The sequence below is a fragment of the Ptychodera flava genome, chromosome 14, assembly GCF_041260155.1.
Source record: "Ptychodera flava strain L36383 chromosome 14, AS_Pfla_20210202, whole genome shotgun sequence".
Classification (NCBI taxonomy): Eukaryota; Metazoa; Hemichordata; class Enteropneusta; family Ptychoderidae; genus Ptychodera; species Ptychodera flava.
Window position 1 is genome coordinate 4,752,333 of NC_091941.1, and position 459,340 is coordinate 5,211,672.

Sequence of the window (459,340 nt, forward strand, 5' to 3'; positions counted from 1 at the left end):
CTACCATTGCCACATATTTTATTTCATGAACGAAGAGAGAACTCAATTCGAGGTGCTCTTTTCTTTGCGGCTTCTCCAATAATGCAGTCGTACACGGTTGCCATAGTATTTCTCATAACACAAGGGGAAATGACGACACTGTATGGTTTTCATTAATAAATTAGACAATTCCTCTCCTTGTGTATTTGTTCTATGTCAATGCTTATTGTGCCACAGATAATCAAATTATTTTCTGTTCCCTGATATTTTTCTTTTGAAATATGGAGTTTGCATATCATTTGACGTCAGGCAATGAATATATTAGCTTCATTAGAGGTGTATTGCGCTTGAAATGTCGCTATGGCAACTGGTGACGTATGGGCAGGGATAAACAATAAAGGTGTTTAGCGGGATCCTTTGCTTGATGGAGTTAATCACTTCCGCTAAAACGACGACTGAACCCGACGATATGAGTAGTGTACACGGTATGTGAAAACTGTCGCCGGCAAGAGCGGTCACATTTCAGTTTAGCTCAAACCTAGACGAATTACCGAATTCCGAAGAAAAGCTGGCTCGAATTTCGTGAGGCGGATTTGAAAGAAAACGCCTTTTTGTAGCACAGTACTTTCACCGTCGCCGCTTTTTGACCCCCGGGGCAAATTAATATTTGATCATTATGGAAAATAACAGAAACTGTGTTATTAAACCGTTTAGATGTCTTGCATACTGCTTGGAATAATATACTCTACTGAACATGACGCGTGACATCTTACCGTGTCGGGAACGAAATTCTGTGCTTCTACAGTTCATTGCTCCGTGTGTGCATGGTATTATTTTTTGAAAAGTAAATCCTTAAGATAGTATCAGACAGGCGTTTAAACTTTTAGACGTCATATTGGCGTTAGACATACAAAAATGTACGAGTTTTCTCGCTTCTAGTCCATTTCACCGGAGGATAGAAAGACTACATGCAGTATTAATCAACATGTAGGTGTTATAAGCGCAAAAGGTCGTTCCTGATTTCGGGGCTGAAGTCGACTCCATGCAGATATTGGTGACACGCGCTCAGTTGGAGGGCTTGGCGAAAAATAATGAAACTATAGCAACATCAAACCAAGAACTGTGGGAGTGATAGGTTTACTTTTTACACTATCAAACGGGAAACTTGACAGCCTATTTCTTGGAATATGGTTTACTACATAAGCAAACTATGTAATATTCATTTGGAAGAAGATTTAGTCAAATAGTGGTTTTACTCATCATGGCGTTTTAACTCTGCAGGAAACAAATTGCTAGTATACAGAGTAGTGATGCGGGTTTTCATGTTTTAATTTGTATGGTTTGTTTTGAACTCTCAAGATCCAACGAATAACACAAACAGGAATACGGCGGTAGCTCTAACGGGCTCTAAGATGGCAACGACAGTGTTTAGAGCTATGCAGTGCGTAAATGTGATTCTACAGATATTAGATATGAACATTTTCTGCCATGCGTGACTCACTGTCATCATGTCATTTATAGATTCATTTTCGAGTGAATGTGGAAAAAAAGGCTGGTGCGGTTATCGTCACTCACGAGGATGAGACACAAATAATTTTTGTATGTTTACCCTCGATGTTTGGGTTGACTGTCCATATTTTATACAACACGGGGAGGGGGAAGGGTAATGCCAGGAAACCATTGCGATAAAGTGTTTCACGTTTCATATTTTCCGTAGGGCGCCTTTTCTTTTCAGTAATGTGTTTCTAAAATGTTCAACACTCGGTAAATTAAAAGTCGATGGAAATTCACAATGAACAAAGAAAACACAAGATCAGTTAATTTATGAGTCACCATTTAATATATACGATAGTCAGTGAAGTTGATAAAAGAGTGTTTTAAAAGGAACATATTAATTTGGATTTAAACACGCAAAAATCCTTCAAAAATGCAACTTCTGGGAGGAGTTCCATTGCTAACTTTAAGAACATTGCTCCACAGTCTGCAAACAGCTCCATTATCACATTTATCAGTGTGAGTATTGCTAGATTCATACCGAGCTTTATCCAAAGATTATATATGTTACAGTATTGACTGGCGTCAACTTCTTGTATTATGTTACAAAAGTTGAGCATGTCGACGATGCCGAATCTTCAGTCCTCAAGTATGGATTAAAGAGCGCCAGCTTCGAGTATGACAATATTGCAGCCATAGGAGTCACCAGAGTGAAAAGATATTAAGGAGAAATGAAAAGACGAATACATACATAGATACACACATAGATAGATAGGTAGATAGATAGATAGATAGATAGATAGATAGATAGATAGATAGATAGATAGATAGATAGATAGCTTCGTACTTACGTACATACAATTCATACAAACATGTATACACACATTCACACGTATACATTTCTTTAAATTATGAATATATTAAAGTCTGTGAATTGGTAGTCGAGCTAGGCTATCGGTTCAAGGACTAGAAAAAACATGTAAGCGACCGATATCTCTGGAAAGTTGAAAAGATACAAACTTCAAAGACAAAAAATCCAGGCACTCACACCAGTAAAGGGCTTATAACAGGGCGAAAGCGGTAGGTATGATATACCAATAGCGGTAGAAAACGAAGCTGATGACATTTATTTGACAGAGTACACTGGGTCTGGATGGAAGGTAAACTTTATTGGATTAAAAAAGAATGACAGTACAGAAAGACTGAACATATTTGATATATTAACATATAAGTATGTGGACAGCATCACCGTTATCTGCAGTCTCATGAAATGGATTAACACCAGTGATAAAAAATTGTGAATGCACCATTGATCGTCTGATTGTGCTATATAAATTCACAGTTTCCGACAAATAAAGATGTACATGTTGTAAACGACAGCATACGGTACATGTCAGTCGATGAAACTGTTTCGGACCAGCCGTTTACCAGTAAACCTAGTTTGAGCAAAACAATTTGAACACAATAACTGATCTCTTCCAAAGAAGTGTGAATCAAAGGTGATGCCCGACTTTCAGACGCGACTCAGTTTCATTGACATCTATTGACGTACACTGATTTAATATTATTTCTTTTTAATGGTTGAAACTCAGTCGTTTTGCAGCGTACAATTTTTCATTTTTCGTTCAGTTTTAAGCACATCCATACAGTTGATGAATTTGACTTTGCGATGGTCTTCCAGCAACCTTATTCAGTGACTCTAAAAACACTGCTGTTATGCTGACGAAAATATCATGATTATTTTTTAGTTTCTACAATAACTTAAATAAAAGTACCATCTATTGCGCTGAATTAAAATAACATAAAGGTTGATTTGACATGGATATAAATCTTTGAGAAGTTCACAGTATACTGCACTGAATTTTCAATCTTTAAAGTTTCGCATAGGTATTGGAAGTTTTTTTGGTCAAATATATGAAACATGAATAAAGGATGACTGTCTAAGGCGTGTCTGAATCAACAGATTTTCATGTAAATCTCCCTGCCTCAATAGGTGTTTGAAAATGCAGTCTTAAAGCTGTAGGGACCGACGCCACTGTCCACATGGCGTCGACATGGGATCACTGAGATTTCCCGAGGGTGAAAAACTTTCTCTTGGCACAGCTTAACCGAGATATTAAGTGTTTTAAACCCATTAAGATACTATTCTCGTTATGTTGGTGAAAAACAACAACAAAAATATGTCTCTAAACGTAACTACAATCGCAGGAGGATGCTTCGAGCAATCAGCAGGCAGTAGAGAATGGCCTTAAATATTTAAAAAAGACACAAATCTCAATACACCGATTAAGGAACATAAAGTTAACACAAAAATAAATCGACAAAGCTTAGTGACAAGGAAAAGATAACTGGCCACAAATTCATTGTCAGGTTCATTTGAACTACCCTTTTCACTGATTATACAAACTAAGTCACAAAAACACTAATCGACTCTAGCGATTCTCAGAGTCGTTGCGAATTCGTCCAGTCATCGGTTTCAAGAATTGAATCGATCAACGGATGAGAGCGACTTCATTGCCATCAGTGTGTGAACACTGAGAGCTGAAATAGTTATGAAACGACAGTGTTAATGCCTGGAAGCTAATGATTCGGAAGGATAGATAGCTGTAGGGAACATTGAAAGTGGTTTTACACGGAACTTCTTGCTGTTGGACCATTTTCTGCCCATGTTCAAGAATAAATCTCCTCATTTCTACATTGCTTGGGGGGAAGGCAAGTCAACATTAAAATGCATTACCATCTGATCCTCTCAGAGAATGCCCCTTTGCCGTCGAAAGACGTGGCGGTGGTCACCGGTAGGTCTAAAGTTCGAAAATCATTTTCACTCATCTCTCACGTATGCAATCACTGACAATACTTGTGAGTCAAGATTTACCTACCAAGATACAGTTTTACGTCAGTTTTGCATATAGTAGCAGGAAACCTGTTTCTTAAGGTTTCACTTTGTACATATGTAGCACTCCCTTTTTTCTCCGCGTTAAAAAGCAATATATCGATAGCTGAAGTGACCTTTGGCCTTTTTCCTCTTAGATTTTATCAGTTAATCTGAGAAACTGCAGGAAGTGAACACGTTGATGTACAGCCGAGACTAGAAGTTAAAATGATTCCACGCGTTTCGTGTGGATAATGTATAATAAATAGTTGAATTTCCAGATGGTTATAAAATAGGATCGATGAGAATTCCTCAGGGATGGATCGTTAGATCTTGGAGGGGGAGGGGGGAGTCAACAATTGACAATGATTCAATTCAAGAGCATGAAAGTCATAAAACACTTACACACTGGCTCTTTTTGGATGTTTTTATATCAAGATGATATGAAAAAATATTTTTTTCAAATCAACCATTCACTCAAATGATGTCGATGGATGTTACGTTGAGTGCCGAAGATAGGCTCTCTTAACGCGTTCAGACGTATGCGATTCGGTAGAGCCATTGTAAGCTCACCAGTATATTTCTAGTACATACATGGCCGTAAACCAGGTGCCTATTTATGGCAACAGATACTAAAAGTCATCTCATTCTTTATCGGCCCGATGTCTAAGAAGTGTGAAACATATGCTTTGGTCTTCAACTCTTCCAGTTTGTTTCAAGGTACAGAAAAAATAACATACTTCTCAAACACTAAAAAATTGAAGTCTATAAAATTGGCAAAACCCGTGCAGTCCAAAGCAAACGACTTTGTCCCTTGAAGATATACCCCTAACTTAAATTGACCTCTGTAGGCAGTTGTCAAAATAAACGAAATTGGGAAAACCGTAGAATAAACTCGGAATCAGCAAAATAACATTTATCAGCTTTTACTGTCAAATAAGAGTTTCGATATTCATTTGACGTTCTCGGTATTTCATTATATTGGCATGGAATCATTCCACTATGTTGGCATGGAATCATTCTAACCGCACTCTGAAAACGTGCACTCGTTCCCACCATCCATTTTTGGTCCCTAAGACAGTCTAGAATGACTAAACTGTCGGGTATCTATGCCTCGGGTTAGTGTTCATACATTTTGACGACAATCGGAACCAATACAATACACGTGCAACAATGAACAATATCTGTACTTTCCAAACTCGATCCCCACAATCAACGGTTGAACAGAATAGTCTCTGCATCACACCTGATACAAAAACGACAAAAAATAAACTATCAATTCAACACATTCATGTCAAGAATGCAGACATTCTCATTAAATAAGTTCAAAGTTTATTTACCTTACTGTTCCTTTTCGACTTCATAGACAGAGCATCTACAATATCGATTATCGGAATAAATCGGGCTGCCCTGAAACACAGATAAATTCAATCTCGAGAGGAAAATCAGTCACTTTGTCAAACTTTCCGTCTTTATTCGTCAACACCATCTGTATATTCACCGCTATAATTATTTATCCATGGCATTCATACTTTGCGAGCAAAACAACTAGGCTGATAAAACACATACATACAGATACCAACAGTGTGCATACCGACATATGCCTATACCTATACCTACCTACCTACCCACCTATACCTACCTACCTACCTACCCACCTATATCTACCTACCTAACATACATACATACTAGAGATTTTGCAAAGGCTAGGAAACAGCTAAATGTTGCATGCCATGTCTTTTCCATGGATGACGCTTTCAGCAAGCTCTACATGACGCAAAGTACACGTTTTGCCATCGCTAACATCGAAATATACTTACTGATACACAGAATAAGACAACTCAGTAGATCATCACTTTAGAGAAACCTTTTAGGTCTAGTCGTATTCTCTGTTTATAGTAACAAAGTCGCTCGAAATGTCAATCTACTCCGCGTGGGTAAGAAGACTTATGTAAGATTCTGTTAAAAAGTCACGATAGTGTGTTTCCATGACATTTATCCGTTCACACAAATTTCTTTGAATCTGGGACCGACGGCTATGGGAATGAAGGATTCATTCAGGCGCGAAACACTTCTAATGCAAATTTTTTTAAGATTGTACAACAAATCTTTTGGAATCGAACTGCTCAATCATCTGCCCTTGGGGGCAGACATTTCCTGAACTGAATGGATCCCGTGAACAGCACGAATCTTTTAAAGATCGCGACAGAATTAGGGCAGCAAAATAACATTGACCGAACGTTCCGTAGTACAATCCTTACGGTCTGGACTATTTGATTTACGAGTAAGATTTCAACTGGTAATAGTATTGCGTATGTTAAAAACAATGTTTTAAGTATCATGACACTATGTTACAGAAGGGACTTCCTCTCTTTCAAATCGTCCAATATTTAGTTTCATGGGACTTAAATGAATGAATGAATGAATGAATGAATGAATGAATGAATGAATGAATGAATGAATGAATGATTTCATTTCATCAAATCCTTACATAGAGACAAATTGGGAATAATACAAGAGAATTACATCCGTGACAATTATCAAGACAATACGAAGAATCTTGTACGGATCATGTACCAGGGCAGTGTTCCTTTGCAATAAAGTAAGACGTCGAAGCCAGCGTGTCTGATCATCACTTTTTACAATCAGCAAACATTTCGGCCACAACGACGTAAGAGACAAAAAATCCCCACAAAGTTGATGCGGGAAAAGTTTCTACTTCCTTGAATGGTAAAGTATTCAGTAATTACATCCTTTGAGACTCTTCTATACCTTCATAATTGCATATTCTTGGTATAAATTGAAATTTATCGGTCTAATCCCAAGGGATTCCCTAGTTATGGGTGGCTGTGTGCTCTGACGTACTCATGACGCGCGATGACGCTACCATTGTGGGGTTGTGCTAAAACCTAGGAACGAGGGAGGGGCGGCTGGGAAAGGAAACGGAACGCCTGATACAGATATCGACTTTATATAAAGTGCTTATGAATGTTTGGTAAAAAGAAAATGGCGTGTCCGATAATGCAGTGTGGGTCGGATGGGTTTCCTACCGACCATCATCTGTATTGTCCTCAATCTCCGCGCCTTGATTGGAAGCCATTGATGAAGCAGTTTTTTAAATCTTATTTCAAAAGATGTCAAGTTTGATTTCTCTTCATCTTTTTATACCAGATGGGGCGGTCTGTGAAGGATCGATTCACAAAAATTCCAATTCATGTTGAAAAATATTGTTTTCAAACACTACGCTTTTAGAATCGAGTACGTTGTAACAGCAGATGTGTGGCAGCTTTATAGACATTCCCAGAATAAATGCAGCTTTGTTGGACATTCCAAGAATGATCTCGTGTTCCAAATGGCCATCATCCCTGTGTTAACTCTATGGAGAAAAATAAAATTTGCGATTTTTGAAAATTTAAGACTGAAAATTGTTCGTACTCCAAAGCAGAAATGAACCCCCACAAAAAGATGACGCTAAATGGCTAAAAGGAATTGAAATCGGACTGTAAGGTAAAATGCGCATCGGGGACAGATATATTCAGACTCTCAAACATTTACAATTAATTCTCTTCTGATCTACAACTTGTGGGGGCTTATTTCTGTTCTTGGAGTACGAACAATTTTCAGTTTTAAATTTTCGAAAATCGCAAATTTTATTTTTTTCCATAGAGTTAACACAGGGATGGTGGCCATTTTGAATTTCAAATATCAGTAAATGTTCGGTAATTTGTTTCTCTAATACCAAACTTTGCACCGACCCCTGATTTTTATTCTTGATTTGGTAAGAGAAATGATGAAAGTTTCCTTGTGGAAAGCTTGAGCAGAAGTTTTCTAGGTACGTACAACATTAATCTTAAAAAAAGGCCTTTGTACAAAGTAAGGAAAGATGTACCTGGTCCTCTACGACATAAAAAGTTTACATAAATACAACAGATCGTATTCTCCAATTGAATTTCAAATCACGAGGTAAAATAGTGTCATGGAAACATCAATCTACTCATGAGGTAAACTTTCGACATCTAATTTTACTTACATTGCAGTTTCGTCAATTTGTTCATGAGATAAAGATATTTTGGTGTTCTCCCCAGGGCAATTAAAGCATGGTGGCCACGGCTCTTTAATTTTGGCGAAACAATAGTAATTCATAAACATAACAATTCATTACATTGTTATGCAAATTTGTCGCCATGCTATGAGAAATTCCTCGTGAGAACTCTGTATTTCCTAGATCATTGAGTGTGTACAATTTTCACAATTCTGGCAATGGTGACCTCTAAATGACACAGAACAAAATCTTCGATGAAATGCACATCTTATAGGTAACTCTTTCAATGGATGACATTTTTTGCCGATATGTGACGTCATCACCCCTGGGATTGTTTTCATTGACGGGGCAGAGGTGTGTACTCTGTTAGCCATAGAAACACACACTATGGCAAATGAATAATTCTGACATGCAACTTCAAAACACAATTTATAAAACACTTCCCTGACTGCTGAGTTATTCGTTTTTCTGACTGGTAAAATAAACGACACTCAGACATATTGTTTCTCCATGGAAAATGTTGGCTTGTTTATTCATTACATATAAAAAATACACTACTTTTGTTTCCCGACCCTAACAAGCTGACCCCATGGAAATAAAAACTTTTCCATAATTGGCAAAACGGTAAGCTCCGCTGGGTTGCGTACATGGTTTAGGAGCATGTAAATACAGCTTGCTTGACTGCAGCTAATATAATAGATTAGTACTTAATGTATTCAATAATATATAAGCAGCAACCCATTATGTCGCAGGCACTGCAGAAAGCAAAATGCTAGATAGCAGAATTCTGAAAAAATTGGCCATGGGACAAGGGTTCTGACACCTGGGAAATCAGGCTTTCTGATAATGAATTTTATTAATAGACTAAACACGGCAATCCACACTGTAAATATCATTATTAGTTTGCTTGTACACAAATGTCTCAGACTATAGTGGAAACGACTTCTGGGACTGTGGACGGACATCAGATAATATATCATCTGACACTTATTTTATTTGAGCAGACATTGCTTTTGAGGAAAAGAAGTGAGGTGTTTCAGCAACACACATGGATTTACATTTTAACTAATACTGCTGAAAAAAGGTGTTTTCCAGCCAAAACCTAATACAAGGAATAAGTACTTTGAAAGTGATCTCTACAAATAATTTTTGCACAGACAGGATGATATCACTGTAACATGATACATAAACACATACAGGAACTGAATTATATAGTAACTGAACCATCCTACCAAGGTGAAAATTCTTTTCAAAGATTGTGAGTGGGTGTTCATGACGTGGGGAAATGAAGACAAAGGGCGGACATGTAATCAGCATGTTTTGTATTGAATTCTGTTTACAAGCTTGGCTATTTCAAAATTCATATTATCTAAGGCGTGACAGAGCAGCAGCATATTTTCAACATCATTAACAACGAAAGCAGATATTTTAGTTTTAAACTGTAACATGAATCGCTCACTGCATGCCACTGTATGCCTTAAGGTGTCTGCGTCAGCTCTGATAGTCAGGCTTTGGTCGACAATTCTCAGCATTCACATTTTTTTTGCTTTACATCAACAGGGATCCCTGGTTTTGTACTTTTTTTGTACAGTATTTCTCATTAGAATTGAAACAAGCCAGTCAAAATAAGAGACAATCCGAGAAAGAAATATCTATAGAATGATCTACATCAGCCAAGGGCAGTTTTCTGGGTGAAAACTGAAACAGGCATCATCACAATAAATATGGGAACAGCTGATATGCAGCATCGTGGTGAGATGCATTGAATTTGACAACAGAAAAAGGAAATGTTTTTCACAAAGAGATGTCAGCCTCATCTGTCTTTGTGTGCATTCATGAGTTTATCAAAGACATCATGTCCACTGGAATGAAACTTCACATAGTGCTATTCTGACCAGTCACAGTAAATTTGCCTCAACAGATCCAGTCAGTCACAACACAGACATTTCCCCTTTCTTAAATTACGCGTATTGAACACTTCGTAACCTATAGCACATCTCCTACAATCTTGAACTAAAATGAGACTACATTTTAAATGCACAATTGATTAATTTCAAAATAATATTTCAAATTGATACTTGTACCCTACCACCCCTTGTTGCTGTAAGCAGGTCCAACCACAATGTAGGAAACAGGGATGAACCACACCATGGTGGGGGAGGGTGCATGACAGAAAGAAACGACAGACAAAATTGAGATCTTTTCCTCTGGTTGTACAGAGAGAATATGAGCTCCAATGGTTGTTTAAAAATATCATGCCAATCTCTCTCTTTGGATAATGGCATGTACGTATGTTTTCACAAGATGTTTATGACCGCAGAATAGACAGAATAAGTGAAAGATCTAAGGGAACCTCTGAGGGAGGTACAGTGGAAAATCAAATCATGTGATCCCTTGACAGAGACTATTCTTCTGATCTTGCATTTCATTTGAAGGTATTTTTCTTGAAAGATACTTGCTTGTGTTTCTTAAGGCTTCATCAATTAGCTCAGGCAGGGCAACTGTACTGAATTAGCTCAGGCAGGGCAACTGTACTGGTAAGAATACAGGATTGCAGGAATTTGATGGACTGTTTGACTAAACTGAAGAGACAGAAATAGATCTGCAAATCTCATTACTACACTGATAGAAAACAGGGTCAAATGACATTTTTAAGCTGCCTGTTCCATGCTATCCGACAATTTGTGTGGCCACTTCCTTGCCAAGTAGAATGTTTTTCCTCAATTTGATCTATAAAACCTGTACTTTTACAGATTTCTGTTCACTCCATCAGAAAATATCATTGAGATCAAAACTTTTTTGTGATAATTGCACAACTGGGTAAGACTGATGAACAAAGAGCTTAATCTAACCTGCAAGACAATGTAACTTATCCTAAGGAGTGTGTTTTTATTGGTCATGACAAAAGGCACCCATAGACAAATACCAGTTAATATCATAGGGTAGATGGGTTCAATGTTCTTCATGGGTAGGCAAAACTGGAAGTGAGATTCTACAGCACCACCAAATTTGCATATCATTTTATTGCGTGATCTGATACTAACTGGGTTGTTTTGAACAAAGTCAATATTGAAGATGATTTTGCTCAACTTTCATATCATCTTGTGGTTATGGGCAACTTCTGTTAAACAGCCATATGTACCCTTCCACGTCGTAATCAATACATTACATGTTTGAAGTGTTTATCTAGGGGGAGAGTGAAGAGGTTTTTATTAAAACACAAGAATTTTATTTGTTACATGTAAACCCTACTGCTGATGTGCAGCGTGCTAGTAAGGTTATCTCTGATTGGTCCATTGTCACTATTCACAGCGACTTAGGGAGTCTATTGGTATTGTTTTAATTATATTGGTAAGATTCAGCTGCCTAATTGGATAACAGCTTCTTAGATGCTGCACATTAGCCCAAACCCTACGCATCAATGTCAGAAGGTTCCCACAGGAAAGAGGCTATTCTCTGATTTTCAATTATCCTGAATACGTAAGTCAAGAAAATAGATGTTTCACAATTATTTTGCCATAAAAACACCCTAGTCTGTACACCAGTTGTACAGAATTTCAAAGATAGAGCTGTGAAGACATGGATTATTGGATCAAATTGCAAGATTCCTACCAAACACCTCACAGAAATTGGGTGGTACCGGTAGACGTCAATTAGGGAGAGATACAGAGATACACAATATAGCTCAAATATTATAATAACATGGGTGGAGATGCAGGGTCAGAGTTCAAAACAGAGCATTGGTACCGACAGGCAATTTAGCATGGTTTTGCCAAAGATTGAGAACTTAAACCAAGAGAAAAATTTGAATCCATGTACAAATGACCTTTTGATCACAGCACATGAACCATTTAAGGCCACAGTGTCCATAAGCAACACTGCTTTGTATTTTCCACACAAACAGATGGAGCTATAATTTTTGTCGGAAACCTTTGTTCATCAATTGTCAAGACAACAGCTGATATACTTCTGAATGTCAATGAGATAGTCAAAAGCAGCTGTGACTGGGGAGTACTTTCACAAGTAGGTATTAAAAGGTGGTAACTTGCCATCCCTGGTTATCAGAATGGTTGATGGTACAGTGCCATCATCATACTACCGAGAACACCAGTGAATTGTCTGTTCAAAGCCATCACCATGTATAAATACAAAACATGATGTATATGATGAAGTCAACTGTTCAAAGCCATCACCATGTATAAATACAAAACATGATGTATATGATGAAGTCAAGTGCACTGCATGACTGATATCAACACCATGCAGGAAGATAAGTGAACTGGATGAGTGCAACATTGTTTTATATCAGTCCAATATCCAACAGGCATTAGCCTAATTACAGGATGAGGTACCCACTACCCAATGGAGCACTGAGGAGAAAAGTGCCTTGCTCATGGGCACAACACCGTGACACCGGGATAGAGTCTTGAACTCACCATCTTCCGACAGTGAGTCCATTACTCTGTACCGACCGGGTCTTGAACTCACCATCCTCTGATAGTGAGTCCATTACCCTAACCACTGGTCCACGGTGATTTAAAATTTCTGACCACTGACCATTCAGTCTATTTTGGTATACCAAAATATGATCATTTTTCTGTATGTGTATATTTAAAAGGACAGAGTGATAAATTCAAATGCTGATTACCTTGACTTCCTGTACTCTTTTCTGAAATTCAACTTTTTTTTGGTGTATTCAGGTCTAACTACAGTATTAAAGCTCAATTAGAAGTAATTGTTGTTGTATTTTCCAGAATTTGTATTGGTAAATAGATACTCCCAAATCTTGTCAAAATGCCTCCTAGTCAAGTTGACAACACAGCCTGTATACAATGTGCCTATGTGTGTGGGTGTAACATCCAATGTTGACGTTGAAGACTGAATTAAGTCAAGGATAACATTGTATGTTGTATACAGTGCATTGTGATGGCAAGGTGAACTCGCTGTATTTCGACATACTTTGGGGAGAAGATGAAAATATACTTACTTTCTGTGGCAAAAAACGATTTTTTTCCAAAAAACAAATGCTTACTGTGCCTTTAGGGGTCAATCAAAGAGTACAGGGAGTGGGTTGAATAGCACACATGTGTGAAAAGATTGACATTTTCATCTTCTGTTAGTTCTTAATCAAGATTAAATTTCCAGCAGTATCTGCATGAAGCCTCCTTTCGTGTAGAGGTTGATGACTGAAAAGGATAATTTACGATGAGAACGTTGAGCTTGTTTGATAAATATTTGTGACTTTACGTTCGACAAAATTGCATAGAGAATGACATCGGTGGATGATTCTGCAATGTGTGTTGTCAGACTTCCTACATGCAGGAACCCTGGCAATAAATATACTGGAGTTTTATATATTGATCACCTTTGCCACATCAATTGATACGGCTCCCATTTGCTTTGTTACCATGACAACCACACACTACCAATTTAATCATTGCCTCTAGTTTTTCTGGCTCGCTCTTGCAGAATCAATATTTGATCTTCCTTGATCTGAAAATTTCATATGTGCTCTTCTCATCAAATATCACCAATACAAAAACGTTCTGTGTTTCCCAGATAATGGTATAGATTGAGAGATTCTCAAAACATTAAAAAGCCATCTAAATTTGGCAATTTCTTTCACGATGTAAGAGAAAATTTCTGAAAATGCTTTGGTAAAATTGATTTCTGCACCATTTAAGGCTCAATTTGTTACAAAAAAATCACCTACTTTATTTGAAGTTGGCACATCTAATCCAAATCTTTGACTAACAGTGTCTTTAAATAATGTATTTGCATAGATAGATTTGCACTTTGTCTGCAGGACAGTGTGTCGCAGGCTTTACAGCTTCAACAAGCTGGTTGTCATAGCGTTGCATCCTCTCAGTCAATCCCCCTCCTCATCATCGGCATCATTTTCCTCGCCAACTGCCGTAATTTTATTCTTTTCCATGACATCTATCTGAGTAACAAGCTGTGAATGTTCCTCTAGGAGTTGCTGCAACTCAGTCTGTTTCCTGTTGGCGTTTTCCTGCACAGGGACAAAACAGGGAAATGGATGCCTATTAGAGTCATGTTGGGAAGATGCTATAACAGGAACACTTCACTCAATTCAACAGTTTCTCTCCAGTAACACTTCAATGAAACATGTATAGGGATAGCAGAATCATCACACCCTGCACTAACAACTTCAAAACTCTTAAATTTATTTGGTGTTTTTACATATGAAATTCTACTTCTGCTTGCAAATTATACATGAGGCATCTACTACAACTTCATCAAGCGTACATGTAATCTGTTTTTCTTTTTTTCTTATCTTGAACTTGAGTCATGAGTGTGAGATTAATTAAAAAAATGTTTGAGTTTGTAGTGTTTTACATCATACAAAAGTCATGCATACAGGGATTCTGGGAAAATTCTTCCAACAAGATATCTATCCATGCACTTGTACAATGAACACAACAGGGATACTAGGAAATGATGCAACATGTAGATTTCCATACTCCACTAATAAGATGAATAGATATCTGATTTGGCTTAAACAGACAGTAGTTGTCAGTTTTGATGATTGTTTACCCCACTAGATTTGTTTTTAATGTCAACTACAATCTCTTGTTCTAATCCTCAAACAATGTGGAGATATTGTTGACAAGTGAATTCTATTCTGGTCTGAGCTAGAATTTAATGGTAAACAATTACAGTGCATTCTACACATATATAGATGCTGTGTTGACAAGTGAAACTGATGTTTTAACATGCCATGGGCAGTGGAACGAGAACTTGCAATTGACATACAAAAAAAAAACAAAGATAGTAAAAAAAATTATCAAAGCTATTGGCCCTTTAAATAGCAATGCAGGTCAACTTGCAATGAGATTACGACAAACATTAAACAATGACGTACATTTCATGGTTATAATAACTCATAAAATTATCAGGGGAACTGAAGAGCATCTATTTCAATATGCAGAGTGGAAAAAAATATTAGCAAATTTTAATTGCACATCCCAAAATCACCATCTGTGTTAAATAATAAATGAATCTTTGTATCATAATGCTCCCCAGTGACACAAATCATCATGGATTGACGTAACAAGGAGTATACTTGAGTGATGAATTTATGAGGATAATATTTGATTGGAAAGTTCTGAAAGCACGATGGCATTTCTTTGACATTCAACACAGGTGGATGTTCCAGGTTTCACTTGGCAATAATTTTTCCACATTACTTGCAGCCCAGAGGCAAAGAGACCATTCAGAAATAAAATTTAAAATTTGAGCGTCATTAACATTGCATGGGATGACTATGTATCTTAAATTAGAGATGTAATTTCCTTCAAGGTTTGTCTAGATACATATTTTATGCAGTGTTGTGCAGAGATGGAGTTAGATGAAGATAGAGGCAAAGTCAGTTCACTATGTTTCCATCATTGAGGTAATTTAAGGTAAGAATTTCACAACTATTTTTATATATATATATATATATATATATATATATATATATATATATATATATATATATATATATATATTATAATATATATATATACATACATACATACATACATACATACATACATACATACATACATACATACATATATATATATATATATATATATATATATATATATATATATATATATATATATATATATATATATATATATATATATATATATATATGAGAAGTACGTAAAACAGAATGTATAGCCTTTGGCCGTTTCAATATTTTCTCTAGGGCACTCAGTACTAATAACATTGTGCTGATGATAAGAATCCAAGTTCTGGCTGATATTCAAAGATATTTTAAGGACAGGTGATCCATTTTCTAGGGTGGATCAGTGCATCTATGAATGGATCTTCATATCTAAATTTCCCAAACACAATATGCATGGCCTGTCATGGCACTCAAGGCTTGCACTCTGAGGCAAACACTCTTCTGTGCCTGTGCACTTTTTAAAGGTAAATTTGTGCTAGAAATCGGCACTTGATCATGTACGGGTAAATCGATATGCTCTGAATGTTACGAGAGGAGTGTTTGAAGATCAATGTTTACAATATATTTTTGTTTCTAAGGAAGCAACTCAATGATGGAAACAGAGTAGAAATGGCATGCTAGTATTAGTTGTACTTCGATGCAGTGCTGTTTACTTTTAACTAGTTCTATAAGCTGATTAATTAATTCCCTTGTTCCATTTTATTTATCACCTTGTTAAGACTATAAATATTGAAAGTGTCATATCCGGGCGGTATAGCAGGATTAATCCCCTGGTACATCAAGAAATAACCTTTTAAGGGGAAAAATAATGAGATATATAGCCTTGCTGACACTTGGCACAATTGAAACTATTTTTACCTCTGAATGAGGTTAGTTTCCAGTCATCTTAGAGAAAATTGATATTTTGAAGAATGTGTTTGATTAATTTTGGCCGCTTACCTGCATCCACAATATGACATTTTCCTGTTTTATAATTAATGATCAACCATCATCAATTATGTAGCTATTAATTTAAAGATTTGATCACACTTTCCACAGTAGATCACACAAACACCACAGTCATTATTTATTCTATTTTTCCCCTTACTTCCTTTGAAGTTTCATACATATGAGTCTGTAGAGACCACTGCAGTTGTGCCCACGGACTTAGACAAAAGTTACAACTGTCAAATTACAGAGTAGTTCAGCGATGAACTTTGACCTCTCTAAATATTGTTCCCATTTGTCTCTCGCTGAAGGGCAAAGCCTTTCTCAGAGATCAGGTGTCAGTGAGTTGAATCAGGTACAGTGCAGCATAGCGATGGCTCAATGCGTCTTTACATCAAATGTGATAACCATCTGTGAGCATCTTTAAACTGAAAACAGGAAGCACCTGGGACTAATTTTATATTTTTTTGTTCCATGTGATTTTCTTGGTTGATGAGTCCCGGCCCCATCATTTCAGATTCCCTGGAAAAAGATCCTGAGCCATATCACTTTATGAGAGGGCTAAACCAATGCACTGGTGGTAAAAAGGGGTGTACGGTCACTGTTACTATCATCATGGGTATCTGTGTCATCCAGTGTGGAAAGTATTTCTTCCCCCCCCCCTCCCCTCCCCCTCCCCATTTCCTGTCAGTTTGGAAAGTTCACTTACGATATACTCAGCCACTTGCTCATCAGAAGAGTGAGCATTTTGAGAAATTTCTTTGTCAGTGTGACCTGTATTGAGTGGAATTTGATGGAGGACAGAGACAAGAACAGCATTAAAAGAATCCACACATCCAAGTTAGATCAAGATTAATTCAAAATAAGCCATTGCATAGAGTTGTCTCCACCCCTCTGGGTGATAGACATTGATATTGATAGGAACGTTTCATTGACATTGGAAGCTGCTGATGAAATCTTGGTTCTGATATTTGATTTGTCTGAAAATTTCTGGCAAATCATTATTTTGAAGTGAAAAATATGCCAACCCTAAACTGATGGAGGATACTCGTTGCAATGGCTTTGCAGCATTGAGACTGGCCAATGGAAAAGTGGTAATGGTATGTAAACACAGCAAGAGTATGGAAGTGTCCCATAGCGACCACTCTGTTCCCCTTAGCAATGCGTGATGAGATAGGATTGATGTGTGTTTAAATCCATAAAACATTGCATTCTGGGAAGGACTTGTAAAGATTCATGAGTGTACAGAGAACAAGTTACAGTCATCTCATGATAAAATTCTGATTCTGATAGCTGTATTCAGATGCTATACCCTTCCCCTAACATTTGACTTTCAATGATGAAAATCCTGATGAAGCAAACTATATTGGATAACTTCACCAAACGTCAATCTTCTGCGTTGAATATTTGTGTGCTTTACATTATACTCATTACAATATTTGCAAAAATTCACCATTCACTGCATTCCTCTGCGATTAAAACTAAACTCTATCTTGAGGCAACTGACAGCACCAAACGATCAACAAAAACTTCATTTTATCATTATCCAAAGGGAAAAAGCTACAAAAACGATCTTTTTCTATGGGCTGTCACGACTGCATGCTAACTAATTTCATTTAGTGAGTGTCTTTATATTCCTTACCTGAATCAAGATCACCAGAATCAAGATCTATTGCCACTGGCTGGCTTTCCCCTCCATCATCTTCCACAGCTATCAGTATCATTGCAGGGGGTGCCGCTCCTGTTACAGACTGACTTGCAGTACTCCCTTCATTGCTATTGCCTTCTGATTTCACCTCCGCACTTTCGCCCGTTACATCATCACCATCTACCTCTACATCGTCACCTTTGACTTTTGACCCTTGAACTTCATTTTTATCAGAGTCTGTTTTCTCATCAATTGTTTGTCTGTCTTCCGGTGTCTCCTCAGACCGTTCCTTATTTTCCTCATGCAAAACATCTGCACTGCTGTCAATTTCCTTATTTCCAGAATCATTTTCGTTTTCAACGTTTTTAGAAATTTTTGAGGAGTCTCTATCTCCTGGGACGTCTTTGTCACTGAGATCAGACCTATCAGGAGTTGATTCTCTGGAGTCTGGTTGTGTGTTGTCCATTGAAGGGACGGACACTTTAATGCTGCCTGAGTTGGATTTTGTTTCAAGATTGTGTTCATCTGAAACTGCTTTGGTCTGTCGTCCAAGGAGACTGCTAGATGTTGATGAGGCTTCTGTAAAGTTGAACAAAATTTCAAATGAAATCAGAAACAACAGTGTAAATTAATTACAAAGATGCATGATTCAGAATTTCACCATTCACTCGTAATGTCCTTGTCAAGTACATCAAAAATAATTCGTTTTCTTAACCCATTACAGATATCTTTTATAAATTTTACCATTTTAACACACAATCAAAGACACTCCTAGTTAACAAAATCATACAGAATAATAGGCAAAAACAACACCACCAAATTCAAACAAAAAATGTTCAAATGTCCTTCACATAAACTTATCTACACTTGCTAAGGAGTGGAAAGGAAGAAAAGCATGTGAAAAGCAGGAAGGAAAAGCTTGAAACACGCGTATACATAAAAAAAATAAAATTCATGAAAAACACCATATCTGAATCAATGAAATTTTACACAACCGTAAAGCATCAAACTGATTAGATGGTAAAAGTTGTTCATCCAAGGATGGATTATGTTTCCTTGGAAGACAAGGACAACCAAGGGATTCCGTTTCCTTCTTTGATTTCCCTGTGACTGGCTCAAAAAGTGCAATCAGTGTTGAACTCGCATCCTACAAATATTGTTCACTGAAGTGTGATGTTGAGGGTGAGCAGCTGCTCGATGATTCGTTGGGGAAATGATCAAACCATTGATAGCACTAATTTCAGCATTTTCACCTGAAGTGAGTAATATTCCTATCCACAATATACAGGTACTGTCCTGTTCATTGAAAAGCATGCATTTTTTTCCAAATCTCTGCAGTGCAGAATTTCAGCAAGGGATATATACACTCATTTCACTGTTTTTCCATTTCAGGTATTAATTTTGCTGATTTAAGAAGTTCCTCAACACCTTCAAAAGATCAACTTGATGGAGCAAGAAATCTTATTCATTGTTATTATTGGGCTATAGACTTTTCTGTATCTGACAACCTCTGTTTTCACGTCTCTATCTTTTTTCAAATCCAACATACACTTATTGAACTAAAGTACATGAGATTTAAATGTTACATTTCTGTGGCCTTCACTTCCTTTATTGATTTACCAGTCTGCTTTTAATGCACCTGTACATCAGACACTCTGTACTTATTCAGCTCTGTGTGACTTATACTCATAGTATACTTGTTCGGTAATGTTAAAGTAACAAAGATAAAACACAATTTTACCCGCCCATACACTCAGCTTAAAAAAAAATGATTGCGAGCATGTGCATCTCAAATTGTTGGCTAACCATCATGGATTTCCCGGCACCGAAGACACAGAAACTTATTTCAAAGAAAGAACCTCTGCATACAAAACATGAGTGAATTCACAGAAAGTAGCAAGTGTAAGGACTTCCTTATCACGATTCTCATAAAAAGTACTTAACCACTATTTTTGGAGCAAATGCCACTCTAATAATAGCATGAATGAATACCAGGTGTGTACTAGCTCACATATTTATAGCAAATACAGTGAATTGCTGAACCTTGGATACATGCAGTGAGGAACTATGGCTTCAATTACATGTGTCGTGATTTTAGAAAACAAGGAAGTGTTACTTGTCAAATATCCTACATGAACACTACGGTAGTACAGTGCCCGTAAGACTAGACAAATATAGAGACAGAATGAAACACCGTCATTTGTAAAATAAGGAGTGATCACTTCAGGGTGTCAGTCAGGACAGAGTATTGTTACATATCAAAAGTGAGATAGATATAGAACTCTTGGCGTGCATCAAGTAGTCAGGTAATCCATGTAATGACTTGGAATAATAAAACTTGAAGTTGTATCACCAGCAGTCTCTCAACTGTGTTAACAGACAGTGAAGGTAGTGATCTTGTTTGAATATTACATGTTCCATGAATTTATAGATTTTTCAATTCATTTTCTGGATGCAGTTTTAAGAGATCTTCAAGCCCATACGTCTGAATTTTGTAAAATGCAAACCATGTCATGTGGTTCTGCTTTCTCCCCATGTGACCGGTACAAGACTTATCATTGGTCAATCAGGTTGTCTCATAGTCCTGAGGTTGAGTCTGTCCTCCAGTATTAAATATCAAACTTCATATATAATTAATAACCTTGTAGCTAATCTCTCTAGGAAAATTGCCGCAGTTTGTTTCCTAATCTCCTAAACATGCTCTAGCTAGACAGATATGCTAATAGGGGCACAGTAAGATTGGGTTTTCCTCAAAGTTAATTTACTTTGCTTATTGATTTCTTCGTTCCCCGGGGAACTATTTACTGTGGCCATCAAGAAAAGGGGAAGGGAGGTGAGAGAGGAAAGGTATGTGTGTCAATTAAGGTACATGTATCATTAAATGAACAAATTGCTACCAACAGATTCAGATGTCATCTTTTCTACAATCATGTCATTTTTCACTGTCCTGAAGATGGGAATGCTGTAAACTGTTCAGAGATTTTTCATTACTCATCACTGCCTGCTGGTACAATTGTGTAAATAGAATTTCTGCAACAATACAAAACTCAGAGACAGGACAACCTGAATCAAATTAGTTAGCCTACGGAAAGACATCAAAATCTATTCATTTTGCTGCCGATAGAAATAGATCACCAACATCATCATTATCATCATAGTCATCATCACTGTCATCATCATCATCATACTAAATTAATCATTTTGAAATCAGGTATAGGAACAATACTGATAGAACTGAAATACTGCAGACAGCTGAGAGCTGCTTGGAAACGTGACTTCCAGTGAAACATTTCAAACACTCAGTTTATTTATGAATGAATACAGATAAGCTACACATAATATGATTCCCTGGTATGGGAAAGACCTTCAATTCATAGAACACATCATTGATTTTCCAGGTCAATTACATATTACATCCATTTTTGAAACAACCTTCAACATATAAACAAACTTCAACAATGATGACTATAGGAAAACGCATCACCTCTACAAACACACAACGAATGTATTTGAGAATTGTGACATAGGCAAATAGCTGTAAACAATCTCTCAAATTTTTCTGAGTGTTTGGAGGTTTTGAGTATTTCTGAAATATTTTCTGAAAGCACTAAATTTGCTCCAGTGCAACTGTTTATTGATAAAAACAAATGTTTCTTAATAGTGTTTATAATTTGTGGAACTGAAAATACTGATCAATTTAATTTGTCACCAGGATGTACACGTACGTACTTTTTATCCTTCAAAAGACATAATTCCAGTGAGTATAAATTGAAACTGTGGATGATGAGGCGTCCATGGACACATGTGTCCCATGATGTAGTAAACATGCTACATTGAGGACATTTGGCTAATCTGACAACTTATCAAAATTGTTAATCTCCCAGTAAATCTAGACATGTAGCTACAATCATGTATGTTCATCACACTGAATGTCAAACTGCTCAGAGTTTTGATATTTTCAAAGCCAGCAGGGGGCGATCACGATTCACACCAAGTATGTCAACATCGGGGGAAGGACATAATCATTGTATGAGATTATTCTCAGATTTCTCTGTGGGGGTTTTTATCTGGGAGATGTTATATTTTCATGGCATTCTCCTTGCGCTTGTAAGCATTTTGGATTTCCTTGAAACTCTAATGTCAATTGGTGACTCTCGCACACCAAATGCCACTCTGTAACTTGCAGGAGGACTTTTAATGTCAGCATGGGACTTGTATAAAGATCTGAATGTCAACAGGTGACACTGTTATAATCCTGACTGGGAATGCTGACTGGAGGCTAGCTGTCAAATTTCACCTTGATCACACACATATATAGTCACTATGATTTGAGCCAGCAGTATGCAAGTATAACTGCTTGCCTGATAGTTTTGACTAAGCGGTATCCATGGTGACATCCGTGCTCCAGGGAGCAATCTGACGATCAGCGAGGTCTTACCAGGTGATATGACTCTTGCTATTAGGTGAATTTTCTTGACTGACAGCTGACAACTGACTTCAGAACATCAGCTATGCCAAGCTACTACATCTCCATATCATTTCATTTCATTGTAATATGGACATCTCAATAGTCATTTCATTGTGATATGCACATCTTAATAGTCATTTCATTGTGAGATGCACATCTCAGTCATTTCATTGTGATATGGACATCTTAATAGTCATTTCATTGAGATATGGACATCTTAATAGTCATTTCATTGTGATATGCACATCTTAATAGTCATTTCATTGAGATATGGACATCTTAATAGTCATTTCATTGTGATATGCACATCTTAATAGTCATTTCATTGTGAGATGCACATCTCAGTCATTTCATTGTGATATGGATACATGTATCTTAATAATCATTTCATTGAGATATGGACATTTCGGTCATTTCATTGTGATATGGACATCTTAATAGTCATTTCATTGTGATATGGACATCTTAATAGTCATTTCATTGTGATATGCACATCTTTATAGTCATTTCATTGCGATATGCACATCTTAAAGGTAGGGGACTTGATCTTGTTCTAGTCTGTAAGAGGATTATGGAGGTGTCACAGAATTTTGTTTTCCATTGAAATTGTAAGCTAGTAAGTAATTTTCCTGGCAAGACAATCTGACGCCAGACCCATGCCTTTGATAGTCATTCCATTGTGATATGCACATCTCAGTCAAGTCATTGTAATGTGGACTACTGCAACTCAGATGTCTGAATTTCACTGCACAGAAAATGTATGATGCAGGTTGTACGTAGTCCCACCAGTGCTCTGAATATAACTTAGGTAACCTAGAGTATTAGTGAAGTGTCAACAGGATGTATTCTTAAAACAAGTTTACTGGTTATATTAAATTTTACTCTGTATGTCTTCTGGGAGGTAATCACAACTTTTCAAGAGAAATATCCACACAACAAGACTTAATTAGGGGGGTGCAGCACTGCTACAATTGTTATCAAATCTTAATGAGAGTCATGAGACCATCCAGTCTTTTTATAAATACACAAAAAGAAAAACAAAGAGAAAAAAACCATCAATCAACACAGGACAGATGGAGAGGCAGAAAACAGAGCACACAAAGCCATGAAAATTGTCAAATTGGAAAGCATCACTAGGCAAAATCATGGGGTATAATTTCTTGTTTGAAATCTGTTAGAACACATTAGAATGCACTGCGAGGGGTTCTAGGACAGTCACCCCTGGACAGTTACCCATTGAAAACTTACCCTCACCCCATCCCTAACTCTAGCCCCACTGGGTGGGTGGGATACATGCATGAAGGAAATGTCAGGGGGTTACTGTCCCAATACTCTGCAGTGGTAAAAGATAATGCTTTTCTTTTGCAAATTTTTGCTTTCGCAGTGTCAGAGATGCTGTTAATAGGTACATGGACTTTTATTTAACTTACCCGTAAAGCAAGCGAGAGACATGTAAAACTATTTGGGTGGCAAAGAAGGTTGTGGAAAAAAAGGTTAAAAATTAGCAAAGGTGCATTTCTATCAAAGAAATATGTATCTTGGTGTTAGCATTGGGTTAATACTGGTGTGGTTTTATTGTATCGGCTTTCAACTTGTTGTTTGTCATGTTGCCTACATATGATAACTAAGTATTGTTTCTGTAAAAAACAATGCATGGGACAATTTCATAGCACACTAAATTGCAGTTTTTGCTGGAAGTAAAAGACCATATTTCACATTGATAGCAAACATTGACAAAGATTGACCTGTCCACCCCTAATTACCTGTAAACAGATCCACAATCGCCATTGATAGCAATAGATTGGGGTCAAACCATTGGGGTGAAAAGGTTAAAGTGTGATCCCCTGGTCACTTGATGACCATGCGAGATCACCAGGACGACAGATGATGCATTTGTGATTGCCAGGACATTGGGAGACCATTTATGGCGTACTTGGTGGAGTAAAACACTTCACTGTTTGCAAATGGTATATGAATTGTGAGTCATTTCCAGATCAAGGCTGCCAATTTTTGTCATCAAAATTTGCCAACAGAATGTTGTGTTGATTTGATAAAGCCTCATTTCATTGACATTTGTGCTTTCAACCGTTCATCTCAATGACTTTACACAGAGGTCAATATTCTTCCTTGAAAACGAGCAGCATTATATCAAACACTGGTGGAGAATGAGGTTAAAGTAAGTGAATACTGGAATGCTTTGAATGATGCATCATAAAATTCTGGATTAGTTGATATTTCGCACAGAACTCACCTGGGAGGCTAGAGTCTTGGGTTTTCATGAAAGAATCAGTGATGGAACCAGAAGGTGAGATAGTACCACCCCTGTCATGGGTGGGTGTTGCCGTGGGAACCGGTGGGTCAATTCTGGTGGTTTCCTGAATGAGAAACAGCAAGCATACTAAATTTACATTCACAATGTATTACAGCTCAGGTACATGTTGATAAGATTGCAATGTGATAAAGAGTGTTCACCAGCCACATAATTTTCGCAGTTCTACAGAAGATATGTTATTATAACCAGGGCAAAACCAAGTCAATAAAATACACTACACTTGTACCAAAGATAGGCACTGAAAGATTTGCAATGTGAAGGTCAGGTTTGTGAGAATGATTTATGAAGAAATTTATCTTTCTCAGGTGAAGTTTGACTGATGTACATGTATCTTCCTTTCTTTCATCCGACTCTATTATAAAGTATATCTCACGATAAGAATAGTCCTCAATAAAATATAATTATGGTTTGTATGAATTTCCTACTCTGCAGGCAGGCACAGATAATGTGCATTCAAGGAGAGTAAATCTTTTTTCGACAACAAAATCACACTGTTTATTACAAGCATGTTTTTTTTTGTTATATGTATACCGTATTTCCATTTAGATTTTCAGCTAACCAGTTAAAACCGGTTAGTTGTTTATGCCACAAATAGAAACACTAGCAGAGCATGCCCTGCATAGATCCATACAGCATACAGTACCTGGGTTTCAGGTCTCTTGAACGGTTCTTCAATAACGTTTGTTCTTGAGTTGTTGCCACCATTAGCCGTTGCTGCTGTCGTCATAGTCGGAGGTGGCTGGCCTTCGATGCCTCCGGACTGGTGTTTACGGATATGCTTGGAGGACGCCTGCCGTGAGATTGCACCGACCCCCGGAGCGGCCAGTATCTTAGCATTGCCGTGGACTGAATCTTCAAGGTGGTTAGAGAAGGAAACAAAAGTTATAATGGTCGTATCACATTTTGTTGATGCACAAAGCTGCTAATGGGGACACACAAGAAGTCAGCAGAAATGAATGTTATGTGTAGCATTCAAGTGGAAGTCACTTTTGAATGCAACAGACAGGAACTTGAGATCCCTCACTTCAAAAATGACAAAAAAAACAACAACATCAACGTCATAAGAAATAAAATTCATACATATGTATATATACACATTGGCAAACCTACACATGGACACACTCCTTTATGCTGAGGAAAGATTTTTCAATCTGAAAGTTACAAACTGAACGGAATATTTTTCTTTTTGAGATTTCTTCAATGACACAGTGAGTTAAACTTAGTTTGTCTAAACAACAATCTATTGAGGACATTTCATTCATTCTAAAGGTGTCCTTAATCAAGGGGTTTCAGTGCATGTGTGTATATACATAAATATATAAGTAGAAACATAGCTCTGAAGATGACAAAACATCAACAAGCACTAAGATATGAGAAGATCGACATTTATCTTTGTCTGTAGATGATTTATAAGTATACGGGAGATTTACAATGGCAGTTAGGTACTTGAAGAATGAAGACAATTTCTATTTTAGCATTGAAGTAGAGAGACACATGTATGGAGGATCTTCCGAGTAGATTTTCTTACCATTGCCATAAGCCACTACAATTTGGAGTATGCCGTCTTAGCAAGGTGAAAAAACGGAGGAAGTGAAATGTTATAGTGGTATTTGCATGTCAATGGGTGAAATCAAACAGATAGTAAACAGTGATACCGGTAGTAGGGACAAATATTGTCAGAAGCATGTTGCTAAGTTAGTGTCAATTGCTACTCATCATTGCAGGTCACTGTCAACAGAATTGCTTTGAGTTGGAAATCTAGACTATGAGGTTGTTAGCATAACCAGGTTGTACAGAAAGTAGCAGAGACTGCATGCAGCAATAAACTGATGTTAGACTCATGGGTTTAACAATTTTTTCTTACCAGGTAGGTACATGTATGCAATATGATTTAATGTATTTCTGAAACTTCTGGAAAACTCAATTACATGTACTCTGACTTAAACCTTTCTGTTTATTCTCACAATAAGAATATGCATGTGTACATTACTTTCATTAAATAAATAATACCAACATAGTCCAAGGTTATTGTCTCATAGATTAATCCTTTCATCCCCATTTACCGGTACACAGGTCCACCCACACTATTGAAAACAATGGGGGTGTATCACAGTGTGGGGGGGGGGGGGGGGAGAGTATTGCATACTGACATGTGGCTGGTATTTCAACTTTCACCTACAAGTAATCACTAATTGACATTAATTCTATCTCATGATCAAGAGCCACGGGCATTGATTCAATGTCACCTTTGAGTACAGACAAACAGCTAAGATCACATTTTTCACGCCAAAAATGCTGCACTTGCTGGCTGTTATGAAATAATGAATTGTATTAAAAATTGGCAATATAATTTCTGACAACTGAGAAGTTGCATAGAATGAAGATGGGATTAGACAGAAAAATAAAACCATCTCAGATACCACAAGTATTTCTTTACAAAAAAAATCAGATTTGAGTAATGTGTCTTGTTTCTAGTACAATTACAGTGACAATGACACTCTCAGCATGTGCATTTTGAAGCAGTCAGCTCCATTATGAGAAAACACCGGCGCTGTCTGACGGTAGTTGACATCATTACACATCAATTTAGGTCAAATAAAAACCTGACAACAAGGATAATTTGACAAGTCACGACTTGAACACAACAGATCTGACGATGACGATGAGAAATGATGAATGCTACAAGGCGGCACACTTGAAGGGTTTTCAGAGTAACTGGAATGTCTTCTGAGAAAATGAACCGAAATCTTTGCAATGGATCATATACAATTTACACTAACAAGTACTTTACAGTGCTGAAACTCACCAATCTCATCAGTCTCTCTCATGTTGCAGTTAATCTTACATTTTATCATCGATACATTATAGTTTCATGAATATTGCATTTTTTCCCAAATTGAAGGGATAAAGTTACCGTCTTAAATTTAAGAAACATTTTCATCAATTTTGTATTATTACAAGAAGTCAGATTTTTGGGAAGCATCTTGAGACATACTGGAAGAGTAGTAAAGCAATAATATCTACACTACAGCCCATTTAAAGACAGAAACGAAAAAGAAATGTGACAATTTTTGTGTGTAAATAATGTAAATTAGCCATAATTGATGTTGACTGCAGGCCACAGCACGTTGAAGTAAAACCAACATTTATACTGTTATATTTGACTCTTAGCTAATCATGTTACACAATGTCATTATTTTACTTTTAGCTGACAATTAAGATTGCACACAATTTTCTTTTTACATAAAAATAATGATACACAATCACTCTTTGCCTGTGTAAACATCGATGAAGATTTTCTTGTTTAAAACTTCTACGAAAGAATGAGTAATGAGATATGTGAAAGGTGACATTGTAACCTGCACAGTGACACTTGAAATTTGCTGTGTGATGGACAAATATTGATGTTAATTAGTTTAATCTATAAGGTGATCACTGAACCAGATCAAGGCTTGTATCAATTACTGTAACTGCAGGATAATAGGATGAGATCAGACTATGAGTGGGATGTGAAGTCAGCTAAGTGACACAGTTACTCTTGTAGTAAGTTTTTGATTCCTTTCAAGAATTAACTTTCATTCAATAGAAACATCCATTTGTTTTTACTGACTTCAGCAAGCATTGCTGGTTCTAAAATTTTGATTTTCGTCATAAACTATGATGGGCTTGTCTTAAATTTTAATAGGCAAGTTTATAATATAATTACTGGTGCATGACTGGTGATTAAACACTAAAGAGTTTCCTGTTCAGGTTACTAAAAGCAGTCAGACAGATATTCCTGATTAATCAGCGTAAAAAAAATCATGCATGGGCATTATTATCAATTTATGATACAGAATGAAACAAATGCATTCTTTTTATACATCCCCTTTATTACTGCCACAGGGATGGCTATCAAACAGTGCTGAACATTCAAGGATGAAGATAATGCATAAAAAAAGGGAAAGTGGGGGGGGGGGGGGAGGGGCAGAGCTAGGAATGGAAATACCATCATTTCAGTGAATTAGTGTTGTCATAAATGTATCATTTTTGAGAAATCATCTTTTCTGACAGATTCAATAAAACTCATTTTGATATAAAGTGTGCATAGCATGATTTTGTTAGCAATTTTTCAAATTTTCCGAAAAGACAGAAAAGAAAAAAACCCCACATGTAAGCAAAGAAGTTTATTTCCGTTATGTACATGTATCATGAGACTCAAAGTCTAGGGCAAATAAATACAGAATCACAAGGAATGAATACTTTGGGTGTGAGCAATGTTAAAATGTTGTCAATTCTCTGAGCAAATGAAACTTACCTGGTAGTTCCACCAATTTGATTTTGCCATTGGCAGTCTCTCCAGATCTTGCCATTTTCCTACTGTCGTAGAAATATGGTGCTGGCACTGTTGGTGGTCTGTGCTGTCCCTTGGTTGACTTGGGTCTGTCAATTTCACTGTACTGCACCACCGTGTGTGGGTTCCTGGGATTGCGAAAACTTCTGGTGGAAGAGGAAGAGGCTAAAAATCTCAGGAAAAACCGTGCAGTCAAACTCAAAGTGGAACAAAGTGTAACTTGAGTCTATATAATGTACAATTACTGTTTTGTATGACTGCACGAGATAGCAGGTATAACCTACAGTGCAAATATACATGTAGGAGGAAGTTGGACATGGGAAACTCAAACTTCTCAGTAAGTCTTTTTGTCGAGTACTGTGTACTGAGAATGTGTTCTTACAAATTCTGCAATCCTGTGACAAAAAAGCCTTAGAAATACCCATGGTAATTTTTTTTGCTCAGCAAGTCAGGCTATACAAAGGGTAAGAGAAGTCAGCACACAATGAATGTGACAAAAAGGAAGTAATTCCAAATATTTCTGAATCATCCTTGTCAACATCCAGAGGTTATACAGAACAGAAACTGTGCATAGTTGAACCAAATTTGTTTTAAAATGAGACATGTTGAAAATATTGTAACTGGCTCAGCAGAAATGTACATTGGATGCACACTGCATGCATAGACTATTTGCAATGGTAATTATCTCTTTCCTGAGAATGAAATGACCATGTTATCAATTTCATGTGGTATTCACAAGTATACATATCTTTGCAGAGACTTACTTGACTGTAAGGGGCGCCATTATCGATTGACTACGAGATCCCATGGGTACGCGTCGCTGAGGTAACAGGCTCCGCAGCATGGCCGAGTTTCCCTAATGATGCCAAGATTCAAGATGGAGACATGATGTTTCATTTTACCAGCTCTGCACTGTTCACATTTTACTAATCAAGTCATTAAAAATAGACCGTTTTAATTGTATAACTTTACCGTTGTACCCGATGCAACACCATAATGGAAATAAGATTTTGGGTGAGAGATTGTTAAAACTAATTAAAAAATGACATTTTAAAGGCTGAAGTAATACACAGACTATTTTTATTATTAAAGATTAGCCATTGACTGGGAAGAGTGATTGAAGATAACATGTAGACAGGCTTTTAAACAGTTAGTGCACAGAGACTAATGTACGGCTCACAGAAGACATGAAGTATGGTCATCCGTGGGAGCATTGATGACGTGTAGCTAGATGCATTAAAGTGATGAAACCAAAGGCCTTTATCTAAAATCCATTCATTTACAATACAATTCCTGAAATATTGATTTGTTCAAGGCAGAGACTGAATTATAGTATTTTGCCCTTTTAGGATTTTTACGTTTCTTTATACTTGAAATTTCCTTCCCAATTCTATTGTAGTTATGCATCAATTTTTATTACATGAATTGTCTAAAAATAGATCTTACATTTCACTCTCTCCAAGAAATTCAGCGCTCTGGTTTCAGATGATTTTATCAATGTTTTTAACTGCCTTTATGTAGGAATGGAGGTTGCTAGGTGGTATTAAAGCCATGAAGGAATGTAGATATGTGTAAAAATATTGCAATGGTTTGCTTTTTTCTAAACTACAGCAATGCAGGGAGGTATAGAATCTGGATGTGAGCGCACGTGGGTAGGAAATTTTTCCAGCTTACATGATGCAAGGATTTGTTGACATCAGCTGATTGTCTCTGCTCATATCTCTGATCACAGTTATCTATCTGAATTCAAAACAAAAATGACGTACACATCAAAGTCAACTGTACCCCGTCTTTCAAGCTTATATCTGTCTTCTAATGAGAGATTTTAATATTTTTTTAACTTCATTGTAGATTGATTTCAAGAAGGCATGAATTGTAACATAACAATAATACTTTCATCTTTACATATTGTTACATTTTTTCTCATTTGCAACAATCACATCCACCAATCAAATGACATAAAATCGCATCTTACTAACAAAATGAGATAATAAGAGTATGTGTGGAAAGATCAAGACAGACAGAACAAAATATTAGGCATTGATTCTGTCTGTTCTTTTGGCTCTATATGTCTGTGCCTGCCTGATATCATTACATTGTTATCAGTATCTCTGTCAGCTTGCTTCTACAAAGCATTAAAGTTTAAACCTTGATGTTCAAATTAAGTAAATTCGTCCCAATAAATTAGCCCTTGCGATGAAAATTTCAGGACTTGTTACAAAACAGATTCTCCAGTCTTATTTTGCAGTAGTTTTCCATTTTCTTTGTTAATCTTGATGCATTACCTACTTACAACCAACAAATGACGGTGACATTTGCAGCGTGGTGTGTTTTGGGTGAGACTGCGCATAAGAAAACGGCACACTTCACTGTGTGTGAATCAGGCAGATCTGCCCTCCAGCAAAGCAGTTCAGGAACTGCATTATCACAGCGTAGCCTGGTTGACAGATGTTTGCTGATGGAGACGTGATAGGCTGAGCATTCACTGATGCTATTGTAAGAATCATGACTAGCTTGGCCGGTTTTTTTTCATAACATGATATAGTAATTACAAACTTCTGCTTTCCAATTTTTGAACTCTCCCCTTCACAACATTAATACATTCTCTGTGTGTACCCCCATACATGTATGCATATTTATACAGCTTAAAAATTTTCACTTAGTTTGCTTTTTGTGCTCAACTTTCAATGGAAACTGAAAATATTTCATGTTATACATTCAAACACAGTATCTGCAATAACATGCAAATAATGAGAATGTTAACGTAAAAGAAGAAAATGTTAAATTTTCCAGTAAACTTTAAAATAACCAAGTTACAGTAGTGTTAATGTGTAAACAAGACAAGATTTCTCCCATAAGTGAGAGTATACAGTTGTTGGTAGGTATTGATGGCAACATCTTGTAAACCAGATAGAAAAGAACACACGACTTGTGTCACAAGTGAGCACAAGCCCACATCACATCTAACAAAGGTGGTTGGGACAGGTAAAACAGAGGCAAGGTTGTACATACAGTATATAGTGCACTATTTTAGGCCAGTGAACATTCACCAGTGATAATTTACTCAAACAATGCTCATTAATACACTTTGCATAAATTAATAACAGTGCACAATTTTGGTTAATGAATATTTCCCTTCCATAATAAGTCATTATCATTTAATTTGAATATTCAAATAATGCTCATTAATATACTTTGCATAAATTAATACTATTTGCATAAAAATGCAGCATTAAATGACAAATTGTATGCAGACCACAAATTTTTTGTGTATGAATATTTTTGATAATACGTCATTATTTAATTTGCTTGTTAAACTAATGCTCATTTATATGCTTTGAATAAATGAAGACAAAGGCGAAATTCAACCAACATTAACAACTGTAGTATACAGTGTATGTGGTGCACCTTCCAAGTTCATGACATTGTCAGTTTTATGAATCATTATGATCGCTCATGATTTCGTGAAGTTTTACGTTTCATTTTCAACCTCACCTTGCATACATTATTATAGACACTGGCGAGACCAATCAAATCTTTGGAGCTTGTTGATGCAACTCTTTGAATTTCTTCAATGGTCTCAGTATTGCCAAGGCCATCATCACTCTGCCCACTTCTTGCTCTGTTGTCCGCATAATCAACGCTGCTGACACCGTTGCTTTTTATGATTGTGAAGGTGCGAGTAGTCTTCCTGAAAGACAAGAAAACAGGAAATTCTGAATGGTGAAGTTTCACGTCTTGAGTCTATGTGATGAGTTGACTGATAACAATCCTTGCATCATAAATCACAAGGCTGTTCAGAATGATGTAGAAATGAAACCTATCGGAGGTTTTAATCAATTCAGATGGCTACAAGATCAAAATCTGGATTTGTCTTTCTTGCAAAAGCTATAAACAGATACAGAGTCTGACATCAAATGATTTATCCTGCTGGGCACTTAGGAGGATACAACGCTGTGATTTGGTAATATCAGGTCATGTAGCAGTACATACAAAATGCATGAATATTGTCCCATTGCACATGAATAAGACATAACTCGATCCATGGTTCTGGAAATGTTGTGTGACTGGGTATTAAGCAGCTAATCCAAGCCCGAGGCCAGAGTTATAACATTATTGTTTTCTTCCATCATAACTAAAGGTAAGCTTCACTTGACAAGTAAAAACAGAAGCAAACAATATTTTGCATAATTTGTTAATTCGTTGCAAAATATTATGAGGTGAAGCTGATCTATTTCATGTATAACTGGAAACAGTAAAACATTGGTGTGTGGATACAGTATCTGCTCCCCTTGCTTTGATATGAGTATAGAATGGCCAGATCCTAGGAATGTTAGATTCTGCATCAAGCTGGAAGAACTTTCACTATTTCCATGTTCATGGTTTTTGCCTTCGAGTAAAAATCTCATCATGATATTGTGTCAGTGAGTAAGATTGTGAGTGGACGTTGCTTATTAATTTATTTGTTGCCATGAGACCAAGGTTGATTGTGCTCATCTTTTTCACTGAATGTGTAAATCATAAATCATTTTTATACTAAAACTGCATGAAACAATGTTGCCATACTGGCTGGTCCTTTTAAACTTTTGAAATCTTCATACACAAGAAAAAGAATGAAAAACATATGCTGTAGCAGCCTTGTTGAAACAACCTGTCTGATATTCTTATGGATGAATTCCATACATAATTCATATTTTTCAAAATCTGGATCAATCAATAATCATAGTTTTCATTAACATCAGCCTGTAAATTCTGGTTTAGATATCACTTCAATTTGTCATTGGCTGGAGCCTTGGCATAAGACATAAGCCAACATGAAAAGCATTGTACGAGTTGCAATTATCACATTATGGTTGAACGACCGTGGCCCACACACAGTGTATTCATGTTTCTCAGATTATTCATTACTGACATTATATGATTTCAAAAGACCCACAACTGCGAAATCACGCCCACTTCCCCTTAATAATACATACTTTGGCTCTTTTGTATAATATAATGCTTGGGCATATTAACTTCCTGCTCTTATCTTGGAGAAGCCATGAGAAATTTTTGTCATTTCATTGGAATGAAATATCTGCTAAAATATTATGTACACTCTCAAGATCAGTATTTATACACACTAATAAAAAATACTAAAATACCGTATTTCCAGAACAAAATAATGGCTCTTTTTCAAGCTATATATTGTAATCTTTGAGGCTTATTATATATTCTTGATACATTATAGTGCACTCATGACTTGAAATCAAATTGACTGAACAGTGTTATCCTGCATTTGGTGTAAGAAAATGGAACTTACTTTGTTAACTGATTATAATCTGGTGATAACGCTCTAACTCTTGGACTCTGGGGATCAGAGTCAGTCTCCTTGGCTTTAGCTGTCTTTGGTTTGGCACGCTGTAACCAATAAACACAGGGGAAATTAATGCATGGCAGTGAACACAGGACTTGGAGAATGTAGATGATGCATCTGTGTAGGCAGAGTTATTGGATTTTTCAAAAGATGAATATCTCTGACATATACTCAGGTACAGTATGATTTACTGCCAAGCAGATGATGCACAGCCTGCCATATAAAGATATAAAGATATGCAGCATTACGTATGTGTTCTAAATTAGTTTGTATTTTATATATGTATCTCTCTCCCTCTCTCTCTCTCTCTCTCTCTCTCTCTCTCTCTCTCTCCATATATGTGCGTGTATGATAAAACATAGATCGTGATTATGTTCTATTTATCTACCTAGCCATTTACCATTGGTGATATTCTGACCATCTACATATATGCACACGCTATCGCTCGAGCATATATGTCATGAAGTCATCAAAATCTGGTGGTGTGTGTGTGTGCATGTGTGTATATATATCTATCTATATATATATATATATATATATATATCTATATCTATCTATATATATATATATATATATATATATATATATATATATATATATATATATATATATATATACAGTATATACACACCCCTCGTATTCACTAACACACACACACACACGTGGCTTAAATACCACAGATAAGTTATGTACATGTATTTCAAAATCCTGAACGGTGATCAAGTCTAAGTAAATATAAAATGTGTGCTGTAGTAATGTCTGCTTCAGTATAAACTACCTTTGTGCTACCATGTTTTCAAAAATTGACCTGTGAGGGCAGTCTTTCATTGCAACCAAACTCAACTCTGGGAGGTCAATTGCCAAAAACAAACACATGCTATACTTCTTTGTACATGAACAGCGCCACCACCTGCACTTCAATTACATATCATTAGAAAATGTAAATTGCAATCCTTTTCACACTAAATCAATCTCCAGTGTACAATACATCACAGCAGCTACTAATATCTTCGTCTTGATTGACATTTCTCTTTTATGAGAAGTATGTAAAATAGCCTTCAACAGTCAAAACTGCATTGCTTGCAAAAATTGGATAAAATTCATCATAGTTTATAATATGCGTAAGATTGTACTGCACTATTACATCAATTTTTATGACATGAACATCACACATTCCACAACCACTGGCCCCTTTGTGCTCTTGTTTTTTTACTACTGAATATTTTGCATGCAATGATTTGCACCTTTTTGTGACATAACTATCTCCCCATTCCCTTACCACATTCTCTCTCTGTACAGCTGTGTGCAACATTTCAGGAGTATGACGTAGTAGAGCAGAACTTTCCAGCAGATTTTTCCCTGTAATCCTGTATGGAATGTCACACTAAAGTCTAAATCAGCTAATGCACATCCCTGTTTTTTGATTTGCACACACATGCACACAGGGGCAGCCAACCAGCCTATTTCAAGAAATTCAATAAAAGGTGTTTTCAGTTTTTTATGTGTAAATATAGAATTTAGAATTTTTGGCAAAATAAAATTTTTGAGGGGAAGTAAACGAACTGCCCTCCCACCCTCTTCCTACCATGTGAGCTCCCCAGCGCTCTCTTCTCACTTCCAAAATTCCCCCACCCTCTCATCAACATAATTTTGTCCTGCAAACTAAAGTGTGCTTAAAGCTAAAATAGAACAAAAATTTTCCTCGCCCACAGTCATAAAAGAGATGCCCTTCCCCACTGACTGACGAAATAAAATAAATGCCCTACGGCCACCAAACCACTTGTGAAAACTTATTACACCAACAGCTTCATTGGCTCCCACTGTGTACACACACACAGGCTGTGCATTTAAACTCAGATTCTGTGCTACCAGAGTTTTATTCTAGTTCCATCGTTCAATTTAATATTCAAGTCATACAGAGCAGAGTAGTTAAGCTTCAAGTGTATTTTTAACCCCTTTCACCCCCATCTCCTTATTAAGAGGTCCACTTACATCAACTGCAGAGCATGAGGCTGAACTAAAGTTTGATGAAGAGACAGCAATACACACTGGTGGGAATTTGATGACAGAATGATGTATTGTATATGATCTCAAAATGGGTTTCGGTCCATTTTCTTTTTTCCCACAAGACAGTAGCTTATGTTTTTCTGTTCTCAAAGGTACAGTAGCATGTGTTTTTCTGTTAAGTACTACCGGTACTGTGTGAATACTTAAATTTTTCATAATTCCTCTGAAGCCACTGATACTGTATGCAATATGTGTGTTACAATTTACTCACTGCCGTTATATTATGAAGATCTGGCTGAGAAACACACAGCATTCAGTATAATTTATGCCTGTTAAATCACACACAATGTACTGGTAAATCAGCCCACTTTTGACTGAATATACTGAGAGTCATATTTCTGATTTCATCTTGAAACTGAGAAAGCAATATCACATCTCATGGTCACACCTTTTGGACATTCATCATACTTTGTTAAAGTACACTACCCACATAACCTATATACAGGTAATCAGACTACTATCTATAAACTGTGTAAATCTTCTATTTTCTCATGAAAATATTGGGTAGTTGATGTCATACAGTGAAAATAGCAGAGAAAAGGTAAAGGGAAAGGGGCTGCTACTACCTTCATCTGAAACTCCCTCTTTTACAAATGGAATGAACCACATGTTTATGGTACAGTCTAGAATGTTGACAGTGAATTTCAAAGGAGCCTGGAAAAATGCGGGCATGATCTCTACGTATGCTGGAAGTGCTGAGCATATTACATCCATTCACAACAAAACCAATATAAAACCTTACAGAACTGAGTATTATTAGCATATCAATATCTCAGGAAATTTCTGTCGCAACCAGTAGATGATACTTTATCTGCAATTAAAATTCCATTCAGCGACAAACTCACTGATCAAACATTCACTCCTTTTACTGTACAGTTTTAAAGTGTGATGAAATCAATATTCTGGCTACAATATGAAAGGCAGCGTACACACAGCTTTGGTTATCAAGAATTCAGGAGAGCCATGTACACATAAAGTCTGTGACGTCCAAGAAGTAATGTAAACCTTTGTTAGTACAGGCCGGTACACAGTGGCCTCGATTACCTAGTATTCTTTATTTCATTTTATTTGATCAGAGTTCTGATTCAAAAAATCTAAGATTGATTTAATTGCATAAGACGGGAAATTAATATGTACAAAAAACACTTTCCAATTAAATGTGGTCCAAGAAATTTGATAGCACCACGGTTTCTAACACAGCCAGAGCCGAAACTACTACTCTTAAGAGTAATGATTTCTGTGAAGTTAATCTGTTAATGTAGTGGCTAACGTGACTTGGAGCATATAACAAAATGTGATATGGTGTTGCTAGATTTGCAGTATCCTTTTTACGGGGGAACTGTTGAAAATCTTGCACAGAAAAGGATGACTGGAAGGGCCATGACAAAATGCTATTATTACGCCTCTACCTATTAATCTGCCTACTGGCATTCTGAGTAATGCCGGGTATTAAGAATACAGCATCCTATACACACCGTAACACCCACACCAAAATTACTTTTCTGTTTTGAGAATTGTCTGGAAATCTTCCTGCTTTCACATCTCTCCACAAAAAGATCTTTCCATCTCTTTTCAGTCAGTATCTTGTGAAAAAATACTAACAAAGCACTGTAGCCTTGGTAAAATATTTAGTCTGGACTGAAGTTAGAAAAAGCTAAAAAGTGATCACTTAAAATAACATTTACTAGTATCTGGGAGCAAGAAAAGACATTTAAAAGGATATGTCATGCACACAGTTAAATTGATGCCATTAAAGTTACATAAGTAGAGCTACATGTTAGACTGATTACAGACATGTACCTATTTATTGCCATTTCATTTCCACCTGCAAGAAATAGTACCTTTCTAATCTTGCACAGTTGAAATATATGTTGTGGCAGTTTTATTGTCTCTCTCTGGATATCCAAGTCATGATTGTTACGGTGGGACAATGAAATAAAGATGTACAAAGGTTATAATTTGAGTACTACTGCCATCCACACATTTTCATCAGTGCTGTTAGGCAAACACATCTTTTACAAGTACGTGTTCCACATCATTATCAAAAAGCATGGCATTTTAAAGTCACTGCAGAAATGTCTCAACATTGAGGCTCACCTTCATTTAAAACAGCATTTGGACGGATGCTCCAAAATCATGCTATCAGAACGAATTTCTGGAATTCCTTAAGGTAGAATGAACCTCGAGGACATATATTCGGACTCTCAAACTTTTTCAATTCTTTTCTGATCTACCACTTGTGGGGGTTCATTTTGAAGCTCTTTGAGTAAGTAAAACTTTCACTGTCTTAGTTTTTTTTAAATTGAAAATTTTATTTTTCTCCATAGAGTTAACACAGGAATGGCGACCATTTTGAAATTCATATATTGCTAAATCTTGGGTAATTTGTTTCTCCAAAATGTTCACGGTGACTCCTGTACTGCGGCATTTTGTAATACGACGCATTTGGTAACAACTTACGCAAAATGTAATAAGGGTATCAGCATTTTGTAATAAAATGGTCTACGCATTTTGTAATAAGGGTATCAGCATTTTGTAATAAAATTTTGTAATAAAATATTGTTTACGCGATTTGTAATAAAACGCGTTTTGTAACATAAGTTAACGCATTTTGTAATAATTATAAACATCCGCTGATATTGTATGTGTTTCAAAATGCTTTGTGGTTTCTGAATACGTAAAAATGTAATAGCATATAATGATGTCAATATTATATCTCACTACTGAGGCTAGGTTAACATAATAACGCCATATAAAGGGGTCTGAGTTGATAGTTAAAATGCAATTGAAGACAGAATGAGATTTATTGTATGCGATTTATAATCGAGAAAACAAACCGAGAAAGTTTTAGTAGGTTTTACATACAGTACTGTACTTTGAAAAGACAATATACTGCAGACCGTTCTGCATTTTTTCTCTTCAATATTACTGTTGGTGGATGGAAAGAGAAAGGCTTGGAGATGACATGCAGAGCTCAGAATATGATAAAGACAGCGACATCATCAACATTGACAGTGTTGTGTTCTAAGACCTAATTTTATTATACTAATGATGTACATGCCACAAAACCCACCTTATCCAGAAATGGTTCCCTTGTGACATTTTGAGGGTTTTGGTCTGATTTTTAGGGCGTTGCTACATTATTTTTACTTTTTTACTAAAGATAAACAATAAATATTGTTTTTTGGTTACAATAAAATTGTGTATTCTTATGTTTTTGCATGTATATTGGATGAAGTTTGCAAACCTCGAATAATCAAATTCTGAATTTTGCAAAATGATTGTAATGTTAGTGTACACTGTGATTTGAACGAAGATTTTATTGAGTTCATAAAAATTATGTTACAAACATATTTCCTGGAACCATCAGTTGTAGACAACAGAATCTAATATACATTCAGACATAATTGAGAAATAGGAAGTGATAAATTCTTTAGAATGTCGTCAGAAAGAGAAGCAATATGGGAAAATCATTGTAAATTTAGAATACTGGTGGCCATTCTGAATATTTAATGAGGTCATGTGACCAGTATTTGCATATTTTGGGGCAATTGTAATACTACAATTCAAAACATATCTTGTAATTGTGGACAAAGTTTGATAAATTCAATAGTCAGATGTTATAAAATAGGATACCTTGACCTGTCTGACCCCTATTCAAGGGCGCTGTGTGTAATTCTTGACTTATGAGTGAAGACAAGAAAATCTGTGTAAGGTTTATCAAGTCTGTGTAAAGTTTATCATAATGTATAAAGTTTACATCAAAGTCCATGGTAATGGGACTAAAAAATGTGATTTAGCATTGGGATATGATAAAATATCGATTATCTTTTACTGGAAAACTGGAAAACATGTAAAGATAATGATAAATTTATATTGTTTGCGGCCATTTTGAATACCTAATTAGGTCACATGACCAGTATTAGCATATTTTGGGACAAGTGTGTCATTGTCATTCAAAATATACATACTTACTGTGGGAAATATTTCATAATATTAGGTGCTGGATGTTATGTTACATTATGCTTTGACAGATTTAACACTCATACAGAGCCTTTGTTTACATTACACTTAGCAGGTCAAAATGATACAAAATATCAGTGTTTTTTTCAAAATTTTTGTCACAATTTCATTTCAGTCCATGCTGACGTGATAGAAAACAGGTTTGGTGATGAAAAATTATGAATTAATGAGGAATTCCCATGAAAATAAAGAAATATGTTAAAAAGTACAATATTTTATATATTGGCGGCCATTTTGAATACTTAATGAGGTCACGTGACCATAATTTGCATATTTTTGGGACAGAGTATTTTATGGTGATTCTAAAAATATAATGGTATGGGGACAGTCTTTGTTAATTTAAGAAGTCAGACGTCATGCTAGATGGTACTTCCAAATGTCAACTCCACCCCAGGGCCTTAGGGTGCAAACGGTTAAAGTGGAAAATAAATGTACGAAAGGTTGCAGTATTCCAAGCAACTTCTATACGTATGATATGTGTTTCTCTAAAGTTGATTGTCGATAATTTACGGTAATAAGATGGGAGGGGCACGTTAATATGTCAATACTGACAGCTGATATTTATCAAAATATACTGATAAACACTGACGTGAAGCAGTCAATTAAAATACTGAATGATAATTTATTTAAATCATCCCATAGACAAGGACAAAATAAAGCTCTATCGACAGACCAGCCACTTTTCCTTGTATGTAAAAGGTGACAATTCATATCAACTGAGCCATGGTTTTGTTTTCTCAGATCTATTTCTTTCCTGTTGTGTTCCTCCTTTAAATCTACGCTATCGCCCATTGGTAAAATTTGTCTAGCCAACGAGCTAGGATAAGCTGCCCTGCAATACCATGATTAAGCTACATTTTATTCGCTGGTATACCTGCCAAATATCTGCAATTATTGCTTAAATAACAGCCATAGAAAGATAGATGGACAGACAGACAGACAGACAGACAGACAGATAGATAGATACTTAGATAGATAAATAGATAGAATCAGGCACTCTTTCCTCCCTTCCTCCCTTCCCCCTCCCTACCAACATAGATGCAGACATACATAGATACATACATAGATACATAGATAAATACATACATACATACATACATACATACATACATACATACATACATACATACATACATACATACATACATACATACATACATACATACATACATACATACTCAACAGGTCAGATATACTTCCGCTTTAGTAGCTAAACAAGTCAAATCACTAAAACATCAGATTATTCTGACTATTTTAGTTTCGTTTAGTTTAGTTTTAGTTTTGTTTACGTTAGATTACTTCAGTATAGTTAAGGTTATTACGAAAATAACGCAAAGAATGTATAAAGACACATACATGTAGTCATTAGCGCGCGTTAGCGCGTCGGGCGATGTGTTGCACTAATGTCTGAGTGTTTACTTTGCGGTATTTTCGTAATAATTATTATCATACATCTCCTTTTTTATCAAGAATATATGCACCCGTCGTTTCCGATGCATTATTCCATATACTTTAGAGGCATATTCTGCATCGCCCTCTTAACTGCGAGCGGGTTAAGGGTAAGCGCCATCTTTGTTTACATCGCGCGCTCATCCAACATTCGATGTACCAGCCGAGCAGCGATGTCGTGCCATATTTGTACAGTGCCGTCTTGGTGAAATTTCGTTATTACCTCATAATATTTTTCACCTTCAAACAGTCGTAATACATTTACTTCTGTTTCTTTTATCAGAAGTTATTTTCAAAGTACAGTATGGAGTTTCAGTATGGAGCCATTCAATGACGCACGGTTTATCGTCAAATATGAAAGTAAAGGGGTTATTGCATGCCCGTTACGTGCCCGTTTTTAAGGAAGCTCGATTCTATTGTTTGCGAAGGCAGTGGTATAATGATTCATTTTATGTTATTATATTTTATTTTATCTGTGTATCTACCTGTTGATTGCTGGTTGTCTGCAATACATCAGAAAGAATGTCGTTATCCTCTATTTAATAATCAACTGACTGTGTATACCAATTATTCTCTCAAATGTATAATAATAGACTAGTCAAAATCTAGTAGTTACCTGCCTCAGATGATCAGTTGGTAAAAATACTGATTGACAGCTATCTAAAATTAAGTCTTTCTAATTTGAAATGGAAGTCAGGGAGCGATCAATTTTTGTACTTTCTTAATCAACGAGTAAACACACACTTTGTAATACCATTCCAAAGTCAATAAAATATCTGTTAATGCTTTAAAACTGGGGAAAGTTTTTAAAATTATTACAAAATGCGTTAACTGTTATTACAAAGTGCGAATTATTACAAAATGCTGATACCCTTGTTACAAAACGCGTAGACAATATTTTATTACAAAATGCTGATACCCTTGTTACAAAACGCGTAGACTGGTTTATTACAAAATACTGCAGACGTTATTACAAAATGCGTCAGTTATTACAAAATGCTGATACCCCTTATTACATTTTGCGTAAGTTATTACAAAACACGTCAGTATTACAAAATGCCGCAGCACAACTCCCGATTTTTATTCTTGATTTTAAAGTGAATGGTTAAAAGATTCTTTGAGGAAGATTTGAGCAAAAGTTTAAGTTATTTACTACTTTCAAGGTGCTTACTACCTTAATCATCTACAATTTTGCCCATATGGATTCAAGGTGCTGTGTGCAGTGTAATTTCTTCCAATTACTTCCTCTTGCAAGGCAATGAAATGCAAAAAGGTTAAATCTATTTGAGCTGTCCTTATCCCTGACTGATAGATTTGTACTTGAACTGCATGGGTAGGGGAAGACCATTAATAATAACCCAGTTGGAATATCACCACCCTGTGATATTCCAAAGCTCTCATTTCACTGAGGGGGTATTGCATTTTGAAAGGAAATTATTAGTGAAAGGAGAACAAGACCTTAATTTAGAATTGCTGATTCCAACTTTTGAGAGTTTTGGTGTCGCAGTTATACAATAACGCCACTATATATCATCAACTACGAAAATGGTGTCATTATTGACAGAAATGTCAAACCTGAAAAGAATATAATCTATTTATTATCCTGAATAGATGCTGCACTGAAAAAATCAATATGGGCATTGCTTGAATATGTGAGTGGAATGTATTATGACTGGAGGGATATAAGAATTGACACCTGATGATGATGTAAATTGTCACAATTTTTAAAGCAATCCTCATACAATATGAGGTGTGTGTATCACACAGATGTACACAAAGATGAGGTGCACTAGCTATATGGAACGTTTGACAAATGATCTAGAAAATTATATTATGTACATTTGACAAATGTGATATGTCAAGATATTAATGATCACTCTGTACCATCCAGTTTCTTGTTCTACTTCAGTATATTGACATACATTGTGAATTTAGACAATGCTCTAATACATTAATATACAGGTGATTTGCAATGTTATCATTAATGACTTGAAAGTTTGATGTCAGGAACCAGGAGATATTAATTCTTGACAGCACATATATACATATTGACAGCAAATGGTGTGTACATAGACTGTATTTTCTGTGATAATGTTATGCACATACAGTACGGTATTGCCATAAACAGTTCAAACTCTCCAATTGAGTGTTTCTAAAAATACAGTAATATCACCTTCTGACCTTTGAATGTAGGTCACAGTGGCCTAGTCACACCAATCCCAAATATTTACGTGTACAACACTGAATATATGTGTTTATTTGTGATGAGGATACTGTACGTAAGATACTACCCCCTTTCATTCTATCAGTACATTGCATATTGATGTCTTCCACAATTTATTCTAATATCTCATCTGCCAATCATCATATGTCACTTAAAAAGCAACCAAATGTTGGTGTAACATTAGGTTTTTTAATTACGCCACTGGCCAGGTTGCTGTTCACTAAAAGTATGGTTTCAAAAACCACTCTTATACTTAAGTACAACAATGTAACACCTGAATTTTCAACAGTCTACCGAATATTAATCAGCAAGACACTTTGATAAAATCATTTTCAGTAGATGTGGTTGGAACCGTACATCTATGATAAATTTTTGGATTGAAAATGTCAAATTTCTACACGTATTGGGTTTTGTAATTGTCCTACAGTATGTTTCATGATTAGGGTGTTTGGTAATACTTACATATGTACACCTTTCTGTACATATTATTAGGCAAATGATCATGTTTTAGAGAAGTTTAGCCACAGCCCCTCTGCCAAGGAGGCACTGGTTAAACATATCAGTATGTATAATGTAGCTCACATACATTTGTACAAGTATTGTTTATGATAGCTGTGTATGTGTTTTACATGAAAACATTGTTAATGACACATCATCAATGGTTAATATACAACAGACTCAACATCACCAAGCAGTATAGTCATTGCTAGCTTCATAAACTTTTCTCTGTGTTTGAATAGTTTCTTTGTAATTTAAACTGTATTAAAAGTTTTACCTGCCATGTATTGGCTTGTACAGTTACAATTATACATGTGCCTATGATAGGAATCTGATAACTCCTGCCACTGAGTAGCCCAAACAGCATACAAAGAATTTTTTACCCCACATAGCTGTACTGTACAGTACATACAACTAAGAACACAGGGTTGGCAGTTCACATACTGCTGTCATTATGCTGCATTCAGACACACACACAAAATTATTGGTTCTTTTACCAGCCTTTGTTCTCAAGGTCAGCTAGGTGATGTACCAGAGGTGAACAAACACATTTGTCATTTTCTTGTGTGATTTGAAATTCTGTGGCAGTGCATCAAACCTTTCAGAACCAAAAGTTGTTCTCAACCCCCATTAATGGTGAAGCTGGATTTATACCTGATGGGGTGGGGAGGGGGGTGGGGAGGTGGTTGAGTGATGAATTGATGTTGATAGGATGTACAGTATAGTGTTATGAAAGTCTATTACTACATGTATGTGTGCATGGGTGTCACTCTATCGATCACTTCATCAAATCTCTTTTAGTGCCATGGGCTCAACCCCCTGTGTCTTCCTTCATTAAATTGATGGATTTGGATCTACACCTGGGGACGGGAGGGTGGGGGAGTGGAGTTGAAGGAGCTGATGATAGGATCATCTACAGTACATTGATAACAAACTATGTGTACATATCCACATGGGTGCAGAACTTTAAGTGTCTCCCACATTTTCTTTCCATAGTGACAATCTAATTCACAAGATGCATATGCCTGGGCTTACTGGATGAGGTGATTGTTTCTGCTTGAGAGATAAAGTGTAGTATGCCAGACTGAACTCAGTGAATAGATTTGTTGGTTTCAATAGTGTTTGTTGTGTGAATGGCTGTTTGTTTTTCACTGCAGGAACTGAACTGAAACATAATGGTCGGCTGTTCTTTGTCCAAGGTGCCATAAACATTCAAATTTTCTTTGGTGTAGATCTGCCATCTGGAGTGTGACATGTAATTGTGTTCCATAACAGTGACAGTGTTTCCGTTTGGGTGTGCAATTGTGAGAATGGAATTTGGCGTAGGATGTGACGGCATGGTGGTTTGATGTACAATTGAGATGTAAAGACAGACTTTACGCTGTGATGATACACTTAAATGTCACATAGATAAGCATTTTAAAATCTGGTGATAATATCACGTTTCCCAAATATACATGCATCACCAGTTCACATCACACACTAAACTCAATGTCACACTTTGATAAAAACGCACCACAACACATGAGCTGCAATTCCATTGAATGTTACCAGATTTCAAGAGCAGCTGATACATACGGTGTATTGCCGAGATGAATCTGATGTAATAAATTAAAGAAATCAAACTTTGTGGAATACTGCATGATTCAAAAGTGCCAGGAATTCCCATTTGAATATCACCTTTCTATTGTTCATTTGCAGATTAATTTCACGTTTTGTTTTTGTAAGTAAAATTACAGAAACAAAGATATAACTATTAGATACCAACCAAAGCTGCCCCTACCAGTGCATTGAAGATGGGCATAATTGGTCCTTGGACAGTTATACCCATTGGATACTTATACCACAGACCCACAGGGACAGTGCTTATACCCACCAGACACCCACTTACTATGACCCCACCCTGAACTATAACCCCACCAGGTGGGTGAGAGATGTGTGGGTTGTAAATGTCCAGGGGGTAAACAGTCTTGTTACCAACATATCCCCATGTCACTGCAAAATGACAGCCAATTGTTATGGTTACATGTATGTTTTTGGTTGCACACTTGATCACGTCACAATGCAATATTGCCACATCACAGCTTTATGATATCAAAACATGATGTGTGTGATTATTATGCACATTTTTACATGAAATAGCATAAATTGCATCAAAACGCCATGGTAGCAGAAAGTGATGTACGCTTTTATCACACACTATGTCATGAAGTGCATGTAGCAGACTACTGCTGCATCACAACATTGTGATGGCAAGAAGTGAATCTTCATCACACACTGTCATGAAACAGCAAACTGAATTACAAGTGAGACCTGGTCCTACCTTGATGGGTAACGGGTTGAACCCTCGGGACTCTTCCTTGGCTTTCAACACCTCCACTTTTTGCTGTTGAAGAATCGGAACAAGAGCAGGAAGACGAGGAAGTAGGAGAGGTTCAGGAAGATGAAGAGAAGGTGAGGGTTTAGGACGATGGAGGTCAGAAATAAAAGCAGATCTCTTGTGAGCCTCTTTCATTGAGAACTGTAAAATATAAAACAAAGACACACGCACTCACACTCTCTCAAACATTCACTAGCCTTCTCTGACAACTTACAATGTCACGTAGGTCTTCTCTGGCATTATACTAGTAGCTACATATACTCTGAGTTATTGGAAGACTTCACTGTACTAGCTGCACTGTAAGTGCCAGATACAAATCCTGAATACAAGGTTTTTTATTTTTCTCACATGCACATCTTACAAAACTTTACCGGTACTTATATTCATGAATCCATTTTATAATGTGTACCTGCCCCCCACCCCCCCACTACTGCCTAATGGTTTGTCCTGTCAATTTACTAAGTTGCTCAATGCATGCTTTAATCCCATGCATGCTAATGTCAAAATTATACACTTAAATTTTTTAGAATTGAATCTTCATCCATCTGTAACTTTTCTATTGTATTGAAGCAATGACCCTAATTTGTGAGAATTTTCCAGAGGTAGAACAGTTTCACAGATCACATCTGATGTTTTCAACCTACCCCTAGTATGTGAATTTTGTTGAATATCTTTCCTGACCCCAGACAGATAGGCATGGCAGCTGTTAAACAGATAAATATGTATGTGTGCAGGTTTGCACTTTATATTTTCAAAAGCTGGCAGGTTTTTTCTCCTTCCAGCACGTCAACTGCTTCTAAAGTGATTGAAACTGACGTAATTGCTAAAAATCATGATAAATCAAAATGTTGTCAGCTTCTAGTGATTACCTACATGCCACAGTTGTCAACTGTTCACAAATTGGCATTCTATGGTATCTCCTCATTTAATAATAAACTCAGTCTGTGTTTTCACAACTTGGTGATTACTGTCCGTGATAATTCTGAAGTTTATCAACTTCAGAGATGTGGCAGTAATTGTGCCGTGGAATGTGGAGGACTAGGTAGGTTGCAGTGACTAAATTAAAACACTTCATGGATTAATGAAAAAATTCCACTGGAAGTACCAACTTAGGAATTGCATACCAGTTAACTAAACTACCGCATGTACGTACAATGCAGCATAAATTGTTGAAGTAATTCATTTCAAGCCCACGAAATTGACAATAGTCAATATCTTTAAATAGTGATTTCATTAAAAAATTTTTCCCTTTAATTTATTGAGACAAAGTGCCAGGGGTAACCAAATCCCTTCCATTGTGGGGTGACTTATTCTCAATCACACTGAATTACAGGAAATGTACATGTAGCTTTCTTCAAACATTCCTTGCATGTGTGATCTATTAGTGGATTATATTATCCTATTATTGTATGATATTGTGTGTTTATTATGACTCTGTAACTGCACATCTCTACATATACACTACTGACTAGCTTCAACCTCAGCAATATTTTCAGTCAAAATATTTGGATCGTGGAATGCATTGGAATTCAAGAAACCTATCCTGGAAATCACCTTATCATTCTATCTGACATGTTAATGACCAACTAACTATTTACGAAGAAGAAATTTTATTTTTGCAGTCTTACATCTTTTCATTTCCCAGGTAGAATGCACCTTACGAACAGAGAGTCGAACTCTCAAACTTTTACAATATTTTATTGGTCTACCACTTGTGGGGCTTCATTTTGAAGCTAATGGGGTAAATAAAACTTTCATGGCTTATTTTTTGTGAAAATTGGGAATTGTATTTTTCCCCAAACAGATAACACAAAGGTGATGGCCATTTAAATATTGGGTAATTTGTTTCTCTAGTACCAAAATTTGCACATTTACCTACCCGCAATTTTTATTCTTGATTTGAAAGAGAATGGTTCAAAGTTTATTTGAGGTAAATGTGAGCAAAAATTTAAGTTCAAGCTTTCAAGGCACGAAATACCTTAAAAATGTAAGGGAGAATTTGACAAGAATGCTCCCTGGAACGTCTGTACAACAAGAAAGTGGGTAACTTTATACATGTACATTCAAGTTAGAAATAAAATATTTCAGTTCAAAATCATTCAATTTGACAAATTTGACATCAAATTGGCAACAAAAAATATATGAATTTCACAATGGCGTCAATGACATCATATAATGTACCATCCATTGAAAGCTTTTGATTTTTTCAAATGTTCATGGACAAAAAATACCTTATTGAAAGCAAATGCCAACATGTATGTTTAATCACTGTTATAGGCTTTGGTAAAAGCTCTGGGGTAAAAATTTGATATGATTTGGAGACTAACAGTGTCTGTCTTTTGCCAAAAGAGTTTGCTCTATTCAGGCAGAGAAACAATACTAAGACATTCCTCCGTTGTTTTGAACCATTCATTCATGTAATATCACTGAAATCTGCAGACCATTGTTGCTGAGGATGGTTATTGATTGCAGAATGATCACTCAAAGGACAGATTTACGTCACCTTAAGTTACGATATAGATTTCTAGCCAAACACAATACAACTGGCAATTCAACTGCCGTTTACCATTCAATAAACCAACACCCAAGCCTCCAACAAAAAAAACATAGTAAATCCATAGATTTCAATTTCTTCACTCTCTGAGAATACAGGACACAAATGGTTGCAAAATCCACCCCTCTGGAATGAACACAATAACTTGTCTCCGTGTCAAATGCTGTATCATGGCAACTGCATGGCTGACTGGAAACAGCTCGGAGGAGTTAAGCAAAGACTTACAAATTTCTAACAAAACCCTCCGATATGAATGACAGTTCTGTCAATGGAAATACCATAAACAAACTATAAATAGAGATGCAATACCATGATGCTTTCTATCTTCAACAAAATTTCCTTTCATTATACATGGGAATATAAAACTCTTGTATGATATTAAAGATTGTAAGAACTCTCCAAAAATACTCTTTTAACTGCACACTGTATTGTGTTGACATGGTTGCTACTAGATACCAATTTGGTGTTCATCTAGTGTGAATGAGGGGACTGGCTGAGTGGATAGAAAGTATTCAATTTGATTACCCATAAACATGCTATTCCTATAACTTTGTAGTTACAATGTATAATTTGGAATATCAAAAGTGAAGAACTAAGGAAGAAGTACTTATGCAGACTGAACTGACTTCTACATGCTTTATTGTTCATTTTTAATAATTTTGACAAGACATGCTGAAGTCATCTCTTCACCTGAAATCTGTGTTAGCTTTTATTAAAGTTCAAAATTTGGGGTTGTTACCAAATGATAGAATACCACTAAATTTGCATTTTTCACACTGCACTGTCAAGACAGAATGAAAAATTAGACTGCAGATTAACGTATAACTTCAGGAGGCTGTATGGCCTCAGTTTCAGTGTTACAAAAACAGATGAGACCTTCAAACAACTTATAGGCAAAGATATTAAGTCTCAAGACTTCATAAGTTGACATATGTCGGTGTCTGTTCTCTGTTCATCTACGCATGGGTAAAAGGGGATTTTATTTGATGCGGAAACCTGACTTTGTCTGGAACAGTAACCATGTGTAACTGATGAATGCCGATTTCAATATATATGTATTGACCAGTGCTGCTGTGATGAAATATCAATCTAAGGGACCGTTCAGTTTTACGGCCGGGGGGCGGCAAAATCCAGGGGGGGGGTCATCGTAATTTTGGAATCCGCAAAGGGGGGGTCATCGCTTTTCACTGGTAGGAAAGGGGGGGGGGGGGTCACCACATTTTCAAAAACATAATACCAACAATAAAGTTCACTTTATGCCATGGCCATGATCGACCCTCTTTACCGGCGGGCCGCCTTCGGCGACCCACTTCAAAATAAATATACATTATGTATTACACATGACCCTCTTAACGGGCAGACGCCTTTGGCGGCCCACTCCAATTAGGTTTACTTCATGCGATGGCCATGATCAACCCTCTTTACCGGCGGGCCGCCTGCGGCGGCCCACTACAATAAATTGACTTTATGTAATACCCCACGGCAATCTTAATGGCTGCACGCCTTCAGCAGCCCTGTCCAGTAAAGTTTACTTTATGCAATAGCCATGATCGACCCTCTTTACCGGCAGGGCCACCTTTGGTGGCCCACTAGAATAAAGTTGACTTTACGTAATGGCCCATGACCCTCTTAACCAGAGGGCTGCCTTTGGTGAACCACTCCAATAAAGTTTACTTTATACAATGTCCATGGACATAAGTTGTCTATGGAAATGAAGTTCAAAATTGCCTTACAGTCGTCCTAATTAACAGACGTTTCAATGGATGTGGCTGAGAAGTTTGTGCACTGGCATCTCTGCTACACGAATAAAGTGTGCCGCGTACCGGAGTTCAAATCCAAACCATGCGGGTAAATTTAACATATGGGTTTTGGTTATTTTTTATTTTTCAGCGCGCGGGGGGGGGGGGGGGGGTCATCAATTTTTTTCATCTGACAAAGGGGGGGGGGTCATCTTTTTTTCACGAAAATGCAGGGGGGTCTATATTTTTTGAACACCGGTGACAAGATTTTGCCGGCCCCCCCCCAGGCCGTAAAAACTGAACGCTCTCTAAGACAATATACAACACTCTTCAAGGTTTTATGTATAACATTTGATGCCTCCACTGTACTCTCTAGGAAATAATCTCTCAGATGCTCGAAAATATTGAACTATGAATGCAAACAATGAGGCTGTATTTTTGCCTATCGCACTGTCAAAGCCAATAGACAAGTTACAGACAGATGTCAGAAATTCTGTACCTAACTCACGACATGAGATCTGATTCTCAGGAATCTCAAACCCCCATACAGCTATAGATTAACTGCCAATTGAGCCATAAACATACTTTGTGATATAAGAACCTTCAGATATCTAAATAATTGATAGTTCAACATTAAATGCACTGATAAGGAGTACAAATTAAACACATTGAATCATTTTCAAGGCTTTTTCGATATCACTTCAAAATAAACTGCATGATCAATTTTGTTAAATTGAGTTGAAATGGAAAATTTACTACCGATTTTCCTGCCTGAGACTGAGTGAGAAAATAACTGACAGAAAACATGCACCCCAAGGGAAGATTTTTGTGTCAAAGTATGCCTTCTTATTTATAGTTCTATGTGATAACCTCTGTTCTAAGTGTGTATTTTTACAATCAGCAGCACTCATACTATTTATACACTCTATTCTAAAGTCTGTTGTGCAGATCTCAGCTAGGTCTTACTTACATATCTTCCAAGCTGCTCTCGTGGAGTCTTTGCTTGAGGTAATGTTTGCCGCCGAATCAGCGGAGGAATGTTGTGGCGTGTCTTTGGTGGTGGCACACTCCCCTCCTGTGTAACAAAGAAAAGAACAAAAAACAAGAAATAGTGAAACATTTAGATTGTAGTAACATTGCCTCAAAAAGGAATCTTTTGTTCAATTATACCATAGACCCTTTTTTTTTAGGGTCTATGATTATACAGACTGTCATAAAGGTTCAGCAACTGCTCAGATAGTCATGTAGTATATCATCCATGATAAATTGAGTGTTATACACTCGAAGTTTTATATTAACCAAAGCCAAAGATCCATCCCTTACAAAGAAGTGTGGAAATTAAGTCACCTATGAAGGTGTCTCGTTTAAATTATAAACACCACTGAGGATATTGAAGTCAGTATTTCACTCTGATTGTGAAAGTAGGCTATTTTAAATCCTTGGTTTTGGAATGGGACATTATCAATGCAACAACAATGTGATTACCAGTTTGAACATAACCAAATGAGATTTCTCAGAGCTTACATATATATTCAACTCAGGCAACCATTCATGATAGGCCTGTCATATGGTTATCTGACATTTAGAATTATGAGAATATTTGCAGATAGAATATCTAAGAACACCTGCAAAAAAATTGAGGCTATCGATCAGCATGTTGCAGATGCCCTGGCAGACACAAGGTTTGCAGCCTATAAATAGACCTACTGAGACGAAATCATTCAGTCTCCTGTCGGCTTGGCCATACACTCTCCGTTGGCATGGTCTAGTAACATAATACATGGTACTTTTTTACAGATACTGATCAGGGCTATGGTGTTAAGTGATAGATAGCCTTTGCATGGGGCCTTCTGACATTACTCTGCCCTACTTTCGGCAAAAAAATCACACTATTTGCGGCAACAATTACAGCATTGCCACTCACTCACTGACAAACAATCCACATATACTGCTTATTTGACTTGCCCTCGGTTGTTTTTTTCCCAAAGACATCTGAATGAAATGCAGAACCTGATAGGAGTGTGTGGTGTGACTAATATATGTACACAGTAAGCTGCTTTGCTCGCAGTGTCTGGATAGATGTGCATGGACTTTTTAATCAACTCGGTACTGATTTACTGCATTCAGTGTTCAGCAAAAAAGGTTAAAGTTCAAAATATTACTTACAGCTACCCCTACTTGTACTCACTTTTCAGTGATTTTTATTACACCAAATGAAAATTATCAGAGTGAAAAGACACAGATCCTCTGTCATTTGAAATAGTAAACAGTAGGGGATTTCTCATTAAAAGCTGACCTTGGCAACAGGGGAAGCCATGAGCCATTGTAATCCCATACAGTTCAACAGATACAGTTTAAGGTCACAATCTAGTGTTCTAACCAAATTTAAATACTCAACACATTCTGAGAAAGGAACAAAGCTGTAACTGGAAGTCGACACAAATGCATCCTGTCTATATTATTTCCAATCATAATGCTTGGTATTTGTTTTTCACATCTTAAATTGCAATGTTGTCATTGCTCAAGATTTTGAACACAAACATTTCAAGAATAAAATCTTGTGTGTTTGTGTGTGTGTGTGTGTACCAAAATATTGCAGCTGTAAATATTTTTGTGTATGACAATGGTTAAACTTTGAGCTAGCTAAATGTTTTACCCAAACCATCAACCTTATCAACAAATGGCAATTACACTCTTCATTGGTTTTGACAGAAATCATCAAAACAGCACTCTGCAAGGTCAGTGGGGTCACAGTACATGCATGAGAGAAAGTACTGATGTCTACAACCCTGCAAAATATGAAGTAAGGCAGAACACAGGTACATGTTACAATTGAAAATTCTCGGACTTAAAAATTCATCGCTACTACGTTTTTTGTTTGAAATAATAAATGAATTGTCAGAAGTAACAGTTCACGTATTGTTTTGTTGAATCAATACGTTTGGAATTTTGTGAAAACTATCTAAACTTTACACATTACAGAAATTGGATTTAAATTAATTTGCATATTCTTTTGTTGAGAAAATGTATTCTTTTGTATGGATATTAACATATGAATAGATTGCTTGAAAAACAGATGGGTGGCCCACCCCTCAAAATCCCCATGTAGAAGAAATGTGGGGAAAGAAAGGTATGTTGCTTAAAAAATATTATCCTAGACTTGAGCAATGAGTTTTGCATTTGCAAAGATTACTAAATTACCCTGGAATCTCCATTTGTAAATTACCATCAGCCATCGCTTTAATACTGAAAATAGCGAAGAAAAGAAAGCATTGCCATAAGAAGGTAAAATTTTTTAAGTTGCCAGCACTGGATTACGAGTTGAAATGTTTTTTCAGTTCGGTCTAGTCAGATATCAGGAAGACTTCAAGCAGCCCCTCTCCCCCTGGAAAGGAAACCAACACCAAAAAAATGCAGCTTTTTGTGTTTCGATTTACAAGTGAAGGGATCATAGTTTTATTCTTAGGTTACAGCGGACTGAAAAAGTATCGCTCCCTTGTAACGACCTCTGACACTACTTCCCTGAATTCAATTGGTGCGTCTGTTCCACAGAATTGTGATGTACCAGATCAAAATAAAGTGGGAACTGCAGAGGCAAAGGGTTAAGATGGTGTATACCTTGCAAGACTTCCTTTTTGCTACCAAAGGATACTCTATTTTCAAGACTATTGCTTTATGAGAGATCATATCAAAACTTAATTTGTGTGGCAGTTAAAGAGCAAACGATCTTGCTAGTGTTTTGGTTATTTGTTTTTCAGATGCTTTTCCCTGATGTTTTAGTGAGAGACTGGATCAAGATATAAATTATACTTAATATTACAGGGTTCACACAGCTTTGTTTCATATAATATAGACATTACAAACTCTGCTGTCTATGATTTGACAATCCAAATATTTTCATACTGCCACACAGTAAATCTGAAAATAAATTTTATGCATCTTAAACCACAGTTAAAACATGCTAATGTTTTATTAAATTTACCTACATGTAATAACCTGATGGTAAATATACAAAAAAAAAATATTCTCCATTTTGTGCCTTAAGTTCTACAAATTTTACAACCGATTCTTATTTGAACTAAATTTGGGATTCAACATTACTGTGATGCTCTGCATCATGATAGGACAGTGAGACTCTTTGAAACGTTGTAGTAATCCCCTCCCCACCCTGTGTCCAGTCAAGAGTGACAACAGCAAAGTGATGATGCCATCCTTCAAAATGCTAATGTCTTACCCCAGGCACTGATATTTAACAATGTACCATCGGTATAGAAACACCCACAGTAGCTTGTGTCTTAGCACATCCATTTTCCAACACCATGTTATTAAAATGGCAGGTGTGGACTTTAGCTGACTGGCATACCATGTTGTGTAAATAATGTCTTTTTGCTTCTCTCTTCATCAAAGTTTCAGAACTACCCCTTCTTTGATTCCTCAGAGGCAGCTATGTATATTCTCATCATAACCAATTGCTAAATTATGATTGCAAATGTTTGTTAAATATTTGGAGATTTAATTTACACCTAGAAGGGTGTAGATTTTATGAGAATTTAGCCACTGGAAAGTGTTAACATACAAAGCACTGGTTGCTATTTAACATGATTTTGCAGAGATAACTACTTTATCAAAGCTGCAGTAAGGAGATTAACTCGTGTATTTATTGATAGCTGTAGCTAAGAAGTCTTTACATTGGAGACAGGCAAACACTGGGTAAGAACAAATAATGGAGTGCACTGATGCTATCACTAACCGTGGAGGGACTGTGCTCTAACTGAGCACGTAATTTCAAAATGCACCACGTATGATAGGAAATTAAGCTTACCGCGCCGAGGTAAACCCCGGTCATATTTCGGATTCGGGCGGCATTCTTCGGTGTATTATGTCGGGACGCCGTCATGCTTTCCGAGAGCGTTGCTCCATTATCCATAGCGGTTTTCGACATATTGCCCACCAAGGGAAGATCGGGTTCCGGCGATTGCCGGACGCTTTTCACCACTGATCGAGGAATTTTGATGTCAAGGCCGATTTCCCACACGTTGTCCGTGTCATTGTCGCCTTCCAGTCACAACCAAGCTTTTCTGTTTGAAGCTGAGTGAAATAACCGAGTGGTAAAATTCATTGTTTAGATTTCATGATAATACTAGTTTCCCTACACCTATTGTCATTGCCAGAGAACAACGGGCCAAACCAACGAGTGTGTAGCATATGCTATAAACATCTCTTTTCAACAAAATTAATCTGTATGATATGGGGTAATCACTCGCCGAATTAACGTGTCTGACAGTCGTGTTAACACAAACCACAGTAACGGACACGTACACCACATCAAAAAAATTACACCAAGTCGAACATACACTTCACGGGAAACATTCATGCCCGATAGACAATCGATATGTCAGCTATTGAAGTACACATTTATTGACGCCATACCAACACGCAAGTAACAGACTTCATAGAATGTCGAAATCAGGACTAAAGCACAGTTGTGAATGGAGTTAGCCTAACGACAAGCCGGGAGACGGGGTAATCACTGATGCACATGGCTCAATTGTTGTCTCAGACGGGCCCTCGACACTGAGTCGCAAACAAAGACTCGCTCTCCAAGAACTGAACTAGTTTTCACACTCTGGCGGTCAACACAGAAACTTTATCAACTTACCGTGACTTGTAAAGTTTGCGCGGTGGTTGCTTCGAGAATTTAAACGTCACAAATGCGGAAGGCCGTAGACTCACGTCCCTGGAGCCCGGTATACTGCCGTTACAGAACCAGATTGCACTCAACGGCACTAGTTTTTCACGGTGACAGAATAGTGCTAGTGATTATCCCATGTCACACTCCGCCATGATAGCACGTATAACCTCGCTATGGTCTAACACACACAAGATTGATGACGTCATATAGCAACAAGAGAAGCCGTGCAAAAAACGACAGCTGATTGGTCAAAACTAACTAAGTTGCTCTTTTGTTTCCCTTTAGCCGACGCGTACACCTGTCTCACGTCTGTCATACGACCGGCCGGCCCGTGGTTACCTCGTTGTTGTATACAAGAAGATACAGTTTATCATGTAAAGTGAAGCAAATGAGAAAGTGTAGAAACAAAGTCCTTCAAGAACTGAAATGATGGATTATATTCTGTGGAAATTTTTTTCTGTTCATACGGCTGCGGACATTTCGAAACGATAAAATTTATTCTAGAAATGAATCTGTGTGTAGCATCAACGTGAAGTGTGGTGTCTAGAATTCAGTAAACAAGTAAAGTAAACGATAGCATGCAGAGGAATGATTTGAAAAACGACAATGTGAAAGAAAGTTCAAGTCTTGAACTCGCCTTGGGGACAGATATCCCACTCAAACTTTTACAATTTTGGTCTACCACTTGTGAGGGCTTGTTTTGAACCTCGTGGAGTAATGAAAGTAGAGTTAACAAGCGAATGAATTTAAACAAGTCTAGTATCAGTCGAGACTGGCTCGATCGGTTTCCGTCCTGTGTTACTGTGCGATCCAGTTTTAGAGTTACGTAGTCTGCACCGCTCCTCATTCAAGTCTCTTCTGCAGAAGAGTCCAAAAACTTTCAGCAGTACGGGGGGGGGGGGGGGCAATTAAGCCTCTAGCAACAGATGACTACTTTTTTCAACTAAAACTCTGAATAGAAAAGCAGCAATTATCAACTTTCGATGGATTTTTTTAGGCAAGAGAACAAAACACAAAAGTATGTTAGCATTTAATCCCAGTGTTTGTCGATCGCCCACTTTGGACATTAAGATTAGTCCGTTCTAAATAATTGTAGTTTTTACTCGGCAGATTATAACAACAAATTTGCATGCTATGTAGATCTAACTAAAAATGGAAACCAGGCTAATCCAGTTCAAGCTTGATGACGTCATTAAAATCTAGATTCTATTCTTAATAATATTATTATACAAATGCATAAATGCAAAGTTTAATCACAGAGCCTCAACGGTCGATATTTGACGTGGCGACTGCGCGCGGATCACGAGATATCAATAAAAACATGTCCTCAAAAAAGTAAAAGTTTGAATTCCGGTGGCCCACCTAAATTCAGCTTCCGAACATCGAACGTTCGGCACTGGGGCCATTGTCAACTAAGCTATGGAGTACAAGTCTACGCTTACGCTGCTGTATGCCACAGTACCACTCGCGTCGGTGATCGGTCATGCCCCCTGGAGGAAAGTCGAGTCTTACTGACTCTGAGAAAAAACGGAAAACAAAGTTTGATTCCACCAGAATTCGCATAGGTAACTAGCACAGTTACGTGCGGTTGATACATAGCGGCCGCCGAGTGGTATGCATGGACGTATACCACGCGCGCGGCGTACTGTGTGGCAGACGACAAAATGTAGTCATCGGAGGCGGCTAATATTTGGCACGTAGAAACTGATGTTTATGTGGTATTGGTTGAAAATATAATACAACTGATTTAGAATAATGAAAACGACAAAAACTAAGGAGAAGTTTTACAAAACTTACCTGAGGTAATGGCATAATGCTGTATATAAAATCTTTGCAGTGAAGTAAATTAATTGCGTCGTTCGAACTTATTGTAGACTCCCTAGAATATCGTCAATCAGCACAACAACAAACCTTCGGGGGATTTTGGGTCAAAATCAGAAACGATCGTAAAACTTCGAGATGTGAAAAATACGCTCGGGAAATGACATGTTTTTATCGATATCTCGCGATCCGCGCGCAGTCGCCATGTCAAATATGGACCGTTGGCATTAAAAAAATGTGTTTTAAAAATGTTACTAAGGGAGCGTTCAGTTATTATGGCCGGGGGTGGGCCGGCAAAATCCGGGGGGGGGGGGGTCACCTCAAATTTGAAAACTGCAAAGGGGGGGGGGGTTGTCATGTATTTTTCAAACAGCTAAGAGGGGGGGGGGGTCACTTACTTTTCATAAGTATCCGTCCTGTCAAAAAGCAGTTTCAGTGTTCTGAAATATTCTGGGAGATAAAAATGATTCGTTGCATGATTTCATTCTCTGAAGTTATTCACCTGTAAATCTGAACAAAAGTATAATTATCTGTCACATGAACATCTTGATTTGACAACTCTGAGGCTTGTCTTATTGTAAATCAAGCTCACTGCACTGAGGGCAATGAACAATTCCTATTACTTACATATTACAGATATAGCAAGTTTTGTCAGGGAAATTATTTAACAGTTACCTGTACTGAGACTACTAGTACCATGAAAAGTTAAATAATACTTTTAGGTGAAATTCCAATATCATAATTGTTGTCCACATCTGAACTTTTAAATACCCTATTTGAATCAAGTACATTTGTATCAATTATCAAACACCTATAAAAGCACAAATTAATTTAGTTTAGCATTGTAAAAAAATTATTCTTAGTTTTCTCATAGACTCCAGTGTATAGTGAATCAGCATTTCGGTGAAATTTCAAAATCTAATTTCTTGCACACATATCAACCTTTAACCATCCTAGGCTGACTAAGTACTTTAAAATGAATTATCAAATGTCTATAAATACACAGATTTTGATAGTTTTGTATTGGAAAAAAATTATTCATATTTTCCTCATAGACTCCCATGTACAGTGAATCTACATTTTGGTATAATTCCAAAATCCAATTTCTGGCGAACACATCCATTTGTTACCACCCTTATCTAATCAAGTACATTGATATCAATAATCGAGAGTACATAAATACATGGGTTTACCTATTTTTGTATTGGAAAAAAATCATTCATACTTTCCTCATAGACTCCCATGTATAGTGGATGAACATTTTCAGTGAAATTCCACAATCAGATTTCTTGTACACATAATATGCACCTTTAACCATCATATTCTAATCAAGTACAATTATGTTAATTATTGAACGTCTGTATATGCACAAGTATACCAAGTTTTTCATTGGAAAAAAAAATTATTCACAATTTTATCATTGACTCCCATGTATAGTGGATGAACATTTTTGAAATTCTAAGGTCAAACTTTTTGTCCACATGCCAGTTGTAACAACCCTATTTCATTTAGTACTTTTATGTAAATTATCAAATATCTATAAATGCATAGATATAGTTTTGCATTGAGAAAGTATTACATAGATTCCTCATACATGTATGAGAAAATATATGTATACCATGTATAGTGAATCAACATTATCAACAGTTGATTTTTAATTAAATCCAAATAAAATATGTACACACACGCTTGCGCAAAAATATTGCGATCCACCAGTAATTTCTGTCCAACCCCTTTGAGGGGTAATTTCAAAATTATAGCAAGTCAGAATGGGAAATCTGAGCATTAACACCTTTTGAGTTTGTAATGAAGGTCATTTAAAAAATCTAAGCTCTTTTTGGGGGGATTCTATCGCTCCATACCCCTGAGGTGTTTGTGTGTGCAGCTAATTTACTCAAGCAATGTGGGGGGGGGGGGGTCATGAAATTTTTGTCATCTTGAAAGGGGGGGGGTCATCAATTTTTTGGTACAATGGGTAGGGGGGTTCACTTATTTTGACTGATGCGCAGGAAGAATTTGCCAGCCCACCCCCGGCCATAATAACTGAACGCTCCCTAAGTGGGAGTGCCTCTTTAAAGTGGAGTCAAGCCGTGGGGGTATTTCTATCAGGGCACACAATTCAAGTTGAACTTTTGTCTGAGAACAAAACTCTATTGAAAACAAAATATCAGATCTGTGTACCTATCCCTTTCAGGAAATTTAGTATGCACCAACTGGACGAGTTCTTCAAAAACTGGATCATGTCTCCAAAGTTAATTAAGTCCAACTGTAAGTGTTACACAATAATCCAAAAATATTTGAAAATAAGTGCAGATGAGACAGCATGCATGAACACTAAGAGATAAAAAGGCCAAAATTGACTATGAAATCACAGATGTCCACATGTTCAAGCACCAAACAATGTGACACAGAAATTTGGAGAGTTCGTATATTTTATCATCTACTGATTTGTTGGTCTTTCTAATTAAATAAAACAATTAAGTTGGACTAACAGCTGACAGGAAAAAATGCAGTAATATACTGGGTCATTTTAGGCAAACAAACAAATCTGCAATGTGTGGGGAAACAATGTTTGTTGATTGATTACAATTTGTCAAGTTTTCCTTTAATATGACTGAAATGACTGAAAGTTTACGTAAAGCATTTTAATAATTTACACAAAACTTGCAAAATTCTGGTATTTATTTGAACAAAAGTAATGTATCAAAGAGAAATGTCTGTGTTTTGATTCAATATTTTGTGCATCATATTCAATTGTACATCAGCGAATACCACAATACAAATTCAGCTAGCTCAACCATTTTCAACTGGTCTCAGTGCCAAAAAATATAAACTCATGATCAGCAAAAGGTTAAAAACAAACACAAAATCGTTTTATTTCTTAAAACAGCCTTTCACAACAAATGATTCTAACATTGAAAAAAACGAGCACAAGCTTAGGTTTGAAATATGTGCAAACATGGAAAGCTTAGACTTGCTCAAAGTCTGTGGGCATATTAAATATCAAACCAGAATAAACTGAAGGACTATACTTCAGATGACTGTCGCACTAACTGGTAGGCTGTTGCGCAGATAATAGATGAACGCCTTGGCCCACAGTAAGGCAGAACAAAACATTTCCACTGTACCTTCAAGGGATTTTTTCATTTTGAATTGAAATGTGTGCACTTACACAAAGAAGAGGTTTCTGATTCTATAGATAACGCAGTGTAGGCGGCAGCTCCAAAGACAATATAATTTTGTTTTTAAAGATTCTTGTTCAAAAACATGCCGCCATAGGCGGTAGTTCCAGAGACCACTGAATGTTGGTCTAGCATCCAAAGGTGCATCAGAGCAAATTTTTATGCAGCTTTCCTTTTCCTAGAAGCAATTTTTCCTTTTCCCTTCTGCAGAGACAATTTTTCCAGCATTTGGCAGGCGACAATTTTTTTTTTTCAAAAATCCACCGGCCCTCCCCCCGAAATCAAATGGGCCACCCCTAAAGACCAAATGGATTTTGGCAGCGCTTAGAAATGGGAAAAGAGAAATGAAAAGTAATTCTGACCAAAACAATAATATAGCTAAGGCCCGTCACATGCAAAGTGTCGTGCATTGGAACACGTACATGCAACAAGAAAAGTGACTTTGCACAGAATATCAAAGCGGTAAGTGACGAACTACAAGGCCTAGGACGGAGACACCGGGAAAATATTACAACTTAGAAGAGACATGCAAATTACGAAACTGGAGAAACACAACGTCAGTCATTGACGAAGTCACAAGATGCCCATGCTTCAACAAGGTAAACATACATACTACCAAGAAGACAATCTTTTTCTCATCAAAACAAAGGAAATCAAACAAGCTCTAACAGGAGAGTGGTTGGAATTGAATAAAGACTATATAAACTTAAATCATTAATATCAATGCTGGTGAAACATGCCTTCTTTCACAAGAATGGCAGTCACAGATACCAGTACATTGTCGTCACAAGCAACATGGGATATCTCAGTAACAACACTGAGGCCAAACATAAATACACTGATGAGGAACTTATTAAGATACTTCATTTCCTCATCGAAAACATATTCATCAAATTTGCAGGTATGGTATTTAGGCAAACTGTGGGCATTCCAATGGGAACAAACTGTGCACCACTTCTTGCAGATTTGTTTCTCTATTCATATGAAGCTGAGTTCATACAATCTCTCAACAAATCAAGCCGTAAGAGAATTGCAAAACGTTTCAATAACACACACACGTATATTGATGACCTCTTAAGTTTTAATAATCCAAATTATCAAATTATCTGAATTATATTTATCCAGATGAGTTAAAGACCAAAGAAACAACACAAAGTGCGAATTCAGCTCTAGTACTTTGATCTGTATGCCAGCCGTGGTATATCGCCGATATAGCACGGTTCTTTTCGCGTCTCGACCAATCAGATAGGTGTATTTGTGCCATCAATATACTGGTATGATATAATTTGGATTATTGAATTTGTTTTGACTCCATATCGCTTCTTTGCTGGAATGAAGAAAACATTTGACAACACAATCTATCAAGAATAAACTCCAAGCAACTGAAGACAGCTACTCTCGCCATAGCTGCAATAATTGTAGCATTGGTTGGCCCCAACTAAGGCGCGAGCCGCACGACAGAAGTCCAAGCCCCACGGCCAACCAAGGCTACAATTATTGCAGCTACTCTCACCATGGCCACTCATTAAAGGCATACTGTCACCTGTTCCAATTTTGCCACAGTTACCATGGATAGAGAAAATCTATCCAATCACTGAATTTAAGCGGGTGGCCACTTTTTAAAAACAGCCTCCTCACATGGGCATTTTGAATACCAAGGAACGCCCCTCTGACCATATATGGGCATATTTAGATTACAGGTGACTGTATACCTTTAAACAGAACAGTACCGGCCAGAATTAATGTTTTAGTGAAAAAAGCAAACAACAAATTATGACCGATGTGTGCAATCACTTTCGTGTTATTAAATGATATTATCATATCCCTTTATATACGTTTATATACGTTTACTGATTTCTGTCGAGGCTTGACATTGTGTGGCTTAGAAGACTGAATGATCCGTCACTCCAGGACGCTCCCCTCCTGAGGGAGCGTAGAAAGCGCCCTCGAGCGACGGATCTTCCAGTCTACGTGTGGCTTTGAATGTCACAAGATAACAAGCTTCAGTGCATGCAGTGACGCGTAGCACACTGAACATGGCTTTCACTTTTGCTAGGGAAAGTGTGACTTGTATTGCCTCATATAAAGTCCTCCGTCTGGCTACTTTTCAATTCAAAACCTATTGATCTTTAAAGTTTGTATCGGAAATAGCTTTTCGAACCCGATTGATAAAATCCTATATTTTTAAATATTTTGTTTGGTAGGATAGTATCGGTCTTGCTAAAAAGTTGCTGCAACGGCATGAAAACAGCTGGTCTCAGGCCATTGCACTGTTGCCCGTGTTTTTCCAGAAATACATCCCTACTTCCTGAGGTCATGTGCCGTAGGCAATTTATTTCTTGTAAGGTATGGCGCCACCTGTGACGTGCCAGGATTTATCTAAACGAAAAATGCTTGCATTCAAATTCGTAGTCCGATAAATCGATAGGGTAGCAAAAAGTTACGCCATAAACAAAGGATATAAAGGTGAACACACAATAGTATATTCCATCAACTTGACGTGGTCATCGTTGAATCGGGGTTAGAATAAGTCGCGTGTTGCCAAACCACAGGGTACACGGGCTTGTTGTTTATTTGTGTTTGTTTGTTTGTTTGTTTGTTTGTTTGTGTGTATGTTTGTGTTTGTTTATTTGTTATTTTTAATAAAATAACAGCGAAAAGCTGTTTTGTTAATATTTGTCAATAAAGAGCAGTTTATTTGTTTATTTGTTTGTTTATTTATTTATTTGTTTGTTTGTTTGTTGATACGTATTTCCGATGGTTAGGGTTAGGGTTAGGCTTAAGTTAGGGTTAGGGTTAGGGTTAGGCTTAAGTTAGGGTTAGAGTTAGGGTTAGGCTTATTCACTCCCACTATATATGGTCTCCATATATAGAGGGAGTGAATAAGCCTAACCCTAACCCTAACCCTAACTTAACCCTAACCCTAACCCTAACTTAAGCCTAACCCTAACCCTAACCATCGGAAATACGTATCAACAAACAAGCAAACAAATAAATAAATAAATAAACAAACAAACAAATAAACAAATAAACTGCTCTTTATTGACAAATATTAACAAAACAGCTTTTCGCTGTTATTTTATTAAAAATAACAAATAAACAAACACAAACATACACACAAACAAATAAACAACAAGCCCGTGTACCCTGTGGCAAACGAATCAAAACTTAACTGTAAGTTAGGTTCCAGAATAAAGCGTTGGGGGCGCTCTCTCGGTGTGCATACCCGTGTAATCGTGATATGTTCGTGTTGTGTTATCATTCTTACGCTTTGTTTAGTACATAATTATGCCCTGTACATTTTAAATGTTTTTATGACGCACCCTTTACACTATTTATTCGAATATTGTTTATCTGATGTTTTAATCAACGAAAGGAAAATTAGGGCTTCCTCTTTCGGTGTAGAGACTCTTATCTTAGATAAAAGGGTCGCACAATTAATTTTAGTTTTTATCACCAGAGGAAGAACAGGAGTCCATTCGTTTTTATTTTCAGAAACAAATTGTGGAAAAAGCAGAGTTCGCGTTGTATATGTTTCTAGCTCGCTCTTAGCGAAAATGTACACAGGTAGATACTATAATAGTTAGTTGTAGGTCGATTTTACATGTGTTACAGTCATTCCCGGTAAAGTTACTAACGACAGGTTCTATTTGAACGAGTTCCTTTCTTCAAATATCACTTCATTCTTTTAATCTTGTTATATCAAATTTGTAAATAGCTGAAATTTAAGATGAGGTCACCGTGATGTCAAGGTCTGGTATCGAAATGACCATGTACACCATGTCGGTGGTCGTTTTTGAGAAAATGATACATTCAAGAAATCGTCAGAGGTGAAGGGTGGCCACATTAGGGAGCGTTCAGTTTTTACGGCCGGGGGGGGGGGGGCGGCAAAATCTTGTCGCCGGTGTTCAAAAAAATATAGACCCCCCCCTGCATTTTTTGTGAAAAAAGAAAGATGACCCCCCCTTTGTCAGACGAAAAAATTTGATGACCCCCCCCCCCGCTGAAAAATAACCAAAATCCATATGTCAAATTTACCCGCATGGTTTGGATTTGAACTACTGTACGCGGCACACTTTATTCGTGTAGCAGAGATGCCAGTACACAAACTTCTCAGCCACATCTATTGAAACGTCTGTTAATTAGGACGACTGTAAGGCAATTTTTAACTTCATTTCCATAGACAACTTATGTCCATGGACATTGTATAAAGTAAACTTTATTGGAGTGGTTCGCCAAAGGCAGCCCTCCGGTTAAGAGGGTCATGGGCCATAACGTAAAGTCAACTTTATTCTAGTGGGCCACCAAAGGTGGCCCGCCGGTAAAGAGGGTCGATCATGGCTATTGCATAAAGTAAACTTTACTGGACAGGGCTGCTGAAGGCGTGCGGCCATTAAGATTGCCATGGGGTGTTACATTAAGTAAATTTATTGTAGTGGGCCGCCGCAGGCGGCCCGCCGGTAAAGAGGGTCGATCATGGCCATCACATGAAGTAAACCTAATTGGAGTGGGCCGCCAAAGGCGTCTGCCCGTTAAGAGGGTCATGGGTAATACATAACGTATATTTATTGTAGTGGGCCGCCGAAGGCGGCCCGCCGGTAAAGAGGGTCGATCATGGCCATGGCATAAAGTGAACTTTATTGTTGGTATTATGTTTTTGAAAATGTGGTGACCCCCCCTTTCCTACCAGTGAAAAAGCGATGACCCCCCCTTTGCGGATTCCAAAATTATGATGACCCCCCCCCCCCTGGATTTTGCCGGCCCCCCGGCCGTAAAAACTGAACGGTCCCTTAGAGTAAAGAGAGTAACGCATTGTTCAAGAAGAGTTGCCAGTTTCTCTTGTTAGAGGGCGCTCGCCCACATCATAGTGTCTTCTCAAAGAAATTGTGATACGTACAGTCAACCCAACCCGCACGCTGTATTTTGCCAAGACCTTGGGAACATGTCAAAACCACATTATTTAACAAAAACACGGGCATTGATTACGACAATTATTCCATCTGTTTTCACTGTGGAAAAGCTAAAGATATGGATTATTTGATGCAGCATAAATCATGCCTCACTTGTGAGATGAACTGTTTCCTTTCTACAAATGTCAAAGCGAAACGGTATAGCAAACCAGGCTATTTCAATGCTCTTTATCATATCAATCATTCTAATCACCTGGCAATTTAAATCTGTCATCACCATTTAGTTCCGGAGAACGTTTAAAGCACGTATTGTTGTAATGATGAGTCAACGGAAATGAGCATTTTTCCTGCCGACACAGATCCATTGCGTGTCGGAAAGACTACAAATAAGCTTACGTAATGCTAAGAACGAAGGCTGTGTCATTTCGCAAGTATCTATACAAATTTTAAACATTTAGACCAATCTTATATTATCTGAAAAAATACTTATCATTTAACAGCTGAAATTTTCCCTGCAGTCGACGTTACATAATCATCAATTCAACATTGGTATTTAACAGCGGCAATAAAAATGGTGTTGAGACAAATTCTATAGTTCATTTGATCCTCAAACACTCGTACATGGACGATCCGCTGCTTTTGTAGTAATTGTAGCCTTACAAAAATGATTTTCATTGTTGTATTTGTAATTTAAATTGTTGAATATTTCACGTCACCTTTTCCTTTTGCTCGTTCTGTGTGTGTGTGTGTGGTGTGTGTGTGTGTGTGTGTGTGTGTGTGTGTGTGTGTGTGTGTGTGTGTGTGTTGTGGGGAACTGACTGAGGTGATCTGAAACTGTTTTAGTCATCTAATCCATAGTAGACTTTTTTGCGACACACTTTCGAGAAATCTTAAAAATAAATAAATAAATAAATAAATAAACTAACAAACAACTAACTAAATTAATTAGCTTGCCTTTTACGTCAAGAATTTCCATGCAAGCACTGTCAACAGCCATCTGCAAGTCTGTAACTTCATGGGCACTATTAGAGTAGAGACATGGTCTCACTTATGGCTAATGCCGAAACATACAGTATGGTGGGGTGGGGACGCTTGACCAGCCATTGCATATCCTGTGAAAATTACACCGCGACAAACCACAATATGTTTATTCATGTTGTATGCCTGTGGTTGGGGCCCTGAGTAAAACAAGAACTCGAAACATTTGGGGTTTTTAGTGAGCTCTTCATATTTAATTCAGCGTCCGTAGGTTTATACACCGTGAATACCAAGCTTGGTTGCTTGAAACATGAATACAATTCTCGCATCCCCTTCTTTGAGTGAGCTGCTGAAAGATAGGATGAGTTTGGCCCTTAGTAGCTGTGGGTCCATAGCTGTGGTGTTTTCAGACGGGATTCCTGCCTTTTACGGGCTGGTTTTGACTTTTCCGATGTGGTGGCGGGGTTAAAAATCGGAAAAGTCAAAACCAGCCCGTAAAAGGCAGGAATCCCGTCTGAAAACACCACAGCTATGGACCCACAGCTAGGCCCTTAGACTCCTGCATATTTGCCAGTGTCTCTGTTTGCATTGCACACAACGAAACAAGGACACGTTGACATAAAACTCTCTTCATGCAGATTTGGTGTACATATCGGCCCGAGTACAGTGTGATATTTTGAAACACACTGAATTAATTCTAAATTGAAAGTAACTATACGTATAACAACATCCATAAATATTTCAAAAATTGAAAAATATCAACAAAGGTAACTACTAGTAGGCACTTTATAAGAGCACGAATCCCCCCCCCCCCCGGTGATGATTTCGTTTGTTGGGTCAGCGGAGCGCAGTGACCGGATGGAAACATGTTTTTCCATCAAATATGTTTGCTGTGACCAAAAAAGTATTGAAGACCGTGAGAAAAGGCGCAGAATTAGAATCTGTGAGAAGGAACCTTTGCAACCACGCAAATATAACAGATGACACAAAATCTGAACACACACCGATCGGATCACAGGGAACGCCCTTTCCGATTTTTTCCTGTGTTTTGTTTTTTCTAACGAATATGTATACGTAAATAACAACATAGCTGAAACATAAAATATAAAATGAAAGCCAAAACAGCAGGAACACCCTATCCGAACCAAATACTCTGCCCAAACAGGTGAATGTATTTGTCCGGGCAGAGTGTGTGTCGTTCTGGATTTCATTTTACATTTTGAGTTTTATTTCTTGCTTTATTTCTAACAAACATAGGCCTACATCTTCATATTTCAGCTATGTTGTTATTTACTCTGCGTATATGTATTCGTAAACAGACAAAAAACAAGAAAATATCGAAGACTGAGATCCCTGTGATCCTAACTTTCTTTATACTTGGGGAACAGAGGTTTGAAACCATAGACTCTCGAAAATACTGTATAAAACACGATGCAGCAATAATGAAAAAAAAAACACGTTTTGTTTAGAAACGTATGTTGACACCACAGCCGCTTGTCGTTTGCTACACGGCGGAAGGCCCCTGTTAATAAACCCATCGTGCTATCACAACCGACTGTGATTGAGACGAATCACACAAAGGAATTTTACACAAAAAGCCCATTTAGTTTACCAAGCTCAATATACACTGCGGCGTCTCGACATATATGCTATTCAATAAAAGGTTTATAACGATATGAGAGAGTACAAACGATTCATCATGGTATAAAACGACAATGTGTTGGGGCTACCTTCCTCTTTTGAATAAACATTAGCGGACAGAATGCAGCAGACGCTTCTGTGGCCTTGGCGAAAGTTACGTCACATCCGGTACGCTGGTACCAGCATGTCCGTATAACGTCATAGTAACAACTTCCTCAACGTTGCATCACGCATTCGCCTTTGTTGTAGATAGTCTGTCAGGATGTTTTCATTCTGAACACAAAACAATGCTGACTACGTGGAAACTGTACATGTATCACAATTAAATGTCGAAACCAGTACAAGGCACGACGACAGAAAGGCCTACACAATGATGATTCATTTGTCATGAAACACAAAGATGACACAAATGACTCGTCGACACATGTTCGTTTTAGGTCTACACAAGGAATGACCTTTCAATCAAAGTACACGTTTAAGACGGAGCAAGTATTATTTATTAAAAAATCATTGCCAGAAATTATTAAAATGGTTTTGTTTCAAAGATGTCGGTTAAAAAACTGAAAAAAATACTTTGACCTCAGGTTTATAACAATGTTTGAAACTAATGCGGTTTTAGATATTTATTATGGGTTGTTACATGATATGGCTTTCACCACCTATAGTGTTGGTTTCAATCATTCGTCTCGAGTTTTCACTTTCATCATCAGAGTATAATATCACGTATACAAATTAAGATGGGCGAATGACGTTGAACATACAATTGAGTGCATCCAGTAAATTTCGGGAATCTGTCGGTGTTTTCACATCAAATCAGTGGAAGTGAACAGTAAAATTTCCTTCCGAACGGTCAATATTACCAAAGAGCTACTTTGCTTCATGGCATTGCTGTGAGAGTGCTATGGAAATGTGAATGCTGAAGTCGTCATTGACGGCAAACTAAACGCTTGACTGGCGACGGTCCTGAAAGTGGTTTGGTATTAATATAGCTGCCAAGAAGCAACAAAACTCTGATATGGGTCCGGATGTTTTATATAAAACGTATGTTTTACTTAATTTCTCTCCGTTAGATATGAAACAATAAAAACGATAAAACCAAGGGTAAAACTGCCTACTACTGAAATAATACTGCAGCACGACTTCATCAACCAATTGAGTACGTATTTTGAAAGCCTGAAGTGATGTTGGTATAAAGTCAGTCATCACTACCATACAAAATAGTATCCTGACCCGCAGCCGGTGTTTTCAAATGAGCGAAATTTAATTAAATTCGCTTCACAGCATCGGATCATTACTTCACACCTCAAGGTATTCACTTCCTCGTATTTAATTCTCCAGTTTCCTGCATGTTGCCGAGTCAATGACTTTGAGCGTCTAACGATATCGAACTTTCGCATTTTTTCGACGATTTCAGGCAAATGTCCAGACCGGATTGCAAAGTTTCGGTAGCAATGATTAATAACTGAAGGATTTCCATGTACACTCGAGAACCGTCTGTATCGGCTGGGACTGAAGCCTTGTCCTCTATCAACACGTTTGTAGCCAGCAAAGTCAATTTTAAAAGTGCCTTGAAATCCTGTAAACTGACCAAATCTTGTTCATTGTCAAGCATTTCGTTTATGAGGAGAGCTGCCTGCTTCTGGGTGCGTAGAATGTCGATGTATTCTTTGTTTTCTGAAAAGTGATGTTCTGCTTTTGGAAGAACTTCTTCAAGGATTCTTGTTGCCTTTCTCATGATATTCGTGATTTCTTTATATTCAGTGATGATCTCATCCCTGGCAGACACGATTTCAACTGACAAATCCGAAGCAACTGTTGACGATTCTATGGTTTCCGCGGTTTCGGCGTTCGTTGATTCCCCGCAGCTTGATTCTGTGCGGTGACTGGCGTTTTCGCTGGCTATGCTCGGCTCCATGGTCTCGCTAGCCGGCGGCGTCGGGACGGCATTCTCGGCGAACGATTCGACATTTAGCGATTCCGGGATGGAGTACTCAGAGTGAGAGGTGAAGGTGTCCCAGGAGCGGGAGTGGTTTCGAAGTTGTGGGTAGCCGAAGAAAACGGACGACGACCCCGGTGTGACTGACGCACACGATAATTCATTGTCGGCGGAGTAAGCCGATGCTGACCCAAAAGTGTACGGCGTGTCAGGGAATTCCTCACCTTGACGATTGTTGTTGCTGCTCTCTGTAGTCTCACTGCGACTGCTAACGGAAGACTTGGATTTTGAACTTAAACTTCGACGGTAGGACATTGTCATTCGCCGAACTGAAGGCATGTACTGCATGACCCCACGAGGAGAACCATAGCCACTGACGCTGGCGAAAGTCTCTTCTTGTTCCAAGTGATCTAAATGTGGCAAGTATAACGGAGCCGGTCTTGGTGGAGGAACTTTCACATTGATAATTTTGGCCCTTTGACTTTCCATGTTCTCTTCACGGTCGCTTTCCACGTCTTTGTTTTCTTCCTTGTCCTCGTTTAACCCACCAGCTGTGTTTGATTCACTGGCCTTATCCGCCGGCACATCTGCTCCTTCTATATATGGAACTTCCGCACCATTCGAAAGATTATGAGTAATATTTTTCACGATTTCCTCTTCAGACTCACTTTCACTGCATGAAGTCTCACTCCCTTCACTCCCTCCGTATTTAGTTTCGCTGACCTTTGTTCTCCACATTTTAAGTAATTCAGTGGAGAGGTCCTCCTTCGACTGGTTCACGTCCTCGACTTTTGTGGAGTCTTCGAAAAACACTTCCCCGTCGCTGAGGGCGTCCTGCTGTTCCATTTTCGCTTGGCTATCGCCTGAGAGCAAGGTCGACGATGACGAGTATGTTCCTGTGTCACCTGTCTGTTCGCTTTCCTTCAAAACATCGACAGGAGTGAGGTTGGAATTACTCTCCTCAAGCAGTTGGTCGGCGTTGTTCGAGTCTTCGTTCAACACGTCGGTGGTGCCAGGTTCCGACTGCTTCTCATTTGACACCTCGGCATCAATTGCGGCAAATTCCTCAAGAGATTCAATAACAAGCTGTTCAAAAGAACCCTTTCTTTCAATAGATTCTGTGACGCCGCTGTCTTTGTTTTCAGTTGAGTCGCCTTCTCGAGTATCGCTTGACTCTGGTGCTGAAACGTCGTCCACTTCTTCCCAGGTCTTGTCCGGTGTACTTTCCCCAGAGTGACTACGAAGGGCTGTCTTTCCGGTGATGTCATTACCTTTGTCATCTGACTCGCATTCCTCCGTCGGTTTACGGTCACTCGTCTCAGCGTGGTCCACGGAGTCGCTGTCCGAGACTTCACCTTTGACCCCTGGGCTGCCTTGTTCATGAATAGATGCCTCCGGCAAATGATCGATCGCTTTGTCATTATCGCCAGTCTCATTGAGGCACGTGACTGCAACAACCTGCCCAGCTGATCCACCTACAGACGCGTCAGTGTCAATGGAATCTTCCGATTTTGTGTTCTTGCTCTCGTTTGTATCTGTGTCACTGTCGTCGTCTGGCGTTTCCGAAACTAGCAGGTTGGTGAAGAACTTGGATTTCATGATGCCACCGGAGCCTTTTAATTTCTTTCCATGGCTTGGTTTGATTGGCTTCCTCGCCCAGTTTGGAGATTTACCGGTGTATCTTTTCAGCTTCGATTCAGTCCACAACATTTTCCGTGCAGTTGGATCCGTACTTGGAGCTTGCCTTTGGGAGCTGAGAGCTCCATCGGATCCACCCGAAGCGACAATCAGGCCTGCGTTTCTTGAATATCCACCGAAACTTCCAGAACGCCGGTATCTGTTCGGTGGACGATATCTCACCTGCAAATTCGGTGAAGACGTTGCTGTTAATTCTTCAGAAGAGAGTATTTCTTCAACATCGGTTTTTGCTGGGCTAAGTTTTATTTCTGGAACTTCATCGCTGGACTTCTTGCCCGACTCCGTTGTTCTTATCAACTTTTCATTATTATTATCAGCATGGAACTCATCATGCTTGGGGCTTTCTTTCTCTTTTGACGTCGTTCTCGTTTTTTCTTGTGCGTCTGGTTTTTCATCTTCTGATTTTCCCACCGTCGGAATTTCAGGCGGTTTTTCTTTTGGTCGCTCTTGCTGTGTCGTGTTTTTGTCTCGTGACGTCACTTTCCCCTTGTTCTCTGTCTGTTGTTTCCGTTCAGATGCAGGTTTCGGGTCACTCTTAGACTTCGGTGACGTCACTATTGACCTATTCGCACCCTTGGCTGCCGGTTTCCTTGTCTTTTTCTCAGGTACGATTTCTTCTTGCTTCTTCTTGTACGTTTTGTGGCCGTATTTTAAATTCCCGAAGAAATTTTGGAATGCGTTCGGAGACTTTGTCTTGCGTTTTGCAACGGTCTTGCCTGCGGGGGTGTTTTTTTTGTCTGCCATGGTCGACGTTCGATGACTTGCTACTTAATTTTCACAGGATCGACAATGGTTTCTACCCAAAGCATCAACACTACCGAAACATATCCTTTGTTCTGCTCTTCATCAGGTGACAGACATCTGAAATACTAAAGTAAAAGCAAAAGTTCTTGATAAAAATGTGGATAATCAAATTCACGCTTTCGAACAAATCAGTCACCTTTCTTCAGCTATGTAACGGTGACAGACACGCATGATTCTCTTATATCTTGGAAAATATAAGATAAAATACACATGCTCAAATGATAAGGTACGCCCTTATGTCAACTGATTTCGTATATCATTCCTGCTCCCGCGTTCGCCTTTCTTGTTTTGCCAATCGGCAGGACTGGAATATCTGCTCGGTTAAAAGAACACAAATTTTGTGCCAGGCACGTCTCTCTCCCCCACTGGTACAGCAAGCTGGACCCGCATGGACATGGTTTTTCTTGCTTGCGCAAATGTGCGCAGGTAACAGCAGCCCTCCGCTATTTTCACGCGTCTGCGTCTGCACCGGGCCTAGGGACTTTCGACATGCGTGCACGACATGCGTGACCTCCTTGCCACTGACTTACAGCGAGTGTGATTATCGCGATAACAAACCCTGAAATTCTTTGTTTGGGTTGCATTCTTGATTGAAATACTTAACATACCGAAATCGATATGGAATATGAGGGTGTCATAAAACATGGAAGTTATATCTGCAACTACCTTTTCATACCAAAAAGGGCGTTTACAATTTTCTGCAGGCCATATTCTGAAATTGGCCAACCGACATCAGCTTGAGCATTTTCGGCACGTACCCAATCCTGGGTTGAAGGGTCATGAAGCTCGAAACCTCTGCCCCATTATGGTATAAGGATGTTGTGTTTGATTTATGGCCAACTGCCCTGAGTGTACCGTTATCTTTTACTGATACTGGGCAACGACGAATTTGTTTCACCGCCAACTTCATAGAATGAAAAATCTTTTAACCAGCAAGGCATCGGTTCTTACCTATTTAACATAAAAAAGTGAAATAGAACGGTGGAAAAACTGACACTATGACTGTTCCCTGTTTACACATAGTGGTGTAACTTGGTCCACAAACCGCTTTGTGTAGCAATATTGGAATGTCAACAGGTGGTTGCTCAAGCGCGCACTGATATTGCGATCACCTAATATCGCGATGACCGTGGCCGATTTAATAGGTCGACCAAAGTTGCCCGAACAACCTGTTCTGGACATGTGTTGGGAAATCTTTGTAGCTTTAACTTTATTACTCTCCCGATATTAATTACTATGCTGTTATTTGCCTGATCGCCGTTCTATTCTCGTATTAACGGTTACATACATCTGGGCGTGTTTAAGTGTTATTTCTACTAAGCCTAATAACTCACCTGACCCGACACGGTTATTAGTCGAGATCTCCGTTAACGGCGAGATATCTTTCAGCTCTCGAGCGAACACAATAAAGTCAACGTCCCGGACACCAAGGAGTGTTTCCTCTCCGGTCGATCTATATGATCGTAAATGTTACAGTTCGACGAAATACAATTAGACCAAACTAGAACACACGGAAGCTGCTGCCATTTTTGTCGTAGGAGATATCTCCGCAACTTGGTGCAATGCAACGCTGTGTTATGGAGTCTTTTTTCTGGCTAATCATTAAACAACACAGTTACATATAAAATGATGTTATTGGCTGTGTTGGTATACAGACCCTGGTATGTGGCGACTCGAACGTCAGCTGACTTCTCAATGAACTCTTAACAGAACCAGTGCAGATAATGCAGTGTCATGCCTTCAGTTCAAAGCATTCCCACCCGAAAAATAAATTACTGGTACGCTTGGACGAATACCAAAAAACTCCCACAACTTCGTTTTGCTATTATTGACCAAGTCTACATGCCATTCTAACACTTCTATGAACAGCCTTCAGCAAATAACGGTGTGCAGTCTGTGCTGTATTGGAATATGTTTCAGGGTCTATCCAGTATATGATAGGCATTTGCAGTAGACCGTTAAAAAGGCACTGCAGCGTAAAGCGCCTTGTAATACTTTTGGAAATAGTTCAAAATGAAACGCTTGAGGGGAGCGTATCGAAAACGTTCATCCAGGTGGTACAATTTAAACTCATTGCAAATGTCTGGTCCTTGTATGGCCATGAAATAAAAAAGTAAGTGATCAACTGCACAAGTTTATGAAGAGGGCGTGATTGTGACGAGTTCTGGGCATCAATGAATATTTACAACCAAAGTCATGGTCGCGATTGTACTAGTATTTATGGTATTTTGATATACCGATACAATTATCATTTATGTAGCCACCAGCAAATTATACCGTATGGTTGAGTACACTCATAACGATAAATTCATTTTATTTGTACACATTAAACATTTTTTACGTTAGAAAATGTCTAAGTATATCACTCATATTGTAGGGAACCCTATTCTGAACTCATGTAGTACGATGTTTGCAGAGAACGACCTAATGTCACATCAGTACCGGGCGATTTATATAAAGATAACAATATTGTCTAATTTAGGTCTAGATATCGAAATGAAAACAACTCTTGATAAATTACAAGAAAATCTAACATTGAAGCTGCCATTCCCTCTCCTCTTTCACACTTCCGTACGGACCCAGAATCTCAACAAAAGTATAATAAACCAATATTTTATAACCCATTTAATTCCAAACAGTAAATCGTGTTTCGTATCATTTGATTTCCTGTTTCCATTCATGACGTGTGAGCATGTTAACATTCTGTAGGATCGGGAACTTTCTGTGTAGTTTGAATTTGTCTTTTATAAACCCATAACATATATACCCATTACAGATGTTGTCTTTCCACAGCAGAGAATATTTATACCATAATTACAATATTGTGACGTTACAATTAGTAGGATTAGTGGATCAGTAATAACGTTGGTGTCTCCGCACTGCCCTGTATGACAAACTGTGCAAATGCGCTGTTTGTCCAATGATGTGAGCGCCCTCAAGCTCGAAACATCACATTCTGCTGTTTTTCGTACCCCAGTGCATTAAAGCGAGTAATTCTTCTTACCTTATGAGATACACTAACACTCACTGACTACACTTCATTTACAGCACTCTTTCGGTTAAGACTGACTGACTACACTAATTCTACGACCCTCTATCGGTTCAAAGTCAGCCGGAACTCCTGATGGTAGAAAAATGCCAATATGAGAAAGCATCTCACCCACACACCAGTGAGCAAGCATTTTTCATGTGTTTATACTGAAAAGCACATAGGCCGATTTTACGATGTTAACAAATCATACAGAAAACCCATTCGGTCAGGGGTTCACTTTTAGAACCAGTGAACTTCGAATTAAATGAATCGTGCAAATAAGTAGAATAACGGACATTCTAACTCATTGAAAAAAGACTATCTTTTTAAACGCTTTAAACGAGTAGTAACTTAGTTTCTCATTATGTCTGACTTTCTACTACTAGTCATTAGATCAATAACATTATCCGATAGAGGTTGCTTTGTGTAAAAATTAGAAAATTACTGGATTCTTAGGTGTCAAAAAATGCACAAATGAAAGAAAATGAATTATATCTTTGACAATCAAAATATAGAGGACATTTTTTTCTCTTTCTCACGTTGTATACCAAAGTGTCTACATTTTTCAAGCATTGAGGAAATAGGCGGAAGCTGTGAATTTCAGCAATGCCGAGCGAAACCTGCAAGGCACGTCTCTGATACTCAGTTTGTTTGGATAAATTGTAATATTTGTAATTTACGAGAAGAGTTAATTTCGACACACAAATTTTGAAAAAACACGATTGGAACTATTTTGGGATAATTGGATTTTCATATTTTTCAAATTTCTCAAAAGTGTTAGGTGCCGTATAGCTGGATGTTGCAATATTGCAAATTACTCATAAAAACAAGTGTGTAATGTAAAAAGAAAAGCAGATGAGATTACATTTGTAGATTAAATCGACATTACTTCACCATCCAATTATCCCAAATTAGTTCCAAACATTTTGAAAATTAAAACATCGTCGACGTAAATTACTGACGAACGTTTCATTTCCAGTTCCCTATTATTGTATTGCAACTCTCCAGTGTTTTGCCATAGGGACTTGGCTTTACGCCTCATTCCCTGTTCGCACCAGCTGTCATCGAAGTTAATAACAATACAAATCATAGCGATGTGTGTCCATCTTTCAAAGTTTCAGTCAATATTCGATGATTCCAGTGAGGCGAACAACGGTTACAGTTGAACAACTCATTTATTCTCTTATTTTGGCATGAATATGTGGTGAATTGGAAGAAAGTAAAAATTTACACTACATGAATATGCCCTATAGCTGGTGCTTAAATATAACTCCAAATTTCACCACCACAATGCAGAATTGAAAGAAGTTTGCTTTCAATTATGGTAAAAACTAAAGTGCAAAGTACGTGACCCAGTTTCTTTATATCTACCATCAACACACGGAGACCTTTTGTTGCCATGTCAGTCAGCTGTTGCACAGCTCTTGACCAAACCCCTTGATTACTATTTTTACCCTAAACACATGGTATACAGCAGTTTCAATGACACAGTTCCGAAAAACCATTTTTCATAACTTCTGAGTGTACCACTGTACCTAAAAGCTACAATCGGTCTTACATATGCCTTATATTTTGTCTATATTTATCAAAATTGAATTTCTTGTAGGACATTACAACAAGATCGTAGGCAAACAAAAGATTTAAATAAAGACCGGGGACTCGATCCCCGGGATAAAATTTGCTCTATTCTGTAAGAAGAGTATGGGGGTGTCATAGATTTTTGTTTTCCATTGAAATTGTAATCTAGAAGCAAATTTCCTAGCAAGACAATCTGACGCCTGACACAGGCCTTTACATGTAACAAGATCAACTGGATGTCCAACGTCATGGTCTACAAGTAGTTCTGCTGTTCCTTTCGTAAATCATGAATGAAAACAGAAATCGGAGATACCATTATCTTATGCAACATGGCAATCGAAAAAATATCTTTGAATCAAAACGGGGTTAAAACTCTTGCCTTAACTTCTTTACATATCGAGTTCAGAATTAGACTCTCTTACAGCCCCTCGTCCGCTACGCCGCGGCAGTTCTATCCACAACCATATTGTGGTGCGCCCTCAACGGTCTTTCTAGCAAGCGACGCGACGTTCCATCGAAGGCGGCAAAAGTTGCAACTAAAAAATGACCTGAGGGTAGCGCTGCCCTAAGGGCAGCCCAGAGCGGAGTAAACATGTGCACAACATTCAATGACGTCACTGACGAACTGTATGTCTGCCCTGAGGGCAACTCTGATATATTGCTGCCCTCAGGGCAAATAATCAGAGCTTCCCTCAGGGCAGATTGTTAGATATACAATTATGCAACGATGTGCGAGCATAGGAAATGTATGTCTGCCCTGAGGGCAGCTCAGAGGAAATGTATTGCTGCCCTCAGGTCAGATCACAGGGTGTTGTCTAAATGTCCGTCCCCAGGGGTGGGTAGGTGTTCGTTGTATTGCTAATAAAGATATATTCTACCAACCTTTGGTGTTTTGGTCTTAAACTTAGCACTGCCCTTGACAATCTTGCGTTAACGTTTTATCAACATGCTGTATCTATTATCTGATGAGTTTGAGTGCCTAATTGGCCAAGTAAGCAAGGGTAAATTACTAATCTGTGGATGCTGTCACCAGATTATCGCCGGATAAACTTTGACAAAGTCAACAACGAGTGCACCAGTAAGGTATAACTGATACCTCACTGGTGCACTCGTTGTTGACTTTGTCAAAGTTAATCCGGCTATAATCTTGTGACAGCGTCCACAGCTTAGTAATTACCCTTGCTTACTTTGGCCAATTAGGCACTCAAACTCATCAGATAATAGATACAGCATGTTGATAAAACGTTAACGCAAGATTGTCAAGGGCAGTGCTAAGTTTAAGACCAAAATTCCAAAGGTTGGTAGAATATATCTTTATTAGCAATACAACGAAACACCTACCCACCCTGGGGACGGACATTTAGACAACACCCTGTGGTCAGATTGGTAGATATACACTACGCAATACTTTAAGGACAGGAAAAGTATGTCTGCCCTGAGGGCAGCAATATGTCTTAGCTGCCCTCAGGGCAGACATACATGTCCAACCTTACAGCATTGCAGTGTATATCTACCAATCAGCCCAGTGAGAGCAGCAATATATCTGAGCTGCCCTCAGGGCAGACATACATTTCCTATCCTTACAGCATTGCATAGTGTATCTACCAATCAGCCCAGTGAGAGTAGCAATATATCTGAGCTGCCCTCAGGGCAGACATACATTTCCTATCCTTAAAGTATTGCATAGTGTAAATCTTCCTTTCTGCCCTGAGGGCAGCAATATATCAGAGCTGCCCTCAGGGCAGACATACATTTCCTATCCTATCCTATAATGCCAGTCTGCCCTGGGGGCAGCAACATCTGAGCTGCCCTCAGGGCAGACATAACAGTTGTTCAGTGACGTCATGGATGTTGTGCACATGTTTACTCCGCTCTGAACTGCCCTTGGGGCAGCGATGCCCTCAGGTCATTTTTCAGTTTCAACTTCTGCCGCCTGCAGGTTGCATCCAATATTTAGAGTCAAATATAGGCAGTAGATCAACAGAATGTTGTTGTTTGCGTTGGAAATCTAGAAATCGCTTCCAGAATCTTATCGTCAGGATGTGAGATATCTTCTAATCAAAATATCTCTGGGCTGTTTGAGTTCAACATATGACTGGAACATCATTACGCCGACGTAGGGAAAAAGTCTTGATTTCCCAACAGTGAGGGCAGTCGTAATCTGTCTCCACGTGAATTCTGCGAATGACTTCAACAAATCAATAAGTTACCATATACGTTTATGCCGGGGCGTGTCTTCAGTTCAGTGAACGTCATTCACTGTCAGTAATGCTCGTTATTAATCATGATGCACCGTTCAATTAATATTGTGTAAATTTATCGTGTGAATACAGTCGAATCATAGTGTTGGTGCTGTTCACAGGTTCATGAGGTTCACGGTACTGCTTCAAGTCCCAAAATAAGTTACTTATCTGCCCGTGCGATGGAAAAGGTTGTGATTCTGAAGTTCATTTTGATATGTTCTGGTAAGTTACCTGTTGTCAAAGTTATCTACGATCATTATATTTACTTCATTTAAGGAGTGTTCATTTAGGCCTATTTCATAGGGGTCAGCAAATTCTTGTAGCGCCTACGTCAAAATAGTGAAACCCTAGCCATTAAAGATGAAGAACCTCCTAGAAGATAACAAAAGTGTCACTACCGCCAGCAATACTCTTTAGGAGCAAAATTTTTATATTTGGATATTTCAGTATTTTTTTCTTGGTACTGAAGCAACAGTTTAGTAACTGTAACGTTGAACAATTCTTTCGGTATTTTTTATTCCATGTATCCTCTACAGCTTCTTGGTCTGCTTACATTATTTTGAAAGACCAAGTCATTGCTTTGTTAAAGGTATACAGTCACCTGTAATCTAAATGTGCCCATATATGGTCAAAGGGGCGTTCCTTGGTATTCAAAATGCCCATGTGAGGGCGCTGTTTTTAAAAAGCGGCCACCCGCTTAAAATCTGTGATTAGTTAGATTTTCTCTTTCCATGGTAACTGTGGCAAAATTGGAACAGGTGACAGTATACCTTTAATGCAATGTGTCAGAGTGTGACGCGCATTGATATTGTTGAATTCAATTCAAGCCCGCAATTGAATTTGATAATCAACACTCACAATGCATATATACAAAGTCAACTTTCATAAGCTAGAGTCAACGAAAGTCAACCTAGTATGTAACTGCTGACACATGCATCAAGTACCCGAAAAAATTGTGGAAAGTTCCAGTTACTTGGTCTTTAGTTACACTTATGCTACAATCAGCAGCGTTTATAGGCAGTATGTAACTCTAATTTATTTCAATCTTGAATTAATTCAATTGGTAGGCACAGGCCTAGGTATCCAGACCTAGCATTTGGGAGAGGAAGTACCATACCCAGGGTCACGATATCGCAGCCAGAAAAGACAGAACATACATATTCTGACCAAACTCCCTGATGTTTTACGTAAACACTGTAATCTGTATCAGCCATGGTGGTCTCTCCTCATAAAAACACAATTGGAACTAATTTGGGATAGTTGGATCTTCATCTTTTTCAAATTTCTCAAAAGTGTTAGTTGCCATAAAGTTGAATGTTGCAATATTACAAATAACTCATCAAAACAAGAGTGTAACTTAAAAAGAAAAGCAGAAGAGCTTACATTTGCGGGTAAACCACCTTACCTTACCATCCAATTATCCCAAATTACTTCCAATCGTATTTAAAATGCAATTGCAGTAAAATATCGTCGACCTCATCTATTTTACTGATGTTCTCATCAATTTTTCGAGACACTAAAATGCAAATGGTTGTAACTCAAGAGAACGAAACCATGGAGAGAATAACCGGTACTTTCCGAAATGCTTTTCTACACTGAAACAAAGCTTTTTGACAGGGCAGTTGAAAATCAAGTAAATCCCTCTGTGCAGTGTGAAAAAAGCATGAGTCTTCCCCTTTGTGGTTGACAAGTTTCAGATCACCCCTTCCCCGCACTGGATTTTACCAGCCCACTCTTGGACATAATAACTGACCGTTTCCTATTGATAGCACTGTACGGGATGATACATCATCTTGTACCGACAAGATTTATCACTTTTCATACACAATTATCGCGCAGGCGAAAGCTCTTGTAAATTGCGGGAATCACCGTCCTCTACAATGATTTGACTAGTTTTTCTTCCATGTTTTGCATGTGTTCCAGGCGAAACATGATTTTCCACACAACCAATTATAGACTTTACCTAGGACCAGGATTTGAGGCCATTCATCGTCAAGGGCTGCATTGCTTGGTGTTCCGTCATAAAAAGTGCATGACTCGAGCTGTCAACTTATTGCTCTGTTCGATAGTTGGGGAACAAATCATGGCAAACTTTCAACAACACTGTACTACAAGCGAGGAAAGAAATGAAGAATTGTGTGTTTAAGAAGGTCAACCCCAGGTCAATCATATCTCGTGTACCCTGCTTCAATGTGCAGACTCGGCTAATAATTCACAAATAGGGCAAATTATCTAAGTCGTTAGTTTTGCTTCCTCAAATATAGGCGTATGGCGACCAAGAGTTGACCTTAGTTAGTCCAGAGTTGACCTAGACCAACCTCAGGTCACCTCACGTCATAGCGTGTTTTCAAATACAAATCTGGTGTGTGCCTCCCCAAGTTCGACAGTCACAATAAGCTTTGGACACTCCAGAATGTACAATCTCGGATGGTTAAGTCTCATCTATAAAATATGGCATTATGGCATTCAACTTGAAACTATGCCAACATGAAATAAACTCAATTTTGAACCCCGACAAAGAGAATATTATCATAATTAATAACGGTTAACTCATTCATGGTCAATTATGCAGTGATAGTTTGAAGGGTTCCCGAGTTTTTTCTGTATTCAAAATACTGCTGTATTTGTGTAAAGGAAATCTGTTGTAATTTTGCATGACCGCAATATCATTCTAAGTTTCATAATTTCGATGTGATCTCACTAACATCACCAGCAATTTCGTGATAACATCAAAAAACCCAAGCTAAAAGAGTTTTGGGGAAATTAATATAGAACAATAAAAAGAATGGGCTGAAGGACATTTTGCAATAGTTTTAGAAAGATTAAATTATTATCGCTACATTTTCCTTGTAAAGCTGTGTTTGACAATGCTTTTATCAAAAGATCCACTGACGCATTTTGCTCGAGATTCATTCAAGGTAATAAAATCAAGTATAACGGAGCACCTCTTTATACATAAATAATCCAGACCTGCATATACTGCTATGGTGCTATTAAATGCTTTATCTGTGTGCAATATATTTTTATCGTATGACCCATAAATTTTGCGATGGTTAAAATTTTCTTTACAAGACTGTGGCTAATGAAAAATTATAGCGTGAATAGAGCGGTTGATCATGAAAGGAGGCCTGTAATCAAATCACATTTTCTGTCTAAGCCCAGATTTCAGTTCGCAGTTCAGTGGTGAACACATCGCTTCCATTCTGCCGTACATAGTCTGGTCATTCAACGCTTTTTTAAAAATCGAACAGAACTGAAAATGATATTACAACCGACGACAGTAGTCGGCGCATACTTCAATCAAAAATTGATCGGTGCCGACTCGCTGTCTTTGAGTTTCCATATCGTGGGATTACACGAAAAAAGTAACTAATGAATCAGATATACAAAAGTGATATGACGTACATGACACCGGTAAAACAGTATTGGGATTCCACAGAGAAACAATTCAATAAAAGATCTTTGTGTTCGTCAAGACCTAACATTACCCGTTTATGATTACTGCTTGATGTCTCGTGATAATTGGTTGTTGTCATGAGAAAATAGGTTCTCCAAATGCATCACCCACCATGATATGACGAACAATACTCATGACGATGATATGACGAACAAAGACTAATTGGTGACGTGCAAACTCGTATGGACTCAAAAATAATTAAATATTCCTTTAAAAATTATACTTTTTTACTATTAGACGCCTCTCTCACAGTGAGCGAGTGCTCTTTGATTTGCTCGAAGTTTGATGACCTGCCCTGACCTTTTAATATAATCGTAAATCTGACAGTCACCAAAGGTCAGAAGGATTCAGAAAGTCAATAGCACAACAGGCTTTGAAAATGCAGCAAGAAACAGCTGTTAAAAATCTCATTTACCCTTCTGTCTCTTATAAATGAGTAGACAAAGAAGAACATTTCTTAAAAATTCTAAGGCTAAACCTTTTCACATCCCGGATTGCCTTGTGAACAGGTAAATAATCGCCATTGATGACAGTGGTTAGTTCAGCATCTATCAAAATATTGGTACCCAATAGGTGTCAAAATGACGGATATATAAGTGTATTTACCGGCTCAGCGTTCAGTTTTGCAGGTTTACTACGCATTGATTTCATATATACTTATCTTCTGTCTTTCATATAGCAGTAAGCTATGTCAATGGTTTTGTTCACGGTATACCGAATGTCAAAATCACTCCAGACGGAGAATATACTATTTCTGTGAACAACAAGACCTGGCTTAACAGCGGACCAACTTTCTTTACAATCGATGGCAAGAAGTTTTCCAGTGCTGACAAGACTCTTCACCTTGTCAATATTTCTAATCCATCATCTGGAAGCGATGTCCTGGGAAAGTTTGAAATGCAGAAGATGACATGGCAAGCTGCAGCAAAATCTGGAAGGAAGACGATTGAGACTTCTGTCAGAGTGTATCAGGATATCTCAGCTGTTGTCTTCTCACAGGTAATGCAGGGTTGGCAATGCATCAGAGTCTAAACTTAAGTTGTTTTCATTTTTGCCCCGTGTTGTCATAATTTATAGGCCTCACAATACGGCGGCATATGATTACCCTTTTTGATTTAAATTTTCTGTTGGTTTAAAGTTTTCGTCACAGAAAAATAATCATGGTATATGAGGCTGCCAATTTTTTATGTTTAATTTTTTCATAATTCTCCCCTACTGAATTTTGTTTGAATTGATCCGTTTAGTTCACCCAAATTGATTTTCACAATCTCATTACGTTCGTTGAAATGGACACAATTTATTGAATTTGCTAGAGCAATGCTGTCGAGAACAAATAGTAATGGATTAGAAATACTTGTGAGATAACCGAAAAAGTTTTTATATAACAGTATTTTCCAGAGGATCTACATGGCTCTGGTATCAACTGGACCAATGGAGTATGTACGGGGTTTCCCAGTTTCAAAGTTGAGGGTGAAAAGGGGGACAAGGGGTTCTTATCATACGGAGGCGTGTTTCTTATGATCACTGGAGGTGGCAGGTGAGTATCCTCAGTGAAGTTATTTACATTTGATATTACGTTCAGCACTCTGCACATACTTGCTAGGTCAAATATGAATCATTGGTATTGAAAGTGATATGTTTCCTTGGCAAGTATAGGCTTACTTGGTTTGTTGGAGGTTTTATATTTTTAATGCATTAAATCAGTTTTATTCTGATTAATTTTACAGTTGGTCAACAAAAGGGAGAGGAATCATTCGTGAAGGACTATACGGTGGACCAATCGCAATCTTTGATAAATCTCTTAACACCATGGTGATTTCATCATTCTCTGAGTTCATGGCATCTTCACTTCAACTTCTGCTACCTGAAGCTGTTCTCAGTTTTGGAATCATGAGTAATGCAAGCATGATACCCAAAGACTTCAACTATCAAACCATTGTCTACTACGGCCAAGGAATTAATCAGGTCTGAATTTGGATAATTTTACCATACTCATCGTGTAGCAACAGAAAAAGCCGAAAATTCAACATAAATGGTGCACAAAAGGTGTAAACAAATTCTCAACAAAATCAGTGATCCGTAACAACCCTTCCTGAAACAGAAACAAAGCAAACTTTGCTCGGGCAATAAACTAACCTATCACAGACATTTCATCTTTAACACTGTATTATTAATTCTTACAGTCCATCTCTACAATACGGCACTGAGTGCTGATTAGTCCACATGGTTCAGGTGGGAAATTTGTCATTTAGCCGTGTCATTAATTCTCACACTTTTGGCTGATTATATCGATAATCATACTGTGAGTTGATGTATAGTTATAGAACTTCGCATGATATGTATTTGGCTGTTGCATTTTAACTTTTTATCAGGAAAGATCCAATACACAACTGCATGAACAGTTGTTACTATTGTGATATCCAATTATACATGTGACAAAGTGTAACTTTCACATGTTTAATTCCTCTATAATGTTTCCCTTATATTTTAATAACGTGCAGGCAATCTACGAATGGGGTAGTCTTTTAAGAAAGAATTATGGGAAGACGACAGAGGCTATGGAATCAGATTTAATGATCAATTACCTGGGCTATTACACTGACAATGGTAAATATTTAGTATAAATGATAATTCTCGAATGTCCTTGCAACTGATTCACTTGTAACGAACAACAGGTGAAGATGAACATTTTATTAAATAATTCACATTCGTCTTGATGACTTTTTCATCCAGGTTTCAATTTAACTTTCAGTGTATTGATAGTTCGAATTATTCACATATTTATAAAACGATTTTGATCTCAAAAATAGTATTTTCTCCTCTTGCGGAGCTATGTATAACACAGTTAAGAAGGACACCTTTTTTCCAATTGTTTTAATCCGTACATTGGGCAATCATTCAGCATTTACTATATAGATATTATTGTTTTCCCGCCTTTAGGTGCTTATTACTATTACAATACAGAATCGAAGGAGAACTATGAAGATACATTAATAAATATGAAATCATATTCAGATAAGATTGCTATTCCATATAGGTAATAACACCTGTCAATTCAATGTATATTCTGATAACTATGACATTAGAATTTCTTGGAGCATAAAATGTATCGTCTAGTATTTTGCTTGTACTGTAAGATATGATGTAGATAATGACTCGTCCATGTACATTTATGAATTATATAAACTACAGTACCTAAGACTTACACATTAAAGTTTAGGCAGATATGGTTTTTCATATGGCAGGGACATAAGAACATTAACTTTCTCTCATCCTATGACATGGTCAATGATTTATATGCAGAACCAATATGTTTCAGTTATGCATGGTGAGCAAGTAATTTTCCCTCTGTTCTCCAGTCATTTGAACAAAGATTCAATCAGTAGTAGCATAGCAACAATGCAGTGATAAGGGTAGAGCAGACATGGAGTGTTGGATGTCTTCTTTAATCATACTTGTACATGCCCTTAAAGTCAAAACCCTGAAAGGATAGGCATTAATCTAGATATGTTTTATAATCATTTCCAGGTATTTACAGATAGATTCATGGTGGTATTACAAAGGTGAACTTGGTGGCACCAAGAACTGGACTGCAAGGCCAAGTATCTTTCCTCATGGTTTAGTGTAAGCTTTGGAAAGTTCGTTTACCAGATGATGAAAACAAGCATTTTTGGACGTCGACTATAACTAGCATCCGATTGTGAATTCAACTAAACAGAGTTGTACTTTCTGTCAAAGACTCAATATTTATTGTGTCTATCTCTCTTTCATTGATATGAGCAAGATATTGTTTTCGTAGATTCAAAGTTTACAAAATGCATGAATGAATCAAATTATAGAGTGCCTGTATATCTTACAAGACGCAAAAAGAAACGATTTATTGAAAGCACAGGAGATTAAATTAAAGTCGCATCTGGTAGGAGATTTCTGACACTTTTGAGCTAGGCCTTCTGTCTATTGTTATTAAGCCTTTGGAACGTTCGTAAAGTATGTTTTACAATAACAGAGATATGAACATATTTTCTGAGTCATCAACACTATAAAAATAAGTATGTGCTCATTGCTACAAATTAAGTTCATATCTTTTTTTTTGCATCTGTTCACAGCTACTTATCTCACAAAGTTGATCTCCCAATGCAAGCACATAACAAGTGGTGGTAAGTAAAAACAATTACATGTATGAAGAATGCCTTACTTGGTTTTTACTACATCCACGATTTACACGTTGCCATGTAGATACCAATTTTAGCCTTTCATTACATAGGTTTAGTCCAACACTACCACTTTCAACTGTAAAGGTAGACTTCTACCCAGGAAAACATTGGGTGAAACAAATCTGTGATAAATAATCTCACTTTCGAAACTGCGATCAAACGTGTTTACACTGATACCTATTCAGTCAAAGATGTTACATTGATTGAAATGCAGTATACGTACCGTATTTTGTGTAACTAATGCTATGAGGAAAGATAATGAGCACAAACAAAAGATTCCTTTTAATTCATTGCCCATGAATAGTTATCAAGGCTAAGTCTATCGATATGAAATGGCCATGATCTTCCATACATGTGAAGCACTAGAGAAACGGTAGCGCACTCTTAAATCATTATGCTTTTATACATTTTTCTTGCAGGTCTAGTGATACTACGTATGCAAAACAAAATGGTGGAAAGTTTAATTTTATCATTGAAGCAGACACTGGATATGCTCTTCCTATGGATGATGTAATGTAGCTATATGTGCATTAAATCTTGAATAAATTATCATTTTGATTAATGAAGCCTCCGATTATGTCGTCATACCTAACATTAGAACCCAACATTACTACTAAATACCTCAGAATGCAAATCATTTGTTTCATTGTGATTTCACAATAATTGAACACTGGTATACGATATTTTACAGGAGTTCTGGAATTATCTTTTAAAATCATCAAGGCGATGGGGACTTGTGGCTTATGAGCAGGTAAAGTTGTCATTTGCAAAATATATCATAGAGAAAGTCTTCACTTTCTGGTTCAGAGTCAGTCCTTTGTGTCTATTTTCTGTAAACATTGTTCTTAGAAAAGAAATTCAAGGGAAAAGCTCACTTTAAATTTGAGTTTTAACAAGATTGTACATTTGGTATTCAATTGGCAGAGTTACTCTGGTCCCTGAATTATTAAAGGTATACAGTCATCTGTAATCTAAATATGCCCATATATGGTCAAAGAGGCGTTCCTTGGTATTCAAAATGCCCATTTGAGGGCGCTGTTTTAAAAAGCGGCCACCCGCTTAAAATTTGTGATTGGTTAGATTTCCTCTTTCGATGGTAACTGTGGCAAAATTGGAACAGGTGACAGTATACCTTAAATATTCAAACAGAAAGTTCTCAAATCCCAGTTTTCATTGATAATTTAAAGAACTTTGAGCTGCAGTTCTAATATAGTCTGCCGTATAAGTTTAGTCCTGAAGTACAGTTTGTTCATAAAATGGCATGTAATCCTGTTTCAGAGCGTTTTGAATGTGATATATTTGTTTATAGGACTATTTAAACGTACAGTTTGCAAGAATGCGTGCTACGACGAGTGATGTCAAAGTTGGCCGCTCGTGGTTACTCCAGATGGGGCGCGGTGCTTCAAGAAATAACATTACAATACAGTACTGCATGGCAATGCCAAGACATATACTGCAAAGTGTTGAGGTACCAAGTGTGATACAGGTCAGTTGACTTATCTAAAGTACTAGTCTTGCTGATATCTTTACCCAAACGGGTTTGTTGTCAGTTGCAAGATTTTTGAAAAAAAAAAGAATCTCGATATTGGCCAACCACTAGCAGAGGTGTTCAAGTAGTTGCCACCATCTTTTCTTATATGTACACTATAATTTGCTGCCAGTATCTAATCATGAAACGACAAAGACATGATTCATGAATATTCTACAAAGGAGTAATTAATGGGCGTCTGTAATGTAGAAGACATAAAGATGTGCATGACTAACCATGACATTCTTGAGGGCCAGTACTGAGAATTCAGTCCTCAGTTACCAAGCTTACGTCAGCAGGGGTATGATCGACACATTTATTAATTAAAAGTGCATATTTCATAGGGAAGGGCTAGTAGTGATTATAAGCCAGGCAATGATCAGTGGAAGATTGGACTCAGTTCAATAATGTACCATGCTTTAGGACTAGCACCATTTAAAGACACTCATTGGACTAGCCAATCACAACCCGGGGATACTTATCGTGAGTACAAACCTCAATCAATATGTTACATCTTATTTCTTTAATACCTTATGTGTTTTGTCAGGTGCAGAGGTAAATGTTGCTCGATGTGTATGCTGTAAAAGTGACTAAAAATAAGGTTACATATTAAATTTCACTAAATGCCGTGATTTTACAATATACTGCAAAAGTCATGACACTGGAGCTAACCACGGGCAGTATGACATGATTCCAATATATTTTCTCTGATATTTATTTCCGATGTGTCCGTTTTCCTTTCACATCAGAGAGAACAGAGCCATATGTGGAACTCCAAAGTGTTGTGTCGCTTTTGAGTACAGGTCCTGTTGGTCCTGGTGACAAGATTGGCTACATGAACAAATCATTGATTATGAGGTAGGACTTTGCTCAAGGACTGACTATATGACTATATTCAATGTCCTTCATTTTGTAAATTTGCCAGTAGAAAACAATCTCTGACTCCATTAAAAATATTACGTAATGCTATATTACTTTCAAAATTATTGCACCCACAGTAATATATCGATACAATTTTGATATAGTAATGTTCTGGAAAACAAACATATATACATTTGTAATTCTCTATTAATTATTTATAGAACATGCAACAGTGACGGATTGCTGTTGAAACCTTCAAAACCAGCCACTGCAATTGATCTACAAATCTACAGGGTAATTTTATTTCTTGTACCCGCTACTTTTTATGAATGTGAATGTAGATTAGATATTTTGAAAGAATAGGAGCAACTCTTTCACTTTACCTCTGACATTATCAAAAGACATTTATTTCGCAAGATTACTATTAAATCAATCGACAAAATTGAAAGCAACTTAGGGATAATAATGTTCGAGTAGGAAACTGACATCTAGAATGTATTTTCGTAAAGTTCCAGCAATTTTAGTGACTTCAAAGTTGTATCCGGAATTTAATTGAACTCTAGTTGAACTTTGAAGAAGTTTTTGACCAATATAATTTGAAATAACTTAACTACACGTTTTCCTACAGATGAGTATGGGTTCTGGAGGACCACATGGTGAAGTGTGGTCTACGTACAGTGACATTGCTGGTTATAGATTTGGTACTTTACTGTGGGTCAATGTGAAAACACCTTACCCAATCACGCCACAACAAGCTGGCTTTGGAAAGCTGTACTCAAACTATGCTTTCAGTGACAGGGATCCTGTGAAGACACTGGTGAAATTTGATGAAGAGAATCCACTGAACCAACACAAATGTGGTAAAGCTGACTTTGGACTTTGGCATTCTGTTCCTGAAATAACTATTCCTGGGAGGTAAGCAAGTTAATGCTCATTTAATAGCTTTGAATATGGCTTGTCTTTTCAAAGCAATGTGATTTATTTCACCGAACAAGCACCAGGGAATGGACCCCTTAGCTTTGCTAATACTATTGCAAGACATGTGTTTAGCACACATTATGTTTTGCTTCACGACCTTAAGATAACTTACAGTTATGGTATTCATTATTTCATGTTAAGAACTACTTAAACCAGAAAATTTTGGTCTTCAAAAGTGAAATACTCATCAATATTTTGTTTGTTCATATTGTTCCATCTTTCCAGTTCCAAGAGAGTATTGATCCTTGGTGAGTTGGCCAAATGGGTGACGATGTCGCCTCAACGAATACTCGACATAGAGACCAACACCGGTGACGTCATCATCAACTTACAAGGAGGGGTAAATGAGGTCATAGAGTTCACTGTAGTCTACACCGATGACCTGACCACACCCCATCAAATTAAATGTACTGTCCCTGAATCTGGAAGAGTACAAATGCACCTTTCTAATGAACAGTGTCATCCACACAAACATTTGTAAACGCAAAGTTAACTTGATTATTTTCACATTATACGCAATTAACTCATCATTTATACCAGCATTGTGTAAAATTAATTTGTTAGAATTTCATTTGCATAAATTTCAAAATCTCATCCAAGTATATCATATCAAGAATGAAAAGAGGGTTTAGATTTTTTTAGGCCCACAAGGTTGCTATGATCTTGATCAGCGAGTGATATATGAACAGATCTTAAAGCGTTCTTGTGAAGTGTCAAATAACATTGTAGAAAAACAAGAAGGAAATCAGAAACCTTAAAATGATAAATCGAGACCATGGACTCACAGCAGATTGGTACTTAACACATTAATCATATCTTAACATAAATATTGTCTACCAGACTCCTTATTGGGGGTATATTTAGAAACGAATGTTGCAAGTTTCAACTTATGGAAACTCGTCTTTTTTCAAAGTGAAATTGCATTTTCTATCTGTGATAGATGTAGCCTTCACATATACACAGAAGGTGCATAATTGCATGTATGTACAGACAAAAAACTGTGAAATTAAGTGAAAATCGGGAGGAAACAGCTGCTAGGCAACTCACACCTGCATGCTTTTTGGTTAAATATTCAAATGTTCTATATATCTCTATTAATACCGGACCTTCCATTAAGCAGAGTTACAGTTCTATTGTTACGACTTTTATGTAATTTACTAGCTATCGAACATAGATATAGGCTATGTATCTGTGTTCTTTTTTTCCTACAACAGTCAGATTTTGATTTTGAAGTGCAGTTCACGTGATTAACATTTCTTGTGCAATAACTTCCATCATTGACAAACATTTTCCCTGTGCAATGTAAACGTGATTTCGCGTAAAGAAATACGAATAAACATTATATTCAAACAGACAGTCTACTTTTATCGGTTGTTGATTATTTCAAAACCACGTGATTGGCATGAATTCCCATGTGGTGGCAAGGTGATTCGTTGTTACAGTATGCAACGATGAAACATTGACACTATGAAAACCAGACTGTTGACTCCAACGGTACGTATTTAATGTTTGATCTTCTGAACTCTTGCCAAATTCACTGCAGCAATTTTCTTTTGTATTTCTGTAAGAGACATTTCGAGTCTGTGTCTTCATTCTTGAGTCATGACAGCTTGTCCATGAAGATAACTGTGTTTTTTTGTGTCTTCTAATGGCAATAGTAGATCTATAGACATGTAGTTGCAGAAATATGTATATTGTTGTTTATCACAATTCTTGGGGTCGACAGCCTGCTGTATGCATTCAGATAGCGCCGTCTTTGCTACCTTATGTTGTATGTGAGTCTACTGGGCAAAAAGTGCTGCAAATCTTCCAATTACTGGTCTTCGAACTCGAACATGAAGAACAGTTCTGTTCATTAAAGGGACAAAGTCGGCCATTTTTTATGAATTTGTTTGATGCAAGATACTTCTTATATTGTTTGACATATTGGAAGATACTGATTAAATAGGTGATGATGCATATATTCGACCCCGGTTTTAAAAAAATTAAATGAAACCATCGCGAAAATGAATTATTGGTCATGAGCATTAATTCATTTTCGCGATGGTTTCGTGTATCATGTCTAAAACCAGGGTCGAATATATGCTTCGTCACCCATTCATTTAGTATCTTTCAGCATGTCAAACAATAGAAGTAGTATCTTGTATCAAACAAAATCCATGAAAAATGGCCGACTTTGTCCCTTTAATTTTTCTGGAAGGGTTTTATAAAAAATTGGCATGACTGAAAATGTGTGAAAAGTTATGTTGCAAAACAGTGTTTGTTGAGCGGGACTTCCTTTGGTATTTCCCTTCGCACACAGCAAGACAGTTGTGAAGTATACAGTTGCAGTCTTTGAGATAATTTTGAGTAAAATATCAGGAACATGATGCGAGAAACAGCTTTTGTGTGTCAGTAGGCTTTGAAAATGCCTGGCGACGTGAAGAGTCTCATTGACAGAACGTATACAATGACACGAAAATAGTAAATTGCTCGTGTGAATATCCGATCAAAACTAGTTCAGGCAGGGATGAATATTGGTGCTCAACATGAATAACAATAGAACAAAGTTGCAGTCTGGTGATCGTATAAATCGACATGTATATATACGTTTATTGAATCCATCATTCACCAGGTGATCACAAATTACAGGATGGGGTACTTGTCACCAATTATCAAATGAAGAAGTGGGAAGTAAAACGCCTTGCTTATAAGGTCACGACCCAATGCTCGAGTCTCGAACTAACCATCCTCTGATAGCGGGTCCGCTATTAGGGACTTGCCAGGCTGATAAGTCACTCTGATAGTGATCCCTGTACCCTAACCGCTGCCCAAGGATGCTTTCACATGTGCAATTATGCTATTTTCCTTGTGTCACATCTAAACAAGCCCATTACGTTGACATTAGTCTAAGTAAGCAAAACAAAATACGGTTGAGGAACCTTCGAGGATACACACTAAGGGTCAAAATGTGATTTCAGGTCGCCCGTAATTAGAGTTCGAGCCCTTTACGTCACCATTGGACAAGTTACTGACTTTATGAAGTACAGTCATCACAACGACGTAGATTCTAACGTTGAAAAATTTAATGTATTTTGATTTTAATGTTAAACTTCTCCGTGGCCAATATAATATATTTCACCAACCCAACCGTATTCATTCCTCTCAACCACCTGGTGTCATTTTTTGGTTTGACAACAATGAGTGCGAATATCGCACTATAATTGACCTGTCCAGAATTGCGTTCAGCCCATCAGAAAATAAAAGGACCACATCTAATTTCAATTAGTATATAGCATCATAAAAAATCACAAGTTGGCATTGTATTGGATATGTACTTGTCTGTAGCAAACATTATTGTCAATTGTACCAAACAGTTATGTTCGATTTACTGCATTAAACACATTTGACCTCACCAATGTGTCGAAGTCATCCTTTCAAAGGACGGACAGTACACAGTCACCAATACCGTCAATAGCAGGGCCGCTGTCATCGTTGTGATAGGACAGATATATGAATTCGACGCAACGCACAAAGTTTGTTATGATTCAACGATTTGACCAGGCTCTATAAGTCAGACTCAACGCATTTTATATTCACATAATGGAAACATCATCTCCTATTGAATAACTTTTTATGTTTGTATAGTATTTTACAAAAGACCAATTGAATAAGTATCAACTTGTCCTATTGTTAATGTACGGGATTTCCAAGTTTAAAAGCCATGAATGAAAAGGGACAGAACTTAGGATAGCTGTCCTGTTGATGCCCTGGTTTTTGAAACCACTACTGCTGATAAGCCGTATTCCCCATTTTAGCTGACGGGATTAAGCACCGGAAACCAAACATTTGCGGAATCAAAATTTATAAAATATAGCTACTGTTATTTTTAAATCTGTCAATGATTTAGCACAAATTGAATAGCTTATCACAAAAGATGAAAGATAAAATTAACCTGCGAAATGGAAGTAACCATTCGTTATTGGGGAACGGCAGGCCAATAGAATTGATTCCGTTTTTTGAGGTGCACACAAGGATGTTTGGTATCCAAGGTAACCTCCGTTGAGGATCAACCACTAGTTTTAGAAACTTTTCCAGCAGCAGTCCATAATCCCTGGTTCAGTAGACGACAGTTTCCTACGGCACAATGATTTTCTCACCGGACGATAGCGTGATGCAGCAAGACTCGAGATGGCGAAAGAAATGCTAAAACTTATCTCAGCAATTCTTAAACAGCAAGTTTTGATCCTGGCTCTTCGAATTTGAAATGATACAATTATTTAAGGTGTAGGTATCCGCAAAAGTTATTAATAAAAAAACACAATCGTAGAAGTTCGTCTTATCCTCTCATAAGAATGGACTTGTTTGAAGGTAGTTTGCGAATGGTGTTGCTAGTAAGTAGTTTACAAAGAAAGAAAGAGAAAAAGAAAGGAAGAAAGAAATCAAATCTAGAATCTTGGAAATTGAACATAATCAAAATAATTGAATAACGTAACTTGAAACTGATACTGGTTTACCGAAAGTCATTTCATGGATCCATGAATACAGAATGTCACATAAAATGTGGTCCTAAGGAGCACTACTGCAGAGTTACAGATGAGGGGTTTTGTTAGCCAAGTAGCTTCTAATCTCTACCCGGACATTGATGGGCTCTAGCGATCTGGCTATACATGATGGGGAACCTATCCCATTCCCTTATGTGCCAGTATATTCATAATTTGGAAGGAAACCTCTCTGGCATTTTTTCATCGTTACTTTTTATCTTTAATGAAAGTATTCCAGGTATGAGTCATCAAAAATATGAGTTTGGCAAGTCTGTGATGAAAATATCTCGATATCTGACCAGAGAGGGCAGCCTAATCTGAAATTTCCCCGATCAGCACTGATAAGCTTAAGTTCTAGCTCTGCCCACACTGGCTCGAACGGGAACACGAAGGCTGGTTTGGATCCGAAAACACGATACTGATCTGGCCTGGTCGATGGAGAAGGTTGTGTTTCTGCAGTTCATTTTGATCATTCTTGGTAAGCTGCGTCTTGTCAAAGTACAATTACGTTACAAATAATGTATGGAGAAACTATGGATAGCGTACTGGATGATTTACAATATCAATTATGTATGAGTACTGATCGTCGCTCTTCACTTCATATTGTCGTACATGTTGAAGCACGTTCGAATCACTGTACTGTACAATGATCTGTCTAGTTTTCCTTTCACGTCTCACTTGTGTTCCCAGTGAGAAAGAATGTCCCATCATAGACCCTCCTTTTCTCGACGGTCTATGGTCCAATTTTCTTCATATAAACGTGAGGTAGGTGTGTGAGGGACATATACTATTTGGCAGACCCACTCCATGGTCCACGCCCGGGACTGTGCTAAGTCAGATACCACTGAGGTGGTCTCGCCTATACCTCAATATAACTGATAGCCACTTATCTAGGACCAAAATTTGAGGTCATTCGTAGTCAAGGTATGTTGCTTGTGTTGTTTTTATAAGAGCAAACTGCACGACCTCTCAGGAACACAGACCTAAACACAGAAGAAATGGAATTTGACCCATTCAGTGTAGTTGTGAGTAAAGGTTTCTCCGCGTACAACACCGACAAAGTTCACGACACCCGTGTACAGTTTACTACGAGCTACTGCAATAGCTATAATGATGGGAAATGACCAGAACCACGGATGTAACATCCATGCCAGAACGAAGAACACAACACCAATACCCCAGATTATCTTCTCTTCCTGTCCTTTATGCCACCAAACACAATTTATGGAATTGTAAACGTCCTTGTATCGACTCAAAAACACTTAACTTAAATATTATGTTTCGAAATATTTGCATGTCTTGCCGTGTGGGAGACTTTTTTACAAAAAGTGAGTTTTTCACAGTCAAGTTTGATGACCTGCTGTTCCGGTCAGTAAATATCATATGGACAATGGCTAGCATCGGAAACACTGGAAAAATACGGTTAGAAACGGCTGTTAAAAATCTCACTTATCATACCGTCTTTCATGAATGAAGCGGAGAAGAATATTTCTCACTTTCTTAAGTTAAATTCTTCCATACATTCATGTCATGTCATGTCAATTTTTTGATGAGTACATTTAACATGGTAGTTTAGGATTTATTCAACTTTTGGTACCCAATAAGTGCTCAATGATAGATCATTTACGGTCAAAGTGATTATTGTGGAGTTACGTTTACGTACTATATACTTACCTACTGTACGGTATCTGCCTTTGTTCATGCAGCTATAAGCTATAGCGATGGTCTTTTCAATAGTCAAGTGGGCATCAGAATCTCTCAAGATGGGGAATACACCATTTATGATATCAATAACAAGACTTGGCTGAACAGTGGACCAACCTTCTTTACAATCGATGGCAAGAAGTTCTCCAGTGCTGACAACACTCTTCACCTTGTCGATATTTCTAGTCCATCATCTGGAAGCGATGTCCTGGGCAAGTTTGACTTTCAGAAAATGACATGGCAAGCTGCAGCAAAGTCTGGAAGGAAGACGATTGAGACTTCTGTCAGAGTGTATCAGGACATTTCAGCTGTTGTCTTCTCACAGGTAAGGCAGGGTTGGCAATGCATCAGAATCTGAAGTTCATTTTCCTTTTTGGTCCGTGTTATCATAATTTATAGGCCTCATAATGTGACGCCATGGGGTTACCCATTTTGATTTTAAATTCTGATAGTTTAAATTGTTTGTCTCACCAAAATAATCACATTTATGAGTCTGGAATTTTTTATGAATAATTTGTTCATAACTCACCTTTATTAAATTGTTTAATTGGTCTGTTCAGTTCAAAATTGATTTCACAATCTCTCATTATCATGTTCGTTGAAATGGACTCAATTTGTTAAATTTGGTGGAGCAAAGCTGTCTAGAACAAATAGTAATGGATGGATTAGAAATGTTTGTGAGATAACGGAAAAAGTTTTTTGATGAATTTACAGTATTTTCCAGAGGATCTACATGGCTCTGGTATCGACTGGACCAATGGAGTGTGTACGGGGTTTCCCACTTTCAAAGTTGAGGGTGAAAAGGGGGACAAGGGGTTCTTGTCGTACGGAGGCTTGTTTCTTAAGATTTCTGGAGGTGGCAGGTGAGTGTCACTTCAATAAAGATATTACTTTCGATATTACGTTCACAGCAGTTTGCACATTCTAGGCCAAACGTGAATCGTGTGTATTATGATAAAAGTAATATGTTTGCATTGCAAGGCTTCCTTCGTTTGATGAAAGTTTTACGTTATTAAAGCGTTAATCAGTTTCTGATTAATTTTACAGTTGGTCAACAGAAGGGAGAGGAATTATTCGTGAAGGACTGTATGGTGGACCAATCTCAATCTTTGATAAATCTCTTAACACCATGGTGATTTCATCATTCTCTGAATTCATGGCATCTTCACTTCAGCTTCTGCTACCTGAAGCTGTTCTCAGTTTTGGAATCATGAGTAATGCAAGCATGATACCCAAAGACTTCAACTATCAAACCATTGTCTACTACGGCCAAGGAATTAATCAGGTCTGAATTTAGATAATTATGCTCGCCAAGTAACTAAGGGAAAGCTGAAGATTAAACATAAATGGTGCACAAATGGTGTAAAGAAGTATCAGATAGGACCCTGAATTGAAAATTGAAACAAAAGTAAACTTTGTTCATGCAATAAACTAACCTATCAAAGAAATTTACTCTCTGATACTCTATTATAAATTATTGCATTCCAACTCTATACTGAAGCACTGAGTGCTGGTTAGTCCACTTAGTTCGGGTGGGAAATTTGTAAATTAGCAATGCCATTAATTCTCCCCCTTTGAGCTGACCATATCGATAATCATTCTGTGAGTTAATATAAAGTTATAGAACTTCGCCTTATATGTATTTGGTTGCTGTATGTTAACTTTTTATCAGTAAAGATCCAATACACAACTGCGTGAACAGTTGTTACTTCGATGATACAAACTTACACATGTGACAAAGTGTCACTCTCACATGTTTAATTCCTATTAATTTTTCCCTTTTTCTTTTAAATGTCATGCAGGCCATCTATGAATGGGGTAGTATTTTACGAAAGAATTATGGGAAGACAACAGAAGTTATGGAATCAGATTTAATGATCAATTACCTGGGCTATTACACTGATAATGGTAAATATTCAAGATAAGTGATAACTGTCACCTGTCTTTGCAACTGATTCGTTTGTAATGAAGAACACGTGAAGATGAAGATTTAATTAAATAATGAAAATTTGTTTGGATGACGTTTACATCTAGGCTTCAAATTAACTTTCAGTTTTGGTAGTTGGAATTGTTCATAAATTTATAGAAAGATTTGATCACATTGAAAGTTGTATTTTCTCCTGTTACGGAGCTATGCGTAACACATTGAAGAAGGATACAGTTTTTTTCCAAGTATCTTTACTCATAGAAATACAGCATATAGAAATTGCAAGTAAACGCTGTAAGTCTAGGGTAATAATCCGGCACTTATTATATAAATATTGTTGTTTTCCCTACCTGTAGGTGCTTATTACTATTACAATACAGAATCAAAGGAGAACTATGAAGATACATTAATAAATATGAAATCATATTCAGATAAGATTGGTATTCCATATAGGTAATAACACCTGTCATTTCCGTGTAATTTCTGAGATTAGAGATATCTATGACTGGAGAATTTCATGAAGCTTAAAATTTATCGGCCGCTTTTTGGCGAGTGCTTAAGCTATGATGCAGACAATGACTGGTTCATGTACACGTATGAATAATACAAACTACCAAGACATGAACGCGTAAGTAGTCAAGATAGTTTTACACATGACATGGGCACTACAACAGCAACTTTCGTTTACCCTTTCACATGATCGGTGTGTATAGAGAACCAAGGCAAAGAATCTCCATTTACATGAAGTATTGTATGTTTCTGTTGTGGATGGTGAGCGAGTAATGTTGCTGGCGTTCTTCAGTCATTTAAACAAGGCTTTGATCAGTAGTTGCATGGCAATAACCTTAGGTGGCAGTGATAAGGGCAGAGCACAACTGAAGTGAGACAGTTGCATGTCTTCTTTAATCATACTTTTACATACCCTTAAAGTCAAAACCCTGAAAGGATAGACAGAATGATTACACTAGATATGTTTTATAATCATTTCCAGATATTTACAGATAGATGAATGGTGGTACTACAAAGGTGAACACGATGGAACCAGGAACTGGACTGCAAGGCCAAGTATCTTTCCTCATGGTTTAGAGTAAGCTTTGGAAAGTTCGTTTACCATTGTTAGACTATAATTAGCATCTGGTTGTGACTCCAAAAGCACTTTTGGACGTCAACTATAACTAGCATCCGATTTTGTTTCTAACTAAAAAGAAGGGTACTTTTGTCTAAAGACTCGATGTTTAATGTCTAACTATTTCATTGATAGTACAGATTCTTTTCGTTGGTTTGACAAATATATTGAATTAATGTCTTTATTGCTTTCAAATTATAGAGTGCGATTATATTACAAGATGGTAAAGATAAATTATTTATTGAAAGCAAAGAAAATCAAAGTTGCAACCGACTGGATATTTTCACCATTTTTTGGCACTTTTTGACACAGGCATATTGTTAATTTTTATTAGGCCTTTAGAAAGTTTGTAAAATCTCTTTCATAATAACAAAGGTATAAAAATAGTTTTGTGAGTCATCAGCACTGTAAAAATAAGTATATGCTCATCGCTAATATTTAATTTTGTATAATTTATTCTTTCTGTTGACAGTTACTTATCCCGCAAAGTTGATCTCCCAATGCAAGCACATAATATGTGGTGGTAAGTGAAAACAGTTATTAAGAATGCTATAATTGGTTTTTACTACATCCACGATTCACACCTTGTCATGTAGAGTTAACCTTTCAGTTCCGTGGTTTGGTCCGACACTGTTGCTTTCAACAGTAAACGCAGACCTCTATGCAGGCAAATAAGGGTCTCTGATAAATAATTTCACTCCCAAAACTGCGATCAAACATGTTTGCACTGATATTGATTCAGTCAAAGATGTTGCATTACATTTATTGAGATGCATTGTACGTACCATATTTTGTGTAACTAATGCTATACGAAATAAAATGACTACAAAATTAAACAATATTTCTGCATAATTTATTGGCTAGTCTCTCAATGTGAAATGGCTATTATGTTCCATAATGTCAACCACACTTTTGAATGATACTTTTTAAATTTGTCTTGCAGGTCTAGTGATACTGTATATGCAAAACAAAATGGTGGAAACTTTGATTTTATCATTGAAGCAGATACTGGATATGGCCTTCCTATTGATGATGTAATGTAGCTACTACATTAAATAGCGAATAAATAATTTTGATTGATGAAATTTAAGATTATGTTGTCACACCAACCAGTAGAGTCCAACATTACTAAAATACCTCAGAATGAAAATCAATTGCTCCTTTGTGATTTCACAATAATTCAAGATTGGTATACGATATTTTACAGGAGTTCTGGAATTATCTTTTAAAATCATCAAGACAATGGGGACTTACGACTTACGAGCAGGTAAAATTGTCATTTGCAAAATATTTGCTACAGAAAGTCTTCACTTTTTGGTTCATATTTCAGTCATTTGTGTCTGTTTTCTGTAACATCCATTGCAAGTTCTTTTGTTCTTAGAAAAGTAATTTTAAAAAGCTCACTTTGAATTTGAGTTTGAACAAGCGTCAGATTTTGTATTGATTATTCAACTAGCAGACTTTGGTTCCTGAATTACTTAACTTGATTCAAAACTAATATTCCAACAGAAAGTTTTCAAAATCTCAGCTTTCATCGATAATTTAATGAAATTGTGAGCTGTAGTTCTCCTTTCATGTGTTGTGCACAAGTGTAGTCCTCCACTATACCTTGTACTCGTTTGTTCTTTACATGACATGTTATACAGTTCCAGAGGTCTTTAAATATAATGTAATTGTTACAGGACTTTTTAAACGAACAGTTTGCTAATATGCGTGCTACGACGAGTGATGTCAAAGTTGGCCGCTCGTGGTTACTCCAGATGGGGCGCGGTGCTTCAAGAAATAACATGACAATACAGTACTGCATGGCAATGCCAAGACATATACTACAAAGTGTTGAGGTGCCAAGTGTGACACAGGTCAGTTGACTAGACGGCTTATCTTAAGTCTCGCTGTTATCTTTACCGGAGTCTATTGTATGTTGCAAGTTTTTTGAAAAAAATATTGATATTGATCAACAACGCCTCCACTTGCAATGGTATTCGAGAAGTTGCCGCCATCTTTTGTTATATGAACTCCAGATATTGCCTCCAGTATCTAAACAAGGAATGAATCATGAACATTCTGCAGATGAATAATCAGTGGGTGTCTGTTGTCTATAAGACTTTAAGATTTACTTGACTGACATTCAATAAGGTGAAATACACTGGCGCAAATACTTAGAATTCAGTCCTGGAGTTAAGATTACGTCAGCGGAGGTATAATCGACACATTTATTGATAAATAAAGTTCACATTTCATAGGCAAGGGCAAGTGATGATTATCAGCCAGACAATAACCAGTGGACGATTGGACTCAGTTCAATAATGTATCATGCTTTAGGACTTGCACCATTTAAAGACACTCACTGGACCAGCCAATCACAACCCGGTGATACTTATCGTGAGTACAAACTTAGATATCACGTAACATATTTCTTTTGTACATTATGTGTGTTTTTCAGGTGCAAAGGTATAAACCTCAATATCACACAACATATTTCTCTAATAATTTATTTGTTTTATCAGGTTCAGAGGTGAATGTTTCCCTGTGAGTATGCTGTAAAAGTAACTACAAAATAAGGTTACACGTCAAATTTCACTAAATGCCATTATTTTACAGCATACTGCCAAAATCATGACAGTAGAGCTAACCACAGGCAGTATGACATGATTCCAATATATTTTCTCTGACATTTTTCCGAAGTGTTTCTTCTCTTTTCACAACAGACAGCACAGAGCCATATGTGGAACTTCAGAATGTTGTGTCGCTGTTGAGTACAGGTCCTGTTGGCCCTGGTGACAAGATTGGTTACATGAACAAATCATTGATTATGAGGTAGGACATTACTCAAGTACTGTTACAATGAATTTACATATAATGAATTTACATCTCCTTAATTTGTCTTTTTGCCAGTGGAAAACATAATCTATGACTTCATTTGATACATGGTCAATATTTGTTACAAATGCAGACACAAAGTAGCACAGAACAGACAGCACAGTACCGATACACACAAAAACGTTAAATCCGTATGAGAAAGATACACGGACCTCTGGGAAAAGATCAAAAAGTGATGCCATGCAGTTGTTTCGAAAATAGTAAGCGCATCCTGCCCCACATGTGGCACCCACCATATATCAATTTGTAACTCATATAAGTAGTGGTATCAAACTGAAGACCAATGTCACTGATGGCATCAGCGATCATTTGTCGAAGAGAGACATCATGTTTCTCTACCAGCTCATGATACCTGCCAAAAAGCGTTTGAATGTAGAGATAATTTTTTTCTGGTGTTACCTTGATTTAAACGTTTGTAAGAGAGATGGCCATGTCTCTCTGCAAAATCAGCATATAAACTGCATGCTCTTGCATATCGAATAAGCTGTGAAATGTATACCCCATAAGCTGGTGAGAGTGAATATTACTGATGAGGTGTGGGAAATTGATGATAGTAAAGTTGAAATCATCTCTCTTGTCATATAGCCTACTAGAAAGGTGACCATTAGAGTCAAATTCAAGGAAGATATCCAGATATGAAGCAGAAGAGACCGTTTCTGTAGTTTCTTTAATCTCTAATTCTGGAGGATAAATCATTGCGAGATAGTTATTGAATCTGGAGTTATTCATTGAACTGACATCGTCTGTGTATTGAATCGGAGTTATTCATTGAACTGACATCGTCTGTTTATTGAATCTGGAGTTATTCATTGAACTGACATCGTCTGTGTGTCTGAATATAAGGTTGACAGTTCTAGCTGCAGAGACTTTCTTCTGTTTTATTAAGTTCTGGATAAATTCTGCCTCGTATGAGTAAAGAAATAAGTCAGCAAGTAAGGGAGCACAGTTAGTACCCATAGGAATTCCTAAATGCTGTTAGAAAATGTGTCCTCCCATTTCAACAAATATGTTGTCGATAAGGAAATCCAGTATATATATCATCATCATCATCATCATAGTTTATTCGCTAATGTATGTTTAAAAATAAAAATACACCAGAAATCTCATTGGCTCGTGCTCTAAACCACGAAGAATACAATTAAAACACTTACAATATAAAAACAGGATCAGCAAACACCGATAAGATACAACACTCAATAAAAAAGTTACGAACATCTGGCTAAAGGGTCCATCCATTCAGTTGACGGACTGCTGAAGGTAAAAACTTTTCCTATGACGTTCTGATTTTGCTGCAATAGAGCGGTAATGTTTCCCTGATTGCAAAAGCGAAAACTGACCGAAGGCAGGATGGGAAGAATCGGGAAAGAATAGAATTTGTTTTCTTTTGCATCCTAGATCTGTAAAGGTCATCTAATTGAGGCAAGATTTACACCAATAATGCGCTCGGCAGAATGTATCACTCTGTTTAATAGGCGACGATCCGCAACAGTAGAACTCCCGTACCAGACAACAATTGAGACTGTCAACACACTCTCGACAACTGCCCGATAAAATTTATCAGGAGATCCTGCTAAGACCGAAGCCCGCCAGCCTTCGTAAAAAGAACAATCGTCGCTGAGCTTTCTGAACACAATGCTCGACGTGCGCGTGCCAGGTTAAATCATGGAGATGCGGATGCTGAGGAATTTAAAGGTGTCAACTATCTCGACATCTGTGCCATTGATAGACAATGGTGTGAGAGGAGTCTTATTCCTTCGAAAATCAATAATGACCTCTTTTGTCTTGCTAACATTTAATGACCTCTTTGTCTTGCTAATATATCGAAAGCAGTGCTTTCAAAAGTACTGCCCAATCATTAGTACAATACCAAAATTCTACAATATTAGTCTTTAGAAGTATATCCGTTTTCTAAAGTGGTTTATACATTGCTTTCAAAAGTACTGCCCAATCATTAGTACAATACCAAAATTCTACAATATTAGTCTTTAGAAGTATATCCGTTTTCTAAAGTGGTTTATACATTTTCATAACCTATTTCAACAAATATGATATGTGATGTTCTGGAAAACAAGCATTTTTTATGTACATTTATAATTCTCATTACTTATAGGACATGTAACAGTGACGGATTGCTGTTGAAACCTTCAAAACCAGCCACTGCGATTGATCTACAAATCTATAGGGTAATTTTATTTTCTTGTACCTGGTAGTTTTTATGAAGGTTAAGTAGATTTATCTTTTTATGGAGGAAATATCAATAATCTTTGATCGATTGGATATTTTGAGACAATAGGAGCAACTCCGTCAGTTTACCTCTGACATTATCAAAAGATATTTCTTTAGTACTAAGAGTACTATTTCCTCCGTCGACCAATTTTAAAGTCACTTAAGGATAAAAGCTGATAAAATCAAAAGTTGTATCAAGTAGAATAATCTCATCAAAAATGTATGTTCATAAAGTTCTAGCAACTTTAGTGACTACAACGTAGTGACTAGAATTTAATTGTGCTTTGGTTTAAAGCGCAGTGGTCGTCGCGCTGCGCGTGCGCGATTTTTTTGTTGTTAAAACATGAATTTTTGTAAACATAAGTCTTCTCAACTTCAATCTGAGTGAGATAGGAGCGGTCCCCCACTTTGTTAACGCCTTTGTAAGACTCAACATCATGCACTAGTAAAACATTTAGATCGGAAACGAACTTCAGTGATGTATTTCTATTTATAAACGTATGTAGGGTTACGAACATTGAGACACTTCACTCGGCACATTATGTCACTGAGTTTACTGCATGCAGTCACAGTGAACAAATGGGTTTGATCTCGCGCGGTCACGCTGGTTGTACACAATGCTATGTACAGTACAGTAAAATAAGTCACTATATCGTCAACATTATATATATATATATATATATATATATATATATATATATATATATATATATATATATATATATATATACATATATATTGTAAATAAAACAATAACAATATCGCAAAACAAATAATCAACCCTTAACCTTGTGCAGCATTCTTGGATATGTTTTCAACAAGGGGGGGGGGGACCCCCTCAGGAGCATGCGCAGCGCGACGACACTGCGCTTTAACCATGAAGAAGTATTTGACCAATGTAATATGGCATACTTCACGTTTCCTTATAGATGAGTATGGGTTCTGGAGGACCGGATGGTGAAGTGTGGTCTACGTACAGTGACATTGCTGGTTATAGATTTGGTACTTTACTGTGGGTCAATGTGAAAACACCTTACCCAATCACACCACAACAAGCTGGCTTTGGAAAGCTGTACTCAAGCTATGCTTTCAGTGACAGGGATCCTGTGAAGACACTGGTGAAATTTGATGAAGAGAATCCACTGAACCAACACAAATGTGGTAAAGCTGACTTTGGACTTTGGCATTCTGTTCCTGAAATAACTATTCCCGGCAGGTAAGCGAGTAAAAGTACATTTAATAGCGTTGATCATGACTCGTTTTGTCCAAGTAATATGATTTATTTCGCCGAACGAGCACCAGGGAAAGAGCTCCATAGCTTTGCTAATCATATTGCAAGACATGTGTTTAGCGCTCATCATGTTTTGCTTGAGGAACTTAAGATAACTTAGTGGCATCCATTATTTCTCGTAAAAGCTACATAAACTATGAAATTTCCGTCTCAGAAAATGAAAAGCATCTCGGCATTACCTTTGTTAATATGATTCTATCTTTCCAGTTCCAAGAGAGTATTGATCCTGGGTGAGTTGGCCAAATGGGTGAAGATGTCACCTCAACGAATACTTGACATAGAGACCTACACCGGTGACGTCATCATCAACTTACAAGGAGGTGTCAATGAGGTCATAGAGTTCACTGTAGTCTACACCGATGACCTGACCACACCCCATCAAATTAAATGTACTGTCCCTGAATCTGGAAGATTACAAATGCACCTCTCTAATGAACAGTGTCATCCCCTATGAACTTTTATAAACGGAAACTGACCATTAACATTTGCATATTCTACGCAATTAACTCATCATTTGTACGAGCTTTCTGTAGAATTAATTTGTTATAACTTTCAATTGCATAAAATTCAAAAATCTCGTCCAAGGATATTCATATCATGAAGGTAAAGAGGATCTTAATTTTTTTAGGCCAACGAGGTTGCTATGATAACTGTGACTCGTTGTTGAGGTGATATTTAGAAACGAAAGTTGCAAGTTTCAAGTTGTGGAAACACGTCTTTTGCAAACTCAAATTGCATTCCCTATCTGTGATAGATTTAACCTTTAATTATACACATACGTTGCATGATTACACGCATGCACATATCAAGAACGCTGTGACATTTAGTGAAAATTGGGAGCAAACATCTGCTAGCTGCTCACACATCCATGCTTTTTGTCAAACATTCCAACTTTCTATAAATGTATATTAATACCGGACCTTCTATTAATAATGGTATCATGTATATATTGCTGCAACTTGTATTGAATTTACCAGCTGTCGAACATGAGGAAATATATATGAGTGTTCCTTTTTCCCCTGCAACGGTCAGATTTTGATTTTTGAAGCTCATGTGATTAACAGTTCTTGTGCATTGATAAAAGTTTCCCTGTGCAATGTAAACGTGATTTCTTGTTAAGAATATGAATAAACGTTACATCCAAACAGACATTCTCCTTTTATCTGTTGTATATTATTTCAAAACCACGTGATTGGCATGAATTCCCACGTGATGGCAAGGTGATTTGATGAAAAGTTGACACTATGAAAACCAGACTGTTGACTCCAAAGTCAGGCACTTAACGTCTGATCTTCGGAACTCTTGCCAAATTCACTGCAGCAATTATTTTATCATTTTCTGTAAAAGGCATTTAGAATCCGTATATTCATTCTTGCGTCATGATAGCTGTGTCAATGAAGATAACTTTGTTGTGTTTATGTCTTCTCATGGCAAAGTAGACAAGTAGTGGCTGAAGTATGTATGTTGTTGATCATAACCCTTGGAGGTGATAGCATGTTGTATACATTGAAGCAACACTGTTTTTGCTATATACTATCTCATATTAATGAGAGCTACTATCGTCCACTCGCACGGGTCCGTTACTTCGACTATACAGTCTCCCACTAGCTACCTGATTTCGGGGAGCATCCAGCTGCCCGGGCAAGAGACCTTGGCAGGTCGAAGATTGGTTTGGGACGCAAACGTAATGAACAGTTCTGTACATTGAATTTACGGGAAGGATGTTATAAAAAGTCGGTGTGACTGAAACTGTGTGAAAAATTATGATGGAAAACAATGCTTGATGAGCAGGACTTCCTTTTGTTTTGTGCTGTACACAGTAAGAAAGTCGTGAACTTGTACAAATCCAGTCTTTCAGATAATTTTAAGGAAATTATTAGGGACACGAATGCAAGAAACAGCCTTTTTATGTCAGTAGGCTTTGGAAACGTTTGACGACTTGTCACTTTAAGGGTCTCCCTCATTGAAAAAAATTATCCACTGACATGAAGATAGTACATTGTACGTGTGTAAAATCCGAACAATACTTGTTCAGGTAGCGATGAATATTAACGTTCTCAACATGAGTAACAATCGAACAAAGTTACAGTCTGGTGGTCATATAAATCAACATTTATATTTATGTTTACACAATCCATCATCTAACAGGTGATCACCAATTACAGGATAAGGTACTTGTTACCCATTATCAAATAGGGAAGTGAAAAGTGCCTTGGTAAAGGACACGATCCAATGCTAGAGTCTCGAACTAACCATCCTCTGATAGTGGGTCCGCTTTGAGGGACTTACCAGCAGGGTATGTCACTCTGACAGCGATTCCCGTACCCTTACCGACCGCTGCCCCGGGATTTCTTCTTATGAGTAATTATGCTATTTTCCCTTGTGTCACATCTCAACAAGATCATTACGTTTACACTAGTCTAGGTATTAGCACAACAAAAATTCGACTGAGGAACCTTCGAGGATCAACACAAAGTGTTGAAATGTGATTTCAGGTCGCCCGCAATTTCAAATTATTTTAGTCCGAGCCGTTTACGTCACTAATTTAAAGGATCTCTTCATTTGAGAAGTTAAGTTATTTACTTTAAAAAGCACAAATATCACAACGTGTATTTTTATGTCGTTGTAGTAAAGTAAAACGTGGGCAACTGGGATGAAGTAAGAATTTTACACCCATTTTATTCATTTATCTACATGAAGCGAAGGAAAAATTAACCATCCATGTAACTAAAGTATGACCCTGACCTATATATGAACTCACGCATGCGCAACAGCTGGCAGCTTGCGCAGCAGTGCATTGTCCTGAACTAAGCGGGGAAATTCCCTGCTGAGCATGTTTATACACGTTCCGAAGGTGTACGGGAAATTCCGTGTGAGTCATCACCATCAAACTAGCCTATATAAAGGACCCCGTTGTCAGTCCGGCCGGCCGGTCGCGGAGTCTAGCTGATGTTGAACACGAAGTTCCTATCGGTACGAACTAACTTTCATATCCATTCAATCCATAATATCGTAGATATCGCTCCAGCGGTGGACTAAATCCTTCTTGTTTTTGAATTTCTAGCGCCTGATGAAATATGTTCTGAATAAGTTCTGACTCCGGAGCCTCCTCGTTCCGAAGGGTTGCACCTTTTTCTTGTATTTGTGTAAGCAGCTGTTTATATTGAACATAATAATGTTTATATTTCTCTCTTCTTTTTGATACTCCAGTTTTTCCTTGTATTACATCAATAACGACACCAGGTATAGGAGTTAAGGCTAACAGTACCGGAACTGTGGAATTGCTGTTATTACAGCAGAGCTTACAAGAATTCCCTTAGTAATATTAAGAGCCATATCAATTCTACCCATTAATTTATAACTTCGTCGATATGCAGCGCTAGTTCTTTCTATGTAATCAGCCAATTGTTCAACGCTTTCAACAACTGAGATGTGCATTTTTTACTGTATATGTAAGGGGGGATAAAAAATAATTGTAGTAATATAGAAATACAATATGGCAGAAGGAGGAGAAGATATACCACTCCAGGATTTCAATGATTCAAATTTGAATGATGATGATGACGCTACTGCTGAAACATTCTTTATAGACGATGATAATGCCATTGCAGAAGTCGATCCTTACCGGGATAGCCCAAAGGTCGATCGTTTGACTGAACTTAAAGCAGATGAAAAATTAAGAATGGTTAATAAATTCTTAGATGAGAATAAAATTACTGATCCGGATGCACTAAATGTATTGGCTATGGAATCTGAGGTTAGGGATGGAAAGCTGTATTATAAAAACCTCAAGCTGTCTAAAGATAGAGGAGGTGGATTTTATAAGCTGTCCACATTAATGAGTTTAAAAGGAGGACATGAATTTATTAGAGAAGTATTAGCAGAGCCCGAATATGTGAAACGTACATTGCATTCTGAAGATGTGAAAAACGATAAAATACCGGCTGAGAAGATGTCACCAAAAGACATGGGTATATACAAAGATAAACTGACAGAGTTACGGCAAGATGCTTCTGGTAATGCACACAAAATACAAGCTTTTGAAAATAAAATCGAACAATGGAACAATCTAAACCCAGAATATAGAGCTTTTGTTGATGAATTAAAGATAGCAAATATGCGTCTTGATGAGCTTTACAGTGAAAGAGAAAATCTGTTAGAGCAGACAGAACTTACACCCGAACTCAGAACAAGACTAGCTAAAATTGATGATCGAATTGAAGTACAACATGATATGATCAGTGGGGCACGTGAAAGACTGGCGTCGACTAGGTCTCTTCGTGATGTAATTTCCGATCCAGAATTGTCACTCAGGCTGAAGCTGACAGAGTTATTTAAACGAAATGGTATTACAATCGCTGCAATACTGACTGCCCTTGGAATGACAATATCAACAATTGCCCTGGCTGTAACTAGAGGAGGGGAGAGGGGGAGCAGGGGGAGGAGGAGCAGGAACTGGCGGGTCTGGTTCAGGTCCCCCAAAGTATATACAAAAGCGAAAGAAATTGTAAAGCAATTTGGCGAATGGTTAAAAACATTGGCTGCAAAAAGTGCTGCTGCAATACCAGGTTTAATCGGTTCCCTCGTCAGTTTTCTATTAAAAACAGCAGGATCGGTTGTCGGATTTGTCGGAGAACAGCTATGGATATTTTTAACTGGTTTAACATTAGTCATTATAAATAAAATTATGTATTAATACGGCATCAACATGTTTGGTGAAAAGAATATTGCAAAGTTTCTTTCTAAAAATAAAGACCTGTTTGGTTTCTCTGTCGAATTGGAATGGTGCAAACTCCGGCGGGTAAATCGACATATCCTTCGAGCAAATCCAGGTGTCCGACTAAAGGATGATAATCTGTATCATAACATATTAGCTTTCGTGAAGGAATGTCAAAAGACTAACTTCTTTAAGCGACTAGAATTCATAGCTGTATTCCAGGATACTGAGGATGATGATAGGAAGTCCATCATTTCCAAGAATATTGGGTCCTTCGATTGATTCGCGACACAGGCAATCGATTTATCTTTCAGGCAGACGGAAATATTTACGTAAAGATGTGATTTTTTTCTTCTAAGTCATTATATACACGAAGTGAAATGTAAGATGTGATTTATTTTCTTTTTTTCTTCTACTATATACATTACACGAAAAATGGGGTACGATAGAACATTATCACCGACTTTCACCAACCGAATACCGAATGGAACGAAGTCAGAAAGAACTCATCATGTGATTGCTCATAATCCAAGTGAGGCAGATCCAGGCCAGACACTTATCATACGATGTCCGAAGTTAGAAAGCGGAGTACTCTTAGTTCCAGATACTTTCGACCTGGTTTTTGATCTCGAAGTAACGGGAGGTGGAACTACCCGTGTAGTACAAAATGTTGCAAAAAATTTGGTGGAGCGTATGAAACTCACATTTGAGGGCCAGACACTTTCCGATTTGAATAAATATAACCTCATTGAATGCTATCGTGATCTCTTCAAACATAAAAAGGAGAGACGAACATGACACTGTATGGAATTCAGAACGAAAATCTAAGAAAATTGAGAAGCGGTCGCGGCCGATGCAGATGCCGACGTCGTGGGCGATAATTTACTTTTCGACACATATAAAACAAAATATGCTATTCGTCTCACTCATCCCCTCATAACAGGCCATGGAGTTGCATATCCAAAAGCGTTAGGGAGTCATATTGAATGGGAAATACTTAGGGAGTCATATTGAATGGGAAATTACGTTGGCACCCGCCCCCCAATTACTTGTCAGTAATCAGTTGATTACAACCAATTATAAATTAAAAAACATTCAAATGGAATACGAGACAATTTCTGACCTCAATCTCGCGAGGTCAACTGCTGGTATTACAACGGTGGAAAAAGTTACCTTTACGAGCATATACATTATTTTAGAACAATCCCATTCAAAGAATCGGACACGGTTATCAATGAAAATATAAATGTACCACGACGTAGCATTAGAGGTATCGCTATACTCTTCACTAAAATCAGAATCAGTCAGAACTGAACAGTGAACTTTTCTTTAACCCTCCATTGAATCTGTGTCTGTAATGATTGAAGGCATTGCAAATAAAGTGTACGCTCAGAAGATGATACCAAGACAATTTTGGCGAGAGGTGCGACGGTATTTTGCTGAAGATAAAGATTGGTGTGAAATTGATATAGATGAGGCCGATTATTTGAAGAATAAATTCTGTCTGTTTATCGATCTGCGTAGTTTTAAAGATATTGAGTTTCATGGAAATGGTTTAAAAGTAATGAACACAAAGGACGGAATTCAACTTGAGATCCTGAAGAAAGATACCGCGTGGGGTGGCGATGACGCTCACAATGATAATATATTTGCCCACATTTATGTTATCAGTGATGCCCTAGGTCTCTATTGAAAATAGTAGATTAATGTCTTTACAATTTTAAACCATGACCCGTCGTCCGTCCTATCGGCCATGTTTCTGCCAACCATTCGCCTGTGTCTGGATTGTATAACTGCACACGTTTGATATCATTTGGCGCCATCATGATTTTACTGCGCTTTTCACTACGGATTTCTCCAGCCTTTTTCCGTACAAACTGTACAAACTGTGCCGGCTCGGGCTTCTTCCCAGTTTCAAACAGATCTTTATAATCTTCAAAGTTCAAATGTTTTCTAACACAAACATCTTTCACCCCTTTATTTTTTTCGTCTCCGAAGTTGGAGTTCGAAAAGCATACACTTTCGAGCGTATGCCGACAAAATCAAGAATAGGTTCACCATTCAACTCATCTTTAAATTTACCTATCACTTTTTTATTAATCTTCGGAAAGTTGGGTCCACTCATCCCACTAGTATCATATATAGACTTCTCACCATTCTTTTCAACATCTTCTCGGACTATATCATTGAAAGTTACGTCCGGGTCCGGGGAGGGTATTGGCACACTGTAAACAAAACTGTCAGTATCCATGTAGGCTAATCGTATTCCAGGGAACTGGGCCCGAAAGTAATTGTAATGCGTCTCATACATAAGCAGCTTAGAAAGTTCCAGTACTGCGGCGCCGATGAAAACTGGTTTTACATATCTATGCTCATCCGTTTTCAGTTCCAGTAGGGCACTGTCGCAGGAATCACCATCCTCTTCGGAAGTTATGAAAGTTATATGTTTCATCTTTGGATTATACTTCTGAATCTTTTTACGACCACTATCCGTACCGTTCCAGTCCGAAACAAATTTAAAGTCTCTGTACTTTCGAACATCTTCTATTGTCTTACCGAACATTGCATTATTCATCAGCTTATAGAAATTCTTTTCGAAATCTGTCCTCCCTTTGCCCTCATTTTAGTGTTAAAGTCAATATATTTCGCGAGACATGGAGCTTCATCGAAAGCAAGCACCCGATAAATCTTTTCAATCTCATTCCCATCCGAAGATAGAATTCCAGCAACTTGTAGTGTAAGACATAGGACTCTCTATCCATCACACTTGTAATCAGTCGACCGCCCTGCCTCGGAAATTCATAGTGATGCGGTGCTAATGGCAAATCGCTGTGTTCTTCATGTAATTCGGCTGGGTATTCTAAGTCTACTTCTAGAAAACTTGGTGGAAAGGTGGAACCAGGTCCCCACGCTCCGCCAGCTCCGCCGTCTCGGCCCCCTTCTTCCCATTCCTCCCACTCTTCCATCGTCATCCAATGAAGTCCGCCCGTAGGCATTGCCTGACTCATTGCCCAGCCGTAGAGATTGTTTGCATCGAGATATTTTATTTCGGTCACCGGCTTCTCTGGATCGTAATTCCCGCCGGCGGGGCCAGCGTAAGCCGGATGATTTGTCTGTAAATAATGAATATTACACTGGCTGATACCTCCTCGAATTCCCGTTGTACGAAAGTCATCTGCTCAGCATCTTGAATGAGCCCAAATTTATTACCCGTGTAAAGTAACATAGCATCCCATGTCAAGCCAGGCGCTGACATGTAATGGGCCGGATCTAACTTATATGCTTCTAAACATGTGTCACGAAAATTTTCAAATATATTTGCAAGAAGTAGAACGTCAGTCTCACAATAGAATTCCATATAATCACGAATCGTCTTACATCCAACTTCGTCCCATACTCTTAATGCATGTTCGTAATCAGACTCCGAAATCCCCTCTTCCGTCAATTCGCTATAAAATTCCCCCCTCTCCGGGAGCTGGTTCTCTCCCAGTCTGTCAACCGAGTCTAAATATTCGTAGGGGAAGAAACCTTTCGCCCTTTGAATGTCCGGGTACGTAAGTGGTACTGCCGTCCATCCGTGGTCCGGCACAGTTTTTGCCAACTTCGCCAATGACCCCATCATCAGCTGAGCACTGTCCATAAACTTTATAGAAAAGAAACGTTTCTTTATCTCCCTCTTCCCTCCGGCAACAACAATTGAGGCGTGAAAAATAAATGTTTTCGAGAGACCCATAATTCCTCCATTGCTCGTCTTAGCTATAATTTTAGGCTCTTGTCCGCCTCCGGCGTCGATTTCATGTAATTCTTTCAAAATAAAAGAACCATCGTATCCCTTGAGGTTGTGAAAGTAGATAGGAATGGTTCTCGACGGCCGGCATCCTTCGCAATAGAAGGTCGCCTCCTCCTTCACTACTCGGTATCCTGCCGGCTCTCCACATGCAATACAGACTGGATCACATCCGTCGCGCCGGTAATTAGAAGGATCCCTCATCGGTATTATTTTCCAATAATACGATTTAGAATAATACTCGGCCCGTTCTTTCATATCCTTTAGAAAGTCTGTAACACAGGGAGAGACCTGTGAATGTTCTTTTACCATAAACAGTGGTCGTCGTCTCCGAGGCCCCACCCCGTTCCACCATAACATACGAAAGACAAATTGGAATGTGTCGACCGGTCCCCTTCTCAATAATTGCCTCAGTATCTGCATAGACGACGTAGGGAGAAGGAACCTTCTTCCGATGTCCTTCAAATTGACACACTTCCTTAGGAAAATCTGGCTGGGCAGTGTCTGTTCCACAGTATACCTGATGTTTTTCTAATTCTTCTGTTGACTTAAAACCTCTTTTACAAACCATACAAATACACTTCCGTCTGCGCTCATTCTTTCGATTAGTACGAGAATTACGAAGGCGATTTCCGCAGTAATGGTACGAAGTGAGAACGGCCGCCGTCTCGCCAACTATCAGTAAGATATTGCTATTTGATTCCTATCGGCTTCCACCTTCGGCTCCGCTACATATAACACAGTTATGTCGGACGGGGGAGTGGGATCATTTTCATAGATCTGAAATACTTGAAGTTTGACGCCCTGGATTTTGCTGCTCGAAGCGCCTGAATACAGTCATTATCGGCGGGCGTGGGCGTGGGAATACCTTCCCAACAGTAGTCAGCCATAAATGGGGCGTACGTATTCCATTTTCTCCTTACCTGACCACATTTCTTTTCACGAAACTCGGGGTCGGCCAACTTTAAACTTGCTACGATGGCGTATTGAAAACAGTTCTCAGCCCCCACCGGTAGAATAAGATCGCTAACACAATGCTTATTTTTAACCATCGGGAAGTTGAATCCGCCCCTCGGACGCCCAGCCCCGAGTAAAACTTCTACTAGAATTACTTCAAAATTAAGTATCTCCTCGAGAACGAGACCAGAACCCTCAACATTTTCAATTGTATCAAGCATACGATCGTAGCGATCTATTAATTGTTGCCCCACATCCGATCCATCCTCTTACATCTTTTGTGTATGTATCATTTAATTTAACATACAATGAACGCGGTTGTGTATTACCAGTTTTCGGATCCGATAATTTGACTTCCATTTCGGTATAAACAGAGTACATCTTTCGTTCCGTTTCTTTGTCCATACCTTCAATATCCACCAGCTCCCCGATATCCTTGACTCGCTTGACTTCAGGAAATTCTTTTCGTAAAACTGCTCCCTTGAATGCTGTATGTAATCGACGGGCCATAATAATCTTTATGATATATACTATCCTAAAATTTTTAAAATGAAAAAATAATTATTCTATGATAGGTCATCAAAATCCACTATAATATTTTTGTCAGCATTTATTTGTTTATATATCTCGCCTAATCTTTCTAAGTCGACTAGTTCTTCCACATCTTGAATTTCTGGTTTATTAGGCGCAGCACAAAATATTAATCTCTCAACAGTGAAAGAAAGAGCACGCTTACTTAAGCGCGGTTTAAATGCTAAGAATTCTATCTTACTACCTTTTCGGATATTACGAGGTACAATAGCAGGATTTTCTCGGACTGGTAGTAAGGACTCACTGTTTTAAAACCGCAGTCAATTTCTTGAACCATATCAATACATGTAGCGAAATCGTGATTTCTCCCTCTCCCTCTCCTCTTTAAACTGAAATTTAAAATACCTCATGCCCGGCTGCGCCCCGCTCCCTCGCTTCTGATACACTTTAGATGGATTGTAAAATCCGCAGGAATTATTCTTGGAGTGAGCGGCCAGGCTTGCAGCATAACTTTTAGCAGTGCTTGCATCGAAACTTTCACCTAGGGTACGGAATATTATTAAATCAGTAAACTTTTGAAGACTCGGTTGCCAACGACACACACCCCATCACATGTAGCTGGATCTCTCCCGAACCATATTTAGGTCCGATGTTGAAAACTACTTCTAGCTCACTGTCTACGTGTATGAAAGGATCTACATATTCACCAAATACTAATTTGCCTCCATCATCAATTTTGATGTTTTCTCCGGTTTCAAGTATTTTTATTGCATCTGAAATAGAAAGGATTGTCATTGTCTTATCGTATATATCTTAATAAAAAAAATTTAAAAAAAATTTTTTTTTTATGATATAGTATCCTAAAATGTCATACATATTCATAAATGGACCAACTGGAAGTGGTAAGAGTTACGATGCAGTAAATTTGATCCGTATCACGTACCAGAATTTGACACTAGTTTTTCAGCAACATTGCCGACTTTTATAATGAGCGCCACGTTTCGATTGCCGATTTTCAGAATCAGTTTATAGAACATACTCTTAGTTTACAATGTCGGGCTGGGAGGGGGAGGGGGGCTCTCCTTCAGAACGATACATTATTTGTGACTCTTCCATAATTCAACATCTGACTTTTTCTAGAATCCGGGGCGTGGCAGCGGAAAGAAAAAAGATTGTTCTAGAGCATTTGACCATTTACCATAGTTTCATTATCATATTCAAAGATATGCCTTGGGATTATTGCAGGCGGAATGTGTTGACTCGAGCCAGGTCGTACGAAATACGGTACCGCCTTAGAAGAACTAGAAGAGATTCACAATAAGTTCAAACAGACTTTCTTAGAAATTTGCCACGACTACAGACTTCCATGTTTGGTAATTCGTCAGCCCTTACGCCTGAGTTCTCAAGAATATACTTAATCCAACGATTGATACAGAGACAGTCGGACCAGTAGAATATCCACGAGCTTTTGACTTGGAATTGCATGGAGCGGCGGCAGCCAGGGATTTTTAATAGACGGTTTCAAGGAGGAGGAACTTGAAAAAGCGTACTTCCCACCTGGTCAAGAACAACTAGAACAACCTCGAGTCTCACTAAAGAACCTACACAAACTTCTTAACGCTTGTGAATCTGTGTGTGCTTATAATGCTCGTTTGACTTACGAGCACTTGACATGATGAAAAGGGGGACTTTGAGTTACTTGTCTATGCGTTCATGTCAGTTGTGTACATTATACTTCAGCCAGAACTTATCGATAAAGCTGAAAAAGGGGCGCTCGAAAGAACGGACTGTGGCAACATGAGAAGTCGTTTTGAAGATCTTGCAAACTTAATATGTTCAGGAACTGGGATACCACCTCATCCACATACGGCCGAAAAAGATGCAATAAGTGAACATTACTTACGACAGTACATGATAAATACTTGGCCAGGTGGGTGGAAGCGAGGTGGTAAACTGACACTTTCTTCTTTCAAGAAATTAAGACTTTTTCCATGGTACTTATTGAATAACTTTCGTAAATACTTACGTTAGTACTTACGTTAGTACTTGACAAGTAACCAGCACAGGAACTTACGAAGTACTTACGTAGTACTAATAACATTTTCCTCGGCTCCCAACTATTGAAACTTTCTGGATAACCGTTGCCATTTTATCAGATAATATTTCTTTCCCCTAATTTTTTTCGTCTTCAAAATTCGTTCTACTCTGTACAGCTCGTCGGCACCTCCGAGGGCGCTCTGAAGTTCATCAGAATAGAAAGTGCCGAGTATTTCTCTCCATTCAGATCTTTTATTTTGTAAACTGGTGGTGTTCCCAAGCCAGCTGCGTACACAACTTTTGAAACTACGAAAATCTCCTCTGTCCAATTTGGTAAATACCCTTTCTTAAAAGTGGTCTTGTATTTTGTAATTCGGACACGTTCTCCCGGCTTGAATTCAGGGTTGGCTCCCCCGGCTGCCAACTCAGGACCGAATAGTGTATAAAATGCCTGCCAATCGTTCTCCTCTGTTACGTCCCTGGGTTTCATTTTGATACTTCCGTGTACGGTGTTATTGTAATTCTCAAGAAGTTCTGGTAGAATAGAAAGCCATTCTCGTGTCTGTTTATATGTAAAGTATTTCCACATCATCGTCTTAAGAGTCCGATTAAAACGTTCAACGACGCTAGCTTTTTTGTCACTGTAGGTGTGAAACCAATGAATGCCTGACTCCTCCAACCACCCCTGCATTTTCTGATTAGTAAATTCCCGCCCCTCATCTGTCTGAAGTTTGTCGGGCCTTCTCCCGGATTTCTTAATCACGTCTTGTAGCGCCTGCAACGTATCATCAGCCGTTTTTGACTGTATTGGCCTAGCCCAGGCATATTTACTGAGTACATCGATTACTGTTAGCATGTATCGAATGTTATGATTCTCTTTTGTGAATTGGGGAGGGAATTCCACGAGATCCGCTTGCCACTGTGAGTCTATCGATGTTACAAAAACGCGTCGGCCGCCCCGGAAGGCACCCCCATGAGAACGAGGTACCGGTTTATGTAGATTATAAGTTAGCTGAGTTTTTAACCAGTCCTTCACCTCTTTCTTAGTGACGTGGAGTCCGCTGGCCCGTGCTGCGTCATACAATTTTTGTACACCTCCAAAACCAGTTTTCGGGTTGTAATATAATTCTCTAAGAGTGCCTTCGGTAGAACCTTCGGCTTCAGCTTCCATAATTGTTATATTATACGAAAAATTTTATGTCGTACGGATTCCGTAAACGAAATACTAGTTTACTGAATGGCCTACTTTTCAATTGCTTGATTAGGCCCACGGCTTCCCGTTCTGACACCTCCATTCCATATTCTTTTATAATAGTTTTGTTGTCTATCTTGTTCGGTGTGTAAAATAGTACTAACATCTGTATGTTTTCCCTAAATGGTTTACTAATACTAGTATATTGTTGAGTCAGAACCCAGACAGATAATCCGTCGTGTCTTGCGCTGAAACCAAGTTGGACTAAAACGTTACTGCGCTTCTTCATATCTTTGGACGAGGCGCAGTCGTCGAGGATTATTAAAGTGTTCGTGCCGGCCCATTCTTTATGCACGTAGGTTAATGTATCATCCACTGCATCGAGTCCGACTGGAAATATAAACACATTATCATCGGTGAAAATGAATCTTCTATTATACGCTTTATTATTCATGAATGTTGGGCAAATGAATATCACATATTCGAATTTCCTTAAGTACGGACCGGTGAGGAGGTCCAACATAAATTCTGTTTTGCCAGAATATGTCGGTCCAGTTATAATCATGTTGAATGGTGGGGTTACGTATATTGACATTTCCTCTGGATCTATATACTGTAAATTAATGAATCTCTTCTAGTTCTTTTAAGTTACTGGTTCGAGTTAGATGAAACCCAGTCACATCGACAGCATCTGAATGAACTATATAGTTAGTGACTTTATTCCAGTACCTACAATAGTAATGAATATTGCTAAAGATAACAAACCAATTTTACCATATTCGTGAATAGGGTCTACGCTGGTCGTAGATGCTGCCCGTTCCGGGGAGGGGAGGGGAGGGGACCGAATCCGAGTCGTGTCATTGTGAGGTGGTGACTCTCCGGGCTCGTCTTGCCACTTCACAGGATCTCCCCCCTCCATCTCGTGTACAGCACTTTCTCGAACTTCCGTGTTTATATCACCGTTCACCCCGAAGGACATAGATTCTGTAGCGTATTGCAATTCATTATTATAACCCGAGATGCCGGGCCCGAAAGAATGACCATTTCAGACGGTAAGAGAAGTAAATTGGGTGAGACTGCCATATCAAGTTTGACACCAGTATTCATTATTGTGTCTTGATATCGCCTATAACTAATTACTTTGTCGTATTGCGAATTTCATCTTCGAGGAGAACACCGAATTCTTTTCGGACTTGCTGTGCACTACCAGTATCACCCACTATGGTACTACGAATATTTCGCTTGTGCGCCAAGTATGCAATATACGTAGCTTCAAGGCTTTCATTGAGGCGGGCTAGGCCAGCCTTTGTTAGTCCCGAGTCTCCCTTCAGAGGAATGAAACTATTGTATTGTCCCTCCGATCCATCATTTCGGAAGAAATAGTAGTGCGGTCGTTCTTTGTCGGACAGTACATGTTTTTTCTTTCCAAAAATTGTATGTGTATAGAAAACGCCTCCGTCGGAGGAGAGGAAAAAGTCCCGACCGTTGTATATCGCTTTTGGCTGTCGAACGGGCCCGCGATTAGTGTAATATTCATATCCATAACCAAGACCCTTATTTGACCTTTTCGATAACGAAAGTCGGACTTCGTTGGACTTATATTTCCAAATTCTGTACATAGAAGTTCATATTGGACGAGATTGTACGGATTGTCGCCCGCTTTGAAGGTGGGGGTATCGTCTGGAAGTGCAACGCCCATTTCATGAAGGATCCTACGTATTGTAAAGTATACATGGAAACGGCAGAATGATCGTATTTGTGGCGGAAATTTCCCTTCGGAACCAAAGAGATGGGCGAATGATATACCACAACCAGTAGTGCTGCACCATACAGCGAAATTCAGTTGCTGGTCCCAGTATTTCATCTTTGGGCTGCCCAGCCAGACATTACTTTCTTTCGCTGATCGATGAGTGATTACGTTATCTTTGAACACATCCGAGGATGAAAAGTAAATTTATCTGTCGGCGTTACATATATTTCTAAGTCCATGAGAATAGGTTTTATTCCCCCGTCCGGTTTGGAAGGAATATCAGCATGCTGTACTGTCGGTACGCTCGTCTTATTCAATTGAAAAGCAACTGGGAATAAGTCTGTACTCATTATTCGTGTTTCTATATACATATAGATTTAAATGGAGGAGAATTTTCATATCGGAATCCCTATCGGAACGGTACTAACATTCCAGACTATGTTAATACTTTATTTCGGATTCAGGTTTAAACGAATTTTTATTTTTTACTAAGAATAGATAACATACTGCAAACAATGAGAATTTAATAAAGTCATCAGCAGCGGCAAATGACGCGCATTCCGAAGGGTCTTCGGCTGCCTTCGGACGACTCGATCCATAATAGAGACAAAAGCGTGAAAAAATACTCTGTGTCATCGCAAGTGGACAAAGTAAGTTATTTTTTGGTAAGGAGATTTCAGTTGCTGACGTAGAAAAATGGAAAGATGAAACGGTGAATAAAGCATTTAAAGTCTATGAAGCGAAATACAGTTCTCTTATAAGTGATACCATCACTCAAAGTTTCATAGATCTAGGAGCCCGTGCAATAAGTCAGGTAGTTCCAATCGATGATCGAGATAACTATGCCACTGATCTTAAAAAGGATTTTATTCTAAACAGTGAAATAAAACGATTATCAGGCGGATAGCGTACACGTGGGGGCCTGTATTGCTATAGTTTCCACCGGTTTAATTACGGGTAAACATTTAAATTTTAAAAAAATCGGGTTTAATATAGTACCTGAAATAAATGGATTCAACTTCGCCAAACGGTTCCGACTCAGGCAAACCCGGAAACGACCTCCACACCGCAAACGACGACCTCCCGACTCCGTCACAGCGCAACATAGAGAAAGTGACGTTACCACCGAAGCATCCAGGGAGAGTTGCTGCGGGCAAGAAATTAGCGGAATGGAACAGGCAAAAACAGGGAGAAGAAACTAAAAGCAATGGAGGGGGGAGAGGGGGGGAGGGGGGACTGATGCGGTAGCAGACCTACCGCCTACAATGAAAGAACAGTGTGATAATAATTCACGCTGGTATAATAAATGTTATCTTGTTTTAGGAATTGTGGGAGTTTCATTGACTGCATTAGGGCTATATGGGGGCGTGCTCGACATACCCCCTGTCCGTTCGGAAAGATCCTCCACAGAAAGCGAAAAAAACAGAGCAGCACGTAGCAGCTCCATCCGGAACAGTTCCGACAGGGGTTCCGAGGGGAGGGGAGGGGGAGGGAGAGGGAGAGGGGGGTGTTCCCAGCTCCTCTACATTGTATGAGATGGATTAACTCCCCATATTTTATTTTTTATTTTTTATTTTATATACTAGTCAGCAATCATGGATATTAAAACAGTTGTAAACACAATGTACGATGGTATTGTAATCGCAGGACTTGCGATGGGATATCTTATGATCTCCAGCAAATTTCTGAAAATAGAGGTTGGCGATCCAAGTCGACCAAATTTGACTCGTTGGCAAAATTAGGTGGTGCGACTGCTGCTGCGGTTGCGACCAAAGATCTCTTGAACAGAAAAATATTATTCCTGCAGAACCTTATACTTCGTAATGGGCACCTTCGGAATAATAATAATATTCATCGAACATTTATACTTAGTAATATATACATACAACGTACAACGATGATCATTTGGATTGAAAGCAAACAGGTGAACCAGTCACTGTTAATTTTACCCTTGCATTGACACGACACAGTTTACGAAGATAAGACTGCTAGAGTGCGGACTATATAATTCATGGCATAACATAACATCGACGAATAATGTAATAAAATATCAAGAAGGTGACCAACCGAAGAAGACTAAATCAATACGTCCAGGTAACTACAATATCGATACGTTTAAACAAAGCAATCGGGTTGAAGCAAAAAATTAATTTGAAAAACATCTGCCGACAAACCACGTTCTTCTAACTTTGGCTAAAGATGTTAAAGTTTATTTCAATGCTACAGGTAGCTTCGCCAACGTCGTTGGCTTTTCAGATAAGCCAGAGGACAACCCAGTTATAAAAAGTACTATGAGTCCGAAGAAAGTGGATTTCTTAACAGTCACTAAATATATAGTTCATTCAGATGTAGTCGATGTTACTGGAAATTATGTTTCATTTGGTTCGGGTGCCTCCGGAGGATACATACAGGGGAAAGTATCGAACTGTTTACAAATACTTCCCATCCGGGATACGAGAGAAATAAGTGAAAAGGTTACTTACGATTTTAAAAACGGAGCAATTTCTATGCCATTGAGGAAAAGGGGGAGATTACATGAATTCAATGCGTATCTGGATAACAGATCAGGATGGGAACATGATCGATTTCAATAACTGGCCAATTAGCTTTGTATTGAATTATTGTAGTCCCGAAGCGGGGCCGGTGTAACCCTATCGGAAGATAAACCATCCCACGACCAATCCTCCAGCAATATAGATCATCTCATATTTCTTTTGCTCAGGACTGGGTTGATAATAATCTGAGAATTGCGCTAACGCTTGCGCTGGACTTGACGTAGAGTTGCTTTGCACCGCTTCTGCTTCTTCCAGGATTTCTGCATCTGTATCTCTTAATTCTGCCGCAGCATGTGCGTCCTTTGCCTGATTTTCTCTTTCCCAGTCAGCCTGTAGTAATCTTTTTTCTGACCAGACGTTGCGATCATGTTCAAATTTTTCTAATGCTTTATCATGTCGGAATTTTCTCTTCAATAAGAGCCTCACCATTACCAGAAAGCTTTTGACCGATAATATTTCCTCCTGTGAATGCCGTTGCATTTAATACAGCACCGAGAACTGTCATTCCTATAGCTGAAGCCATGACTGTGTATTGTATATTACAAGGTATTATTTTAATTTTTCACTGTATATAGGTCCCTACGGAGTATGTCTGATCCAAGTGGCTTCGGTCTAGGTACAATTCGTATGCAAAATCTTGAGCTTGAAGATCTGAGTGATGTTAAAGTTAACAATAATACTAAGATGGCTGCTAATCATAATAAGGATTACGTCCTTCGTTACAAGGACCGCGAAAAATATTTCGTTTTAGCCAATGCCGCGGCGCCACCCCACGAACATGCTGTAGAATTTTCCGAACTTAAAGACATTGATGAAACTGTAATTGACGCCACAAAGGCTTCGAATGATTCTACTCCTTTTGCTCTGACATGGGATTCGGCTAGTCAGAAATTCATGCCTTATAATGTGCCGCGTAACATCTTAGATATATTGGATAGTGAAATTGCAGGAGGTGTTGCTGAACCACCAGGAACTCCGAATGTGATTTATTTTGATAGCAATGTAAACAAATATAAATTGTTAGATTTTCGTAGTTGGCTTACTCCTACGAATCCATACATTGCACTTCTTGGTATACCGATTCACCTTAAAATTAGTCCTCTTAATACAATAATGAAGGCAGATAATACACTAAGAAGGTGGATAAACGAGGGGGAGAATTATTGCTCGTATACAGCTAGCGGAGTTCCAGTAAGATTATTTTGGGACACAACTTTAAAGAAACTGGGTCTTAAAAGTGTCGGTGATGAGGCAGCTGAATTAACTTTACAGACTGTAAATCAACAGATGACTGATAATATGAAAAATACTTCAACATGGTACAGTTCTCATTAGATGTGTAAAGTTAGCTACTGGAGATGAATTTGACGATTTGGTTGGATATTATGCTATGAAAACAGATAACAGAACAACTTGTGATATTATCATAAGTATTGATAAAGATCGGGGAGGGGAAATGAGTATTGAATGTTTTGTTGGTGGGAATAGAATAGAGAACGACTTAGGAACTACATTTGTACGTAGAGATAAAAGAGTGAACACTTTAGATATCAGTACCATTCATCTGAAACGTCTCATATTATTTGAAGTAATGGTCTTCCGTCACATTTTAAGTTCAGAGGAAATTACTAAAATTTTATCTATCAGGTGAACAAGTTCGCACCGATAGGAACTCCGAGTTCAAAAAACCTACCGGAAATTCAGACCTCAGTCATGCAGTAGGAAAAAATTCACATCAGCTAGACTCCGCGACTGACTGACAACACGGGTAAAAAAAAAAGCTCCTTTATATAGGCTAGTTTGATGGTGATGACTCACACGGAATTTCCCGTACACCTTCGGAACGTGTATAAACATGCTCAGCAGGGAATTTCCCCGCTTAGTTCAGGACAATGCACTGCTGCGCAAGCTGCCAGCTGTTGCGCATGCGTGAGTTCATATATATAGGTCAGGGTATACTTTAGTTACATGGATGGTTAATTTTTCCTTCACTTCATGTAGATAAATGAATAAAATGGGGTGTAAAATTCTTACTTCATCCCAGTTGCCCACGTTTACTCTACTACTGTCGTTGTATCAGTTTAAAACTTATTCGTGCACAATAAAAATAAACTTCACCAGCCATTCGTGTTTATTCCTCTCAAACCACCTGATGGATTTTTTTTTTTTTTGGTTTTAGAACAATTTAATAAGTGCGCATACCGTACGAACGGAGCATATTGTTGTATTCGGAGTTGCGCCAAACTGTCGATAAACATTGTCAGTAAATTAATATTAAAGAGGGCTCCGTGTCTTATGACAGCTGTTTAAAAAGGTCACCCTAACACAGCATAGGACATTATACAAATTCACAATATAGCATTATATTGAGCAAACATGATCAGCTGTACCATATAATTATTTTTAATTTAATACATTAAACATATCTGACCCATAAAAGTGTTGAAGTCACCTTTCAATGGACGGACAGTACACAGTCACGATTACTGTCAACACTGAGCACGGCCGCTGTCATCCTCTGCATCTTTGTCTGACAGTACAAATGAATGTACACAGCCAGCGCAATCTTTGTTATGATTCAAGGGATTGATCAGGCTATATAAGTCAGACTCAACGCTTATCATATTAACATATCTCCTATTGAATAACCCTTTTTATGTTTTTAGTACTTTACAAAATACCTATTGAACAAATATCAACTTGTCTTGTAGTTACTACGATGTAATGTACTGGGTTTCCAAGTTTACATGTAAAAGCCAAGAATGAAACGGGATCTGAAATTAGGATATCCTGTTGATACCCTGGTTTTTGAAACTACTGCAGCTGCTGATAAGCCGTGTTCCCCATTTTAGCTGACGGAAAAAATACCCTCATGCCATGGTCCTACCGTATAAAGCTTGTTTCTACCCTCCTTCCCGTAGTAAGGGTCTTAATTAATCACTCGAAACCAAAAAAATTGCGTAATCAAAGGCATAGTTATTTTTAAATCTTGAAATAGTTTACTACAACTTGAATGGCCTATCACAAAAGATTCGAGATAGAGATAACCTGCCAAATGGAAATAACCATTCGTTATTGGGAACGGCAAACCAATGGCAATTTTTGACACTATGCAGAGACAAAATGGATTAATTCCGTGTTTTTAAGGTAGCACGACAGGGTATTCGGTATCCATGATAGTCTTCATTGAAGACCAACCTCTAGTTTTAGAAACTTTTCAATCAGCAGTCCTCAATCCCAGGTTCAGCAGACGATATTTCCCATGGCATAATGTTTTCAAACCAGACGATAATTTACTGCAGCAAAATGACTCGAGATGGCGAAAGCAATGCTGAAATTATCTCAGAAATTCTTAAACGGCGAGTTTCGATCACGGCTCTTTGAATTTGAAGTAGGTATCGACAAATAAATAAATATATAAGCTCGTCTTATCCTCTCATAAGACAGATAAATGAACTTGTTGAAGGCAGTTTGCGAACGGGGTAGCTATAAAGAAAGAAAGAAAGAAAGAAAAAGAAAGAAAGAATCAAGTCAGATCTAGTATCTTTGATATTAAACAGAAATTAAACGTAACTTTGAAAATTGAATAGGGTGACTTGAAAGTGCTACTGGTTTATTTCAAGTTCATTGCGTCGAATAAAGATCGTCAGCTCAGATAAAACGTGTACCTATACGGGGCTCTGATGAGCAGTTAATGGTGAAGGGTTTCGTTTGCCGAGCAGCTTCTGAACTCTACCGTATATTGATGGAACCTAGCGAACTGGTTATGCATAATAGGGGAATCTCTCACATTCACTTATGAGCCTTCACATTCATAATTTTGGAAGGAGGCCACTTTGAGAAATTTATTGTCATCGTATAAAACGTTCTTAATAAAAGTAAGCCACGGAATTCATATTCTGTATCTTTTATCAGGTCAGTCACTGTAAACGTGGTATCTTTAACAGTGGTCCTGGTTGCCTTGGTCCATCTGTCCTTGTTGGTTTCACGTTTCTATATGGTGTAGCCACTGATTCTAGCACCAACATCAGAGTCACTGAAAAGTATTCAAAATTGAAGGTAGGCGTCATCAAAAAAGGCAAAAAAAAAGAAAGAAAGAAGAAAACATCATGATATCCTACCAGAGAGGGCAGTGTAATCTGAAATTTCCCCGATGAGCCATGCACGATTCTGGTGCCGCCCACACTGCACTGGCCCATGAAGGGGAAGACGAAGGCTGGTGGTGCTTCAAGTCTGAAAATACGTTACTGATCTGGCCTGGTCGATGGAGAAGGTCGTGTTTCTTCGGTTCATTTTGATCATTTCTGGTAAGTTGCTTGTTGTCAAAGCCGTGGTCAAGGTAATCCACGCCGCGATCAGTACAATTATGTAATGTACAGATAATCGTGGGAGATGATTTACCCCTCATCTCGTGCTAAAACAAGATCGTCGCTCTTCACTTCTACACTAACATTTTTACAGTTGTCGTGAAGGTGGGAACACGTTCAAATCACCGTATTGTGCAATGATCTGACGCTTGTTTTCCTTTTATGTCTCACTTGTGTTCCCGGCGAGACAGAATGCCCTATGGCATCACAGACTCTCGTTTTCTCGAGGTTCTACTTCGATGGTCCCAATTCCCAAATTTAGGGTGTGAGGGACATTTTCTATTTGGCAGACTCAGTCCCCCGGCTCAGTCCACTGTCCACGTCTGGGACTATGCCCAGTCAGAGACCAAGGAGGTTTATATCTCGCGACTGCCTCGGACAAGTCACTTAACCTAGGACCAGAATTTGAGGTCATTCATTGTCCAGGTCTGTTGCTTGTGTCCCATATAAGAACAAAGTGCATGATCTGTCGATCAGGTGCTCAGACCTGAATACAGAATCAGAAATGGAATTTGACCCATTCAGTGTTGTTGTGAGTAAAGGTTTCTCCGCGTACATCGCCGACATAGGTCACGCGTTCACGACATTCAGTTTAGTACGAAATACTGAAATATCTACCGGTAAATGGGAAGTAACTAGCACGAAGAACAAACGAGGCCCCCCTCCGACTTCTCTTCCTGCTCGTGCGTGTCCTATACTCCATCCACCACCAATTGTGGAATTGCAGACTTTCTTGTATCGACTAAAAACGTTAAATGTAATATTATATTTCGAAACATTTAGGTGTTTTACCGTGTGAGAGATCTTTCACATTGAGTTTTTCACCGTAAGTTTGATGACCAGCTCTTTAATGTTCCTGTCAGTGTAGATTATACGGACAATGACTGGCATTGGAAACACTAAAAAAACTACAGAAAGGAACGGCTGTTAAAAAATCATTTATCCTTCTGTCTTTCATGAACTGGAACGGAGAAGAATAATTCTCAATTTTTTAAGTTAACTTCTTCCATACATTTTTTGATTCATTTTCATTTTTGATGGGTACATTTTGCATGGTAGTTTAGGATCTATTTAATTATTGCTGCCCAATAAGTGCTGAATGACAGATATATAAGTGCAATTATGGGCAAAGTGAGTATTATGGAGGTTACCTTTTCTGTATGTTATATATACTCATCTGTCTTTGTTCATGCAGCTATAAGCTATAGCAGTGGTCTATTCAGTAGTCAAGTGGGCATCAGAATCTCTCAAGATGGGGAATACACCATTTATGATATCAATAACAAGACTTGGCTGAACAGTGGACCAACCTTCTTTACAATCGATGGCAAGAAGTTCTCCAGTGCTGACAAGACTCTTCACCTTGTCAATATTTCTAATCCATCATCTGGAAGCGATGTCCTGGGAAAGTTTGAAATGCAGAAGATGACATGGCAAGCTGCAGCAAAATCTGGAATGAAGACGATTGAGACTTCTGTCAGAGTGTATCAGGATATTTCAGCTGTTGTCTTCTCACAGGTAAGGCAGATAGGGTTTTCATTGTGGCACTATAACAACATCTAAAAATATTCATTTTCCTTGTAGGCCAACAATGCCATAATTAACTCTACTTATTATGTAGCACCACACAACTAGCATTTATCGTTAACAATGTCTAACATTTTCATTTTATTTTCTCTCATGATAATATCCATTGATGTCATTACTTTGTCAGGCTGATAATTTTTATGCTCAGTTTATGTATGAAACTTTTTATAATTCATTGTTACTGATTTATGTTAGACTTGATCTGTTGTGTTCAAAATTGATATGTGCACAATCCATCATCATGCTTGTTGAAATGGAAACAGTTTTTTTGAATTTGATAGTGCAGTGCAGTCATGACAAACAACCTACAGTGAAATAGAATTTTTTGATAGCTCACATTTGGTATATGTATATATACCAAAGAGAGCTCCTATTGTAGGTCGGTGGCGTCTGTATGTATATGTGTTAGTATGTGCGGATGTATGTCCGTCCACATCAAAAACTCCCAAACCGTAGCACCTACTGTCTTAGTATTTGGTGTACAGGTGCACCCAGGGGTGGAGATGTGAATTTCTTCAAATGAAGATGTCAGTGTCAAAAATATGCAAATGAGGTAAAAAAGGGGAAGATCCAGCAAATTGCTAAAACTCTGTAACCACTGGCTAGATTTGGTTGAAATTTGGTATGCAGGTTCTTCATGGTGACCTTAGTTTGATTTCATAGTTGTATTTTTTGGGCAATTTTTCCTTTTTTAGTCAAAAAATCTCCTTCTCTGAAAGCACTTGTCCTATTACCTTGAAACTTCTTATGCATGATTCTATGGTTGACCTCTGTCAGATTCATTCAAATTGTTGTGAAATTTTCATATTCGTATTTTTAGGGTAATTTTTCTCATTTTCGGTCAAAAAATCATTTTCTCCATAAGTTCTTGTTGGATTGCTTTGAAACTTGATACTCTTGATCCTAGGGTTGTCTTCTATTGCATTTGTGAAAATTTCAGTGAAATTATCATATTTGTATTTTTGGGGCAATTTTTTGCATTTTTGGTCAAAAAGTCATTTCTCTGAATAAACTATTCTGATTGCTTTGAAACTTGGTATTCATGTACCTAGAGGCAACCTTAGTTGAGTGTCTTCAAATTGCGGGGAAATTTTAATATTTGTATTTTTGGAGCAATTTTTCCCATTTTTGGTCAAAAATTTTTTTCTCTGAAATCACTCGTCTGGTTGCTTTAAAACTTGGTGTGCATGTTGCCCAGTGTAAACTTAGTTACGTTACGTTACTCTGGCCTGCCACATTGAACCAAATTTGAGCCAAGTGTCATTGAAACTATGTGAAAAAAAAATGTTTTTTTGTGAATTTGCAGTATTTTCCAGAGGAACTTCACAGCTCTGGCATCAACTGGGTGAATGGAGTATGTACAGGGTTTCCCAGTTTCAAAGTTGAGGGTGAAAAGGGGGACAAAGGATTCTTATCATTTGGTGGTTTGTTCTCTGATATAACAGGGGGTGGCAGGTGAGTCTCACTGATAACTGTTAAGTTACAACTTTTGGTACTGTTTTTTATGCTTAGTAAGTAAATTCTACGTCAAATACTGACCATCAATTATGAAGATTATGTGTGTGAATGATACAAAATTATAATAACACTTTAAATATACATATAATTGCATAGCAACTACTGACTGTACACAAAAGCACACCCTCCATTTGATGATGGTTTTGTACTCTAAACGTGTTAATTATTCTACTGATATTTTACAGTTGGTCAACAGAAGGGAGAGGAATTATTCGTGAAGGACTGTATGGTGGACCAATCGCAATCTTTGATAAATCTCTTAACACCATGGTGATTTCATCATTCTCTGAATTCATGGCATCTTCACTTCAGCTTCTGCTACCTGAAGCTGTTCTCAGTTTTGGAATCATGAGTAATGCAAGCATGATACCCAAAGACTTCAACTATCAAACCATTGTCTACTACGGCCAAGGAATTAATCAGGTCTGAATTTAGAGAATTGTATAAGTTAAATAGCCACAGGAAAAGCCATGTAATCAACTAAATTGCACACAATAGATGTAAACAGTTAATTCTCAGCAAAATGAACATCGGTAAGGAATGAAAATAAGTAAAGGTGATGTAAAATGTGTCTGTACAGTAAACTAACCTATGAAAGACATTATTCAATAATGTTGATTGAAACTTTAAAGTACACAAAGTGTTAATTACAATGTATTTTCTTGGATGCAAGTTGAACATTTGTGTGAACTAGCCATGCCATTCTTCAATTTTGTTCCAATCATATCTACCTGTATGATCGTACCATGTACTATATATTTACCTGAGATATCATTTTTTTGTCAAGTTTATATCAGCCAATATTTAAGGTGTTCACCAGATACCTCGTAACCAGGTTTACAATTGCCATAGATAAAAATGGTCTTTGACTAAACCATGAAGGTTAAGTGTAAACAGTTGTTGCTTGTGATTCACAGTTATATGTTTGACAATGTGTAACAATCAAGTTTACACTTCATACCAATTTCTTTCAATATTCTTTTTGAATTACTTCTGACTTGCAGGCTATCTATGAATGGGGTAGTCTTTTAAGAAAGAATTATGGGAAGACAACAGAAGCCATGGAATCAGATTTTATGATCAACTACCTGGGCTATTACACTGATAATGGTAAATATTATTCAGGATATGTAATAGTTCTAAATTTTTATCACAACCAACAATTTAGTTTAAATGAACATAGGGTGAAGATGAACATTTTGTTAACCCTTTGAACCTGGCTTGGACAAATATGCCGGCATCATGATGTCATAGGTCACCAGGGGGTCAGGGTGCAAAGGTCAACAAATTAGAGTGTGTTGATAACTCTGACAGCCAGGTTTCCATTTCATTTTCAGCTGAGATGAGTTAAAATTGTTCATATAATTATTTGCAAAAGATGGTTGAACATACACTATCTTGTATCTTCTTCTGATATATAGTTATGTAAGACGCGGTAGAGTAGGATTCTATTTCTCAATTGTCAAACACTATTCCTTTCAACTGAGAGCTTTTGCTCTAAATGCGAGTATAACTACATGTTAGTAATTTACCATTTATTATATAAATATTATTGTTTTTCCCTTCAGGTGCTTATTACTATTACAAAACGGAATCCAAGAAGAACTATGAAGATACAGTAATAGATGTGAAATCGCATTCAGATAAGATTGGTATTCCGTATAGGTAATAACACCTGTCATTTCCGTGTAATTTCTGAATTTGAGATAACTATGACATGAGAATTTCTTGGAACATAAAATATATTGACTGTTCTTTTGGCCAGTACCTCAAGCTATGATGTAGACAATGACTGGTACATGTACATGTATAAATTTGACCGTAAAATGTAAGCAGTCAAATGATATTAATGGCTTGTACACCACAGTAACAACTTTCATTTATCCTTTCACACAGTCAGTGGTTTTATATTCAAATTGCAGGCAAAAAGTCTCCAAATACACACAAATTTAGTTTCTGTTGTGGATGTTGAGCAAGTGATGTCAGTGCTCTCCAAACATGTCAACAAGAATTCCATCCGTAGTAACAAAGCAACAATGTAAGGTTGCAGTGATAAGGACATGACAACAAGTGTTGAGTTTGTTCTAAAACTACTTGCACATGCTCTCAGATATTTGCAAAGCCAGATTACCAAATAGACAGCCAAATTACCTGAGACTTATTTTATTACAATTTTCAGATACTTACAAATAGATTCATGGTGGTACTATAAAGGTGAACTTGGTGGCGCCAAGAACTGGACTGCAAAGCCAAGCATCTTTCCTCATGGTTTAGTGTAAGCTTTGAAAATTTCTTTCACCAGACTGAAATTGCAGCCATATTGAAATCATGACGAGCATCTTATTGAAATCCAAATCTTCAGAATTGTAGATTTTCAAAATGCTTTCAGTATGATTGTGTCTACCTATTTCGACGATTGTACAGGTACTTTCAGATTTTTTGAAATCCCAAAAGCATCCATTAATGAATGTATTTTATTATTTTTGTCAAAATTATCAAATTCCTTTTGACACAGCCTGTAGAATCGAATGTGTCTATAATTTCCAATTCCCTATCATTATTACAATGACATAAAAATAATTTGAGAGCAAATCTATATTTTTGAGCACAATTTAATTTTGATCATTTTATTTTATTTATTTAGTTACGTATCTGACAAGGTTGATCTCCCAATACAAGCACATAACAGGTGGTGGTAAGTGAAGAAAATGCCATTGTTAGTTTTTTACAGCATCCACAATTCTCACCCTGTTGTGTAGGTACTGATTTTACCCATACACTACCTTGGTTTGATCCTATAGTAGTGTAATTAATGGTAGAGGTAGACCTGTACACAGGCAATGTGGGGGTGAAACAAAGCTTTGATGTCTCTACTTCCCAGCAATTGAGATCCAAAATGTGAAGGGTACGTAGGTACTGCCAACTTTTTTACATGCATCGGAATACACACCCACATTTGTATAACTAATACTATGGAAATATTCAATAAAGTGTGTTCAAATTTGTATCCTGCAACAGAAGAAATACTGAGTACTGTTTGTAAAATAAAAAGATATTTCACAGCAATTTATGGCTTATGTATATTTACTAAAGCTGAGTCTGCTATTGTGAAATTCTCATGTTGATTATTATTTGTGATACAGTACAGAAATGGTTACACACTCTAGAATTATTTTTTTTTCAGGGCCAGTGATACTACATATGCAAAACAAAATGGTGGAAAGTTTAATTTCATAATTGAAGCAGATAATGGATATGGTCTTCCTATGGATGATGTAACGTAGCTAATATGAATTTATATACTAAATATGTTGAAACAATGATTCATGAGGTCTGAGAATATGTTGTCATACCAAACATTAAAATCTAACATCGCTACAAAATAGTTGCAAATTTTATTTTATCATTAAAGCAGATAATGGATATGGTCTATACATGGATCATGTAAAGTAGCCATGTGAATTAAATATTGTGAAACTGTCATATTGATTATAAAATCTAGGATTGTGTTGTCATACCTGACATTAAAATCAAACATTATTACAAATTACTTCACAATGCAAATTAATTGTTCTTTTGTGATTTCACAGCAATTAAATGCTGGTATATGATAATTTGCAGGAGTTCTGGAATTATCTATTGAAGTCGTCAAGAGAATGGGGACTCATAGTCTATGAGCAGGTAAAAAATTGTAACTTGTGAAATGTTGAATATTTGCAGAAGTCTTCATTTATGTCTGTCTTCTGTAGACATATTTCAATAGTTTTTTCTTAGTAATGAATTTCTAAGAAAGAGTCACTTTCAATTTGATGGTTTAACTGATGCCAGATTTTATTCTTGATATTAAATCAACAGAGTTTTATTTTTCCTGAAATTACCAAACCTGATTCAAAATTGATTTTCCAACCGAAAGCTCGACATATCTCATATTTAACTGCATTTCTGCTGTAGTCTGCTGGATGTAAAAGTAGGATTTGTGCATTATATGATACCTAATCCTGTTTCAGAAGTCTTTGAATGTGGTATATTTGTTGCAGGACTGGTTAGACCAACAGTTTGGTAATATGCGTGCTACGACAAGTGATGTAAAAGTTGGCCGCACATGGTTGCTCCAGATGGGGCGAGGTGCTTCAAAAAATGACATGACAATTCAGTATTGCATGCCCATGCCAAGACATGTACTACAAAGCGTCGAGATTCCAAGTGTGACACAGGTCAGTTGACTGTGCAACTTATCAAAAGGACTACAGGGTTTTTTGAAAAACAAATAATACTACAGTACCAACCATGGCACTAGTTGCAGAAATTAACACCACTTTGTGTCAGATAAACTGTGTAATTTTCAACCAGTAATGATTCATATACTTTTTATTGATGTGAAAATTATAAATATGGTACTAATAATCTGTAAGTGTATTGTATGTAAATTTTGCATGCAAGAGATGAAATTCTGATCAGTGCCAATGCTGAGAATTTAGTCTTGAAGTAGATAAACTTAAGTCAGTGAATTTATGTCATGTCTTATAGTGAAGACAATGTGCATATTTCATAGGCAAGGGCAAGTGATGATTATCAGCCAGGCAATGATCAGTGGAAGATTGGTCTCAGTTCAATAATGTACCATGCTTTAGGACTTGCACCATTTAAAGACACTCACTGGACCAGCCAATCACAACCTGGTGATCCTTATCGTGAGTAAACACCTCAATTTTGCACAACATATTTCTTGAATATTGTCATTGTGTTTTGTATTGTGCAGAAGTGAATTAATACCTGCAAGTATGCCTGCAAATGTCAAAAATTTGCAACCTAACTTTAACAGTATACTGCTAAATTCATATCAGTTGAGCAAACTTGCATAGTATACAATTAGACTCTGGTCAAGCATATCAATCATGCTTTTGATCCCAGCATACCCTTCTTCAAGAGAAACTGGCTGCAACACCTCTCGTTTTATACTTTTCTGCATTTAAATTTATACCCAGAATAGTTTCTTAATGTTTTCATGGCACAATAATACAGACGAGCCTGTATGACATGATTCCAATATTTTGCTTTCTGATATTTATTTCCTTTGTGTTTGTTCTCTTTTCACAACAGACAGTACAGAGCCATATGTGGAACTTCAGAATGTTGTGTCGCTGTTGAGTACTGGTCCTGTTGGCCCTGGTGACAAGATTGGCTACATGAACAAATCATTGATTATGAGGTAGGACTTTGCTCAAGGACCATATGTTTAGTTGTATACAATAAATATGAATGCCCTTTATTTGGTAATTTAGCCTGAGCAAAATATAATCTATTACTTCACCGCATTATGTTAAAAATGACTGCTGCCATCATTGAAGGGAAGTGAATGGCATACAAATGAGTCACTATATTTACTTTGATACAAGAAATTCCAATATACTTGTTTCTAGAAATATACTAGTATCAGTTTCCTGAAGTGGTTTGGAGTTTCCATTACATATTAAACAAAAAGCCAATGTCATTGTTGCATATGCCACTGATAATAGACAATAACTGTAAATTTACTTCTCTATGTACTGTTGTCATTTTCCAATGAAAAGAAAATTATTATTATAATTATATTATAAAATTTCCAACCAATCAGTATTACAGGTATGTTCAAAATGATATCATAACCTTCATCTACAACTAGTCAAGTTTGATGCAATAATGAAATTTTCTGGAAAATGAATAAAGATATGTACACTTGTGATTTTCTATTACATTTAGAACATGTAACAGTGACGGATTGCTGCTGAAACCTTCAAAACCAGCCACTGCAATTGATCTACAAATCTACAGGGTAATTGTCTTTTTCCTGTACCTGCTACTTTTTATGAAGTACATGTTGATTTATATAAATACACAATAAGGAAATTACAGTAATTAGCAATTGAAAAATCAATGGAAACTTTGAAGAAAAAATAGCAAGCACCTCAAGTTTACCTCTGACATTATGAAAAGGACAATTCCTGAATGCTTACCAGTGCTATCTACTCAAAGAAATGAATCTAAAGCCAAATTCAGAGAAAGCAAATATGTTCAAAAGTTATATTGAGGAAGATTATTTGATTGAAAGATGACTTTTCATAAAGATACAATGTAATTAAGTGTCCTTTTAGTTGAAATGTGACAAAATATTTGACCAATATAATTCTTTGTAACATGACTACATGGTTCCCAACAGATGAGTATGGGTTCCGGAGGACCACATGGTGAAGTGTGGTCTACGTACAGTGACATTGCTGGTTATAGATTTGGTACTTTACTGTGGGTCAATGTGAAAACACCTTAAAGCAATTTCTAGCAATTTTAGTGACTTCAATGTTTTATCCAGAATTTAATTGATCTCTAGTTGAACTTTGAAGAAGTTTTTGACCAATATAATTTGAGATAACATAACTACACGTTTTCCCACAGATGAGTATGGGTTCTGGAGGACCACATGGTGAAGTGTGGTCTACGTACAGTGACATTGCTGGTTATAGATTTGGTACTTTACTGTGGGTCAATGTGAAAACACCTTACCCAATCACACCACAACAAGCTGGCTTTGGAAAGCTGTACTCAAGCTATGCTTTCAGTGACAGGGATCCTGTGAAGACACTGGTGAAATTTGATGAAGAGAATCCACTGAACCAACACAAATGTGGTAAAGCTGACTTTGGACTTTGGCATTCTGTTCCTGAAATCACCATTCCTGGGAGGTAAGCAAGTTATTGCGGTTAATAGCTTTAAACATAGCATGGTTTGTCTTAACAATATGATTTATTTCACCAATTGAGCACAAGGGAATGAGCCCTAGCTTCGTTTATCGTATTGCAAGTATGTGTTTAAATCAATTACGTCATATATGCTTTACAATCTAAAGGCAATTTATCAGTATTGCTTATTTGATGTACAAGACAATTTTAACTAAAGTTCGAGCCTCAGAAAATGAAATATATTTTCTGTTCTCTCATGGTTCTATCTTTCCAGTTCCAAGAAAGTATTGATACTGGGTGAGTTGGCCAAATGGATGAAGATGTCGCCACAACGAGTACTCGACATAGTGACCTACACCGGTGACGTCATCATCAACTTACAAGGAGGGGTCAATGAGGTCATAGAGTTCACTGTAGTCTACACCGATGACCTGACCACACCCCATCAAATTAAATGTACTGTCCCTGAATCTGGAAGATTACAGATGCACCTCTCTAATGAACAGTGTCATCCCTATTGAAAACGATTATCAATGCAAAAGTTACCCTGAATATTTGCTCGTTTTATGCAATACACCATCATTTTACCAGTAGTTTGTTAAAAATTTCATTTGCTTAAAATTCTGAAGTCTCATCCAATGATATAATATCATTAAGGTGTAGAGGATTTTAAAGATTTTAGACCCATATGTGACATATGAATAACCAGGGTAAAATCCTGAATGTGTTTTTTGAACTGTCAAAATAAAACAGCAGAGGACCAAGAATGAAATCAGAAAATCTGAAGTACAGGACAGAAACCGTCCAGGGAGAATTCCAGGAGCATTGATGTGACCTTACACTTCATGGTTGACAATAAACATTGTCTAACAGCTGTGACTCCTTGTTCGAGGTGTTTTTAGAAACTGAAGTTGCAAGTTTCAAGTTGTGGAAACTTCTCTTTTTTAAAACCTACGGTAAATCACATTTCCTATCTGTGACTTCAATGTAGATGACACAGACACATATTCACAAAAGTTTCATGTATGTTTCTGTCTAATGTGAACAGATCAAAAAACTGAAATTTGGTGGATATCAGGAGCAAACAGCTGGGCTGCTCACACATCCATGCGTTCTGGTCAAATAAACCAGTGCTTTCCGCAAATCCCCATTTATACTGCACCTTTCATTAAGCAGATCTACTGTCTTTGTTCAGTACTACTTCATTGGCTTACAATTTAAATTTTCTTGCTTTTTAGTATACATCTAAATGTTCTCTTTTTATTCAACATCAAGGAGGTTTTGATTTTTGATGTGTGCAGTTCATGCAATGAACATTCCTTGTGCAATATCTTTGATCATTAATAAATGATTTTCTGTCCAATTTAAATTACATTTTGTATAAATAAATGTTTACAAACTTTATATTCAAACAGACAGTGTGCTTATATTTGGTATAATTTCAAAATCATTTGATCTGATAATGTATTGATTGCCATTGGATGACCAGATGGGTTTTGGTCACATTGTACACCTATGAAAAGTTAACGTGAAGAAAATGAAAACTTCAACATCAGGCATTTAATTTTGGTTCTCCCAAAGTCTTAGCAATATCAGTGCTAGTATATTTACATATTTCTTTCAGTATACAGTCTGTGTACACTCAGCGTGACAGTTTTCGGACATTTAATGACATGCCGTTCGTTGTACTCACTTCTCTCCGTATTGATAGCGTTTTACAAGTCATGTGACCGCATATTAAGTCAGGTGATGCTGCTGTCCCGTTTCGGATAGTGTTTAGGTAGAGGCTATTTCGGGCGCAACAAACTTGGCGAAGTTAGCCTGACGGTACGATCACTGTAGGGAAAAAGTGCGTGACTAGAGCGAGAAACTGACGCTTTCTCGCAATCGGTGAGAATCTGTTCTTATTCTCACCGCTGTCGGTGAGAAAATTTTAATCTCCACTGGAGATTGGTGAGAAATGCATTCCTTGGCGAGAATCAAGTGTGAGAACAAATTCTCACCGGTGAGAATGGAAATTCTCACTAAGTACAGCGAGAATTGAAATTCACTGGCGAGAATCATCAAGACTCACCGTTCATTGGCGAGAATCATAAAGACTCGCCTTTCGGAGTCTTTATGATTCTCGCCAATGAACGGTGAGTCTTGATGATTCTCGCCAGTGAATTTCAATTCTCGCTGTACTTAGTGAGAATTTCCATTCTCACCGGTGAGAATTTGTTCTCACACTTGATTCTCTCCAAGGAGTGCATTTCTCACCAATCTCCAGTGGAGATTAAAATTTTCTCACCGACAGCGGTGAGAATAAGAACAGATTCTCACCGATTGCGAGAAAGCGTCAGTTTCTCGCTCTAGTCACGCACTTTTTCCCTATAGTGGGATACAAGGTGCCGAAAGCAACACACAGAGACAGCCCATGTACGGTGGGTAAGCGCCACACGCGTCGAAATACATGTATGGTTGAGTCGTCCATGGATTAAACGTAACTAATTGTCACGAAATATTTATATACAATTTTCTAAACACATCGAAATTGAAAATCGGGATTTTGAAGTTTCAAATTGTCAATATTTAGCCCCTAATCACATTCCAAACAGGACGTCCGATTACTGCGATAGCAGTCCGATTACTACGTACTCAGGTTTGGTTTGCTCCCCGCAACAATGCTCGGAGTTTTTGCAGTCACCATCTAAGGTGCTAAATAATATCTCGTCACTGTCAACATCAGGACGTGACTGAACTGTGGACCAACTTTCTTTTCAATGGACTGCAAGATTTTCTTCAGTGCTGACAAGACTCTACAACTTGTCACCATTTCTAGTCCATCCTCTTGAAGCGACTGATTTACGCGGAAAATTTGACATGTAGAATTCTTTGTAAGCTGCAAGAAAACCTTTACAATAAAGACAATCCAGACTTATGTCAGAGTTTAAACGTAATATCAGGATAATTCTGCTCTTGTCTGTTCACATGTAAAGACCGCTGTCATCTGTGCCTTGCTTTACTGATTAATACACGTTGTTACTTCTCGTAAAGATTCTGTACTTTATAACAGTTCAAATTTGATCGGGCTATCGAAGTCAACCTAACTGCCAACGCTCCCCATGTTACGAAAAATATTGTCTATAATTGAATGACGAACTTCCATGTTTTGTAGTATTTTGCGAATTCATGAAACAAGCGTCAACTGGCCTCCAGTGTACATGACGGTTTTCCAGTTGACGCTCTGCCAATAATGAAAAGGGATGGAAAGGATATTTGTCTTTGAGTGCCCTGGTTTTGGAAATCACAATTGCTACTAAGCCGTTTCCCCAATTTAGCAAACTGCAACTATTGTGTTGACTGCTCAAGATGATGACCAATACGTGAACACGTCAAAGAAAACTGAACTAACACCATGATCGAAACCTAAAAGAATGTACTTGTTTCGCATCCTCCTACTGACTGTACTAGCCACTCGAAACTCAAACTGTACGGCATCAAATATGTTTCTACTTTAATGTCGGTATATTATTTAGTATAATTCGAATGGCCTCTCTCGTGAGAGACATAATTAACCCACAGAATGCAAAATAACCCTGACAAAACCCTGCGGTACAGGTTTGTGTCAGCAAAGACGTCCCATTTCTGTAACAGGGGCTGATGTGCAGATCTGTAGCCAGGGCTGTGGGGACAGGACTGTGTACAGTGTTGTGGACACGGACCTGTCACAGGGTCTGAAATTTGTGCCTGTCCCGTCGCTGTATTTACAGGACATGTACACAGCAATGTGAATACAGACCTGTAACAGGGTCAATAATTGTTTTAGTGCACACAATTATACCTGTATTCATTTCTGTCATCAAAATTGGCCCATTTTTCTGAAAGATACACCCATGAAATCTGACAAATTTTCAGACCATGTAACAAGCCCTGTTAATTCAACACTGACACACCACTGTTCGTACACCAGTATTTCAGTCATGTGGTCACAGCACTGGATACACTCAGAAATTACATCACGGTATACATTCTTTCAATACCAGGCCTGATACAGACCTGTTCATACACCCCTGATATCTGACCAATTTTACAGGTCCTGTAACTGAAGTTATTTCTTAGGGACTGTTACAGGTACTGATCAGACCCTGTTACGGAGCCGTCATTAATTACGGCCCGGGGGGGGGGGGTCGGAGGAATTTCATAGGAAACTCTGAAATTTCGAGTAACCTCCCTGCCAACCCTGATGAATCAGATGGATTTGAGTAACCCGCCCTCTCTAACACAGAAATTTTGACCTAACCCCCTCCCCGCTCTTAGAAAAGTTAAATATCAATAAATGCATTTGTAAAATCTACAAAAATACAGCAATAGTAAAGACCTTTCATATACTGGTGTACCCTGCTAGATTATCATCGCCGGTTATCTCATGACGGTTGAAAAGGTGAAACCAACAAAATTAAATTCAAAGTCACAACAAAATGTAGATATAAAAGCTCATGCTATAACCGGTATCCAACCATACAGTATTGTTTACTTTGGATGGCTACCATGACAGAGTTTTCACTAAGATATCTGACAGGGCAGAATTTGAATGTACAGGGGGGAGGGAGAGAACAAGCGGGAGGCTAAGAGGGAAAGTGTCAGAGGAGGTTGTACCCTCTCTAGCGTGGAAAAATTTGAGAAATTGATATATGCAATGGTGCAGTCAGGTGCAATATGAGAGGTGCTTTCAATCTGTATTTTTACGAAGTAAAACTGTTAGAACACCTCCAAGGGATGAGCGCATCGAAAATGTTGAGAAATTGATGTGTGAAATGGTGCAATCTGAAAGGTGTTTCAATTCATTTTGCACAAAAAATTGAGTACCCCCCTTCTTTCTCTTCACATTTTGATCAACCCCTTGTAGCTTTCAATTTTTTGAGTGACCCCCTCACATTCCTCCGACCCCCAGGCCGTAAATAATGACGGCTTCCTTACAGGCATGTATTTTTCTTGTTGTGAAGAGGGTAGCTCAGTATCTTACTGAGAAAGAACCAGATCTTTCTGTCGACTCTTTTGTTTTTTTAGTCAAAATAAACGAGATTGCCGATAATCCATCGGATAGTATCAAATGCTTGTGATGTTTCAAAAGTGAAAAAACAAGATAAAACGAAATAGACGGGTCACCGTAGCATGTTTTATTTCAGAACATTGATAGATGGCATTTGTCTCAGGAGTACTCCCATGCCGGCAATATAAAGTTAAGTGCCATTTTCCTAACACGGTAAGTTACTGACAGTTACATAGTACTCTCAAATTAACTCTGATAAGACGAAATTGGATATAAAATCTAGTGAAGATATTATGCAAATTGCCCCCTTGAATCGTGAATCAAATGCCAAATATCAAATTATTTCATGAGCCTGTCGATTAGTGCTAAAATTTGAAAAAAAATGTGGACCATTCTCTAACTTTTAGTTTTCAACATTTTGATGTCTGTTATCAGTGATATGAAATTGTAGCGCGGGTTACCGGAGACACGCATATTGATTTCTTTACTAGAAACCTGCATTTTTTAGTGAAACATCTTAATTGATATTACATTTTTAGTGCCAGCCTATAACACAGCTGATAAACTGACCTAATGTTCCACCGCGAATGGTATGGTGTACGTATAGGGAATGTGTATCAATAAGTATTGTCTGATAATGCAAATCTTACTTCAATGACCCATTGTCAATTGGCAGTATTAATATGCCTTCAATCATGCACTTTATATTTAGAAGTGAAACACAGAGGGCGTCAGTGGAACTATGAACTAGGACTTTGTTACATGGGTAATTCACTTTGTGTCACGGTTCCTTTGCCAGTTGATCTCTTCAGCTTGTTCGAAGTCTGTTGATAGTTGCAGAATGCCACTAAAATTTCTTCCGGTCATCTTCGTTTCTATAATCTGTAAGTAGACCACTTCCCATCGTACAGTATAAAATAACTTTTACAATCTCGGTACAGACTGAAGACTTGTTGATTGCGATAGCGGGCGTTGGATGATGGTATAATTTCGTGTGGTCAACGCACTATGATTCGGTCACAGAATGTAAATTCCTGACTTTAGATCAGTTGACTTTGTTAACACTTGATATTTTAGGAGGAAAACGGAGATCGACACGAATTATTTCTGATATCCTTGCCTATTGTCAAAATCAGTCTCATACAAATGTAGCATGTTAATTAAGTATTCGGTTTATTGTGATGTTTTCACCTCCACGTTTAGTATCTAATGTACATTCAAAATTGTCTCGATTTATCTCGTGAAGTTGTCTCAGGTTTTGATGTGAATTGTTCCAATACAATCATCGTTCATTGCACAGTGGCCATGACTTCTTTATCTTATTTTATCTCATCTTGTCTAACAGATGTAATCTATAGAGTATAGCATTAACCACGCCAACTCCAACCCCTGTGCATCCTAATTAAACATACATACATACATACATACATACATACATACATACATACATACATACATACATACATACATACATACATACATACATACATACATACATACATACATACATACATACATACATACATACATGCATACATGCATGCATACATACATACATACATACATACATACATACATACATACATACATACATACATACATACATACATACATACATACATACATACATGCATACATACATGCATACATACATACATACATACATACATACATACATACATACATACATACATACATACATACATACATACATACATACATACATACATACATACATACATACATACATACATACATACATGCATACATACATACATACATACATACATACATACATACATACATACATACATACATACATACATACATACATACATACATACATACATACATGCATGCATGCATGCATGCATGCATGCATGCATGCATACATACATACATACATACATACATACATACATACATACATACATACATACATACATACATACATACATACATACATACATACATACATACATACATACATACATACATACATACATACATACATACATACATACATACATACATACATACATACATACATACATACATACATACATACATACATACATACATACATACATACATACATACATACATACATACATACATACGAGTTTCCTCCTCTTCATGACGGAGTAAGTTTACTAAAACTCAGTTTTCAAAATTTAGGATTGCCAACGAAAAATCAAATACATTTTCATGATTTCGGGAACTTAAAAGCTATGCAGCTTAAAACACTCGTAACAGAAATTGCAGGATGTTATCGTGGTATATCACACTTTTCATCATTAATGTGGCTTAAACTTTACCTCAAATAGCCTCATTTTTGGTTGTAAATTTCAAACTTTTTCAATTTCTGTTAACGTTTAACAGGTGTTGTACACGGAAAGAGACTCAGCGCGGCTAATGGATTACAGATTGATATGAAAGCTGACGGTCAGTATTCCATCGCCATCAACGGTGAGACTTGGCTGAATAGCGCGCCAACCTTCTTCGTCGTCGATGGTACAAAGTTTTCTAGCCCGGGAAACCTAAAGTTGTTAAACATCAGCAGCTCCAGCCAAGGGGCTGATATCCTAGGGAATTTTGAGTCCTGGACCCTAATTTGGCAAACTGAGCCCCGGTCTGGTGGCCATGGCAAGCAGATTATAACAGGGGTTAAAGCTTACAAGGATATCCCAGCTATCGGGTTTTCACAGGTTAGTCATGGAAAATCATGAAATGCAAATTACAAACACATGGTGGATGATAGAATGAATAATACTACAGAATAGTATGCGTCTAGCTCTTTAATGAATTCATAGTACTTGACAAAATAATAGCTACGACGACAATGATTTTTATATAAGATTCTTAACCTCATCAGAAAAGAAAAAATGGCTTTCCAACCTTAAAGTCCACAACGTATTTTTCATAAAGTAAGACTGTAGCTCTTTAAATTGATCAATTACGTTGTATGGTTGTGTTCACAGTATTTTCCACAAGCGTTGGAAGGTACCAGTGTCAAATCCTACGACAGCGTATGCACAGCTTTTCCATCATTCCTTGTCGATGGAGTGAAAGGGGAGAAGGGATACCTATCCTACGGAGGTGAATTCTTGGATGACACTACCATCGGAATGTAAGAACAGTTAATAGAGTTTAATCGTAATTACTTCTTACAAGTTTTTTATATTTTATAGTTTTTGTTTTACCATGACAATTATCAAACGTCTGGCAATAACTCGTAACTATTAGGGACTAGCCTTCTTTGCGAATACCTGTGTTGTTTGGTACTTATTATTACTTAGGTACTTATGCTCACATAGGGGAATGTTACAGCTCAAGATCTTAAAAATAACTTCACTTGCAAGGTTCACATTGAATGGCAACTTGTCTGACGTCATGACTGTGGCCAATCGTTTGTTCTCTTGCAGGTGGAATGAGGGCGCCAGTGGCATTAACTCAGGTCTGTACGGTGGGCCCCTGGCAATCTTTGACAAGTCTCTTAATACGGTGGTAATCTCAAGCTTCAGCGAATTCATGGCAGGGTCCATGCAGCTAGCGAACGGGGCTATCAACTATGGCATTCTGGGTAGCATTCTTGAAATCCCGGCAGACTTCAGTATGCAGATAGTTGTATATTATGATCAAGGAATAAATAAGGTATTATTGAAATTGCAGATACTTCAAAATCAAGCAATCACGAATAAATGGAGTGTTGATGCGTTGTCGGTGGAAAGTTGTCTCTTTCGCTAAAAAGTAAAGAGTTATCACCAATTTTTCCCCGAAAAATATTATATCATGCACAGCGAAGTTCCTGAAGGCACTGCACACCTGGAACATGAATTTCTAAACTCTTGCTAATACTTCAACGTTTCTCTTTGCCTGGGAAAACATTTATCTTTCATACAACGTGGAATAATCGTTGGTCATCATACAGACGTTTTGGATAATAGAAAATGACCAACTTTGTGACATTTGATATTCTCTTGTATTTCTGTGTAGATGCATGTGTTCATTATAGTTTTAATTTGCACAAAAAACGAAACGGTGAAAGCTTAATTTTCACCACTGGTTGCAAAATCAGTCGTTACAATACAAACAAGTTCACTCACTCACTCACTCACTCTTCCATTCGCTCGCAAACTAAATAACTAAATAAATAAACGTTGTAGCTAATATTCAATAACCGCTCTGTTGGAGTACTTGAACAGTCGACAGAAGTTGACGTCATTCGATCACGTGATCATTATACCATGTTTTAATCTTACTGTTGATACTTTAAGGCTGTACATGGTATGGGAAGAACCTTGATGAAATATCACGGAAAGAGCACAGTTTTACGTGATTCAGACTTCACCGCAAATTATTTGGGATATTGGACGGATGGCGGTAAATATATCAAATTTGTTATCTTTACTGCTAATATTTGCTCAAGTAGCATGCTACTGGCTTGGAATCAGCCATGCCACTTGACATTAATGAACGTCAGTATTATGAAATAATGAAATGAGATTTTAATTTCATAAACATATTCAAAACTGCATCACGATGAAAATCACAAAGTTTGAAACTACAGTAGATATTACCGTTTATTTTTGTCGAAATAAAGTACAATTTCCATTAGACCTTTCCGGAAACTCTTTTAGACTAACATAAAGATAACCTAACATGCTATTCGGAAAATTCATAGGAACAGTGAAGCGACAAATTGAATCAATTTGTTGTTTTCTTGTAGTATTACGCATGTTTAGCATCGTCTTTGATAATCGCAACCAAAAGACTCTGAATGAATTTAATATTTAATTTTTCACAGGTGCGTTTTATTACTACCACACCGAACCAGGCAAGAATTATGAAGAGACAATGATGGACGTTAAAGCATACACGGACTCTGCTAATATTCCTTACAGGTACATTAATCGACATTTGGCAACGGTAGTGTTCGTTCGATAATCATGCAGCCTTATATTAGGTGTGACTTCTGGTTACATCAAAAGTCAAACTTATTAAAGGCTTTCCGTGTAACATAAAACACCTTTGTCAAGCCAACTAAAGTGAATTAACTCAGTACCTGTGATTTATGAACATTACGAAAAGTACAATTTCCCTTACCAAACTTTGACCAACGAGAAAATTGCCAAAATTCTGTGCCTGATCAATCGATCTCAGACCCTTCTTAATGTCAAATATTCTTTGTTGACAGTTTACACTTGAAATAAGATAAAAATTCCTTTTGAAGCGTCTGTATATTACCTATCTGGGTTGTCTCGTCCTAGGTACTTCCAGTTAGATTCTTGGTGGTACTTCAAGGGGGAAAACAAAGGATGCAAGAACTGGACAGCGATGCCTGATGTTTTTCCACACGGACTGCGGTAAGCCTGGAAGTAATTCCCATAAAATTTAAAAATGTCTCGAAGTAGGGCTGTACATTTTACCCTTTTAATTTCCACCAATGTTTTTTTCAAAGTTAGGATTGAAACCAAGAAAGCCGGTCGAATATAGGACTGTTATGTATAAATACTGCAATGATATCATTTTAACCACAAACAAAGTCATTTCCCTTATTTATTTGTTTTTACAGGTATTTGTATGACAAGATTGATTTGCCGATGGGCGCTCACAATCGTTGGTGGTAAGTATTCAATATTGTCAGTATGAAAAAGTTAGGACAGTCATGTTACTCGAATAAAATTTCGAGAAGTCGGTCATTGTCCATGGTACGCTCGTATTCAAAAATGGTTTAAGGCTTTCTTTTAACAGTCTTCCGATATAGCGTGAAGTTGGAATATATTGGCGAAACGCAATCAATAAAATATGACAGAGCAAAGATATAGAAAAGAGGCACGATCAATTGTGATCGGGTGCATCAAAATCATTTGTCATCATTGAATAATGGTTGAAATAGGGATTTTTTTATCTTCGACTCATTGGTGATTTTGGTGATTATCAAACCTACCTATTTCATATTCTTCAAAATTTTGGAGACTGCCTTAAAGTCTCATTTCCTTGATATATAAGATGGCATCAGCGTGCAAAGTGATTCATATTCTGCAGATTTTGAAATCTAATGCAAACCAGTGATAGAATAATTCGGTACAAACTTATTGCTGAAAATCTCATGACAGCTATATCGGCTCCAAATGCGACTAGGAATGAGGATATGAAGTAAAATACAAATAAACTTATCTGCGTTTATCTGTTTTTCATGCATACAGGAGTTCTTCCACTGACTATGCCAAAGTCAATGGAGGCAAATGGAATTTTATTGTCGAAAAGGACGACAAATTTGCCATACCTCAGGATGCAGTGAGTACATGTTTTGCCAAAGCCATGAAATTACAGCTAATTTCATTATTGACAGAATTTACAAATTATTCGCTGTTTTTATTTTGACAATTTGATAGTCTGTTGATTTTTGTTCAATTGCAGGAATTTTGGAATTATTTAATGGAAACTTCCAGGGAATGGGGTCTCATATTGTACGAACAGGTAAATATACTGATAACTTACTTTTTTTAAAATTTGGAAAGAGATCTCTTTGTGCCGACGAACGTTTATATCTAAAACAGGTGAACGCAATGTATTAGACCTGAAATAACGTAGGCTATAGAACCGATAGGGGCTGTGCAATATTGATTTGGATAAATTTAAAATTTTATCCTTAATGTCATTTAGTTACCGTAGTCTTGTGCCCGCAAAGACACGACCGCCTGTACAAGTATTTTGGTATATTTGAAGCGAAGAGTACACAAAATACGTGAAGATACATTTCAGTGAATGTCAGTTTTCAGAGGGCCTCCTGGTAGCACCAGTTTTATGTATAGGATTCGACCTCATATTGGTTGATTTTTATACCATTCGCTATTGAAGTAGATGGTACGTTTTGGTGGTTTTTGTTGCCCTCTCGGCAGGACTGGTTGGACAACGAAGTTGAATACATGCATTCAACAGTTCAGAACATAACGGTGACTAGGAATTGGCTTATTCAAATGGGCAACGGTGCTTCAAAGAATAATATCAACATTCTATACTGTATGCCAATGCCAAGGCATATACTGCAAAGTGTTGAAGTACCAGCCGTTACTTTGGTAAGTTTCAATTAAACATTTGCACTGTATGTCTCATTATTGAAAATTACACTTGAAGACAGACGCCAACTGAATATCAAACCAGAGTGTCTTGTCATTGATGAAAATTCTTTTTAAATATTCATGAAATGTAAAATCATTTACCACTGAAATCATGATAAAATCAGAAACCCACGATGGTGGTTTTTGAAGCATGTCATTAGTATGTTGCATTCACTAAGCTTTATTTGAAGATTGCGATATTAAGGGTACTGATAGATATTGATTTCCTCTAATATAAACTTAAGGAGTTATTTTTCTTACAGAGGTATTTATCACATTTATTTTTTCGATAGGTTCGAGCCAGCGGTGATTACAAAGCTGGTAACAACCAATGGCGTATTGGAGTGAGTTCTATCTTGGATGACGCTGTTGGTCTAGCACCGTTCAAGGACACGTTTTGGACCACAACTGACCAACCAGGGAACACGTACCGTGAGTACAACACAAAAACGAATAGTATAGACAGACTGGTAACGCGGCATGCCTTTTGTTCCATGGTCGTCTCGGTAGACTATTGGCTTTTCATATTAAAATGAGCTTCAAAGGTGTTAAACGTTTTGGAGGTTTTGTTTTTGGTTGATAATTGCACGAGATTATGCGAAAAATACGACGAGATGGCATCGTACTTCCAGTCGCGTAGCAACCATAGTTACTTTGTGAGCTCTCAGGCCAGAAACACTGCTTCACGCCAATCAAAGCATAACACGCCAGCAGTTTCATAAACATATCCTTCCTTGACGCACGTGTAAAAGACGGTATGACTGACCGTAAAGCATTGAGTAAAACCAGACAGTATCGATAAAAGACTTTCAAATTTGGTTCAAACACACTCATTATATATTCATAAAAATATGAGAGGAATTTTTAAAACGGTGAAGCTCACTTTCCTGAAGATCAAAACTCTCCCGTTTTCGCCAGCACGTCAATTCCGCTCAGCACCACACGACAACAACAACACAAACTTTGCTGAACATACTTTCGCTTAACAGTCGGCGAAAATCCGAAAATTACCGAAGGATGCATGGTCGGCACTCTTCGGAAAAGAGAGGCGAGAGCAACCTGAGGCGAGGCGAACATGGATGGGTTACGTAACCGCTTCACGCCTTAAACAATACCCGTTGCGACTCTTCCTATGTTTCTCTGTGGTACAACACAAAAACGAACAGTAACCCATCAATGTTGATTTTAAAAATGTATTATTTTGCGAGTTTGTACAGACTATGATTTCAATATTGTCACATATGTGAAAAGGATCTTTGTGCTTTCAGTATTATTGTCTGCAACCTCAGTTTCTTGGGTTCTTTTTCACAGTAAAACCTGTTGGAAAGCCCAGGAAATTGTATTCGTGAAATCAACTTACAACAGACTGCATCTGCGTGACATGCATTGTTATCATGTTGATAATTATGTGACAAAAATTCTCATGAATATCATCAAGAAAAAGGACAACACAAATTGAGAAATCGATTGGACCCGATTAATACCATTTAACATTAAATTTGTCATTTTTAAATTGTGTGCCTTTACTGCAGATTCAAGGGAACCATACACCGAACTGCAAAGTGTCGTTTCAACGCTGAGTACTGGACCAGTGGGTCCAAGCGACAAGATCAAGTACTCCAACGTATCACTTATCATGAGGTAAATTCAACGAAACCACCCATCTGCTATCCACATTTGTACGTCTTCCCAAAACGTAATCGAGGCATGTAAGAACTATGAACGGATACCAAGATTTTAACTGGTCGGACGTGTCTCTGTGTTCATACAGGAATGAACAGACATCAACAATTAAACCGACCGACATCCTATGAACAGGATTTATTCTATAACGGGATTTGAAAAGAATCCATTGATCTTGCATGATTTGTTTTTAGATACCGATCGCACACTCACAACTGCTTCTGTCAATGTTGTAGGAATTTAGAAGTTACATGCAAACAGGCGAAGGTCGTTCACTTCGTTTGATCAGTACACGTTTAATTAACTTCGCCAAAACCACGCTCTTGTATCTTTATGAATGTAAATTGAACTTCTGTATCTTGTTATTATCTGATAATCAAAATCTAATCAAACTAATTAGTGAATGGGAAAATAGGCTTCCCGAGACAGTGTCGATAATTGGTTTTGATGTCAAACGTACCATGAAGGGTTTGTGATGAAACGGAGCACTCCATGTAAAAGCCTTCATACTGCGATACTAATTACAACGTTATGTTTCCTAAAAAATTCCTGAATTTACAGTAATTTCTTTCATTTTCTAATATCGCACGTATTGTCATGAATGTCTTCTTGTTGTTTTACATTTTGATTCAAAGGTCTTGTAATTCCGATGGCCTGCTTTTAAAACCCTCAAAACCGGCAACTTCTATAGATCTCCAGATACTCCAGGTAAAAATCTTAATGGTTGTACATTTTCAAAGACAGACATTTCCACAATATACTGCTGTAAAAAATTAACGATGTTCAATTCCGAAGGGAAGTGGTGGAGTACTTGCTCTGTGACTCTTAGTTATTCAAGAAGGTATTGTGTTTCACTTCTTCAATGCCTTCTCAGTAATATAAAATTTGTGCAAGTGTCTGCAAAGTGTGAGATGAAATCGCATCTCTGTCAAATCTGTAGAAAGCCCTTGGTTCTGGAGGACCGGATGGTGAAGTGTGGTCTACGTATAGTGACATTGCTGGTTATAGATTTGGTACTTTACTGTGGGTCAATGTGAAAACACCTTACCCAATCACACCACAACAAGCTGGCTTTGGAAAGCTGTACTCAAGCTATGCTTTCAGTGACAGGGATCCTGTGAAGACACTGGTGAAATTTGATGAAGAGAATCCACTGAACCAACACAAATGTGGTAAAGCTGACTTTGGACTTTGGCATTCTGTTCCTGAAATAAATATTCCTGGGAGGTAAGCAAGTTTTAAGTCATTCCGAGGAAATTGCAATTGAATGAACAGTACCATTTTAAAAGATATTCTCTTTGGTGAAAAGTTGATAACTTCAAAACGCTTGAGAATTTCCTTGTCAGTTTTACAAATGCTCGTCAGATCACACCTCACAGTCGAAGAATTTTACCTCAATCCCGATCTTAATGCAGCATAAAAAAATTAACCTGGCAGAGTATCTTGTCGTAGTCCCTCTCTTATAATTATAATTTTAATTTTTTCCATCATTCCAGTTCAAGGAAGGTATTGATGCTGGGTGAGTTGACCAAATGGGTGAAGATGTCGCCACAACGAGTACTCGACATAGGGATCTACACTGGTGACATCGACATTATCTTACAAGGAGCTGTAAACGAGGTCATAGAGTTCACTGTAGTCTACACCGATGACCTGACCACACCCCATCAAATTAAATGTACTATCGGTGAATCTGGTAGATCACAAATGCACCTTTCTAATGAACAGTGTTATCCCTACTAAACTTTTTATCTTTTCCAACGAATCTGAAGGGTACGGATATCAGCAAAGATTAATGAATGAGTTTATTTTCGATGAGCCCCGATGCTCGTCACCTTGTTCATTATTATGATTACGAATAGAATATTAGAGTCAAAATATGTTTCCACAGAATGTTGCGCAGTTGACAGTTTTACTGTCTTTCACTATTATCAGTAAAGGTCTGCAATTTATAATCAAGTTCGATTTGTAGGCCCAGTGTTAGGCTTACAAGTTTAGACCAAGTCTTTAAGATACATTTCCGAAATCGCCTTTCAATACGTGTTCTTTGACATACTGTGTGTCTTTTGTAAATAAACAAAAGAGTCCTTTTGAAATTTTCCACAATAACTGTTTTAGCATCTTTATACATTAATCTTCAGACTCTTCATCAATACAACATTATTATGGTCATTTATCACCCTTATTTCCTAGCCTCTGCACGGAGTATGTTATTTTTAGCTCACGTGTTCACACACGTGGGCTAATCGGAGCGATGTCTGTCTGTCTGTCTGTCTGTCTGTCTGGCTGTCTGTTGGCGCGATATCTCAAGAAAGCCTGAATAGATTCAAGGCGGATTTGGTATACAGGTACCATATGTTATTGGCAAGAACTGATTAGATTTTGGTCAGTGTGGCTTGCATATTTCATGTTCATTTGCATAATTAATGATTTTAGAAAAAACTGACATACCATGAGAACGGCTGAACAGAATTGGATGAAATTTGCTACAAATAATGATCATACAAGGATTATCCCAATGAAAGACATAAAGGTGTAACATGAAAGTTAAGTGCTAATTTGCATATTTGGTGAACGTTGCTAATTAGGGATATATATCTGAATTGACTATAGGTAAGCAGACGAGGAGGAGGCGGTTTACAGCATTTAACGGTACAGTTTGCCAGTAAATCTCCGAGGCCAGCAGGGCCGAGGAGTTTTATGGCAAACTGTACCATTAGATTCCGTAAAAAGCCGACTACGAGTTCGCTTAATGTGTTATACCATGAATTTGCCGAGTTTTAGCCCGTCGAAAGATTGGATTCGTAGTTTTAGTGCAGTGTAAGTTGAAGCGCTTTGTCACCTTGTTGAACGAAAGTATAAAATATATCATAAAAAATAATCCATAATTGGATAAACAAAATTGACATGTGTTGCTATTGTAGCGCGATGACGTGTGAGCACCTGGTTTGATTTGAATTTTATGAATTACGTTTGATTGGTTGAATCAAGTGAACAGGTGTTTGCAGATCGACGTTGCTATTATTAGACGAGTTTAACCCCCTATCTTACTGGACATTTAGCATGGGGCTGTTGGAGTGGCTCATTGGGGTGAAAACCTTGAGCAGCACACTCGCAATTTTTGAGTCACTCTACGTATTTCGTTATGGCCGAATCACTCGCTGACATACGGTGGCCCCTACACGCCACGGAACTCTATTACTTTTGAATATAAACTCTAATTTTTCTTAACAATATCTTTAATATTTGTAAGAGATTTTATCTCCAACGCAAACTTTTAATTTTGTACGGGCAACATTATCTTAACATTATCTTAACTTTAACTTCTCGAAAGTATTTTTAGTTTTAACCATAAACAAAATATGTTTCACAAAAGTATTTTTTATTTTGTAAAACAAAAGTAAAAATTTTTCAAGATAACAAACTCCCCTACACGTCATGGAAATTTATTACTTTTGAACATAAAGTCATATTTCTTAACAATATATTTAATATTTGTAAGAAATTTTATTTCTCCACAACAAACTTTTATTTCTGAACGGGGAAACTTTATTTTTGGGGTAAACTGCTTTTAAAAACTTTTAACAAAAACACTTCAGCTTTTAAAAAATAACTTTAACTTTGAACAAAATATCTGTTTCTCAAAAGCGTTTTTATTCGAAAAGAAGTAAAAATTGTTCACAGCAAGAGTTGAAGATTTTTGCTAAGCACGAACTGAGTTACTTAAATGACATAACCCTATGTCTTTAGAGCAGAAAACTTAAATTCTTAAAGAAAAGTTTTATTTTTCCAAGAGTAAAATTAATTTCTTTATGGAAAAAAGATTTTCTCAGAGCAGCAAATTGAAATACAGTGAATAAAACTTTTTTCTCAATGCGAGAAATTATTTTCTGAAGACAACAAAACTAATTCTTTCAAGATATATTTTCTACATATGAGTGTGGTTTAAGAATTTGGTAAAACTGAACTGAGAAAAAACGAAAAAGGAAGGATGAAAAAGTCAAACTTACTTTTCTTCAGAGCGAAATTTATTTCTGAGAGGAGAAATATTTCATGTGAGGGCGCAATTACCTGTAATGCATAGCAAACTCTTTCTAGCGAGAGTAGGCTAAACATATTTTGGGGAAGAGTAAAACATTTTTCCGACGAGCAAAACTTTATTTTATCGGCGGCGGAAGTTAAAGTATTCCACCATACAACACCCAAGTTCGATGACCCAGAGTCTCCGAGACAACCATGACTGACTTCATCGGCGATACAGGCACGCTAGCCCGGCCCTAGCTGCAGTACAGTACCTCTAGGTTTACCTGGGTATTTGGGTCGGACGGTTTGCCGTACTGTACTGCAGCTAGCCCGGCCCTACCCTGCCTGCGTACGATGCTGTGTGTTGGGGCCGTATAACGCCAGGAACATACAGCATCGTACGCAGTGCTATGGGCACGGGCACGCAAACGAGTCAGTTCAACAGTTGCCACTTGTCCGAGTCCCCGAAGAACGGTTTTGTGTTTGAGTGATTCGTCCTAACTGCAGACGTTGTGCGACGGGATGGACCGCATTGGTTCCTTCATTAGCTCTGCATGGGCTGTGTGTTACCGGCGTTTATACGGCCTCCCACCACATAACGCCGGTAACACACAGCCCTGCCATGCAGAGCTATTCCTTCATCAGTTGCTGTGTTGTTAATGTTATGTTGTGTGATAGTCATCTTTTCTATAAGCCAGATTCGTAATTGATAGAGTCTTCGACTGAAACTGAACCTGGCCCGCCAGATTTGACCACAGTCGAGCGTGGTTCAATACAGTAGTTGTGGGTCCACAGCTGTGGTGTTTTCGGACGGGATATGCCTTTACGGGCTGGTTGACTTTCACGTTTTTGACCCCGCAAACCACACGTGAAAGTCAAAACCAGTCCGCGACTGTGGTCAAATCTGGCGGGCTCGGTTCAGTTTCAGTTTCTATAAATTACGAATCTGGCTTCTCCTCTTAGAAAAGATGAATATCACACACATTGGCTGTGTGTTACCGGTGTTATGTGGTGGGAGACTGTATAACGCCGGTAACACACAGCCCTGCCATGCATAGCCCTGCATACAGGTCTGTGTGTTCCGGGCGAAAAACGCCGGGAATAATAGAATCCCACACCCCAACGGGTTGGGATGGAATGTCTCACACGAGTTGGGGAGTTCTGTCTCACACGAGCCGAAGGCGAGTGTGAGACAGAATTCCCCAACGAGTGTGAGACATTCCATCCCAACCCATTGGGGGGTGGGATTATTTTTCTCACGTCCCTCCAATATCTTTAGAAAATTGCATTTTATTGTCAGAGTGGTAGGTTTAAACTATCAAAAACCAGCAGCCGATTGCTCTTGTTTCATTTGTATCATTCCGCACAGAAAAATGAAGTTCCTTTCATTGATGAGCATATCAAACACGTTAACATGTATATTAACCGATATGGCAATTTTGTTTTGTTGGTCAGCCACAAAATTCTCCAGGTCATCTGAGGAAAATGTTGCCAAACAACTCTGGTGGCCATCTGTTGATGACATTGCGTGAAAGCTGTCGTCTGCTACAGCCTCGCTCATCGAAGTCTTTCGCTAACTGTATCGCTGTCAAGTCAGTTCTTCTCAGGAAATATGTCGACGAGCGTAAACAGCCGATAACATAAAAGCGGCCATCCTCCGAGTATTTGTTGCCGACGCCGCGCTGACCGTACTCAAATCTAGAACAACCTGTTCACTCTGTGGTTCAGTCGTCTGTCCGCTATAGTGCAGTTGTACATTACGCGATGTTCTATTCGTCAAATAATTCGTACAGAGAACTGGGCGCTGAGCAGAGTTGACCAATCACACTACGTTTCACATACGAGGTGTTCGGTCGCGCAACAATACAGAGTGTGAGAACAAATTGTTCTCACACTGTGTTCTCACACTCCCAGCGCACTGGGGACGTGACGAACACACAGACCTGTACGCAGGGCTATGCCATGCATAGCTAATGAAGAACCCCAATGCGGTCCCGTCGCACACCGTCTGCCGTCAGGACGAATCACTCAAACATAAAACCATTCTTCGGGGACTCAGACAAGTGGCAACTGACCCGCGTGCCCGTAGCCCTGTGTACGATGTTGTGAGTTCCCGGCGTATACGGCCCCACACACACATCGTACGCAGGCAGGGTAGGGCCGGGCTGGCGTGCCCGTATCGCAGATGAAGTCAGTCATGGTTGTCTCGGAGAGCAGATCGTCCATGTAGCCGGCACGAACACGAGTCTGATACCGGCTACCAACTCGGAGACTCTGGGTCATCAAACTTGGGTGTTGATGGTGGGATACTTTAACTTCCGCCGCCGTTAAAATAGTTTTGCTCGTCGGAAAAATGTTTTACTCTTCCAAAAATATGTTTACTCTCGCTAGAAAGAGTTTGCCATGCATTATAGGTAATTGCGCCCTCACATGAAATATTTCTCCTCTCAGGAATAAATTTCGCTCTGAAGAAAAGTAAGTTTGACTTTTTCATCCCTTTTTCGTTCTTTCTCAGTTCAGTTTTACCAAATTCTTAAACCACACTCATATGTAGAAAATATATCTTGAAGGAATTAGTTTTGTTGTCTTCAGAAAATAATTTCTCTCCATTGAGAAAAAAGTTTTATTCACTATATTTCAATTTGCTGCTCTGAGAAAATCTTTTTTCCATAAAGAAATTAATTTTACTCTTGAAAAATAAAACTTTTCTTTAAGAATTTAGGTTTCTGCTCTAAAGACATAAGGTTATGTCATTTAAGTAACTCAGTTCGCGCTCAGCAAAAATCTTCAACTCTTGCTGTGAACAATTTTTACTTCTTTTCGAAATAAAAAACGTTTTTGAGAAACAAATATTTGTTCAAAGTTAAAGTTATTTTTTAAAAGTTAAAGTGTCTTTTGTTAAAAGTTTTTAAAAACAGTTTACCCCAAAAATAAAGTTTCCCCGTTCAGAAATAAAAGTTTGCTGTGGAGAAATAAAATTTCTTACAAATATTAAATATATTGTCAAGAAATATGAGTTTATGTTCAAAAGTAATAAATTTCCATGACGTGTAGGGGAGTCTGTTATCTTCAAAAAATTTTACGTTTGTTTTACAAAATAAAAAATACTTTGAGAAACATATTTTCTTTATTGTTAAAACTAAAACTACTTTCGAGAAGTTAAAGTTAAGATAATGTTAAGATAATGTTGCCCGTACAAAATTAAAAGTTTGCGGTGGAGAAATAAAATCTCTTACAAATATTAAAGATATTGTCAAGAAAAATTAGAGTTTATATTCAAAAGTATAGAGTTCGTGGCGTGTAGGGGCCACCGTACTGACATGACTGGAAACAGAGTTCATTTTATCGCAGGTTGATATCGATGACAGGAAAGATTTCTAACACACCGAAGTGCAGAAAGAATTTTGCTTTTATACCGCTCAATCGGAAAACAAAGCTGCACCGCCACGTCAGACAAAGGCGACGGCTGACTCGCAGCGTGTTTGCAAGGTTATATCTGATTGGTCGATTGTCACTATTCACAGCAACTTAGGGAGTTTATTTGTATTATTTCATTATAACGGTAAGATTCTGCCAACCAATTGGATACAGCTTCGAAATCGCTGCGAGTCGGCCCAAAGGCGCTCCTGCAACTGAAACTGCAAGTACAAAAAAACACAACAATATGTCTAGACCACAATGGGTGTGGTACTCCGTGAACATCCAATTCCTAATTTACATATTTAATGAACTTTTCTAATTAGGAATATATCTTGATTGACTTCATCAAAGTCGGTGAAACCTGCTATGTACATTGAAGAAATATGATAAAATATTAATGAAAGTTGCTTAGCATTTTTACATCAGCAAGTTACTAATTTGCATATTTAACTAACTTTCCCAATTAGGGATATAAGACTGGGGGAACTCTAAAAAAGTATATGAAATTTGCTATATATATTGATGAGAATATTATGTTGTATAAGTGAAACATATTTTGCATTTTCATGTCAGCTAATTTACAATTTGTATATGTAATGAGCTTTCACATTTTGGCATACATAGCTTGAAGGACTTGACCAAAGGCAATTCCACTTGCTATAGAGTGGTGATACAATGACAGCAGTCAAAGAAATTTAGTATCTTTATTTCAGCTAATTATATATTTATACACTTAATGACCTTTGGAATTAATCTGTGGTGAATATTATTCATGATATTGATCATAACACTATCAATGAAGTTGCAAACATGTGGCAAAATTTAAATTCACAGACAAATGCAATATATACTGAAACACGTGAGCATTTTCAGTTCATATTTGGTTGTGCTATGTTATAGACTGAAACAATATTAGCAGAACTGTAAACACTGAGCGGGAAATTCAGCTGCCAAGTTTCTGTCTTGCGAATGGAAGGAAGTGAGAGCTTGTAATAAGGAAAAAGGTTTCAGGTCTCCGATACAAACGACGACAAGTGAGTTCAAAACGTTTCAGGGTGTACAGCAACCTTCCCTATTTTGTAGAGCTGGAAAAAATGCCGGACATTTCATGCATTGACGTTCTTGATTCAGAGGTTTTGCTCCCTCTTCTCTGAATACTTGTATGACGTTCTTGATTCAGAGGTTTTGCTCCCTCTTCTCTGAATACTGGTGGTCATAATCAATGGATTTCTGCCGAGAGATTCGCGTGGCTTAAAACTCGACCCGGGGTTAAAAAACAAAAACAGTGTTTTGTTGATCTTTGATCGGCGTTCAACAGTCGCTGAATATTGGTACTCCTGCTTGCTGTAGCAGCAGATACGCCACGTGAATCAAATACAATGATTTCATTGAGGCTTCCACGATTTGTCATCATACTCTCCACAGTGATTGGTAAGTGTATTCAATTTAGTGTCGTAACATCAAATACCTGCCTCTTGTCTGCATAATAAATCAGCGTATAGAAACAAAATCACCAGAATAGTTTGTACGTTATATACAATTGATAGTTGAAACGAAGAATATCTGCATTCTTATACTTTTGTAACAATAATTAAAAGTTGTTACCACGACAATAATTATCCATCTTCCTTTTTTTTAGCGATTCTGCCCTGTATTAACATAGACTACCAAAGGTTGGAATGTGGGAAGGATAAAAAGGGGCGTATCGGACTGTGGGAATGACCTAAAATGTTACTGTACAGCGATGTCCAAGGGTCAGCGTCCGTCCCTGTCCGCCCCTGGATGTTTATTTGCTTGTAGCATGCATTAAGTGTTAATGTTTCCCGTGTTCTTCCGTTTTCTGATTCTTGAATTTTACTTTCGAAATTTGGAGAGCATATATTAGATATTATTATTCTCGACTGACGTTTTCGAAACTATTGAAATAGAATGCTGCTTCTGTATACATCCCCCTTGTATTTTTGCCATTTGGAAAAGAGCTGTTGTACGCTAATGAGGTCAGGTCAACAACCACGGTTTGTCGACACATTTCTACGGGGTATTTTTTTCGAAAGGCCACGAACTATCACAATGATATTCGTAAGCGTGATCAGAGAGTTGTTGTGAGTTGCAAAGTGTAAATAACTGTAAACTTCCAGTCTCTCCTCGTCTCGACCGATGACCTTCCTGTCAACGGACGGGTCAGATCTTACCCCACGGCCTTTTGATGACACCGTTATCAAAGTGACATGATAACTACGTGACCACATGACCGATATTGGTAAACATAGCATTTTTTTATCGGAAATTGAATTCATATGAAATTAATGCGAAAACACACATTATAATGGAGTAAACATATTTTGCTATTACATGCAGGTGTCGGGAGTGCGTACTCCTTGAGGACTTCCAATGGCCTAGAGGTAGATCTCAGAACCGATGGTCAGTATTCTATCGCCATCAACGGTGAGATCTGGTTGAACAGCGCCCCAACATTTTTCTTTGTTGATGGCGCAAAGTTTTCCAGCCCAGGAAACCTCAAGCTGTTGAACATCAGTAATGTACGCCAGGGAGCGGATGTTTTAGGGGCCTTTGAGTTTTGGACTCTGAATTGGCAAGCTGACGCCAAGTCTGGAAGTAAGAAAATTGTAACAGAAGTGAGGGCGTACAAGGATCTTGCAGCCATCGTGTTTTCACAGGTAAACCCTGCAATATATCATGTCGGTGTTTCACTGTGAAATGTCTATGTGGGCACATGAACATCTAGTGGTCCGTGAAAGATTTCAGATGATATGACAAGAGCATTTGGATAATATTTTAAAATGTCTCTGTATTCTACTTTCCATGTTTCCTTTGCAGTATTATCCTCAAACTCTCGCAGGAACGAGCATCGAGTTTTCTGAAGGTGTTTGTACATCTTGGCCGGCGTTCAGAGTTGAAGGCAAAAAGGGGACGAAAGGTTATGTATCGTATGGCGGCACTTTCCTGGATGATACCAAAATTGGACAGTATGTATGATTTTACAGCTTGTTATGGATAAAGCTTACTTTGGTTTTATTTCGCCTCTACATGTAACATAAGAAAAATAAATTAGAATGAAAAATTGTCACCTCTACCAGTGATAGATGAATCGCGAAAAGATTTAAACTCGACTTAATCACGGCAAGGTTACGATGGTGCTTTTCTTTGCACGATTATTTCTTCGAAACCTCAAATAATGTTCTCTTGAGCGTGAAACCAGAACTGAAGTTACGCCTTGAATGCATTGAAACGAAAGGGAGCATACTAAACAAAAACGAAATGCCATCACCCAGTTTACATATATCAGGAAAGACTCGTATCTATTTTTTCAGGTGGAAGGAAGGAGCCGGCAACATCAACTTTGGTCTTTACGGTGGGCCCCTGGCAATCTTTGACAAGTCTCTTAATACGGTGGTCATCTCAAGCTTCAGCGAATTCATGGCAGGGTCCATGCAGTTAATGGACGGGACTATTAATTATGGCCTAATGGGCAGTATAACTCAGATACCAGCAGATTTCAACTTCCAGACTATTGTTTACTATGCTGACGGCATCAATAAGGTGTGAAGAAGATTCGAACATGTCACAAATTTTGTGCAAAGTCACTTTATGTGCGCACAAGCACTTCTCTTCCAGAATCTGCCAACTTTAAAGGCCGATTCCGGAAGTTTTTCGAAATCTCATACTGGATATATGATGTTATATTATCATGATAAGGAGCTGCAATAATCGTTTCCTTCACTTGAAATCAGTTTTCTCCCATGATATCGTGGATTCAAACGAAAGACAGATAGTCATGGTATTGGCGTTTTAACGTAAAGTGCGCCTCAAACGGATATTCGGCCTCTCAAATTTTTGTAATACTTTTCTAGTCTACAACTTTAGGGGCTCGTTTTAAAACTCTTGGTGTAAGAAAAATGTACACTGTCTTAGTTTTTCGAAAATCTAAAATTTAATTTTTCACATGGAGTTAACACAGGAATTTGAATTCCATATATCGGTAAATGAAATGTAATTTATTTCTCATGTACCACACTTTGCACTTGCACTGTGATTCCTTATTTTTATTCCTGATTTGGTGAGAGAATGGTTGAAAGATTCACTGAGGAAAGTCTGAGCAAAAGTTTAAGTCTTTCAGTTTTGAGGCGCATACTACCATAATACGATTCATCTCTTGACAGGCAATCCATGGCATGGGAGAAAGTTTGAGAAAATATTATGGAAAACAAGGTGCCTTAAGGGATACTGCCTTTGCTCTGAATTACATCGGATATTGGACTGATGGAGGTATTTGCAAAAGCAATTACACACTTTTGAACAATAACCATAATTGGACTTAAACTGACATTATCTTTTGCTTGTGATCTGGTTCGCCGACATCTGTCGCAAAAATTAACCTATTGAAGATACCTGTGGTTTGACAAGTCAGTCTACTAATTGTATTGTTTAACCGAAACAGCAAATTTTGGGGTTTTTTTCAACTGCAAGATTATACATGTCATTTTGAGTTTCTTAGACAATTGAGCTCCTATTTCTATTTTGCGAATCGTCTTTTCGTGTTGTAGGTGCGTTCTACTATTACAATACCGAACCAGGCAAGAATTATGAAGAGACAATGCTAGACGTCAAAGTGTACACCGACTCTGCTGGTATTCCCTATCGGTAATGTACTGCCTTTATCAAATGTACATTAAAATTGTAATGAAATGGTTTTAGAAGGGTATGTTTTTTCAGAAAACTACTGTGCCAAACAACATTTGTTCGGATAACCGTCACCAAGTACAATGATCTGCTGAGTTGCACTGATATTTCTTTTCCTTTCTCACTTTTTCCGCTTCAAGGTATTTCCAGTTGGACTCGTTCTGGTATTTCAAGGGTGACAACGGCGGCTGTAAGAACTGGACGGCAATGCCGGATGTCTTCCCACATGGAATGCAGTAAGTCAACAAAGCAAATATTACCAAACATAAATTCTGGTAAGAGGTATACCAGGACAACAGAAAACAGGAAAACAATTCGGCAAAAAACGGGTGACAGTGATCGGTTTAGAATAACAGCATACTAAATGTAGAACTACACAATGCCTTATTCTCCACTTCGAAAAAAATTGAGAAGATCAGACTTGAGTACTTGTGTATCAGGAAATGATACACAAATCATATCGCGTCAGAAGTTGATTTGTTACTGTCATTCCCTCATTAGGTACCTATACGACAAGATCGATCTTCCAATGAGCGCTCATAATCGATGGTGGTAAGTCTCATGCAGTCTGCTACTGACTCATTATGTATGCATGTAGGTCTTTAGGTATGCAAGAATGTAAAGTAGATCGAAAATCACAGCTAAAATAATGGCGCAACTCGGACATGAAGATTTTAAATAGCTGCTATAGTATCTGTGCTTTTTCACTATCACTCATTTTTACATTTGGATCAGCGCTAGATTTCATGTTCACTCCAGTATTTGAACGCGGATATTAAAATTCCATTATTTCCGTTGTCAGGACGGCCACAACAGACTACGCCAAAGTGAACGGCGGCCGGTGGAATTTCATCGTGGAGAAAGATGTTGGATATGCCATACCTCAAGATGCGGTAAGACCGCGGTTACATCTTATTTGAGAATAGAAAACAGCTCCGTACCGTTGATATTGGCAATCGTTGAAATATTTTCACGACATTTTAATTTTACCTCTTCACTTAATTACAGGAATTTTGGAACTATTTGATGAGTACGTCTAGGGAATGGGGACTGATTCTCTACGAACAGGTAAGTGCGATCTGTTGAATATACGTCACAGGCTCGTCGGTTGCGGAAGTCATTTTGTATTAATCGTTAAACATTCCCCAATGTCTGCTGATGCAATTGTCTTTTAATTTGGGATATTTATGATTGACTTAGTATAATTATTGTATGCTCTTTGGAAATGTGTGAATGACTATATTTGTTGAACAATAATAGCATCATGATGATGAGTTGTATACACAGAGACAAAAAATATGAACGTCGTGACATTTGAATTCATTTTAATGGAAGTTGACTGACGTCACGGAGATTCTCTGACGTCATGCCTTTATCTTTACAAAGGGAAACAACGACGACTATGAAGGTGGTCAAATATTAATGAACCAAGTACAATTATCACCTGGGAGTCGAATCCGGGAAATTTTGTACAACAATAAACGTCAGATTCGTTTTTTTTCTGTAGGATTGGTTGAACAACGAATTTGAACACATGCACGCAACTCTACAGAATGTTTCCGTGGGAAGAAACTGGCTGATTCAAATGGGTCAAGGAGCGGCCATGAATGACATCACAATTCTATATTGCATGCCGATGGCAAGGCATATTCTACAGAGCGTTGAAATACCATCAGTTGTGACGGTTCGTTGTACTCACGTATAGTATGCATAATTCTGACATTGCATCTATAACGCCTATGGTATAGAAAGTGAAAACATTATCCTCGTTGTTGGGATTATTGCACATAGTCTATCGATTACTTTGAAAGTTCTGAAAGTGTACAGCAAACAACGTGATAATGTTGTAGACAATCAGAGTACTTTGGTCATTATTTTGCTCCAAATAGGATATTTAATTGGTAACATTACTCGGACACCATTATTAAGATTGATTAGGCGATCATTCAACAACCAAAGTCATTCATGGAACAGTAGAAGTGAACCCGTAAAAGAGAAATACACAGCTTTGTGATTATAGGCTATTTGATGATCTGGTTTCCCGTCTAGGTTAGGGCCAGTGGCGACTACAAGGCAGGCAACGACCAATGGAAAATTGGCATCAGTTCCATTCTTAACCACGCTGTAGGCCTGGCTCCTTTCAAAGACACGTTCTGGACAACAACTGACCAACCAGGCAATAAGTATCGTGAGTATACCGTAAATACATCAACTTCAGCGTAACACTATCTAAAACGTCACGATTTTCTGGTGTTTGGAAAAGTTCATTTCCCTTAGTGTGTTTAAGGTGGATCTCACCTAGGGGACAGATATTCGGACTCTCAAACTTTTATAATTCTCGTCTGATATACCACTTGTTGGGGTTCATTTTAAAGCTCGTGGTGTGAGAAAACTTTTCACCGTCTTAGTTTTTCAAAAACTGAATGTCATACTTTTCTCCATAGAGTTAACACAGGGATGGCGGCCATTTTGAATTTTAAATATCGGTAAATCTTGGGTTATTTGTTTCTCTAGTACCAAAATTTGCTGGGTGACCCCCGATTTTTATTCTTGATTTAGTAAGAGAATGGCTGAAAGTTTCATTAAGGAAAGTTTGAGCAAAAGTTTAAGTCTTTCACTTTGAAGGCGCATACTACCTTAGGCCAACATACTTTTACATTCAAAAATTGAGTGAAGCAGGTTAATGTCAGTGTATGAAGATGCTTTTATTTGTTGTGTAAATTATAGATGCCAGAGAACCATACAATGAATTGCAGGCTGTCGTGTCAACTTTAAGCACAGGACCAGTAGGACCTAGTGACAAGATCAAATACTCCAACGTCTCTTTGATAATGAGGTAATTATTTCGTTATTACACAAGACTGTTGAATACTGGGCCCACACTGACCAATTTTACAAATCGACAAAGCCTAGGGGACCCCTTTGCTTCCTAAAGCTATGGGGGGAGGCCTAAGAAATTCTGTTTTAACGACCAAGATTGGGAACTGCTTTTCGGGTACATAGTGCGCCTGTTATTTAATATTTTTATCTAGCATGTCATTAATTCGGTGTCATTGAGACTATCAGGTTACATATACAAAAGTGAGCTTTATGGCAATGAAAGAAAGAACGCGACAGCATTTGTTTTGAATAATCTTTTCTCCGAATCTAAAGTTTCATGATACCTTTGTCCTCTTTATCAATTTACCGTACCGATATTATGGCTTGCGCCCGACATACGTACCACTTTGTGCACCGATTTCTAGACAATAGTTCGGCCAATCTTGCTCAAATCTGAATGTTGCCATGGAAAATATCGCGGATTTTATAGTGTCTACTTAAAGGCAATGAAGGCAGTCAATGAAATACGTTTGTGATTAAACGTTCCGTCTAGGTCGTGCAATACAGATGGTATGCTGCTCAAACCTTCACGACCCGCAACATCAATCGATTTGCAGATTTTGCAGGTAAGTTACTATAGTTACGTCGATTGCGACTGCATTTCACAAGAAGTGGGCGACAAATTTAATGATGATAATTACAATCTCTTTTGCCACAGTCCCTCCACAAATGATCATGCTTTTGCGCATGTCTGCATTGCCACACTGGAGTCTCGAAATGTTTTCAAATTAATATTCTTATAGTGACAACGAATTGCTTTTTGATCATAATTGCTGATTGAACGACGAAATTCGTGCTGATGACGACGGAGGTGTGTGCTTTTGAAGGTTATTGTAATGATTAATGATGGCACACAAAAGAAGAGAGGGGGATATTTATAAACCTTCATTCTATTAAGCAAGGCTTTCCTCTGTAGCACTCGCTAGGCAGCGGCGGGCCGGATGGTGAAGTGTGGTCTACGTACAGTGACATTGCTAGTTATAGATTTGGTACTTTACTGTGGGTCAATGTGGAAACACCTTACCCAATCACACCACAACAAGCTGGCTTTGGAAAGCTGCCCTCAAACTATGCTTTCAGTGACAGGGATCCTGTGAAGACACTGGTGAAATTTGATGAAGAAAATCCACTGAACCAACACAAATGTGGTAAAGCTGACTTTGGACTTTGGCATACTACTCCTGAAATTACCATTCCCGGGAGGTAAGCAAGTTTAAAGTCATTCCGAAGAAATTTCAACTGAATGAACAGTACCATTTTAAAAGATATATTTTCTTTGGTGAGAAGTTGATAACTTCCAAACGCTTGAGGATTTCGTTGTCACGTTTTACAAATTCTCGTAAGATCACACCTCACAGTCGAGGAATTTTACCTCAATCCCGATCTTAATGCAGTATGAAAATAATTAATTTTACAGAGTATCTTGTCGTTGTCTCTCTTATAATTTGAACTCTTTTTTAATTTTTTCATAATGACAGTTCAAGGAAGGTATTGATCCTTGGTGAGTTGGCCAAATGGGTGAAGATGTCGCCACAACGAGTACTCGACATAGTGACCTACACCGGTGACGTCATCATCAACTTACAAGGAGGGGTCAATGAGGTCATAGAGTTCACTGTAGTCTACACCGATGACCTGACCACACCCCATCAAATTAAATGTACTGTCCCTGAATCTGGAAGATTACAGATGCACCTCTCTAATGAACAGTGCCATCCGTACTGAAGACACCTTGCTAATGAGCAGTGTCAGTTATTCTGGCAAAGTTTGTGAGACATAATCGAGAAATGGCTTTACCGTTCTAATTCTCTTCTGCGTTTTTTAAAGTTCAATGTACGCCACTGCTTTTCTTGCATTACTTCCAAAGATGTTGTGTAAACAACGCTCCTGTTGCTAAGCGACCATAATTCAGCCGTTTACTTTCATAGCAAGTGAAAGCATTTTGCTGTAATCATTTGATGCCTTTCAACCCATGCAATAAAAAGAATATAATTTCTCGACTCAAATGACAAATGTGTTGACTGTACCGTTCATCCCTTCAGCCGGGCCAAGTTGATTCATTTTTCTCTAAATGAAGAGTATGGATTATCTGCGATATTTAGAAATAATTAAAAAAGGCACAATTATTGTACTTGCTATCATGCAAACATCTTTATGCATCCGACATCAACCTATTATCTTTTGCTATTATCTATAAAACTGAAGCTTTGTTTTACAATCAGACCAAGTTCAGTAAGTGTGAATAAAAAATGTTTTACGTGACGTCTTTCAAATGGTTGCCACTCCGAGTTGGCATTTTAGTATAATTCGGCGATACATAAAGTAACCAAACGTCTGAGGTTCAATTCTAACAATCCAGGATTGTTACAACTAAACATGATGAGCCACCTGCATTTCGTCTGCCAAAGTCCAGAGATGCTCTTGTCGTATCGCAGTGTAGGCTGTCTCTTACAGACACCTCTGTGGGTCTGCACGACCATGATTCTCATAGATATTATTCGTCGGTATGAAATGACCACCATGCTGTGCCGTTTACCTCCAAGGTGTCTCACTATTGTGCGCATTATCAAGAAAGAGATTTCATGATATAGAACTGATTTAATACTCTTGACTTGAAGACTTCACTTACATGTAACACAGTGCAAGACATGGTCCACGAATGATCTGGTTTCCATTTTCATCGTGCACACTACTCACTGCAGTCTTTGCATTTATAGTGGAACTTTATGCGTGAACTATCAACGAAGGGTCATAGAAACAAATGCTCAGAGAGTCTGGCAGGTTGGGGGCAGCACAGCGCGTGTTTTTCGATTATCAGAAGTTCATTTTATAAATAAACAATCACCAGAGCTTGAAAGAGTGCAGTATGGCGGGTCATCTCCTCAGGTGTTTTGTATTATCACTCCTACTTGGTGTAATCCTACAAAGTAAGTATTCATGCATTTTCATAACGTTTTATGTGTCACTTTTCTGAACTATAATTGTATAGGTATATCGTATGGTGCCTTTTTAAAGATGACCATGGTCAGTATTCGCCCCTGTGAGTAACACATATCAAATATCAATTACGTAAGCAATCTCTCGCCGAAAAGTGTCCTTACAGTGGGATGAGACACCTGTATGTAAACCATATGAACTATCGCCCACAGATCGTAAAGACAGATTCTTTTTGCTGCACACTTCTTAAGATCTCCTGATGGTACAAGATTGTATGAGTTCGACCTGCGTCCGAAAATGTGGGCGTGTAAAATGATCAAAGGTGACCGTCACCTTCGTGACCTCAGCTAGATATCGCCATGTTTGTGTCAGGTGATAGATGCATATATCACATCGGCGCATGCGTTGTTTACTGTGCCATCGATATTTAGCCAAATCTCAACTCTGTATCACGCAAAATCCCCACAGATCTACACGTGTACGTACGTTGATTTCATGCAAGGAGAATATTCGAGCTCCCTACGGGGAATGGAAATAAAGTGAAGACGTAAAAAAGACCCAAAAGCGCTACATAAAGCTCAGAATGGAAGCTCTTGACAGTGCTACCCACATGATATATTGTCGAGTCGATTTTGGACTATTTGCGTTCTACTTGTATCTAACACGATTGGAACTAATTTGGGATAATTGGATGGTGAAGTAATGCCAATTTAATCTACAAATGTAATCTCATCTGCTTTTCTTTTTACATTACACACTTGCTTTTGTGAGTAATTTGTAATGTTGCAATATTTAGCAATACGACACCTAACATTTTTGAGAAATTCAAAAATTGTGAAAATCCAATTATCCCAAATTAGTTCCAATCGTATTATCTTGATGTTGTCCTGTTGCAGGTGCTGTATGTAAAGCGTACGACTTCAACTCGACCGACGGACTGAGTACTCATGTCTCCAATGACGGTCGGCATGCCGTCCTAATCAACAACACTGTATGGCTGAACAGTGCCAAGACATTCTTCTTCATCGACGGTACAAGGTACAGCTCCGACGGTTCACTGAACTTGACAAGCACAAGCAGCGGTGATGGTAGAGATGTGTTGGGTAAATTTCAGTATGTCGCCATGGTTTGGAAACCTTATACAAAAACTGGACAGAAGGAAATAAAAACTGTAGTTAAGACGTACAGTGACCTTCCGCTGATCGTCTATGAACAAGTGAGTTTCGTTCAGAAAGTCTAAATTTACAGGTGTCCAACAAATTTTAACTTGACATTATTTGCCTCGTCGATTTTATGACACTGCGTAATTTTTAATCCAATATTCAACGTAGTTACTCATTTTCAGGTTATCCCACAGAGTATACTAAAATTACTAAAACAAAGAATCTTAGGTAGCTACATGTCCAAAAACTTCGTCCCTTGATTATGGAGTTAAGATGAATAAATTAAGTTCAGTTTCCATGTGATAATCGCATTTGTTCTCAATGTTCTGACGAAACGTCTTAGGTCAATTTCATTGTTTAAAATTCAACGTGATTAGTGGGCATCCAGAATAGTCAGTAATATTATATAGTGAGTAATATAAGAAAAAAAATGGTAATGTATAGCTTTCTTTCTGTCATTTAAGAGACTGACTGCATGCACCAATAGAGTATGCTTCCATGATTATTGAGAGCGGAACAAAAAACACCCCCACGATTGATGAATTGCATGCTCCACTCATCTCGATAAAGTATTCTTACCACGATTCTTCTACTTCAGAACTTCCCAGATACTCTTGAGGGTACGAATATTGGTTTTCCCGACGGCGTGTGCACAGCTTTCCCGGCGTTTAAAGTGGAAGGACAGAAGGGAGATAGGGGATATATGTCTTATGGTGGACTATTCCTGAGAGATACAAAACTTGGAATGTTAGTTCATATATTTTTCATCGAAAGTGGGTTATGTCAGTTTGACGTAGCCGTTATTTGAGTCCCAAACATACATAGACGGGTTATCCGCCAAGGTGAGGCTGTTCCACTCTATGTTGATTTATAATTGAGTGTAGTCACTAGCTTTGATTTTGTGGAAAACATTCCACTCAGCTTATCACCCAGTCTTTAACATATTATTCACATCATTAACAATGTAGCCCCTCAGAGGAAATTCGAGGAAAAAGTTAAAATGCTGCATTTGAGAAAAACGAACTCGAAAACATGAACTTTTCGTTAATTCGTCCCATGAAATACTTCAAAACCATATATGCATAGTGTGATGGAAATTGATATTTTCCAACGTCCTTTAATGTTTCTATCGATCACACACTCCAAACTCTAGTAAGCTTAATACTGCCTTCGTCTAAACACGTAACTTCATTTAGTTCATAAGAATATTTTTTAATCTCTCGTGTGTACTGAAGGTTTGCTGATGGAACGACTGAAATCAACTTCGGTCTATATGGTGGTCCATTGGCAATATTCGACAAAACGCTGAACACCATGGTGATTTCTCCTTTTGCCGAGTTCATGGTCGGGTCAGTGCAATTGCTTGATGGCGTTCTGAACTACGGACTCATCGGCAGTATCGATCACATCCCAGCTAGCTTCCGCTTCCGAACAGCGGTGTATTATGGGAAAGGAATAAACGAGGTAGAGTCGAAATTTCTTCCCTGTTTCCTCCTCAGGAGTATTAGTAAATACGTCAACAAATATATATCGTGTGGCACTAACATAACAGATAAACATATGATTCACATAATGAGCAAATGTGCTAGTGAAATCATGGTCACATTCTACGGTCTATTTCCTATAACTTTTCCACGATTTGTCAATATCTATGATTCCGTCAGATCAACAAACCCTCCCTTGTATCAATTTCATTAGATATTGGTGTATGACTATCGATGCATTTCCTGACACACGTATTCAAGTCATGCATCTGTTGTTTGACAAGTCTTACGACTCAAAGCTAGAGATCCATAAATCAGACAAAATGTAACGGCAGGTTGACTAACATTGATAATGTCTTTGCGTCGTTCCTGTCTTTATGTCTTCCCCGTTCGCTTCTGAGTATTTCATTTGGCAGAGGCAGCCACACGTAATTAACATATTCTCGATCTCAAAGTTCATAAAATCTTCCACGCATACAATGTAAATTTGCGCTGTAAATCACGACAAGTCTGCCTTCGCTTTTAGGCAATCCTTGGTTTTGGAGACGCATTGATGACGAAATATGGGAAACAGAAACATTTAATGAAGTCAGATTTCACGGTCAACTACCTCGGATACTGGACTGATAACGGTAGGCGATTTATCATCGCAATATACGTACTATAAATGATGTAGGATATAGAAATACGATCAAATTTCCTCAAGTGACCGATATCACTCTCTCCTAAACTATCTAACCCGTCGCTCCCTACTTTAGCTTTCTTTTAAATAATATGTTTCCATCAAGAAGTCAGCTCGCATGAGACGCATAAATAGTACCATCTTCGGCTACAGAGGATTACCAGTAATCTATCTCGTTCCACGTTGGATTTTGATGAGGGCGATTTACGTGGGAGCCAGTTCAAAAGCCGCCATGACCCATCTTCATCGCTCAATGAGAGATCTAACTTTACATTTCAGGCGCGTACTACTACTACAACACCGAACCCGACAAGAATTACGAAGACACCTTGATAGATGTTAAGAACTACGCAGACTCGCTGAGTATACCATACAGGTGACGTCACTTCTCCCATTTTTCCTCGGCAATAAATTTTCAAATTTAAAAACTAATTCGCATGGAATCGATAAACCTATTCTCTTAGATTATGTTCTATGTTATTATATATTTGATGTGCACATTTACTTTAATGTCATGTTTGTACGTATATAGGCTTTACCTTATGTTTGTATTCATAGTACGTACAATTTAGTTTCCATGGATATACATACTGTAGGTTTTGATTTCGTGGTTCAATTTCAGATATATGCAGATTGATTCGTGGTGGTACTATAAAGGTTTAAACGGTGGCGTGAAAAACTGGACAGCGAGACCGGATATCTTTCCAAACGGGCTACAGTATGTTACATTAGATTCATAACTTCTGTTTCTTCGATGATGTAGCGTAAAAGTGTTCATAAATTCCTAGCTCCTTGTAAGTCACTGAGGTGTTTGGAGGTTGCAATGAAGTGTATACAGAGCAAATACAGTTTAGTTGTCCTAAGTATGCTTGAGATGTGTCCAAAACGCATTCAATAGGCCACTTCAACGACCCCTGAGTTACATCCTGACATTTTTATGGCATGGCATCATACAACATAAACTTTTCTCCCATTTGTAAAAGAAAAAAATTACAATTTTTTGTTTTAAAATGACTTTGAGTGAATAAAGTATATGGTATGGTTGGCCGTTGCATAATTTGAACTCAAAATAGCAAACTCATACCAATGCCAGGATGTAAGGGTCACACAGGGGGCATGAAAGTGGCCGATTCAACACCGATGGATAAACATGTACTCATAGATCTCACATTATGTTACTGACAATGACCTGTGTTGGTAATTTGGATATTGACCGTTGTCAGGTGGTCAAAATAATATTTTGATGGGAAGATAAGCGGCCAATCACAGTGATGATGTGCCCATAAGGCTATCCGAATCCATGAACTAAGAATATTCAAGAGTGTTTTAATTTGATGGTGATTTTTTCCAGATACTTGTCCAAAAAGACACAACTCCCGATTGCTGCACATAACAGATGGTGGTAAGTTGATAACCAATATAATACATCACATCTTACCGCCTTATTGCCACAGAGCGTGTCACAATGTCTTTCCAGCACGCCTCTGGATAGTTTTCAAAACGTGTTGTGTTTTACTCATCGTTGCGCCGGATTACCCTTTGAATTAGACTGAAAGATTCTCTCGTGTATGGGTCTCCGCAAATTCAAACCCGAAGGTTGGGGTTGGAGTTTGTGGAGACCTATACACGACTTAATCTTTTAGTCTACTCACGAATGGAATAGAATACATTTGTATGATCAACTATCAAGAGCACTGGTACTGTTTCGCACTCGCTGAGGTCGCTTTTAGTTAGTCTTCGCAGGTGATATGGAGTAATTAAATAGAATCTTCGAGGAATAATAATCAAAAGCAGTACCGTTTGACCTATATCGTCCCATCGACCATAGTCATCAATCAATCAATCGATATATCGATGCATCAGTGTTAATTGTCTTTTTCTTTTGAAAGGACATACACGGCTGTTTATGCAAAGGTGAATGGTGGAAAATATAATTTCATCGTAGAGAGAGATGACGGCCATTCTATTCCTCAGGATGCGGTAAGAGGTTGATTCGTATCGTTATCTGCATGCTTTGTAATTTCCTAATGGAAAACCTGTATGAATAGGACATCGCTGGAAGCGCTCAATTAGTAAAGGACATCTTCACTGAACCAAAACACCAAACAGAGCTCTCGGGAAATCTACCAGGAGTATAATAACATCTTTGAAACTTGAAGCCCGATGAAAGGAATGTTGAAAAAAGTCTTCCCTCACAATAGATGGTGAATACACCATAGCTTCAGTTTTTGAAGTAAATATTACGCAAACTTTATTCATCTCAGCTCAAATCTCCGTCCTTCGTAAAATGTTTTGGATTGGGGGGGTTCAGGAAGTTGCAAGCTTAGGTGTTCACACTGGATACATATCAGCCTATTGTTATGGAACAATTCGATCAAAGTCTGAAAAGTGTGTAGAATGTCACAAGGGTTGTTCTTAGTCATCTGTTCTACCTTCAGGCCGAGAATTTAATAAAATAACCTGACATGTCTTTGCAATTTATATCAATTCATACCAGTTTTCTTTATTGACAAATGGGTACTCAACCGAACTCTGGCATTTCAGGAATTCTGGGATTATCTACTGGCTACGTCTAGAGAATGGCAACTCATCATGTATGAGCAGGTAATATACAAGAATTGTTTACTTTCATTGATAATATACATCCGGGCAATATTTTACTATTCAATGACACAACTCATATAATTAATGACCTTTAATTTAATATTGTTTAGGCAGATATAGCAGTTTGATAAATAACGATATTCCTAGAGCCATACAACTGTAGCAAACATGTCGAATAGACTTGCTTGCACTCTGTTATTCATTTGCTGAACTAGGAACGGACAATCAGATTTTGGGAGGTGGGTTGGTCAAAATCAGATTGTGAATATTTTTTCTACAATTGTCAATTTTTGAATTTTTTTTTCAAGTGAGTCATGATGTGCTAATTTTTTTCTAAGTAAACTGTCATATTTATCATTTTTTGCGTTCTGATTTTATCTTTTTTATTTTGCAAACTAGTCTGAAGTTTCTTTCCGTAATTGTTTGCTTTGAAATTTTTTTCTGTTTTTGGCCACCCCCTCCCAAGATCTAATGGTCCATCCCTTAGTCTGGCTCAGAGATTCACAACCGAAAGAATCTTGATCATTTGAGTTTAAATTTTGTCCATATGACGCTTCCATCATATAAATACTTCATTTCCAAATAACAGGATTGGCTGAACCATGAGTTCGAGCATATGCACGCAACTTTACAAAATGTCAGCGTGGCCAGGGACTGGCTTTTACAGATGGGAAGCGGAGCGTCGAAGAATGACATGACAGTCCAGTACTGTATGCCCATGCCAAGACACGTCCTGCAAAGTGTAGAGATACCATCAGTGACCCAGGTGTGTTAGTTCAACGATTTCAGGGATGGAAATATCGAAAGACAGCCATGGTTATCATTTGACCTCAGCGAAAGGTCACTCTACATTGGTTCAGTCGACTGGTTTTTTTTTCATTTACAAGATGACTGCTTCATACCTTAGGTGCACTGTAAGGAATTCAAAACTGTGTACGAAAAGAGTGAATGTAATTCTGAATATTGGCCATTCAGTAAGTCCCCATAAGTTCTGAACGATGGGAAATTTACTTTTTGATTCGTTCAGCTTTACTGTTACAATTTTTGATCGCGAATGATTACTCATGCACTCACCTCTGATAAAAAGAACACCTAAATGTAGTTGACCTGCGCACACAGCAAGGATGCTTGTCATTCTTGTTGTAAAAAACCGACAGACGCCGACATCTTATGTACAACTCCGGTTAGTTTTTCAACAAAACGAGAATTATATGATCTGTATTTATTCATATCATCAACTGTAACTGGGGAACTAGACAGTTTAATGATAAAGCGATCTCCAGTGCATTAAAGACTGAAAAATCGTTAGTGAAAAATACTAGTTTTATGCAAGGTTTTAAAATTTTAATGCCAGCAATCTACTTTTTTCCTGAAGATAACCTGTTAGGGTACCCCAGACACCGCTGTTCAAAGACTGACGTGTCACCGTTATGACGAATTGCGGACGAAATACATCCGATTAAATATCCAATTTATTTGATATTAATCCGTCATTTTTGTTTCAGATACGAGCCAGTGATGACTACCAACCTGGCAATGATCAGTGGAAGATCGGGATCAGTTCCATCCTGCACTACGCTCTGGGTTTGGCGCCTTTCAAAGACACATTCTGGACAGTTCCCGCGCAAACAGGAAACCCAAGATACAAACGTAGGTGATCGATATATTCGGTTTCTTCATTAACGCGGGAAGATACCAACGAAAAAGTCTAATTTAAATCCTCTTTGGTTAAAATTATTAAACAGAAATGCTAAAAACCAGAACAGAAAGCCTGAATGAATAAATGATCTTGTGAACTGTGAAAATGGTTTGTGTTTGTCGGCCATCATTTGTAAACTTTGTCACATAATGACACAATTCAACTGATTGATTTGAACGGAAATGTGAAGCCATGCATTCAGCTTCGCTGCTTTCTTTCATAAATCCAGTTTAATTCAGTTTCAGTAAAACGAGGCCCAGTTAGAGATGTCAACATAATCACTTGTACGTTATAGTCTGCCAGTAGTGCGGAAATCCCACGTTTTGATTTTAAGATATTTTGTCATCAAATCCGTCATACACTTGCCTGCGCGCTAAAGTGTCATAAGAATCGATGGGCTCGACATGAAAAATAAAATTAAAACATATTCCTGGAGAAATTTCTAGATTTCCATGCCATGTGATTTTTTCATTGGTCGTTCAATTTCGATGGTTGTTGTTATGTTGAAGATTTTACTCTTCACAAGTCCATAGATTCATGGAAATGTCACGTGGGAAATCTCCCGACTTTATTATGAGTATTTGTCATGTTTTATTGCATGCTTAGAACAAAAGTTCATTGTTCTTTATCGTGTTTTGTTCATAATTGAACTTATTCGTGTTGCTTTATTGTGATTCGGAAGTCGAATTATCAGTACCACCAGATTTCCCATCATGCTTTTATGACATCCATGCTGCTCTGTAAACCTGAGTTGAAACGTAGTAAACCCAGGTTTGTATTGATCGAGAACCATTAGTTTCTTCAGTGTCACAGACAATGATCGGCGGCCAATATCTCTCCACCAAATATTCCTCACAGTCACTTTTGACACATGGGTTATCTTCATAAAAACAGTTCGTTTATGCAACATACACGAGTGAATACTCGTTGCACAAATCCTTACCATCAAGTTAAAGTAGTAAAGGATAAGCTGTGAGAACAAACGAATAGTGCGATACAAACACTCTGAAAGTAAAATGTTAATTATATTTGATATTTCTCCTTGTAATAGACAAGACAGAACCATACGTAGAGCTGCAAAGCGTCGTCACTTCTCTGAGTACGGGACCTGTGGGACCAAGCGATAAAATTGGTTTTACGAATACAAGTCTTTTAATGAGGTATTGTCCCGTCTGGTGTTTAAATCTATTCATTAACATGTAGAGGCAGCTATTCTGATCGTTTGATTCCGTTATGATGAAATTATTGACACATTGATGATGATGATGATTATGATGATGATGATGATGATGATGATGATGATGATGATGATGATGATGATGATGATGATGGTGATGATGATGATGATGATGATGATGATGATGATGTGATGATGGTGATGATGATGATGATAATGATGATGACGACGACGATGATGGTGATGATGATGATGGTCATGATGATGATGGTCATGATGATGATGATGATCATCATCATCATTGTCTATTTGAAAATCGAAAGCTGACCTAAGACATTTCGCTTCCTGTATGCAGATGCTGTAACACGGATGGATTGATACTGAAATCGTCAAAACCTGTAACAGCCATCGATTTACAGTTGAAACAGGTAAATTAGCCCTGTATTCGTTGGCAAACGCAAAGATATATGATGTCATTAAACGCCGATGATTACAGTAATAGCGATTACGAATAATTACAAACAGAGCATGCAGAAGAGATTGTAATGTCGCTAAGTGAAAATTAGCCGTGGTATTTAATTATCGACTGCCATTCGAAGTCAGTTCCTCTTAATGCTAAAGGATGAGTATATATTTTTGAAGACAAGGCAATCCGTTTTCTATGATAAAATCGTTTGGTCGCATGCTGCATTTCAATTTCTAACTTAATTGGCATTTTCTAGTATTCTGAACACGGATTGCTGTAATTTTATGTATCTCCTTTCTCCGCGACGACGCAGGCAGCTTTCGGCTCTGGAGGACCGGATGGTGAAGTGTGGTCTACGTACAGTGACATTGCTGGTTATAGATTTGGTACTTTACTGTGGGTCAATGTGAAAACACCTTATCCAATCACACCACAACAAGCTGGCTTTGGAAAGCTGTACTCAAGCTATGCTTTCAGTGACAGGGATCCTGTGAAGACACTGGTGAAATTTGATGAAGAGAATCCACTGAACCAACACAAATGTGGTAAAGCTGACTTTGGACTTTGGCATTCTGTTTCTGAAATCAAATTCGGGTAAGTTACTCTTACCATAACTTCACAAAAACACACCGCGAAATGGTAAGCGTACAGAGTGCACTGCTTTTGCATTCTAAGGCCGAGAAGAAATCGTATGTAGCTGGTAACCCGAACTACCTTGTTTCAAAAGTGCCGACTCTCAAAATTTTTCAGGATAGCAAGGTGAGCATTGTAAAGCAGGAATATTTGCATTTTTGGTCATGGACAACCAGAAACTAATAATTTTCCCGGGACAACCCTACTTCCAAAAGTCATTTTATAAATAGCGCGTTTTGAATGCGAGAAATAATCCGTGTTCTAACTGCAATCTTCCTTCCTTCACAGTTCCAAGACGGTCCTGATTCTTGGTGAGCTGTCAAAGTGGGTGAAGATGTCACCTCAACGAGTACTTGACATCACTATCTTTCCTGGCGATGTGGTTCTGACCTTACAAGGAGGGGTCAATGAGGTCATAGAGTTCACTGTAGTTTACACCGATGACCTGACCTCACCCCATCAAATCAAATGTACTGTCCCTGAATCTGGTCGAGTGCTAATGCAACTTTCGACTGAAGAGTGCGATATTTATTAATTCAACTAAGTAGAGACTCGACAATCCTTTTGAAGGCGCGACAGTCCTCTGAAATGTACTTTTATTTTCATCATAAAAAAATGTAAAGTTACCATATGAAAACGCTGATAATAAACTAATAGAAAGTAAAACAAATTAAGCTTGTGGAATTTGCAAACAATGATAGTGTATCACTTACTAATTTTTTTCTAATTAGGACAACGGAAATGGTTTGTATTAAACTAGTCTAGTCCTTGGCTCGGGGATACATTATAACAAAACATAACATACATAACATAACATAACAACACAACATAACATAACACTGCGTTAAACAATGAATTAGACAACAAATAAGTTAATAAGTAGGACACATTGATCAGCGCAGCAAAGGAACAGGTTTACAACAACTACTGGAAGGAAACCTGTGAAGTACATTCATTCATTTCGTAACTGGTTTTGTTTTTAATTATGTTTTACACGTTAATCTTTCGTGATGTATAGTTTTCATTGAGTCCGAAGAGAATTCCAGTATTTTACGAACGCATATGTAAATCATGTTGTGAGAAGGAAGCCGTACTTTCGGAATTGAAAACTTTGTAGCCTATCTTGACGATGCTGGATACCTATGGAACACTGATTCAATGAAGTGACTAGGATTGTGTGTGCACAATGGTCATATTGGAGATAAAAATACATAAATATCAACAGGTCTGAAGTTCATAAATGGTGATGCGATCAGCAAATGCTTTATACTGAGGAAGAGGGTCTATGCTGTGACAGGAAATACAGAGTTTTAGCCTTGCAAGCACAACACACTTTGTACACTTGTTGACGAATGAATTCTGGTCCGGACAGGAATTTATATTTCAAGAATAAAATCAGACCTTACACATACCTGCTATATTGACAAGTTGAAACTAATCAAATTTGGCGATAGGTTTCTGAGTAGAACAAGCGAAATGTAATTTTAGGAATGGTGCAAATAGACTTAGACTTTAGAATACATCAACAGTTACAGCTAGTGGGGCTATGATTGACGGCCGTTATTTCATATTAATATCTTATTTGTTTTATTGTAACAAACCTGCCTGTGAAAGGAACAACATCACCTTACATTAATCTATTCATCATTGGCATAAATCATTTTCGATTGATATCATGTTTACCCGTATAATCGGAATTAATATCCAAGTATATCGTCGAAATGGGTCGTACGGCTCCTGGGGGGATTATACCCTGGTGTCAGCTACATGGTTGTATTATTTTAATCACGTCGTTTTGTGAGTTTGTTTTTTGAAGCTTGTCATTGTTGATTGATGGCATAGCTTCACATTTCGGGGAAATATTCACCTTTTCGGTCGAGTCAACGAGGGCAATCTGAGTTTGTAAAGTTATTGAAATAAGATCACTGAGTTTTCATATCCTATGAAAGCTGATTACGTAAGTACTCATTACAAATGCAACCACGTGACATGTACATGATATTTTTCTCTGATACACACTACAAATCAACCGACCTTAATAGCGAGTCTGCGAAAACGACAATTCATTAAATGATAAAAACTTTTATCGGTCTATTATGTGTTCTGGGACCCTACAGAGTAATTGCAATTAACCTGCATGGCTTGATGTTGGAGTTAAGTATGAAAAACAATCAAGGTGAAGACCCTGTCGCCATAGAAGGAGATGGATGGACTTCTGGGGACACGCCCTTGCAACATATCATATCAGTACAGACACAGAAACCTGACCAGAATTGAACTCCTTCGAGTCGTCATCCCTTTATCGTCATGATTTCTCCCATGAGTCACAGGGGCACATGAGATATCACTTTGAATGACATATTTTCAAGAAAGGTCAAAAAGTACGACCCCTGAACACGAATAAATTTCCCTGGCAACATTTGCATATCGAGGTATGTGTCTTGACGGTGTTGCTTTCGAAAAATAATAGTCCGTGTGCGGCGAGTATGTACACGCTATGTTTGGTATTTCAACATTGCTTATCAATTTCAATTACCTTTCCTGTTCAGGAAAGAACAACGATCTTCCGCGTTAAGCCTATGAATGCAACCTGTATAGCGTATTATTTCACAAGATAATTTAAGTTTTGATATCAAATTGATATGGAGAGTTCACTTTGCTGCAATTTAACGCACATCCCTTTATGCACAAACTAAATGTGTATCATGTCAAGTCGAGGACAATTTCCATATTTGGATTCTGCTTCGATAACGGTAGAATTTTCAGACACGAATACCCTTCTGAGCAATAAAAATATGTTCACTCAAATACGACACACATTCTTCATAATATATGGGAATCACGCCGATAGTTGTTTTTTGAGTCATGTGTAGACGATTGTGATGATTGCTGGAGCAAATCATTTTGAATCAAGGCAACAATTCACTTCTTCAGATCATGGTCCCACGTGGGGGATTTGTTGTGTAGAATAACAAATTAACAGACCTCTTGTCTCTTAGATTTGTTGCTTTTATTAAAGATTAAAAACGAAGTTACAAATTACGCATCTCTTACTAGTGATTTTCATTGTATTGTATTGAATTACTTTATCACATAAGTTTTGTGATTCATAGCTTATATTTTGCATAGTACAGAATTCCCTATTCTCGGTCATCTTGTGGTCGCCATTTTTGTTTCTTCGTAGCCATGAGTTATTTGTCACAATGGAAAGGCGACATCGACGGCCAGGTTGCTTGTATGATTAACACAAGTGAAAAACATTGTCTGACTCCTAAATGCAAAGTGAAACCGCAGGGTCAGATTAAAATTAATCACTAAGTCCGAATAGAAATACAGTCAAGTTAAGTCAAAATACTTACAGATATTGAGACAAAATAAGTTATATTAATGGGAACACAACCTAGTTTCTGCGCATGCCCGAAGACATTTAGCATTTCCAGAACGCAGAGTCAAGGCAGCTGAGTGTGTTCTTGAATAGGATATTCTCACCGATAATCTGTTCAATTCTCAAAAGATATGAAACGGCCTATAGGCCACATCGTGGCAAAGCACCGTTGGAGACTCATGTATATGTAAATGAGTTAGTTATTCATCCATTAAGTTCGAAGTTGATATTATCTCACAGAGTTATGAAATATCAAAATTAACAACTCAAGCGTCAGTCGATAAAACATTGTTACATTCGTTATCATGTATGGAATATCAAAACAATACACTGTGGTCATATCGGAGTATGTTAAAAATAGTCTCTCAGAAATATTTACATCTGAGACACCTGTAATTGATATATGGTCAAGGTTAGTTCTGGTGACAAGTGTCTTTTATGTTGTTATTAAATATAAACAAGGCAAAAAATGAAGCAATATTTAAATACTATGACTTATATAATCAGCCCAACTTTTGATCAAATTAGTCAATGTGTAATACTCTGTGATATTTGATTAGGTGCTGACCTTGTTCGAGAGATAACAACAGCTGGTATATATATATATATATATATATATATATATATATATATATATATATATATATATATATATATATATATATATATATTGCCAAGTACTTTACGCCATGTGCATTAGCGAATGTACAGGGGACATAGCCATGACATCACATTTCTTCCGTCGCTGTAAAAGGTAACAACATTAAGCAGTGCTGAATATTCAACAAGTTTTTTATTAGGTCCCGACACTATATACCTAAAATTCTAGGAACTGCACGTTTCGTTTTCGTTTCTGACAAGAAAGTGATTTTTGATCGAATAGTCGGCTCTTTTGGAGATTAAATCTGATCGCTTAATACAGTGCGATGAATGACAAGGAGAATGCTAGAAGGAACATTTTATTTTCATCAAGCTAGAAACAGACGATACACCTGCCGAACAGACAAGGTTTCAAATGAAATGTTGTGAGTTGATGTCAATGAGGTACGTATCAAAATATATTATTTTGAATAAACATCCCAACAGTCGACGTTGATTTTAGTAATTAGAATGGCACTCCTTAAAACATAAAATGTACATGTGTCGACAACATAAATGTCAAATCTTAATTAAATGCCTGCCCATGGCTCTAATAAAGGAAGCTGGTCAAGAGTTTTGAGTTTTCTGACACTTAACCTTTCCCTTTTAGTTTATAGTTTCCGGATAAAGGACATTATTTATTCATAATTGCTCTCTCTATGTATACATCACATTTCCATATTTCTACACAAGGCCATTTTTAATAGGCATTATCGTACAAACACTTAGGCGTCATTCTCTGCCCACAACCACAAATTACCCTGTACAATGATCAGAGATTCCCACGTGATGAAAGAACGGGTTTGTTATCAACTTTATCTTTGAACCAATTGATTAGCTTCACACAATAGTCCAAATAGAACAAATAACTATGTATTATCATTTAAATAGTTAATGTTAACAAGAACTAATGCGAGAACAAAGGATTGGGGACTGTCGCTTTAAAACTACTCGGTAAAAATACCCCGTGTCGGTATGTTATCACACACTAAAAATGTTTAAAATCGATCTAGTATTATCTGATGATGTGAAATTTTTATAAATGTCGACATTAGTATCAAGTAGAGACAGTTTCGCGACTTCCAGAAGGCGGACGGGGATTTCCAATTGAAAACCTGGCTGTACGCCGTAGCTGTGAGATTAAGAATACGCTTTGCGCATCAGCCTCCCACTCGCCAAACTCTCCATGGTAAGACAGATAAAGGTCTTTGGTTGAAACAAGCACTCTTGAAGAGGAAGCTGAGTAACGCCGACGCGAATTCCTGAACAGAGCGGTGACGGAGTAAGCTTTTGCGGAAGCTGTCATCTGCAAATGTTTTGAGGAGCTAAATATTTAAATCTCTATACATTACCGCAGAGAATGACGCAGAACTAAGGAATATAGGCGGCGGCTACGCCCGACTGTTCTATTGATTCAATCAAACAGATCCTTTTGTGAGTTTTAGAATTTTGTGCGTGACAAGTGTCCTCAATAACTATTTAAAGACACTGTCGGCCTCTTTTATTAATTGGATAGTTCGAGTAATTAATATGCTAAATGCTGCCGTGTTTTTTACCAGTCTAATGGAAATTAATGTGACGTCAGTAATTTGTTATTAATATCAACTGAACCGAGTGGTTTACAAAATTCTATTGCTATTGTGCTACATTCTAAAATTGTAATTAGGTTTGAAATAAACCAAACTGCGCACAGAGAATGCGCGCATCATCCTTTGTCTTGATCAAAAGTGCTCGTGTATTGATTATAAGTAACATTTATTTGCAATGCGATAATTGTGACGTAAGACCTGCCACTTGAACTGCCTCAACTCAGCTCACCAGGAATGTACTGCACATGCGTCAGACGTCGCCGAGAGACGTTGCATCAATGCAGAGAGGACTACTGGGGATACGAGGACATCTCCATTTTGGATGAAAGCGGAACACGGTGGAGGATTAAATAAAAAAATCGCCTCACTATTTAGGCGATAGACATTCGATATGCTCTCAAACTCTCCCATTTGAGCGGCTCCTTCTGTGTCGTTCCGAGCGCTTTCGATTAATTATGTTTTGTAAAATGTTGCGTGGACAGAGACTCTCAGAAATTGTGCCACTTAACGACCAGCTGTTCAAGCTTTGAGCAAATCTTCGGGGCAACCATCGAGAGCTGAATCGGACGCTTTGGATAACAAGTCATCGTTGATGACACAGTCCCCACTTGTTAATGGGAACTTTGATTACAAATCCTCAGAGAGGATAGAGTCCTCTTCATTAATTAGGTCTGTGATAAAAATACTTTGATACAGATGGCGCTCAATGGCCAAGAATGAGTTCCATGTGATGAAAACATAAAACCAATGTAGGCCACCATCCTAAAGTTCATTAAATGAGTCAACTAGGAATTGATCATCAGGATGTTGCAAAACATTTTTGCATCCTATCATAACACTGATAGATTATCACTGGTACCATATTTATAAAGTTTGATGCAGTGCTTCTGGACATTCACCCTAAAAACAAAAGTTCATCATGTAAATGCAAATTGGCAATTAATTTGATTTATTGGATCGTATCACAAAACAAATGGATGTGCATATGTATGACATATGTCAATGTCCTTGTACCAACTTTGAATAAAATTGGTTGAGATATGCCTGAGTTATGCCTTCGTACATAAAAAATCGTAACAAAATGGCCGCACGGCAGCCATATTGGATCGTATCACAAAAGCAATTGACGTGCATATCTATGACATTGGTCAATGTCCTTGTACCAACTTTGAATGAAATCGGTTGAAACATGTCTGAGTTAGGTCTCTGTACATGAAAAAATCGTAATAAAATGGCCGCCTGGCAGCCATATTGGATCGTATCAGAAAACAAATCGACGTGCATATGTATGACATAGGTCGATGTCCTTGTACCAACTTTGTATAAAATCAGTTGAGATATGCCCGAGTTACGGCCTTGTACATGATAAAATCGTAACAAAATGGCCGCACGGCAGCCATATTGGATAGTATCACAAAACAAATTGACGTGCATATCTATGACATTGGTCAATGTCCTTGTACCAACTTTGAATAAAATGGGTTGAAACATGTCTGAGTTTAATGGCTCCGTACATGAAAAAATAGTAATAAAATGGCCGCCTGGCGGCCATATTGGATCGTATCACGAAACAAATCAACGTGCATATGTATGACATAGGTCAATGTCCTTGTACCAACTTTGAATAAAATGGGTTGAAACATGTCTGAGTTATGGCTCTGTACATGAAAAAATCGTAATAAAATGGCCGCCTGGTGGCCATATTGGATCGTATCACAAATCAAATCAATGTGCATATGTATGACATATGAAGTAATCCTTGTACCAAGTTTGAATGAAATCGCTCCAGGCATCTCTGAGATATCTGCGTGAACGGACGGACGCACGCACGCACGCACGCACGCACGGACGCACGCACACACGCACGGACATGACCAAACCTATAAGTCCCCCCGGACGGTGTCCGTGGGGATAACAAAGCAACAGTGAGCCTCACTTGTCGAAGTGTACGCGTTCATCACCCTAAACGATTTCGTTGAAAGCTAGTTTGTGTTAAATGGTTGCCATAGAAACAAAACATCAGGAAAACCTCGTCAACTGCCTTATAAAGTTATCGTGTCAAGACGATTTAATTGACTGCATCCAGGCAGGATTTGTTCTCTCGCGAAATAGACAATTTGGTCAATTTCTAACTTCCAAAACATTCTTGCTCCAGAACAGATAGATGACCAATATGCATGCACAGTCTCGTTCATTATCCCGTTAAGCTTATAGTCTCTCTCGAACATTTAGAGTAGATTCACTTGATGATGATTCTCTTGAAATAATTGAAAATGTTAAGTACGGGCAAGTTGTGTTGTTAGCCTGACTCGTTGAGAACATTGTTCACCTTAAAAGATTTCCACCGCTTTTGACGAAGAGTTTGGAACATATATGGAAAAAACGTCATTTTTAACCGAACGTGGAAAGAGTCAGCATTTTGACACGGATAATCAGCGATTTACAGAATCAAACTATAGAATGACTGATATCAAGTAGAAGCCGTGGTAAAAGTACATGTTAATTTCAGTCATATAATCAGCATGTTTCTCGTCGAAAACAAAACCACTACACGCTCTGCGAGCAGGACCTGAGCTCGTTACAGGTCAACTAAATGTCAACTAACTGTGCACGTGAAATTTATGATTTACAAAATACGTTCGCGCCCAGCACAGAAAGACGCCAAAAGAACCACTTTGGGAATAATGTTTTCTTGAAGATATGTTTCATGCTATCCCATTTTTTGCTCACGTGTTCACACACGTGAGCATATGTCGCAGCGATGTTAGTCTGTCTGTCTGTGTGTCTGTCTGTCTGTCTGTCTGTCTGTCTTTTGGTCCGATATCTCAAAAACGGCTGATTAGATCAGAATCAAATCTGGTACATAGATTCAGTTTGCAAATGGCAAGAACTGATTAGTTTTTGGTGGGTCTGGCTTGCATACTTTTTGCTCATTTGCATAATTAATGATTTTAGAAAAAACGGATATACATTAAAAAGGACTGCTCACAATTTGATGAGATTTGCTACAAATGTTGATCACACCAAGATATATCAGCAGTGGGAAGCATTAAGGGATGACATGAAAGATAGTTGCTAATTTGCATATTTAATGAACTTTCCTAATCAGGGATATATATCTGATTTGACTGGATCAAAATTGACCAAACTTGGTATGTATATTGAAGATACTATGATTTAACATTATTGAAAGTCGTTAAGCATTTTAACTTCACCCAATTCCCAATTTGCATATTTAATGAACTTTGCTAATTAGGGATATATATTTGAATTGACTGGACCATTGTTGATGAAACTTGCTACATGTATTTAAGCTACTATGATACAACATTCTTGAAAGTCATTTGCATTTTTACTTCAGCCAGTTCCGAATTTGCATGTTTAATGAACTTTCCTAATTAGGAATATATATCTGAATTAACTTGATTTTAGTTATTGAAACTTGCTATATACATCAAAGATACTGTGATATAACATTATTGAAAGTAAAAAGACATTTTTACTTCAGCCAATTCCTAATTTGCATATTAAAGGAATTTTCATAATTAGGGATATATATCTGAATTGACGAGATCAAAATTGATGAAACTTGCTATGTACATTAAAGACACCATAATACAATATTATTGAAAGTCATTAAGCATTTTCTCTTCAGCCAATTCCTAATTTGCATATTTAATGAATTTTCCTAATTAGGGATATATATCTGAATTGACTAGACCAAAGTTGACAGAACTTGCTACATATATTGAAGACACTATGATACAACAATATTAAAATTTAAGCATTTTTACTTCAGCCAATTCCTAATTTACATATTTAATGAACTTTGCTAATTAGGGATATATATCTGAATTGACTGGACCAAAGATGATGAAACTTGCTATACACATTAAAGATACTATGATACAGCATTATTGAAAGTCATTAAGCAATTTTTCTTCAGCCAATTCCTAATTTGCATTTTCAATATTCTTTCCTCTGAGATTCACTTGATCAAAGTTGGCAAAACATGCATGAACATTGATGATTATACCGGGTTAAAACAATATCGAAAGTCATTTCACATTTTGATATCAGCTAATTTATAATTTGCATATCTAATGAGCTTTCACAGTTCGGCATATATGGCTTGAAGGACTTGGCCAAAGGTAATTACCCTTGCTATATAAAGTGGTGATACAATGACAGCAGTCAAAGAACTTTAATATTTTCATTTCAGCTAATTACATATTTGTATACTTCATGACCTTTTAGAATTAATCGGTGGTGAATATTGTTCATTATGTTGATCATAATACTTTCAATGAAGTTGCAAACATGTGGCAAAGGTTCAAATTTACACATAACTGCAATATATAATGAAACACGTCAGCATTTTCAGTTCATATCTGGTTTCTTTTGTGAACAGAAAATATCAAGAGGATTCATCCATTGGCAACGTCAATATTTATCCTAGATCATCACCAACACCTTACTGTGTTGTTATATTCTCCCTCAATCCCATTTCGGTTTACCGGCTTGCTTTCGTCTCGTTTCTCTCCTCTGCTAATGTTCATCTTGATATGCTCGTTGAGTCCGTTATCAATCATCTCTCCTGTCATGATCATCTGCAGATAAGCATGCCAATCAGTAATTCAGTGTGGGCTTATATCCATTACAGCGGAAGAAAAGCAATTTTGTCCCCCAATTGTCTTCTCTCGTAATCTGAAAATATCGCAACGTATTACTGTTGACTGTACAGTTATTGCAACCCTGGTTTTAACAAAACCTACATGCATTTACGGTATTTCCTGTGGTCTAAGATAACCCATCGAGCACAATTACATATGTCGTCGCGGCGCGAAACATCGTCCATTTTTAATCACAGACGTTGTGTGTGATGCTGAAACCAAGAATATGTAACGTACATGTAATGTAACGCTAAGATGCGCGGAAAGCAGCGTGATCGTAGTAATTCTTGCAGTATCACGTGATTGACCGTGGCAATGAAAGAAATGACCTTTGACGGAAAATCTCAAAGGTCAAACTCCGCGGCGCTAACTCATTGGCGTAGGTAGATGAGCGAATGGCTTGCCTTGCACGTCCAAATGAACAGCACATAAACGCTGTCATTTAGATCGCTTTCCACTGAGTCCTTTTCGTTAAGAACTGTCAGTAATCATTACAGTTCTCATAATTTCTTCGTGAACCGAGTCGTCTGTAATCAAACGTCTAAAGGATGCAATTAGGGGGGCCACTTTAGATAACATTGTTACTAAACCCATTAATGTATTAACACATTAATGCAAACACGTGAATCCAAAACGGTACTTCAATTTTTAACTGTTTTTCGTCCTGTAGCATAGCTATGCATTGACCTTCCAAGGATTTATGGATGGATGTGAGTAGGCGCAGAAGAGAGAAATTCTATTTTGAAACCATAGAAATAAAGGCCTGGTACTGTTTATCTTGTGTCTCCCTGGAAATGTGTCTAATAATTGAAATTATCTAACAGCGCCCGTTACACAGCTGTGAAATCTTGAACAGTGGCGCTGGGGACACAAAATGTCGATTTGATCTCAGACTAATAAAATGGAAACCCAAACACCCTTGTTCTCTGTAATTGAATGTTTTATATCGTGTTTCATTCTTGAGAAATAAGTTGACAGCTATGTCCTTCGAGACGTGCACAGAGAACGGACAAGAAAAGTGACATAGCTGCATGGAAAACAGAGCAATCGACAAAAACTCCAAAGCTCTGGACGGTTAACGAACTGCTTCCTTCTGTAACTATCGGTACTCCATACTTTGCCATTCTGAAATCCAAAATAAGTTCGTAGCTTGGACAATTAGTACATATAATTAGCAAAGATTGTCTCCAAAGGGTGTCCCTTCCAATTTTCCGGTAGTTTCCTAGAGATCTGAGGTTTCTATGCCGCAGACAACAACTTAGATAATCGAACTGTTTTTCTTCTGCTGGTTTAAACATTTTCCCTCGGACCCAACTCAAGGCCCCATGCTATTCAGCTGTATATTAAGAGTAACAGAAGGTGCTGCTGTGACGTCATGGCCCTCCGCAAATCGGAAGATGATAAATTGTTATGTTTCACAGCGATTGGTCGGTTTGAACATCCTGTGAAGCATTGCCAACGAAGTACCTCATCTAGAACATTAGAATCATCCAAGCTACAACACCCTCGCAAACCTGCCGGAGTTCTTATAAAGCCTCGGCATTTACGTGAACTCTCTGTCGACTAGAGTGCATCGAGTCAAATCGAGCTATCACCTGCGCCCCTATCCTGTCACAGCGCACCGGTAGCGTCAGATGTTAGGAAAACGTCTCGGCACTTGGCGGAGATGAAGTCTGCTAGAGTTGTACTTTTTGTGTTCGGAGTTCTGCTTGTGTCTCAAGGTAGGTTTTGGCATAGCCAGTCGGGTTTTTTTCGGGCCGGAGTGTTCTATTTTGACAGTCGAGACAATACGATGATGTTTGATGGCTATGACGAGCTGAAGCCAAATATAGCATTGTCCCGTACAACGCTTTTGTCTTTACACCAACATATAAACCATTCATAGAAAATGCTCACTTCATTTAAATATTTAAAGTATTAAATTAACCAGTCAATTTGAGCATAAACCATTCAATTAATGTGTCTTTTTTAACCCGCATTAAATTGATACTTGTAACGAGACTGTTCTCTCGCGATGTAATACAGACATTAAATTTGCAATTACACAAAAATTAAATCAGCAAGTCAATTACAATCAAGAGAAGCCCGGGTTCGTGGCTTGCTGATTACAACCGTGCCTCGAGAGAGCAAAGCCTGGATATCCAGTCTATATTAAGGGATTGGACTATATTGGGGTAGAGTGCACCTAGGGACATATTCCACGAAAATATATGGGAGTTCTCCGAAATACGGTCCGAGATAACAAAGGGGACTGTTCATAAGTTGAATACATTTTCTCACTAAGGGTGGACTGTGGTAAATGTGGGCCAATATTTTGTTACACTGGTGTTGACAGTTGGGCCAGAAAAAAAGGCAAGATCACTATTGCATGATAAATATATATTCACTTTGAACTTGTTTAACAGTGTGTTTACTGCTTGTCTGAATATGTAAAAACAGCTAGAAACACTGCAGTGATGTAATTTCAACACGGCATATACTCTTCCAAATTCAAGGGAGGTCATAAAATTATCTGTAACATACAAACTTTCCATCACTGTTCCAGTCATTATTTCAAATCGGCATATATATATATATATATATATATATATATATATATATATATATATATATATATATATATATATATATATATATTAATAATATATATATATAAAATTTCTTTCTGCCATCAATAAATTGATGTCCCCATACTTCATCGATTTGCTGTATGCTTCATGTTTTCATCTTATAAACTCTGACTATATCAGTTGTCTGTGTTGTTCAGAAATGTGTACACGCCATGCTATGAGACTGATTAAAAGATATCCGATATGCAATTATGGAACAGTATGTTTACAATGTTTTCTTGTCTGGTTTCAAGACATTTTGTAATTATAAAAATTGCTAAACGACGGTTCAAAGTTTCTTTAAGCGCTAGCCCGTGGTGCAGCAAAATAAATTAACTTGTGATGGACACACTTTCTAAATGACAGGGGTAGGGGAAAAAGCCGCTAGCATTTTGTGTACCACAATAACATTCTTGATCGATAAAATTGGACGCACATACAGAAATATGTACCTAGGCCTATATGATTTGTTCAATGACCCTCTGAAAGAAAGACAAAATTCTGCCTTGTACTAAAAATGAAGCCATCGCTTAACTTTCGTTTAACTTTACTCTGTAGTCATAGTTTGATGTATATCGACGAGTTTAGTTGCATTTTAAAAATGTTGAATCGGGTGGCGGAAATATCTTTGCACTCTCGTTGTTACCTGATAAAATTAAGGGACCTACTTTGAATATACAGGTACTTTAATGTTATACTCTTTCAACATTCTTTACAATCTCGGACAACGAGCAGTCCTCCTCTCTTAAATTTCCTAGTTTCGCGTAAACAATGCTTTAAAAATAATACATATTTAAATCCACCACATACGAATGCACAGCCAGTTTATATGTGCTATACCATTTCTTCTCCAGCGTGTTTATTTGTGCCGTTCAGTTTGCACTTGCATGGGGTTGTCGGATGAACCCGCATCGAACTTCAGTACAAAGTGAATGCGTGTAACAAGTGGGGCCCCATCTCATCTTAGCAAGTGTAGCATGATTAACTGGTGCGGGAAATGTAATTTAATAAATTGAATCTAGCTAATTATATCAGCTCAAAAATATTCAGGCAGTTTGGCGAGATTAGAATTAATTTAGTGGATATAAGGTCGCTCTCATTGTCCATGCTAGTCTCGTGAAGATCATAATTTAGTTGCAGAAGGCGGACGTGACGTGGCACTGGAGGTTTGGTTCTTAATTCTCGCTGTGCCTTGGCACAACCGCCCCAAGAGAAAATGCCCAGGTTGGTGAAGCATGTCTCGCAGCTACACATTTATCCCCGCAGCTAATTCACATCTCCTGTGAATGTTCTGCTGGCGGTAGGCCAATCGCCGATGTTGGATCTCTTTTTATCTGTAATCTCAGGGATTTCTGTTTCTGTCAGATGGATAAAAACATCATCAATCGAAAGGCATGTAAAATGACCCGCTTTTTAGTTAAATATTGCCATGCCTACTAAACGATTGAAAGAGAGCTGAATTCTTGCAATGAACCCTCCAACTTTTACTTTTATCTCAAACAGCTGGCGAAACAATTATATCCAATACGTTTTAATTTTTCGCTGAAGTCCCCCGCTTTCTTTTATCCACGTGGAGGCAATACAGCCAAGAAATATCATTTAAGCGCACTGATCATTACGCCTCAGCAGAGCGGTTTGACATGAAACAATTACAAAGATAAAGTAATATCACGATTACTTTATGGGAATCATTTACGAGGGAAGTACAGGGCAGAATTGCCCTAGGTTTGCGGGCTTATTAATATCTTTACAGAGCATACTGAAGGAACAGCCGTTTTGCAAACTGTCGCGTCGATGATGATCTGATCTCTAAACCCCCTTCACCGCTTTCGTCGAAGCAGCATATAGATAAAATCTTGGCAAAGTTACAAATGCCAAGAGACAGGCGGGCTTGTCTAGAGGCAAGGTGTATCTAAACGACATTTTCACAAGCAAACATTGTGATCTCGTGTAAAAGTATCCCGGATGCTGAACACCTATGCAGCGTTTTGTGTTTCTTGTTACTTGAAGTATCTGTGCCCGCTTTCAAGTCAGTCATTTAATTGTTCTCTCGTTACTTTCATGCGGGCATCTCTCTTACCGTGTTTCTCCGCTGACTCATAGACAGCCGGTGTGAATAGACTGGGGTATTATTTCAGTCAATTCAGCCGCCATCTTTGCATCCCGAAGACTTGTATGCCTAATTAATACTGCACGTTTTAATTCCCTCACCATTCATCGTTTGGTTTTTCTCTTTCATTGAGCTCAATTTAGCACGAGTTCCGTTGATGTTTATTTATTTAAACCTAATTCATTCAATTCATCAAACTTGTGCCATAATCGATATTTGAAAAATTAAAATCGTGGGAGGATCATTACTCACGGTTCCCCTTGTCCAACCGCAACAAGGTATTGCCTTGATCGTATCTTTGAGATGTAAAGTATAGCAAAAGAAAAGTAATATCTGTGCTTTTATCCCTTATTCACCATGCCATTTAAATTATCTTATAAATCATAGTTTCGTTATCAATAGCCGAGTTGAGTGCTGTCCTTCGTTACAGTTCTCCGATGGGTCTTGTGTAAAAAATCCTTATAGCGCTCTCAAGATTGTATATCGATCACTTAGTACTGAGCATACAAAAGTTAGATAGATGTTGTCAGTTTCAGATGGTACTCATCCTGGATTAGTGTCTTCACATAGATTGGCATTTGACATTGCAGCATAAGCTCACATTGCTTTTGTACATAATGCTGCCTTTTATTTTTCAAGTGGAGAGTTTTGTATGCGTTAATGGAGATTCGTGTTTCAACCATCGATATCTGATATGTATGTATGTATGTATGTATGTATGTATGTATGTATGTATGTATGTATGTATGTATGTATGTATGTATGTATGTATGTATGTATGTATGTATGTATGTATGTATGTATGTATGTATGTATGTACGTATGTATGTACGTATGTAGTATGTATGTATGTATGTATGTATGTATGTATGTATGTATGTATGTATGTATGTATGTATGTATGTATGTATGTATGTATGTATGTATGTATGTATGTATGTATGTATGTATGCATGCATGCATGCATGCATGCATGCATGCATGTATGTATGTATGTATGTATGTATGTATGTATGTATGTATGTTGTATGCATGTACGAAAGCACATTTCTTGTATGTGTTGTACAGTTGATTGTGTTTATCTGGCGATGTATTCTTGTATTGACCATTTGTGTACACGTATCGATGTTAAGTTGTTGTAGACATATCATATACACACGTACTCACAGGGGATGCACGAGGATTTCTTATCGAGTATGTTATAATTTATACACACATAATCACTGCTATTGAAATATTCGATTGACCTAAACACACGTTAAATTAGTGCACTTAGGAAGCATACGTTCTTATCGATGAACAACTACATCTAAAATTGTAAACCTAATACAGAAACCATGATTATCTTCTGCGACGGAAGTGCTCTGCAATTTACCTTCAGTGGCAACTGTTGAGAATGTAACATTTCCTGCAGTCATACTGGTGCGTGGTCTTTCCAAAGTCACGAAATTGTACTGTCTTTCAATTTAGAGAAAATCGCCCATTCTCCCTCATGTTAGCGTTCCTTACGGTCGCCCAGGCAACCAATAACCACTGGCATGGACGCACCATGGCAACCATCAGACTCTGAAAAGAAGGGATCCGGTTTCTCACTGATAGCATTTAAGACTCCATTTTTTTAAATTTTGTAGTATATAATTGTGAGAGTGGTTGGATGTCGTGTTTCCCTGTTGAGAAGTGTCGGTATACGTGCGCTGACTGAGAGATCAAAGGGGGTCCCCTTCCTGACGATAGATAACACCCACGTTCCAGCGAAAGGGGAATTTGTTTGTGTTTGTATGACGTAGGAGTAGTGAAAATAAAGAGGGACTCTGGTACGAGCCTGAACTGACTTTTTCCCGTATACTTTACGAAGCAATTGTCAATTTGCGTGCTGTTATGTATGCATATACACCGTCAACAATGTAAAATAAAATAAATTTCGAAATGCGTGATGATAAAAGAAATTCACTGCGTATACACTATAATAAGTTTGTAAGAAATATTTGGTTTAACAGCTCGCTTAAAATCCATGAGAGAGAGAATCATGCAATTTCCTATTTTTTCCGAGCAATGATTCAATATATGAACTGCATCAACAACTGTTTGGTTTCACGCCATTTATAATGTCTGTACAATTGAAAAACAACTTGAAACGTAATTTAGATTTTGTATATTTCACTCAACAACAGGTTACAGGAGCGAACCACTACATTTTCTGTTTTTACACGTCTGCTTAGGGATTTTTTTCTCAATCTATCTCATTCATGTGTTCATGGTTCACCACAAAGGCTTTCATAAATGTCAACATCCTTCTAATACTATTTGTTTATTAATTTCTTTTCCCTTTCTCTTGATAGCTCTAAGTCGACCATTGAAACGTTCCAAAAGAGATTCGACTAGCAATGAAATAGATGCAAAGGTAAGAGACGTCATCTTCAAATAAAAGTCTTCTTACTTGCACTTCAAAATCATTTCAAAGTTTCAGACATACATACATTGATAAGCTGCCATTAGGCTTCAAGCCTATGTATGGGTATCTTGCCGACACTCTATTTTCCTGTAGGTGTAACCGAAAAATCTAAACAATCGTACTTAGAACCAAATATTTGGACACAGAGCTTATATATTAGAACATAACTGCTAATACGACGCCAGTTCCTGCATGGCGGTTGGTCAATGCCACTAAGTAAATTCACTTTTCCTTGTGTTTCTTTTTATGATGATCTGATGACCGTGAGATAAGCTCTAGGTTTTAGGATCTGCATCTTGAGAAAATATTGACTAGAGTAACCTGAGAACAATACATATACATACATACATACATACATACATACATACATACATACATACATACATACATACATACATATATATATATATATATATATACATATATATATTTATATACAAATATATATAATATATATATATATATATATATATATATATATATATATATATATATATATATATATATATATATATATATATATATATATATATAATCGGAAATGAGGATGGTCCCAACAAGACACAACAAAATGGCTTTCACGGCGACTAGCTTTCGCCCTGCTTACAGGGCATCATCAGGTCCAACTGGAGAACTCTAGTACATGTGTCACTGTTAGGGTTTGAAAGTGCAAAGTATGCAAAATCAATTATGGAAATTGATTATCAGAACAGTCGACGCAAAAACAGGTGTAAATGCAACAATGGAAAGGAACTTGTGAATGAAGGATGACAGTTAAAAGGACAGAGGGGTTTCGGTGTTCAAGCCATCTGGATACATTGTTTTTAACTTCTTTATCCAAAATGTCTCTTTAGAATCCAACATGACGGGGTCTTTGTTTGTGATTTGTTCGATGAGTTCAATTCACAGACAATGCAAAAAGGAATACAACGACTCGGAGAATGTATATTATAGCACGACTGAGAAAGAACAGATATTGAGGTAGTGCAAATTTAGGCTTTAGAATTTCCCTTATTATTTAATAAAGAACTGCTACTTTAACTTGAGCGCCACCGTTTTGCATTTGCACTCACCCAGCCGTTCCCAGTGCCGTTTGTTATGTGACAAGTATGATGACCAAGTTCAACTGTAAATGTGTTATCTAATCCTTGCTGTATACATCGGATGAAATATTCTTAAAATGTATTGCCTGAAGAAATAGGCGATTGATTCCGTGATTTATAACACTGTGCAATCGCTCTATACAAACGTGTGTTTTCCGAAAAGAGAATCTCAAAGACTCATTTGTTTCGTGTGATACTGCTGTGCCACAATTTACATTATGACAGCGTCAAACATCGATTTTTGTCGGTGTAGTTTTTAGCCAATGCGACCATCAGCTGACACGACTCCCACCGATGTGCCACAGAACGGACGCTGAACAAGCTAGTGTCTGTGATTCGTATCGAGATTCCTATCGTGAGAAATGTAACATCTGTGTTCATTTCATCAATATTACTTAAGACACTCCGCCTCAGTCAGCCGGGTCAGTATTCAAGTGAGGTGAAACATTTGACCTCGCGTTTGTGAAAAAAAATACATGCAACCAGAACCCTTGTGACCAGCCTGTCGAAACGGTAAGAGGAGCCGTTAGAAGGAAGGTGACGAGATTCGTCTTCGATATTGAACAAGGGGCCGCAGTTAAAGTGCAGTGTTAGCAATAGATAGTGCCAAGGCGTTCTTTCAAATTAAAGGCCATTCCGTTGAAGTTTAGAAATCACAAAAATAAGGAAAGAAGTGGAAAGAATACCCGTTAAGTCTGGAATCTTCATCTTAACAACTTGAAAGAATCTTGGCATCTTGAGCTCCCCATGTATCTTTTATGAAACAGTCGCGTTACGGATACGTGACTCTCATAAGAAACGAGATTTTCAACAGTCCTCAGTGTGTTACTCTCACACTTGAGTTGATTTCTGTGTCAAACTACATTGATTGGCCGAGGTAAAAACGCTCTCTCAGATGGAAGTTTACTAATAATTAACGACCCTCACGTCACTGTGCATTAAGTCGTCTGAGTGGTCACATTCAACCTGTTTTGGTGTTACCAATATAATTGTAGTGCGCAGACTAAACTAAGATTTGTTTAATGTATGATTCATTTTGCCGGGAAAGGGAAGCAAATGATTCCTCTAAATAACTAGTCAATTTGATTTCTCAACCGTCATAAATCGCCTCGTTCCTAAGTTTTTCGTTGAAATATCAATGGCCTTTTCAGTACTGTTGAAATGAATTCTTTAATCCGCATCAGAATGGCATGCACTCTGCAGAGTGCCCGCAATAAATTGTTGCCGTAGAAATTGATATGTTTGAGGCTCTCGTGGCAATTACGTCAATTGACGCGTGTTTCTCCATATCAGTCCACATTTTTGATCTATCGTATTATGATTTATTTCGTTTAACCTGTACAAAAGGTCATCTATTGATTTATTTCATTTATTCTCAGTGCTCGAAATTTTCCACCCCTTTTTCAATAGCAACGAAACCTTTTCGCCAAAACAGTTTGAAAATGGATGTAGGCCCAAAATTCCAACCTCAGTGCGAAATATTAATTTTAAGATAGAACGTACCTCGTTGACAGTTTTTCGGGAAATACCAGCGGAAAATTCCAAGCTTTTCGCCACAGCGCTAAGGAAAGCAGACAAATTCTCGTGGATGTTTAAACCACTGAATCAGGCATAAGATATATGTCTGGGCGGGAATACCTGATCTTCAAAACCCGTTCATTAATCTGATTTTGAGATTGGTTTGAAATTACGTGTGAAATTTTCGCGATGGTTGAGTCGCTAAGGTCTTACACCTACTCGCTCTTAGTTCTTTCTGTTCATATAAATTTGAAGCTCGAAGTTAAGGCACATCTGAACTTTAAGTCATTTTGTTCATTATTCACGACACAGCAAATTGGGTCTGGGAGTGTTTATTTATATCATTTCATTTCTTTAGTTAAGTTTTCCAATAATACATTTTGTGCATTATTCATGACACAGCATATTGGGTTTGGCAGTGTTTATTTATATCGTATCATTCATTTCTTTGGTTAAGTTCAAATTATTCACCTCTTGTAATTAATCACAAAACTAGTTTAGCTCATAAAGTCTTTCTATTGTTAATTTATCAAGGTGCGCCCATGTATGATTCAGCTTATCAACGTGTTTTTTGATGAAGCCCCGGATGTAAGCCCAGAATGCGCTAGAGTACTCAAAGAAGGTAAGTATTTCTAAATAATTACTCCCAACGTAAATCAGAGAATTGTGGATACATTACATGTTGCGTGGGTGAGCAAACAGAGTGCTTATACATTGACATGTCTGATTATTATAATAATGATTCGTACTTTCACATGACATAATAGTGGATTGAAACTGTTTATAAAGAGTTTGGAATTCAAGTGAATAATTTTGTTCAATCATTTTCACCACGGGGCGCTGCAAGATTAAAGCATGTGGGTCGTCAGATGCGCATGCGCGTGTTTTCTGCTTACTCACAGCTTAAATTATAAAAGAGCCAAGTATCGCATATGAAAACCGTCAAACGGGCCTCCCTTTCTGCTTTTGTCGTTAATAATAAGCAGCCATCCCATAAATTTGTAGATATCGTACGACCGGCTTTGCCAGGCTGTAAACTTATGCCATACGTACATTTACCGTATGTACTCGCCCTGAAGACCAAGTTTCTGAAAGACACAAAGAAAACGAGAAATTAGTTCAGAGATTCAATCAATAGTTTGCGAACCTTTAGCAGCATACTATCAGATCAGGATCTTAACTCGACTCAGTTCAAAACCTTCAATTGTATTCACGGCTTGTGCTGAATTAGCGTGCAGACCCGTTTTTACCCAGTCTTTTGCTCGTTTTCGTCCTTAGCAAACGAAGACGGTACCGCTCAGCTTGACGACGAATCTGACAGCGAGGAGGATGACGTCATCAACTTTACAGGATCCGAAAATGAGTCCGACGATGAAAGTGACACGCCCGAGGACAACGATGACAGTGATGAAATAGCGTCCGAAAACGAGTCCGCGGACGAGGAGGAAGATACAAACGAAATTCAAGAACTAACTTATTTAAATGATCAGCTGGGAGAATTGACAGAGACAATTGAAAATGACCGACAAAGAATTAAAGATATTATAACAACGCTCCTTGTTGTCCACGAAGGCCAAGACGATGTCAGCGACGGTAAGTGAACAGCGAGTTAGTGTTTATCTGCTCGCAAAGGAAGTCTCAGTGAATGATACATACCGTCACGGTCACTCTGCCCAAACTGTGATCATGTGCACATATTGAATGGGCAAATGTTTCAAAAATTATCTCGTATCTTGAAAATATTGTGTATATGTATGAATATGACATGGTTGAAATATAGCAACCTCGCATAGTTTGGTGAAAACAGTCTGCGAATAGCAGAAGAGTACAAGATACAGTATCCCGTTGTTGAAATATGTTACCGATTGGCTCAAAGGTGAAGTTTAACCCAGAGGAAAACTCTTTTCTCACCTTATAAAACGTCGAAAGTTCCTATCAAATATGGCACTGATGCCAGTGGCTATATGAAAAGTTTGAACGTTAATGTAAATAGTAAGCATTGACCGCGGATTTCCTGATCGCAGCGTACAATTAAGTTAAAAGCATTTACTTGATGCATGGTTGTATGAATTGTGAATGACTATCACGGACTATGCTATAGCAGTAACAACTCTGGATCCTGTGTCACCTTGTTTAGACAAGTAAAACAAATTGAGTTAGCTTTTCCTAAAAGACACGTGATGTCTACTGCGATGACTTGAAGACATGACGAATTTTTGCGAATATTCGAATATTCACGGTTGCAATGTAACCTACTTTAATTCCACAACGCACCGTATTGTCTATGGATTCAACAGATTACCGTCATTCAAACATGTGTGAGACACAACTATTCGCACAAAACATGTTTCGTATATAACTAAATAGTCAAGGTTTTCTGTGTATTGACTGCTTTGAGAACGGCTGTTAGATTTATGTGAACTCGACTCGCTTCACCACCCTGAAACTGTTACTGTTAGGATTCGGTCACCAGCTTTGTTATAATGCTTCGTCTTTTTGACTCCTTTGTATGCGAAAGATGAAAGTACATGAAAATATTATAATTTACAGTGTAGGTAATAAATATTATTCTTATATCCTAATTCAATGTTGTCTACATGTAGTTGCTGTTGCCCTGCCAATTATTTTGAAACAGGTCTTTCGAATCTCATTTGTAAAAATTTAATTTTTTGAAATTTATATTTATGAAACAAATAATATCGTACCATGAGATGTTTTTTAAAAGATGAAAATTAAATATTTTTTGAAATTTATATTTGAAAAATTAGCGAAATGGACTTGATTTTCAATCATATAATGAAGAAAAACAAACTATTGCAAATACACTCGCATCATCTACCAGTTTTCTTCCATAAATGCATTTTTCAAACACTCCCACTACATGACCGGGCTTTGAGTTCATTGATATCCTATAATAATACTATGTATTAACCTTGCTGAGGCAACACACTGTGTACGATATGCAGTACTAGTGTTAATGTTGAGGAATGAATTCTAGTGTGCACCTAATGCAGTTGTCATCAATACAATTGCACATTGCATACAGGTCTTTCACAGACAAAGAAATGGGAAATTTACATCAAAAGTCACAGTTCATGGAGATGCAATAAACCACATTCACGTCAATGGTCAAACTGCGTAAGCCATTGCGTAATAGATAAGCAGTTGTCCTTTGTAATTACAGAAAATGATGACAGCGAGGACAGTGAGGCATCGGAGAATGAAAATCAGAACGAAGATTCAGATCAGAATGGAGAAGAATCTGAAGACAGCGAAAACGATACAAGCGATGAATCGAACGACGACGACGACGACGACGACGACGACGACGATGATGATGATGATGATGATGATGATGATGACGATGATGATGATGATGACGCAAGTGACGATAACGACGACGACGACGACGATGATGATGATGATGACGAGGAGGAGGAGGAGGACGACGATGACGATGACGAAGGCAGTGATGTCGAGGACGCCAGTGATGACGATGGTGAAGGGAAAAGCAAAGAGATTGAAGGCGAAGGGAGCGACAGTAAGTATGTCTTATTTAAGTTCAAACACTGCAGCTTACTAGAAGAATTACTTAACAAGACAGATCCCAAGATCTTCATCGACCACACTATGCACATCGTATGAAATAGATCCATCACAAACTCAAAGGAGTTTTTTGTTTAGCAAATTTATTTCGTCTTTTGTGACGTCATCGGAAAGAGACGATATTCACGATATTAAACAATTTTGCAAGTTTTTTCTCACATGCGGAATTAGTACAAAATGCGAATAGACTGAACAGTGTAATAAAAATGATTCAATTTTCCTTCATGTCGACTTTTCTATTTCCTTTTTGTTTTGTTTTAGATGACAATCCCGAGTCTTCCAGTGACGTCAACTCTGATAGCTTTGACGGGAATGACGTAATACCCAGCAAACGTAAAAAATCAAACAGGAAATCATCTTTATCGCGCAAGATGGCAAAAGATGAAGAAAAGGCTCGTGCATTCGGTAAAGAATCCTTAGCTTCGATATCATTCATTGATATCTTTCAGTTCCTTTTCTTGCATTTCAATAATTAAATACATCGTGTCACAATTGTTTTCATGGCAGCAACGTTGTCAAATTACACGCTGACTTGTTTTGGCTGGCCGGCAACTCATTGAGGTAGACACAGAGGTCATACATTTATTCATGGCTTGAAAAACTAAAAATCCACAGTGCATACAAAGTAGAGGCTACTAGTAAAGTTGGGCGATCGCTCGTGATGTCGGCTCTTTCCATGATAGACTTAATGCAAATTATGCGTCAGCTTTTTCAGGAACTATCTAAATAAAGTGATTCAATCGGTGTAAAAGTAGCAGATAGCTCCGATTAATATTGTTAATTTGAAAACCGGGCAACATAATAGCGACAATTTGCCATCTGTATGCTTCCTTACAGACAAACTTTACGACATCCTCGTGGCTCTAGGTCTGATTGTACCCGACGAGGATGCAAGTGAGACGGTCGAGGATAGTGATGATGATAGTGGCAATGGATCATCCGAAGTATCTGATACGGGTGGGGAATCTGAAGAAAGCGATTCGACAAGCTACAAGGGTGATAGTGACTTAGAAGGGAAGGAAGAGGGCGGTGATATCAATGGAAAGGGCAGCAATGAAGAATCCAAAGATGAGGCAGGTTCGGATGATTTGAATTCAGGTGAGGATTCCGAGGAAAATGAATCTGACAGTGACAATGGTGAGAATGTGGATGGAGAAGATGAAGACGAGTCAGATTCGGTCGTGGATTCAGGGGAAAGCGAATCTGACGACAGTAAAGGTGATGAAGATGAAATTAGGAGGAATAAACAGGATCCTGACGAAAGTGATGAATCTGAAAATGACTCAGAAGAAAGTGAGTCAGAAGAGGATGAAGATGACATGAAAAGAAAGAAAAAGCGTTACGATTACGATAAAAATGACATCGATTCAGGAGAAAATGACGCAGATAACGGTGGGGATTCAGATTCTGGGGGCGATGAATCTGATGATAGTCAAATTACATTAAAAATGCAGGACTCCGACAAAAGTAAGGGGGATGACAGTGATGGTGACGACAGGGAATCTGAAGATGGATCGGACTCTGATGAGAATTCTGACGAAAGTGAAAAAGATGACGGCGAAAATAAAGGCGACATATTGAAGGAAAACGATAATGACAACAGTGATGGAGAAGACCCTGGAAGTGATACTGGTTCGGATGATTCAGAAAATACCAGTGACGAAGAAAACCCGCAGGATAATGGTCAAAGTGATTCAGAAACCTCGGATGATGAAGCTGAAGGGGAGAATGAAGAAGAAAGCGAAGGCAGCAATTCCCCTGGATCTGATTCCGATTCTAGCGAAAAGGTGACTAGATTTCCATAAAAATATAGTATTACTCCTTTTTGGTTTGCCTTAGGATTAAACTTATGTGACAATCCGAACTCTCTCTCTCTCTCTCTCTCTCTCTCTCTCTCTCTCTCTCTCTCTCTCTCTCTCTCTCTCTCTCTCTCTCTCTCGTTCGGATAGTCAATTAAGTTTAATTACATATATATGATATTTGTATTATATATATATATTGTATATGATTATATCATACCAGTATATTGATGGCGCAAATACAGCGACCTGATTGGTCGAGACGCGAAAAGAACCGTGGTATATTGGCGATATACCACGGCTGGAATACGGGAGAGATCTCAGCTTGAGCAAAATCTGTTTTTGACGTTCCACGTCAGAGTTTCAATATACTGTTATGATATAATAGCGATAAATCACACCCAGTGACGGTATACCACTCGATTTTGACCAGTTCACTTCATATATGCACTCGCTATCGCTCATGCATGTATGTCGTGAACTGGTCAAAATCTCGTGGTATACCATCGCTAAGTGTGCTTTATTGCTTAAATATATATGATATTGATTGTGTGTGTATCTGTGAATGTATCTGTATGTATGTACGTATACATACACACATACACGTGCATCTGAAGAAAATCAAGTTATAGACATTTCTGCATTAGAAATGATATCAATCCACTTAAACAGGAATCATATGAACAAAGACAAATGGTCACACCCGCGTACTTTTCCATTTTTTATACGTTATTACCTCCTGTGCTAAAATTAATAGTATGCTAAAGTACACAGAAAATATGACTGTGTAAATTTTGCAAGGTTATTTTATGAATCAAGTTAGGACAAACTAATCTTGGCCGGACAATAGGCTCATACCATAAACCTTTGATGCATTTTCCATAATGATTTTTGTTCTGTGCATATACAATGTTATGTTCTACGCTCAAAATCATGTCCAAATGTCTTATCAAGGTAGTGTAATGTATATTTGGCGAATTCTGTTCCAGATGAATTATAGTCCGGACTAGAAATTAAGCTAAAACAAACTTGCTCATTGTATCTAATGCTTTAAGTGTGCAAGACTGGCACTTCGTCTTACGACATAATTTAGGGCAAAGAAGTATAAAATCTAGTCGATGAAATGACGAAAGATATGTTAACGAGCATTACCATTATTGGCCCTTTAATTTGCCGCGTGAAACAATCAGCAATAAAGAAATGCAAAGTCTTCCAAAGGCAGTTTGCTGACTCATTTCTCCGACTACTCTGTTTCGCTAAATATATTGACCTGCTTATGAAAATGTACCATTTAGCCACTCAAAATAATGTAAATGCATTCTTGAATCCTCGTTCCAGAGCGACAGCGGTGAGCTGAGCAGATTGGTAACAGAGAAACTGAGAGAAAAGGTGATGAACTCACCGAAGATCAAACAGCGCGAGAGAGAGCTCATCAAAGCTCTCAAGTTGTTCAAAACGTTGAGACGCAGCTGAACATCTAAACAGGATCAGACCAAACCAGTCAGCAATTCACTCCCTTGGGGCAAAAAAAAAGATGTACAGATCGCAACATTTTATCCGCTCATCGCACTCCAACATACGCATGCATGGAAGGAGACTAAACGACTAACCTTTTCAAAATGACATTTCGCCTTGTTAGACTTTGACGGTGTTGTACGCCTCATTTCATTAACTGTTCAAGTCATGACGTCAATAGTTATTGAGCAATAATTCACGACAAGAAAGCATCGCCGTAACCGTGACAATGCATTCTTTACACAGCGGCAGGTTACTCCATCCTGACCTCTGTAAATTTATAACATCATTGTGCGAAAAATTAGGCGGTGTACTGATTGAATATGACACAGCAATAGTATTTATTATCATTGTTCTTCACGTGTGTGCCACTTTGAAACTTTTCTTTCACTTTTCTCTGCATTAGACTTGACATTGTTTTCAAGATAATATGCCTGATAACATATACGTTCGGCAATACAGGTACAAAATACCTCTTTCAACGTTTCGTAACGTGTGCAGAGCTTGGTTCATTTTGTTTACATCTGAATTTGTTTGTTGTAATCAAGCCTTTGGCTGGTATGAGTCAGTCTTGTGTCGGTCTGTCATGTGAACTTTATGTGCAGAAATATTGTGAATAAAGAGTTTATGCTTTAATTCCTACACACTCTCATTTACTCGAATCAACATCTACAATCTTCAGAAACTGAACGTGATCAAAATACCTCTTGTAATTTGATTTTAATAATTCATATTCTTGTGCTGCTATAGAGTAGATAAAATAACTTTTCAAAGACCCAGCAGGGAGGTATTTTGATATAAAAATTTCAGTAGCACAGAGGAATTGTTTTTATTAGTTTAAATATATGATTCATGAATTAATCAAATGTACTTATAGTTTGGCAAACGTGTATTACTACATGTACTTACAGTAACTGATAAGTATAGTTCATTGAATCAGTTAGTCATGGGAAATTATTGTTTTACAGCCACCAATGAAGTGTTCAGAATCTGGCTGTTCGCCTGTTGATACATATGGTTAAAAACTCACAATATAGTGTCTGCTAATGCTCAAAATGGAGCGCGAGCAAATATTGAGTATCAAAATACATGTTGGATAAGTCTTTTCGTGTAATAATAGCCAAAAGAAATTACGCCCTCAGCGATAAAAGTAGGCTGTATTTGAGGACGGACACGTTTCGTCTAGTGAGTCAAAGCCGTCCAGTACAGATCATCGTAATCGGAAACCAAGTAAACGTCAATTGGGGATGAGGCGGTGGAGGGCTGCCAGGCTTACGAGGTCCATTTTAGTGAAACCCGAAACCCGCCAATCGCTGCCATCATCAGAGATAAGATATTGCAGCAAGGGTGTTATGGAATGACGACATCGATCAGCTTGTCTTTACAGAGATCATTCGAGATCACGACGAACCCTCCCCTCCCCCATCCCATAGAGGGCGACGAAGACAATGTGATATGAGGAAAACCATGTAATGCTCAATGCCTACTAATATATCTGCGGACATTCAGTAAGAATTTTAGGAAAGCTGAGAATAGCTACCGTAGCTGACAGACCTTCACTATTGACTGCAATCTAATAGTATGATTGTCTCCAAAAGTGCACTGAAATGTTGTCACGAAAAGTGATTCCATGGGTAATCAAAATTAACGTGATGCGGCAATCATTTGCATTTCTATGAGTATGTGATGTAATTCTGATACCTCAGACAGTGATACAGTCTGTATAGGTTGTATGACTTGAATCACGGGAAGGGTGTTCTTTACCCCATGACTGAAATGTTCTAAATTTCCACTTGTGCGCCACTCTCGGTAGTCGATGGATTTTGTTTTCCCGAGTTTCCGTTGCAACCGTCTAGGCCTTGCCAAAATGAATACATTTATCACAGTGTTGGTTTGTGACTTGTTTTTCAGTGTTCTCAACTTACAGGTGAGTTTATCTTCTTGCTATGAAAATGTTTTGTGATGAAAGTTTACCGTTGTGAGACAAAACAATACATGGCTAGACTTTCTGTTCCGTCGTGAGGCATATGGTGAATGTCATTGTTTGAACCTCGCTACCGCAGTGAGCGTCCTTCAGTACAAGGAAGTAGTGTATTGTTCAATTAAGACAACTTTGCAGTTCCTTACAACACTATATCAGCCAAACCTCCAGAGTAAACCTACCACCACTGTCGATTTTCATGTACATTTTAAAGCAGCTGCTTTCGCGGAAGGTGCCTATCAGCAAAATATAAAGATCTCGTTTGTGACTTTTACGTATGGAAGCACCTGTTTAGCAATGATTGATATATTTTCAGTTTTCCGTTTTCATAGCGACGCATATTAGGGAATTAAGGGTCAGCCGTTGTCAAGACCACTTAGGCCAAACCATCGATCATTATCGGTATACTTTAAAAGGAAGGGACAAAGTAAAGCTTGCCTTCAGATTTTCTGTCATCTCATTTTTTTCCAAACTATAGATTATCGTTTGTCCGAGGATAACACGAAACTTGACTTTGTTTCTTTGTATGAGGATCTTCATCATTCAAACCGCCTTCGCACAACAAAACTTTATCCAGGTTAGCATTATGGCTGTTCCATTTATACCGCCCTTCTCAATGTTTTCCCCCGAAATATTTGATAAACACTCTGTTTTGGATTTCCCGCCAGAAAGTTTAAACTGCTAGTGGGCTGTTCCAGAATTTTGTATCCCTTCCCATTTTGTAGACCATTGTCCCTAACACAGTCTCTACACTGGTAGCAGAAAGTATCTGAACTTACTGATATGATCAACTGGATAATAGATCTGGATAATAGATCTTTATTTATTTAACTCTGCCGAGATGATAGTGGTCTGATTCGCGTAATAGCGGACACTGAGCTAATGAATAACTTCGGCGTACCGGCGCCTGTGCAAGATACGAAATAATAGCGTAGACTACACATAAAGAAAGAAATAAAACGGTAATGCAAAAAAGGGAATGGAACAGAAGGTTCAGTTCCTGACTTAATGAGACTGTGGGGCTAGTTCATACCTACTCAAGCTTGCCTGGGTGTTGTTTCACCAAGAATAACTATTATATTTTTCTTGAGATATAACAGAATTTAAGATATATTTATTGGATTGTTCCCTGAAACAAACTGGTAACCATACGTATGTCCTTATACTATGCTCTGATGTGGACAAGAATGCCTACTACTCCGTACAAGGTACATTCAAACAATTGCTATCATGCAACGATACTGATGCATTCCCAAAATTACACGCATTCATTACATATACTATATACAGCGAAATCAGTCTAAACTGAACTCTTTTCCCAGTCACATACATCTCCAAAATAAACAATTTTCTCGGTCCCTTTAGGCAAGATTTACTCAACTTGTATTACGATAATTGATGCATTCCCAAAGTTACACGCACTCATTACATATACTATATACAGCGAAATCTGTCTAAACAGAACTCTATTCCCAGTCACATACCTCTCCAAAATAAACAATTTTCTCGGTCCCTTTAGGCAAGATTTACTCCACTTCTATTACGATGGAAACTTGATTCAAATGTGTTGCAACGACCCCTTCGTTTCGAAAGTTAAGCAAACTATCAAGAAGAAATTAAAATAGAATTATACAACGTGATTATGTAAAGTTTGAACAAAGTGGTTCTTGTGTGCTCAGAATAAATGCAAGATGGCTACCTTTAGTCGGTATTGGATCGTATCGCAAAATGGGCAATAACATTTTTCGTGCAATGTCCTTATTATTAGATGAAACAGTTATCATATTATGGTCATATTTGAAAAATAAATGTTCGAGTGTGTAAAATAGTAACTTTTGTTGCACACTTTTACAAATCTATTGAGATAAAAGACTGGAGAGAAGCTTTCACTCATTTCGCGACGTTTTTCTGTCATCTTTGACATAACGTCCCTGTGTCTCCTGTAGCATGTAATTTGATAAATATTGTCGCTTGTTATCAAAAAATAAAGTGATGCTAACGTTTTTTCCCTTACAGCTAACGATCTCGAACTCTTGTTGACCTGTAAGTAGTTCTGTGTGCATTACGGATGTTTTCCAGTGTTTTCTCAGTGTTCACATTCCAGTCGCACTGGTCAGGGATCGAATCAGCCCCAAAATAGTCAATTCAAATTTACTCTACCGGAGTTTAACAGTTTGTCCAGTGCCGTTTATTGTACACGTGAACTGCATTACATACATTATACTGGCAAGCAGTTTTATTCAGCTGTAAGGGTTTCAATAGCTCAGTGTTCACATTCCGGTCATGCTGGTCAGGGATCGAATCAGCCAGTCAAAGCCCACTGGTGAAGATCAATGAAGAAGTGGATGGGGTGTGCCATAAACATGAACAGCCTATCATTTACACTTGCCGTCAGAGACTGTTAAAGCGATGGTACTAGATGTAAATATGATGCTGTTTCATTTATTGCAATCTTTGATGTATTTTCAAATATCTTTGTTGTGCTTATGAAATTCAATTTCTCGTTCTACTCCAGCAATACTTGTTATGTGTACAGTGTTGAACGTGCCGACTCGATGTGTCAACTCAGCCTGTATATGTACAGTGTCCAGTGTTATTGTTTATAGCTGAATTCCTGTCCGGAGTAGAAGTTATTTGTAAACAATAAAGTGAAATGTAATAAAAACAATTTGGAAGGCTAGTAGACTGTATCTCAAAATACTTTATGCACAGCAATAAGAAATTTTATCTATTTTGCAAATCAAAAATCACGTAAATATTATCAACAATTACAGCAATTGTCCCTTAAAGAAAAGAAAAGGGCGTATGACAGGATAATAAAGTAGCCGCAATGAAAATATACAATCAGTGAAGATTACCCTGTTCCAGCAGATCGCGATAGTTTACTCTATGTCGTTCTGTTGAACACTGGACTGACTATTATTTCGAGAAAAACTTTCGCTTCCAGTAACCTGATCTACTCTAAAGCAAACCAAACGACCCTAAACTTTTTTTTAAGTAACAAAGACGATGTCACCCAGCAACAACAATATAACAAGGTTCCCGACCAACGTTCGCTTTTTTTCCTGGGGGCATGTTACAAGAAACACACACGTCGTTTTCCGCATAGACGCTTTTGTATTACGTCCTATTACAGAAAAGACTCTACGACGTCTACTATCCATTACAACACACCACAAGACTCATAAACGACCTCTTTGACAAAGATTGGCTTTCGTTTCAGATGATGAACGAGTTTGTGTACTTGTTCTTACAAACCAAAGAGTTTGTCTGCTGGGGTAGAAGTATCCAGTCTGTTGGGTGCAATCTCACAATGGCCTAGGATACATGCATCTGATTTGGAAATTTCTAACATAGAAGGGGCAATAGCAGCATAACGTTTTGAGATATTTTTACCATTTTTGTTTTGTTAAAACAATCACAATTTCTTTTCCCTCTCCCTAAAGCCTACTGAAACATAAAATATGTCTCAATAATGTTCAATGCTATCGCTGACTATTCGGACTAGATTTAGTTATCAACTATAATAGTGGATATAATATGCTTGTTGGTACTCTATTATGGAAAGCTCAAAAGTTTGCTCAAATTTTCCTCAAGCAAGCTTTTGATCAGTTTCTTTCTCAATGAAGAATATAAATAGGCGGCCATAGTCCGAATTTTGGTACTAGAGAAAAGAGCTACCCAGTATTTACCGATATTTGAAATTCAAAATGGCCGCCATCCTATATAGACGGGTGAAAAATTTTACTTCCTAGAGCAAGGCACCCAGTGGTAGACCAAAACAGAATTGAAAAGGTTTGAGAGTTTGAATATCTGTCCCAGAGGCGCATTCTACTTTAGTAAACATTAATTTTCATAATTCAGGCGATAGACCTAGAAACTGTGCTTTACATACAGATCAAACTATTAGGAAATTTCTGCGTCCTAAGAATTCTACAATTGGCGATTATACTTTACAAGTCTGTAAACTAGTAAGTCAGCAGTGGGCGCGTCAAATATCAGGTTGCTGAAAGACAAGGAATCTTCCACAAAGAATAGCCAAGTAGAAATGCAGGCACGCATATTGTACTTGGGTAATTGAGTACAAGTTAATATTCCATACCACATTAAACTCCAAAAGCAGGAGAAAATTTATAGTTCTTAAACTTAAAAAGGAACTGTATTCGGAAAGCATTTCGTTAATTAGCACTCTCGTTGAGCCTTGCATTTTATATTTTATGGAGAAATGTGACATGTACATACTACGATGCAATTATTGACTGTCATTATCGGAAAATACAAACACGGCGATACACTGTTTAGGCCTCGGTACAGTCCCTCGTGGGCTATTCAGCTCTGGGACTATTCGCCCCATAGACGAGTGTACATAAGCTTATGTACACTCGTCTATGGGGCGAATAGTCCCAGAGCTGAATAGCCCACGAGGGACTTGGTTTATGTTTAGGCCTCGGTGCAGTCTCTGGCGTCACTTATGGTTTGCAGTACATGACGTATATCCTCGTCAGTCCTGGGTATTACCATCCAAGAGACTGCTGTCTTCTGTTGACCCATGAAGGTTATCGGTGCGATCAGGCTGTGGGCGGAATTGAGGCGTGTACTAAAATCCAAAAATCCAGCTCTCCAATATATCGTGGTATCGACTCAAAGATAATAGATTTGTCAAAAAGTAAAATTTCAACGGAAAATCATTTTGTTGGTCTGATTGCAAATCCTGTAAATGAAGGAAAACTGCATCGGCAGGTCTGTGAACAGTGTTGCTATGTCATGGATGGCGACATGTCTTGTGAAAATTCGGAAAGGCGACCATATCCCAGGGCGGCTTTCACTATTGAAGCAATGTCACTGAACGAGGATATGTAGAGCGCCCTCGCAGGGTACCTATCCCTTGTCATCCAAACAATTTCTGTTGAAACCAGTCCAGGTTTACTATACAGTGTTAATTTAAGAAAAGAAACTGGAAATAATTTTATGTGAAATTGTCATGAAACAGGTTGATATTTTTATTTCGGAGATTCGGGCAAACTTCGAACACTATTATCTCATCTCTGTGTTCCATGAGATTAAAGTGAGAATTCTATAGACAAATGATCCTTTAGGCTGAATAGGCCTTGCACATATTAGTCGTTGTTAAGGTTAAAGAGTAGTCTGGACGGTTTAAATAAAAGTGCACTTTGTTGCTCGTCTAAGGGATGGTGCTGATGACGGTAATACTGGTCATGATGCCCTAGCTGAAGACGAGGGTATTATCAATATTACAGTCATGATGTGTAATAATGCTACATGTTGACTGGAGACCTTGGAAAGTTCAATCAGCTTTTCATGGCGTTGCAAACATCAGGGACGACGATGGCCATTTAAGGTAGAACGCGCCTCGGGGACAGATATTCGGACTCCCAAACTTTTACAATTCTTTTCTGATATACCATTTGTGGGGGTTCATTTTAAAGCTCACGGTGTATGAAAACTTTTCACTGTCTTAGACGTCTTAGTTTTTTCAAAATTCGAAAATTTTATTTTTCTTCATACACAACGATGGCGGCCATTTTGAATTTTAAACGTCGGTAAATCTTGGGTTATTTGTTTCTCTAGTACCAAAATTTGCACGGTGACCCCCCCCCCCCGGATTTTACTCTTGAAAGAGAATGGTTGAAAGACTCTTTAAGAAATATTTGAGCAAAAGTGTAAGTCTTTCATTTCCGAGGCGCATACTACCATAATTACTTTGCTCAGAGATAATGCTGATATTAAACCAACCTGCCCCTGTAACAATGATGACGACGAACGACAGTGTTGATCTGGTGATGAAATGGCGACGGGGTTACGCCGACAGTGATAGATGATGATGATGATGATGATGATGATGGTGGTGGTGGTGATGATGATGATGATGATGATGATGATGATGATGATGATGATGATGATGATGATGATGATTGCATATGCCTCTCGTGAATAGTAATGTCTTGTTCTTCATGTATGTCAGAAAATTGATAACTGTGATGGTTAAAGTCCCTATAGAAAAAGTTGTAAATTAAGTCAGCAATTGCTTGGATTTATATTTCCATTTAGGTACTTGCGAACGTAGAACCGATGAATGGCACACGGCTTTGTTACACTCTTCCAAGTTGTAAATATTCTAGTAATGTTACAGTAGTGTTGGTATGCAATACTACGTGTCGACCATTACCTGAATTGCCGTTCCAACCACCAGAACCACCAACTAGGGGTAAGTTTCATTTGAAATTTGGCGGTTAATTTGATTGATGGATCGGAAGGTTAATCGATGGATAGATTGGAATGATACTCCGATATTTTGCTAATAACAAAACATGTTTATACCGACACTTTTGGAAGTATACATCAATACACTTATATATTCTAGACAAAGACACGTTTTGAGATAGATAGATTTTAAAATACAATTTTATTTTCAATGGTATTAACAACTTAGAATGATAAATGCGTTGTTATCGCACTATACAGGTCCGTCCACATTGTCCTCTCGCGCCGATGGGTCAGAAGCCATGACTGAAGGTAATATTTTCTGCATATTATGAAGTGATATATATTGGTGAAATAATCACCATATTGAAGTTTGCCATAACTAAAATAATTTTTTTATCGTTTCATGGTTACAACATCAATAGTTATAAATGCATTGTTTACGCAAAATACAGGTCCGTCCACAATGTCCTATCCTATTGAAATCACTGACCAGAGTACGACGCCCGCCGAAGGGTCAAAAGCCGTCCCTAAAGGTAAGATTTTTCGGTGATTTTCTGCCATTTCATGAAGTGATTGATATCGGTTATCTAATCACCATATCGAAGTCGATATATTACAACATGCAATGTATTTCTATCATTTCCAGATTCGGCTGTTACACCGATGATCATCGGAACTGTATTGTCTGCAATTCTCATCATCGTTATCTTAACACTGGTAATCATCTACAAGAAGTACTCCATAAAATGTATGTGCAGGCGTAACGCACGTGTTGACACACATATTCAACTCCGCCAAAAACACTACTAGTTATAACTCTATGTCGCATGTCGACTCATTGACCAGAGAGAAAAACTCGAGGGTCTATGGTCTACTGCGCAAGCGTATGGAAGAAGACATACCTGCACAACCTCACAACCTGTGAAAATATATAACAAAGCGCGCCAAAGACCTTTCAAGTGGATCAGGCTTCCCTATCAGTCTTTTTTTAAATGCTATATGTAAGAGTAAACACATTTTGATGTCTTTTTTCTGCTATTCTCACAAGACGGCATCCTTATTTCAAAATACTTAAACTTTTAGACTTACCACACCCACAGACTGTAGTTTCTCTAGGAACACCAAATTTAAAAAAAAAAAGAAAAAAAACCGCAATGAACCGTTACATTTTGCAATAAAGGTACACTTGTTCTTGAGTCAGTTATTCTGTTCCTGTGTAGTTATTGTCACTTGGCAGGTACCAGGGCCAAGACTCTGTCTGGATTACATAAGCTTAACTTAGCTATCCTCCGGTTATAGCCACAGTTTTCACATCTTTTACAAAGGTTAGTTAACGATTATAACTGGACTGCCACCCAGCCAAATATGATGTATGATAATTTGTTTTCGGAAAAATAAATGGTTTTGGATATTTTCCATTGTTTTGCAAATTTGTTCCACTTTTCCCTATTTAGTATCGTGAGATCCATGTTTCTTGGTGTACGTGTTTTGAATCGTCAGTCCGAGCGTCCATTCAGTTGGTCACAATATCTGACTGATTCACTAAATGTGTGTAGGGAGACATTATGACATGAATATCGCATAGCATAAAATCAAGGTTATGATACACATATCAATGAGTCGTGCAATGTATAAAATCAACGAAAAGGTTATTTATCGAGTACGATCTTAAAATCTACGTTAAACTTTGATTGGCGTCTTTCAAACGTTTTGCACTTTTGATTCATGTTGACATTGTAAATAACGACATCACCCAGACTCTGAAGCTTCTAAATACTTTTGGCCCACCACTAGTACTTGTGGGGGATAATTTTGAAGCTTATAGAGTAAATAAAGTTTTCCCAGCTCAAGTTTGTGAAAATAAAGAATTCCTTTTGCCTTATTAAGATAAACAAGGATGTCGTCCATTTTGAATTTGAAATATCGGTAAAGGTCGGATAATTTGAAAGAGAATGGTTGAAAGTTTGCTTTGAGAAAGTTTGAGCAAAAGTTGAAGTATTCCATTTTCGAGGTACGAACCACCTTAATGCATAGACCCTGGAGAAAACTCGAGGGTATGTGCTCATTGATGCAATAAGGATCTGTAAACACGCACTAAAGACTGAAGGAAAGATAATGGAAAGAAAATACACCAATACTTACATTGAAGGAATATGAATTCCATGTCACGTAACGACTAGAAATGTCATTCTTAAATGCTATGTGGAAGACGTGTCTGGAAAACATTTTGAACCTGACTATGAAGGAGCTATGACATATCAATGAAGCTTGGTTTGCATTTATTTCAACTCTTCTTGTCTTCATGGACTACCTAGAAAAGAGATTAACTATCAATGGAGAGTACTATTCTATTGAGGCAGTTACGGGAGGCTATCAAAAGAAACGACGAAGTTGAGAAAAGGTGTCTTGTTCCGTCAGGACAATGCTCCACCCCACAAGTCAGTCATTTCCATGGCAACACTGCGTGACTGCGGCTTCAAACTCTTCCACAGCCACTATACTTCCTGACCTAGCACCCTCAGAGTTCGTGGAAAGAATTTTGACAATGATGATGACGTCATATCCGCCGTTCAGGACTTTTTGACGACCAAGATGAAACCTTCTACAAAGCAGGCATCAAAGCAATGCAGACCCGCTGGCAGCACTGTGAAGACCGCAAGGGGGTCTATGTTGAAAAATAATTAACATAGAAACTCATTCCAGTAGGACTTCGCTTTAGGCTCAAAACTTTTCATCCAACCCTCGTAGGTGACGTTTTCTGTACGTGGACAAAGTGATGCTGTAGAAGCGTGTCTTACGAAAACAGCAAAATTATTCTTTCCCACATTGTCATTTAAAATCATCTTTCCCTTTTATTTAAATAAACTGTTCAATATTCACTTTTGAAACGTTATTGTATCGGCAATAATGACAGTACAGTAGTTTTGGCAACTGCACACTACTGTCCTGGTAAGTGCTGTTCTTAGATCAAGCGCTTTACGGGGGGGGGGGGGGGTCGGATTTTTAATGACATTTTAATAACAAGGTTATTTAAGAGTTATACTTATTAAAAAAAGCCAACTAATTGTATGAGACGGAGGCCAAAGAGGACTTTGCGAGAGCGGTAATTGAAAATGCATGAGATATGATCGAATATAGTCTTCCGTTCTTAGCGCCGAGGTCTTACGAGTGTTGGATATTCAATACATCAGTCGCTTGCTAGCTATATCAAACAAGAGTTCATCTAAAACCAGTGATTTTTGTGTTGTCTGTAGGCCAAAAATCCGATTATTTCCATCAATATGCTACAAGAAATAGGGTAGGTCGGTCGGGAACATTTGACATATTTTTAACGGAGTGCAACTCTTGAAAAACAGCAAAATGTGGCAAACCGTGCGTGACTCTCCAAAAAATATTTTAAAAATTGAGAGTCAGAGAAATTTAAATAGGGTAGGTCGGGTTACAGTCACATGGAGGAATTTCCTTGATAGTTGTAAAAAATTAATGAATTAATCATCTGTACCGATATATTGGCAAGCGGTGTATAAGTTGGTTAAAATATAATTGATAAAATGCTTACAGTCGTTTAGGTTTTCTTGTTCTATTATCCATATAGCCACATTTCTTTTATCTTTTCTCCTGGTTGTCATCCAGTCGACTTTTCATGACACCCACTGCTCTAATAGAATATCATGGTTGTCTTTCAGACAACATTGACAACAATAGTATGGGCCATAGTGTCAGTATATTAAAAGGGAAAGCGGCACCCCACCTGGCAACACGTAATGTGTCAAACCGTTTACGTTAATCCTTTGACGGTTTACGTTTTGAAACCCGATTTTGGTTTCCCATCAGTCACAAAGCGTTTTCTATCCTCAGTTTTGTGATCGTGAAATTTTATCTTCGTGGTTTCAGCGTGGCTGATCACTAGCAATGAATCTGGATATAAACATTTCGATTGCCTTGTGTGACTAAAGGCGATCTGAATTGATGTTTCTCGTCCAGTGTTCTTTCTCGTAAACGATGTGATCGGTGGTAGTGCAAATAGTTTTTTCACCTCGGCCAAATGCTTGACAATGCTTTCCGTGAGCTTGTTTTGTTTTGTGTGTGGGCTGTTGTTGTGAAGAGGATTTCTTTTTGTCTCGCCTTTTTAGCGTGGTATTGATTGTGTGTTTTGAATATCAGCCCACTCTTTCTATTATTTTTATGATTTATTATTATGCCTTCTATTGTCGCTCGTGTAAATTCCCAGTAAAAATGATACTTTCTGTTCAAGGTCGTTTTTGTTATGGCAAGTGCAAGAGTATATCAGGATTTCTCCTATTTGTTGTAGTGTTGAGCGATACGTAAAAAATTACTGCCTATCACATTCATGTCTGCAGTCTGCTGTGTTGACAATGGCGATACCGTCTCTTTGTATATTTTTTGTTTGACCGTCTTTTGACCCCGATATGTTGTGCACGCAACATGCATTCTTTTGGCTCAGGTGAAAAGAGTTCAAAGTTTGGCCTTTACTCATTGAAGATCGACAACTGTACACTTCAAAAACTATCATGAGCATTGTGCTCTTCTGATCAACCAATCATTTGCATTTTTATGCATATGTGATTTAATACGTGTACCTCAGACAGTGCTACACTCCGTAAGCTTATTGGTTGTCTGATTTGAATCACGGGAAGGGAGTTTTTTACCCTATGACTTAAATATTTTAACTTTCCATGCCTTTGCGCCACTCTCGGTAGTTGACAGATTTTGTTTCCCCAAGTTTCCGTTGCAACCGTCTAGGCCTTGCCAAAATGAATACATTTATCACAGTGTTGGTTTGTGGCTTGTTTTACGGTGTTTTCAACTTACAGGTGAGTTTACCTTCATGCTATGAAAATGTTTTGTGATGAAGTTTACCGTAACGGTTGTCAGACAGAACAATATGGCAAGACTTTATGTTCCTTCGTGACGCATTGCAGTGTATGTATAAAGGCACCAACGCATTGTTCGTCCCCACTTACAAGGAAGTATTGTGTTTTTCGTAAGCATGGCTGCCGTTATCAACAACTTACAATATAATTCAAACTGCCAGAGTAAACCCACAACCGGAGTCGATTTCATTTCAAAGTACATGTGTGGTGGCGAGGTGCACACCAGCAAAATACAAAGGTCTCGTTTGTAACTTTTTCGCCGAAGCACTTGTGAATGTTTTATAACGACAATGTATTTTCGGTTTCACCGGCTGCCATCTAGCCCATCAAGGAAAATATCAGCGTCTATCGGTGTATTTACTATTGTCTAAACAGGAAAAAGGAAACTTCGCCCATAACTTGTCTGGCGTCTCAACATAAAACCTGTACCTTTATTTTTTTAAACTATCACCATGTATGTGCGCGGGGAAAATTCAAAACTTGCATTTATCAGTTTCTATGACGATGGCCGTCATTATTCTACCGCTAGCCAACACAGGATTTGCTTAAGATGTTAAGGAATTGTTTTGGAAACGCTTCAAGAAACTTTGGCTGTTCAAGCTTTTGTATTACAAGTTAGGGTAGTACGCACCACGAAAGTGAAAGACTTAAACTTTTGCTAAAACTTTCCTTAATTAACCATTCTCTTTCCAAATCAATAATGAAAATCGGGGTCACTGTGCAAATTTGGGTAATAGATAAACAAATAACCCACGATTTATCGATATTTAAAATTCATAATGGCCGCCATCCCGATTCTATAGAGAAAAAATAAAATTTTCGAATTTCGAAGAACTAAGCCGGTGAAAGTTTTCTTGCACCAAGAATTTAAAATTAACCCCCACAAGTTGTATATCAGAAAAGAATTGTAAAAGTTTGAGAGTCCGAATGTCTGTCCCGAGGCGTGTTCTACCTTAAATCTATGTTCATAAACACCTATATCAGACCATCGTCGCTGATAAGGTCCCAACTGAAAACAGAAATGTCTGCTCTTAATTCAATACATACATACATACATACATACATACATACATACATACATACATACATACATACATACATACATACATACATACATACATACATACATACATACATATATTCATACATACACACACACATACATACATACATACATACATACATACATACATACATACATACATACATACATACATACATACATACATACATACATACATACATACATACATACATACATACATACATACATACATACATACATACACACATACATACATACATACATACATACATATATTCATACATACATACATACATACATACATACATACATACATACATACATACATACAACATACATACTACACACATACATACATACATACATACATACATACATACATACATACATACATACATATATTCATTCATACATACATACATACATACATACATACATACATACATACATACATACATACACACACACACACACATACATACATGCATACATACATACATACATACATACATACATACATACATACATACATACATACATACATACATACATACATACATACATACATACATACATACATACATACATACATACATACATACATACATACATACATACATACATACATACATACATACATGCATGCTTGCATGCTTGCATGCACGCAGGCACTGTTCTTCTTTTCAAGATTTAAAATGCCGAAAATGTTATCACATGCAGAATTTCTTTTTCTTCTCCAAAAGAGTGTTGAAACATCACGTGTTATTCGTGCCGACAAAAGGCATTTCGTAGATAACATGCAATACAATTATGGACAATGAATTCTACTCCGGACGATTGTTGGTTGAACATAAAGGTCAGACAGTAACAACCGCATAGTAAACGCCAAGCGACTGGGGCCAGTCTAATGTGTTTGAATTCAGCTGTAGAGGGGGGGAATGAATTAAGCAAAATGGTAATACAGACCCTGCCACTACTGTTGCATCATGGTTCTTCTTTGTGGAGGGACCATGGTTCATGTATGGTTCACTGTGCGTGAAAGTGATCTCAAAGTATACCAGAACATTTCTATTATGGGAGACCATTATATTTATGTGGTCCCGGGAAAGGCTACAGGTGCGATTAGGCCGCGGTCGGAACTATGTGGAGTACTAAAAATTTCATCGTGTTGTATACCTGAACTGTGGTGTAGCACCTACCACACCCCTTATGAGTTGCAAAAAATTTGTGTCAACAAAGAATATTACTATGTGCAACAGTAATTATTCTGTAGATAAGACATTATACGAGTGACCAGTAGATAAACTCAACACGGCCTGAGATATCGTCATATTTCAGGCCGTGGATAACCCTGTAAAAATGCAGACACTGGTTATACTGTGCTTAAGAATATGAGTGTACGTAATTGGCTAGTCTCCTTTTTACCGTGGTCCAAAATTTCATGAAATATATATTCGAAGTCAAAATAATCTCCATCAATTTTCAAAAACATGAGGTTAGCAGTGCTTAAAAGAAATATTACTCTGTCAGCTTTTTGGTATTTGCATAAGTATTGAGTTTTATTTTCATGTTTTAAATTGACTTAAAGTTATCTGATTTTTAAACTAGTACTTTTGCAGTTATTTTGCAGATAAATTGTTTAAGCATAGCTTCTGCATTCTCTTGCGTCACTTCTATACATTGCATATATATGGTCTAGATCTGCAGTGCGCGACAATGTCATCACAACGTTCCAGAGAATTTCTGTTTGAGAGACTATACAGTATCTTCTGTGGGCATGTGAAAGGTTAGATATAGCCGCAGGCGGGACTGAGTGATGTATAATTCAGCCATTCAATTACAAAATAAATATCGTTGTAAATATCGTTGTAATGTGACACAAAGCCAAGTCAAGCCGAGACATATTTGCTGGTTGCATTGCAAATCGTGTAAAGAAAAGAAGGCTGCGTTTGGTAGGTCTGCGCACAGAGTTGCTGTGTCATGGATGGCGGCATTTCTTTGATTAGAAATGTGACCTTACCCCGCGGCAACCATGCACTGAGCAGGGTTAGTCTCGGTTTACCCAGACTGCAGTGGGGCTCTTCTTCCGGCTACCCACACAGAAGAGCCCCACTGCAGTCTGGGTGAACCGAGACTATGAGCAGGGTTGGCTTTACAAGTATATGTAGATCGCCCTCACCGGATATAAGTCGCCAAACTTGTAGGCGCACCGGTCCAATAAGCCAATTGGAGAAGTCAACCTTTTGAAAGCAAGTTTTGAATCAGACATATTATTCAACAGATAAAAAAGCGAAATCGATTTACATTCTTTTGTCCTGAAAATGGCCGATACGTATATTTCGACGAGGGATTCGGCCCAAGGTCAAATACAATCATCTCTCTGTTCTAAGAGATAAAGGTCCTGGTAAGCTGAATAGTCTTTGCACATATTTTTTTTTTCTTTATTTGATTATTTTGATTATAAGTCGTTCAAAATATGGGTATGTAAGGGACAACGATGCGATGACTATTGTAACGACAATGGCGATGAAACGGTAAGCTTAATGGTGATGTCAGACGACGACGACGACGACGACGATGATGATGATAATGGTGATGATGATTGAATATACATCTCTCACTGTAAAACAAAAGCATGAATAGTTATTAACTTAAATGACCGTTGCTCACATTTGCTGAGAAATTTATTGCGTTGATAGTTTAAATTGCTTCTTGAAATGCTGTGAATGTACTAATTGCATTGCTTGGATAAATCCTTCCCAGGTACATGCCTATGACACTGGATTATGTTTCCCTATGCCAAGTCGTAAATATTCCAGTGATACTACAGTAGTGTTGATATGTAATATTACGTGTCGACCATTGCCTGTATTGCCGGGCCGTCCACAAATCGCAACAACAACAATGGGTAAGTTTCATATGAACAAGGACATAATCTGGTAGATAGAATTTGCTGATTACGACATAAAAGGACAATGTTTGCCAATGAACAGATCTGCTGACGACAATGTTTATGAGGACACAGGGTACAAATATATATTTACATAGTATCTGTTTGGGAAGATAAAATTGAAAATGAGATAAGTTTGTCATTTTTAGATGGAAATATTAGAAAACACGATGACAAAATAATGATAGATGCATTGTTACCGCCGAAGGTTCAAAAGCCACGAAGAAGGCAAAATTTTTCTGCGTTCTATAAAGTGATATCATCATACTGAAATTTACCCCAAATAAGATAAATTTATTGTTTTTATGAAATGCAAAGTACGACATCAATAATGAAAACTGCATTGTTACCGCACGATACAGGTCCGTCCACAATATCCTCTCGCACCGATTGGCAATTCAGTACGACACCAGCAGAAGGGTCGAACGCCACAAATGAAGGTAATATTTACTGCGCTTTATGAAGCGATAGATATTGGTAATCTAGTCGTTATATCGAAGTTGACAACAAATGGAAATGAGTGGATATTATGATAAATACTCTCTACTGTCCACATTGTCCCCTCGCATCGATGGACAAATCACTGACCAGAGTACGACTGTCACACCAGCCGAAGGGTCAAAAGCCACACATGAAGGTAAAATTTTCTGCGTTTTATGAAGTGATAGATATTTTAAAACTAATTATCATATTGAAGTGTACCACAAATGAAATAATTTTATTGTTTTTATGAAATGCAAAGTACGACATCAATAATGATAAATGAATTGTTACCGCACAATACAGGTCCGTCCACATTGTCCCGTCGCACCGATTGGCAATTCAGTACGACACCAGCAGAAGGGTCCAAAGCCACAAATGAAGGTAATATTTTCTGCATTTTATGAAGTAATAAATGCTGGTAATCTTGTCATTATATCAAAGTTGACAACAAATGAGATAAATTTTATCCTTTTAAGTGGAAATTATGATAAATACACGCTTACCGCTCATAGGTCCGTCGACATTGTCCCGTCGCACCGATAGACAAATCACTGACAAGAGTATGACACCAGCCGAAAGGTCAAAACCAACACCTGATGGTACTGAAAATTTTCTGCGTTTTATGAAGTGATAGATATTTTAAAACTTATTATCATATTGACGTTTACCACAAATAGTATAAATTTTATTGTTTTTATGAAATGCAAAGTACGACATTAATACTGATAAATACATTGTTACCGCACAATATAGATCCGTCCACATTGTCCCTCGCACCGATGGGCAATTAAGTACGACGCCAGCCGAAGGGTCAAACGCCACAAATGAAGGTAATATTTTCTGCGCTTTATAAAGTAATAAATGCTGATAATCTAGTCATAATATCGAAGGTTGACGGCACATGAGATAGATTTTATCCTGTTTAGGGGGAAATTATGATAAATACACTCTTACTGTCCATAGGTCTGTCCACATTGTCCCCTCGCACCGATGGTCTATGGCGTGTAATCCATGCCAAAATTAACACCTTACATTTTGAGCCAACCTACATGCAACTCTCACGAAGGTACATGCAACTCTCACGAAACTGCATGCGATTCACAAAGCTACACGCAACTCTCGCGAACGTGCATGCAACTCACGAGGCTACATGCAACTCACGAAGCTACATGCAACTCACGAACTTGCATTTTGAGCCAACCTACATGCAACTCTCACGAAGCTGCATGCGACTCACCAAGCTACATGCAACTCTCACGAACGTGCATGCAACTCACCAAGCTACATGCAACTCTAACGAACGTGCATGCAACTCACGAACTTGCATGCAACTCACGAAGCTACATGCAACTCGCGAACCTGCATGCAACTCTCACGAAACTCAATGCAACTGGTGAAATGCATTCGCTTTGCGCCGCGACTCGTTTGAATCAGACTCCCTAGATTACCTTTGAAGCTCAACTCATTTGATGACTCTGCATTCGTCTTGCTTTTTGAGCTGACCGCATTCGTGTCGGGGGATAATCCATGTTTTTTTTTTGGGGGGGGGGGCTTGGTTGGGGTGAACCATTTTTGAAAGGAGCCCACAGCATGGTATTTTTTTTCAGATCCGCCTCAATAGGTTTTTTTAGGGCTGCCACTACTGATAATTGCCATACGTACATGATAAAGGTATGTGCCAAAAGCCCCCATAAAAGGGAAACCTAAGTTTAGCGAATTTCATCATTTATCCCTTCTGATAGAACCCTTGAATAAAAAAACAGCTCAAATTTGCCACATACTTGCACGCGCTGACAACTATGGCGCGATGAAAAGAGAAGTTGAATACATTTATGCTTGGAATCTAATTGCGAAAGGGCTCATGGTAGCAGCATGCTTGACGTCATCGGCGATACAGACGATTGGAGCTATCAGGGAGAGGAGTACTGTAATTATGCGTCAACAGTTCAGAGCGTACGTAAGACGACTATAGAGAGTTAGGACAGTTATATTTCTGACATCGATTATTACTTTCCCAGACTAAAATCAAACCATACCAATTTCAACCAAGATGTGTAATAGTGGGAAAGCATCTCCACTCATATCTTGGTTGTTTGCGTTTTGTATATGATTCCGTGGAGGGAGCCACTGTACTTGTACAGACCCCGAACTTGATTGGAGACACTAAGTTGAAGTGACCCTGCGATCCTTCAACGCTACATTTCGAAAACAGTTTTCTTCATCAGTAGCTTAATATTAATTTTTGGTTCGTGAATGATACGGAATGATTGGCTGATTGTATGTGTTACCATGTAAATCGAACTTGGCCAGATCGAAATGGCTGATATATCGGGAAATATTTATTCGCGATTTAACAAATCTATAATATCGTCTGTTTTTCGAAGTTAGGGTCGAACTTAGGAAATCGGGCTTGCTCAGATCTGTAAAGTGAGGAATGCTCCAATATATATTTGATATTACCCGCGATTTGAAAAATCTAGTATAGTCTATTGTTGTAGGCCTAGAGAATGTATTTCGCGCAAGACCAGCCAAAACTTCTCATGATGTCCAATCGGTCCTCTGTCAAGTCCCGATCATCGAGTAAAATGTATTAAATATAAAGAATGTATTTCGTGCTAGGCCCTCCCAAACTCTCGATGATATATGATATCCGATCGTCCCTATCGACGAAGTTCAAATAGTAATGTGTATGAAAGTTTCGTGTGGACATTTAATGAAAAATGCATTAATGTAAAAATTGTATTTCGTGCATGAATAAATCTAATAGTGTAAAACATGCAGGATTCTTGACTACCGACCATGGATGCTATTTTGAATTAAGAGTAGGACAGAGGTGGTCGGATGGTCAGATATGTTTGGTGGTGAAATCTCCGATATACATCCGATATTTACCCACGATTTGACAAAGTATCGTCTGGTATCATAGTTTAAGTCCGAAATCGCCGATAGTTATCGGCTCTACAAGTCACAGACAGTCAGACAGCCAAGCGCTCATTAGCATATATAGACACTATCAACCGATCGCGAGTGACGTGCAAAACTTTTGACTACACTGTAAACCGGGCGATTCGGATTTGCCGTCGAAAATCTAACATAAAAATGCGCTCAAAATACATGACATTTACCACATACGTAAATTACATGTTGAACTATGACGCTCATTGATTTAATTCCAAAAAATTCCTTTGAGTTATTTTATAAATCATGTAAAACTGAGCACTCTCTGTGACACAAATTCATCAGCCGGGTTCTAGGCAATTCACTGCAAATCCGGAAAGATAGCAGAACTCAGAATGAACTGAGAGGTTGTTCCATATAAGCTTTATCGAAATGGGTACTTTCTAAATCTTTAAATGCTTGCGTTATGGTAGGTGTCAAAATTAACGATCTGATTTCCCTACAAAATGAGAGGCCGCGCTGGTCGCCATGCTAATCAGACGAGACTAGTGATCCTGGCAGGCAGGCTATGACCGGCCTGTTCTTAGTTTAATGTTAAAACCATAAAACCAAGAAATCTAGTTGTTGTTGTTATTGTTGTCTGTATTGTTGTTTATGTTTATTAGTCGTGATGTTGTTGTTGACAAATGGAATTCAACTAATATTAATGTTGTGTTGTGGCTGTTTCAACGCAATGTAGATGCCATTAGAAACGCTACAAGGATACCATCATTCTTTGACACGATGGGGCGATGTATACCAACGTACACTCTCTCCATGTGCATGTGCACAACCCCACAACCCGTCGTGAAGGAAAAACTTTGAAAAACTGCTTAACTTTCTCCTGACATGCATCGCCACGACCCAACGACCTTTTCTTCAAAGAAAAACTTTGAAAAAATATTCTATTTCTCTTGGCATTTATCGCCACAACTCTACGACCGGTCGCGAAGGAAAAACTTGTAAATATATTACTCTATTTTATCCCGACTCGTATTTTATCGATGTCGATACGGTCAATGTACTGTGAAAATATTGTATGACTTGATGATTTAGGCAGGGTACAGTACGCAATATACGCAAATTGTCCGAGTTGAAGTATGAAACTTTAAAAAATCAGGTGGTAAACAAAATTATGAAAAGCCTCCGCTGGACAAATAATTGTGAACGACCTCCCAGAAAGTAATTATAAAATCTGAAGCTGTCGGTGATGTTGGAATCTCCAGGAATCACTCATCATAGTGTACATAGGTAACCATCCTTTAAGGCAATCTGCACATTGCAAATGTTCAGTGTTTTTGTAAATTGTTCTCTTACATTAATTCGATTGAAAGGATATATCTTGGGCCACTTCCTGTCGACTTTTATGATTTCAATTTGTTTTGTCTACGTCTGACAAGGCGATTGTAAGGACTACGTATTTAGCAGGCTAATACTCGACCCGTAAAACATCGCCAGCTGTACGCATACGCTGTGTGAAGTTGCCCTCATTTTCCTTAGGGACGGACATTAGATCTTGGGAGGGGGTGGTCAAAAAACAGAAAAAAAAATTTTCAGAGCAGAAAGTTAGGAAAAAAAAAATCTTCAAACTAGTTTGCAAAATAAAAAAAAAATAAATAAGAAGACAAAGGCGTAAAAAAAACCCTGCAAAAGTCTTTAAATTTTGAATTTTTTTAGATTTTACCGACAGAAAGCAATTTTCTGTATTTTTTAGTACATCCTCCCGGCACATTTTTAATTTTAATTTATACATTTAGAGTGACTGTATCCCTTATACTGGAAGTTGTGATTATCTTATCTTTTCAGGACTTTTGTATTCTGATCACTTGAAAGTTATGAAATTATAGAACCTGTTTCTACTTGTTTCCTGCCTACAAACCAAGCAGGTACACTAGGTAAAACATTGAAACTATGGTATGGTTGTCAAGACAGAAAGTTGTATTTGCCTTTTAAGATCAAGGTAAACAGATGCAGGCCACATCAGTTTCATTTTTTCACAGCATTTTATTGCAACGACGAATGCAAGAATGGGTGAACAAGTAGAAACATGTCAATAATGATAAAACAACATATCAAGTCAATATGTATTATTTTGCTTTTAAAAAGGCATTTTCAATTCTTTTTTATCAAAAAACAGCCTCAAAAAACAACAGCAACACATGTTTTAACATTCAACAATACACTACGTAGAATGCCATCTATCCAACAAATCCCAACACAAAAACACACAAAAGGGGTTGAACTTTGAAAGTTTCTCGATAGCAAATACTGAATAAATCTGCATGAATAATCGTTTCTGTGTAGCAAATTTCAAAGAAATTGGACAAGCCCTTTCAGAGAATACAGATTTTTTGACGATGAATGGCATAACGACAAATATTGAAATTTCAACACATCTATACACATCCAATCAATTTGGACATGCTGCTACAGAGAAATAGATGTTTTGATCAAAAAGGGCAACAATTGCTCTAAAAACACAAATATGCAAATTTAACTATATTATTTAGCTTATTTTAGCTTCTCAGCTTGTCAAAATCAATTGTAAATCATGAGATATGCATGATGTTTGGTGGGGTGCATGTAGCCATTTCACCACGCAGTAGAAAGGGAAGCCAGGAAACCAAAATAGTCAATTTTCAAAACTATAGGAAGCTACTGAGGAGCAAGAAGACCATGTTTCAGAGGAAGATGTGTAATCCGAAAAAATGCTCCCAAAGTGCCACCAAATAACACCATTTTTATCTCTATTTTTCAAAAGCTCCAACAGCAGGAGGGGGGACACCCCCCTCCTGACCTCCCCCCGCAAAAATACTCCCCAAGTGCCACCAAATAACACCATTTTAATCTCTATTTTTCAAAAGCTCCAACGGCAGGAGGGGGACACCCCCTCCTGACCACCCCCCGCAAAAATACTCCCCAAGTGCCACCAAATAACACCATTTTTATCTCTATTTTTCAAAAGCTCCAACAGCAGGAGGGGGACACCCCCCTCCTGACCTCTCCCGCAAAAATACTCCCCAAGTGCCACCAAATAACACCATTTTAATCTCTATTTTTCAAAAGCTCCAACAGCAGGAGGGGGACACCCCCTCCTGACCACCCCCCGCAAAAATACTCCCCAAGTGCCACCAAATAACACCATTGTAATCTCTATTTTTCAAAAGCTCCAACGGCAGGAGGGGGACACCCCCTCCTGACCTCCCCCTTCAAAAATACTCCCCAAGTGCCACCAAATAACACCATTGTAATCTCTATTTTTCAAAAGCTCCAACAGCAGCAGGGGACACCCCTCTCCTGACCTCCCCCCCCCCCCGTGACCGCTTGCGTGGCCGCTTGTGGTGCTTGGCACCACATCTTTGCCCTCTTTATCTTCAGACAGCGACGAACTAAAAAAAAATTATAAATCTGAAAATTTACTCTGAAAAAAAAAAATTGCACAGCTAATCTCAATTGGAAAAAAAAAAATTTCAGAAATTTACAATAGTAAAAAAAAAATTTTCACAATTTCATTGTGACCACCCCCCCCTCCCAAGGTCTAATGGTCCATCCCTTATTGAATAGTCACGGAAGTGAATAGCGCAGAGAACAAACAGTAGAGAGAAATTTGAAACGGTGCGGAGAATTGTCTCCCAGCAGGGAGATTTGAAATAGCCTGCGGAGAAATTTTAAACAGTAGAGAGAAATTTTAAAAGCACCAAGATTTTCAAACAGCGCGGAGATTTTTACACAGTGCGGAGAGTTTTCAACAGCGCCGAGATTTTTACACACTGCCGCGAATTATTTTACACAGCGCGGAGATCTTTACACAGCACGGAGAGTTTTCAACAGCGCCGAGATTTTTACACACCGCCACGATTTATTTTACACAGCGGAGATTTTTTAAGAGCACCAAGATTTTACACAGCGCGGAGAATTTCCATGAGTGCAGAGATAAATTCACACAGCACGGAGATTTTACGCTGCGCAGAAAATTGTTGCTTTCGTCTATGGTAATCGAGTGACACGATGACATCGTACAAACGAGGCAATGCAACGGGCAACTCAAGTTGCTTGTTGCACTGCATATACTATATGTCGGGTCATTTTTTTCAGATCCCCTGGCTCACTGGCAGAACACATCTGAATACGTCATATGACGTTGGTATGACGCGTTGTGACGTCTCATAAGCTTCCGCGTTGTCGGAGCAAAGTTAGTCACTTTAATGATGGGTTGGTTTATTGTAAACCACATTGTGGCACAGTCTACTTGAAGTAAAATGAGAGTCAAATAAAATACGATAGAACCTCATTCACACACGTTAACCGACATAGTGTACTCCAATTCACGTATGGTCTTCAACCCAGAAGTGCCTTTATTTAAATCGAAGGCAGCATGCAGCAGACCCTATTTAAAATTGGTTTACCCCAACCAAGTCCCCCCTTCACACGGACTTTCCCCGACACGAATGCGTTCAGCTCAAAAACGAGCTTCAAGCAAAATGAGTTGAGCTTCAAAGGTAATCTAGGGAGTCCGATTCAAATAAGTCGCAGCGCAAAGCGAATGCATTTCAAGAGAGTTGCATGAGGTTCGAGCGAGTTGCATGCAGGTTCGCGAGTTGCATGTAGCTTCGTGAGTTGCATGCAAGTTCGTGAGTTGCATGCACGTTCGTTAGAGTTGCATGTAGCTTGGTGAGTTGCATGCACGTTCGTGAGAGTTGCATGTAGCTTGGTGAGTCGCATGCAGCTTCGTGAGAGTTGCATGTAGGTTGGCTCAAAATGCAAGTTCGTGAGTTGCATGTAGCTTCGTGAGTTGCATGTACGCTCGTGAGTTGCATGCACGTTCGCGAGAGTTGCGTGTAGCTTTGTGAATCGCATGCAGTTTCGTGAGAGTTGCATGTACCTTCGTGAGAGTTGCATGTAGGTTGGCTCAAAATGTAAGGTGTTAATTTTGGCATGGATTACACGCCATAGATGGTCAAAGCATGGACCAGAGTACGACACCAGCCGAAAGGTCAAAAGCCACAAATGAAGGTAAAATTTTCTGCGTTTTAAGAAGCGATAGATATTTTAAATCTAATTATCATATTGAAGTTTACGACAAATAAAATACATTTTATCGCTTTTATGACATGCAAAGTACGACAACAATAATGATAAATGTATTGTTACCGCACAATACAGGTCCGTCCACATCGTCCCCTCGCACCGATGGGCAATTCACTGACCGGAGTACAAAGTTAACGCCAGCCGAAGGGTCAAAAGCCACGACTGAAGGTAAACACATTATTGGAACTAATTTGGGATATTTTTCATATTTCTCAAAAGTGTTAGGTGCCCTATATCTGAATGTTGCGATATTACAAATTACTATAAAAAACAAGTGTATAACTTAAAAAGACAAAAGGATTGGATGAGCTTACATTTGCAGATCAGACCGACATTAATTCACCAATCTAGTAATCCAAAATGAGTTCCAGTCGTGTTGGTAATATTTTCTGCGCTTTATGAAGCGATAGACATTGGTAATCTAGTCCTAATATCGAAGTTGACAACAAATGAGATAAATTTTATCCTGTTAAGGTGGAAATTATGATAAATACACTCTTGCTGCCTATAGGTCCGTCCACATCGTCCCCTCGCACCGACGGAGAAAACATTGGCCAGAGTACGACACCAGCCGAAGGGTCAAAAGCCACAAATCAAGGTAAAATTTTCTGCGTTTTATGAAGTGATAAATTTATTTAAACTGACTATCATATTGAAGTTGACCACAAATAAAATAAATAAATTGTATTGTTTTTATGACATGCAAAGTACGACATCAATAATGAAAATTGCATTGTTACCGCACAATACAGGTCCGTCCACAATATCCTCTCGTACCTATGGGCCATTCACTGAGCAGAGTACGACGCAAAGCAAAGGGTCAAAAGCCACAAATGAAGGTAATATTTTCTGCGTCATTATATCGAAGGTGAAGGCAAAGGAGATAGATTTTAAGCTTTTTGAGATGTAAATTATTCTTACTGTCCATAGGTCTGTCCACATTGTCCCCTCGCACTGATGGGCAAATCACTGACAAGAGTACGACACCAGCCGAAGGGTCAAAAGCCATAAATCAAGGTATTATAATTTTTCTGCGTTCTACGAAGTGATAAATATTTTTAAACTAAATATCATATTGAAGTTTACCATAAATAAAATAACTTTTATTGTTCTTATGAAATGCAAAGTACGATATCAATGATGATAAATGCATAGTTACCACACAATACACGTCCCTCTTACCAATGGGCATATCATTCCACAGCACGCAATCAAGTACGCTATGCTTGATTTTATTTTGAAAACATACCAAAGAAACTGAAAGAACAAACTTTACAGAGTGTTTTGTTCAATATGAAAGCACACTACTAAAACATTAAGCTTTCAGTTGTGAAGTTAATTTAGTCTCTCTAGGCTTCGCTACACTTGTTCTCATGTGCATGCAACTTTCCACATCGCATCTTGTATTAGATGAAATCACTGACTGGAAATTAACTGTACCGGAGTACGACACCAGGTGAAGGGTCAAAAACTGGACCTGAAAGTATGATTTTTGCAGTTTACGCAATGATAAATACTGGTAATTTAATACTTTTTGAGAAGGTATTTATTTCTGCTTTTGTATGTAAAATTAATCATCATATCGAAGATTATATACGTACAGTATACAATATATCTTTTAATTTTCATTTTACAGATTCGGACGTAACACCGATAATCATCGGAACTGTATTGTCTGCAATTGTCACCATCGACATCTTAACACTGGTAGTATAGCTGTCTGGAAGATGTGCTCCATACAATGCAATTACAGGTGTAACGCAATCCAACCCATAAGTCTGTCACGCATGTCATCTGCAAATGCCTATTATAGAAGACATCTCTCCATCGATTTAAGGTAGAACGCACCTCGGGGACAGACGTTCGGACTCTCAAACTTTTACAATTCTGTTCTGATATACCACATGCAGGGGTTCATTTTAAAGCTCTTGGTGAAAGAAAACTTTTCACCAGCTTACTTTTTCGAAATTCGAAAATTTTCCTCCATAGAGTTAACACAGGGATGGCGGCCATTTTGAATTTCTAATATCGGTAAATCTTGGGTAATTTGTTTCTCTAGTACCAAATTTGCACGGTGATCCCCTATTTTTATTCTTGATTTTGAAAGAGAATGATTAAAAGATTCCTTGAGGAAAGTTAGAGCAAAAGTTTAAGTCTTCTTTTTCGAGGTGCATACTACCTTAAGTTGATTTGATTCGCAAAAATATGAACTCAGAAACTTTTGTATGCCAGAGACCTTTCGAGACGATTAAGTTTCCCTGGGACTCGTCAATAATCTATTGGTCTTTCTTGAAAAACTTGGTTTCTGTGGGGTTTTTTTCTAAAAAGAGGCACCAGTATGTCGAAAAGGCTCTTTTTTCAATGACCAGTCATCCAAACAAAACGAAAATTAACACAATGGAAAGCTTACTGTTTGTGATGAAGGTGATAGTCTTCCGGGATATCTGTACCACATGAGTCAGTCGTTCTGTCACTGCGTCATTGTCAATCGCCAGATGTCTGAGTCTGGTCTCTTGGTAAACAACATTAACGTAGATCGTTAATAGTTATAGCCATAGTTCTAACATCTGCTCCAATGATTGGTTAACGAACATAGACGGGAAGATCAATGCTGTAACTCAGATAATCAAAGAGTTAAACTTAATGACATTTACAAAAAGTTTTGATTTTTGACATTTTCCATTGTTTTAGTATTTCATTCCACGTTTTTTCTCGTTTAGTATCACGAGATCCACGTTTCTTAGCTTCCATCTTTTGAATCGCCTGCAGTCTAGTAGTCCATTCAGTCGGTCATAATATCTGACTGATTCACGAAAGTGGGTGCAGGGAGACATTTTACATACCCTTCAGGCTGTTGTGAATTCATCAGGAAACACATATACGAATACCACACATCTATTAAGTCAAATTACAGGGACAATGATACATACATTTACTGATTCGTTTACTTGTGGCAAGGTTTTCAGTATTCTGCTTCCGTATATCACAGAGTAACATAGACAGTCTATGATGTTACTCTGTGCGTATATCAACTACCATGTCTGATCCTAATCCGTTTGTCATGCTGAAATTTCGAGTATAATTCTTTTTTGTCGACAGAGCTTATATGTGTGTAGTGATCATTGTATATTGTTTACAAATGAATTCTAGTCTGGACTTGACAACAATTTTCAACAATAAGGGACTGGCCAGTTTCTTCGGCCTGGGGGGGCCGGTGGATTCATGGGGGGGGGGGTCACCCTGTTTTTGACTTTGGTGATAGGGGGGGTCACCATGTTTTTGAAATGCCCAATAGGGGGGGTCAGTGTGTTTTTGAATTTCGACACAGGCTAATCATTGCCTAAATTGCATCGTGTCAGCCACAAATTTCATCCAGTTGCATTTTTCGGCGCGCCCTTCGGGCGCGTAACTTTAATAATCAGACATATTTTTCAGCACGCCCAACTTTAACATATCAGGCATACATATATCAGAGGTATATGTATGTTCAATATTTTTCAGCGTGCTTCTCGAGCACATTACTTTAATATAATATCAGACATTTTTCAGCACACCCTTCCTGTGCATTACTTTAATGTACAAGACATATATATCAGAGATATCAGGATGTTTCATATTTTTCTCCGCGCCCTTCGGGCGCCATACTTTAATAGATCAGAGATATATACCAGAGATATCTTGATGTTTGTTAAGTGAAAGTGTACTATTATGAAATCTGCATTTCATATGAAAAGCATGACAAATTCCTGATACTTTTCTATTCTCTCTATGAGAATTCAGTATGAGAAAGTAACATGCACAAGTATCAATGTTACAAGAAAAGGTCATCTCAGACACTGCACACATCAGATTTGGCTAAAATGCCTGTCTATGGCTCCTAAGGAGATTTAATTGGATGGCTGGCAAGTCTTAACACCTATCAAAATTTTTGATTTACAGCTTTTTCCTGTTTGATATTAATGATTGACATCCATTTCAGTACAACAGTTCAGGACATCTGGTTAAGCATAGAAAGTGTGAAATACATTCACAGCTCATTCAAAATGTACTGTATTCAAACTTTAAGATTGACACTTTGAAATTCCTATCTTACAACTGACATGCCAACAATTTCATTAAAACACTTAATGACTGTTAAAATATAAATGTATGTAAAATATATATATATATATATATATATATATATATATATATATATATATATATATATATATGTATTTCAGTATTACCGATATATATATATATATATATATATATATATATATATATATATATATATATATATATATATATATATATATATATATATATCAGTGTTCGCGGTGACTTTTTTCTCCTCGCGTACGGCATACGCATTAGTCTGCTAAAATTGCGTAATGGCTGGATTTGAGTGCGTAATTTCACTTCCGCACTCGATTGATGAAAAAACTGACTGCAAAATACAATGTGCCGTTGAATAAACCTACACTACATATTCGGATTGTACGATGTAACATTATTTTAATGAAAACAGTTTAACGAACAACTTGAACAATGTTGAAACGTAACAGCGAAGGGTATACATGCGACCGTCAAAACACATCGGGCAACCCAAAAGTTAGAGTTATGGCAGCTTATCCAGACGGTTTGTGGACGTTTCGGCACCAAGTCGCTTCGGCCCAAGACGTTTCGGCCTTCCAATATCAGGCCCCAAGTCGTTTCGGCACCGCAACCCAAGACGTTTCGGCACCGCTGAAGGCTACCTGTTGGAACTAGTGCTGGAGCGTAATGTTACAAATCAAAGTACTAAAAAGTATAGTGTCAACTAACATTCACGTACATGCTTTAATCTTTGTGAGAACATGGGAAGAGACCGTAAGAAAAAACTTCATATCATTTTCAAATCTGTGACACAAGTTTATCGATATCAATAGCCGCCGACACGGCAAAAGTTTGAAAGCGGTGACGAAACAGCACGGCAAAATTCACACAAAATGCACATAAAGTACTTGTCAGAACGCAAAGGTCACGCTTACGAATGTGACGGATCAGTCAATTACTAAATAGTTTGAAAAAAAAATCGAAACACAGATGCCGAAACGTCTTGGGTTGCGGTGCCGAAGTGACTTGGGGCCGGAAATTGAGAGGCCGAAACGACTTGGTGCCTGAACGACCAGTTACCATCCAGACACTTCTGCAGTGTTCAAAATTTATCGGGATTCCGACGAGCTCTACCGATGAATCATTTTTTTCACGGACTCGTAGAGCAAAGTTGAAAGAAAACAGATTTGTCTGCTTCGACGCCATGCTGCATGTGTGCTTGATCAAAATTTGGGAACAGCGAGACGCGATGATCGTGCACGGTTGGCATTTATATAATTTGTCGCAACATTTCTGTCAATCACTCACTTTCAGAAACTATCGCTCGCCTGAAAATTAGCAACGTAATTCATAGGCACAGCTGACATGAAACGTGCCTAACATGATAACGTGTGGACTACGATGCCGATTTTTCAGACAACGCCCAGAGAATCCGAAACTTTCCACACAAAATGAGTGATTGACAGAAATGTGTTGCAACAAATTTCGTCTGGTTGTCGCCTAAGCTCAGTCGTCGGGAGTGCTTTCGGTGTTATCCTCTGCGTATAGAAAACGCATAACGACGAAAAAATGCGTAGAGAGTCAATTTCAAAGCGTAAATACGCACGATTTTTGCGTAAACGCGAACTCTGTATATATATATATATATATATATATATATATATATATATATATATATATATATATATATATATATATATAATATATATATTATATATATATATGTGTGTGTGTGTGTGTGTATTTCAGTATTACCGGTATATTTAACATATTACATATTACAGTTGTCGCGTGCAGGGGGGGGGGGGGGTCACCCTGTTTTCAAACTTTGGAATAGGGGGGTCACCCTGTTTTCAAAATTTGGAATAGGGGGGTCAGCCACTTTTTGACGTCGGCAAAAAATAATCCACCGCCCCCCCCCCCCAGGCCGAAGAAACTGACCAGTCAATAACAATGAAGATTATACTCATATAGGTGGTGTTGATATGCTAAATACTTGGCATTAAATTACAGTTTAGGGATTCAATGCAGAAAGTGTAGGAAAACCACAAAACAAAAGTTCTGAAATAATAGCCAAAAGGATACAGCTTATGGAGCTTTAAACAAATGACTGAAAAGACGTGCCAACATCACTATCTTTGTAAAAGTTATGTGAAAGACATGCTTGAAATTCATCCTGTTATCTTACTTTTCCCGATGACTTGACGATGTCAACTTCTGTATTTTTCTCTAATTGTACAATATTTGGTCTGAAGAAAAGTATCTAAGAAAACGGATGAATTAAATTATAGCAGCTTCTGGTTCAGGAATTGTTGTATTCGATAAAAATGGCGATGAGATAAATCAGATTAATCTGTCTTCCTAACACCTACAAATAGAAATGATGAAGTGATTGCGTGTTATGTGAGCGTTAATATTGACATTACGCAGCTGCACAAATATTTATTTATTCGACGAGAAAACATATTAGCACAAATTGTTCTCTTTATTCATAGTCATTGATAACCTCCTTCTTCTTTTTTCTATTTAAATAAATTGTTCATGGTTTGCAGAACGATCCATTCTGTGAACTTTTTGGTGACAGTATATTATCTTTCTGGCTACGTATATCGGCTCGGAAGAACTGGTTGGTAGATTGTCATTATTTACGGCAACTTGAGGAGTCTGAAACTAGGGCTTTTCTGTACCTGATTGGCTGTTCGGAATAATTCAATACAATCAATATGAACAATGAGGGGTCTTCCCCATCTACTGTCTATGGTTTCAGCTAACCAATTGGCTAAAAACTTCCGAGATGCTGTGCATATCCATTAACCCGTATCTTTGGCAAAATGCAGTGTGACATTAAATCAACACTTGTGCTGAGATTCTGCAAGTGCTTTGCAGAGGGCAGTTTTTCAAAACAAAATTTTAATACAGAGTAAAAAAATTATTCTTAAGCCAAAAGAAAATTCGTTTCTGATCCTTGATATTCACTAAAAGTGATGCAGGGCGCGGTTTTCTTCTTTTTGTTCCCTTTTTCCCCCTTTCTTTTTTTGTATTCCTAACAATGCTGGTTTGGCACTATTGATGCAACAGTTATTGTCTTTCATCACTGACTGCATAATACTTCCGTTTTCTTTTTAGCATTTTGGACATGCAAATAGGGATATCAAGGATGGTTTACTGATGAGAATGTACCCCCCCCCCCAAAAAAAAAAAAGACATGACGCGCAGGCTGAAATACGCGCACGGTGACCAGTAACGATCTCTTTTTGGCCTTATCATGGAGGTGGTAGCGTTGACCTCCGCTACAACCTGATGCAACATGCAAGACTCTGTCTCTCAAACAGCACCACCTCGCGAGATCTCACCATTGCAGTCTCGTGTATCAAGCCACTCACTCAGTCACTGAGTCATGACGTGAAGACATATTATAAATCTCTTCACCGGGGTGGGTAATAAGAATCTGATAATTGAGTGACCATTGTCTGTGAATTTAAAATGAATCGAAACAACTAATAGTATACAATTATTAAAATTCAAATTTAAACACAGACATTTACATGTAAATTCGAAAACGACTGTAATAGGCCAATACAAAATAAGTTGAGAGCTTCCTTGTAAGCAAGAAGATAGACTGCTGACGTGTACGACAACTTGTAAATTTTGAAAAAATCCACCGTCATGTCTTGAATTTAAAAAGTTGCCTTCAGCCTCCAGATACTTCTTCGTCAATTCGGTGAATGCTGAAGATAGTGATGTGGCATTTCCACCGTAAGCAAGGTATTTTCAATTACACCCAGGTCCAGGTGGTGTCAACGAGAATCGCTTGAACTTAGCTGTAAATCAGTACGAAAAGCGCATCACAAAACGACTGTTAGCTCGTTCGGGTTTTCGTTACATAGACTGATCGATCCATTGTCTATGAAAACTCGTTCCGTCGCTGATGAAAGCTCGGCGTTGCTAGCGCAGTCTCTTCGAGACTTTCTCCCGTTTTTCCACCGCATCTCGTTGAGCTGCACGCATCTTCGCAGCCTTGCACATGTTATGGTTCCACTTGACCTTCTTGTAGTCAACAGAGTTGACTCATCAGATGGTCAGTCCGTCAGATTGTCAGTCCAACCGTCAATTAAGTTAGTCACAATGTGTGATTAATTCACTAGGGTAGGAAGAAATGGCATAAATATCACACATCTGTAAAATCAAGTTAAAAAGGCAATGATACACATACCACAAGAGTCGTGCAATATATAAAATCAAGGAAAAGATCATTTATCCAGTTCAATCTTAAAATTCTACGTTTGATTGGCGTCTTTCAAGCGTTTAACACTTTTGATTCATGTTTACATTGTAATTAACGACATCACCCAGACTCTCAAGCTTTTACAATACTTTTTTGGCCTGCCAATTGCGAGGACTTATTTTGAAGCTTATCATGTAGAGAAAGTTTTCCAAGCTCAAGTTTGTGAAAATAAGGAATTCTATTTGCCTCATAGAGATCAACAGGGATGGCGTTCATTTTGAATTTGAGATATCGGTAAAGGTCGGGTAATTTTGAGAGAGAACGGTTGAAAGTTTGCTTTAGGAAAGTTTGAGCAAAAGTTTAAAGCTAGAATAGCTGCGAATGTGTAATAAATCGATTTCAAATTATCCTCAGTTTCCAAGAGTTTTCTTTGAGATCCATTAAAAAAATTGCATAACACTGTCATGAGTGTCGAAAGCGGCATGTAAATTGAAACGTCTTAACATCATTTTAGATTTCCAGCCATTTAAAAAAAAAAAACTAATTGTATGACAGAGATTACAACAACAAAATGTTGGCCATCGTGTGTTGTGCATTCAAGTAAATTGCATCATGCTTGTTTCTTGTAGTATCACAATGTGTGCAGGAAATACTATGTTTTTGTACTTTTCCGTGGGGGCGCCATTTTATGACTGTGGTATACTGTTTAGTATTCAACCTGTTAAAATGTGTAGGCATAGTCAAAATCAGCGAGTAGTGATACTTCTATACACGTCGTTCACTTAGCGCATATACTTATTAAGAAAAGCCAACTAATTGTAGGAGGCTAGGCGAAGGCCAAAGAAGACTTTGCGAGAGCGGTAACTGAATTGAAAATGCATGAGATATAATCGACTATTCGCGAGGTCTAACGAGTGTCGGATATTCAATACATGAGTCGCTTGATAGCTATGTGAAACAAGACTTCAACTAAAACCAGTGATTTTTTGTGTTGTCTGAAGGACAAAAATGTGATATATTTCCCTTAATATGCTACAAGAAATAGGGTGGGTCGGTAGGGAACATTTAATACATTTTTAACTGGATGCAACTCTTTAAAAAACAGCAAAATGTCGTATGACGTGCGTGATTCTCCAAACAAATTTTAAAGAAGTTCAGAGTTAGAGAGTTTTCAATAGGGTAGGTCGGGTTGCAGTCGCATGGACGAATTTCCTTAACATTTTTAAATAATCCATGAATTAATCATCTGTACTGATATGTTGGCAAGTGGTGTATAACTTGGTCATAATATAATTGATAAAATGCGGACAGTCATTACGTTTTCTTGTTCTGTTATCCATATAGCCACATCTGGTTTTATCTTCTCCTACATGGTTGTCATCTAGTCGACGTTTCATGACACCCACTGCTCTCATATCGTGATTGTCTTTCAGACAACACTGACAACTTCCGAATGGTACACAGTGTATTACAATTTATTTTAACTGGTCGCTAGATCATTAAAAGTGACGGTTACCTTAAATTTTCCTCTTGAATTAACAATTTATTTATTAATTTAAGTATGATAAGCCTACTCTTTCTGTTATTGTCGCTCGTGTAAATTCTCAGTAAAATGATACTTTATGTTCAAGGTCGTTTTTGTTATGGCAAGTGCAAGAGTATATCAGGATTTCTCCTATTTTTTGTAGTGTTGAGCGTTGCGTAAAAAAGTACTGCCTATCACATTCATGTCTGTAGTCTGCATGCTGAGTTGACAATGGCGATGCCTCGTCTCTTGGTGTATTTATTGTTTGCCCGTCTTTTGAACGCGATATGTTGGGCACACAACATGGATTCCTTGGGCTCAGGTGAAAAGAGATTAAAGTTTGGACTTTATTCATTGAAGACCGAAAATTGTACCCATCATAAACTATCATGAACAGTGTGCTCTTCGGATCGAGCAATTATTCACATTTTAATGCGTTTAAGTGATTTAATACTTGTACCTCAGACAGCGCTACAGTCCGAAAGCTTATTGGTTGTCTGATTTGAATCACGGGAAGGGAGTTTTTTACCCTATGACTTAAATGTTCTAACTTTCCATGCCTTGTGCGCCACTCCCGGCAGTTGACAGATTTTGTTTCCCCAAGTTTACGTTGAAACCGTCTATAGGCCTTGCCAAAATGAATACATTTATCACAGTGTTGGTTTGTGGCTTGTTTCACAGTGTTTTCAACTTACAGGTGAGTTTACCTTCTTCAAGTTGCTATGAAAATGTTTTGTGATGAAAGTTTACCGTTGTGAGACAGTACAATATGTCAAGACTTTACGTTCCTTCGTGACGCATTGCAGTGTATGTTATAAAGGCACTAACGCATTGTTCGTCCCCACTTACAAGGAAGTATTGTGTTTTTCGTAAGCATGACTGCAGTTATCAACAACAATATAATTCAAAGTGCCAGAGAAAACCCACTACCGGAGTCGATTTCATTTCAGAGTACATGTTTTTTTATCAAAAAAAGGCAATTTGCTTTTCCCGGTGAAAATGGCAGCTGCCTTCACGGCAATAGTGGCATGGTGCACACCAGCAAAATACGAAGGTCTGGCGTTTGTAACTTTTTCGCCGAAGCACCTGTTAGTGCTTGATAACGACAATGTATTTTCAGTTTCACCGTCTTCATAGTGACGCACATTAAGGATTGCTGCCATCTAGCCCATCAAGGAAAATATGAGGAGTGTTTTTACTATCGTCTAAAGAGGAAAAGCAAACTTGGCCTAAGCTTAAAGCTTGTCTGGCATCTCAACACAGAACCTATACTTTTTCAAAATATCACCCTGTTTGTGCGCGGGGAAAATCGCAAAACTTGTATTGGTTAGTATTTATGACTATGGTCGTCATTATTCTACCGCTAGCCAACACAGAATTTGCTTAAGACGCTAATTGATTGTTTTGGAAACCCTTCGATAAACTTTGGCTGTTCAAGTTTTTGTATTACAAGTTTTTGTATTACAAGTTAAGGCAGTACGCACCTCGAAAATGAAAGACTTCAAACTTTTGCTCAAACTTTTCTTAAGGAACCTTTCAACAATTCTCTTTCAAAATCAATAATGAAAATCGGGGGTGGGGTCACCGTGCAACTTTTGGTATACTAGAGAAACAAATAACCCAAGATTAACCGATATTTACAATTCATAATGGCCGCCATCCCTGTGTTACCTTTATGGAGAAAAATAAAATTCTCGAATTTCGAAAAACTAAGCCAGTGAAAATTTTTTTACACCAAGAGCTTTAAAATGAACCCCACAAGTTGTATATCAGAAAAGAACTGTAAAAGTTTGAGAGTCCGAATATCTGTCCCCGAGGTCCGTTCTACCTTAAATCTGTGTTCATAAACACCGATATCAAACCATCGTCGCTGACAAGGTCAAAACTTGAAAAACAAATATCTGATCTTAATTCAATCGAGTAAAAAATCTAAACATACATGCATACATACCTACCTACCTACCTACCTATTCATGCATACATACCTACCTACCTACCTACCTATTTTTACGTGAGAAAAAACACGAACAAAACGGTGAACTCACCGATTTCCTTTTCAATAAAATTTTGACAAAATCAATAAAATTAATCACTAGGTCAAGGGATAAAGTACAAGCTGTAAAAGTTTACAGGCTACTTATCTCAACTGGGACGGCAAAGCTCCTGAGTTTAGTCAGACACCGAGACAAAGAGAACAGTCCTTTTGCTTGGTTGCAGAGTTGAGGTTGCACAAAGTCAACAAAATAAATCCAGCGTTGCTGTGAAGGTCTTGAAAAGCTTGAAATTAACCGGGAGTTTCCAACGTCTTGAAGTAACACGTCAGAGACACGATCCCAAAATGTCTGACAGAAAATCATGCCACCCAAGTATTTACACTTAAATGGTTATATAAGACAACATAAGAACAATTTAGAACTTCCATTGATATGCTTATTACTGCCCTAATATCTCCACTTGTGACTAATTGAATTTCTTGTAAACATGACTAATTGACTTCAAGGTCATGAAGGAGAGTGACCTTAAGAATGTTCTAGATTAATTAAACTCAGGTCATGAGTGTGGGGGAAAATGACATACATAACAATATATAGACACACAGACAAAAATGCAATATATTTATCATTTATTTATGTAGTTCCTTATTTTTCATTTTATTATGTATAATTTTGAAATTTACTCAAATGGGGCTAACGTAAGCTGCAGAGTGAGACATTATAATTCTTCGGACTTAAAGTATGGAAGAAACAACAGAATCAGATTCTGTGTAATCAAAATCTTTATATTTCGATATTCAATATTTCAATATTTTTTTCAATAACTTTTCAAAGTTTTTTTCGTTGCTTGATGATCATTATTCGCTCGTCGAATGACTATTAAACCCCTTTTGTCAGAATTTTCGTTGCTTTTTTGAACAGCGATTCAAATTCCAGCGAGTCGTCTAAAAGTACCATTACCGTAGACTTGCCGCAAGTCTGTTGGCTTAGTAATGAATATAGTGACGTAATAATCTTTGGCCGGCTCTGTCGCGTTGATACTGAGACGGCGTGATGGTGTGACAGCGGAGGGATCGAGAAACATAGCCAGTAACTTCCGTGTACTTGTACGAGACACAACATGATGAAATAAATAAAACATGTCTTACAAAGGTTGAACAAACAATTCGGCTCCTGCACTTAAAAGGATTGTGGACAAACGCCGAGTGACCAGTGGGTCATTTTAATCGATATGGGCGTTCCTCTGTTCCAAATTTGGACCAAATCGGCATAGTAATGGTCTAATGAAAAGTAATTACACATAATGATTGAATGATGGTCACAATCAATCACGTCATTAAACAAATGTTTACGAGTGTGAGGCCGAAAAAAATAAATTGTGCTGTTCCGATGACATGGTTTTCAAAAATACGGTAGGTAGGTCGGCAGGAAATTTTTTCAAAAATATTTTTATTTTTAAATATGCATTTTCAGGGTTTCAGGGCGGTCAAACACTGGCCACAACATTTCCAGAAAAATGTGTCATACATATAACAGGAAAAAAACACAAAAGACATCCTCGTTCAAGCAAAAATCAAATGCCAGGTAGGCCTAACGAACGTGTGATTTTATATTACGGGGTTTTTCTTTCTCTTTTTTTACTTCCGTGTTTACGTAGCTCTAAAAGGTTTAGGGTCGGCAGGTAAAAAATAGGGTAGGTCGGGTGATCGGTACAGTACAATTTTTTGTTCGGTCTGATACAGTGCCATCCCTTTTGCCCGTTTAAAGAAAATAATTTCTGAGCAATCTGTGAGAAATGGAATGAGACACGCTTTTAATCACATATCTAAGCTAGGCTTCCACTAATCCTTTCTGACATAACGTTCCAGTGGTTGCTATAAACGTTTAAATTCGTATAGATATCACTGTCAGCACAAATAAAAATGCTGACTAGAATTTTTAAAAGGTATGGCCCCGAACTCCCGTCGACGAGTTTTCAGATAGTTTTCAGATCATTACTGGGGTTCCTTGGCAAAGCTTTCTCAGTGTACAAATTCCAGTCGCACTGCAGGTCAGGGACCGAATTAGCCTGAAAGTAGCCACTTCAAATTTACTGTAAGGGTTTTCATTGCTCAGCGTTCACATTCCGTTCATGACGGCCAGGTATCGAATCAGCCAATCCGGCAAAGCCCACTGGTGAAGATCAAAGAAAGGGTAGGCGGGGTAAGCCACAAACAGAAACAACCTGTACCATTTACGCTTGCCAGCAGAAAGTACCCGAGCGGTGGTAAAAACAAGATCATGCACTTTAAAGTTCAACCCTGTTGTAATCCTTGATGGATTTTAGTTTTGTTGCGTTTATCATATACCTCGAGAAACGTTCCTGCGTAACGCTATAGGAAAAGACACCCTCACATTTGTGTAATAATTTGCCGTATAACCTCGGTCGTACGGGCCCTTACACGCTCGGGCCCTTCCACCGTACGACATCGGTCCGCAAAAACAGTGTCAGAGCCGTAAATATTATTAACAAATGAAGTTTCTTCTACTACTCCATAAGTACTGTCTACCAGTTCTGTGTTAAACATACCAATACAGAATGCGTGTGTGTAACGTCAGACTTTATTGTTAAGACTGGATTTTAAGTATGAAGTAGAAATCATTTGTCAACAATAAAACATATTTTACTTAAGCAATGTGTTTGCAAGGTTAATTTACTGTAATTAAGAGTACTTAAGAGAGCAGAAGTAATCTTCTTTTCGAAAATGTTATCACACGTACAATTCTTTTTCTTCTCCAAAAAACTTTTGAAACATCACGTGTTATTCTTGCCAACAAAAAGTATTTCGTAGATAACATGCGATGCCATTATGGACAATGAATTCTACTCCGGACGAGAAATCGGTTGTTAAAAATAACCGAAATTAAATGCATACCTATTATATTGTACACACAGGAGTAGAAATTATTGGGAATGATTCTTGTAGTATAGAACAGGAAGCTATGTTTTACAGACTGAACGAAATACTGAGAAAAAATCCATAATTACAGCGAATTTAGCTTTCAGCAGGTGACTTAGCGACAAGTGTTGGCAGGAAGTAAAAAGGTTGAATCGATTTGGGGGGAGTCATTTGGGGAGTCAATGTTAGACTTGCTCCACGTCTCTAGGCGATATGAATATCAAAACTGTAAATTGAATAAACTTCAGCAGACCGTCGAAACAATATACTCTGGCAGGCTGTTGCGTGGATCGTGGGGTGAACATGAAGGTCAGACAGTATACACTTATTGACTGGCCATGAGGGCAACAGCATACGTCTGTACCCCGAGGGACTGTGAGTCCCCCCAAAAGTCCCCGATTTTATCGATGAGTAACGATCATAAAAGATCGCGTGACATCTCCGCATGAGAAGGATAGTGTTTTTGAAAATTGATGGAGATTATTTTGACTTCGAATATTTCATGAAAGTTGGACCATGGTAAAAATTAGACTAGCCAATTACGTACACTCATATACATAAACACAATATAACTGATGTCTGCATTTCCTTTTCATGTTTTAAATTGACTTAAAGTTGGCTGATTCTTAAACTAGTACTTTTGCAGTTATTTACTCTCACATAATTGGTAAATATGCATAGCTTCTGCATTCTCTTGCGTCACTTCTATACATTGCATATATATGGTCGAGATCTGCAGTGCGCGACAATGTCATCACAAAGTTCCAGAGAATTTCTGTTTGAGAGACTACAGTATCTTCTGTGGGCCTGTGAAAGGTTAGATATAGCCGCAGGAGGGATTGAGTGATGTGAAATTCAGCCATTCAATTACAAAATAAATAGCGTTGTAAATATCGCTGTACTGTGACACAAAGCCAAGTCAAGCCGAGGCATGTTTATTGGTCGCATTGCAATCGTGTAAAGGAAAGAAGGCTGCATTTGGTAGGTATGTGCACAAAGTTGCTGTGTCATGGATGACGGCATGTCTTTGATTCCAAAATGTGACCTTACCCCGCGGCAACCATGCACTGAGCAGGATTGGCTTTACTAAGTATATGTAGATCGCCCTCACCGGATATAAGTCGCCAAATTAGTAGGCGAACCGGTCCAATAAATAAGCCAATTGGAGAAACCTTTTCAAAGCAAGTTTTGACTCAGACATAGTATTTAACAGAAAAAAGTGAAATCGTTTTCATTTTTTGTCCTGGCAATGGCCGATACGCATATTTCGGCGAGGGATTCGGCCCAACACGCAACATCTCTCTGTTCCAAGAGATAAAGGTCCTGGTAAGCTGAATAGGCGTTGTACATATTTTTTCTTTCTTTGATCATTTTGATGACAAGTCGTTCAAAATAGGCAGTTTAAGGTCATGTCAGAAGATGACGACGACGACGACGATGATGATGATGACGACGACGAAGATGATGACGACGACGAAGATGATGACAATGGTGATGATGATTGAACATACATCTCTCACTGCAAAACAAAAGTATGAGTGGGTATTAACTTAAATGGTTGTTGCTCATGTTTGCCGAGAAATTTATTGCCGTGATAGTTTAAGTTGCTATTTCAAATGTTGTGAATGAAATAATTGCATTGCTTGGATAAATCCTTTCCAGGTGCATGCCCATGGACTATGTTTCCCTATGCCAAGTCGTAAATATTCCAGTGATACTACAGTAGTGTTGATATGTAATATTACGTGTCGACCATTGCCTGTATTGCCGGGCCGTCCACAATTCGCAACAACAACAATGGGTAAGTTTCATATGAACAAGGACATAATCTGTCAGATAGAATTTGCTGATTACGACATAAAAGGACAATGTTTGCCTATGAACAGATCTGTTGAGGACAATGTTTATGAGGACACCGGGTACAAATATACATTTACATAATATCTGTATGAGAAGAGAACATTGAAATGAGATAAAGTTTATCATTTTTAAGATGGAAATATTAGAAAACACGATGACATCAATGATGACAGATGCATTGTTACAGTTGATTGGTCAAAATTCACGTATGAAAGTAAATTTTTCTGCGTTCTATGAAGTGATAAATATAGCTAAAGTAATTATTACATTGAAGTTTACCACAAATATTATAAAGTGTATTGTTTTTATGAAATGCAAAGTACGACATCAATTATGATAAATTGTTACCGCACAATACAGGTCCGTCCACATTGTCCCCTCGCACCGATTGGCAATTCAGTACGACGCCATCCGAAGGGTCCAAAGCCACAAATGAAGGTAAAATTTTCTGCGTTTTATGAAGCGATAGATATTTTAAAACTAAATCATATTGACGTTGACCACAAATAAAATAATTTTTATCGTTTTTATGAATTGCAAAGCATGACATCAATAATGATAAATGCATTATTACCGCGCAATACAGGTCCGTCCACATCGTACCCTCGTACCAATGTGCAATTCACTGACCGAAGTACAACGCCAGCCGAAGGGTCAAAAGCCACGACTGAAGGTAAACACGATCTGAACTAATTTGGGATCATTTGATGTTTATATTTTTCATGTTTCTGAAAAGTGTTAGGTGCCCTATAGCTAAATGTTGCAATATTACAAATTACTGATGAAAAACAAGTGTATAACTTAAAAACAGAGGATTGGATGAGCTTACATTTGCAGACTAAACCGACATTAATTCACCATCCAATCATCCAAAATTATTTCCAATCGTGTTGGTAATAATTTCTGCGATCCATGAAGCGATAGATATTGGTAATCTAGTCGTAATGTCGAAGTTGACAACAAATGAGATTAATTTTATCCTTTTTAGATGAAAATTATGATAAATACACTCTTACTGCCTATAGGTCCGTCCACATTGTCCCCTCGCACCGATGGACAAACCATGGACCAGAGTACGACACCAGCCGAAGGGTCAAAAACCACACCTGAAGGTAAAATTTTCTGCGTTTTATATTTAAACTAATTATCATGTTGAAGCTAACCACAAATAAAATAAATTTTACTGTTTTATGACATGCAAAGTAGGACATCAATAATGATAAATGCATTATTACCGCACAATACAGGTCCGTCCACAATATCCTCACGTACCAATGGGCAATTCACTTACAAGAGTACAACGCCAGACAAAGGGTCAAAAGCCACAAATGAAGGTAGTATATTTTGCGTTTATGAAGTAATAAATGCTGGTAATCTAGTCATTATATCGAAGTTGAAGGCAAAGGAGATACATTTTAGGTTTTTTGAGATGGAAATTATTCTTACTGCCTATAGGTCCATCGGCATTGTCCCCTCGCACCGATGGACGAATCACCGACCAGAGTACGGCACCAGCAGAAGGGTCAAAAGCCACGCCTGAGGGTAAAATTTTCTGCTTTCTATGAAGTGATAAATATATTTAAACTAATTATCATATTGAAGTTTACCACAAATAAAATAGATTTTATTGTTTTTTTATGAAGTGCAAAGTATGACATCAATCATAGTAAATGCATTGTTACCACACAATACAGGTCCCTCGCACCAATGGGCATATCCTTCCACAGCTTGACTTTATTTTGACAACATACCACAGAAACTGAAAGAACAAACTTTACAGAGTGCTTTATTCAATACGAACGAACACTAGTAAAACATTAAGCTCTCAGTTGTCGGTTTAATTTAGCTTCACTACACTTCGCTATACTTGTTCTCATTTGCATACAACTTCCCATTTCGCATCTTGAATTAGATGAAATCACGGATTGGAAAGTAACTGAGCTATTAGTGCAAGATGCGAGGTATAATGATATTCAAATATGTAGATTACATTAATGAGCATTGTTTCGGTATTAAAATTCTATGCTAATGACCCTTAATCAATGTGGAATATTCATGTACCTCGGATCTTGCATTGTATATAAAAACTGGACCCGAAGGTATGATTTTTTGCAGTTTATGCAGTGATAAATACTGGTAATTTTAATACTTTTTGAGAGGGTATTAATTTCTGCTTTTCGTATGTAAAATTAATCATCATATCGAAGATTACATACGTACAGTATACAATAACTCTTTTCATTTTCATTTTACAGATTCGGATATGACACCGATAATCATCGGAACTGTATTGTCTGTAGCTGTCATCATCGCCATCTTAACACTGGTAGTTGTCTGGAAGATGTGCTCCATACAATGCCAGTGCAGGTGTAACGCACGTGTAGACACAGAAACCCCATCCAACCCATAACTCTGTAACGCATGTCAACTGCAAATGCCTATTATAGAAGACATCTCTCCATCGATTTCAGTTGATTTGATTCGCGAAATTATGAACTTAGAAACTTTTGTGCGCCAGAGACTTTTCAAGACGATCAAGTTTCTCTAGGACTCGTCATTTAGCTATTGGTCTTTCTTAAAAAAACTTGGCAGTTCTACACGTATACATTTACAAAAAGTTTTGATTTGGACATTTTCCATTGTTTTAGTATTTCATTCCACTTTTTTCTCGTTTAGTATCACGAGATCCACGTTTCTTAGGTTCCATCTTTTGAATCGTCTGCAGTCTAGTAGTCCATTCAGTCAGTCATAATATCTGACTGATTCATGAATGGAAGTGCAGGGAGACATTTTACATACCCTTCAGGATGTTGTGAATTTATCTGGAAACACATATACGAATACCATACATCTATTAAGACAAATTACATGGACAATGATACATACATTTACTGATTCGTCTTATGTATATAACGACTAAAAACTGTATTTTTGCTGCGAAGATTTAAACACATTTTATTTGCATATTGTTAATATTTTACACTTTTAATTCATATTTATACTGTATATAACGAGAGGAAGTATTTTTTCAAAAGTTAAAAATAAGACATGCAATATATAGTCTGGGCATATCGCAATTTAGAAATCTTTTATTGTCCTCGAGAGTATGAATTTGGAAATTAAAAAGCAAACTGCGAAAATTATTTTCGTGCAGAAATAGGGATTTTGAAAGACGTACTTAAGAGTGAAGAAAAAAACATGCGCACTTACGATGTTCCCCTTTCAAACGACGAATCATATTTTGCAAGCAAAATAATTAGGCATATGTGCTGTTAAAGGGACATAAGCTGTAACTTGTGGCAAGTTTTTCAGCATTCTGCTTCTGTATATCAACTACCATGTCTGACCCTAATCCGTTTGTCATGCTGAAATTTGTGTAGTGATCATTGTTTATTGTTTACAAATGAATTCTAGTCCGGACTTGAATACAATTTTCAACAATAACAATGGAGATTATACTCATATAGGTTGTGTTGATATGCTAAATACTTAGCATTAAATTACAGTTTAGGGATTCAATGCAGAAAGTGTAGGGAACCACAAAACAAAAAGTTCTGAAAAAATAGCCAAAAGGTACAGCTTATGGAGCTTGAAACAAATGATTATAAAGACGTGCCAACATTTCTATCTTTGTAAATGTTATGTGAAAGACATGCTTGACATTCAGCCTGTAATCTTACCTTTCCAGGTGACTTGACGATGTCAACTTCTGCATTTTTCTCTAATTGTACAATATTTGGTCTGAAGAAAAGTATCTATAGAAAACGGATGGATTAAATTTTAGCAGCTTTTGTTTCAGGAATTGTTGTATTCGATAAAAATGACGGTGAGATAAATCAGATTAATCTGTCTTCCTAACACCTACAAATAGAAATGATGTAGTGATTGCGTGTTATGTGACAGTTAATATTGACATTACGCAACTGCATAAATATTTATCAATTCGACGAGAAAACATATTAGCACAAATTGTTCTCTTTATTCATAGTCATTGATAACCTCCTTGTTCTTTTTTCTGTTTAAATAAACTGTTTATGTTTTGCAGAACGATTCACTCTGTGAACTTTTTGGTGACAGTACATTATCTTTCTGGCTACGTATATCGACTCGGAAGAACATATCTGGTTGCTAGATTGTCATTATTTACAGCAACTTGAGGAGTCTGAAACTAAGGCTTTTCTGTACCTGATTGGCTGTCCGGAACAATTCAATAAAATCAATAATGAGGGGGTTTCCCACTCTACTGTCTATGGTTTCAGCTGACCAATTAATTGGCTAAAAGTTTCGCCCGAGACGCAGCACATATCAATTAACCTGTATCTTTGGCAAAATGCAGTGTGACTTTAAATCAACACTTGTGCTGAGATTCTGCAAGTGCTTTCCAGAGGGCAGTTTTTTAAAAACAAAACTTGAATACAGAGTAAAAAAAAATTATACTTAGGCCAAATTAATTGTTTCTGGTCCTTGACATTCACCAAAAGTGATGTGGCAACACGGTTTTCTTTCTTTTTTGTTCCCTTCCCCCCCCCCCTTCCTTTTTTTTATTCTTAACTATGCTGGTTTGGCACTACACTGTATTTATGCAACAGATATTGTCTTTTATCACTAGCTGCATAATACTTCCGTTTTCTTTTCACCATTTTAGGCTGCATAATACTTCCGTTTTCTTTTTAGCATTTTTGGACATACAAATAGCGAGATCAAGGATAGTTTACTGTGAGTATGTAACCACCCCCCCCACCCCCCCCACCCCCCCCCCAAAAAGACATGACGCGCAGGCTGAAATGACGCGCACGGTGACCAGAAACGATCTTTTTTGGCCTTATCATGGAGGTGGTAGCGTTGACCTTGTAACCTCCATAAATGTAATAATCTCCATACATGTAACATCAACCATAATTGTAATAAAGTGCACCCATAAATGTAATATCACCCATAAATGTGACAAAAATCAACCACAAATGTAATAAAAACATCAACCACAATTGTAATAAATGGTAACCATAAACGTAATAAACAAATCACCCACAAATGTAATACTTGTCAACCACAAATGTAATAAATCTATTTTATCATTGCAATTGAGGAATTAGCCCTTAGATATTTATATATGTAATAAGGAAAGCAACTCCGCACATTATTCATATCTTAATTGTTGCGTTTAGTGTATTTTGAAAGTGTATTTTACGTTTCCCTGTTTTGTGTACAGAACTGATTGGCCATGGCGAGACACAGCTGTAATGTGAATGTCAGTGCACTTTCTACTCCAGAGTGGAGGAGACTGTATAACACTAAAATCCTTCAACGCCATTTTTCGAAAATTTGCTGTACTTTCTTAATCGGTCGCCTCAAATTCGTCTTCAGTGGATAAATTGTGTGGAATAATCGATAGAGTGTCTGTATTCCTATGTTGTACCACTTGAAGTTTGTTCCTTCCCTGGTGATGCAAGGATGTCTAATTTTGTCTACTGTGTTCAAGGCACAGGCGACCCAAGTATGAGTTTTTCACACTGTTTTCTCTATCATTTTCTCTTCTTTCCTCATGCTCTGAATGATCGGAATAAATAAAATAAATGGTTTATATAACCTAACCTAGCCTCTGTGACTCTTTATTTATTTTACACTCCATTACAAGGACGTATATCTCTCATACACACATGCTGTAATTAATTAGTCAACACAACTAATTATGCTAATCCGTGGAATTATCAGGGATTTTACGGGTTGGTCAACATCGCGAAAGATAGGAATGGTTACTTTTTCATTAACATCACTATCTTTCCGATGTTGACCAACCTCTGATAAGTCCACGGATTAGCATAATTAGTTGTGTTGACTAATTAATTACAGCATGTGTGTATGAGAGATATACGTCCTTGTAATGGAGTGTAAAATAAATAAAGAGTCACAGGTTAGGTTAGGTTAGGTTATATAAACCATTTATTTTATTTATTCCGATCATTCAGAGCATGGAGAAAGAAGAGAAAATGATAGAGAAAACAGTGTGAAAAACTCTGTAATACTTGGGTCGCCTGTGTTCAAGGTAGTGTTCGTGTTGTTTATACTAGATTGAAATATAGATATATGCTCTCGTCAACACGTTTCGTGTCGTAAGTTTCTGCTATAAGGTTGTATATTTCTCTGTTATTTGTTCTGAGTCATCTGTCATAAACTTTGTGTGGTATCACTGGTTGACGAGTTATTTTTGTCGCTTCCTTATTATGTAATTATCAGTGTCTAAAACTGCTCTTCCACTTCCATTATCTAAAGGTTTGACCGGTACTTTGCCGTTTTCTGATTGTGTTCTCAAAGTATTCTATTCTGTGTTTCGGAAAAGAAACCTAGTTTTCTTGAAAGTATGCAATAACATTACACTAGTCTTATTAAAGTTATTATTTACTCAGGGCATTGATAAACAAATAATCAGGAATACAAGTTCAAGTTTCTTATTACATTTATGGTTGAGTTTTATTACATTTATGGTTAATTTGTTTATTACATTTGTGGTTGCGGGTTGTTACATTAATGGTTGACTGTTTTATTACAATTGTGGTTGATATTACATTTGTGGAGATTATTACATTTATGTAGATTACAGACCTCCGCTACAACCTGATGCATAATGCAAGACTCTGTCTCTCAAACAGCACCACCTCGCGAGATTTCATCGCAATCTCGTGAATCAAGCCACTCGCTCAGTCACTGAGTCATGACGTGAAGACATATACAATCATCAAAATTCAAATTTAAACAAAGATATTTACATGTAAATTCGCAAATGACTATATATACACAATACATAAGTTGAAAGCTTCCTAGTAAGCAAGAAGATGGACTGCTGAGGTGTACCACAGCATGTAAATTTTGAAAAAATCCATTGCCATGTCTTGAGAGTTGTCTTCAGTCTACAGATGTTTCTTCGTCAATTTCGGAGAATGCTGAAGATAGTGATGTGGCATTTCCACCGTAAGCAAGAACTATTAACAGGCATTTTCATTGTCAATTATGCCCAGGTCCAGGCGGTGTCAACGAGAATCGCTCACATTTCAGTTTTGACGTAAATATTTACGCTGGTCGAATTTTGAATTGTATTTATTTATATGTCGAACAGAGTAATTTTCCTGTCTAGAATTAAATTGCTGGATGATGCATGCTGACGTTTCTCAATAAGCCACTTCTTGTGTCGTCTCTTGCATCAATTTTCATAGGCGGGTTAAGTCGACCTTGGTTAAAGGCATAGGGTCCCCGTGAGATTATTATATTGACCGTGAAAAAATGCATCGTGTCTGAAGTGAGATTGGTAAATGCTTAATAAATTATTGTTTCCATAGCAATAGTGGTTTCATTGGATGACTACAAATTAACAACTTGTTAGGTGGCGTCAAATTCGTTACATGTTACGAAAGGACCCTGATGTAACTTGGCCGTAAATCAGCACGACAAGCGCATCACAAAATACATGAAAAATTTTCTGAAAAGCAGCAAGTTCACAAAAATTTTACTAGACAGAATGAAGTACCCCCCCCCCCCCGGTCCGCTTGTGTGACATCATGCGGTCTTGCCCTAACTGATTTCTGTCTATTGATTTGTTTTCTAGAATTGTGTACTTTGTATCGTACCTGTAATACAGGTGTGTGTTCTATGATGAAGATCAATTGATTTATGCCGATCATCGAACTCAAAGTATGTTTCTACGTAATTTTGGTCATATGTAAATGCGAAATACCATCGTTTCCGCGCATCTAATCGACTAGTGTATTATCCTATATATGGATGGATATCGCATACTACGGCGATCACCGAGAACGGCGAGGTGTTGCCTCGGTTGGTTGTTTGTTACGGCCGGCTCGCTGACTGTTCGCTCGTTCGGGTCTTCGTTACATAGACTGAACGATCCCTTGTCTATGAAAACTTGTTCCGTCGCTGATGAAAGCTCGGCAGTTGTTAGCGCAGTCTCTTCAAGACTTTCTCTCGTTTTTCCGCCGCATCTCGTTGAGCTGCACGCATCTTCGCAGCCTTTCACATGTTGTGGTTCCACTTGATCTTCTTGTTTAGTCAACAGAGTTGACTCATCAGATGAATTGCCCTCTTTCAACCAACTAAGCAGACTTTCTTGATTCAGTTGCGACACACTTGTACCGATTTTATCTGGGTCGGTCCCTACAATAACATGATGATTCACGTTATCCCTAGTGGTTGTGATGTTGCCTGGCGACACTTCTTCGTCGAAAACGCCGGAAGGCAAGCACGTCGTGGTACGTTCTTCTGGGTAACTACTGTCGACTTTCGGTTTGTCCGGTTCTCGTAATTGTCTTCTTATAATTTCCATGAAAATCAACTGCGCTATGTTCAGGTAGCGCATGAACGCTCCTGTTTTCACTCGCTCGTGTGCCAGGTCGATTTCTGCACCACTAAGTTCTTCTAAACGCTGATATTCTTCGTTCAGTCGCCTGAGAAGACCTTCTAAATCTGCTTCATTTGTCCCAAAATACTCTGGTGATGTCTTTTGAATGTGATAATTCCTAGCGTCCTGTTCTGGGATGCGTCCATGAATGAACATCGAAGACTGCTGTGCTCGAGTTACACTCGCTGTCTCTTCGTCTTCTTTCATTTTCGCTTTGCCCGATACGCTGTCCGAGTGCCCAGTACATTCTGTCACCACTTCGTTCACCGGTTTGTAAGAATGACTTTTGTGTTTAGTTATTCGACACTCGTGGCATATTAAAGAATTGCGGGTGACACAATAAATGCACACTGGTTTACTTCGATGCACAGGGCACAAGATCTGAAGGCGAAGTTCGTCTGATTCCACCGATGTGTCGGAACAGCAATCTTCCGGGTATGAATGTTGACAAGAGGAACCAAGGTTGTTTTTTCTGTTTTTTCGATGCAACCGAGCATATTTGTTGCAAGTAACGTAGTCACGGTGGACACTTTGGCAATCCATTGGCATTTCATGGCACACATTGAATGTTCTTGCAAGTGCAGTGGGGGTCAATAAAGTCTGCTTGTCTTCCATGATAACAAGTGACCCAGGGACACCTGGTCGTGAAGGTATTCATGACTGGTCCCACGTACACCGCTGCCTCCGCCTTCACGATCTCGTCCATTGTCGATTCTGTCTTCGGACGAGTGATACGGACAGCAATAAAGTGCTCTATCATTTGCGCTGTGTGCATTTGAAAGTTTAAGGCTGAGCTTTAGCTTAGGGGAGGTTGTTGATTGAACGTCCGGAACCGACATTTCATGTGTATATGACAGACAGTCCTACGCTTGACTCCAACAACTGACCGGTAGTCGATTTTTACAGCCCTATATACGCATTCACCACGCCCTCTGCGTTTGGAATGTAGGTTGATAATCAATGACATGACATATGACATGGTATGGAGGCGTCAATCTAGTTAATAGCAAATAATGTATTGTAAACATATATTTACGTAGAAAACGTAATCATGGAAGGGTTGTGTTACTGGTTCAAAGGAAAATTGCAAATCACAAAATGATATTAGACAATGGAGGTGAAAATGTTTTAATGTCTGTCTGTCTGTCTGTCTGTATGTATGTATGTATGTATGTATGTATGTATGTTACTTGTACTTACAACAGATATAACCTGTCTTAAACTACATCTGTCGCATTTGTCAAATCATGCTGCCAACTTGAAAACGAATAGTTCAATTATTCTGTTTATTTTACAGTGTGCCCAGTATTGCCCATACGCGAATGTGTATTTGGTGATATTTAATTCCACTTCTTCATTAAAACTCGTACGAACGCTATTTTTCGGCCATGTCATATGAAACTGGACGCATTTGCGCTAGATATGAATATGTATTGTAATTATGTCATAAAGAATATTAACCGTATAACCAACTCGCCCTAGAGACTGACAATTGCTTTCATTTTGTTACGGTGTTTCGTCATCCGTTGCAACTAAAAATAAGTCAGAAAGAAAGATAGAAATGACATGATCCGGCTTTCAATACAGCCTGTTTGTCTACGTGTTTTGACGGAGTTGAGTGGTCCAGCTCGCCGTCACTGTTTCATCGGAATTTCCGCGTCATGTGTATCCATGGTTACAAATAACAACAACATAAAATGGGTATTTACCACCGCTTCTCGGCAACCGTACAATATGTGGACTTTGTTCGCTCACAGCAAAAAGCGTCAGTCTATGAGCATATGGCAAGGCAACTTTAAAAATGAAACACTTTAAAAATATTATATATTTGCAAGTGTTAACAATGTTTGAAACAGAATGGATGAACGTGTTCCAATTAATGGAGCTGTTGAGCCGTAAAGAAACTGATATACAATTCGAATGCTAATAACTGTGAGTACAGTAGTACGGAAATTAATTAAAAAACCCATCTCCTTCCATTCTCTTGCAGCTACTGTCCCTCTGTACGGGGCGAATCATGTTACAGCCATAAACTGTTTGTGCAGACATGACCCCGAGACAAAAGTATGTTCTAATAGTAATAGCTATGGCCATAGGGGTTGTTTACATGTTTACGATAACTGTTATACCTTGCTGGTGCGTTCGTTGGTGACTTTGTCAAAGCTAATCCGGTGATAACCTGGTGACAGCGTGCGCCGTGACAGATTAGTAATTTACCCTTGCTTGCTTTGACGCATTAGACAATCAAATGCATCAGATAATAAACGCAACAGAGTGGCAAAACTTAACTTAAAAATGTAAAAGCACAAATACGTGACACAGCGAAGGAGAAAAATAAATCGTTACAAAACCAGTGCTAACATAAGACCAAGACACCAAAGGTTGACAGTATAAGTCTTTATTGACAATACATATCACAGTCAAACGTATTAAATAAAATAAACGATAGCAAGAAGAAACCTGTGCTGAGACCAAGACATCTCTATCCCCACCGCCATTCCATCCCGGGGAACGGGCATGTAACAACCCCCTATGCTATGACTAGAAAAGCTGATAATGGAGGTGTGCCAAAATCATTAGATAACGCATACTCTATTTGCGTTGTCGCAGTTTGTTGACAGGGTGTGGGGGTGTGACTTTAGCATGAGTAAACCGTGAGTATGTTTTCCTATTGTGACAAAATCGACCTTTTTCGACATGTAAAGTGATTTGCAATGACATGATATGTATGACCCAACCACTTTATCGCAACTTGAAGTTTTTGCGGCGTGAATATCGAGGAGAACTTTTGACAACAAACAAGGATAGCAAATTTGAAGAATGGAACGGCTCTTCTCTCATACAATGATATTTATACCACAGGTCCAAGCATTTATAGTTCATGCAAAACAACAGGAACTTTGCGACGAACTTTGTGGTTTTCATAGCTTGCCATTCAAAGGAGGAGCGTAGTAGCTCTGAAAATGGCCTTGCAAAACGGTAGTTACTTATGTTTGCTATGTACTCATACGTCACGATGATGCAATACTTGATGAAGACTGTATACTTTTAAAAGTGTTTTAATGAATACATATATTTATTCGTCAGATTCATTGAGATTCACTTTACTATTCTAGTAAGACAAAAACATTTACAGCTGGAAAAACACAGAATTGTTTCCTTTTAATAGTATTACAGTAAGACACTTATTGACAATCAATTTTTAAATTGGCATCTAGAATCTGACCAACATTTACATACAATTCTAATAAGAAGTTCAAATAAATATGAACTCTTTATTCAGTTTTTCGATGTGTCAACGGTGGAAAATTTGACTGTTATAAACCTTTGTTGTGTGTAAAGAATTAAAATAAATCAAAAGAGAAAAGAGAATAAAATTATAGGTTGGCATGTGATATGACTACTGAGGCCCTAAATATGGAGGTTGTCCTTGATGCATCGTAAACATGCATCAGAACACATAACCTGGTGAGCTGTTGCAAGAAAACTAACAATTATCCTTAAATAAAGTCACTCTGTAAAGTATATCACGTCGAATAAAACAAGTGAAATAGATTGGAATGCAAGGCAAAGAAGGAATTGTATTGTATTCGTAGGATTCTTGATCGCAGAATAGCTCGAAATGTCTAAATCTAACAAACTGCAAGTTAAAATGAACTTTTGAACTTTGTACACTCTGCTCAACTACCAGAATCGTGTTAAGGGCTGGCGCGAATGATAAAGGTAGGGTATGTATGGCTGTCTGTATATGAAGGCAGGGCACAGGGAGTTGGGATACAAGGGAAATAAATTGAAAACAGGTACACACTCTGAAATGGAAATTTTGAGTTCTAAAACTCTGTGACAATTATTAGCAATAGGCGCCGTATAACGCCGGGAACACACAGACCTGTACGCATGGCTAGATATATACGAGAGAGAGAGAGAGAGAGAGAGAGAGAGAGAGAGAGAGAGAGAGAGAGAGAGAGAGAGAGAGAGCTTTCAAAGAAATCAGTTTTTGGATCCCATTTCTATAAATCCCTATCATCAAGTATGCACGGCATGGTAAGCCCGCTGTACAAGAGCCTGGGTCCATGTAACGGTGCTTATTTATAAAGGGAAAGTTGTATGGGCGCTTGGACCCGTTGAACCTGATGAGGTATATGATCAGTGTTTCGGAACGCGAAGCTTGGCATACATGGTATGCCCAATATTCTGCCGCCGAGCCATAAACTGTACGTCTCTTCCTGTACGGCACTCGTACGTCTACCGGAGTTGTACAATTGTGAGAAAAAATGTCGCAAACAGAATACTTTGTAGTTTAAATACTAAAATTATGCATGAATAAAAATGAATGCCGACAAAAATCATTCAGATGAAAGTTTGTCCAATGCTGTATCATCGATATTGGAAATATACTAATGTATCCAGAAATACGAAGTTTACAAATATGTAAAGAAGTGTAAATTTTGCATTTACTTGAATATGTACGGGTGCCTAGCTTTAAATATTTGATAAAAAAATTATTTGTTGCTTGGTATGCTTTTCGCAAAACTGGTCCAGAAAAAATATGAATGAATGTATGAATGAATGAATGAATGTCAAGCTGAGGAAGTTTTATATAATATGATTTCTAACCATATTTATATGAGCTCCGCCCAGTATCAATGACCGCAGACACATTACACACTTGAGATGCCAGGGAACAAAAATTAAATTTCTTTGATCAGTTTTTCTTTTTCATTTTTAACAACTAATTAATTCGGATAGTTTTCAATCGGATTCGAACCCACAACATACGGCATCAGTCGCCTAGCTGGGAGGCCACAGACCGAACCAGTCGGCTAAATCTCCACTCCCAATAAAGAGTGGTTCAATAGCCGGCTAAGTTGTTACATTTTTCTGACTGAGACCGCTCAACACGTTGTAGAGTTCGTGAAGCACTCACGCACGCATGCTCACTATCATACATCGCACATACACACTTTATCGAAGCGAAGAAACAAATTTCATCGCTTTAACTGGGCGAACGATAACCTCGGGGACAATTCTGTCCACCAGCAGTGTTACCTACCCAGGGTAGAAAATTCGGATAGTTTTCAATCGGATTCGAACCCACAACATACGGCATCAGTCGCCATAATTAAAGATCACCGTTGAAGGGAATTGAGAGAAAATTCCAAAGTATCCAACTATTTCTGTAAATTAGAAACAAAATACACAACAATCATAAATGGCTAGAATCATGTCATGGTCTCCTAGCTAATTTTGTAAAATGGTTTACCCTTAAATTGCTGTTTTGGGAATGTGCAAATTTCTAGTTAATTTGCTTTATATTTCAGTTTGGATAACCATTTTGTGAGATATTTGGCCGATAAAAATGACTCCCGAACCGACTATACAATTTACAAAGAAAACTGAGAGTATATGTATTTTCTTTGTGAATATCGATGTTGGCGACGAATTTCACCTTTGGCCCTAGTCTGGCAGAGACCCTGCGATTCGCGTTCTTCCCTGTTGGAACACGCGCGCGCCCTTCAGAGACGCCTTCGAATGCAGGCCCATCGCGGCGCGCACAAAACAAGGCACAGCGATTGTGGAGAGTCTACTTTGGCCCCTAACTCATCATGTTCAGGCACTTCAGCAATTTTGGATCTGACGCTTCTCGATCCTTTTGGTGGCGCATAAAGCTCCTACACCACATAATAGATCTATTTCATTCAGCAGGGTTCTGCAAAACAATTACTACTAGGCCTATAGGCCTATATAATAAAAAGTTCGCGGGTTGCACGCTGTCGCCCCAGATTTTTCGCCCGCCGTTCTCAAATACCAGATCGCAGAGGGGTGCGGTTTTTTTGCCCCTGCGTTCTCTGTACGTTAAAGAATACGATGGTGCACAAATTAGATGCTAACAAAACATATTTTTCACAAAAATGCGATTTTCCGTAGTCTCGCGAGATCTCAAAATTTCACGGAATGCTTTTAATCGCCTGTGTAACAACTGCAGCCGAATTCTGTTGACGGGACAAATTATCCAGCAAAATGGTATTTTCCGGGGCAGAACTTTTAATACTTTCTTTGGAGATGAGTCATAGAAGTAACATCGCTTATCTTAATAGGTTTATATCATTTTCTATTAGGTGCGTCAATGCCGATTTCTCCGTCCTAGTGGGACGATCGTGTCTTAGGTTGATGGAATAGCATATGTACGTGTCCCCCCCCCCCCCTCGCTCGACACTCACTCCTAATTGGCCTGCGACTTGCGCGGGTAGTTTTCCCTCCTTCGCAACAGCGTGTATGTAAATCGCGCATTGCTGCTTCTGCATCTGTCTAGCCGGGGACCTTGATAGCACGACATGTACGAAAGAACGAAAAGGTACGCCTTCCAAGAAATCAGTTTTTGGATCCCATTCCTATAAATGCCTTTCAAGTATACCTTGTATAAGCCCCACTGTACAAAACCCTGTGTCCCTGTTTATTTATGAAGGGAAAGTTGTATCGACGCTCAGACCCGTTGACCTTATGAGGTTACGATTGCCGCAACGTAGAGCATAGGGAATTCAGGCTCCGATGATGATGATCAGACTGGTGATGATGATGATTAAACATTAAAAATGAAGAAAAATAAAAATATATTTGGACTCAGTAAAGTTGTTATTGTTGTTGTTATTGTTGTAGTTGATAGTATTTGCAGAAAAGAACAAATTATGCACTGCAAAATTCAATACAGCCTTACTGTAGACATGGAGGTAAGCTACCTCCATGCTATACACATGCGCCGCAAAATTCAATACAGCCTTTATTATAGTATACTATACACATGCGCTGCAAAATTCAATACAGCCTAACTTTACTTTTAAAGTTAGGCTGTATTGAATTTTGCAGCGCATGTGTATAGTATACTATAATAAAGGCTGTATTGAATTTTGCAGTGCATGTGTATAGTTTGGCTGTATTGAATTTGTATTGAACCCATACTTTGTTCTTTTCTACAAATACTATCAACAACAACAATAACAACAACAATAACAACTTTACTGAGTCCGATTATATTTTTATTTTTCTTCATTTTTAATGTTTAATCATCATCATCATCATCACCATCTGATCATCATCATCGAAGCCTGAATTCCCTATGCGTAGAGTGGCTACGCGTTCCGTACGCGCACATACAGTCCTCTGGATAGAGGGACTGTGGTAACGTTTCCGATTAAGGTGAAGTACTACGAATTACGTCAAAATTAAGTTGTGGTGTCATTTTCTTGAAACTTTGCACAATTATTCTTTGAAGTTGTGTAAGTGCAAAAATGAAATAAAAAATGGGGGTCACCACGCTTGTTTCCATGGAAACGGACGTTAAAATGGCGTCGTTAGAAACAAATAAAAATGATATAAAATGACTTAAACTAAAGAAAGCAATTATAAAACGCTTAGCGAATGAGTTAATTTTAATAAATACCAAGACTTAAGATTCATATCTATCGAATGTATAGTTTTCATGATGTTTGTGAAGAAATTTTAACATAAGTATCGATTACAAAATGACGATATCGAAATTATATCACTACATAATTTTCGAACTTTCTTCCTGTCGCTTTGAATGGTGTCATTTTGACCAAACTTGGCGAAATAAACTCCTGACATAATACCATTAGTTTAAACTTTTAATAAAAGGGTGTCACCACGCTACTTTTTACAATATCTCCAGGTGAATGGGTAATTTGCGCCATGTAAATGGGAGAGAAATGCTAATTTTTCGCTCATATTGAATAAAAACCAGCTTCCTAGGGGGTCAAAATATGACAAGGTTATAGGTCACATGTATTTCTAAGACACTGGGTCAAAAAATTGGGTAAAAGCGCAATTTCAACAATGACAGGTAATGTTAAATACATGCGGCTACAAAATAACCCATTTGCGGCAGGCTGGAGTTAAATCTGCGCAGAAACGTTCTAAAGCGTGTGCGCGTCCGAATTCGTCGCCCTTTACCTTAAGACTAGACTGGTCCCGTCGCCTGTGGTTTTTCTCGGCAGCAGTGACTGGCTGGCCGTCACATGTCCGTGTGTCACCGCGTTCACCTAACGATCTACGTAACAGCCTGCCACTAATGCGACAGTCTACTGTTATATATAACTGGCTGCTCAAATGTTTGCAGATTTTTTGCCTCTGTGTTCACTGAAAACAATGATCCTAATCTGTCCGAGCTTAGGGACTGGTCAGTTTCTTCGGCCGGGGGGGCGGTGGATTCATGGGGGGTCACCCTGTTTTTGACTTTGGTGATAGGGGGGGTCACCATGTTTTTGAAATGCCCAATAGGGGGGGTCAGTGTGTTTTTGAATTTCGACACAGGCTCATCATTGCCTAAAATGAATCGTGTCAGCCACAAATTTCATCCAGTTGCAATTTTCGGCGCGCCCTTCGGGCGCGTAACTTTAATAATCAGACATATTTTTCAGCACGCCCAACTTTAACATATCAGGCATACATATATCAGAGATATATGTATGTTCAATATTTTCAGCGTGCTCTTCAAGCGCATTACTTTAATATATCAGACATTTTTCAGCACACCCTTCCTGTGCATTACTTTAATATACAAGACATATATCAGAGATATCAGGATGTTTCATATTTTTCTCCGCGCCCTTCGGGCGCCATACTGTAATAAATCAGAGATATATGCCAGAGATATCTTGATGTTTGCTAAGTGAAAGTGTACTATTATGAAATCTGCATTTCATATGAAAAGCATGACAAATTCCTGATACTTTTCTGTTCTCTCTATGAGAATTCAGTATGAGAAAGCAACATGCACAAATATCAATGTTACAAGAAAAGTACATCTCAGACTCTGCACACATCAGATTTGGCTAAAATGCCTCTCTATTGTTCCTCAGGAGATTTAATTGGATGGCTGGCAAGTCTTAACACCCATCAAAGTTTTTGATTTACTGCTTTTTCCTGTTTGATATTAATGATTGACATCCATTTCTGTACAACAGTTCAGGACATCTGGTTAAGCATAGAAAGTGTGAAATACATTCACAGCTCATTCAAAATGTATGTATTCAAACTTTAAGATTGACACTTTGAAATTCCTATCTTACAACTGACATGCCAAACAATTTCATTAAAACACAGAATGACTTAAAATATAATGTAAAATAAACATATATATTTACATATATATATATATATATATATATATATATATATATATATATATATATATATATATATATATATATATATATATATATATATATATATATATATATATATATATATATATATATATATATATATATATATATATATTACAGCATTATATTATTACATATTACAGTTGTCGCGTGCGGGGGGGGGGGTTCATCCTGTTTTCAAAATTTGGAATAGGGGGGGTCACCCTGTTTTCAAAATTTGGAATAGGGGGGGTCAGCCACTTTTTGACGTCGGCAAAAAATAATCCACCGGCGCCCCCCCCCAGGCCGAAGAAACTGACCAGTCCCTTATTATCCATGTTTTGGACAATTATCACAAGTTAATATATGTCCGGACAGTATTAAGAAAGTCATCGCTTCTCTAGACTTGAACAAAACGAGTGGCCCGGACGGTATCTCCGCCTGCATCATTAAACACTGTACCGATGTTCTTGTTGTTCCCCTCCAAATTTTATTCCAAAAATCCATTTGTCTTGGTCAGTTTCCTTCTCAGTTTAAACAGGCCAATGTTATCCCCGTGTTTAAATCTGGTGGTCAATCAGCAGTTGAAAATTACCGCCCAATCTCCTTGTTGCCTCTTTTTGCTAAGATCTTCGAGGCAGTTATTGTTCCTCATATCTATCAACATATTAAACCAAATATTTCCATCGACCAGCAGGGATTTGCTAAAAACAGATCCACTACAACTAACTTAGTGGATTATACAGCTTTTATCTCTGTTTCACTGAACAATAAACAACAGGTAGATTCAATCACAGGGACGCGTTATTTTCCCAGCTGTGTCATGCGCACGCTGCAACCTCTTGCGAATTTGGGTACTAATATTGTACACACACTCGTACTCATAAGAAATCCAAGGTTGGTGTTTTATATAGGAACAGTGGCAAAGCACTTAATCTTGAAAATACTATTTTTATAATCAGACGGAAATATAAATATTCATTAATAATTGATATGTTATTGTGAACAAGCAAACACGGAAAACAAGTGTTGTAAAAGATCGAGTCAAAATGTTCGAAAATGGGTACTCATAGTACCAACATTCGTCATTCGAAAGATAACGCGTCCCTGTGGATTCAATTTACACGGACTTTAGCAAGGCTTTTGACAGTGTCTGTCACACACATCTCCTGTAAAAAGCCGCCAAATTCGGTATATGTGGTAATCTGCACAGTTGGCTGGCTTCTTATCTTCATCTTAGACGACAGAGGGTAGTGTTTGGTAGTTGCTCGTCAAAATGGTACATTGCTTCGTCAGGTGTGCCCCAGGGTTCACTCTTGGGGCCACTACTTTTTGTTATGTTCATTAACGATATTTCACTGTTAGATATTTCTGCAAAGCTTAGCTTGTATGCCGACGATGCCAAGACTCTATCGCACCATCACATCCCTCGCTGACTGTGTCATGTTACAGCAAGATCTTGACAAATTTGCACAATGGTGTAACAACTGGAAACTGTCACCTAATATCAGTAAATGTAAATTTATCAGTTTTACACTTAAGAAAAGAATCATTTCCTCTCTTGATTACTCCATCAATGGTACCCCTCTTCAACGGGTCTCTGTAGTCAAGGATTTGGGCATTTACCTTACTTCCAACCTTAATTATTCTTTTCACATCAATAACATTGTTTCTAGAGCCTTCAAATCTCTTGGTTTTATTAAGCGTCTCTGCCAGCCATTCAATGACATTTCAGCAATTATTTCTCTGTATTTTGTTTATGTAAGATCTATTCTAGAGTATATGGCTCTGTTGTGTGGTCACCCCACCAGCAGGGCCGGTCAGAAAAAATCGAGAGAGTACAAATTAAATTTGTGAAATACATTTGTCGCAAACTCAATGTTCACTGCAGTAAATCCAGCTACCCATTTTATTGCAGAATTTTGAACATTCCTAAGTTACACAATAGAAGACTAACCCTTGATATGTGCTTTTTGTACAAAATAATTCATTCACATTATGATGCTCCAGATATTCTAAATCAAATCTGCTTTTATGCCCCCAGTAGAAATTCACGCAGGAAACCCCTTTTTAAACCAGACTTGTGTTCTGTTAATTGCAGAAAATTCTCGACAGTGCCCAGATGCATGTCTGTTTTTAATGATATCTCTTTTAAATGTAATATAGATATTTTTTCTACGCTGTGTAGTTTTAAAAGTATTTTATCCAGTCATTTTAACAGTTCTCCTTTTTGATTCGTGTATGTTTTTTTTCAATTTAATGTATCGTGCTAAATTTATGGTTGTCTTGTACATTTGTCTTGTGATTGTGTGACTTTTTTGTTTCGCAGATCTGTTAGTGGGTTTGCCCGTTGATCTGTGTATCAAATAAAATAAAATAAAATAGAATATATGCCCATGAAGCAAGTCTAGATTAAGAATTTGTGCCGACTCACATCACACACCCGACTAACACAGTCGCTCTGTATAAAGAATTTTGCTCTGACATCAGGTTAATAGAACACATAAATAAAAAACTTGAAATACCGAAATTTTAATTTGTGTCTGAACAACTGTGCAAAGTCATGGAGGTAAACAAATGACAATGTTGATTTCAATCTTGCCAAAATGTTATCGTGTATGTGACGTCTTCCGCGCGTGTACCGTCGTCGTTTGCGATTCCACTGCAGGAGATACCTTTGCTTTGTCCAGTGCAACTTTGTATTCTTTGTATTACCTAAAATATCGCAAAATCAGACGGCGATCCATAAAACCAATAGCAACAATACAAACGAAAGGAATGTCAGTATATTGAACATCGCTCTCGGAAAAGGGGTACATGAAAAGTGGCCGTTTCCACGTAGAAAACGACTGCCAAACGACAAGAGAACTTGTGACATCATAAGTCCAGTACGCCCAGTACCAATGACCGCAGACACATTACACACTTGAGATGCCAGGGAACAAAATTTAATTTGATCAGTTTTTCTTTTTAATTTAATCACCAATTAAAGATTACCGTGGAAGGGAATTGAGACAAAATTCCAAAGTCCCCAACTATTTTTCTAAATTAGAAACAAAATTTTAATAATACCAACAATTATAATGGCTTAATCATGTCATGGTTTCCAAGCTAATTCTGTGAAACGATTTACTCTGTAAATTGCTGCATTTAGAATGTGCAAATTTTTAGTCAACTTGCTTTATATTTCAAGCGGGATAATAATTTTGAAAGATATCTGTAGCGGTGCACAAAGGTCTTACACAACATAATCGGGAACTATATCATTCAGCAGGGTTCTGCGAAGCATCTTGTCGGACAAAAATAATGATAATACTATCAAAATTTACACCTGTTGTGCCTCTTTTAGAAGTCACACTCACCAGTTTTTGTTTTCGGTTTTTTTGGGTTTTTTTTGTTGTTTTTTTTTTTTCTGGTGGGTCTGTTTAAGGTCTACGAACTGCAATAGGTCCAAAGTCTTGCAAGAGAATCCGTGGCATTATTAGGCCAACCATATTTCGATGTTGAAATCAGAGAAAGACATGATAAATTATGTCTAAATTGCATTTTGTCACAGATTTCAGACCAAAGGAAATGACGTTTTAAATGATGGTCTTTACATCTTCTCACTTGTTTCGTGCGAACATTGCATATGTGCCGGATTTCGAGCTAATACGCGTTTCGCTCTCTAATATCATCATCAAATATAAGCTGGCCGCGTAATGCATGGCGTTACATGTAAAATCCTATGTTGGAAATGCCAACTCTAAAACGACAATCACGGAAAGGAATATGACGATATTTCAGAATTCCTTCTTCGATTTTGACATTCAAATTCGATTGGCCTGAAAATGCCACGGATTCAAGAGTATCACAAGCAGTTTGCTCATTTTCCTCCCTTTTTATTTTGCAGAACTGTTTGTTATGTACATGTTTATTTATCTTTAAACAATCACAATATCTGACAAGCTTAATAGCAAAAGTGGTTCATATTGTTCACGGGTATGAATTTGTCTAACGTGTTTTGAGACCGAACTCAGTGCTGAGAAGTAGACTGCTAGAGCGCCCTCCTTGCGTATACACCCAAATATACACAGTACACCCATCATGCAACGGCGCAATGACAGGAAATAGGGGCCAGGGTAGAGTCATCGGAATGAGCAACATTTGTCATATGAACGAAATTTACAGATAGTTTTGGGATAGTTTACATGACTTTGGGGAGGATACTCACGATTTTCGCGAGATGATGGCAACAAGCACGAGCTCAGAGATTTCTAGGAGGAATCCACAGGACGATTTTGACTTGATTCAGCGCATTGGAAGTGGAACGTACGGCGATGTGTACAAGGTCAGTTAACCGCCTCAACGTCTCAATTTCTATAATATGTCTGTGTGTTTTTCTTCGGGATCGTCACGTAGATGTGTCAGTGTGTTGCGCAAATCGAATGTAAAATGGTTTGAATTAATTAGAAATTTCAAAATTAAGGTTTTTTTGTGTGTATAAGGAGACTTTATGTACCGGAGGAGGTGGATACCGATGAAGTCGCCGGTAGGCCAACAGCTCTCGATGTCAATCATATCAGTTGACGTAAAAACTCGAAGCTTACAAGCGCTGTTTCTAAGGAAATTAGAATTAACCGTCAGAAGAAAGAACACGAAAAGTCGGCCCGACTCTTTGAACCAACTTATTCTGTGTAGCTGGTAACGCTCTAGATTCTGTTGTTTTAAGCGGAAATCAGAAATGTACTTCGAGAGAAAGTTTGAATGACACCCAATCAGCGCCCCCTTGTTCTCTGTAGAGAATGGTGTTTGTAATTGGAGATGTGTGTTGATGTCATTTTTCGGGGACATTTCAAAGTCAAGTTCTTGTCAGTGTTAACGGAATGTTGACAATATTATTATTTAGGGAAAAGACGACCGCCATGTCCGGGTCAGTGAACCGACCGGTGCAATTACTGATAGAGGGTGGCAAACGTAACGCCCAATAATACTAAAAAGTAGTTTGTGTCTGCAATAAAATATCTACGCAGTTGCGTTGCGTACAGTGACACATCGTGGTGCTCTGTGCTTGGGTCCTGTGGTCACGGAAAAGATAACGTGTTGTTGAGTCTTTAACATCAAGAAGTCGTGAGACCGATGCGTTTCATGTTGGAACTCTGACGTCAAGGATAGATTCGGTAAACCGTCGATGAAGCCCATCAACGGATACTGACAGCTTGACAGGAAAGGTGCTAATTACCACGCTGTGTTCTTGAAGCACTTCAACTACAGTGACCCATGAGTCATGTGATTCGATGAATCAGGAATTATTTTCGTCATATTCATAGTTCACCATGTGTCAAAATTATCAAGTATAAAATTTTGTTAGTATTACAATGTTTAAAATCAATGGAGAAGGCAAAACAATTGAATTAAAACTATCAAACAACTGCACACAATAACAACAACAACAACAATAATAATAACAACAATCAATACCAACATGGGCGTGAATGCCCTTTTAATAAATTCTTCCCAACGGAATGTCAGCATGTCCTGTATTATCACGTAATAAAATGTACACATTTCAAATTTTATACACAGTTGTTAAGTCAAATTAGGGTTTTGACAAGGTTGCCGTTAACATGTTCAACCTTACCAAGTGCACTTCTGAACTTAAGTCTACTTATGTAGTTATGTGACACCCATTTCTGCGTAGCCCATAGATTAGAAAGTGTTTACATATCTCATCAAAGACGTTTATGATTTCAGTTTATTCAAGAGATCTCATGAGGTGGTTCACTAACTGTAGTTGTGTTTTCACTTTGAACGTTTCATGTTCTGCAACATAGCTAACATGTGATGTCAGTATTTAGACTGTTAAGGGAAAAAATTTGTGCATTCATGATTCAAGAACACATTTTTACATTTTTTTCTTCACAGAAAAAATCAATTTTTGTGAAACAAACTCGCATAGTTACAATTCAATAATGCTGACAAGTAAACTGTGTTTTTAAGGCCAGTATAAACAAGAAACTGTAACTAGAATCACGAAGAAATTCAACCAAGTTTTTCACTGAATACCTTTGAGAAGGGAATTATAACATTCAGAAAGAGCAGAAATGTTTGCCATAATTCCATAGAATCATAAATATTTCCATTCCTCCGCAGAATAACTGAAAATGTCAAAATTGCAGAGCCAGTAATAACAGTATACACTGTGGCATTTAATTTTTAAAAATAAAAAAATACTATGTATGACTGACTGTGAAATCTACTGCTTATATTTCATAAACAAACTTTCCAACACATACCAGATATTTGATCTGTACTCAAGTGATTTCCACCAAAGAGTGTGATTATTGATGCTTTTGGTTGTATAGCCGTAATTGAAAAAGTTATAAAATGTTTAGATTCCATAAAGTGTTATTGTAAATAATCAATGTTTACAATCCAGATACACTTAAACAAAATATTTATAGTGCTTTCTTACTAGTCATGCATGGTAGTCTAGTTGGCAGATCAACCACAAAACATTGACTTGTAGGATAATTATATAGCAATGACATATCATGTCGTGGAAGGTTTACCATATATTTTATCATCCTGTGTGGGTTCCAAATCTCAGAAAAGACTCATGTCAGTTGATCATTACGTGTAACACAATGGTCACCAGTGACTCAGGACTGATATTCGCTGTTACTGAGGTTTTAAGTCGCCAAAACCTCACAGATAACCATATATGGTTTCAGTTATAATTGTGTCAGAGTGGCAATGGTTTATGACAGGGAAGAAGTATTCCCATCAAACTTTCAAGGTGATAGAAGGAAATAAACAGAACTGCAGTTCTTGTGTCATGTGAACTTTGAACTCATTATTTCCTGTTACTCTTGAAGCCCTACATATAAAGCAGATTAGCATACTTTAACCATAGACCCTAAGCTAGAGAAAAGGCTGTTTATAGGCTCTGTGCTTTAACTTGAGATTTTGTCTCTTTATTTCAGATGAGGATCTTCACAAAGATATTTGTAACAGTTCAAAAAGATCACCAGTAATAGTTTTGCATATGAATGTAATGTTCTCAGCTTGACCCTGTAAAGTATCCCCTTCAAATTAATTTTTAGCGTGCAAAAAGTAGTTCTTAAGCATTTCCTTCCTTAATGTAAGAAATAACAGGTCGTAAATGTAGCTGGTCAAATAATGATTATACTTATGAACCTGACACCTCTAGTTGATGTGGATTGTATTTCTTATTTTCTTTCTTTAACAGGCCCGAATGAGGTCAACAGGGGAACTTGCTGCTATCAAAGTGATCAAGATAGAGCCAGGTATGTAGATCAATGATTTGGACTAATGTTATTTTCAAAGGTACCCTGACAAATTTCTTTGTTTCAAACAGACATCCTTTCCAAGGTTTCCCACAAATTGTACAAAATTAGGTTGATCAAGTTTTCTCTCACCTCCCCGGCATGATGCTACTAACAAAATTGAAATAGAATTTAATTTTGCAATATAAGAATGATTTCACTTTTCAAAAATGTTGTCTGAGTCGCACCATCACATACGCTGGCTGGTGGACGTACTGCCAGTTTCTCTTTGTGGTATTTCATGGTTGGCAACAAAGATACCATGTGGGAAGTCCAATTTGATTTTAATAATAACTAATTTGATTGTTGCAACTGGAGCGTGAAGACTAATCACTTTTTACAAGAATTGCAAAAATGGTGAGAAAGGAGGCAGTTTACTGTAAGAGCCCCAATGTAACATAGAGACAAATTCAGACTATAACAAGCTAAACAATAATGTCAAACTTTTAAAAAAAGTATTTTCATCACCTCTTTTTGAAAGTCAGGCATTGTCAAAAAGTGTATTTGACAGAATCATCTGAGACAGGTGTGAGTTTCACTATGAGGTCAGGTACAAAAGAAGAAGTATCATATTTATTTTGAAGGAAGTTATCATAAAATGATAGCAATTGTTTCATTAGTTCTGCTGCAGTGAGTACATGGCCTGTGGAGACCCTGAAAATCTGATGAACAATTTTGAGGCCTTCACAACATAATTGCTGTGTTAAATAAATCCTTTGATCCTTTCTTGTTTCGGGTTTTTACTCTCTAGTTAACGTTTGGAATCTTTGCTATAGTTTTATGTAAAAAATGTTTATTTCAAAATAGAAATTCCACAAATGTTCAACATTGCTGGTAAGGAACAGAAAGGACAGTTCATATGTATCCAGGTTATTGTTTTGGTGACCTTTCCAATTGAACACAGGTCAGTTTTATATCAACTGTGGATCTGATGAGATCCAATTATGCAGTGGTTCACAGTGAAGTACACTTTTCCTAGTTGATTGATTATAATTACACACTCAAATCTGTATGTTCCTTTCTCCCTCGGCCTTGTGAATATAACCTTTGTGATTGTGAGCATGAAAGTTGTTTAGTATAGAAATTCACAGCCCTTGGCCTTTGATTTCTTGATTTATCCTGTGTCACATTTAGTTGTGCCAGTTATGCAATGTGATAGAAACATTTGGATCAGTTTGCACAATACTTTTGAAAATATCATCTTAAGATGAATTTTGAGACCTGATCATTTCTCACATTGCACTATTATGTACATGCAGAGAATTTCAAGCAGTAATGTACTGCGGTGAACTTTACCTTTTTCCACTCATGTGTGGAATGTAGTTCCATATGTTGTATCAACAATCAGACATATCTGAGAAATAAATTTGAACCAAATCAGGGAGCACTGGGTCACATCTTTTGAAAGTTGTTTTCATTCTTTAAGGATACATTACAATCTAAATGCAGGCTTTGAAATTGGTGTATGTATCTCTCATACATGTATTCTAGATTCTTATCAGCTCATGCAATATTAGACTTCAATATTCATTCAACCACACACGAACCCATAATGCATTGATTTCATGTGTGGATAGATATGCTTACATTAATGTGTTGTCCAATCATCTTATGGTAATTTTACAAACATTGTCCATTCGAACTAATTTCCATAATTATTAATTCATTAATCTCATTAAAGTATGCAACAAAGATTGCGCATATACATACATAAGCTGTTTTAGGTGTAGGAGTGTGTATACAGGTGAAGATGACTATAATAATGATTGTTACATGTACATGTGCGCTCTGCTGAAACTAAAATATAAAAATGATACATCACTTACCTTCATGTATTTCTCACAGCATTGAAAACCTGTCCACATTTGATTTCAAGGCAGTCAACCACAGTGGTATACACCTACCATACATAATTCACCTTATCCACAGTGCAAAATACTGGAGATTTATTTCAAATTTACAATTTGTAGCAGACTCTAAGAGAAATTACATTTATATACAAAATACCCATGTGAAGAAGCCATCTTGTTGTTTCCTTTCACTGTTTGTGTTGAAAATGGTCACATGGTATAGGAACCCCAGTAGCATTTCTTATTTCCTACAATGTGATTGCATTGATAAACAACCAGTCTGAATCACATTTACATGACTGGGGAACCCCAGCAAATTTTACCAGGGTACCACCCTTAACAAAAACACTTGACTACAGTCCAATGACAGCCATTCATGATAAATAGCATAAAAATAAATCAATATGTAAAAAGCTGTAATAATAAGTTAGGTCAGATTAAGCTTTTATCACTGAAGGGTAAGCAGAGCTGGTAAATAGAACGTCCTGAATATATGATGTGTAGATACATGTATTCTCTGTTATTTTATAAAACAATATTAGTTCTAAGAGTCTTAGATGGGATAAAACATCACTGGACACCAAAGTTGGTACAGAAAATTGTAATCAATGCATAAACAACCAAGCTATGATAGATGAAGAAAAAATATGACATGTATAATAATATTTGTCAGATTCAACAAGCAAACACAATGTAAAGCTCTTTTCATATCAAAGAAAAACAGAACCCATGGTAAACATTGCCGGCAGCTTAAAATTTCAACCATAGGCTGAGGGGATGGATTAACATGCTAGAGGTTAATAATTGTGCTATATATGTTTGTTAGAATAGCTTGTAGATAGGGAGAGAGGTAGATACAGCAGATGTGAAAGTTGTACAAATTAAGGTAATGCAAGGGAATCAAGTCCATGCCATCACCTGATTTGTATAATAAAGAAAGTAGACAGACAGAGAAGATTACACAGACAAACAGGAAGTTGCTCAGGACAGAGAGGAATTTCAAGCATGCGCTGTGCTTGCTTCACAATTACTCTTCTCACTTTACAAGTCATACCTGTCAGGGTGTTTCACAGTGTTTTCTTTTGACTGGCTGGTCAAAACATTCATGGTGATCTCTCGAGGGCCTGCTTAACCGTGTCTGCGCTAGGTACAAATGAAACCTTGTACTGACCCTGGAAAGGTCAGGGCAGGTGGAAACAAAGGACGTTGATATGCGCTATGCAACAACACATATATACATTGTGGTGGTAGTGATCGTAGGAACATTTAATAATTCATTCGTCAATTATTTTGAGAGAATGGTGGTGTAATGAAGAATTAGATTGCTCTCAAAGTAATCTATTGAAAAAATATGATACTGTTTAAGTACTAGTACATGCATTTCAAGTCCGTGTTGCAGGCATGCACATTGATGGCAAGAATAACAATAATTACAATAGCATTCTAAGTCTTTAACATTACATTTTAGTCCATGGCAATTTTACCAGCTTTCATTTAAGGTTGTGTCTAATTGTAAACAGTTTGTTTTGATAAGGACAGCTTACCCATCCCAGAAAATTAAAATATCAACAACCATGAAAAATCAAAACAAAATGGCCGCATGTGTTGTTTTATGAGGTTAAAGGTCAATTCATGATAACAGAAGTTAACGTGACAGCGCTACTTGTATAAATTTCTTCAAAATCATCAGAAAATAATTCACTTTTGTTGTATTATGATGAATTTTAAAAAATAGTATGTGATAAAGGGTCTGTTAATAAAAAGCAGACATGGTGAATGTGTTTGCATACAACATGTGTACATGTATGTTAATCGCTGGCATTCAAGCGTATGGTCAGATCACATAATATGTGTAGCTTTTTATCTAAAATATGTCAAAAGGTTGTTAAAAACTGAAGCTGTATCATAGGAAATCATTTTGATAGCTTTTATTTATTTATGACCCATTGACAAAAGATAATTTTGATTTGTTTATGAGTGTTAATAAATGTAAAAGAGTTTCAAAATTTAGTTTGGGTTTAAGCCGTACATTTGTCTGTTTTCAGCTGTCCTACTTTCACAGTGGGTAGAACTCCACCTCTATTCAAATGAGAAAAATAGAACGTGAGTAACTGAGTCAGAATGTCTGTATTCCATTCTGTCACATCTGTACTTTGACACCAAGGACAGCCATAAGGCGTTGCTAGTACAGGATATCCATGTCTTGTTTAGTCATAGACACCCATGGGATGGCATCACTGTTACGTCATTGCACCAATCTTGTAAAGATGTTACATTTGTTGACTGTTGTCAAGTGTGAAGGAAACGCTGCTATCCACTTCCTCCTGTATAATGGTGTAGGGGGGTTAACTTGAGTTACATGATTACAAATTGCAAACTTGCATACAGGAAGCTTCTCAAGTGTTTAATATTTCTGTGTACAGTACTACTTTGTGTGATACAAAATTTGCATCAAAGAAGAAATCGAAAAATTAGAAATCGAAGTTGTTGTAAATTGATATCTGAACCAATGTACTAGTATCATAGAAATGAGAACATAATGAATGTCAGTCATTGTCATTATTTATTTATTTGTTTATTTATTTATTTGTCTGTCTCAGTTATCTCTCATGTTGTTTTTGTTTTCTAGTGAAAAGCAAACACTCTATTTCATTCCAGTGTCATGGGAAAATACATATCAATAAAAAAGAAATGAATGAAGTATGTCAAGTGTTTATTCAATTTACAGTATTGCTGATGATGATACAAAATTCCAAACTGTCCACACCACCCTTCAAATTCGACAGGAAATGGCTTCAGATTGAGTCAAAGTAGGATACCAGAATAAGGAAGCTGTGAATTTCAATCACGACATCTGTACTGATTGAAATTCAATGAAGTACTTACATGTATGAGTTTGTTTTTAAACCACTTCATAGAAGTAGGAATTTGTCCCAGTGCAGATTTGCAAAATTGAAACCCACTTCAAAAGTTCACAAGGAGAGCTACAATCAGTCAGTGATGTAACCAAGCATTCTGAGCTTACATTATGTCGCATTGGAAAAAAGCTTAGTAGTTTTTGCCAACAGTTTAATATTGATAGTTATTGGTCTTATAACAAGGAGTGTTACTTATCACATGCTAAGTATGTCTTGCAAAAGTTTCATGATGTACTGTAAAAGGCCTAGAGCCATACTATTGAATTACAGTACTCGTTTCATTGGAGAAGCTCTTCACCTCATGCCTTTCAAAAACAATGCAAATGATCAAGGCGTAGTTGAAATTTGCTGAACTGTTAAATTACAAAACTGGCAGTCCAAAGATACATACATGTTCATGTAATCACATGTAGTAGAGCTGTTGGTTTGATACATGTATGTCAATGCAATATATAGGGTATAGTTGCCATGGCTCGTTTCTGACATCAGCAGCAATGGAGTACTCAGTTAGCTCATACCCTACATGGCTGGCACATATTACGGATAATTTCAGTCAATATAATTAAATTTTACGATGGAAATAGCCACTTTTGAAAGTGAATCTCTAATCAACATTGAAATGTACAGGCGATTGCATGCTTCATTTATATTCATGAGCAGTTTTAGATGGACTATGGCAAGACAGACTGCAGCCAATTTGCAATGAGAATGGTTGCCCTCCTCTGTTGTGTACACAGTATTCAATGTGAATTATGAAAACGAAAAATCTGTGTGTACATCTTGTTTTGAGAGTTCTCATTGTTTACTTGGTATTCAAATAAACTAGTCAGTTCAGCGAGTGAAATTTTCAATAGATATTTGCAACAGATACTGTAGTTTAGACTGGTTACAGGTGACATGGAAGAAGATAGAGTGATAGGACGACATGAAAAAAGGAACATAGTGGTAACCCTTTGAGTGCTGTAATTTTTCCCACCAAAATTTTGATGCATTTTACCAATTTTTATGAATTTTTCTGAAAATATTTGATAATTTTGGACCAAATGGACAATGCATTTCATTGGCTACAGGTTTTTACCAACATTTTGGTAAAAATCCTTCAAAAATTGACAAAGGGTATATTTTGTAAAAGCGACAAAAATTGACTTTGGTGCTCAAAGGGTTAAACAAGAGTCTTCTTGGAATCTAGACACGACAAAAGTGCAAAAGTGTGACCACACATTCCAGACCTTATTACCCCCTTCAACTGCAACCATGATACCCTAGTTTTGCTGGCAATTTACATGAATGATGAAGAGCTCATAAATACCTCACTACATATGCTAAGGCCTCCTTCAGACTGTAGGGCACATGTACATTGTGTATTTTTGCACGAATTATGACCCAAACATAAGTAATTATTAATGTTATGTATGGCTAGGGGCAGCCATCAATCTGTTGATTCTTTCATTTCAGTACTTATGAAATTTGTCAAATTAAAACGTCAAAAAATATGACAAGGATTATGACTTTATAACAAACTGGAGTATTCAGTATTTAGCTACATGTATCCTTGACAGCCTTCTGCCATACATGTAAATAAAGCCATTCCAGTCTTTACTTACTACATGTAGATGATCGAATTTGAATACTGGTGCACAGAACTTCCCCATTTTTTTCTGTCCAAAGAAATGGCATGAAACTTGAATGTTGAATACTTTCAGTCCATTGTAAAGAAATTTAAGGCTTCATCTGATACCAAATCAGCTCCACTGATACTGGTGACATGTTGTACGCTAAATAAGTAAATGTTATGTGAAACCTGACATGCAATTTTAGTACAAAATTTTATCAAGTTTTATGAATTTTTCTGTAATTTTTTGATAATTTTGGACCAAATAGGCATCACATTTCATTTGCTACAGATTTTTCTCAAAATTTTGGCAAAAATCTTAGAAAAATTGACTGGGGTTTATTTCATAAAGGGGACAAAAATAGACTTTGGCGCTCAAAGGGTTAAAGTGTATTTCTGGCAATTTTATGTTCATGAATCATAGTGAATGAGTCTTCATACTGGTCAAACTGAACCTATGCTATCTTGAATGAATCTCTTCTATTCTATTATTATTAATAATTTGTGTCAGGGCTAGTCTGTTGTCATTGAGAGGTCTTCTCAGTTTCTGTCATCTGCCAATTACAGAACAGTTTCTTGAATGAAAATACTTTTCTGTGATTTCTGTCAGCCTCACACCGTACAGCTACAAGTAGACAGGTTTAGTTGAGCGATGTCTCCAATGTACAGTTTTCATCAGCAATGAAGGAGCTTTCAGCAAGGCACTTGGAGTTGTCAGTAACTTGACACAGAGAGTTGATGAAAATGCACTGTATAAAAATACTGTGTTGTCAACACAGCTCAACAAATGCAGTGAGTTAGAATGCAGTCCTTCAGCTGATGCCAACAACACAACCTTCCTGTATGTCAACCTTGACCCTGGCAAGAAAATAGAAATAGTTGTTAAGCCAATGTTTCTGCAAACATGGATTGCAATTAACCAACCATAAAGTAGCCTTGCTAAATGTGAAACAGCGGCAAGATTACATTAGAACAGTTTGTCCACCTAAAATTGTTAATGTAAATGTCTTATTTGTGTAAAACGTGGTTATATTTTGATCAAAACATTTTGTGTGATCTGGTTTTATATAAAAATAATTATTTTGCTATAGTTGTATTAAGAAATGATCTTATTTAGAACATTGACATGTTACAGAAATTGTGGTTGTGAAGATGTACATGTAAATGATGCCATGATTGAAACAATTAAATGTGGATATTTATTCGATTGTATACAGTGATTACAGTGTCATGCCAGCTCAGCACAAACACATAAGACAACGTAGAGAGTCCTTTCAGAATATTCATTATTGTCAGGAAATAAGGGAACTACAATGATATTTTTTATGGCTATGCTGTATTTGTTTGCTACTGCCATTAAAATTCCATACAACCACCATTCTTTGTACTATTTCAAAGCAAATATAGAAGTCTAATGTTTTATGTATTATTTATTTGATGTAGATGGTATCGATGTACATTATTATTGTGTACTATTGTTTCTGGTTGTCCATACATGCACATATCTTGACCAGGGTTCTGATTTTCTCTTTGAAAATACCAGGCAGTGATTTGATCTTTGTAATATCAGGAGATAAAGCACTGAAAAGTTTGGGTTGTGTAGTGTAGTGATGTTTTAATCAATAAAGCATTGTTATGTATCATCGGGTATTTATAGATTTATGAGTCAAAGATGCACTACGTTGTACTGTTTTGACCAAGGATGTGCAGAGTTTATGTTCAAATGACCCCACTGATTCATAGAATTTGCAAAGCATGAACAATTTCAAAAGTTAAGACAGAAGTACATTTAATATTTTCATACTGCAGACTCCACAGAGAGAGCAGCAGATGGGATGCAGTATTTTCGAGGTCATGAAATCATGACATAATTACTGTTTTAACCTTTGACATCTCCGCTGCCTCTACACAATCAAATTTGGGTCACAAACTATCCTGCTATGTGTGTGCCCCACTGTTACCTTCATTGCAATCTTATTACATGAGTATTAAAAACCCAGGTATAAATGAAACATCAAACTGTCACTGTCACCATATTATTGGAAATGTGTTTATTTCACATTGACAAGATCAAGTGAATTACATAACATTATGCTGTATTGTATGTATTTAGAGAAAGGTTATGTATACGTCTTCCTTCATTTGTGTGATAAACAAATACATAACTAGACAGAGATGTGTCAACCGTCAAAAAAAATCTTTTGCTGATTTTAACATCCTTGATTTTCAATGCTATCATGTAGTTATGTTTTTGTATTGTCATAGTGAAATGTTACTGAAAAAAGAAACTGAAATTATAGTCCTGACAGAAATATTTTTAAAAGGAAGTGACGTGTCTAAATGTGTCTAAAATAGTTTTCATGTTTTGCGGATGTCTGCAAAGGAAGGGTCATGAAATATTAAAACTAATCATACGGTATCCATATTTGAAAGGATGCCGTTCTTAACAAATGACTATCACTCACTGATGAACAGAAAAACAAACAAACAAATGAACAAATGTATAAATAAATAAATAAATAAATAAATAAAAAAATACATGCATTGATAGTACTGTATGTACACATAGTGACTAGTACAGTTCATGTATTGTTATTAAGGTTTCATACTCTTGTCAATGTGATAACATCGTGATGTGTTAGGATCCCTGATTTTGTAAGTGAGGAGTATACTGGTATCTGTATCGACATGTCTTCCAGTCTACAGCAATGCAATGTAAAATGTACATTTTCAGTAAACAGAGCATGATGTTGCAGGTTTTTTGAGCCTAGCAAGATATGAAGTAATCACCCAGAGAACATCATCGCGTAATTGATACTGATGTTAAGTATTTCATACAGTCATGAGAATGTTATGAATGAATTTATGAAGGCCATTAAAAGCATGTTGTGATGAAAATCATTTGTAAAAAGTTACTGACTGGTTTACAGTGGTTCACCACCTTTGATAGTTTTCTTTCAATCTGTCTGAAACATTACTCTAACAGTTAGGTATAAATATGTCCTTCATGTCTCATATTAAGTCAAAGGTCACAAGGTTTTCTGTTCTGATATTACTGGATGAGAAGATATTGGTTCGAGATAGTACATGTATAGTTGTTATAGGACACATACATACACACAAAAACACTACACACACACACACACACCCCCATACATACAAACATACATATATACATACATTGTACACACATTACACCTATACATAGTACATGTAGTTTTTACATACACGTACATGATACATACATACATACATACACACCACATACATACTGTACACACACACACACACACACACATAAAATACATACTTATATACATGTACATACATAAACATATACTTGACGTGGTTATAAAGAGAGCTGACAATTCAAGTCAGTTGTAAAGAAATAATTGTTCAGAATGGAACACATAGGGAGAAAATCCTAGCTATCACCATGTGGATTCAATTCAGGGACCACAACTCCCTCATATTTGATCCATGACATCACATACATTTGCGTGTGATCATATAATATTTTTATGAACAGACATCAAACTGTGATAAATTGACCAGGGAAATGTCAGCGTCATAATTGAAACTGATATGGCAAGACACTGAACAAATTGCTGTCTGCTGTCTTCACAGGGGACGACTTCTCCATCATCCAGCAGGAGATACTGATGATGAGGGATTGCAAACATCCCAATATCGTGGCCTACTTTGGAAGTTACCTGAGAAGAGAGAAGCTATGGATTGCCATGGAATACTGCGGTGGTGGATCATTGCAGGATATATATCACAGTGAGTTTTCTAATTTCAAATATTGTTTGTCATGGTACCTTTCTGGTGTAGTTTATTCCTCATGTAACATCAGCCTATCATAATTTATTGCTGTCGTGGGAGGGCTTTCATTTGTGATAATGAGAGTATCCGTTTTACGCTGAGTCATAATTACTGTTTCCATTGTTGATTTTATTGTCATTTCAACAAAAGCTGTGACAGTAGAAATTTAATCTTTTTAATGACCAAAGAAGGCAAGCTGATATGCAAAGAAAATGAAAGATATTGAAAGTAATAAATACGCTTGTCATGTTCATCTAATGTAATATACAAAGTTTGTTATTTTTTGCGATATATGCATTAGCAGTTAATTATGAATTCCCTTATACTCACCAATACCTTGGCTGCACATTGTAGTTCATTGAGATACATTGCTGAAGTCAAAGGAAAACTAGAAAAAATCCCTAAAATTTTTCACCAGAAATTGAAGTTCTCAGATGATAAGAAACTGAACATTGGTTTAGAGGAAACCAAAATGGTTGGCAATAGACGATGTTCCGCTGATTGCGAGATCTCGCAAGACTTTAATACATGCCCGTAGAAACAGGTTTCCAGCTTAGTAATACAAGTCGAACTTTGTATGGAACTAGAAAAAGTGCAGAACTGAGCAAAGATTGCAACTTCATATATTTTATGCAGTGTTTAACGTAATTAGCGACTTGTCCTGTTTACGCAGTTTGTCCTGTGTTGCGAGAACGCGTCCACTGCGAACCATATATTCTCGCGATATCTCGGAATTCTCGCGCGGTTCGGAACATGGTCAATTGAGCCAGGTGTACAAGCACAATATGCAGCAGTGCTGTTTTAAAAATCTGCCTACAGTATATTAAAAAAAATTATTGTTCCTTTAATTTTTGGGCAAAGCTACAGAGGCGGCGAGTGATTTTTTAGCTACTATAGACTATAGTCTATAGAAGCTATTGGGATGGGTATCCTTCCGGCGTCAGTCGGTATGTATGTATGTATGTATGAATTTATGTATGTATGTATGTACATGTATATATATGTATGTACCGGTATGTTTGTCCGTTTGCGAGGCGTCCATCCACTCAAATATCTTGAGAACCATAGTACTTACTGATTTGATATTTTTTGTGCAGTTGCAAAATATAATTATGAGAAACAAATTTTTTTAATATTTTGATATTGTTGAAAATATGCAAATTAGTGCCAAAAAAGGTGTTTTTGGTAAAAAATCTTCTTCTTCATAACCGCTGGTCAGACAGCTTTGTTATGTGGTATACAGGTCTCTAGGGATAACCCAACTTAGATTTTGTTCAAATTGTGATGAAATATGCAAATCTGTATTTTTTAAGGAATTTTTTGTCAATTTTGGTCAACTACTTTATTTCATCAAATTCGCTCGTCTGACAGCTTTGATATTTGGTATACAGGTTCTTACAGATGAACTTAATATGATATATTGAATTTATGATGAAATCTGCAATTTTGTGTTTTTGGTGCAATTTTGCCATTTTTGGTCAAAAAATGTCTTCCTCAAAAACTTCTTGTCTGATGCCTTTGATATTTGGTATACAGGTTCCTAGGCTTTATCTTAATGTAAAATATTGAAATTATGATGAAATCTTCAATTTTGTGTTTTTGCAACTAATTTTGCCATTTTTGGTCAGGCCATCTTGAAATGAGCTTTCAAAGATATCTACCTTCTTCATCAATACATATGTCACAAAAAGTTATTCTCTGCATAACACAGCAGAGCTCTGTCGACTGTTGGGTCACTTGTTTTTTCAAAACTGCTGGTCAGGCAGCTTTAATATTTGGTTTACAGGTCCCTAGGATGACCTTAGTGAGATATTTTCATACAGTCAGGAAATACTTAATTTTGTATCCATGTCTATAGTAGCTTCAGGGACTTTGGCCCTATGTTTATTATTTTACAAACCAGCAAAATCTCCCACTTACTGATGACTTGGAGTCTAGATTTTACAAACTGTCCACATCAAGAGATACATTACATATATACAGGCAGTGTTGACAGAACAAATGCCTAGCATTGCCATATGCTCGCAGAAGAAAAAACACCTAACAAAATACAGAAGTAAAGTGCTGCGATTTGAAAAAAATTACAATTTGACTTACGTAGAAGCAGTGATTCTGAGGAACAATTCAATTGTTTGTCCTGCCCTTATCTCACTACTGTCATCAATAATATGTGAATGACAACAACAAATATTATCTGAGAAGAAAGAATGGAAGTTATCTAAACTGAAAGTAATATCAGATGTAAATGAGAACAAATTAGCCACCATTACTGCGTTTCAAAAAAAATAAGTACTGGGCAACATCACAGCTGTCGTCAACTCATTCTGTTGATAGTGTGGTTTAAGTGCGATTTGTATTTTCATCTTCATTATCTTTTAATTAAATCATATTTCACCTTAACAAAGAGAAACAAAGAACTGGTGTTCTTTGTAAAATACTAACAATACAGCATTGATCCTGAGCCAGTAATTCATTGTAATGTTGTCTATTTAGTAATAATAGCCTTACATGACTGTAAATGTGAGTGGCAGGTGTGTAGATTATCTGGGAAAGCCAGTTTACCGTCCTTGAATCATTGAATACGAAAATTCCACACCAATTTTTATGTAGATTCTAAATTCACCAAAATATAAACTTCTCCAAAGAAAATATAGATTTGAAAACTGACATGATACTGAAATTATGGAATAAAGGATTATCATCATTTCGTTGATTGACACAATTTTTAACGCTGAGTTGTAGAATTTGATAGTTTCAATAGCAGTGGAATTCTTATCTTTGAAATTTGTAGACTTTTCTTGGTTGGTAGGCGTTCTTTACTTTTCTCAGCTTTAAGAGTTTTGTGTGTTTACCTAACTACATGTACAATGTACATCCAAAGAGGGGCGAATGTTACATGTATGTAGTGAAAGCCATGTTGCACATATACATGTACATGTTGTAGAGTAGAGAGGTCGACAACATGCAAGATGTACATACTGTGTCTGACATCAGGAGTTCCTTACAACAGAATCGTGGTGAATGTGAAATTCATAGGGGCTTGTAATGTCTCTATCTTTCATGTCGTAGAGATATTTTGATACGTTTGTGACCTCTCTCTAACTGTTGTATGCAAAATGTAGACAACCTGACACCAAGGAGTGAAATGTCCATCCCCGTGAAATATCAATTGAGTGTAGTCAGAGCATTTGAAAGTCTCAGAGGAGTGAAGAATGGGAAATGAGATATCTTTATTCATGTACTCTTTTTACCATGAAAGGTTTTTTGTTGATTTTACCATGAAAATGACAGACAGCAGTATTTACACAATTTAATTTTTACATATGCATTCTTTAGCTCACATGTAAACCACATGTTTGTAGATTCAAAGAAGTCGTTGTGACATCCATCCTATGACACGAGGTCAAAGCTTTAAAAAAGTCCCTATTTCCTCTATTTGTCTGAACTGGACTTTGCCAACTTGAAAAAGTCAGTGTGTCCCCTATACCGCTATATATCAGCTGTACTCTGCCCATACTGGCCAGACGTGTTTATAAATAGTTCATGGTAACTCTATAAAAGTAGACTGTTGAAATTTATCATCAGAATACATGAAATTTACCTTGAAAGTGAGTATGTAAGTCACACCTCGACTTTTATTGTAAGTCTTTCATAAAATGTTATTGTTTAATAAATGAAGAGGTCAGATTGTTGCTCCAACTTTACAACAAGGAAAAATCATGAAAAGAAAATCCGTGGAGATTTATCCTCTCAATTGGACAAGTTTGAATTTTTCGTGTTTCTAAATGCCATGAAATGCTTACCAACCATGATATATGATGCCATGAATTGAAAGTGGCGCCAAAAAAACAGAGGCTCTTTGCCTTTTAATTGACTTCAGTGTACATGTACCAAGTATACCGAGTATCTCAGTTGATCTGACTGTCTTTGTCATACTGTACATGTAGCACTGTAGCTGGATCAAATGCAAGGGGTGAGATATGGAATTGATGTTTAGGGATTTTTAAACTTCACTCCGAATGTAGTGCTGTGAAAGATTAACAGATAAAGAAAAATATGCAAAATGTTTACATTTTGAAAAAACCTTATAATATTCTTCACAATTTCGTTGATATCTAACGACATAATCTTACACCTCCAAAAGTGTGTGTCTACATTTCTGTTATGTTGTAAATGTCAAACTTTAGTATGATGAAGCAACAACTATAAACATTTTTATGGAAGGAATTTTATTGAGTTGGTCCATACCCAGGATTTCCCTCTTTTCCAGCAATTTGGAATATAAAGACTGCATATGAATGTTGTGAGGCAATCTGTCTACATTTTTCCAGGGGAGTTGAGTTTATAATATCATTAAAATTTCTTTTATCTCTATAAAGTCTTTGGAGTGTCTTTATAGATACATGTAATCTCATTAGCTTCTACATGTTCTCACGCCATATACAGGGTTCTCCATGAGAGGATTTTTAGTGGTGGATCGGTCTCTGTTTTTGGAGCATTCTATTCATGTTGGACATGATCATCACTCTGTAAATTTGTCATATACATTTTCATGACAAAGTGTTATGCAAATTAATGTAATTGTATTGTTATGTAAATTGGACACCAGTTTGTTTTTTCCAAGCGGTGGAAAACTCTGCATGAGAACGTAAAATCTTTATCACTAGCATTTCATGTTATGTTATGACAATGATAAATTTGTATAGAGGGTTGAATTACTGTTTCAAGCAATGATTTGCTGGTAATTCACTTGTACATGAGTGTGCCTCAAGGGTGCCATGAACTGTGTTGTAAAACAAAATATAGTAACTGTAGCAGTAAATATTAATACATCCATGAGGATTAAATAACTTCGTGATGGTTGCCAAGGTTACTATCGGCACATGTTGCCGTTCTTTTGCAGGGAACATTTTGTGTGCTGTCGTTTTTCTCCTGAGATCACATACAAAATGTGTGGTGAATACATTGTCATTCTTTGCTCCTTGTTCAGTGTCATATGACATAGTTAGTGATGATCATGTCCAACATGATTTATGGCAGTGTGTAGATTTCATAGTACTAGTATTGTAGCTACGCAAGAGAAATTTTGCAAACAACTGTTAACCCCTCGTACATGGTGCCTAGCTTTCTTGGCCATGAACATAGAAGTATTAACTAAAACATTAAAATTAAAATTTAATATGTACTCATAATTACTGCAACTTTAGCAAAGAAAATTTTTTATAATTGAAAGCTGCTTTTGCATACATCATATTCATTCCTAAACATAAACTTGATTTTCAAAATATAATAATTTTAAGTTCACAAAATGAAGTGTCTTATTTCCCAACTTGCCTTAGTGAAATCCAAGGAACTGGGGCAGGGAGTTGTTCTGTACTGTAGTTTATATGCTCACTTTCTGATGGAAAGTGAGTTTCCCAAGGACAGAGCATGTTTTTATTTGACTGAAGGCATACCCATCATTGAACTCTTTATTTTGCACCCACACATGATGTCAAAACGTTAATTGTGTTACTTCTTCAAGAGGAAACATAATTGCCAGCAGATGATTTCCTATAAAGACAAGATAAGATTGTCAGTCTTTCAACCTTTCAGTGTGCAACTAAGTAAAGATTAACACTAATAACAGTGTTATCACTTGGAGTCAAAATGTGCCAATGGCAGTCTGACATTGTGAATCCCACTGACAAAGAAAAAGATAAAGGAAAACCAAGTTAAGTACCTTCGTTCTGACGACACTTCATCTGCAAAACATGTAGAAAATATTTCAAAAGAATTTTAACATTAGGATCTCAAAGTAGTCAAATGATATTTCAGAGTGAAATCATGACGTCAGTTCTTTCTAACCTTTCTATAGAACATTTATTGCTAGTGACCTAGTTTCTAGTCTGTTGTTGAATCGCTAGGTGGAGTCTACTATATCTACATGTACAAACTATTTGTTTACTGATAATCAAATCAGTTCTACCTTTGTGTTCACATATTTAAATTTTACCTTGTGCGTCAGACAACTATAGTTACCTGTGTAAATTTAACATGCTTATAATGAGATTCCAAGCTATTTTTGTCACTTTCCTTATATCCTGTATCCTGTATTTGCAGCTAACTATTGAACATGAACTAAATTTATTCCATATCACCATACATACATGTGTACAAATGACTTTTCTTTCCCTTTCATGTGCCTATAACAATTTTAGCAACTGATAAATGAACTGCCATGTTATATTTTTGACACAACAATCCAAAGTCCATTTCTCATAGAGTGCACATTAAATACTGCCGATCAAAGTTATTCATTAAAATATGTTGAGTATACGTTGTGCTATTATGGTAGTTTCTGCATAGTCTCTGCATGGGCTAACATGTTTGTACGTCTTGTACAAGATTATTATTGTGACAAATATCTGATAAATGGTTTATCATACTCCTTTTCACAAAGGTTGTTACCAAAGATGACACAATCAATAGAGCATAATGTCAAGGCTTTGTTTGACACATCTAGCCATCTTGAATTTGCATCCCAATGTTTCCTGATCACATGAAGGCTGCAAATACGCACAATGCAATTGTATTAAATTACACAAATTCCCCAATGCATTGTAATTTCTTTGCTAGTGGTGCACATAATACAGTGTTTGTTGGTGAAGCAGACTATAAAATGTGCCATAATTTTTAATAAAATGTATAAAAATTGCTGTACAGGTAGAAATTGAACATACAAGTATCTCATATTCCCTCTTGTTGACCAAGCGATTTCTAATGTATATTCACTCTGAATTTTAATCAATAAGCTATCATAAAAACAAAAAAGAATTTCTTTAGCCCCACAAGAGAAATTACACAGTAAAAGTATCTTGATATTCTGCATAGATGCTTTACTGTAAATTAAGGGACATATTTGTTCAACTGTTCTGTTTTGTTTGATGGTTTGTTTTGTATACATGTGATGTTGTTATGGGTTCAATACCCAGGACATAGCACTTTCCATTTTATTTGGTTGTTGACCCAATTGCCAATTCTACTTGAGTTGGATTATACATGTAAGGAAATCTACAGTACTGTTACATGAACATGCATGCTAAAGTTACATACCGGTACTGTGTCATGGTCTATTCAAAGGAAACACAAAAATACATTGGCTTTGATTCAGATTTCAGTTTTGTTCTCCCCTGTCCGAAATCAATCAAACAAGTATATAGAGCTAATGGAAAATAATTCTTTCAAAACTGAAACTTTCAAAAGTTAGAAATGCACAAGTAATAAGTATATTTTCACTCTAATGTTCATGCCACATGTCTTTAAAAGCCATCTTCTCAAATTCTAATGACTGTAAAATGTATCGTAAATTAAAGTAGTTCAGCATGCACACTTCTGTAGGCAGATAAATAGCCCTTTAATAATTAGCACTGCCACATTATTCATGCAAATGATGATGAATGTGTTTGGAAAGTGTTTCATGAAAGTCAGTGTTCTTTCCATTCAATTAAAAAATCCTTTGTTGGCCATCAGTAATGAGAAGTGTCCCTGTTTTTCTTGGAAATGAAATTCTAATCAGCTAGTAATGGCTGCATCGCATGCGGATAATTGGTTGTGGATGATGTTACATATTTTGGTCAGGAGATTGATTTAAAAACCTTTGAAAGATAGAAATACTCTGAGGTGCATTTTTGTGTCACTCAGAAAGAAATGACTGATGTTGGATGTGAGTTAAAAAATGGAAGCATACATGTACAAAATTTTTGTATTATACATCAATCAAAGAAGTATTCTTTGGAACTACTATCTCTACATTTGGTCTTTTTTAAAAGTTTCTGAAATGCCGTAAAAGCAGTCGCAAGTCTCTGTGCATGATAATATTTTGCAACTTATCTGTGACCATCTCCTTTTTCTTTCATTATAGTACAAAGGAAATAAATTTGTAGAAAATGATAGCATTTGTTACTCTCTCAGAATACTTGCAGTATGTACATAATGATGCAGAAAAGAGACGAAAAGCAGTTCAGCAACCCTCCCTATTGTCTTTAATACCTAAAAATATGAGGAACAATGGATTTTTACCCCTGGCCAGAAGTCAAAACTTGTTTGTCAGTTTCGCATGACAGATTTTGATGTTCTTTGTCTTCAGTAACTGGTCCCTTGACGGAGTTACAGATAGCATACATGTGCAGGGAGACATTGACAGGTCTGGATTACATGCACACCATGGGTAAAATGCACAGAGATATAAAGGTGAGTGGATCAGGTCAAAGGTCATGCATGACTTTTCTGGAACTTCATGGTGAGAGTATAACTTTCTCCGGAAAAAAATGCCTGTTAAAAGGGGGAAGCACACTGCCTTGCCAAATGTATCATGTTATGAGATATTATGTTGTGTAAAGGTCAATACCCTCTCTTTGCCGCTTTCTGATTCATCAGACCAGAGAGACGTTATAAAGATATCAGGCGCCAGGGCTGATGCACAATGTAATATATTAGACTGTACTTCAGAACCACAAAGCATATATGAGCTTTCAGTTCAGTTTAACATCAGGCAATAAGTACCTTTACATATAGACAGCTATCTTGCCTGTCTGTAGTTGCAATGACTGCACTCACAATGTCCTATCGCTTCCATGAATGTAAAATTTCAGATTTCCTCAATTGTCATAAAATACATGTCTGCAATTTTCCATGTCATCTTTATTAATTTTTTGCCTCAAATGAATATTGTACGCTTGAAATCAGGCATAATTTTACTCTTTGAACATGTTGTGAAGCAAACAAAGTGGAAAATATGGTGCAAATTATCAAAACACATATAGCAAATTTTTTGGTTCTTTAAAATACAGCATTGAGAATATAAGTGAAAAAGTAACGAGTGCACAAGTACACCATGTTAGTTATAAATCCCAGAAGTTCTCCTCTTACCATGTAAATGAGTGCAGACAGATCCTCACAATAGATAGGTTATCAAGTTTGTAGGGTCAATGATTTTGAGTAGCATGTGTGACTGATCCCCAGTCAAAACAGTCAGGCTTCACCAGCAAAGAGATACAAAATTATCAATGCACTTCATTCCAGCCTTCAAGAAGGATTATCTGATAAGCTTCTTTTTTTCATTTTGTACATGTGTGTGCATGTGTGTGTATGGTTGCTTTTATGTATGTGTATATATGTGTACATATGTATCTGTGTGTTTGTGTAGAAAGAGAAAGCGAGCATGGACTCCAGTGATACAGTCAGAATATTTTGTCTATTTGTATCTGGTTGACTGCATAAAAAAATAAGGTCAAGTATGTTGGACATAAGATTTCAAATGTCCCTATTACAGATGAAATTAGCATAGACATTGGTCGGCAGATCGTCCATGTAGCCGACACGAACACGAAGTGTCTGTTACAGGCTACCAAAAACTATGAAAAATAGTAAAGAATGAGCTACAAAATCACTATCAGTTTTAAGTTGCAGGTAGAATCAGTCTGTGACTTTGTATAAAATACTATAAAAATAGTAGAAAGTGGGCAACCAGCTGAAAGTTAGTCGAGGAGACCTTAACCGCATATCATTTGCATGTCATTGTCGGCTACATGGACTGTGTAGACATTGGTCACATGTCAGTCTTTGTCCACAATCAGTAAGGGTACATGATAAAGATTTACAACTGCTCAAGTGTTGTCCTATGTTTCTTGAAATAATTATAGTCAATACAAACAGGCTTCATGTCGGCAATGTTGATACAGAACCTTGGCATTGGCCATGAACCTTGATTTCATTCCGTTCATTGATTAGCTGCAGTCGATACTTTGCACAAATCCATGTCAGACACCTGATAAGGCTAGCACTTAGATCAATCAGAGTGGAAACATCAAAATCTACATTCCAACCTTTGCTTTGATGCATGTCAAAGTGATGGATTTGTTTTACAACAGTGGCTGGTAGATTCAAACATCAGAGGGTACCTTTACTGTAACTATAGTCTACTAGTATTTCATACATGTTCAGTGCATATTGGATGTACATGTACCTGTAAGAGAGGCTTAGTTTTTCCTTCAATCTTAAACTCTTGGTAAAATGGAACAGACAAATTAAAGCAGGAAAAAACCAATAGATATTCTTCACCGAAAAAATGTAAATATTATTTTTCAGCATTTTGTCATTCTTGGCATTATTGTCCTACCATGTAATAGAACAAAATTGGTTGACGGATGTCAGTTTGTTGTGCAGATAGAAAAATGAATAACAAATGGAACAAATAAATTTGCCATAAATTACACATTGTTTTACTCCTAACAAATGTTCTATTTCAATAATTGAAAATGTGTTACCCAAGTTTTCCAGCTTCGTGATACATTTCTACCCGCATTAACAGACTCTGTCTCTCTTTTTGGATTGATTTGTGCTTTCTTATGTTTATGAATTACTGAATTTAACATGTCCAAGATACACTTGGTACATGACTTAGTAGAAATAAATGACATGACAAAAATTCTGTTTACATCTGCAGGGTGCAAATATTCTACTTACAGAAGAAGGAGATGTCAAATTAGGTAAGTTTACCTGGATTCTTAGTTTGGAATATTCAGTACAGTAGTAAATGATTTTTTACCCCTCGTTCATCTGTTTCATTAAATTGTTCAAGGAGGTCTCTAGGCTCATTGAATGAATGTCCTTCTTTCAGTTTTTTGTGAATGAAGAAAAAGTAAAGAAATTAGTTCATGTGATGGTTGACCTAACCTAATACAGATGTAAATTCAGGGCAGATAAGTCTGACTGAAAAATTTGTCATAAATTACACATTGTTTTACTCCTAAATCAAAAATACATGTACCTTTCAGTTTTACCATTTACAGTTATTATCTCTTCTCCATTTGGTGTTTCAAATTTTCCTTGTCCGTGAAAATCTTCAAAAATGGTTCATCTTTCATAATATCAATATTGATGTTTATTTAAAAGCAGGATGTGTGCGGTAAAATTGTTTTAAAATATGTCAGTATGCCTGCAGCATAATTTCTCTGTCATGGTGTGCATGAGTGTCTGATGTATAGATGTCTGGTTCATATCATGAGAAAATCTTAGCCAACATATTTACATGACAGACAGGTTTAGATGTGGTTTGTGGTCATTGTAACTGAATGCCAAGTGATTGTTTATGCTTGTAATAATGGATGGTGACTCATTGAGGTGCGCTGCAGTGGAACAGCCATTTATAACGCACACTTTCAATTCCACATCTCATCTGCTCTGCAAATTGCCACAGTCCAACTCAATTATTTTCTGCATTCAAGTGCATGTGTGTTGATTTAAGGTCAGATAAAGGAAGTCATTACTTCAGTGACCTTTTTTCCTCTAAAAAACTCTGAAATTATTTCTAGGTTCTTTGTCCAATGATTTTTCAAATGGGAACTAGACATACAATTGGCCAAACAAACACAGGTGTACCTAATATGTGTGCCAATTTTCAATCTTCAGTGATGTAGGAAGAGATTTCAGCCATAAAGTTTAAAACTTGAGTCGTCGTATTGATCTATTCCAACTATATCTCATATATTTTGAAATTTCATAATTACATCTCATCATCCCAGATGCCAAAAACAGCATATGACGGTTAATGCTCTGACATTTTTCAGGTGTCTAATATAGAAGTCAATTTTCACATTAATTTTTCAGCTGACTTTGGCGTTTCCGCACAAATCACACAGACCATGTGTAAAAGGAAATCATTCATAGGTACGCCATACTGGATGGCCCCTGAGGTTGCCGCTGTGGAAAGAAAAGGGGGATATAATTTTCAGGTGAGTGACAAAGAAGATAGCTGTGTGGTGGAAAAGTAAAGAATGGTTTAGTGCACGTAACTTTCTCATCTATATTACGTAAAGTAGACAAAACATTGCGAGTTTTGTCTCACTGCAGTGACCTAGTTTCATAGATTTACGTAGCATTCTTGTCACATGATTCCCTTATAAAGTATCACCAGGCAGTGAATGACGTCAGATAATGGCTATGATCTCATTAGATAGAGACAGTAACTATGTGAGAAGCATTAGATCTCCATGTGTACATGTAAATACTGAACAGTGTTTGATGATTTCATGTTAAACAAGACAGGGATGAGAAAGAGAGAAAAATTACCAAAGCATGTCAGTGTGAAGGCAGAATAGGGCTTCCTTCACGACCAAAGTACAGTTTTTCCAGCCAAGGTTGTGATGAGCTAGGAGACAGACTGTATGACTCTTAGTTCCTAATTGGCCCTGTCTTCTCTACTCATGGAGCTTTCCTTGCTAAATAACACTGTCTTGTCACAGCAAGCCAATCGATATCAGTGTGAGAAAGTGCCTTGTAGAATGTCAATCATCTACAGCTGTTCTCAAGCATCTAGACACTCTTTGATGAAGTAATTTGTAAAATCACATTTCCACTGATATATCCAAATCAATTTTTCTTCAGGTTTGAATTTTGTTTCCAATAAGAAACATCATAAATTTGAGCATTAAAGTTATTTGACTTTATTTCTTTTTCAGTGTGATGTATGGGCAGTTGGTATTACAGCCATTGAGTTAGCTGAGCTCCAACCGCCCATGTTTGATTTACATCCAATGAGGTATGTTATTTTTCCTCTCCATCTCTCAGGTCTGCAGGTGGCTGGCACATATTGTTCCCCACTGACTCTTATAAGTCACTGTGTTATTATTTCTACATCCTGGTATATATATTTCATCTGCAATACTCCCACAAAATAGGATTGCACCACCCTAAATTTTGAATAAGTTTTCCAGAGATGGCAGAGAACTTTGTTTCATCTGAGATCAATTTGATTGATGAATAAAGTGGATTGTTTTAAGGCTAATCCAAACATTGGAGCAGCTGTAATTGATTTGTCTGATGGTTGTTTCTCTGGCTAGCTTGGAGTTTGGGAATCAGATTAGCTGACCCAGGTATGAAAACATTTGAACAGGAGTCTATTCTTAGATTTCCCCAGAGATGGTCAATGTGGAAAGTACATACAAGTAAAAATATGATGTATGGTACAGAACATTCAAAACGGTTTTACGACATGTCTTGCTAGTCTGTGTTCACTAATACTACCATTCCAAAGATGCCTGCTTCTGAGCACTGGTAATTTTTCACTTCTTTTCCTGTGCACCAAGTTTTCAGTTCATCAGGACTGTGTGCCGATATATTACTTGTCAGAGGTGACAATTTACTGAACATGAATTCAATGTTCAACAATATACATGTACTGACTGACCATGTGGGTGACGGGGCACATGTTTTTCAAAGGACCTGAGACTTGCCCCATTAACAGTCTGTTTCACAAGGTCAACAGCAAACAGACTGTTTAGAGCAACTCACAGACATGTTTTGGAAACAAACATATGCTTTCACTCTCATGGCCAGTCAGTATGTGTTTTGTAAAATACATCATCCTTTTTCTCTCTGGAAAATTGAAAAATTTTCCACAATCGCTCATCTCAGCCGCAGATTTCACTACCAGCTTTGTTTTACGTTTTGTAGAATGTGCACATGCATAGATGGCACTTTCCAAACTGTTATTCTATCAGTTATTAGTTGAGAAACTGCCAACATGTAACTGGCCTTTTTGTATACTGTATATCAGTGCCAAAATGATGCACACCACAGGATCATAAATTGGCAAATCACAACAGAAATTTTCCATGATGCTTACTATAACAGCTGGCTATACATCTTAGACTGAGTTTTCAACAACAGAAAAAATAAACTTTTTGTCAAAAGTTAACTCCACTTTAAATTACTACCGTGAAACAATGTCTGTACAATCCATTTCCACTATTAATTCAGACTACCGCAAAGTCAGTCATTATTTTAAGGTTGCTAAGTTTGGTAATTTTAAAGAATAATCAGATCCTAAATTTCCTTTGAATATGTTAATTGTTGATTATCTGAAATGTCTGTGAACTGAAAACTGCACATCACAGACAGCACTTTGAAATGAAATCTCATGAATTTTTTTCATTGAACAGTATACTTTTATGTTAAAATTTGCCAATACAGAAAACGTTATGTCAAGTAAAAATACAGCGATGTATTGTAAAGTGAAGACTCACTACCTCTGGTTCCGTCTTGTCAATGAAGGGTAAAAATCCTGTCAAGCAAATGATTTCCCAAACAACTCATAACAAATTCCTTTCTTCCACTGGAATTGTTCCAATTTTCCTGTCAACAGAGCACTTTTCCTGATGTCCAAGAGTGGGTTTGTTCCTCCAAAACTTCGAGACAAGGAGAAATGGTCTGCCGTTTTCCACAATTTTGTAAAGTTAGCGCTCACCAAAAACCCCAAGAAAAGACCTACTGCAGATAAAATATTACAGGTAAGATCTAGTTCAAAGAAATGCGTTACCTTTTGATGAGAAATTGTAACTAATTTGCTGTCACTGGACTTCAGGTCCCATGTTGATGACGAGAGTGTATAAAGAAAAGCAATAAGATTGTAAAATTGTAACTCAATAGTTTAAAAGTGCCGTCAAATTCAATCATCAATATGTAGAGAACTTTTTCTAGTCACTGTATATCATCTTCATTGATTTAATGGTAACATCTGAACCGTTGAAGGATCAAATTGCTGACAATGAAGTCACTCTTGTTCTATGTACAATACAGTGTTACTCAAGGCAAACTACAACAATAATTCTTATGAAAAAACCACTGCCTTTCTCTTATCAGTTACAAGTATGTTGTAAGATTTGTTCAAACAGTATGGCTACCAGTGATGATGGTTTGTTAAATTCATGAACATGTATACTTCATATGCATGTATACTGCCAGTTGAAAATGTTGAGTTATGAGTTCAATGAAAAGTCATTTCTTCCTTGTTGTTTTTTCTCAGCATTCATTCTTTACACAATCACCGGAACCATTGACAAAGAGGCTCGCCAAAGAGTTGCTGGAGAAAGCCAGTAATCCCAATAATTCAGTTTACAATGTGGATGATGATGATGATCCCACAGAGGTAAGGATTAACCTTTGGCCTTTCTTTGTCATATGTGAAATCTACAAAATACCTGCAAAGGAAAATTGACTGAAGCATATATCAATGAATTAATTCTTGAACAAGTAATGGCTGCGCTTCCGCTGCCGCTCGCAAATTAGTAAATTGAGAAAAAAATCTGCCGTTTACGAAATATTTTCACACCGCATTCATATTTTTACGAGAAAAAAATACAGGATTAGGACGTATGGGACATCGCGTCATAACGTACATGTATTGGTATGTCCAGTAGTCCAGTCCAGTCTTTGCACCGTCTTGGAGAAGCTCATTGACACTGCCCAAAGACTGGTAAACCACCGGAATAGCATTTACAAATATTTTATCAAATTTACTAATAATTTAAAGCTGGGATTCGTAAATTTACTAAGATTTTTTAAAACCCAGAGGAAACCCAGAATGGCACGAAGGGATTCAAAAACTTACAGACGTTTTTTGGCTGTTGAATCCTCTTTCAAGGGGAGATACGTTGGAACATTGGCTGATTGGGAGAATGTGTGGATATTAATCTAGCCAAAGTTTTCAAGCATCATTTTGCAGTAAAAGACACAGAAGTTCATCAATACTGAAATGTGGCAGTGAAAGACTGTCATAATATCGTGATCTGGTTTTCAAAAGGAACACCTTTTTCCCTTGGATTGTATCACTCGGATATTTCCAACTTTGCAAGAGAGATGTCCCATAGTCTGATAGTGTTCACATTGCAATGTATGCTAAAAGAAAATATTTTTTGTCATGTATATGTCTGTAACTTTTATCATTTCCTTTCTCTCGGAAGCCTCAAAGTGATGTTCCCCAAAGAATACCTTCAAAGAAAGTGGGTAAAGATAAACAGAGACCACAGTCAGAAATTGAAAGTGAGTAAACAAGGATGAAGCAAAAGCCAATGCATGCTTTCTTCCTCACTAAAAATATCAACAGCTTGTGTTACTGTAAATTTGAATGCTGCCTAAATTTGTGGAGCGATTGGTGATATTTTGCAAGCATAGACACAATGAATAGCAGGTTGAAATTGTCAATGTCAAACTGGTCATGGAAAACTTTGATATTATCATGAAGAGCATGAAAGTGAATGTTATTGAGGTTCCTCAATTACTGAAGTTCCCCATTGTACACCACTGTAATCATGTCACATGCAAATGGCAAAAACACTGGAGTTTCTGAAATATTTTCCTTTACATTGATTCTTCACATGCAGCAGTTACCGGGTAACCTTGTTTTCCATACTGAAGTTTGACAGATGAACAATAAAATGATTAATCGATATTTAATACATATGAACATTTTTAAGGACATGCAAGTTAACTCCAGGTTTTCATTTACTTGACATTTAAATCAATGACATTAAAAAATTTAGCCTAACTTGTTTACATACAAAGAATGTAAAATTTCTGATGTATCCTGACCAGGAAGTGAAAGAATTTTTCTGAAAGGATATCAAATTTTGAAACAAAATTTCTTATAGAAAGATTAGTTTCAGGATTTAAGCAGATATGATTTAAAACATATCTTATCTTTGCAGTTCATTGTATGAGCAAACAAGGAACTTTGAAAAAAATTTCACATTTCCAGTAACAGAGAAACAATAGTAAATATGTATGGTATATGTGGGAGGAGAATATCTGTAGACAATGTGATGTGTAAGCATGTGTTAACTCAGGAAGCAGACATTAATTAGACCAAAGGAGGCATTTAATATCAGATCCATCAAGTTTCTGGTAAACAGCACGTACCAAGTAGAAGAGAGTTTATTTACTTTTATACTAAGATATTCATCTTGGTTTCATCATTTTGCTTTTGCAGTGGAGAGACTAGCCCTTGAGTTGCCACCTGTGAGAGAAACCAGCATTGACTCTGATGATAATAATTCTCTGTATCAATCGTGGCATGGTCCAGAACCTGAGACAGAACCTGTAATCAGTAAAAGAAAGTAAGTCAAAAAGAAGACGAGAAGTTGGAGAAAACCTTGGTTTTAAGTTGGTGAATTGATCTGTGCTTGGGTGTTTTGAGATGCCAGTTCAAGTTCATTGATTTGGGCTGTGTGTTCTTGGAAGTGTGTTGTAGCTCCTGGGACAGATAGTTGACTGAATGCTACTGATTGAAATGTTGGGTTGTGTATTAGGTGTGGACACTTCAATAAATCAGCCATGTGAGTGAAAATATAACTGATGCTTCAGATTCAGAATTCAGAATCAGATTTCAGAAAGTCGTACATGAAATGTAAGGACTGACTGACTGTCTGCATGAAGACATTGGGTTTGTGAGACGTTTCTGCTTCCATCAATGCATTTGAAAGGATCGCTGCTTTTTGCTGAAACTGCTCAGTGAGTGAGAAATGTGTTGTCATGAAAGTGTGGTACTAACCGTAATTTTTAAAAAAAACTTGTACTATGCTTAGATATCTTTACCTTGCCTGCCACTTGTGGTTTGCTGAAGCATGCCTCACCTGTGAATTTAAAACCGTCAAGGTTGATCTAAAGCATGCTTTTGGAAGTTTCAGTCACACCATTTGTTTCAAGGAATTCTTGTCAACTTTATTTCGTAATACTACAGTCTATCAATCTTGTCAAACTGAAGGTAGGCATATCAGATTTCAGTTCACTGAGGAACGAGAAGTAACAGGTGAAATCATAATAGACATACACTACTTCTAATGGTATAGAGGTCTCTATAGTGAAATAGATATGTATACATTTCATACTTCGTTGATACAAATATAGGGTATGTTAAAGGCAATGTATAACGCAGGTATAAATGTGTCAAAAAACAGTAGAACAGTCAGAGCACATCGATGATTTAAAAAGTTTTTAATTACTGACCTTGTCAGGTTGAGTTTCACAGTTTCAGTTCCCCTGCCACTCTGAGGGACTCAACCGAGAGCATTAATGTGCCAAGGATTAATCAAGCTGAGAGTCTCAGTTCAGTTAAATAGGACCTGAATTCCATATAATTAATTTTGAAGGAACAACGTCAACAACTTGTGATTTTGTTAGCTCTATGTTAGAAGTTATAGAATTGACTAAAACTGAAGTTCTGTTACGTTCTGGTATGTAATCAGAAAGAATGTCATTAAAATACCTGTACATGTATGTATGTATGGTATATGTAAGGTACATGTCAATTTATCTTCAATCCACACTTTATGATGTATTTTCAGATCCAATGATTTACCAAATGAAGACTAGCAATATGTATAAATGCAATGTCTTGCATGAAAATTCAAAATAAGCAAATATAAATAAAATACTATATTTTTTTCATGTTAAACATTGAGCAAGAAAAATGCTAACGCTTTTTCAGGCTGGAAACTACAATTGAGTTTCATCTTGAGTAAAAGTGGCTCATAAAAATAAAACTATGCTCTCACGTGTAAACCAGCAAAGATAAGTATTTTTTTCCATTTTAAAAAATTTAGTTTCTCATGCATCTTTTTCAGCGCACTTCCTTGAAAAGATTCTTTGATTACTAAAATTATCAAAAATGCAGCTTAGAGCAAAAATCAAAGTGTAAACTTTCTAAACATCTGCAAAGTCCACAAAGCCGTGAAAACTTTCTCAGCCAACTTTTCTGATGTGAAACACTTCTTGAAGAATAAGTGTTTCATGCTAATACTGCCAATGATTTTCCAAAGCAGATTCAGTGTCAAGTACCAGAATTGTCTTGATTAACAGAAAAAAATGGTGCGCTTGTTGTGTGCATTCCATCCCTCATAATACATTCTCATTTGACATGTGGCAGCATACCAAATCATTGCTTTTTGATCCAAAATTTGTCCATGTTTTTCTCTCCCTTGTCTTTTCATTGCTGCTTCACCAGAAGTCTCTTGGCATCCGTCGAAGAGGAATTGCAAAGACGGTATGCTGTGAATTTAATGTATGGTTCTGTGTCCTTCATTAGTGCCTACAAATTGCAACTAAAATTTTCAGATCCCCAACTCGAAAACCTGAATTTATGACAATCTTTTCATATGCAATCAAAGATGAATTCCTACTATAAAAATTTGGTATGCATCTAGATTGTGTTTGAATTTACTATAATATCTTCATGAATTGGTGAAAAGCTTTTATATGCTGGTGTTTTGTCAAGGCTGTGAAATATCTGCATGTCATTTTTCTGTTCATGTTTAATTAAAAAGTTCTAACAACTAGCCGTGGGAACCTCTTAGATACCAACTACGCTGCCCCCAGTAAAATCCTCCAGGTTTCCCCACATAACTACGGACTCATACCGTTTCTTTTTTTTTTCTCTTTCTCTTCGTCTCTTTCCATCTGTGTGGCCCATCACTGTGTGCATGTCTCGTTTTCTCTCTCTCTGTCTATATTTGTCATGGCTTGGCGGTATATAGGGGTCATGAAACCAATAACTTAACAGAGCTAGAACTCGACTACGACGTAGGCCAACAGTAAGTAGCCAAAAAACAGAACGCATACACACTGGCCTTGAAGGGAAAACATGATCACGACTGCCTTGCTGTGAAATCCCCTACTCTCCCCTCGTTCCCCATCTAATCTTCCTGGTTAACTTTGTCATTTTGTTTTCTGACTATTTTGTGCACGGCTAGCATTTATTGTCAGTGTAAAATTTAGCTCAGAAAGGTGTCAGCCTAAAATAACCTAACTTTTATTTTTTGCCAATATTTTACTAATACCCTTAAACCTGTCTTGAGGAACTGTTTTGTGCCAGGAAAAATGAAATCTTTGACTTCCTATGCTTTCAAACTTTACACCTATACAAACTGCACATTAAGGTTACTTTCTTGATTATGATTTTGAAATTGGTTGGCATCCAGCTTGCATAATTTGTCTATTTTTGAATTCACATATTCAGTTATAGCAACTTCTGTTTCTTTCCCTATGTTTGTAAGTATATGGTGATGGTTACTCTGCCAGGGCAATTTGTGTTCCTTAATGCATTCTATGATTATGAAGAGACTGAAATGCGGCCTTCCCTTGCAAAATGTAAATCTTGCACTGCATGCTAGCGCACATCTTTGCAAAAAAATGCATGGCAAATCTCAGCTCTGCAAATGTTTTCACACTCACAATGTATGTGAAGAAAACTCTTGTCTGTACAGCTGGCACTAGTGTTCCTTGTCAAGGTTCAATGACAGTTACTGTAAATTACTTTAGTATGGCTGCATGCTTCTGTCAAAAGGCAAAATAGGATTTTATTTCTTTAAAAACCCTGTCAAATAAATGATGACTCTTTTTATATTGAATATGAGTTTTGAAAACCTTCACTTCCATTTCAATGGAATCATGTGTGAGCAGTAGAATGATACCACGTCTCATTTACCAAGGGTCAAAGTAATGGCGTAGCAAACAGCTGCAAAGCAGGTAGAATCTGTGTCATGGTGATGGAAGCATGTAGCCATAAGAAGTGATTTGCTCTGTATCTCACTCAGAGCTTCCTTGATCATCCAAACAAAGGTTGCTACTACACACACAGAAGTGATTATTATCATGGAAAAATTGCATGATACTGGTGAGATGAGGTGTGCCGAGTGATATTATTGATGAGTTGTCAAGACACTTACTTCACCATCTGTTGAATGGTTGCGGTTTTTGATAAGAAGAGAATACATGATGTTACTTCTTTCCAATAACACATGGAGTTACAAAAAATCCATTTCTGAGAATGTTTCAAAACTTACCTGTTTTTCTTGTGACACCATACACTTGGTACTAAAGAGTGAAAATGTTATGTATTATGTCAACTGTATAGGTGTCAATTCTATATTTTTGTGATGTGATCATTTATAAGAGATTACCGGGCTTTTGATGTGTAAGTATCATTGGAATCAGAATACTAGTAATATTCTCACAGAGTGGTAACACTTTCTCTATTGAAGCTTGGAGTTGAAGATCAGAATTAAAATGACTTTTATTGTTTTCCAACAGGGAAACCTTACCTCAGAAACCACCTGCTCTCCCTCCCAAGGTAAGCTACTGGTCAGGTTGTCTTGCTCAAAGCTTCAAACAAAAAACGTATCCCTTGTTTGATTGTAATCAGTGCATAATGTGTAAAATTTCTTCTAGATTCATATGAATAAATGTTGCTTATGAACATCTGAAGTAAAAAACAATGCCTTATAACAGTGATCACAAACATTTAAATAATTGAATATATTTACAATGATTTTAACATTGGTAATTCTGGTTCTTCCAGACGGTCCAATTCAAAATTCCAGATGATGAGAACGAAACGCAGGGATCAGAGTCTCCGGAACCACAGAGATCAAGAGGGACAAACACCAATGAAAATGCACCCCCTACGACAAATGGAGAGACAGAAAGAGAAAACAGAACCCCAGAGGATGACAAGCCACCACAGGTGCCTCCCAGGAAACCCAAATATGAATTTGTCAAGAAAGAACCCGGTCTAGCCAGTAATGGTCTTCCACCGACTCCCAAAGTACATGTAAGTCTGGTAATTTATCCCTTCACCGCCACAGTTTTGCCCAAAATGATTGTTATCATCAGTGAGTTTGGACCTATTTACAGGGAAGTGGGCGCGAACAGGTTATGGTTTTCCACCAATTTCCAAAGTACATGTACAGCTGCTAACCACAAGAGCTATGATGTTTTTCAAGAAAAAAATTGAGGACAAGCTCTAGTGATTCAGATATGAAGACGATGTTTTGGATCTGTATAACCATGTGTAGCAAGTTTAGGAATTGTTATGCGCATTACATTGTTAAACACTGCAAATCTATACAGACTTTTATCCTTCATGTCAACAATCATAATACTGCAATGGTTTAAGGTATTTTTGCTCGCAGAACATACTGGAATTTCAAACCTTTTGGAAGAGATCTTTTTGAAAATTGCTAAAAGCTGACTTAAATTTCTGTAATTTTTTGTGACTGTGTGTATCCTATTGATGTTCTAAGCAATATGAACCTCCAGCATGCCTTTATCAGTATCCAATTGAAAATGTCATCAAAAGTCAGCTAATTACCTTTAATTAACAGAGGCCTCAGCATAGTAATACCCATGATGCAATTTTAATTTTTATGGACACTGATACCAGTTCTCTTTGCAAGGTGCACACTTTCTCTGCCATAACGTTTAATTTCGTTTCTTTGTTAATTAAAATGTCTGTAAAGACTTTATTCAGACAAGTAACTGAATTTGTCTTATTCACAGATGGGAGCTTGCTTTTCCAAAGTTTTTAATGGCTGTCCGCTAACAATAAACTGTGCAACCAGCTGGGTGAATCCGGAAACACATAGTAAGTTCATCTGATCCAAATTTCTCTGAGTTTGGAGTTTAAAATCCGATGTTTACAATTCTTGACATTTGCACACCGTGAATCAAGATTTCACACAGCTCCACCAGCTGTAACATTTTATATATATACCAGTACTGTTGTCTCTAAAGTGCAGTTTCTCAGTGTAGTCCACACGTCTAAATGCCCAGTGCTTGGTTTTTCCATGCAACCTGCATGTGTGACTTTACTGTCAAATATTATTGTTGACAATCTGAATTTTAGCCTGGACCTAAATTCATTCATCAATAGTAATATTGCAAATTTTACAGGCTGCGTTGCGTTTACAAGGTTAGCTCTCTCATGCCTAAACCCCGATATATAGGGGGTACTTCTTGTAAGTTACCAGTAGGCCGGAGGGTTGGTAATTTATATGTTCCACATACTTCATGCTGAAGAATTAGACAATAGATTTGTTTATAGAACATAAATAATGAAAAAACGTATCACAAGTGACAGCTTTTTCCCTGCCTGATATCACACTGCAGACTGCCAAGTCTCCAGAATCCTAAGAATCAAAGGATAACTACAGTTCATTGATAATGATTCAAAACTTGCTCATGAACTCATGTTGGGAAATAAATACAGCTATATATGAGAATATTCTAGATCATTACACATCTGCCATCGAGAACAATAGAAAAACAATAAAAAAGCCCTATGGAACAATGGAATGCCCTTTCCATTACATTTTCCGCTCCCAGGCATCCCCCACCAAACCCCATATGCAGTGCATTCTGGAACTGCATCTGCATTTTCACTGTCAAACGGTTTCAAGGGACCCATTGGACACTTGTCAGAATTTGTCTCATGCCTTATACGTGAAGTACACAGGCTATCCAGAAGTGTGAACAAGATAGCGTTCCATACTAGCGCTATATCGGAAGAAAAATTGTTGAACTGGCATTAAAACAGTCAATCAACGCCACAGTCACAAATGTAAAATGAGTAATAATAAGGTTATTACGAAAATACTGCCAAGGATGCATTCGGACATTGGCGCCACCTTATGCTATTAAGATCTCTACTATTAAAGCAATGTTATTATTTTTCCAGCTCAAATATTACTATTCGGATGTGAAGAGGGCATTTATGCACTAGACATGACAATGTTACATGAAGCAACAATGGACCAGGTAAGACAAGGCAGTGTTTCAACCATATCAAACTTGTGTGATTCATGAACTATTTCAAGTGTACTTCAGACATTTTCCGTACTCTCTGTAGTATTTACAGGGATTTCTGTATCTACTTATAACCATGATACTCATTCCTAAACAAAGTACACTTCATTGAAGCATTATGTTGTAGACATTTTCTAGGGCGGTAGTCAATGTGTATGAAATCCACAACACAAGTTACATTGACATCAGATCAAATGACATTTCTCTATTTTCCTTTGTATTCATAGATATTTCCCAGACGATGTACATGGGTGTATGTCATTAATAACACTATGATGTCCTTGAATGGTAAGTAGTGCTTCACTTCCATCAAATTCTGTGTTCTGTAAAATTTAACCAAATCACTGTAGCTGTTGGATTGGATAGTTAGTCAAGTTTGACTTTGTCAACTTTTTCTGTTTTCCAGGTGTTTGATTAAAGTTTCTGAACAAATGAAAATTTTATTTTAAAACTCTTTGCAAAGTAATTTGCATTGTCTTGTTAATATTTTAATATTTTGACAAAGAATTAACATTTTGCAACTTTGCTCAGGTTGAATTCCATATCTTGACAAATATAAACAAAAGTGTTCAGAAAAGCAATTCATTCTTGGTGTGCTGTAGAAATTAAGGTACCCAGTTTGCTAAAATAAAAAGAATCTGAAAATTTCAAATCCAGGTGAAGATAGCTTGTTATATTAATTACGCCCAAAAATTCTTATCAGCATCTGAAGACCATCATAACACTGACAAAATGTGTACAGTAGAATGACAGAAAGATAGAGTGCTCATGTCAGAATCAAAAGAAATTATTCTCAAACTTTCCCACAAATCTTTGAAGACAAACATGAAGAGGAATTGCTGCAGTATTACCCTCTCAATGCAAATGTTACAAATGTAGAAATGATATTCTAAGTGAGTCCACTCATTTGATTCAACCTGCAAAATGAAATCTTTCCATGTTTTCCTTTCCTATTTCAATGTATACAAGAGTAGTTAAAGTAGATAAATTATTAAACTTAGGTCCATAAGCAGTTTCAAAGGCAGGATAATCCTTTCTGTACAGTTCTAACTTCAGAATTTAACTGGATTAGGTTGCTCCAAAGCTTGCTGCTGGAGGGGTTCATGGTGTCTTTCACAAATCACAGTGACATGTCAACAGCTCATACATATTTGACAGTCAGAGTCACACTCACATGACTCATTTGTATGTCAACAAGCTCATACTCTCAAACCATCAACCTACCTGTATAAATACCTGTACATTACAAATGTCAGTTCAGTGAATTTTCTACATTCACCCACACTGCCCAAAAGGTAAAAGCATTGCCATCAATTAATAGTGAAGATACCTCCTATTCCATGTATTCTCCAAATACCGCATACATTCACATTTTACCTTTACAAGAAGTTTCATTCCTGCCAACTTAAATGTGCAATGAAGTTTTTTTATGGAGTGATACCGTGAATAACGAAAAAATTGTCCTGTAAGGATCAAGTATTTAGATACAACTAAAATCACTGAGAACTACAATAGACAGCCACTCAGACTGTGAAATAGGACAGTGCTTGAAAGACACATCCACATGTATGTTTCACAAATTTCATATTTTTCAACATTTCAACATAATTTGTCACATCACTTCCATTGATTTGTCTTTCACCTGCTTTTTTTCGTTTTCCTCGTTGCTTTCATGTATGCCGTGTGATGCATAAACACAGAAGGTAACCTGACCTTTATTGACCTTTGTTTGTTTGTCTGTTATGCATTTGCTCTGCATGCCAACTCAGCAAGAGTTATTGAGCTTGCCTTATAAAGATGTGTTAAACTACACAACTCTGAGATTCTTTTGTAACTCCATTTCAAAAAGTTTTGTAAAATACATAATTAATTAATTTTTGTTATTACGTAAAAGTGGCTGTTTGTTATGAGCATGAATTACAACCTAGTTTGATAATGGATATGTCTACTGATTTTTGAATAATTTGTTTATGATTTCACTTGCGTCAGACTGTGGCTTTGAAATATATTTTGCAAGTGAAGAACTCCATTGCTTGTTTTCCCTCACGTAGACATTGAAACTAACAGTTGTGATAAATGTTGTACTGGTCAACACAGAGTTCATCTGTGCCGATGTTGATCTGTGTATTTACACATTTATATATGAAATTTGCCAGTTTATTTCATTCGTTACATTAAAGTATTGCCCTTTATTTTCCAACATGTGATCCAAAGTTACACCAGTCCCTGCAAAAAAAATGTTTAGTGGCAATAAGGGTCAGTTGGCATAAGAACAGATATTTACCAAAACACCCTACCACATGCAACGTTTCAAACAATCGTAGAATTTTCTCGACTCATGATTTACAAACATCAAATCACAGAACAGAAGAACATTCAACACTTCCTTACTCTCTATCTGTCTATCTCTCTGTGTAAGTCAGTGAAGTGCGCCCTCTGCTGTTCAAACTAGTTTCCCTCACTAACAATAAAAACAAAATGAAATGATGCATACTTTCTTAAAATCTGTTAATTTGTGCTAACCCTTCTTCAATAATATTTAGATTTCTGCATGTATATTCTGCTCAGTGCTTGTACTGACTTTGAATTATAGTCAGTCTTACGTGAAACAAACTCCTTGCCCACTTCTATGCACCTGATGTGTTCTCTCAGCTGTTCTATCTTTTCCTTGACAGGTAAAACGCAGCAACTCTATTCCCATAATCTAACAGCAATGCTGGACAAAAACCCAAAGTTTCATATTCCGGCACCAATCAGTCACAACCTTCATAAGATACCGGACAAGTTTATACCAAGGAAGTTTGCTATCTCTGTGAAAGTACCAGAAACAAAAGGCTGCATGAAGTGTTGTGTTGGTGAGTCAGTACTGGAAAGTTACTCTTAAATTTCAAGTGGTACAAATAGGTTGAACGCCATGGTTAAATGTCAAGAAATTCTCAATGTCTTGTATCAATTGGGAATACACAGTTAGTCATAGAACCCAGTCTAGAGTGTAGAAGAGACTTTGTCAGGCATCCTTTGGCACCTGTGTTAATAAAAGCCAAGTTAAATACTCTAATGTGCCTGCAAAAAACATTCTATGGATTGGAACTCTTGTTGTCCATTGATTAAAATTTGCATACTAGTTCAGTAATGCATCTCTATGAATTTACAGAAAACATGTACATAACACTTTACTGTTCATTGAATTTTTTCTGGATGCAACAAGAAAATTATATCACAGTGTATAGTATCAGTAGGTAACTCAGTGATTGTCTAGATTGTTGCTATGACAAAGGTCTGTTTGTCGAAAAGTTGCCACCCCCACAGGGTGTATGTTAAGTGTAACCATGTATGTGTACAGATGATGAGAACACTGTGTGTGTCTTTCTTTTCCAGCGAGAAATCCTTACAACGGTCACAAGTATCTGTGTGGTGCATTACCACAAGGCATTGTACTCCTTCAGTGGTATCAGCCCCTTAACAAATTCATGCTTATAAAGGTATGTAGACAAAGCCTTTGAAATGTGCTCAGAACCATTCCTATGCTTGTATTTTGAGTGGTAGTAAAAGAATATTGGAAATTCGGTGTCCGACATCTTTGAGAATTAATTGCATATGTGGTTGGCAGAGAATATCTCACAGAATTTATTTATTGTTTTGTCTTACAACAAAATGATTTTTGTGAATCAAGTATAGAATGTGCTTGGGCAACAAAATTTCATTTAAACTTTTGTGACTTCAAAATTATTTTTATTTTTAGCTCCGCTGTCAGCGACGCGGAGCTTATCAAATAGGTTGATTATCCGTCGTCGTCCGGCGTCCGTCGTCCGTCAACAATTGCCTTCTCCTCTGAAACCACAAGTCCAATTGCTTTGAAATTTTATATGCAGTTCACTTGGGGTGACCTTACTTCAGTTTGTTCAAATCATGGTGATATTTGCATATTTGTATTTTTGGGGCATTTTTTTGTGTTTTTGGTAAAAAAATCTTCTTCTCTGAAACGCTCGTTCGATTGCTTTGAAATTTGATATGCAGTTTGCTTAGGGTGACTTAAATCAGATTTGTTCAAATGGTGGTGAAATTTGCATATTTGTATTTTTAAGGCAATTTTTGTCATTTTTGGTAAAAAAATCTTTAAAAATCTTCTTCTTCAAAACTACTGGTCAGATAGCTTTTATATTTGGTACATATGTCCCTAGGGATGATCTATTTCAGATTTGTTCAAATTGTGCAGAAATATGCAAATTTGCATTTTTAAGGCAATTTTTGCCATTTTTGGTCAAAAAATGTATTTCTCAAAAAGTACTGGTCTGATAGTTTTGAAATTTGGTATACAGGTTTCTATAGATGAACTAAATAATATATATTGAATTTCTGATGAAATCTGTAATTTTGTATTTTTGGGGCAATTTTTGCCATTTTTGGTCAAAAAATGTGTATTTCCAAAACTACTCATCTGATAGCTTTGAAATTTGGTATACAGGTTTCTACAGATGAACTAAATGATATTTATTGAAATAATGATGAAATCTGCAATTTTGTAATTTTGGGGCAATTTTTGCCATTTTTGGTCAAAAAATGTGTTTCTCAAAAAGGACTGGTCTGATAGCTTTGAAATTTGGTATACAGGTTTCTACAGATAAGCTTAGTAATATATATTGAATTTCTGATGAAATCTGTAATTTTGTATTTTTGGGGCAATTTTTGCCATTTTTGGTCAAAAAATGTGTATTTCCAAAACTACTTATCTGATAGCTTTGAAATTGGTATACAGGTTTCCATAGATGAACTAAATGATATTTATTGAAATAATGATGACATCTGCAATTTGAATTTTTGGGCAATTTTTCCCATTTTTGGTCAAAAAATGCGTTTCTCAAAAAGTACTGGTCTAACAGCTTTGAAATTTGGTATAACTAAGTGTGATATTTTGAAATTATGATGAAATCTGCAATTTTTATTTTTGGGGGGCAATTGTTGCCATTTTTGGTCAGAATATTTTATTCTCAAAAAACTACTCATCAGATAGCTTTGGTTGACATGTTCTTAGGGATGATCGGATGTGATATATTCAAAGTATGATGAAATCTTCAATTTTGATTTTTGCAGCTTATTTAGCCACATTTTTCTGGCCACTGCATTGAGTTATCAAAGATTTCCACCTTCTTCATCACATGTGTCAAAATAGTTATTCTGTACATAAACACAGCGGAGCTATATCGGCCGCTAGGTCGCTTTTGATAATACTCTGTTTTTCAGCGGCACAACTTTTTAAATCTTAATTTTTTCAGTTCTGGTAATCACATACACATTTTGTAGATTCCAAAGTATGAAATTATTACAAAAATGAAGTTCTTTAATCAGTATCTGTTTAATTTTTCCAGACACCATAAAGAAGGAGATTTCACATCCATACCCTTGCCTAAAATGAAAGAGTTCATATTTTTTTCCTGTGTATGACAGGTGATAGAATACCCAATGCCAGTACAGCTAGGAATATTTTCACTTGTTATCAACACAACATATGAATATCCACTGGTTTGTACAGGTGTTGCAAGAGGGTAAGTGAATGTGTGTGAATTCCCTTTTAGCTTGAAAAGGACCAGTGACTCAATTGAAAACTGTACTCTTGAAGAAAAATTTTAGCAATGAACAACTGGTTGTCAAAGCTATTGAGATGCCAGTGAAAATTTTGTTTATATCAAAACACTGACAAAGGCTGTACTGATAAAACTAGGTTTTAATTTTGTTGTTAACTACATTTCATGCAAAGTTGACTCCAAATAAGTGACAGAAAACTAGAGAATAGTGTACTATATTTTACTCACAGTTGACTCAATACAGGCATCCATTGTGTGCATTTTCACCAGTCCACTCTGTTCACTCACACATCACTTTCTCAAAGCATAGAGTGCCTCTCCCACAAAGTACAGTTCACAGTTGCCCATGAAGAACATGAATTCTTAGTGATAACAGTTTAGCTCCTAAAACATCAAAGTATATTCACATAAAGTGATAGGTGTTCTCATTCATGATTGATATAGTGAGGTCAGTCATCCAAATCTGTATGATTGATTTGTTTGTCTATGGTATTGTATGCTGATTGAGTCTTCCTTGAGTTCAGGTAGTCATGTCAGTGACTTTCTCTGTTACCTCTCCATTGCCAGCATTGAAAAATCCAGCTTGATACTGTCATAGAATAGCTGGTTGTCATGTGACTAGACGGTCAGAGATTTAAGTTTTTCCCAACTTTGTAAAGTCTTCACAAGCTGGTGACCGTAATATATGGCGTATGTGCAACTGAGCAAATTTCAGCTAGCAATTTCAACAGCTCCTGTACTACTCAATCATGTGGATCACTTTGTTCTTGGAGCAGGCTTCGTAAAAGAAAGTACACATTGTTAAATTAAGTCAGGTGGGAAATCAGTGGTGTCACAGTGAAGGGCTTCCTTAACCCTTTGAGAGCTGTAATTTTTTTCCCACCAAAATTTTAGTGCAATATTTTACCAATTTTTATGAATTTTTCTGTAATTTTTTTGACAATTTTGGACCAAATGGACATTGTGTTTCATTGACTACAGTTTTTAATCAAAATTTTGGCAAAAATCTAAAAAAGAAATTGACTGGTATACATTTTATGAAGGCGAAAAAAAATTTGACTTTATCGCTCAAAGGGTTAACCAGGGAAGATCCTCACTGTGTATTAGGCTGTCACATGTGAGGCTACATGTTACATGCAGAAATTTCATTTTTTTTGAGAATTTTTCATTTCATTTTAAATGTTATTTTATGTTGTAGGTATGACAGAAATCAGTTACAGTTAGATGTTATAAACCTCAACTCTACGTCCAGCTGGTATTCAGAACACCCACCACCAGATAGACTTCTAGACGTTGTCCATGTTGCTCAGCTTGAAAGAGAGACAGTGCTTGTATGCTATGACAGTAAGTATTTCATTTCAGAAATACATTGCAACAGTTTTGTTTTTGTTTTCAAACAATGCACTTTTTCTCCACTCCTGTCCTTATTCATGTATGTAGTCAGTAATTGTCATAATCACATATCTGAAACTTGGAAAATGCAAAAGGCGATCTCGTATCACTTGTTTCTCTCACATGGATGGCTACTAAGTCCTTACCAAGGTGTATATGTGTATTTCATGATTGACAAAATGAAAACCAAAAAATGGCGTCACTACCTGCATTTCAAATTAGCTTGTTAGTTGTACAAAATGTGCCAATTTCATCATTAAAAATGGCTTTTCTTTAGCTTAATACATGTGAGGTAAGGCCCTAAGTTTTAACTGTAAAATCAGTAACACCTTCCCCTTTTTGAAAATGATTAATACAGGCTTTAAGGGATTGTAAATTTTCAGAGTTTAATTTTTTTTCCCGAATTCATTTCCTGATGTAGAGTCTGATTAACACTTGTCACTATGATTTTGTGTCCGTAGGAGAAGTTAAAGTGGTGAATTTGCAGGGCAAACTGAAATCCAGTCGGAAGCAAGCAGCAGAGTTGCATTTTGATTTCCCTGTGGAATCTGTGGTTGTCTTACAAGACAGTGTACTTGCCTTTCATAAACACGGCATGCAGGGAAGAAACTTCAAAGCCAATGAGGTAATTTACCAAATTTGCAAAGTTGTTTCTCGGCCATTCAGATAAGATGTGTCATTTACATAAAATGCCAGTATTGCTCTTAATGTTGTATATGTTTATATACTTCTTTATTTCAGATCTTTGTACGAAAAATTTTTTTTACAGTTTTATGACAAATTTTGGAAACTTTGTGATTTGGAAAAAGCCATACTGTGTGCCATACATATTAAGGCCACAGAAGATGAACTAATGAGTGATTTTCTTTCCCTCCATGTCAGGTTACCCAAGAAATCTGTGACAAGACTCGCATGTTCAGACTGCTAGGATCTGACAAAGTCATAATTCTACAGAGCACACCAACAGAGGATCCAACGTCGACCTCAAATCTTTACATCCTTGCAGGACATGAAAACATGTACTGAACAGAACAGATTACCGCCCTCTAGTGTTGGACATGCAAATAAATCAGAAACCTCTCCAGTGTTTCTTTCTGGAAGAGGACAGGACATCATCCCTCTGTTTTCTCTCAGAGGGTTGTTGTACCATTAGAGTTTTTGCAGTCTCAAGCATGGTGATCAGATTTTTTCATGCCAAGGACAAGTCTGAAGAGATGAATTCAGTTTCCAAATCAGGCTGAAGAGAGATGTTCATCGTTGAAGAAAAAAGATATTTATGTTTTATCAAGATCATACTTACAGCAGGACCGATGAGAAAACTACCTTTACTGTACAAAAATGTTTTGTTTCTGTTTATCACATTTTGCCTGAGTTACCGGACATTTGAGCAGCCTGTATTCAACAGGAATATGCCATACTTTTACTGTGTGTAGTCTTGACCTGTGTGCAGATCCCAAAAAAAACCAGTCAGGAACCAGAACAGGATTTTGACCGCTTGAGATATAAGGAATCTGTATGTAACCTTTTTTAACAAGCCATCACCAAATAAATAATAAAGATATTTCTATTGATCTATCACAAACCAGTCTATAAGGATGTTAGAACTCTCCTGCAATCTTCTTCATGTGAAAAACACAAACACACAGGAGGATAGCGCCCCCGTTGATAGTCTGAAATGTTATTGTACAGTTTGCATCATGCAGAGGCAAAGTGCAATAAAAGGGCAGATCTTTCGCGTAGTACAGGTCCCAATCTTTGAGTCGTTGCCGAATTGATAAAGGCTCGAAATATTCTTACTTGCATTTGACTTTTTGTTACTCAATGAAAAATTTGTGTGATTATGTGCATGGATCAGACTGGAGGTTTAGAGGTCAAATGTCACCACTCATGACTGGTCCTACCCTGGTAGATGTGACTGTCTAACATGCCATTCATCATATGTCCTGAGGTCAGTCTGTGCATCAACCAATTTGTTGTTGGAATTTCACAAGGACATTTTGAGTAATGACCAGACAAAACATGTTATTTGGTTAAAAATCACACCACTAGTCAAACACTATTTTCTGTAAACACCAATGATGCAGTGACAGTTTAAAATATCACAGTCATTACGGTCGACGACAGTTGAAGTCATTGCCTGAGAGTGACCAAACATTGATCACAATAGCTTCCACTTTTCCAGCCATTCCATTGATTTCCCAAAGTGCTGCAGTGGTCGTCACTGTGTTGTCTGTTCGCCAAATTTTTACCAAACTCTAACCAAAGCTGTTCAACCACTTCCTTTCTGTGTATCACAATTGAGAAAATGGTTGCAGAGTAAAAAGGTTAAGAAGCTGTTGACTTTTCTTCCATGTATGAAGATTTCTCTCTGTCTTTGCAATATGTCACACCTTTCCATGCATTGTGCCACGCATCCACCTTCTGTACTGCCATATTTGAGATGTCTCAGTATATCTCTATAGTAAAACATGTACTTGTTTGAGAGCCTCTCTCAACGTCTGAGCAGCTGTCTGGGGAATTTGTGTCTATCTCTGTCCCCTTTCAAGAGAATGGAAGCTCCCATATGCACAACAGCATCATAAACTCTTCACATATACCATGTTGTGTGTGGTTTTGGAAAGTAGCAAGTTCACAACCTGTATGGGGCAGGGTTCATTTTCAATAGCAGACAAGCTAGGGGTGCAAAAGTAGATTTATGGTTGAATATCTGGTTGATGCAACAATGAAGACATACGCTCATGATCATCTCTTCATAGCTGTGATTATTTTTTGTCCATGACAAAGATTATGCAAAGCCATTTGTGGCTGGACATTCTAAGTTATTTTGTACTTACAATCACCAAAATGGTCAGTGTACATGAAATATATGTTTATCCCAGGAAATGTGGTTGTCAGTTGAGGGTTATAGGGTCTTCCACATTAATTTTTCAAATTGTCATTTCTTTTTTAGCTGTTGCATGTTATTCTCCAGATAACCGTTTTATTTTTCAACAATAATCTATGTGATAGTTCCAACATCATCCTAAGTGTACCAAACCAGTTTGAAGCTGAAAGAAATTATTTGAACCATCTGAGAGTTTTTTAATGCTGTTTGCAGAAACCAATGTGAAATTTTTTGCTACAATTTTTTTCAAAACAGGTGATTCTGTTTTCATTTTCTGGAGCATTTCCTGATAAAAGCATGAAAGAATTCTAGCTTGGAAGTGAAGTTTATACTCAACGCTTGTTGAATTACTGTTACCATCGTTGCGACACTTTGGCAGAAGGACAGTAATCTGAACACTAAGTAGCAATACTGCTAAATCTTTTCAGTGATTGTATAAAAAATGGCAGCCTGCAATGGTCAAGGTTACCTTGCAACTGAATATTTATTTCCCTAACACCTCATTCCCCTGTATAGTGTATGAGTCCAACCACATCACTGTCAACAAATGTGGATAGTGAAGGGGTTAAAATGTTGCCTGTAAGTGGGACTGCTGCATGAACTCTAACAAGCCGTCCTGTAGAGACAGACTGCAAAGTTTGTTAATTTGTTAAAGCACACTGAAGTCTTAATCAGTCACAAAGTCTAACCTTTGTTGAACTCACAATGATTAACTCTTAACCCTTACAGGTCTAACCCCTATATGTATGGGTAGCTCTGGTAAGTTACCAGAAAGTCCGACCTGAAAGTCTTAATATCACATGAATTTGACACCGTGTACTTTTGAGATGGGATTGAGTGTACGTCTTACCAGGATTAATGAATTATTCAGTTTCATATTATTTTTGATTTTGGTTTATTATATTGCTTTTTTGCGTCTGAAAAGAAGTGGAGAACATGCTTTCATTTGCCACATTTTTATTTTGTATGCAGACATTCATTCTGTATATTCTTAATGACCTCCTTTTATCACAGTCTCTTGCAATTCTTATTTCATGAAAAAACTTATCGTCTTATGCAATATTGTCTTGTGTAACTGTAAATGGCATGGAATATTCCTAAGACATTTCAGTTACTGCAGTGGTCATAGCACAGATGTGTAAGAGCGTAAGGATAAAAATTATAATCAGGGTCATCTTCAAGTGCAGGAAATTTTGAATGAGAAAAGTCTGATTCTCTCCATTCAATTAAATCATCAATACTGGGAAGATGGAAGATCAGTGCACAAGTCGTCTTTTTGTTCATATTTTTCAAAATAAGTTTCAAGTTTTGTTTTTCTGACCATGGATAATTAAACCATGCACAATGAAACTAGTTGCATTTGACCTCAACAATAGAGGTGGTGAATGAATGAGAGGAAACCTTGTTTCCCTTTAGACTTTCAATTCTTGCTGAACTTATCTGAGTGAGAGAAGTATTACTATTTAGCGTAATCTGACACATCAGAACCTATTGTGATACAGTAGTATACTATTGGAAGCTGTCAAATTACAGATCAAATTTTAGTGCAAAAAATGTGCACAGCCTTCTTCCCTGCCCACAAACACAATGTTTTGTTTGTCGGACACATGTTTTAATGATCCACAGCCCCTTAGGTTTATAGTATTTCAACAAGAGTACAGGTCCTTGCCACTAGCATTGATTTGCTGACTGATCTGAGCCTCACTCAGAGAATAGAGAAGCTAACATCACGCCAATGAATGAGTCTAGGTCAGGATACTGTCGGTTGAACGCACATCAGCAACGTAAACATTGATGCCTTCTGAGTTTCATCTTGTAAAGTTTTGACACATCTGCATTTCTAAATCACAATGTATTTTAATTTTCCTCAGAAGGGAATGTACACTTACAAGAGAGATCAGTTTTTGGAAAGTTGAGTAAATCCTGCAAGGACCCTGTAGATCTTTGTTGACATGGTTCACATGATCACATTGTGTTGTTTGTTGCATGATTGAACTGTCTCTCTCTTTCTTTACAAGTACTGTCATCTGTATATGATGCTGCCTCAAAGAATTTCTGAGTTCATTTCCATATTTAGCATGTCATAAAAGTATAATTTAATGTAATTTTTTCCAGAATATATCATCAGGCATGTTGATTTTAGAATCTTTGAAATATTCTGGTATATATTTTGCATTAATGCGTGTGTGAAAATGAAATGAAAGTCAAAGATTGTAAAGAAATTGATTCTGTTTATACTTGACCTACCCAAGTGACATCAGTGACTAAAACAATATCCCTTGCAGGCAGGCAAAGATTTTATCCAAGCAGTCTATAACCATTCCCCCTTTAACTGTACATAGGTCCAACCATGGCACAAAAATGGGGATTGTACCAAATTTGTGAAAGATATGCACCGACCTTTCACCTCTGCCAAACATACCTATCACCTTTTTTGAAACAAGAAAACAGAAATAGTATCTACACAGTGTTTAAGGTGGTTACAGTACAGATGAAAAAAACAATCTCTTTATTATATAAAGTGTACTGAATTTTAAGTGTGTAATGTATTGTACAGACCAACTTGCTGTTAAAGTATCCAGTGTTTTTAAATACGGAAGTTTTTTTGTTTAAATCACTGTAGTGCAAACTCAACAAATGAAAATTTTCTTCGATAATGTTCCCCTTGTTTGTTACATTTCAAATTGTGTAAATGGTTAGAGACATGCTTAAGTGATTTCTTCTTTTTTTTTCAATCACAGTATTATTTTTAATCCTTTTGTATATTAACGTTCTGAATGAAGTAAAAATGGCCAACCCGATGGGTTGCTCAATATAATATGTTGTCTGTCCATCTTTTCTCGAAAAGTTGAAATTTTATTCCTAAAGTTACCCAGATAGTCCACAAACAGTGTGAAAAATAGTGCCAAAATTACTGTATGTAAATAAAGCAAACCACTACAGGAATGGGAGTGAACTATATACAGTATATGCATGCTTGTTACTACAAAAGGGAGGCCAATGGTGCTTGTCTTGATGTTAAAATCTCACTAGGTTTGAAAATTTTGCCTCAAAATCATCACCTGCTTTTAGGGAGCATTCAGTTATTATTATATAGGGCTCAGCCCTTGGTGTCGCGCCAGGGGTTATTAAAGATTGGCAATGTTATTTGTATTGATTCATGATAAACTGTAATTGTTACTTCATAAACGTTTATATGACAACTATGCCCAGTTTCCCTCTGATGAAAGCAGTTCACGTACGTACACGACGTCAAACCCTGCAGCAGGGCAGGTATAGATTTTCTGTAGCGTGTAAAAATTTTGGACAAAAATTGGCAATTTTTACAATGATAAACAGCCTATTGCGATAAATAAGGGACGTATTATGCAATCATTATCATTGCAATGGTAACCGCACTGCCCACCTTCCACTTGCAAGCTGAAAACTATAGCGTTCCGTCTAAAAAACTGGCAATTTTTGAATCTAATTATTGACACAGGGGGCGCTCTTCTATAATTCAATCCCAGCATTCTTTGCGTATGCCCCCCCCCCCCCCCCCCCCCCCCCCCCCCCGTTCATATGCACGACAGTTTTCTCCCTTTATCTATATTAACGATATTTTGTATCAGCGACAAGGTGCATAATAACATTTACTGGCTAATAAAAGAGGTATATTTTATAAAAGGCATGTTATATAATAGTAATTTGTTTCGTTTTTGTTTATTTACGAGTACTCAAAAAAAAACCATGGCGGCGCCCATGAAAGAAGGGTACACTTCCGGTTACTCGCATAGTATATTATGAATAAGCGCATGCGTAGTCAGTAAGCCGCTGGCGCGACTATTATAGCCGGGGTGGGCAGCTAACCTAAAATTGAAAACTGCAAAGGGGAGGGGTCACTTGATTTTCAAAACTTTCCACCCTGTCAAAAAGCCTTGTTTCAGTGTACAAAAGCATTCCAGGAAATAAAGATGATTCTGGATTATTTACTGAAATATAGCATTTGAGATTCCAGTATAAACAGTCTTATGGTAAATAGTTTAGAACCAATAAGCTGTGTGATGCACGCTTACTGATAACTGCGCCCATACTATGCAAAACTATGATATTATTGATGTTTTCGAATACAAGGCATACATGTGTACAGATAGCAGCCATTTGATTTTATAGCAATTTAATTTAATTCTAGCTTAAAATAAACTGTAAATAAATGTATCCACATACTGCGATTCCAAACTAAACAATGCTGATTGCAATGTATGTGTAAACACCCAGAAACTGTAACTTTTGACAATTGTTTTTTTGGTTTCTGTTAAATATGTCACCAGCATAATGAAATACCCAGTACTCAGGTTGTTGATGTTGACTGTATATTTTGTGTCCTGCACTGTTAATGTTGATAATCAAATTCAGGTCCAGACTTCAAGTTCAGTTTTCAACGATAACAATTGAAGCACATGACACATTGACAAGTTGCACTTGATGACACGGGTGTTATCAAATGCTATAGGAAGTCCAAGAGACTGTAGTTAATACGTGGAACAAAAATACTGAAAACACTTCAGAAGTCAGAGTTACTGTAACTTTTACACAAAGAACTAAAATATTGAAATATCATAATTTCCTCAAGCAATATGGGGTCATCAATATTTTATCATCTTCTGAGTGGGTCATCAAACGTTTTTTAGTGGGTGGGGTTCTGTTATTTTGATGGAGGTGCAAGTCGACTTTGCGGGCCCACCCCGTCTATAATAACTGTACACTCCCTTACAAATAAAGTATGAGATATTCACAGGTAACAATTGTATCACTTAGGATTGAAGACTGACCTACTTTACTATTGTTATTTTAAAGTTTGACCGTTTTTCATGGAACAGATTTTCTTTGTTCTTTATGTTATTTTTTACGCCAAATCCTTTGTTTTGTTTTGTTTTGATTGAGCCCTAAGTTATTCAGCATAAGCCTGTAAAATCTGTTGTGGACACTGTTATTATCTTTATTTCTGGCAAACATAGACCCATGTCAAACAACAAGGCAATGAATCGAAAAGGGTAATAAAAATACTAAAATTACATCATAACTTTTCTAAAGAGTCCAATTAGGGATGACCAGTAATTATAATTTACAAAACTACTAATCAGAGACTTCTTGCTCTCGATGAGACCAAGACTGAAGTTAAAGTAGACATTGAAATCGACATGGAGAAAATAATAGCCAAGAGATATAGATAACCTCTCTCTCTCTCTCTCTCTCTCTCTCTCTCTCTCTCTCTCTCTCTCTCTCTCTCTCTCTCTCTCTCTCTCTCTCTCTCTCTTTGAAAAAGATAAATTTATTTCAACATAGTCACAAATAAAACAAATCTACATAACTGTGAATGTTGCTCTCTCTCTCTCTCTCTCTCTCTCTCTCTCTCTCTCTCTCTCTCTCTCTCTCTCTCTCTCTCTCTCTTGCTCGCTCTGTATAGGGCGCCCTCTGAAGGGAGAATTTCAAATTCTTGATAAGCAAGGTAGACTGGAAGATCCGTCGCTCGAGGGCGCTCTCTGCGGTCCCCCTTCCTAAGAGGAAGGGAGCGAAGTTTTCAAGCCTTGTAAGACTTGAAGGAGAAGAATGGCATCCAGAATGCATTTTTATGATGATCTTTGTAGTTAGATGACTGATTTTTTGTTTTTTCAGACAAGTTGCATTGTAATTTTAACGCATTCACAGTTATGTAGATTTGTTTTATTTGTGACCTTGTTGAAATAAATAAATTTATCTTTTTTCAAAACGAAAGAGGAAGGGAGCGTAGGGAGCGTCCTCAAGCGACGGATCTTTCAGTCTAACAGATTGGATGAGGACGGCAAAACTATTTTAGGGTTAACTTTAGCCACAATGTACGAAAAAAAATCACCACATGCCTCGAAAATTAAAAAGTCAACAATCATACATAAGCAGAAAGATGTTAAGATGCACCAGCGTCTGTTTTGGCATTGTCTAGATAAAATCCCTCCTTCGTTTTACTATTGGATACCATACGGAGACGTTCTAGACAAGTTTTGGCAGTGGTACAAGTTACCTAACAGATGTATCGCGTCATTGATTCAGCATGCATGTGCTAGAATACGGAGTTCTGAAGATCGACAAAATAGCGGCCTAGCCTCTGGCACGCGTTCCACTAACATTGTTGAAAAAGTCGTCACCCCTACCCCTACCCCCCCCCCGACAACCGTCTTCAACATCGTTCATACAGTACTGCACACTAGCACACGCCCAAGTGTGCTCGGAAGGCTAGCGTCTACAGTACTGCAGTACTTTACTACACTTCTTTCGCCTTCCCTAGCACCTGTGCGAGAACGGGTGTCAAGTAAAAAAATCTAAGCATTAACTTTATAAACAAGATATTAAATTTTGTAAACCCTACCACCCTACTATTTATTTTATGTGTAGTACATTTGTTTCCAAGGATACTGAAGTTGCTCAAAATATTGACTTCTGACGGAAGATTCAAAGTCAGTCTGAACTTTTGATTTTCCCGTAAATTAGACTACCAGAAAACATAACTAGAGACTCTTTGTGGATGACACCTCTCCCCCATCCCGCTTCCCCGTGTTTCTTTGTTTGAAAGTGAAATTTAAAGCGGTTTAGCTGCCTCTCTAATTCAGAAAATGCTCTGCTCTTATTCGGACCCATCCATCGAGATTACTACCACTTTTTGTAGGGTGTGCGATTTCCTGAAAAATACTCACATTATTTTAATCACAAAATCTGAAAGTTTTTCATTATATGTGATCCCTTACAATTCAATATCACGATTTTCTTTTCAGTACCACTAATCAGTTGATTTCAAACTAGCAAGATATAAGTTGTTCATTTTACATCTTTTACATATTTCTTTGAAGCACACACCATCAATGGCCATTCGGGCGCTTTCTATGTTTGGTAGTTATGTTCCCAAGGATATCACAAATAATCCACCCCTTTTGTAAATGTAATTCACGATGACAAAGCTGATTATAGGTGTGGTCGGTTTCCTGATATGGTATTTGAGCAATCAGTCACCCCTATCATGGCCGGCCTTATGCGATAGAAACCGGGTCCTACGACAGCAATGCATGTCCCTAGAAGCGATCTATACGACTTCATCATAGGCAATTTGAGTACTTTTCCACCCTTCTTGGCTTACTATCAGGCGATTTAGACCTTAAAGAAAGCTTTTGGGTCACTTACGTATAATCACATACTTTGCTTCCATGCATCTGGTATATCACTCTACCGTTCATATTGAACGGTGAGCCGAAAGTTCGAAAATATAATCTGACCAAGACATAACACGCCCATAAAGTTAACGTGCTTTTGAAACATCAAGAGCATGTTTTTAGGAAGTGACACGAAAATCGACATAAATCCTATTTTATTAGTCCCGGTTATATTATGTTATTTTAATCGTTTAGTGTTCCGTGCAAAGCCGTCTCAAATATCCCTGCGGAGAGTAAAATTTGTAACCACATTCTTTGAGTATCCCCGTCGATTTTGTCCATGCCTGTTCACACTGGCTTGACAGGTTACCTGCCCCAAAGTAGACGTATCCTGTTCGTGCGTCATATATGCTATCGCAACCATGACCCGTACCTACATGTATGTCAGGTTGTTTGCCAGGAATAATGTCATGGCAGACAGCTGCCACCGTTGTCTAGGGCAAAATCCAGTGTCAGTACAACTAATCCATGGGGGGAGGAGGGGGGGGGGCTTGTGAAGTCGAGTGCCTATAGTAATGCAGTAAAGACAATACTTCTACAGGCGCTGGACTTTACTAGCACCTATGGGGTAGGGGTGATGTCAAAATCCAATTGAAGGTGCACTGCTTTTTGATGTTTTATAACTGTTTAACACTTTCAGACGGTTAAGAAAATGCTACAAAAGCTAGATGCTATACTGAGTGGCCATTGTTTTCCTGCCATCTATACACCGCATCATGTAATAGGTCAAGAAACCATGATCAGAGGGGAGGTGCTTTGGAGGATCAACGAGAAATTGACTCTCTCCATCGAGTCACTATCTGGCCTATAGACACAGAAATCACATTCATCTCAAGACAATAGAAACATAATGTAACAAATTAAACAAATCGACGACACTGACAACTGCGTCATGTTGGATCTGCATGTTTCACATTGATTTATTAATAACTTACTTTCTTACTACTTGTGTTTGTCACTTATCCTTGACTGATCGATTGCGCAATTAATTAGATGAGAACATTAATTGATCAATGTCTAATAATCAAATAGATATTTGATATGTTGAAAACCTAATTGGCAAATGATTAATTCCCCTTTGCGGTAAAAGACATCCTGTGGATACTTGAACCAGCCGTGGTAAAACGTTTTGGTGAGCCGAGTACAACATCGGCTCTTACAGACTGAAAAAGTTTCAGCAACGCGTGGCATACTGGTGGTTCGTCTCTACATCTAGTATTGCACTTCAGTTCTGTAATTCATCTCGTCGCATCCATCGTAAAGTTGGACATCTAGAGAGGGAAATGGGAGTGAAAAGGGTAAAGGGAAACCAACTGTAGCTTTTGATGATATTTTCACAAAGTTTTGTTTCATAAGTCAAATGCAAGTTCTTGTCGTACTCACCATAGCATATTAAAATGCCCACTATTCAGCATGTATACGTGTACTGTTATTGTTTACAATTGTATTTTAGACCAGAATTCACTTGCCAACAATACAGTTTAACATGTAGGCCTACAGGTTGAGTTGACAAGATGTAAACCTTTGAATCACAACATGCCTTGGAAAGTAGAACAAGAAACTACATTAATATAAAACAAAAGTAGTGAACTCTCTTATCTCCCTCATTAATATCCGTCTTGTTTTGTTGTGTTGCTTCTGCATCTTTTTCTCGACGTCTTTCTGTCCATCATGATTGGATCTCGTTTCTCCTCTTTAACTTCATCCATTGCTCTTTATTTCTGTCAGTATAGTTCAATATGCAAGAGGCTCTCCGAAGTACGGTCATTGGTGTTCAAAGAATAACGCTGTAGGCGTGCATTTTCTTATCAATTATTCTGCATGATCCGTGACCCGGATGTACGGGATCCGGATGCTGTTTCTATTCTCCCCCACCTCTTGTCGTGGTACGGCTTCAATCAGTCTGATTAAAATCAGATTTCTAGATTTCACCAGCACAGACTTCTATTTAATTGGTTGGCTGTTGTTATCAATCTGCTGCTTCTTCCTCCATTATTTTTACCGGAAATCATCCAAGGTAAGCGCAATCATTGTGTCGATGTTGTAAAAGGTATTTGTCATGCTATCTGAATCCGTTTAGCAAATTTATGATATTTGTTAGTTTCACATGTCACGACATGACACTGTCGCTACATCCGGTACAGTACTAGCTTGGCAACAAGTTTAATGCTGACGTAAATATCAAATGGATAGAAATTACACTCTACTGTATCGAAGTGCAACCAACGAAGCTGTTCGTGCAAAGAATGTGTTAGCAAGGGACAGGGAGAAAAAAGTCAATTTTTACACTAGGCGGGGAAGGAATTTCAGTTTTTACTGTGTGTGGGGAGAAAATTTCTGGCAACGGATACCGGAAAACAGATAGAGGGAGGTGAATGCCACAGTTGATAGAACTTCAGGGAAAATTAGGCTGCATTCACAAACACCTCGGCGGGGGGGGGGGATTTGAAAATATCAAGGGTATGTTGGGGCATTTGAAAAGATTTGGGAAATTAGAGGGAGGATTCGAAACAAAACTGTCTCTGATTGATATGAAATATGTGTTGGGTTGTCAATTTATAGCTGTAACGTTTGGCTAATTTTGATGGTTTTGTTTTGTGTATCCACTGCAGTTTCTTGTGATGAAAAGTCGAGTTTATGTACAGTCAGCATTGTTATTGTTTAAAATTGCTTTCGAGTCCGGACTAGAATTCATTTTTCATCGATAACAATGATTACGGTCTTTACACTTGCATATACAGAGTGTTTGTCAAACAGAATATTTGCTATTCTACAATGCTGTGGGGAGTAGAACAAGAAACTACTGTTGATACACAGAACAAAACATACATATTTGGCGAAACGTACAGCTAATGTCCCTTTTATACAATATGTTATGTTCAGTTTCCTGACAGGTGAGGGAAGTCATCCTGTTTCCAAACCTTTCTTATGTGATCGCAAACGGGACAATAGCTGAATTATTTACCTGCACAGATATTATAGTTTTATATTGGAAAAATATTGTTCATGGTTACCACATTGACTACCATGTATAGTGAATCAGCATTTATGATGAAATCCAAATATCAAAGTTCTTGTACACACATGCACTTTTTACCTCCCACTTCAAGCAGAGTACATTTACATAAATTATCAAACATATATAAATGTACAGATATAGCTTGTTTTAGGCGAAAATTGTTGATAGTTTGCCCAATAGACTTCCGTGTATGATGATGTCATATTTTTGGATTATATCGGCCACATCTTGCCTTCTAATAGTTGGGCAACATATGGTAACCCTCCCTCAAAGGCATGCGTGAAATTCCATGACCCTTCAAAAATGTTTGCACAAAACAGTTGTCTGATTTTTTCAAATGCCCCCCCCCCGCCTAATAAACTCTAAATGGGTTCAAGTGCACCCCTCCTGACTTGCTATAATTTTGAAAACCCCTCCCCCTCTAAGGGACTGGACAGAAATTACATGGGGGAAGGCCAGTGTTTTGGGGAAAGGGCAGTTACGAAAAGCTCCACCCCACCCCCCCCCCACCCCAATTTTAAGGTAAAGGTCAAAAATATGTAAAACCAGTATATGAGCCTTTGAAACCTGTTCGTGATGATTTTGTAAAGTTGACCGAATTTACCAGTTGGCTGTACCTGTGTACCATATACCAAACCTTAAAATTACCGCCAAGTGTTAGGTATTCGATTTGATAGTTCCGTTCCTTACCTAGATTAGCCGAAAGGGTTTCTATGGTAAAAGGGTGAGGTAGGAGGCAGTTCACATTTTTCTAAATTGTCTGTTTCTGCGTGTCTCGAATCAAGGCAATGTGATTAATTTTGTAAAGTCGTCACATGACCCCCTTGGCATCAAGAGAACACGAGATTTGTCAGCGTTGCTCATTCTCACCTAAGAATAGATTCAATTGTGAACCATACAGTTCAGATGGGAGCGTTTGACGGTTTGTAAGACTCCATGATTGTTGTTGCATTCTTGGACTAATGGCAGCGAATCAGTCATGTGTCTGGCGGGGAGGTATGCTCTGTCAGAGTAGTGGGAAATTTCAATGAGGTGGGAGGGAATGTCAAGAGGCTTTCAAATTGAGAATAGATGTAGAAAATCGACACAGTTGTGCAGTCCAAACACGATGACAGGTCCAATTCAAAGAAAAAGAGTTTGGCGCCATGCAGAGATGAAGCGGTGTCCTTTTCACCCACCATTAGCCATTGACACTCTGAGATGTCGAAAAAACTTGATGGGTTTCGAAGAAATGTTGAGAAGAAAATTATCCAACAAAATCAAGACGAAGACCATTTTAAATTAAATCTGAGTTATGAATGGAGAAAATAAATGGTTAAACAAGCAACGGCAGTCTACACTTATTATAGTATGGTATTGATATGATAAAGCCCAAACTACATAATTGTTACCAACTTTGCCAGCCGTGATAACGACTATTACATGTAAAGGGGACAATATACATGAATCTTTGCCAAATTATGATTTTGAGGCTTTATTGAATATTGATCCCTGGAACGACGACAAGTTTATATGATATGTAAGTCATGATCTGATTGTACAACGTTATTTTAACAGAATGAATGATTGGGCTTTGTTGAGTCCCCTCACTTCGTAATTCTATCGGTGCAAGACAGAAAAGTCTAAAGTAATATGAATGAATTGAACTCAAAACTTATCTTGTAAGCTGTGTAGCCAACTGACGGAATTCCAGTCTTTGCAGGGGTTCATTGCATAGTTACGTTTATATTGGTTTTGTAATTTAGTTATCTCTTGATGAGTGTTAATCACCTTCATCCACTGATATTTTTAAATCTCCATTTCCGACTTGTATTTAGCCTGATTGCGTTTCTGTGTACGATTTTTAGTGTTTTACAGTGTTTTGAGTGTTTTGTGTGTTTTTAAGATGGAAAGAACGCTCTATAAATCGAGTTAATGTGGACGGGAAATGGTTTTAGAGAAGCGCTTAACTATGTTAATTATCTGTCGAGGGACATGACTGAGTTTTGGAGATAGAATCGCCCGATGGTTAGGAACATAGAAAACACCAAATCGACCATTCACGTAGATTTTAGGTGACTAGCAGAAAATCAATCGACAGGAAAACAATATTGATAGAGAAAATACAATGAAAGCGTGCAAAAAACTGAAAGGAAAGTTAATGGTAATTAAGGTCACTTGAACATATGAATCACCAGTGTGTATCCTTGGACATTGTTTGGACACCTTTAAAGTTAATTTGTGAGCAGTGCTGCGAAACAACTAGAAAAATCACTCGTTTTTGATTTGTCATTTGGTAATTCAAGAAAGGTAAACAAATTTTGAGACGGTTTGTTTTCCTTTTCGTTCGTATAAAATAGATTGTTTTCTTCAAATATGCAAATTTAGAAGTACGTAAAGTATTTCAAAGGTTGCCATTTACCCTTCAGTAAGTTTACATTTGACGTTACTGTTTGCATCTCTGTCAAGAGCAGATGCGAACTTCAGGAAATCCTGAATTGTTTACCTTTACCTTGACGTCAAAGATTGACTGAACTCTTTGTTTCGCCGAAACAAGATATGCATGTCTAAACTGCCTTGGGTCAGTGTCTTTCTTGGAAGGGTCGCAACACAGTTTTCATTCAAGACTTTAATAATTTTGTCAGGGTCTCTATACACTGTCTGTTAATGCGTGACTTATTTCTGGATGTAACTATTACCGTAGAACCTTTAAATACATTCAGAGATATTGAATTTAACCAAAGTTTATCTCATTCTCACTAACATAGAAGCTACCCCATAGCTGCAAACTAGCCCAGATTGATGAATCTTCCAGTATTTGAAAGGTCAAATCCATGACCTTAGCAACAGTCATCATCAATTAAAACGACGATTTGTTTCGGTCGTTGCTGGTTATTTAATAAAGAATAAGCTAACGCATACCAGCGCTTATCGATACCTCATCCAAGAGTTTTGCTAGGCAGTGTAACCTAGTCAGGTCAATGTTTCGTTGCAGCCGATGCCAATAAATTAGGGACGCTGTTAAAAGTATAGCAGCGCATTCCCAAGTATACCAAAGTTTATACAATTGCTATCACCAGGATGTCAATTTCCGTACAACAAAAATATCAAAGATGGAAAAAATATGATGCACCATTTCCGACCTGTAATTTTCAAAAATTCATTAAGTGTTTTATTGACAAGAGAGATCATTTATCAGAAGTGAAGATCCGGTTCTGTTCTTTATTTACATTCCTAAACGATGTCTCTCATCCACCCTTCTCATTTGTGAACCGCTACGTCTGTGTATTTCCCAAGTCTTGTTCCCGTTTTGAAGTGATCGTCGACGTTAGTAACACTCTCTCCATTGCCATTAAACCAAGGTAACATTGAAAATCAGCAACACGCAATGTTTATTATTGTTCAGTAAACAATTCTTGTTACTATTTGCTTCCATCAAGCACGATTTCATGTCGTTGCATCTGTATCCGTATTTTGTGGTTGATTACTATAGCAACGTTGTTCTACACTCTAATCTGACGCGCCGCAAATATGTTCAAATGGCAGCAAGTAATTCAGATGACTTTAAATCACCTCAGTATCTTTGTACAGAGAGGAATGTGGACAATGACTAAAGAATACCTATAAAACTCTACAGCTGTAGAAATCTTACAACACCATACAGTCAGTTGCCTTATAACGTAGAGCAGTCAATACACTGTGTTTGATTTCACTGAATGCTGTTTTGTGGATGGGAATGGTACAACCTTTAACTAGCCTACAGCCCGTCAGGTCTTCTGTGAAAGCGCCGGCCTCCACTCTAAACGCATTGCATGCAGGAAAGTGTAACAGAGTGCCAGAATAAGTAAAGGGCAATAGTTTTTTCTACTCGTTAGTTAAGCGAACAGCTGGAAAATATTGGTTCTCGCAAAATGATAATATTGATGTTGGTTTAGACATTTGGATGTCAAACACTTAATGAAAACAGTTACTCCTTACATATGTTTGTCCTTAACCGTTTGTCGTGGATCTTGCCACGAGTTATGTACTTCAGCATTCTGTTGCTCAACCCCACCTTTCACAGATATACAGTTCAAGCTATCCCGGATAGAAACACAAAATTGGAATTCACAGACATATACACTGCCTGTACTGTCATCAATTTCAGTTCAAAGCGACTGTCGACAGACAGTTGGACCGGCAATTATGAGAAACAGAGTATCGAAATTGAAGCATCGATAAAAATACGAATGATCATGTCATATTGTTAGATCAGAGCTACCAAATGGACATTTATAGTTTTGCCTCTCTAGTATGATTATACGTTTTCTTTTACTCCGATCCATTATCATAGGACGAATTGAGAAGCCTGAGCCTGAGTTCACAAGATGAAGCTGCACAGTGAACCTTTATCAAGGAATCGTTAACATGCGAAATGCTGTAAAACTGTAGAAATATGATCCCGGATGTTATCAGCTCTTGTATGAGATACCTGGATACGCGTTGTCGACCGAGCTAGTTTTACAAGTCTAATAGGGCGTGTTGCTGAGTTAACTTGGTAACGAGGTTTTGAGTTGTCGTGAGGTGGCCGTAATATGGTCATATGAACCCACTGAAGCCTGGCTCCAATCTTCGTAATCGAATAGTTCGGCCCTCTTCGGTATTTTCCGTCAGGCCCACGAAAGTGGCCAAATTTAGACCGTTGCTAGCGTCCAATAATAGAAATAACAAGAACTATAATGGAAATATTTCTATTAAAATGATTTATTGGCGTTCTTGTGAGTGTACCGTCATACCTGTACCCGACACTAGCTGATCGCCCACGCGAATTCAAGCAAATCATGCATGCGAGTTTGTGTACAGCAGTTGCCATGGTGACAAATCACCAACAACTGGCAATCAAAGCGATTTCACGATTTCAACCGTATGGTGAGTCGTCTACATCGGCAATTCAGACAAAATGTATGATCTTTATGACCGTTTCCAATCCTTTTAATCACTTTTACGCGTGTCTTTAATTAAACCATGCTCAAATTACGCTTTTCTAACAAATGCCATCTCAATCAAATCATGCCAATGATTATTTTTACATTCTAAATTTTGTAAGTCCTGCGCCCAGTTTTCTCAATCAACGCCTTCATATACAAAATATACCGACATTTTTCTCTGAATTCCATCAATACCAAATAACCATCAAATTTGTCGTAAAATTACGATACGTAACACAACTTACACACAATATCGGCGGAGCTGCCGTTTCTAAATTTGTGAGTTTGTATTTTGAGTGATGTATCCATGGTTACTGATCATAAACATATAACATGATCGTTTTAATTTATTGCACGTAAACGAAGGAACAGTTACCCACTGTAAATGTCGATAACAATGGATACATCTCGGCCAGTATGTTCCCATTCAATGTTATTCTGAGGATTTGATAAAATCAATATTCTAACCATAATGACTTCATGCTATTTCAAATAATCCTGACGTATCTACCTCCCATATATCGCAGATCCGAGACCCAAAGAGTATAAGAAAACATTTGTGTTTTCAGTGAAATACCCAACACCTTTATCGGTGTGTTTTCTGCCATGTTGAAGTGCCCAGGCACGATAACCAAAGCTTGAAGCTCTTCTGAGAATCTCATATACCCAGTTAGTTTGTGACGTCACTGTTTTGCCTTTGGGTATAGTGTCTGTTACTAGTGCCGACTGCATTCAGTGTGTCCTCGCCATTGTTACCCACAACAAAATTATTTCAGTCTAAGCTGTGTCCTCAGAACGGAGGAGATGCTTCAGTGACGTATGTAATCGTGACAAAAAACCCAGCCGCCGACCCAGTGGTAACTTGGATTATTGTATCTATCCAATGTCTAGGTTTTCCTGTCCTTTGTTTCATTTTGAGAGCTAGGTAGAGTACTGGTATTTCCTCTTAATGTCACAATTATATGTGCTTGCATTTCTAATATAATTGCTTGAAATTTCGCGATATTCCACTGAGACGAGCAGACTCATCTGTACGCCGTCTATACTTTGTTTACACCTTGTACTACTTTTTAGCATACACCTGAGTTGACACGCTGAAGAGGCATGTCACCTTATAAAATTGGGAAATGGAAGACTTGTCCTTACTGAATCAGGAATACCACCAACGATAAATCCACTCTAAATTTACAGTGAACGAAGCTCATTTACAGTTCGGCCCCTAAATATGATTTGAGGTGTGGCTTTATAGCAAGTGCTTATTGACGACGCTTGGTCTGTCTACACTGTACTGGTAATGTGCACTCATATAAATCATGTGTACCCCATCACACGGTTAGTCCTATACAAATTGTCTCTTCTATGGAACGATTATTCGCTACTGCAATTGAGATTGTTGAAAAAAACAACGTACGATCAAACAATGTAGCCTTGAAATATGACACTTGGCAATATTATCCTTGAATAATACAAAAGACATATAAATGTAAAATACATAGAAAACGACAACACCTTGATTTCACGGTCAAAAGAGACAACCTTTAGGCTATAATTAAATGCCGATACTCCTGTAAGAGACCTGGATAGAATTTGCTTGACAACGTCATTTGCAGCTTTGCCTACTTAAAATACACTTCAAATTTTAGACACACTTCAAAGTTGAATGAGCATCGTTCCCTCTGCTTCTGAGTGAGCGTATTCTCCATTGGCGGTCATAAATCTTACTCCTGTTTCTTCTGACTATATTTCCCCTTATATTCAGAATATATAAATATATATATATATATATATATATATATATATATATATATATATATATATATATATATATATATATATATATATATATATATATATATATATATATATATATATATAAGCTTATATATATACCGCACACACTAAGACCATTCGTAATTTTATTAAATTCGTAATTCCGAACGGTCTTGATTTCTATCGGCAGCTAATTTAATTCATACAGTTCTGCAAGTTTATGTATCATATCTTATTTAGATAAATTGTAACCTGATAGATATAGTCTGTGTGAAAAATAGCGTCTACATGGCATTCTTTCAAGAGAGAGTTGCTACAGTTTGCCCAATATCTCTGCATTTGTGAGATTCATCAAATGTGACACATATTGATAATTGCAAACACAATATTTTCATACTCCGTTTAATATCCTCACTTTGTTTAAGCGAATCTGACAGATGGGATGACAAGATTTATTCTGATGTAATCGACATGACAGCAAATAATCACAATTATTTATAAAAAAAAAATTCAAAAATAAGAAGTCCCTGCAATAAGTCCAGTGTTCATTCGACTGGTAATCCACAAACAATTCCGAAGATATAAAATTATTAGAAATTAAATGTGTCGTCAGGAAATAGAATATCCATCACTGAAACGAACGTGTTTGTGTAGAAATGGATGTTTGTACGCGATGTTTTGTTCGCACCATGGCAACCATGGGTCATTTAGCTCTTGTGACGTCATGGATTACATTACCTCACACAGATCGCAGCAAACGTGTAGATGAGGAGGAAGTGATTTTCGTGGCTCAACTTCCAGAATCTGCAGATCATTTTCTTACAAAAACTGCGTGTCGAAGAAAAGGTTAAACTCACAGGTAAGTCATCCTGATAAATGTAAAATTGCGATTGATAATAAGTATATGTGACACGCTTTATTTGATAGCTATATTCATATAACATGTATCGATTATTCGACATTTTGCTCCTTTTACACTATCAAACATGGTAAGTTCACCATTACGGTGTAAAGTTTCATGGTGCCTAATATTACAGGATGACTTGATTAATTTGGATGTCTGAGTTATCCTCCGTGTCAACTGAACGAGACGACACAACCCTTTGACCTTTTCGTGTTTGAATTGAAAACAGGCCTCCTTGACATTTCGATGTCATATCAGTATATCGTATATTTATTCACCGTCTCCACCGTTGGCAGGGATGGATGTGACTTAATGCCAGGTATAGGAATCGGAGTAAACCGTCATCTGTGAACCTCACAGAAATTAATAATCTTGCTACATCTATTGATTCCCATCGGCGCTGCTTCCCATATAGGCCTAATGAGTTTAACGAGAGATCTCGTTCTGACATCAATAAGCAAATTTCAGTCTGTCGGAAACAGAGATGCACAACCGTACTCAGACCTACAAACAGTCCAATATAGACATGCACACATGTTCTAGACATATTAAAAACGTTCGCGGATTTACATAAAACATTCAATGTAACAACGGTCATGCCATACAAAACGCCATTATGTCGATTTTGGGGGGATTTTGTTTCGATCGGGCAATTAGGATTCCCGTTCTGGTTTGTAGGTCCGTCAAGGAGTGCGAAAGGTTAGGGGATGAGAGACCTGAACAGTAGCGAATATTTAGCAGACCCATATTCACATGTTGTGTCAGCCATTGTCCCTCTTTTGGGTTGATTTGGGGTTGTGTATACTTTTACATAAAGCTGCCTCAACCCCGAGCTCGCATAGGTCACTGTACTTTTTGATTTCCTATCACCGACCTCGGCCGAGATATCGAGTTATGTGTTCACATCAAGGTCATGGTGTTAAGTACTGTGAATGTCATAGTTCGAGTGGCCAGGTGACTTTGGGTGTGCTAAAACTCGTATCTGATCCAACACTTGTGTACCAAGGAGCAAGTCTTTTGTACTGAAAAATGACCCATCAATGGCCTGGACATCGATCAAAGGGAGGTGTGTAACCGAGATGTGTATACATGAACATCGCCGTGGAGAGCATGTGCTTGAGTTTGAATAACTTCGGCTGTGTAAAGCCTGTTTTTAAGTTGTGATGTCGGTCGGGTGCTTCTGTAGTGTCGTGGAAAGCGATGATGGATTTTTGTATTGAACAACGGTTGTGTAACTTGTGACCTTTCTCTAAAAATGTGCATCACTTTCGTTGGTGAACAAAATTAATTTTAGAGTAAAGAAGTAAGATTACTGTTACTGTCATAATAAATCTTGAGAAACGGAGAGGTCGGGAAGAACAGAGCATCTGAAAAGTGCATTTACAGTTTGGTGAAAACTGAAAGCGAAAAGAGTAAAACAGATGAATGAACGAACGAAACAGTTTCAACAACAACAAAAGGTTCAAAAACAGGGTATTTAAGGTAGTATGTTGCCTCAAAATTGAAGGACTTGAACAATTTGATCAAAAATTCCTCAACGGATTTTTTCAACCAGTCTAAAAACATATAAAAATCATAATCAGGGGTCACCGTGCAAATTTCGGTACTAGAGAAACCACTTAAAATTTATTGATACTTCAAATTAAAAATGACCGCCATCCGTGTGTTAACCCTATGGCCAAACATGAAACCTTTACTTATTCCAAAAGCTTTAAAATGAATCCTCACAAGTGCAGGGAAAAAATGTAAAATATTTTGAGTCCGAATATCTGTCCCCGAAACGCATTCTGCCCTAAACTTATTTCCTGGCCTTTCTGTGAAATGTAGACTAATGTCTATACCCGTGGAAACCGTTAAATGTAAAATGTACTCCTGACGGTACACACAATTTTCCACACTATAGAATCACCGAACGTATCGCGTTCACCCAAAGCTAGGATATGGAAGTAAACGAAGTCTCTTCTGAGAAATGCATCTTATGATTTATGCTTATACTGTAAAGATATGTTATTAAAACTATTTTGAAAGTTGGTGCAATGTTTCAGCAATCGAGAAGAAGCTGCATAGAGGTCTAATCATTAATGTCAGCCATCACGAAAGGTCCATGAAATATTTCATCTTCGAGTTATAAATTTTACTGGTTTCAAGAATAATCATATAAAGAAAGTCTAACAGATGAAGGCTATTTTGAGCCACGATGAGTCGAGTGTGTCGCATCTTAATCGATCGTTCTCTTTCCAACACATATAACAACTTTACCCTAAGCACACGTTCAGGTGTTGGAGATAAAATGTGATACGCAGAAAATATATAGTGTTTAATAATACCTCGACGTCATAAAGTCATCAAGTATATGTGAGCTAGCCCAAAGAATGCGTTTTGTCAGGAGAAACTAGATAGAAGGCACAGAAAGGTGAATACCCCGTTTCAACATTTTGTTTCATAGATAAAAGAGGTCTCAAGATTACTAATCTACGTATTGAGAAAATAAGTGTAAGTGACACCACAGTCCCTCTCCTCAGGGATTGTAATCGAGGAACAGTGTATGATCACATAGCCAAGACACTCCTGTTCGGTATTTTTGATGTCGAAATGTCCTTCGCAAATCCAAGAAAACATTCCACTATAATGTTTTCATATAACACGAAGCGAAACCCATTCTATTCAACATCACAGTGGTAGCAACCGCGATTTTCCTATAGTCGCCCATAGTTTTACTCTCTCTCTCTCTCTCTCTCTCTCTCTCTCTCTCTCTCTCTCTCTCTCTCAAATCCATCTATATTGTTTTTCATCCAAGCCTGTCTCTTCAAACATCTGATACTTCCGACTTTCTAGGAGAAAAAAAGTCATTGCCGATCATAAAAAAAAATTACGACTGTATATCAAAGTAATTTCATGAGCGTGGTGGCTTTCATTTCGTAAATGCCATTTCAACAGCGGGAAAAATACATAAAAATCGTGCTCAGCGACACATTCTCACGACGGTTCTAGCGCACAACATTGTTCCTAAGATAAATGCAAATCGTATCAATTGTGAAAAAGGCTATCTTTCAGGAGACAATATTAATTGTCTTCTTTATCGTTACATTTACCCACTTTGAGAGCTTGCCTAGATTGGATGACGTCACAGCTTGTGCATCACACACATATACTGTCAGGTTTTAAGGATTCATTTCCAAGGACAATTATAATCTTCCTCGTTAAGCGATAACACTTTTATCAGACCAAGACTGTGTCGTGATGGAGAGGGCGTCAAATAGGCCTAAAATAGATCCTAGCATGGGGGATGGCTTTATGTTTCCTAGAAACTGTTCATCTAACGAGATTTTACCGTTGATCATGACGCATTTCTTTCGACAAAAAAGACTACCTAACTGAAAGCTTCTGATTGTATTCCCTTGAAACCTGCGTAATGCCAAGTCAAATCTTTAATATTTTGTAAACCTCGTTCTGTCTAAAAGATGTAATAAATTTGAGCCATGAAATCACTATTAAGTCACACGGTGAAAATTACCCATACTATATTGAACAGTCCTGGTTCGTTCGCGATTTATATGCACGTTCAGAGCGCAATCGCACTGGAAAGTCAGAGAGTCAGAGATAGTAGAATGAACTGGGGATGGCAGTTGATCATGTGTCAGATCATGTGACAACTGAGAAGCCAGAAAACGAGAAGAATTTAAAATATTTGACCAGTTTAGCTTGATTTCGACGTCCTGGCTACGTTTTACGATTGGGAATACTGTATATTGCAGAAGTGAAGTGCAGAGAATCCTATCAAGCAACATTTGAGAGTGAGATCTGTCCCGCCCGATTTGATACAGTACGCATAAAATATCTCTGCTGGACGGTTCGACACACCTCTACTTTATATGCCTTGAAAAGCAACTCTGTTGATTAAACATGGCTGCCACACAAGCGCCAAAATTTTAGAAATACCCAGTGAGATGGTCACTTTAAGCTTAAGTGGAGACATAAAGTGCATGAGGCAAATTTTAAATATCCTTATCGACTTGGCATACTGTTCCGTTTCAACGGAGAAAGACTATGGGAGTGTCACGGAGATCTAAATAGAAAATGACACACTAATTTAGGTCTAACTGATCTGCTCCAACAATTGATACTCATTTGTATGGTTAAACCTTGAAAATATAATCCTAGAGTCCTGTCACTAAATTTCGCCGTTTGCGAGATCTGTGTGAAGTAATCTATGCTATAGCACGACAGGTGCTCCTAAATTTTCGACAATTGGCACCGAATCGATAGAAGAAATAGAAAAATATTTTCGAAAGAAATTTGGGAAGCAGTCTGCGCGCGCATGCATTGAAGCAGCCTGACGCAATTCAAATTGCGTTTTTAGCGCCAAATGATTGAATTTTGAAGAAGGGCAGATCAAAGTCATTAACATTCAAATACAAAATTAAAAACCAATGGTGTGCATAATTATTCCTGCCTTATTTGAACAATTGTGTTTTGTTCAATGGGGCTGGTCGTGATCGAAATTAACTTAATATTTTAAAGTTGATGGGGCCTAATGTAGAAGATATATGGCTCTAATAACTTTGCCCTCACCCCGTGTATTTTCTTTACGGGGAGTAATAATTGGACACACGTGAGCGAACACCTGCGTCCTTGCCAGTACCCTGTATATAGTAGTTCGTGACTCGGACTTGAGTTGTTGTCACCTACGATACAACCCCTCTTTGTGGCATTACGGGCGCGGTGCGAAATTCTGGGGATTCTGGTAAGAAGTTTTATTTCAAACACAGACTAGAATTTATGCATCTTTGTTCAGATATTTATCATCGTTTGCCTTCGCAAGGCTTCGAAAAAAATAAAGCCCTCTTTGTGGGCGTTCACGCCTACACTTCCAATCTCCGAAAGCAGAAGACTGTGAGAATCTTATCAATGACTGGCATCCTTAAGTTATATGATTACGTGTGCAAGTGTCCGTTCTGGATACGATATCCAACACATGCATGGTTACACAGTGTGGCAAAAAAGAATGTATCAAGTGGAGAGATAATGTTTGACATTTGTTTTAGAAAGCTGTTTAGATGCCAAGAAAGTTAGCATTTTAATTTTCAACAGTCATGAATAAGCGAGAAGACTTTTACCAAGTGTAGCCTATGTTCGTGACGATAAACTACAATATTCTAATTGGTTCAAGAAAGCACCCAATCTCTCCCCAATTCCAAGTTAGATTTTTAACAAACTCTTCGGAAAATTATCTCTTGTTGTCGCAGAGATCTTAGTCTCCTACAGGTCTGATATTAGCTCCTACAGAGCTTCGATTCGCTTAACAGAGAAAGTGCACAACGATTTTTTTTCGTCGTTAAAATAGGACTGTAAAACTAGTGTCCTTGGGCAGTGTGTATTAACGGACTGTGTACATTTGGTTTGTATTGCCGCAGCTTATTGCTGCACCATGGCCTTGTACAACAATGTCGATGAGAAATTCCCCTTGTCGATAGTGAGTCGTGTTGGTGACACTGTTATTCAGGCACACCCTTGCCCAATGATGCACGCATCCTTTGATTGTGTTTACTTGCCATTGTTTACATTGTTTTGGTGTTGCTGCTGCTCACAGTAGTCAACGCAATTAATGAAACTACCGTAGTACGCTGAACTCCGAGCGTCGTAAGCTATTTCCTTGTTGGACACATGTACAAAATACAGGTAAGTTTCCAGGCAAGTCCGACGCTTACATATATATGTCTCCTTCACAAACACATTTTCGATCTCAAGCTCTTAAGAATGTTCCACAAGTTATTCTTGAGTACACTGTAAAAATTGATGAATACACTATAGACCAAGTACGTAAGTTTTCCCAACGCGTCCGTATTATATGACGTTTATATATGTGGCGGTATTCTGATAGCAACTTACGGCCAATGGGCCATCGTTGCACATGTTTTCGTTGTCATTCCTTCCCTCTGTTTTATTTGAAGAGAGATCCGAATTACAAATACCGAGTCATTCTTAAAATGGCACATAATGACCAGTTGACTGAATCAAAGCCATGGTGTCCCTTGCAAATCAATAAATGATGAAAGACATGAATTTCTGTAGTTGAAAAGTTCTTTATATTGTGTGTATGTGACATGTGCAGCACAATTAACCAGGTAAAGTTGGCAGGTATGGACTATTGATACAAGCTCCACAATAAAGAATTCCGGTTATGAGTAACATATTACGCGTAAGGGCAAAAATATCGGCATTACTTTGAGTTGTGTTTACATTTGCATCGCAGTCTTGAAAGCGTGTCTGATATATGTGAAACTGTGGAAAGTATTGAGCGAGGACAACGTTCGTAGAGTGCTGAAAAAAACCATTGTTCGGTTTTAAAAATGGTTAAATGGCTTGCCTTTGTGTTTCTCAGTAACCATAGCATTGACCATGTCGATGTTTGTAGCCCGATGGTAATCATTGGATGGGATGAAAAGACACGTATTGGAGGCTCTTTAATAGGAATACGTCATAGCTGTACACAGTTATTAAGAACGGTCTTTGCGTTGAACCCGGACACAAAAAGGCTTTTCATATCTCGACCAAATATCGGTACACTTGAGAATACGACCCTGTGTCATCTCGATCAAACATTGATACAACCAATATGAACTCTAGACTTAGGGCTACGTTTATTGTATATGCGATAACGGAAAAGGCCAAATAAAAAATGTTTGCTTCCGGTAACCCGACCTACCCTTATAAACCCGCCCACCCCAGACATTTTTTAGCATTTTTCAAAAAAAATCGAGTAAATTCTCAAAATTTTACCGTATTTTGCGGGTCTCAGCCAACAGAAACAAGTAAAAAAAATCATTTGACATACTAACCCTAAGATTCGGAGGCAAGTCATCGGAAACACATTTTTTTATTTACCTATTTCCATGTAGGCCTACACGTTTTTATATAAAATCATAAATGCACAGGTATCAGATGAATGTGATGTCCTACATTTTGTTCACTTTTTCAAACTCGCTTCCAATGCAATATTGTAACATCTTCCCTTGTACCTACCTATAAAATATTGAAAGGCCAAAAATGTGTGTGCATGTTAGTTCTTGTCACCAAACATTATACAGTAACAAGCAAGCACTACAATGTCATTGTCCATGCAGTGTCGAATCCTGACCGTGCTATGCAAATTAATGAAACCAGGGACACAACGTAAACCTATAACATCATAAATCAAGATGATGCTTTCATTAAAGGTTAGGTTTTCTTTACCACAAGAAAACTGACGCATAGCGTCGGTACAAACGATTTGACGCGATCACCATGGATACGCTCAGTTATTCCATATCGAACCGTCCGTGACCCCGTAGAAAATCTATCAAACCAGACTTGTGCACTTAGCTCCAGACACAGGTAATGATGGGTTTGCACATCCTTAAATTCTTTGGGATAGCGATGGATCAGGTAATAACTCATCTTGACAGCTAATTAGCTATGAGATGTTGACGTATTCAAGAGGTAACACCCTTGTTTCTGGGTGGATGAAAACGAAATTGGGTTACCAAAGCAAACATTTGACTAACGTATATCGTCGCATGCAGATGCTGAAAACATGCATTATCGCATGTCATCCGGATTAAACAATATTTCTGTCGAGAGGGTCGATTTAGCATGCATGTATTTATGTAATCTCCGTCCGCTTGTGCATCGTATGGACTGAGCGAAAACCGCTTGTGTAAAAATGTGTATTAAAATTGAACGGTGTTTAATTTCAACTTAGCCCCCTTGTTGGATTTATGGGTGAAGAATCTTCCTTCTGAGCATTGTTTTGTTAGATCTAAAGTGGCGAATTAATTTTCAGTAATAATTTATGATACTGCTCGTTCACTTTTGAAACAATATTAGTCACCTGAGCGGGTTCTATTTGTAGTTGACACCCGACGCACAATAGTTCCGATATCGGAGTGTTAAAGAGATACAGGTATGCCAGGAAATTCTCAAAAGAATGCAACTTTTAGGAGAATGTGATCGATTCAAAAGTAGGATTAAAAGACAATAGAACTCATTAATGAGCAAATTGGAAATTGACATCACACAAAAGCCGTTGACACCTTGACATTTCCGATGTCAAATCGATTGGAATTACTTCGCTCTTTAGCCTTCCTTTTCTTTCAAAAGTTACACGCTTTAATGTCAAGGGTCGTGATAACATTTTTGATGTCGCTTAACCTTTGCGGAACAACTTGCACACTGAAATTTTGCACCGTCCCTTGAATGTTATTAAAAACGTAAATTGTTTGCGCACTGTCGCTATTTCTAACAAATTCTTCCATCATGAAGATTGTGTTTTAGACTCCCGAAGCATTTCGTTAAAACGCCGCCGACTTTTAGTTATACGAGACACTGCAGTATAAGAAGCTTAGGTATTCATGTAGTTAGGGGATTTCATTGATAAATGCTAGTCAGAGCAGAGCAGGAAGTATAAAAGAAGCTCAAATAAAAATTAAACTCGTCGGATGGTCAAGTTCAACTCGTTCTCAGCCACCCATATGTATGTGAGCTCGTTTGTAATAATGTTAAGTTCTTATCGCTAAAAAGGTTCTAGTTTAACTAGAAAAACGTTTGTGTATACATACTCTTTATAAAGAGAAACAAATGTTTCAGACACGTTTAACTGATGGCCTTTTGCTTTGGGTAGTGATGGCAACGAATATACGTCATTCTGTCGGGTTATTTCATCTTAAGTCATTAAATATGAAGTCACAAGAATCAAAACAGTGTAACATTATATGGTGCAAAATTGCCATTTTCAAAACTGCTGATCAAGAATAACAAAAACAAGACCTTTAAAATATACCACTGTCGTGGGTGGACATTAACATTTCTCACCCTATAATGCTGGATTACAATTTTCCTCTGACAATTGTGCACGATCTATACAGATCTATCTTTATGCAAAACATACATACGTATACATACATACATACATACATACATACATACATACATACATACATACATACATACATACATACACAGAAAGACAGACAGACAGACAGAAATATAGACACAAAAACCTTGCCCTGTTCTGTCATGTAATACTTTCTTGATTCTGTTGAGTTATATCAGGTATTCCATTGGTGTTCTGCGATAAACTGGTCATCTCATTTTCTGTCTCAAAGGTTTCTGAGTTAACACCAGCTCGACGGACGGACAAGCACACATGTCACAAAAACTGCCAGTGTTCAAATATCCATGACACTAGATCGCTGTTATTTTAATTTTTTTCTCCATAGTGTAAAAAAATTGGCACCATACCTTCACTTTTGTCACAGACCTTACTTACACGAAGTTTCTTTGGAGGGCCATTCCCTCTTTCTATATACTGTTTTGACCAAAGCTGACAAAACAATGAGTATGAAAAATAAATGTGGCGGGCTTTTAAGGTGTACGAGAATTTACTCGGACAGCTGGTAAATGGTGAATAATTGATGAGCGAATTGAATAATAAGGCGAGACAAACACAAAGTACTGCATGGTTCATGGAGGTAGTCACATTCAAGGATGTCAGCAAGGCGTTGGGGATTAGTATGTTCACTTAACAAATCATGTTTTATACCTGCAGAATTTTATTTTTAAGATTAAAATCTCATAGTAAATGTTTTACACTATGTGTTCTATCATTTGTGCCTGTATCATTATCGGTCAATTACCAAACCAGCATCGTCAGTGATGTTGTGGCTTCCTACAAGAAAACACTGACCAACGGTGGACATGATCACATTACTCCAAATCGGAAAGGGATATGGCTCCCTCAAATAATAATAAGCTTTGGCTACTGTTTTAACTCGGTTTTCGTCTGATTACCCTTGCTATAGGAAGACTATGTATTACTTAGACTTCCACAATCCTGATATTTATTTTTTCTTCAAAAACGAATGTTTCATGTTTTTGCAAGGCAACAAGAGCTTGGTGATATAGATGATGATGACAAGAAGTTGTCAAGTAATATAACTTACGATTAACTTGAATCCCCCGAGCTCACTAAGTCACAAATTCAGGTTAGGATAAATCCAATTCTCTATAAGTTTCCCCGTCCCTCAAAAACTTATCATTTTTAAAAAATTGAAACTAATCCTACTCTCTCTGTATACAAAACGAGGCAAATGATGATCTAATCCGGGTTGAACTGAATATGAAAAAATGATATATTTTAAACGCAAAATATTTTTATTCTTTGTTAACTTATGTTGGTAAAACGACAACAATACTGAACAAAGTCTCTTTTAAGGGTAATAACTAAGCTCTGTCTCAAATTTCAAAAACTTGTACCTTTTGAAAATTGTTCGCTGTAAGGATGATCTTGCTGATTCCGTTCAAAACAACTCACCAGCTCGCTTAACTGAGATCCGATTTGTTCACCGCATTTCCCTGTTTTATTGAAGCTGCAGCGAGAAACCAAAGGGTCATTCACAGAGAAGCTAGCAAGGTTTGTGTTCGTAAAGCGATTTGGTTTTTTTGTTGTTTTATTTTTTGGTTTTTTTTTTGGGGGGGGGCTGGAAAGAGGGGGGGGTGTGCAGGCACATGGATATTGCGATCAGACTTCACTTTTTTTCGGTACCTTGGTAAAGGGGCATCAGAGGTAACTTATGATGATATACATTTTTTCCCTTTTGTATGGCAACCGCAAGTTCTACTCCCCAAAACATATTCGAAGCACCCACTATTCAGCTTGTCAACATTGGGTGTACTATCCTGTAAAGTGAACTGTTGGTCAAATTGCTTGTATCTCTGTTGAATCACACACTCGGATAAAACGTTGGATAATGTCAGTTTTCCGAAAAGGCACTGGACTTTAAGAGGCAAAGTTACCAGGCGTCGTTGATTTCTCTGTGTCATGATTACGCATATGAGCTCAAACATAGCATAAGTCAAATATATTTTGGCAAGTTTGGTGTCACGCCGCTATATCATTGGCACGTATTATTACTAGTATATACAAGGAATACATAGTATTCTTTTCAATTTTTCAAAAGACACCGGAGTGACTAATCATGAAACGAGAAATGTGGTTTTCAAAATGCCAAATCATGTAAAAATTTGTTGTGGTAATTTCAGAGCACAGGCCATGGAATTTGTAGTATGTGCCTTGTTATTTCAGTCTTTCTCTCCCGCGCTTACCTCGCTCTGGCGCAGGAAGATACAAAGCCAGTGGTACAGTTTACATTGTTGAGCTTTTTAATGCGGCCCATCACTGGAGAGCTAAAATCACGCTATTTGCGTTTGTCTTATAGTATCGTCAGACGTTCACTTTATTGGTACTTTTATATTAAACTCTCGAAGTCAAACTCACTATTTTTAAAATTTAAGAGTCCTGCTACGTTTTGCCATACCTTCATGCGAAAGAAATAAGTGCATTATGCGTGAGAAATGCCTCAAGGGAATTTATTTCCTTTTCCATTTAACTGTTGGGCTTAAGCAAATGTTATGCAGATAACACTTGACAAATTTGACCGCAAAATGGTGTTTATATTTAGGATAAACTTCAAGGTCTATTGTATTTGAGGATCAATTTATAGCGGGCCGAAACACATGTGATCACGTGTGTACTTGTCTCCATAGAAATAATCTGAATGACAACAAGCCCCTTAGCACAGCTCGCTAAATGGAGTCGACTCTGTATATATACTACCGACGCAAAATAGTTCCCGTTGAATTCTGATAGAAAGCTTATTTCATCATATACATAAGATTTTGAACGTATAGTTGAATTTAACGTTTACTATTGTCACAGACATGACATTGGTATGGCTAACTGTTCATCTAAAACGACGAAATGTACATTCTCGGCTACGCGCATTGATATTATAGTGCGCATGACGACATGTTGATCTCAGCAGTAAAGGTACTGAAAAATATACGGGGGAAGTTGAATCAACCGAAAGAATATGATCGGTAATCGGGGTAGATAACATAGTTGCCGAGCGTGTGTCATCAACCGACTGAATATTGAACGTTTCTTATGGTTTCTGCCTTTCAGGTGGAGTCATAATATCGGCTTGGTAGTGGTTATTAACGCGCTGTTGCCCCATTTTGCAGACCTCCGAGTGCGTACGGTGGACCAAAGTTGGCGGATACAGTGGATAGGAAGACGTCGTGTAGCTGTCAAGATTCTACACTCTGTATTCGTTCTTGATCGCCACTGAAACCTCTTCTGGACACCTCAGTTTACTAAGGTTATAATCTTGTTGTTTCGAAACTCTTAGTTTGCATGTGGTCACACACGATGTTGGAGAGGCAAGGAGTGCATTTATGTTGATGATCAACGAGTTCTGTCTGTCCTGTCCGCCATTTGTAAATCCAGCACAATCACTACAACCGCGCTTTGTATGAGGTGATCGTGTGCGACCCAGAAGTCAGCGATCATACGACAGTGTCAACACAAATTCCGAGATTACCGTTATATTAAGATATTTACAAGAGGCAAGTCACAGAACGCAACCATGGACAAATATGAAAAACTCGGGAAAATCGGAGAGGGGTCGTATGGAGTGGTTTTCAAATGCAAGAATAAGGACACTGGGCAGGTTGTTGCCATAAAGCGATTTGTTGAAAGCGAAGACGACCCCCTTATAAAGAAGATAGCTCTTAGAGAAATTAGAATGCTAAAGGTGAGTGAGTGTGTTTTTTAATAAACTATTCCATCCACATAGCAAACATAGAGGGTGGTGACTTGCAGTGTTTTCAACGCTCACCGCGTGGTTTGTTCAACAACTGGGCGCAATGCCTAGACCTGCGATGGGTGCATTGCAGACCACTGCTCGCTCTCAAGTTTCCTTCAGAATATTTTACAACTGCGTGTATTTTGTCATATTGCGTGTAGGTAGCGTTATCTTTCCATGTTCATCGGTTGAACACTGTTCGCCTGCCCAGACTCGGACCTCGGAAAACCCTGTTTTGTTTGTTACTAAAACAAGCACAGTCGTAAAACTTGGTGGAGTAACATATAATAAAACTGGACTTGACTTGCGTAATAGATATCGACCTGGTATCTAGACTGCGGTATATTATAATGAAATTAGGTTATCAAATCATGTATGGTGTAATTTGTATTTGTGAAGTATGGTTTGGGTTGTCTGTATTGTTATTGAGTAATAGTGTCATTTCTTATCAATAATTTCTGTGTTGTATCTTACGGCAATCTATCGTGATTTCTGTTCAATGATAATCGTTAGGCGCTTCGATTCGCTAGCATGCATGCCATCTATCTTTCGTACTAAATATTTTTTTGTAACATATCGTTACCGTGAAAATTGCTGAAATGGCTCGACCAAATCCAAAGTGTTAACAAGATTTTTAAAAGTCATTGCGGTGTACCATTATCATTTTTTGAATTGTTCACGGCCTGACAGTGTGGACTTGAAAAAAGTGCTATTGTCATCGGATTGTGTTTTAAAACATTCTCCACAACTGGTCAGCGTTTACCTTTGAAATTTCTGTCAAATTCCACATCCCTACTTTTCGCATATCAAGTTAATGGGTTTAATGCCTGTCACATATTTTCTAAATTTCTATTTGTGGAACCAATGTCAGTTTTGCTATAGTTTTTACGCTGCATTTTAAGCAAATGTTCTTCAAAAGTCTTCTTGACTGTTTTCTACTGGTCAAAACAGACACTGTGTTTAGATCTTTCACAACGGATAAAATGTCAACAAATGTTAATGTATTGAAATTTTGAATATCTTTTTTGAATAGAGCCTGTCGTTGAAGCGTTAAGCCTCTCTTGTTTTGCAACTTCTCTGTCAAATTTTGGATGTGACCTCAAATCTATTAAAGCAGTTTATTTTTCTCATGAGAACAAATACGTGGAAGTGTGTAAAACTCCCATCGTAGTTGAAGTAATTCACAGTCTTGGAGTGAGTATTGGTACTAAACAAAATGAGATTATAAGAGGCAGCTGTGGTGCGTACAATGGTGCAGCATTGATCAACGTTTTGCTACATGCATGAAAATCAATATGGATAAAATGGCCAAAGGAATGTTGAGTTGGTCTAATCCCTCCATAAATGAAACCACACTACAACTGTTTGACTTGAGTCAAAAGCAAGAATTACTGACAGTCTGTGTTTATGACTTTTCCCCGTTTGTAATCATGCTCAAAATACTAAGAAGGATGTACTGAAAGTAGTGTGTACAGTGTTTTGTTTGACGAGTGAGAAACAAATGTGGACATTGTTATCTTTACAGATAGCCACAAATGGGTGGAGTACCCTGTAAAACAATTGGACCATGTAGTCTTACCCTCTGGTTATAGTCTCTTAGTAATTTTCACAAGGATGTGTAAAATTGTGAAATAACATGAAAAGTATGTGTGAAAAGTACATGCCTTGTATGTGTGACTCATTTTCTAACATCTGTACTGCGTGGACTGCCCTTTCTCTACAACAAAAAAACACCCTCACAAAGTTATCCTACAGAAATTTTAACACCCCTATTGCTGGCTCCTTCACAGTGGGCACAATTGTAGTGTGACAGCAAATATCAACATCATGATGACGTACAGGTATACACTTGCTAAATCACTAATCTCCATGACAAACATTTTAACATTTATTGAAGTTGCTTCACTTTACTGCCAAGGACTTAGAGATCCTCAGAGACAAGAATAAAAACTACTGTCCCCAGGGATATGTATGTTACATTAGCCTTTATATGGCATGCAGTGACAAATGCCCATTACAAGATTTCAGAAATTAGACATGCCATCTGATAAGACCGTGATATTGACATTCCAAAAACCAAGCAATTATTGGTTTGTAAAACATTTTGTGTAGTATTTGTTAATATCCTGTAACAATCTACCAATGGCAAGCAATATTAGAAACAAAGTGTAAAAGTTAACACCGAAATAGGCTATATATCACTGTTTCTGTGATTTCATTCGTGTTTCAATATTCAATGAAAGCATAAAATTCATGCTTGTGAAATATACATAGAGCTTGTGATCTGTTACATTTTCTTGACATTGACTGTGTATAGGTTTTGAATTGATTCTTGTGTTGATGTACAGTTACATGCAGATTATATCTTAATGGAATTGTAAGTACCAATAATATTGTCTTTTGTAGGTACAGTATTTTTTATTTTATTTTAAGATATTATGGGTTTTTTTTCATTCATACATTAGACTCGCTCAGAGATCTTTGAAATTCAGTAATAATTTTATTCATTTTTTGTCCTGTTCCCTGACATAAAGTTGATACATGTATGCTTAGTATGATAAAATAATTAGTAGTGTTGTAATTTACACATGGTAAGGTTCCTTTATTTAGCACAGAGAATGATGTCTTGAATTGTACCTTAGGTCAAGGGGTATTGGAGGGAGGGTTGAATCTCTGAATGATTTCATGATAGCAAGCTTGAGAACGATCCACCCAGTGGGATAATTTCTATAAATAGACCAAGTTTTACTTCTTGGTAACTTTCTTCCCACCAAATCAATGGACATTGCATTGATTTTCAAGGTGCCCAGAAACTTGCATTCAGGGGCCATTATCTTGCCAAATCAGTGAAAATCAGTATATGTCTATGTATATGTAATAGCCAGCATACATGTAGTACAGACTCAGTGAGATGCACCATGTTTAGACACGGCCCCTCCACTGTGGTTTAGATGAAACTCTTACGAGATCTCAAACTGCTAAGTCTAGTGTACGAGATTTGCCAATTAGATGAAAACAGGTTTAGGGTTCAACATTGCATTTTACTGACTTGACAGGATAGTGGATGACAATTTCAGCAGGTAAAGGCTGAAAGTTTTTTACAGTTCCTTGTAGAATGTTAGTATCAACACCATGACCTTTAAATTTTTCGGTATAAAATGTGAATGTTTGTCTTTGTTAGTGTTCCCCAAACATTTGTCAGTCAGGCAAGGAAAGCTGAATAAATGACATACACATTGGGATGAGTGTTACAATGACAACCAAAGGACAAAATCTATTAGGGTACTTGTGACCTTGCTATAGGCTCTGAATGCATGAAAGATGTGGTGAAATGCCAACTGAATAGAGAAACTGGACAATTGCATGTTTTGTGCGCTGCTGTACTCGCATACTCACCTCCCAGCCAAGCAGCCAGAAAACATACACTGCTGGTCCCAGTGTTGGCTCTTTTCATCACTACAAAGGATGATATTCACACACCTCAGTGTTCAGCCTTCCACATCATTACACTTGAACCTTTTGTTTGCCCGGCGGTAAAACTTCAAGAAATCTGGTGGTCCGTAAAGACTAGCCAAGGTAACTGTTCTCTCTGTTCAGAAGAAATGATGCCCATAGAACTGTTTGTACAATCCTTTGTTATTGTCATGGAAGACACGTATGTGTGCGTCCTCAATCACAAGAAAAATATTAACATTATACCAAAGAGCCTTTTTTACCAGAATTCAGGTATTTGCAAGTTCAAATGTTCTGTCATCACTCTGTTTAAAAGCCAAAAAATGCATGCGTCAAAGTTGTTGCACTTTCTCATTTCCCCCTAAAGTAATAGTTTACAGACATGTTACATGTATGTACTGTGGTGAACATTTCAGTGATAGTGACAAATTATTACCTGAATAAAAAACAATCAGTGATGTATACCTGCAGTTTTTAAATCTGTATTTTGCAACAGTTGTACATTCTTCACCAGTATCTGACCAAGTTTTTGCACACCACAGTACAAATACAGTCAGTTTATACAGTTGGATATGTGTGTTCCAGTTGCCGAGGCTTCATATGTAGTTGTCATCTTTTTATTGTCCTCAGCACACCTATTTGTAATTTTAGTACGTTTTCAATTTAAAATTCGTTGCCTCTTTGCTGTGCTCACTATCAACGTCATTGCTTCTGTGCATACACTGACAGTAGAGTGGGTTATGAGGTCACGCCATAACGTATATCAACTATTACCCCAATTTCTCATGCAAAATTTCAAATTATGGCATTGGCGACCATGGATTGCTTACCTGATTTTGACAGTAAATCAATGAAAATTGAGATTTGTGAATATTTGAAAGAGCTTCTCCAAAACTAATCAGGGTTTAAATTTTTTGTGTGAAATGATCACTTCTTAATTTATACACAGTTGATTCAAATCTCCATAGTTTTCTGGTAAACGCAAACAAAGGTTGACTGAGAGAGAGTTCCACATTCCAGATAATCTACTACAGGAAACTGCAGATCCTAGTTTGATAACAATGTGTGCAGTCAGTTTGCTCTGTTTTCAATTGAAGTCTTAAAGCATGTAAACAGTCATCCTTAACATTCATTTGTGTACACGTATATTTACCAGCATGCCGTGAGAAAAAATCTCCCCAAAGTTAAAAACTGACTTATTTTGTTTAAGTTGACATAAAGCTCCATTAGTAGTAAGTTTTGATGTATTTTAAAGTACTTTTTCTGTCTTTGAAATACAGTTTCTTTGTTCTTCTTCCAAAAACTGATGTCAAAATGCCACACTTTGGACTGTGTATGTGCATGTATTGTCCAGTGTTATCAATGATTCATTGACGACTGAATTTTAGTCCGGATTAGAGTTCATCTTTCAACAATAACGTTGCATCCACTACACAGTGTATTATGTTAACAAGGCTAATAGATTGTATTTCAACCTGTGCCAGGAAAACAAGTTAAAAATGTTGTTTTCAAGGGGAAAAGGGATGAACCTATAATTGAAAGTTTACAACTGATGCGTTCCAGAAACAGATTTTTTTCCAATGTGCTTATGTTTTGAATGGTGGTCAAGCTGATATGCTGGGGTTGAGGGAGTATGATACATTTCAATAAAATGAGTAGTTTTCAGGCTTCATTGGTCAGTTTCTTGAGGTAAAGTGATCATATCAAACAAATCATGTGATCCACATAATGCTATTTCTGTGTGGCTTCTCATAGTTCTTTTGTAACCCTCCTATCTGTGAAAGTGTCCGCCAGTGCTACCATGTAGTGTACAGTCGTTCTGTGAAATAACGGCTGCAAAATCTTGAAGTTGAATCTATTTTCTTACCTCAACTATTTAAAAGCCATGGGGACAATAGTATTTGGTGGTATTCAAATGTTTTTATCACCCTTTGTGTAACTCTGGATGTGCAGTACCCATCAAATCAAAGTATGGGCCATTCTATAAATAGAAGATGGTTGAATAGTTGCTTTTTGTTACCATCAATACAGAATGATAAACCTTCTTATGTCCAGTTCTTTCTTTTCACCTTACATTAAAAGATGTTAGGAAAATATATGTGTCATGTCTTGCCCTATGAGGTGACTGACATGACTTTGATCCTCTGAAAAAAGATAAGATTTGATGAATTGGATGGACAAGTAGGCTCGCATGACCATGGAGGTTTGTCTCTGATAAGAAAATCAATAGATATATGGAATCAATTTTGACCATTGATGGCCGCAGTGGTAGATGTTTACCAGTATCCATTATAGTACAATAATTCATGTGTTCCCACATTGAGTGATTGCTGCTCAAGATAACTTGAAAATTGAACGCAGGTACTGTTAGAATGAAAAATCTTGATCATTATTGATTTTCTTTGTACAATGGGATTGTTCTCAAGGAGCAGGGAAGTCACTGGCAATTTAGCGATCAAAGGAAGCAGGTATTATAAAGTATTGTTTATTCTTTTTGGATGGTAACTGGTACTTTTGCATGGGATTAACCTTATCTTGTTGCTCTCCCAGTTACAAGCCTAGAAGGTGCCTAAATGACTGGTAGAAGAACTCATCCGAGTCCTCCTATGTGTGTGCTTGTTGTGTATGACATATATGATAGGACTAATAGTGAGATAAGAAGCGCTTTTACAACTTTAGAGCTGTGTGTGGTGTTTGTAATTGAGTGATTGTTCTCAAATTTGCTACCAAAGTGATTTCTGACCACAGTGGCATCTCTTGTGAGATGTTCTCTCTCGGGTGAAGTCTAACTAGTATTAATCTGTCTCAGGTTCATAGTTGACTCGGTATGCAAAAATGTTCATGCTGTTTGATGTTGCTATGCCAACTTCAAAGGTCATTCTACATGTTTTTATCATGTTTCATCTTGATCACATCTGATAACATTGCATTTTATCTGTCCCATGAGAAATTACAGTATTAGCAAAGCCATACATCAGTCTCAGCTAAGTGGGTGTTCCATTTCAGTTCAAATGAAATATTTATCATGTAATGTAATACTTAGTAACTATTGGCCTTTAGAAATACTAATTAGGTGTAAAATGTTGTGTTATTTTATGGCATATCTGCCATTCTCATTGTGTTTGAACCAAACATTTGTGCTCGCAGTCTTGTTGCCATCAGTTTTGCTGTCACAAGAAAATAGATATTCATGTATTGATATTTTCGGTCATGATGTTGTTTCTCGAGTCGGCTGTTGCCTGCTTTTGAATTGGCATACGTCAGAACAGAGTCAGGTCATACATAAGGTCATGGGTCATCCCAAAGATAGCTCACAAACAATGTGAAAAACAAAATCTCAGGAAAAACAACTCTAAAACTACCAGTGACTTTGTTTTTATCTGTCAAAACTGTCAGCCTTGAATTCAAGAACTTTCAAATTAAAGACCAGCAAGAGGTTTTTGAATGTTCAGTGCCCCTTTGGTGGTGACACATCATCTTGTTGAAATGTTTTTATCCAAAATATTACCCTTATCTGTAATCGTAATGGACAACTTATTATGTTACTACAAACAGTCATATAGTATAAGGTGATTATGTATGCATTAACAGTAACACACAAATATTCATTATTTTTGTGTGTCTGATAATCAAAATTTAATTACCAATTTCTTGAGGACTGCATTTATCATAATGATATTTCCATGTGATTTACTAATCAAGAAACTGTACAATGAAATGAAATGTCTTGTTAATGCTGACCATGCTTGTGTACACACTTTACATTCACTGTTGAAACAAATCGTCTTTATGTCTCAAATCATAGCATGGAAATTACACGTATACCTACTATCATTAAATAATTTATTGATTGAGAAAGCATTTCCCTTTTGAACTTATTTATCCTTCTAAAGCGTGCTGTCATTTCATTATTTTAATAATTCATAAGAGCAGCACATTAATGGGAAATGAAGTGCAATTAAAAGAAAAGCACTTGATAGATTATTAATTCCGATTGCAAATTGACAGCAATCATTTATTTATTGAGTAAACTTACACAAAGTCATTGACTTTACTTTACAAATGTGTCATTTCAACGTCAGAACATCATCTTAAAATGGTTTCTTTAAATTCAAGACAAAGCTAGCCATATCCTTTGTTCTTACAGAGCATCACTTTGCAATAGTTTACTGACTGACTGCTCAGAAATTGACAGAGTTATGACAAGACAATAATAATTATTAATACTGATATACATATCATTGCTACTATAGTGGTCCTATCGAGCGGGTTTCTCATACACGCTAATAATAAGTAAGTTGAAACAAAAGCTCTTTGCTTATGATCAGGACGAGTAGACTGGACAAAATATTTCTGTAGCCACCTTAAAACTGGGTCACTAAAGTTGTCAGTAGCTTACTTAGGTTTAGTGAATATCTTGTTTACCATGGTGTTCATTTACACTTCACATATGGTTGGTCTAAATATTTTTTAGTGTGTTGCATTTAAGTCCTCTTTGGAAAATACCCTTTTTGTTTTTTACATCTGGTGTGGATTGACTTTTGGTGAGAGACGAATCTGGGCGTGTTTATCTTTGTGGATGTTTTGATACACGGGTTGCCATGTTGTCATTTCATCATATTTTTGGGGCCACGTGTGATAAATTTTGGTGGAATTCTCAGTGGAGTGAATTTCTGAAGAAAAGTTTGATATAGTGAAGATCTTGCTGATGTAATGAAACAGGTGCAACTGAGGGGTACGCAAGCGTTGTGAATTATGGTTATACTTGAACTTCGCTCAGCAACTTGTCACCTGAAGTGGTGAATTTTCATGACCAAGTGACTTGGGCGTGAACATGACATTGGTATGTCCAACATTGGCAAGTCTGTGTACGTAGAGATTACACTGGTATCATGCCCAAAAGCTTCAATAATGTATGGATTTAGTAGAAGAGGGGGTCCCACCAGCTGTGATAGTCACTCTTTTGGATGTTGAGGTATTTCTATGTTTGTTGTAGCTAGGCACAGCTAATGAATCTGTGAAGCCCCAGATCATTGCTCTGTGCAGTTTCAAATAAAATAGCATTTTTACCATGACCATCGTGTAAACAAACAATTCCAGTTTATCGTAAGTATCAGCATGCAGGTGTTAGGAATAGACAGGAGGCAGTAGTAAATGACAAATGCGTATTAAAGATTTTTGACAATTTTGCATAAGGTTATCAGCTACGTCTTTTTTGACAAATTTCCCCGTGTGATTTAGAAGTGTGCCTTATTGATTGTTCCAGTGTTTTGAATTGGACATTCAGCTGTCTGATTGATACCACCATGTTTGTGTTTGATAAGTCTCTTCCAACATATCTTTGACCTAGCTTGTTTATGATGATCGGAGGCATAATTTTTTAGGGGAGGCTAACTCCTGGGTTGCTGGTTACATGCCATTGTTGTCAGCTCTCAGTAAAGCACTTGAGTTTCTCACAGCAACTGCCCAATAACACTGATACTGCCAGTAACATGATGCTGGTGTTATTTAGCATTAGTGAAAGAATGCTGGGCAAGTCTTTCGTGTTGCTCTTTTAGCCTTTGTACATGAAACAGTTATTAGTCAAATTTGTCGTAATGGACATGTATTCAAAATGTGATAACCTTTTTCATGTTGTATTCCTTGGCCTTTCTGACAGTTCTCCGTAACAATAAAGTGTATTGATTTTCACCAAGTTCATCAAATGCATTTTTAGCCACCATTGATTTTTTTCTCACGACTTCTCTTGATGGCTTATTTTTGCACTTAAACTCAGGGAATATAAAACCGTGTGAGTGTGAAGTGTTTGTAACAATGCAAATGCTGTCAGATCGTAATGCTACAAGTAATTCAATACTTTCATGAAGTATCCTGCATCAGCTTTTCCCTGTATAGATTTGCTTCACTTCCCAAGTCCATATGGAAAGAATGTGTAATTTTCTCATGACTTGAATTTTTAGAAAAATATTCAGGAAGCATACATTTATAATGAATAAGTGTTTAGAAGCCCTATAGCTATTACTAAATAAATGTAATACTAAGCAACACAGTTGATTTGTTACCTAGCAACGGCTTCTCCGTCTTCATTTTATTTATTCTTGCTGGCCATGGTGATCTCAGAAACTGAAAAATATGTTTTAATCATCTTTAATTACAAAGGGAATGGTTCTGTCATGACTCAGATATCTTTTGTTTATGTGTATTTGATCATTCACTAAGGAGTTGAATACAGAAAAAATTTATTTTGTATGTACCGGTACGTTTTTAACAAGGATTTGTAGTGCCCTTGAAAACTGCATTGAAATATTGGTATGAAAATGTGATATGTTGAGTTAATGAAACGGTTTAAACAAAATTTCTTACATATTGCTTTTTTCCCCCTTTCAGCAACTGAAACACTCAAATTTGGTTAATTTATTGGAAGTCTTTAGAAGGAAAAGAAAACTTCATCTAGTATTTGAATACTGTGATCGAACAGTCTTGAATGAACTTGAAAAACATCATCCTAGAGGGTAAGTGTTTCATGTATGACTATCTTGATGATTGTTACACTGAAAAGTAAAATTACTTTCTTTCTAATTCTGAGGCAGAAACTTTGTTTTGCAAACCACAGTCCCTTTGTGGATAGAGGGACTGTGTGCAAACATAGTGCTGGATTTGATTCAAATTTCACGTATTCATGTATTATGTGTGCTTCATTATAATGAAAAGAGAATGTTACAATGGCAAATATGGAAATGTATGTTCACTGTGTTGATGTAAGTTAGATGTTTAGAACCTAGATACTGTGCGGTCTAAAGTAAAAGCATAATTGACTCCGTTATTTTTGTGCAATATTCTGATATAAGTGATTTTAATATGTATATATCATTTCCTATGCATAGTAAATGAATTCAAAACTTTGCAACTGAACATTCACCATTGTTAGGTTGATATAAATTTACTGCTTGTCCATTTCATGGAAGTACAAATGGATGAATATTTTATGTTTGATTAACTCTTGTGTTGTAGCCATGCTGATTTCAAGTTCTGGCTGATGTTTCAAAACAATATTCAAAGAGCAATCGTATTAATGGTTACTAATGTCAATCAAAATGAGGAGTACAGATTGTGTCAATCGCCGTACTCTCAACAGGTTGAGATCAGTAATACTGAGAGCAAACTTGTCAAACAAATCCTCACATGATTTCAAACATTGCTTTGCCAACGGTTCCAAAACAGATCATCTTTTTATAAAGCGTACTGTATGGGACAGAGTACTGTGTGCAAAAGTTCAGACATGGTACAGATACTAAACAGACATAAAAACTGCAATAAAAAACTTATCTTTTATCGTATATCTTCTGTAGTGTTCCGGAGCCAGACACAAAACGAATCATTTGGCAGACTCTACATGCTGTAAATTTCTGCCATCAGCACAATGTAAGTTCAAACATTATGATATCCTTTTATGCCCAGTGTTTCTGCTTTGAACTTCCACACTTTTGTCTGGCTGTTGCCATCTCGAAGTCTGTGCTAGTCGTCAAATTAAAAACATTTTCCTGATCATTACATCCCAAGAACTGAATCTTCAGAAGAGTGACTTTGTATGTACAATGCCATATGATATCAAAAGTTGTATGTAAAGCTGCTGCTTGTATTTTCTCAGTAGTCAAGAACCCAGGTGTGCTGAAGTTCATTTTTCCCTCGTGGATAACTTGATGCAACAGTTATGTAAGGGAATAGCACACAGTGTATTCTGCACCAATTCATCAAAATGTACAGTATTCTGATGAGGAAGACATAAATGCCATATAAACATCAAGGATTCACAGAATTTTTGTGTCCAGCATGAACTAGTGTAAATTTTTTTTTCTGGAATACAACATAACCTTAATTATATTTGTCTTGTTTGCAGTGCATCCATCGTGATGTCAAACCAGAAAACATCCTCATAACCAAGTCAGGTCAAGTTAAACTCTGTGACTTTGGCTTTGCAAGAATACTCAGTAAGTGCTCACACTCATATTTTTCATCCAAATAACCAAGCACAATAGATTTGTTCATTTATGCAAAGTATGTGAATGGCTTTTTGTTTCAGAATGCATACCTGGAGATAACGAGTCAAGGGAAAATACTCATGTACACTATTCTGCACTATATGGTATTTTTCTTCATTTTTGTGAATCCCAAACCTGATGATGATTCAAAGATTAGAATGTTCAAAACTCAAAGCGTTGTATGGAAGATGGTTTCGTACATAAAAAGACTCCGCGTAAATGCATAATACCAGTTCATGTTACTGTTGCAACTTGTAGGTTAGTTGCAGAACCGGTTTTGCAGACTGAATTTCAGGGCATATTCTTACATTAATGAGGACCAGGTCTGACACATTGTTCTTGTTGTGTTGTGCAATATTAATGTATGTAAACACTGGACATCTGATCTCTTAACAACAACCCCGGCTGCAGTGTTTTTCCGCTAGGCCAGTACTGTATTGATTAATCCATGATATGAATGCCGGAGGTAATGAAACCATTACATTATTCATGTTTTGTTCTCATCTGTGGGATGAAAGTTACACTCTGGTGACCCACAACACAGCAATAATACATTAAGCCCTGCTCATAAATAACTCTTCGCATGAACAAATAAAACAAATGGAAGTCAAGACTCTGAGGATGATGACTGTGTCTGAGCTATCTTGAATCTACGTGTAGATAAATGTGAAAATACATGTCACTGACAGATTTCACAATTTTCTTGTGAGCCCCAAAAGTTGGGTTGAAGGGCACTTCTGTCACCTTCATGTTTAATAGAGAATGTTCTATTTTGTGACAAACCTTCATTCGTAGGTATTTTATGAGTTGCTGACATTTGACTAGCAATGGTTCAACATAAAATATTCTCATTTGATTAATTGGAGACCTTTATGGTATTGAAAGGTGGCAAAGAAATAATCCCATAGTTTTGAAATTTATTGGCAATTACAGTTAAAGTGACTATTAATAATGCATGGCAATTGTCTAGAGTTGTCAAATTTTTTTTGTATCTATCTATGTCAGTTATTTACTTCGTCTTCGCCGATATATCACTCAACATTTTAGTTGCTAAGCCTGCCTTTGTCACACGCAATAGAGAAAATGTACATTATCAAGGTGCACAGGAACGTGATCTGCGTTTTTTTCTATCAAATTTGCTGACAGGCTCCATTGCGATTATTTCATTGATTAAAAAACAGCGTTTACTGCAAAGATAAGTGAAGTGATTGGAAGGACTAGTGTAATTTCCAATACATCACCGCGCTAAACTCTGTTTTACTCATAGGGATAATGGTGTCGTTTAAAAATAACTTTTCCCCTATACCCTGAAGATGAAAAGTGATGCCTTTGTTTGTTCACCGTGGCCAAATTGAATTTTCAGTGAAATTTCTCTCTTAATGTAAAAATATTCCGTGCTGTATAATTCAAGCATAGTGGTGGGTGAATTAGTTTGAAGTGTTCAGGGGGAAAAACCTGAAAAGGCAATGGCGAATCTAATTTTCTGCGTTGTGCCATTAGAGCCATTTAGCATGCATTTTGTCAAATATCACGTATAACAGCTTGGTGTAGTTGTATTGTTGCATTCAACATTTCCATATTAAGACAACAAACCGAGCATTCTGGCTTCTCTTCAGTTCACCACTAAAGTAATTTTCATTCTGCTAACAAGCTTTAAAGAGTCCATTTGATACTTAGTGTGAATTTACATGTGACTGTGTTGAACTCAGGAATTTTATTGCTGCACTCTAGAACAAGGGAATGTGAGGGGGTACACATAATGCCCTTATCAACCATTCAGAAGTGGCCGTAGTGCAGCAAATCATCGTAAATCAAAAAAGGTTTGTGACTGTCTGATCCAGGGGGATTTCTGTGCCAGTTTTTGTTACCAAGCGTATGTGACGGTTTCTAGGAAGGGACATTTTCAACATAAAAGCTGACGTTTTCATTCATGTCATCGCACAGCCACTGACTTACAAACCCAATAGCTATTGGATTTCAGTGTCAGGAAACACATAGCCGTAGAAGCACAATTAATCAACTCAAAGATTTTATGCTTCACTTTGTATTTCTTCGGTGTTGATTGTCATTGTTTGTAGTGAAAATTCAATCAAACTTTGACAAAGTTGAAGAAGGGAATGCCATTGTGTGATTAACTGTGGCCACTGTCGGCCAATGCATGTGTGTATGATTTGAAAGCGTTTACCATTTAAGCAATCAAAATGAACGCAACCCAGACATAGTTGAACACACTAGATCAGGGTGAAGCATGTATTTCTTTGTCAGTATGGCAAGCTTTTAAATCACAGATTAAATATCCTGTCATGGAGTTTTCTGTCGTGTAGAAAAATGCATAGATACATCAGGCCCTGGCCTAGTTGCCATACTTTAGGAGTTGTATTCTATTCTGAACAACTGCATGGTTGACTGTTTTTATTTAGACGCATTTTCCATAGGTAGAACATCATCGATTATCTCTGCCAAAGCTGCAGTTATAGGCTTTGGTCATGGTAGTTTTTCATGCCAAGTTGACTTAATATTCAATTTGCCAACTGACCTGGTTCACTCTTTGTAAATATCAATTGTGAATGGTATGTCAGTATGTACAGTACTTTTGTGGAAGCAAAGATGTGTAAAGTAAAATGTGCTCTCAGCAATGGCCTCCCTGGCTTCTTACTGAAAGATCAAAAGAGACACACGCTTTGTCTTTTCCTGTTTGTAACAATTCAAATGTGCTGAAGTTTCCCCAATAAAACACTTAAAATGTTGAATCTGAGATATGAAACTCAGATGTGAAAATCAACAGAATTCCATTTTAATCTTTTAAAACCTGACAGTACATTATACTATTGAATTTGTTTTCTACTGAATGTAGTCAGCTTTAGTGAGCACAAAAAACTCACATCATTCTGGATATGTGAAATGAACTTGGCGTACTCATCATTCATCCCTTTGTGTATTGCTTATCTTTCCTTTTATATCAGCGTTGTTTGTTCATGATCTGTACTAAATCTGAAAAGGAAGAAGGTATTTATGTAGTTGTAAGCAAGCCCGCCCTTTGAAAGTACAGCCTGTTCAGTGACAAAGTGGGACAGTTTTACGAGATCTTATCTGTACCACTTTTGTTCAACCAATAGCCCTAATGTGAAAGGAAAGAAAAAACTCCCCTCACATATCATGTAGAACAATTGACAGGAGTAAAAGTATGATAAACCTTTGTATGTGAGAGGCAGTATTGGAAAACAGTCGGAGAAATACACTTTAACTAAAATTTATAGTACATACTGCCATATAGAAAATTTACAGTTATGTGGTAAATTATTATGTCAAAACCGTACTGACCACTAATGCTTGGGTATAAATTCAGCCATGTGGCTTAGCCGTACCACTTTGTGACCGACCCGTCACACTGTAATGTGAGCAGGTGGGAAAATCCGTGTTTGCTGTACGCAACGCGATGCTTGCTGAAATTGTGGTGAAGAAAGGATTACAGCTCAACAATAGGATAAGACCAGATTTCAAGAAAAAAGTGTACATTCCCAAGATCACCTCATTTCCGTGTGTACTTGGGAAAACACTCAGGATCCAAGGAAGGCTGTTATCTTGTGAATAGGGCTTAGTTCTCCCAGGTTGACTCTGTATAAAAGCTTAGAGCATTAGCTGGAGAAGTGAGACAAAGCATGTACTTACCCAGCGGTGAGAGCAAAAAACAAAATAACGGAGCCCTACAAACAAAGGTTAACCTTTCGGTCAAGACGTTGTGATTTATCAAGTTAATGAGGGGTCACTATATGAATGCAATATTGAAATTCCTAATAGGCATTTGTTTTTTGAAATTAGCAATTTGGAATTGATCCAGTAGGTAAGCTTTGAAAATGGTGCACGCTGTTGTTCAAATCCAGGGAGTTTCCTAGACTTTGCAGTTTCATCCCTGAAAAAATGTCAGGCAGTGAGTAAACAATAGTGTTGTTGGGCTTATGTAATGTTGGTACAGTAGGTTTTGTGCGGTGAGATTGTCCAACAGAGCAAAGCTTATCCCATGTCAGGAATTGAAGTGGCTACCTTGAAGTCATTTATCAGACTCTCGAGCTTTTTTGCTTCAGAAATCTGATAATTTAGTACCGCCCTAGGGTATAGAATACCTGTATTGTCTCACTAAAACTACACCTGGCAATGCCATATGGTGAATTTTGTGTTTGTGACAACGACAACTCTTTGTCAAAATATCAGTGCAGGCGCCAAATGAAAGCACACACGAGATTTGATGCCATAGTGAAAGTATGGAATGATGATAGCAGGGAGAAAAAAATACTACATCATCGGTTCTGCCATTTTACCTGTAAAAGGTGAATGTGTGCCTCAGCTCGTATTAGCAGCCATATTCTGATTTGTGTAACATGCCGTTGTCATGTCAACACAGTTGTAGTTGAGATCAAAAGGATATAAAACAGTTATCTAAAAGTGAAATCATGTTTGTCGCTGAGGTAGGTTATCATCGCTCATTTTCAAGCAGGAAATTGGCATAATGTGGTTTTCAGTCAAACTTAGAATTGCAAACAAAAACGGCTAGAGCCTAGGCATGTCATCTATTGAAAGCCAGACGCACAAAACAGCCAAGTGGGTGATCATATCAACCATTCTCTGGGATTTGATTAATGTCCATCCTGCATTATTAGACAGCTTAGCTGTTTCTCTTTCCATTTATATATTATTCAAATCACTTGGCCAGGGAGGTCTTTCTTTTGTGCGCGTCTGTGCACACAGTGCACTCGTAGCGGCAGGTAGGCAGCCCTCAATTTAGCAGTTGTCGGCCTTGAGTGAAATGGAAATGTAAAGAAATGAGATCTGGCACCTGGAACCCTGTCTATGCTGATTTGCTAATGTTTCTGTGTGTTTGTATCGGCACAATAGGTCACTTGAAGTGTCATATCTCGGAGTTATTTGTTCATTTCACCACCACCGACTTATAACTGTATTCATACATTATTCAAGATGTTCAGTTGTATACCACAACAGGGCAAGGGGAACCCTTTATTAAGGATGATAGTTTTGTGACTTGAAAAAAATGACAAATAAAGAGCTCACTTTTTATGACTGTCAGTTGTACTCTCATAAAGATGAAAGGCAAACATTAATTTTAAATTCTAAAAATATACTGTTTAAGTCTTGTACTCTTTAGGGCATTTCTGTAACCATGGTGCTCCATGCTTGAGCCAAGGACAGACACTGAACAATGATTGTTTGTGGTCAAGTTTTGATGTACGAACATGTCACCGGTGTAACTACAAATCTAGCTTCCATTCATTTCATTTTATGATGTTTTTTATGTGACTTGGACATACACAGACATGATTTTACACATTGACATAATGAGCGTGGGTAAACATCCAACAAGAGAGGACCGCCTTCCACTGTCCAAGTATTGGCAATGATTGGAGGCCTATCTCCTAAAAGTTAGCGTCCTCCAGCAAGATCAAACAGATGCACTGTGTAGGTGAACAAAAAAGAACAGTGATGTAATGTACTGGAAGGCAGCAACTGACAGAAACAAAACAACAGCATTGTACTTTGCTCTGGGTAGCTTGTACTGGTGATGAAAATGTTAATACATAGCCGCGAGCAATCCTTGAACTGTAGGGTTTGAAATGAAGAAGCAACGCCTTGTTTACAAAAAGAAACAACTGTTTGGTGATTTTATGGAGAATTTTTTTTTGAAAAAAAAAGCATTGATTTGTCAGAATTATATGAGAAAAGTCATGTGTCAATCTGTCACCATTACAAAAAAGTTTAAATTGTTCATGTGTGTCGACCCTCTAGTTATGACTACAACCTTTTTTATAAATATCTACTACTATTTTTAAATCAAAATTCCTGAAATTTTCTTCCAGACAGCATTTTGAAGTATTGTGTATGGCAAGCACAACAGCCTTGGTTGGAAACATTTTGAATAACATATATTTTGAATGTATTTGTTAAGTCTGTCTTAATTTTTTCATACTTGACCTTTTTCCTTTCACTTTGATCTACACAGGTCCTGGTGATGACTATACAGACTACGTTGCAACAAGATGGTACAGAGCGCCTGAACTGCTAGTAGGAGACACGCAGTATGGTCCACCCGTTGATGTGTGGGCCATTGGCTGTGTTTTTGCAGAACTCTTAACTGGTCTGGCATTGTGGCCGGGAAAATCTGATGTTGACCAGTTGTATTTAATCAGGAAAACCTTAGGTGAGAAAAATACGATACAAAAGTGTGCTGTTGTCAAGATTCCATCTTTGTTAATTACCATAGGAGTTATCGTCAAATGCCAAACAATCCAATTATGAAAAATATCAGCTGTCGCAGGTTTGATTATCCTTGACATTTTAGAGGCAATGTTACATGTAAAAACAACTTCTTATCACACTGAACAGACATAAATCTTTTAATTGGATATTACTTTTCTGATAAACACTGATGGGAGATCGGCGATTGATGCAGTTTGATTTGGTTGCAACTCGTTCCGACAAGTATTGTGTCGAAGCGGTAGTCAACACTTTTGACAGATATTAGGGACAGCAGAAATCTAGTAAACTGACTTGAGCACTTACTGGCAACAGCTGTTTACTGTTGTGTAAAAAGCTTTCATTTGATCTATCGTTAGATGCAATCAGTATTCTAGAAGTGTCTGCTCGTGTTCATGTATTTTAAAATTCCATAGCAATGCCTATGTGGCAAAAGACAACCTCATGTATTTTGTGGGTGTGTGTACATATGTGTGTGTTTAGGTGTGTTCATAGTAATAATACAGTCTTGGTTGTTCTTTAGCATTTGATGTTGTTTCTGAGCAAATAGAAACAGAAACTGATTAGTGTAAGGCTGTAGAGATTTCAGAATGCAGACTAAAAACTTGTCAGGTAATTTTTGCACCTGTTGATTCGTTTTATTGAAATGATTGGTCAGTGGCTGGTTTCAATGATGTGAAGTAACCGTTTGATTCTGAGTTTTGTTGAGGTAAAAAGAAAAAAAATATCAAGTAAAGGAATTTTCAAGAACTTTGCCATGAGATTCAAAGACTGCTTATCAATATACCCTCTGCTGACCTTTTGTGTGGATGTGTCTTCCAGCATTAAAAATTGATTATCGTCAGCGTGTACTGATAGACAGCATAGCAACCCTGCAGCATGTAGTTGTTGAATGACATCTGTGTAAACATGTCCCTGGTAAGAAAACCTGAAAAAAAAAGTATATCTGAGACAACCAAGGCTATTTTTAGTGCAGAGGTCAGTGAACCCAAACATATGCTGATGTTACGGCTTGTCTCCATGGTGATCATTCTAAAAAACAAAGCCTTGTAACCCCAGTCAGCGGTGTCAATGAGTATTAAAGCAATGATGCCATAAAGTAGATGTTGACAAATTGATATGCATTGTATTCATGTGTTGGTTTGAGTATATGTTTTGTCAGTGTATTTTTCCCCTTAGGTTGAAAAACCTTGTTAAATGTTCAAGCTAAATTAAACCTTATTTCAGTAAATAAGATTATCAATATGGTTTACATTGAATGAACTGTAGCGTTGCAAGTTAAGATTTTCAGATAGCTTTAGAAAACAGTATGTCCAACTTTAACCAAGTTCATTGTGATTAGACAAAGCGGACACTGGGGGTAGTTAGGAGTTTGAATTTGAAATTTTTCTCACTTGAAAAAGGTAAAACATCAACACAATGTTATCATGATATGGACAGTAATGTAACTTTTTCCTGGGATTTTTTCAAACCAATTTCTCATTCGGTATTATTCCAGAGTTTTTGTAAACTCCCTAATCTAGTGGTTCACATCTAACCTTCTAACTTAATTGTGGTTACAGTTATGTTTTGACAAAGTGGAAGGTCTGAGTGTGTCTCTTTTTGAATGCCCCTTCCAATTTGAAAATCTTCAGTCTGTTATTGTTTCCTGAACAACATTTTCAGTGTGAAATTTTCATGTAGTGTCTGACATTTTCCTTGTTTTCCCACATTTTGACATGCCCTACAGGTGACTTGATAGCTCGCCATCAGCAGATATTCAGTCAGAATCAGTTCTTCCAAGGTTTGACAATACCTGAACCCGATGTCATGGTAAGTTTTCACTCTCACAACATGGGGAATCTGATTTCAATAGGAACAGAAGTACATTGTATTTGTGTTTTTGTGCTGGGTTACAGCAGTCACTTGATATCAGTTCTGGTTGTTGTAATCTCACATTCATTAAACCCTATCAATTACACAAGCAACAAAACCAATTTGTATGTGATGTAAGGTTATTGACACAATTGTTAAGCCAAAGCCCCTCTCCTGATCTGGATTTGAGATGTAATCAGATTTTTGTCAACAAAACAGCCTCAGAAACTGTTGATTTAATTAATCTTTTTGTAAGTGATTGGTTGTTTGGATAACGGAAATCAAGATGAGGAAAAAAAGAAGTGTTGAAATGACTTATATATATTAATCATACATTATACATTACCATACCTAATTAAGATATACATGCCAAGTCTATGTGCCATTTCCTCTTGTCCACCCTCTGCAACCAGTATGCCTTCTGAAACCAGTACAGCATATCCTACATGTATATGTAGAAGAACTCAATGTGCTTGTTGTTTTACCTGTACATGTACTTTTGGATGCAGAGCTCCCCGGAAACGTTTTTTCAAATTCTGTCCACCGTGGATCATTGAATACTTGAGAAGACACACTGTTGACTAGTACCCAGGCTTGGTTTTGAAAAAAAAATGGCAAAGTGCAGTCACAATTCCCAACAACCCATCCATTTCATATGTATTCTGTGAATTAATCTTGAATTTCCATTCAGACCTCTACCTTTAGTTTAGCAGATTAGTGTAATTATCTTTAGGTTGGTAATATAATATTTACACAGCACCTGCAAGTAGTGTAGTTACCATTTGTGCTATAGATGAGATTTTGATACAGATTAGAGAAACATCAGCTGTATCTTGACAGAACCGTGAACTCACAATAAGTGTTGATATTCATGCAGAAACCACTATACAGTACAAGGTGTGCAGCCAAAAGATTCACCCTTGTGGTAAATACGGATGAATATATTTCATAAAGAGAAGGGTGTTTTTCAGGCTTGTGAAATGAGGGTTTCAAATTGGTGTTAAATTGCTTCATAATTTAGACATTTTTTGTCTTTAATGATTGATCCCAGAATAAGAACCAAATCCAGCTTGTTAGAAAAGACCCTGCATGATAATTATGGCTTGGGAGTGACTCTATCAAAATTTATCAAACTTTGAATGTTTGTGCCTGGGAAGAACTTCAATGCAGTGGGACTTCTTGGTGCAAGACAGTGTCCAAACAAGAATGTTGGTTTTCTGTGTCAGTGATAATGAACAAGAAATTTCAAATAGCTTTTAAAATACATCGTTTAATTAAAAAGTATTGGAATTTTACAGTCATATTTTATTCATCAGCGATGCTTTTAAATGATACGGTATATCAACACCTAACATTGACCAAATATAAGCAATAAGGCATGACTGCTTGTCAAATTTTCAACTTTTGTTTTTGGTTTCCATTTCTTTATTTGTCGCCTTTATGGGGGAACTTTGTGCCATCTTTGAAATGTCACCAATAGAAAAGATTTTCCAGAAACCATACCCATTTCATACTTTATAATTTGCTTTCCAATGGCTATGATACCTTAAAAACAGACTTTTTCACTCCCAAGCATAAGTAAAAGAGGAGGATTTTCCCAAATTTTCCGAATTACTCTGCGTTGATTCTTGTCACACAGTAATGCAAAGAATAAGACCCTACAGTTGTTCTACAGGATGGTGTTTCCAGGATAATTGCTATTTTGGTAGAACTATCCAACCTACAAATATATAAAAAAGATGCATTACTTCAAGTTTTAGTCTCTCAACATTCTGATAGTCAAATAGTTCAAATAGTTTACTAAAGTGGACACCTAGTTCTAGCTGAAAGAAATGCATTGTGGGATAGAAGTAGCAACACGAACACAATAAGAAAAGCTTGCATGAGTTGTAACGGGGAATGCGTAACCTAGTGAAGGGATAATCACAACAAATCATTGGTTGTCATAACAACACTGCATGCATGCCTAGTAATTCGTTTAAGTAGCATCTCTCGTAATGAATTGCAAAGCCTTGAAATAAACAATATCCTTAAAAAAAGCATCTGTAAAGCTTGCTCTAGTTTAACTGAAAAAAAGAAGGCTGGTTATGCTTCTAGTATTGAAGAAACATACTATAAAAGTTGTGGCCGTTGATACTGGTGTTTGCAGAAATCTGCTCCTGACTTGCCAATTAATTAAACTGACGATCATGTCTCTTTTCTGATAAGATTCAACTTTGACCGTAATAGCTTCCTTCTATTTGACACCTACCTGGTTATCTCTTTTCCTTCAAAACAAAGTCGAGAGGAAAATTGAAAGACTCAACTTCGGCCACAGTTTGAAGATAAATAAAATTTTGATAAGCATGTTTCTTTAAGTGCTGGAAGTTTAAACAAAAGCGGCACACGGCAAGGTAAATCGGCACAAACTGGTCAGAGCTGTGGTATAAGCTGTATAATGCATGGATCTCTCAAAGGCTAATGTTCATCATTGAGCACCTTATGTTATCCACTCTCTGAAACAATTTTGAAAACAGTTAAATTGTAAACTAACTGCAAATACCTGTTTCGTTTTGTTATTATGCTGTTTTTCTGTCGGCTTTCTCTCTAAATGTAGCCTAAGGTTAGTGTCTTATATGTCCAAGTCCATGGCAGCTTAAATCTGTGCATTATCTGTAAAACGTAAAGAAATAGACACAAAGGAGTATTGTATCTGAAAGCTTCATTCAGTAGCTTCCACTTGGAGAAGTTCAAACACCAAGGATTAAGAGACACAGAGATATCAATTGAATGAATGATGTACTTTTTGATGCTTCAACGAAACAATCATCCTCTTCTTTCATTGAACAAAAAAACAAGAATTGTAACACCTACATGAATGCACACTGTTTCTTGTTGTGTCCACCCTTTAGGAACCCTTGGAAGTGAAATTTCCAGTCACTTCTCCTCAGGCTCTCAGTTTTATGAAGGTAAGTGACCGTTCCAAGCCTCCAGAGTGTTACCATTGAGTTTTATAAAGACAATAGGAAGACTGCTGTGCTGTTGTTTTGTAACCTGGGTTATTGCCATGCATTTCCCACGCATTGCCAAAACTGCCCGCAGGAATCCAAGTATTGTTAATGAGTTCACAGTACTCATTCTTTGACTGACCACAACAACCACAATGCAATTATATGTTTCTATTGTCCTTGTTACCTTTCAAGTTTGCGGTCTGGCTCCTAATTGTATCTTTGCGATAATGTGTCTTGACATTGAAAAACACCATGCTCTGTACTTGTAACTTACAGCTGTTTATATATCTTAAAGGTGGTCCCTTAGTTTTAACCATCCCTCATCGATAAAAATCCATTTTAGTAGCATCTTGTGATAATTTTATGAGTTTCAACAAGTAAATTTTTCGAGTTTTAATCTCCTACAATGCTGCAAAATATGTGACATACCATCACTGTATCATTGTCAAGATGTATGGCTTCAGTCATCTTTCAAAGCTGATCACTATATAACTGTATTCTATTTTGTGTACACATGTACTCCATGGGTCTCTTTCCTCATGACCAAGCCAATACGCTTGCTGACGTGTTCCCACCATATAACTAGTCTCACTTAACCCTTTAGGTGCTGTGATTTTTCCCACCAAAATTTTAATGTGATATTTTCCCAATTTTTATGATTTTTTTCTGCAATTTTTTTATAATTTTGGACCATATGGATATAATAATTCATTGGCTGCAAAATTTTAGCAAAAATCTGAAAAAAATTGAATGAGGTATATTTTATAGAGGCAACAAAACTCTACTTTGGCGCTCAAAGTGTTAATTCTGTCTCTAAATTTACAACATTTTCTCATGGCAGTGAATTTTTCTTGTTTCTCCTGACAGGGCTGTCTACAAATGGATCCACATGCTAGACTGACATGTGAAGAGCTGATAGACCATCGATACTTTGAGTTCTACAGAGAGGACTTAGAAGAAGTGAAAGAAGTGAAACGTAGGAACAGAAGAGACAGATCAAGGGTATGTCATCTTATGGCCATGTTGTCAACCTTTTCACTGAAGTTTCTGTGACCCAGTTCCAGCTTTGCCATCGTGAACAACTGAGTGGTTCTAAAATTCTGTTGTGAGAAGCTTCTTTCCATGAGTTAGCCTTCCTCTTTCAAGTTTCATTTTATCAAAATTTCATTGAAATTTGTTCAGTGACAGATTAATCAGATGAACGTGTTTGAGATATCCAACCAATCATTTTAAGCGTCAGAAAACTTTCTGTCATGACAGTGATGGGAGTATCATTGTATGTGTCTACAAAAGCAAATTTAATATAATAGTTATGCACTATATGATGACAGATTTATCTCATGGGTAGTTACTGTATGTAATACTCTGTTTAACAAGAGTACACAGAAATATGTTTATCATCAGACTTCAAGGTGAATGACCTCATGTATCAGGAGTTTTCTTCACTGTAACAAATTACCGTTACACAAGATTGCAGGGATTTTCAGTTTCATACCTATGTCCCTCTTTTCGTTTCAGCTCACCAATCATATGACACACCAAACATTGCCACAGCTGACAGGGATCCCAACCAACGTATCACCAGCGCCAGAACCACCAAAGTACAGCAAAGATCAAAGGAAGTACCATGTGTTTGACCATCATCTGCCAAATATCCACAGAGACTAGCCTCGCCCAATCTGAACACTGTCAGTGGATGTGTTTTCTCATAGCTGTCATTGCAGAGACCTCATTGAGAGACCTCGGACAGACTACAATGCACTACTCTATGAGTTTTCGAACAAACAGTACGCACTGTTTGTGAGACTAGTTGACATTAACAGTGAAATGGCTCGATCAGGTCTTTACTGACCAAAGATTGATGGATATCTAATAAGAACTTTGGTTCTACTCACCAGAAAAAGTAGAAAAAGCGAGGAATAGTTCTCTCAAAATTTGGGATTTCTTTTTATCTTGAGGCAAAATTACAGGGATTAATAGTAAGGTCCAGTGTCTGAGTTATACAGGTGACAATTCATTCAAGTAATATTTCAAGAAGGATCTTACTTTGTTGTCTTTTAAAATGTTCTACAAAGGAACAATAGAGTCATTTTGCAAATCATGTCAATTTTATCTAGAATTAGTAATCTTCATATGATGGAGAAAGGATTATGATTCTTGAAAAAAAAAAAGTTTTACTCTTGATTAAGCAAAAAATGTATAAAAGTACTTGTTAAATATTGGCTTCCTTCAATCTGTAATAAGCAGTGAGAGAAGACTTACCGTTGAACAATCATGCTGCTTTAAATGATATAGGGCAGTGTATTTCACAATCAGAGATCTTGTTTCACATTTCGTCTCTCAGTTGTTGATAATATGTATTGTATTTTGCATGTTTAATGTTTTTGCTGTAGTGTTAATTAAAGAAAGGAAAGAAAAAAAACTCTTAAAAGAACAGAATGGAAAATTTTTGACCCATGGAAAATTTTGACCTGTTTTTGATATAGGATAGGTCCTGTATTGTGTAGCAGTGGGACTGTAGTAGAAAGACTCTGCAAAAGCTGCAGAATTGGTATGTAATTGCAGTCATTTGTCATGGTGATGCAATTTTTCTCGTGTGGATTTCAGCTGGGTCATGTGTGTAGCATGGTATTTGATTTAGGTTTCACCGCTGGTGCAGCAATGGCATAACGCAGTGCTTGAGACTTCTGTCGTTGCTATGGCACTGAGTGGGCTAACGCCACCCATAGCTTCTGCAGTTATAACACGTAGGCAGCAGTTGTCATGACTTTCATCCATGCAGTCACATGCACATTTGTCGGCAAAATTTTTACCGCTTTGGTTGGTTTTAGTTCAGTATCGTCTGTACTGTTGAATGGTATTATTCTGTAGACAGACTGATCTTTGGGGCAACTGGTAGTAGCTGTGTCAAAATGTCACTTCTAATATTAAAAAGACTGAGGAAAAAAAAGGAAAAAAGTTGACAAAGCCTCCATACTCTGAGCTCTTTGTTTAAATTTACTTTTTACGGTAGACACCAATGTAAATATTTGACCTCTTACTCTCTTCTTCCAGCAGCAGTGAAACACAGTATGTACATAACAGGTGGAGGAACGGTAATTTGATTTTCAGTGTATACTCTAAAGTCTTTTTTTAGCTGACTGCTTTAGGACGCAACCAATACGGGTCATGTAGATTATTGCTATAACGGAGTACACAAAAAATGCTTTCTTTTTGTGCAAACTCATGGTACTTTGTAACTTGCACTGATCATGTGTAGTGTCCCCATCCATTCTTCGGTGCACATCCCCTTTATCATGGACTCCTTGCCTCACGTCTCTGAGGCTGAGATAGACCGTCACAATGTTCTATAGGTAACAAGGGCGTTTTCTTAAAAAAATTACACAAAAAAAATCAGTGATAAAAAAATCAGTGATAACTCTCAAAAATATAGATTTTCTGTCCTGTTCTGTAGAATCACTCATCCACACAAAGAGATAGTACGCTGTTAGCTACATGCTGACATGGCAGCTCGTTATTTTCCATTCTTGAAAATAGCCGATTCAAATGGCATAGTTTTATAGTCATGATAAGTCAGAGAAGGATCAAGTCATTTTTATGTGTAACTTTCTTTGGAGAAGACAAATGTATATTTGTAGATTTCATGTTTTGTGTATTTCAAATCAGTTCATGTGCAAAACTCCCTTCTTTTAATTTGTTTAGATGTACAAAATCAAACCTGTCATTTGCTTTTTTCCATTTTGGTCTCAATTTTAATCAGTCATCTTGTCTGTAATAAACATTGATATCGAGAAACGTAAACTGTTCTCCTGTGTAGTTGTGTTTTCACTGATTCAGTTGTGAGTCAGATATTGGTCACTGAAATGATTTGACAGCTCAGGTGATTGTGCAAATAGGAATGCGGCTGATGGCAGAGAGATGGCGTTGTGGGACCGAAACCACATCAGTTATTATCAAGATACAATGAATGTGCTGCAGTTGATCTTCAGGGGCTTGTGAATAATTTAACAAAAAATATTGCATTTTATACCCGGGAGACAGTTTTAGCTCAAATTCAATTGCCATGTGCAAATTTGCATGAAGTCTACACCATGGTTACCTGTTCAAACACTGAAATGTTGACATGTCTCGTTGAAAATCATGTCAGCGGTTTCAACTTCAACTACCTATTTCAGCAATTTTTAAATTCAATTATTTTTGTTGTCGAATTGTTGCACTTTCAAGCTTTCATTTATGGGAAGGGGTTCAAGGTCAAATACGGTGAGTTCAATGTGGCACTCGTGAGTTGTAATTATCAAAGCTTTTTGGTACTTTTCTGTAAGAAGGAGAGAGAGCTAGAGACAGTGATATGTACTTGATGACAACAACCAGCATCTGTTACATTGTGTGTCAAGCCATTCAATTGCACACATCATGTGGTGATTGATGTGGTATTTGTAAGTATCGGTGAAAGTGACCATGTAAGTGTGCCAATCAAATTTAACTTTGTAGTTTTTAGTTTTGTTCTGTTAGTAATTCACTGCAGGTCAGCCGAGAAGACACAAGAACTCAAATTTCCTCATAAATCGCAGAGTTCATTAAGCTCCGGATTGAAATGTCTACTAGTTATGCCACATATTTCCACAATGTTAAGCAGTGAATGTTAAAAAGTGAATCTGGCAGGAAAAATGTGAAGTTGTGGCACTTAAAGGGAGAGGTGGAATTTTGAGTTCAACAAAGTGTGTTATTGCAAGGAGACTGATGTACTGTTGTACAAACACAACATACCAGTAGATCTTCTTTGTGTGTCAGGACCATGCAGTTGAAAACAGAGAGATTACGTTAAATATAGTGGCATGATAATTATTCCAGCCTTTTTGGTTATTGGTACATTGTTCTTCTGGTCTGTGCTATAGAGGGCGCTCTGCCATGTCATGCCTGAAATGACAGAGTCAGGATCACTTATTACGATTACGTTGGAATATTGTTTTGGCAGTGGAAGAAACTTATGGGATCTTGTAAACACAAGCCAATAATGAGAATTTCTGAACTAGTAAATAACTGACAACTCTTTTTAGCCACCTAGTTTTCTAATTTCCATTTAAATCAGTGGAAAATTACATCAGAATAAATGCATGCTTGTTCTCTTCATGTAGAGTGTTGAGCAGGAGTGAGTCAGTATTTACAGGTGATCGTTTCAATGACTTGTACATTACCCAGTAGCTATATGGGCCGACACACAGTACAATAAATTACTCACAATTCGTTTCGATTCGTATCATTGAAGGTTCTTTTCTCGTAACTTTTCCAATTCTGCGTATAAATGTGCAGCATCAAAATAATTGTTTTATAATATCTAGTAAAAGTATGTTTTGATATTTCGGTGAAAGTTTCCAAATAACCATTAAAAAACCATAAAAGTCACAGTCTGTCACATTTTTTTGCAGCAAGTTATGACGAACTGAAGGGGTCATTCTCTGACAAAACTTAGCATGCAAATTTCTTTTGTCATTTCCACTGGAAATAATCAATATCCTTTTATATCATAAAACAGGTGCAACTAGTCTCCCTACTTTCCATCACATTATTCTGTATGGCTGAAGACACAATCAGTTGACAGTGTTACCAAAAATGCTATCTCCTCTCTCAATCATGCATATTTTCCAATCATTAAAAATTCCATTCTCATTTAAACAAGAATTGAGAAGAATGGTGTGCTTAAAAGTATGTTTTCAGAATTTTCACAACTAGTCTACATTGGAGACATGGTAGACTTCACTGAGGAAATATTTGAGGATACAAATCATAATGAATTATGGGAAATCTACAGCTGATAAAATTAGGTGTTGCACGCGTTAAAAGCATATATGGACTCGTGCCTGGTTTTGCTATTGGCCAATCATTGCAAATAAACATACAATGTTAATGAACTAACTCATTAAATCTACATACAAGTGGCAGAGCATCTGCTTTTTGCCTGTACAACCAATCAGCTTCAAGTTAAAGGGTTACAAATAATGCTGTGGCATCAAGCTGAGAACACTTTGCCACACTGGTATCATCACCTGAGCTGGGACTTGAACACATCAAGCCCACTTCCTGATTGATCTTGACTGAGTGTCCCTGTCATCGGAAAGCACCCAGAGTACCACCATATTGAGGATTTAGAGAAACAAGTCAGTCTTCGGTCACAATGTCATTCCAGATATTCCAGCCAGCTTTATAAACTGAAGCTGAAAAATTGTGATTGATACACTGTTACAGTAAGCAACAATTCTGCCAGCTTATCCAGGACTATAATAGACTTCAAACAAATTTACACCTCTGCAAAATCAAATTCAGTAACATTCACTCTTGATACAAAAGCTGAACTGTCACACATCTTGAGTGACTTATGGTGAGTATTACTTTAGTTGCATCAAATTTGATCATTCTATTTCTTAAATATCAATATTTTTCAAGTTACTGCCACCATAAATATTTTTTACATCATGAACAAACTTGCACATTGTGTACAATTCATGTGGTACAAAATCATTAAAATAGTTAAAAATAAATCAACACATATTTTCAAGAGCACCTGTTGATAGATAGATGCACACATATGAGTCCAACTTTTAGAAAAACATGATCCAAAACATGAGAAAACTAGTCCCCAAAATTTACACATGCAAATTTATCGTCACTTGAGCAAAGACTATGAAGCTATCTGTAGGGATCTGTGGCTCAAATTAGAAAGCTACTGGACATGTGGGTTCATAGATGTTTTAACAAAATTTAAATTAACAGAAGCACATTTTAATGGTGTTGGACAACCAGTTTCAGAGAAGATAAACTTTTTGAAGCAAAATGAGGAAAAACTCAAAAGTTTGTGTGTGCAAATTTCAATGTGGCATTATGTGTGCAGATCCAATATAGGGTATCTCACATACGAATGTATCAGATATCAGAGCAATGACTCTTTTATGAAGGGTTTTATCATTTACTTGAAAAGATACGCAATATTTTTCTTAATTTTATGAGCAAAATTTACAAAACTCCATTCTAGATAATTGTCACTTAAACTGATTATAATTGAGTTCATCATATTTTGAGTTATGAGCTCTACTGATTTGGTCTGTGGACAGGAATTGAGGGACCGATTGACAGACACACATACTGACATTGTGATATTAAATATCGCCCCGTAGTGTGCTGTCGGCATAGGGAGCCAAGATTTAATTTGGAGCAAAATTGTAACCTACACTCAAGTCAAATAGGCAAGACTGAACAAGATTGTGTCCTCACTGAACAATTCTACAAACTAACATAATCCTAGGGGGTCTGGCCATTTCAAAAAGCTCTCCATTTTAATTTTTTGTGTTAAAAATGGAAAGACTTCATAGATCTATTGATTTTCATGGAAAAAGGATTGTGGGTATGCTTCCCTTATTTACAAAATGATTCCATTGCCTTCTTTGATCCAAAGACTTTGCAAGACTTTCATTCTGTCCCCAAGGCACACTTTACCTGAACAGACAGAAAGTATGACTCCTGAGAGACAATGTTTGTAATGGTTTTGTCGGTAATAAAAGACTCATTGATCCTTGACAAATGACTGATGGAGTCTATACAAATGTTACCACAGACAGTAGACTTGTAGGCAAGCTACTACACCTGTATTTGTAGAAACGTCGTCAAATGAAGGGAACCTATTTGCATGGAGACTACTGTGTATGACCTGGGTGTTAGGTAATGTTGGTAAAGGTGCATGTCTCCACAAATTGTCAAAAAAAGTTTATGGAAAAATCCAAGTTTTGTTTAGCTACTGTCTGAAAACTAATCATGTGATCAACTCTGATACTTTTGTTTTACCTGGGAAGTAAGGTGCTATAGTTGCATTGTTCAAGTAAGTCACAAGTATTCTCGGATGAAAAAATTTTTGAGAAACTAATAGATAAGTTGCTTGTCCCTGACCACTAGGAATCAGTACAGAGTTAGAGTCAGTCAGTTGGTTTGTATGTCATGTTGGTATGGCAACTGTGAAGACCACATATTAGAACAGTTTAGGGAAACAGACTACTTGAACAGTTGTCAGTTTATACTGGTCATATCTAAAGTAGTCAGTTAATACCAAAGTCATATCTGTTGGTCTCAGTCTCCACTTGGTAAAAATTTGGGAGCTTTGACCTGTGTCGATGTTATCATCTTGTGTGTGATACATTTGGGTGTAACTGTGGCCAACTTTCTTTTATTTGCTAGCAAAAGATAATGACTGTCTCTATCAGGTGGAGTACGCAAAGTGCCACAGGGAACGCAGACCTTTTATTGACATCCTATTTTTCAGATATTCATCAAATACAGAAATTTTGTTAAAACACTTGAGTTAATAAAGTACCGGAGGACACAAATCATAGGTATTTACAAACTTTTATTTTGATATACATACTTTTCTTACAAAAAAATCTTTATGTATGAAAAAGTGTTTAAAAAATATATACATGTAAAAAAGTGATCATGCCATAACATTGCAAACACAGCAAGTACACCATTTCACAAATTGTCACGTACCTGGCACAATTTGCAAAGTACACGTACATGTCCGGCCACATCAAACTCTCAAATACTGCAGCATTTTCTGGGTTTCAGTTGATTGAGTAACAAAAGAATAATTCAGCACACCACACGACTTAAAACTGATGAAAATGTAAACATGTTGTACTTGCAGAATGATCAAATCAAATCTCTTGCAATGTTAAGATCACTTAAGGTAGAACATGCCTCGGAGACAGATATTTGGACTCTCAACTTTCTACAATTCTTTTCTGATCAACCACTTGTGGGGGCTCATTTTAAAGCTCTTGGAGAAAGAAAAACTTTAACTGTCTAAGTTCTTTGAAAATCCAAAATTTAAATTGCCCCCATAGAGTTAACACAGGAATGGCAGCCATTTTGAATTTCAAATATCGCAAAATAATTTGTTTCGCTAGTTCCAAACTTTGCATGGTGACCCCCAATTTTTACAGTCAATTTGGTAAGAGAATGGTTGAAAGTTTCATTTGGGAAAGTTTGAGCAAAAAGTCTTTCACTTTCGAGGCAAATACTACCTTCAACAAACTTTTATTGGTTGGTGACAGCAGAGAAGAAACTGCGCAAAAAATTGGATGATACCTTGCCAAACAAAATACAGATTTTGTGACAAAAGCTCTTTCATTCTGAAGAGCAAGACATTCATGAAATGTTCATGGTTTTTGCTGTCCCATTCAGTGTGCCATGAATTTTGCTGCTTATAAAGTAATGGCCAATGCAAAAAAAAGATTTTATACCCAACAGCACTGTCCTTTGATGGATGCATAACACCAACATTGAAATGAAAATCAACATAATTGTATCAGCTGATAGACATAAATATACAAGCTAAATAAGTAATGGTTTGGAAAAAGTCCATCCTGCTTCAAATTTACAACACAATTTTGTAGTACACTGGATCACAGTATGTAAAAATATTAAAATGCAAAGCAGATAAACTGGTGTTTAACCAGTTACAAAAATATGATTGATACAGTTGCCATGTTTACGGTTGTCTGAATATTGATATGTCTTTAACCTGTTATGTTGATAACAATTGTCCTGTCGCAAGCCAAATCTGAACAAACTGCATACAATTTGTCAAAAACTATGTCAAAAAAAAGACATGATACAATCAATTGAACAAGTTGAAAAAACACAATGGGATGACATGGGCAAAGTTACAAACAAAATCAACTGTATGTGGACAAATGGAGACAGTAACTATACAGTGTTATCTGTATACAGACCAGTAACTGACAGTGTTGGGGGTCTTCCTAACTAAAACACAAATTGTCATCAATCTTGGACTTAGTCTACAACAAAATGGTCCCCATTGTCACTGATTACATTTACTAAATTGATTCTGTAAGCCCACTGCTATGCACCAGCCCAAATAATTTGTCTGGAAAAGTTGTTCAGTACACAGACTAGGCTTTTCGCTGCATTTCAGACAAACACAATGAATTCAAGGAATGCATTTTGTATTTCGCCTTAAGGTTGGAAATCAATATCAGCTCATCATGTGACAACAGTGTTGTCTCCAGGGCTCCAATACATTAACATATCAGGAAAACACTTCAAGTGGTTGCCCAGTATCTTGCGGTGATGTCAGAAAGTCTGCATTGTCCTCCTGGTTCCAAGGCAACCTGTGTTTTTATGCACATTGTGACCGTGTTGACGAGCTGGTCTTGGTCAGATAGACTTTTGAAGTAATATGTTAATTTGTTCAAAATGTACACTGCATTCAAATAGCATTTCAGAGTATTACATTGAGTCAGTGCTATAATAACTTTCAACTTTTGTACCAACTATTCATTATTGTCTTGGTAACAAGCAGACATGTTCATCTTTCTCACAAAAAGCAGTCCCATAAATCTGTAAGTATGTAATATATCTGCAGTGAAGAAAGCATATGTCACTGGAAATCAATGTGAATCACGCCTACAATGGGTCATCAGAAAGAGATATCATTTGCATGTATGTGGTCCATGAAGTCTCTGTTAATTCTCAGGATTTCACGTTTAATTACTTTTTCCCTTACAATATCAAAAGCATCAACATGCATGAGGAATGTACTTTCATCACAATTGGAAGATCTGGTATGCACAGGCCGTCCTGTGTGTATGCATAAACTGTCACATTTCTAGGTGTTGTTCAATTAAGATAAACATATTATGACCATTTTAAAGATATGTGAAATAACATACTGATGGTAATTTGTAAAAGTTACAGTATCAACACAGCCTCTGATGAGTTCAAGAGAAATCTCGGACCTGTTCACCCCCAATTACCTGTGGAAAGGTCCTCACTCATCATTGATAACAGTGGGTTTGGACCTAACCAAGTGAGTGGAATGGTTAATGTAGCAGTGCTGCAGAAACAATGTGACAATGTAGTTGTTGGATCTGAGAATCTCTGGCAAACCTCACAACGGCACAGAAAACTTCCTCAGGTTAATTTTATGAAATGCTGACATTCAAAAAGTCAAATAATTCCAGCAGGGCTTTAGAAGTAACAGCCTCAACTATAAAATGGCCGTTGTAAATATGTACAAAATAGTCGGCTATAAAATCGATAATGTAAATATGTACAAAGTAGTTGGCTAAAAATAAGATCATTCAACTTTTCTTTAAGTAAGAGTAAAAATCCTTCGCAATGTTTAAACTGCAGAATGGCGGATACACTTTTTCCTTACTTCTATTGCATATACACTGACATTGTATAAAATCCTGTAAAATAAACTGTACTTCATATCATGTGAAAATAATATGGGTACTATACATTTTTAAGTCTGAAATTTGACAATTAAAAAAAACAGGAACACAAGAAAACTGCATTACAGTACTCTTTTGGTCTCCAATAAATATGATAAAAGGCAGAAAATTGTGACAGGACTTGGCAAAGTTCCATTAATAATTGAAACAAATACCAACACTGACAAAATTCTTTTTAATCTGAATTATTTGAAAAATTTGACAGTAGAAAAGCAAATATGGTTTTAGATTTCAAAGTGAATGAAAATCTAAATTGTCTTCAGTTTTCGCTCAGTTTTCCTTTCACTAAAAAGAAGCGGAAGGAATCAGTATTTGATTGAGAGAGAGGATAAAATGTACAAACATATGAAAACTAGGGTGAGGACAAAGCATCTGGACATTTAAACATATTTTAATGACAGTGTGCAAAATGTGGCATTAAGAATGGCGTTATCAACCTCTGTGTAGTTTTATAAAAATCTTCCCATAAAAACTGACTGAAGCAAAGGCACAAACCAACAAAAAATTATCCAAGTATTATGACCTTGATAGGAAAACCAAATCAATTCATGATTATGCTAAAGACCTTAACTTTCTGTAAGTAGCAAGTGCAGAAACAAGTCTTACATGTTGATTTAAATTTAAAACAAGGTAGCATCCACATTACCACGTTCATTCTGTGAAAGCCAAGGTCAATTATCCTGAATTTTGAAATACAAGAACATCCTCATTTGTTAACTCATCAAAATTGAAGTTTGGCAGTTAGGAGTCTACAAGTCAGTGCAAGTAATGGCCAAACATCTATGAATCCTTTACAACCTGCAATGTTGTATCATGCTGTACATGTACTAGAATGAACCATAATAATTTAACAGATCTGTGAATCCTTCCAAAGTTTTAATTACATATATTAACACGAAAAACATGGAAATGCCCTACACCTTGTCCTATAGTGTGTAGTTTTGCTCTGAGCTAAAGAAGTGTTGGTCCATAAACTGTGACACAGATATTTCATTTTCTGTGTCTGCTGTAACTGGAGATGAATCCTACATTCATTCTACAGACCTGACTTTCTCTTATCTCTATATGATAAAATTCTTATGGGTGAAAAGGTTGAAGGCAGATATGTACGAACAGATGTTTACTTAATATATTTGTTAAATCATGGTTAGTTTCTTTTTATGTTTGAAAGCTGACTAATTTGATAATCTTGGAAGTTGTCTCACTCCTTGTTGAACAAACTTTCTCGGTCACCATCAAAGGTACAAAAGAAGCAAATATGAGAAGTAACTTTCACTGTTGCTGTTTTGTTTATCAGACAAATTTAGCTTTGCTTTTAGATGGTTCTCTACACTGAAAATTTTAGGGTGCCGGAAAATAGTGTATTGATCATTATGACGCAACAGATAAAAATAAATAAATTCATAAATAACAATATGAAGTCCTGGACAGAGAAGTCATGACAGGACACATCCCATAAATGTTTAGACACTTGGCAAGTTCCAAGAAAGTAAATCAAGGCAATGTATCAAAGAAATATCAAATAGTTAAAATTATTGGAGAGTCAATGTCCTGTAAATGTATGTACATACATACTTTATGTAGACACTGCAGTTATTCTGTTACATGTGTATTTACAACAATTATACTTTGATTATACTGAAATTATACACAATATATATGTTGGTTGTATGGACACAGTTACATGGGCAGCATGTCTTGATTGTTGTATCATTCATTTCTGTATGTTTCCATTCTGACAGTAGGTGCTACTTCTTTGCCGTTTTCCATGTACATTGGCGCCACTACCCTGCGCTGCTTCTTAGTCTTGCAGAGTGCTACGATCAAAATGATGAGCATTACTCCGCAGACGCACACAACACCGAGAACAATTCCTATCATCTGGTCACTGATTCCACTGGGTTCCTTTGTGGTTGTGGTTGGCCCTTCTTCAAGCAACCTGGACGGGAGAAAACAGACACACTCCCATATTAGGTTAGTCTGTGAGCAAACTGTTGATTAAAAACTGCTATTTGATCATCTCATAGTCTGCAATTCATGATGCCCTTGTTTGATGAGGTTATCATAGTATGGATTATGTTTCTTGGTTAAACTAGTCTCTCAAGCTCCAGATAGACTGTACATGATATCATTTGCCTCTATATATATAACATATAAGCATAAGTTTTTTAAGTTGGACATACAGAAACAAACACAAGTTTCAACAAATCTCCCACTACCAATGTCAGTTTCTAGCTTTGTTATTGCATGGACCTAGTGCCACACATTTGTTTTTGCTCCTTCCCCAGACATATTATACAATCACTGTATGATTTTGTTGGTGGCCTGATGTCAACATCAATGTATGCAATATGATCAGCTGAAATTTACCAGATATATTGTTGAATGTGAAATGGTATTAAACACATCACACCATTATCAGGCATAAATGATCATACGCTGATAAAAAATGCAAGGTTTCTGATCTTTGAAATTTTTATTCATACCTTATCTCTATGGTTGTGTAATTGACACCATTGAAGAGAACATAAACTAGTTCTTCACTGACACCATACTCAAGATCACTGTACACCTGGGAAGTTGGTGTTCCTATAATTCAAATAATCAAAAAATCAAAACAAGTCATTGACAATGACATAGTCCCCACTTGTAATAGGAGTATTAGTCTTGAGGGGGCAGGGAAATGAGGTCATTAAGAAGTATCACTAAAGTGTATATGTTCAGATCTATGGACACATAGGTCTATGTCATTGTTCCCAATTTGAAACAAGAGGCATGTCTAAGTTATGGTTCTAAATCGGGAAAAAAGATCAAACCTCTAGCTGTATTGGCCAGCCAAGAAATACATATTTGCATAATAATGAGGTACAAGATGTGACATCTTGAGGTCTATTATCCTATCAAAATTGAAGCGTAAAGAACTTGTGATTACTGAGTTATGCATATATATGCATATTCAAGGTCAAAGGTCATCAAGGTCACGTGACATTTTGAAAAAAAACATTGCATTGCTAATTAATCCATATATGCCAAAATTCAGACCTCTAGCTCTATTGGCTTGCCCACAATTATATATGGGCATAATTAACGAGGTAAAGCATGTGTTGTCATAAGGTCTCCCATCCTACTAAATATAAAGGACATAGCACTTGTGGTTACTTATTTATTGACATAATCGTGTATTTTAGGTAAAAGGTTATCGAGGTCACATGACATTTTGTCAAAAAATTTCTATCCTATAGTCTATCCCTATATACTAAAAATCATACATTTACCTCTATTGGCTTGTTCAAAATTAGATATGCACATAATGAATCAGGTACAATATGTGGCGTCATAAGGTGTCCCATCATACCAAATATGAAGGGTGTAGCACTTGTGGTTCCTGAGTTATGGACAAATATGTATATTTGGGGTCAAAGGTCACCGAGGTCACGTGACATTTTGTCAAAAAAATTGTATTGCTAAGTATCCCTACATACCAAAAATCAGACCTCTAGCTCTATTGGCTCGCTGAAAATTAGATATGCACATACATAATTAATGAGGAACAATATGTGGCGTCATAAGGTGTCCCATCATACCATATATGAAGGGTGTAGCACTTGTGGTTACTGAGTTATGGACAAATATGTATATTTGAGGTCAAAGGTCACCAAGGTCACGTGACATTTTGTCAAAAAAATTGTATTGCTAAGTTATCCCTATATACCAAAAATCAGACCTCTAGCTCTATTCGCTCACTCAAAATTAGATATGTGCATAATTAATGAGGTACAATATGTGGCGTCATAAGTTGTCCCATCATACCAAATATGAAGGGTGTAGCATTTGTGGTTACTGAGTTTGGACAAATATGTATATTTGAGGTCAAAGGTCATTGAGGTCACATAACATTTTTTCAAAATAATTGTATTGCTAAGTTATCCCTATATACCAAAAATCAGACCTCTAGCTCTTTTGGCTCGCTCAAAATTACATATGCGCATAATTAACGAGGTACAATATGTGGCGTCATAAGGTGTCCCATCATACCAAATATGAAGAGTGTAGCACTTGAGGTTACTGAGTTATGCACAAATATGTATATTTGAGGTCAAAGGTCATTGAGATCACTTGACATTTTGTCAAAATAATTGTATTGCTAAGTTATCCCTACATACCAAAAATCAGACCTCTGGCTCTATTGGCTCGCTCAAAATTAGATATGCACATAATTAGTGAGGTACAATATGTGGTGTCATAAGGTGTCCCATCATACCAAATATGAAGGGTGTAGCATTAGTGATTACTGAGTTATGGACAAATATGTATATTTGAGGTTAAAGGTCACCAAGGTCACGTGACATTTTGTCAAAAAAATTGTATTGCTAAGTTATCCATATATACCAAAAATCAGACCTCTAGCTCTATTGGCTCGCTCAAAATTAGATATGCACATAATTAATGAGGTACAATATGTGGCGTCATAGGGTGTCCATACCATATATGAAAGGTTTACCACTTGTGGTTACTGAGTTATGGACAAATATGTATATTCGAGGTCAAAGGTCACCAAGGTCACATGACATTTTGTCAAAGTGTCTGAGATATCTGCGTGAACGGATGGACTCACGGACTGACATGACCCAATCTATGAGCCCCCTGGACTTTATCTGTGGGGACTAAAAACTGTGTCACTGCATCCTTTTGCAATATGAATACGATGAGAAACTAAATTTTTATTTATCTTGGCCTTATACATGGGAGCCTATGTACTGCCTTATACATGGGAGTCTATGGACTGCCTTATACATGGGAGTCTATGGACTTCCTTATACATGGGAGTCTATGGACTGCCTTATACATGGGAGTCTATGGACTGCCTTATACATGGGAGTCTATGGTCTGCCTTATACATGGGAGTCTATGGACTGCCTTATACATAGGAGTCTATGGTCTGCCTTATACATGGGAGTCTATGGTCTGCCTTATACATGGGAAGTCTATGGAGGTGAAAACTAAAAAGTCCTCTACCACGGCCAAATTTGATCCGGTGTGAAACAAATCGACGTGCATCTGTATGAGGTATGGTACTATCCTTGTACCAAGTTTGAACAAAATCGCTCCAGGCGTCTCTGAGATATCTGCGTGAACGGACGGACGGACGCACGGACGCACGGACATGACCAAACCTATAAGTCCCCCCAGACGGTGTCCGTGGGGACTAATAAACCATTTTTTTATTTACTCCGATCAGTAAGAGCATGAAGAAAGGAGAGAAAATGATAGAGAAAACTGTGTGAAAATCTCAGTAATACTTTATGGGTCGCCTGTGCTTATACATGGGAGTCTATTGACTGCCTTATACATGGGGGTCTATGGAGGTGAAAACTAGTGTGAAAATCTCAGTAATACTTTATGGGTCGCCTGTGCTTATACATGGGAGTCTATGGACTGCCTTATACATGGGGGTCTATGGAGGTGAAAACTAAAAAGTCCTCTAACATGGCCAAATTTGATCGCATTGTGAAACAAATCGACGTGCATCTGTATGAGGTAGGGTACTATCCTTGAACCAAGTTTGAACAAAATCGCTCCAGGCGTCTATGAGATATCTGCGTGAACGGACGGACGGACGCACGCACACACGGACGCACGGACATGACCAAACCTATAAGTCCCCCCGGACGGTGTCCGTGGGGACTAAAAATAGCACAACAAGGTCGTTAGCTTTGATTCAAATGACTCTGTCTAATTTTCTGAACAAAATACTGTTTGTTTAATACTTTATCTTTGTTTGTGATATACAACACAATGACCACTGTTTGCATGTAAGACAATAACTGGTACACAAAATGAATAGCACCATGCAAGTAATGCTAATATGGTTTTTTAGCTACTATAGACTATAGTCTATAGAAGCTATTGGGATGGGTATCCGTCCGGCGTCCGTCGTCAGTCTGTATGTATGTATGTATGTATGTATGTATGTATGTATGTATGTATGTCCGTTTGTGAGGCGTCCGTCCACTCAAATATCTTGAGAACCGCAGTACTTACTGATTTGATATTTGTTGTGTAGATTAAAAATATGATTTTGAGAAACTGTTTTTTTAAATTTTTGATATTGTTGAAAATAGGCAAATTAATGCCAAAAAAGGTGTTTTTGGTAAAAAATCTTCTTCTTCATAACCGCTGGTCAGACAGCTTTGTTATTTGGTATACAGGTCCCTAGGGATAACCCAACTTAGATTTGTTCAAATTGTGATGAAATATGTAAATGTGTATTTTTAAGGAATTTTTTTGTCATTTTGGTCAAAGTTTGACTTACATTGTATGTAATTCTTGTACTGTATAAACCCTATCAATTCACCCAGAAAAAAATAATTAATATGATTTTAAATAATTGAATTAATTAGGAAATCATCAAAGCCAAAATAATTTTAGTGTGGAATTATCAGAAAGTTCAACTTTTTTTTTTTTGACAGTTCATAGTGAATTGAGGATTAAAACATGTAAAGGCAACTTTCCTGAGTCCCAACTTTGATATATTCTGGACCACCATTTATGTTATCTAAAAGAAATTGCTCATAATAGTTTGTCATGATAGGGTGGTCAAATAAATAGAGATAGAGAAAGTTCTAATTCCATTTATGGTTGACTTGGTAAGGATAAAATAAGATTACCTTTTGAGGAAAAAAATAGAGTGGTCAATTAAAAGAGTGGTCAAAGTGATAGGGTTTTTATGGTAAAGCTGGGCTGTAAGATTCCTCATGTGCTATTTATAGCAATTATGCAATCTGTGTAAACAGTGCATTGAAAGTGTAACATGATTCCTTATAATGCTTTTGATGATCTTGAACTTCTTAAGTTTCAAACATTTGTCTCTTCAGTGTGCTTTCTCTGAGTACGTACAGTCTCAACTTATTCAACAGAACTTACTTACAATGTTAATTTGAAAGTTAAAATGTGCTTGGTTAATAGGATGAAAATACTGATATTAAAATATAATCAGCTCAAGATTCTTTATAACCTGACAGATATGCTGTTTTTTTATGACGTAAATCTTGATTGAAGCAAGTCTTGTTTACTTTAATTAGAATGTAATTAACTCTCGTTTATTTGCTATAAGACTAATATAGTCTGATGAAATATGCAAATCTGTATTTTTACAAATTTTTTCCCATTTTTGGTCAGGCCATCCTGAAATGAGCTATCAAAGATATCCACCTTCTTCATCAATACATGTGTCACAAAAGGTTATTCTCTACATAGTACAGCAGAGCTCTGTCAACTGTTGAGTCGCTTGTTTTTTCAAAACCGCTGGTCAGACAGCTTTAATATTTGGTTTACATGTCCCTAGGATGACCTTAGTGAGATAATTTCATACAGTCATGATATACTTAATTTTGTATCCATGTCTATAGTAGCTTCAGGGACTTTGGCCCTATTTTTTATTTTTGTTATAAGAGCAGTGATCAAATAGCCTCATGAATCTAAATTTAAAGTTGTTTCCTGAGAAAGTATTCTTCCTACACAAAACTGAAGCTTACAAGTCTTAATATATCCAAAGCAATTACTTTGAGACCACAATGTGAATGATAAATGTGTTACTAACCATGACTATCTCCTGCAGGTTTTATCTGTAAAGTTACTATCACACTTCCTTCAATCACTTGAAGAATTTCGATTCTCTCCCTGCAAGACAAAAATCACATTTATAAGTTAACTGACAATGTACAACCAACAATAACAGATTAATAATGACTTTTGTTCCTTTGTTTTTCTTTATCCCAGTTCATTAATGTCATGATTCTGAGCATTAACCCTTTCAGGCCTAAACCACTATGTATAGGAGTAGTTCTTAAACAACTAAAAAGTCAGGCCTGAAAGAGTTCTATTTTCCTAATGATAACAGTGATACATGTTGTTCTTTTGTCAAAGATGGCTTTGGAATTATTATGAGACAAAAACACAAAGCTGGTATGCTGCAGAACTGCAGTGCAACTTCTTTTAGTCTCCTTCCACAATTAAACTAAAAAGTGAAAAAAAACCACACTAATATAATATTTGGAAACCACATTTTTCATATTTTTCATTTACTGATATATTGCTTTCTACAACTAGGGTAGTGGTAAAGTATAGGAGGTGGGCAATACGGCATGCTGAACTTACACTTTTCAGCAGTGATCTTGCAAATGACAACCACTCAGACCATTTTTGAATTCTTCAGTCTAATTTATGCATTTTGACAAATTCCATTAATACTTATCTATTGATTTAATCCATCAATGAGATCCACAGGCTGTGTGTATTTTGGGTTAAAAGTCTTTCATGAAAAGTACAACACAATACCTGGATATCTGACAGTATCGAGAGATGGCAATGATGACTGCTTCCCTAAAATTTTCTTGCTGGCTCTCCTCAGATACAAGTTCATAATCCATGTCAATGACAAATTCTATTGTTACAGTAGAGTCAGTCACTGTTGTTACTTCTGAAAAGAAGCATGAAAATTAGATCTTCTCTTAATATTTATATTGTTACCAGATCAACTCCTAGAGGACCTAAAAATGCCATAGATATTGCAGTCAGCATCTGATACACGTACCCATGCATATTCCTTTACATCAGGGTTTTTTGAGTCTCTGGAAAAAAAATTATCACAAAAACAAATTCTCTACAACTTCTTGTTGCACGCCGTAATCTAAATAGGCTATAAACCTAATGATGGCCATGGGACCAAGAAAATATTTCTTTGAATTTACTTGTGTTTGAGCAGACAGGAAGACTGCAAATCTGTCAGACTTAAACACCAGTCTGCACTGAAGTTTAGGCAGCAATGCAACATGTAGCTACTGCAATATCAAGTAGTAAAACGCAAATTTCAAAAAGAAACTGTCACAAAATCTGCTGGTCAAATCTAGCCCATGTGAAGACAGCATGGAAAAGAAGTACTTTTTACAACATATCATAGAAAATGGTCTGATGATGTCACAGCAGACAAGTGATATGAGCTGCCTGATAGTATGCTGTACATAGTATCAATTATTATTCAAAACAGTGAATTGATCAACAATGCTCTTTCATCAAGTTGAAGACATACCTGGTAACAAAGTAGTTGTTGGAAATGACAGCAAGTCAACTCCTGGGTTGCAAATCCTGTTTATTGGCGGACATGTAACCACTCCATTGTACCCAGGTATCTGAGAAAAACAGTGAATACTTTACACTTAGTGACGTATATTCAATACTCTAGATCAGAGTGTCCTTTACAAATAATTTGAACAGTTACATGATACAGAACTTATGAAGAAGAACAGAGTTAGGTTGGCAACACAGCTTTTCAAGTAATGATGGAAACAACAAGGAACAGGTCTACATATTTGCATTAATGCGTTACGATTTGTCAAAGGTTTCCAGAGTTTTTTCTTGCAATGAAAATAGGGTAACTGGGGCTGGGTGCAGTAAATGCCATATAGTTACAGTGATTTTTCCAAGTATCAACTCAATTGAACATTGAAAGGCAATGAATTAGCTTTTTCACAATTGGACCGTGAGTCACACTTGACCCATTCACCACCACACTGAACATTTTACCCAACTGCTTTAAATAGGATTGTTGATCTTCTCTGTTGAAGAGAACAGCAACACAAGGCTCGTTGCAGGTCACAGAAATGTTAGTGAAAGGGTTGTGGCAATGTGCAGCATCTCACATGATGATAGCTTATTGGTTTTTCTGAATATCATTATCATTATTGTATCATTTCCAAACAGCCAATCAGCTACACAATAGCCTAAGTTTCAGACTCCCTAGGTTGTTGTAAATCACTAAAATCTACAATCAGAATGACTTTTCTTCTCAAGTATGTCACTGTCAGCAAGGTGTGGATGAGATGCAATGATGATAAACTACAAACATACCGTTATTGTTGTGTTGGATGGACACAGTTGCCATGGTGTATCTCCGACTTGTACTTCTAATGTGTACGTATCATTACATCGGGTTTTGTAGCACCTACCAGTTGCAGCTAAATTCTGGAAAACAAGTAAAGTTTCACAGAATGTGTAATACCTGCCAGCAATATCGTGGTGTGCAAATGCACATGTGCTTATGATACAAGGTAATACCAGATCTGTATCCAAGATGGATTGTGACTGCTTCGCTTTAAGATTTACAGCATGATAGAAATAATGTACAAAAATTAAGAAACAGGAATATATTGAAATGAAGAAACACATAGACAAGTTCAATTAATTATGCATGCCTATTCTTCACTTACAAAACATTGTACTCACATTTCAAGACAACTTGTTCATTAATTCCACTAGATCAAGTTTTACATTTGATGAAGACTGAACAGTGACCTTCATAAACTCGTTTGATATTTCATTTAGAAATGAACCTTACCTTGTTTATAGTACTGATAGTAGCAAGAAAACACCTGCTATCTGAAGCGTAGGATTCACCAGTTGTGGTGAGGTCTTCACTGTCCCCATTTGCAGCATCAAGACATGAATACTGAAAAAAATACACAAATAAATATTGGATTAAAAAATATGTACTCTAACATTGCACAAAAATGTTGGCGAAGATTAGTTAGATTATTGGGTTTCTACCATAATGTCTAAACGAAAAAAAAATAGAATTCTTTACTGGGGAACAATATAGGATATGTTTTGCAAGTATTTGACAGCTGAACATATCTTGACAATTAGGGACCAGTTTTTTACATTTTACAAAACAGGATAAAAAACACTTTTCAGACACTGCTGACAAAAATGACAAAAATTTCACAAAAAAAAAGGGTTGCAGTCATTCTCCTACCTTCTCATCAGCTTTGTAAATCCGGCAATCTTCCAGGTAGTCATTGGTTGTACAGTTACCTTTGTGCATATGTAAATGATGGCAGCCAAAGTCACTGTGAGATGTAATAAAGAAAGACAAAGTCAAATAAATGTTGCAATATTAATCTAATTATGTTCTTATGTTCTTGACACATTGAAGGCTAAAATTGAAAGTGGAGTAATTTTCACAGATACAAACATGGAGAATCATGAGAATACACAAACATCATAATTTGCACATCATCAGTATTCTTTTTTCAGGTTCATTAACAAGTTCATTAAAGTTTGGCGAGAGCACAGCAGTCATCTCAATCTGATAGTAGTTACAAAATTGTAAAACAGTGCTTGTCATGTATATATGGTACATCATAGAAGCAGCAAACTGTTGAAACTCACTGCGTCTATCATGCATGCACATGGGTTCCTAATGCAAGGAATGTGTAAAAGTTACACGGAAAAGTCTGATTAAGATAAAAAGAAAATTGGCCAACTAAGCCCTTAAACCTTGCATGGTAGGGGTATACTTCTTACAACCACAACTCCCTAAAGTCATTACTTTTTGTTCATAAACAATATTGTACGTATTCCTATGTCACTGTGTCTTACCTGCCACTGCAGAAAAATGAATTGTCACTGTCACAAGTTGTCACAAGGCCAAAGTTACATCCCTGATCATTACCCCAGAGTAGATCTTGAGCATTGGAGTAATCAACCTTGTACCAGCCAGTATCTTCAAATACTGCCAATGTGATGGGATCTATCAATGTGAGATAAGGCTGCGGAAAGACGAAGTTTGCAAGCATGAAAACATTTGTACGACAAATATCAGTAGAGCATGTTGACATTATGCAACAAACCTAACAACTTGTTAATCAAAATTGATCATGTGAAAACAACAGATATGCATTTTGAAAACAGAATAAAAGATATACCATTCATAGCAGACAGTGTATGTACATGTAAAGTCATACTAGTCATAGAGACTCTTGAGAAAAACATTTTTCTTTAGGGTCTACAGTACATATATGTAGATTACATTCCATTGCTCTGTGAATCATCAATGACTGAAGTAGAATGTGCCTTGGGGACAGTTTTTGAGACACTCCAATTTTTACAATACTTTTACAGTCTGCAGACTCACTGTTAAGTCTGAAGAGCAAGTGAAGATTTCAGAGTCTTGTTATTGTGAAAACTGAAAATTTAATTTCTCCCAACAGAGTTTGGTTGCCATTTTTAATTTCAAATATCAGTCAATTTAGGTAATTTTTTTCACTAATCTCAAATTTTGCACATTACCCAATTTTCATTACTGACAATGAAGAGAATGTTTGAAATTTCCGCAGGGAAAGTTGGAGCACAAGTTAAAACTTTCTGTTTCGAGGCATGTATCAATTTCATACGACAATAACCATCTAGCAGCATTTATCTAGCATCACAACACAATGAGCAAGGTATAAATATCTAATTAGAGTCATCCACTCTATGCAGTATAAAGCTGCTTTCCTTCAATGAAATATGCCTCTTTCTGTTGTTAGAAAGACATTGATATTTAACTCGTACAATATGCAAGGATGGAAAAGTGAATATTTTTGCATTATGCTTCTAATACATTCATAACAATGCGGCCAGTATACAAACACTTACCAGACCAATGGTTGATGTCATCAGTGAGCCTAGCATTAATCTAGCCTCCCAGTGGGAACTAGCACCTGAGCTACCCTGCAGGATTTTGAAATAAATTGTGACATGATGAGTATCCAACATGTGAAAGCTGCTGACTGAGTGCGTATCTGTGAAAGCTGAAAGCCATGAGTATTTCAAAGTATGCATCTTGTGTACAATGTGACCTAGAACTCCATTGCTACGTCTTCAGAAATATAGTTTTATTTCAAATATTTAGAATCTCACTTCTGCTTTCACATCTACACATGCCAACAAGAGTTTTAAAAAAAGCTTGATTAACATTTTTGGGTAAATATTACATATAAACTTATTAAGAAGCATTTTTGTGTAAGTATGAGCATCATGAAAAAATGGACAACTCAAAGAATTGATAAAAGAAAAAGTTGTCATAGGGCCAAAGTCCCTGAAGCTACTATAGACATGGATACAAAATTAAGTATTTCCTGACTGTATGAAATTATCTCACTAAGGTCATCCTAGGGACATGTAAACCAAATATTAAAGCTGTCTGACCAGCAGTTTTGAAAAAACAAGCAACTCAATAGTTGACAGAGCTCTGCTGTGTTATGTAGAGAATAACCTTTGTGACACATGTATTGATGAAGAAGGTGGATATCTTTGATAGCTCATTTCAGGATGGCCTGACCAAAAATGGAAAAAATTCCGTAAAAATACAGATTTGCATATTTCATCAGACTATATTAGTCAATAATAGCAAATAAACGAGAGTTAATTACATTCTAGTTAAAGTAAACAAGACTTGCTTAAATCAAGATTTACGTCATAAAAAAACAGCATATATCTGTCAGGTTATAAAGAATCTTGAGCTGGTTATCTTTAATATCAGTATTTTCATCCTATTAACCAAGCACATTTTAACTTTCAAATTAACATTGTAAGTAAGTTCTGTTGAATAAGTTGAGACTGTACGTACTCAGAGAAAGCACACTGAAGAGACAAATGTTTGAAACTTAAGAAGTTCAAAGTCATCAAAAGCATTATAAGGAATCATGTTACACTTTCATTGCACTGTTTACACAGATTGCATAATTGCTATAAATAGCACATGAGGAATCTTACAGCCCAGCTTTACCATAAAAACCCTATCACTTTGACCACTCTTTTAATTGACCACTCTATTTTTTTCCTCAAAAAGTAATCTTATTTTATCCTTACCAAGTCAACCATAAATGGAAATTAGAACTTTCTCTATCTCTATTTATTCGACCACCCTATCATGACAAACTATTATGAGCAATTTCTTTTAGATAACATAAATGGTGGTTCAGAATATATCAAAGTTGGGATTCAGGAAAGTTGCCTTTACATGTTTTAATCCTCAAAGATGGTAAGCATTTCACTATGAACTGTCAAAAAAGTTGAACTTTCTAATAATTCTACACTAAAAGTATTTTGGCTTTGATGATTTCCTAATTAATTCAATTATTTAAAATCTTATTAATTATTTTTTTCTGGGTGAATTGATAGGGTTTATACAGTACAAGAATTACATACAATGTAAGTCAAATTTTGACCAAAAATGACAAAAAAATTCCTTAAAAATACACATTTGCATATTTCATCACAATTTGAACAAATCTAAGTTGGGTTATCCCTAGGGACCTGTATACTGAATAACAAAGCTGTCTGACCAGCGGTTATGAAGAAGAAGATTCTTTACCAAAAACGCCTTTTTTGGCATTAATTTGCCTATTTTCAACAATATCAAAAAATTAAAAAAAAAACAGTTTCTCAAAATCATATTTTTCATCTACACAACAAATATCAAATCAGTAAGTACTGCGGTTCTCAAGATATTTGAGTGGACGGACGCCTCACAAACGGACATACATACATACATACATACATACATACAGACTGACGACGGACGCCGGACGGATACCCATCCCAATAGCTTCTATAGACCATAGTCTATAGTAGCTAAAAAGTTGTCAGAGCATCAGCAATATCTACTTGGAAAATTTACTGACCATGTCTCTTGATTAATCTTGGAAAAAACAATTTCGTGGTTTTCATGTAAAAAGTTACTTGGAGACTGATAAGTTTTGCAGTGACCACTTCAACACACATACAATAAATCTAGGAGAAACACCAATCTGACTCTTTACTGAGAGTAAAAGTTCAGCTTTACAGTTGTTAGGAATATGTACATGTAAAACAGCTTTCACTTCAGAAACAGGCAATGCAATCCACAAAAATGTCTGGCTTACAGCTATTTATTAAATGAGGTAGAAAATTGTGCTGATGAAATACTTTTCAGAAATTAACTGAGAAATGTACCACTTTAGGGCACAGAACTTAGATTTCAGAATAGAAACCTACATTCAATTGGATTCATGATGATCATCATATAATGTACCTACCTTGTTTTCCAAAGGACCACCAAAATCATATGCTGTACAGCCAAAGTGGTCTTGTGTTTTGTTGATGACTGATGGGGTAGTCAATCTGACCTGGCCTTGTGAATCTGTTGTCAATACGTTGCTTCGATCTTCACATTGTAGACCACTGGTATCTAGTTTTAGAACATACAATCAGCAATTGTAGACTTGTCAAAAGCAAGCATCAACTTAATTTTGACAACCATTATTTATTGTTTGTTTATAAATATTACGGGAATATTTTATCTTCCTCTGTAAAGTTTTGTTTCACTGTCTGGACAGAATGGCAACTTCAGCTGATCAAAAATCATGAGAAGATATAGATGTCAAAAGAAATGTCAATCTAAGAAAATACTTTGCATGAATCCATAAAATAATGAGAAACTTCATTAAATTCAAGGTACTTTGTTTGTCTACAACCAAAATTTGCGATACTTGTCTTTTTTCTTGATATTGAAAGAGAAATGTTTAAAGTTTCCTTGACGTAAATTTTAGCAAAATTAATTTATGCAAGGATTGATGTGGTTTGAAGTTGATAAATTGTATTACATACCCATTAACATGCAAGAATAACAATTTACACCTATATTTACATAAGTGAAAGCTTTCCTAATACATATATTTGAGTCTGTTCAATTTTATGAAAAGAACAAGAACAGTTACTCACCATTGTAAGTACATTCTTTGAACTTTTCAAACAAGGAATTTGAAAACCCGAGTGCATGGAAGATTTCATGGGCTGCTGTCTGAAAGTACAATATTACACAGATTATATATATAATAATCAGAAATACAGAACCATAAAGAGAAAAGTCAGAGGTGTACCAGGCATTCACAATGAAAGCCTGATACTGTATGACACATGTTCATCATATGGTCACACATGATTTCATAAATACTTGCTGATACAGACTTGCCATTCTAGGGTACAAAATACATGACCCTTGCTGCTGCACTGTTGTGTATTGCAATTTAAGATAACATAACTTTAGCATTTGTCAGATTTGAGAAAACACAGATAAGTTGTAAAGTTGAACCTGTCCCTCAAGACTGGAAATGGATCCTAAAACATGTGACACAACATCAAGTAATATATTCAATTCAACAATATCCAATGACTGACTGCATTTCCAGATCAATACTATTTTTGGAAGATCCATTTCAAAATAAACAGTACACACTACATTCCCAACTGTGTTAATAACATAAGTAACAGCCAAGTAATTTTTAACAGAAAAAAGAGTGGACAATTATTTCTGCACTTACTAGTATGAATGTTGATTCATCATAATTATCTTCACTAAGATGGGATGGACAGAAGTTGGAATACCCTGCTATTGGACGGTCATTCTGATCCAAGTTGCAATATGCTGCATAAGCTATAATATCCTGGAACAGGATGAGACACAAGTGTTGAAATGCTACATTGGCCTTGGTGATAGCTCACTGCATATTTTAAATAAAAAAGAAGCTAAAATATATCATCTATATCCTTACTGGTGTAAGTGGAAAGTTGACTTGTGAATGATACAGGTAAAACTTGTATATGCAGAAACAAAGAAAACTAATAATTTGATTTTAAAACTCGCAATAAATACTTAGTACATCAGTATCAAAGTCAACTCACCCCTGAGTTACAAGTAGATGTGTGTTTTGCTCTGACATAGAGAATAAAGTCTGTATCAACAAGTCCTGCACCGTTGGGGAAGTATTCTGTTGTTGGCTCTGGATCGCTGTCATTCCATTCCCAAAGACCTTCAAGGTGATCATCAGGAATCTATGGTAAAGAAAAGGAAAATTTGTTTTTCTAATGAATACAAAACCTTTATCATATCATTGTTGTAAACCACTGAAATCTTTACGACAACAGTTGGAGATGTTGTGTTACTTTAGTGACTTTGCATAGCACAATAGAGTGGATATGAAACTCTGGCTTGCAGGAATGTACGTGACAAAAATTCCACCAAAAGGAGACTTTACACCAAAAAATTGTCTGAAAAATAAAGTTAATTACACAAAGATTTCCCAGGGATACCGTAATTGTCAGCTTAAAGGCCTTTCACCCCCAGTTCCCTGTATACAGCTCCAACTTTACATAGAAAACAATGGAATTGGGACAAACCATGGTGGTGAAAGGCTTAAAGGTGTCTCAACAGATGAATTATTATGGTTCAATATTTTGTTCTACAGTAGAGGGAAACACAGTCAGCAAAATAAGCTCTGCATACTTGATGTAAGACCGTACTTGATTGTACTTTTGTAGAGCCTCTGAGGTATAGTGGAATGGTATGATTACCATAATCAGAAAGTTCATGCAACAGTGATGTTCTCAGTCTGTAATTTCACTGATCTGAAACTTAGCTTTCAATGCAAACATTGCATGATGAAGGGAGACTTGAGAATGTTTTGTTTTCCATGCTTGTATGTCAAAGGCCATACCTTGAAATTATCCAGGCAATACTCCCCTGCATATCCATCATCTACGTCTGCACACCTATTGGGAAAATATAGAATTTCTGATTCAGCATTCATTTGAAGGGAAGTGGCTGATGAAGAAATTTTCCTTACAAGAACTAGTCAATGCCGCAAATGATGAATTTTATTGTCAGCTAAAGTTTCAAATTGTTTGAATAGACAATTGTAAGATCATTCATGCATTCATCATTCATGCATTCTTTCTTCCATAAAATGGCTAGGCTAGTGTAAAGAGTTACTTTCATAGACAGCAACAATGATAATAAAATGAATTTAGGTAAATTTTCTGGTGTAGATGAAGAGACATATTTCTTTTAATGTTTTCAAACAATCTACTTAATCAACCTTTTAAGCTAATGATACAGTGGAATTTTCATCAATATTTAGCACTCTGCTAAGTTTTCTATTGGTTTAAGGCGACCGAACAATACGTATACAAAATGTTTAGAACATACTTGTTGATATTTGGTCCATCAAAGTATGTAGCCTCACATGATCCACTGGTTCTTGACAGCAAAAGTGGTCCAGATACTGGTATCACTGTAAGATCACAAAATACATAAAAATCAGATTACATTGCTCAAATCTTTCATGTTAAACAACAACATGAATGTATAAGTTTGATTAATTTACCATAACATACCTCGAAAAACTCGAAAAAAGCCAAGATAACTAGTTCTCTGACAAGGTCATTAATTTCAACAGGGAAACCACCTTGATATGCACTCTGAGGTCATTTGAGGACAAAAATGCAGTCTGAGTCCTAACACCCCAATACCTGACACTTTGCCTGTTTTTTGAATACTTTTTGTTCAATGTTTTCTATAATATCTTGATCTACTCCCTGACAGAATGTTGAAACACCCAGTAATTGATGTTTTCTACAGTTTGTGGTCATATGATGGGCATAATAATTGTTGAAAAATCATATGTTAAACAGAAATTAAGTTGGATGTATTTTTATAGGATAACAGGCCCTAGATCAGCCCAATAATTTTCAGAAAGCTGACATCAACTATGAATTAATAAAAAAATGGTGGTTTTTTTTTAATGGTGATAATTGAACTTGGTGCTGCTTGTAAGTAAACCAACGTATTAACTGTAATGATTTGGGTGGAATATTTAGAGCAGTTGCTGAGAATAATAACTCTAATGTTACACCTTGGGAGGCAAATGATTTGAATTACATGGTTACAATGAGAACCATGAAAAGAAACCTAATGACCAATTGTTATGGTTAGGTTACCCAACTTACAGAAAACTTTCACATGATCCATTCATCCCATTCCTTGGTTTTACACCAATCACTATATAGTTATAAATTAGGTAAGACAAATTTAGTTTTACAGATAAAAGTGTAGTATCTATAAAAAATAGCGCCAATGGCACTTGATCACAACTGGCACATTGTGAAACTACTCTATCTCTGGGTACACCTGTACATGAAATACTGAATGGGTAGGTGCTGCGGGTTTGGAGTTTGTCAGTAAATGCACACAGAAAAACAAAGTCCCGAGTAGCGAATTCCAGCCATTTTCAAACCACACTGTTTGTCAGTGGGGTAAGCAATATTCGCAAAAATCACATTTCCAGGCTAATAGTAGGTATACCACACGAACATGCTACGGCTTCTGAAAACGCTGAGTGTGTAAGCGTGTGGGAATTTTCGAAGCATTTTTTCTCGTTTTTATTTGGCAAATTATCAGCAAATACCTCAATACTTCAAGTTACCCCTTTCTTCTCAATCGTTTCCTGGAGTGTCAAAGTCATACGAACGAAAATGAGTGAAAAATTTCGATGCAAAATTCGTGCATCGGCGAGAGCGGCGGCCATGTTTTCAACGTGCTATTTTTAGACCACTGAGCCTGTGTATACACAGCGTAGTATCGCATTGAGCCAAAGCGTAAAGAGACTGAAAGTATTCATAGATAGATAGCCCATGATTCGACCTTTATTTCATGTTTTTCGTTTGAATTTTGGCCAAATAGTCGCTTTTTAGCGGGTTTTGAATTTTTTAAAGCCTCTAAAAACATTAAAATGACTTTTAATTAACAAACGAAATAAAAAAATAAGAAATTTAATTAATTATCTACAAAATAAAAATATTTTTGACAAGCTGAATCATGCAGCTCAAAAGCGAACGATCATCATTTTGGACGAGTGTGAGCGATTTTCGCGGGGATTCCCCAGATCTGCCATTCATAGCTGCGGCGCTCGAAAACGCAGTCAGTTTCTGTGAAACGGGATGAAATTTTCTCTCAGCTAGGCGTTTCTAGTTACTCTTTAGAAATGTTACTTATTTATCAGTTGTTGTTTTACCGTTTCATGACACACTTTTTTGATTCAATCACTTGTTGACCTGAAAAACAACGATATTTAGTACTCTTTTTCTACAGACCTTAGTAAGTAGCTGCCGGTACGGCTGTCAAAATACAATCGTTTTCAAAGAACATTTTGAGTGAACTTTGTAAATGAACATTCTGAACCATAGTGTAATGTTATGCTTGGAATTTTGTTGCCTTTGAGATTAATTCGTAAATATTTTTATAATGATAGTTTAAGTTATAGTTATTTTTTGTGTTCCTTTCCATTATCAAACATCGACAAGAATGAAACTACATGTAGCCCTAATCACTTAAATGAGAATTATGTGTTACTTTCCGGTTTTGTAATAGGTTTAGAAAAAAATAAGTTGATTTCTTTTGATCCTTTCTACATATTGGTATTTTTTCCTGGTTGAAAGTTACTAATATCCTTGATCCTTAGTCTCTACAATCTTAGGAAAAAATGAAACGATTGATTTAATAAAAGAAACTTTATTGTGACACAGTTCAGTCATTTTCATTACTCTGAAGTTCAAAATTCAGTGTGCTATACTCCTATCTTGGCAGTGCTGAACTCTTCTGTAGTAGTATCTGCAATTGAAGATTACTTCACAACAGTTTCAAATTCCATTTACTTTCAATTTGATTTTTTCCAACAACCAAAAAATATTGTGGATCATGGTAAGATTAAAATCTCACATATTCTAATGGTACAGTAATATCTAATTATATAATTGAGGCGTTAATAAAAAACAAAAAATGCATGTTTAGGAAATTATGAAATGTAAATCAGAGCTGTTGAAGATCGTTTAATTTTCAGGGTGTTGCAAATTGTGTATATAAGTATGTCCAGTTCTGAGATGAGCTGTCTTGGCATACAAAAGGAATTTGTTGATAACTGATAATTTAATAAAAAGAATGGTTGCCATGGCAACATTTGGTGTAGGTTATTTTTGTGAAAGTAGATATTCCTTCATCAAAATTTTGATATGAACTTCATAAACATTTCAAAACTTTAAATTTTCATAGCCAGTTGTTAACTAACCATGCCATGGCATGAAGGTTTCTCAGCATATATACGTATGTGTACGCCACCAGCACTCATTCAAAGCGAGAAATTTGCATAAATGGGTTTTTCTGTCACATTTTTTCATCATTTAGAGTAGTTTTGTTGCTGAATGTTCATTGGTACTCATAACAAAGGGTTTTCTACAGATAAAAACCCAGAAAAGATGGTCTGACACTATGAAATATTTGCTCAGACTTTGCGTATACATTTGTACATGGTAACTTTTCATATTTTATCACCCAATGTGAATGTCATTTTTTGTACAAAAGTGACATTTTTGGTCAAAATTACAATGATCTGGAGAAAAGTTTACCATATATCTATTTGAAACTTGTTGAAAAATTGTTTTTCTTTGCTGATATGCTTTGTTTGCACTTTTTAAATGTCAATGTTCTTGACTAGACTTTGACAAACATGGCTAATTTTCATATTTTCCCTTTTTTGGTTGTCCGGCAAAGGCACATTTTGCAGTTAAGTCAAATTTCAGTCTACATTTCTGACTATCTAATTACATTTCCTGCATGAACTTTCCTTTTTTTAATTACATACAGTAGTAGTGCATATAGATTAACAATGCTTTGTAAGTTCACCAATAATTTTGCATCAGAATGACTGTAAATCTGCCAAAATTTGTATTTTTCAGTCATTTTGTAAATTTTTCCGCGATGCAGAATCAGACAAACTGTCATATTTGGATGCGTTTACGTCAAAGAGTAAATTTCCTTTGGTCAAAGATTTAATTATTTGTAAAAAGAAGTTACTTTTAAGGGAAACACCTAAGTCCGCGGCAATGCACCCTTTATCCTTCCAAAATCACCCTGAATAAAATGCAGCCGGAATTTTCAACGTGCTCGCACGCGCAAACGACTACGGCGCGACGAAAAGAGAATTTGAAGTAGACGACATTTATGAAAATGAGCTCCGAATCCCATGGGCGCGAAAGGGCTCATGGGAGAAGCGGGCGTGACGTCATCGGCGATACACAGACGTGTGTTACAACGCTCTACAGCGTTAGAGTCTATGACTATAGTAGTGCAGTTTTATAAGTTTTGATCTCTGCGCGTTACAGCTTTTTATTGATTGCTCAGTAGCATGCAAAATGGTTTACTGTTGTGCAGTTGGGTGCAAAAATGACTCAAGGAAGAAACAAAAACGGTGTCAGTTTTTACCGATTCCCCACAAGTCAGCTTTTCCGGAGACAGTGGCTCAAGAAAGTCGGGAGAGGTGATAACTTGTTAAAAACTGTAAAAGACGCAAAGTTATGTTCTGCACATTTCAAGGATAATTGTTTTATAAGGGATTTGAAGGTAAGTTTTCAATCATTTTTGATCCCCTTGCGAATATATTAGAGAAATATAAAAAATACTGGTCGCGGTTAATTGCTGAGACCATGGGGGTAGCAGAGACTGCTACCTCCATGCTGAGACATTACGACTCATCTGGAATTAACGGTACTTTGTTATGGATACAGACACGGTCCCTCCATAAAGGATCGTGATACAGATGAGAGTAGCTTGAAATCGCGATCAGAAATTTTGCAGAAATGTGGATTTTTTCGTGATGGGATGTTTCAGCAGCTTCAGTACGTGTATTTCATGTCCCGCGGCAGGTGATTTGGACAAAAAAAAAAACACAGTGGGAGGATGTCAGTCTGCGGGTGATTAGGCTTGTCGAACGAGGCGTCAAAGTGTGGCTTGTTTCCGCACAGATAGTTTAACTTCCGTACATGGTATACAATGCGAAGTGTTAATTATTGGATACACAGAAAAAACGCCTGTTTAGTAAATTGAGCACGAAAACCAACATAAAGTACGTGTAAAATTCCTTTGAAACATTTTATTTCACTACACGGCAACTGTGATGTATTAGTGGAATACTGATTCATTCGTCGCAAATTGAAAGTCACTGCTAGCCTTTTGGCAAATCACGGTTACTCTTGGCATGGGGCTCCTTTTTGAGCTCCATGCTCTGAGGCAAATTTACATTCATGAGTTCGAATATGTCGACAAATTCACAGACAAAACAAATCCAGCGAATCTCTTTGTGTTGTAAAACTATACCTTGTCTTATACACGCATGTCCAGTCAGATCGGGCAGCAGGTAATTATAAATGTTTTTATTCACCACGGAATGACTGACTGGTGTGTTTATAATTGCTTTGGTGTTTGCAAACTTTTCCTGTCGTCAATCGAATTTATCTCACACGGCAACGTGTTTCCTCATATAAATCAAGTGATATTGGATCTGAAAGCAAGAACGATTACAGAAATTACTTTGTCGATACTTCCATCGAAACCATGTTGTAACCAATTTGTAATATTATTTCTGAATGTCTTTTTCAGCATGAAATGCTCGGTACTAAGCTACGTCGACAGTTGAAAGACGATGCTGTTCCTACGATGTTCAAACACTTGTCATCCCCCAAGAAGAGGATGTTCAGTGCAAAGAGAGAGTCGCGGAAAACAAACGAGTCAGGTAAAGTTAATCGATTTGGAACGTCGAACTTGGTCGTCGTACTCTTGTTTTCGAAACTTAAGGTTTAATACTTTTGAAAATTTTAAAGACACAATTTTAAAGTACAAAATTTATGTTTACGTACGGTTTTTCCCCTACAGATTGTCAATAGCCTGACTACAGAAAGTCCCCAATTACCCGAGATGTACGCCAATGATGATACTACAATTGAAGCCAACAGCTGCGATGCTTCAACTCAGGTGAGAATTAACCATAAGAAAAATCCTTTTCAATAACAACGTAGCCGGTTTTGACAAAAACAACAACAATATTAATAATAATGATAATAGTAATAATAATAATTATAATTCCATTTTTATAGGCCTACACGTCATCGATAAACGTTGGCACGCAAACTGAGACAGTGTGTTCATGTAGCTGTTACAACATCGAGAATCCCCACTGTATGTCTGTAAAATTGGACCATCCATACTCTAGCGACACGTTTTCATCAACGAAGAGGCGGAATAACGCAGGAAATTCCCCGATATCTGTACCGACGCCATTACAATGTACAAATGACACTGATATAGAAATAGATCCACTGGTACAAGACCTGTCTTTTATGGTTGACGGTGAAGAATTTCCTACGCACACAAACGCAGTTTGTGAGATCACTGCCAGGTTACACAACGCCATAGAGGATGTAGGGTGTGAGAACAGTCCTCACGTGCACTATGACAGATTTGACAAAGGTGATTTCGATCCTACCATGGCACTAAGAATTGTCGACGACCTTGAAAATAAATGTTCTCTCTTAAATGTATCGATGTCAAGTATTGTTGATACAGATGATACATTCACTGCTGAAAGCGATAGTGACGAAAGCGAAAGTGGGAAGACAATTGACGACTCCGAAGGAGAACACGAGAAAGACTTTCTTGGTGACAGGAAATTCATCGTGTTTGAAAGCTGCCTGGATATACTATTCAAGAGGTGTTCGGAATGCGGAGAAATTGTAACAGAAGTCTCAAGAAGTACAAACGGATCAATGTTGACAGTAAAGATGACATGCATACGTTCACATAACGTTATCTGGCGCTCACAGCCAATTATAAACGAATGTCTGTCGGCAATTTACTTACGGCTGCCGCAATACTTTTCAGTGGGAACACGTTCAATCGTATAGCACAGTGCTTCTCATTTCTCAATCTCACGTTCTTTAGCGAGGTTACCTATTTGTCAACACAAAATAGGTATCTGTTTCCCGTCATTAACACTGCATGGGAAAGAGAATCAACACAAGTTAAAGCCGACCTGCGAAATATGGAGACAGTGAAGCTATCCGGCGATGGACGCTGCGACTCTCCTGGATACAGTGCAAAATACGGACTGTACTCGTTTATCGAACAGAGCAGCGAGAAAGTGGTCGATTTTACAGTTACCCAAGTGTCGCAGGTTGCAAACTCTAACGCGATGGAAAAGGCAGGCTTTAAGAAAACCTCGATCGAATTCTAACCGACGAAGTCAAAGTGTCAACAGTAGCAACTGACAGGCATCTACAAATCGCCAACACCATGAAGAAAGATTACCCTGAAATTTCCCATCAGTTTGATGTCTGGCACGTCGCGAAGTCTATAACCAAACGGCTAACCGAGTACACCAAGAGGAAGAAATACAAAGATTTGAAGCCATGGGTTCAGTCCGTCTCAAACCATCTGTGGTGGAGCGCCGCAACGTTGTGATGGAAATCCAGATATCCTTCGGGAAAAATGGCTGTCCATCGTTCATCATACTGCCAATGTCCACGATTGGGATGGATGTACACACTTCCATGGCTGTGCCCACCCACCGCTTGAGAGAGACGACGAGAAAGCCATCAAGTGGTTGAAAATAGGAGAACCAAGCCATGACGTACTGAAAGAGGTGGTCTTTGATAAAAAGATCCAGGCAGCTGCTGAGAAGCTTTCAGAATTCTGCCATACTGGTAGTTTGGAGTCATTTCATGCTTTGCTTACCAAGTACTGTCCAAAGCGACAACATTTCTCATATAAAGGTAAAATTAATCTTACAAATAATCTTACCTTATTGCAGTGTCATTATCATACAGTACGTCAAAAATATTGTTTCTCACATCTCGCGTTGCACTGTTAATTTCATGGTTAAGAACGTGTTTTTATGTGTACATTTGAATATTGACTATATAAAAAATACTATTTACAATTTAATATTTTTGATATCTTACAGGTATGGTAGCGAGAGCACAACTTGCTGCATTAGACCATAATGCAAACTCCGGCAGAAACCACGCATCGATTACGAATGGTGACAGACAAGGGGAACATAGGTACAGGACTGTGTTCCCAAAGAACAGGAAGGCATGGGTGGCTAAACCAATTAAGGAGAAGAAATCCTACTGTCATGTCAGTGAAATGATGTGTGATGTCATCGGAAGAAGAAGGAGTGGCCGTGAAGATGGAAACATCAACGTTCCAGACTTACCTGCCAATATCGCACCAACTCCAAGACCCCCTGTTGAAGATGTTGTTACCGCACACCTGACTAGATTCCGCCAGTAACTCTTAATTCGATAATATTGTCAATAATGCCGAATCAGCATGGCGTACCTTCCTTACGGATATAGAGTTTCTGAACTTCGATGAATATGCACAATAGAGTTTCGATGGGTTGCAAGGGGGTTGTGTTTAAATACATCGATTTTTAGATGTGACCCTCAGAAAACGGTAGGTTTCAGAAAATGAACGCATAACGTTTTTAAAATGTAAAAAATAGGGCAGAAGAACCGATCAGAAAACCGGAAAATGGGGCTTGTCAAAAATATTACACATTCACCCGACGCTAACAGAGATTATTTCTTGATATTTTATTTACACCATTCCTCTATCAGTCTTAGTATACACACATTAAAATGGAAGGTGACAATCTTTAAAGCCAACGTACTCTCCGGACTCTTCTGGATACAACTTTCTAATGGCCAATACAACACAGGCGGGAATAACTCTCCTTACTCGCCGTCCAAGCCTTCCGTAGATCCAATAAGTGAACTGTGTATATGCTGCCCAGCGATACGTACTACAGATAAACGACACAGAAAACTTTTTTGAGTAAGGTTTGGCAGTCATGACGTTGCATCGATATATTAGTCTTTTATAGTCTTTCATTCTTATGCAAACTCAAATGTACATGTGTGAAACGCTTACGAGAAAGTGAATCTCTCCATGCACAGAAGTAGCTGATTCAGGGAATAGCAATTCTCTTACATGAAACTAAACGTGATTTTTCTAAATAACTAAGAGCTAGAAAATATCAATCTACAGATCGATCAAACTCAGGTATCCATCTTAAACTTTCAGTGTACGTCATCTTTCATGCATTCATGTATTATGTAAATGTACCAAGATCGATGTTCTCTATGGGTGTGAATTGACACTGGGAAGTGCCTGTAAACAACACAAAATTTGAATAAAGCTAGTCGTAGAGCTGAAAAAAAGCTACGAACTATCAGCTAAGGAAATAAAAATGCATTGAGAAATTGAGAACTTACCGATTTTCGACTGGATTGGTAATTTTATCGCAACGCAGGTCTTGCAACCTCAATAGTGCAGTTTCCAGAACAGCTTGGTTTAGGCAAACAGATTGAAAAGTTGTGCCGCTTGTGATACATGTCTCACCTATGTAGAAAATAAAATAAAGTTTGAGTTACAGTAAGTAGCATTGAGTATAAAAGCTGGCTCGACGGTTCGTCGTTCAATTACCAGTAGGAAAACGTAACACTCGACGATTTTCCATAGCGTAGACGGATGATAGACGCGATGAGCTTCTTGAAAGTCAGTTACAAAAATATATCAAGTTTCGTTTTCTGAACCTTACGGTGAAGTCAGTTGACAGAACATGCAAACTTAGTACTTACCTTCTAACTTCTGTTCGATGGCATCATTCTCAAGGCAGCAAACACACTCTGACAGTAATGGCATCGCTATACAATTTTCACAGTGACACCAGTCACTGTTAGTCTGCCGACTTGAATCTTCAGTACTGTCAGAGCCAACACTGTCATCACTCTCATCTTGATCGTCACTGCTGTTGGTATGGTTTGATTTCAGTCGGGGAAAAGAAACACTCTGTGTCAGAAATATCGCTGTCCGAACTCTCCATAGTCAGTCTTGCGAACGCGCTAAGACTGTTCACGCAGATTGTCAGTGGGCTACACAATCGTCTGTGTATCGCCGATGACGTCACGCCCGTTCCTCCCATGAGCCCTTTCGCGCCCATGGGATTCGGAGCTCATTTTCATAAATGTCGTCTACTTCAAATTCTCTTTTCGTCGCGCCGTAGTCGTTTGCGCGTGCGAGCACGTTGAAAATTCCGGCTACATTTTATTCAGGGGTGATTTTGGAAGGGATAAAGGGTGACATGCGCTGGACTTAGGTTTCCCTTTAAATACTTTTAGCAACATATTTGTTACAGAGTCATGTATTTCAGGGAAAACAAGCCTATTAAAATCTATAATTTCAGCAATTTTAACTTTTTTTCAATACTATGACCTTCGGCCGCGAGGTTTTACATACACAAAAATCTTCATAACTTTTGAATGACTGAACCGATTTTGACCAGATAAAAAGCATTTTTCATCATTTTCCAAGCCCTCTTTGGAAATTGCATTAAAAAAGCAATTTAGTGATTTTAAAATTTTCACTTGGTATACCGTAAAATAGACTATGTTTTACGAAATCACACGTCCTTATTACAAAATAAAACGATCTTTGTCTTCAAATCAATGCGCCAGTAAACAGGTCCAGCAGCGGGTTATGTCATCAAGTCTGTAATGTTAAGGGTCATAACAAATGTGAGAGATCTAAAACATTAAATATGTTGTTTTTTATCAATTTTATTACCAAAAGCGCATGAAAATCTCTGATACTTTGAATCAGCCATCCTGCATATTTGTAACATTCATCAAAACTCATTTCTGTTCCACAACTCATTAAATAGTCCACAATGCAGGATGGTGTACATTCCAAAACTACATATATGAAAGACCCCTAAAATCAATTAGTTAAAGGGGGGGTTAGAAATTTCCCAAAACTATCTAACTGCTGCTCCGTTTGGCTCCATTTTCGGAATCGGAACCTTGGAATTAGTCTGAATATCTCTACCAAATATCAATGCAGTCTGTTCAGCGGTTTTTGACTTTTTGTCGTTTACGGAAAATGGACACTGTCCACCACCGGTTGAAGCTAACCCTATATCACAACTTCCAGATGTGATAGTGACCTATGGTCATTATGTTAAAAATACCGCCAATGGCGCTTGGACATTATGACCGCCTAGTATCATCGGCATTTATCAACAACCACACTCACTGTGAATTAGACAGACCACGAAGTCAATGAGCAACATATAGCTGAAAGACTATTTTTCACATTGCGATTTTAAGCTCATCTTTATGAGAAAAGAGACATGTAACGGTATATGTATATGGAGAAAAAAGCAGAATTGTAAATTGTTTGTTAAGTGACAATCATATATGCATCTCTTGAAATTTTGTGGTTATAAGGTATAACAGTAGTGTAAGAATAATGAGGTATGAATAAGTTAGTAAAGCTAAGTTGACAGTAATTAAGATTACAAAATTATACACTAAGCTGGGGAAATCTGATTGAAATAAATGTTGAAAAGTAGCAAAGTCATGGTCATCTTTTGTCTAATACCTTGTGTAAGTTCATGAACTTTACATAAATCTTGCTATAGATTTGTTGCTAATGGGCAATAACTGTGTTTCAGATCATTGAGAGCAATCTATCCATGACAGGTTTAAATTGTAATATACTTCTATTTAAAGGAGAGAAACTTCTCAAATAATTTTTTTCCCTGTAATTTGCTGTGAGAACACATGGACAGATGCTCAGGACTCTATGCTGGTGCTACCTTGATAACTAACCTACAACTTGTAACGTCATTGTCTAACCTGTTCACCCCAATTTCCTGTAGACAGGTCCACACTCTCCATTGATAACAATGGGTTTGGGCCATACCATTGTAGTGAAAGACTGTAACATGTGAGGTTGTGGATACTTAATCTCTGGAATGTCAAAGTCTGTATATTGACTCAAGGATGTTTACTTAACAAATGCCTAGGGTCATCTCAAAAGTGAGAATCTAAACTATGAAATATGTTTTTTTTTAATGCTTTTGATGCCCAAAAGACCATAGAAATCTCTTATACTTCGAATCAGCCATCCTGCATATTTCTAACATTCATCAAAACCTCATTTCTGTTCAACAACTCATAAAACAGTCCACAATGCAGGATTGGTGTACATTCCAAAACTACATATATGAAAGACCCCTAAAATCAATTAGATAAAAAGGGGGGTTAGAAATTTCCCAAAACTATCTAACCGGCACTCCGTTTGGCTCCATTTTTCGGAATTGGAACCTTGGAACCAGTCTATGTATCGGTATCAAATATCAACGCAGTCTGTTCAGCAGTTTTTGACTTTTTGTCGTTTACGGAAATGGACGACATCAAACACCGGTTGAAACCACCTCTATATCACAACTTCCAGTTGTGATAAAAATTGTGTGATTTAATATTTTTAGTTTTTAATGTTTCAATTTGTTGTAAAAACTTTACATGTACAACAATTAGCATACACTCTATATATCTCTGTCAAGATTTTTGGTTCCATGAGACGTTGTAGTTCTTCACTGGTAGTATAAGCACATCTGCCTTGTTCTAGCTTTGGAAAATATCAGCGTTAACATCTCTGTATCTAAATTATTTATGACTTTTTTAACTCATCTGGCTAATCTTGTAGTTGAAGAAACACAAACTGACCATTTGAAAGTACAAAGTTGTATTTCAATACAATTTGTCAACTTGCAGTTCAAACTTAGTCATAGAAGTGTCAATGCAGAATGACAAAAGTAGTATTCGTTCATGAAATATCCAACATTTGCTCTTGTAGGAACAAGATGTGTCACAGTGCACAAAATTCATCTTGGGTAGATGCTGTAATACAGCAAGATGATCATTTGTACAAGCGGCACAAGGCAACAATTGACAGCTTTCTGTCTGCTGTCTTAACAAAATGCCATTTTGGACTCTGAAACATTTTCCGGCACTTTGGCAAATCTTTGAAACCACTGAAAGGAAAATCTTTAAATAATTTTACCCATTATTCTTCTTAAAGATATTCATGGGCAGTGAAAGCTTCAATTGCAGTAAACTGGAAAGAAGTCTTCTTGAGCAATAAGCAGAACTGCTTGTTCCTGTCACTCTAAAATAACATCAAACCCCAAGAAGGTAAGGAGCCTTTGATTGCATCCACTTGACTGAACTTTTCTTGCACTGCAATTCAATATTATCATTCGGCAGCAGTCTACAACTTTAACAGTGCAGGAATGAAGGTAAAAATGTTTCTTACCAGAGAGAAACCCTTGTATAATTCTGATAGCTCGTCTCACGACCCTCTGTAAACGTTCTTGCCGTAGTTCATCAAGTTCTTCGTCAAGATTGGAAAACATCACTTCGATCCTGATAGGTTCATAGTGGTCCTCAGCAACCGATCTCTTCCATCTTAACGTGGACCTCTTACTATATTGCACGTAACTCCTTGAAACATTGGTTGGTTGAATGTCGTCAGAGATACACACTGGTGTCGCGGAGTAGGTGTTCATTTTCGGGCAAAGGGCTGCCGTCGTACAAAGAAGTAAAAGTAGCCATCCTGGCCCAATTACCATGTCTCGCGGGTACGACTACTTCTTTTGTGATTAGGGTCGGTAACTGACACACGCCCGGTGTACCTGTCTGTTCCGACGGCGAATATGTCAACTTCGACCGCACAGAGCTTTGTATATATAGTCAGACAATGTCTATTGTAATCTGGTGTATACTGACGTAGTTGAAGTTTCTGGTGGCATTTCTAGCCTATTCCTTCCAGTTCATTTGATCCATATTTAGCCAAACATAACCTCCTGTATCATTCCTCATGGTTTTCTCGATCGCATATTGTTAGAGAACACCAAAAAGTTACCATGCCTCCTGTTGTTCGTGCCAAACTTTCCTCACTTCAGAGCACTCGCTACGACACTACACACACGACATGTTTTCAAAGTAATGCCTATACCTGTTCGGATTTTTGGCATTGCCGTTAAATAAAACAATTTTACCTTACGTTACGACGAAACAAGGGTAGTAGCAGATGTTTCAACAACAAATTGAGCACATGAAAATATTCCTCCCGCGATGATTTTACTATTTTCCCTCGTTTCAATGTCTCTCACCTGAGTGTAAAAATGTCAGCGGAGCGGTGCGGTACGGTAAGTAATCTACATCTTATTTACATCTCATTACTTCAACCATTCCCACTGAGAAACGATATTTCTGATTGGTGAAGGTTTAGCTAGTTTAAAAGAGTTCCTTTGATTGGACTATTACTAATCTGTTGAGAAAATTTCAACAAGCACACAAACATCATGGCTGCCACTGACTGAGTAGGCTACCCATCCCACCTCAACAACTGAAATTGTACAACAACTGGTCGTTCAGTGGTAATCATGACGACAAAAATGCCCTTGTTTGAAGGGCTTGGTACGGCAGGAGAAAAAACTGCGGTCATTCTCGACATTGGGGCCGCTTACACCAAGTAAGTAACATCATATTCACATAAACTGATTCTGATTTTTTAGCTACACTATAGTATATAGACTATAGTCTAGACTATAGCTATAGAAGCTATTGGGATGGGTATCCGTCCGGCGTCCGTCGTCAGTCTGTATGTATGTATGTATGTATGTATGTATGTATGTATGTCCGTTTGTGAGGCGTCCGTCCACTCAAATATCTTGAGAACCGCAGTACTTACTGATTTGATATTTATTGTGTAAATGAAAAATATGATTCTGAGAAACTACCTTTTTTTTAAATTTTTTGATATTGTTGAAAATATGCAAATTAGCGCCAAAAAAAGGCGTTTTTGGTAAAAATCTTCTACTTCATAACTGCTGGTCAGACAGCATTGTTATTTGGTATACAGGTCCCTAGGGATAACCAAACTTAGATTTCTTCAAATTGTGATGAAATATGCAAATCTGTATTTTTAAGGAATTTTTTTGTCATTTTTGGTCAAAACTTTATTTCATCAAAACCGCTTGTATAACAGCTTTGATATTTGGTATACAGGTTCCTACAGATGAACTTAATATGATATATTGAATATATGACGAAATCTGCAATTTTGTATTTTTGGTCCAAGTCAAAAAAAGTGTTTCTCAAAAACTACTTGTCTGATGCCTTTGATATTTGGTATACAGGTTCCTAGGGGTTGTCCTAGTGTGATATATTGAAATTTTATGAAATCTTCAATTTTTGTATTTTTGGGTCAATTTTTGCCATTTTTGGTCATAATAATTGTTTCTCAAAAGTTACTCATCTGATAGCTTTGATATTTGGTATACAGGTTCCTAGGCTTTATCTTAATGTAATATATTGAAATTATGATGAAATCAAATTTTGTATATTTGCAGCTAATTTTGCCATTTTTGGTCCGGCCATCCTGAAATGAGCTATCAAAGATATCCACCTTCTTCATCAATACAGGTGTCACAAAAAGTTATTCTTTACATAACACAGCAGAGCTCTGTCAACTGTCGGGTCACTTGTTTTTTCAAAACCGTGGTCAGACAGCTTTAACCTTTTCCTGCCGGGGAAGCGCCCTGTCGTATTCTCCCAAGTCAGTAGACTTGGTTCAAGTCTGTGATTTGTGAATGTTTGAGTGGAGTGAACGCAATGATTTGTATTTTGCTTTCATGTGAAACGCGCGCGTGAGTGGACGCGATGAGTAGGGTGAACGCGATGAGTGGACTGAACGCTATACAGCGGAGTTTCACCCGGAATCACAGACTTGGCTTTCTTGCAGGGTTTGCGTTGCTATAAATTATTCATGAGATGACGTTTTCTTACTCATATATTATTCATAAGATGACATCACTAAATTTTACACATTGGGAGGAGTTACCAATTGACCCAAACGAGACGTGCATAAAACTCACATGGCGTTGTTGACAAAATGTCGAGTGCGATCACTCCCACAAAAGTCAGCACGACCTCTGTTCTATCACCGAAAACGCGTGAAAATATCTGTGTTGTTTGTTGGGCCCATGTTACAAAATGCGAAATCGTGGCCGGTTATTCAAGGATGGAAAAAGACACCGTCCTTACAGTTGTAGCCTGTTCTCTTACGTGCCCAAAGCGATGGAAATTAAAACAATGTGTAGCGACTTCGTATGTCAGTGATTTTCCGCTGCCGGTTGGTGCGCAGACGAACACATCTTTTCCCTCAATGTAACTCTCAACAAGCTTTCTTTGGTAATCTCGCATGATTAGCGATGGTCGACCGATCAGTTGTAAAACGCGGTTGATGTACGAACTTGATGCCATTATTCGCCCAGATATAAAACGTACTCGATGTCTAGCTTTGCACGGAGATGACAACAAACTTTTAATGCATGCAGAGGTTTATTAGCAAGCGTTCTTCTTATTGGCCAGAATAACGGCGGGGGCTGTCAATCATTTTGTATTTGCTCTACGTCACTGTGTACACAGTCCGTCTCACCGCCTGTACTTTGCAAGAAGTCCAAGTCGGTGAATCTGGCAGAAACTAACTCACTACTGCGCAGACTCAAACGTGACGCATTCAATCGCTGGGAAAACCTGGCGCGAGCCGCCAAATATCGGATAGGTTTGTACGAAATAGGAGAGACACAAGAGAAACTATTTAAAGAGATTTTATTTTTTTTAATTCACCGACTTGAACAAGTCTACCAAGTCAGTAGAAAACCGCCCCATAATATGTGCCTGCAAAAGATTGGCTCTCCTGCATGTTATCCTGCCAGGCATTTTGGCAGAAATCGCCCATTTTCAGGGTAGTTTTAGCCGTACTTATACGTGTTAGACTTCGATAATTTCTACATGCCCGTAGACAGGGGAAGGAGCTCAAGGGTTGCTGCAGAAAAAATTGAGGTCACCGGCTTTGTTTGCCCCTGGGAGTGCGTCATTTTATTGCCGTTTCATGTTTATTTTTTCGGAAATAAACTCCTTCAGTATTACGCACGTCCGCTAGGCACAAACATCACCTCACTCGTCTGTTAGTCAGAGACCTGAGGGTCGTGCTAGGGGTGCAGCAAGCACCGTCAAACCTGTCCTGTTTCCCCAGGGTAGGGTCAATTGAATACGTACCTTAAACGACTTGGCAGTGTAGCACAAAAAACTACGTTTTTGCCGTTGTATTAACGACATGGCTGAGCCATTGAAGCACAGCTCAACGTAGTTTAGCCAGCTCAGTTGGGAGTTGGCTTACGAGTGTTACCGTTCATTACTGACTTAATCGAGTGGTCCTCAGTCAGGTACGGGTTTGTACCGACATGGCTTGGGCTGCAGCTAACCAGTGATAACCAGTCACTACACCCCAGTCTTCAGTTCACTTTTGCGATGCACGGGTGCAACGCAATATGCTTCCATTGTTCTAGCCATCGACGTGTCCACATGCCTGGCAGCCATATTGTACTGCTAGCTGGTTTGCATAACAAAAACAGTCCCTGCTAACTGCAGGCGGTATCCCCGTAGCTATTGACCTTATGTCACCTTTTGAATTCTCTGTACGCAAACAGCGTACGTAGTTACTAATGCGTCAGCAAGAGGATACGTTTGCCTGCAAACCAGAGCCAATACTTCGGACGATGGAATAAATAAAAAATCCAAAGCTACGTCCATTGAATGGCACGGCCAAGGCGGTGAAGGACGTTGCCTGGCTTGAACTTGCAGAGCTGAAGCCCAGCTTAGTACGTCGGACACCAGTTTGTAATGGTATTTCCGAGTCGTTCATATCCGTTCCATCGGAGGAACAAGTCGAGCCGTCCCGTCAAAAATACGTTCTCATTTTCAGTCACGCACAACTGAATAAGTGACTTTCGTCTCGCACCATCGGCATATCTGCCAAGTCGTTTGCAAGAGGTAGCCTTCTAGATTAGCATTGCCGAGTTGGTCAAGTTCGGCAGCAATCTCTATAGTGCCAGGCAGCCAAGTACGTCCAACTCCGCCAGAAAACGTCACCGTGCTATCCTGCCAAGTCCGCTAAAAAGCGGTAAAAAAAACCCAGCCCCCTCGGGTGTGGGGGACTGACGGACAGGTTTCTGCACCTTTCCTTGTCTATCGACTCCCTGCGAACCCATTTCGAGGGGAAAAGGCGTTCCTTGTCAGAAAACCTGTCCTCGGATGACCCCTAAACGCACAGGGGATAGCAAAACGTAGTGCCGTCGACTTGGCAGGAAAGGGGGTACCCAAAAAGGGCCCGATTTCCACCGGGTTGGGAGAATACGGTCACCAGTGCTTAGATTCTGGCTACACCGAATTTCAAGCGGATTTTCACCGACTTGGCAGGAACAGCTTTAATATTTGGTTTACAGGTCCCTAAGATGACCTTAGTGAGATAATTTCATAGAGTCAGGAAATACTTAATTTTGTATCCATGTCTATAGTAGCTTCAGGGACTTTCGCCCTAGGTTTTTACTCTTTTCTTTCCTATGGACGTTTTGCAAAGTCTGAAATAAAGACTTGGAAGACACCACGAGCGTCATGATCAACAGCGGTCTAACCATGGAGGTCTCTGCTACCTCCATGTTCTAACAAAGCAAAATGAAAATTAATAGCATGGAGCAAATGTCAGATACGATCATCCTAATCCGGACGTGCGAAATGAAACTGCCTCAAAGTGTCACGACATTTCTAAAAATCAGTCTTCTCAAGAAAAAAATGTTGAAGTATCCACTGACCCTTTTCAGTACTATGAAGCATTAGACTATTTATATGACAGGCGCCTCCTGTCGCAGTCAATAGCAGCATACACAAAGTGCGTAATTTGCAGGTTGCGGGCTTTGGGCTACAGTTTCTATAAATTATGGGCAATATATTGCATAATACAACGATTGTTTAACGATGGGAAAGCTCTTTCTGAATCTGTGTTTTTAGAATTATCGCATAGGCCTGTAAATCAAAACAAGATTCAAGATGCTGCCATGACATCACAGCTAACTGTGTGAGAATGTCTGTTACAAGGAGAAATGAGCAAATCTGATTGGGTAATTCAGAAGCTGAAATGATATTGAATACCTGTAACACCATTGCAGTGGATGTTCACGCTCCATTGCAATTTTTGTGCTTGTGTGCATAGTATTGGTTATGATTTAGCTAATGAATGCATATAGATTCACCACAGATTGTGTTTACATGTTGGAAAAGAAATAAGGACTTGATCCTCATGTTGATAATGCTTCTATGATTTGAAATTACCGTACATGAATTTAACGGTATATTTCTTCAATTAACCATGATATTAAAAATAAAACATTTTTTATGTTGTTGTACTTTTTACCTACATTTGCAGAACAGACTACCATCAACAAATTAGCAGTTATGGGCATCAGTAATGTTTCATGGATATTGATCTTGTTTGGTCTTTCCTACAGAATTGGTTTTGCCGGTGAATCTTCACCTAGAAGTATTATTCCAAGTGAAATTAAAAGATCTCGTACTGAAAAAATTGACAAGGTGGACATCTTTGCTGTTGACTCTGAGGAGCTATACGCCATATTGATTGATTTTCTACATCATATTTACTTTAGGTATGTGTAAATGAGTGATCTGCTTGTAATGCCATGTAAACATAAATAACATGTTAAAGTATAGCAGGATGCAGCATTGTTTCTGAACAAAGCCTAGGGCTCAAAATTAGCAGTGGTGTCGCATCCACAGACTGCCAACTTCTCCCTGGGGCTACCAAAATCCATGACATGGTAGCCCAGACTATTCATTACTTGACGTGCCATGTCTGGTCGATCACTTTTGGACAAGCTAAATGCCGTCCAATCCAACTTAACACAGAAATGCCAGACCATGACTTTGTTATGCAAATTACAAAGACTGTGGAACTTTGCAGCAAAGTTTCAATATCTCAACTGATGTGCATTAAAATGTGTCATTTTGGGTAATTACACCCTGCGATAGTGAGCCCTCTAGTGTCAGCCTTAGTGTTCAGGTTTGCCATACTGCCCATTTCCATTGAGCAGTGCACTTGCCTCAGTGTGCATCCTGTTTTTCTTATCTTTTCTTTTCATACCGACAGTACATAGTCTGAAATCTTCTTCGTTTCTAATATTCTAATCGGTCATTCCTTTTCTTTGGACGACAGGCACAGGAAATGATGGCCAATGAAAATGCATTTTGCCTTTCATTTTGATTATTTAAATGTATCCATCACAAGTATATGGACATTATGCCTCCTCTCTATAGAAAACCCATGGTCTATTTTCAGTCCTGCTACAGTATATTGCTGAAAATTTGCATACAACTCTGAGAATAAAATAGCCACATCAGAGATCAGATTTAAATATCTTTCAAGTCTACAAGTCTCTGTCCAACTGATTTGTCGTGGTAAAAGTATTTACAGTATTCACCCTGGGAACATTTTCAAAGGAAGAGCAGGAGGCATTGTTGTAGGGCTTCCCAGATTAGCAACTTTCCTGAACTTGTAAAATTTTTTTGCCTACTTCAATGTTGTGATCAAGAACAGAAACAGAATGGTGACACATAAACTGATAATCTGTTAAGTTTTTATGAGGGAAAAGATATGCAAAGTTTTAAGAGTTTTTATTTTTGGTCCTGAGGAACTCTGATGGGTAAATTTTTGTTTGACTGTAAGTAATCAATTGTAGGGAGTTGTACAGACATGTTCTATATACTAGTATGTTGACGACAGAATGTGAAGTGACTGTTTAAATAAACTTCATCTTATGACATGTTATGAGTCAAGTCTGTGCATCTAAGTTCTAATATTTCAATTCATGTCTTTTTAGGCACCTACTAGTTAATCCACGCGACAGAAGAGTAGTGATATGTGAATCAGTGCTCTGTCCAACACTCTTCAGAGAGACTTTGGCACAAGTACTTTTCAGGCACTATGAGGTATGTTCATTTAGAAAAAGTATTTACAAGAAGGAAACACTTTGCTAGTATTGGTCTGCATATTTTGTACCTTAACATCCCATCTTCACAAGAAAGAGAAGTGAAATACTACACTAGACCTCACAGATAAGTGACACGGTTGCAGAGAAAAGTTGGTATGTGATATAAAGTTACTGTGTTCTGTTTCTTATCACATCACACCACTTCTAACTTAACAATGCTCATTCATTATACACTATGGTGCAGAATGGGTTCCAGTTAAGGTTAAGTAAAACCTTTTCCAATCAGTGTCTGCCTTAAATACCGGTAGATAAATCAGCTGTGCTATACAATCATCATGAAAGAACACATCCTTCAAGAAACTGTGGTTCATCCAAGTGTGTCTCTGAAATAACACAACAAAGAGCCATAAGCTTACAAGATGACTTTGATTTATAAAGAAATTTTTCCTGTTTTTGTTTTGCAGGTGCCTTCAATCCTTTTTGCACCGTCTCACCTGGTGACTCTTTTCACTCTAGGTATCAACAGTGCACTTGTCATGGATGCAGGCTACACAGAAACTCTTGTTCTACCAATATCCTTTTGTATAGCGTTGATTTTAATGCAAAGGTTTTAATCATCATGTATCTCAAGAAAGAAACAACATCGCATACAACTGCTGACAAGATTTGAAATCTTTAACCTCCTTTAAAGCTCCATAAGCTGTATCTTTTGGCTGTTTTTTCAGAACTTTTGTTTTGTGGTTTCCCTACACTTTCTGCATTGAATCCCTAAACTGTAATTTAATGCCAAGTATTTAGCATATCAACACAACCTATATGAGTATAATCTCCATTGTTATCGTTGAAAATTGTATTCAAGTCCGGACTAGAATTCATTTGTAAACAATAAACAATGATCACTACACACATACAAGCTGTGTTGACAAAAAGAATACTCGAAATTTCAGCATGATAAATGGATTAGGGTCAGACACGGTAGTTTATATACAGAAGCAGAATACTGAAAAACTTGCCACAAGTTACAGCTTATGTCCCTTTAAAGATTGTTTCCATCAATGAACTGCTCAGTCAAAGAAAAATTTTCATGTGAATTTGAAGCAGAAGTGACTTAAAAATGGTAATTGAATACACCTGAAGAATACTGGCAATGATCTATGAAGTAACAGTAGCAATATGCTAGTCACACGTTGCCTTTTGTAAACAATTTTTGAAAAACCACACCTCCAAGATGATATTCGTTTGAACAATATCATGGTTTTAACCTGGTCAGTCGTTTCAGTAACTAAATGAGAATACCATAGGTCAAGCAGACCATTTTCGCTGAGTGACACAGATATTAATTTATATTGAAAGTGATTGTTAATGATTACCTGTACTTTGACTCTATCAAGTTTTGCGACATGAGATCATTTCAATTGCTCAGAAATCTTTTCTAAAAGTAAATTGCATTGTCTAACAGTGACAGACTCACTGTCAAGTAATTGATTTTTTTTCATATATTAAAAAACCTTAACTGTTTGAACGTTTATGAAGGAACTCCAATAATCAAGGGCTGGCAAGCATTACCACTTGCTGCAAAAGCTGTACACAGGTGAGCAATATGTTTTTGAACTTATATATTACACATACATCTGAAGTAACTATTGCCTTGCTGGTTTTCATGGTAACGCTAATGCTGTGACAAAGAATCAAGGAGACAAGAAATTCAGCAATTTCCAACTAGGCAAACAGTTCCATTAGCATAAGGTAGTGTTTACCGTACTCGTCCGAGTATAAGCCCCGGTTCGGCAACACTAAACAGCTGTAAAACTAGTGGAGGGGCTTATACTCGAGCAACCCAATGTTATCTGGCATAGACGCTTAATTTATGCTAATTTTATGCACGATTTTTTTCAACACCACTCGATCTTTCTATCCCTTACAAAATCGACTTACACATCCAAAGAATTGACTGTACAATCTCTTAAACCGTAACTCTCGGTAGGGCCCTACCGAGAAAAATCGATAAATGGGCGGAGCAAAACATAAGTAATATGGTATCTTTGTGAACAAAAAGTAGCAAATTAAAACAGCTGGTTGAACACCTCCAAAAATAGAACGTGCAGCCACATAATGTAAAATTGACTGCACGGTGACTTTACGTATACTATTTTCACCCAATTTTTACGGTTTACTTTCCGTACGATACATCCACTCATTTCCCCCATAAGTTTGTCTTGAACATAGACTTTTTCGAAAGTCTTACTGGAGCAGAGGTTCGGCGGCGGCGTCGCCTCGGATTTGTACAAACCGTGATGACGTTGCCAGGCGATCGATCGACACTCCTTAGATCTCATGCGTCATGGTATACGTTTCTCGTCCGAAAACGAAGCGTTTGTCATTATATTCTGCGCGTTTTTGAATGATTCAACGTAATGCGTATCAAGACAGTGGCAATAGCTATCCGCATCTTTGTATACGGGTAAACGATGCAGAAATCCAACGAGTAGTTTTTCTGCCACGGGATCTATTATCGGAGTTTTCCTCGGCTCGTCATAGTGTACATCACTCTTGCAGGGAGTCTTGATTGCAGAGTCGTATTTGCCTTGATAATGAGCACCGTTTTGAAACGCCGTCCTAGAAATGCGCATTTCAGGAAAGAACGGAAAAAAATCAAAACAGTTCTAAAAGAACAGCAAATTCGCCTACTAGATGTCCAAATTTATCGAGTGTGGGTTATTTCAATGGACGACGTGGCATTTACACAATGCTCAACTGGCCGAGTGTCTAGGGGTGGTGGACATTTGATATCTCTGGGGGGGGGGCTTGGAAGATTTGGGGGGAAAAAAGATGCCAGGTGGAGTTGCTCGAAAAAAAAAATCTGGCTTTAAGTGGCTGATGGAAAAACAATTATGGACCATTGCGACTCGGAAAAAAAAAATCTTGCAATTGTTCGATGCACACTGCAGCATCAATAAAAATCAAGCAGTAGCTCTGGAGTTTTATAAAGCATAAACCATTTCAAGCTTGAGGAACAATAACTGAATATGAACAATTGTACAGTATACATGACCTTCTGATTAGAGGAAGTATGCTGAAATTGAAATTGCTCACCAGTGTTTTCCAGAAATGTGTAAATCTGAATGTATGGATTTTGTCAAAATACCACAAGAAGAGAGACAGCCTGCAAACATTTTACTATTATCGTTTGCGTATAGAAACTCATAACAATGAAAAAATGCGTAGAGACTCAATCCAATGCGTAATATTATTACGCATTGGATCGACTCTCTACACATTTTTTCATTGTTATGAGTTTTCTATATACGCATGTTTTATTGTAAATGCGAACACTGTTATAGTGAATTATCTTACCAATGTTTTTCTTAACAAAAGCGAATGTGTTTTGATTAGAATTGAATGAGTTTGATGGTTTTGGGGAAACTACTATGTGGTAATGAAGAATGGGAAATGGGCAATGAAATGAGCAGACAGCAGGTGATTTAAGATTAAATGTTACATCTTCACTGCAAATAAAGCATAAGTGTGTCATAAAAATACACAAAACAAAATACAAACAAAACAAAATCATGTTTGTTTGTTTTGTTGTATGTGAGCCACGTCTAAGACACACAACAAAAGTACTGTTTCAGTCTGTAAATGTCACCTCAGATGCCACCAGAGAAAACCATTTCCACTCCAAAATTTCATTTTCGCCTTGCGAGAGGGGGGACACCCCCTGTCGCGCTCTCCCCCCCCTCGTTCGCTACGCTCACTCGCCACTCAGTCGCTTCGCTCCCTCGCAGTCCACCCGTCTACTTTCTTAAATTACCCGGCTACTTTCAATGTAAGGACAACACTGACAAGTAAATGCCATAAATGTACATGATTTTACAAATATGTTTTTGTAAAGTGAATCAAATATGTACATGTATTTACATATCTTTATTTAGTTTCTTGAATATAGTCTGTGTGCGATAGAACAGCATCTTGTTACTGGGTGTGAAAAACCAAGCAAACAAACATTGCACCGAAATTTGGTACAAAAAAAATATATCTCGAAGAAGGAAAGTGAAAAAAAAAGTTGCCAGCATATGCCCTGTAGAAAAAAAATAATTCATGGTGAAGCACGTGGGAAAAAAAATAATGGCTCTCCACCAATCTTCCAAGCCCCCCCCCCCCAGGTATCAATGGTCCACCCCCTACCGATTTTGTAGAGCTTTTGTCTTACAAACAATCCTTTCCTTATTCGACCTTAGTTTAGCGAGGCAGGGCTGTGTCTCCATTATAAAACGTAGTTTTCCACAGTTCTTGGATGGTAGTTGTAGTTTCCTTTCAAAATTTCGTTGTCTCATGAACTCGGCGCTGTCGCGATGGGAGGGTACCGACGACTATTCCCCGGCTTCGATTACACGTTTTATGGTGACCGAAATGAAATGTGGTGTCGATTTGTTGTCTTATGATTATTTCAAAAAGCTTCTGAAAAATACTTATTTGAGAAATCAAACCTGTTAATATTTAATCACCTAAAATAAAACCAGAATAAAGTGATCGCATGATCTCTCGGAGTATTCATTTCAATGTCCATCCCTCCTTATAAAATGGTGAGTTCTAGTATTTCGCTACTTTGAACGATCCCGCCAAATCGAGTGCACTTGCACTTCTACACTCTCCACGCAGTCGCGATACTAGTTCATTACAAACGCGTGGTAGTCAGAGTCAGACTGCTAATCACACTATGTCAGCTGGCTTTATGAAGATAGCGGTCACTGATGAGCACTAGAGGTAGCCTCGGGAATTTTCTTTGCCAGGAATGAATTGGAGCTAGCTGTGATGGGGATCGAGCGCGGACACTTGAGTGCAACTTATGAGACTGATTGGTACGTGACCTCAGCTGCCGCCGGCGACGTCTGATCAGATCATAAGTGACCCAGCAGTGACGACCGAATATGCCGAAGGCGATAGCAGGCGTCAAAAAAATACCGGTTATGTCAGCATATTGGATTCTTGAGGCTACTTGTTTTGTGTCACATAGGCATGCACGGCTTTAGATCGGGAAAGAAAATGTATATCACTTTTGGAAACAGCTAAGCGTAAGCGATAGTTACGCATATCGCATTGCGATGATTGCGCTTTCAACAGTACGTTGACTAGAGGGTAAAACTTGAAATTTGAAAAGAAGACAGAAGATATACAGACAGTGTAGACAAAGTGAGAGATCATGCCAGAATTTGTGCTGGTACTTGTCCGTGGTCTCAACCCGAACATACCAGACGTACTTTATGTCGGGCATAAATGACAGTATAGGCCTTCCTGTCTGTAAAATGTACGGCTCAGGTAGGCCAACATAAATGAAAACGGTCCTTTTCAGGACCAACAAATTTTCCAAAAAGAGAACTACCGAATCAAATGTGTTTGCATGTATTTATTATACACAGTGTGTGTGCCGTGTTGTATCTTTCGGTACGCTCCGAGTATTTGGTGTTTTTCCCCGCGTTGAACAATCAACGCTACGTACGTAAAAAGTAAACAACGTATCGCTCATGACTCATTTGCAATTTGCATATCATGTCAATCATGCAGATTCAAACTGAACATCGAACGTTCTACCGGCGATATTACCGCAAATATTTTATCCTTTTCCTTGTTCCAGACGTCATTTTAAATTTAATTTCGTCAGAAACGAAGTATATTGTGCTCCAAATACTTATACACATATCCCTCAATTTCCAAGAAAAAAATTAATCGGTAGATTTCTAAATTACCGGTTTTCATTGACGACGTCCAGAGCGTACCGAGTACGTTTGAATATCCCACCATTATGACCACTCTCGTAGGTTCTCGCGCTTTTATACGGGAGTTGGGCTTATAATCAAGTGACATTTTGGTGAAATTTCAGCGTCGAAAAAAACCCCAACTTGAAACAAAGACGTCATGTATGCTGCTGATCAACAATAATGTGAACAGGCATGCATTGCCCACACAGAAAGGCAACTCAATATTCCAATATCAAACTGTCTACATCTTGTGATTACAACAACATAGCAGTGAAAATTGTAATAGTCACCAGGAAAAGTCTTCACACATGAAAGGATAATTGCTTCAAACAAAAGAAACTGCATGTTTCAAGCATGAAAACATCGTGGCCGTGAATGAAAATAAACAATGGCGGACGTGAGTGAGACTATTCTATTTAGGCGACGGGGGTGAGTAGGGTCAAAGAATCAAGATAGTACTGGAAAAACTTGTCATTTTCCTTACGATATTGTCAAGGGAACTCCAGTTTCCCATTGTTTTAACATCTTTTAATGGTTTCTTTATTATCTAAAATTAATTTTACCAAGTTAAATGACCAAATATACTCTCCTAACCTTTCTGTATTTGAGTTACACTAGGGTAGGGGCTTATACACGGATGTAATGCATTTTCTAAAATCCTCTAAAATCAGTAGGGGGGCTTATACACGAGCAGGGGCTTATACTCGGACGAGTACGGTAAACATAAACAGTTGAGGGAGTCTTCCCCTTTACTGTCTATGATTTGAGGTACTGTGACAATGTCAATTGTGTGGCTGTTATTGGTGAAATTCAGTAATATAAGGTTATTCACAAAATACCGGGAATTATGTCCGAGTACATTGTGCAGCCGAGGTATTGTCCAAGATGCGTAGCATCAAGAATAATACCGAAGAGAACGATGTACTCCAACATAAATTCCGGTATTTTGTGAATAACCTTATTATTATACACCTTTTTAGCCCAATTTTACAAGGAAAAAGTCAAAATTAAAGCGTTTTTGGGATGCATGTCATGTACTGCACTGAGTGATCATGTTCAACGCATCCACAAATCACACAGAACGAAATTTCAACCCAAGCAGCGCAGTGCACATAGTGGAAATTGTAGGTCAGCAGCATAATTTCACTCAAATTCACAGGTTTTGGATTGACTACTATTAACTTTGTGAAGTAGTGAACTTTAGAAGTATATTTTTTGTTAAAAATTTAAAATCGTCTCTCCTTTTTCCCCCGCGTTGATGTAAAGGTGTTTTGAGGTCAAAGGTCAAATAGCATCCAATAACACCTAAAGTTATTGTACTCCGCGTGAAAGTTATTGGACTCTGATACTGAAACTTACTGTACGACGACACTCAATAGGATTAAGACACAGGTGTATAATAATATGTATTTGTGTATTGTTTACATGTTTCCTTGTAATTGTACTATGAACAGTACTTCCATTGAGTTGATGTCCAGCGGATGATACAATCTGTAATACTCATCTAGTCTGTTTGTGCCTGTATCCATTCATCTAAAGGAGGTGAAAACTCATGTTGTGCTTGACTTGCTTATCTGCTTGTCCAGGAAGACAATTTTGAGGTCATTGACCTCAGGTTTCTTGATTTGCTTACCCCTGTTTGTTGTCCCTTATGAATGCTATTATCGAAAGTAATATTGGTTTTTCATCCATTTCAGCAATTTAGAAGCATTACTTCTTGAGAATGGGACTGTAACTACACAATCTGCTGGTCACAGGCCTCTGTCATCAATCATGAGTAATGTTCCTCCACACATATTGGAAGACATAAAAGGTAAAGCAGAGAAAATCAATTCTACTGAGTAAAACACACAACTAATGGCATAAATGTTTGCGAGATTCTATCTTTGTCTCTAATTATACCTTGCAACCATGTCATTCACAAGTGCCAATTATATGGTAAATGCACGTATCATCACTTGTGTTAACCTTTCCTGCCAGACAGTAATAACTGTATCCCTTCCCCATCAGCCAAGTCAGTAAAAGCGGTATTGGCCAAAAAATGACGTATTTTCACCCACTTGGCTTGGTATGTTATGCATCTTTTGTCAAAAAAAAAACAAGTTTCAGTATTATGTTTTCAACAGCCTTCAAATGTACAGTATTATGTTAAATACATCATATTGAATACGTTGTGTTTCATTAGTTTTAACCATCTTGACCTGGTGGTGAAATATGGACTTGGCAGGAAAAGTGTTAATGATGATTATGATGAATTTATGTTCTGTTGCTTATAACTCAAGAAGAGTGAGGATTTTGTAGATTATAAGTTTTCTAGTGTAAATTTACATTAAACATCGGTAAGCATAGCTTCCATCATTAGACATAAGTTGTGTAATGCATGATTTTAGATGCAAAGTCTTCAGTGGCTTTGTATCAGTTTTGTAGAAATTTGATCATGTACTTGTCATCCGAGGCAGCTGATCTTGAAACCATAATTGCACAAGCAGCAGCAATATACCTGAACATGTATTTTGACAAATGTTAAACAATGATGTATTGTATATATTCTTTGTAATAGGAGGGTGCATTCATCTTAATCCAATAATTTAACAGAAATTCAAGACTTCAGATTACTGGTTTCATACTGTATAATAAGGAAGTGATAAAATTATTGGAGATCTCTCTTCCGTTGAGTTGATGGTTGAGACTTTAGGGAATCATTTGAGTCCTTGGTGATTGTGAGTTTGGTTCTGAGCTGCAGACAGAATCATTGCAAGATGATTAGTACCAAAGGTTCTGAGCATCATCTCAGTCCAAAAGTACTCACCTTCTGTCCTTCTTTCATCCTTCATCTGAGATCAGTCACTCAAATAACTATGCATGATTTCTACAGTGATGGTATTGAAGTGTGTAGCACATATTTCAGTCATCTTTTCATTCATGCTTGAATTACAGTGAGGACATGTTTTGTTCCTGAACTTGCCAAAGCCAAGATGATTTATGAAAGTCAGATGCATGGTGATTCAAATAAGGTAATATCATCACTCTCTCAATCAAAGATGTGTGTTGGATGCTTTTTCAAGTTTTCTGTACTTGAAAGTCAATATTCTTCCATGATTGTGTAATTTCTTGTCCAATTAATTGCCAAACTTTATTCTGCAGTTTTACAAAGTTCTTTTGTGTATGATTTTAAAATGATCCCACGTAACATTGTAAGTCAGCCCTGTTGTATATATAATGATAAATATATGCTCAGAAATATCAATGGTTTGTGTCAACAGATTTTTTGTCATACACATTGATCTGTTATGCACAATGAAGTGTATACAGAAATATTCTTGGCATATCTAGCAGGTTAACCAGTGAGGAAATCATACAAAGCTAATGCCACATGATGCAGTGTTTCATCTAGACAGGGGGATGTGGGGATTCCCCCTCTGTTGACATATTAGCACCCCCTAGTCGTTTGTCAAGGGGGACCAGCCCCCCATGAAATGGTACCAGTCACACCTTAGAGATACAAGTAGAACTCATTAACTGGTGAAATCCCACCTTAATTTTCTGGTAAAGGAGAAAATCCCCCCTGTTGATGCCATCCTGGATGAAACACTGCACATGCAATTCAGAAGTATTGATTCAGTGTCTGTTTGCGATTCAGAGACCAACTCCACCACCCTCTGTGGAGTATCCACTAGAAGGTGACAAGATACTGCACATAGATGGCAAGATCAGAGAAACCAGTGCTGAAGTGTTATTTGATTTGGACAATGATGAACAATCAGTAGCCACATTGATTCTAGATTCCATACTGAAGGTTAGTTTTTATACACAGTGTGTGCTGCTCAATGTTAGACATGAATATTGATGAAATGTTGTTTGAGAACTTTGAGAACAGCAGTAATATAAGAAACCAGAGTATTATCTGCACATATTATCATTGAAAAAATTATCCCTGCAATGACGTATTTGCCAAGTCAAAGTTAAGGAAAAAATCTGAGTCAACACTTTCATAACTTTGGAATTGTGTGTACTAAATATGACTTTCAATGAAAGAAAGAAAAAGTTATTGAAGGACATCCAGTTCAGAGATTTGTGTTTGAAAGAAGATAATGATAAAAATAGATACTTATTGAAAACTTATCAAGATACATGTATTATACACTCAAACCAAGGATCATAAAGATTTTCTGCCTGAATTTCAGTGCCCATTAGACATGAGGAAAGAGTTAGCTTCCAATGTAGTGTGCATTGGAGGTACCAGTTTGCTGCCAGGGTTCAGACAGAGACTCAAGGCTGAGATACTTGATATGCTGAATCGACCAAAGTACAAGGAAGAGTTGCCTCTAACTACCATCAAGTTTCACAATCCCCCTTCTGTTGCCAACTACACTGCCTGGTTTGGAGGTTAGTCACTTTATGAAGTTGATAGGAGGCATAAACAACAGTCGTTATTTGTAATGGTTTTTCTTTTCCTGAAATATTCCTGTTCCTGTGGCAGTATAATCGACCATACCAGGGTACCTGATGTGTTTTAAGGAAGAACTTTTTAGTTCATGAAAAGTTGACAATGAGTGCCACGTCAGTGGCAAGTATTTTTCATCAAATCATTCTTCATTCACATACCATGTCACAAACGTAATGAAATTTACATTTGTTTTCAGTAGAAATACAATTTAAATACCAGGTTCTGAGAAAATTTATTCAATTATTATTTGAACAATTAGGAAATAAATGCTTGTAAGGAATACATTTCATAAAAAAGGTATTCTGGTAGTTTGTTCTGAATCTTCTAAATTATAATAATTTTCAAATCCTCGTATTTGATTTTTGGTCCATTTGAACCTGTACACCCCAACTTGTCTGTAAACAGGTCCACAACCACCAATGATAACAAAGAGTTTAGGCTAAAGCATGATGTTGAATGAGTTAAACCATGAGCGTGCAATAAAGGGTTCCACTCGTTCACATGTTCCATTTATGGGATCTGAGGCTATAGCCTGTGGCAATTACGCTCATTTGAAAGTCAGTATTGATTAATTCTTGAAAAATATGATTCTTTCCATTTTCAGGTGCAATATTTGGTGCCTTGGAAATCTTGGCCCATAGATCAGTTTCCAGGGATGCATTCTTGAAGCATGGAAGGGTACCGGATTGGTCTTCCGTGGACGACTTGTCACAGGAATCCGAAGTCATTCCAAAGGAGAAAACAACTCTGCCCTTATCATCTCTTACAAGGCAATTAGCAAAAGAAAAATGAGCACTGTAAAACAATGTCAAATTTCTGATTTCTGGCTGAAAATGCAGGGAATGGGAATTTCAGTGATTTTCCAGTCATCTTTTAATCATCCTGAGTGATTATAACATGTGAATTCAAAACACACAGATGTTTTTTGATATTTGTACGCTTCTGAAAGCTTGAATACTATAATAATTATGAAGGATTCTTTGAAAAAACGTTTTTGTCTAGATCTTAACTTATTAAATTTCCAAGGTGATACACCCTGTCTCAAAATGTGGTTTTATATGCTTTATATTTACTTTTCCAAGTGTATTTATTTGAGTATTGTGCAAGATGTTCAGTCAAATGTCATGGATAGAACTTACCAAGATGTCAATATCTGCACGTTTTGCATTTTTGTTTATTCAGGGACATAAAATGTGCTTTGTCAAGATCTATAGATTGTCTATTAGAACAAAGTGAAAGTAGAACTGAATAACCAGAAGTGCCATTGCCTGTTATTTTTGAAAACACTATTTTTAGCCTATACATGGAACTTGTCATGGCGTTTTGTTTATTTTTGCATGTTTCTTCATTGTATCTGTACAATATGATCATGATTGTTGTTAACTGAATCTGTAATCTGTAAGGATCAATTGAGTATAGCAGTTACTATTTCAATAACAGTATGTATTGAAAGCCACTGTGCAAAAGAAGTCAAATTGCAGTAATGATAATTCACTGCATACTGCAAATAAATTTATCTATGTCTTAAATCATGAAATAAATTCTTACAGGGCAAGTAACTGGTACATCATTGAAGTTTATGATATTGTCATGGATGCAAATATTAAATTAAAAACAAAAAATGTTGGGAGACTGCTACAGATCAAATTGAGATGACTTTTAACTCAGATATCTCACAAAGTGTTTTGTGTGGTTGATGGATTCATTTTGAAATGAATTTAGAGTATCATGAGTTTTTTCTGAAAAGAAAAAAAATCATTACAAGGCATTATTTTGGTCACAGAAAGCCATTTGCCTTATACTTTGCTCAGTTTTCAGATTTTATTTGCCTTTGCCAGACAAGGTCTATCATTTGAACTTACACTGACTGAGTACCATCTATGCATCAGTTCTTTAGCCATGTCTCAGCCATGCTTGAACTAAATATGTTGTGGAATAGTATCCAATGGCCTCTTGTCAAAATACTAGATATGGTGGGCCAATCACTTCCAAGGTGTGGCTGAGGGATAGCTTCCCATAACAGTACTGTGTACAGTTATTATGCTGCTCCAATTTCATTTCAGTGTGGGTGGCTCTCAAGGCACCTTTATCCAGGTTCATCACATCTTTTTACATGGGCATGTCTGAAATCACTTGATTAGAACTGCAACTGCATAAATATTAGTTTGTTTAATGATGGTTGTTCTTTACAGCTGTTAAGTTGCCATTTTGTTCATTTGTTTCATGGCCAAAGTTTAGATACCTCTTAGATTCACCCTTGTTGACATATGTTGGTAGACTTCATTCAAAATTAGCCAAGGTGTTCTACAAAGGTTATATACCAGTACCTCAGACAACTACCACAACAGACTAGAAGCATGAATCTTCCTTTGTAAGCATCATATCTCAAATCTCGTATGTTGATATCAGGAATCCCAACGTGAATAAGCTAACAGCCCATTAACAAAAAGAACACTATGAAGAAACTGAAGACCCAGTTATTTGAGTTTGATCATGCAGGATATTGCACAATTTTCGGAAATTGGAGTTGAAGCAGGAGAGTTGAGACTCACAAGACTAACTCACTGTCAAGTAATCGCGTCAATACTGAACAAATATGTTTCTTGTCAAAGAATTCCATGATCTGGAAGGTCATGATTGGAGCAAATTGAAGATGGGGATACCAAGTATAGTTTTTTCTGAAGCTGTAGGTAGAGGTGATATGCTTGAAGCTGTTGTTCAGACACAAGTTTCTGAGTATGATCCTAACTTGCCAACTAAAGAGAAACTTCTATAGGCTCAATTATCAAAAGTTCAAACACAATGACAGAGAAACTGACGAAGTACTTGGTGAAGATTTCCAGAATGTGTTCAAAATATTGGAAAATCTTCCATGTTCTCACAAAATTTTCTTTTGCATAAAGAAATCAATAAAAATAACAATTATATATTCATAAATTACACTGCAAATTTTCAAAGTGTCGAAGCTTACCATGAAGTTCATCAATTTGAGCAGGATTTGCAACCGCGTTCATTTCCAGTTATACAAGACACAGAATGGCGTTCACTTGACTTGAAGACACTTTCTTTTTAAGGAAAAAATTGAAGGCTTCTCTGAAGTTCCCTGTCATGAAATCATCAGAAAAAGGTGCTGGTTTTGAGCTGCCATGACAGAATCGTGTAGCTTTAATAAGCTCCTTTACCATTAAACAATTCACACTTTTAGTCTGTTGAGGCAGTTGTCTGAGGTTATGCCCAGGATTGTATGTACATCAAACTCTGTATAGTGTGATCACAATTTGCATCGTCATTGACCAGCTGAGATTATCAAATGAACGATGACACCATTAATGATGACTAGATGCTCAAGTGTGAATCACTTCAGTCTAATGCTAGGTGTATCATTTTCAATAAAATTTACTTTATCACTCAAAAAAAGGCTGACGTCCATGGCCATTCTTTATTGGACTACCAGTATATATTGAAAGTGGTCAAATGCTAAAAATATCAACCTTGGTAACATATCAATGTGTGGCATTGGCTCTACTCTTGGTTGTTCCATGCTGGTGTCATTTCTCTAAATGAAAAACAAAGGTTGAAATGTTGTGAGTTCTACATCTGACTCTATCTATACATGTAACAAACATGCACACAGATCTAGACACTCATGCACAATTTTGGTGCATATAACAAGTTCAACCTGTTCAACTTGCTCCCTTTCATGAGTTGAAAATGCCCCTTTTTGGGTGTGTTTTTCAACTTTATATTTTACTGTGACCCCAGTAGAACTCGATCTTGTGACTATGTTAATGCCAAGAAATGCATAAATTACCACAAAGTTTTATACAAGAGGTTACATGTAAAGCGTACTCATATCAAATTAAATTAGATGGGTATCTAATATATGTAAGACAAATTTTCAATGAGAAATTATGGTGCATTATTTACATTTGTAGAAGAAGATAATCACATCCACAAAGAACACCTGTTTCTTTATACATAAGAATATTATGAAATGATTGATTTTCTGTAGTGTGATAAAAGCCAAACTCAGGTATTTGAATTAGATTTAATACTCATACGGATCCTTTGATATCTTCAGGGTGGGGGTCTCAGGATTTTTAAAAAAGTTATTCTCAGCAGACATTGATGAGACATGAAAATTTAGCAACAGATGGCTTGAAAGAGCAAAAACATGGCCAAGCTGATGGGGGGGGGGGGGGTTGAGAACAGTCTAGGGTAGGAGCATTAGGCCATTCGATATTGAGTGGGGGGGGGGGCTTTGGAAGTCCTTTTTTCCCCATTTCCCCTTGGAATAGTTTTTTTCAACTCTGTCAATTCTGGCAGCTTATTTTCTTATTGTTTACTTTGCCCTCTCAAAGGAATTTTTTTGTGTAAGTGTACTCAGTACACACCCTACTGCAAATATTCCCTTTTCTGTTTGTTAAAATGTTTTTGTTTACATAACAAAAGTAAACACAACAACAGCAAATGGGAAAGTATTGCAAAGCTGCGAAAATCTTTATATTAGTTTAAATTTTTCTGCTATCTTCAGTTGATTTCTTTTTCAAAGGCAACTTCTTGGAATCTTTTTCCTCAAAACTCTTTAAACCCCTCTGGATATTGAATGGTTCACCCCTAACTTTTAACAGTTTTTAGAACAAAGTCAGCATTGATAAATATGCATGTCCTGAAAGTTAATTTCAAATATCCATTTACTTGTATGCAGTTTTGTCTTGAATGGAGCAAACATTGGGATGGACCATTTGATGTACAGTGTGTTAAAGTTGCAAAGATCAATAAAGTGGCCCAATGTTTTTCTAACTAGTGCACTTGGCATTGGTTTTTTTTCAACTTTGTGAATTCTTCTCAGACGATTTATTTTAAATCAATCATATTCAAAGTACATATGGGGCAATAAGTGGCGGACAATTTGATATCCTTTGGTGGCCTTGAAGATTGACTGGGGAGAATTATATTTGTTTCCCTGCTTCACTTGGAATTATATTTCAACTTTGCTAATTCAGAGGAATCTCTTTTTCTTTTTGTGTGCCCGAGTGGAACCTAAATGCCATGTCTCTGTTCTTCTAGCGAGATGTTTTTTCACATGACATGAAAAAAAGAAAATTGGGAAAGCAATGTACAGCAGCGCAAGTGTGATATATAACTTAAGACATACAGTATCTGCTTCAGGAAGCTGGAAAGTTAGAAAATAGAAACAAGCTGTACTGCAGCAAGATAACTAATGGAGGATTAAAAAAGAAATTGTGGACTCTGTAAAAAAACTACCACTGTCTAGTGATTAAGTTTGTTCTAGGCATTCAAAAGAAACCCATTAAAGATTTGAAACACCGCACAATGCATAGAGGGAGAGGAATTATCTACACTGAAGTGACACAGTTAGTTTGATTACTCTGGGGAGATAACTTGAGGCAACAGACCACTGCTATCAAGAAAGATGTTTTGACAAAAAATATGAAAATAGCCCCAAGTAATTTGCCAATCATTCAAACAAATCCAAGTTTTCAGACTTGCGGTTTTAGACAAAAAATGCAAATTCGATGAAAAATATCTGACAGTGCCAAGAGATAATGGAAAATACCTGACAGTGGAGCTGCAAAGTTGTATTATATTTACTGTCCTGTAATTTTGTTGTGAAAATGATGTTACACAGGAAAAACGCACTCATAATTAATCCCCTGAAACTTGGTCTATGGCAACATGAAAAATGTGATATCCACACGCTTCGCTGAAAATGGAAAGAAAAGTTGAGTTCTAGCGTAAAAATGATCCTTCATAATCACAAGCATTTATTTTTACCAGTTATCAATATCTACAAGTAATTTTGTAAATTATCACAATATGTCAGAATAATTTGTCACTGGCATTGTGTTATGCAAACAAGTACGATCACATGATTGGAAAGAAGGAACGTTCTTAGGAAAACAAATCTGAGTAATAAATAAATCGTCGTGACGGGAAAAAAATAAGCATCATTTTATCCTCCGGACCGGATTTGAACCAGTGACCTATGGATGACAATGCAGGAGCCTCTACAGTCCACCGCTCTACCAACTGAGCTACCGGAGGTGTGCTTGCCTCACTTGTCACTTTTATGGTACTCAAATAAATAACAATATCAGATTAGGTCCTCTTTTCAGTGAATTATATAATGTATATTTTTGTTGAAAAAAGAATTAAACCATCACTTTTAATGCTTTTTTGATACCCAACTGACATTACATGACGCTGGCAGTCTTCTTTCAAAGACCTGCGATAGATAATGTTTTCCCAGAATGCAATGCTATATTCAACATGGCGGAACAACAGCAAGTGAATGCTGTCGAAGGATCTGCAGAATCTATAACCGAGCAAGGTAATTTCGAAACCATTGTTGCTAATCAGACGGAAAAACCAGCAGGCGATGGTGATGCCGACATTGTATCAATGGCTTTTGCAGACATCGATGAGAATACCGAGTACCTACAAACAGTTTCAAACGATAGCAACTTGGCTACAGCAGTGCCAGTGGACAACGTGACGATGGAGTCGACTCCAGCTACATCGGAAACTGCAGTCAGTGCAGATGTTTCTTCCAATGACGGTATAGATGCGGTCCAGCAAGATGTTCAAATACCCCAAACAGTTCCGAGCTCAGAAGCCGTCAGCGTATCAACGTTAGGTAGTGGCAACGTAAGTCCGCCAGTCTCGTTACCCGCAAGTATGTTGCTCGGGACCATTGCAAATTTGATCGACACATCTGCTGGAGCTACCAGTTCTACTATGACTCTTAGTGAACTTCAGAACAATCCAACCCTCATGAATATACTGAATAGTGCCGAGGTACAGGCTGCAATACAAAATCATCAACATATTACCATAGTACAAGTACCAGATAGATCTTTCCTGGGAGAGCTAAACGGCGACAAGAACGTTACAAACACTCATGTAAGTGTGCCGCCTCTTGCACCAATATCATCAACAGGGATGGGAACCTCAACACCAACAAAGTTGCAGACAGCTACGGTGGTGACAGCAGTAAAAAACACTGCTACTGGGACAAACGTCGTGTCGACGCAATCAAAAGTAACCACAGCAGCAGGAAATACTGTGACAAAACTTGTAAAAGAGAAACAAAACCAAAGTAAGGCACCAAAATCTGAGGAGAAGAAGAAACCACACAGATCCGTAACGAGGTCAGGTCGTATCTCAAAGCCCCCACAATACAGGGTTCGAGACTACAAAACACTGAGGACTGGTTCTCTGAATGTAAATTACGAAACTGATGATGATTACTCAGACTACACAGCAGACGAAGATGAAGAAGAAGATGGAGACAGATCAGACAACTTTAGATATCCCTTTGGTTCAGAAAGGTCAAAGAAATTCAAGTGCGAAAAGTGTGATAAGTCATATATAGGAAGAGCAGGATTGTTGAGACACTATAAGCTCAACCCAACACATGGAAATCCAGATGATGTACCAGAACCACCACAACCACCAAAAACAAGGTATTATAGGTGTTTTCCAATTCAGACGGTACAGTGAGTGATAAGACATTTGTGTCAGCCCGTTTGCTACACAATTCTCATGCTTTACCATACACTCTGATATCCTTCCTCAGGAGTGTGCTCTGTAAGCTAATTTGATGCGCTTTCAACTCAAAAAAATTCTGACTCTTTAGAATTTTACGTAAGACATGTTCCTGGCATGGGGCTGACACAAAGAAATTTCAAGAAATCCTGAATTGACTCAAAGAATGCAGAGATGTCATCAGTTAGAGAGTGCGCTGTCCCACAGTGGACTAACTGAACAAGGGTATCAGAGCTAGGTTAGCATTGCATAGAGAAACCTGGTGGCTCTTCTGGCTTGCTATGCTATATATGCACCACTTAGTTCTTTAAGATGCATGTAGGTATGGGTAGAAGAATAAGGCAACATTACGTCAATAACTCAGAGCTGTAAGGGAGTCCGTAAGTCAGCAGTTTGCCCTAATACACACAAGATTTCAGAGCTGTGATATTAAATCATCTCAAGAATGTCAAAGTTTGTTGACCCGTCTGTACATATAAATCTTCTTGCATCGGAGAGCAGGTTTTTCATCAGTCATGCATGATATTTGAGATGTTAGGGACACATTGTCAAATTGCTGGTAGCGTAGGCACAGCCCTTGTGATTGTAAATACAATTCTCCTCTTGAGAATAGATGTTGTTCTTCCCCATCTCAAATTCAAAGAGAAACATGTGAGACAGGGTTCACAAAATTTTGCTAGTTTTTCAGAGTAGTAAAAGTGGCTTGTATGAATCATGGTCCAAGAATAGGTCATGTTTAAATCTAGTAAAAACTATGAAGTCATTCTGCCCTTCAAGGGCAACAATTGTGCTAAAGACTAATACCTGAGCAACTCTGACTCATAGGGGTACAGTATTGTGTTGACTTGAAGTATGAACAATCCATAATTGCTTGCACTTGAGCTGTGGATTAGGTAAAGATATTCTTTTGGAATTTGTTATTCAGAGGCATGTGTAATGCACTTTTGTTTTGCCCATCAAACAAGCTAAAAACTGTAAGTAAACGATTTGTATATCACAGCCATGTATTTCCAAATTAAAGTCTTGTCAATCATTTACAGTATACATTTAATAGATGTGGCATATAGACTGATGAGTCCAGACTATACAGTGTGTACTTTCTATTTCAATTAACTGTATTAATGGATCAATTATCATACAAAGTAACAGTTGTTACTTGCAGGTAGTCTACTGTGTGCACCAACATGAGACACCCCATTTAAAACTTTCACCAAGTCATATCTTTGTATTCTGCATATGCTTAGGCAAATGGCGTTATCATTTTTTGCATTACAGCTGATAGTATGGGTGAAAAATTGTGGTAAGCATTCATGGCAGGAACTAGGAGTTGATCACCAAGTTGACATAGTTAAACAAATGCTACATGTATAATAACACTGAACGAAAGCTTTCTATTTTTCAATTATTTTGATAATAAAGAGTGACATATGGAAAAAAAATGTGGTCAATTCAAATAACATATGATAAGGATCTTTTACTCATATATTATTTTCTCCAACAATTTCTTTTTGTGATTTTGTGTAATAATTTTAAGTATGTCTACAGGGTAAATTTGGTGTCAGTCAACAGTAGTGAAAGCTGGTATACCTAGATGACTAAATTATTTATCCTAATAATGAGGCATACGTAATCTTTAACACACCTAAATGTATATCTGGTAAGCCTCACTGAATTGTATCTTACAATAATGTGCCATTCACCACCAATAACCTTGAGAGAACTACCCACATGCGTTTTGTCCTCATGAATCAGCCAAATAAGTGAATTTCAATTGATGTATTGTTGTATGTGTTTCCATCTATTGTCTTGGAGTTGCAGTTTCACTTCTGTTTCATAATCCCTCATTTGTCTCAGGTATATGTAAAATCTATAAAAACTTATGTACAGCATTATGCCTCATGTATCAATTCATTATTGTGTAAGTTTGCACAGTGCATAATGTTGCCTATATTTCTGTTTTGAAGTGACAGTGACAAGCCACCTGGAAGGCGACCCGGCCGGCCTCCAAGAGTAGTCAATACTGCAACTGATACTGCCAAGACAACTGCCATGCCCGCATTGAGCAAGACTGTTACACCTGCACAACTGATGCCAAAGACATCTGCAACAACTTCTACAGGCAGTGTTCCAGGAGTGTCATTGTTGACACAGACTGAGACACCAAGTGATGTCAAAGTTGTTTATCCCCCACAGTCACTTGCCAAAAGAAAGCAGAGAATAAGGGAGGTAAGAAGTATGAAGTTTTCAGAAAATATGCCAGTCATTTTTGTTAAACTGATACAGTACATAATTATACCTCTATCATCGAGAACAACAGCATTATGAGTGCACTAAAAACCCCATACAGAATGTCCGTTCAATAATATTAACCATTTCAGGTGTCCCCCACCAGACCCAATTTAATTGCACAGTACAGGGAGTTCCAATAAGGTCGCATGCTGTGTGTATTTGACTTCTTACAAGTCAGCCGCCATTTTATCGGATGTAAAGATGGTTTACAGTGCATTCATTGTGAAAGTTTCGTTAACCTTCCCAAAAAGTTATCCATGTCACATGCTAAATAAAGTCAACAGCAAACTCTATCAAAATAAACTACAAAACTGAATACATGAAACCAAGTTGCATATTTGGCGATGTCTGTGCACAGAAAGTAGAAGGTGACAATAGTTCAGAGCATGGATTTATCACAATGGCATATGCATGTTTGATCCTTGTTGTGTTGTGAGTCTTCAGATACCAGAAGTAATTCCAAATGTTGTGAAAATGCAGTGGTGAAGAGACAGCGATATGCACACATTGGAAATGAAGATTTTTACTTATGCTTTGTTCACATAAACTTTGTACCCTATTTTCCACTGGAAGATCAATCTCTATGTAGCACAATATTTTACAATTTAGAGTTTACCAAAGCTTAGGAATTAAATATGCCTTTCCTAGTTTGAACCTATGAAACTCACAATAGTATAATGGTACAAACTGTAACGTACAGAATACAGGAACTTCCTCTGTGTTCAATTTATGAATGTGATGTTAAGTATATTTCATTGCACACATTGGATCCATTCCACAGGAAATATTTTCATATACTCAGTCAGTCAAATTATTTGTTCCACAACCCTAGTTTCAGGTATCTTGTGTATATAGTGGTAACTTCTTTTTGATTTCAGAAAGTGTTTCACTATAAGTATAACTGTCAAACTTTTCCTCACAGCTTTTGAAGACTGTTGGAGATGAGGATGTGTTGGAGTTAGTTCTTCCTAAAATGTCTAAACTTGTAACAGTTTGGGAGTTCCTGCTGATGAAGGTGGAGAGAGGCAGGCCTTCAAGGCCACATTTTCCCGATGTCTACAAAGAGCTTGGAAAAGTGCTGACGGAAGTCCGGAAGATGGCTGATGAGTGTTTGGAAGCAGCTGTCAAACCTGAAGAAGAGGACTCTGAGAACAGTGATGACAAATCAGAACAGACAATTGATATCCAGAATGAGGCGATTGCACATGTACTTGGAATCCCCACAGGGTTTTACAAAGTGAAAGACAGTCCAGTGCCAGAATACGAATTCAAATACAAGCTGCTTGTCACTGATCCATCAGACGCTGAACGGACACCCAAGGAAAGGAGGATAATAGAAGTTGTGTCACAGGATGAACTTGTAGATCAGTCACCTACAAAGAGAAGAAAACTAGATCAAGTACAGCCACCAGTACAGCAACTTTCACAGGCAAGTATTGTCACTATTCATTTTTAGTTGCTGACCCAGTTTTGTTTCCTATGGCAGAACTTCACTTCTGAGTCTTATAAATGGTCATGTGCATGGTCAAAGAGGAACTAACAAAGACGATATCATAATCTTCTATTCTTTGACTATTTCCCATTAACAGAATTTGGATTCAGGAAACTGTCAAAATTAGGAAGTCACAGAAAAGAGACATTATTTTACTTTGTTATCCTTTCTGTGTTGTAAATAAATCACAAAGCAGAAAGTTAAAGAGCATATTCAGTACATGTACATTGCAGCAGACAATTACGGTTGCCAATTGCCGAGACTCCACTTAGCAGCATACAAATCAGATTTCTTACCTGCTATTCAAACTTCCCTAGACAGTTGTGCTGAGTTTAAAATTTTTGGTTCAAAAGAAAAAAGAGCAATATTGCATTTACAATTTTAATCATGATATGTACATTTTCATTTTCAATAACAAAGCCAATGTTTGCAATTGAAATTGAAATGCTATGGTCTTTATCCCTGGTCATGAATCACAGCCCACTCTGAAAAAGCCAGATCCTGCTACAACACCAACACCATCAGCATCAGAAGTGAATCAACGGCAGCAATCAACAGTTGTCAATACCATCCAACCCAGACCTCAAGCAGTCAAGACCAGTAGACCAAATGAACCAACAAATCAACCGGTGAGAAATTACAATACATCGCCTAGTTTGTTTAGTTCAAACGGGTCTTGAAATAAAACCAGTTATTTATTGACCACACACTGTAGATTGTAGACTGAAAGATCCGTCGCTGGAGGACGCTCTCTACGTTCCTTTCCTCCTACGACTGGACACAGTCTGTCACATGCGGCGGCGAGATGAGGTAATTTAGTCACGCCTAAGCTGTTTCTGGTCACTAACATATGTGACGTTTATGCAGAGTGCCGTTGAATATTTATTGAACTAAGTCCTCTCTCTGCATAATAAGTATGGTGGTCATGGCAACACTGTCAATCAATTATGATTGCAGTCCCCAGTCTGTCAGCACAATTATATAACATTGTAAATATATATTCACACGTGGTAGGAAGTAGTCAAACAGGCAGGAGTCCAATTAGATACCAGCGTATTCTTCTACATTTAGCTCAGTATTGCCGCAGAGCGGATGTCATGGCCTTCATGACCACAAGCCTGCAAGTGCAGGGGCAAGCAAATAAGTTTTTGAGTTTCTTGCCCATGGGCTAGTATCCCCCCAAAAATCACAAGCCATAGAGTGCTTTTTGTGGAGTGACCGGGACTAGCCCAGCCTCAGTTTGTGAAGTTCATGGTTTCAATACCAGGTGCTCTCTAAGTGCAAACTACGAGAAAAAATTGCGATTTGCATGAAAATTTTTGCCTAAATTAAAAAAAGTTATAAACCAAAAATATAACAAGATACCAATATGCATGGATGACCATAACTGTAATGTGATACTTTGCGATCTACTGCTAACTCCATGTTGTGAATATCTCAGTGTCCTCAATACCCTACTTATCAAAAGCATTCTATTCCTTGATACCCATGTAATATTTGTGGAAATAGCTGAAATTTACAACTGTAACACACAAAGTGTCATATGCACGTGTTTCAAAGTTTTGTCGATCGCGATGTGCAATGTGATGGTGGTTGACTCCTGTTTGCGAAGGCTATGGTGAGGAGACCATTTGTTGTAAGGGAGGGTCGTTATGATGTCATATACACCATAGCTGCCATGCCATGCCAGTCCAGCTAGCTAGCTATAACTCGACGTACAGCGTCACTTGGCAGCACTGACGGCGATGGACATTCGTTTTCTGTCTTGACATGAGCCATTTCATCACTTACAGCATGGCCCAAATAAATTATCACTTTATTCAAAGAATTTCACTGGAGACTACAATGAATTTCACAGCAATATTGTTTTTATTTTGATCTTCAAAAGGTCTTTGTTTATGCATGCTGCAGAGACATACTCACATGGCATTCTTAAGTTCAAACTAGATGGATGACGTTTTCATGCGTAACTTTCTCCTTTCTTCAGGATTAAATTCAAGCTATAATTTCTCTGAGCAGTCTTTACTTCATCCCTGAATTGAATGCATACTTTGAACCTGGGTAAAGAATTCCATGTCAGTTAGGCTTGGGAATCGTTTCTGTGTTCACTTTGCTTTTACAAACGATGTTCTGTTATTTCATTCGATGCCGATTGATTTTACTACTCACCCAATTTACGCTAGCCTGTCGGGCCAGTAGGCACCAAAAGTTCTTGCCTAGTGGTAAAAATGCTATATACATAAGCATGGGCTAGTCATTGAGCTACCAACAGCTCCATGGGCTAGTGGATTTGCTCACCCGAAGTTGAAGTGTGATACCGAGAAAAAAGAGAAAGTCCTCTCCAGAACTTTCTAGGGTCTGCCATTACTTTATGTTCAACACAATTCTAAGTTCTTCTGAACACTTTCTCACTGCCTCACGATTTAAAGAACTTCAAATTCACAATCGCGACTTGGCAGAGTATACAATGCAAGATCCGAGGTACATGAATATTCCATGAATATTAGCATAGAATTTTAATACCGAAACAATGCTCATTAATGTAATCTGCATATTTGAATATCATTATACCTCGCATCTTGCACTAATAGTGGCAGAGCTGTAGCATCACCTGTGCATAGCATACTGCTGGTAATAACAAGGATTTGTCTGCCTGTTGTTGACATTACAGGAAATAGGCGGAGGCATATGCTAATGTTTGATCATGTACTTCGCTGGCTGCATAGGCGTGACATAGACCTCAAAACTGCCAATAACATGACAAAATCGGATTGGTAGCAACAAAATTCTGTTGCGGGTTAGGAATCTTGCAGACCACGTCCAGTCGTAAGAGGGGGGCATAGAGAGCGCCCTCAAGTGACGGATCTTCCAGTCTATGTAGATTGTTGATTTAGCAGTATCAGCCACACTTTGAACTGCATTCCTTGTATGCAAGTGAATAGTAACGAGGGTTTACATATATAATTTCAGGTTGTATTAAGAGTTTTTCCTGTTTCAGAAAACTTGAGTGGAATTGGTTCAGCACATATGTTACAGGATTGTTGTTCACATTGCCACATTACAATGGCAATGATGATGTGAGTGATGACAAATATGGACAATCAAGGTTTCAGATGATTATTGATGCCGTAGCAACAATGAAATTGCTGAAAGATTCTAATGACAGCTTTCTATCAAAACAGTATAGATTTTGTTCAGTCATTAGATTTGTACAGGAATGCAATATCATTGATATCATCCAACTTTTATTTGTAGCATAAATTGTGATTTATTTCAGCAACCACCTAAACATTGGACATGAGTGAAAGAGGATGATAATTTTCACAGATTCCAAACTACTATTGTGTTTGTCATTTATAAATGAACATTCTATATTTTCATTTATATTGTGTTTGGATACAGGTACGGAAGATGCCACCCCTGGCAAGCATTGCTAGCAGAGTAAGTGCACCCAGGCTCATCAGGCCTGTCACTGCACCAAGTATAAGTAAGCCCAGTGTCAACTCTGCTATACCTCAGACAGCAACATCCAGTGGTACTGTTACCCAAAGGCGAATTCTAACCCTCCCTCCAGGATTCAACATCACCAAGACATCAGATGGATATGCAATCCACAAACCAGATGGTACCGTCATACAAATTACAGTAACAGGCGATGGTGGCATTCCACTGGAAACCCTACAAGCTCTGATTAACATGGACACAAGTATTTTCCAAACTGTGCAAAGTTCAACACCAGCAGCTGCAGTACCTAATACAATACAGTCAGCTGTCTCTCAGAGTGTTGGCCAGGAAACCAGAACTGTTGAATCCACTGCAGCTTCAGCACCTCAGGCATCTGTTGCTATGGGAACAGACAGTCAAGCAGGACAGGTTGACATGGTAACGGAAAGTCACGCAGGACAAATTGATATGGTAACAGAAAGCCAAACTGAACAAGTTGCCATGGTTACAGAGACCCAAACAGAACAGATAAACATGGCAGTAGAGAGTCAAACGGAACAAGTTGCCATGGTTACAGAGACCCAAGAAGAACAGATTAGCATGGCGACAGAGAGTCAAACAGAACAAGCTGGCATCGTATCAGACACCCAAACAGAACAGATAAACTTGGCGTCAGAAAGCCAAATAGAACAAGTTGCAATGGTTGCAGAAGCACAACCAGGTCAGGTTGACATTGGAGCAGAAAACCAAATAGGACAAGTTGATATGGTTACAGATCACCATACAGGACAAGTTGCACAGGAAACTGTTACTATTTTCACTGAAGAAGTATCACAAACAGAAGTTTCAGAACAACAAATGAATATGAAACATGAGGCTGTGGATGCATTTCAAGTAGAATCAGTGGTCCAAGAAATTGTTCCATCAGCAACTAGCATATGCACTGACAACACTACAGTCGTAAGTGAAGAGCAAATTTTGACCAATGGAAATTCAGTAAGCCATGCTAATAGTGTGGACAATGCCATGGTCAATAATGTTGCTCGATGACAACATTCAACATTTCTCCTTTAGTTACCCCCCCCCCCCCCCCCAAACATTATATACATGTAACCATGATAGTTGTTTGTGATTTCTAAATTGCAGGAAGTCAATGGACCTCATGAAGGTCATTTGCTATGTTCCATCCTGCCCTTGTCGATTAACGTTTCCTGCATTTTGGTGCCGATTTTGCGTCACTTTACAAACGCGCAGCCAGACCATACCTTATGCGTTACAAGCAAGCCATTTGATCAACGTTGAGAAAGTATAAAGAATGATGATTTTCATGGCCAAAGTTTATTTATGTCAAGAAACTTCAATTAAGTGACACTTGTTTTGCCGTACTTTCTGGAGTAATGTAGGGACCCACTGTAGATTAAATCATAGTGTGATTTGGCTTCCCTTTCCTAAAATGCTCTTTATGCAGATTTTGTTCCAAGTTGATTGACTGTGTGTTGACAGAAATCTTGAATGGAACAGGAGGAGAAAAGTTATCCATATAGACTGTTTTGTTGTGTTTTGTTTAAATGAATTATATTATTCATGAATTAAGAGAATTATTCATCAAACTCTGATGAAATATGTATGGTAAGAGTGAGTTTGTGTCAAATTATAGATACAATTTTCCAATTGTAACAATTTTCAAATCAAGTTGCAATTTATACAAGGGCATTTGTTGTCTTTCAAAGCACATTGTTACTTGGTTTATGGTAACTTTGTCAACTTTTTCCTGTATATTAGCTGTGTTACTTAATACTTACATGCCAAGTATTGCAAAGTCTAGAGTACATTTTTGACTTTCCCAAACAATCACTTCTCATATAGACGCTCAACTTGCATTTTCACTCAATTCCATCATAAATTTAAAAAAAAGAAACTGCAGAGATTGGCATTAAACCTTCCTTCAAAACCAGAAATTTTTTTAGTGTTCCATTGCCATTAATAATGAATAGATTTTTTTGAAATTCATTGTACAGCTTTTTTCAAATTTGCAAGGTAGGTTTTCATAAGAAGAATAGCGTCAGAGATTTACCAAGGATACACTTGTGCACACACGATGACAAACAATTATTTTAGGACTTTATCAGTACTAAATAGTGTTGTAGTGGTGTTCAGATTCAGACAATCGTGTGGTCTGTCTTTTAGATTACTTCTAGATTTCTTAATCAGCAATTGAATCTGTTGATCATTCTGTTCAAGTTTCAAGTTCTGAAGAGAAGCAAGATTTCTCAATCTGCAGTTTGGCTCCCTGACTTACAAGAATATTCATCCTGACTATGAAGAAACTGTCACAGAGGTACAGTGCGGTATATTGGTAGAAAGACCACAAAAGTTGGTTGTATTTTTGGTACCCTGCCATAGAGCAGGATTTCAACGGTAGATCATTTGATTCTAGCATACAATGTTCAGTTTACCAACTGGAAGATGCAATTAACATCAGTGTAGCCCATATGATGCATGCTGAACCCCGCCACCACCATGGTTTGGCCAAATCCTATTGTTTACTATGGCAAAGTCGGACCTTATCCTCAGAAAGCAGGGGTGAAAGCATGAACTAGAAGTCATAATATAACTCTGACGTGTGTGTTTAGTTTATATTTATCAGCAATATAGTCTAAGCATACAACCTTCAATTACAGAACCCATGATCTGTTGCTGTGCTTTAAGTTGTTACACACTGATAAACGAGAAGTCGTTGCACGTCACAGAAAAAGAGTTTCATTGTAAATTATTTTATTGTATATTGACATATTCCATACATTAACTTCTTTCCCAAATAAGCAGACTTATTCATGGTATTCCAACAGATGTCAAGGTGACCTGACTTACCAAAACCTTTAAAATGAAACAGAATGCACGTAGAGACCAATATTCCAACTTTCAAAATCTTACAATTCGTCACTGGTTTTCACTTTGAAACTTTGTAGGGAAAATTTAATCCTTGTATCGTCAGGGTTTTGTGTAGTCTCATTTTTAACAGTGAAGTTCTGAGGAAGATGGGGTACTAAAATAGACATGTCACCGTTCTGCTTCTATTAAAATTGTGAAATTCAAGTAGACCTGATACCACAAAATGGTGGCCACTTTGAAATTTTAAAATCTGAAAATCTGACAACTTTAAGATATACTACTTCAATCCAAGCATTTGCAAAAGTGATCCCAGATCTTATTACAGCTTTTGAAAGAAAGCAGTTCAAGATTTTACCATGGAAAGTACTGCCACTGGTAAACAATTACATTTTCACCTTCATTTAAGTATGCATGTATCATCTTCATTTAAGTATGCATGACATGTACCGGGTAACTCAATAACTTTTCAGTCACTTGTTTATGCTACCTCACCTTTATTATGTCGTCCGATGATCTGAATTCTTTCTTCAGCAGTAAGAAAGTCTCCCTGTAAGCCCGTTTATTCCATCATATACAGTATGAATGAATTGTGAATTTATTGTGTGATACAGTGTGTAAAGTCAATGTCATAATATTAGAGTGCCTTACACAAATGAACTTGGTTTTTGCACCTGATTATACATTTTTAATGGCAATGGTATCAGTCTTTACGTAAACTGTTACATTGATTTCTTCTGGTTTTGAAATGAATGGTAATTTTTGTAACTGCAAACAACTTGTGATCTTGTACAAGTTGGGTATATTTAAAAGTGATTTGGACTGGCATGAAATGGGAGTTTATGTGTGATGTCAGTATGATACACCATACCAATAAGGCTGAAAGTAATAGTAAAATGAACTGGTATACATTTCAATCACTTTGCCACCATTTTCAAGAATATTTAAGTACCTCTGATATTAAAATGCCAAAAAAAAATAATCATAACATGCATTTGTACAAACTAAGCTTTGTTGAATATTGGACAGTTCAATCCTAAGGTATTATTACATATTATATCATACCAGTATATTGATGGCACAAATACAGCGAACTGAGTGGTCGAGACATGATATATCACAGTTGGCACACACGTGTGCTCTCGGCAAGAGCAAAAATCATTTTTTGAAAGTTCCATGCCAGAATTTCAATATACTGTTATGATAGCAATAAATCACACCCTGCGATGGTATACCTTGAGATTTTGACCAGTTCACAACATGTATCGCAAGTGCATATACGTCGTGAACTGGTCAAAATCTTGTGGTATACTGTTGCTAGGTGTGCTTTATTGCTTAATTATGTGTTAAACATTGGTTTGAAGTCTTAATTTCTTAAATGTCCAGTTCTTGTTCACAGTTTTCAGTATATTCTCTATACATGTGTAAATTTCATTGCGTTGGCTTTAACATACTTTAAAGCTATTAATTCAATTAACCGTAGTTTATATTAACAGTACTAGTTTGCACATCCAGTAATAGAACCAGAATTGGTGGTTCAATATCGTAGAGGTCTTTTAGAAGTAGTTATCCCTTGCCAGTCTACTATTTGTTGGCAAAATGTTTGCCGTACTGCCATGCCATCTTCAGTTTATCAAAGAAGATTTTCTCTTCCTGTCGAAAATGTTGGAAATAGACCATTAACTTCTGTGAAGACAATGGAATAAGAAATAAGACATTTGCTTTCGCAATTAACAAATTACCAACAAAGCTTTGTTTCAATGTGTATCACATATAGATTGAAAAATCTCAGAAAATAATTTTTGCAGTAAATGAAAGGTAGTTTGGAGATGTTGAACTGTAAAACTGCTGTAACTGCTGGCATCATGTGTCAGTGGAAGTGAAATGCAGCAATCCATGAATTCATAGTATGGGGTGTAGGGTTTTTTGTGATCAGTGCATGCAGCATACACAGTGAATAGAGTCAGAAAATTTCTGACATGGTATACTGGTACTAGAATTGTAGGGTCATCTATGTTCCTTCTTTATGGCAGTAATCACTTGCCGGTTGAGATTCACAATTAAAAAAACAAACACGTCTTAGAATAGTTTTAAATTATTATGCTGCATGCCATGATCTCTGCATTCTACAGATATACTCCCTAGCATGTTAAGTTTCATCCCAGCTGTAACAATACAGCAGACACCTCAACCTCCCATACTTTGTTCTAGCTCACACACTCATAAATGGCAGTAAATTCACCCTACCAAGTAGAATAGTACTGTTATTACTTTGAAAATTTTGCAAGTGAACAAGATTATCACATTGTTTTCCCTTCTTGTTTTTTCCACCTGTAAATAAACAATTTTTGTTGTCAAGTTTTGCTCACAGACGACCGAATACTCTGTGAGCACCCTGATGTAAATTTATACTGTCTTCTGAAGAAAAGTAAAGTTTTCAAGTATTTTAATCAAAACTTCTTGTGATGTATCATGATTTTGTTGTCAGCCAAAAGTAAACTGGTGTTAGAAAACACACCCATTGTAAACTGGTGTTCGAAACACGTCTGCAGTAAACTGGTGTTGGAAAACACACCCATAGTAAACTAGTGTTGGAAAACACACCCACAGTAAACTGGTGTTAGAAAACACATCCACAGTAAACTGGCATTGGAAAACAGCTGCAGTAAACTAGTGTTGGAAAACACACCTGCAGAAAACTGGTGTTGGAAAACACGCTCAGTACAGTTTGTTCAGAATCCATCGGTAAAGAAAGTCCAAATTTCTGTTCAACATATTTTGAGGGTATTATCATAGCATAGTTGTTTATACTTCTAAAGAGACAACAGCTGTAAATTTCAATTTTTTTCTCACTTTCTTTTGTTTTGTCAAGTTCTTGTTCTACGTCCCAATCATGTTGAAACACCTGCAAGAAAATGAGCTTAAAGAGCAAAAAAAAAGTGGGGGAAATTCATCAAAAGTTACAGCTACTGTAACAACAAAAATTGACCTGCTAGGCGGCTGTATGTTCACAAAAAAATCCATTATATGCTTGAATGTAAGCTAAATCTCCAAGGCATTTATTAAGATGAATTTCAGGAGAAAAAACTAAAACTTCGGCCACTATGGGAAATTAGTGTCCTCGGGCGGTTTTTTTGGATGGGTTAACCAAGAGCGCCTGCACACTGTCAGTTCCTCGACTTTGCTTCCTGGAGAGGGCCAACATTTTCTGACTCCAACTCGTCGCCTCACTGTACTCATTCTTGGGAAAAAAAACTTTTATAACGTATCTTTCACATCTTAAAATCAAGTTAAATAAGATTGCCTGCATGTACGTATGGAGAAATTCAATCTTTGGTGCTACTTTCCCTATGGACTATCACAGCATAGGTAACAAAGCACTCTGCATTGTGGCGTTTTTCAGGGGGCCTAAGAGCGCCCGCACAAGGCAAGGTCTTCGACTTTGCTTTCTCGAGAGGGCCAACATTTCTGACTCCAACTCGTCCTTGGGAACATAAAACTGTGTTATAACGTATCTTACACGTCTTAAAATCAAGTTCAACAAGATTGTCTGCATGTTGGGAAATCCAATCTTGGGTGCCACTTTCCCTATGGACTATCATCGTGTGTAACGGGTGACCAAAGCACTCTGCATTACAGTGATCTAATTTCCACGAAGTTTCTAGCGACATTAAAACATACTTGGAGCTAAAATTATTTTCATACCAATCTTTCGTGTCTTACAAACAAATTAAACAAGATTGCCTGTATGTCGGAAAACTCAAACCCAGATCCTATTTTCTTTACGGACCAAAATAAACCTCAACCAAAACCCTTCGCTTGACAGAGAACAAATCTCCTCAAAGGTTCAACCAATATCGGAAAAAGCTTACACAGCGCACATAAGGACACCAAAATACAAACAATTGTCTGCGCTTAGATTGACAAGGGGTCACTCAACCTTACAAGTTCATTGGAGTAAAAAATTGCTTGTGTTGACATCGTGGAGTTTCGACCGAGACTGAAGACAAAAGAGCTTCACACCAATGTATACGCATTCAACACCTGGTGACGCAAACGTCAATCAAAGGAATTCTCTTATGTATTTTTGTGGAGGGACCGTGATGTAACGAATAGATTAAACTTGGTTCAAGTCGGTGAATTTTTAAATTGAATTTTTAAATTTTTTAATTTCTAAAAAATAAAACCATTTATAATAATTTCTCTTGTGTCTCTCCTATTTCATACCAACCTATTCGAAATTTGGCAGTCAAGGCCAGGTTTCCCCTGCCATTGAATGCATTACCTTTGAGTCTGCGCAGTAGTGAGTTAGTTTCTGCCGGATTCGTGTGATTCCGGGTGAAACTCCCCTGTATAGCGTTCACCCCACTCATCACGTCCACTCCACTCACACGTTTCACATGAAAACAGAACACAAATCATCGCGTTCACTCCACTCAAATATTCACAAATTACAGGCTGGAACCAAGTCTACGTACAGATAGTAATTATATGCTAATCTTCGAAACGCATATAATTGTTCAATCTATACTAAACTTCGAGAAATGAGAATAAATGATACACAGCAGAGATAATATGCGGTGGTCGTCACACCCCACGAGAGTGAAAATGCTAGGTTAGTAGTTAAGATGCATTGCAAAGATACAATGAAAAATCTCCTATGATCATCACCTGATGATGAACCACAAAAAAGCTGTCTAATCTCTTCTAACATTTATACACCAAGTGATCTTGCTACATCTAATTTCCTGCTAAGAGAATCAACAATATATCTGTCTTTAGAGCTAGTGGATTTCCATCCGCCGTGTCTGGCCAAACATCTTTCGTTCACATTGCTATTAGCTGCTGCCATGGCGCCCCCTGCCCTGAAACTGTGAGTACCAAAATCAAAAATATTGCCAACAAATTGCTTTATGCCTCCCAACATTAGATCTTTGGCTGTAGTATAAGAGATACCCAAGATGCTTATGAGGTATCAACCCTTCCTTAGTGTGCTGTAAACTCCGAATTAATACATTTTCAGAACAACAAGGCTCACCTAAATACAAAATGTATCGCTCTGTTGCTGCTACTGGACAAGTTATTTTGCCTGAACTTGCAATTACCACTGAGTGACCCTCCCGGAATTGGTAGTTTTTTCGCTTGTGAATTTTGATTTCCATATGGGTATCCGTAAAACTAATGTCATTTATCTTCACGTTTAGTAATTCGCTGATACGCAAACAAGCCTGCAAAGGAGACAAGGCACATGCACAAAAGACGTAAGTCTGATAAATTGTTAGATTGCCCTATACTGGATGCAAGCTTGGATAGAATGTTGAAGCTTACAGGGTCTTTGGGAGACTTTGGCTTGGCTAAGATGCGTCTGCAGCCCTCCAAGGTTGATAGAACCAAAGGATGCACCGTAGGAGACTCCGTTCCCGATAGAGTATGAGCCCATTTGATGCTATAAACTGCAGTTTCCAATGGTGCTGTTGTCTTAGCGCCATCTAACTAGCTACGAAGATACACTGCAATGTGGATCGGATTGGCTAGGAATGCAGCATCCATCGTAAGGTTCGCTGAACACCAATTTTTCCAGCGAATCCATCCATTCAAGTACTTTGATACTGTGGAACCTGCTTTTGATGCCAGCATCACGTCGGGAAGGGTTTCACATAGGTTTTTCAGGGCTAGGCTATTAAACTGTGTTTTCCATTGCTCCACCTGAAAAATATCTTAACGCAAAAAACGGCGAGTACAGATCAAAGCCATAATAGTTCAATTACAAATAAGTCAAGTATGCGAAGCTAAAATGTTCAGAATAAACCTATCTTGCAAATTTGCCACACGTTGCTTTATATATCACGAAAACGTAGCCACCTAGGTGTGCTGCCTCGCCTGATAAGATGTGAATAGCCTCATTGTGGAAATGAGGAAAAATAAAGAAAAAGAAATTGGCGAAAGCCATAATCAATTGGCCCTGAAAACTGGCAAGATCGAAAATAGTCAATCACCCTAGAAAGAGAGTCAAGCTAACATGACTTATGATGAAAAAGTAAACTTATTACATTCCAACAATACTGTACAACTGACAGACATCGAAATGGGAAAGCAAATCAATTCGCTGCGAAAGCAGTCGCTATAACAGACCAGAAAGATGTTATCTTAAAGATTACTTTACATATATACACGTTCGCTACAAATACAATGTAAAAATTAAAGTGTGCTGTACTAGCGTACAACCATGAAGTGACCGAAGGGATGTAAATATGGTCCGCTCAAGGAAACTCCAATCTCATCGCTAACATTTTGAAACTCGGGCATCCTATGAAAGTGTGATGGTTTAAAACCGACAGGCAATTGCTGTATCCTTCCTGGAGAGATCTGGTCGTCAATTTTGGGAAGTACGCGCAGAGCTTTGACCATAGGGGTCGTAGAAATATCCGTCCCCAGGGGTAGGGGCGGGGTAGGGGTGTTTTGGTCTCAGCACAGGTTTCTTCTTGCTATGGTCACAGTCCCTCTATATAGAGGGACTGTGCTATGGTTTACTTTATTTTAATACGTTTGACTATGATATGTATTGCCAATAAACATTTATACTGCCAACCTTTGGTGTCTTGGTCTTATGCTAGCACTGGTTTTGTAACGATTTCTTTTTCCTCCGTCAGCGTCGCTGTGTCACGTATTTGTACTTTGACAATCTTACGCGAAGTTTTATCACTGTGCTGCATCTATTATCTGATGCGTTTGATTGCCTAATTAGCCAAAGCAAGCAAAGGTAAATTACTAATCTGTGGATGCTGTCACCAGATTATCACCGGATTAACTTTGGCAAAGTCAACAACAAACGCACCAGTAAGGTATAACAGGAGAAAGGGAGAAACTCTCGCCAGTATCTGACGCTAACACGTCACCTGAATGTACACATCCTCCGGAACATAAAACTACTTAATAACTTATCTTTTATATTATAAAATCAGGTTAAACAAGATTGCCTGCATGTGTGGAAACTCAATCTTGAGTGCTACTTTCGTTATGGATTATCATCTTGGGTAACAAACCACTCTGCCTTTCAGTGATCTAATTTTCACAAAGTTTCCAGCGACATTGAAAAACATACTGGGAGCTAAAACTGTTTTCTCACCAATCTTTCACGTCTTACAATCAAATTAAAACAAGACTGCCTGCATGTCGGAAAACTCAAACTCAGATCCAATTTTCTTGACGGACCAACACAAACCAAAACCAAAGCACTTCGCTTGACAGAGAACAAAGTTCCACAAAGGATCCACCATTATTGCAAAAGCTTAGACAGCGAACGAAACCAGAACAAAGCAAGCAATTGCCTGCTTTTTGGATAACAATGAGTCACTCAGGGTCATGAACCATACAAGTTCACTGGAGTAAAAGAGTTATACGCATGCCATACTTAGCTGTTTGTTTTGGTCCCAATTAATTCGGGTAAAAAATTTGAGTCGATGCCCGATTGTTACGAAACAAAATGACTTCTTGAAAGAATGTAACGTTTAGTTTTTTGATTGAATTAAAGTCTATCTGCGTGCGGATGCTTTATTGACCTATTAGTGGGCTCTATTGCTACGTTCAGACGTGACAAGTAAAAATTGAAACGCTTCTGCAACACTATTTGTGATTTGTAAACACAGGGGATTAATAGTTTGAGTCCGCTTGCGTCCATACTCACAAAATTAAGCCATTGTTTTGGTGTTTAAGACGTCTTAATGCGCCCTCTCGAGTTCAAAAGGTGTGTATGACCAAGCATACGGCATGGTAATAAGATGGCTGAAATGAACGACGTCGTACTGCTTGTCTTCTGTTTTTTTTTACCTGCTGCATATGCGGTCCAAACCGAGTCATCGTCGCTTTAATGATCTGAATGCAGACCAAATGCAATCGTTAACCGATTTAGCCCTTGCGTTTGATGCGTTCAGAACTGTAATAAAGGGAAAACGGCTCCACGTTTCACCTACACTATTTTTTCGTTCTCTGTGTTCATGTTTTATTTTGTGCGTTTGGCTATTGGTGTAGATATAAGCCATGGCGAGGCGTAGCCGTAATCTAGATGTCGAATGACAGTGTGATCCTTTGACGCTCTTTTGATATTTTCTCCCCTTGGATTTTTGTTTCACTGTTTGTGGCTTAATCATTGTCAGTGTTTTGTTCGTCCAGTAAGAAGGCTAGAATATTTATATTCGAGTCAGTTGATTGTGTTTCATTTTGTTCGGTCTTTTCTGTAAGATTGTGTACTTGTACATTTATGAGCTTGTCGCCAATGTTTGGATTTCTTTTGTATGCGATGATCAGTTTCATCGTGAATAAATTATTTAGCGTTTGATCTTTTTCTATTTCTTCCTAGTTCTTCAGGAGTGCTTGTTTGATGTCTTTTGTTTTGATATGTGGACTATGTGTGGTAGAAAATATCACTTTATTAGTGTTGTTGTTGTGTGTTTGTTTGTGATTTAAATGTGTTCTTCGTGTTGCGTAATTTGTTTCCGCATTGATGTTCGATATTTCTTGTTGTGAATATCCTCGTTGTAGCAATTTTTCATTAAATGTTTGACTTTGTTGTTATAATGTTTCGCCTTTGATCAGGCCCTTGAAGGTTGATTTTGGATGACATGATTTTCTGTGTAAGAACTGGAATGTATCTGCTGGTTTTGTGTGCGTTCTAGTGTCTAGTATGTTTTCGTTGTTGTATCGTTGACCTTTGTAAATGACTAGGTCAAGATATGTTATTTCGTGTGAAGAACTTTCATATGAAAATTTGAAAGTAGGATGCATTTTTTAAATACTGTTATAAATTTGTGGAGTTCGTGACCCGTTCCAATGAAGATTAGGAAAATATCGTCTCTGAATCTACACCATATTGATATTTTTGTTGTGTGTTCACATATGATTTCCAGTTCTAATTCGTGAAACGTGATGTCGATTGGCAATCTCGGGTGACGGTGACGATCCCATTGCGCACCAACATGTTTGTTTGTAGAATTCGTTGTTAAATTCGAATGTGTTGTTTTTCAGAATAATGTTTAGCATAGCTAACAGGTATTCTGTTGGCGTTTCTACTGGGATTGACAGATGGCCGATTACCGAGGATCTGAGACAGTTATTCGAAGAAAGGCATCGGTATTCTGCCTTTGCCGCTCCGTTTGTTGGGGGACACCGCGACATTGCACTTTTATATGATATCCGATATTTACGGCTACTAGACTATACAGTATCGAAGTTAGATTGGCTTAGCTAGATCTATAAAGGGCTGAAATCTCCGATAAATATCGGATATTTAGCGCGATTTGACAGAATCTAGTATCGTCTAGTATAAAAGCAAGAGTCAGTCCTTGGAAGTCGGGTTTGACCAGAACTTTTAAGGTGGTGAAATCTCTGATATGTATATCGGATATTTACGCGCGATTTGACAGAATCTAGTATCGCAGAGTTTTCAGTAGAAATTTGCCCAGGCGGAGAAATGTATATTATAGGTGAAGAAGGAAGCCGAGGTTGGAGTGGGGACGTCGTGTCGCGGCGGCGGCAGCATAACTTGGCAAGGTATCTTGAACAGCACTTTATCCAGTT

General features: G+C 37.4%; 17 protein-coding genes and 1 non-coding gene across 40 annotated transcripts; 14 read left to right on the forward strand and 4 right to left on the reverse strand.

Moving 5' to 3' along the window:
• Positions 1–8,887: 8,887 nt before the first annotated feature.
• On the reverse strand, positions 8,888–57,735 carry LOC139149035 (uncharacterized). Of its 10 annotated transcripts, none has more exons than XM_070720535.1 (15): positions 57,528–57,727; positions 56,691–56,956; positions 52,839–52,943; positions 47,519–47,581; positions 34,881–34,978; positions 33,074–33,269; positions 31,253–31,318; positions 30,343–30,434; positions 29,543–29,721; positions 26,774–26,809; positions 25,889–26,097; positions 25,165–25,288; positions 18,440–19,024; positions 17,507–17,571; positions 8,888–14,400 (listed from the first exon to the last, which is right to left on the reverse strand). In XM_070720535.1, exons 2-15 carry the CDS (start codon positions 56,808–56,810, stop codon positions 14,257–14,259), a joined length of 2,082 nt encoding a protein of 693 aa, XP_070576636.1. In that variant the 5' UTR covers positions 56,811–56,956; positions 57,528–57,727; the 3' UTR covers positions 8,888–14,256. The 10 variants fall into 10 exon arrangements, with proteins under 10 accessions (XP_070576636.1, XP_070576635.1, XP_070576639.1 ...); XM_070720534.1 differs by having other exon boundaries at positions 29,543–29,724; XM_070720538.1 differs by lacking the exon at positions 31,253–31,318.
• A 12,827-nt stretch (positions 57,736–70,562) lies between these two features.
• Positions 70,563–76,226, reverse strand: LOC139149036 (uncharacterized). The gene is made up of 2 exons (XM_070720543.1): positions 75,865–76,226; positions 70,563–74,595 (listed from the first exon to the last, which is right to left on the reverse strand). The coding sequence occupies exon 2, from the start codon at positions 74,468–74,470 to the stop codon at positions 71,450–71,452; it is 3,021 nt and encodes a 1,006-aa protein (XP_070576644.1). The 5' UTR covers positions 74,471–74,595; positions 75,865–76,226; the 3' UTR covers positions 70,563–71,449.
• A 5,237-nt stretch (positions 76,227–81,463) lies between these two features.
• On the forward strand, positions 81,464–93,775 carry LOC139149038 (uncharacterized). The gene is made up of 16 exons (XM_070720544.1): positions 81,464–81,604; positions 85,519–85,838; positions 86,228–86,376; positions 86,567–86,804; positions 87,341–87,446; positions 87,780–87,876; positions 88,368–88,463; positions 88,946–88,996; positions 89,473–89,563; positions 89,745–89,804; positions 90,363–90,539; positions 90,926–91,064; positions 91,331–91,439; positions 91,664–91,736; positions 92,071–92,357; positions 92,646–93,775. Exons 1-16 carry the CDS (start codon positions 81,562–81,564, stop codon positions 92,899–92,901), a joined length of 2,292 nt encoding a protein of 763 aa, XP_070576645.1. The 5' UTR covers positions 81,464–81,561; the 3' UTR covers positions 92,902–93,775.
• A 3,498-nt stretch (positions 93,776–97,273) lies between these two features.
• On the forward strand, positions 97,274–109,246 carry LOC139149040 (uncharacterized). Its single transcript, XM_070720546.1, has 16 exons — positions 97,274–97,421; positions 98,650–98,972; positions 99,362–99,510; positions 99,695–99,932; positions 100,450–100,555; positions 100,931–101,027; positions 101,566–101,661; positions 102,173–102,223; positions 102,644–102,734; positions 102,908–102,967; positions 103,383–103,559; positions 103,944–104,082; positions 104,409–104,517; positions 106,691–106,763; positions 107,736–108,022; positions 108,305–109,246. The coding sequence occupies exons 1-16, from the start codon at positions 97,379–97,381 to the stop codon at positions 108,549–108,551; spliced, it is 2,286 nt and encodes a 761-aa protein (XP_070576647.1). The 5' UTR covers positions 97,274–97,378; the 3' UTR covers positions 108,552–109,246.
• A 20,510-nt stretch (positions 109,247–129,756) lies between these two features.
• On the forward strand, positions 129,757–141,220 carry LOC139149039 (uncharacterized). Its single transcript, XM_070720545.1, has 16 exons — positions 129,757–129,930; positions 131,186–131,508; positions 132,884–133,032; positions 133,281–133,518; positions 134,100–134,205; positions 134,664–134,760; positions 135,275–135,370; positions 135,740–135,790; positions 136,280–136,370; positions 136,717–136,776; positions 137,133–137,309; positions 137,648–137,786; positions 138,196–138,304; positions 138,835–138,907; positions 139,525–139,811; positions 140,083–141,220. The coding sequence occupies exons 1-16, from the start codon at positions 129,888–129,890 to the stop codon at positions 140,327–140,329; spliced, it is 2,286 nt and encodes a 761-aa protein (XP_070576646.1). The 5' UTR covers positions 129,757–129,887; the 3' UTR covers positions 140,330–141,220.
• A 4,383-nt stretch (positions 141,221–145,603) lies between these two features.
• LOC139150570 (uncharacterized) lies at positions 145,604–155,822 on the forward strand. Its single transcript, XM_070723007.1, has 16 exons — positions 145,604–145,724; positions 147,223–147,548; positions 147,822–147,970; positions 148,266–148,494; positions 149,118–149,223; positions 149,648–149,744; positions 150,111–150,206; positions 150,416–150,466; positions 151,050–151,140; positions 151,264–151,323; positions 151,746–151,922; positions 152,258–152,396; positions 153,497–153,605; positions 154,283–154,355; positions 154,588–154,874; positions 155,144–155,822. Exons 1-16 carry the CDS (start codon positions 145,682–145,684, stop codon positions 155,388–155,390), a joined length of 2,280 nt encoding a protein of 759 aa, XP_070579108.1. The 5' UTR covers positions 145,604–145,681; the 3' UTR covers positions 155,391–155,822.
• A 6,277-nt stretch (positions 155,823–162,099) lies between these two features.
• LOC139149041 (uncharacterized) lies at positions 162,100–170,684 on the forward strand. Its single transcript, XM_070720549.1, has 16 exons — positions 162,100–162,521; positions 163,449–163,768; positions 163,929–164,077; positions 164,423–164,651; positions 165,272–165,377; positions 165,656–165,752; positions 165,932–166,027; positions 166,293–166,343; positions 166,594–166,684; positions 166,800–166,859; positions 167,299–167,475; positions 167,841–167,979; positions 168,519–168,627; positions 169,165–169,237; positions 169,588–169,874; positions 170,150–170,684. The coding sequence occupies exons 1-16, from the start codon at positions 162,470–162,472 to the stop codon at positions 170,394–170,396; spliced, it is 2,283 nt and encodes a 760-aa protein (XP_070576650.1). The 5' UTR covers positions 162,100–162,469; the 3' UTR covers positions 170,397–170,684.
• An 800-nt stretch (positions 170,685–171,484) lies between these two features.
• LOC139149042 (uncharacterized) lies at positions 171,485–182,186 on the forward strand. Its single transcript, XM_070720550.1, has 16 exons — positions 171,485–171,598; positions 172,505–172,824; positions 173,370–173,518; positions 174,007–174,235; positions 174,782–174,887; positions 175,217–175,313; positions 175,560–175,655; positions 176,289–176,339; positions 176,827–176,917; positions 177,482–177,541; positions 178,131–178,307; positions 179,047–179,191; positions 180,292–180,400; positions 180,773–180,845; positions 181,197–181,477; positions 181,805–182,186. Exons 1-16 carry the CDS (start codon positions 171,538–171,540, stop codon positions 182,049–182,051), a joined length of 2,292 nt encoding a protein of 763 aa, XP_070576651.1. The 5' UTR covers positions 171,485–171,537; the 3' UTR covers positions 182,052–182,186.
• Positions 182,187–193,253: 11,067 nt separating this feature from the next.
• On the forward strand, positions 193,254–209,150 carry LOC139149043 (dentin sialophosphoprotein-like). The gene is made up of 8 exons (XM_070720551.1): positions 193,254–193,523; positions 198,861–198,922; positions 202,129–202,216; positions 202,873–203,187; positions 204,779–205,135; positions 205,462–205,605; positions 206,038–206,987; positions 208,338–209,150. The coding sequence occupies exons 1-8, from the start codon at positions 193,469–193,471 to the stop codon at positions 208,470–208,472; spliced, it is 2,106 nt and encodes a 701-aa protein (XP_070576652.1). The 5' UTR covers positions 193,254–193,468; the 3' UTR covers positions 208,473–209,150.
• Positions 209,151–210,188: 1,038 nt separating this feature from the next.
• LOC139149044 (uncharacterized) lies at positions 210,189–217,843 on the forward strand. Its single transcript, XM_070720552.1, has 5 exons — positions 210,189–210,441; positions 216,565–216,721; positions 216,979–217,029; positions 217,173–217,253; positions 217,367–217,843. Exons 1-5 carry the CDS (start codon positions 210,331–210,333, stop codon positions 217,528–217,530), a joined length of 564 nt encoding a protein of 187 aa, XP_070576653.1. The 5' UTR covers positions 210,189–210,330; the 3' UTR covers positions 217,531–217,843.
• Positions 217,844–221,234: 3,391 nt separating this feature from the next.
• LOC139149045 (mucin-21-like) lies at positions 221,235–254,580 on the forward strand. Of its 5 annotated transcripts, XM_070720553.1 has the most exons (12): positions 221,235–221,555; positions 225,424–225,568; positions 225,973–226,050; positions 234,194–234,286; positions 234,630–234,716; positions 234,871–234,957; positions 251,102–251,179; positions 251,328–251,414; positions 251,767–251,853; positions 251,989–252,075; positions 252,197–252,283; positions 252,997–254,580. In XM_070720553.1, the coding sequence occupies exons 1-12, from the start codon at positions 221,496–221,498 to the stop codon at positions 253,149–253,151; spliced, it is 1,131 nt and encodes a 376-aa protein (XP_070576654.1). In that variant the 5' UTR covers positions 221,235–221,495; the 3' UTR covers positions 253,152–254,580. The 5 variants fall into 5 exon arrangements, with proteins under 5 accessions (XP_070576654.1, XP_070576655.1, XP_070576656.1 ...); XM_070720554.1 differs by lacking the exon at positions 252,197–252,283; XM_070720555.1 differs by lacking the exon at positions 251,328–251,414.
• A 17,814-nt stretch (positions 254,581–272,394) lies between these two features.
• Positions 272,395–321,972, forward strand: LOC139149047 (mitogen-activated protein kinase kinase kinase kinase 3-like). 4 transcript variants are annotated; one of them, XM_070720558.1, is made up of 24 exons: positions 272,395–272,636; positions 275,538–275,595; positions 285,642–285,797; positions 293,968–294,071; positions 296,326–296,368; positions 297,489–297,613; positions 298,340–298,419; positions 300,025–300,169; positions 300,685–300,807; positions 301,622–301,700; positions 302,647–302,773; positions 304,660–304,698; positions 305,189–305,245; positions 306,744–306,783; positions 307,012–307,263; positions 307,992–308,076; positions 309,169–309,248; positions 309,524–309,584; positions 311,972–312,151; positions 312,675–312,778; positions 314,742–314,839; positions 316,077–316,222; positions 316,732–316,895; positions 317,153–321,972. In XM_070720558.1, exons 1-24 carry the CDS (start codon positions 272,532–272,534, stop codon positions 317,294–317,296), a joined length of 2,595 nt encoding a protein of 864 aa, XP_070576659.1. In that variant the 5' UTR covers positions 272,395–272,531; the 3' UTR covers positions 317,297–321,972. The 4 variants fall into 4 exon arrangements, with proteins under 4 accessions (XP_070576659.1, XP_070576661.1, XP_070576660.1 ...); XM_070720560.1 differs by lacking the exon at positions 305,189–305,245; XM_070720559.1 differs by lacking the exon at positions 304,660–304,698.
• A 6,171-nt stretch (positions 321,973–328,143) lies between these two features.
• On the forward strand, positions 328,144–376,094 carry LOC139149048 (cyclin-dependent kinase-like 1). Of its 6 annotated transcripts, none has more exons than XR_011556069.1 (11): positions 328,201–328,388; positions 336,854–336,965; positions 349,012–349,642; positions 359,534–359,658; positions 360,496–360,568; positions 361,044–361,134; positions 367,196–367,393; positions 369,179–371,905; positions 372,195–372,251; positions 373,161–373,295; positions 373,812–374,089. XR_011556069.1 is itself a non-coding variant. In XM_070720563.1 (11 exons), exons 3-11 carry the CDS (start codon positions 349,475–349,477, stop codon positions 373,959–373,961), a joined length of 1,080 nt encoding a protein of 359 aa, XP_070576664.1. In that variant the 5' UTR covers positions 328,211–328,388; positions 336,854–336,965; positions 349,012–349,474; the 3' UTR covers positions 373,962–376,094. The 6 variants fall into 6 exon arrangements, 5 of the variants coding, with proteins under 5 accessions (XP_070576668.1, XP_070576664.1, XP_070576667.1 ...); XM_070720563.1 differs by having other exon boundaries at positions 328,211–328,388; positions 369,179–369,261; positions 373,812–376,094; XM_070720567.1 differs by lacking the exon at positions 336,854–336,965 and having other exon boundaries at positions 328,144–328,388; positions 369,179–369,261; positions 373,812–376,094.
• Positions 376,095–380,665: 4,571 nt separating this feature from the next.
• Positions 380,666–415,211, reverse strand: LOC139149049 (ciliated left-right organizer metallopeptidase-like). Of its 2 annotated transcripts, none has more exons than XM_070720568.1 (17): positions 414,285–415,211; positions 401,442–401,526; positions 400,951–401,005; positions 400,139–400,288; positions 399,778–399,900; positions 399,179–399,257; positions 398,494–398,645; positions 396,071–396,145; positions 395,033–395,202; positions 394,407–394,500; positions 393,990–394,100; positions 393,503–393,616; positions 392,685–392,784; positions 391,934–392,075; positions 391,197–391,276; positions 386,083–386,185; positions 380,666–385,535 (listed from the first exon to the last, which is right to left on the reverse strand). In XM_070720568.1, exons 1-17 carry the CDS (start codon positions 414,598–414,600, stop codon positions 385,307–385,309), a joined length of 2,178 nt encoding a protein of 725 aa, XP_070576669.1. In that variant the 5' UTR covers positions 414,601–415,211; the 3' UTR covers positions 380,666–385,306. The 2 variants fall into 2 exon arrangements, with proteins under 2 accessions (XP_070576669.1, XP_070576670.1); XM_070720569.1 differs by lacking the exon at positions 414,285–415,211 and adding an exon at positions 409,795–409,927.
• LOC139148866 (uncharacterized) lies at positions 408,160–409,523 on the forward strand. Its single transcript, XM_070720294.1, has 3 exons — positions 408,160–408,322; positions 408,590–408,889; positions 409,081–409,523. Exons 1-3 carry the CDS (start codon positions 408,160–408,162, stop codon positions 409,410–409,412), a joined length of 795 nt encoding a protein of 264 aa, XP_070576395.1. The 3' UTR covers positions 409,413–409,523.
• Positions 415,212–415,313: 102 nt separating the features above from the next.
• Positions 415,314–435,498, forward strand: LOC139149050 (actin-related protein 10-like). The gene is made up of 10 exons (XM_070720570.1): positions 415,314–415,505; positions 420,382–420,537; positions 421,768–421,876; positions 422,343–422,450; positions 423,402–423,469; positions 429,332–429,447; positions 430,572–430,648; positions 431,275–431,430; positions 431,819–432,020; positions 432,686–435,498. The coding sequence occupies exons 1-10, from the start codon at positions 415,417–415,419 to the stop codon at positions 432,871–432,873; spliced, it is 1,269 nt and encodes a 422-aa protein (XP_070576671.1). The 5' UTR covers positions 415,314–415,416; the 3' UTR covers positions 432,874–435,498.
• Positions 435,499–438,061: 2,563 nt separating this feature from the next.
• Positions 438,062–438,150, reverse strand: Trnay-gua (transfer RNA tyrosine (anticodon GUA)). The gene is given in 2 exon segments: positions 438,062–438,097; positions 438,114–438,150. It is a non-coding gene; the product is annotated as a tRNA-Tyr (tRNA).
• A 219-nt stretch (positions 438,151–438,369) lies between these two features.
• On the forward strand, positions 438,370–452,223 carry LOC139149051 (uncharacterized). Its single transcript, XM_070720571.1, has 5 exons — positions 438,370–439,571; positions 441,618–441,879; positions 442,865–443,371; positions 443,914–444,063; positions 446,837–452,223. The coding sequence occupies exons 1-5, from the start codon at positions 438,376–438,378 to the stop codon at positions 447,926–447,928; spliced, it is 3,207 nt and encodes a 1,068-aa protein (XP_070576672.1). The 5' UTR covers positions 438,370–438,375; the 3' UTR covers positions 447,929–452,223.
• Positions 452,224–459,340: the final 7,117 nt, after the last annotated feature.

Bases quoted from the DNA above. Each gene is read 5' to 3' on its own strand.
- LOC139149035 (XM_070720532.1), bottom strand. From the start codon at position 56,810: ATGTCGAAAACCGCTATGGATAATGGAGCAACGCTCTCGGAAAGCATG. The intron at 26,098-29,542 runs GTAAGTTTCATT...ACCACCTTGAAG, and splicing joins CAAATTGGTGGAACTACCAG to ATTCAGTCCACGGCAATGCT. The intron at 17,572-18,439 runs GTAAGGAATATA...CACTCAATACAG, and splicing joins TTCTGGTGATCTTGATTCAG to GTCACACTGACAAAGAAATT.
- LOC139149036 (XM_070720543.1), bottom strand. From the start codon at position 74,470: ATGGCAGACAAAAAAAACACCCCCGCAGGCAAGACCGTTGCAAAACGC.
- LOC139149038 (XM_070720544.1), top strand. From the start codon at position 81,562: ATGGAAAAGGTTGTGATTCTGAAGTTCATTTTGATATGTTCTG. The intron at 87,447-87,779 runs GTAAATATTTAG...TCCCGCCTTTAG, and splicing joins GGGCTATTACACTGACAATG to GTGCTTATTACTATTACAAT. The intron at 89,805-90,362 runs GTAAAGTTGTCA...ATTTGTTTATAG, and splicing joins GACTTGTGGCTTATGAGCAG to GACTATTTAAACGTACAGTT.
- LOC139149040 (XM_070720546.1), top strand. From the start codon at position 97,379: ATGGAGAAGGTTGTGTTTCTGCAGTTCATTTTGATCATTCTTG. The intron at 102,224-102,643 runs GTAAGTGAAAAC...TTTGTCTTGCAG, and splicing joins CAAGCACATAATATGTGGTG to GTCTAGTGATACTGTATATG. The intron at 106,764-107,735 runs GTAATTTTATTT...GTTTCCTTATAG, and splicing joins TTGATCTACAAATCTATAGG to ATGAGTATGGGTTCTGGAGG.
- LOC139149039 (XM_070720545.1), top strand. From the start codon at position 129,888: ATGGAGAAGGTCGTGTTTCTTCGGTTCATTTTGATCATTTCTG. The intron at 137,787-138,195 runs GTGAGTAAACAC...TTTTCACAACAG, and splicing joins ACAACCTGGTGATCCTTATC to ACAGTACAGAGCCATATGTG. The intron at 138,305-138,834 runs GTAGGACTTTGC...TATTACATTTAG, and splicing joins AACAAATCATTGATTATGAG to AACATGTAACAGTGACGGAT.
- LOC139150570 (XM_070723007.1), top strand. From the start codon at position 145,682: ATGCCACTAAAATTTCTTCCGGTCATCTTCGTTTCTATAATCT. The intron at 151,141-151,263 runs GTGAGTACATGT...GTTCAATTGCAG, and splicing joins TTGCCATACCTCAGGATGCA to GAATTTTGGAATTATTTAAT. The intron at 151,324-151,745 runs GTAAATATACTG...CCCTCTCGGCAG, and splicing joins GTCTCATATTGTACGAACAG to GACTGGTTGGACAACGAAGT.
- LOC139149041 (XM_070720549.1), top strand. From the start codon at position 162,470: ATGATTTCATTGAGGCTTCCACGATTTGTCATCATACTCTCCACAGTG. The intron at 162,522-163,448 runs GTAAGTGTATTC...TATTACATGCAG, and splicing joins CATACTCTCCACAGTGATTG to GTGTCGGGAGTGCGTACTCC. The intron at 169,875-170,149 runs GTAAGCAAGTTT...TCATAATGACAG, and splicing joins GAAATTACCATTCCCGGGAG to TTCAAGGAAGGTATTGATCC.
- LOC139149042 (XM_070720550.1), top strand. From the start codon at position 171,538: ATGGCGGGTCATCTCCTCAGGTGTTTTGTATTATCACTCCTACTTGGT. The intron at 177,542-178,130 runs GTAATATACAAG...TCCAAATAACAG, and splicing joins AACTCATCATGTATGAGCAG to GATTGGCTGAACCATGAGTT. The intron at 178,308-179,046 runs GTGTGTTAGTTC...TTTTTGTTTCAG, and splicing joins AGATACCATCAGTGACCCAG to ATACGAGCCAGTGATGACTA.
- LOC139149043 (XM_070720551.1), top strand. From the start codon at position 193,469: ATGAAGTCTGCTAGAGTTGTACTTTTTGTGTTCGGAGTTCTGCTTGTG. The intron at 202,217-202,872 runs GTAAGTATTTCT...TTTCGTCCTTAG, and splicing joins CGCTAGAGTACTCAAAGAAG to CAAACGAAGACGGTACCGCT. The intron at 203,188-204,778 runs GTAAGTGAACAG...TTGTAATTACAG, and splicing joins CCAAGACGATGTCAGCGACG to AAAATGATGACAGCGAGGAC.
- LOC139149044 (XM_070720552.1), top strand. From the start codon at position 210,331: ATGGATTTTGTTTTCCCGAGTTTCCGTTGCAACCGTCTAGGCCTTGCC. The intron at 216,722-216,978 runs GTAAGTTTCATT...CGCACTATACAG, and splicing joins ACCAGAACCACCAACTAGGG to GTCCGTCCACATTGTCCTCT. The intron at 217,030-217,172 runs GTAATATTTTCT...CGCAAAATACAG, and splicing joins GTCAGAAGCCATGACTGAAG to GTCCGTCCACAATGTCCTAT.
- LOC139149045 (XM_070720553.1), top strand. From the start codon at position 221,496: ATGAATACATTTATCACAGTGTTGGTTTGTGGCTTGTTTTACGGTGTT. The intron at 226,051-234,193 runs GTAATATTTACT...CGCACAATACAG, and splicing joins GTCGAACGCCACAAATGAAG to GTCCGTCCACATCGTCCCCT. The intron at 234,287-234,629 runs GTAAACACATTA...TGCTGCCTATAG, and splicing joins GTCAAAAGCCACGACTGAAG to GTCCGTCCACATCGTCCCCT.
- LOC139149047 (XM_070720558.1), top strand. From the start codon at position 272,532: ATGATGGCAACAAGCACGAGCTCAGAGATTTCTAGGAGGAATCCACAG. The intron at 306,784-307,011 runs GTAAGCTACTGG...TGGTTCTTCCAG, and splicing joins CACCTGCTCTCCCTCCCAAG to ACGGTCCAATTCAAAATTCC. The intron at 308,077-309,168 runs GTAAGTTCATCT...TTATTTTTCCAG, and splicing joins GGTGAATCCGGAAACACATA to CTCAAATATTACTATTCGGA.
- LOC139149048 (XM_070720567.1), top strand. From the start codon at position 349,475: ATGGACAAATATGAAAAACTCGGGAAAATCGGAGAGGGGTCGTATGGA. The intron at 349,643-359,533 runs GTGAGTGAGTGT...TCCCCCTTTCAG, and splicing joins GAGAAATTAGAATGCTAAAG to CAACTGAAACACTCAAATTT. The intron at 360,569-361,043 runs GTAAGTTCAAAC...TCTTGTTTGCAG, and splicing joins ATTTCTGCCATCAGCACAAT to TGCATCCATCGTGATGTCAA.
- LOC139148866 (XM_070720294.1), top strand. From the start codon at position 408,160: ATGGAGACAGTGAAGCTATCCGGCGATGGACGCTGCGACTCTCCTGGA. The intron at 408,323-408,589 runs GCTTTAAGAAAA...ATGGAAATCCAG, and splicing joins TAACGCGATGGAAAAGGCAG to ATATCCTTCGGGAAAAATGG. The intron at 408,890-409,080 runs GTAAAATTAATC...GATATCTTACAG, and splicing joins ACAACATTTCTCATATAAAG to GTATGGTAGCGAGAGCACAA.
- LOC139149049 (XM_070720568.1), bottom strand. From the start codon at position 414,600: ATGGTAATTGGGCCAGGATGGCTACTTTTACTTCTTTGTACGACGGCA. The intron at 394,101-394,406 runs GTAGGAGAATGA...TATTTTTTTCAG, and splicing joins TTTACAAAGCTGATGAGAAG to TATTCATGTCTTGATGCTGC. The intron at 391,277-391,933 runs GTATTGTGTTGT...TTTGTCTTGCAG, and splicing joins CGATACTGTCAGATATCCAG to GGAGAGAATCGAAATTCTTC.
- LOC139149050 (XM_070720570.1), top strand. From the start codon at position 415,417: ATGACGACAAAAATGCCCTTGTTTGAAGGGCTTGGTACGGCAGGAGAA. The intron at 429,448-430,571 runs GTAAAGCAGAGA...CTTGAATTACAG, and splicing joins CATATTGGAAGACATAAAAG to TGAGGACATGTTTTGTTCCT. The intron at 431,431-431,818 runs GTTAGTTTTTAT...CCTGAATTTCAG, and splicing joins TTCTAGATTCCATACTGAAG to TGCCCATTAGACATGAGGAA.
- LOC139149051 (XM_070720571.1), top strand. From the start codon at position 438,376: ATGGCGGAACAACAGCAAGTGAATGCTGTCGAAGGATCTGCAGAATCT. The intron at 443,372-443,913 runs GCAAGTATTGTC...CATGAATCACAG, and splicing joins CAGTACAGCAACTTTCACAG to CCCACTCTGAAAAAGCCAGA. The intron at 444,064-446,836 runs GTGAGAAATTAC...GTTTGGATACAG, and splicing joins ATGAACCAACAAATCAACCG to GTACGGAAGATGCCACCCCT.